We start from the raw sequence: 576,716 nt of genomic DNA, 5'->3' as shown, positions 1-576,716 counted from the left end.
AGCTGATTGGTGAATTTAAAATGTTTCTTAGTCATTATATGTAAATGAACCAGGCTGATTAAAGGAATCTTTCTGTTAGATTTCTTCAGTCTGAATGCTGCGTTAACAAGAGGTGGGACTCCACCTGTTGATGTAAATAAAAGATGTCCATGCTGTGGAGTTCATATATAAGGATGGCTCAAAACTCTTTTTTGATTTACTAAGTTTGGCAGGCAAAGCTTTATAATTTCTACTCTCGTTTTTGATGTGAATGCCACTAATGTCAGCCAGTGGTCCAACACAACACATCAAGCGCTCTGGGAAGCAAAGAAGCAATGCTTACTATGTCAGAAAATGACAAAATGAGCTTTCAGAAAAGTAGGTTGGCATTCTGGGGTGTTCATGGTAAAACCAGCACGCAGCAGGACTCTGCAGAGAGGGGCACAGTCAGCTGAACACATCAGACTTCCAAGACAACTTCTAAGACTAGGACTTCTAATGCTGAGACCTGAGAAACACCACCACAGCCTGAAGAACAGTTCAAAGAGACTTAGGAAGAGTTTCTGTCAACACTCCATTTTTATCTTAAATGAGGACAGTGCCTAAAGCTGCATGATGCCATACCGTTTGTATATTTTTATTATATTAATATAATGCACACTACCGTTGATTTTCACATTGATTTCTGCTGGGTTCACCAATGACCCAGATCAATTACATTTTCCAAGAAAATTCACCATGTGGCAGGCTTAATCTCTTTTTGTCCCAGCACCCAATGATACTTTGCAAGGTCAGCAAGGCATCACAGAGTTGTAGTAACCAATATTGGTTGGAAATGTCACTGCCCAATCTGTGCTACCTGCTCAATTTGCTTTGCAAATGCTCTGAACTTTAATACATGTGTCCTTCAACTCACATTTTGCTGCACTGCCCAATCTTTTTTGCTTATGTGTAAATAATCTATGGTACATAATGTAAGGGATGGCTGGCAACTCAACCCAGTGGGATGCCCCGAGAATGGAAGGATGTGGGAAATAAGCTACTTTTAGACACTGCTTCCCCCAAAATGCTAGATAGTAACATCCCTGCAGTATAACGATGCCCCAGATTCCTGCAGGGCACCATGGCATTTGAAGTTTGGCTTCACAGCCCTGCTGGGTACCATGGGTGCCACCATGAGTCACTGCAGGAGGACTTGGGTACTTATACTTTTTACATAGCCTGGAAGTACTATTAAGTCATGTTACTTAAACATTGCTTTCTCATAGCTTCATCTTAGTTAAATCCTGATGCTCTGTATATTCAATTAATTATCATTATTGTTCATGGTGGCTCCAAAATCCTTACTAACCCATACTTTCTCTTCTGTTCTTTATCCGGTCTTCTGTGGTGTTGATCTGCACCACCACTATCTAATCAAAGCACAGTGATGTCCTTACATTGATGGATTAAAGGCCAGAAGTCCACATGACCCTCAATAACAAATTCTTCCATGAGAACTCTGAATACAATGAGGACTGATTGAGGTCATTTATGTTAGGTAGAATGCATAGAGGGGGCTGGGTGGTCTCGTGGCCTGGAACCTTCGCAGGTTTTATTTTTTTTCTCTGTATTTTTTTTGTTTTTGTTTTTTCTGTCCTCCCTGGTCATCAGACCTTACTTTTATTGTATGTTAAATAGTGTCCTCTAATTAGAATTATGTATTTTGTCTTTTTCCTCTTTCTTCATCATGTAAAGCACTTTGCGCTACGTTGTTGTTGTTGTTGAGTCATGGGGACAGAACGGAAAACTTGATTTCCTCCATCTGAAGCAGAAGTGCCAGAAACACGGAAGTCGGAAAATATATAAAGTCCTGCGAAACACCCGAGCAGGTGAGCCAGAGTAGGGATGCAGAGGACAGAAATTGCTTGGAAGAATGGAGGAGAAAGAAAAGAAATAATTGTGTGGTGTATTGTGCTTTATTGCCTGTTTGCCTGTGGTGACTAGAGAGCACTGCAAAGAATATACAAGAAATAAAACAATTCTTGGTGCTCTTAAATCGTGTTGTCAGAGTCTGTCTGTCTGTTGGGTTAGAGGAGGGACAGTGCCCTCTAGTCACAATACACACATGTATAGTGTCACTAGTCGATTCATTTGTACCCTGCATGCATATTAAAAGGGGTATATCAGCTGACCATAATGAAAATATTATGAAAATCCTTTTATTCTGCATAGATTTATTGTACATCTTTACTTCTAGATTAAACATGTTATGCTCTTTGATATGTAGCGCATATTGGGTAGTGGACAGGCCCCCACGAAGTATATAATGCTCATCCCTTGCATCACACACTCTGCAGGTTTTAGTTCATCATAGTGACAGGGGCTCAGGAGATGCTGAAGGAGATAAATGACTCTGACTATAATTTTATCTCAAGGCACATTTTTGACCACAATAATCACTCCAGCATAGTCATCAGGTACTTCCCTACCCACCATGGTCACTGAAAAAAACCATTATAAGCCACTCCAAACCACTTTTAATTTCTCCTTCGCCCACTTACTTTAATACATTTCACTGAGTTTGTCCAAATTCCCAAACATTTCCACATTTTTGCTGACGTCAAGGCAAGGAGAAGTCCTCATTGGTTACAAAAATGATCAAATTGAATGGAACATATTCAAACATTTTATTTCATACGGCCATAAAAACAATGTCACACATGCAAGTCGTATTTAGTGTGGTATATAGTAAGATTTATGGAGCCATCAAAACTAAACTTGATGTTATTTTGGAAGAATTAAGTGGATAGGACTAGCGAGATTCATTGGGCTGAAAGGCCTGTTCTTGTTTAGATTGTGTTTACTGTTCTATTGCTTTTTATAATTAAAGAAATTTCTTGGAGTTTGCACTACTAATCCATTATGTATTGTAATTAATAATTTTCTGACTTAGCCATAGTGATTTGGCCTTTGGCGGTTGTCTTCACATTACTTCATGTTGAAGACAGGAGACACAGATCTAATGGAGCAGACTTAGAACACATTGACCATTACAGTTAATAAACAGATAGACTGGAACACCTAAGGCCATTTTGCTTGGCTGGAAATGTTATGATGGAAATGTCTTTGCTGTATAACTTCTTTTTTTAAGTTATATATGCCTTCTCTTTCATTCATTCAATCATTTTTCGCATGCTTATCTAAAGCTGGGTTATGGGGCCAACAGTCTTAGCAGTGAGGCCCATACATTTCTTTCTCCAGCCACACTTGCCAACTCATACTGTGCAATCCCAAGTCATTCCTAGGCCATCTGGTACATACTTCTCAGCAAACTCTGCGCCTTCCCCAGGGTCTCCTCCCAGCTGTTCAAGCACATAAAACCTCTACAGGGAAGCATCTAAAAAACTTTTATATCAGATGCCCGAACCTCCTTATTCATTCTTTCATTTTCTACCACTTCTACTGTTCCAGGTCACGGGGTCAACAGACTTAGCAGTGAGACCCTTACGGCACTTCCTTCACCCACACTTGTCAACTCATACTGTGAGATACCAAAGCATCACCAGGCCATCTGGTAGATATAATCCTCCCAATGAGCCCTGGGTCTTCCTTGGGGTCTCCTTCCAGCCGATCGTGCCCATAAAACCTCCACAGGGAGGCATCTGAGAGGCATCCGTATCGTATACCTGAATCACCTTAATTGTCCCACTCGATGCGAAGGGTCACCAGCTTTACTCCGAGCCCCTCCCAGATGTCTGCACTTTTCACCCTCTCTTTCAGTTTTAACAAATACATTGAATAGTAAACACTGCCCTTAAGTACTTGTTATCAATAGCAAGGGACTTTCTAAACAATGTTTTACCTTCCCCTGAGTTAAATGCGTATTTAATGACAGATCCAGTGGCAGCATTTGGAGATGAGTCTTAATTAGCACTACACAGATAAAACACTAAAATTAATGCAGTCCCATACTAATGCATTGCATTGGCAAAGGTATCATATTGCAGGCAGTAAACATTTGTCAGTCACCTGCTTTCATGAAAAATGTTTATGTTTCTAAAAAAATGCAAATTTACGTCTGCACGAGTGTTTCTGTGAGCCAAGAGCTCCAAGATGTTGGCCTCTCATCAGCACGAACTGTCAAGCTGGTGTCCAGCTGTCTCCTCAGACTTATAATGCATGTTACAAAATGTGTATTTGTCTACAGTGGAAACACCGAGAATGCTTCATTTCTGCCATGGTGGTATATTTTGAACTGTTTCAGAAAAATTATAAGAATATTTGGATGGTCTGGTAATGTGTTTACTATTTATTACACAAATGCAATGAAATTGTTTCCTTTCAGTAAAACCACGCTAATGTCTAGAATAATAGATAGATTTGAAAGGCACTATATGATAGATACAGTTGTGCTTGAAAGTTTGTGAACCCTTTAGAATTTTCTATATTTCTGCATAAATATGACCTAAAATATCATCAGATTTTCACTCAAGTCCTAAAAGTAGATAAAGAGAAACCAGTTAAACAAATGAGACAAAAATATTATACTTGGTCATTTATTTATTGAGGAAAATGATCGAATATTACATATTTGTGACTGGCAAAAGTATGTGAGCCTTTGCTTTCAGTATCTGGTGTGACCCCTCTTTGCACCAATAACTGCATTTAAACGTTTCCGGTAACTTCTGCTCATTCCTGCACACCGGCATGGAGGAATTTTCGCCCATTCCTCCATACAGAACAGCTTCAACTCTGTGATGTTGCTGGGTTTCCTCACTTGAACTGGTCGCTTCAGGTCCTTCCACAAAATTTCGAATGGATTAAGGTCAGGACTTTGACTTGGCCATTCCAAAACATTAACTTTAGTCTTCTTTAACCATTCTTTGGTAGAACGACTTGTGTGCTTAGGGTCGTTGTCTTCCTGCATGACCCACCTTCTCTTGAGATTCAGTTCATGGACAGATGTCCTGACATTTTCCTTTAGAATTCTCTGATATGATTCAGAATTCATTGTTCCATCAATGAAGGCAAGCCGTCCTGTCACAGATGCAGCAAAACAGGCCCAAACCATGATACTACCACCACCATGTTTGACAGATGGGATAAGATTCTTATGCTGGAATGCAGTGTTTTCCTTTCTCCAATCATAACGCTTTTCATTTAAACCAAAAAGTTCTATTTTGGTCCCATCCATCCACAAAACATTCTTCCATATGATATGAAAGAAGTCTACGTGACCATCATTATCAGGTCCTTCCATGAAAACCCTAAATACAAAGAGGACTGTTTGATTTATGTTAGGGACTGGGCGATCTCGTGGTCTGGAACCCCTACAGATTTTATTTTTTTTCTCCAACTTTTGGAGTTTTTTTTATTTTTTTTGTTTTTTCTGTCCACCCTGGCCATCGGACCTTACTTATTCTATGTTAATTAATGTTGACTTATGTTTATTTTTTATTGTGTCTTCTATTTTTCTATTCATTTTGTAAAGCACTTTGAGCTACATTTTTTTGTATGAATATGTGCTATATAAATAAATGTTGATTGATTGATTGAAAGGCACTATATAATAGATAGATAGATATGAACGGCACTATGTGATAGATTGATAGATTACCCACCATTATTTTTGATCCAAAAAAATTTTCACTTGATTTAACCCTCTGCTCCACAAACAATTCACACATTGTGATTACAGTACACATGGCAGACTTTTGTTTAAAGATATTTGCTTAAATTACGGTCCCTATATTTTGGAGCACCTGTCCTCCTACATTTCAAGACATAACATTACGTCTTCTTTTAGCAGTCTGCTTATTATTCTAAGAGCTAAGTACAAAACAAGTACAAAGTTAGCCTTTTGTTGTTATACAGCAAAAATCTGAAGTACTTTACCAGTAGAGAGAAATCAGGCTAACACATTTTAAAAAACTCCTAAAAACCCACTTTTTAATTTGCCTTTTTTCATACCTACATTATAATTCTAGTCCTAATTGACTACACATGCATAGAATTATCACATTCTTTATGAATCTACAATCATTATCAATCCGTGCTTTTCTCTGCTTTCTTTTGTGGCTCGTTTGCACCACCACCACCTGATCGAAGTCCCGTGAAGCCGCCTGTGATGCTTGCATGAAGGGAGTCTGTGAGACTCAATGCTCCAAATCCTCTGGGATGAAGCCTACAAGATAATAAGTGTAGCTGTGTTTATCTAAAGCTACCAGAGTTCAACAGCTCCAGTTTGTAAATGGGATTGAGCAAAAGCCTGGTGCGTTGTAATGATTCCACAGACAAAATATCTTCATTTTTAAAAGCTTTAGAAAAAATTCACAGTAAAGCAGTTGTAAAAGAGAAATAAGACACACGCATAAAGGTTTGGGGTTTCCGGTCCTGTATACTGAAAAATTATCCACAGTATGAAATATTTAGGTCAAAAAATACATGAAAATAATCAGTATAGGCTTGACAGTCCAAAGATGGCGTCGGTGGAGTATTTATGTAGGAGGGGCCGGAAGTGGAGGAATGAGATTGATGACGTCATGGGTAGTGGACAGAGGAAGGGCGGAAGTAGCGTACTGCTGGAAGCTGTGGGAGGTAGGCTCATGGCGGCGGTGCGTCTTTTCTTCTGTAAGAAACAAAGAGAGAAAGGTTAGTACACCGCCACTCCCTCCTGGCGTATGTCTTCCTGATCATATTAAGGTCCGTCCGCGGTCTCCTACTTGCGCGTGCATGACAGACACGACCCCCCCCCCTCAGCCCGGACCCATCAGGTCGGGCGGACTGAACCGAGAGGTCGTGAATACAGGAGAGGGCATTGGCATTGGCCTGAAGGTTGCCACGACGATAAGTGACGGCGAACTTGTATGGTTGAAAATCCAGAAACTATCTGGTGACTCGGGGATTCGTCTCCTTGTACAGTGACATCCACTGAAGAGCAGCGTGATCAGTCACCAGAGTGAATTCGCGACCCAACAGGTAGTAACGTAAATGTGTCACCACCCACTTAATGGCCAAGGCTTCCCTCTCCACTGCCGCATACCTGGTCTCCCAGTCCAGCAGTTTCTGGCTCAGGTACATTACAGGGTGCTTGACACCATCGATACTTTGGCTCAACACGGCGCCCAGACCTGTGTCCGAAGCATCGGTCTGAAGAAGAAAAGGAAGAGCAAAATCAGGGCTTCTCAATACTGGTGCCAATGTCATGGCCTTTTTTAAGTCACTGAATGCTTGTTCCGCCTTGTCGTTCTATACCACGTATAAGGGAGCGCCTTTTTTCGTTAAATCAGTCAAGGGTGCTGCTCTTTCAGAGAAGCGGGGCAGGAACCGGGGGTAGTACCCCGCTTACCCCAAGAAAGCCTGCACCTGTCTCTTGGTATTCGGACGGGGCCATTCCAGGATGTCTTTTATTTTGGAACAATGTGGTTTCACCTGTCCTCGTCCCACTATGTAGCCTAAATACTTGGCCTCCTTTAGACCAAAGAAACACTTACGGGGGTTTATGCGGAGGCCGGCCTTCGCTAGTGTCGCGAGGACAGCGGATACCTGCAATAGATGCTCCTTCCAGGTGCCGGAATAGATGACTACGTCATCCAGGTAGGCGGCACTATAAGGCTGGTGGGGCTTTAGCACTCTATCCACCAGATGCTGAAAGGTCGCTGGGGCCCCGTGCAGTCCAAATGGGAGGACCTTATATTGCCAGTGTCCACTTGGGTTGCTGAAAGCGGTTTTCTCCTTGGCAGATGCCGCTAAGGGAATTTGCCAGTACCCTTTTGTCATGTCAAGGGTAGTCAGATATCGAGCCGTACCCAAGCGTTCAATAAGGTCGTCTATCCGGGGCATCGGGTAGGCATCGAACTTGGAGACTTGGTTTAGACATCTGAAGTCATTACAAAATCTCCAGGAGCCATCGGGCTTAGAAACGAGGACAATAGGACTGGACCAGGGACTATGGCTCTCTTCAATAATATCCATGTCCAACATCCGTTGAACCTCAAGTTCCACCTCGGCGCGTTTTGCTTCCAGGAGTCTATAGGGTCTCTCCCGGACTATAACTCTGGGTGCCGTGACAATGTCGTGCTCAATCAGTGAAGTCCGGCCTGGTGACTCGCTCACTACTTTGGGAAAGGCCAGGATTGCCTGGGTTAATTCCTGCCGTTGTAAGGGTGTCAGCTCGTCACTGAGGTTAAGGGCAGGTGTGCATGCGAATAGGGAGAGGGATCTATGAGTGTCGGGAGACTCCTCCCTGTCTTTCCAAGGTTTTAGTAAATTTACATGGTAGATCCTCTCGCTCGGTCGCCAATTTGGTTGTTTAACCAAATAATCAACAAGCCCCTTTCTTTCTTTAACCTTGTATGGTCCTTGACAGTGAGCCAATAATTTAGAGTGGGAGGTAGGAACGAGCACCATCACTCGATCCCCCGGGTGGAACTCCCAGAGTACCGAGTTACGATTGTAACACCAAGCTTGCGCTGCTTGCGCACGAGTCACAGGGTCCTTTAGGAGTGGCCTAATTTTATTGAGCCTGTCGCGCAGTTGCGCCACATACTCTTAATATATTGGTGGAGTGTAGGGCCTCTGCTTCCCAACCTTCTTTTATTATATCCAATAGTCCTCGGGGTTGTCGTCCAAAAGGGGAGAAACCCGTGGAGGCCTGGGGTACTTCCCGGTAAGCAAAAAGCACAAGTGGTAAGAGCTGGTCCCAGTTTCTACCATCCACGTTGACTACCTTGCGTAGCATTTGTTTAAGAGTCTGGTTAAAGTGTTCCACCAACCCGTCCGTTTGCGGGTGATAGACAGACGTCTTCAGGTGCTTAATATGGAGTAACCTGGCATCCATCTGTTTCCGGTTCGTCGCGGCTTGCGCTCTCTGTAGGGACTGGATCTGTGCTGACAGCCCTTGCAGCACGGAGTTCAGGTCCTGTCCTTCTGACATTCTTTTGGACACTCTATCCTGCCGACCATGCCACTATAAAAGAGAAATAAGACACACGCATAAAGGTTTGGGGTTTCCGGCCCCGTATACTGAAAAATTATCCACAGTATGAAATATTATGGTCAAAAAATACATGAAAATAATCAGTATAGGCTTGACAGTCCAAAGATGGCGTCAGCGGAGTATTTATGTAGGAGGGGCCGGAAGTGGAGGAATTCTGGGTAGGAGCCGTGGTGGATGATGGGGTTGATGATATCATGGGTAGTGGACAGAGGAAGGGCGGCAGTAGCGTACTATGGGAAGCTGTAGGAGGTAGGCTCATGGCGGCAGTGCGTCTTTTCTTCTGTAAAAAACAAAGAGAGAAAGGTTAGTACCCTGCCAGTCCCTCCTGGCGTATGTCTTCCTGATCGTATTAAGGTCTGTCCGCGGCCCTATACTCGCTCGTGCGTGACACAGTATATAGCAAAAAAAAGAAAAGTTTTTGTTAAGAAAAGTTCTGTTTAAAGCTTAGAAATCTAGTTTCATTTCTTTAAGTTTGCTTACAGTTAACCCATTTCTAAACATTACAAAATCACTTACAAACATTTCTGAACCATTTCAAAACGTTCAGAAAACTGTATGCCTATCCGATTTCTGTGCTGTAAATGGGTCTTTAAGTCCCTGCTAGCACTGGGACCTGTTCTAAAACAACACCTGTATATTGGTTTCCTGGCTGCAAAAACTGGCTGAATTACAGATTGGAGTCCACAACAGAACTGATTTGAAATGGTCAAAATGGCAGAATTAAAGGCAAGCAGAGGAAGGGACGTCTTTAAGGGGACCCGAACTGGAAGTGGTGTCATCAAAGGGGCCGGAACCAGAAGTGACATTGTTAATGGCCCCAGAACCGAAAGTGATGTCATCAATGTGCCCAGAACTGGAAGTAGTGTCATCAATGGGGCTGGAACTGGAAGTGATGTCATCAGGGCCAGAACTGAAAGTGACGTCGTCAATGGGCCCAGAAACAGAAGTGACGTCATCAGGGCCAGGCAGAGTTTCCTGTAACTGGTAAGCACAGAAGTGAGATAAAGAGTTAGTGCACTCCGCCACTCCCTGGTCTGGCGTGGAATTACTCTAATTCAGGCCCTTTAGCTGCCTCCCATGCGTACGTGTATGACAATCTCCTAAATCCATTACGTTGTGTTAGTGGGCCTTATTAAAATTGGCAGCACTTAACTGAAGATTTTTTTGTTAATTGGCCCTGCAGTGTACCCGCACCCCATACAAAGTTGGTTGACAAATTAAATGTGAAGCTGCTGGAAAAAGCAGCAGTCTTGAAGTATTATTAAATTAAGCAGAGAATGGAATACTACATTTTTCACATATGCGCCTTACTCCCTTTTTCCCCCTTTGACAGTAACCACAGGTTGGATTTGTTTTGAATTAAGTTAAATTTACTTTACTGTGCATATACTGTGTAAGAAGAGATCTCCACTTAATGAGTTTCAGCTCTTACGTCCTCCTTGATGCTGATTAATGATTTATAAAGGATTATTGCTGCCTATCTGCCGTTTTTTATGCTACCTATTGACACTAGGTAATGGTTGTGTTGACAGAAATTGAATTCTTTCCCTCATATCACGAGAACTCACTGCTTATTAGAGAATAGTGACTGAAATTTTATGAGCCTGCATTGATTTTAAAATTCAGACATCATCTACCTGAGGCCTGTTGGGGGATCTGGCCATAATCCCAGCCTGTTTATTAGCTTTTCCTCCAGCTGGACCTTGTGGCTCTAATATACTGCACTGAGTTAAAGTAAATCTGAACTTTATTAAAGGTTTTTACGACACTAATTTGAAACAGCTGATGACAAATATCTGGCCTGTTAGCCAACAATTTTTGGAATATTCTCTAAACTTACCGAATTGTAAACTAATGAAGACTTGCTCAGTGGTAAAGTCAATAGTTTTTTATTTTTCTCATATTTAGTTTTATCGATTCAAGATTATAATCGGAGAAACGTTTAAAATGTGACAGGATTTTAACCTTGGGTAGTGTAAAAATAGCAGTAGTAGTGTTGTCTCATAGCTCCACTGCTGTAGATCCAAATCCGGACCTTGTTTGCCTTTTGTAGGAAAGATAATCGACTGTAAAAGGATGAACAGGAGAGGAAAATGTAAAGGAGCTGAAAGTTAAAACTAAAGCTAAGTCCTCTGGAATATATATAATCACAGCACTTGCAGTTTCAATCTAGGAATTTCTGGCCATTTGTTGTAGTTTGTTTGTGGTTATCCGTCCATCTGCACCTTTTGTTGTATGAGACATGGGGTGGTTTAAGGATTAGCACTGCTACCTCACAGCTCAGATCACATTTTTAGTCACAGTAATAGGTTGGAAGATGCTTTCCTAAACCTCAGGGGCACTTAAAAGACCATTGCACCATTATAATCCACACAAATGTAGTAGAGTTCCTCTTTTATCATTATCTTTAGTGAATTTGACAAACATTTCCATTTTAGTAACTAATGGCGACCCAAACTCTGAGGTGTTTGCTTATCACAAATTGTGACACAGTCTGTCAAGCTAAACAACCACACATCCTCTACCCTGATCCTGAATACCAGCGTTCCGCAGGGCTGTGTGCTCAGCCCACTCCGCTACTCCTTCTTCAGCCATGACTGTATCTCTTTGTATGGCTCCAACTACATCATAAAGTTCATAGACAATACCATGGTAATAGTACTGAGCAATGACAATGACGAGTCAGCCTACACAGAGGAGGTTCAGCACCTGGCAATGTGGTATGCTGACAATAACCTCACCCTCAACACCAAGAAGATTAAACGGCTAATTGTGGACAGACACGCTCCCATCCATATAAAAGGGGCTGAGGTGGAGTGTGTTTTCAGCTTCAAATTCCTGGGCATCCATATCCACTATTGAAGAGCCGGCAACAGTAGCTTGTAAATGGGTGACAGACGCCAAGTTCATAGTGGTGCACATTGCCGCAGCCACCACACAACAAAGCAGCTTGGGATCCTGGTTGGCAAACCCCCAGGCAGATACACAGTCTAGTCCCACCCTCCATCAGCTGCAGTCAAGTGTTACATGGGTATCACCTTGGCCTAGTCCAGCCACTCAGGTCCTCAACAATGAGGATTTTACAAGCTGGATCACCCTCGGGGAAATGTGCCACATGGCCGTAGTGCCATAACTGACGGTCCTCACAATGCAGGTCATGTGCCACATTCGGGACTGTGAGCAACACAAAGTCAAATCAGTGGTACCTAAGGATTCTCCAAAGAGACACAGTAGCAAAGGAGTCCAGTCTTCGTCTAAGGTCACTGGATAGCGTCCATGTCTCATAACCATATAGCAAGACATGAAGCACCAGGACTCTAAAGACTTGGACCTTCGATCTTTTGCATAGATATTGGGAGTGCCACACACCCCTTTCTAGTGACCTCATGACCTCCCATGCTCTCCCAATCCATCTTCTGATGTGAATGAGAGACATGAATGTCACTGCCGAGGTAAGTAAACCTCTCAACGAGATCGACACTCTCTCCGCAGAAAGACAAACTGCTGATGGCCGTGCCTAAGAGGTCATTAAAGGCCTGGCTCTTGGTTTTTATCAGGACACTCGCAATCACAGAAACTCCGACCCCTCACTTAGTCTCTCGAGAGCCCAGATCAACAACATTTATTTCTGGAGCACTTTTTCATACAAAAGATGTAGCTCAAAGTGCTTTACAGGATGAAGAAAGAAAAAAAGAAAAAATATAAAAATAAAATTAGGCAATACTAATTAACATAGAATAAAAGTAAGGTCAGAAAACAGGAGGACAGAAAAAAAACACTCCAGACGGCTGGAGAAAAAATAAAATCTGAAGAAGTCCAAGGCCATGAGACCACCCAGCCCCCCCAACTGGGCATTCTACCTAACATAAATTATCTCAATCAGTCCTCATGGCTTTCAGTCTCCACATGGAAGAATTAAACGATGAAGGTCATGTGGTCATTGACTTCTTTCTGTCTCTCTGACCTCAGATAGCGGCTGGAGGAGGCGATTAGCCACACAACCTGTACGCTGCTGTGGGTGCTGCACAGTTTTGGACTTGCTTCATAATGCTTTTTCATGCTGATGGTCCTGGCCTGGTCTGGTTCAGGTTAAGTCATCGGATCTTCAGATCTTCCTCCACCTGTTTGGCCCATGTTTTCTTGTGCATAGTCCAGTGTATCCTCCACTGAGTGGGTCGCTGACTTCATAGTACTCTGTGTGGTAGCCTGTCAGTGCCCATTCTGCACATGTGGCCAAATCATCTCAGCCTTCGCTTTGTTCGTCGATGGTCGTTGGTCTCATGGCCTGGAATCCTTGCAGATTTTATTTTTTTCTCCGGCCGTCTTGAGTTTTTTTTTGTTTTTTCTGTCCCCCCCTGGCCATTGGACCTTACTCTTATTCTATGTTAATTAATGTTGACTTATTTTATTTTCTTACTGTGTCTCTTATTTTTCTATTCTTCATTATGTAAAGCACTTTGAGCTACATTTTTTTGTATGAAAATGTGCTATATAAATAAATGTTGCTGTTGTTGTTGTTGGATAGTGTTGCAGAGCACATCTTCTCCATCATAAATAATTGACATTATTGATTATAAAGACGATGTGCACTGCACTATTTTGCACTTAGACTATTAATGGAAAAATTAAGCAATATTACATATTTGCACCATACTCCTGCCTGTCTGTGTTCTCGTTTTCCTCGCTCATCTATGACTGTTAACAAAGAGTAAGGCAGCTGCACCAACCCAGACTGTCACCCTTTGCTTTTGCTCACATTAAACTGGGCACCAGGATGGACCACCCAAACCTTTACGAGTTTCTCCTCACTTCTTGTTTTACAAGTTAATGCTATTATTATATTTAGAGTAAAAGTCGATTATGTTCATCACGCTTGTGTACTTCGCTAACGGCTCTCCAGATCCAGCTGGGTGAAACAAAATAAATCTTTCTTGTGAGTTTAATTTACCTAAATGATGAACTTAATTTTTGTCAGAGTAAGAGTTGTAACCTTAAAATTAATAAGGAATGAGTGAAGTACATTTCTGTTAGATAGAATGCCCAGTGAGGGCAGGCTGTTTTTTTTGGCACTTGAACCCTGGCAGATTTTGTTTTTTGCTCCAGCTTATCTGGAGATTTACTTACGGATAAGTTCTCCCATGGATAAGTCAAGGTTTGATTTTACAGTGTAATTCCATACTGACCCCTACTCTCTCTTCTGTTTCTTTTTCCGGTTTCTTTGTGCCTGCACCACCACCAACTACTCAAAGCATCATGATGCTCCAACAATGATGGATGGATTAAAAGGCAGAAGTCTACGTGACCATCATCATCAAGTCCTTCCGTGAGAACCCTAACTCCAGAGAGGACTGTTTCATTTATGTTAGGTAGAATGCCCAGAGGGGACTGGGTGGTCTCATGGTCTGGAATCCCTGCAGATTTTATTTTTTTCTCCAGCTGCCTGGAGTTTTTTTTTCTGTCCACCCTGGCCATTGGACCTTACGCTTATTCTATGTTAACTAATGTTGACTTATTTTATTTTCTTACTGTGTCTTTTATTTTTCTATTCTTTATTATGTAGGGCACTTTGAGCTACTTTTTGTATGAAAATGTGCTATATAAATAAATGTTGTTGTTGTAATTTCTGGTATTTTATAATGTTGGTCGTATAAGTTGAATGCGGAAAACTCACACTATTGGTCCAAGAGATTATGATATGCTAACGCCAACCTAAGAGAGAGTAACCACGGAGCACACAGCCTTTTGTTTCTATGTAGGTGCGGCAATGCGCTGTATCAGCGTGTGCTCCTAACCTCTGTCTTTCTCTATATTGTGTCTACGTGACCACACAGTAATACCCAAACTATTCCGAGGCGATGTTTGAAGTGATTTGTGTTTTGTGTATCTCACACCTTCATACACCTTTATTGTAAGAGCATCCCTTATCTACGATGGAGCGTTCGATCAGAAGAAAATATGAAGCTGGTTGTGAATTAAACATTGTTGAAGTAACAAAAGAAATTGGTAACTGCGCTGCTGCAACAAAATTCAATGTGTCTGAGAAATTGATGCGAGATTGGAGGAAGCAAGAAGATGTAAAAAAAAAGTGTCACATTTTGAACAGGTGTATAAATCGGGGTCTGATTTTATGATCAATTTTTTGGGTTTCAAGACCCGACTTATACATGAGTATATACGGTAATTTTTTTTTTGTCCACCCTGACCATTTGACCTTATCATCGAACTCACCTTTAAACACTTGATTAAAAAATGATTCTATATAAGGATTCTACCTCTCTACTAATTACATGTTGTCTGAAGAAGGTCCCGAATTGCCTTGAAAACTTACATATTTTAATCTTTTTAATTAGCCAATAAAAGGTGTCATTTTGCTTGACTCCTCATTACATGTGCTATCCACAAATGTGCTCGTATTTGGCACAGCTGCCCCGCAGACGGTTTACAAAATAATTTAAGACCTCTCTGAACCAATGTTTATCATAATGGATTACTGAGTACAGGTTGATTGGCAAAAAATGCCAAACTTATCTGTTTAAACTTCAATCTACAGTTGTGCTTGAAAGTTTGTGACCCCTTTAGAATTTTCTATATTTCTGCATAAATATGGCCTAAAACATCGTCAGATTTTCACTCAAGTCCTAAAAGTAGATAAAGAGAAACCAGCTAAACAAATGAGACAAAAATATTATACTTGGTCATTTATTTATTGAGGAAAATGATCGAATATTACATATTTGTGAGTGGCAAAAGTATGTGAACCTCACGGATGATCAGTTAGCTTGCAGGTGAGAAGTCAGGTGTTTTCAGTCAATGGAATGCCAATCAGGTGTGAGTGGGCACCCTGTGTTATTTAAGGAACAGGATCTATCAAAGTCTGCTCCTCACAACACACGTTTGTGGAAGTGTATCATGGCATGAACAACGGAGATTTCTGAGGACCTCTGAGAAAGAGTTGTTGATGCTCATAAGGCTGGAAAAGGTTACCAAACCATCTCTAAAGAGTTTGGACTCCACCAATCCACAGTCAGACAGATTGTGTACAAATGGAGGAAATTCAAGACCATTGTTACCTCCTCAGGAGTGGTCGACCAACAAATATCACTCCAAGAGCAAGGCGTGTAATAGTCGGTGAGGTCACAAAGGACCCCAGGGGAACTTCTAAGCAACAGAAGGCCTCTCTCACATTGGCTAATGTTCATGTTCATGAGTCCACCATCAGGAGAACACTGAACAACAATGGTGTGCATGGCAGGGTTGCAAGCAGAAAGTCACTGCTCTCCAAAAAACATTGCTGCTCGTCTGCAGTTTGCTAAAGATCACGTGAACAAACCAGAAGGCTATTTAAAGAATGTTTTGTGGACGGATGAGACCAAAATAGAACTTTTTGGTTTAAATGAAAAGTGTTATGTTTGGAGAAAGGAAAACACTGCATTCCAGCATAAGAACCTTATCCCATCTGTGAAACATGGTGGTGGTAGTATCATGGTTTGGGCCTGTTTTGATGGATCTTGGCCAGGAGGGTTTGCCTTCATTGATGGAACAATGAATTCTGAATTATATCAGAGAATTCTAAAGGAAAATGTCAGGACATCTGTCCATGAACTGAATCTCAAAAGAAGGTGGGTCATGCAGCAAGACAACAACCCTAAGCACACAAGTCGTTCTACCAAAGAATGGTTAAAGAAGAATAAAGTGAATGTTCTGGAATGGCCAAGTCAAAGTCCTGACCTTAATCCAATTGAAATGTTGTGGAAGGACCTGAAGAGAGCAGTTCATGTGAGGAAACCCACCAACATCCCAGAGTTGAAGCTGTTCTGTACGGAGGAATGGGCTCAAATTCCTCCAAGCCGGTGTGCAGGAATGAGCAAAAGTTACCAGAAACGTTTAGTAAGGGGGGTCACCGCAGATACTGAAAGCAAAGGTTCACATACTTTTGCTACTCACAAATATGTTATATCTGATCATTTTCCTCAATAAATAAATGACCAAGTATAATATTTTTGTCTCATTTGTTTAACTGATTTCTCTTTATCTACTTTTAGGACTTGAGTGAAAATGTGAAGATGTTTTAGGTCATATTTATGCAGAAATATAGAAAATTCTAAAGGGTTCATAAACTTTCAAACATAACTGTATAACACAATAAAGTGTGCAGAAAGTGATGGGGTCTGAATAATTTCTGAATCAACTGTATTTCCCACATGACAAAAAATATTGGTGCATATGTGTCTTTAGAAATATCGAACCGAAGGCATGGTAGAAAGTAAATATGAAAGTAATGAGAAAGTAAATCTCTTCTTCAAATGGTTAGTTTTTCAAAGGCAGTAAGCACTTTTTACAACTGTAGAATTCCTATTGCAGTTTCTCAGCTTTAGCTTTTATTAAACCTTTGCAGGTCGAGCGTTGGTATTTTGATAAGTTAAAGCTCCACAACACCTTTATCTGGTTTCACTTCTAGGCATGAACAACCTTGGCTGGTTTCAATACCAATACAATCCAAATGTTCTACATTTGTCGAAATGTTTTAATTAGAGAACTAGAGAATTCATTCATAGTCAGCAACTCCTTATGACTATAATTAATAAAATGTTTCACAAAAAGCATTGTTAAAAAATAAACTTTTCACACAATTACTGAATATAAAAATGAACTCAAAGAAAAAAATAAAAAGATGCATCATTAGGTAAATCTAGATGCCTGCATGTCGGATTTATATTCAGCATAGCTAACTTGCTTGCTGCGAGTCATCTCAGGAAGAGCAAATTTCATTTGGCACCTAATATTTAACTACTACTGCAGCCTTCTCTTCATCATATAGAAATGCAAACATGACTGATTAGAAAATGCTTGCCTTAAAAGACTTAAAGGAGCTTAGCGCTAAATCACCAATATTCTCTGTGATTCTTTATTGCTGGTTTATTTTTCAGTCAAGGCTGTCTGGAGCATTATGGATTCCTTTTCTAAACAGCTTTGTGATAACATTAACAAATCAAAGAAAGAATAATTAAACGTTATCATAATATTCCCAATCCTGTTCAATCCAATGCAGTTTGACTGCGATTTTTACTGAATCCTTCCACAATCAAGGTGTTATCTTTGTCCCTAGCATGTTGTTTAAAGCACACATCACCAAACTATCCAAAACTTGTTATCTCCATTTTAAAAATGCTGGAAAACGAAGGTGTTTTCTAAATATTCAGGATACTAAATTCATACATTTAATTCTAGTACGATTGACTACTGCGATGCAGTGTTCACTGGCTGCTCAAATCGTTGTTTATGCAGCTCTCGTTAATTCAAAATGCTGCTGCAAGAATTATTAAAAGAACTATAAAGTACAAACACATAACTCCGGTTCTCAAGTTCTTACAATGGCTTCCGGTTAAATTTAGGGCTGATTTCAAAATCCTCCTTTTAACAAATAAAGCCTTAAATGGATGAGACCCCTGCTTACTTATTTGAATTCATCCTTACTTACAAACCTCATTGCACATTAACATCTCAAGATACCGGCTTGTTTATGATTCCAATTATAAAATAATAGTGAGAGGATGAACTTTTAGTTATAGGTCCCCAAGGTTATGGAATGGTCTGTCTGCTAATATGAGAGAGCAGCTTTTAAATCTGGCTGAAGACTTATGAGTTTAGTTTAGCATACCATGACTAGAGCTGCTGAGTAGCTGTGCAGATTGCATCTCTGTTAGTCATTTGTACTCAAATATAAGTAATATGATATTTAAAAACCATTAATAACCCTCCACTATTTTGTTTCTCTTCTCAGTATCCTCATGTGGCACTTGGTGCCACTGCTCTACCACCAATTTGTTTGCTTGACTATGGAAAAGTCATCTCAGATAAAGGAGCACTGGAATCATCAGGTAGAATTTAGAGTTGTTTCATTTGTTTGGCTGGTCCAGCACTGACTGTGGAATGGCCAGTAAGGGAGAGACGACTTGTTGGCCAAGATCTGCAGAACTCTTACTGTGTCTGACTTGTCTCTGACTCCTTTCCTACACTCTAAGCTGATACACAGATGTTGTTTTTCTTCTTCTTTTTCTTTTGACTGCTCCTGTTAGGGGTTGCCACAGTGGATCATCTTTTTCCATATCTTTCCGTTAATTTATGTTAATTTGTTTCTACTTATTTTTTCATGCATTTGTACAAATCTGTATCTTCACCTGTGCTAGTTTTGCATTTAGTGAGTGGCATCATCTATTCTTGCATTTTTCCATGAGAGTTATGACGGGTACCACCCTACACGTGGTGAGGAGGACCGTGTAAGAGCAAAGTCGTTTGTATTGTTAAGTTGTTAGATTGATTGATAGATTAGCCATCTAGCTCTGTGAAGAGGATTACTTGTGTTCTGTTTTGTGTGTTGTATTTACCACTTTTTTTTTCAAGTTTGGGGGGCTGTCAAAAATGAACACCTGTTAAAGACCATTGGGGCATTCTTTGTGTGATTTTGGACTGTACAATAAATCAATTTTCAATAACTTTTAAACACAAACATTGAATTTAAAAAAGTAAGATTTTATTATATGAGGATAACATGATGGATGGGCTACAATGCTATAACAACCGACTGACACTGCAGAACCACCTGCAGTTTCACTCTCACAGTTTTCATCATTTGCTACCATCCATTATAAGGAACTAATGACAAAACAGCACCTTTGAATGATTCACTCCGAGGACAGTGGCAGGTGGTGAGTTTGACTGGAGTGGTGCACCTGTAACATCGTAATGCAGATAGTCTAAGGTGAGCCTATGGAAGAAAGAAACATCTTGTAGAGCAAACAACAGTATATTATGTGAGTGGCCTAACATAATGAAGGCCAGTATTCCAACCAGTCGGGTTATGATGGCAAAGAGGTGTAGCGGCCTTTTGTCTTTACAGCAGCAGGCTTCAAAAATTTAGAGATCAGAGAAGCGTAACAGTAGCACAGGGTAACAGATATGTATAGGCCGTTATTCAGGCCATCAGGGTTATGACAATAGATAGGTGGCCTTTTGAGCGCATATTGCTATGTAGCTGGCCTGCAAACTGGCCTTCCAGGTTCAGAGGGTTACGCCAATTCAGGGCCTTGAGAGGCCGGAGCCTGTTCTGGCTCTGAAAGGAACAAAGTATGGCAGTACCTCACAGGGAACACTTACGCACCCCCCTATAATCTCACTTGCACAGGACCAATTTAGAGTCGAGTCATCAGCTATTGTAATTTGCAGGTCTTTGAATAGTAACGAGAAAACCCAGAGTACCAGGAAGAAAACCCACCGAGTCACAGTAAGAAAGTACAAACTCCACACAGACAGTGTCCTAGCATTAGTAGAGCAGCGGCTCTAACGATTAAAACACTAAAATTATTTAAAATGAATACAAAACAAACAAGGTGTCCCTCATTAATTAGACAATAGAGGTAGGACGGAGTGGTGACGGAGGTCAATCATTAACTGAAATTGGATAGCAACATGATTGATAACAACAGACAAGAAAACAAAGGGAAGCGCAGTACCACAGGAAAACAAATTAGAAGGCAGATATTGATCATGTGATTAACCACCACACTCCCACCATGACAATCATATCAGCAGCGGCAATTATTCTTGTAACGAGGGTTTGTTTTGATGCTCACCGGCCAGTCTAGTCGGTCAATTTCTGTACATTTCTGGGTTATGTATTTATCTATCTGAACCTCCTAATCTGTAGTACCAACACATGCATGGTGCACTGGGGCATTTATTTGATGAAAGGAGAAGTGATGCCCTTTCACGGCTTTGCCGACCACTTCCTATGGTTTGCTGTCTCGCTCAATTCCCCCTTTGCACTTCAAGTACAAAATCAAATGACTGCAGCCGCCCAGAGTTGCTCATTGATAAACTAATTCTAAGCTGTTCAAATGAAGAAGCCACAGCACAAGTGAGCTTTTAAAAGTTTCTAATGTGAAACATCAAATACTTTGCCTTTCATGTTTGCTGGGTTTAATAATGCTCTCCTGAAAGCTCGCTTTCATTTATTTGTTCCAGGGAGAAAGCCATACGCATAATGGATCAGGCTGCTAGGAGATATCAAACAAGCCTTCTGTAATATCCCTCTGGGGGCCTTCAGTTCAGCCTCCTGCTCATGCGGATAAAAGCTGAACGATATGTGCAAATTGCAAAGTTCAGCTCCCTCTCTGCGCACTCCCCTCCGAAGCAGCCGGCGAGCCACGGACTGTTTTGCATTCGGAAATTTTCTCCTTTTCCTTCTCTTTTGGTGTCTCTGCAAAGTGACAGCAGTAGTAATGGGTACCATAAAAAGTGTGGCACAGCAGGGAGAAGGGGGGTACAAACTGAAGGGGACGCATTAGAGCACAAGCTTACAGTCCAGTTTGCAAAGTCACCATCATAGGCCACTGAATTGCATTCTGGTACCCAAAAATTTAAATAGAAGTGACTTACGCTACCTTTACTTTAGAATAAACTATTTGAAATAAAAGAAGTGGGAATTGTGGGTGCTGTCTGGAGGGGCGTTCAAGCTCAAATACAAGAAGCAAAAAGAGATGGTGGGAAAACTTTTACAGAATTAAGTGATTTTTAAAAATTGGTGTCTCCAGGCTGGTGGTAAGGCTGTCCTCCTGGCATTGCAAGCAATCTTTGCTTCCATTTGGGAGACTGGCATCATCCCAACTGACTGGAAAATGGAACTTGTCACCCCTATCTGGAAAGGGAAGGGTGATCGCCTGGATTGCGACAACTATAGGGGGATAACACTGCTCTCGGTGACAGGTAAGGTCCTTGCTAGGGTCGTCTTCAATAGGATCCATGATCACTTGCTCATCTACCAGTGATCGGAACAGTCTGGTTTTACATCTAAGAAGTCTACCATCGACTGCAACCTGGCACTGAGGGTTCTCATGGAGTGTAAACGTGAATATCAGCAGAGTTTCTTTGCAGCCTTTGTTGATTTTCGTAAAGCGCTCAACTCAGTTGATCAAGCTGCCCTGTGGGACATCCTGAGAGTTTCCGGGATCCCCGCGAGGTTGCTGGATATCATGGCTGGCCTGTACACTGGGACTGGGAGTGCTGTGCAGAGTGGAGGCAGGACGTTTTTCCCAGTTGATTCTGGGGTTCGTCAGGGGTGTGTTCTGCTCCTACTTTGTTCAATGCTTGTATGGACTGGGTGTTGGGGAAGGTCGTGGGGTCCAGCGACTGTGGGGCATCTGTTGGTTAAAAAAAAAGATTCACAGATCTTGACTTTGCTGACAGTACTGTGATCTTCGCGGAGTCAATGGAGGCTCTGATCGGGGTGCTCGATAGACTGAACGAGGAGTCTGAGTGTCTGGGCTTGTGAGTGTCCTGGATAAAAACCAAAGAGCCAGGCCTTTAGTGACCTCTAGGGCACGGCCATTAGCAGTGTGTCTGTTTGCGGAGAGAGTGTCGACATTTTCAAGAGGTTTACTTAACCTCGGCAGTGACATTCATGTCTCTGGTGACTCTTCCTATGAAGTCAGTAGACGGATTGGGAGAGCGGATGGGGTCATGAGGTCACTGGAAAGGGGTGTGCGGCTCTCCCGATATCTATGAATAAAAGGATGAAGGTCCAAGTCTTTAGAGTCCTGGTGCTTCCTATATTGTTGCGAGACATGGACACTATCCAATAACCTGAGATGAAGACTGGATTCCTTTGGTACTGTGTCTCTCCGAAAATCCCCTGATTTGACTTTGTGTCAAATGATAGGTTGCTCATGATTGTCCCGAATGAGGCACATTGCCTTCATTGTGAGGGAACATCAGTTACGGCACTACGGTCATATGGCGCATTTTCCAGAGGGTGATCCAGCTCTTAAGATCCTCATTGTTGGGAAACCCGATTGGCTGGACCATGCCAAGAGGTCGCCCACGTAACACCTGGATTTGGCAGATAGAGGGTCATTTCCGCAAGGTGGGACTGGACCACGTATCTGCCTGGGGGGGCAGAAGCTGGGCTTCATAAGGTATCAGCGTGCTTGTCGATTTATTTGATGGATCCGGGCTTGCCAGTTTCTGAAACACAAATTTGTAATATCTTCCTTCTCTTTCTTTTTTTATTTGCAAATTAAATCCATTGTCAGAATGTGTGGAATACGTTTTTCTGCCTCTGTTCCCAACCATCCATTATTTGACTGTTTTTTTTCCTGTCTTCGTTTTACACTAAATGCATTTCGCTGATCTTAGTGGTTCCATAGTTATTCCTATCCCAGTCACTCAGAAATGGATCTCCAATCTGTCCCTGTCAACTACATTGACAGTTTATAAAAATGCAAAAAATTTTCAAGAAATTCTAATCAGCAGCATATCCAATATAAAATTGTCCATAGAGTTTATCACTATGCTGGAAAGCATTTTCTGAAGTGTGTGGAGGAATATATGCTAAAATCGCAACTGCCTATTCAGAGGTTTGTGTTCTGCCCTGTTAACGTGAAATCTGTCACTAGGAAAACACACCATATGGACAAAAGCATTGGGACGCCTGGCGTTTACACCAACAGGAACGTTAATGACATTACATTCAAATACATAGACTTTAGTATGGAGTTGGTCCCCCATTTGCAGCAATAACAGCTTCCACTCTTCACGAAAGGCTTTCTACAAGATCTTGAAGTGTTTCTGTGGGAATTTGTGCCCATTCATTGTGTAGAGCATTTATGAGGTCAGACACTGATGTTGGACGAGAAGGTCTGCCTCACAATCTTCATTTCAGTTCATCCCAAAGGTTGAAGTCAGGGCTCTGTGTGGGCCAAGAAACCTTGAGAACCTTTAAGAAGAATCTGGATGAGATGTTGGGACAGCTGAGCTATTAGCGAAACAAACAAGGCTGATGGACTTGAATGGTCTTCTCTTATTCATCAACTGTCTAATGCTCTTATGCACAGTCGTGGCCAAAAGCTTTGAGAATGGCACAAATATTAATTTTCACAAAGTTTCCTGCCTCTGTTTTAATGATGGCAATTTGCATCTCCTCCAGAATGTTCTGAAGAGTGATCAGATGAATTGCAATTAATTACAAAGATCATCTTTGCCAGGAAAATTAACTTAATCCCAAAAAAACCCATTTCCACTGCTGCTGTGAAGAAGGCTTCAGGGCGCCCAAGAAAGTCTAGCAAGCGCCAGGAGCATTTCCTTAAGTTGGAAACCTGGAAACTAGCTGCCCACCAGGACAGAGCTGGCTCAGGAATGGCAGCAGGCAGGTGTGAGTAAGGCAAAGACTTTTGGAGGATGGCCTGGTGGACATCAAGAAGGGCAGCAAAGAAGCCAAGAAAAACATCAGGGACAGACTGATATTCTAGGATTGGACTGCTGAGGACTACTGAGGGAAAGACATTGTCTTTGATGAATCCCCTTTCCAATTGTTTAAGGCATCCGGAAAAAAGAAAAGGTGAGCGGCGCTACCATCTGTCCTGTGTCATGGAAACAGTAAAGCATCCTGAGACCATTCGTGTCAGTCAAGGCAGTGGGCTCACTCACAATTTGACCTAAGAACACAGCCATGAATAAAGAATGGGACCAAATCATCCTCCGAGAGCAACTTCTCCCAACCATCCAAGAACAGTTTGGTGACCAACAATTAACAATCCAGCATGATGGATTACCGGGCCATAAGGCAAAAGTGAGAACTAAGTGGCTCAGGGAACAAAACATCGAAATTTGGGGTCCATGGCCAGGAACCTCCCCAGACCTGAATCCCATTGAGACCTTGTGCTCAATCCTCAAGAGACGGGTGGACAAACAAAAACCAACCCACTCTGAAAAGTCCAAGCATTGATTATGCAAGAATGGGCTGCCATCAGTTAGGATTGGGCCCAGAATTTGATGGACAGACAGCCTGCCAGGGCGAATTGCAGAGGTTCTGAAAAAGAAAGAAGGACCAACACTGCAAATATTGACTCTTTGCATAAACTTCAGATCATTGTCAATAATAGCCTTTGTAACTTATGAAATGCTTGTAATTCTACTTCAGTATACCAGAGAAACATCTGACAAAAAGATCTAAAGACACTGAAGGAGCAAACTTTGTGATAACCAATACTTGGGGCATTCTCAAAACTTTTGGCCACTACTGTAATGCGTTCCAAGCTGGACTCATATATGAAAGTGTGAAATTTTGAATGTGTACTGTATATACTACATTTTGCTTTTTTATCCTCTTTATTTATGTCAGATTTCTCAAGAAGTTTTCCGTAAGCTCTGTTTAAATTAAATAACTAAAGGACACAGCAAGTGAAATTATTACCATTGCGCATACTTGATAGTGGAATCTCGACTTTGTGTATTCATGGATTGTAATCAATATTATATGGTAAATATCCTGTGGTTTTCATACCGATTCAATATGTTTATCTATAATCACTTACATTTTCTTTTCATTCCTCTGAACATTAAATGCAGCCAACTGAAGAACGTATTTAGCAATGCTTGTCTGAAGAATGGTCCTCAGTTTGTAAGAAAGCATGGAGGACTTGTATCTGCCACACGTTACCTGCACTTTCTCACTGGCATATGTAAACTTTTTAAGCCAGTGTGTGAATGGCAAGTATTGGACTCAGGTGTGAAACTAGTAAAAATAAAATATTTAGACTTGTTTAATCCAGTTTGGAGCTGTATGGGACACAGACCACCAGGCACATAACAAGAACTAACCATGGATGGGGGTGCCAGTTCATCAAAGGTCTCACTCTCACTTGGAAAGTTTAGAATTTAAAAACGCAACTCAAAATGTACATTTTATAAGCTAATTAAATAATCTTAAGTTATGATAGGGATAGGAATATGTACTAATAGATGATATTTACATTGTCAAAACTATAATGTTGTCACTATTGAAAAAGAACTGTTTACAAACAAATATTGTCACACATGTGTGCATCATGATGTTAATGAAGTGAACAACTTCAATTGTATTTAATCTGAAACTAAACACATTGAGCCAAATGAAGTCAACAAGCTGCAAAGATAGACAGACTGGTATGGGGTATGGGGTGGCTCTACGCTGCTGTGCACGTTGACCTTTACAGATCTGTTGTGGTTTTTCTGCTTGTGTGTGTATCATCTGGCATAAGTTGTGCTAGGGCAAACAACCAGTCTGCAATCTTCACTCATTAATTTCTGTGAAGGTTTGTGTGCACGTGTACATTCATGTGTACGTACATGTATATGTAAATAAATTATGCATTTAAAAAACTACTCATGTGAAAGCTTTGCAAATCAATCATAATGGTCCCATTACTAATCATATTGATTACCAATCAATTTCTACAGATGTAGACAAATGTATTGGTACCTCTTGTGGTATATCGGGTCCGCAGCTCAGAAAAAATGTCCGTTTTAAATAAATAATCAATTGCCCGGCTCATTCTCCGTGGGCATACTGTGTTATTGTCTGTTTACCCTTTACACTTGTCAAGTTTGTTATTGGATTAGTCTATTTCCGCACCCTAAATAACAACACACACATACATAGATATACGCATACATTCAGACCCTAACCACAACTGTGCCCTATGAATGACACCCACACAGCTGGTTAACCTCTAGCCCTTTAAACTGCACAAGTGCCTTACGAATAACCCAACTTCTCACTTTCTTAGCACTTCAAGAGATGTACTTATTATAACAACATACAATGTTTTAAAGATATCTCAGACTTAAATATTATTTTTGGTCTCCAGGAAAATATTCAAACATACAAAGGCTCAGCATCCTTGATTATAGGCCATTTATCAGCCAAGAATGCCTTACTTTACGTCCTGTCCCCTACTTTTGGGTGGAGCTCTCACCCTCAGCCTTAATAAACCTCACAGCATTGAGGTAATAGCAAATCTCCAGCTGCACCAGGTGCTCAAACACATCTACCTTATTACTTCAATCACTCTAAAAATTAAGGGAAAGCATAGAAAGATGAAAACAAGTTAATATTTAATAAAGAACAATAATAAGTAATAGAAAATGAGATCGATAGTAAAGTCTGGATTAATAGCCTTAAAAAAGTTTACTGAAAGGAATCAGTGATGTCAAGGATGAATGTCCCAAGGCGGCGTTTGATTTCACAATCAATGTTCATGAAAATACCGTTAACTGACGATCGGATGAAAATTGGTCACACGTGTCTTTGTTTTTTTTCTGACGTCGCTCTTCCATCGCTGCTGTTTCTCTTCTGACATCACTTTCAAATGAGGCATATCTTTTATAAAATTTCATGTTGGGTGTTTCACAACACATGATTGTTGAATGAACCTGATTGGAAGGCTGTCAATATGATGGATGAATTTTGCTCGAACGCTTTAATCTATCTTTTCCCAGATAATAAAGTTTTTTTTGATGTTGCCTAAAACATCGGCATGTCTTCCTTTCCCAGGATTAAACCAATTTGTAGTCCCAGATGTCCTTCCATAAAGTAATCAATAGCCTGAGGTATCAGCATGTCTTCCCTTCTCAGGCTGTAAGCCAAATTAGTACTATGTTGTGAACAACTGTTATAAAATTTAGCTATAAGGGAAGAGGATATGCTTTTGATGTTACAAAGCCTATACAAGTGTCCTGCATCTGAATTCATCTTGGGATTAAGCAAAATATAGAGAATAATTAGCAGATTTTATACACCATAACACGCACTCATGTACCTGCAGGGAGTTGGTGGAGTAATTGGGGTGAGACGCACCTGCACGTGAAGGTGCAATCTTTTTTAATTGCTTTATTGGCTTCTTGTGATGCGTGATTGAGATGCTGCACCCACTGAGCCTTATAAGAATGAGCTGACAAAACAGAAAGGGTGGAAAAATGGAAGAAAAGATAATGGTGGTTAAAAGATGGGAAAAGAAGCAGGCAGGAGAGGGAAAGAGAGAAAAGCCAGTGTAGCGAACAGAAGCAGGTGGAATGGAGTGAAACCCTAAGTGGATCATGTGGCCATCACTCAGGAGCGAGCTGTGGGTCACTCTTATTGAGAAAATGTGAGAGCAGGAGTGACCATTACACTCTGGAGGTGCTTTTTCTGGGTGGAGGCAATGGCAGCGGTGGAGGTGCAGAGTGCCTGTGCCGGGTGGAGCCAGGATTGGCAGTGGCTCAGGGTTGCCCACAGACACCATGTGATTAGCAGCAGGGACAATTCCAGATACAATGGGTTTCTGTACCTGTTGATCGATGTCTGTCTGTGCTGCGAGGTCCAAATGGGATAAGCTGGAGAGGCATCAGGGCTTGTGGAATTTTAAAGCAGTTTCCTGCATTGCGTTGGTTAAACCTTGTTTTATTGGATATTTATTCCATTTTAACCTCTACTGGACACCTTCATTCTATGAATCATTTATTTCTTGACATTTAGAGCGCTGCACTTTCTGAATACTTGTTTTTCTTAAGATGTTTTTAATAAAAGCAATGTTCACCTTTTCACTCTCCCCTTGCTTCAGTTGTGTTTTGTCCTCATCTGCCACACTCATCCGGTTATGTTGTCAACAGTGTCGGGTTCAAGAGGCTCTCATAAATGAAGAGGGAGCATGGAGCCAACCGACACTGTCACACCTCTCCATTAAAAAAGAAGACCCCACAAATCGTCCCTGAAATAACTTGAGAAAAGACAAAAGACATTGGTGTCTATTATTGTTTATTCCGTATTTAACAAAAATCAGAATTTGCTTTAGAGTTTGAATTCGACAGTATAAGAACACAAATGAAAATGGCATGAACAACAAGGATGGGACGCTTCACCTAAGAGTTTGTTTCACAACCTGCAAAATAGCTGGAGCTCTCCATGAGATGTTTGCACTCGTCCACCGGTGGTTTGGCCCACTCATCTTGACCAAACTGCTCCAGCCGTGTCAGGTTTGATGGGGTCTTCTCTAGATTGCATGTTTCAGTTCTTTCCATAGATGTTTGATGGGATTCAAATCAGAGCTCACAGAAGGCCACTTAAGATCAGTCCAATGTTTTGTTCTTAGCCATTCTTGGGTGTTTTCAGCTGTGCATTTTGGCTCCTTTGGCAACCTGCAACAACCTGGAGCTCTACGTGAAATATCTGCACACGTCCACAGGTCATTTGGCCCACTCATCCTGAGCAAACTGCTCCAGCCGTGTCAGGTTGGAAGGGGTCTTCTCCAGATTGCACGTTTCAGTTCTTTCCATATACAGTATGTTCACTAAAATTCAAATCAGAGTTCATAGAAGGTCACTTCAGATCAGTCCAATGTTGTGTTTTTAGCCATTCTTGAGTGCTTTCAGCTGTGTGTTTTGGCTTTTTATCCTGTCGGAGGATCCACGACCTTCAGCTGATAAAGAGCTTTCGGACATTGGCAGTACATTTCGCTCCGGAATGTTTTGATAGTCTTGAGATTTCATTGTTCTCTGCACAGAATCAAGGCACCCCATGCCAGAAACAGCAAAGAGGCACAAAGCATAAGTGAGCCTCCTCCATTCTTCACAGTAAGTTTAATGTTCTTTTCTTTGAAAACTTCATTTTCTCATTTGCAGACACAGAGCTGATGTGACTTGCCATGAAGCTGCAGTTTTGTCTCATCTGTCCAAAGGACATTCTCCCAGAACCATTGTGGCTTGTCAATATGCATTTTACCAAAGTTCAGTATGGCTTTTTGATGTTTTTCTTTCAACAGTGGAACCCTCCTTCTTGCATTAAGCCCACTGTCACTCAAAAAGCAACTATGGATGTTATGATTAAACATTGATGGATCCTGTTGAAGGATCCATGAGCTGTGACTGAGGCAGAGCTTTCTGACACTGTGCAGTATGATTCACTCCAGAATGTCTTGATGGTCTTGAGAATTCTTTGTTCCCTGCACAGACTCAAGGTACATCGTGCCAGATGCAGCAAAGCAGCCCCACAACATGAACAAGCCTCCTGCATGTTGCACAGTACTTATGATATTCCTGTCTTTGAAAGCTTCATTTCTATGTCTGTGTTCATAGAACTGATGTGACTTGCCAAAAAGCTCTAGTGTTGCCTCATCTGTCCAAAATAATTTCTCCCAAAAGCATTGTGGCCTGTCAATATGAATTTAGGCAAATTCCGGTCTGGCTGTTTTATATGATTTTTTTTTTTTCTCAACCGAGTAGTCCTCCATTGACCTCACTGTCACTCAAAAATTGACGATGGATGGTGGAATCAGACATTGATGGACTTCGACCTCGGATTTCAGCTTGTATCTCTTTGGAAGTTGTCCTTGGTTTTTTTGTCTACCATTCTCACTATCCTTCTGTCCATTTTCTTGTGTCTCTGTCCAGATAGGTTGGTCACAGCCCCACAGACCTTAAACTTCTTCATAATATTTGCAACTGTTATCACAGGAACATCAAGCTGCTCGCAATTGACGATCTTTTAGCCTTGGTCTTTAACATGCTTGCGTCGTTTTCCTTCTGATATCCTCAGATAACTGTCTCCTTTGCTTTATCTGGTTCATTTTCTGTGTGGGACACACGGTGCCACCAAAAAGAAGAGTGATGACTTTTCTTCATTTAAATCTGCCAAATGACTGATTGTATAACTGGAGATGTCTGTGATACGAATTCAAGAAACCAGCGAGTTTGAAAAATGAATCTAATTATTCAGGATCTTTTCTATGGCTCCCAACAAATGTGTCCAAGCCACTTTAGAAGATCTTTGTAGAATAAGCCATATTTGATCTCTTTTCACACTTGCTTTGCTTTACTTGATGACATTTCAAAGGCATGCATGTTGTAAGAGAAAGACAAGAATATAATAAAGAGTTGGGGAACCACCCTGGTAACTTTATATAATTGAAGGACTGAAACACAAATGAAAAACGCAAAACAGGGAATTTTCAGACGTGAGTTCGGGACAGAACTGGTTTAAGATGGCTGAACTTCCGGCGTTGAGGTGGGTCAGGGAGGATGGACACAGTGGTGGTAAGGTCGCCAATCTTCTGGTATGTAAAGGGAAAAGGAGGAGAGACGATATCATACACTGCCGACCCCTAGAGCTGCAGGTTATTACCATTACCTGTGCCATTAAGCTGTCCTTTAAGCACACATATGTGACAAGGTCTGCAGGGGACAATCGCTTTTCATGAGATCACTTTTCAGGAGGCAGACAGCACTTTTTCAAAGAACTTGTAATGGGACCAACAACTTGATCTACAACTGTAAGGGGAAGAAAGTTATAAGGTGACCTACTGATTAATTAACTAGGGGGTTCGCCCCCTTTTCGCTTCACTCGCCAACCTCCCTGGCCTGTGCTAGGCGCCAGCCACTTTATGTTTCTGCCAGTCGCATTGTGAATAGGGGGGCTGAATGCACCCCAAGGAGACAGGGTCGCTCCTCCGAAACCCCTTCTTAAACGGTGATACAATGGGAAACACATACAGTTTTTTTTTTTACCTCCTCTTTGCTCGATCAGCTGCTGGTTTGCTGCTGCTGCTGCCATGCCATGTGATCTGCATATCGTGCAGTGCTTTGAACATTTAAAACCTTGTACAGCAGCTGTCCTACTCTGTCTTTTATTTCCGGCCACGGTCTTGCGAGACGTGTTTTTGATATTTTTTAGTTTATAATTTAAAAATGGAATAAGAATCTGAAAATCTAACAATGTCACATTAAAGTTCAATAAATTCTGAAAAGAATGATGCCAACCATATATATGTAGGTTTTAAAATAAGCCTGGTTTAAAGCGTGACAAAAAACATCACATGAAGTCGCACAAAATCATTGCACTTTTAGGCTTAGGATTTTGTATAGAGAGAGTAGATTTATTGTTATCAACTGGTCCATTGGAAGCTGATTAAGAAATCAAGAAACAAGTAAAACAGATACAACAGTTGCAATTAAGGGTTAGAATTTTTAACTAGCATGATGTTTTTGCAAGAATTATTGCCTGGGCAGCAATTATTGTTTTTTAATTCAAAGACTTTGGATTGTAACAAAAACCTTCTGCAAATGCGGTCCTCCAGGAACAAATCTGAGGACCCCTGGCCTTTTAGGCTTGCTTTAATCTTTAACTCTTGTTCGGTCACACTGAATAGTTATGGAGTATCCCATGAGAATTTTCGGTCCTGACAGGCTTTTCACAGAAACACTTGACCCAGCGTAGCCTGTGTCAGCCAAAGTTTCATTTTGAAGATCAATCTTTATCTCTTTCAATGATACAAAAGCTCCTATAAAGGTCAGCCATCCAGCTTCTCTATTGGACCAGGCTCAAATTTTTCATGGTGTCAGTTTCCTACTGCAGTGACAAGCTCTTTCATATGCAGTCACCAACTGGACCAGGTAGAAGGAATTTCTTAGATTAGACTTGTGATAGGGAGGCACAGTGACGCAGACCTGGGTTCACTTCCTGGGTCCTCCCTGCGTGGAGTTTGCATGTTCTCTCCATGTCTGCGTGGGTGTCCTCCTACAGTCCAAAGGCAAGCAGGTTAGGTGCATTGGCGATCCTAAATTGTCCCTAGTGTGTGCTTGGTGGGTGTGTGCCCTGCAGTGGCATCCTGGCACCCTGACCAGGATTTGTTCCTGCCTTGTACCCTGTGTTGGCTGGGATTGGCTCCAATAGACCCCCGTGACCCTGTGTTAGGATATAGTGGGTTGGACAATGCCTGACTGACTTGTGATATAACTTTCAACAAGATGTTGAAGCAGAAAGCCTGATGTTTCTTGGAAAATTTATTCTCATGGGATAGAAAATCACAGCTAAAAGCAGATATATAAAATAAACCATATTACAGATTTTATATATATGCATTGTAGTGTAGCAAACACTGAGATGGAAAGACCGAGACACACACACACTGAATGAAAGTTAGGCCCAGTAATGGGGGAGTTTATTTCACAACAAATAATTTAGAGCAGTCTTCTACCAGACTCAAACTCGCAAACACCCTGCAATAATGACAATCACTTCACTAGGCAGGATGTTCTCGATCATCATCCAGAATCTTGTGTCGTGCCCCTTTTTCCCAGTTACCCCACTATCATCTGCAAAACTGTATTTGTAATACCATGGGAGTCTCCACCTGCTTTCTTGAGCCTTCAATGCAGCACTCAATACACCTTTGAATACCCTGCTGTCAATCACCTGTCCAGAACATCTCGAGAGTGACAATACTGGCCATTACACTGCCCACAAGCTCCTCATGCTCGAGGACAATATAAAGTCTTTGCAACGGGCAGGTAGGCGCGTCTGATGTGTTGATCTTCTCGAGGTTGTATTTGGCGTGTTAGAGGCAGTGCTATTGCTCATGGTTTGTGATATTAGGATAGTGGTGGGATGTGGGACACTGGGGAAGTCTGGGATGTTTCCCCATGATTATAGTATTGTGTAAGTGCTAAGGAGGAAGGACATGCATCCTGGCCAGAAAAAAGGATTGATTTTTACCAGCCCAGGAGGCCATAATGGACAGACTGGGAAAATAGGCTTATGAAGTACAATTAAACCCCACACACGACAGATGGCAGTGTTCCTCATGGCTGAACCTGTTTAGGCATGGGAGTTGGGTGTGACAATGGAAGCAAATTTAAAAGCCCGCCGTCTCACTTGAACAAATCAGAGTCAGGAGGCAGTAGGCAACACTCAATTGGAGGAGGAAGGACACAGTTTGTAATTGTGTATTGTGGCTGATGTCCTCGTGAAGAAGGTGTTGGGAGAAAATAAAAATCTTCTATTTAGCCTAGAATTGTGCTAGGCATTACTGGTGGCACCCAAGGACCCGACAGGGTTGTCCCTCAGAACTATGAATCCAGTGGATCTAAGCAGGTGTCCATACTGGGTACATGCTAACGGAGCATTGCCATCTATTGTACTGGGGGAGGAACTGCTCTTGATAAACAACCTCTCCCAGTTCATCCATTAATCTTTCTCATTGACTGGGATAATATTCCAGCCCCATCCTGGTCATGTTATGCTTCCTATCATGTTCTCCTTCCATTATGTCTTTCTGGCTGGGTAAGAATCCACCTTCCATCCCATTGGGGATGCCAGTCAGTCTACTATGGCATTTACACTCGGCTATATGCTTCAGAACATAGAACTGTCGCCGTAGTCTGAGGTGGCATGCAATTTGGAGCGGGTTTCTTCAAAGACATCTCTTTATTTGGATGCAATTCATCCTTCCCTCAGTCTTCAGTTCTGACCAGTCAACTTGTTCCTGATGCTGAAAAGGACCCTTATGGCATGATGCTACCAGCACTATGCTTCATCTTAGGGATGGTATTAACTATTACCTGGTCTTTGCCACTCATGGTGGTCTTAGTTCTGCCCAAAGAGTTAAATTGTGGTCTCATCAGACCAGCCAATCTTCGTCCTCATGCTCTTCTAAATGCTGTCATATGCCTTTTACTTGCACAGGAGGGGCTTCTGTCTAGTCATTTTACCAGAAACAATGGAGGACTGCAGAGATGGTTGTTGATGGAGAAAGTGAATGATTGGTAATTCTGAACCAACGCTCTTTTTTCGGACACAACAAGCTGAAGCTGCTTCATTTAAATGTCAATGCCTTCAAATGAACATCTGGACAGGTCCGACTATCTTACTTGCCACCTATAGCCCTGTCATTGATTGTAGCAGTTCTCCAATATCCCAGCCAGAAATAGTTATATATGTTTAGGGGGATGTTGTTTGTTTAATTATTCATATATTATTTATGTATTTGTCTTTCTCTCTCTCTTGAGCTTCTGTAAAGACCTAATTTCCCCTTGGGGTTAAATAAAAGTCTATCTATCTATCTATCTATCTATCTATCTATCTATCTATCTATCTATCTATCTATCTATCTATCTATTGTGACGGGCGGCCACGGCCATTACCTGTTTGGGACGGCAACTGCATGGAAGGACCAGGGGAGAGAGCATCGGCAGGGCAATGCCTTCCCCGGGATGCTAGAGGGCAGCTCACCTGAGCGGCTGTGGCAGCATACATTCCCGAAGGGTATCCTGGGACTTGGAGTACGGCACAGCCCTGCTGGGTTCCATGGGGGCCACCAGGGACAGCTGCAGAGACCTACAGTGGGCTCTCACCACACCTGGGTTTCATTCCAGGTCTGATTAATGAGCCACCTGGATCACTCCCAGGGCCATCATAAAAGAATCCGCCTCACCCCATCTGGCAAACCATAGTCAGGAGTAAGAAGGACGAAGTTTGCGATGGAGTAGTGGAGGTGAAGGACTGGGAATTGGCATCTGAAGGAAGACTGTGTTGTGGTGCTCTATCTCTCTATTGTGATGGATGGCCAGGGCCCATGCCTGGCCAGGACGCCCCTACAGCATATGTTCCAGGGGAGCAAACATGGGAAACCCAATATCTTCCCCTGGATGCTAGATGGCAGCCTCCCTGGGTTGCAGCGGTGCCTCAGACTCCTGCAGGGCTTCATGGGTGTTGGGTTCCGCAGGTGCCACCGGGGGGGTGCTGCAGTAGGAGTTTCACCACACCCGGAAGTGCAGCTGGATGTCGGCAATCAAGCACCTGGTGAACTTCCGGGTGCCTAATAAAAGGAGCCAGCAACCACCACTCATTGGCTAGAGTTGGGAGGAGGAGGACAATTCTTACAGGAAGAGTAGTGGTGGAAGAAAGAGAGGAGTGTGGTGTTTAATTAGTCTTCTGATACACTTGGGACTGCGTTGTGCCTGTGGGGATTACGGGGAAGACGTACCCCACAGGTGAAGAAAAATAAAAGTCTTTTTATTATATACGTGCCTCCAGTGTGAATCAGTGTGGGGTCGGGCGCATATATAGCGCCTTGTTACACTATCTATCTATCTATCTATCTATCTATCTATCTATCTATCTATCTATCTATCTATCTATCTATCTATCTATCTATCTATTGCAGTCTGCAATCTCACTTTGTTGGGACCAGCAGATGCATTTCAGTTCAGGAAGCTGCAGTCATGAAACGGTTTCTCCCATCCCAGCAGAGAACTTCTGAACTCATTTAGAATGACCACTGCATTGTTGGTCAAGGATCCTTCTTGCTCGTTTACTCACTTTGGCTTAATGGCCAACTCTAGGAAGAGTCCTAGTGGTTCCAAAGTTCTTCCATTCCACAATTATTGACCCAAAGCTTTAGAAATGGTTTTGTCTCCTTGACCTCATCCCAATTCAATCGTGGAGGTCTAGAGAGAGTTCCTTGGAATTCATGGCTTGCTTTTTGTCCTGATGTGAGGTGTGGATTGTTGGACCTTCTATACAAAGGTACACATGTGCCTTTCTAATTTCTAAATGATGTTCCAATCAAGTTAGTTTGCCACAGTTGGACTCCAATGAAGTTCTAGACACATCTCAAGGAGAATTAAAGCAAGCAGGATGGAGCTGACCACAATTTGGAGCTGAATACATCTAAGAATGGCAGATTTCAGTTTTTGCTTTTAATAAAGTTGCAGACCTTTCTGAAAACATGTTTTAACTTTGTCAGGATGGGTTATGGAGTGTAGATTGATGTACAAAAACAGCAAACTCTAGAACCCAATTCTAACGAAATCTGACGATAAAAGTGTGGAAAAAAGTGAATACTTTTGCAAATCTGCTACATATTCCAGCCCATGCTGGGAATATAAAGTGTTATTCTGTCACCCCCGATTTGGAGTTTGCTCTTTCTTTCTTTCTTTGTTCTCCTTCTCCCTAGTGTGCATGCAAGTAAAGTAGGCACATATATGACCTGATATTGATAGATAGATAGATAGATAGATAGATAGATAGATAGATAGATAGATAGATACTTAATAATTCATTACATTTATATAGCTCTTTTCTCAGTACTCAAAGTGCTATCCACACAGGGAGGAACCAGGAAGCGAACCCACAATCTTCCACAGTCTCCTTACTGCAAAGCAGCAGCACTACCACTGCGCCACCTGTAAATTACTTTATTAATCCCAAGGGGAAATTCACAATTGACTTGTGCCAATCCTGCATTGGGGTGCCAGTCATTATAGCAATTCTACAGGGATTGCCCGTTGATTTAAGATTGCCCGCATTTTCGTATTGTGTATAGTTAATGCGTTTCTGGTTTATTAGCTGTTGTTTTTCCATACAAATGTAGCCAACAGATGGTGCTGCTGCATTCATCTTGCATTTCAACAGAGGAGAAGCCTTTCAGAAAACATTGACCAATGGAATCCATCAAGACAGTCATTTATACTTATATATCATACTATAATTTAATGGCCTCTCACTTCTTCATTGTGATTGTTAAGACAATCAAATGACATTAATACAATAGAGCCTGGACCAGTACTGCAAAATAATAACACAAATACAGCGATCAACAAACTTATTTATCAAAAAAGCCTTAAGCAGCTGTTTGATTCTTACCGGGTGCCAGTTTTGTCACAGCAAGTTCTAAAATAAATTATTCAATGCTTACTTGTAATTATGGATCACAACACCAAGCTTTTATTTTTTTTAGACTGGTGGGTTGCCAACTTTCTTTAATCTCGCTCAGACTAAAGGGAGACATGGCCTATTTGTTATAATAGCTATATGCAAAGAGCTGGCTTAGTTGTGACACCAGCTGTTGTCTTAATTGATTAATCTTTATGACTACTAAACAGATTCGCTAACATGGGGAAAAATTGAAAAGCAAAGAAGAAGAAAACAGCAGTGGAGCTTCAGCTTGATTTAATCAATTTTAGATGATGGTGTGAATATACGGGGGCAGCATGGTGGCACGGTGGGTTGTGCTACCAGTTCATAGCTGAATGATGGAATAGTGTGGTTACTCTTAGTGTGGGGTTTTTTTATAGTCTCACCAGGTTAGTCTTTGTTTCTTATGAGCAACTATGAGTGTTTGCTGAGCTAATGGTGAACTGAAAGAAAAGAAAGCTGTGCTTTAGATGGACCAGAACCTTCCAGAGATCACTTTTAGAAAATATCCCAGCCTCTGCCTTAATAATCTCTCTGTTAAACGTGCGCTAGTAAGGTGTCAGGAGAGATCCCTTGCAGCACATTGATCGTAACTGGAAAATAGTGATAGCAAGAAAACTGGAAGTAAAACAGACATCAGTTTCAAACATCTCAGCTTTTATTCTTTTGATGCATACATTTTACACAGTCAGACTGAACCAAACTGTCTAGGTTTGCAGAAGTATAAATCCATCCATCCATTATCCAACCCACTATATCCTAACACAGGGTCTGCCGGACCCAATCCCAGCCAACACAGGGCGCAAGGCAGGAAACAAACCCTGGGCAGGGTGCCAGCCCACTGCATGGCACACACAAAGCACAAACTAGGGACAATTTAGGATCGCCAATGCACCTAACCTGCATGTCTTTGGACTGTGGGAGGAAACAGGAGTACCCGGAGGAAACCCACACAGACATGGGGAGAACATGCAAACTCCATGCAGGGAGGACCCAGTAAGCGAACCCGGGTCTCCTAGCTGCAAGGCAGCAGCGCTACCCACTGTGCCACCATGCTGCCCTTGTAGAAGCACATTTACCTGATTTTTGTTTGTTAATTAAATACCCCCAGAACTGTGGAATGGTCTGCCTGCTACTATAAGAGGTGCCCCTTCAGTCTCAGCTTTAAAATCCCGGCTGAAGACTCACTACTTCAGTTTAGCACACCCTGACTAGAGCTGCTGATTAACTGTGCAGACTGCATCTCTGTTGTTAGTCATTAGCAGTAAAACATAAATAATAATCATAGTTACAAGTTATTACTAATTCTCACCTATTCTGTTTCTCTTCTCTGTTCTCAAATGTGGCACTTGGTGCCGCCGCCCTAATGCCAAGTTGTTTGCCTGCCTAAAGAAAGGTCATCTCTGATAGAAGAGCACCGGATTCATCGACTACAAGGGTCCTTTCATCGGATTGGCCGGCCCAGCACTGACTCAGCTGTGGAATGGCCAGTAGGGGTTGGGGGGCAGCTTGATGGCCAAGGTCTCCACGACTCTGAACAAATCAGAATCCTGTTATGTGATATCATCTACTCTTACATTTTGCTCTGTACTTGTAATATTACTACTGTACCATTGTATTGTACTTGTGTTCTGTTTTTTTTATTGTATTGTATTTACCTCCTTTTATTGACCTCCACTGCATGCCCAACCTGGAAAGGGGTCTGTCTTTGAATTGCTTTTCCCAAGGTTTCTTCAAGTTTTTTTCTGTACAAGGGTTTTTTTTTTTTTCGGGAGTTTTTTCTTGTCTTCTTAGACAGTCAAGGCTGTGGGGCTGTCAAAAAGCAGGCCTGTTAAAGTCCATTCCAGCACTCCTTGTATGATTTTGAGCTATACAAAAATAATTTGGTTTGCATTGTATTGTATTGTCTGCGGTGGGCTGGCACCCTGCCTGGGTTTGTTACCTGCCTTGCGCCCTGTGTTGGCTGGGATTGGCTCCAGCAGACCCCTGTGACCCTGTAGTTAGGATATAACGGGTTGGAAAATGACTGACTGATGTATTGTATTGTTTGTCTCACTGCAGCTTCCTGTGCTTACATGAATCTCCTGACCTCAACAGGGTGTGAAGGCAGACCACAGTACCTATGATGTCAGTCAATTAATGCCTTCAGGAAATGCCCACAATGTCAATCATGAAATGTCCACCGCATGCCCAATGACACTATGGTTAAGATTAGGGTTATGTGAGGGATGCTTGACTCAAAGGACATTGTGACCGCCGCTTCCGGAATTTACATGCAGCTCCTGGTCCCAACCAAGAGTAATTGCAAACCACAGTACCTATGAGGTCAGTCATGGAATGCTCCAACTAAGATAGATAGATAGATAGATAGAATGGCACTATATAACAAATAGATAGATAGATAGATAGACAGATAGATAGATAGAATGGCACTATATAACAAACAGATAGATAGATAGATAGATAGATAGATAGATAGATAGATAGATAGATAGATAGATAGATAGATAGATAGATAGAAAGGCACTATATAACAGACTAGCAAAATCCCCGCACTTCACAGCGGAGAAGTAGTGTGTTAAAGAAGTTATGAAAAAGAAAAGGAAACATTTTAAAAATAACGTAACATGATTGTGAATGTAATTGTTTTGTCACTGTTATGAGTGTTGCTGTCATCAAAGATTTGATTATCATTATTTCTTTCAATCAGGTTCATATCTGGAGGATGTGTTGTGTTCAAGTTATATTCCGTGTTTGTCAACCGTTGTAAATATAACTGGTTTCATTCATCGAAGTGTTCACTACGCAAATCGCTACTCGTGAATGTAAGATGTTTAAGAGGCATTCCCGGTATTAAGTTGTGGATTTGCCTGCGAATATTTAGCGGCAGCGTGTCTATGAACGTAATTTAAACTTAAGCTTTACACCTTGCTTTCCTATTGATACGTCTACAAAGGTTTGATCAGCGCCAGAGGTTTGTTCCTTTCCTACTGCATCAATAAGCAGCTCGTCTTCCTCTTTATCTGAGAAACGGGTTTACCTTTTCCAGTCCTGCAAAGTCAGTGAGCCGCTCGGAGTACATGCATCGAAGGTTCTCAGCTGTGCTTGTGCTATCTCATGCGATCTTGCGATGTCTGCGGCTTTATTTAATGTTAACTCAGACCCGGCACTTAATAAAAGTTTTTCTCACACTTTTGCTGAGTTTGTGCTAAACACTATTTTATCCCTGACCATCTCATCTTTGTTTGCATAAGCACAGTCCTTCACCCGCAATTTTAACTCCGTTACAGCAATTTTAACTTCGTTACAAAGTGATCAAAAGTTTTGTTTATACCCTGCATCTTCTCATTAAACTTGTATCTCGCGAATATTATATTCGTCGTAGGCATGACAAACGCCAGCGGCAGCGTGTCTATGAACTTAATTTAAATTTAAAGTTTACACCGTGCTTTGTTTTCCGCAGTACCTGAACTTATGAATATGCTTGTATGCGTCACTCGCTTCATATTCTTTTGCTGCCTTCTCAATTTTGTAATGCGTTTTTTGTTCAGCGCTCTTTGGAGCTCTTGCTTGTTGTCTGCATACTGCGTTCACAGTCAGTTCACGTGAGCCGCTCGGAGTACATGCATCGAAGGTTCTCAGCTGTGCATGTGCTATCTCATGCGATCTTGCCATGTCCACGGCTTTATTTAATGTTAGCTAAGACCCGGCACTTAAAAGTTTCTTATCGGACTTTCGCTGAGTTTCTGCCAAACACTAGTCTATCCCTGACCATCTCATCTTCGTTTGCATAAGCACAGTCGTTCACCCACGAATATTTAGCGGCAGCGTGTCTATTGGATTGCTGCTGACGGATGGCTTTATATGGGTAGGCACTCAATTGCGTGGGAGGCGTGACGATGAGGGACGCAACTCCACCTCACACAGCGACCGAGCTGCAGGCTATGGCCGTATATATGTACATAAGTAGGTTCCTGTTATGACCGTTATGCGTAGAATGTCGAAATGAAACCTACCTAACTTTTGTAAGTAAGCTGTAAGGAATAAGCCTGCCAAATTTCAGCCTTCTACCTACACGGGAAGTTGGAGAATTAGTGATGAGTGAGTGAGTGAGTGAGTGAGAGAGTGAGTGAGTGAGTGAATGAGTGACTAAGGGCTTTGCCTTTTATTAGTATAGAGATAGATAGATAGAAAGTCACTATATAACAGATAGATAGATAGATAGATAGATAGATAGATAGATAGATAGATAGATAGATAGATAGATAGATAGATAGATAGATAGATAGATAGATAGATAGATAGATAGATAGATAGATAGATAGATAGATAGATAGATAGATAGATAGATAGATAGATAGATAGATAGATAGATAGATAGATAGATTATGTCACACACTTGTGATTAGGAGACAAACAATTGTGTGTTCCCGCCAGACCTGGGGTTGGCCCTGTACTCTAACTCTTTCTCCTTTTTTACTTGCAGAACAACTGAAGAACCAATCCAGCTAAGGAATACCTCATGATGTCACTTCTAGTTCCACCCCTCAAGGTCCCACCTCCAGATGATGGCAGGCCACTTTCTTGTTACATCACTTCCTGCTGTTTTTTTATATATATGCCAACCATTTCTGTATTAGTCAGATCTATTCTGGACTCAGGTCTGTAAATACCTATACAATACATCAGTATACACAACTAAATGGAATGGTCTTCAAACCTTTGACTTTGTTTTTGTGTTTTTTTGTTACAATAGATAGATAGATAGATAGATAGATAGATAGATAGATAGATAGATAGATAGATAGATAGATAGATAGATAGATAGATAGATAGATAGATAGATAGATAGATAGATAGATAGATAGATAGATAGATAGATAGATAGATAGATAGATAGATAGATAGATAGATAGATGTACTTTATTTGTCCCCAAGGGGAAACTAGAACTTTACAGAAGCTTGAGAGAAAGAGAAATACATAAATAAAATGTAAATAATAAAACAAACAACAACCCCCTAAACATATATAACAATTTCTGGCTGGGATACTGCAGACCTACTGCAATCAATGACAGGGCTATAGGTGGCAGTAAGATAGTCAGACCTGTCTAGATATTCATTTGAAGGCATTAATATTTAAATGAAGCAGCTCCAGCTTGTTGTGCCTGAAAAAGGAGTGTGCCATTAGGTGTTGGTTCAGAATTACTCATCATTCTTCACCTCCATCAACAAAGATGTACAGTACTCCATTGTTTATAGTAGAATAACTAAACAGAAGCCCCTCCTGTGCAAGTTAAAGGCATATGACAGCATTTAGAAGAGCATGAGGACAAAGATTGGCTGGTCTGATGAGACCACGATTGACCTCTTTTTTGGCAGAAGGAAAACCACCATGTGTGGCGAAGACCAGGTAATGCTCAGTGCCATCCCTAAGGTGAAGCATGGTGGTAGTAGCATCATGCCATGGAGGTGCTTTTCCGTGTCAAGAACTGAGGACTGAGGGAAGGATGAATGCAACCAAATGCAGAGAAGCCCACGAAGAAAACCTGCTCCAGAGTGCACTCCACCTCAGATGAGGGCAATGGTTTCCCAGGTGGAAATTTGGCTTTTTACAGAATCCATATAATAAATACATAGATAGATAAGTAAGTAAATAAATACATACACACACTTTGGTCTAAACACAAACACCAGAATGACTACAACACAAGGAAATTAAAAAGAAAGAAAAGTTCTGACTTGGCAGTCCCAGTTAGGTACTCTACAGGCCCAATGCTGTTGGCAGGCTCTATTGTAGGAATAAAGCTGGACAGTTTAACATCCGTGGCAGAGTGACAGGCACTAAGCAGACTCCTGTCAATCATGATGAATCCACTTCATCCACTGAACAGTGTCATCTACAGACAGAGGAGCAGCTTCAGTGACAGACTGCTGTCACCGTCCTGTTCCACTGACAGACTAAAGAGATCGTTCCTCCCCCACACTATGCGACTCTTCAATTCCACCTGGGGGAGTAAACGCTAGCATTATTCAGTTATTGTCTGTTTTTACATGCATTTTTATTACTCTTTAATTTAATATTGTTTTTATTAGTATACTGCTGCTGGATTATGTGAATTGTCCCCTTGGGATTAATAAAGTATCTATCTATCTATCTATCTATCTATCTATCTATCTATCTATCTATCTATCTATCTATCTATCTATCTATCTATCTATCTATCTATCTATCTGTTATATAGTGCCTTTCATATCTATCTATCTATCTATCTATCTATCTATCTATCTATCTATCTATTAATGACCCCCATAGTGTTTCTTGCCACACTTCTGCTAAATAGTTTGTTGGCTAAAAGTGTTAGAGTGTCAGAGAGAGGATGTGCAGCATTGTTCACAATGGCACTCAGTTTTGTTTTCATTCTCCCCTTTGCTACGACCTCCAGAGGGTCCAGAATGCGTCCCATAACTGAGTCTGCCCTTTTAATTAGCCTGTTTATTCGGTGGGCCTCTCTTGAAGTGATGTTACCAACCCAGCCCACCACAGCATAGAAAGTCTCACTGGCCATCACATTATAGAAGAAGTGAACATCTCTAACTTTGGGATAGCCAGTGCAATTTTCTACTCTGTGGTGTGCTGTGCTGGTGACACCACTTCAACAAAGGCTTACTGAATCAATAAGCTAATTAACATGGCAGTCTCACTTATGGGATGCACTCAGGACCAGGAGGTTGTAGAAAAGAATAGGATGAAAACAAAACTAAGTGCCATTATGAACAATGCTGCACATCTCCTCATTGACACACCAACACTGAGGACTTTCATCCAACATATTTTTAAGCCAAAGTGTGTCAAGAAACACTGAGGGGGCTCCTTTATACCAACAGCAATACGCCTCTATACGCCTTTAGTGCCGCTAAAGTTTGATGGAAGTTTGACAAAAAGAGTTTGCAATTAAAAACTTGGCAAGACATGAAGACTCATTTCTCATATATGTACTGTATTTAAATGATGTAGGCCTATATGGATCATGCACATATACTGTATAGTCTTTGTAGTCGGCAGCGCCCCTTACCAAAAAATTTGGGTTAGGGCGCTATCTGCCCCAATCAAACATCTCTGGAGATACCTGAAAACGACTGTCCACCGATGGACTCCATCCAACCTGACAGAATTTGAGAGGATTTGCACAGGAGAATAGCAGAAATCTCCAAATCCAGGTATGTGAAGCTTGTCATGTGAAACCCAAAAAGACTCCAGGCTGGAATCACTGCCAAAGGGTCTTCAACAAAGTACCAAGGAAAGGGTCTGAGTGCTTGTGTCAACGTGGTATTAGATTTTTTATTTTGAATAAATTTCCAAAAATCCCTAATATCCCGTTTTTGACTCGTCATTCTGGGGTATTGAGTGTTGCATGAGGGGGCGGCTAAATGAAATGAATTTAATACAAGGCTGCAACGTAACAAAATGTGAAAAAACAATTAAGGGGTCTGAAGACCTTCTGAATCCACTGTAGATATTCACATAACTGCACATTTTATTAAAAAAGGCATGGTTCTAATAAATTGAAATGATTTGAGCTAAAGCAGCACAAGTGCATGAATTTGTTATCCCAGGATTGATTATCAGTCAAGCGTGATTGTGTTTATTGACTAAGTTACTTGACTTGACAGTAAATTACCTACTGATGATCAAATTAGATGGCCCACCACTGAAGTTCAGCTTCTAGCCAATTGGCAGCTTTCAAACAAATGAAGCACCATGTAATCGTAAAAGAAAATTACTTGCAAAGTGAACAATAGTTTTTAAGGGGGCATACTGCATATACAGTCATTATGACATGCTGATTATTGTCTTTGGAGATCTCCTAATTATCGTCATCCATCTTTCCATTCATATTGTAGTAGTGCTACTTAAAATGGACTGCAATCCCCAGAAGCCGCAGGTGTTTGTGTCATTAGGCAGCTTCTTCTGGGATGTCGGGAGAAAAAAAGATGAGGAGAAAGTCTATAAGTTTGGTTTTGCTTATATTAAGGTGCAAATGATTCTCTTTGTACCGAGAAATAAAGTTCTCCCTTCCTCTGTCTCACCCCCCTTATCAATATACCCCATAAGTCCAGATAAGTGTGCCTCACAAACCACAGACACCTCACAGATAGTTCACTAACCAGGAATCCACAGATTCATCCAACTGCATACCTCTGAGTTTACACCATAACAGGGATGACTGGATGACACTGAAGGTGCTGGAGAAAGCAAAACACGTCATCCTCACCAAGTTGCCAGCTTTGTAAAAGCTTCTTTTTCTAGTTGGCACACACTATTTATTATTTTTTCTATTATCGTTTCTATTCATTTCTGCATATTTATAATATCTTTGTATATACTTTTCTATTGCATATTTTTTGGTTGTTTTTGTACAGTATTTACAATACGCGTACTTCATAATTTTTTGTATCGTCCATAGGATAGGTGGGATATTACCAGCGTTTCTTAACCTTTAAGTATTTGCGACCATAACAGTTTTAATCTTGCCACCCTAACGTTTTTTTGAAAGGAGCCCACTAATACCAATTTGTTCATTTTTAATTAATAACATATTATAGATGCATATTTTATTATACCTACTTAACTTTTATCGACATTTATCTATCTCTATATTTATTTTTCTAGCATCAGAATGTAGTTTAAGTTAATTTGTTTTGGTTTCAATAGATGTATTTTTCATATTTTTGATTCTTGTTTTTTTTTTTCACATCTTCGCGCCCCCCATTTTGTTACTTCGTGCCCCCCTAGGGGAGCCCGTCCCACAGTTTGAAAACTACTGGTCTATACTATTTTTTGGGGGAGCATTTTAATTTTCCATTGGTTGATTGAATGGTGTTTACTTCTTGTAATAGTGTTTGTTTTATGTGTGTTACTCCATTCTATAACAGATTTTAATTTATTTAAATACCAGTAACGGCACACTCTACAATAACATGCAGTGAATACACTTGACTTGAGTATTCTCTGTACATTTAGTATTCGTTTGCTCAGAGGTTGATGCGCTTGCTGCTTCCTGAGCAGCTCTTCTTTTCTCCACCCTAGTGGTCCGCTTCTTCTCTTCTTTCTTCGCCATCTTTTTGTGTTAAAATTGATTGAAGTCAGTGTTTGTGTTGTCTTCAATCTGCCTCAAGATATGAAGAGGCAGGAGAAGTGGTAGGGAGGGAAACGGCGTTGTATGCATGCTGGCTGCTGCCGAGAGATGCTTCTACAATAAAATAAAATAAAAATAAAAAGTGGAATAACCATGGAGTTCAGTCATCTCTCTGAAAACGGATAGTAGATGTCATGTAGTATATGTGTACCAAACTTCAGGTCAATAGGTCAAGCAGTTTGCGAGCTACAGGTGATTTAAAATCCTGAACAGACAACTGAACAGCCACGGTAGTGTATTATAAATAAAGATATAGAGTAGAATTATATACTTTGACAATTTTTGTTTTTATATATTTAAAATACATTGTGAAGCCCAGGGGTGCTGCAGCCGTCCTAACCTGACACAGACAGGCAGAGATATGAGTTTGCCACACAGCATACGCACTTTTTCTCTACTCCCCAAAAGCACAGTAAACCAAGCACCAAAGCACAGTCCAAGCCAGAAGCCTTTCCTGCTTCTTCTTCTCTGCCTCCACTCCTTTCCCAGCAAGCTTTGTCCACCTCCTCCCGACTCTGGCTCTCTGAATTGACTATGTTATCTGGTCCCAGGTGTGGTGAAAGCCCAAAGTAGGGCTCTGCATCTCCCCCTTGTTGCCCTCACAGAACCCAAAAGGGCTGTGCCAAATTCTAACTCCCAACATGCACTGTGGGAATCCATATTGCCAATGCCACCCAAAAGGGCTGCCCTCTAACATTCCGACTGGGTAATGGTCGTGGCCGCCCGTCATGACACATCATATATACCAGAAAAAATCGATTATAAATTCAGACGCCGACTTATACGCCAGTTCAAAAATATGACACTTTTTTTCTTACATCTTCTTGCCGCCTCCAATCTCGCACCAGTTTCTCAGACACATCGAATATTGTTGCAGCAGTGCAGTTACCAATTTATTTTGCCACTTCAATGACATTTAATTTAAAACCAGCTTCATATTTTCTTCTGATCAAACACTCCATCGTAGATAAGGGATGCTCTTACGATGAAGGTGTATGAGGGTGTGAGATTCTGTTCTATTACTGTGTGGTCACGTATACACGATACATAAAAGAAAAAGGCCATGTGCTCCATGGTTACTCTCTCAGTTGGGCTTTAGCATATCATAATCTCTTGGACCAATAGCGTGAGTTTTCTGCATTTGACTTATATGACCAACATTATAAAATACCAGAAATTATACGGTAAAATCAAGCCCCGACTTATCCGCGGGAGAACTTAAACACAGCTATATACGGTATATGCACTATTTTTGAGATCTACTTACTTTATCCTTTGGTCATCATCTCAGTTTATATTTTTCATAGTTTTGCGGTAGTAGTTGTTTCAGTTTTTCAATAGTAGTAAATCTACAAAAATCCCTAAAGAGATAGATAGATAGATAGATAGATAGATAGATAGATAGATAGATAGATAGATAGATAGATAGATAGATAGATAGATAGATGTGAAAGGCACTATATAACAGATAGATAGATAGATAGATAGATAGATAGATAGATAGATAGATAGATAGATACTAGTCATACTAGGGTATCAAGTTGTAGCGGGGCTACATAGTAGTAATAGTGTTTGTGTTCGTACCACGTGCGTTTTGTTTCCATCGTCCCGTTTACTGTTTGTGTATGTCAGTGAATGCCGTCCCCGTAAAGGGGGACGGATGATGGAAGGAGATCGCAGCCCCAAACCTGGAAAACACCAGGTTTTCAATTAATCAATTACATTCGTCACAGGACTATAAAAACAATCAAGAGAAGAGGAAGGAGAGAAGGAGATTTTTCGATATACGACCACGAACCACCTGTACCTGCTGTATTTCACATCGCGCATTTCCATCCAGTTTGTTTTTCATTCACTCACTCCAACACCCTCATCATCGAGAGACCCCGGGGTCGGATCATTTTCCACCACCGCTGAGGATACACGGTGAGGCTGTTCCATTTTTTCCGGGAATTACAAACACTTCATATATCGGTTAACCAGTCATCTGCATTCAGGACAATTGTTACTCGGACTCAAGTTCACGACCGTTCATTTCCATATTTCATTCATTCTTTTTTGGTATTTGTGTTGTTTGTTATATGTTACAAGGGCAAGGGAGGGGTAGTTATATTCATCTAGGGATTTGTCACGGTGTTGCTTTGGTGGAGGGATATTTATAATTTATTTAGCTTTTCTGTTTCATTTAATACATTTTATCAGTTTAAGTTTACATATCTGTTTTGCTTTTGTGCTTATTTCCACTGTCGATTGTGGGGAAAAGGTTTAATTTGTTAAAGGTACGGCTTGATTAGATTCAACCTCAGCAATTAATCCAGGCCACAGGTCTTGGAGGTGCAGCTGCTGGCCGGGTAAGGGGCGGCCGTTACAAAGTGTTGCTTAATATGAGGAAAAAATTAATTGCAATTTTTTTAGCAGAAGGGAACAATATAACATTTGTGAAAACACTGAAGGGGTCTGAATACTCTCTGAACTCTTCCTCCAGATGCTGTGGTTTCCTTCCACAGTCCAAAGACAGGCTGATTAGGTGGATTGGTGATGCTAAATTGACCCTAGTGGAGTATGTGTTTCTGTTGACCCTCCGATGGGCTGTCAGCCTATTCAATTATTGATCTGCCTTGCACCCGACGATTACTGAGAGAGCATCCAGCTGCTCCATGACCCTAGTCTGGATAAGTGGGTTTGGATTGATGGATTGCTGGATTTCTTGATTTGCCTTTTCAAATTTATTTACTGCTCATAGACTGGTATTAAATTAAATGATAAACAGGACTGGGGGCAGAGAGTTTAGGGTTGGCCTTTTAAATAAATGAAGTAATATTTAATTCTGCATGAAACACAATGTTATAGAAAGGCAACTGTATGAAAAAGGTCATTTTGTTAAGCCTGTAAAGGTGTTCATTTTACACACTGACAAACAAGACAGGCTCTCAAACCTCTGTTCTCTCTCATGAAATCTGTCCAGTTCATTATACAGGGTGATATGTGCCCCCTGCACATGTCCACCTTAACAAGTGAGTACATAAGTATTGATTTTAACAGAGCATCATTTTCAAAGTCCCACTTGTCAGCTTCCTAATCTCAGACCTGCCAACACCCCTCTGTGGATTGTGATGACACTTGAGCAGGTGCTATGTGGCCCTGCCAAGATATTCAGTGTTTCAAAAAGAAATTAAAAACTTGGCGAGTCAGCATTCCTAACTTTTAAAAACCTGACCATTACTAGTGTAAAACTTCAAAACACTCAATGTGTGATGGATGGAGAGGCCCAGTGCCATGACTTGGTGACAGGGTGAAGGAATATTTCATGTACCAGTCCTACTACTGTATCTGTACTGTTGTGACTAGGGGCCCCAAACATAACAGGATGCATGTGAAGTCCTCTAAAAGGACCCTAAGAACAAGGCCACAGCCTAAACAGCCTGCACAAGAAGACAAACCCAAAATCCAGCTAGCTTCACAACTGTTAACAGCAGACCTCAGGCACAGTAGGCCTCCACAATGGGAAGCTGGTTTAAATAATTAGAAAAGTCACAAGATAAAGCAAAAGTCCCATCAGGTGCAGGGTGACCATAAACCCTCAGCTTGTGCAAAAAAAAAGTCAACCAAATAATCTTTATAAAGGAAGGGTATAGAAGAAACATTAGAAAAACGCAGGCCAAATGAACAAAAGAGGAAAACGAGGCAAAAAGAAGATGTCTTCAAAACAGTCCTACACAAACAAGTCCAAATTTACAATCCACAACACCAGTAGCAATTTATTTCTTGTATAACCCAGAATCACACAAAAAATGTCTTAGTGGCCTTTAACAGAAAACAGAAGAGAAAACCAGGAACAGAAGCAAAATTAGGCAAGAAAACCAGAAAATGTAAACAAAGTAGCAATACGTACCAACTCCTTCACAAACAACGTGGCACCTGCTCTGCTCTGCCAAAGGAATTTTAGGATATTTGAAGAATGTTAGATGATTGCAAAGATAGATAGATAGATAGATAGATAGATAGATAGATAGATAGACAGATAGATAGATAGATAGATAGATAGATAGATAGATAGATAGATAGATAGATAGAAAGGCACTATATAACAGATAGATAGATAGATAGATAGATAGATAGATAGATAGATAGATAGATAGATAGATAGATAGATTTTTATTTAACCCAAAGATTAAATTGATTGATTGATTGATTGATTGACTGGAAATTTGGCTTTTCACAGAAGCCCATTAAATAAACTGATATACAATGTCTCTATATTTATTTTTGTCCAGATTTGCATTAATTGATGATAGATACAAACCATTCCAAACAGTCAAAGACTTTCAATGTGATTAGGGGCAGGATTCTGTGGATGTCCTGTTCACACGAGGAAATGATTGATCATGTTCCCTGAATCACAATTTTATCACAAAGAATCTTGGCATTGCCGTCCTCAGAAATGCCTCTGCCATCAGGAAAGTAAAAGTCACAGAACATATTTACACTAGAATTACCAGAGTCTACAAAAAAACTCATAGATCCGTCCCACCTTAAATCGCTTCTTAAAACCGTTCTCACCTCTCCGCCAGCCTCCTTTGTCCTGTAAATATGCCGATTAAAACAAACTGCAAGCAGCCGGCTATTCCATCCCCCCACCGACTTAAAATGTGCACGAACTTCTCTGAGCTCATGCCTCGATTGATTATCTAGGAGTGAAGTGGAGTTTTAGAGTGGAAATAATAATAATAATAGATTGTTATTTGGAACACACGCATTTTATTTGTGTTCCGTTTCTACAGTAATCAGGGTAAACACATTGTTAAAACAGAAACTTTTTCATATTTTAGTAATAAATGTTACAAAATGTAGGCATAAACTATAAAACGTGTGAAGCCTGAAGGCCAAATATCAAATAAACACTTTCACAAAAGGTTCAAGAATGTCACAACACCGGTAAGATTTCTCTCACGTAGAGCGCAGCAGGCTTGCTGTACCTCAGAGACCCAAGTTCGATTCCCTGCTGTGGTGAAAATGTTCTTTTTTTTATTTAACCTTCACCGTTCTGCCTGCCTGAACTCCCTTTCTATCTACATAGTAATAACAGTAATTTTATTATTATATAGCAGCTTCCCTGTCTGCCTATCATATAGTGCCTTTCCTTCCTACCTATCTATATATCTATCCCCTTAGCTGTTTTTTATATATCTATTATACAGTGCCTTTCCTGTTTATTTATATATCTAGTGCCTTCTCTGCCTGTCTGTCTGTCTGATTGCATATAGCGCTGAACTTACTTCTCTGTACTATTCTGTCCTCTGCATGTCCTGGAGTACAAAAGAAACACCACCATACAGCAACATGTGCGAACTGGCAAGATCGGGAAAAAACACGCGGTCACTGATTACAAACCGCAAGATGAATGAAAGAGACAATATATGTGAAAACATCATCGCACTAATGCAATATTATTTGAAAACGAACAGCGTCAGATTGGGTTTGAATATGTGCCCAATCTGACGCTGTTTGTTTTCAAATAATATTGCATGTACTGTGCACTGAAACCGCTGCACTGAATAAGCTCACACCTTCTGTAACAGCGTCAGCGTGTATTCAAACCCGATCTGATGTTGTTCGTTTTCAAATAATACTGCATGTACTGTACTATTTTAGAGTAAAAACATACATTTGATTTCAGTCAGTCTGTAAGAGCTAGTGTAAATGCATGATAATTGTAAAGGTTAGCTTTTTTTTTTAATTCAGTTCCATTCTCTCAGTCGCTGACACTGCTGTTTTCACATAAAGACGCGTTATAGCTCGAATGTTATTTATTTGGAGATGCGCTATACTCAAATATGATTTATGTAGGGAAGAAAGTACAGTGTCAGATGCTCATTCAGTGTAATAGGAACCATAGCACAGAGAGTTGTGTACACTGCAACAAGTACACATGTCGTGAATGTAGGAAGGGTGTGTGGAAATTGTTAATATTTGAATGTTATGATTTTATATAGCACGGATCAGAAATCAGCAGTTCTTAGCATTGCACCACGCAAGATGTCGTATCAACCACCTACTGTAACTTGCTTTCTTTTTTCTTCGGTTATAGTCTTGAATAAAAGTGCACTTGTTTTGTTATACTTGTACACCAACATTTGTTCCTGTGTTTGAGCGACACGGGCATGCTCAAAAAATACACGTGTAATGCCACGAAAAGCGCACGCAGGCACTTCTGTTCGCAAGCATTGGTACAAGAATGCAGTCACAAGTACACTGCAGAGTTATAGCGCGTCTTTATGTGAAAACAGCAGTGTCAGATGGGGAGGAGGTCATCGTGAACGCGACCGAGAGAATGAAAAGTGAATAAAAAAAAACAAAGCTAACGTTTACAAGTATCATAAATTACACCGGCTGTTACACACCAAAATCAAATGTATGTTTTTATTCTAAAATATTAAGAATAAGAGCAGTTTATTTCTCAAAAAGGAGTCGTGGAGGATCAAACTCATGTCCTTTTGATTACCAGTCAGCAGCTGATACCATTACGCTACCGTGGCAGTTGCAGTAAATGTGTGTCAATGTGGCATGCCAAGGTGGCTTTTTTTTCTGCAGTTATATTTTTGAATAAAAGCACACTTGTTCTGTTATATTTGTACCTTTTGTGAAAGTGCTTCTTTGATATTTGGACTTCAGACTTCATACATTATATAGTTTATGCCTACATTTTGTCATTTACTACTACAATATGAAAAAAGTTTCTGTTTTAACAATGTGTTGACACAGATTACTGTAGAAACGGAACACACATGAAATGCGTGTATTCCAAATAATGATCTATTATTTCCACTCTAAAACTCCACTTCACTCCCAGATAATCAATCAAGGCATGAGCTGGGAGAAGTGTGTGCACTTTCTAAGTCGGTGGGAGGATGGAATAGCTGGCTGCTTGCAGCTGGTCTTTATCAGTACATTTAGATTACAAAAGACACTGGCGGAGAGGTGAGAACGGTTTTAAGAAACGATTTAAGGTGGGACAGATCTACAAATTTTTTCGTAGGCTCTGGTAATTCTAGTGTTAAAGGCACAGCTACATTCTCATCTCAAAAGGTATAAGAGAAACCAGAATATGATATAATAGAGTTTTATTTTTTATAAGTTATTTGGGTATAAACCAACCAACCAACCAGAGTAAATGTTTGCATCGATTGTGACACTGTATGTAAATTCAACAGTTTATAAACTGAACCTCTATTCTTTGTTTCTCTAATCATTCTGACTCAACTGCTTTTGATGAATGCTCCCTCCAAGGAATACAATGAACAACTTTTCTCCTACCTGATAACTTATTTGTCCTGTTAGAGGATGTTTCTTACTGCATACTTCCTGTGTAATATAAAGTAACGTTATAGTTAATCTCTCAGTTGCCATTGTTATTCCACAGTTTATATAATTACAATGTAACAATTTATCACTGATCCAAAAACAAGTGTACTTACATAGTTACATTGTATCTGTACTTTGAAAATGTAATAAAAACATCAGGGTATGTAACTACAACTATGTAACAGATGTTCCGTGGTCTGGGCAATTGTAATGGAGAATTGCAGCGATAACTGTATAGGTTTTCAATTATATTTCAAGATCTTTTTTAAATGGTGAAAACACCTTTGCAAAATGGTTAACGCTTTTGCCTCACAGATCCATTAACCTGAGATGGAATTCTGTATGGAGGATCCACCAGACCCCCGTGGCCCTGTGTTAGGATATAGCGGGTTGGATAATGGATGGATGGATATGTGTGTAAAATTTGTACGTTCTACCCATGTGTCCCTCCTATGTCTTCTTCATGGGTTTTACTGCCACATCCCAGGGCCATGTAGGTTGGGTTACGTGGCCATATGTGTAAGAGCGTGAGTGCTGGTATGTTTGTCAGTGGGGCTTGTAATGAGATGGCTCCCCATCCTGGGCTGTTTCCTGCCTTGTGCCTGGTGATACTTGGAATGGCTCTGCGACCCTGTGTACCTTGATTAAATGATGCAAGTTTGGCAGTATTATGTTAGGGATGGGTATAATAATAGCCCAAAAAATTCAACAATAAATAGTGTAACACAACTACAAGAATTGTATTGTATTTTGGAGCTGTTACTCCAAAATCAACTCTACAATAAAAGATGTGAACACAGTTGTTGACTTGAAGAAAGATTTTCATCACACAAAAAACCACAGACCCATGGAATAAATGACCAAGAGGTGTGGTGGAGAGCAGGACTTTAAAGACCTTCATATCTCGAATTGAAGTAATTTACCTAGCTTGTTGGTCTCAATGGCCAGTTCTCCTCATAATTTTCCTAATGTTGTTGTAAAATAAAAAATACCTAAATATGTAGAAGCACAAAATCTTATAGGGTGTATTTTATCTTTCATCATTTTAAACTTCCTTGCCTGAAAGGCCCATTCATTTTTTTTGAGTACCAGTATTTTAATTAAAAAACAAATTTGAAAGCCTAACCCTTATTATAATTTTTAGAACAGCAAAAAATCTTTATAAAGAAATATTGACTTTCTTTTTCCTTTTCACTAATGTCAAAATACTGTTCATATAGGGGCTTACTTAAAGTTAAAAGAAGTACAGGTTTGTCAATACGCAAAAAAGCAGCAGGCTGACGAAAAGTCAATATGGCTTAGATCTGGCACTAGAAGTATTAAGACTAAGCAATTACTTAGTGCCTGAGGAATTCGGAGTAAGCCCAAAGGTCATTTTGTATTAGCCTTCATGGATGGCAGCACTGCCCCCAAAATATTCTTGTGGCTGGTCCTAGTAGGCTTGCACTACCATCAACGAGAGTCCTCATGTTTAAAATGCCATACAATTAATCAATCAATCAATCAATCAATCAATCAATCAATCAATCAATCAGTCTACAAATTTAGGCACAGCATACACCACCACAAGATATTACATGCAATTATAATAATGGTGGGGTGCGGGTATCCCAGTTAACCCATAGAATGTGCTTAATTTATATCAAATAATGGTGTTTGGCAGAGGGCACAGGGTCCTCCTTGGAGGTGCAAATGGACATATTATTGTTAAAAATAAGGGCTGCTAATGTGATCCAAACAGACCGTTGTGAAAATGATCAGACTCGACACACTTAAAAAGGTTTGGGGCAGCCACCCGTATATTACCCCTGGCTGCAATGGGTTGAATTCTGACAACAAGTTTCTTGGTTGGAGTCCTGAAATGAACTGATGATGGTTTGTAAAGATGGTGGTTTGAAATAGTCAGACCGGAAGTGATGTAAGGGAAAAGGAAGTGACCTTCTTGTGACGTCAATCGAGGCGCTGGAACCGGAAGCGATGTTAGTCGAGGAGCTGGAACCGGAAGTGACATCATTCTAGGCATCGGAGCCAGAAATGACATCTTCAAGGCTGAGTCAGACAGGTTTTCCTGCAGCTGGTCTGCAGAGATAACAGGAGAAAATTTAGTGCACCCCACCACCCCCTGGCCTTACATTGAGTACTCCTACTCGCACATGCGTGACACCGTATGCACCAGTACGCATACAGGCATGGACAAACATGTTGGTACCCCTCCATGAACAAAGAAGAACCCACAGTTGTCTCTGAAATAACTCAAAATTGACAAAAGTCATTGGTCCCTATCATTGTTTATTCCATATTGAGAAAAAAACAACACTTTAGAGTTTTGATTCAACAGATTATTTCAGATAATTACACAAATGAAAATGGCATTGAGAACAATGATGGGACCCTGCACCTAAGGTTTTGTTGCACAACCTTTAAAGTTTGCAATCATTGCAACCAAGTGATTCCTGAAGCTCTCCATGAGACTTCTGTCACCGGTCCACAGGTCCTATGGCCCACTCGCCATAAGCAAACTGTTCTAGTTGTGTCAGACTTGAAGGGGTCTTCTCTAGACAACATGTTATAGTTCTTTCCATAGATGTTCCATAGAATTCATATCAGAGCTCATAGAAGGCCACTTCAGAATAGCCCCATATTTTGTTCTTAGCCATTCTTGGGTTCTTTTATCTTCTGTGTGTTTTGGCTTATTAGCCTGTTGGAGGATTAATGACCTGCGACTGAGGCAGAGCTTCTTGACACTGGGCAGTACATTTCACTCCAGAATGTCTCGATAGTCTTCAGATTTCAGTGTTCCCTGCACAGACTCAAGGCACCCCGTGTCAGATGCAGCAAAGCAGCTCAAAACATCACCAAGCCTTCTCCGTGTTTCACAGTAGGTCTGGTGTTCGATTCTTTGATAGCTTCAAATTTTCCTCTGTTGACAAAGAGCTGATGTGACTTGCCACAAACCTCAAGTGTTGTTTCACCATTTGAAAGGACATTCTCCCAGAAGCATTGTAGCTTGTCAGCATGCCCTTTATAAAATTCTAGTGTGACTTTTTGAAGTTTTTTCTTTCAAAAGTGGAGGCCTCCTGGGTGTTCTTCAGTTGAGCCCACTGTCACTCCAAAAGCAGCAGATGGTGTGATCAGACACTGATGGACCTTGACAACAACAACAACATTTTTTTCTAGAGCATGTTTTCATACAAATGATGAAGCTCAAAGTGCTTTACAAGATGAAGAAAGAAAAAAGAAAAAAATATAAAAATAAAATTACGCAATACTAATTAGCAAAGGGTGCTCTCTGCATGGAGTTTGCATGTTCTCCCCGTGTCTGCATTGGTTTCTTCTGGGTGCTCTGGTTTCCTCCCACAGTCCAAAGACATGCAGGTTAGGTGCATTGGCAGTCCTAAATTGTCCCTAGTGTGTGCTTGGTTTGTGGGTGTGCGTGTGCCCTGGAATGGACTGGTGCCCTGCCCGGGGTTTGTTCCTGCCTTGCGCCCTGTGTTTGCTGGGATTGGCTCCAGCAGACCCCCGTGACCGAGTGTTAGGATATAGCGGGTTGGGAAATTGACTGACTGACTGACTAACTAACTAATTAACAAAGAATGACGTGAGGTCTGATGGCCAAGGAGGACAGAAAAAAAAATCTAGGCGGCTGTAGAAAGAAAACAAAATCTGCAGGGGTTCTAAGGCCACGAGACCACAAAGCCCCATCTGGGCATTCTACCTAACATAAATTATCTCAATCAGTCCTCATGCTTTTCAGGCTTTGCATGGAGGAATTAGAGGATGATGGTCATGTGGACTTCAATCCATCAATGTAGGGACAGCATGGTGTTTGATCAGGGGTTAGTAAGGATTCAGGAGCCATGATAGAAATGATAATTAAACACATATACAGAATATCAGGGTTACACTAAAATGAAGCTATGAGAAAGCCATGTTAAAGTAATGGGATTGACCATAAAGTTCAACTTGTACCTCTTTGAAAGTTGTTGGCTTTTTGTCTGCCACTCTCACTATCTTTTTGTCTATTCTGGGGTCAATTTTCCTCGTGCATCCGCATCCAGGGAGGTAGGCTACAATCCATTGAACCTTCAACTTTTTTTTTATAATATTTGTAACTGTTGTCAGATGACCATCAAGCTGCATGGAGATGGTCTTCTAGACTTGGTCTTTGACATGCTTGTCTATCATTTGCATTCTGAATTTCTCAGACAGCTCTCTCGTTTGCTTTCTCTCGTCCATGTTTAGCATGGGACACACGATGACACCAAATAGCAGCGTGACAACTTTTCTCCATTTAAATCGGCTGAATCACTGATTGCATGATTGGAGACGTGTATAATATGAATTCAAGAAAACAGCGAGTTTGAAAAGTCAGTCAAATTCAGTTATTTATGATCTTTTTTAGCGCTACCAACAAATGTTTCCTGCAATTTTAGAATCACTTTGTAGAATAAGCAACACTTGATCTCTTGTCACACTTGATGACATATCAAAGGCATGCAGGTAGACAGGAGACAATTGTTTTTTCTTTTAATCAATTTTCAGGAGTCAGATGACATTAGAATTACCAAATCTTACCAAATAACTCGTAAATCCGGCCCACCTTAAATCCGTTTGCATCTCTCCATCAGTGTCTTTTGTGTTATAAATGTGTCGATCAGCACAAGCAGCAAGCAGCCTGCTATACCATCAACTACCGACGCAGAAAGGGCAAGAAGTCTTCCCAGTTCAAGCCTTGATTATCTGGGTGTGAGGTACCTGGAGCTGCAGATGGTAAATAATATATCATTATATAAAACACATGCATTTCACGTGTGTTCCGCATCTACAAAGATCTATGTATGTGTAGGAAAACAGAAATGTTGAATACATACCTAAAAGACAAACTTTTTCCATGTTTTAGTACTAACAACAACATTTTGACATGACGTGTATATTGTGCGAAGACTGAAGTCCAAATATCAAATAAGCACTTTCACAAATGGTACAAGTATAACAGAACAAGTGCACTTTTATTCAAGAATATAACCGAAGAAAAAGAAATTGGGTTAGTGTAGCTTGTTATCGTGACTTCTTTGGTACTATAATGGTCACTTTTACAAAAGAACAACGAAACTGAAGGTGCTGTCGACTGTGAGGCATAAGAGTTGAAAAACATGTACATGAAAAATGTAATACAAGTACATTACAAATATATACAAATTATGCTTGTCATATATACAAATTGCACTGATTGACTTAAGGTCTATATTGCACGTTTAGAGAATAATATGGAGCAGTTTAATTTGAGTTCAGGGCCATGATTGCTTTTGGATAAAAACTGTTTTTAAGGAGGTTTATCCTGGTTTTCATTGCACTGTATATTTTTCCCAATAGCAAAAGCTGGAAGAGGCAATGACCTGGATGTGATGAATTCTGTGAAATTTCTATTGCTTTTTGTGGCAGCGGGAGGTGTAGATTTGTTCCAGAGTGAGGAGGGTACAAACAATTGTTCTCCCGCTGTCCTGACGACCCTGTGGAGTGCTTTCCTTTCTGAGGAAGTGCACCTGCCGTACCACACACACAGTCCGTACATGAGCACACTCTTGATGGAAAAGTGATAAAAAGCAAGGAGCAGATTTTTGGGGAAATGGTTCCTTCTGAGGATTCTCAGAAAATAAAGTCTCTGTTCCGCCTTCTTCAGCAGCTCATTGGTGTTGGTGTTCCAGATCAGGTCATCCTCCAGCTCAATGCCCGGAAACCTGAACACCGGTACCCTCTCCCCACGGGCCCCGCCAATGATGAGTGGCTGGATGTCAGTTTTGTTTTTTCTAAAGTCAATAACCAGCTCCATCGTTAACTCTGCACCACTCTGACAGCCGCTTCACCTCGTCCCTGTATGTCAGCTCACTCTCCTTGCCCGAGATGTGTCCGACCACCAATGTGTCATCTGCAAACTTTATGATCTTGTTGTTGTTGTGGGTGGGAACACAGTCATATGTGTAGAGGGTGTAGAGGAGCGGGCTGAGCACACAACCCTGCGACATCCTGGTGTTGTGGCTGAGAGCAGTGGAGGTGTGGGGACCCTGATCTTCTGGGAGCGATCAGACAGGAAGTCCAGTATCTAACTGCAGTTAAGTGATGGAAGTCCTGGATCTGCCAGTTTGGTGACCAGTCGTGGGAGGATATTGGTAAATGCTGAACTGAAGTCCACAAAGAGCAGTCTGACGTAATTCCACCTGTCTGGTGTTGTTACTCTTCAGATGGTCCTCTATCCTCCTTCTGTATACTGCCTTGGCCTCTTGGATGCCTCTCTTCAGGTTTGCTCTGGCTGCACTCTAGACAGCCCCATCCCCAGACCTGAAGCAGTATTCCTGGCTTTCAGCAGACTCTGGACCTCCCTCATCATCCAGGGCTTCCTGTTAGGATAAATCCTTATACATCTGTCTCTGGTGACGTTTTATGTACATAACCTGATGTAATCCAGGACTGCTGTCATATGGCTCTCCAGGTCCTGGTGATCAAAAACCTCCCAGTCGGTTCTCTGAAAGCAGTCCTGCAACTGTTGGGAGGCCTCCCCAGGCCATATGGTAACAGTCCTGGTCATAGCAGGAGCTTGTCTTCTGAGGGGGGTATATACAGGGATCAGAAGCAGCGATGTATGATCAGACTGGCCAAGATGTGCTAGAGGTTTAGCACTATAGGCCTGTCTGATGTTTGTGTACAGCTTGTCCAGTGTTTACTCCCCTGGTTGCACACTTTATATGTTGATGGAATTTGGGGAGAACTGCTTTCAGATCTGCATGATTAAAATACCCAGAAATTATGTTAATGCCTCAGGATACTTGCTCTGTTTGCTACTGATGGTGTCATGCAAAAGCCCAAGAGCCGAATTAGCATTAGCATCTGGTGGTATATACACAACAGTTAGCAGTACGCCGTTGAGTTCACGGGAGAGGTATATGGGTCTGCATTTAATTGTCTTAAAATCCACGTCCGGAGAGCAGCATCTGGTGACTATGGTGGAATAAATGCACAGCCCCCCTCCTATAATAATGAATAATAATAATACTGTAAATTTTAAATTAATTATAATAATGATGATGTTAATACCATATATACTGTCAAAATATGTATTTTGTGTGGTATATCTTTGAATGGGAAACTGCTCAGGTGTACGGTCATTTACCCAACACTATTCAGTGTAACAGTTCGTCTCAACAATTCTTTCTATGACGTCATCATCAAGAAATAACTTCAAGTAAGTAGATCTTTGGTTGTCAACATTCACTTTTATTCCTGGCTACCCCACAAAAAAAATGAGGTGGTGCTGGTTTATTTGAAGCAGGGGCAACAGAATACCAAATGAAGCGGCATGTTCGGATTGATTTTCGGTTTCAATGTCTGTTTCCATTTAACTTCCTAAAGACAGATTCACTTCGTCATCACTGTTGATGAGAGACACCTCAACAACACTGCATGCAACACCTGGGCTGCTGAAAAACACTATTGTGTACGAAGGCACGCCAACTCCATTGCCAAAGTAACGCATGGGCCCTACGTTGACATAAGACACAGCTATCTCTTTGCCAAAGTAATGCTCAGGACTAATGCTGTTAGCATTTTTACAGCCCGAGTAATCCTCGGGTCTTACACGAGATGCGTCTATACTGTTGCCCAAGTGACACTCAAGACTAACGCTTTTAGCAATGTTTTCACAACTTGAGTGATGCTTGGGTCTAACGCTAAGGAAGTTAAACACTTAAATCAGGTTTCCTCTTAATCTTCTTTTGCTTAAAACGAAAAGGCTCACCTCTTTTAATCGTTCCTCATAACTCATCCCCTGTAGCCCTGAATCAGCCTAGTCTCTCTTCTCTGGACTCATAGCGCTGCTATGTCATTTTTGTAGTCTTGAAATCGAAACTGCACCCAGTACTCCAGATGAGGCCTCATTAGCATATAATAAAGTTTGAGCAAAAACCTCCTTGTTGCATACAGTATATATTTGCTACAATTTGATAAATATTTTGTTATCAAGTCAAGTCAAGTTGGGGAGCATTCACTGCTACAGTGCGTTGCCGCACCCACTACATGACAAAACAGCTGATTTGCAACCCCCCGAGGCACACACACGGTCCAGTCCCACCATCCAGAAATGACCCTCTATCTGCCGCAGCCAGGTGTTACGTGGGCTACCCCTTGGCCTGGATCAGCCACTTGGGTCCCCAACAAGGAGGATCTTATAAGCCATATCACCCTCTGGGAAATGAGCCACATGGCCGTAGTGCCGTAACTGACGCTCCTTCACAATATAGGTAATGTGCCTCATTTGGGACTCCTTGAGCAACCACTCATTCGACACAAAGTCAAACCAATGGTACCCAAGGATTTTCTGGAGTGAAACAGTACCAAAGGAGTCCAGTCTTCATCTGAGGTCATTGGATAGCGTCCATGTCTCACAACCATATAGCAAGACAAGAAGCACCAGGACTCTAAAGACTTGGACCTTCTTCCTTTTGTATAGATATTGGGAGTGCCACACACACCTTTACAGCGACCTCATGAACCCCTGTGCTCTCCCAATCCGTCTACTGACTTCATAGGAAGAGTCACCAGAGACATGAATATCACTGCCGAGGTAAGTTAACCTCTCGAAAAGGTCGACACTCTCACTGCAAACAGAAAAAATGATGATGGTCGTACCCAAGAGGTCATTAAAGGCCTGAATCTTTGGTGTTTATGCAGGACACTCAGAAGGCCAGACACTCAGACTCCTCACTCAGTCTCTTGAGCACCCTGATCAGAGCCTCCATTGACTCTGCGAAGATCACAGTACTGTCAGCAAAGTCAAGATCCGTGAATCTTTCTTCACCAACAGATGCCCCACAGCCGCTGGACCCCACGACCTTGTCCAACACCCAGTCCATACAAGCATTGAACAGAGTAGGAGCAGAACACACCGCTGATGAACCCCAGAATCAACTGGGAAAAACGCAGAGATTCTGCCTCCACTCTGCACAGCACTCCCAGTACCAGTGTACAGGCTGTCCATGATATCCAGCAACTTCGAGGGGATCCTGCAAACCCTTAGCTATCCCACAGGGCAGCTCAATCAACTGAGTCAAACGCTTTGCGAAAATCGACAAAGGCTGCAAAGAAACTCTGCTGATATTCGCGTTTGCACTCTATGAGAACCCTCAGTGCCAGGATGCGGTTGATGGTAGACTTCTTAGGTGTAAAACCAGATTATTCCAGTCGCTGGTAGGTGAGCAAGTGATCACGGATCCTATTGAGGACGACCCTAGCAAGGACCTTACCTGGCACCAAGAGCAGTGTTATCCCCCTGTAGTTGTTGCAATCCAGGCGATCACCCTTCCCTTTCCAGATAGGGACGACAAGTCCTGTTTTCCAGTCAGTTGAGATGATGCCAGTCTCCCAAATGGAGGCAAAGATTGCTTGCAATGCCAGGAGGACAGCCTTACCACCAGCATGGAGAAGTTCACCCCAGATACCACAGATCCCTGCAGCCTTTCAACCCCCGAGAGCTGGTTCACCATCTGTGCAATCTCAATGAGATTGGGTGGTTCACAGTTAATTGGAGGATCAGCCTCAAGGACCGTGGACCCAGAGATATCCAACGCCCTAGCCGGAGGATCAGCTTTGAACAACTGCTCAAAATAGCCAGCCCAGCAGGTCACAACTGCAGTGTCATCCGTAAGGATCGTTCCATCAGCTGCCCTGACTGCGACTCTCCAAGGAACAGATTCAGATGTGCGTAATGCTTCGATTCTTCTGTAAGCAGGATGTGGGTCGCTAGACCACAGATGGTGTGTCACTTTTATATTGTAAGCTAAAGAAATAATGTTTCTGGGGGCATGTTTTACTTCATTGATGAGAACAGAGATGTTTACCTAATCTTTAGAACTGACTCAGGATGTGACATTTATGGTGAGGGGGATAGCGCATTTATCAGACAAGCTTGGCAGGGGTGACTGTGTCTAAACTAAGAACCTATAAGCCACCGCCTGCAGGAAGGCCATAAACTGATTAAACAAAGCAACTGGGGGATGAATTGCATCGGAGTGCTTTCATTGGTAGCTGGCCCAGGAACACAAGACTCATTCGACTAATTCCATTGGTCTAAAGTATGACTGTTTCTGATTGGCTTTGAATTAGATGCCACTCCATTGCTTGTGTTTTGTGGTAAGAATGGTTTAAAGTTGGTCACCTTGCATTTATCTCTCTCTCTATTTCACCATCTGACCATGAAGAGAAGACCACTGAGACGGGCATGTGGCCTGTTTCAGTACTCCATCCAATGGCCATGTGGTATCAAAGCTAGCCAGACTGAAGATAAGCCAAAAGACACCTATGGATGCAAGATGCACTGCTAATTAGTCTGTAAGGGTAAGGTTTGCTGACATTTACATAGTATTCTACTTCTTTCATGTTTTTGGGCATTTTTATCAGTAATACATAATTAAATGGATAACATAACTCCTGCCTGTTTCTTTGCTCTATCTAACTGCCTGAGGTTACAGATGAAGTAATGGAGCGATAAAGTACCTGACCACAAAGTGCTGTGTATGGAATTTAAGACATTTTATTAAGGTCTACATAATGAAGACTATAAAAAGGGAAAATAGGGTCGTCGTTGAACCCTACATGATAAAACACTACTACAACCCTCACCTGAATACGAGAAATTAAAATGATGATGATGATGAGGATGATGATCTACTGGGACATACTGTACACTATATTGACAAAAGTATTGGGACGCTTGCCTTTACACACAGATGAACTTTAAGGCATCCCATTCTTAATACATAGGCTTTCATATGGCGTTGGCTCACCCTTTGCAGCTGCAACAACTTCAACTCGTCTGGGAAGGCTTTCCACAAGGTGTAGAAGTGTGTTTATGGGAAATTTGGACCATTCTTCCAGGAGAGCATTTGTGAGGTCAGGCACTGATGTTGAACGAGAAGGCCTGGCTCGCTCGCAGTCTCCACTGGATTTCATCCCAAAGGTGTTCTATCGGGTTGAGGTCAGGGCTCTGTGCAGGCCAGTCAAGTTCCTCCACACCAAACTCGCTCCTCCATTTCTTTATAGACCTTGCTTTGTGCACTGGTGCAAGTGCAGTCATGTTGGAACAGGAAGGTGTGCTCTCCAAACTGTTCTGACAAAGTTGGGAGCATGGAATTATCCAAAGTTGTTCCTTTCACTGGAACTAAGGGGCCAAGCCCAACCCCTGAAAAACAACCCCACACCATAATCCCCCCTCCACCAAACTTTGCACTTGGCAGAATGCAGTCAGGTGAGTACTGTTCTCCTGGCCATACTCGTCCATCGGACTGCGTGATTCGTCACTCCAGAGGACACGTCTGCACTGCTCTAGAGTCCAGTGGTGGGGGGCTTTACATCACTGCATCCGACACTTTGCATTGCACTTGGTGATGTCAGGCTTGGATGCAGCTGTTCGGTCATGGAGACCCCATTCCATGAAGCTCTCTACGCTGCACTGTTCTTGAGCTTCTGGAGGTCTGTAGCTATTAACTAAGCACACCGCAGCATTTGCTGTCCCCGCTCTGTGATTTCATGTGGCCTACCACTTTGTGGCTGAGCTGCTGTATTTCCCAATTGCTTCCACTTTGTTATAATATCATAAGCAGTTGACCATGGAATATATAATAGCGAGGCAATTTCACAAATGGACTTATTGCACAGGTGGCATCCTATCACAGTACCACACTTGAATTCACTGAGCTCCTGAGATCGACCATTCTTTCACAAATGTCTGTAGAAGCCAGCAGACTGCATGCCGAGGGGCTCGATGTTTATACACCTGTGGCCATGGAAGTGATTGGAACACATGAATTCTGTGATTTGAAGGGGGGGCTCAATAACTTTGTCCTTATAGTGTATCAAAAGAAACTCACTCCCAACAGTGGGCTCACATTACTTATGACAGAGTATTTTCACAATTTCAAAATTCTGATTATTAAGTAATGTAGTAACTGTAAATGGACAATCCATCTAATCATTATCCAACCCGCTATATCCTAACTACAGGGTCACAGGGGTCCAATGGAGCCAATCCCAGCCAACACAGGGTGCAAGGCAGGAAACAAACCCCGGGCAGGGCGCCAGCCCACCGCAGGGCGTGCACACACACCCACACACCAAGCACACACTATGGACAATTTAGGATCGCCAATACACCTAACCTGCATGTCTTTGGACTTTGGGAGGAAAACGGAGCACCCGGAGGAAACCCATGCAGACATGGGAAGAACATGCAAACTCCATGCATGAGGACCTGGGAAGCGAACCCAGGTCTCCTACCTGCGAGGCAGCAGCAATACCCACAGCGCCATCGTGCCGCCTATAAATGGACAAGATATATATAATTATTTCCATAGTGTAGAAAAAGGTTAGTACTTTAAAACATTTTTTCATGCTTGTTTTCAAGAATAAAATGCCTCACAAAAGAACGAAAAGTAGGAATATGCATATACACTTGCTCGATTCAGTATACATTCAAATCGCGCTCTTTAGAGCATTTGGTCTTTCGATTTTCCTCATGTGGCTTTTAAATTGGGAAAATTCAATACAAAGGATTTATTACAGCGAAACCTGCAGCACAGGTAACCAGGATCTGCTATAGCATTCTTTGGTCTCTAGACGGCAAAAAAGACAAATGTCTCTCCAGTTTAGCATGCATAAGTCAAATCTAATAAGTACTGCTTATGAATTCATTTCAAGAAAATGGGGCTTATATCTGCATAATAATATGCTTCTGTGCTGCAGTGCTGCTTTGGGACCACATCGCTCTGCCTGGAAGACAGATGTAATTGTCTTTACTATTGAAAAGGGAATAGTTGTCTGTGAGCCGTCCAGGACATCTTGTGAGGTACTCCAAAGCAGAGAGGAAGTTAACATAATAGAGAACAGGTCCAAAGAGGTGCCGGATGCTGCTGTTTTTTGATACCATTAATTCTCCTTGCGTATTTTATTATCTGGCATTCATCAAAACCTTAGTATGCTTGTCCGTCCTTACAATGTTACAGTAAATCTGAACGGGCCATCCCATTTTATATATGATAATAGACAGAACTTTATTTGTCTCCACTGCAATTTGCTTATTACACATGCAAATGATCGATCAATCGATCGCTGCACCAGCCTGATTCTAACCTCGAAAAAGCTGGAAGCACTGTGAGGATGATGTTTTTTGATGTTTCCAGCAACTTCTATACCACCCAGCCTTCCTTGCTAAGGGGTCAACTCAGAGTTATGCAGGTGGATGAGCTGCTGGTGTCCTGGATAATGGAATATCTGTCAGGGAGACGGCAGTTTGTGAGACTCAAGGATGGTGTAAGCAACACTGGAGCACCAAAAGGAACAGGCCTGTCTGCTTTACTCTTCACTCTGCACACCTCTGACTAGAAATATAACAGCAGGTCAGGTCATCTGCAGAATTTCTCAGATGATTCTGCACTTATGGGGTGTATTGATAAGGGGGATGAGACGGAGGAGATGACTCAGGGGGAGAATTTTGTTTCTTGATGCAAAGACAATTGTCTGCATCTTAACATCAGCAAAACCAAGGAACTGTTTATTGGTTTTCACCACTCCAAAGAGAACCACTATTTACAGAGTGGATTTAGAGGTGGTCCACTCCTACAAGTCCAAATACTTGAGGTCCATATTAATGACATGTTTGACAAAGGAGCTAAAAAGGGCACAGCAAACTCTTTTTCACTTAGGAAGCCAAATTCTTTTTATGGGGAAGTGACAACTGTCACATCTTCTACGCCTCTGAGATGACCAGTGCAATACTCTATGCTGAGGAGTGCTGGGCTGGCAACAGCACTTTTAGAAAGGCCCACTGAATCAACACACTAATTTAAAGGGCAGGCTCAGCTATAGAACACACTCTGGACCACCTTGAGGTCAAAGCAAAGAAGATAACCATCCAACCTCTGATCCTTAGGGACAAGCTGACTGAGATGGGAGTAGACTCACACCTGGTGGCATGGATCATGGACTATCTTACAGACAGACCTCAATATGTGCGTCTCGGGAACTGCAGGTCTGACATTGTGGTCAGCAACACAGGAGCGCCGCAGGGGACTGTACTTTCTACGGTCCTGTTCAGCCAACATACATCAGACTTCCAATACGACTCGTGCGACGAGTCCTGCCACGTGCAAAAGTTCGCTGATGACACTGCTATTGTGGGCTGCATCAGGAGTGGGCAGGAGGAGGAGTACAGGAAGCTAATCAAAGACTTTACTAAATAGTGTGACTCAAACCACTTACACCTGAACACCAGCAAGACCAAGGAACTGGTGGTGGATTTTAGGAGGCCCAGGCCCCTCCTAGACCTCGTGTTTATCAGAGGCGACTGTGTGCAGAGGGTACAGACCTATAAATATCTGGGAGTGCAGCTGGATGATAAATTGGACTGGACTGCCAATACTGATGCTCTGTGCAAGAAAGGTCAGAGCAGACTATACTTTCTGAGAAGGTTGGCGTCCTTCAACATCTGCAATAAGATGCTGCAGATGTTCTACCAGACGGTTGTGGAGAGTGCCCTCTTCTACGCGGTAGTGTGCTGGGGAGGCAGCATAAAGAAGAAGGACAACTCACGCCTGGACAAACTGGTGAGGAAGGCAGGCTCTATTGTAGGCACGGAGCTGGACAGATTGACATCCATGGCAGAGTGACGGGTGCTGAGCAGGCTTCTGTCAATCAATGAGAATCCACTGCATCTACTGAACAGGATCATCTCCAGACAGAGGAGCAGCTTCAGTGACAGACTTTTGTCATTGTCTTGCTCCACTGACAGACTGAGGAGACCCCACACTATGCGACTCTTCAATTCCACCGGGGGAGTAAATGCTAACATTATTCAAAGTTATTGTCTGCTTTTGCATGCATTTTTATTACTCTTTAATTTAATATATATATTTTTTTTTGTATCAGTATACTGCTGCTGGATTATGTGAATTTCCCCTTGGGATTAATAAAGTATCTATCTATCTATCTATCTATCTATCTATCTATCTATCTATCTATCTATCTATCTATCTATCTATCTATCTATAACTAAAACAAAACTGAGTGCCATTGTGAACAATGCTTCACATCCTCTCTGTGACACCAACACTGAGGACTTTCAGCCAATCAGTCATTCAGCAGAAGTGTGACAAGAAACTCAAGTGGAGGGTCCCTTATACCAGCAGTAATACATCTGCATAGCACCTCACTGCGACAGGGACAGACAAGCTAGACGTGCTCATTCATTTTTACTTTCTTTCTGTGTCAATTTGGTATGTGTTCGGAGCATAGTGTGTGTGCATATACATACATTTTATCTATTTATTTCATTTTTTGAAGAGCTTCTGTAAAAAAACAGTTTTCTCCTGTGGACAATTAAAGTTTTATCTCTCTGTCTATCTCAGGGATCTCCAACCTTTTTTCCCCAGAGAGCTACTTTTACAAAATGAAAATGGCTGAGAGCTCCTCATGTTTTCTAATGTTTATTCTCATAGCTTATTTCAATCCAAACAAACTGAATAAGCTTGTTTTGCCTGAACATTTACAAAATGGTGTCCACAACTCAAAAAATATTGAGTTCACCTGCAAGTGCATTTTGTATGTCTGTATGCATTTTATTTTGTGTCTCACACTATTGAATTAAAACATGAATGCTGTCAAAACCAAACAATGCAATTCCAAATACACAGATACGACTTCTTCATTTGTCATTTTGTCACATGTCACTGTGTCACTTTATTAACAGGTCCAGTTGCATATGTGATGTGTTTTTCAGTTAGTAAGATGACTCAACAAGAGAGTTGTGTGGTGGAGTGGAGCCCCTTAGGTTCACTCTTATGGAGTCATTTAAATGTTCGTCTGTCAGTCGTGTTCCAAACTTTGATTTCATGACATTCATGTCAGACTCACAGAGGTATGGAGACCCAAACAAAGCAGACATTTTCAGAGCTGCTTGGTGAAGATACTTCTAGTTATCTGGCTCTACTAAGCTCCAGAAATGCTGAGAATGTTGTTGAGACTTTAACTGCACCTTATTTTGAAGGTTTACTAATATATAATATATTAAAATCCGTCTGTCTGTCCACTTTTCACGAGAGAACTACTTAAAGGATTTAGATCGGGTTTTTTTCTATAATTTGCTTGGACATTCCAGTTGATTTTGGGACTTCTCTCATTTCGCTATGTATCATAGTTCACTTGTGGTTTCGATTTATTAGCGGGAATCCAAGATCCACGCAACGGGCCAAGGGGAGGGGCCTTCTTCACTCACACACCAGCTTTGGGGCGTGTACCTTAACTCTGCTTAGCTAGCGAACGAGAGAACAATTGAATTGAACTTTGTTTGATATTTAAAATAAAGTGTTACTAAGGTCTTGATGAGTTTGAGTCCAGATATTCTCTTAAGTTTCTGCCACATTGAAAAGATAGATTGCAATTCAGATTGTGGATCTTGATTTTGTGTTAAAAGGATTGTGATATGATTTTTTTGGAAAGATCACCCACCCCTAATTTGACTAATCAAGTTTTCAAATTTATGTAGGATTCATTAACCCTTTGGCGAGCTACTTTAAAAGGGGTGGCGAGCTATCGGTAGCTTGCGAGCGACGTGTTGGAGACCCCTGGTCTATCTATAAAGTGTTTTTTACATCTATCTAACTATTGTGAGGGATTCAGCCCAGACACAACTTCACGGACACCAATTCTTCATTATTACACACGCTTTTATTAACTAATGTCTCTCAACACCAGTCCCGCACACAGAACAGTGCTCCCGCACCACAACACCCTTCCTCGGGCCTTTCACTGTCTTTCTGTGGGCCGCCTTTCCACTCTTCACTTGTCAGTGGTCCTGCTCCCACTCCCAACTCTAGCTCTTGGATTATAGGGAGGCGGCCCCTTTTATCCCCTCCCGGATGTGCTCCAGGTGCTTGCTGATGTTCTTCCGACAGCACTTCAGGGTGTTCCTAGAAGGTCATTCTTCCACTTGCCTAAATGTGGCAGAAGTGCAGGTTTCCCGGGCTCATTGATGCTTGGGGTGGCCATGGGTCCCAATGGGTTTGAGCCTCCTGGCTCCATCCCTGTGGTCCCTTCTTTATCCAGGGTGGTTGACCCCTCGTGGCCCCCTCTGTTTGTCTGTCTGTCTATATTTGTAATTATTGCATAGCAGAGGTGCTCAACTTCAGTCCTTGGTGGCCACAGTGGCTATGTTGATTAATTATAAACCAATTTTTGCTGCTGGCTCCTGTTACTACTCAAGCAAAATTTTAATGCTTCATTTTAGTTAACTTACCTTTTAACATTCCCTTAATGTCCTTCTTTATTTTTAAACAACTGCCTTCTCTTTTCTAATGACTTCTTATTTTCTTAACCAGCCACCAATTAACAAAGAAATGAAAATTGACAAAGGAGTCAGCAGCTCACCTTCTATCTGTGCGTGAGTGTGTGTCTTCATGAATGAACAAATATTTGGAATGAAACAGAAGAGAAAAAGTGAACAACTGAGATTTACTGATCTGCTTTGGACCACAAGTGTCACTTTCATGATATCCTCAGAAAGAAAGCAATGTACAGTCTAAGACTGATCTGGCATGGTATAATACAGGCCATAGAAGTAAGTGGTGTTATTTGCCATGATTGATTGATTTCTAATTAAGAAACTCTGCTGGAACAAAAGCTATATATACACGAGGAACATTCAAAACGTTTCTGCATATATATATATATATATAGTGAGATGCAAAAGTTTGGGCATCCTTGCTAATAGTCATTATTTTCCTGTATAAATCGTTGGTTTAAATTTTATGCACCTGCCTGATTTTGTTTGAACAATTATTGCACACTTTCTGTAAATCCAATAAACTTCATCTCACTTCTCAAATATCACTGTGTGTGTCTCCTATATGATATATTTAACTGACATTTTTTATCGGTTGCCCAAACTTTTGCATCCCACTGTATATATATTGTCGAGGATGCCAGGGGCCACGACCCGGCTGGGACACCTTGAAGGACCGGAAGTGGGCGTGTGCCCATCTGGGATCACTTAGGGGCCACGGGTTCAGGGCATGGAAGACCCACCCTATAGGGGCCCGTGGTCACCGCCAGGAGGCGCCCCAATGCCTTGGGGACTTGTGACCTCAGCACTTCCGCCACACCAGGAAGTGCTGGGGGGAAGAATTAGATGGACACCCGGAGAGCTGCCGGGAGAACAGCCGGTAATTCTGCCACGCTGGGGCGTGGCCAAGAGGGGAATGCCGGGAACCACCTGGAGCTCGTCCGGGAGTGTATAAAAGGGGCCGTCTCCCTTCATTCAAGGCTGGAGTCGGGTGGAAGAAGGACAAGGCACGTGAGGAGAGTGGAAGCGGCCCGAATAGAAGGCATTGTGAGGCCAGGACTGTGTGTTGGGGTTTGTGCACTTGACTATTTGGACTGGGTCTGAGTGACCATTTATTGTACATATTGTAAATAAAATACGTGTGGTGGTGAAGAACAACATGTCCACCTGTCTGTGTCCGGGTCGGCTCCTATATATATATATATATATATATATATATATATATATATATATATATATATATATATATATATATATATAGTTGTTCTGCCCCACATGCTGTTAGCTGTTGCTATTATTTGTCGAACTGTACTCCCCTTTCATCTTGTCATTTATAAATGTCTATGAAACTCATGTAAAGCATGTAGGTCCCATAAAAAACATTTGAATACAATACACCCCATGTGTCTCACGTAGGCACCCCTTTATCTCTTGTTTCGGTCACGTCGGAAGCGTATCTTTAAGGTATATAAACCCCTGGGTTGGTTAGTTGTGGTACGCAGCAATTTGAACCTCTGTCTACGCGCTTCTCTTTGTCTTGATCCAACCGAGGAAATCGCTCACCTTGTGTCTTTTAAAGCTTTATTGTTTAATATATAATGTCTGCTGTGTATTGATTGTAAATCATTCTTTATTGTCTTTGGTTCTACACGTGTAAATGCCTGTATGTTTCTTTTGTATATATTTCAGTTTACGACGAGGTACATCCAGTAAAAGCCTTCCAGAAAGCTCACCCTTGTTGTTTTTATGTGGATGTGCCAAGTTGTTTAAGCTCTCTGCTGCTGCATTGCATGGACAGTGTGGAGTGAGGCAGAAAAGTAGTAATAGATGGCCGGGACGCCCAGAGACTGCAAGAATGGGGGAATGCAGCTACTTTGGGACACTACCTCCTCCAAGACACTAGTTGGCAGCTTCCCTACTAAATATACCTACTCTCTATATATAAAATCCTAAGCCTATAAGTGCAATGATTTTATGTCACATTTTTTGTCACGCTTTAAATCAGGGTTATTTTAAAACCTACATATATATGTTTGTTATCGTTCTTTTCAGAATTTATCGAACTTTAATGTGATGTTGTTAAATTTTCAGATTCTTTAATAAAGTAAAAAATATCAAGAACTCACATCCAGCGAGATGAGACTTTGTACCAAGAGATATAACCACACCTGGGGCCATGAGTGGAATAAACGAGTGGCAATCAATGCAGTTGTTTGACATGAACTTTACGAATGAACAGTGTTACACACGTGTGAATGGGAGGCAGCTAAATGGCTTGAATAACAACGATTCCACGCCAGTCCAGGGGGTGGTGAGGTGCACTGACTTTTTCTCTCGATCCTCTGCAGACCATTCACGGGAAATCCTACAAAGTTCTGGCACCCTTGAAGACATCACTTCCGGTTCCGGCACCCAGGATGACGAAATTAACGCCCACAATGATGGCACGTCCAGTTCCAGTGCCCACAACAGCATCAATTCCAGTCACAATGACATCACTTCCAGTCTCGGCCTTTAACACTAGAATTACCAGAGCCTACGAAAAAACTCGTAGATCCATCCCACCTTAAATCGCTTCTTAAAAACGTTCTCACCTCTCCGCCAGTCTCCTTTGTCCTATAAATGTGCCGATAAAAACAAACTGCAAGCAGCCGGCTATTCCATCCCCCCACTGACTCAGAACGTGCATGAACTTCTCCGAGCTCATGCCTCGATTATCTGGGAGTGAAGTGGAGTTTTAGAGTGGAAATAATAGATTATTTGGAACACACGCATTTCATGTTTGTTCTGTTTCTACAGTAATCTGTGTAAACACAATGTTAAAACAGAAACCTTTTCATATTTTAGTAATAAATGTTACAAAATGTAGACATAAATTATAAAATGTGTGAAGCCTGACAGCCAAAGAGAAAATAAACACTTTCATTAAAGGTCCAAAAGTTTTACAGCAGCTTCCGTGGTGTACTGGTAAGATTTCGTCTCTTAAAGCGCAGTAGACTTGTTGTACTTCAAGAGATCCGAGTTCGATTCCCTGCTGGAGAAAAAATGTATTTATTTTTAACCTTCGCCGTTCTGCCTGCCTGAACTCCCTGTCTATCTATATAGTAATAACAGTAATTTTATTATTATATAGGAGCTTCCCTGTCTGCCTATCACATAGTGCCTTTCCTTCCTACCTATCTATATATCTATCCCCTTAGCTGTTTTTTATATATCTATTATACAGTGCCTTCCCTGTTTATTTATATATCTAGTGCCTTCTCTGTCTGTCTGTCTGTCTGATTGCATATAGCGCTGAACTTACTGCTCTGTACTATTCTGTCCTCTGCATGTCCTGGAGTACAAAAGAAACACCACCATACAGCAACATGTGCGAACTGGCAAGATCGGGGAAAAAACACGTGGTCACTGATTACAAACCACAAGATGAATGAAAGAGACAATATAAAATATAATGTAAAAACATCACCGCACTAATGCCGATATGACACTGTTCTATTTCAAATAATATTGCATGTACTATGCGTTGAAACTGCTGCACTGAATAAGCTGACTTCTTCTGTAACAGCGTCAGCGTGTATTCAAACCTGATCTGACGCTGTTCGTTTTCAAATAATATTGTATGTACTGTACTATTTTAGAATAAAAACATACTTTTGAGTCAGTCTGTAAGAGACAGTGTAAATGCATGATAATTGTAAAGATTAGCTTTTTTTTTTTTTAAATTCAGTTCCATTCTCTCAGTTACATTCACAATTCAACGCCCCCCGCCCCCCCAATCTGACATCGCTGTTTTCACATAAAGACGCGTTATAGCTCATATGTGATTTATTTGGAGACGCGCTATACTCGAATGTGATTTATATAGGGAAGAAAGTACAATGTCAGGTGCTCATTCAGTGTAATAGGAACCATAGCCCAGAGAGATGTGTACACTGCAACAAGTACACATGTCGTGAATGTAGGAAGGGTGTGTGGAAATTGTTAATATTTGAATGTGATGATTTTATATAGCACAGATCGGAAATCAGCAGTTCTTAGCATTGCACCACGCAAGCTGTCGTATCAACCGCCTACTGTAACTTGCTTTATTTTTTCTTCACTTATAGTCTAGAATAAAAGTGCACTTGTTTTTTATTCTTGTACACCAACATATGTTCCTGTGTTTGAGCGACACGGGCATGCTCAAAAAATACACGTGTAATGCCACGAAAAGTGCACGCCGGCACTTCTGTTTGCAAGCATTGGTACGAGAATGCAGTCACAAGTACGCTGCAGAGCCACAGCGCATCTTTATGTGAAAACAGCATTCTCAGATGAGGAGGTAGGGAAGGATCCTGAACACGACTGAGAGAATGAAAAGTGAATAAAAAAAAACTAACCTTTACATGTATCATACATTACTGGCTGTTACACACTGAAATCAAATGTTTATTTTTATTCTAAAATAGTAAGAATAAGAGCAGTTTACTTCTCAAAACTGAACCATCTGGGATCGAACTCATGACCTTTTGTATACTAGTCAGCGGCTGATACCATTATGCTACTGTGGCAGCTGCAGTATGTATGTGTCAATATGGCATGCTAAGGCGGCTTTTTTCTGCACTTATATTTTTGAATACTTGTTTTATTATATTTGTACCTTTTGTGGAAGTATTTGATATTTGGACTTCAGGCTTCATACATTATATAGTTTATGCCTATATTTTGTCATTTACTACTACAATATGAAAAACGTTTCTGTTTTAAAAATGTGTTTACACGGATTACTTTAGAAACGGAACACACGTGAAATGCGTGTGTTCCAAATAATGATCTATTATTTCCACTCTAAAACTCCACTTCACTCCCAGATAATCAATCAAAGCATGAGCTGGGAGAAGTTTGTGCACATTCTAAGTTGTTGGGAGGGATGGAATAGCCGGCTACTTGAAGCTTTTCTTTTATCAGCACATTTAGATTAACAAAGGACGCTGGCGGAGAGGTGAGAACGGTTTTAAGAAGAGATTTACGGTGGGACGGATTTATGAGTTTTTTCGTAGGCTCTGGTAATTCTAGTGTTAAAGCCGCCATCTTTACGCATTTGAATGAGTTCTGTTTTGGACTTGAACCTGAACACAACCAAACAAACCCATTTTGCAGACAGGGCTTATTATATGGGTGGCTGCCCCAAACGTTTTTGCTGTCTCTTGTCAATTCTTGTTACAATGCTTACAATGTTTAACCTTTCGATCAGTTCACATTTCGTTAATGGCAGGAGCCAATTCCAACAGCACTCAGCACAAAGCAGAATGGGACTTCAGTTCTGCTTTTATCATTTTACTATAAATCTATCAGTACAATGTATTTCTTGTGTAGCCCAAAATCACTGGGCATTCACAGGCCCTGTTTTTTGATCCCCAAGGCCTTGACTCTTTAAGAAGACAAGAAAACAACTCCTAAACAAACCTTGTAGGAAACCTTGCAGTAATGAGTGTGCCATACTCCATTGCTGACAGAATATAAATACATTTTAAGCATGCATTTAAATTAATTACACTAAACATTTTCTACACTATTGTGAAATGTCGTCTCTAATATGTTGGGTCTTTTGTCTTTAACTCAAAGCACTGTTCTCCTTTTTACACAACTGAGCTGCGGTAAACAAATCTGCAGAGCGTCTTACCTTTTTTAGTAAAATTAAATAATGATAATGCTCTGTTTAAGTAGTCATTTGTCATGAAACAGGATGCCAGACATGCATTGCAATGTAATAACAGCAAATGGTAATGGACTAGCAAATTAATTTTCTCCTACTGTATAACTGAGGGTATATTGAAGGTTTAATGGAGGAGCCTCTTAAGTGGTGTTCTCTGCTGGAAACGACCAATAAAATGCCAATACTTCCCAAGATACAGTCAGCCAAAGCTGTGTCCCGCATTCATTGCTTATTAATCATTGTTCAGGCTTTATTTGGAAGTGAGGGCCTCTGCAGTTCTGCTGACCATTTGACGGATGGAAATTCCACACAAAACAGGTCATTTGTATGCTCCTCCTAAGGAAAGGCCTGGATGTAATACTGTGAACATGAAAGGTCTCGGCAACTAGAAATATTAGGTTTCATTTTAAAGCGGCATCTTCATCGGAATAAATATTAGGGTCTGGGCCAACGGGTGCATTCACGTTTTCTGCAATGGAGGCAATTTAGTGGCTGGTGCCGTGGGCTGCAGGGATAGGTGCTGAGCATCTTTAATGTGTTGGAAGAATAAAACATATTAAGACTTTATTGATCCAGAGGGGTAACTGAGGTGTTAAAAACATTAAAGAATTAAAAAGAAGCAAATGAAATAAAATGAAGTGTGCAAATTATGATGATTCCCACTATACGGTAAATCAATAGATCAATAGATCAAAAAGAGATGAGCGTATAGATTATGTTTACCTCTTTTGTAAGTTGCTATGGATAAAAGCTTCTGCCAAACAACTAAATGTTAATGTAAATGTAAATGTAGTGGACTCTGTATGTATTGAGACCCCTTCATTTTCTCCACACTTCGATGTGTTGTAGATGTCCACTACATGGACAATGGAGACATTTGCCACTTTTGCCCACCAGTATGTACTCAATAACCCACAATGACAAAGTGAACACATTTCTTTAGAAATGTCTGCAAATTTATTAAAAATAAAGCCAATTGACATAAACTGCACAGACATCGGGCGGGTTTATAGGAAGAAAAGCCTTTTAAGCATCAGATTTCATCTCAATTCACTACACACTCTTCTGTGAGTTCTGCCCACAGATAGATAGATAGATAGATAGATAGATAGATAGATAGATAGATATGTGAAAGACACTATATGACAGATAGATAGATAGATAGATAGATAGATAGATAGATAGATAGATAGATATGTGAAAGACACTATATGACAGATAGATAGATAGATAGATAGATAGATAGATAGATAGATAGATAGATAGATAGATAGATAGATAGATGTGAAATGACTTGCCCAGGGTCACACAGTGTCACTTGTGGGATTATGAACCCGCAACCACAGGGTGTGCAGTCCAAAAGTTTAATCACGACGCCACACTGCCCTTATATTTCAGCTAAATGAGTGGAGTCAGGTAAGCGGTAAAATCAAGCAAGCTTATTCGTGTTTTATTGAAAACTATAGCTGAAATACCCAGCGTTGCCCGGAAGGAAAATAAATGTGTGTTTTTATAAAAATTTAATTTCAAAAATCTACACAACTTTAAAAATAAAAATAAATAAGGAAACAATGAAGACTCACTAATGTGCTTGTCTTGCGGTCTTGTATATATGTTATCATCCAGTTGACACTCGTAACTGGCCAACTATATTTAATTTCAAAGGCAACAGGGGCATGGTGGTGGTGCTCAGACATAAAGAATGCTGGCAGTCACCTCCAGTTTGCCCTCAGGTGGTCATTCCGAGTGTCAACTGGATGATAACATAGCATACAAGACCACTAGATCACCCACCATCCTACCCAGAAGGGGGTGGGTTATGGTTGATTTCATCTATCCATCCATTTTCCAACCCGCTGGATCCAAACACAGGGTCACGGGGGTCTGCTGGAGCCAATCCCAACCAACACAGGGCACAAGGCAGAAACCAATCCCGGGCAGGGTGCCAACCCACTGCAGGACACACACATCAAGCACACACTAGGGCCAATTCAGAATCGCCAATCCACCTAATCTGCATGTCTTTGGACTGTGGGAGGAAACCGGAGCGCCCGGAGGAAACCCACGCAGACACGAGGAGAACATGCAAACTCCACGCAGGGAGGACCCGGGAATCAAACCCGGGTCTCCTAACTGCGAGGCAGCAGCGCTACCACTGTGCCACCGTGCCGCCCTGGTTGATTTCACCCTACAGTGTTTTAGTCAACCAATGAGAAACATGTGTACCAAGTTTCATGAAAATCGCTCCAGCCATTCAGAAGTGATGCTGGAACATACATACATACATACATTGGCTTTTATAGATAGATAGATAGATAGATAGATAGATAGATAGATAGATAGATGTTAAAGGCACTATATAGATAGACAGACAGATATAACTTTAATTATCCACAGAACACAAGCAATCCTCTTCACAATGCTGGATGGCCAATCTATCATGGCCACCCATGCACAGTCCCCCTCACCAAGTGCAGGGGCAGACCACCTGACAATTTTCAATGCAAAAAGCAATACTAGATGATACAACTCTTTAAATACAGAGCTAGCGCATATAAAGATACATTATTTGTAACATTTGCAGAAAACAAAGTAGAAACTGATCAACATAAATGGAAACAAGACTATCGTTCAATAATTAATTGCAGAACTATGACCAGATGACAATGGAGGAGATGAAATTGGAAGAAAGAGAGTCAGACATTATCAGAGTCCTGGGGATCTCAGTCAACTAGCCACCTACCCCCTCCTGGGCCTTCTACAGCACAGTCAGTGCTTTGTCATCCAGTCTGATGACTGCAGTGCTCCTTTATCCGAGACGACTTTTCCATAGGTAGGAGAGCAGTAGCACCAAGTGTCACATCCAGATACTGAGTAGAGAAACAGAAGAGAGGGGGATTAATAGCAGTTTAGAAATATTGTATTACTTACATTTCTGTACAAATTACTGACAAACAGAGATATAGTCTGCACACCTAGTCAGTAGCTCTAGTCAGGGTATACCAGACCAATGTCCTGAGTCTTCAGGATGAATTTAAAAGTTGAAACTGAAGGGACATTTCTTACACTTGCAGGCAGAGATTTATCTTTGACTCTCGGGTTTCGTCTTGTCCTTTTGTTCTTGGTAGTGCCGATTTAGTATTTGATCTCATGGCTCTGACCCTTTCCTTGCCCGAACACGTCTTTTCCTTGTTATCATTTCCTGATATTTTTGGTACTCATAATAATCTTTGAGCACTTCAACATGTCCTTAACACTGTTATGACTGCAGCACACAAAATGGCTAAAGTGGTTTGAGGGCTCCAAAATATTCAAGGTTTAAGGGTTTATATTTAGTCGTGTTTACACAGGAAAACATGAAATCTGACTTCTCGGTTGCAACCAATAACAGATAGAAGTAAAATAAAAAAACGAACAGAGATAAGACAGGTAAAAACACAGAAATTCTTAAATATTTCCATCATTTTCTTTGCGCACTACTGCTACCAGTTTGCTTACTTAAATGGTTATGATACATATGAAATACTCAACACTTCTGGAATTTTTTTTATCATCTCCGATATTCTTTATTAAAGTGTGTTGAATGCTAGAGGTCGCTGTTGAGCATGTAAACCCAACTGACAGACGCTCAGGACACAGGTTAAAAGCATCAAGAAGTACAATACAATACAATACAGTTTATTTTGTTATAGCCCAAAATCAAACAGGAAGTGCAGCAATGGGCTTTAACAGGCCCTGCCTCTTGACAGCCCCCCAGCCTTGACTCTCTAAGAAGACAAGGAAAAACTCCCAAAAAACCTCATAGGGAAAAATGGAAGAAACCTTGGGAAAGGCAGTTCAAAGAGAGACCCCTTTCCAGGTAGGTTGGGCGTGCAGTGGGTGTCAAAAAGAAGAGGGTCAATACAATACAATACACAGAACAGAACAAATCCTCAATACAGTATTAAAATACAAATTTTAAAAGTACGGAGCAGAATTTAACAGTAGATGATATCACATAATAAGATTTGGATATTTTTAGAGTCCTGGAGACCTCATCCATCAAGCTGCCTCCCTATTTGGCCATTCCATGGCTGAAACAGTGCTGGGCCAGCTAATCCGATGAAAGGACCCCACTACCCCATGATTCCTGCGATCCTCCATCAGGGATGACTTTACCAAAGGCAGGCAAACAACTTGCCAGGTGGACCGTGGCACCAATTGCCACATTTGAGTACCGAGAACATAACAATAATAGGTGAGGGTTAGTATTCAAATATAATTATCATGTTACTTATGTTTTAGTGCTAATGACTGACAACAGAGAGGCAGTCTATACAGTTAATCAGCAGCTCTAGTCAGGGTGTGCTAAACTGAAGTAGTGAGTCTTCAGCTGGGATTTAAAGGCTGAGACCGAAGGGGCATCTCTTATAGAACCAGGCAGACCCGTCCACAGTTTAGGGGCCCTGTAACTAAAAGCTCGACCTCCCACTGTTATTTTATTAATCCTTGGAATCATAAGCAGGCCGGCATCTTGAGATCTTAATGTGCACTCGGGTTTGTAAGTCATGATAAGTTCAGACAAGTAAGCCGGACCTCGGCCATTTAGTGCTTTATATGTTAAAAAGAGGATTTTGAAATCTGCCCTAAATTTAACCGGGAGCCAGTTTAAGGATTTAAGAACTGGAGTATTTTAATATTTTTTCTTCTTAAAACAGTGCTCCCCTAATCACCATAGCAACCAATAAACAACCAAATAAACACAATAATATTCACAATTCTCTATTTCTTTCTCCACCACACCTCCCAGCAAGTGTTGTCTACCTCCTCCCAACTCCGGCTCACTTGCCGGGTTCATATCAGTCCTTTATATATATAGTCTTTGACCCAGAAGTGCTTCTGTTCTTCCTCCCACATGACTTGCCAGCACTTTTGGATCAGCTGGAGAATTCCAAGTCTTTAATCAGCCCGGAAGTACTTCGGTCATCCGTCCTCATGACTTCCTAGTACTTCCAGGCCACAAGAAAAGCATGACTCCCTAAGTCCTTTCACAGTTCCCCCTGGCGACACACAACAGGGCTGAGAAACTGAACTCCAAGTCCAAGGATGCCCTGTGGGAATCCGGGGCACCATTACATTTCAGGGGAGCTGCCATCTAGTGTTCTGGGGGAGTCAGTGTTCACGAGTAGCTGCTGTCCCACATCCTTCCATTTCAGGGGCGATCCGGCTGGGCTGTGCAGCCAGCCATCTCTCATAAACGACATACAGCAAATGTAACGAAAGGAATTTGAGTGGGTCTTTAAAGTGACTTTCCACCACAATTTACTCAAGTACAGTTCTGCATGTAATGGGCCCTGTCATGAGCTGAGATGATTGCCAGTTTCTTCAGCATCACCCTCTGACACAAATTTACTAAATCACTGACATCAGCCCTTGTGACTTTAGCTGCATGTTTAGTGATCAGTTGGAGATTTTTAAAAATTTTGGTTAGTTAGACAACAAAGCTGAAAGTGATGACAGATTGGATCAGACAACATGAGGTCTTTGTCAACTTTAAACAGCCCGAGTTTAAAAACAAGAAGTAAACAGTGTGTTTGGATTTAGAGTGAAAGTTTTTTTTTGTATTTAAAATCCAATTGAGATTATTATCTAGGGTAGTTCTTAAGTATTTATATTCAGTCACTATTTCTTCCTCCTTCCCCAGACCAATGATGGGTGAATATACAGATTTTGACTCTTAAAGTCAAGCATCATTACTTTGGTCTTTTTGACATTCATAGTAAAAGGGGTCTTATTGCATCAGTTTAACAAACCATAAATCAATCAATCAATCAGCATTTATTTATATAGCACATATTCATACAAAAAATGTAGCTCAAAGTGCTTTACAAAATGAATAGAAAAATAGAAGACACAATAAAAAATAAACATAAGTCAACATTAATTAACATAGAATAAGTAAGGTCTGATGGCCAGGGTGGACAGAAAAAACAAAAAAAAAAAACTCCAAAAGCTGGAGAAAAAATAAAATCTGTAGGGGTTCCAGACCACGAGACCGCCCAGTCCCCTCTGGGCAATCTACCTAACATAAGTCAAACAGTCCTCTTTGTAGTTAGGGTTCTCATGAACGACTTGATGATGATGGTCACGTAGACTTCTGGCTTTCAGTCCATCAATGTTGGAGCATCATGATGCTTTGAGTAGGTGGCGGTGGCGCAGGCCGCCACCACAAAGAAACCGGGAAAAGAAACAGAAGAGAGAGTCGGGGTCAGTACGGATTTTAGGGCCACTATGAATAGTTATTATGATGAATTGAACATATAGAGTATCAGGATTAAGTTAAAGTGAAGTTATGAGAAGGCCATGTTAAAGTAATGTGTTTTCAGCAGTGTTTTAAACTGCTCTACTGTATCAGCCTGGTGAATTCCTATTGGCAGGCTATTCCATATTTTAGGTGCATAACAGCAAAAGGTCGCCCGCCTTACCACTTCTTTTAAGTTTAGCTTTTGGAACTATAAGGAGACACTCATTTGAAGATCTAAGGTTACGATTTGGAATATAAGGTGTCAGACACTCCGATATATAAGATAGAGTGAGATTATTTAAGGCTTTATAAACCATAAGCAGTATTTTAAAGCCAATCCTGAATGACACAGGCAACCAGTGTAGTGACATCAAAACTGGAGAAATGTGTTCGGATTTTCTTTTCCCAGTTAGGATTCTAGCAGCTGCATTCTGCACTCGTTGCAAATGATTTATGTCTTTTTTTTGGGTAGTCCTGAGAGGAGTGCGTTACAGTAATCTAGTCGACTGAAAACAAAAGCGTGAATTAAGGGGTCTAAAAGGGTCTAAATAAAAGTGGTCTTATTGCACCAGTTTAACAAACAGTCCACTTCATTAATATATTGCTTTAATTCTCTACAGACATACATCCTATCAGCACGGTGTCATCATCATTTTAAGATATTAAGTGATAATTGCTCTATCTGAGAAAAAGTAGGTCAGAGTCCAAACTAGCCTGTCAGAAAAGGTTCAGTCCTCTGCAGCACAAGTTGTCACTAAACTGACTGGCTTCGGCCCACACAAGACCAAAAGGCCTTTGGCTTCAAAAGTTTAAAAAATATTTAAGCAGAGTCCTTAAATATAATAAAAAAAACCCTACAAGGGAGGGGAGTACTGTAAACTACTGGCTGTAAATAAAGAATCTTAATTAAAGGAAGATATATATCGAAAAATACAAAAATATACCAAAATGTTCAAAAGAGGGCAAAGGGAAATGCCAACAAGACAACTGGAAAGAAAACACGTTCCAAAACAAAATCCCTAATTTAAATCATTTAAGAGAGGCAAGAAGAAGTGACGAAACCAGGAAATTTAAAGAAATAAAGGAACACTCACTGGTATGATGCAACACTCCACCAAAGCACACTCAATGAACCGCAATGTATTGGTGGCCTCACCACTTGGGGTCCATCCATTAAATACAGATAGACTTCCTAATGTTTGAGCGAAATTTACCCTTAAAAAGTTCCCAACTGTGTTCCTGTATCCTTCTTGAACTCATTTTAAAGTCACAGTCTCGATTCACTGCACTAATTCCCTTCATAATTTTAAACACTTTAGTCCTGTGCAGAAAAAGTTGCCACTAAAGTGACTTGCTTCAGCCCAAACCAGATCAAAAGGCATTTGGCTTCAAAGGTTTAAAAAATATATAAGCAGAGTCCCAAAATATATTTAAAATTCCCTACAAGGGAGGGGAGTACGGTAAACCATTGGTGTAAAAAAAGATGGAAGAAAAGAATCTTTATGAAAGGAAGACATATTGAAAAATAGAAAAATATACCAAAATGTTCAAAAGAGGACAAAAGGGCAAAAGGAACTGCCAACAAGACAATCAGAAAGCAAGCTAGTCCCAAAACAAAATCCCTAATGGAAATCATTTAAGAGAAGCAAGAAGGGGTGACGAAACCAGAAAATCCAAAGAAGCAAAGCAACACTCAATGATATGATGCAACACTCCACCAAAGCAGATATCTGGGACACCCACCATTCAATCCATTAATGCAGGGGGCAGCATGGTGTATTGATCAGGTGGTGGTGGTGCAGATTGCCAACAAGAACAAGAAGAACTGGAAAAGTCAGCAGAGAATAGTGGGGATTAGTTAGGAATTGCAAAACCAGAGGAAAATGATAATACAGTGTAATAGGAATACAATTAAAATGTAATCTCTTTATTATTAAAAAAAAATCCTGGAGAGACACTAGGGCATCGAGACGTGATCTTCACGTGAAGATCACGGAAGACACTTAAAAGAAACCGTGAGATGAAAGAGATTGGCCATGAAGCGACTCGCATGGACCTTAAACATGAGACTTTGTGCCAAGAGATTGACCCAGGACCGTCTTGCGATGACGTTGAAAATGAGATTCTTGCAAGACATGCCCTACTTACAATCAATATCAAATAAGCCAAGAGGAGGCTTTGAGCGCACAGATCGAGAACTGTCAGCGCATGTAAAGTGTATAAGGACAATACATTATAAATGAAACATAGACGAATAAGCGAAGAGGAAAACAGCATGGAGAAAAGGGACTCAAAAGCATTGGAGAGAAAAAAAAGAAAAAGAAGAATCTAGGTGCAAATTCAGAAAATAAGGAAAGTAATCATCAGCCCGTAACAAGTGGAATTGAAAAAAACGTACGTCCAATCCGGCTCAGAATTAAAAAACAGAGAGTAAAAGACAAAGTAGAACTTCATAAAGACGTTCACAAACGTTGGTGCTATACACATGCAGAGCAGGTTAAAGATTCTAATTATTTAATAATAATAATAATTCTTTGCATTTATATAGCACTTTTCTCACTACAATACAATACAATACAGTTTATTTTTGTATAGCCCAAAATCACACAGGAAGTGCCGCAATGGGCTTTAACAGGCCCTGCCTCTTGACAGCCCCCCAGCCTTGACTCTCTGAGAAGACAAGGAAAAACTCCCAAAAAACCTTGTAGGAAAATGGAAGAAACCTCGGAAAGGCAGTTCAAAGAGAGACCCCTTTCCAGGTAGGTTGGGTGCAGTGGGTGTCAAAAGTAGGGGTCAATACAATACAATTCACAGAACAGAACAATTCCTTAAGACAGCATAATAATGAAAATTTTAGAAGTACGGTTTAACAGTAGATGATATGACATAATTAGGTTTGGATATTTTTAGAGTCCTGGAGACCTCATCCATCTAGCTGCCTCCCCATTTGGCCATGCCACGGCTGAAACGTTGCTCGATGAAAGGACCCTCTTTCCCATGATTCCTGTGATCCTCCATCAGGGATGACTTTACCATAGGCAGGCAAACAACTTGGCAGGTGGGCGTGGCACCAATGGCCACATTTGGGTACCGAGAAAAGAAACAGAATAGGTGAGGGTTAGTATTCAAATATAATTATCATGTTACTTATGTTATAGTGCTAATGACTAACAACAGAGATGCAGTATGTACAGTTAATCAGCAGCTCTAGTCAGGATATGCTAAACTGAAGTAGTGAGTCTTCAGCCGGGATTTAAAGGCTGAGACTGAAGGGGCATCTCTTATGGAAGCAGGAAGACCATTCCACAGTTTAGGGGCCCTGTAACTAAAAGCTCGACCTCCCACTGTTATTTTATTAATCCTTGGAATCCTAAGCAGACCGGCATCTTGAGATCTTAATGTGCTCAGGTTTGTAAGTCATGATAAGTTCAGACAAGTAAGCGGACCTTGGCTATTTAATGCTTTATATGTTAAAAGGAGGATTTTGAAATCTGCCCTAAACTTAACTGGGAGCCAGTGTAAAGATTTAAGAACTGGGGTTATGTGTTCATATTTTCTTGTTCTTGTAATAATTCTTGCAGCGCATTTTGGATTAACTGGAGGCTGTATAGAGAACAGTTTGAACAGCCAGTGAACACCGCATTGCAGTAGTCAATCCTACTAGAGATAAATGCATGAATTAATTTCTCACAATCCTGTTTATTTAGAAAGCGCCTTAATTTCCTAACATTTTTAAGATGGAAAAAACATGTTTTGGACGACTTTGTAATATGCGCTTTAAATGACATGCTAGAGTCAAAGATAACTCCTAGATTGCGGGCTGATTCAGTAAAATTAATTGGGATTCCAACTGAGTTAAATGACGACAAAATATTGCTGTGATCAGCGTCATTCCCTCCAACAATTAACATCTCTGTTTTATCTGTATTTAAAGACAAGTAGTTCTCATTCATCCATTCCTTTAATTCACTAACACAACTAATTAAAGACAACATCGGAGAAACTTCATTTGATTTAAATGAAAGGTATAACTGGGTGTCATCTGCATACAGTGAAAATTAACATTATGTTTCCTAATGAGAGATCCCAGTGGAAGCATGTAAAGTGAAAACAGTAAAGGTCCCAGTACTGAGCCCTGGGGACACCATATTGAACTTCTGTGTATAATGATGGAGTGCTGTCAGCACATTTCTGTACATACTGGAATCGATTTGATAAATAAGAACTGAACCAAGCGAGCACGGGCCTGTAAGCCCAACATCGTTTTCTAGCCTGTGCAGTAAAATAGAATGGTCAATGGTGTCAAATGCTGCACTTAAGTCCAACAACATAATTACAGTGGAATTTCCTTCATCAGAGGATATCAGAATGTCATTTACAACCCGTGTTAGTGCCGTTTCTGTACTATGACCAGTGCGAAAGCCAGACTGGAATTTCTCAAATAAATTGTAATGCGTAAGGTGTGACTGAAGCTGACTGGCGACTACTTTTCTAGTATTTTAGAGAGAAATGGTAAATTTGAAATAGGCCTATAGTTATTTAGTATGTGTGGGTCTAGGTCTGACTTTTTAAGTAAAGGTTTAATGACTGACACTTTTAGTGCATCAGGTACTGCCATGCAGTAATGAACTATTGATAATGTTAGAATAGGCTGCAAGAACATCCATTGCACTTTTACTAGTTTTGTTGGCACTGGATCTAGGGAACAAGTAGTGGGCTTCATTTTAGTAATTAAAGTTAAGACTTCCTGGTGAGTTACAGGATTAAAATTATTAAAGTGCTGAATGCAATGTGCGACAGGGTCTGCTAAGCTAGTATTTGGTTTGTACTGTGATGCTGAGATCTGGGATCTTATATTTTTAATTTTCTCATTGAAGAAGTTCATAAAGTCTGTACTGCTAATATCTGTTGGTATTTTGCACTGTTGATCTGAATTCCCATTTGTTAATTTAGCCACTGCTCTAAAAAGTACCCTAGGATTTTTATTATTGCTATCTATTAATGTAGAATAGTATTCTGAGCGAGCTTTAAAGAGGGCTTTTTATATTTATTAACACTCTCTGTCCATGCAATTTGAAAGACATGTAGCTTTGTTGTTCTCCATCTGCGCTCCAGTTTTCGACACTCTAATTTAAGAGCTCGAGTGTTTTCATTAAACCAGGGAGAGTTTCTATGTGCTTTGATCACTTTTGTTTTAGGGGAGCCACTGTGTCCAGAGCATCTCTCAAGGTCACATTATAATGTGATATTAGCTGATCTAAATTGTTTTCCACGTTTACATTTGATGTTAACTGATCTAAATGGTTTTCCACAATTACACTCGACTTACTCAAGGTATCTATAAATTTTGAAGCAGAATTACAATCTAGATGTCGCACTGTCTTTGTTTTAATCTGCGTGTGCGCTGGCATGGGCAGAACTAAATCAAACGTAATTAAGAAGTGATCGGAAATAACTACATTTAATGGAGTAATATTTAAATTTTGAATTTCAACTTTGTAAGTTATAATTAAATCTAATGTATGGTTATGATTATGAGTTGGACCTTTGACAATCTGACAAAATCCTACTGAATTTAACAAATAAGTAAAACATTTGCTAAAAGTGTCAGTTTCCACATCAATGTGTACATTAAAATCCCTCATCAGAACTACGTGATCATAATTTATAGCCAAATCAGACAGAAGGTTGCTAAATTCAGTCATGAACAATGAATATGGCCCTGGTGGTCTGTAGACTAGCACTATAATTGTGTTGGAATCTGTTTTAATATTTAAAATGAATGCCTCAAAGGATGTAAAGTTGCCTAAATTTTTAGGAGTGATTTGCATTTTGTTACAATGAATTATTCCAAGGCCTCCTCCTCGACCAGAATCTCTAGACTTATGAAGGAACGAGTATCCATCTGGTGACGCCTCAGCTAGGGAACAGTGTCACATTTACTAAGCCAGGTTTCAGTAAGAAGACACAGATCAGATTTTGTACTTAATATATATCATTTACCAAAACAGCTTTAGTGCCAAGAGAGCGAATGTTCAATAAACAGCATTTAAAACTGCATGGTTCTTTCTGAACTGCTGATATATTTTTTGTTTTAATTTGAATTAAATTTCTATTACAGATGCCCCTGGTGGAGTGTCTGGTTTTATCCCTTGGTCTAATTATACACCTTATTTTTGGTTATCAATTAATTTATGGTTTGTATCAAGACTAAATTTACTGGATGCCCCACAACAGGGATTATGGGTAACAGCTTCAGGAAAATAACAGGTGGGATAAAGAACAGCCTGTGATTTAAGATCACATGACTGCGGCCTGGATGGTGCTCTAATCAGTCAACCAGGCAGTTTTGCTGCCATATTTTGGGATAATACATAAGATCCCTCCAGTTAGGATGAAGACCATCTCTTCTGAAAAATCCAGGCCTTTCCCAAAAATCATCCCAATTGTTCACAAATGCTATGCTTTTATTTGCACACCAGGTTTCTAGCCAGCAGTGAAAGGAATGCAATCTGCTATAAATCACATCCCCTCTATATAATCTTGGTAAGGGACCAGATACAATTAAATTCCGACATTTTGTTTTAGCTTTGGTGCATAGAGAGATGAAGTTCGCTTTAATACCTCAGATTGCTGTAAATAAATATCATTAGTGCCGACATGCAGCAATAAGGTAGATACTTCATCGTCGGCAACACGGTCCAATGCGGCCTTTATGCCAGAAATCTTGGCCCCTGCAAGGCACTTAACATTAACTGCTGGTTTAACATAGTTTGGAATTCTAACATTCCGCACTATGGAATCGCCAATTATGAGCACTTTATTATTCTCAGTTTCCACAGGCGCGCTGCGGAGAGCTGAGAACCTGTTCTGGGTCCGAATTGGTGACCTGGGTGCTGGGGGACTAAATTTTGGATTCTTAGACCTCCGTCTTACTGTTACCCACTCGCCCTGTGGTTGAATTGGTGCAGCTGATTTCGGCCTCGCACTGACTACAGTGGGACCTGGAGAGACTGAAGCCGAATCAGATGTAGCCGAATTGTCTAAACAAACCGAGTCGATCCAATTTTCGGTTTGCCTAATCGCTATCAGATTCCTAACGCGGTCCTCCAATTCGCGTATTTTCCCGACCAACTCTAAATTAACTAAACATTTTTGGCAGGTGAAGCTATCTGCACTGTCGGCCGGAAAACCTGAGCTGTACATACTGCAGGACACACAACATATAAACGTGCCCTCGATGGGCAGAGAGCAGATAGAACTTACATTAAATGTTGAAGTCATCTTTGCCGTTTTTATAGGTGCTTCTGCGCTTTCCGTGTTGAGCTGAATCACCGTCGCTTTAAGTTTCCACCACCCGCTGAGCGATCGACTTTAATTTCTCACTGCCGGTTATTTCTACTGGTCAGCTGCCGGCTTTACCTCAGGTGAACTTGCTCGGTGCTTTCGAAGGGCTACGTGCCTGTGGGAGACGCCGCCGCTCTCTGCTTCCGCTCGCTGATCCGCTCTCTGCTTCCGCTCGCTGATCCGCTCTCTGCTTCACTACTCAAAGCACTCTGCAATTGCAGGTTAAGGGCATTACTCAAGGGCCCAACAGAGCAGAGTCCCTTTTGTCATTTATGGGATTCGAACCGGCAACCTTCTGATTGCCAGTGCAGATCCCTATCCTCGGAGAATTCGAAAGGCTCAAAAAAAAACATTGGCGCGATACACATGTGGAGAAAGTTAAAGAATATGAAAGTAGGAAAACTAGAAAGTATAAAAAAAAGAATGTAAAGATCGCAGTAGCGCAAACAAAGGAAATTATTACTCGAAAAAGGGAAAATAATCACCATGGACCAGGTGTCATTAAAACAAAAGCAGGATAAAGCGACGTCAGAAATAAAAAAACAACAAAGAGTAGAAAATAAAGTAAAACGTTATAAAGAGGTTAAAAAACAAGAGGGCCAAACACATGCAGAGCAGGTTAGAGAAAATGAAAACAGTGGAATTCAAAAAGTCTCAAAAAAAACATGGGCACAAAACTCATGCAGAGCAAGATTTAGAATATGAAACCAGAAAAAAAACGACAGTGTCAAAACAAAGAAAGTAAACATGGCATAAGCGCAAAGAAAGAGAAATTATTATTCAGAGAAATAACGAAAAGGCGAATAGAGATCGAATATATGGACACAGGTGATATATCAGAAGTATATAAATATTGTAGGGCTTTGAAGTTTAAGTCAGAGAATTTCAAAAATGGGGTTTACCTCACATGCATTTACTGGTTACTTTGCAAAAAAAAATTATTAACTGCTGATGATGTCGATTGTTTTGTCTGTGCTAAAATTCCAAGCAGAGAAACCTATCCTGAATTATGGTACAAAGTCATTAAACACGTCTAACTGACCTCATTAAAAAGATTCAACATATTGGGATTCGAAAGATTCCAAATATTGTTTTTACAGGAGTTCTGAAATAAAAGTGAAACTAATGAAATAGCAACAACTCAAAGAAAAAAAAATCTTACAAGTGTGTATCCGGAAAACCAAACACGGGGCTGGTGAGCGAAGCGAGCAGGGGGCGAAACATCCTAGTTATTTCAAAATAATGGGTTTTTAGCAGTTTTTTAAATTGTTCTACAGTATTAGCCTTGAAAATTTCTTTTGGTAAAGTATTCCAAATTTAAGGTGCGTAGCAGCAAAAGGCCATCCCACAACTTCTTTTCAGGTTGGCTCATGGAATTATAAGCAGACCTTCCTTTGAAGATCTGAGGTTATGACTTGGAGTGTAAGGGGGACAAACATTCCAATATATAGGACGGGGCGAGATTATTTAAGGCTTTGTAAACCACTAGTAGTATTTTTAAGTCAATTCTAAATGACACGGGTAACCAATGTAACGATGCTAGGACTGGTGTGATGTATTTAGATTTTCTTTTTCAAGTTAAGATTCTTGCTGCTGCATTCTGCACTAACTGTAACCGATTGATGTCATTCTTGGTTAGTCCTATAAGGAGTGCATTACAGTAATGAACTGGAAACAAAAGTGTGAACTAATTTTTCAGCTTCTTGCAAATATATTTATATATCCTTGTAATCTGATTAATATGTGATTTAAAATGTAGGTCACAGTCAATAGTTATCCCTAAATTGTTTACGTCTGTCTTGACTTTTAAGGGATTAAATTTATTTCTGATATCTTTGACAAAGGGCAGCCCTTTGTCACCGATTCTGTTCATAACGTTTTTGGACAGAATTTTTAGGCGCAGCCAAGGTGTTGAAGGGGTCCGGTTTGGTGGACTCAGGATTGGGTCACTGCTTTTTGCAGATGATATTGTCCTGTTTGCTTCATCAGGCCGTGATCTTCAGCTCTCTCTGGATTGGTTCGCAGCTGAGTGTGAAGCGGCTGGGATGAGAATCAGCACCTCCAAATCCGAGACCATGGTCCTCAGCCGGAAAAGGGTGGAGTGCCCTCTCAGGGTTGGGGGAGAGATCCTGCCCCAAGTGGAGGAGTTCAGGTATCTCGGGGTCTTGTTCACGAGTGAGGGAAGAATGGATCGTGAGATCGACAGGCGGATCAGTGCAGCATCTGCAGTGATGCGGGCTCTGCATCGGTCTGTCGTGGTGAAAAAGCAGCTGAGCTGTAAGGCAAAGCTCTCAATTTACCAGTTGATCTACGTTCCTACCCTCACCTATGGTCATGAGCTATGGGTAGTGACCGAAAGAACGAGATTGCGAATACAAAATGAGTTTCCTCCACAGGGTGTCTGGGCTTTCCCTTCAAGATAGGGTGAGAAGCTCAGTCATCCGGGAGGGGCTCAGAGTAGAGCCGCTGCTCCTCCGCATCGAGAGGAGTCAGATGAGGTGGCTCGGGCATCCGATCAGGATGCCTCCTGGATGCCTCCCTGGTGAGGTGTTCTGGGCACGTCCAACCGGGTGGAGGCCCCGGGGAAGACCCAGGACATGCTGGAGACTATGTCTCCCGGCTGGCCTGGGAACGCCTTGGGATTCTTCCGGAAGAGCTGGAAGAAGTGGCCGGGGAGAGGGAAGTATGGGCCTCTCTGCTTAAGCTGCTGCCCCCGCGACCCGACTTCGGATAAGCAGAAGAGGATGGATGGATGGATGATATCTTTGTTATATCCATTTTTTTCATTCACTAAGATTTCTGTTTTCTCCTTATTTAGTTTGAGAAATGTACTGATCATCTATTCCGAAATACAAGAAAGACACAGCAACAGAGAGCCAAGAGCATCACAGAGTCATCAGGCACTAAATCAAAGAAGATTATTCCCACATGACGATTATTCTCCAGATGAGTCTTAGCCTTTGTGTATCAAGAAGATGATATATGTGACCGCTAGGCAAACTGCAGGTATCCAGAGGTGTGTATGCACCAGTGCTTGGAGGTGACACATCTATTGTCTGCCTAGAAAAGTGGACCAGGGATTAGTTAAAAAAGTCTTTGAAGTCTAAATCACAGCAGAAATTTGACATTTTAATTCTACTAAATAAACAGTTGAAATAACTTTTGACAATCAAGGGAATCTAACCCTGTAGACTGCAAAAAATATCTGTTAATAATATTAACAGAACATTTCAATTATGATGAGTACTTAATACGTTTTAATGAAATACACTTCACTCGCCTTTGTAAATGCCAGCTTGGCCTACCTACTATAGTAATTTTCAGTAGTTCAACCAAGAATATTAATGTAGCTCATGTGAAATGAAACACAAAAACCTCTTACTCCTTTTTAAAATCTCAGTCACAGGTGCCCGATTTAAATGGTTAAAGATGACCTTAAAGCATCCATCTACATTTACTAAACCATCAAGCAGCTAGTGAAAGATTTCTGAATTCGGCATTGTTTAAAAGTTTGCATGAAAGTACGCATCACTGGTCTGTCATTGATCTCTCTGTTTCTTTACGCATATGCATCATGAAGGAAGCTAACCAGAGAATAGGGAAATCAAAAGTGGCATTAGGAGGACACTTCACCATACTCATAAGGCAGAGATGGACTAACATGGGGTGCTCTTTAGGCCCCCCAGAAGGAAATTCTTAAATTAAAATTCTGCATAACACTTTACTTCTGCATGGTGTTGATCTGCGAAATTCATGTGTTACCACAGAGCTGTAGCAGCCATGTGTGTCTACTGTAAGATTTTAAGGCGGTGAGATTGTTGCCAACTTGGCCATCACTGTGTTGCAAGAAAATGTGAAGAAAAAATGCAGTTTCTGGTATTGAGATGTGCTGAAACCAACACTCGCACCTTACCTGGCAAACATTGCTGCACAATATTTTACCCATCACTAATCACACTTCTTTCTTCCACTAAGCAGGCATTTCAATCCCCTGGGCCCTTCATTTGGTGCATGTTAGCAGGATTTTAAAGTTAAAAACATCCCAAAGCCACAAAAGTTGAGAAAAAGTGCCAGATTTCCATTCTTCGCGCATTAAAAAATATATATTTGTATATACTAGGGGGCTTCAACCCCCTGCTCGCTTTGCTCATCAACCCCCCCAGCCTGTGCATCTCTGCCACTCACGTATGTGGATTTCACTTTCACTAAACAACAAATCTTTTAATTCTCGCAGATACGCCTCTTCATTTGGAAGAAACACTACTTTTCCCTGATGGTAACACAAATTAGATGATCTACTAGTCTCCAACTTAAAGTTTAAAACCAAACAATATATTCGATCTCTTTATGCTGTTAGGTTATTTCACCAAGTAAAAATTTTCATTTGTTTGTGCTAATGCGATTTTTACTATCATTTTTTTGAGATTTTCGAATTTTAGTACTTTCATTGTCTCTAACCTGCTCTGCCTGTGTATCGTGCCAACGTTTTTTTAATTCTTTACAACGTTCTACTTTGTCATCTACTCTTTGTCTTTTATTTCTGGCCCCGGGCCTGGTTAAATCTCTTGGCATAAAGTCTTGTCTTATGGGACATGAACGTATCTCTCTGAGAAAGTCACGTCTTGTCCTAGGCTAAAAAGTCTCGTCTCGTTCCAGGATTTTTTTATTTTATATATATATATATATATATATATATATATACAGTGGTGTGAAAAACTATTTGCCCCCTTCCTGATTTCTTATTCTTTTGCATGTTTGCCAAACAAAATGTTTCTGATCATCAAACACATTTAACCATTAGTCAAATATAACACAAGTAGGTTTGGATTTTTTTCTCCCTAAATAATAAAATCCATCATTTAAAAACTGCATTTTGTGTTTACTTGTGTTATATTTGACTAATGGTTAAATGTGTTTGATGATCAGAAACATTTTGTGTGACAAACATGCAAAAGAATAAGAAATCAGGAAGGGGCAAATAGTTTTTCACACCACTGTATATATATATATATATATATATATATATTATAGATTATTGTGCGATGGCAACACAGCCCCACATGGATAATTATGCATGCAAATTAGCCATGTGTTCAGCATGATCTTAAAACAAGCCTTAAAGGAGCCCCCTTCTCACTCCCCTTATCAGAAAACACAGGGCACTCTCTGAAATACTAACAAAAGATTTGCTACTATTTACAAGTTGTTTCTGTATTCTTGATGGAAAAAGAAAGTGCAAACACATGTGCACAGATAAGGGAAACAAAACAGACATTCCCTCTGTGCCCAGAGCAGTGACTTCAAATAATTGAATGAGCCAGTCCCAAGGCGCCGCTTTGGGGCATGGCTCCTTCGAATCACAAGCAGGCTGACATCTTGAGATCTTAATGTGTGCTCAGGTTTGTAAGTAATGATAAGTTCAGTTATGTAAGCAGGTCCTTGGCCATTTCAGGCTATATGATTTAAAAGGAGTATTTTGAAATCAGTCCTAAACTTAATTGGGATCCAGTATATAAGGACTTCAGAACTGGTGTTATGTGTTTGTATTTTTTGACTCAAGTAATAATACATGCTGCGGCATTTTGAATTAACTGAAAGCTACATAAAGTACAATTTGAACAGCCTGTGAATAAGGCATGGCAATAGTCAATCCTACTAGAAATAAAGGCATGGATTCTTTTTTAGCATCTTGAATATTTAGGAAATGTCTTAATCTTCCAAATTTTTTAAGATAATATGTTTTAGGCAGTTTTGTTATGTTTGTTTTAAATGACATTCTAGCTGCGTTTACCCAAAATTACCAAAGTTCAGCAGCTCTAGTTGGCAAATGGGATTCAGCAAAAGCTTGACACGTCAAAATTATTCCACAGACAAAATATCTTTGTTTTTAAAAGCTTTAGTAAAAATTCTAAGTAAAACAGTTCACACAAAATAGTGAAAAAGTAATGTAGCAAAGAAAAGAAAAGTTCTTAAAGCTTAAAATTCTTGTTTCATTTCTTTAAGTTTGTCTTACTGTCTAAACGATCAGAAAACTGTATGCCTATGGTTCTTTTAGTCACTGCTAGCAATGGGACCAGTTATAAACAACAACTTAGTCAGGTAACACAATGTATCTTAGTTATAACAAGAAAGTTTTATCATATATTAACTTACGGGGGGTAAAAGACTATAGCATTGTCTAGGACCATGAAAGAAAATTACATTCTATTCAAATTAAGCAAACACTAATATGAGTTTAGCTCAAAGCTTTAACTTTCTAAGATAGGATCTTATAGACATTCTATGTGAAAGATAAAATCTAAATAACACACTGATTCAATAAAAAAAAATGGTGATTAAGAGTCGAAGAGTGACAGAATGTTGTGATCAACATCATTCCCTCCAATGACTAACTTTTTGTTTCTGTATTTAGAGACAAGTAGTTGCCATCCATCCACTCCTCTAGATCACAAAAAAATTAAGTACACCATCAGAGAAACATAATATGCTCTAAAAGAAAGATATGCATATGAGTGAAAATGAATGTCATATTTTCTAATGTTGGAACCATGTAAAGAGAAACAGTAAAGGTCTGAGCAATGCATCCTGCGAGACACCATATTTAGCTTCTGAGTATAAAGCTAGAGTACTGTCAGCATGTTTCTGTATGTACTGGTAACGATTTCATAAATAAGATGACGTGATTGACAGAGGAAGTGTGAGTGTGAGACCCACAAAGAAGAGAAAAAGTATAGGAGGCATGCTGAGAGGGTTGCCTTCAAAGCCTGGAAGTATAACAGCAGACGTGGGAAGCGAGCAAGGAGCCCTGAAATGACAGACTGTCTGGGAATGCGCTCAACAGGTCAGACACACAAGGATACCAAGGAAAGGTGTTGTAGGAACATGTAGGGCAAGAGATATTCGTTGAGCACATTCCCGTAAAGCATGCTTCTTAGACTTTGTCATGTCAAGGTGCCTTGCTTACCTCCCGTCTGCTGTTACACGTCCAGTCTTTGAAGGCGACTCTCTCAGCAAGCATCCTATACCTTCACAGAAAAAAGTTCCTGTGCTTGCAAATTAGTTTCACTTGCACAAAGGAAACTATTACATACAGACAATATTTTACACTTTGTTGTGCAGATGGGAAAGTTTCTTCCCAAACCCCCAAGGGTGATCCGGCTCACAAGAATCATCATTGTTGAGGACCTGAGCAGCTGGACCAGTCCAAGGGGATGTCCACGTAACAGCTGGCTGCAGCAGATAGATGGTCACTTCTGGAGGGTGGAACTGGACCACGTGTCTTAGGGGGTTGCCAACTGGGATCCTGAGCTGTTTCATTGTGTGGTGGGTGCAGCAACACACCGTGCCACTGCGTGCTTCCTAACCTGACCTGACTTGACCTGACCAGATGTCTGTAGAAATCTTCTGACTCTTCAATTTCTTTTGCCTAAGGCTCACCTGAGGCTTCCTGTATTTGGTGTAGCTGTCCCAAACTAAAAGTGACTTCAATCAGCCTTCTCTCTGGTGCCCTCTTCTTCTTCTTCTTCTTCTTTTTTTTTTCTTTTGTTAAACCTGCTTTTTAACCTTATTGAGACGTACTGAGCCACTTTCTTAGAAATCGCCTTAGTCAATGGGTGGGCCTCTCTGGCAGTGTCTTAAATTGGTTTCAGTTCTATCTGGAAGATAGAAAATTCTTTGTTAGTTGTGGTAATTATACTTCAAAGACCCCTGATATTCTGTATGGTGTTCCACAAGGATCTCTCCAGGGTCCACTGCTCTTTTCGATCTCCATGCCTCCATTAGGTCAGATTGTCTCAAGGCATAACTTGAGCTATCACAGCTATGCTGATGACACACAGCTGTATTTATCAATAGCGCCTGATGACCCCGACTCTGTTGATTCACTGACACAATGTCATACTTGTGTTTCTAAATGAATGAGTAGTCATTTTCTCAAATTAAATAAGGAGAAAACAGGAATTTTAGTAATTGGCAAAAATGGATATAATGAGGTTATTAGAAATAAACTTGATCCATTAGGATTAAAAGTCAAGACGGAGGTAAAGAAGTTGGGGATAACTATTAATTAAATTTTAAATCACATATTAATCAGATTACTAGGACAGCATTTTTTCACTTAAGAAATATAACAAAAGTTAGACCTCTTATAACATTGCAAAATGCTGAAAAATGAGTTCACGTGTTTGTTTTCAGTCGTCTAGATTACTGTAACACACTCCTCTCAGGACCAACCAAAAAAGACACCAATCGATTACAACTAGTGCAGAATGCAGCTGCTAGAATCTTAACTAGGAAAAGAAAATGACATCACACCAGTGTGACGAGGCGGGTTCAGCTCCATGCTCCAATCCGCTCTCCGGGAGCCCTTGAACCCTACACCATCGATAGTTATAACCGAGATGAGCTAGACAGTGAGGCAACAACATAGCAAGGAGATGATGTATAAATGTGCAAAAGTGCTTTTATTAAAATCAATCAAGTCAACAATAACAAAGTGTTCAAAATAGTGCAGCGATTCAAAAGTCTTCATTAAATAAATAATCCAATAAAACGAAAGTGACATGTGGAGGTTTAAAAATCAAAATAGAAAAAAAAAACAATCCTTTAAAACCCGAGGTTAAAACGACGCTGGAATCAGTCCTTAAAATTAATAAGCCCGGTGCTTCTTTTAAACTAGCGTCTCACCTGCTTCTCCCGGTTGGGCTTTGCAGCAGGCGAGACGCTCTCTCAGCAGCTGTCCTTTCTTTCGCAACACACACACAGGTCTGGAGTCCTCCCGATCCTGGCTTCAGTCTGGCACTCATCCCAGGCCCGAGACTTGGAATCCTTGGCATCCAGGACGCTCACACCAAGGACTTCTCCACCAAGCCACACGACTCCTGCTGCCGTCCTGGCCTTACGCGGACAGTCTTTCTTCTTCATTGGTCTCTCCTGCTACATGCTCACTCAGCGGGAGAGACCACTACTACGACATCCGGGTGTCGGCCTAACACCCAGGCTTCCTTACAGCTGCCTGCGATCACTCGCTCGCTCACCTGCACTGTCTCTCTCTCTTTCTCCTGCGTCCTGCTTTCTCTAGCCACCTCCATCTTTCATTCTTTTCCTTGTTCTCTTGGTTTTTCCTTTTTTTCCTAGCCAACTCGTGCTTCTATATATTGAGAGAGCCATAGCAGCTGCAGCACATTAGCAGCCCCAGGAACAATCACAGATGTTGGCAGTTCCTCACCTGTGCACTTCGGTGAGAAACGTCCACACTGCAGACTGCCCTGAGATCCGCTATAGCCACCACGCCCCCTTGCTAAGCCGTGAGCGCGGTGATTATTTATTTAAAAACAACTGGCCTTTGCTGAGAGAGCTGTGGACCCATAACACCGCAACCAGTCTTAGCATCGCTATACTGGTTACCTGTATCATTTAGAATTAACTTTAAAATACTGCTGATGCTTTACAAAGCCTCCAATAATCTGCCCCATCTTATATTTCAGAATGTCTTACACCTTACACTCCAAATCGTAACCTTAGATCTTCAAATGAGTGTCTGCTTAGAATTCCAAGAGCTAAACTTAAAGAAGTGGTGAGGTGGCCTTCTGCTGTTATGCACCTAAAATCTGGAATAGCTGACCAAGAGAAATTCATCAGGCTAATACGGTGGAGCACTTTAAAAAACTGCTAAAAACACATTACTTTAACATGGCCTTCTCATAGCTTCATTTTAGTGTAACCCTGATACTCTCTATGTGCATTTAATTATCAATATCATTCCTGGTGGCTCCGTAATCCGTACTATTCCCTACTTTCTCTGCTGTTCTTTTTCCACTTTTCTCTGGTTGCGATCTGCACCACCATCACCTGATCAAAGCACCATGATGTTCCCTACATTGATGGATTAAAGGCCAAAAGTTCACATGACCACCATCGTCAAGTTCTTCCATGTGAACCCTGAATACAATCAGGACTGATTGAGGTCATTTATGTTAGGTAGAATGCCTAGAGGTGGCTGGGTGGTCTCGTGGCCTTGGAACCCCTGCAGATTTTATTTTTTCTCCAGCCGTCTGGAGTTTTTTTTTTTGTTTTTTTCTGTCCTCCCTGGCCATCGGGCCTTAGTTTTATTCTATGTTAATTAATGTTCCCTAATTCTATTTTCTTATTTATTTTTCTTTTTTGTTTCTTCAACATGTAAATCACTTTGAGGTAGATCATTTGTATGAAAATGTGCTATAGAAATAAATGTTGTTGTTTCTCTTTCAGTTCTTTTTGGGACTCCTCAGGAGTCCATTACCTTTTCAGACTCACTTCACTACCTAATGAAAAAATGAAAGGTACAAGCAGACATTGACATTTCTGGATTAATGCCAACACATAAAAACTATAGAATATCAGTGAAGGTAGGACTCCAGTTAAAAGCAGAATACGGTTGAGATAAAAAAAAAACAGCAGCCACAGTGGAGTGAACTTGAGAAATGCTGATCTAAATAATACAAATGTAGCCTGTTGGTTTTATAAAAATAAAATACCAGAGATCATTTCCTATTTTCACTGTGCTCATAAATCTTTCTAATATTGTATAACTCCCCTAAGTGCATTAAAGAATAAATTGAACTTAAACTCATAGCAGTAAGTGCAAAATAAAAAGTATGTGTTCTGTAAAAATTACGAAATCAATTTGATTCTCAGAATGAGGTGGCACCAAACCACATGCCAGACACCTTCAAGTGCAATTACAAAGCACAAACAACATATCTGAAGGTAATTAACAGATTACAATGGCATCCTCACAGTAGGCACTTCATAATATCGCTAAAACCACTGGGCAAAAGACATTGATTCACAAGTTGATGTAGTATTTGTTGGAATTGGTGAGATAATTGTAAAATCCACAGAAAGGGTATTGCATTAAAGATTTCAGATGTAATAATTTGTCAACGGGAAAGAAAAAAACTTGGAAGCAAGAGCTTGCGACAGGTGTCTGGGCAAACCTTTAGGTGTTAAAGTATCTGACCACGGAACTCAGTTTTATTAAGAGTCTGGGAAATTTAAAGATAACAGCTCACAGATTTCTTTAATTTGGGCGGTGATTAATGTCACACACGTGCTAGTAAGAGGAAGCTGAGTGGACCGAAAGAAGGTAATACCACGCCAGGCCTTTCTCTATTTTTTTTCTGCAGACCTAGCACTGGAAAACCTGCCTGATTTCTCATACAAGACATCACTTCCGGTTCCGGCGTCAAGAGTGACGTCACTTTCATTTCCGACTCCCAGTAAGATATCACTTCCGGTTCTGACACCAAAAAAGATGTTACTTCCAGTTCTGACATAGATGACATCACTTCCTTTGATGGCCTTTAAAGGTATCATCTTTGCCACTACTCATCAGTTCATGTTGAGTACTCATCCTGAGCGCATCTGTACAATTTCAATTAACCATTGCAGCTAGGTACAATTAAATGGGTGGCTGCCCCAAATCTTTGTGACATCTTTCACAGTAAACATACAGTGAAAGACATGGCAGAAATTTCAAGAGAAACAATAGCAACTTGTATTAAACAAAACAATTAATTATCTCGCCTGAAGAAGGGGCCTGAGTTGCCTCGAAAGCTTGCATATTGTAATCTCTTTAGTTAGCCAATAAAAGGTGTCATTTTGCTTGATTTCTCACTACAAGACATTTAACAAAAACACCAAGAAGATAAAAGTAGATAAGAGTCTAAAAAAAAATCAGGAGCGAAAAGCTTTTAAAAAGAGAGTACACAGTCCACACTCTAAAAGTCCATAAAAACATAACAATGGAGGATACAGCCTTTAGTGGTGCAAAGTCCAAGTTGGGTGCTGTGTTACCAGAACAATTAATCTTCCTGTTTTCTCCTACTTCTTGTCCACCAGCTTCACTTGGTCCTCTCGTGAGCCTTCCCCCTCTTCCTGGACCCATGCCTCTCTGGTGAAACTGTCTCTTTCTCCCTGGAGGTAGTTGTCATTATCTGTGTGCCTTGCACCCTGTCAGCCAAGTACCCTCATCTGCCTGCGAGTCCCTGTGCTTGGTGTGAGTGATCTGGACAGTGCTCTTTGTGGACCATCTCCCCTTCTTCACCATCTATCCCCTCACACCATCCTCTGGATTCGCTCTGTCACTTCGGCTCACGATTTCTCTGTCTGTGTACCGTCCCTCATTACACCACCCACTGCCCAGAAGTATATACCTGCTTCAGTTACTTGCCTAGGTCAACATGACGGTTTATTAATCAATTGTACAAACCAATTTTCTTTGATTAGCAGTAGTGTAAACTTATTTTTATTGTTTAAACAACAGAACCTAAGTGGGTAAATATCTACATCCTGTAGCTAGCCACCAATAATAACATGTAACACAATTACTTATGATATTTGCTTTTTCAGGTATCACACCGGTCCCAATAAAGGCTGCCTATTGCTCCTTCATTTACTGGCTTTTACAGTTAATATTTCTATGCTTAAGTGAAAAAGAAAACCACCCAGGGTACCAAAGTGTTCCTCTCCAACTCCAGATTGCTCTTCTCTGACAAGCTTATTTCTTAATAAAGCAAATAGCATCATATAAGGTTTTAGGATATATTCTCTAGCCTTTCTCATAATTAACGTATGCACCAAAAAAGCAGAATATTCCATGTTTTTTGTGCCTTTGTTGCTCCACTTAATGTGACGCCCTGTGCAATGGCGCCATTTCATAGTTTCAGACTTCAGGTATCTGGAGTTGTAATCGAGCAACTAGGTGATGGGAGAATTGACACAAAAATAACTGTGTAAAAACAGAACTTCTAGTTTATTCCAGATGTACCAAAACTATTTACAAAATAATGTCTTGCAAATATAAATTTATATAAATATAAATAAAGGCAGGTGCTATTTACAATAATTACAGTGGCTCCAACTCAAAAAGTGAGGAGTAAAATAACAAAGACAAAAGAGTCGTCTTCCTCTTTCTACTCTCACGGGTCACACAGTTCACAGAGAACAAATAGAGAAGAATTTGAAATCAAAACATCAAAAATATTAATTACAAAAACAAAGATGTGAAAATAAGCACCCAAACACCATAGATTAACTCCACCACTAGAGTCAGAAATAAATCTTTTACTGCTGATTATATATATACTGTACCAGTAACGGCACACTCCACGATAATGTGCAGTGAGTCCACTTGACTTGAGCACTCCTAGCTTTCATCCTCTTTCTCTGAATGTTTAGCATTCATTTGCTCAGAGGTCAATGCGCTTGCTGCTTCCTGTGCAGCTCTTATTTTCTCCACCTTAGCCTCCTGCTTCTTCTCTTCTTTCGTCAGCATCTTTTTACATTTAATCTGATCATGTCAGTGTTTGTGTTGCAATTACTTGGTGCATTTTTCTTAATTTTTTACTTAAGCTGGCACTTAAGTCTTCAATCGGCCTCAAGAATGATTTAAGATATGAAGAGGTAGGGGAAGTGACAGTGAAGGTGGCAGGGGTGAGAACGGCGCCCGTATGCATGAGCCCTGCTGGCCACTGCCAAGACTTGATTTTACACTAAAATAAAAATAAAAAGAGGAATAACCTTAGAGGTCAATCATCACCTCGAAAGCGGATAGTAGACGTCACGTAGTACAGTATATGTGTATCAAATTTCAGATCAATATGTCAAACAGTTTGTGAGCAACAGGTGATTTAAAATCCTGGACAGATAAACGAACAGCCACAGTAGTGTATTATATATAAGATATATAACTTGTCCTTGTCTTTCTACAATATATATATATATATATATATTGTAGGAAGACAAGGACAAGATATGAAGGTTTGGGAGGATCCACCCCGTGTGTTATAACTTTCACTGCAAAGAAAATAGCGATCGTTTGTGCAAAGTGACCTCATAGGACTGAGTCCAAGATAAGACTGCTCAAGGGAATAAGTTCTGGTTCTTTTATAGTGCTGGTGGCGAAGGAAAAGGTGGCCCCTCTAATAAGGAGGAAATGACATAATCGGGGCGTGCTCTGTATCCGGAAGGAAATGGGTTAGGTTTTATTTGTTCATACAAGAAAGGAGAGAAGGCATTATTGCAGTGGTTCTCAACCTGTGGGGCGGGCCCCCCTAGGGGAGCTAAGTAACAAAAAGTAGGCCGCGAAGATGTGAAAAAAAGAAAACAAGAATCAAAAATATGAAAAAAAATCTGTTGACACCAAAATAAATTAACTTAAACTACATTCTGATACTAGAACAATAAATATAGAGTTAAATAAATGTTGATAAAAGTTTAGTAGGTATAATAAAATATGCATCTACATTTCAAAAAAATGTTACGGGGGACGCGATTAAAACTGTTATGAAAACTCAGGTTGCAAATACTTAAAGGTTGAGAAACACTGCATTTGTACACATGATTAGCCCCACATTTCAGTGGTTCAGAATTAGCCTGACCCTCCGCACCCTGCCGCCTCCCATGAACATTATATATATATATATATACAGTATAGACGTCAGCTGGATGGAAGAGGAGTATCTACAGGGCACTACCTTTCCCAGGATGTTAGAGGGCAGCCCTCCTGGGCAGCTGTGGCACCACAGATTCCCACAAGGCACACTGGGAGCTGGAGTTTGGTAAAGCCGTATAGGGTTCCATGGGGTCCACCAGCTGCAGAGCCCTACAGTGGACTTCCACCACACCTGGGAGTGATTCCAGGTAACACAGATGAGCCACCTTGAGCACTCCCAGGACCTGCTTGAAAGGAGCCACCTCACTCCATTCGAGGAGCCAGAGTTGGGAGAAAGAGGATAAAGTTTCCAGAGGGGGAATGGAGGTGGAACAAAGAAGACAAATTATTGTGTGTATGGGACTGTGCTTTAGAACTTTGCTGTAACAGTGGGAAATAAGGGAGAGAGGTTCCCATGAGGTAGAATAATAAAACTGTGTGTTGTGCTGCACTTTGGTTTGTGCCTGTTGTGTCGGGGTCAGGGCAGCAGGAGTGCTCTTGGTTTTTCACAATATATATACAGTTTATGTGTCTCAATAGTTTAGAAAAATCAGCTTTATTCAGCACGGAACAGCATGGTTATTTATTGTAGCGGGATTTATCACTCTCCTATACACAGACACAGAAGTCAGGCAGGGTTGTGACCAGGTTAGTGGCCAAGTAATACTGTTCCCTTTATGTATAATGTCCCTTGCATCACCAATCGACAACAGGTGCTTATAGCACAACCGCAATCTATTCAGAATTGCTTCAGCGGCGAGCCACTGCAGCGCTGTGAGACTGTGGTTACACCGGCAACAGATAAACAGTCTTCCACCGATGCGGTTAGCGCACTTCAGGACACTCTTTGGTGTGTCGTCCTATTGGGGGGAGTCCCAAAAGAGTTTAGAAACCTCACACATATACATAATATATGCATATATCTATAAAATTAAGCACCTTTCTTTCTTGCTTCATAACCCCCCAAGATCAGTCAAGAGATGACTTGTGGTGGTGTGGGCTACGGTGTTAAATGGTTAGCCTTTTTCTTAAACCAATCCCCATGTCATACGCTGTTCATCAGCCTCTGCTTAGATATAATTTCACTATAAATTTCATTTTGTTTGCACGTGAGCACATTTTCAGCCTAGCTGCATTGGCTGCTTGTCCATTTCACAGCTAAGTTATACTGTGAACTCTCTATATCCTTGCCCTCAACTACAAATTTCACTACATGCATATATGTCTGCAACTTGAATAAAATAAGTGCTATCTGCTTTTCTTTCTCCTACCGTTTTGGACAACCACCTGATTGTCCAATGGTATATGCTTCCCAATGACCTGTGAGCAACAATGGACCCTCATACCATGACTTCTCCATCCCACCGCATTGCAAAATAACACGTAAGTGCCTTTATCTCCATAGCTGTTTACATTTTTAGTGATAAGTTATAAATAGCTAAAATAGCTTATCACACTGCAGTTTTTTTATTTGTGTTACTTTCTTCTTGAAATTTTTTAAGCTGATTTATTTGGTGTGTTTGATGCTATGTGAAGAGCAATTTATTTAAGGAAGGATTACTTTTACCCTGACACAAAACATTTATCTCTATGCCCAAATGCTCAAGAGAAGATAAAAAAAATTCACTTTATTTGCCATATACATTTTCTTGCATTAGGAATACCCCATATTAATCTCCAGAGAAACACAGAGAGAGAAGCTTGGGATAAGATCACAGGATCATTTATTTGTATAGCATCCCTGGAGTAATTGCAGGTTAATGGCCTCGCTCAAGGACCCAGCAGAGTAGCATTCCTTTCGGCATTACTGGGATTCAAACTGCCAACCTTTCATTTAACAGGACAGATCCTTTAGCCAGAGAGCCAACACTCGGATTTGAAGTACAGCATGACTCAAGAATAGAACTATGTCAAGGGTTTACTCCTGCCTTGCCCCAGTGCTGCCTTGTGCAGTGCATCCAACAACCCATAATCCTAAGGCATTTTCACACGCGTTCTTTATTTTCTTTTTTTGAATCAGGAGGTGATTTGTTACTGTGTTTCAGTCTCCAGGTAGTTCAGTTGTGTTTCACACAGTCAATTTTCAAGCGAACCATCCATCCATCCATCCTCTTCCGCTTATCCAAGGTCGGGTCGCGGGGGTAGCAGCTTAAGTAGAGAAGCCCAGACTTCCCTCTCCCCGGTCACTTCTTCCAGCTCCTCCGGGAGAATCCCAAGACGTTCCCAGGCCAGCCGGGAGACATAGTCCCTCCAGCGTGTCCTGGGTCTTCCCCGGGGTCTCCTCCGGGTTGGACTTGCCCGGAACACCTCACCAAGGAGGCGTCCAGGAGGCATCCTGATCAGATGCCTGAGTCACCTCATCTGACTCCTCTCGATGCGGAGGAGCAGCGGCTCTACTCTGAGCCCCTCCCGGATGACTGAGCTTCTCACCCTATCTTTAAGGGAAAGCCCAGACACCCTGCAAAGGAAACTCATTTCAGCCGCTTGTATTCGCGATCTCGTTCTTTCGGTCACTACCTACAGCTCATGACCATAGGTAAGGGTAGGAGCGTAGATCGACTGGTAAATTGAGAGCTTTGCCTTACGGCTCAGCTCTTTTTCACCACGACAGACCGATGCAGAGCCCGCATCACTGCAGATGCTGCACCGATCCGCCTGTCAATCTCACGATCCATTCTTCCCTCACTCGTGAACAAGACCCCGAGATACTTAAACTCCTTCACTTGGGGCAGGATCTCCTCCCCAACCCTGAGAGGTCACTCCACCCTTTTCCGGCTGAGGACCATGGTCTCGGATTTGGAGGTGCTGATTCTCATCCCAGCCGCTTCACACTCAGCTGCGAACCGCTCCAGAGAGAGCTGAAGATCACGGCCTGATGAAGCAAACAGGACAACATCATCTGCAAAAGCAGTGACCCAATCCTGAGTCCACCAAACCGGACCCCTTCAACACCCTGGCTGCACCTAGAAATTCTGTCCATAAAAGTTATGAACAGAATCGGTGACAAAGGGCAGCCCTGGCGGAGTCCAACTCTCACTGGAAACGGGCTCGACTTACTGCCGGCAATGCGGACCAAGCTCTGACACTGGTTGTACAGGGACCGAACAGCTCTTATCAGGGGGTCCGGTACCCCATACTCCCAGAGCACCGCCCACAGGATTCCCCGAGGGACACGGTCGAATGCCTTTTCCAAGTACACAAAGCACATGTAGACTGGTTGGGCAAACTCCCATGCACCCTCCAGGATCCTGCTAAGGGTGTAGAGCTGGTCCACTGTTCCGCGACCCGGACGAAAACCACACTGTTCCTCCTGAATTCGAGGTTCGACTTTCCGACGGACCCTTCTCTCCTTTCAAGCGAACCAAAAGTAACAAAATCCCTGCAAGGGTGTCGTGGACATCATTCATTGGGCTGAAACAGTTTATTCTGGGGAAAAATCATCATGAATGGTTTAACAAGACCTGTGCTTGAACACCGGCACATTGACTATGATTATGTGGCTTGTTTACTGAGAACATAAGAACAGTCTGGACGAGAACAGGCCATTCAGCCCAACAAATCCCACCAGTCCTAACCACTTAATTGGGTTTTGAAGGTTCCTAAAGTTCTACTGTATAATACATTACTTGGTAACTTATTTCATGTGTCTATGGTTCTCTGTGTCAAGAAAAAACGTCCTAATGTTTGTGTGAAATTTATTCTGAACACTTTTCTAACTGTTTCTCCGTGTTCTTGATGAATTCTTTTTAAAGTTGTCTTCTTGATTCACTGGACTAATTCCCTTCATAATTTTAAACACTTCAGTCATGTCTTTTAATCTTCTTTTGCTTAAACTGTAAAGCCTCAGCTCTTTTAATCTTTCCTCCTAACTCATCTCCTGTAGCCCTGAATCAGCCTAGCTGCTCTTCTCTGGACCTTTTCTAGTGCTGCTATGCTTTTTGTAGCCTGGAGACCAAAACTACACCCAGTACTCCAGATGAGGCCTCACCAGTGTGTTATAACCCCAAAATAAAAGTTGCATAATGCGACATTGGCTTTAAAACATTAGAACAATCTGGACGACAGCAGGCCATTCTACCCAACACAACTCGCCAGTCCTATTCACTTAATTCTTCCGCAATAACATCATGTTGAGTTTTGTCCATAAACTCCCACTGTCTACCACACTACCTGGTCACCTATTCCATATGTCTGTGGTTCTCTGTGTGTAGAAAAACTTCCTAAAGTTTGTGTGAAATTTACCCTTAACAAGTTTCCTACTCTGTGCCCCGTGTTCTTGATGAACTCATTTTAAAGTCACCGTCTCGATCCACTGGACTAATTCCCTTCATAATCTTAAACACTTTAGTCAGATCTCCTCTTAATCGTCTTTTCCTTAAATTATGAAGGCTCGGCTCTTTTAATCTTTCCTCCTAACTCATCCCCTGTAGCCCTGAATCATCCTAGTCACTCTTTTCTGGACATTTTCTAGTGCTGCTATGTCCTTTTTGCATCCTGGAGACCAAAACTGCACACATGACTCCAGATGAGGCCTCACCAGTTATAAAGCTTGAGCAGAACCTCCTGTGACTTGTACTCCACACATCAAGGCGCTATATAACCTGACACTCTGCTAGCCTCCTTAATGGCTTCTGAACACTACCTGGCAGTTGATAGCTTAGAGCCCACTGCGACTCCTAAATCCTTCTTGTAAAGTGTACTCTCAATTTTCAGACCTCACATTGTGTATTAAAACCTAATATTTCCATTCCCTATGTGTAACACTTTACATTTAATTACATCAAATTTCATCTGCCACATATTTGCCCAAGCCTGTACCCTAAAATTATAAACTAGTCCAGTGGATCAAGATGGTGACTTTAAAAGATCAAGACCATGGACTGCACAGCTGGAAACTTATTAAGGGTTTCTTCACACAGAGAACCACAGACACATGGAATAAGTGACCAAGTAGTGTGATAGACAATGGGGCTTTATCAACCTTCAAAACTCGACTGAATATTATTTTGGAGGAATTAAGTGGACCGGAGTGTCAAGCTTTTTTGGGATGAATGATCTTTTCTTGTCCAGATTGTTCTAATGTTCTAAAGCTTACAGTTAGACTGCTTCGGAGTTCATTACAATAACGAAACTGAATGAAAAGGCAATAAGCACAGTAAGAAAAGTGCAAAGAAAGTGAGGAGCAGCTTTTGAGTCTTGCTCTCCGAAAATCACATTTAAATGCTACACAGACAATCAGAGCCAACTTAGCAAAGATGACTACGAGTATTAGCGCGTGTACCTGAAATCTAGTTAGTTTTTAATGAAGATTCTCTACATTTGTATTCATTACAGTGTGTATACAGCTTCCGTTCTTAATGGCACTTGCAGTTTGTTTTTAATTTATTTTACACTTTATTTTGGTTCAATTCCCATTAATGTAGTCAAGTTATTTTCTGTTTCTTTTCATTTCTGTTTCCATTAATGATTATAGCCCTGCTGAAAACTACGAACAAGAAGGTTAATTCTGCAGTTAAATTTGTAGCTAATTATAACTGATGGAAAATGAACAAAAGCCTATCGCCTCTAGGGACAGCGACTCCAAACACTGCAAAGGGAAACTACTGCCTTTGTCACACTAGTGCAGTTGCAGCTAATCAGATCACTCACTTAGGCAGAGCAGATACAGTAGATGGGGGTATTCTTTCTTGGGTGGGATTTTAGCCAGGACAAAGGCACAGTGATTAGATGGACTGCTTCACAAGAACTTGAATTAAATTTCCAGTGCAATCATTATCTCTATTGCAGTGCTATTAAATTGGACTGCAATTCCCAGCATCCCCAGGAGTACTACTCCATTGAATATCTTCAAATTTGCACAGGGGGTTTCTGGGAAGAAACAAGATGAGATGCCAGGAAGGGAATATGATCATCTTTTGTCTATTTGTTTCATCTCTTTCATCCCACAATCGAATTATAGGTATCTTTGGATATATGTTCATATCCTGTGCCTACTTGTCTTGGTCTGGGTAATACTGCCAATTAATAGAAATCTTTACGTCTTCTCTACAACCTGGTAGGACAAAACCTTGCATTTCATTCAAGAGGCTGTTCAGAGGGGGTTTTATTCCATTTACAGTATATTCATTGTTATCACCTCTGTAACCAAACTGCTTGTGGACTGTGTTGTGAGTGTTTCCCTTTTATCGTTTTGCGCATAGTTGTTTGTCGGGTTTCATTTATTCAGTGTTAGTTAAATGATTATCATTGTCAGAGAGATTGGGAAGGATTTTATATATGGGATGTTTGTTAATTGTTTTTACCTTCATTTTCCATTTATTATGAGCTATTACACGTGAGCATCTACTGCAGGAAACAGTTTAAGATCTCCTGTGGTGTTGTTTCTCCATTGCTCCAGGGTTGGCGCTGTGTGATAACACCTTCTCTTTTCCTCCCTCTGCAGACTGGAAGATTGATTGTTTTTCCATTCCCAAAGTCACTTCCGGTGTCTGCCCACCTGGACGCACCTATTCCTGCCAGACATCAACATAACCGGAGACTCTTTGGCAGTTCAGTAACAGACCCCCATGTGAAAAGACATTACTGTAATATTTTGAATCACTTTTTGTTTGTTTATTGAAAATCAATTATATGGGGTTTGCCCACAGGTGCCCCAAAACTTCTTATTGTTCTTACAGTGGCTAAATAAAAAGTAAGGGTAATTTAATTTAATTACAAGGTAATGGAAATGGTTAGAAGCTAATACGTTTGTGTAGACTTATGGGTAGTTTGAACACTCACAGTAGCCAAGTTTCCATCCAGTTTTTTGCGACGTTTTGTTATCGACAAGCAGAATATACGTAAAAAAATGTGAGAAATTTGCTGTCTCCAGCCTGTTTCCATCCAACTGGCTTTTTATCGATAAAATGGTGTGCATGATGACGTCATCCCCTCCAAAACGAACTGTCGCATAAGTTTTGTTGTATCGCGAAAAAAATCTGCCCTTGAGCCGTTTCCATACATAATTTTGTGTATGTCGCAAATTATGTACCTTTTGTTTTCCATGTTACACCCCCTCCACTAAACAAAGAAATAAAGAGATTATTCAGACAGTTTTTTTTTTATTTGGCAGCTTACTGTTATTTCAGTTTCACAAATAATTGGAATTGTACATAATATCCGAAGACGACAGCAGAATGAAGCAGTTGCTTGTCTGATAGCCCTAGACTTTGAAGAAAGTACCCCAGTGTGGGTATGGGAGAGACGACGGAATAAGACCTTCTGGAAGGAGGTGATGGGGAGACACTTCACAGAAAATCTCTGGCTGCAATATTTTAGAATGACACGGCCGATGTTTGAGATGTTGTGTGGATTCATCAGTCCTGTCACCGACCACCGGTTCCAACCCAAAAGCGGATTGCCATCGCCCTTTACAAGCTGGCAACCTGCGCCGAGTATAGAGTAGTTGGAGAAACTTTCGAGGTTAGTAAAACTACCGTCCATCGATACGTATATGCTGTGTGCACCGCTATTAAAGAAAAATTAATGCGGCGTTATATCAGACTTCCGACTATAGCGGAGGCCAATGAAATTGCATACCGCAATTCCTTGGTGCATCTTGTGCCACAGATTTACGGTGCGCTGGATGGCACGCATGTGCCTATTCTTCCCCGACGGAAGGCTACCGCGATTACATTAATCGCAAAGGGTGGCCATCTATTGTTCTCCAGGCCCTTGTTGATGACAGGTGCATGAAACGAGACATTTGCGTTGGCACTCCTGGAAGTGCCCATGATGCAGCTGTGTTTGCAGCGTTGGATCTGTACAGGTGAGCCTACCTTTCAACATCCCTTCTCAGTGCGATAACAGCTGAATTAGTACTGTAATCTGCTTCCCTTAAGGTTTTTAATTAAAACTGAAATTTGAATTAATACAAAATACAAAATAAAGTTTAATCAAAAAAAAAAAAAACTAAGGTTAATATTAATGAGAGAATTTCTCATATATGCTAAAACATCTGCCATTTAATAATAAGAAAAAAATGTTTAGATAATGAAACACACGGTTTATTCAATATTTTGACTGGCACAGTAAATGACCTTTGCGGTTTTTGTATTATTTAGACATCCTGAGAGACACCCCCAGGCTACAGTTGATGTAGAGGGACTTCAGGTACCCCTTTTAGTAGCAGGAGACCCAGCCTATCCGCTACTGCATTGGCTCATCACGAGAAATAACGAGTCTCTTCATCAGACCATGCGAACTGCTCCGCTATTCTCGTTTTGATTGCACGTGATGAAAATGTATCATGTGACACATTTATTTGCGTTAAAGCCCTTTTTTCCGACAAAAAGTGTTTCCAATGTAGTTTTTGCGACATCTGAAGTATCGATATGGAATTTATGCGCTAAAGTTAAACGGAAAAATATTATGTCGACATGTACAACATTTTATCAATAATTAGCATTTCCATCAGCTAAAATTTGAAGCGCTAAATATTTTTTCGCAAAAACTCCTTGGATGGAAACCTGGTTACAGCCGCACTCTGCCGCTAGTCTAGTTGAAGCCAAGGTCTAATGAACATGGACTCTCCTCTGCGGCATTGCACCATTGTTGAACAACATGCTGTAGTGAGATTTCTTTGGGATGAGGGTGTGAGACTTTCTGAAATTTACCCACAGCATTTCTTTCTTTCACTTTGTCATTATTGACAGATAAAATAAACTGAATGATGCTAAAGATTTTAATGAAGTTGAGTTTTCTTCTAAGGGCTAACATTTATCGCAAAACTCATTTAACGTCTGTTACTCCATTAGTATGACAGTCGAGGTCACGTAACTTGCTAAATGTTGTGTTAAGAAAGAAAACTAAGATGTTGACATATTCAAAGCAAACCAAAAGAATACATTTTTCATGTTTCAGTACACCAGGATATGCAGAAAAATAAGTGTTAAAGATTGTCTGTTTACGACACTCAGCTATTGACAATGCTCCCGGTTATCAACTCAAAGATGAATCATGTCGTCTTAACTTAAGATGGTTGTGTCACAGGGCAAGATGTGAGTCTCAAACCAGAATCCATGTCATGGGGACAACATGCTAAGAAGTTTGCAGTAAATCGAAGTGTAATCTGCTACTTAAAAGACTCAGCCCACTGCGTTTCTTTCTAAAAACCCACCTACTGTTTGCACACTTTAAATCAAGTGGCTTGATTTTTTAATAAATTTACAAAATTTTCTGAAGACACCTTTTCTCTTTATCATTATGGCTTATTGAATGTAGATGGATGATCAAACATTGTAAATTTATTCATTATCTGGAAAGTTGCCAGTTCAAATCCCATTACTGCCAGAAGGGATCCTACTCTGTTAGGCTTCTGAGATAGGCCCTTTACCTGAATATTGCTGACCCTGCACTCTGACCTGCAATGGTCATTCAAAAAGACAGCTTTCCCTTTGAGATTAATAAATTATATGTAGAAAAAAAATAACTCTACAACACAATAAAGTGTGCAGAAAGTGAAGCAGTCTGAATATTGTCTGAATCTGCAGCACGTCCCGATTAACAGAGCAGATATACTGTAAATGGGAAAATTTCACTATACAAGACTTTGCGCAATACAGGTACCTTACACAATATCTCTCCCGTAAGGCGAGGTTCTGCTGTATAAGTGATAAACTATAATAACTGAAAGAAATCAATGGTGCATTATTTTATGTAAATAAAATAATTAAACACAATATTAACTCTTTTAGGGCGGATGTCGACTTTTGTCGACGGGAGGGGCTGAGGGCGAATGTTGACAAATGTCGACATCCAGGGATAGAGGGCAACAATCAGCTGTTAATGGCGACAAAACTCATTGTCACGTCACAGGCATTCCCTCTCTGCTTGGAGGAATGTTAGACTCGTTGGCTCAGCAACTAATCCTTGCGTGTGCATGAGTTGCAATATGCAAACAAATAGAAACAAAGGCAAGATGGCATCAACATCTCGTGCGGGAGCAAAGCGAGTGCAAAAAAGAAAATACTCGGCAGAAGACATTTTGCGCATTATCGCGGAGTCGGACTCTGATTTATCAGAGTCAGATTTCTTTGATAGTGATCAGGAGATCGAGGAAGAGATTGAGGAGCCAGCATCAGCCAATCGGAGACCGGCCGATGCCGCCGCAGCTGCTTGGCTGGCAGCTGAGCGCATTCACGCTGCCAGTGCACCTACAGCAAGGTTTGCGTGGGAGAAATACCCAGAAATTGATCCTTGGGAGCCGAACTGGCTACCGGACTTTACAAGAAGGCACGGTTTGCTGCTGGACACAATGGATTACAAGACTATTTCAATCTGTTTTTTCCTGAGGCAGTGTTTCAGCCGATATCCGACAAGACAAACAGGTACGCAGAGCTATTTTTTGAATCGCGGGACGTGCTTGCTCCGCATTCTCGTTTTTCGAAGTGGAAACCCACAACAAAAGACGAGATGAAGGGCTTTGTGGCATTGCAGACGGAGATGGGACTGGACTGGCGATATAATTTCAGGGAGCATTGGTCCAAACGTACTTTGTCACCTGGTGGCTTTGGACAGGTTATGCCGTGTGATAGGTACGTGCTGCTGCAAAGCTTCATTCACTTTTGTGATAACCAGAAGCAAATCCCAAGGGGTGAGCCAGGCTGTAACCCCATTTATAAAGTTCAGCCCCTGCTTGACATAGTGGAGCCAACTTATAAACAATTTTATCAGCCTGGCCGTGATTTGTCTGTGGATGAGTCCATGATAAAATATAAGGGACGGCTTTTTTTCTGCCAATATATGCCAGAAAAGCCCACCAAGTATGGCATCAAGGATTTTGTATTGACAGAAGCAAACACTGGTTTCTGCCTGAAAGTAATTACTTATACTGGTAAGCATTCTTTTCAAAGAGAGAACTGTCCTTTGACAACTCAGGTTGTGCTGGAGCTGCTTCAGGGCTATGAACATTTGGGACATGTTGTGTACATGGACAATTTTTACACATCACCAGAATTGTTCATGGAGCTACAGAGCAGGGGAATTGGAGCTTGTGGCACAGTGAGAGTGAACAGGAGACACATGCATCTACAGTTGAAGCCAGAGAGGCTGAAAATGTAAAAAGGTGACAATCCTGTTTTCATGTGGGCGGATAACTTGGTGGCATTGACATGGCATGATGTCAAACGGGTGACTTGTCTTACTACAGTTCACACCAACAATTTATGTGAGAAAGTATTTTGTTCAAAGGGAAACCCAGAAGGTAGGAAGCTGGACAAGCCCGTTGCACTTGAGGAGTACAATTGTAAAATGGCTGGAGTTGATCGACTGGATCAGATGCTGGGATCATATGCTTATGGCCATAAGTCCACCAAGTGGTACCACACTGTGTACCATCGCATGCGTGAGATTGCACTCACAAATGGATATGTATTATTCAAGCAGGCAAACAGTGACAGCACTATGACTGCGGCAGATTTCCGCAAGAAGGTGGTGGACAGCTTGCTGGCAGATTATGTTGGAGTGACTTTGGCAAATCGAGGAAGGCCATCACAAAGAGCAGTGCCAGACAGGCTGACTGAGGGCCACTTTCCTGCAACATATGTGGACAAAAAGTACAAGCCTGACTGTGTTGTGTGCAGCAACAGGCAACTGAAAAGGAGGCACCAGTGCAACACGTATTGTAAGCAGTGCAACGTGGCAATGCATGCAATTGGCTGCTTTGAGCGAGATCAGACGTTACAGGACTTTGCTGTGTAACATGTACAGTACAGTATGTGAAATAATAATATGTTAAATTATATAGTATGCAGGCTAATACACAATGCAAAACAGTTATATTGTTCAAAAATAAATATTTTTTGTTGACTTGATAAGTTAAACAATTGTTTTGTGTTCTTTTTTTTAAAAAAAGTTTTTGGAAAAATATTCAGCCCTAGGAGAAAAGAAAAAAAAAATTTGCCCTAAAAGAGTTAAGAATAGTCAATATGTAAGATTCTACAAATTACTTATGACTCCTTTCATTACTTGAACTAAATATAATTTGGTAACACTTCTGAGTAAAGGCTTTAAGGACTAACTATACTGTGTCTATTAGAATAGATTAGATTAAATAAACTTTATCAGTCTCATGAGGAAATCCAAATGCATACAGCAGCAGAAACATAAAAAACAAGAATACAGACTCACAAGAGAGATAACACAGCCAATCGATCAATTAATCAATTGATAAACAAAGAAATACATATGAATAAATGTAAATTGTGCAGATATTTCATAATGAAGTTAAAGAGTATGTCAGGAGGAAGCATTGAATTGCCTGATAGCAATGGACAGAAAAGACCTCTAGAGGTGCTTCCTAGCACACCATGGTGGAATGAACCTGTAGCTAAAAGTGCTCCAAGAGAGCCCCTATAGGGCATTTATCATGCCGTTCAATTTTGCCACCATCCTGTTTTTCACAACAAGCTTCCATTGTGTCCAGAGTTCACCCAGAGAGCAGACTTTCCTGATGTGTTTCTTCAAGCCTTGTGCTCCTTTTGAGCTCAGGTTGCATGCCCAGGAGACCACAGCATTGAACACCACACTGGATACTATGAGCTGGTAGAACATCTCATCAGCTTGCTGCACACATCAAAAAACTGGGTCTCCTGATGAAGTCATCCGATTTGGCCCTACTTGTTCAGTGCCATTGTGTTGTCCGACCAGACCAGCTTGCTGCTTATGTGAACTCAGAAGTACTTGTAGCTCTGCACTACTTCCACATCCTCCACATGAACAGTGACTTGTCTCAGAGGCTCCTTGGCATGGTGAAAGTACACCACCAGATCTTTTTTCTTGCTGATGTTGAGTTACAGGTTGTTGTCCCAGTCTCACAAGAAGATGTCCTCCACAGCCTTCCTGTTTTCTGACTCATCTCCATTATTAATTCAGCCAATAATGGACGAGTCATCTGAAAATTTCCTTAGGTCGCAAGTTCTGGTATTACACTGGACGTATGTTGTGGGGAGGGTAAACAGGAAGGGAGACAGGACATATACCTTAGGTGCTCCAGTATTACGCACAACCATTTCTGACACAGTCCCTCATCCTCGCAAACTGCTGTCTGTTGGTCAGGGAGGCCATGATCCAGAAGAATGTGGGGGCAATCAAGATGCAAAGCCTTGAGGCTTTTCCCCAGTTTCCCCAGCTGAATGGTGTTAAAAGTACTGGAAAGGTCAAAAAAACATGATCCTCACTGTGGTGTTGGCTTTTTCCAAGTGGGACAAGTGGGAGTAGACTTTGTGCAGCATATAGATGAGAGCAGCCTCCACACCTAAATGTGTGTGATAGTTCAACTGCAGATGATCCAGATTTTCTGAAAGCAGGGGTCGGAACTGTTTGAGGACCAGCTTCTCAAGGGTCTTCATGATCTTTGAAGTAAGAGCAACTGGTCTAAAGTCACTGGGATCACTGAAATGCCTTTTCTTTGGCACTGGGACCACACAGGATGTTTTCCATAGCTGAAGTACCTTCTGCAAATTCAGGGAAAGGATGGTGCTGAAGTACTGAAGGACCCCACAGAGCTGGCTGGTACATATTTTCAGCACCTTCCATCCAGCCCTGAAGCCTTTTTTATGCAGCATTTTCCCAGTTCTCTCCTACTTGATCAGCAGACACACACAGTCCAGGGAGTGGAGGGGGGAGGCTGGAGAACACAGGTGTGATGTCATTGTAGAGGAAGGTCATGCAGGGTACAGATGGCAGTTAGGATTCCAGAACCTTCTCAGCTTGCACACAGAGGCTAACAGAGTCTGGGTTAGGGCTGGACTGACAAAACTAGTCAAACCTGTGGAAGAATTTGTGCAGGTCATTAGCTCTGTTCTTGTTCCCTTTCTCTGTGTGGTTTACTTCTTGTGTTGTTTAAACACTTATGTCTATTTTAGGAGAGTTTGGGACAGTAAGTGAACTATAGCTTGCTGTACCTCTCAGACTGAACACTGCAAGCCTCCTTAAACAGATAAGATGCTCAAAATATGGAAGGGAGATAAGTGATATTAAGAACTAAGTAATGGTTATGTTTAAAACAAGAATTTCAGTCTGAGTCATTATCTGATATAGACTCATATTTGTGGCCATTGTATTTTCCAGTTGTCTATCATTTTGAAATGAATGAAAGAAAATGATAGGGAAGGAATACCACACCACAAAACATAAATAATAATAGTAATAATTTTCTGCCTCTGAGACACAGTTATAACTGAGAATGTATAATATGTTTTCCTCATATCAGTTTATTATTGAAAAAAGTTCCTGTAAGTTTGTGCTGCACTTATATGCCAGCATACAAATATGTTATGAGATTTTTCAGGGTAGACGTTTTGAATTAAGGTTGTTGTACTCTCTAATGATGGCACAGTCATTACAGCATGCAACTAAGAACTTCACTATACAGTTAGTTTGTTCATTGAACTTTAGGAGCGGAGTAGCAGTGTGGTTGTACCCATTTAATAGGAGAAGGGCAATATGCATGAGTGTGGAAACTATGGAGCAGTGATGGAGAACCTATGACCATGTGTGTCAAAGGTGACACACCATGACCTTTTCGGTGACAAACCAGGATTCACAAACACCCCCAAAACATAAGAAATAACAAAAATATAAGACCCTGCACCACCCCGTGCTTAAAATAGATTCTCACCATCCATATCAGCACCTCATTTGTCATCACAGCAGCTGCACAGTTCAGTTGACTTCTAACCGCGGCACTGCAAGCTCATTTTCATGGTGCAAGTGCTATATCTGAAGCCGCAGGCCCCAAAATGATCTCACTATCAGTGTTTGTGTGACATCTGTTTTTACATTTTCTGCTTGTGTGAAGTGCATTGAATTATTTTTTGCCAGAAGCCAGATCAATAAGTACGGAGGCTCTGAACTGCACAATTTAAAAAAAAATATGGGATAACCCTTATCTCGTACATAATTTTGGGATAACCCTTATCTCGTACGTATCCCGTATGTATGTGAAAATATCACAAATGTAGTATGTATGAGATAAGGGTTATCCCATAATTATTTTAAAATGTGCAGTTCAGAACTTCCGGAAACAACACTGCTGCAGAAGTAAGGAAGTTATTAACGTCGAAGACTATTTTGGTATACTGTCTCGATAAGAGTCTGCAAACTCAAGTTCTGAAAATGTTTTCTCTCTGTGGTTACACTTCTGCAAAGGGCAAGTAGTCTGTTTTTCTAAGCGTGTGCTGTTTTACATTTCTATCAACTGTCCGTCTTAATCCCTCCTAAAACTGGCTTATTTTCTACGTTACACTTTTGCGAGATCTTGTTCTCGGTGTTAAACAACATTAAAATGGACAAAAGAAACCGACTGACAGATGAAGTTAGTGCTGCTTGTTTGGGCTTGAAGTGCATCAAGTACCTACATTCAATTTGAGATTTATTTATTAAAACTCAGCAACAAAAAACCATTAATTGAGGTCAAATAAAATGTATTGTGTTTCATATTTTTCAGTTCAATTAAAAATTACTATTAAAAGTAGAGAGAAGTCAAGCAAAATGACACCTTTTATTGGCAAACTAAAAAGATCACATTATGCAAGCTTTTGAGGCAACTCAGGCCCTTTCTTCTGGCGAGATGTAATCTTCTCTTGACTTCTCATGATGGCTAACGCGGTACAACACCCTAGAACTATTAAAAGTAGGGACATTGTTTTAGTGCACTATTTTAAACCCACTGCACGTATAATATTCTCTATTGTAAGTCACTGGTTTTTCTTTTATGTTTATAATATACTAGCTGTGTAAGCCCATGCTGTAAAAGGCCCGAGGTCCTAGAAACTATTGAAATCGTTATAAAAAAAATTGAAATGTAGACATGTCAGGTAATTGAAAGGAACTACTCTGGGCGTCTCTCTCCTAGGAGGATTTATTTTGCTGACGTGCGTGCCTCACTTGTGTATTAGCGACAGGAGGAAAAGTAAAAGGGATGCCGTTTTTCCGATGTTAGCGGCTAAGAGATTTTGTCTTTCTTTGAAGGTTTCATTTTGCTGACGTGCTCATCTCGCTTGTCCTATTAGCGGCTAAGCGAGTGTTCTGTTTCCTCAGAGGCGTAGCCCTTACCCTGACTCTACCTCTCACTTCCGGGCTGGACAGACACACACACACTTCCATGCGTAGACGTTTATATATAAGATAGCGCCACACATGATTGGGCTGTATTTTTTTAAATACAGTAAGTGAATATGTGCAGAATTGTTTCTCTTTTGTTGAGCAGGGACAACACAACAGCATAGTCACAATTTTTGACACGCCGAGCCCAAAAAAAACGCCATCACTGGTATATAGGGATAAAGCTGATGTCACACACAATGAAAATTTGGGAAAGGGTTATAGAAAGAAGACTTAGGATGGAGACCACCCTAGGGAGTAGCAGTTGGGTTAATGCCAGGCAGAGAAACAACTGGTGCTGTCTTTGCATTGAGACAGCTCATAGAGAAGCATCGACGAAAACAGAAAGGATTGCATATGGCGTGTATTCATTTGGAGAAGACTTGTGATAGAGTGCCACGTCAAGGGTTCTGGAGGTGCAGAGTAAAACAGAAGGAGGACCAAAGTAGTGTGTGAGGATCATCAGGGATATGTATGAGGGAGGAAGCACTTGAGTTCAAAGCAGTGTTGGGGTAACAGACGAGATCCCAGTTAAAGGAGGTCTGCACTAGGGATCTTCTTGAAGTCCTTACCTCTTTGATCTGGTCATGGATGTGTTGAGACAGGGGATAAAAGACCAATCCCCTCTGGTGCAGGTTTTGTGCTGATGAAATTGTGTTGTGTAGTTTTGGAAATTAGCCACCCACATTATAGCAGAGGGGATTTCAATAATCTGTTATTACGCCATGAAACTTTTTGGATATGCAAACTTGATTCGGGCATGAATGGGTTGAGTGAAGTGGGCTGCTTTCTATAAATGTACCCACTTCCATGACCAGCTGTTTGCCACTTTTGACCGTCATTTCCATTCACCAGGTTTGACGTTGGACATTCTCCATGTTGTATTTTTCTCCCTGATTGTTTTCTTTGATGTTTACTTTACAGCAACACATCAATAATGGTCCTTCTCTTTTACGCTTTGTTCTGTACATTTTTATAAATTCCCAACATTACCTTAATTGCTGAGTGCCTTTATAAGGTTGTCTTAGTGTCATTTTTATTATCACATTACTTACCATGAATAAAAAACAGTGGCAGAGCAATATTAACACAAAAGAGTATACAAAAATAATACATTTAAATGTTAATTCAACAATAACACACTGTGTAAAAATTGAAACACATTTGTGATGAGTGAAGCTCATAACGAGTCCCACCGCGTGCACACTCCAGTCGGGTCTAGGTGTACATGTTGTGGCAGGTGGCCGGGTCCCGTGCCCCTTCTGCTTATGTTCCGGGGGAGCAGCCATGGGCTCCTCACTATCTCCCCCGGGACGTTTGGTGGCCGCCTCCCTGGTTGACGATGGTGCCTTAGTTTCTTGCAGGGTTCCATGGGAGATGCAGTTCTCCACAACCTGTGGGGATCTGGGGTGGCCACCAGGGGGCATGGCATTGGCCCATAAGCCCAGCCGGAATAATCTTCAGCCCCACCCGGGAGTGCAATTGGAAACAGGTAATCAAGCACCTGGAGCACTTCTGGGTGGGCCATAAATGGAACCAGCAACCACCACTCAGGGCCAGAATTGGGAGGAAGAGGATGAGGTTGCCTGAAAAGAGTGGTGGTGCCAGAGGAAGAGTGTGGTCTGTGAGTTGTGCTTTTGGGACTGTGTTGTGGCTGGATGGTTCACGGGGAAGATGTGCCCTCCAGCTGAAGAAGAAAAATAAAACTTTTATATTTTTTTTATTTTTATTTATTATTTATTTTTATTTTTTATTTGTACATGTGCCTCTGTGTGAGTCTGTGCCAGGTTGGGTGCTATACAGCATCTGCTTCGACAATGTAAAGGTTGATTGGAATGCTTGGCTCATTGCACAATCACATGCTAATGCGAGTGGGTCGGTCAGGTGTTTTATTCACACCTTGGAGCAGATGGAGGACCCTATCATTGGGGTTAATTTGTTGGGAGCAAAAAAAGACAGTTCTGAGGATAGCTGGACAGTTACATGGTCCAGAGGAAACCAGACGACAACAGCGGGAGCAAAGGAGAGAGGAGATGGAGCTACCAGGCCCCATTAGTGGAGCAAAGTGAATGGCGCTCTGTGGAGTGTCCCAGCTGAATAGTGTAGGAGCAGGAATGTGAAACAAACCCCGCCAGGGATCCAGGTAGCACTGCACTGGTGTGTGGCATGATGGAGGTCTGGCTGTGTGCGTCCTGTCTTTGGTTGAAGCAGGCGGGTCAGGAGTCAGGAGATGTGGTCATAGCTGTCTATGTCTTTGCCAATTGGAAGACCTGCTAGGGTAAGCTGGGGAAACATAGAGTGAAGGATGCACTGGGCTGGCTGCAGAGTACATGATGCCGATATTGTTTAATCTGGGATTGCATGACCATTTAATCTGGATTTTAGAAGTGTTGTTTTTATCCTCCACAAATTACACTGGTGTTTTATGGAATATTTTGTTTATTTATTGATTCACAGCACTTTTTGGGTGCTGTTTGTTGTAAATAAAAGTAATGAAGCACTTGCACTTACTTCTTGCTGTGTGTGTATGTCCTCATTTGCCCAGCTCATCGCAGTGTATGACTATCGATGGCTCTGGGTTCAAGCTACCTAGGACCATGGAGACAACACGGACAATCACAACTTTACATAAGCAAACTCTTAGACATGCTTAAATTCATACTCTATACAATGCATACTGACAACACAAAACAGATGTGGTGCAACGGAGTGCACAAATAATGTGTGGGCAGCATGGATATGTGCATTATGGGATGGGGTGTTGATAAGGGTCAGTGCCAGTCATTTGCAGAGTTCACCATCTTAACAGCTTGATGGAAGAAGCTGATCCACAGCCTGCTGGTCAGGGTCCTGAGGCCTCATGTATAAACGGTGCATTCACACAGAAATGTTGCGTAAGAACTTTTCCACATTCAAATCGCGATGTATAAAACCTACACTTGGCGTAAAGCCACAAACTTTTCCATGGTACCTCATACCTTGTCGTACGCAAGTTCTCCGCTCGGTTTTGCACACTGGCGGCACCCAACGTCAAAGCAGTGCTACTGTTCCTGTGTGTTTACACCTTATTTTCCTGACGCTGCTTTATAAATACACTGAAACTAACCGCATATTGTTTATTAGTGTAATGCATCTGATTGTAATTAACTTGTAACAATATAATGGTCCAGTGAATATCCATACTATTCCAAATACCATAACTGCTTTAGCGTTGTTACTCTCACTGCACCTTCCTCTTCTTTCAGCTGCTCCCGTTAGGAGTTGCCACAGCGGATCATCTTTTTCCATATTACTCTCACTGCACCACTCCGTGTATTTTTGTCACTGTATCTGAGTGGGGAATCACAGCAGCAGCTGATCGGAAAGAGAATTATCGGTATACAGCATCAAGCCCACGCTGTCTCAGCCACGGCAAAACGTTTCAAAGCCTTTCCTGTACGGACCTCGCCGTTCAGAAACAGTTTCATCCCAAGAACTTTAAACACATTCAAACAAGTGCTCCTTGTAGAACTGTTAGTACTTATAAGTACAATTACCTCACTGTAAACTTGCACTTCAGTTATAATATTACACAACCTGCACCACTTTATAAAGCACATATTTACATATGATGACGATATCATTTTTAAGATGAAATGCAGCAAAATATGTTTATTATATTATACAGATAAAACATTAACTTCTTTTAAATAATTTATATTCTTCACTGGGAGTGTCGTGAAGGATAGAATAATTAAACATGTACTACGAAGATATTTCAATGTTCCTTAAACGTTTTGAAGAATCGGCGCTCTAAGCTTACAGATGGCTTAACTTCTATTACAGAGCTGATTGTATGGCGATCGGTTACTTGGGGAAAGAAAAGCAAGGATTGCAGTGGCAGCTACGCCAATATATATTGAATATAAAACAGAAAGAGAAAATAACAACACAGCTAAAAATGCAGCGACAAATTTCGGCAAAAGTTAAATGCTTGTGTCATGAGCACGAGGCGGCTATGCAGTGTCCGCAATGGACATGGCCATCCACCGTGCATAAGATACCTTACTGACATCAGCGGGCGAAGGAGCCACCGATTCTTCCTCTGCCCAGTGCCTCCACAAGCCTAGAGCCGCCCCTGAGTACTGCTGCAATAAATTATTTCATCGAAGGTTGTGCACAATCACTGCGCCGTGAAACCCGTGTTTAATAACATGATTTAACTCCTATCATCATGAAAATATCACATATACATCTCAGTATTTTAGTTATTCAGAGAGCTGTAATATCAGGAATGTCATGGATTCTGTGTCCAGTTGGAGGAAGAGAGCCGGTTTAAGAAGCAAGTAGTGATTCACACACACAGAGCACATAGAAGATCACATACAAAACAAAGCATTTAACGTGCTACTTTAATTAAGATGTGATTTGAGAAACTGGTTAATTAAACGATTTTAAAATGAAGTTTATGATGTTCTACTTTAATGACAAAATAAACTATGTGATTAGAGTGGAAATTTCGAGATTGACATTTTGTGCTTTTTCCCCACTGTGTGCCTTTTTTTTCTTTGTACCCTAATAAGCTGTCATATGACACTCAGACAGTGGGCTACAACTCACCTTTTCACGGCGACTTTGATATGTGACTTCTTTTTTATTTCCGGCACTGTGCGATTTTGTGAACGTGAGCTTTCAAGTTTCTCCAACACGCTATGTCACTCGATCAACTTCCTTTTGTTGATTATACCACGGTTCACGGGAAATTCCGCCTGGCCCTGTTCATGTCACTTCCGGGTCCGAACCTATGGTTGAAGACCCTTCCGGTCCCGGTCCCAGCCCCTTTGACATCTTTTCCTAGCCTCCGCCTTTCCCCTATCCTCTCAGTTCTGGTTTGGATTTGTGCACATCAGTGCTATCACTTATTTCAATTTTGCAGCCAGGATAAAATATATGGGTGGCTGCCCCAAACCAAGTGGCAGGTCCAAGCCTTTCTCGTGTTAGCAGGGTACTACCGCTGGTTTGTGCCCCTATTCTCAGAGAATGCGACACCCTTGATTGATTTGACAAGGAAGAGGGCCCCAAACAATCTAGTATGGACTAATAAGACGCTGCATTTAGTGACTTGAAGCAGGCCCTCACTTCTGCACCAGTTTTGAAAGCCCCTAACTTTTCTTTATCTTTCATCCTTCAGATGCTTCAGACACAGGTCTGGGGACCGTGCTAAGCCAAAGCGTCGACGGTGTGGAACACCCCATCATGTTCCTGAGCCAGAAACTGTCGGAGCGTGAGACCAGGTATGCGGTGGTGGAGAGGGAGGCTTTAGCGATGAAATGGGTGATTACACAGCTGAGGTAATACCTGTTGGGCTGGGAATTCATCCCTGTCATGGACCATGCACCTTTACAGTGGATGACAATAGCACAAGAAGTCGAATTCGCGGGGTCACCTGCTGGTTTCTTGACCTACAGCCGTACAAATTTTCGCTGTTCATCTTCTTGATTCTCTTCATACCAACGGCAATGCTCTTTCTTGGGCTCATGACCTCTCGGTCAGGAACGGCAAACACAATGGGTCTGGGCTCATTGTCACACATGTGCACATGGGAGGCAGCTAAAGGGCTTGAATGAGGGCAATTCTGATGTCATTTCTGCGCCCAAGCCTATGGATAAAGACCCGTCTGGTCCTGGCCCCTTTGACGTAACTTCCTATACTGGCCTTAAAACCCTCCACCTTTTCCCTATCTCCTCAGTTCTGTTTTGGACTCCGATTTGTGCACATCAATGCTATAACTTATTTCAGTTTTGCAGTCAGAAAATAATATACGGGTGGCTACCCCAAACCTTGCTATGGCTCTTTGTCAAGTCTGTGACAAATGTCAGGGCTTATTATGATTACATCCATGACTTTCATGTTGTGTTTTAGCATGTAGAGGGAGAAAAGCTGCTGGGATTAAATAGGCAGAATACAAATACATCACCAGTATCACATTATATTTATCCTCGAGTTCTCAAGGAGGTTGGAGAGTACAGATAGAAACCCTTGACACATATTTTTAGGAAGGCACTGCACACTAGAGAAATTCCGAGGATGACATGAAGTGCATCAGGAATAGTAAAGGGTGAATTAAAAAATAAAGACGGTGAAATAGTGGATGCTCCAAACTCACATTTTTCTGAGGTCTTCACAAGTGAGGAAGTGAATAACCAACCAGTGGTAAACATGACTACTAAGGAGGTACAGAGAGATTTGGAAATTGTAGAGGGAGAAAAGCTGCTCAGATTAAATAGGCTGAAATCAAACAAATCTCCAGTGGGCCAGATCATATTTACCCTCAAGTTCTTAAGGAAGTTACAGAGTACAGATATAAACCCTTAACACTTATTTTTAGGAAGTCACCGTGCACTGAGGAAATTCTGGAACTGGAAATGGTAAATATTATACTGTTATATAAAAAGGGTGACCGGGCAGATCTAAGCAGCAAACTTAATGTGTACCACAGGAAAATGAATGGAAGGAATTATTAACACTGGAATTGCCAGAGCCTATGAGAAAACTCATAAATCCAGCCCACCTTAAATCCGTTCGCACCTCTCCGTCAACGTCTTTTGTCCTGTAAATGTGTCAATAGCAGCAAGCAGCCTGGTATCCCATGCCCCTGCCCACCGCCGCAGTTCAATTCGCAAAGTCTGTCAATGCTCAGTGTTTATCTTCGAGTGAAGCACTGGAGCTTTATAGGGTAAAAAAGTACATCGTCATTTGGAAAACATACATTTCATGTGTGTTCAGTGTCATCAACAATCTCTGTAAAAACGTTGTTAGCATAGAAATGTTTTTTATGTTTTAGTAATAATTGACAAAATGCAGACATGAAATGTATAATGTGTGAAGCCTGAAATACAAATATGAAATAAACACTTTCACAAAAGGTACAAGTATAACAAAACAAGTGCACTTTTATTCAAGAATTTAACTGAAGAAAAAAGAAAGCAGGTTACGGAAGGCGGTTGATACGACAGCTTGCGTGGTGCAATCATTTTACAAACTGCCGATGAACAATAAAAGTAAATCACTGAGCCAACTGCAATTGAACTGGCTGCACGCGAACACACAGAGGCCAACGCTGATGTCTGCACGCCAGTCTAGTGCAGCGGCAGAATCCCAGGCACAGTGATGGTGTAGTGCTGCAGGGGGCGCCAGTGGTCATGAGCTAGTTGCTCAATGAATGTACGGCACGGACTGATCAGCTCCGGCATGCTGGCAAATTGCACTGGGAACTGACTATAGCCAGTTTTGGTGTTCAACGAATGTACGTTGTTGAAAGTACTCAGCTCCGGCGTGCTGGCAAATTACACTGGGAAGCAACTATAGCCAGTTGTGGGGTTCAACGAATGTTTATCACCAAATATACTCTACTCTGGTGTGCTGGCAAATTGCATTGGGAACCGACTCCAGCTGATTGCAGTGGTTTAAGGGTTAATTTAATCGACCATTTACATTTATATTCCTGTGAGTGGTTGTGTAGGAAGGGGCCTCAGTGCACTGATTTGCCCGGAGTCCTATAATGCTGTTAGGACGGCCCTGCTCACGATCTCATTCTTTTGGTCATTACTGACAGCTCTTGTCTATAGTTGTATTAAACATCTCGCCGCTGTTTGGAGATGGTTGTTTCAAACTGGAGAAGCTGCTCAGATGAGTGTTGGGATACAAAACAAGTCCAATGGCATTTGAATTATTACTAACAGATATGTCAGGAAGAGTTTTGTCTGGAGACTAAGCTCCTGCTTCACCATGACAGAGTGGTACAGCGCCCATAGAAAAGCTCACATTCCCTTTCACTTTCATTTTGGTTGACAGCACATGGCTTCTCTATATAGATGTAGCCATCACGTACTTGTACAATATTTGTGACAAGTATTCCATCTCTGTCAAGTCGATAATCTTTTTACAAGGTCATTATTTTCCAGAATTTTAAAACAATCAGCCTTTCCCGGGATGTGCGTGCTTATCTTTGCCTGAACACAATCTTCTGGCAAGTCCTAGCAAGTTAGGATAGTTGACGTGCTTTCCAAAATCCTGGTGATCCTCCTGGACAGAGATTAAGCCTAGTCCTTGACTGAAAAGGCCTTTTAAATCAGATTAACTGAAATCTGTTTCCTCGAACATGGTTAGAAATTGTGCTTATACTTAGCCTGGGCCTGAATGAGCTGAGCCGATTTCCTGAAAGAAGATTAGAGCCACTCCAGGTGTAAATGATAGCATGAAGTAAACTTCTGAGAAGGCAGGTTTAACGTTGTCTATCAAAGAAGACACGTGGATTACTTGGATTATGTCAATCAAGATCAAAGAGTACCAGCAGCTAGACAAGTTCTGACCGAAAGAAATGACCCATTGCAACATTCTGATGGCAATAGTTTTCAAGATAATTTTTGAATGCAAAAAGCAGATGCCATGGAGAGTATTTCACTTTTGGAAACCAGAATTTTATCTGTGACCCAAAGCAGATGGTCTGTACCAGTTTGTCTCCAAGTGCTCATAACTTTAAAGGTTTCTGGCATGTGGCACCTTTCACTGAGATATGTGGTGTCAGTGAACCAACAGCAAGTAAAGTCACTCACAGAGTATGCAGGGCTATTTGTGAATTAGAAGGGCAATAAATAAAAACTTCCTTGATGGTACAACCCAGGCTAACTACAATTTACAATTCCACGAATATGATAACTTTGCAGGAGTCGTAGGCTGCATAGATGGAGACCACAATCCCATAAAACATCCAGATTCTGAGGAGCACAGGAACCGCAAGAACTGGTTTTCCATAAATGTCCAATGTGTATGTACTCCCCATTACAGCTTTCAAATATTGTTGCTCATGATTCACAGATTTTCCTTATCTCAGTCAGTTTGTAAGAGGAAATCATGAGGGACTATTGCTTGGTGACTGTGGGAACGCTCAGAAAAATGTTTTGTTCACACCATACTTGCAGCCAACAACAACTGAGCAATGGCACTGCAACCAGGCTGATAGGCACAGTAGGGATCTAGTAGAGGACAGGTTTAAAAGGGTCGTTTTCAGTGCCTTTAGAAAACACTTAGTTTCAAACCAATAAGATGCTGCATTGTCATCATGGCAACAGCTGTTCTTTGCAACTATCTAAAAACAGCATGGATGCGCAGATCGTCCAATAGAAGATCCAGATGTACCACTATTGGAGTATTGGAGCACCATAATCCAGATGTAGCACTATTTACGATATATCACAGAAAGAGATGCCTTTGCATTGTGCCACTTTAAATTAAGTAGCTAATTTTTTGACATTGGTGTCATCCTTCTACATTTTCACATGTAATGAGCAAATAAAATGCATTGTACTGTATATTTTGTCTGGTATGTTACAGATAACTTGAATTAAGAAAACAATATTTATTTCCCAAATTCATATATTGATGTGACATTGGAGACAGCTGCATTTCTCTCCAGTCTTCAATTACAGTTCTACCTGCAGTATCGTCATCTTCTTTTTCATTTCATGTTCCTCTTTCAGACAGTTTCACTTCTTCAGGGCCAGACAAACTGGAAACTAAAGATAAATAACGCTAGTAGTGTCCCAAAAGTATTTCTATGAACACCACCTTTCTGTATTTATGTGGTGTCATGAGACATGAAAATTATTCGTTTCCAGTTTGTCTGGCACTGATGAAGGGGTGAAGTCCCAAAACGAATCGGCCTGATGGACAACGATGTGAATATTCATTGTCAGACGTTCAGTGCTGGATACTATGCCCGCGTAGGCTCTTTTTAACCAGCCAGTTTAATTGGGTGCAAGTGCGACACGCCGCTCCACCCGAGGAGCAATTAACTGATCCGCGTGCCTTCACACGTGTCAGCACCGCCATCGGCCAGGTACCCCACAAGCTCAATGAACTGAATGGACTTTCCTCCTATTAGTCAAATCTCTTATGTCCTTAGGTTCCTATTATTATCTTTCAAAACATTTTATCTTTGTGTCTCAACTCTCTCACATGCTGGGCTGTAAGCTACTGAATTTATACATAATTTTATGTGAGTTATGGAAGGCTGGATCTTCTTCAGTCCATAAGATGAACAGATGACTGGCTGCTTGTGCTTTTTAACTTGCAGTTGTAGTCGCAGACCATTCTAATGAGCCTTTTTTTGCCTGTGAATCAAGTTTGTCTTCTCAATCCCATTTTGTTTTTCTCTACCATCTTGCTGAAACAAGCAAGTGAGTCTTTTGTTGCCATAGAGTCTGGAATTTTTTATCTTTTTGAAAATTCAAGATGCCCTCTCCTCTGTGAAGCAGATAATTTTCTGTCAGATGCTATGCATCAGAATCAATAATTGCTCAATTCAGCAAGTGTGCGGTGATGATATTCATCTCACTCATTCCATTTCACTTTGTGTTCACAGTGAAATTTACTTCAAAATTGCAAATAGAAATTACTGGGGGTGTCTTTTGGAAGAAATTGTGAAAAATAAGCTTTCAACATGTAGCCAAAAGCACTCTGGGGTTAGGGGCACTCTCAAAAGGCATTGTGGTGGTTAAGGCTTTCCACTTCAACCCTTAAGGTTGTGGGTTCAAATCCCACTTCTGACACCATGTGACTATAAGAAAGTCACTTCAGTTGCATGAGCCCTAATTGGAAAAACAAAAGAAATGGAACAAATTGTATCTCTGATATTGTAAGTTTCCTTGGATAAACCGTCCTGGGTATGACAATCTGCATCCAGCTCTCCATGTAGTCCGTCCAACCTGCAGGGGAAATTTGGGGGTTGGTGGCAGAATTGGCACTCCAGCCACCATAAAAAAACCTCCCACTGTTCCATTTCATCTGAACTAGTGAGGTGCTGAGGTGTCAACCGTCGCATGGCTGCACTCGGGTCTTAGTCATGTGGTGGATGCGGCAACGCTCTGTATCAGCAACTGCTGCAAACCTCTCTTAGATAAAAGCAAATAAATAAATTTGAAGTGTGAAAGAAGAGTGAATGAGCTCCCAATCAATTGGACATGTGCTGGGTGCGCCAGACTAAGCAGTATTTATCCCTTACAGATAATTCAGATTTCTTTCAGGTGTGAGGTGACTATAAACATTATTGAGTGTTTATTGTAATGTGTGCACCATTGTGCTGTATTGCTAACAAGATGATCATCTCACATCTTTAGGAAATCCTGAAGACTGAAAGAAAGCAGATTTACTACAAGAACAAGAAAAAGCAAAAACATAACTCCGGATCTTAAATCCTTATGCTGACTCCCGGTTACGTTTAGGGTAAATTTCAAAATCCTATTTTTAACATATAATGCCTTAAATGGCCGAGGTCCGGCTTACTTGTCTGCGCTTATCATGACTTACAAACCTGAGCGCACATTAAGATCTCAAGATGCCGGTCTGCTTATGATTCCAAGGATGAATAAAATAACAGTGGGAGGTCGAGCTTTTAGTTACAGGGCCCCTAAACTGTGGACTGGTCTGCCTGCTACTATAAGAGATGCCCCTTCAGTCTCAGCTTTTAAATCCTGGCTGAAGACTCACGACTTCAGTTTAGCACACCCTGACTAGAGCTGCCGAATAACCGTACAGACTGCATCTCTGTTGTTAGTCATTAGCACTTAAACATAAGTAATATGACAGTTATAATTTGTTACAACCCTCATCTATTCTGTTTCTCTTCACGGTACTCAAATGTGGCACCTGGTGCCACTGCCCACCTGCCAAGTTGTCTGTCGCCTAAAGAAAAGTCATCTCTGACGAAGGACCACTGGAATTGACAGGTAGAGGGCTCCTTTCGTCAGTTTGGCCAACCCAGCACTGACCCAGCTTTGGAATAGTAGTAGTAGGGGGGAGGATTCAAAAAATCGGAATCCTATTATGGGATATCATCTACTCTTGAATTCTGCTCTGTTCTTGTACTATTACCGTTGTACTATCGTAGGGGTGGGCAAAGTTGTTCCTGGAGGGCCTCAGTGGCTGTGGGTTTTTTTTTCAACCCAGTTAGTTAACAAGAAGCACTTATTGCTCAAGTAACACTTCTGCTTCATTTTCGTTGTCTCGCTCGTTAAGATTTTGAACCCTAATTGCTTATTTTAGTCTTAACCGTATTCTCATTTTTTTAATTGCTCCTTATTAGCAATAAGATGCAAATGACAAAAGGAGCCAGCAGTTCTCCATTTAGCTTGTTTCCATTTACACCTGTGCAGATTTATCGTGCTCTATTTGGTTTAATTAAATACTTGGAAGGAAAGCGAAGAGAAAAAAGTGAAGGACTGAGAATTAATCATCCATTTTAGCCTTCATTTGGTTGACATGCTTACAAAGGTAAATTAATTGACATAACATATTTAAAGCACTTAAAAAGCCACAAAATTAAGTTTTTGGCAACAATTGTTTTCTAATTAAGCAATTGAGTTGGAACAAAAACCCGTAGCCACTGTGGCCCTCCAAGAACAACTTTGCCCACCCCAGGACTATCATATTGTATTGAGGATTACCTATGTTTTGTTCTGTGTATTGTATGTATTCTGTCCTCCCTGGCCATCGGACCTTACTCTTTTTCTATGTTAACTAATGTCTTATTTTAATTTCTTATTTTGTCTTTTATTTTTCTTCATTATGTAAAGCACTTTGAGCTACATTTTTTGTATGAAAATGTGCTATATAAATAAATGTTGTTGTTGTTGTTGTATTGTATTGGCCCCCTTCTTTTTGAAACCCACTGCATGCCCAGCCTACCTTGAAAGGGGTCCCCCTTTGAACTGCCTTTCCCAAGATTTCCCAAATATTTTCCCTACAAGGGTTTTTCTGGGAGTTTTTTCCTTGTCATTTAGAGAGTCAAGCCTGGAGGGGCTGTCAAAAAAAAACAGGGCCTGTTAAAATCAATGCTGCACTGCTTGTGTGATTTTTGGCTATACAAAAATAAATTGTATTGTATATTGTTGTACTGTATTGAAATTAGGATACACAGAACTGACAAGAGGCAAGAAGAATAAAAGGTATGTAAGTATTGGAGCACCAAAGACAAAATTCATACTCCTGTAACAAATATTATTGAATTGCATCAAATCAAAATCCAAACCTGCATTTCCTGTTTCTACAGTATGTCGTTATCATCAGTAGAGCGAGAACGTCTTAAATCCACTTCACTTTCTGCACACTTTATCATGTTGTAGATTTCATTTTAATTGGACATATTTGCAATTTTTCCCAATCAGTCTACAGTCAGTAACCCATAATGATAAAGTGAAAACATGTTTTCAGAAAGGTTTGCAAATTGATCAAAAATCCAAAATTGAAATCACTCATTCATTTAAGTATTCTTAGATCAGTACTTTGTAGAAGTAAAGCTACAAGCTTTACACCCTTGCATTTGGGCAGTTTATGCCCTTCTTCCTGGCAGATCCTTTCAAGCTCTGTCACGTTGGATGGTAAACTGCCATCTTCAGGTCTCTCCAAACATGTTTTATGGGGTTAAAGTATGGACTTTGGCTCGGCAATTCAAGGACAGTCCGGGACTTGTCTCAAAGCCATTCCAACATTGTCTTGTCTGTAGGCTTCAGGTCATTGTCATGCTGAAAGGTGAACTTTCACCCAATTCTGAGGTGCCGTGCACTCTGGGGCAGGTTTTACTCAAGGACTTCCCTGTATTTTGCTTCATTCATCCTTCCCTAAATTCTTGGCAGTCTCCTTGTCCCTTCACCCCATAGCATGACGTTGCCACCACCTTACTTTATTGTAGTGTTGGTCTTAGGCAGGTGATGAGTAGTAACTTGTCTTCACCAGATATAGTACTTGGTGTTCTGCCCAAATATTTGTGTCTGTTCAGACCAGAGAATCTTTCTCTTCATGCTCTCAGAGTTCAAGCAAGCTTCCATCTGTCCCCTCCACCATGAACACCTGATTGATATAGTGCTACTGCCAATGTCATCCTTCTGATAGGTTCTTCCATCTCAGCAGAGAATTTCTGAAGTTCTGTTCAGAGTTACCCAGTTTGGCTGGACTGCCAACTATAGGAAGAATCCTGGTGGTTTCAAACCTCTTCAGAACAGTGGTCCTGAGAGCAATCAAAGCTGTTAAAATGCTTTGATCCCTTTGCACTGATCTATGGCTCACTATAATTTGATTGCAGAGGACTACACAGAGTTCCTTGGACTTCATGGCTTGGTTATAGTCATGACATGCAGAGAGAAACACATCTCAAGGAGAACGAAAGCAGGCAGGATGGATCACAATTTGGAGTGTGAGAGCAAAGGGTCTCATTGGATGTGTGTGTTGTATGCTTGTTGTTGTTGTGTTTGTGAGATCATTTACTGTATGGCAGAGAGAATGCCCAGTGGGGCTGGATGGTCTTGGGGTCTCTGAGCTACTGCAGATTTTGTTTTTTTTTATCCTCCAGCCCTCTGGTGATTATTTTTTTTTCTGTCTTCCAGGCCATCAGACATCACTTTATTCTTTGTTACTTAGTATTGCCTAATTATTTATTTTCAGTCATATGAAAAAGTTTGGGAACCCCTCTTAATTCTTTGGATTTTTGTTTATCATTGGCTGAGCTTTCAAAGTAGCAACTTCCTTTTAATATCTGACATGCCTTATGGAAACAGTAGTATTTCAGCAGTTAAGTTTATTGGATTAGCAGAAAATACGCAATATGCATCATAACAAAATTAGACAGATGAATAAATTTGTGCACCGAACAGAGATATGACATCAATACTTAGTTGAGCCTCCTTTTGCAAATCTAACAGCCTCTAGATGCCTCCTATAGCCTCTGATAGATAGATAGATAGATAGATAGATAGATAGATAGATAGATAGATAGATAGATAGATAGATAGATAGATAGATAGATAGATAGATACTTTATTAATCCCAAGGGGAAATTCACATACTCCAGCAGCAGCATATTGATAAAAAAACAATATAACACTGATGAGTGTCTGCATTCTGGATGGAGGTGTTGTTGACCATACAAAATCTCTCCACTTCAGTTCAGTTTGATGGCTGCCGAACATGGATAGCCTGCTTCAAATCATCCCATAGACTTTTGATGCTATTCAAGTCAGGGGACTGTGACGGCCATTCCAGAACATTCTACTTCTCCCTCTGCATGAATGCCTTTGTAGATTTCCAACTGTGTTTTGGGTCATTGTCTTGTTGGAATATCCAACCCCGGTGTAACTTCAACCTTGTGACTGATGCTTGAAAATTATCTTGAAGAATTTGTTAATACTGGGTTGAATTCATCCGACCTTCAACTTTAACAAGGGCCCAGTCCCTGAACTAGCCACACAGCCCAAGAGCATGATGGAACCTCCACCACATTTGACAGTAGGTAGCAGGTGTCTTTCTTGGAATACGATGTTCTTCTTCCGCCATACAAAGTGCTTTTTGTTCTGACCAAATAACTCCATTTTTGTCGCATCAGTCCAAAGCACTTTGTTCCAAAATGAATCTGGCTCGTCTAAATGAGCATTTGATACAACAAGTGACTCTGTTTGTGACATGAGTGCAGAAAGGGTTTCTTTCTCATCACCCTGCCATACAGATGTTCTTAGTGTAAATTGCGCTGAATTGTAGAACGATGTACAGATACACCATCTGCAGCGAGATGTTCTTGCAGGTCTTTCGAGGTGATCTGTGGGTTGTCTGTAACCATTCTCACAATCTTGCGCATATGCCGGTCCTGTATTTTTCTAGGCCTGCCAGACTTGCTGGGAATAACAGAAACTGTGCCTGTGGCCTTCCATTTCCTGATTCCATTCCTTAAATTTGAAACTGACAGTTTAGACCTCTGAGATGGCTTTTTGTAGCCTTCCCCTGAACCAGGATACTGAGCAATCTTTGTTTTCAGATCTTTGGAGAGTTGCTTTGAGGATCCCATGCTGTCTGTCACTCTTCAGAGGAAAGTCAAAGGGAAGGAAGCACAACTTGTAATTGACCACCTTAAATACCTTTTAGCACTCATGATTGGACACTCCTGTCTATGAAGTTCAAGGCTTAACGCGCTCATCCAGTAATCAGCATTGAGCAGTGACAGGCATTCAAATCAGCAAAATTACAAGGGGACCCACATTTGTGCACAGCCAGTTTTTCACATTTGGTTTAATTTCATACAACTAAATACTGCTTCACTAAAAATCTTTGTTCAAAAAACACCTCAGTACTCGGAAGTTCCTAGGAAATGAAAGACATACCATTGTTATCTTTGTTGTTGAAAGTAAAGTAAATTATTATGCAGGCTGAGAGGGGTCCCCAAAACGTTTTCATATGTATTTATTTATTATAAAGTTTTCTTTTTTATATATGTATGTATGTATGTATATCCCGGCTGCTAAAGTTAAGTTTATAAAGCACGATGTACATATAACAGAGTCCAAAACAGAACTGATCATTACAGACAAAGATGGAGGCTTTAAAGGCCCATAAGGGAAGTGACATCATCAAAAGGGCCGGATTCGGAAGTAATGTCTTCTGGTCCAAAAGTGACATCAGCAAAGGGGCCGGCACCAGGAGTGATGTCTTCTGGTCCGAAAGTGACATCAGCAAAGGGGCCGGCACCGGGAGTGATGTCTTCTGAGGCGCCAGAACTTTGCAGGATTTCCCAGGAAAGGTCTGTATGGAACTGAGAAAGACAGTCAGTGCACTCTGCCACCCCCTGGTCAGATGTTTTATTACAATTACTCAGGCCCTTTAGCTGCCTCCTACTCGCATTTGTGTGACAATATACTTTATATAAATATATGGCCAATTCAGAGTTAGACTCCCCTCCAGGTAGGTTGAGAATGCAATGGATATAAAAAAATGGGGTAAATACAAGACACAAAACAGAACACAAGTAATCCTCTTCACAGAGCTAGAGGGCCAACCTATCACATCTGAGGATTCATATTTGTTCAAATACACCAAAGACAAAGCAAGAGATAATTAACATAAATGAAAAATAACAATATCTGTCTATTAGTTGATTGAAGAACCACAGCCAGATTGCAGAAAACGAGCCAAACACAAGCCAGACACAGTCAGTGTCCTCTGATTTAGAGAAGTAGAATCCTTAAATTCAGATAAATTGTTTTTTAAGTCTTTAAATAAAAGTCCATTAATAAGGTCAGGTGGGCAGGGTAGCAATATATAAAAAGAAAAAAAAAACTGCCGTTAAGCTGGAGTAATAAATGAAATCTGCTTGTGTTCCAGGCCAAAAGACCATCCAGTCCCTGCATAGATGTTCTTAAGTCATGCCTTTGGCTTCATCTTAGAGGTTTCAAAACTTTGGGTCTCATGGCAGGATCGGGTATTCTCTTTCATTCAAACAATACAGGTGGCTGCACAGAACTTTGATCAGGCGGTGATGGCACAGAATGTCACCACAGAAGAGTTGGAAAAGAAAACAGAGAAAAGTAAAGATTAATAAAGAGTGCTAATACACTGAAGAGAACTCTGAGCTTATTGTGGTTGCTAAATGAAGAAGGGCCAGCCAAAATCGGAATAGTTTGTGGTGCCCACATAGCCATTCCCATTCACTAAAAGTCCAAAAACAAAAACAACACTCAATGGCTTGAAAACGATAAACAAAAGCAAGTGCCACATAGCCAAGTGACCTTTAATCTTTAGACTGTGCTGTTGTGTCCTTAAACTTGGAGCACTTCTCTCCAGGGACCTCATGCATAAACGGTGCATACGCACAGAAATGTTGCGTAAGAACGTTTCCATGTTCAAATCGCGATGTATAAAACCTACACTTGGCGTAAAGCCACGCACTTTTCCACGGTACCTCATACCTTGTCCTACCTACGCAGGTTCTCCGCTCAGTTTTGCAGACTGGCAGCACCCAGTGTCAAAGCAGTGCTTCTGTTCCTGTGTGGTTACCCTTTATTTCTTAGAACCACATTTATGATGCAGCTTTATAAATACACTAAAACTAACCACATATTGTTTATTAGTGTAATGCATCTGATTGTAGATTACCTGTAACAATATAACGGCCCAGGGAATAGCCATAGTATTCCAAATTCCATAACTGCTTTAGCGTTGTTACTATCACTGCATCTTCTTCTTCTTTTTTCTTCTTTCAGCTTCTCCCTTTAAGGGTTAAGGGTTGCCGCAGTGGATCATCTTTTTCCATATTACTCTCACTGCACCACTCGGAGTATTTATATCACTGTATCTGAGTATGAATCACAGCAGCAGCTGATCGGAAAGAGAATTATCGGTATACAGCTTCAAGCACACGCTGCCAAAGTCACGGCAAAACGTTTCAAAGCCTTTTCTGTATGGACCTCGTGGTTCAGAAACAGTTTCATCCCAAGAACTATAAACGCACTCAATCAACTGCTCCTTGTAGAACTGTTAGTACTTATAAGTACAATCACCCCACTGTAAACTTGCACTACAGTTATAATATTACCCAACCTGCGCCACTTTATAAAAAGCGCGTATTTACATATGATGACGATATAATTTTTAAGATGAAATGCAGCAAACTATGTTGATTATATTATACAGATAAAACTTTAACTTCATTTAAATAATCTGTATTGTTAATAATTAAACATGTGAGAACACGGTGCCGCATCGCTAGCAAGTTCACGTATTGTTCCTGCCTTGCGCGCTGTTTATTTCCTGAGGCTGGCGCGACACTGGAAGGATAGATGGAATAATTAAACACGTACTATGAAGATATTTCAATGTTCCTTAAAAGTTTTGAAAAATCGTCGTTGTAAGCTTACAGATGGCTTAGACTGTTAGCGGCAGCACACCCTTTCGGCCCAGGTTGGTATTACATACCTGGGAAGAGTTTAGATGGTGATCCTCAAATGTGTATGCGTGACAGTATCTAGTTTATTAAGGGTAGAACTAAAATGTATTTACGAAAAAGACAAATTAAACAAGCGGATGTTTAGTAGTTTTTACAAAGATCCACAGTGTTAGCCTGGCATATCTCTATTGATAATGTATCTAGATTTTTAGTGTGTAATAGCAAAAGGCCGTCTTCACCACATCTTTTATGCTTGACTCTTGCCATAATAAACCGACTGAGACAGTCAGGGTTAACCGTTTTTACCTAGAATTCCGAGCTTGAGGTAGACTTAGGGTTAACACCAACTTATATGTACAGTTTTGAAAAAAAAATTAAAGCACGGCACTCCATGAAAAACACACGCAGATACGGGGGAAACTATGCAGACCCCGAATGGGCAGTGACCATAAATGGGATTTGTGGCTAAACTGATAATTAAAGGAATAATTATTACATGTCTCAGTTTTTCACTTTGACTAATTAAATTGGCTTAAGTTATGGGGTTATGACATATGAATATTCCACCAATTAGAGCCCAGACAATTCTGCCAGGATATTGTTGGGTGAGCCATTTGAAACTTTTCAATTACAGTTCTTGGCATATTTTTTTTTTTTACTGCATATACCAAATATTAAACACACTAAATGATAATAATGAATTTCTTCTCTACAATAAATTGTATTACTTTTTTTGTTTCAGCATTAACATCAGTAAAGCAGCTCTACATTCATATTGGTTAAATGAAAATTTATACAAGCACCATACTGTGCGTAATGTCTGGTAATTACATTTAATTTGAAATTAGATTAATTGTCTGACTACTAGCCTTTATAAATGGCTTCCAGTATATAACAATTCATCATCCAACAATAACATGTTTTATGAGTCAGTTAGTTGAGGATTGTGTAAATTAGGGTATGGGTGCAGGGAGTTTCGAACTGAACATAAAGGAACAAACAAAAGTGGGAAAATTGCAATGAATAATAATGTAAACTCTAACTCAATGTTTAAATACAAATGTAAAAGGAGTAACACGTTCAAAATAGCTTGCCTTAATGAAGAGATTTATCAAAAATAAAACAAGTGAGTTGGAGTTGTATGCAGCGTAGCATAATTATGATATTATAGCAATAACAAAGATGGGGGTGAACATAACATAGAGGGATACACATTTTTTAGATAGGATAGACAGAACAGTAAATGAGGTGGGGTAGCTGTTTATATCAAACAGAATTTAAATGCAAGTCTTCTTCAGTTGGACGATGAGCCCCATCTTAGTGAGGACATCTGGATTTGCCTGGACATTAGGGAAAGAGGCCTTATTTCAGGAGTGTGCTATAGACTGCCCAATGCAGACAGTAATTTCAATGCACACCTTTTTGGTAATATTAAAAGGACAGGTTTACGGGGGATATCAAAATCATGGGGGATTTTAGCTACCTGATTATTAACTGGGATAACCTTGCAAAGAACAGAGCACAAGAGCAGGAGATTTTAGAAGTAATCGGTGACTGTTTTTTAACAGTGTGTTAAAGAACCAATGTTGGGTGATGCCTGTCTGGATTTAGTACTTTGTAATAATTAAGTTAGAACTGAGGGTGTAGAGGTGATTGAACCACCAGGGTCACATGACCATAATAGTATTTTGTAAGAGTACAGATGCAAAGTTAAACTGTTAAGTTGAACTTTGGTAGGGCACATTTTGAGCAGATGTGGTAAAGTCTAACAAGAATCGACTGGGATAAGCTTTTAAGTGTGGAGACAGTTGAGGAGCAGTGGAACATTTTTAAAAATGTTTTAAATACAATGCAGGAGAGGTACATACCTACATTTGGAATTAGTAGGACATTTAAAAAAACTCTGTAGTAGTTAATAAAGAGTTAAAAAAAAGTTAAAAAGGGAAAAAAACAGACAAATAAGGCGTATAAGACTGATAATTGCAATGTGAATCCTAGGAAATATTAGAACATGAAAGCAGTCTTTAAGAAGGATATTAGAGTGGCTAAAAGCCAGTTAGTAAAGGGTAAATTAAAAAATATAGAGACAGTGAAATAGAAGATGCTACAAACTCACGTTTTTCTGAGCTAGGTCTTCACAAGTGAGAAAGTGGATAACCTCTCAGTGGTACAACAGACTACAAGGAGGTACTGATTGATTTGTAAACTGTAGAGGGAGAAGAGCTGCTTAGATTAAATAGGCTGAAATCAGACAAATTACCAGGACCAGATTATATTTACCCTCGAGTTCTTAAGTAGGTTAGTGAGTACAAATATAAACCCTTGACACATATTTTTAGGAAGTCTCTGCACACTGGGGAAATTCTGAAGGACTGGGAAATGGCAAATAATATACTGTTATATAAAAGAGGTGATCAGGCAGATCTAAGACACTACAGCTCAGTAAGTGTAACGTGCATCGCAGGAAAATTAATGGAAGGAATTATTAAGGATAAGATTGAGCCACAGATTAGGAACAGTCAGCGTGGGGTCAGAAGAGGGAGGTCATGTTTTACTAACATGTTGGAATTCTGTGAGGAAGCAACAAAAGGATACGATCAAAGTGGCACATATAATAATAATAATAATAATAATAATAATAGTACATTGTATTTCAAAGCGCCTTTCTAAACTCCCAAGGACACCTTACAGATAATAAAATCATAAAACCAACAAAACATGAATGTACACATACACATTGTCACACATGTGCGATTAGGAAGCAGCCATCAAGTCCGAAGGTGAGTGTTACTTGGCGAGGTAGAGGGTTGATTATGCGCACTGATGTCCCTTTCTCTTTGCCGACAGAAATTAAGAAGAAAATGCACCTACCTTGCTTTCGGGTTTACAAAATGGCTGCAACATCACCACATGCAACTTCCGTGATGTCTCTTCCGGCCATTCCAGAGGGCATCACTTCCGGCGCTGCCATAATGACGTCACTTCTGGTCAATTTGATGACATCACTTCTGGCTAGTCCCGATGACGTCATTTCCGCCATGTCACTTCCTTCCACCATTTTGTCCTGATTGCATATGTAAACTCCTTAAACCAAATGTACTGTGTCTTCTATGATCAGTTTTTGATTATTTTGACCACATTTTTTCATCTTTGTCCCTCGAACAACATACAGGATATTTCTCAACTCTTTATGAGTTTTCTCGTGACTTATTTTCATCACTACATATATATATGCTAGCAAAATACCCGCGCTTCGCAGCGGCGAATTACTGCCTTAAAATTTTTATTAAGAATAAAATTAAACCTTTTTAAACTGAGGGAAAATATACCAATAATTATTTGTGAGAGATCTCTTTTTATACCACATTGTGAGTTCAGCCCTCTGGTTGTAATATGACCAAGCTGTGTGCTGAGCTTACTCTTGAGCATGCAACGTACAGTTGGCCATGTGAACATTAATCTTGTTTCAAAACTCACAGCTTGGATTGCTGCTGTCATAATCGGTTTGAGTTTCATGGTTTGTTTCAATTAAAACAGTATTTGCAGGACTTGTGTTGAAGAGACATTCGGCATCTTTCAAGCGTTGTAAGCATACAACCGGTTTCATCGATAACTTCACTTCCAGCTATTGAGAGTTTAAGCATTCATAAACATCAAAGTGTCCACTACTCAAATCGTCACCTGTCAATCTAAGATGTTTAAGAGGCATTGGCGGTTGTCGAAAGGTGTAAAATGTTTGGCCATTTCAGTACACTTGAAAGTGACAACTGAACAATTCACTGGCGGCCATCAATTGACATGCATAGGTGAAGGGCTTAAGCATTTCACTCTTCTAGTGCTCCTGTGTAGAATAATTATCTCCTGTCCCAGTCATTCAATACATAAGACACAATGTTCATCCAGATATCAAGAGTGAGCCTGATATGGCTGTGCAATATGTAACACAGAGAATGGAAAAGGCAGGTGCCATCTCCGGGCATGGAAACCGCTCGGTAAGTGACAGTTGTTTGATTGATGGTGATCACCTCGATAGACATGTTAATGGGGGTACGGTTGGAATGATAAAGGAAATGAGTACCTGAACAATGTAAAGTAAGTCTAAAATACCTACACAATAACTATAATCATAATAAATGATCAATAAAACAGCGGAGAAGCCGTGGATTAAATAAAAAGGCTGTAGTTATCAGCAGGGAAACGTGAATCCCGTGGCAAAGTAAAGAAGGGAATGTAGAGACCGGAGCGACGGACGGCCTTATATAGGCAGACAGCCAACAACGTGGGAGGCGTTGGGATGGGGGACCCAACGCCGCCTCACACGGTGACCGAGCTGCAGGCTACGGATGTATATATGTACGTATGTAGGATTCAGTTAGCATTGGGAACCCGCGTACCAAATTTTTTGAAGTTGGGCCCCTAAGTAACAAAGACCGTTGAAAAGTTCAATATGGGGCCAACAGTGGCATCATACCAGCGAAATAAGTACCAAATTTCAGCCTTCTACCTACACGGGAAGTGGGAGAATTAGTGACGTTGGAAAGTTCAATATGGTGACTGACAGTGGTGTCATACCACCAAAATAAGTACGTACATTGGTTTTGGTTAGCGCAGGGAAGCCGCCTACCAAATTTCGTGAAGATGGGGCCATGAATAAGAAAGTTCAACATGGCGGACGTTGTTGACCGTTATGACTGTTACGCGTACAATTTAGAAATGAAACCTGCTTAACTTTTGTAAGTAAGCGGTAAGGAATGAGCCTGCCAAATTGCAGCCTTCTACCTAAACTGGAAGTTGGAGAATTAGTGACATTGGAAACTTCAATATGGCGGCTGACAGTGGTATCATACCACTGAAATAAGTACGTACATCGGTTTTGTTTAGCGCAGGGAAGCCACCTACCAAATTTCGGGAAGATGGGGTCAGCCTTCTACCTACACAGGAAGTTGGAAAATTAGTGACGTTGGAAAGTTCAATATGGCGGCCAACAGTGGCGTCATACCATCGAAATAAGTAAGTACATCAGTTTCGGTTAGCACAGGGAAGCCGCCTACCAAATTTCGTGAAGATGGGGCCATAAATAAAAAAGTTCAACATGGCAGACGTTGTCGACCGTTATGACCGTTACGTGTAGAATTTTGAAATTAAACCTACTTTACTTTTGTAAGTAAGCTATAAGGAATATGCCTGCCAAATTTCAGCCTTCTACCTACACGGGAAGTTGGAGAATTAGTGATGAGTCAGTGAGTAAGTGAGGGCTTTGCCTTTTATTAGTATAGATACATAAATATATCTACTGTATATCTATGGAACTGAAAATACAACAATAAGAATACAACCTAAGGTCATGCAGTGTAAGCTAATCTAAATAGATAAGTCTTAAGACAAGATTTGAAAATAGATAGAGAATTTGCGTCCTGAATGTTCTGTGGTATTGAGTTTCAGAGATGAGGAGCACTACGACTAAATGCTCTGAAACCCATGGTGATCAGGCGTATGGGGTGGGGGGTGATGAGAAGACCAGAAGAAGAGGACCTAAGATTGTGGTTAGGTGTATAAACATGTATGAGGTCAGAGAGGTCTAATATGCTATTATATGATATGATATTATTTATGTTGACTTTCAGACAGCATTTGATGAGGCGCCACATGAAAGGTTGCACATCAAACTGAAAGAAGTGGGAATTCAGGATGTGGTGTGTAGATGGACGCAAATTGGCTCAGACACAGGAAGCTGTGGGTTTTAGTGCAGGGACCTTATCAAAACTGGCCGATGTTAAGAGTGGTGTCCAGAAGGGGGCCGCTACTATTTTTAATATATATAAATGATTTGGGTAGGAATATAGATAACAATGAATTGTTGCTCTGAATGTGTACAGACTGTGAAATCCAAATATCGTTTTCAAATAAAGAAGTTCTCATGCATGTAGGTATTTGTGTGTGTTTCACATTCAGGCAGTTTTATTTGATATAATAAATACACTGTGTAAATTTCTTAATTGTAAAATTTACTTCGAAATGACAAATTATGTCTGTGTGCCGTTGTAATTACCTTGATGTCACATAAATGCGATTGCCACAAAAGTAAAAACTCACATTCGAGTGTTTAAATTTGATATAATAAACACATACATTTGAGTTTTCTACAACACCTAACATTTATTATTTCATTGTACATCAACACAGATTGCTGTAGACACAGAACACACATGACATGTATGTATTTCAGATAACGCTATGTCATTACCTATATAATTCCTTATAACTCAATTCTAGATAAAATCTCCAATGCACACTTGAGCTGAAAGTGAAAATTGTGGCTGGGGATGATAAATAGAAAAGGTTAGTGTCAGGGAGGGCATACTGCTGGCTGAATGGAGGACGGCTGAACGCCACTAACTGACACATTTGCAAAACAAAAGCAGCTATCGGTGGGCAATTGGTGTGGTGATAAGGACATCCTCACGCATGTTAGTGATGGTAGGGTTTTCAGGGGATTCTAGTATTGAATATAAAATATAAACACATCTGCAGATGCCATAAACATGGGCCTTCATGTTTTGCTCGAGCATCTGGACTGCAAAGGAACTTAACGCCATAGAGTTCAGTTCAGAAATTAACATCATTGTTTCTATTCTGGGTGGCACGGTGGTGCAGTGGTAGCACTGCTGCCTCGCAGTTAGGGGACCCGGGTTCGCTTCCCGGGTCCTCCCTGCGTGGAGTTTGCATGTTCTCCCGTGTCTGCGTGGGTTTCCCCTGGGCGCTCCGGTTTCCTCCCACAGTCCAAAGACATGCAGGTTAGGTGGATTGGCGATTCTAAATTGGCCCTAGTGTGTGCTTGGTGTGTGGGTGTGTTTGTGTGTGTCCTGTGGTGGGTTGGCACCCTGCCCAGGATTGGTTCCTGCCTTGTGCCCTGTGTTGGCTGGGATTGGCTCCAGCAGACCCCTGTGACCCTGTATTCGGATTCAGCGGGTTAGAAAATGGATGGATGGATGTTTCTATTCTGTTGTTAGTTAAATTTTCACAAAATTAACTCAATGCTTCCATCTGTAAATGGATTAACAGTTTTTTGACACACAGGAAACAGCAGACAATCACCGCAGAAACCCACTAAATATCCCATACACTCAAACACATAAATAACCTATGCCCTTATTATTTTAATTATCTATTTATTTATTCTGTACAAATTGTATTTTTGCTACATCTTCATGAAACAGAGCCACAGAGCTTCTACCAAAATATGCTTGGGTAAAGAAGACAAAAATTCATTTGAAAATGAAGTTCCACTGTACAGTATATTTCTTTATAATTAATGGCTATGAAGCCTTACCTCTGGAGCTGCCAGTGCTTTGCTTTCCATAATGCATGATCTTACATTAAGGTGAACATGTGTAATGCATCTTCCCAATATAATGCATGTCTTACTAACGCATTTGCTCAAATCCCACCTGCAGACAATAAAAAAAGTATGTCAGATAGAGAATTACTACAGCATATGCACACGCAAGGAAAGATGGAACCCAGAAAACTTAGACAATAAACCATTTGGAAGTGAAGAAAGCCAAAAGGTTTGTGCTTCACTCCTCCATCCAGTTTCGGAGTAGGCATTTCTCCATGACTTGAATGAGCTGATGGGTTTGGGACCCCATCCTAATATGGGCAAATACAGACATCGACAAATGTGTTGGTCACTTTACAGCTCCTTGACAAAGTGCTGTCTGCGCCCTGAAAAGTGATGAATTGAAAATCAACTGTCCCATGTAGACCGGCGTGCCTTTGATGTGTCATCTAGTAAAGCAAAGCAAGTGGGACAAGAGATCAAGCATTGCTTATTCTACAGAGAGATTCTAAAATGGCCTGCACACATTTGTTGGTAGCCCTGAAACAGATCATAAATAACTGGTGATATTTTAAGCTTTCTCCTGTCTTGATTTCGTGTATCACGTGTCTTCAATTGTGCAATCAGTCATTCAGCCAGTTAAACTCTTTTAGGGCTAATTATTTTTTCTTCTTTTTGTCTCAGGGCTACATATTTTTCCCAAAAAAACTCAGTTTTCTAAAAAGTACACAAAGCAATACTTTCACACATAAATCAACATAAAATACTTATGTTGTCACTTTGTTTTATGTTCATGCTATTCACATATTTATTACATACATGTTTGTCCCGTCACTCATAAGCTGAAAGGCAATTTCTGCTAAAACAACGGCTTGAAATCGAGTGGATGCTAATCCGTAGTGTCCACTGGCCGGTCGCTTTGTTTGGTGAAGTCCAGTTGCTAGCTTGCCCCCCACAGATCGATGTCTGTGTAATCCTTCCAGGACGAACGTTTTCGTTGGCGCATCAGCAGCCCGAGCCTGTCCAGCACTATGATCACTTGATACAGGCAACTGACTTTCATTTTCAATCCCCAGATCATTCATCCATCCATCCATTATCCAACCCGCTATATCCTAACTACAGCCAACACACGGCACAAGGCAGGAAACAAACCCCAGGCAGGGCGCCAGCCCACCACAGTCTTGTGACCATCTCTGTTCAATTATTTAAACTTTTGCAGCCAGGATATAATATATACGGGTGGCTGCCCCAAACCTTTATAATGTCTGGAGTGGATTCTTTGTCTCACCATCTTCTTCATCAGTGACCAGTTTTTGCTTTAGTTTTAATTAACTTGACTCATGCCCCTTACAGTAGTTGTCTCTTTTTCTTTAATTAGCAGCCAAACAATAACGAGACACAAAACAAGCCGTCACATGACCAGATCACCTGTGCCCATCACACAATATCTGAAAATAAAGAAAGGTTGAGGTCTCTGTAAGGTTGATCTCTCAGGTCACCAAAACATTTTAAAGGTGTTCTTAGAAAAAACAGAAAATTCAGCAGTTTTGGAAATGTCTGTCGTTGCAGAAGAACAGTAACAGGCCATGGAATCATGGTAAATAACGGGTTTAATTAATAGCAAGAAGAGATTGGAGTGAAACTGGTTGGAGTTTGAAATCCCAGTTTAGCTGGTCATTTATTGGCTCGTTTCACATCATTGGCTGTCATTTAATGAAGAAAGGAATCAATTTAGAGGACTGAATCTTTAAAAACGGGGCTATGAAAATGAAGGTAAAAGAAGTTAATTAGCAAAGAAAACTGGTCACTGATTAGGAAAAGGGTTAGAATGAAAACCTGCAGCCATTAGTTCAACACCCCTGGCCTGGAGCGTTGTCAACTGACAGGGGGTGTTTAAGAAAGTTTGGGGGTCATTCAGAAGCCCCACCTTGCCCCGCCATGCTACGAGACGCTTAGGGGTGATGTTTCTTAACTTAAGGGGGACATACTCCTGATACCAAGGGCAAGCCCCCAATGTATAAGGCTCCATATGGGCTTCTACCAGCATTGATTACAACTTCACTCACCTAAAGGATTATTAGGAACACCTGTTCAATTTCTCATGAATGCAATTATCTAATCAACCAATCACATGGCAGTTGCTTCAATGCATTTAGGGGTGTGGTCCTGGTCAAGACAATCTCCTGAACTCCAAACTGAATGTCAGAATGGCAAAGAAAGGTGATTTAAACAATTTTGAGTGTGGCATGGTTGTTGGTGCCAGACGAACCGGTCTGAGTATTTCACAATCTGCTCAGTTACTGGGATTTTCACGCACAACCATTTCTAGGGTTTACAAAGAATGGTGTTAAAAGGGAAAAAAATCCAGTATGTGGCAGTCCTGTGGGCGAAAATGCCTTGTTGATGCTAGAGGTCAGAGGAGAATGGGCCGACTGATTCAAGCTGATAGAAGAGCAACTTTGACTGAAATAACCACTCGTTACAACCAAGGTATGCAGCAAAGCATTTGTGAAGCCACAACACGCACAACCTTGAGGCGGATGGGCTACAACAGCAGAAGACCCCACCGGGTACCACTCATCTCCACTACAAATAGGAAAAAGAGGCTACAATTTACACGAGCTCACCAAAATTGGACAGTTGAAGACTGGAAAAATGTTGCCTGGTCTGATGAGTCTCGATTTCTGTTGAGACATTCAAATGGTAGAGTCAGAATTTGGCGTAAATAGAATGAGAACATGGATCCATCATGCCTTGTTACCACTGTGCAGGCTGGTGGTGGTGGTGTAATGGTGTGTGGGATGTTTTCTTGGCACAGTTTAGGCCCCTTAATGCCAATTGGGCATCGTTTAAATGCCACGGGCTACCTGAGCATTGTTTCTGACCATGTCCATCCCTTCATGACCACCATGTACCCATCCTCTGATGGCTACTTCCAGCAGGATAATGCACCATGTCACAAAGCTCAAATCATTTCAAATTGGTTTCTTGAACATGACAATGAGTTCACTCTACTAAAATGGCCCCCACAGTCAGCAGATCTCAACCCAATAGAACATCTTTGGGATGTGGTGGAACGGGAGCTTCGTGCCCTGGATGTGCATCCCACAAATCTCCATCAACTGCAAGATGCTATTCTATCAATATGGGCCAACATTTGTAAAGAATGCTTTCAGCACCTTGTTGAATCAATGCCACGTAGAATTAAGGCATTTCTGAAGGCGAAAGGGGGTCAAACACCGTATTAGTATGGTGGTCCTAATAATCCTTTAGGTGAGTGTATAGCTTCACTTGTTCCATGTCTCCTAGAACAATTTTGTTATGAACACCTATATAAATCATTACAGTATTCAAATAAAGCTTTATTTACTTTTCAAAGTATCACCAACTAAGTAGCTGTTACTGATTCTTCCTGGAGAGCAGCTGGAGTCTAAGGCACAGGCGATGGTATCAAGACATTGATTTGACTTGAACGTCCGTCTCTCCCCGAGCTCAGATAGGCACTCACAGGCCAGTTAAGTGCTGCTAGTCAAACTGACGGCATGTCACTGAAACCAAAAGCTATGAGGTAATGGCAGCGCCATCGATGCTGTCCAATTACTTTAATAAACATACACAATGGACAAAAAAAAAAAAAATTACCGTTTGACATCTACAACTGCAGTACTCCACATATTTCAGAATATCTTTGGCATAATTATGTGTCAGATTTTCTACATGATTCACAGCTCCATATACTTGACAGCACAGTGTGAGGTCTGGAATCTCTTTTAATTATCTAGATGCTTGGAACAATGCCCATCTCTTGAAGGAGGTACTCTAACATATCCATACTTGATGGCTGCCATCAGGTCCCAGCAGGAGTCACTTTCATAGATGAAATCCCAGAAAAAAAGTGCTGAGCCAAGACACCGACAGAGTCTCAAACTTGTGTTTTAAGCACTAGTCACAACTCCAATAAAAAGCTGGTGACTAGCCTACTGAGTTATGAGTGGCCTTGAAGGCGTTCACTGGCATCTAAAAGATCTTGATGGACTTGTTTGTCAATCATCTGTTTTTTAGAAAGAAAAATAGATCGAAGTTTGGGGTAACACGGGTAGCCCCGTTTAATGTCCGTTGACACAAAAATTGCAGAAAAGTCACTGCTAGCAGCGCGATGGCTCCTCACAGCCATTAAAGATAGAATTTCTTCCTAGGAGGAGATTCTTGCTAGTCAAAGGTTTGTTCCGGTGTGACATTGGACTTCCTGTGGTAGTGAGACTTATGATGGAGGAAACAGAAGAGGCTAAACTTGACAAGTCCACAAAGAAGATGTCATCAGTAGTGCTCTGCAGATTTCTCCTCCATCTCAGGATAAATGGAAATTGTGTTGAAGGTCGTGCCACTCCCAAATCCTTCCCCCTAATTATTTTAGTCAAATTGAAAACCAAGCAATACTCCCGATGTTCGAATGCTGAACACCTCTCTTGTAGGCCAACCATTGACATGGCCAGTGACAATGCTGCTAATAAAATCACACATTCAACATCTTTAGCTCATTTTTTGACCTGGTGTCACTTATGTGGGCATGCATACATAGGTATCTTCAACAGGACTATGACAAGGTAACCCTACCAACTCAACTGCACAAGGGAACACAGATGCTAACTGTTGTGTCTCACACACAAAATGGTAAAAAGTGGTGAAAGGCCTACAAAATGGTCAGGAAAGCACTCCACTTGTCTGCCACGACGGGGAGTACACAAAAACAGCTTGAGATCAACTAAGACTTGCTGGCTTCGGCCTAAACTACGGGCAAGATGTGCTTCAAAATCAAAAATTTCATATATTCTTAAATGTCCCAGTAACACAAAAAATGCACAACCAGAAGAAGGGATGACCACAGACCCTTACCTAAAAAATAAAATAGGGAAAACAAAGAATTTTTAATAATAATTAGGGAGCTCCACACCCTGCTTGCTTCGCTCACCAACACCTGGGGTCGAGCACTGGACGCCCGCTATCTCGTGGTTGAGCTGCTCGAAGGGCATTGGGGCACTCATCCTTTATAGAAAGTGATTGTATTTAAAGAGCTGGTAAATAGAAAAGTATGCAGGGTGCAGGAGGAAGACGGTTTGGTGCTTAGTTATAATACAGTAGATAGAAAATCAGTTACTTGAGTATTTCACTACAGCTGTCTATATTAAATACCAATGAATAATAAAACATGGTAAAACGTAGAAGTAAAAAAGTAAAATATAATAAAACGTAATGAAAAGTAAATTAAACTAGGGGGGTCTGCCCTCTGCCCAACCCCCATGTGGGCCCTATACGCTAGTCATTTCCTGGATCTGTCGCTTGCAACGAATCATGTTGTGCTTTTGTATAAACATGAATATCAACTCTGTCTTTGATATCTCCGTCTTTCAAAACTATTATCGCTGACAATTCATCACATGTTGGTTTATTATATATGCGAGCGTGATCTTTCGGATTCCTATAGAAATCCAAGAAAACTTCTTGGTCCGTGTTTTTCAGATAAATTTCGTATAAAGTGCAATACTTTTGGACGTATGGCTGTGTATGCATTATCGGCTGTAGAATTTCTAATACGTCCGATCGTTTAACTCTTTCAATTCTATGTTGCATCACTTCTCCGTGATCATAAATATAAACCTGACCGAATTGTGATTTACTTGAAATTAAACTTGCTGCAGCTTCAATTGTTGTGGGACCACAGATTCTCATAGCGTATGGTCCTGAATCGTGTAAATCTGCGTTTTGAGCATTGAATGATGCGAACGCGAACAGATTATTGTAGATTTGGATATTTTGCCTGTAGTGTTTGTGGATTTCACTTTCACCAAATAACAAATCTTTTATTTCTCGCAGATAGGCCTCTTCATTGGAAAGAAAGACTACTTTTCCCTGATGGCAACACAAATTGGATGAAACTTTAAAGCCGAACAATATCTTCATACTTCTGTCATATATTCAATCTCTTTTCTCTGTTCCATTATTTCATTGAGTAATAACTTGTGTTTATTTGCGTTAATGCGATCTTTACTATCAGTTTTTTGAGACTTTTGGATTTTAGTACTTTCATTATCTGCATATGTATCGCGTCAACGTTTTTGAACCTCTTCACAACGTTCTACTTTGTCTTCTACTCCGTCTTTTATTTCCGTCCCCAGCAGTGGTTAAATCTCTTGGAACAAGGTCTTGGCTTGCGGGACTTGAAATTATCTCTCTGAAAAAGTCTAGTCTCGTCTCAGGATAAAAAGTCTTGTCTCATCCCAGGATTTTATAGAGAGAAATTAAATTACATTAACGTCTAGTCAAAAACAATGTTATGAAATCTTTTAACTTACATTTAATAAAAATTCTGTTTGCATATTGTCTGGGATATTTTTCTCTTTTTCGTTTATTGAACAATTCTCTTTGTTCTTGACTTTTTTTATATGCAGCTTTTTTTTCATTGTTTTATTGACGTTCTTAATCAGCACTTTCCACTCTTCTTCTATCATGATCTAAAATTCGACGTGAATAGATAATTTGCCTTTCTGCCTTGCTATTATAACGACTGTGTTGAAGGGCGAGTTAGCACTGAGATTGTCAAGAGGTGGGGAAAAGAGAGAGGATGTGAGCAGCAGGAGTAACGATTGGACGAGCGGTGTGGAGGGAAGTAGTCAAGGCTGAATGTTGCAGACACTCCGGTTAACTTTTTTAATATAATAGAGAGAGAGATTTATTTCAAAAAGACAAAAGAAAGCTCAAAATGTGAAAGACAAAATAGGAGCTACCTAAAAAAGGCAATCCAGTCACAATGAGAGTTATAATACACAATTTGACAAGAGTGATCAAAAACCAGAGCAAGAAGGTCAAAATTCCAGTCCAGAGACTCTGACTATTCGAGTCAGATCCATGATCCCAAGGTTGCTTGATGAAGCCTCTTGAACCCAGTATGGCTGTTGAGGATGAGCCGGCCAAATGAGGACACCAATATTCAGCAAGGGATTTGTGCAAAATGTTGAAGTACTTTTATTCACAAACAAAACAACTTGACCAAAGTACAGTGAAACTGATTGTCCATGAATAAATAAATAATCCATATAATCAAAGAGAAAGTCTGTGAATTAAAAATTCAATAAATAATCCAGAGATAACACAATCATCAGGCTCTTTCTCATCTTTCTTCTTCAACTGAGCCCAGCGCAACTTCGTCTCTTCTGTATCCCCAGCTCCACCAATGGAAACACACCAGCAGCAGCAGTCGTCCCTTTCAACTCCCATCATGGCTTCATCCTTTGGTCTCTGCCAGGCCGCTCAGAACCAGCTGTCATCCTGTCTTCCCTCATACTCACCTGGAGCCCTATGAATCCTGAAGGAGGACTTCACCGCCATCATACCCGCTCCTCCAGTAAATCAGTGGGTAACGGTCCACCCCTAGAGTGCTGGTCACCCGCTCTTTCGCAAGGCCACTGACTGCTCTGCCTCCTCTCTCTGAAACTGTTTCAGCTCAGGCACCCGATTCTTCACTCACACTCATTTCTGCTTGTCTCTCGTTTCATTGTTTCATCTCTCTCATGACCTTGGTTCTCTTTTAAAAATCCTGTGTCCAATAACTCAAAAGGACACAGTAAAAGGTTTGGGGGCTGACTAAAGTGAAGGTTGTGGTTCAAAAGCTGACAGATTTCTGTCCAAACAGGAATGAACAGACATGCAAACATGGAGCTTTTAAAATCAGGCAGGGGAAGTGACGTCTTCTGGGCCAGAACCGGAAGTGACATCCTCAGGGCTTTAGAAGCGGAAGTGACATCCTCTGCGTCGGAACTGGAAGTGGTGTCAACTGATCCAGGTGAAATTTCCCATGGTTGGTCTGCCGATGAAAATGAGAGACGATCAATGTACTCTGCCACCCTCTGATCAGGCATAAAATTATCCCTTTGAGAGCCCTTCAGCTGTCTCCCATGCGCACGTGTGTAACTCCTGTAATCATTGATCCTGTGCTAATGAGGGAACAGGTAAATCCCACACATACTTACATGGATGTGAGATCACGCCAACATCTGCCTCCTTAGCCACTCAGCCATATTACCAATGCCCCAGCCATAGAAACAAGTGCATTTATTTTAAATTTGCATGCCACAGACCCGCTAATTCACATAGAACTTTATTTGTCCGCAGGGGGAAATTTTGCTTTTTACAGAAGCTCTTTAAATAAATAAATACATAAATCTTTATATATAATACGCTACCATGGCTGTTCGTTTGTCTGTCCAGGATTTTAAATCACCTGTAGCACGCAAACCTTTTGACCTATTGACCTGAAATGTGGTACAAATATACTATGTAACCTCTACCATCTGCTTTCAGGATGATGACTGACCTCCAAATTTCTTCTTCTTTTTATTTTTATTTTATTTTATTGTAGAATAAACTCTCAGCAGCGGTCAGCAGGGCGGGCATGCGGCGCGTGCATATGGGCGCCATTCTCCTTCCTACCACCTTCACTGTCACTTCCCCTACCTCTTCATATCTTAAATCATCATCAAGGCTTAAGTGCCAGCTTAAGTTAACCCCCACCCACCCACCCATTATCCAATCCGCTGAATCCGAACACAGGGTCACGGGGGTCTGCTGGAGCCAATCCCAGCCAACACAGGGCACAAGGCAGGAACCAATCCCGGGCAGGGTGCCAACCCACCGCAGGCTTAAGTTAAAAATTAAGGAAAACGTACTTACAACACAAACACTGACTTAATCAGCTTTAACGTGAAAAGATGCCGACGAAAGAAGAGAAGAAGTGGGCTGCTAGAGTGGAGAAAAGGAGAGCTGCTCAGGAAGCAGCAAGCGCATCAACCTCTAAGCAAACGAATGCTAAACGTACAGAGAAAGAGGATGAAAACTAGGAGTGCTCAAGTCAAGTGGATTCACTGTACATTATTGTTATAGCAGTGTGCCATTACTGGTAGATAGATAACTAAGTAAGTAAAAAAATAAGTAAAATACACACACGCTTTGGTCTGAACACACAATGGAATTGCTATAAAGTAAGAAAATTCAAAAGGAAGAAAAGTCCTGACTTGGCTGTCCCAGTCCCAGTGCGGCGCTATACAGACATTTCGCTGTTGGTATAAAGGAACCCCTTTGTGTTTCTTGACACACTTCTACTAAATAATTCATTGGCTGAAAGTCCTCAGGGCTGGTGTGTCACAGAGAGGATGTGCAGCATTGTTCATGATGGCACATAATGTTTTAATTCTATCTTTCATTACTACTTCCAAGGGGTCCAAAGTGTTTCCTGTAACCCTTTTAATTAACTTATTGAAGCAGTGGGCCTTTCTTGAAGTGATGTTACCAGCCCAGCAGGCCAGAGTGAAGGGTGTAGTTATTGACTATGCTGCTATGTATCACATGTCTACAGTCTTGCTAATCAGTCCACTATTTATCTGAATTGTGTGCTTTACACCAGCCATCTAGAGTGCTTAGATCTTCTGGTCAGCTTTCTCTTGTTGTTTCTCGTACCAAGTGTAAAACTAAGGGGGACAGACAGGGCTTTTGCAGATGCTGCTCCTCGCCTGTGGAACCCTTTACCTCGTTACATAAAGGAGTCGTCTACAATTGAACTGTTCAAAATGAGATTAAAGACTCATTTCTATTCACTTGCTTTCCGTGACCTTCAGTAATACTATTGGTTTCCTCATTGTGATTTTGTAATCTTACTTCTATTTATTATTTACAGTATTTTATTTAAGTTCTTTTATTTTATTTCTATTTATGTTATTTATGTTAATTGTATGTTTTTTTCTTCTTTTATTGTAAAGCACTTTGGGCACAGCATTCCTATGTTGTTTAAAATGTGCTATATAAATAAATTGACATTGACATTGAGTGGCAATGTGCAGAGGTGATTGATTGCATATTTCTGATATTTATTATTATTATTATTTATTATTTTTCTCCAAGATGAAAACAAGATGTCAGGTCAGACTGAGCATCAAGACGATGATTATCATGTTTTTCAACATTAATGGATTTGTTAATAACGAGTTTCCCCATGAACAGACTTTTAATCATCAACATTGCACTGAACAGCTGAGGCGTCTGCGGGAAAGTGTCAAAAAAAAAATGTAGATGTGCACAAAAAAATGAACTTTGTATTACTTATAATAAAATGTTATTGCTCAAAGGTTAATCTCTGATGGCTCCTGATTCTTATTTATGTTTCATTTAACAATCACCTTTATAACAGACTAGCCGTCCCCCGTGGCTCTGCCCGCATAGAAGTGAAACAGGACAGTGAGGAGGCCCCTGCCTGGCTCCCTACTCCTGATCTCACACTTCCACATCCCCTCGGCCCGCAGCCTCTGTCTCAGATTAGCTCGAATATATCACTCCTATGATTCTTAGCGCAATGAGAGAAGTCGTAAAATCAACTGGAATGTTCAAGCAAATTCTAGAAAAAAGTCTAATCTAAATCCATTAAGTAGTTCTTTCGTTTGCTAGCTAAGCAGATGTAACATACGCCCCGATGCTGGCGTGTGATTAAGGGGGGCCCCCTCCCCTCTGCCAGCTGCGTCTCTCTCTCGGATTCACGCAGATAAATCGGTACTGCAAGCAAACTATGATACTTAGCGTGATGAAAGAAGTCGCAAAATCAACTGGAATGTTCAAGCAAACTCTAGAAAAAAACCCCAATCTAAATCTGTTAAGTAGTTCTCTTGTGAAAAGCGGACAGACATACAGACAGACGTTGAATTTTATATATATATAGAGAGATGTTCCTCTTGACATTCCTTAGTAGAAATAGCTTTAGACAAAACTGAGACATGAGATTCCACTTAGATAAAAGGAGTCAAAATTATGAATCTGCTTTGAAAAGCATGGTATATTTTATGAAATCTTTTTGTAATGTTGCTGTGATCTCTTTCAAGTTTCCTTATTATTGGATTGATGTCTTTATCTGAGGTGATTTAAAACATCTGAGATGTGATTGGTTCCATTTCTTTTGTTTTTCCAATTGGCACACAGGCAGGTGACATGATCTGCTCATAGTTAGATGGTGTCAGCAGTGGGATTTCAACACATTAACCTCAAGGCTTGAAGTCCAAAGTCTTAACCGCTATGTCATACTGCCTGCCTGATCTTAAAGAATAACTGTGATCTAATTGGAGCACAGCAATATAAATCAGAGCAACTAAAAGTATCATTCAGAAGGAAGGACTACGATTTAGTAATCACAGTAAAGTGTATTATTACCACATACAACTGTCCATGCATTTCACCTTAAGTTAATGAACACACAATGCAAACACTTTTCAAATTGCAAAAAATAAAATGTCAAGACACTACTTGGAAAATCTGAGCCCCTTCTGTGACTTTGTTGAGCTCTCTCTGGAGGCATTTGGGAGACTACTGTGTTATAAAATTCTCAGGAATGAAATCTGAGAATCATGGGACAAAAGAACATGTCCCTATTTTATTTCTCTCTGATCTGTTGTTGTCTAGGTGAAACCAAAAAGGATATTAAGGAGATCTCTTTTTTGATTTTTCATTCCTATGGGGAGGTCAACGTACCCGCACACGCGGTGTTGTCAGTCAGAGTTTTTAAACAGAAACAAAGTTGTGGTTGCTTTTCACTCCCCAAATCTCGCTCCCTGTGACTTCGGTTTGTTTCCAAAGTTATTAATGAGACTGAAGGAAAGTTGACTTGCTATTGTGAAAGCAATCCAGGAAAAAAAAATCACTAGAAACAATAACAAAAGACATGTCCAGGAATGGGAGAAGCGCTGGGATATCTGGATTGCATCTCATTTTAACGGTGACTAAAATAGAATTGCTGGAAGGTTTTGTTTTAACAATTCCATTATCTTTTGGTTCTCCTCTCACAGTTAGAAGCTCTCTAAAGCTTTTTTGCCTGCCATCTTGGCATAGCAGAGTGTTTTATTTCCTCCTTATGACACTGCAGATCGGTCTTTGATTGCAAATCTGCCGCCTAAAAGAAGTCTCCAAACTCACCAAATTTCCAGCAGACTGTACGTAATAACAGTGATATCCATTAATCCTCTGTCGTCTGCTTCCTTCACGACTGAGCTTCTTCCCTCCTCCTTCTCTCTTTCATACTTTGTTTCTTATAACCTTACACACAAGCTGCCCAACCATATAATATATGTCAGTGAACCAAGCTTTGGGAGATTTTCAGTTTTCGATTAAATTATTATTGTAAATGTTTAATCATATAAATTAAAGAGGAAGACATTCCCGTGTGCCTCTCCATTTGGACAGGTTTATCTCCTTTGGTTTAGTATCTGTTTTCAGAGGAAGACGCATTCTGTGCTTCCCAAAGTCCTCCAAGACATGTATTCCCGTTATGATAGTTAAAGCAATTACATCCGTCTTCCCAGTAGAGAGGTGCCATCCCAGAGCAGACTTATTATGCAGATACGCTCCCGATTTTTCTTTGAATAAATTTATAGCTTGTATACATTAAACGAGACAGCTTCATGAGACATTTGTCTTTGCCACGTTTTTTTTCCCAATGACCTAGAACAAACTAACACACTATAGCGGGTGCTTTTTTTTTGTTATTTTCCTAGCAAACACACCCACACTGACAGGACTCATAAATAACACATCGGCAAAGGCAGCATGGCCGTGGCGTTCCAAGCACAGGATTAATCCAAGTAATTTCTTTTGTAATTACATTCCAAGGACATGGGAATTCTGCAAAGTGCTGGAAATTCTTCACCCTACGTTAATGGAGCTCGTAAGAGATAAACAAGCCACATAATACCCTAATCCTTAACTAGTTTCTTTATCTAAATTCCTTTGAAGTTGACATATTCAGAAAATAAGCATAGGATTACAAGCCTGGTGCGAGACACTTTTCACATGTACTCCAAGAAATGTTTTCGAAGTGCAGTCAAGTAAGAATAAAGAATGCAATCATTTATGAAGGTTTCGGCTTTGTAGCTATTAGCATTACTGGCTCAGTGATATTTAGGCTTCAGTATTTGGTATTTGGTTCTGTATATCGAAATTTGTATCATTTTATTCTGTTAATTACTTTCTCTCTCTCTCTCTCTCTCTGCCGGTTTAAAGGTCATTTTCCAGGTTCATCCAAATTGGCCAGTTTTCTCCCATAAATCCGAGAGATAACGCCAAAATCCTTTAGCTGTCTATTAGGACATGCAAGGTTGATGGTGACCTTCTGACCCGAAATCATGAGGACAAATCTGTTAATTATTGCTGGATGAAATTTGCTCAATAAAACAGAGTGGTGGCTCTGGAAGGTTGCTGCTGGTTCAAATTCTATTATTACTAGAAGAGATCATCCTCCGTTGAGCAAGGCCCATAACCTGAAAATTGCTCTAGGGGAGCTGGACAATATCTGACCCTGCCCTCTTACCTCCAAATGGTCATGCGAAAAGACAAATAATAAAGTATATCAAATCAAAAAACAAAAAAGAAAGAGAGGAATTGAGTTCTTTGGGCCTTTTAAAAATGTCTTCACTACTACATTGAGTATTGAGTATTGAGTAAGGGGAGTTGGTATTTAAGCAGGAAATAGGGGCTGACAGGGCCGCTCTTCCATGTTATTCATTCACTACATGTGTAGTAGGAAAGCAGCACCTGGCTGCACACTTGGGCATCTTGTAGTTCAGGGCCGAGCACAATCAGAATTGAGAGATGTTAGACAGGGAGGCCATGGCACAAAAGGGTTCAAATTTAAAGAGCTGACTGTGTGGAGGGGTGTCAGACTTCCGCTTCCTGGGAGTCCACATCATGGAAGACCTGTCCTGAGGTGTGAACACAGCTGAGCTGGCGAAGAAGGCTCAGCAGAGACTTTATTTCCTGAGAGTCCTCAGGAAAAATAACATCCCCCAAAATCTGCTGGTGTCCTTCTATAACCGCTCTATTGAGAGTATCCTGTGCTACTGCTTCTGCGTGTGGTTTTCCAGCTGCACAACAGTGCAGAGGAAGACACTTCAGTGGATTGTAAAGACTGCCCAGCAGATCATCGGCTGTTGATGAACTGCACAGCTCTCGCTGCCTCAGGAAAGCGGAAAACATCTTAAAAGACTCCTCACACCCCGCTCATGACATGTTCCAACTGTTGGCATCAGGCAAAAGATATACGAGAATCAAAACAAAGATTAATAGACTGAATAAGAGTTTCTTCCCTGTTGCTATTAGGGCACTGAATGCCACCTAATCACCTCCAATGCAGCAGTGCAATAGATGACATCTTGTGCAATGGTGTTAACACTAGAATTACTAAAGCCTATGAAAAAACTCGTAAATCCGGCCCACCTTAAATCCCTTCGCACCTTTCCGTCAGCGTCTTTTGTCCTGTAAATGTGCGAATCAAGACAAGCAGAAAGTAGCCTGCTATTCCATCCCCCAACAGCAGAACGGCCACAAAGTTCTCTCATCTCATGCCTTGATAATCTGAGAGTGAGGTGCTGGAGTTTTAGAGTGGAAATAATAGATTGTTATTTGGAACACATGCATTTCATGTGTGTTGCGTTTCTACAATAATCTGTGTAAATACATTAATAAAACAGAAACGTTTTTCATATTTTACTAATAAATGACAAAACGTAGGCATACACTACATAATGTGTGAAGCCTGAAGTCCAAAGATAAAATAAACACTTTAATGATACAATAGCTTCTGTGGCGTAGTGGCATCCCCAAGCAGCCGTGAGTTGAAGTAATTATTGGTAGCGAGAACCAATTAGATCCCTTTTTGCTCAAGAGTCTACCAAGGATTGAAAGCTCGGGCCAATCACAGCCCATATCGGCTACCAAGAATTGACCAATGGCGACTTGGTCGGCTACCAAGAATTGGCGAATCACGGCTCATGTTGGCTACCAAAAATTGGAAAAGGCAGGCCAGCCTATTGTCAGTTAATGTATTCTGCAAAAGCTTGTTCGAGTCGGCACACAGACGCTTTGCGATTTGCGTTTATTTTTGAACTTTCTAAAAATGTTACTCACGAGTGTCAGTTTGTGCAGATATATTTACATTCACATAAACATTTTTTGAATGATTTTTTAAACATTCTTGGTGCAGTTTATTACATTTATTAAATATGTGTGCAGAACATGTAAAGAAAGATATTATAATGTATAAATATAATAAACATTGAATTGTATAATCATAGTTTCATTTTACAGAAAGAGCTTTAAAAATAATATGAAGTGCTGTATAATTATAAAAATACAAATCATAGAAAGTGAAAACTTTTTTTTCTTGATTTCATCTTTGCCAATTTTAAAACTTTTTTTGTTTTTAATTCATTGTTTGGGTGAGTTCATTTTTATCTGAAAAGAGATGAACTATGTGTACATATTTCCTACAAAAGATCTTAGGAAAGTCTTTCTGGTATATAAAGACCAATAATTCTTAATGAATTACTGCAGTAAAAATTACATATATATATATATATATATATATATATATATATATATATACATACCTGTAAAAACAAGTGACTGCCATGTTTTTTTTATACTTAACACTAATTTCACAAATCGTTCATATCAATGCTAATATAGAATAATAATTATAGTTATACTCTATATTAACACTGATATTATTTATTTATTTATAAAGCAAATTAAAAACAACATCAAGGCTGACCAAAGTGGTGTACAATAAAAAAAAATAAAACCCAACATATCAGACACACAAAACTGAAGGGTAAATGAAACAGAAACACATAAAAACTAAAAAGATTCTTAATAAAAAGTATACAGATAGCCAACATATCATACTGGGTTAAAAGCCAGAGAGTAAAAATGTGTTTTTAAATAGGATTTAAAGACAGCTAGTGAAGGAGACTGCCTAACGTGCAACGGCAAACTGAAAAAGCTTGATCACCTCAGAGTTTGCATCGTGCCTTGGGAACACGTAAAAGCATCTGGTCTGCTAAGAGCGAGAAACCCTCTGATGCTGAACAAGCCTTTGTACACATATCAATAGGAAAGCAAGGTGTAAAGCTTAAGTTTAAATTGCGTTCATAGACACGCTGCCGCTAAATATTCGCAGGCAAATCCACAACTTAATACTGGGAATGCCTGTTAAACATCTTAGATTCATGAGTACCGTTTTGGGTAGTGATCACTTCGAATGAAACCTGTTCAAAAAACGCATTACACAATTGAGAAGGCAACAAAAGAATATGAAGGGAGTGATGCATACAAGCATATTCATGAGTGCAGCTACTTCGGAAACAAAGCACGGTGTAACCCTAAAGTTTAAATTAAGTTCATAGACAGGCTGCCGCTGGCTTTTGTCATGCCCACGACGAATATGATATTCGCGAGTTACAAGTTTAATGAGAAGACGCAGGGTTTAAACGAGACTATTGATCACTTTGTAACAGAGTTAAAATTGCTGTAACGGAGTTTAAATTGCTGGTATGCCAGGTCTGAGCTAACATTAAATAAAGCCATGGACATCGCGAGATTGCACGCGATAGCACAAGCACAGCTGAGAAGCTTTGATGCATGTACTCCGAGCGGCTCACGTGAACTGACTTTGCAGGACTGGAAAGAGTTAAATTAAGTTCATAGACACGCTATCGCTAAACATTCGCAGGCAAATCCACAACTTAATACCGGGAATGCCTGTTAAACATCTTAGATTCACGAGTAGCGATTTGGGTAGTGAACACTTCGATGAATAAAACCTGTTATCTTTACAACGGATGACAAACACGGAATGTAACTTCAAAACAACACGTCCTCCAAATACGGACCTGATTGAAAGAAATCATGATAATCAAATCCTTGATGACAGCAACACTCATAACAGTGACAAAACAATTACATTGACAATCATGTTACGTTATTTTTAAAATGTTTCCTTTTCTTTTTCATAACTACTTTAACACACTACTTCTCCGCTGCGAAGCGCGGGTATTTTGCTAGTATATACATAGTATATACATATTATATATATATATATATATATATATATATATATATATATATATATATATAGTTGTTCTGCGCTAAGTATATAAAAATTTCTCTTTGCAATTTTTCCAAATATTTATGTTTACCTACAAGAGGATACGGATGAAAGGTGGAGGAAGAACTAACTTCCCAGGTGACGGGTCACTAAATCGTAATGAGGCACAACCTGAGTCACCTTCAAGGATGGGATTATTCACAAAAATGCAAAACTATATTTTCACAGTAGGTAAAAGGGGCCAGGGTACAATTGTAGGTAGTCAAAAAGCAGAAATGCACAGCGTCTCGAAATGTGAGAATCTGAGAAGCAGGTGTTATTTAAACGCAATCGAGAGAGGAATCGCCAGCCAAGAGAGGTTGTGATACACAAGGATAATGAGAAAAGGTGCAGGAGGAACGCTGAACAAAAAATTTTAGATATCAAGTATTTCTAAATGCATTCTATTGACTGTCTTTGACAGGGGAGCAGAGATCATTTATTATAATTCACTCTCATTTAGGCCTCATGCTACAAAAGAGCAGCTAAAGAAAGAACACAAAGGTACCCAGTCCTTATTATTGAGTGTAAGAGTCTACATATTGTATAGCAAGTGAGTTGTAATCATGACAAATTGTTCTATGTTTTATAATAATTAAGTTCATCATTTTTACTTAAATATAGCTTTGTCAAGAATATGTCTATTTTTAAATCATTAATTGGTATCATCTGAATTAAAATAATGTCATTCATGTTAATGACAGACACACAATCTATTCTTTTCTTGTAATCTATCGTTTTGTATATTTAAAAAAATATTATTACTAAGACATTTGATTACTTTGTTTGTAATGGCTTCTAAATGCATTTATAAGAAGGAAGTATGTCTCCATCAGCAATGGCACATTACTTAAAAAGAAATAAAACATGCACTACTGAGTAATACAATTAGGCCAGTTCTTTACTATATCGTAATAAATCATTCTTTCATTAACAAAAGCAATGGAACTAAATTTTTAGCCTTTGGACATTAAATGCTTGGTAAAGAAAGCCAAGTATACATAAAGTCATATAGAGAATACAACTCATGATAATGTTTGTGATAATAATTGAATGGATTGTAGCATTTTATAATACCCCAGGGCGTACATACTGTACAAATTGTATTCTTACCAAATCTCTTTTATAATGTGTTTTTTTCTTTCCTATGTGATTTAAACAGATTTTTAAATGCATAAATAAAACAACTATTTTCTTTGCTCTATGCTAGCCATAAATGTAATATTTCAACCAGAACAGATTCAGGCTACGCAAGGGGGTCTGCACTACTGGTACACAAGCTCTGAAGTGGGCAAAGAACCAGGACACATCTATCTTTGAAAATTTTAAACTCAAAAATTTAACTAACATAAAAAATAACTACATTTCTGTTATATTTTTTTTTTACAATTTATGTTACAGCCTTATACTAAGATCGTTTAAATTCATTTTTTTCAATCACCAAGCAACAGTTGATACCGCAGAATGACAAAACAAAAGCAGTATTTTAGATATGTTTGTAAACTCATTAAAAATATCACATTAACACAGTGATGGTATTCCGGCCCTTTACTCTGTACTTAAATGAAGCCATTTTGGCTGCAATTCCAGCTTTGATGTGACAAGCTGGGTCCCTGAATTTATAGATTTTCTTCCATTCTTCATTGCAGATCTTCTCGGGGTCTACCAGGCTAGGACAGAGATGATCAGTGGATGGCAATTTTTATGTCCTGTCTTGAGATGTTCAATTGGATTCAAGTTCGCACTTTGGCTGTTAAGCTCGAGGTCACTGTCCAGTTGAAAGGTTCACCTTCAGCCCAGTCGGAGGTCCAGAGTGCTCTGGAGGAGGTTTTCATGAAGGATATCTCTGTACTTTTCTCCCTTCAGTTTTCCCTCAGCTCTGTCTAATCTACCAGTCCCTGCCATTGAAAAACAGCCCCACAGCATAGTGCTGCTACCACCATGCTTCACCGTTAAAATGAAATTGCATGGGTGATGAGTGGTGCCCAGTTTCCTCCAGACATGATGCTAAGCTTGGTTTCATCATTCCAAAGAATCTTGACCCCTCTGTGACGATGTGGGTTCTGGCTCCACACTCCCATTGCTGTTCGGGAGCCCTTCAACCCAACACCGTCGGTAATGTTACCGATGAGCTAGTCAGTGAAGGCAATAAACATCTAAGCAAGGGATGGTTGAAAGTGAAACAGTGCTTTTATTTAAAATCCAACAAAACAGTGTTCAATAAATAAAGTAAAGTGAAATGCTCACAAACGTCTTCATTAAATAAATAATCCATAAAAACAGAAGTGAAAGTGGAGGTTAAAACCATTGGAAAAACAATCCTTTTAAAACGAGGTTAAAACGATCAGGAAGCAGTCTTAAAAACAAACAATTGACAAACCTGGTGCCTTCATTTAAAACTAGTGTCCCTCTTGCTTCACCTATCAGGGCCCGGCAACAAGGGAGACGCTCACTCAGCAGCTGACCTTCTTCCTACTGCTACTACTGCTGCTGTCAGTTGCCTCACCGGTCCTTGGCTCCAGTCGGCTCCTCTGGACAGCAACTTGGGAATCCCTTAACGGCCAAGGCTCTCACGTTAGGGACACCGCGTCCCAAGTCCCGACTCCCGCGGAGAGTCCTGCACCTTCCCAGTCACTCCCGCCCTACAAAAGAATCTTCTGCGGGGGCGACCACAACCACGTCTCCCGGGTGTTGGCCAAACACCCAAGCGACCTTCAGCTGCCTGCAAGCATTCGCTCGCTTCCTCCTGCACCGACTTGCTGCCTGCTTCCTCCTTCCTCTAACCTCCGTTCTCTTCTTTCTCCTTCATTCTTTTTCTTCCCCCTTTTTCTTTCCTTTTTCATTTCTCTCCCGACCGACTCGCACTTCTTTTAAAATGAAGAGGAACCATGACAGCTGTAACGTATTAGACACTGGAGCAATCACGGATGTGGGCAGTTCCTCACCTGTGCACTCGGTGAGAAACGCCCACACCCCGAGCGTCCCACGGCTCGTCATGGCCCAACGCCCTCTCGCTATGCCGCCGCGAAAGCGGGGATTATTTATTTAAAAGTGAATGGTCTTTGCTCAGTGAGCTGTGGACCCGCTATACCACACCCTCTGCTTTTGAAAATTTCAGACCCATCTCTAACCTGCCTTTCTTAAGTAAAGTTCTAGAGAAGGCAGTCATTATGCAGTTAAATGACCACCTCAATAAACCTGCTATTCTTGATAAATTTCAGTCGGGTTTTAGAACAAATCACAGCACAGAAACTGCACTCGTTAAAGTAGTAAATGACTTGCGGGTGAATGCAGACAGAGGCCATTTATCTGTTCTCATCCTCTTAGATCTGAGTGCGGCATTTGACACCATTGATCACAACATTCTTAGAAATCGCCTTAGTCAATGGGTGGGCCTCTCTGGCAGTGTCTTAAATTGGTTTGAATCCTACCTGACAAGGAGAAAATTCTTTGTTAGTTATGGTAATTACAACTCAAAGACACATGATATCCGATTTGGTGTTCCACAAGGCTCTATCCTGGTCCGCTGCTCTTCTCAATCTACATGCTTCCGTTAGGTCAGATTATCTCAGCGCACAACGTGAGCTACCACAGCTATGCTGATGACACACAGCTGTACTTATCAATAGCACCTAATGACTCAGACTCTCTCGAATCAATAACACAATGTCTTACTGGTATTTCTGAATGGATGAATAGTCATTTTCTCAAGCTAAATAAAGAGAAAACTGAAATTTTAGTGATTGGCAATAATGGATTCAATGAGGTTATCAGAAATAAACTTGATGCATTAGGATTAAAAGTCAAGATGGAGGTAAAGAATTTAGGGGTAACTGTTGACTGTAATCTGAATTTTAAATTGCATATTCATCAGACCACTAGGACAGAATTTTTTCACTTAAGAAACATAGCAAAAGTTAGACCTCTTATATCACTGAAAGATGCTGAGAAATTAATTCACGCGTTTGTTTTCAGTCAACTAGATTACTGTAACGCACTCCTCTCAGGACTACCCAAAAAAGACATAAATCACTGCCAACGAGTGCAGAATGGAGCTGCAAGAATCCTAACTAGGAAAAGAAAATCCGAACACATCTCTCCAGTTTTGATGTCACTACACTGGTTACCTGTGTCATTCAGGATTGACTTTAAAATTCTGCTTATAGTTTGTAAAGCCTTAAATAATCTCGCTCCATCTTATATATCAGAATGTCTGACACCTTATATTCCAAATCATAACCTCAGATCCTCAAATGAGTGTCTGCTTAGAATTCCAAAAGCAAAACTTAAAAGAAGTGGTGAGGCGGCCTTCTGGTGTTATGTACCTAAAATCTGGAATAGCCTGCCAATAGGAATTCGCCAGGCTGATACAGTAGAGCAGTTTAAAAAACTGCTGAAAACACATTACTAAAACCCCAGCGAGCCAAACCTTGCCAGTTGGAAGCCGGTCTCGCCATCATGCAAGCAAGTACGTCCCTCCTGATCGTCCCAGTGAAGCTGCGGGGGTGGCAGGTGGATGCGGTGGTGGATACAGGGAGCCATCACACCTTAATCTGCTCAAGCATGTGGAAGAAGATTAGCCGACCGACAGACATCTTAACATCTGCCCCGTCTGTCCGATTTGTATTGGCAGATGGGAGTGAACACAGGGCCCTGGGCAAAGTCCCCTTGAGGTACAGTGTATTCTCCACCACCTGGGAAATGGATACATATGTCCTGGATGACCAGCACCTGTCAGTCCCATTACTCCTTGGGCTGGATTCTTTAACCACCATGAGGATGACCATCCATCTCAGTCCCAGGGGGTACACGGTGCCGGGGGAAGGGGTATGCAAATTCATTCATAAATCCAAAGAAGATCTGGGCTCAGAATTCATTGGCTTCTACGCGGCAGTGAGGAGTGACGCAAGCAACTCGGCGGCAGCCCCTGTGGAGGAACAGCCCGAAGAGGTGAGGCCGGTGCTGAAGAAGTGGGCCAAGGTGTGGACTGAGAAATTAGGAGTCACCCGTGGAGTTACTCACGTGATCCACACCTCGGACGAAGTTCCAATAAGGCACCAAGCCTACCGTGTTTCTCCACTAAAGAAGGGCATAATTAAAGAACATCTTGATCGAATGCTCACCGAGGGAATAATCAAACCATCTTCCTACTCTTGGGCATCCCCTGTGGTCCTAGTGAAGAAGACGGATGACACCTTTTGTTTCTGCGTGGATTACAGGGGGGTTAACGGGAAGACGAGCCTGGATGCATATCCCATGCCCCTGGTTCATGAGATTCTGGAGTCACTGCATGGAGCTGCAGTTTTCAGCAACCTAGACCTCCAAAGTGGCTATTGGCAGGTGCAGATGGACGAGGGGAGTAAGAGGAAGACGGCAGAAGGCTTGTTCCAGTTCAGAGTCATGCCTTTTGGGCTTAAAAATGCTGGGGCCACCTTCCAGCGGCTCCTGGAACAAGTCCTGAGGCGGTTGATAGGCAAGATCTGCTTTGTTTACATCGACAATGTCATTGTTTACTCCCCTTCTATTAAACAACATCTCCAGGACTTGGACACCATCTTCCAACGATTACATCAAGCGTACCTTACGCTGAACACAAAGAAATGTACCTTCATTCAACCCCACATACGCTTCCTCGGGCACATTCTTTCATCTGAGGGGGTCGCTGTAGACCCCGAGAAGACCTTGGCCACCCGAGTGTACCCCACGCCCATGGATTTGAAATCTTTACAACGTTTCCTTGGGTTAGTGGGGTGGTATCATAAGTTCATTCCCAGGATGGCTGATATAGCGGCTCCCTTGAACAACCTAAGAAAAAAAGATGTCCCGTGGGAGTGGACAACAGAGTGCCAGGACGTGGTTGAGCGACTAAAGAGCCACCTTCAAGAGCCGTCCGTTCTGGCCCAGCCATATCCGCAGCTCACTTTCCAGGTACAAACAGATGCCAGCAACCTGGGGCTTGGCGCCATGCTCACTCAGAGAATCCACCAGGCTGAACATGTCATCGCTTACGCCTCTCGAGCCTTGCACAGCGCTGAGCTGAAATATTTAACAGCTGAAAAAGAGTGTTTGGCTGTCATGTGGGCTGTGGAAAAATCAAGACACTATCTGGAGGGGGTTGAATTTGAAGTGTACACCGACCATCACGCTCTGACCTGGGTATTTAATCACCCGAAGACCTCCTCCTGTCTAACCAGGTGGGTACTCCGCCTCCAGAACTTTACTTTCAAGGTGACCTATCGGAAGGGCTGTGGCAATATCGTGCCTGATGCTCTATTCAGGGTGTCGGAGCCACCGGGGATGGTGTGTTTGGCAGAGGCCAAGAAGATGATCCTCCCTCTGCCAAGAAGCCTTGAAGACCTGGCTCAAACATAAGCCACCAGTCCATTCTGCCAGAGCATCAGGGAGAGACTGGAGCAGCAGCATACTGACCAGTACACTTCGTGGACCTCCAGGGTGTTCTGTACAGGACCACTCCATCCTCCCTTGGGGGTCTGCAACACCAACTAGTGGTCCCGGAAGAGCTCATCCCCGACTTTCTAAATTATTATCATGATAGTCCTTTAGGTGGTCACCTTGGAAGGACAAAAACTTTATCAAAGATCCTGGGGGTTGCGTGGTGGCCGTCTGTCCTGAAAAACGTTTGCCACCATGTGAAGAAGTGCGTAACCTGCCAGCAGCTCAAAAACCCACCTGGGAAACCAGCAGGATTTTTACAATTGACAATCGCGGATGAACTGGGGGAGACTTTGGGAGTCCACCTGATAGGGCCATTTCCTGTTACCAGCTCGAGGAAGACCGTCCTAATGGTGGTGATTGATTATTTTTCAAAGTGGGTGGAGCTGTTTGCATTAACGGATGCTAAAACTAACAAGATATGCTCCACCCTGAAGAACGAAATCTTCACCCGCTGGGGGGTGCCGAAGAACATCGTCTAAGACCGGGGTCCGCAGTTCACAAGCTCTGTATTAGATGAACTTTATACAGCCTGGGGAGTTTACCATCCCTAGGCCAACATGACAGAGCAAGTGAACCGGACCCTGAAGAACATGATCGCCTCCCATGTGGGTGAACGCCATTAGGATTGGGATAAATTGCTCCCCGAGCTCCGGTTTGCCCTGAACACCGCTGTGCATGAAGCCACAGGTGAGACACCTGCTTTGGTTGCGCTGGGCAGACAGCTAAAGGGCCCGCTTGATCAACTCCTTCCCAGAGCCCCTAGTCCAGAAACCACCAGCTACAATAATGTATTTAAAATGGAGGAATTACGGCGGAGAATCCAACAGAGGTTGTTGAGTTCGACATCCAGACATGCCAAGTTATATAATGCCCGCCGTAAGGAAGCTCACTTTCAGCCGGGTGATTTGGTCTGGATTAGAGCTCACCATCTCTTGGATGCCAGCAAAAGGTTCTTCGCCAAGCTAGCGCCTAAATGGTTGGGTCCAGCCAAGATCATCTCGCAAACAGGTCCTGTTAATTTCCAGTTTCACAGGGGTATCGGCACTGACTCCAGGCTAGACACAATCCATGTGGCCAATCTCAAGCCGTACTTCCGCCCTCCCTTGTCCAAGGATGGCGGGGTGGGGAATGTAGCGGGCCACATAGTTAGTGTTAAATGTCAGTTCTGAGTGCGTCTCATTTCATTGTCCCGTTTGCTGTTTGTATGTGTAGCAGTTAATGCCGTCCCCGTAAAGGAGGACGGATGATAGAAGGAGACCACAGCCGCAAATCTGGAAAACACCTGTTCTTAATCAATCACAGCCGTCACATAGACTATTTAAGTAATCAGGAGAGAGAGAAGAAGGGACAAAGGAGAACAAAGGAGAGAAGAAGAAGAAAGGAGACCATTTTCTCTTAACCACTTTTCAACTTGCTTGCTGTTTTTTTCACATCGCGCCTTTTCACCAGTTTGCTTTTCATTTTGCCGGACTGTCTTGACGGTCGATTGACCATCCACCAGAAGCCGAGGAATCACGGCGAGGTTGCTCCAATCGCCGGGAAAATCAAACACTGCATTTACCGCTAGTTCAGTCATCCGTTTTCAGGACAGTTTTATAATCGGACTCAAGTTCACAATAATTCAGTTTATCAGTCATTTTGTTATTCGTGTTGTGTGTTATATGTTACAGGGGCAAGGGAGGGTTTTTGTTGTATTGATATTTGGTGGTGTCTTGTTGTTGCTGGGGTGGAGGGATATTTATATTTATATCAGTTTTCTGTTTTTTGCATGTCTTGTTTCATTTAAAACATTTAATCCATTTAATTTTACATCCTGCTTTTGTGTACTTACATTTACACCGTCGATTGTGGGGGGAAAGTTTAATTGGTTAGAAGTACGGCTTGATAGGTAGATTATTTCTCAGCAAATTATCCAGGCCACAGGTCTTGGAGGTGTAGCTGCCGGCTGGGTAAAGGGGTCGGCCGTTACAAAATGTTTGAAGTGCAGCGCGAGATGCAGATCACACAGCACGGCACCACCACCACCACCAGCAGCAAGCCAGCAGCTGATCGAGTGAAGAGTAGGTAAAAAAAAAAACCTGTATTTATTTCGCATTGTATCACCGTTTAAGAGGGGGATTCGGAGGAGCGACCGTGTCTCCTTGGGGTACGTTCAGCCCCCCTCTTCACAACGTGAGCGGCAGATAAAAGTCAATATATGTGTATACGTATGTATGTATGTTCCAGCATCACTTCCAAATGACTAGAGCAATTTTCATGTAACTTGGTACACATGTTTCTCATTAGCCATGTTTCCATCCAGTTTTTTGCGACGTTTTGTTATCGACAAACAGAATATACGTAAAAAAAATGTGCGAAATTTGCTGTCTTCAGCCTGTTTCCATCCAACTGTTTTTTTATCGATGAAATGGTGTGCGTGATGACGTCATCCCCTCCAAAACGAACTGTTGCATAAGTTTTGTTGTATCGGGAAAAAAAATCTGCCCTTGAGCCGTTTCCATACATAATTTTGTGCATGTCGCAAATTATCTACCTTTTGTTTTCCACGTTACACCCCCTCCACTAAACAAAAAACTAAGAAATGGAGAGATTATTCAGACAGTTTTTTGAAATTTGCCAGCTTACTGTTATTTCAGTTTCACAAATAATTGGAATTGTACATAATATCCGAAGACGACAGCAGAATGAAGCAGTTGCTTGTCCGATAGCCCTAGAGCTCGAAGAAAGTACCCCAGTGCGACGAAACCCACGGGTATGGGAGAGACGACGGAATAAGACCTTCTGGGAGGAGGTGGTGGGGAGACACTTCACAGAAAATCTCTGGCTGCAACATTTTAGAATGACACGGCCGACGTTTGAGATGTTGTGTGGATTCATCAGTCCTGATGTAGCGCCCATCACAGGTTGCCACCGACCACAGGTTCCAACCCAAAAGCGGATTGCCATCGCCCTTTACAAGCTGGCAACCTGTGCCGAGTATAGAGTAGTTGGAGAAACTTTCGGGGTTAGTAAAATTACCGTCCATCGATGTGTATATGCTGTGTGCACAGCTATTAAAGTAAAATTAATGCAGCGTTATATCAGACTTCCGACTGTAGCGGAGGCCAATGAAATTGCATACCGCAATTCCTTGGTGCATCTTGTGCCACAGATTTACGGTGCGCTGGATGGCACGCATGTGCCTATTCTTCCCCCGACGGAAGGCTACGCGATTACATTAATCGCAAAGGGTGGCCATCTATTGTTCTCCAGGCCCTTGTTGATGACAGGTGCATGAAACGAGACATTTGCGTTGGCACTCCTGGAAGTGCCCATGATGCAGCTGTGTTTGCAGCATTGGATCTGTACAGGTGAGCCTACCTTTCAACATCCCTTCTCAGTGCGATAACAACTGAATTAGTACTGTAACCTGCTTCCCTTAAGGTTTTTAATTAAAACTGAAATTTGAATTAATACAAAATAACGACGTTTAATCAAAAAACTAAAGTTAATATTAATGAGAGAATTTCTCATATATGCTAAAACATCTGCCATTTAATAATAAGAAAAAATGTTTAGATAATGAAACACACGGTTTATTAAATATTTTGACTGGCACAGTAAATTACCTTTGCGGTTTTTGTATTATTTAGACATCCTGAGAGACACCCCCAGGCTACAGTTGATGTGGAGGGAGTTCAGGTACCCCTTTTAGTAGCAGGAGACCCAGCCTATCCGCTACTGCATTGGCTCATCACGAGAAATAACGAGTCTCTTCATCAGACCATGTGAACCGTTCTGCTATTCTCGTTTTGATTGCACGTGATGAAAATGTATCATGTGACACATTTATTTGCGTTAAAGCCCTTTTTTCCGACAAAAGTGTTTCCAATGTAGTTTTTGCGACATCTGAAGTATCAATATGGAATTTATGCGCTAAAGTTAAACGGAAAAATATTATGTCGACATGTACAACATTTTATCGATAATTAGCATTTCCATCAGCTAAAATTTGAAGCGCTAAATATTTTTCCGCAAAAACTCCTTGGATGGAAACCTGGTTATTGATCGACTAAAAATACTGTAGGGTGAAATCAACCCTAACCCCACCCCCTTCTGGGTAGGGTATGGGTGATCTTGCAGTCTCGTATGCTATGTTATCATCCAGTTGACACTCGGAACGACCACCAGTGGGCGAACTGGAGGTGACTGCCAGCATTTTTTATACTTGAGCACCACCACTGCGCCCCTGTTGCTTTTGAAATTAAATAGAGTTGGCTGGTTTCTGAGCGTCAACTGGATGATAACATACATATAAGACCACAAGACAAGCACATTAGTGAGTCTTCATTGTTTGTTAATTCATTTTTATTTTTAAAACAATTAAAAAAAAAAAACACTTTATTTTCCTCCCGGGTATTTCATTACAGCTAGTATATTCAGTATATAAAATCCAATGTCTGTCTGTCTGTCTGTCCTGTTTTCACAAGAGAACTACTTAATGGATTTGGATCAGATTTTTTTTTCTATAATCTGATGGAACATTCTTGCTGAGTTTAATAACAATAATAATAAGTTTTATTTATGTAGCACCTTTCATACATTCAAGGACTCTTTACAATTCAACAAAAACACATTAACAAAACAGTAGAAGTTACATACAAGAAAATAAATAATACTCATTGAAGAGATGTGTTTTTAACAAGTTTGAAATGAATAATAGATTTTTCTTCGTGAAGACTGAAAGGAAGAGCATTCCCAATTTTAGGGGCCATCATACTAAAAGCTCTGCCACCCATAGATACTATCCTGTATTTAAGTTAAAGTCCGATGATCTTAATGCACATGTAGGAATGTTTGGATAATGAGGGGCTAAACCATGAAGGGCTTTAAAGGTGATGAGATTAATTTTGTATTTGATTCTTAAAGAAACTGGTAACCAATGGAAATCATAGAGGACAGGAGTGATGTGAGCAGATTTTTTAGTTTGTGTAAGTAAACGAGCAGCAGAATTCTGCACATACTGTAATCTGTTGATATATTTAGTCGGGAGGCCATAAAACAATGCATTGCAATGGTCCAGATGGGTGGTGATGAAAGCATGCGTGAGTGTTTTAGCGTCGTTCACACTGAGGAAAGAAAGCAGATAAGCAATGTTACAGAGATAAAAAAAGCTGTCTGTCCTATTGAGCTAATGTGTGGTTGGAAAGTAAGGAGGTGATCAGAGATGACACCCAAATTACGGACTGATGCTGAGGGTTCAACCAGGATCCCATCAATATCAATTTTTAGCCCACAAAGGGTAAAGAGAACAGATTTGGTACCAACCAATTTTGCGACTTCTGTCATCGCGCTAATTATTATAGTTCGGTTGCAGTACCGATTTATTTGCACAAATCTGAGAGAGAGACGCTGCGGACCAAGGGGACGGGGGAAGGACCCTCCTCACTCATGCGCCAGCCTCCATTCGAGTCGCTCTACCTCTCGCCACGTGGTGGAGAGTATCTTGCATCTGCTGAGCTATCAATACCTGTTTGTTCAGCAGACATTATCACCTAAAGATTGTTAAGGAGTAACGTTTGATGTTTTTGAGAGAGAGATCAGAGCTACGCGTGTTTTAAATGGTGGCCATGTGCTTTCGCGTTCACGCCAGGGACGCTCTTCCATTAGAGTTGATCAGATACAGTGCCAATGTTTGACTTTGGAGCATACCAAACTTTCCTCTTGGCCAGAATTACATTTTTAATTTTTTTTTATTGATTTTTAAAGTCTGTCCTGTTTCACTACTGCACACACAAGGGACAGCTAGTATTAGGTAAAAAGGCACTTGAGTGGAAAAATAACGCATTGTGCCTTATGTATTTAATTGAATTAACTCTTTCAGGGCTGATGTCGACTTTTGTCAAAATTCAGGGGTAGAGGATGGTAATCAGTTGTAAACTGCAACAAAACTCATCCTTACATTTTAGTTTGACTCTCTTTGCTAGAAGGAGAGTTACATAGCTTTGCTGATTTAACCCTGAATACCTACGCGTGTGAGAGTAGCGAAGAGTAAACAACCTCTAAAATTGCACCGACATCTGGCGAGAGGCCAAAGCGATTGTGCAAAGCAAAATGCTCCATGGATGTTTCACGTAATTTCGTTGAATAGGATTCTGACTTGTCGAACTCCAACCTGGAGATGGATATCAAAAACGACAGTGAGGTACCAGCATCGTCTGATCGGTCCCCAGCTGACTGTGGTGCTGAACACTTTCGTGTAGCTGATGCACCTACAACAGCATTCCCCTTAAAGAACCACCACTTACTGTATGATGACAAGAGGTACAAACCTATTCCATCACACTGTGACCGCCACCCACCTGCTGTGCGAAGACAACCAGGCAGCCAGCCCACCGTGCATTCCTGCTGACCATTGAGGTGCCCCTGCGCAGCAACTGCCACCAGAAATGCCAAACATGCGCCAACAGCAGCCACAGCACGTAGTGACAGATGTTTTATGTTGATTTATGTGTGAAGCCGTTGCTTTGTGTGCTTTTCTGAAAACTGAGTTTCTTTGGAAAAAATATTCAGCCCTCAAAGAGTTAACAACACCACCTGACATTATGTGAGCAGAACAGTACACACACAAAGTAATGGCTACATCTAAGGAATTTACTGTAGAGGTCCAAGTATTTACCATGAAACAGTTAAATCTCTCACATATGTAATAAATTTACCTCTTCGGTCATAAAATATGAATGCTGAGTGCATTGCAGGCTGTGGCCTTTACATTGAAATTTCCGCTAAATTGCATTGTATAAACAAAGAACATGCACCTAACCTAATTTGCACATCATGTCTCAGGTACAGATGCAGTCAATTTGCTGGAAATCGCACAAATCAGAATAACTGTGTGGAAAATGATTTCCGAAGGTGCTGGCAGCTGATGGCTTTCTGGCAAGGGATTTAGTGATTTGATGTCCTTCAATCAGTAGACTGTAATTAATATGGAAACTGCTCAGTTTATTGAATTTCTTTTTCAATTTTCCCAGACCTGCTCTTTAGACCAAATGTTACCACCCTAATAAGCACAGTTAAATATTTCTAGATTTGTGTGCACTTTAAATATTAGTGGCCGCAAAGGTCAATTCTGTAAAAGTTGTATAGAAATACTGTATGTTTCTGGATCTGTGTGATCTGATCTTTTGTGGATTGTGCTCGTCAGAACTTTCCTCAGGTTACCACAGTGTGGTGAATTCTGCATTGACGGTGAATGTACTTCAGTGAGCAACAGTTAGTAGAAAAACGGAGGTGTAGTGTGACATTCGGCAAATTAAATGAAACTGTGGTGTATAAACGTTACAAAATATGAGAGAATAAAGGTCCTGCCAAACCAATTTCTTAGATCTTTTTGAAGAAGCAAGTGGAATAGTTGACAAAAACAAAACATACAGCATCATTTATTTACACTTTCAAGCAGCCTTACATGCAGTCCCACATTAACGATTAATTCTGAGAGTTATAAGCTGTAGGCATCAGAGGTAACTTACAAAGCTGGATCTCTAGTTGGTTAACCAGCAGTAGACAAAGAGTACAGAGAAGAGGAGAGTGGAGTGAAGGTCATCAGTGGAGTCCTGCAGGCGTCTGTCTTTGGACCGTTACATTTTCTGATTTATATTAACTCTTTTAGGGCTAATTCATTTTTCTTCCCATTGTCCCAGGGCTAAATATGTTTCCAAAAAACTCAGTTTTCTAAAAAGCACATAAAGCAATGGTTTCACGCATAAATCAACATAAAATACTCATTTACGAGTGACAATAAGTCATAAGTATTCACATACTTATTACATACGTGCTTGTTCCATCACTCATAAGCTGAAAGGAACTTTCTGGTAAAAAAAAAGACGGCTTGAAGTAGTCGAGTGGCTGCTACTCTGAAGTGCCGACCAGCAGGCCGAGTCATTTGGTGAAGTCCAGTTGCCAGCTTGTCTCCCACAGATGGATGTCTGTGTAGTCTGCCCAGGGCGAACATTTTCGTTGGCACATCAGCTACACGTGCGTGTCCAGCACTACGATCAGCTGATGCAGGTACCTGACTTTTGTTTTCGATCACTTTCATCAAACTCAGATTCTGTCTCGACTAAAACTCGCCAAAATGTTTCCAGGGTATGATCCAACCTGCGAACGCTGCAATCGAGTCCCAGCCTCACTGGGTCACATGTTCTGGGCCTGCACCAAATTAACGTCATTCTGGACAAAAATTTGTAATTACCTCTCAGACAGCCTTGGACTCACAATCCCTCCTAACCCATTAACAGCTGTGTTTGGGGGTCTTCCAGAGGGGCTTAAAGTGGAGAAGGACAAACAAATTGTGATTGCATTCACTACACTGTTGGCACGCAGACTTATTCTGATAAACTGGAAGAACCCAAACTCTCCTCTTTTAAGTCAGTGGTAAACCGATGTGTTATATTATTTGAAATTGGAAAAAATTAAATACTCAGTTAGAGGATCCGTACAGACTTTTTTCAAAACATGGCAGGATCTAATCAGTAATATTTTAAAATAAGTTTATAAAGCACCGAGAATTTATTAATTTAGGTATGTTTACAAGAATAATTTTACGCAGTTTGGCTTGCTCTCTCTCTCAGGGGTGGGGATCGATCTGTTCTTAACATAATTCTTCTTTTTGTAAAAACTTGATTGCTATGTATGGATTGTAATAAAATAAAAAAAAAATAAAATTAATTAAAAAATCAGATTCTGATTCAGCGGCAATATGCAAAAAATAAAAAAAGAAAGAAATATTACGCATAGAGTATTTTGCTTTGTACATTTTCTTCACTCTCTCACCCAATGTTGATGCCATTCTAGACATTGCTTACTCTACCCTACTGACACATACGCAGGGTTTCAACGTCAAATCAACGAGTTTAGCAGTCCTCCAAGCAAAGCTCTAAGCTACCTATAATGTAATGGTGACTTTCTTTCGCCTCCTGCCCCTGATATCCATTGTCAAACCTTTCAGTCGACAAAAGCTGACATCTACCCTAAAAGAGTTAATGACATACAGTGGGTATAGAAAAGAATCCATCCTTCCATTATCCAACCTGCTATATCTTAACTACAGGATCACGGGGGTCTTCTGGAGCCAATCCCAGCAAACACAGGGCGCAAGGCAGGAAACAAACCCCAGGCAGGGTGCAAGCCCACCACAGGACACACACACAAACCCACACTCCGAGCACACATTAGGAACAATTTAGAATCGCCACTGCACCTAACCTGCATGTCTTTGGACTGTGAGAGGAAACCCAAGCAGACACGGAGAGAGCATGCAAACTCCACGCAGGGAAGACCTGGGAAGCGGTCCCGGATCTCCTAACTGCGATGCAGCAGCGCTACCACTGTGCCACCGTGCAGCCCTAGAAAAGAATCCTCCCCTTCAAAATATTCACATTTTTTTTTGCTTCACAGCCTTAAATTAAAAACACACAGGCCAATACTTTTTCCAGCTTTACTTACTCAATGCAATCCCTAAAATCCAAGTGAAAGATATCACAGCTACAGTTCAGAAGAATTTTAAAAAATAAAAAACAAGAAATCCTGAGATTAATAAAGGATCACCCACCTCCTAAATTCAATCAGGTGTCAGTGCCCACCATTTCCATTGCAGTTACTGGCTTCCTTCCACCTGTGATCAATTGTAATCCATGTGATTAGTGAAGCAGTTCCTGGAGCATTCATTCCCTTGCTTAGTAGTGCAACTGACAGCAAACAATTGACTATGGTTGGCCAGCCACTTTCAAAAGATCTCAGAGATAGAGTTGTGGACAGACATAAGGCAGGAGATGGAGACAAAACATCTCAAAGGCTTTATCAATCCCAAGGAGCTCAGTAAAGTCCGTAATAAAGAAGTGGTAAGTGTTTGGTACTACAAGGACCCTCCCTGGATCTGGCCAGGCGTCCCTCCAAACTGGATGGAAGAGCAAGGAGGAAACTGATAAGAGAGGCTACCAAGAGACCAATGGCCGCTTTGAAGGAGTTACAGGATTTTATGGCAAAACGTGGTCATTGCATGCATGTGAGAACAGTTTCACAAGCGCACCACAATTGTGACATGTTCGGGAGGGTCGCAAGGAAAAAGCCACTTCTCAAGAAATGCCACATTAAGTGCTGTCAGAAGGAATTCCAGGGACACCCGGTGTGCTTCTAGGTGCTCATGCGGCACTTCTGCCACACCAGGAAGTGTAGCCGGAAGACCATCACAGAGCACCTGAAGCACATCCAGGTGGCTATAAAAGAGGCCACCTTCCTCAAGTAGATGAGCCAGAGTCAGGAGGAAGATGGCAATGCTTGGGAGGAGAGGCAGAAAGAAGTCCAAATGGGAGAGAGGGACTTTTGAAGGATGTTTGGTGCATGGGTACTGTGTTTTATGCGGGATCTGTAAATAAATGTGTGTGTTTTTTGAGACATCCTGTGTCTGTCTGCCTGTTTGTGCCTGGGCTGAAATGCCACACTGTATACTTGTATATGGCTGAGATGACAATACAGTTCGCTTTGGCTTTGACTTAAACGCATTTTGTACTTTTCATATTCTTACCGGCCAGGCTACCTGTTAAAGGTAGACCCGGCTGATCCAGACCAGCATCGTGAGGGGTGCCTGGAGCTTATCCCAGCTAGCATAGGGTGCAAGGCAAGAAAAAAAACCCTGGACAGAGCACCAGAAAGATAAGTAATGGAATCATTCAAAACTATTTGCTATCTCTTGCCCTACATGTACCTTTGGTGTCTTTTATTCCGTTTCCTTGTGTGTCTGAAACTCCCTTTCTCAAGCGCTTTCTTTTAAAGCCTGCTTCTCAGACTCTGACATATTTGAGGTGAATTTCTCACCCCCTATCTGTTTTTATATTTTCAGTCTTCGAAGGAGACTCTATCAGCATGTGTCTTATGCCTTTACAAGCATCACTTCACCATGTTTCTGTAAAACCTGCTTTTCCATCTCTGCCATTATTTTTGAGGGGTCTTTCCCACCTCCTGTCTGGTTTTGTGATTCCTGTCCTTGAAGGGGTCTCATGTCACAGCCAGGGTTCCCCCTCATACTCATTTATGATGTCTCTTTTGTTAAATTTTGCTAGTTTTATTTTGTTTATACTGTATGTGTCATTTATTTTTGGTTTTGTCTATATATTTAACCTGCCTTTGATATTATGTTTCAAGAGTTTCTTGGGCGGTCCTCCCTAGTGGTAGCACTACCTGCCATTCACTGCCAGGAACTGCCCTCTGCCCTATAAATCCAGAAGGTGTCCCACAGTCCAGACCACAACAGGCCATGAAGCCCATTATGGCTTGCCAGTCGCATTCACTTCATTGTTCCAAACTAACATTGAGTCTTGAAGTTTCCTAAAGTCCTATTGTGTAGTACACTCCTTGGTCACTTACTCCATATGTCTATGGATCTTAGTGTAAAGAAAAAACTTCCTAATGTTTGTGTGAAATTTACCCTTCCCAAATTTCCAACTGTGTCCCCGTGTTCTTAATAAACTCATTTTCAAGTCACTTTCTCGTAAAGCCTGCTTCTCAGACTCTGTCCGGTTTTATACTTTCAGTCTTCAAAGGAGACTCTGTCAGCTTGCGTCTTATGCCTTTACTAATATCATTTCACCATGTTTCCATAAAACCTACTTCTCCAACTTTGCCATTATTTTTTAGGGACCTTTCCCGCCTCCTGTCTGGTTTTGTGATTGATCTCATGTCTCAGCCAGGGTTCCTCCTCAAACTCATCTTATAGATAGATAGATAGATAGATAGATAGATAGATAGATAAATAGATAGATGGCACTATATAATAGATAGATAGATAGATAGATAGATAGATAGATAGATAGATAGATAGATAGATAGATAGATAGATAGACAGATAGATAGATAGATAGATAGATACTAATACACATAATCCAGCAGCAGTATACTGATACAAAGAAACAATATTAAATTAAATAGTAATAAAAATGAAAAAATGAAAAGAATGAAAAAAATAAAATTAATGTTAGCATTTACTCCCCCGGGTGGAATTGAAGAGTCGCATAGTGTGGGGGAGGAATGATCTCCTCAGTCTGTCACTGAAGCTACTCCTTTATTTTATTTATATATGTCAATTATTTGTGGTTTTGTCTAAATATTTAACCTGCCTTTGTTATTCGGTTTCATGTGTTTCATGGGTGGCTCCCCCTGGTGGCAGCACCAACTTCCAATCACTGCCAGGAACTGCCCTCTGCCCTATAAATCCAGAAGGTCTCCCATAATTAGAACATTAGGACCAGTCCAGGAGACAACAGGCCATTAAGCCCATTAAGGCTTGCCAGTCTCATCCACTTCCACTGTTCCAAACTAACATTGAGTCTTGAAGGTTCCTAAAGTCTTATTGTGTACCACACTCCTTGGTCACTTACTCCATATGTTGATGATTCTCAGTGTAAAGAAAAAACTTGCTGAAATGTACCCTTCTCAAGTTTCCAGCCATGTTCATGTGCTCTTAATGAATTCATTTTCAAGTCACTTTATTGTGAATTTCTCACCTCCTGTCTGGTTTTATACTTTCAGTCTTCAAAGGAGACTCTGTCAACGTGTGTCTTATGCCACTTCACTACACCATGTTTCTGTAAAACCTGCTTTTCCATCTCTGCCATTATTTTTGAGGGGTCTTTCCCACCTCCTGTCTGGTTTTGTGATTCCTGTCCTTGAAGGGGTCTCATGTCACAGCCAGGGTTCCCCCTCATACTCATTTATGATGTCTCTTTTGTTAAATTTTGCTAGTTTTATTTTACTTATACTGTATGTGTCATTTATTTTTGGTTTTGTCTATATATTTAACCTGCCTTTGATATTATGTTTCAAGAGTTTATTGGGCGGTCCTCCCTAGTGGTAGCACTACCTGCCATTCACTGCCAGGAACTGCCCTCTGCCCTATAAATCCAGAAGGTGTCCCACAGTCCAGACCACAACAGGCCATGAAGCCCATTATGGCTTGCCAGTCGCATTTACTTCATTGTTCCAAACTAACATTGAGTCTTGAAGGTTCCTAAAGTCTTATTGTGTACCACACTCCTTGGTCACTTACTCCATATGTCTATGGATATTAGTGTAAAGAAAAAACTTCCTAATGTTTGTGTGAAATTTACCCTTCCCAAATTTCCAACTGTGTCCCTGTGTTCTTACAGTTTTTCTCGATTGGTTTGGCTCATTTCTTGAAATCGAGATGATATTCTCAAAACCATAAGGTCATTTGGCCAAACTCTTACAGTGCTGCCCAACATTATAGCTCACTAGCAAAACAAATATCTTACCCCAAACTCTTCGTCCATGCTTCAAAAGCAGATTCCTTTCCCATATAAAAGGTCAGTACAGTCAGAATAGCACAGATCCTTCTCAATTGCCTTGGCACATGTGCATTCATTTAGTGCTTTTGTCAGAATACCCCGGATGGTTTAGCACAACACCATGGATCCCCTGCAAAAGCTCATATCTCTCCCAAAAGAGTTTATCCATGTGTCAAAACTAAATATCCTTCCCATATAAATAGTCAATGCCCCCAAAATGCATTATACCTTTGGCATTGTTTAAGCACTGCAAGTCAAAATGCTTAGACGTTTTGTCACTGAGGCACAGGTCTAGCAACAGAATACCACTATGAATAAAACCAAAAGATTTTACAGTAAAATCAGCCTCTAATAAACCACTCATACTCAAGGAAACTGTAAACATTTTTATTCGTACAAAGAAATGTTAACATTAGAGAACATACTGTGAAAAGAAAACATATACAGGATTCTGTAAATGTGAACAGTTATAAACAAACAAAAAAAAACAAAAAAACTCTAGCCCACCATACTGTAAATAAAGTCTAAGAACTATAGTACAGTAATATTTTCAGTGGTCGCCATTGTCACTCTCTCTTTCCTTGACACCATCCTCATCCTCCTGGCCATCGACGCGCTGCTCTCTGTCAGGCCATAAATTCTCATCCACATCGCAACGGATATTTTCTCGTGCGATGCAGCGAGGGAAGAAACGGCGTGAATGTCTCAACCATCCCTTACATTGATCCCCTGTGATGTCCTCACATGCAGCATCCATTGCATGCAGCAGGGCCCTCTGGTCTTGAGCCTGATGCTCATACACCCTCCACCTCCAAGCTGAAAAAACTCCTCAATTGGATTCAGGAAAGGAGAGTAAGGTGGAAGAAACTCCATTAGCATCCGGGATGGGTGGTGAACCAGGTTCTGATGCGTGGGCGCGTGGAAGTTCACATTATCCCACACAATGACATAATGTGGTAGCTGAGGTCCTTCTACACCTCTCTCATTTTCTGGGATCAGATCAGTATAAAGGTGGTCCAAAAAATTGAGGAGCTTTTGTGTATTGTAGGGCCCTAAACTGGGAATGTGTGTGGCCACACCTCTTTCTGATATAGCGGCACACATTGTTATATTTGCTCCTCGCTGGCCTGGGACATCCACAGTGGCTCGGTGGCCAATGATGTTACGCCACGCCTTCGACCTTTGGCCAGGTTGAAGCCAGCTTCATCAACGAACACTAGGATGTGAGGGGTTTCGTTGCCGTCTAATGCCATAATTCTCTACAATAGAATAGAAATAAATCTAATCAGTCAAGTAGAGACAGATACTGCAGGGAGGATCTAAAGTACTGTACAAACAGGGAGTGGGAAACTGAAGACAATTTCTAGGAAAAATGCTCTAGTCACACAAAGCTGGATTCTGAAGGTGAAAATGATAACGCAAAACAAAAAAACAGTGGTAACCATGTCTTACTGTAATAGTGTTACAATGATAGACAACCAGTAGTTGACTTACATGCACATACTGGTACCGCAGCCCTTTCACTCTGTCAGAGTTTCTCTCAAATGGTACCCTGTAAATCTGTTTCATGGTCATCTGATGTTTCTTCAATACCGGTCTATTGTGGAGATGCTGATAGAGTTTATATTTTGGAACATTACATTGTCTAGCAGGATTGCATTACGAATCTGTCTCAGTGTGATGGCATTATTTGCAATGACCATGTTGCATATTTCTTGTTCTTGTTGTTCATTTAGAAGTTTTCTTCTGCCACCCACTTGAGGCTGTCGTCTAATCCTAGACATACAAGTCAAAGGTCAACACTGTAAATTTGTTACAAAATGAGTTACCAATGTAATTGTACTGCTGTCTTATGGTACTAGAAGTGTGATGCACTGCACAGTGACTGGAATACTATTCACAGTATTTTCTCCATTTTTGTCTTTGTCATTTTTATAGTATCATATAACATCACATGACGATATTACAGTACTCTAGGCCTACACACACACCAACACTGAATAGTTCAATAGCATAGTTCTGTACCTGTTTTCCCTGCGAAAGGTTTGGATGATGGAGGAGACTGTAGACCGAGGCACATTAGGCTGCACTCGGCGACCTGCCTCTGCCATTGTGAGGTGATGGTTTATGACGTGGTCAATAAGGGTGGCCCGGATTTCATCTGGGACATCATGGTGCCTCCGTGCTCCTCGGCCTCTTCCCCCTATTCCTCCACGCATTCTCACTCCTCCTCTTCCTCTTCTTCTTCCTCCTCTTCCTCGAGCAGGAAGTTGCTGTTGTACTTGGCGAGGTGCTTCCATGTTCACACTGCAAATGAAACTGGCCCCGCGCCAAGCTCTGTCTATATACTTTTGGCAGCAGTCATAATCATAGACAACACCTGTCAGGTATCTGAACAACCTGTTTGATTGGTCATCTGAGATGTGGGAAACTGCTCCTTCGTTAGTTCTAATTTCACCTGATTGATTGTCAAGTACTGTCATAACTTTATCAAATGTTCCAAGATATTCTTTCATGGTATTATATCTTTGACTAATTTTGACAGTTGAACAGACAATTGTGCATATGATGACTTACACAATGAAACCATGCTGATATGTTTTGGAGTGAGTGACCATTTCACTGAAAAATCAACTAATCAGTTTAGATCGGCAAGATCTATTTATTTGGAAAATGTGCTAAATGTGGGCTCATTGTGCTAACTGTAGCTACTTGTACATAATCATTTGAAAAGAAGCACAGATTCACTTGAGACATGTACTAAAGCATTTGCAATTTGATTAAACCAATGAAAAATGACATTCTGTTGTGAACAATTGCAAGGTGGTTTGGAGATTTGTCCATGTTATTTTGAGAATGTCATCTCGGTTTCAGGAAATGAGCCAAACCAATCGAGAAAAACTGTAATAAACTCATTTTCAAGTCACTTTCTCGTAAAGCCTGCTTCTCAGACTCTGTCCGGTTTTATACTTTCAGTCTTCAAAGGAGACTCTGTCAGCTTGCGTCTTATGCCTTTACTAATACAGTATCATTTCACCATGTTTCCATAAAACCTACTTTTCCAACTTTGCCATTATTTTTCAGGGACCTTTCCCGCCTCCTGTCTGGTTTTGGGATTGATCTCATGTCTCAGCCAGGTTCCTCCTCAAACTCATCTTTTAGATAGATAGATAGATAGATAGATAGATAGATAGATAGATAGATAGATAGATAGATAGATAGATAGATAGATAGATAGATAGATAGATAGATGGCACTATATAATAGATAGATAGATAGATAGATAGATAGATAGATAGATAGATAGATAGATAGATAGATAGATAGATAGATAGATAGATACTAATTCACATAATCCAGCAGCAGTATACTGATACAAAGAAACAATATTAAATTAAATAGTAATAAAAATGAAAAAATGAAAAGAATGAAAAAAATAAAATTAATGTTAGCATTTACTCCCCCGGGTGGAATTGAAGAGTCGCATAGTGTGGGGAGGAATGATCTCCTCAGTCTGTCACTGAAGCTACTCCTTTATTTTATTTATATATGTCAATTATTTGTGGTTTTGTCTAAATATTTAACCTGCCTTTGTTATTATGTTTCATGTGTTTCATGAGTGGCTCCCCCTGGTGGCAGCACCAACTTCCAATCACTGCCAGGAACTGCCCTCTGCCCTATAAATCCAGAAGATCTCCCATAATTAGAACATTAGGACCAGTCCAGGAGACAACAGGCCGTTAAGCCCATTAAGGCTTGCCAGTCTCATCCACTTCATTGTTCCAAACTAACATTGAGTCTTGAAGGTTCCTAAAGTCTTATTGTGTACCACACTCCTTGGTCACTTACTCCATATGTTGATGGATCTCAGTGTAAAGAAAAAACTTGCTGAAATGTACCCTTCTCAAAGTTTCCAGCTGTGTTCATGTGCTCTTAATGAACTCATTTTCAAGTCACTTTATTGTGAATTTCTCACCTCCTGTCCGGTTTTATACTTTCAGTCTTCAAAGGAGACTCTGTCAACGTGTGTCTTATGCCACTTCACTTCACTTCACCATGTTTCTGTAAAACCTGCTTTTCCAACTCTGTCATTATTTTTCAGGGGCCTTTCCCACCTCCTGTCTGGTTTTGTGATTCCCGTCCTTGAAGGCAACTCTCAGTGTACCTCCTATGCTGTTTCTCGTCTTTGTGTGTCTCCCACTCACACTTCTTCTTTCTATTGCTTCAATGAAGCCAAACTGACCGATCACACCGAAGCCATAGTAACCAGGGACCAGATATACTCATAGATAGATCTTAATGTTTTATTATATTGTAGATACTATTTCTTAGCATTGGCTTTGGTCTAAATGAGAGGGCCACTATGTGAATGTCTTCTTTTGTTCATATTAGTAAAAAAAAATAAAATGTAAAAGCAATAAATGAGTAAAGTAAATGGTATTCAACAGTAGAGCTGATTCCTGTTAATGCAAATAAAAAGCAAAATGAGAGCTTTCTCAAACTGCTGATATATTAAGAAGGATTTTTCAATTATCCATTGTGAATTCCAAAACACTAAGTAGGCCCAAGTCCATGAAAGGCAATAACGATTTAGCAGATGAATTTTCATAAATTTTACATTTATCTATTATTGATACATCTCCTTTTAATAATTACTATTTCTATTAAGATAAATGTTAATAAAATTACTATTCCACCAGGATGAGCAGTTACACTGTGTAATCTACAAACGCATCATTCCTGGGTTACAAATACAAATAAAATTCATGCCCGTTCATCCGTGCTGCACAATTAACATTGTGCGTGTGAGGCTGAGAGAAAGAAATCACGATACAAAACCTGAGCTCACATTAATGGAGTTCAGCTCACCTCATATTGCACTTAGAGACCTGAATTGTAAAATTAAGGTTTTCAATCAACGGGGATACGATTTGGCAGCTTCATCAGAGCCATATTGCAGGCTGCCAGGGAAATAGAGATGTAAAGACTAAATATTCTGTCAGCCGTCAGTCAAATTCTGCACAGGCTATTTTAATAAAAGCAAAAAATTATGTGTGTTCCATTCTGTGCCTCGATTGCATTCGAGATTATTCTCTGTTTTTTTAATGATTAATATTATAGGTTGTAGCATTTTGTAATAGCATGTTGCTCAGAAAAATTGAAGCAAAGAATTTGATTATCTTTAGGAAATCTTAAAATGTGCCGAAAACCTGATCATTATACAGTGCTGGATGCCGATATTCGGTATTCGCCTACATTTTAGTTCTGTGATGTTAAAGAGGTGAACTGGAGTGACGGATTTGGAGTTTAATGGAAGTGAAACTTAGCACAACTTTAACAAGGTGACACCACCACATGCTTGCAAGATACGCTTATATGACCTTGACTGAGGGAACACACTTTCCTTAAATGAAATGTTGGGGCACCAACCTGGGCCTCCCAACTGCTCAAAAAATAATTAAAAAGAACACTGAAAACACATCACATCTCAATGGGAAAAAATAAATCCTGTTGGATATCTCTACTGTTATGGACTGGGTAATGTGTTAGGAAAGAAAGGATGCCACATCATTTGATGGAAATGAAAATGATCAATCTACTGAGGGCTGAATTCAAAGACACCCCGAAAATCAAAGGGAAAAAATGATGTGGCAGGCAGACAGGCAGGCAGGTGAGTCCATTTTGCCGAAATGTCATTGCAGCAACTCCAAATCATACTCAGTAGTTTGTATGCACACATGCTTGTATGCATACCTGACAACATCTGTAATGAGACGACGGATGATGTCCTGGGAGATCTCCTCCCAGATCTGGACCAGGGCATCACTGAGCTCCTGGACAGGCTGGACCGAAACATAATGTCCCACCCAGAGGTGTTCTATTGGATTGAGGTCAGTCGAGTGAGTGTGGAGATCAGTCAATGGTATCCTCCTTCATCCTCTAGGAACTGCCTGCATACTCTCATCACATGAGGCCAGGCATTTTCGTGTACCAGAAGGAACCCAGGACCCACTGCACCAGCACAGGGTCTGATAACGGCTCTGTGGATTTTATTCCGATACCTAATGGCAGTCAAGGTGCCGTTGTCTACCATGTAGAAGTCTGTGTGTCCCTCCATTGATATGCCTCCCCACATATACCATCATTGACCCACCAACAAACCGGTCATGCTGAACAATGTGACAGGCAGGATAATGTTCTCCATGGCTTCTCCAGACCCTTTCATGTCTGTCATATGTGCTCAGGGTGAACCTGCTCTCATCTGTGAAAAGCACAGACCGCCAATTCTGGTATTCAATGGCAAATGCCTATCGAGCTCTACGGTACCGGGAAGGTAGTGAGCACAGGGACCTCTAGAGGACATCGGGCCCTCAGGACACCCTTAATGAAGTCTGTTTCCGATTGTTTGGTCAGAGACATTCACCCCAGGGGCTTGCCTGCTGGAGGTCATTTTGTAGGCTCTGGCAGTGCTCATCCTGTTCCTCCTTGCCCAAAGGAGCAGTTACCAGTAAGTCCTGCTGATGGATTAAGGGGCCTTCTAAGGCCCTGTCCAGCTCTCCTAGAGTAACTGCCTGTCTGTCTATTGGAATCTCCTCTGTGCCCTTGAGACTGTGCTGGGAGACACAGCAAACCTTTTGGCAATGGCACGTATTGATGTGCCTGCCATTCTGGAGAAGTTGGACTACCTGTGCCATCTGTAGGGTCCAGCTATGGCCTCGTGCTACCAGTAGTGACACTGAACGTAGCCAAATGCAAAACAAGTGACAAAATAGATGAGGAGGGAAACATGTCAGTGGCCTCCCTCCACGTATTAAACCATTCATTTCTGTTTTGGGGGTCGTCTCATTTTTGCCCCTCTAGTGCACCAAAGCAGCTGAAACTGATTATAAGCCCCTCTGCTACTTAACTGACCAGATCAGTAGCCGAGAAGTTTCATTGACTTGATGCTACAGTATACTCGGATTATAAAGTGGTCCTTTAATTTTTTTGAGCAGTATATTTACAGCCTCCAAAAATAAACATGAACTCGACGGCACATAATTTTAAACACTTCAATCATGCCTCTTCTTAATCTCTCTCACACACATATCATATTTACAAATCTAAAATAAAAACCTTTGTAGTTAAATCATTCTTTGCTTCAGCATGTCCAGCTGTAGTCATTTTCATGAGAGGGGCATGCAAAGTGTAGCAGTAGGGGGCACTATCGCTCCATTGAACCCTCAGGTACCATGCCATCCATCCATTTTCTAACCCGATGAATCCGTACACAGTGTCACGGGGGTCTGCTGGAGCCAATCCCAGCCAACACAGGGCACAAGGCAGGAACCAATCCCGGGCAGGGTGCCAACCCACCACAGTACCATGCCAAACACCAGGTAAAAATCCAATAATTATTATTTATTATAATAATAAAGTGCACAAAGCACCACCACTCCACTATTCTCAAAGAACAATTCTCAATACTCAATAAACCATTCCTCCGACTCCCAGACGCATTGCCCTCCTACCACCCAGCTCAGCTCGCCGTCTGGGAGTTCCCACAGTCCTTTTATAGTTCACGACCCGGAAGTGCACCTTAACCTGCAGTCCATGTGACTTCCTAGCACTTCCGGGTCAAATCAAAACTCTTCTTTCTTCTTCAGCTCGGAAGCACTTTATTCCTTATGTCCTCGTGACCTGCAAGTACTTCCGGGCTGTAGGAACACCAAATGTCTCTGGGCCTCCCTGCAGCGTCCCCTGGCGGCCCCAACATTATCCAGCAGGGCTGTGTATTACAACTTCAAAGTCCATGATGCCCTGCTGGAATTCGGGGCATCTCCACATTGCAGGGAGGGCTCCATCTGGCAGCTTTGGGGGTCTTGGCCAGGATAAACTGCCGGGCATAGTCCACAAAAGCTATTCAGTAATGACAAAAGTTGAAAGGCAAACTTTATTACAGTGAGGGACTATTATAGGTGAATGTGGCTCTCTGATGGTAAATTCTAAGGTGAACAGAATTTCAAAGTCTTAAACCGGGACACCTGTGTCGGACTAAAGCTCATCCTCATTTGATTAAAGCCTGTTCTCTAACATCATCAACAGCGACAGAAAACAAGCAAAAAAACAAAAGCACTTTCACAAATGAAAACCTAGGCTTGCACGCAGTGATGTGGACACAAATAAATGGCCGTAGTGTCTGCTTCTTGGTCAAATTTAACACAAACTCTTAATTATTAGATTTGATTAGATTAGATTATTAATTTATAAAAGCACATTTAAAACAACAGAGTTTTAAAATTTTTAATTTTTTTTTTTATTTTTCATTTTGAAAATTTACAGCCAAAGTGCTGTACAAAGACGCATTAAAATAAACACAATGCACACAGTCATGCAGAAGTGGATTAATAAAACCAATTATAACATCCATCACAATCCCATTATACACAATTATTCTTTCCCACTTGTAGTTTTGACTGTGCTATTATACATTTACTAGCTGTGTAAGCTGGGCTCCTAGAAACCGTAGGTTCTGGCACTTCAATCAACCAATCAAATCGGTTGTGCATTAGCGATTAAACGGTTAAGGTTCTCTTTTCTCGTCATTTTCTTTTTGCCAATGTGGTCACCTCCGTTGTCTATCAGTGCCTAAGCAAGTTTGTCTCTCCTCGGAGGTCTCGTTTTGCCGATGTGCTTGCCTCGCTTGTGTATCAGCGGCTAAACGAGTTTCTCTTTTCTCACCAGTTTCACTTTGGTGACAGATTTGATTTCTTTGAGCTTCATGCTGGAGCCTTGCACTTCCGGACCGGACAGACTGAGACACACACTTCCACGCATAGACGTTTATATCTATCTATCTATCTATCTATCTATCTATCTATCTATCTATCTATCTATCTATCTATCTATCTATCTATCTATCTATCTATCTATCTATAAGATTATATCAAACTGGGAGCTGAAGTACTGGTGTCCTTTATGAAGTTTTATGCACGTTATTCTTACTATAAAATGAAGGGGTTTATTTTAGTGGTGAAACATTTAATTAGATGGACAGCCAATAAAAAAATTGACATTATTCAGTTATGTATATCGAGACGCATAACCTGTCACTGTCACTGGGACATCTGGCCACCCTAGTATATTATAGTGACAGTAAAATAGTGAGTCATTATAAGATGCAGATAATGGAGCTATGAGCTTGGTTCAGTGTAAGGTAAATGGCATTGACTAAATGTTTATTTCTTCTGTGCACAATGACGAACTCCACAGGGTACTTCATTCATATGTAGGTAATCCTTTGTTTTCATTGCTTGCATTTAATTCTTTTTCAGTTAGTAAGATCATTTAACTTACCTGTTACTAATTAAAGCTTCAAGGTGAAGAAGATTCGTGCAGAGGTGCCGGTGCACATCAAGCCGGACTCGCTGATAAGCCACATGCACTTCAAAAGAAGTCATCCACCTGAAGCTAAACTTGTTTAGGCCTGACCAGTACTTGGATGGGAGACCATCTAGGAAAAGCTTGGGTAGCTGCTGGAAGAGATGTTGGTGAGACTAGAAGGGGGCGCTTACCCTGTAATCTGAATGTGGATCCCAATGCCCATGTGCAGTGATGGGGACACTGTGCTGTAAAAATGGCCTCATCCATTGGATGAGACGTAAGACTGAAGTCCTGACTCTCTGTGGTCATAAAAGATTCCTGGGCATCCTTTGTAAAGAGTAAGGTGTATCCTGCTGGCCTGGCTAAATTGTCCTCTATGGCCTGGTCATTCTAACCCTCTAATCATTCTCTGTCTCTAATTGGCTAACTATCTCACCACATCACCACCTAATAGCTCACATGTGGTGAATGTACTGGTGCAAAAATGGCTGCCGCTGTTATCATCCAGGTGGATGCTCCTCACTCACTATGAAAATGCTTTAAGTAGTGAGAATAATGCTATATAAGTGTATAGAAGTATTATTATTACTTATAATTTACATATTTATCTATTTATAGTACAGTATAGTTATTTGCTGCAGCTGTTTTGCACTTCTGTGTTTATGTCTTTCACTGCGGTCCTGTGGAACGTTGTTTTTTGCCACTCTATGCTACAATATGTTGTATGAATAGCATGAAAATAAAGCCACTTGACTTAACTTGACTTGAAATTTCCTTTAAGTATAAGTGTGCCACATTTTAACAAAACTGGTCAATGGGGGGCCATGTTGTGTCATGCAGACAGACAGACTCAGCTACCACAATAGGTGCTTTGTGCATTATATGCCAACACACCTGTAAAAAGATTTAGTAGGGCTGGAAAAGTCCAGAGAAGAGCGACTATTAGCTATGAGGAGGGAGTGAAGGAGTTGAACCTTTTCAGTTTAGGCAAACAAAGATGAATAGCTAACATGACTGATTTGTTTGAAATTAATTAAAGGAATTAGTACAGTGGATCCCAGTTGTTACTTTAAAATACAATCTACCACAAGTTCATAGAAACACGGTGGGAAAATTTGTTAAGGGCAGATTTTGCATAAATGTTAGATAGTTTTTTTTAGCACAAAGAACCATGGAGACATAAATTATTAAGTAGAATGGTAGAGAGTAGGACTTGAGGGACCTTCAATTCTTGACTTAATGTTGCTTTGGACAATCTAGGTGATTAGGATGGATGAGCTTGTTAGGCTGAATGGCCTCTTCTTGTCTGAATTTTCTAATGAAATGTGTTCCTTGGATTCAGAATCCTAGGATTGAATCCAGCTACTGGTCATTGTCTGTGTTGACTTTACATGATCTCTCCATGTCTACATGGGTTTTCTTTTGGGTGCTATGTTTCATTTTCTCCATTCTCAAAGAAATGCTGGTTATATTAATATGCAAGCAATTGCTGGTGTGTGCATGAGGAACTTGCAGAGCTAAACTGTCATTTTGATATCTCTGAGATGATAGGTAGGGATGAAGATCCCCAATGGTTCACCTCAAAACCAGTTCTCAGAAAGACAGAAGTACTGATATTTGGGGGACTTAGTCATTAGGAGGACTGATATACTGGCTTGCTCCAGAGACAGAGAGTCTTGTATGGTGTGTTGCTTTCCAGGTGGATAATCTACATTAGATGATCAGGATAGATGAGCTTGATGGGCTGAATGGCCTGTTCTTCTCAACATTTTTCTAATGTTCTAATGAAATAGAGTGACTGGCCTGGCTCCCCATCAAGGTGTCTTTTCTGCCATGTGTCAACGTGTTAGGCTCCTGTACCCCCTGACTCTGAATTGGATAATGCGTTGTCACACATGTGTGCATGTGAGGCAGCTGAAGTGCTCACAAAGGGATAATTCAATACCAGACCAGGAGGTGGCAGAGTGCGCTGATCATTCTTCTTTTTCATCAGCAGACCAACCATGGGAAATTCACCTAGATCCGATTTCGTCACTTCTAGTTCCGGTACCCAGAAGACGTCACTTCCGGGATCTGGGCAAGAAAACAACACTTCTGGTTTCGGGCTCGATAATGTCACTTCCGGTTTTGTCCCAGAAGACAACACTTCCGGTTCTGACTCTGATAATGTAATTTGTGGTTCCTGCCCTGATGACATCACTTCCCCTGTCTGGCTTTAAGAATGCCATGTTTACCTGTCTGTCTATTAAAGACCTGCACCATTTTTGAACCACAAACTTCCGCTTTGGCAGCCCTTCTCAAGTATACGGGCAACTGCCCCACAAACCTTTCTCTATGTTGTGTGGAATCCTTTCAGAGTGCATTTGAGAACTGTGGAAGAATAATTTTAGGGTAACATAGCATTCATTTTAAAGAAATAGCATAAAGGTTTAATAAATGTCAGAAACCTGTTCAGGCAAACCAGGAAACCAGATAAAGGTCAAGTGAACAACAAAATGTACACAGAAATATACAGTAGGAATTGGTTTAGGAAAAATACTTAGATGGTCAAGTAAATAAACAATGTACCAGAAGAAATGTTGATGTAATATACACAATGCACTGAAGGATGACTAAGAGTTGACTAAGAAATCAGCAAATGTCCTATAAATGAGAATGGACACTTGTTATATGCACAGAAATTTTAAGGGTGGTGGCACAAATCAAAAGGTATAAGAAGAACCAGAATATAATATACTAGACTTTTATTTTAGATCTTATATATACATGTCTACGTGTGGAAATGTGTGTGTCTGCCCGGCCTGGAAGTGAGAGGTGGAGTTGGGGTAAGGGCTCCACCTCTGAGGAAACAGAAAACTAAACGTCTACGCATGGAAGTGTGTGTGTCTGTCTGTCCAGTCCAGAAATGCAAGGCTACTACAGCATGAAGCTCAGAGAGCCGGCAAGGTGGCCCCAAATTAACGAGTCAGAAGAAGAAAGTGACTCTCTTGCCAAAGTAAAACGGCCAAGAAAAGAGAGAAACTGTTACGCAAGCGAGACGAGTACATCAGCAAAATTATATCCCTTTTACTTTTCCTCCCGCCGCTAATACACAAGCGAGGTGAGCACTTCGGCAAACTGAAACCTCCTAGGAGAGAGATGCCCAGAATAGTTCCTTTCAATTACCTGATATCTCTACATTTCAATTTTTTTTTCTGACGATTTCAATAGTTTCTAGGACCCTAGGCTTTATACAGCACAGATTTACACAGCTAGTATTATATACTGTAAATCATTTGGGTGTAAACCAATAAACCAACCAGAGTAAAATGTATGCATTGATTGACACTGTATGTAAATTCGGTAGTTTATAAAGTGAACCTCCATTTGTTGTTTCTCTGATCATTCTGACCAGAATGCTCTTGAAGAATGCTCCCTCTAAGGCATTTTTTCCAAGGAGTAATTAAAAGATACCACGAACAGCTTTTCTCCTGCCTGATTACTGATTTGTCCTGTTACAGGATGTTTCGTTCTTTAATAAGATGTTAAATTTCGACCACAGAATATTATGTTATGATTAACCAACCTCAATAACTGACTGTGAATTTCACCAAATTAGCTGGTAATAACCTTTCCTATCATCAACAAAGACATGATCTTGTGGTATAGCGGGTCTGCGGCTACAACAAAATATGACCAGGTTTTAAATCCATAAAGCCGTGTCACTCTCCATGGACGTGATTGCACGACCGCGGGGAGTTAATGAGGTTGTTGGGGCGAGTCGCACTGATCATTCTCAGTTGCTTCATTGGCTTCCTGCGGCATGTGATTAAGGCACTGCTCCCACAGAAATGTAGTGTATATATACGGGCCGGCACAAGGGGAGAAGGAGATATAAAAGAGAGAGGATAAATGACGGAAAAAAAGCAGTCATGGGAGATGATCCAGACACCAGGAAGGTGAAGGCAGCTCGAGCTTGGGCTCCGTGAGGGAGCGCAGGCTGAGGCGCTATATGGGCTGATTCGCCCCTCTGACTAAGCGAGTAGAGTGGGGCGAGTGAGAAGTAATTCCTCCCAATGGATCCGAGGAGCGACTCAGGGAGTGCGAAGGAAGGTCGGCTGCACATTGTGGCGGCAGCCAAGACAGGGGTCAGCAGAAAAGAGTTTGTGCTGCAGAAGCTTCACTGGCAACACCTGTAATGGGTGAGCCGGTGAGACAGAAGGTGGTGGGCTGTGATCAGGTGAAGAGAGACTGCATTTTAACCTCCATTTTAACAGATTTATTTATTGATTTTATCTGCACGTCTCAATGATTTTTATGAAATTTGTTTTTTTTTTGAAGACTACACAATGGACACTTTTGTGTTGGATTTTTTTTTTAATAAAAGCAACTGGCCATTTTACACCATCTCCTGGCATCAATGAGATTTGTCCTCATTTGTCAGCTCATCTCGGTCATAACTATCGACGGTGTTCGTTCAGCAGACTCCCATGTGGGAAGAGGGAGTCTGTAGGGGACCGGCATCATCACAGATCTGACCACAGGAAATTTCAGCACATGATTCTGACCAGTGCTTATAACATGATGGCTTCATAGCAAGATTTCCACCCCTACCTGAAATAAACACAGCATTCCTCTCCCAATTTGGGGTAGCTAGTCAGCTGAATTGCTCACCTGAAATCTTCAGTTAAAGTAAATGAGAGGTTGAAGGCAACATTCCAAATCCATGCGGAAGATCAAGAATCAAAGCAAGGTCCCAAAACGGGACAGCTCGGCACGTTCAGCAAGAAAACATTTATAACAGCCTGTGATATAAAACATGGTCAAGCGGTAAAAATGGGCGATACAGGCTATCACGAACTATATTTATATTCTTGAGCTGTAATGTGTTGACTTTGTCAGGCGGCAGCTGAAACTAGTTGTTCAGTACGGTCACAAAGAGTGGCCAGAAAATTAATTTTCTCCTTGCCTCGAAATTTATACATAAAGGTAAATTAACACTTTAAATGAGCAGATTTCTGTCCCCATGGAGGTGGCTGTTACAAAGCTATGAATGGCAGTGACATTCAGAATGGAAGTGCACTTCTAGCTGCTCTATCTGTGAAGATGAACAGCAGTATTGAATCAGAATAGGAAAAAAGCACACATCTATCTTATTTTTACCTATTGAAATGCCACTGCTCTATTCTGGAGCCTCTACGCATTAATGTTGAATGAGTTTCAATGTTCCTCTATAAATATTTCAGTTCTGACACACGACCAGCACAGTTCCCATTAAACGCAATCTTCGGTGTCTACCGTCTACTTCTCTCATTAAAATGAGATTTAACAGGGATTTTCATTTTCAGTTACAAATGTATTCCTGGCAATGCTATCAGTCATTGTCAAAACTAATCTAATTTCATTTATGCCAATACAGGCTATGAACTATGGAAGGCTAACACTTGTGATATTTGGAGATGCTCTGCGGCTAACCTTGCGTCACTCTCTGTTTTTTTTTTTTCCAGTACGACCTGTAGTCTAAATTCCATTGTTTTCGTTGCTTGGTTCCCCATTTAAATATTTTTTGAAAGCTGAATGGTTAATCGATCTTATGAATAATGCAGTCCATGTTGGTGGCAAGAGAGATCTTTATGCATATGTAATACTAGTTGTACCCCTTGGCTGCACCCACATAGTAATGAAACAGACTTCAAAAATCAATAGACATAGCACTGTATCTTATCGTGTTCAGCTCTGACCGGAGAGCGTTCCCCGAGTGGGGAGAAAAGCACATGGCCATGATATCTCTGCCAATCAGCAGCTACCCTCTAAAACACACCTAGCTCAGATCTCTCTCTCAAAAACATCAAACGTTACTCCTTAACAATCTGTAGATGATAATGTCTGCTGGACAAACAGGTATCGCTAGCTAAATGAGAGCGAGGTGCACTCCAGCATGTGGCGAGAGGTAGAGCTACTTGAACGGAGGCTGGCACATGAGTGAGGAAGGCCACCCTCCCCTGCACTCGGTCCACAGCCACTCTCTTGGATTTGCATAAATAAATTGGTACCGTAAGCGAACTATGGTACTTAGCGCGATGAGAGAAGTCGCAGAAAGAAAGAAAGAAAGAAAGAAAGAAAGAAAGAAAGAAAGAAAGAAAGAAAGAAAGAAAGAAAGAAAGAAAGGTGGTGTTTTAGGTTGTGCTGCCAACTCACAGATGTTATTTCCTGGATTAAAATCCCAAACACTGTTCTTGTCTGTGTGAATTCTCCATTCGACCTGCTTTATCAATGGTAATTATATTGCTTTCCATCCATTATCCAACCCGCTATATCCTAACTACAGGGTCACAGGGGTCTGCTGAAGCCAATCCCAGCCAACACATGGCACAAGGCAGGAAACAAACCCCGGGCAGATGTCAGCCCACCGCAGTATATTGCTTTCACTTCAATTCAATGCAAGATCCAAGTACATACAAATATTTATTGCTATTACCAAAAACAAATTACTATGCAGTAAATCCTAACGACAGGTCTTCTAAAAATAATTTGCAATTTTTTCATAGGCCCGGTGTTGTTGTGTATGTCCTGTTATGTATTGGCACCCCCTCAAGGGTAACTTCCTGCCAGGTGGCCAGCTCTGTTGGAATAGACTCCAAGATCGGCAACCCTGAATTGGACAAAACATTTGGAGGGAAAAAAAAAATGATTAGCAAAAACAGATTTTTCACTACTAAGAGCTGCATTGAAACATAATTATCTTACTAAGAAAGCTTAAGAAAGTCTCCAGAATTCTTATTAAGTTTTGCAGCCTACTGACAAGCTGCATTGTAGTCTGGTATTACAACTGCACTGTAGCAGGGAGACCAAATAGGCCTGCAGTGGGTGGTTAACAATGACAAGTGCATCACTCGAGCCCCACTGCAACTCACACAAGACATTTAGGACAAGAAATGTAGGAAGAAAGCACTTTAAGCAAGAGATATTGTAGCACTCCCTAACGGAACTCTCATTTGTACACTAAACTAATCCAAATCCTATTATGTGATATCATCTACTGTTAAATTCTGCTCAGTACTTATATTTTTATTTTACTGTTATGCTGTATTGAGGATTACTTGTGTTTTGTTCTGTGTATTGTATTGTATTGTATTGTATTGTATTGTATTGACCCTCTTCTTTTTGACACCCACTGCACGCCCAACCTGGTGTAACAAAAAGCGCTATACCAGTGCTTGACCCGGCACAGACAGACACGGGAGGCACACTAATAAAAACACAACTTTTTCTTATTCCTCGTTCCCACAGGCACAACACAGTCCCAAAGCACCATCACCACAATACTTTTTCTCTTTTTCTCCTTCACTTCTCTCCGGCAAGCTTAGTCCCTCTCCTCCCGACTCTGGCTCCTGGAGTAGTGTCTCCTGGTCTCTTATATACAGTAGATCACCCAGAAGTGCCCCAGGTGCTCTTTGATCCACTTCCAGCAGTACTTCCGGGAGTGGTGGAAGAACTGCCCACACAGGCTCAGGGACAGTTGCAGCACATCCTGGCAGCACCCCAAGGTCCCAACAGGTCTGTAATGAACTCCAATTTCCATGAAACCCTGCGGGAGTCCAGGGAGGGGGTTGCCATCTAGTGTTCCATGGGAGGTGATGCTCTGTCCACACTTGCTTCCCCAGTCCTTCTAAGGCAGAGGCGTCTCAGCCACCCATGACACTGGAAAGGGTTCTCTCTTTGAACTGCCTTTCTCAAGATTTCTTCCATGTTTTCCCTACAATGTTTTTTTGGGAGTTTTTTCTTGTCTTCTTAGAGTGTCAAGGCTGGGGGGCTGTCAAGAGGCAGGGCCTGTTAAAGCCCATTGTGGCATCTCTTGTGTGATTTTGGACAATACAAAAATAAATTGTATTGTATTGTATTGTCTGTGGTGGGCTGGCGCCCTGCCCGGGGTTTCTTTCCTGCCTTGCACCCTGTGTTGGCTGAGATTGGCTCCAGCAGACCCCCGTGACCCTGCAGTTAGGATATAGCGGGTTGGATAATGGATGGATGGATGTATGTATTGTATTGTATATCTGCTGGGCATACTGGGAGCTGTAGTATTTAGAGGCACCCCTGTTCGGGTACTTGAGTGCCACCAGGGTGAATTGCATTCGAATGCCATCCCTATTTTAGGGGACTTTCGCCTGGCCTGGAAGTGGTTCCAATGTGCAGTGCTGTCACCCCAGAAATACTCCTGGATCCGACATAAAAGGCTCTACCTCATCTGCGTCACAGAGTCAAAGTTGGAGGAGGCGGACGACGCTCGTGGTGGAGTCGTTACAAACGCACAGACCACCTTTGTGTGGGGGTCATTAATCTGTAAAGTCACATACAATCATCTGCTTGAACTGTGACCAGGGCTCCATTACGCATCTGCACTGCCAGTCATTTTGCATTGCTGATTTAATGTTATCGAGGATTTGTTGCCCAGTTGCTCTTCTACTAATAATATATCTAAAGTTATATGAGCTCATATGGATTTATTGTTTCTTTGTTACTTATTCATTAATATTTTTATCTAGTCTTATTTGTTTTTTCTTTTCTTGTATCTTGTAGCACTTTGAGCTCCATTCTTTGTATGAAAATGTGCTATAGAAATAAATGTTGTTGTGTTTGTAGTGTTTGTTTGTTGTGTTTTTACTTACCTTGGCAGTGACATTCATGTCTCTGGTGACTTTTCCTATGAAGTCAGTAGATGGATTGGAAAAGCATGGTGGGTCATGAGGTCGCTGGAAAGGGGTGTGTGGCGCTCCCGATATCTCTGTAAAAGGACGAAGGTCCAAGTCTTTAGAGTCCTGGTGCTTCCTGTCTTGCTATATGGTTGTGAGACATGGACGCTATCCAGTGGCCTGAGACAAAGACTGGACTCCTTCAGTACTGTGTCTCTCTGGAAAATCATTGGGTATCATTGGTTTGACTTTGTGTCGAATGAGCGGTTGCTCATGGAGTCCCGAATGAGGCACATTACGTGCATTGTGAGGGAGCATCAGTTATGGTAGTACGGCCTTGTGACGCGTTTCACAGAGGGTGATCCGGCTCATAAGATCCTCATTGTTGGGGACCCAAGTGACTGGACCAGGCCAAGGGCTCGCCCACGTAACACCTGGCTGCGGCAGATAGAGGGTAATTTCCGGAGGGTGGGACTGGACCACGTGTCTGCCTGGGGGGTTGCAAACTGGGATCCCGAGTTGTTTCATCGTGTAGTGGGGGCGGCAACGTGCTGTACCAGTGCATCCTACCCAACTTGACTTGACTTGACTTGTGTTTGTCGTATGTTGCATGCTAATATACACTTTATGGACAGAACTATTGGGACCCACTTCTTAATTATTGAATTCAGATGTTTCAATCATTACCACAGGTGTATAAAATCAAACACCGAGCCATGAAGTCTCCATTTACAAATATTTGTGAAACAAAATGGGTTATTCTGAAGAGCTCAGTGACTTCAAGCGTGGCACTGTGATAGGATGCCACCTTTGCAATAAAATGCTTTGTGAAATTTCATCCCTGGTCAGCTGTAAGTGGTATTATTGGAAAGTGGAAGCATTTGGGAACAACAGCAACTCAGGAACAAAGCAGAAGACCACATAAAGCGCAGAGAGGGATCAACAACTGCTAAAGTGCATAATGTGTAAAAGTTGCCAATGCTCTGCTGATTACATAGCTGGAGACATCTACTGGCATTAATGTAAGCACAAAAACTTCATGGAATTGGGTTCTCATGGCAGAGCAGCTGCATGCAAGCCTCGCATCACTAAGTCCAATGCCAAGCATCATTTGGAGTGGTGGAAACGCGTACTGTGGAGTGACGAATCAGGCTTATCTGTATGGCAGTCAGGTGGGCAACTCTGGGTTTGGCAGGAGAACGTTACCTGATTGACTGCGTTGTGCCAACTGTGAAGCTTAACAGAAGAAGGAAAATGGTGTGGGGCTGTTTTTCAGGGATTGGGCTAGGACCATTACCTCCAGTGAAGGGCAATCTTAATGCTTCAGCATACCAAGACATTTTGAACAATGCTATGCTTTCAACTGTGTGGAAACAGTTTGAAGAAAGCCTTTTTTCTATTCCAGCATGACTGTGCCTCAGTGCACAAAGCAAAGTCCATAAAGACATGGTGGGATGAGTTTAGTGTGGAAGAACTTGACTGGCCTGCATTGAGCCCTGAACTCAACCCAATAGAACACCTTTGGGATGAACTGGAATGGAGATTGCAAGTCAGGCCTTCTCGTCCCACATCATCAGTGCTTGACCTCCTAAATGCTCTACAGAATCAGGTCAAGTTGGGAAGCATGCACTGGTACAGTGTGTTGCCGCACCTACCACACTACGAAACAGCTTAGGACACATGGTCCAGTCCCACCATCCTGAAATGACACTCTATCTACTACAGCCAGGTGTTACATGGGCATCCCCTCGGCCTGGTCCAGCCACTCTGGGCCTCAACAATGATGATCCTGCAAGTCGAATTACCCTCTGGGAATCGTGCCACATGGCCGTTGTGCTGTAACTGACAGTCCCTCACAATGCAGGTAATGTGCCTCATTCAGGACTCCAACTTCTTAAATAGGTTTGACCACCCTAACCCACTCTCACCTCAGAGTACTGCACCCTCCACCCATCCTTCTGCTGATACCAACATAGGAGAGACATCCCCTCCCATAATTACAGCAGCCCAGGTGAGCAGAGAGCTGAGGAGTCTTCGTGCAAGCAAAACAGCAGGTCCAGATGGAGTATCGCCACGACTGCTGAAGGCCTGTGCACTGGAGATGGGGAGTCCTCTACAGCACATCTTCAACTTGATCCTGGAACAGGGGAGAGTCCCGAGGCTTTGGAAAACATCTTGTATCACCCAGTCCCAAAGGTTGAAAGCTGACAGAGATAGGAGTAGATTCACACCTGGTGGCATGGATCATGGACAATCTTACGGACAGACCTCAGTATGTGCGTCTCGGGAACTACAGGTCTGACATGGAGTACCACAGGGGACTGTACTTACTCCGGTCCTGTTCAGCCAATATACATCGGACTTCCAATACAACTGTCCTTCCACATGCAAAAATTCACTGACGACACTGCTATTGTGGGCCGCATCAGGAGTGGGCAGGAGGAAGAGTATAGGAACCTAATCAAGGATTTTATTAAATGGTGCGACTCAAACCACCTGCACCTGAACACCAGCAAAACCAAGGAGCTGGTTGTGGATATTAGGAGGCCCAGGCCCCTCCTAGACCTCGTGTTTATCAGAGGCGACTGTGTGCAGAGGGTACAGACCTATAAATATCTGGGAGTGCATCTGGATGATAAATTGGACTGGACTGCCAATACTGATGCTCTGTGCAAGAGAGGACAGAGCTGAATATACTTCCTTAGAAGACTGGCGTCCTTCAACATCTGCAATAAGATGGTGCAGATATTCTATCAGATAGTTGTGGCGAGCGCCCTCTTCTACGCGGTGGTGTGCTGGGGAGGCAACATAAAGAAGAGGGACACCTCACGTCTGGACGAACTGGTGAGGAAGGCAGGCTCTATAGTAGGCACGGAGCTGGACAGTTTGACATCCGTGGCAGAGCGATGGGCGCTGAGCAGACTCCTGTCAATCATGGAGAATCCACTGCATCCACTGAACAGGATCATCTCCAGACAGAGGAGCAGCTTCAGCGATAGACTGCTGTCACCATCCTGCTCCACTGACAGACTAAGGAGACCCCACACTATGCGACTCTTCAGTTCCACCTGGGGGGGGGGCTCGGGGTAAATGTTAACATTATACAAAGTTATTGTCTGTTTTTACATGTATTTTTATCACTCTTTAATTTTTTATTGTTTTTTATCAGTATGCTGCTGCTGGAGTATGTGAATTTCCCCTTGGGATTAATAAACTATCTATCTATCTATCTATCTATCTATCTATCTATCTATCTATCTATCTATCTATCTATCTATCTATCTATCTATCTATCTATCTATCTATCTATCTATCTATCTGTTATATAGTGCCTTTCTATCTATCTATCTACAGTATCTATCTATCTATCTATCTATCTATGAGAAACACAAAGTCAAACCAGTGGTACCCAGTGATTCTCTGAAGAGACACAGTACTGAAGGAGTCCAGTCTTCATCTCAGGTCACTGGATAGCGTCCATGTCTCGCAATCATATAGCAAGACAGGAAGCACCAGGACTCTAAAGACTTGGACCTTCGTCCTTTTGCAGATATCGGGAGCACCACAAACCCCTTTCCAGAGACCTAATGACCCCCTATGCTCTCCTATTCCATCTACTGACTTCATAGGAAGAGTCACCAGACACATGAATGTCACTGCTGAGGTATGTAAACATCTTGACGTCGTAACAGACACACTGCTAATGGCTGAGCCTAAGAGGTCATTAAAGGCCTGGCTCTTGGTTTTTAATTAGGACACTCAAAAGCCCAGACACTCAGACTCATCACTCAGCCTCTCAAGATTCTCGATCAGAGCCTTCATTGACCAATAAATGACTACATTGTCTACAGGATGAATCAACATAAATTCCCACAGAAACAGTCCAAAATCTAATCAAAAGCCTTAATAGAAGAGTGGAGGCAGTTATAGCTGCAAAGTGGGGACCAACTCCATCCACTGCTCATCCATTGTATGGGCACCGGCCATCCTGATCTGTTCACCTGTCCATCCATGAGTTCCTTCATGCAGATATACAGATACAGTACTGTAGAATCTTTATGTATAGATTTGTTTTTCAGTCTTTATCAGAATCTCTGATGCTATGATTAGATGGTTTGGGGAGGACTGAGATGCTGGAGGAACAAAAAATCTGAATGGGGTGAAGGCCAAAAGACCACTCAAACCCCTGTAGACATTCTACCTAACGTACAGTAAATGTGTTTAAGTAGCTCCTTTCTGTTTATAAAAGCTTCGTCCTAAACGATTTGGTGAGGCAAGTCTAGTCGACAGCTGGAGTATCCGCTTTCATTCTAACATCACCGTCAACTGCACAGAACTTTGAACAGGAGGTGAAAAATGATCAAAAATGGAAAAGAATGCAATGAAAAGTAGAGAAGAAGAATAATTGCAGCTTTATGTATATGTATATTTCTATACATATCTTCTTATGTAATACGCTACCGTGGCTCTTCTTTTGTCTGTCCAGGATTTTAAATCACCTGTAGCTCACAAACGGTTTCACCTATTGACTGGAAATTTGGTACTCATATACTATGTGTCGTCTACTATCCGCTTTCTGGGTTATGATTTTTATTACTGTTTTTATTTTTATTTTGTTTTATTGTAGAATCAACTCTCGGCAGTGCGCAGCTGGGCGGCCGTGCAGCGCATGCGTATAGTTCGTCGTTCTGATTCCCTACCACCTTCGCTAATCATTCTTGAGGCAGATTGAAGACTTAAGTGGCAGCTTAAGTGAAAAATTAAGGAAAAACGTACTACAGTTTTAACGTGAAAAAATGCTGACGAAAGAAGAGAAGCAGCGGGTGGAGAAATGAAGAGCTGCTCAGGAAGCAGCAAGCGCATCAACCTCTGAGCAAACGAATGCTAAACAGAGACGGAGAAAGAAAGAGGAGGAAAACTAGGAATGCTCAAGTCAAATGTATTCACTGCACGTTATCATGCAGTATGCTGTTACTGGTACTGTATAATCTATTAGAAGTAGAACTAAAATGTATCAATGATAAAGCCAAACTAAAAAAGCAGCATTCTTTAATGCTTAACTCTTGCAATAATAAGGAAACCTCTGGAATTGCTGCCACAGGGACTTCTACAAAGTATTGAATTAAGGCTCCGAATACTTGTATGAATGACAAATTTCCATTTTTGATTATTAATTAAAAAGCAGACCTTTCTGTAAATGTTGTCACTTTGTCATTACGGGTTATTTGAGTGTAGATCGATGGGGCAAAATGGCAAAATTGTTTGCTTAAAAGTAAATCTACAGCGTAATAAAGTATGCAGAAAGTGAAGGGGTCTACTTTCTGAATCCTCTGTATTTGCTGGCCTGGCGACACAAGTTGATGTTAACAGCACTGAGCTCTGGTGCCCAAATCACCACTTGTTGGCGCTTGCCCATTTTTCTGCCTCACTCCACACTGTCCTTGCAACGTGGCTGCAGAGAGCGTAAACAACAGCCACATAAAAACAACAAGGGTGAGCTTTCTTGAAGTTTTTTACTGGCCGTACCTCATTGTAAACTGAAATATATACAAATGAAACATACAGGTATTTACAGGTGTAGAACTAAAGACAATAAACAAGATTTACAAAGCAATACATAGCAGACAGTATACATCTACTCTCTCTATATATACTGTATAAAATCCTAAGCCTAAAGGTGCAACAATTTTATGTCACGTTTTTTGTCACGCTTTAAATCGGGTTTATTTTAAAACCTACATATATATGTTTGGTAACATTCTTTTCAGGATTTATCGAACTTTAATGTGATGTTGTTAGATTTTCAGATTCTCATTCCATTTTTAAATTATAAACTAAAAAATATCAAGAACTCACATCCCACGAGACGAGACTTTGTGCCAAGAGATTTAAACACACCTGGGCTGGAAATAAAAGACAAAGAGTAGGACAGCTGCTGTACAGCCTTTTAAACGTTCGAAGTGCCGCACAAAATGCAGATCACGCGGCACTACAGCAGCAGCAGCTGATCGAGCAAAGAAGAGGTATCACCATTTAAGAGGGGGTGTCGGAGGAGCGACCGCATCTCCTTGGGGTGCATTCAGCCAACCTCTTCGCAATGCGAGCAGCAGAGACGAGAAGTGGCAGGCGCATAGCGCAGGCTGGTAGGGTTGGTGAGCGAAGCGAGCAGGGGGCGAATCCCCTAGTTAAACAATAAAACTTTAAAAGACACTTAGAAGGTGAGTGATTTCTATGGTCGGATCGAGACATAGAGAAGCGTGTAGACAGAGGTCCAAATTGCTGCATACCACAACCTAACCAGACCCAGGGGTTTATACTGTATACCTTGGAGACAGGTTTCGGACGTGACCGAAACAAGATATAAAAGGGTGCCTATGTGACCCACATGGGTTGTATTGTATTTAAATATTTATTATAGGACCTACATGTTTTACGTGAGTCTTATAGACTTTTATCACACCACTGTGAGTGTGGGACGTGACTGACAGGTGTGTTAATGTATGATAAGACAAAGGGGGAGTGCAGTTCGACAAATAACAGTCACAACTAACAACATGTTTTGCAGAACACCCATTCTGAGTCACTTTGAGCTCCCGCACTTCATGATTTACCAGTGAAGCTTGGTTTTCTGTAATGCACGTTTAAAAGCTTAAAGCTCACAGAAGCTACAAGTCAAACCCCTCCAATTGTGAATCACTAATTGTTGTGCATCATCAATTAAACAATTAATAAAAAGGAATACAAAAAGGCAAAGTGAGCTAAGGAAAGTTTAGGTTTTGTTTTTCAGGGCATATGAGATGGTCCCTGGCCACTGATACTCCACTAATTGACATTTTGAGGCAGGCATTTCTGTGGTAGTCCTGCTGCCTTTAAGGGATCCATTTTAATACTTTGTGGTGTGGGTTGTAATTTTAGTGGTTGAGGCAGGATGGATGTTGGTTCTGTGCTTAAGTGAATGAAAGAAAATAGAAAAGTGTGATCAATTATCTCTCAGGCCACACTCAATTTGTTCAGCCAACTCACCACTGCTATTTCAGGTGGGCTCTGTCCAGGGACCCCTCCTTTTCATTATTTTCCTCCTTCACCTCAGCAATATCTTTTGTAAATATCACATTAGCTTCCGCTGTTACATTGATGACACCCAGCTCTACCTCACTAGCAAACCTACTTTTTCCTTTCCACCTTCCTTGCTTATTGATTTCATAGCAGAAATTAAATCCTGGTTTTCTTAAAATTTTCTTAAATTAAATAGTGACAAAGCTGAGGTTCTCCTCATTGGTACAAAATGAATATTATCCAAAACGGATTATTCTTCATTTGTTATTGATAATTCCTCTGTCTCCCCTTCCCCACAGGTGTCGTCCTTGACAGTACTTTATCTTTTCAGTCCCACATCAGTAACATCTCCCGGTCTGCATATTTCCACCTGTGTAACATTAACCGTATTCCCCACACCACTGCTATAGCCTTGTCACTTCTCATCTGGATTATTGCAATTCCCTTTTCTTTGGTATTTCTCGCAAATCCCTCCATAAGCTTCAACTGGTCCAGAATTCAGCTGCCTGCATCAATACAATACAATACAATACAGTTTATTTTTGTATAGCCCAAAATCACACAGGAAGTGCCGCAATGGGCTTTAACAGGCCCTGCCTTTTGACAGCCCCCAAGCCTTGACTCTCTGAGAAAACTCCCAATAAAAACCTTGTAGGGAAAAATGGAAGAATCCTCGGGAAAGGCAGTTCAAAGAGAGACCCCTTTCTAGGTAGGTTGGGCGTGCAGCGGGTGTCAAAAGTAGGGGGTCAATACAATACAATATACAGAACAGAACAATTCCTTAAGACAGAATAATAATAAAAATTTTAGAAGTACGGTTTAACAGTAGATGATATGACATAATTAGGTTTGGATATTTTAGAGTCCTGGAGACCTCATCCATCTAGCTGCCTCCCATTTGGCCATGCCACGGCTGAAACGTTGCTCCGATGAAAGGACCCCTCTTTCCCATGATTCCTGTGATCCTCCATCAGGGATGACTTTACCATAGGCAGGCAAACAACTTGGCAGGTGGGCCGTGGCACCAATGGCCACATTTGGGTACCGAGAAAAGAAACAGAATAGGTGACGGTTAGTATCAAATTATAACTATCATGTTATTTATGTTATAGTGCTAATGACTAACAACAGAGATGCAGTCTGTACAGTTAATCAGCAGCTCTAGTCAGGATATGCTAAACTAAAGTAGTGAGTCTTCAGCCGGGATTTAAAGGCTGAGACTGAAAGGGCATCTCTTATGGAAGCAGGAAGACCATTCCACAGTTTAGGGGCCCTGTAACTAAAAGCTCGACCTCCCACTGTTATTTTATTAATCCTTGGAATCCTAAGCAGACCGGCATCTTGAGATCTTAATGTGCGCTCAGGTTTGTAAGTCATGATAAGTTCAGACAAGTAAGCGGACCTTGGCCATTTAATGCTTTATATGTTAAAAGGAGGATTTTGAAATCTGCCCTGAACTTAACTGGGAGCCAGTGTAAAGATTTAAGAACTGGGGTTATGTGTTCATATTTTCTTGTTCTTGTAATAATTCTTGCAGCGGCATTTTGGATTAACTGGAGGCTGTATAGAGAACAGTTTGAACAGCCAGTGAACACCGCATTGCAGTAGTCAATCCTACTAGAGATAAATGCATGAATTAATTTCTCACAATCCTGTTTATTTAGAAAGCGCCTTAATTTCCTAACATTTTTAAGATGGAAAAACATGTTTTGGACGACTTTGTAATATGCGCTTTAAATGACATGCTAGAGTCAAAGATAACACCTAGATTGCGGGCTGATTCAGTAAAATTAATTGGGATTCCAACTGAGTTAATTGACGACAAAATATTGCTGTGATCAGCGTCATTACCTCCAACAATTAACATCTCTGTTTTATCTGTATTTAAAGACAAGTAGTTCTCATTCATCCATTCCTTTAATTCACTAACACAACTAATTAAAGACAACATCGGAGAAACTTCATTTGATTTAAATGAAAGGTATAACTGGGTGTCATCTGCATACGAGTGAAAATTAACATTATGTTTCCTAATGAGAGATCCCAGTGGAAGCATGTAAAGTGAAAACAGTAAAGGTCCCAGTACTGAGCCCTGCGGGACACCATATTGAACTTCTGTGTATAATGATGGAGTACTGTCTGCACATTTCTGTACATACTGGAATCGATTTGATAAATAAGAACTAAACCAAGCGAGCACGGGGCCTGTAAGCCCAACATCGTTTTCTAGCCTGTGCAGTAAAATAGAATGGTCAATGGTGTCAAACGCTGCACTTAAGTCCAACAACATAATTACAGTGGAATTTCCTTCATCAGAGGATATCAGAATGTCATTTACAACCGTGTTAGTGCCGTTTCATTACTAGAACCCCCTCTACTCGCCATATCACTCACGTTTTGCAGCAGCTTCACTGGCTTCCAGTTAAGTTCTGCATTGAATTAAAAGTTATTCTGTTAACCTCCATATCTGTCCAGCCTCCTCCATGTTGCCATTCCCTCCCACACCCTTAGATCCTCTTCCTCCATCTACTTGACTGTCCCCTTCATCCGTCTTACCGCCATGGGAACATCAGCATTGAGTTGCTCTGCTCCCCAGCTCTGGAACTCATTACCTTCTCAGCTAAGAAATATTGAATCATTCTCACTTTTCAAATCTAAACTTAAAACTCATCTGTTTAAGACTGCTTTTTCTCTTTGATTATAATTGCTCTGTCTGGTTTTAAATTGGTATTTTAATTTTGCTTATAATGTGTGTTTTATCTATTATAGGAATAAATAAAATGTATTATTATTAATTATAAAGTCAGTCCTGTGCTGCCAGCCCTGTAGTATGGGAAAGGTGCTATATAAATAAAATATATTATTATTATCATTATCATTATTATTGTTATTATTATTAAGACAATGATCTGAATTTGTTTTTTTGTGCACTAAAGATGCAGCTGGGCTTTGACGGACTCACATTTATGTACTTTTTTCTTTTTTTTACAATGTTCATTCATTAACATTTATCACGCAGACAGCATTCCCACTCGCACATACTCTGTTTCACATTAAGTGAAACTGGTCCGACAAAATACAGACATAGAAATAAGGTGTGACATATAATATGCAAAATACACAAACATAATGGGAATAAAAAAAAAACAAAAGACTGAGCAAACAGCTTTTTTAAATGTTAAAGGTTGTATTAAATATACAGTTCGATTGTTAGAAAAATGACCAATTTCAAAAATTACTTTTATGTTGTAATTCAGTTGCAATTTATGCATGGATACTTTGCAGTTCACTGACTTTCTGTTGGATTTATTTTGTCATGAAGGTGTCACAGAGGGACCCCCACTTCTCCCATTATATCCCCAATTGAACTTCTACCCATTTACCTGTTAGCTATGTGTATATCGTTCACTGGCTCTGATTACAGAAAGACCGCATCAGGATTGACGTTGCGCATCTTTTGTTATTAACGTAACAGAGTGTACAGCAGTCAAGGAGGGGAGCAGGTACAACTCTTTATTCACTCATTATAAGTCTTAATTATAAATGTCTCTAATTTCTAAAATATACTTAAAGCTGAAGCAAAGTGGTTACATATGGCTATGGCATTGACCCCAAATACAACCTGGATTGAGAGCAGCACTTCTCGTCGAAGGCTAGTGTGTCTAGTGCTCAGGTAAAATGTTTTCTTGTGTTACGCAGTGAGCTGGTCAGTCTTTCTGCCAGGACCCCCAACTGCTATCCGGACCACTGATTTGCCCAGGTATTCACATCTTTTTCATATTTTCCCATGGTATTTTGGTGCTAATGGGGCTTTGAAGAGCAAAGCTCGGCACCCTTCCTACGGTACCCTCTGGCCCCACAATCAATCCGATCCAGGCCCTGCCTTTCTTCTCAGTTCTTCCATTAGTCTTATCTATGAAAACAGTTTGAATGGACATACATCACCTCGTGCTCTTACACCTTTGGCCCACGTTGACCTCACACTCCCCTCTTTACATTTACATTTATTTGCTTTGCAGATGCTTTTATCCAAAGCGACTGACAAATGAGGAAAACATAATCGAGTAACATTAGGATAGGCCTGCTTGTTCAGCAAGTGTAGTAGGACAGGTAAAAAAGTTGATTGCCGCAAGAGAAAAGATGTAATAACTAATACAAAGTAAGTTTGCAATCATAGATTACAATCCATAAAGCGATTAGATGTATTAAACTTAAATTAACTAAACACAACAAATTAACTAACAATATAAAATATCGCAAAGCAAAGTACCATATCACAAATCAATTAGACAGATACTGACAGAATAGATGGGTTTTCAAGCACTTCTTAAATACTATGAAGGAGTCAGCAGTTCAGAAAGAGGTGGGCAGCCCATTCTACCAACTGGTAACTACACAGGAAAACAGTCTGGATTGAGACTTGATACCGCGTAGAGGTGGCATCACCAGACACTGTGCACTGGCAGACCTGAGTGGGTGTGTAGGAGCACGGCACCTCACCAGTGTCTCCATATATACAGAGGTGCTGACCCATTGACTACTCTGTAGACGAGCATCAGGGATTTGAAGTCAACGTGAGTTGCTAAAGGGAGTCAATGTAGCGACTGGAAGAGAGGAGTGACATGTGAGCATCTCAATTGATTAAATACAAGATGGTCCTCTGTATTCTGGATCATCTGTGATAGCACATGTAGGTACTCCTGCCAAAAGTGAGTTGCAGTAGTCCTGACACCGTGTTTCACATTCTGTCAGATAAGGTCTGATCTTGCGGATGTTGTACAGTGTGAACCTGCACAAACGAGAAATGGTAGAAATGTGGCCAGAAAAAGATAGAGGAGAGAGAGGTTAGGAGCAGGCACTGATACAGCACACTGCTGTATCCACCACATGACAAACCAACTCAGGATCCCAGATGAGGGCCCGAGTGCAGCCATGCAACGGGTGACACCTCAGCACCCCACTAGTTCAGATGGAATGGAACCAGTGTGAGTTTTTTTTTTTTATGGTGGCTGGAGTGCCAATTCTGCCACCAACCCCCAGGGTTTTCCCTGCAGGTTGGAGGGCCTACATGCAGAGCTGGATGCAGACTAACGTCATACCCATGACGGAGCAATTGCAGGTAAGGGCCTTGCTCAAGGGCCCAACAATGTGGAGTCATTTTTGGAGTTTACGGGATTCAGATCGGCAACCTTCTCATTCAAAAGGGACCACCATCTGCAGGATTTACAGGCAGGGGACTGGAAGGGACAGAGTCAACTGCCCTCACTGGGTGGCTTCTTTGTGCTAAGGAGGACACAGAAGAGGAGAAGGTCAGCACCAGCACCCCCTCTTGACCCCGGGTGGCATTACACACCGCAGATGAATCTGGAGGGATAACCATAAATGCACATACATGACAGTGTCTAATCTATACATGCATAAAATATTGGAAATAAACAGCATTACATTTTTCATAATTCATTATAGTCCAAATACTACAGGGTGAGCAAAAAAGAAGTAAAACATTTCTCAAGGTCAGGTAGAGGCAGCCGAGTGGGTTGGGGTGGGCGGGGGTCCTTTGATAGGCGATCCCTTGTAGTTTTTAGTCGGCCACATGACTTTGCCTGGTGCGCACCGTGCTTTTGCTATTGAAGTGATCAAAAACAACGAATCCATCATCAATACAATACAATACAATAGTTTATTTTTTGTATAGCCCAAAATCACACAGGACGTGCGCATTGGGCTTTAACAGACCCTGCCTCTTGACAGCCCCCCAAGCATTGACTCTCTAAGAAGACAAGGAAAAACTCCAAAAACAAACCTTGCAGGGAAAAATGGAAGAAACCTTGGTTAAGGCAGTTCAAAGAGAGACCCCTTTCCAGGTAGATTGGGGGTGCAGTGGGTGTCAAAAGAAGGGGGTCAATACAATACAATACAATACACAGAACAGAACAAATCCTTAATACAGCATAATAATAAAAATTTTAGAAGTACGGAGCAGAATTTAACAGTAGATGATATCACATAATATGATTTGGATATTTTTAGAGTCCTGGAGACCTCAGCCATCAAGCTGCCTGCCCATTTGGCCATTCAACAGCTGAAACGTTGCTCGGCCAGCCAATCCGAAGAAAGGACCCCTTTTTCCCATGATTTCTGTGATCCTCCATCAGGGATGATTTTACCATAGGCAGGCAAACAACTTGGCAGGTGGGCCGTGGCACCAATTGCCACATTTGAGTACCGAGAACAGAAACAGAATAGGCGAGGGTTAGTAACAAATTACAACAATCATGTTACTTATGTTTTAGTGCTAATGACTACCAACAGAGATGCAGTATGTACAGTTCATCAGCAGCTCTAGTCAGGGTGTGCTAAACTGATGTTGTGAGTCTTCAGCCAGGATTTAAAGGCTGGGACCGAAGAGGTATCTCTTATAGAAGACCTTTCCACAGTTTAGAGGCCCTGTAACTAAAAGCTCGACCTCCCACTGTTATTTTATTAATCCTTGGAATCATAAGCAGACCGGCATCTTGAGATCTTAATGTCCGTGCTGGTTTGTAAGTCATGATTAGTTCAGAAAGTTCACTAAGTAAGGTGCCTTCTGAATACACTTTAGCATTCCTTCTCACAGTGACGTCCCAAATTGGAAAACAATTCTTCAGTGGGTGGCTAAATTTAGACAGACAGATACAACACTGAACAGAAAATCTTCAGGTCATCCTTGGACTGTATGAATGCCTGAAAACATCCAAGCTGTAAAGGCATCAATTTTGTCGTCTCCTAGATGTTCAGTGCGCTTCTGCCTTAGGCATTTCCAACATGTCTTTGATTTTACATGAGGACCTTAATTTCCATCCACACTAAATGATGGTAATACAGGAACTCACTGAGAGAGACTGGGAGAGCCATAGAGAGTTGTGTGCGCCAACATTCTACAAACCGTTCATCAAGATGCCATCGTCATGTGTAGTGTCGAGGCTCATTTCCATTTGAATGGTTGCTGCATAAATAAGCAAAGCTTTCGCTGTTGGGTTTAAACCAACCCTCGTGAACTTCACCAGAGACTCCTGCACAGTAAGCGTGTTATAGTTTGGTGCGCCATTGCAGAATTTGGCATTGTAGGCCCTTACTTTTTTGAGGAGGGAGGAGCAACGGTCACTGTCACTTCAGAACGTTACACTGAAATGCTACAGTACTGGAAGAAATGGATGTGGTGGATGCCTGGTGTCAAAAGGGAGGAGCAACAGCTCATACGGCCTGCGTGGAGATCCGTGCAAGTTTTATGGGAGATGTTTCCGGGGAAGCTGATCTCCCTGTGTGAAGATGTCGGGTGGCCTTCACGTTCACCTGATCTCGCACTGTGTGGACATGTCTCAAGTCGAAGGTATCCACACACCAACCTCAAACCTTTCAAGCCCTCAAGGACACTATTCACCACGAAACTGCTGAACGAGTCAAGCAAGTGTTCAGAAATCGTCTCGAAGAGTGTATTGCTAATGATGGCCACCACCTTGAAGACATCATTTTTTAAACACCTTTTTGTATTTTGTTTCTTGTGTCGCAATGAGATTTATTTTATCTTGTAGCGTTTTTGTAGAATAGACATTTGAAATGTGGTACTTCTTTTTCGCTCACCCAGTATATCAGCATTCAATCAATCGATCATTATTCTATATCTATACAGTATATGTGCCTTTCACATCATGCATCATCATAATGTACTTTACTGTGTAATAAGAGGTAGTCAGGCTTGGGTTGTAGAGTTGCACAAGAAGTACGGCTTTGTTTAACAGGCAGAACTAGGTATTAAGAGTTTATTCAACCGGAGTTTACAGTATCTTTGGCATACAAGCACACAGGTAGCAACAGGCAAAAGATGCACTTCGGTTTCACCCTTCAGCTTCAAAGAACACAAAATGTTTCTCATTGAGCAGGTTCACTGACTCGGAAGCACCGGCTGGGGCAGACGCAGTGTGGGGAAGAGAGGACAGAAGAGTGAACTATTGGCTGGCCTGGGCTCGGCCTTTTAAGTGTTCTAAACATCATGCAAGAAGCACGTTACATGGTAATGGAGCAAAGCCGCAGCCAATCCTGCAAAATACCAGTTAAGAGTGTTTTTGTTTCCCACTGAAATACTGTGTGAAAGCCTTGGAGAGTACAGCTCCCCAAACGGGCACAGAGACACAAGTCCAAGCACACGCTTTTTATTTTCTTGTGGGGCAGCTCAATTGCCCAGCACCCCCACTTCAAAGCACTGTACACAAGTAAATAGCACACAATATTGCTCAGTCCCTTCTCTGTTTCTTTCTTTTCTCTCTTTCTTTCTCTTCTGCCACTTTCACACCTCTCAACGCAAGCTTTGTCCTCCATCTCCCGACTCTGGCTCCTCAAATGGAGTGAGGCGGCCTACTTTATAAGGCACCCGGAAGTACTCCAGGTGCACTCTGATCCTCTTCCGGCAGGACTTCCAGGTGTGGCAGAAGTGCTACATGGGCACTCAGATCCTCTTCTGGTGTGTGCTGTAGCCCAGGGCTCTGGGACTTTCCAGGCACCCCCTGGTGGTGGCCACAGGCCCCAGCAGGGTTGAGCTCCCAAACTCTAAGCTCGTGGCCCCAATGCAATCCAGGGGGAGGGTGTTGCCCTCTCATGTTCTGGGGGAGGTATTGCCATGACCCTGTCCTCTCCCCTGGCACGTCCCAGCTGGGAAAGGGCACCGGCCATCTGCCACAACTGTTTAGGTGGGGGTTTTCAAAGGGCAGCTGGGTTTCTTTGCCATTGGCTAACTGTTTAACAGAAAGCCAGCTCGCAGCTAAGAGAGTATCAGCATGCAGCATTTGGTATTACGTGGTAAGAACATGGAGCAATGGACAACAGTCACAAGGTCCATGGTGAAGCACAATTTCAATAAAAAATCGAGAGTCTCGGAGTGTGCCAGCCCCAAGCAAGTGAGGGTACAAATTACCAAGATCAATTACAGTGCTTGGCTGACGGAGCATTCATGTGCAAAAACAAGCAGGTCAGTCAAGTGCCTCATTCAAACCTCGGAGTAGGTGGAGGACACCGGGGCACCCAATTGAGGCTCTATGCATGGCAGAGAGGGGAGATCAGAGGAGATCAAAAATGAAAAGGAGAGGAGAGAGAGATAGAGATTGGAGATTAAGAAAGAAGAAGGAGGCAGGGTGGTGAGGAGCCCATGTGGTGAAGAATGGAAGCAGGTGGTTGGGAGTGCGTCCCAAGGAAGTGAGTGGCAGGCCTGTGCTTGACTGTGAGGTCTGAATGAAGGGGCACTCCTTAGAAGTAACACGGAGCCATTGGAGCGGCCCTCCATGTTGACGCTGATGAACTGGCTGAGGGAGACAAATGTGGGGTTCAGTGGGGAGTCCAGGTGGTAGGAACCTGAACCCGGGTTTAATTGACTGACTGTACTTGTTGCAGAGTGTCTCCTGATGGGATATAATGAGGAGATGCCAGGTTTTAGAAAGTGGCATTGGGGCATTGTGACCTGCCTGGGATTGTAACCTCATTTTATAGGATTTTAACCTTCACATGGCACCTTCGTTATAACAGATTATTTATTTATTGAAGACCCTTTTTGAAGCACAGCATTTCTGGAACATTGTTTGATTGTTTGGCTTTAATAAAAGCACTTTGCACATTTGTACCAATCCCTTGCTGTCTGTGTGTATTCATTTGCCCAGCTACATTACGGTACTGGGTTCAAGTGGTTCCCGAAATCAACTAGGGAGCGTGCAGCCGGACCAGACTGACACATACTGGGCTAGCAGGACTGCAGTTAATGTAAAATGTACTGCAACTTATTCACTTTGGACAGTGCCTCACCATTGTGCAGGTTATTACTGGTGACATACAATAGAGAACGATAAGAACTGCAGAGGCCCTTCAAAAGACATTATGGGTTGTTAAGGTTCACCACATGGACAGCAAGCCATGTAATCTGAGTTTGCAATACCCTGAATCCACCAGATCAGACAAATAAAGTAGATCAGGTTGATCCATATGGTATATGATAAGGGCTTATAGCCTAAATATAAGGGAATACAAAGGGAACTCAAGAGAGCAGATATTACAAGTGACATAAGAAGGTGCTTGGATATTACAGCTGTAAATGAGGTAGTGGGTGGACCGGTGTTCCAACTGGTTTGAGGAAAATTCCCTACCTGGCCTGGAGGTTGTAATGGAAGGAGTGCAAGAATGGAGGCACAACCAACACAGGAAGATCCAATGTTTTTCTCCCATTCAGGTAAAAATTAATGAACGGGCAAATCATCCTCCAGAACAAGAGATAGTAGTGCTCCTCTCCCAGGGTCCTGGTTTGACACCAGCAGAGTTGCCTGTGATTTGTAGAACGAAAGGAAAGGGGTCCTTGGGTGCCACGAGGTTGCGCTGTCATGAGATGACCTCCCTTTTATGGGCAGCATCCATGTGACCTGGAATTGCCCCCATCATCCAATGCTGTGGCACCGGGAAGTGATCCTGGGTCCAAGATAAAGGGAGGCATCTCACATCACTCAGGGAGTTGGAGTTGGGAAGTGGATGGATTGTGCTTGTGATTACTGGTGTTGGAAGGAGAACCTGTGAAAGATATTTAGTGAAATAAAATACACATCATGTGTACCCCTGACTGTGTTTGTGTACTCATGTCTGTAATCTGGGGCTCTGGGGGCACCCTCTTTTGGTCACAAAACGCTAGAGCAGTGCTTCCCAAACTCTGTCATGGGGACCCACTGTGGCTGCAGTGCAATGTAAAGGTCATCCACCTGTAGTTAAGCCAGCACTTGGAGGGGAGATCATCTAGGAAAAGCTCATGTTCCTTCTTAAAGAGTACGATGGCTGGGTAAATATCTATCTATCTATCTATCTATCTATCTATCTATCTATCTATCTATCTATCTATCTATCTATCTATCTATCTATCTATCTATCTATTATATAGTGCCTTTTCTATCTATCTATCTATCTATCTATCTATTATATAGTGCCTTTTCTATCTATCTATCTATCTATCTATCTATCTATCTATCTATCTATCTATCTATCTATCTATCTACTGTTGTTTACATTCACAGTTGCTTTTGTTTTAACATCCTTTAGTTTTCTTAATCTCAATTATTTATTGTTATTTTAGCAATGTGGCCAGAATTTCAGTCTAATAATGAAGGTTTTTTTTTTCAGTATAAGAAAACTGAGAATGAAATATAAGGGTATCTCATTCAAAAATGAAAAAAGTATTTCAGTGTATTTTACACAAATTAACAAGATAAATGTTATGTTAGATTTATTGTTGTTTTACCTTAATCTTTTTTTATTCATTAAAAAATGGTTGCAGTTGTCCACGGCAAATGATGTTTTGTGTAACTTCATGATAGCCTCAGAAAGAATTTCCAACATTATGTTCTATAATTAGGTTTTGTAATGGAGACTAAGAGAAAGGGAAACAGACAAATGGCTTCTCTTCTGATAACTGGCCAATCAGGTGGCCTTAAATTAAAGCTGCTTAGAATACATTTCAGATGATCTTGTCTCTGATTGGCTGAGATTCACGATTATATGCCACCAGACAGGACTCAATGCAATCTATCAAAATCTGCCATATTAGTACATGGTCACAAACATGGCATGGAGAAGAATAAATGACTTTCATCTGTAACAGTGGAGCATTAATGGAAATCAATGACCATTTCAGCCTAATTTGTCATTTCAACACATGTAACTGAGGGAAGTAATTTAAACATTTTTACAGGATGTTTAGTTGGCCAATGGGTATTAAAGACTGAAGATTACTTTGAATCACATTATTGGAATACAGACAGTACTGTGCAGAAACCAGACTTGGTAATATTCGTGGCAAATGAAATTGAATATAATTTAAATGTAGAGTATTACACTCAGAAAATAAAACATTTCAGTACACAATGGGAGGTTTAAAACTTACAAGTACCTCTTATGAGAAGGACTTTGGAGTTGTAGTGGCTACTAATGAGCAATGAGTCCACATCCAGGCAATGCACCAAATCAATGACAAAGGTTAATAGGTGACATACAGAAGCTTCAGAAAGAATTCAGACCCCTTCACTTTTTCTCATTTTGTTTTTGCAGCCTTGTGCTAAAATCATTTGAATGCATTTATTCGTTCATCAAGCAACACTCAATACCACAGAATGACAAAACGAAGGCAGGATTTTAGAAATAGCTGCAATATTTATGTATATTTAAATATTGTGATAAAATAAAAGCACAGAGACACGGGTTAAGTGCTGGGGAGCCTCCCTGTATACTGGCTGTAGGGTCCAGTTAGGAAATCGAGTCAAACAAATAAAAGACAGTTGACAAAACAGAGTGCGTTATTTGAGCTTTCATGGAGCCGGTAAAGGAAGTACAATAAACAGGGAGGGAGTGAGGATAATAGCGGACCTGACTTTGATAGCAGTGGCCGGAGATGACAGAACTGAAGTCATCAGGGGGAAGCCTGGAAGTGTGGTAACTCCATAGAGCCGGAAGAGGAGTCTTTTGCGTGGACAGGTTGTTATGAACGGTAGGAGTGCTTTATTTGGTTGTTTTTTCTGTAGAATTATTGCAGTCCCCCATCCTTTGTTCTTTCACGCACGATCAAGCCTTTTGACTGTCCCCTTAGGCACTAATACACAAGCAAGGCCAGCACGTCAGCAAAGCAAAACCTCCGAAGAAAGACAAAGTCACTTAGCCACTAACTTTGGCAAAACGGTATCCCTTTTACTTTTCCTTCCACCACTAATACACAAGTGAGATGAGCTCGTCGACCAAACAAATCCTCCTAGGAGAGAGATGCCCAGAGCAGTTCTATTCAATTACCTGACATCTCTACATTTTTTTTTTCTTTTTCTAATGATTTCAATAGTCTCTAGGATCCTGGGCTTTTTACAGCATGGGCTTACACAGCTAGTGTATATACTGTATAGTGCTGGAGCCAATCCCAGCCAACACAGGGTGCAAGGCAGGAAAGAAATCTCGGGCAGGGTGCCAGCCCACCACATGGGCACACACACACCAAGCACACACTAGGAACAATTTAGAATCGCCAATGCACCTCACCTGTATGTCTTTGGACTGTGGGTGGAAACCGGAGCACCCGAGGGAAACCCACACAGACACAAAAAGAACATGCAAACTCCATGCAGGGAGAACCTGGGAAGCGAACCCGGGTCTCCTTACTGTGAGGTAGCAGTGCTACCACTGTGTATATATATATATATATATATATATATATATATATATATATATATATATATATATATATATATATATATATATATATATATATATATATATATATATATATATATATATTTGTAGCATTCGTTGTCTGAGTCCTGATCTGATTGTATGGGTGGTTACCTACCAGGTAACGCATGTGGTTGGTCTGCCAGTCAGCAAACATCCGCCACGCATGCCCTCTCAGTTGCGAGAAGCAGATCATAGAATGCTACATAGTTCACCCTTATTTGGGCTCATCGTGCTTTGCTCACCAGCCATTTCACGTCTCTGCCGCTCGTGTTGTGAAGAGGGGGCTGAACACACCCCAAGGAGATGCAGTTGCTCCTCCGATACCCCCTCTTAAATGGTGACACAATTGGAAACAAATACAGTTTTTTTTTACCTCCTCTTTGCTCGATTAGCTGCTGGCTTGCTGCTGCTGCCGTGCCGCATGATCTGCATCTCGCGTGGTGCTTCAAACATTTAAAAGCCTGTACAGAGGCTGTGTTTGTCATCTACTCTTTGTCTTTTATTTCCGGCCCTGGGTGTGGTTAAATCTCTTGGCACAAAGTCTTTTCTCACAGGACATGAGTTCTTGATATTTTTTGCTCTTTAATTTAGAAACGGAATAAGAATCTGAAAATCTAACAACATCACATTAAAGTTTGATAAATTCTCAAAAAGAATGATACCAAACATATATATGTAGGTTTTAATAAAAGCCCTATTTAAAGCGTGACAAAAAACGGGACATTAAAAACCATCATCGTTGCACTTCCATTGCACTTTTAGGCTTCGGATTTTATAATAGACTAGGCTGACCCGCCTTTTAAGGCGACCGACTTTTAAGTTGACCACTTCTTAAGGCAATTCAATATCTAGATAAATTTGATATTTTATACAAACTCATTAATTTGGTTATATTACATTTGAGTGGTATTACTTTAATACTCGTAGTTTCTGTTATTTTTGTGATTAAATTTAAACTTTTTTTCTATATTGAGGTCGCCCTTTTGAACCCCCCTGATATTTACTACGCGGTGAGGCATTTGTACTCCATCAACATTAATTATTTCCAGAGACATAATTTTGTCTATTTTTCCAGCACATCGCGCACAAAAGCAAGGGGACGATGGGAGCACCAGAACTCTGCTCACATCATGTAGCTTCGTTCCACAAGCTGCAAGTAGTAAGTCTGTGATAAGCGGAATACCGCTACGCTTTCCACTCATGGGACGGAAGGACAATCCCGACTGCTTTTATATAGTAAGAAAGAAGAAGACGATATTGCACAGTCTGGAGTAGAAAATCATCTTTTACCTGGAAAAACAAAACTACAAATCCCATCGTGCATTGCAAAATGGACGGGGCGTGTGTGAAACTCCGCGCCTGCGTAGCACTCATGGGATGGAAAGACAATCCCGACCACTTTTATATAGAAGGATAGGTGTGGTATAGCGGGTACACGGCTCTGAATGAATGGCCAGTTCTTAAAACAATTCCATTTGGCCGTTTCAGTCTCTGTGGCCACGCTTGTGCAGCAGTGGGGAGTTGATGAGGTAACTGGGGCGAGTCAAACCTGAAGGTGAGGGGTCAAACTTTCTCAATTGCTTCATCGGCTTCCTTCCGTGCATAATTGAGCCGTTGCACCCACAGAGCCATGTAAGTACGGGCGGGCATAGGAGATCGGGAGGAGAAAAACGAGATGCATACAGCGGATGTTAATAGACAGAAGGAAAGGCAGGAGTTGAAGTAAGCTGGTGCTAATTTAGAAAGAAGCAGGAGGACGGGGATGGTGCATCAGGGGGAGACACGAGGATCACAACTACTCAGCAGTCCGGAGCAGAGAATGATCGGTGTTCTCCGGGATGTCTTCTCGCCAGGTGGGACCTGGATTGGCAGTGGTGAGAGCGGGAGCAGGGTCCGGCATTTCCCCACGTAATGCCGTGGATCAGACGGCGGGGACATGAGCGAGTTATAAGTAATGTCTGTAACTGTTGGTGAGCGTCTCTCTGTGCTGCAAGGCATGGGAAGGATACGCCGGAGAGGCGAAGGTTTTAAGGGGGAAGCACCAGGGAATGGAAGATTTTAAACACTTCTGTTAGTATTTTAACCTCATTTTTAAACAAATTATTTATTGACATTTTAACCTCCACTTTACTGTTGTTTTTAATGGGATTATTTATTAACTTTGAAGCACTGCACTACGGACACCGTTTTGGATTTTTTTTTTGTTTTAATAAAAGCACCTTTGCGCTTTTCCACCATCCCCTTGCTCTAAGCGTGGTTTGTCCCCATTTGCACAGCTCATCTGGTTACATTACCGACAGTGTTGAGTTCAAGAAGCTCCCAAATCTGGAAGAAGGAGAATGAAGCAGGACCTGCACCATCACAATTGGCTTAAATTGACCGACATTTTTTCAAATTTTTTGCTAAGCTCGTAGAAAATAACAAGACCTCTATTTCACCTGAAAGCACATTTTTTGCAGGTAACCAACAGGTACTCAAAAGTGCCCGACCTGATGCAGCACTCCACCTGAAAGTGCCATGTAACAAATATATTTCCACTGGCCTCCATGGGTAAACATATAAGTAAAATAAAATAAATAAATAAATAAATAATACCTGATCATGGCTCCACTGCTCCTAAGGTTTTTAGCCTACATCTTGAAATTAACTGACACCTGTATTTTTTTTAAATCTTCTATAAAATAAAACACTAAAGTCTGTGTGTCCAGACCCTCTGAGCAATCTGATTGGTCAGTTTGTGTTTGGCGTGATTGTTCAGTTTGGCTTTTGCGATGTAATGATACAGAAACTGTGAGTGTGAGACACACCAGGAGGAGTAAAGGCATATGAGACATGCAAAGAGAGTCACCTTCAAAGATGGCAAGTATTAAAGTGGATGAGAGGTAAGAAAGACATCCCAAAAATAATGACATGGTCTGAGAAGCTGGCTTTATAAGAAAACACTTGAGTGATGGAGCAGCGATAAAGAGACGTTCACACACACACAAATACCAAGGAAAGGCGCTGAAAGTACCCATAAGGCATGACATAACAAATAGTTTCAAATAATTCAATTTCCTGTCTTCGACTGCAATGTTGGCTACTATTTCATAAATTGATGTGCATAAAATATAAAAAGGTTTATGGGGAAAAAAAAATTAGAACAATTGCCAACAATTGTGATCGTACAGTAACAGGCCATTTCTCTCAAGTAAGCTTGCAAATCTATTCACCATCTAGCAGGTGTCATGCCCTCATGGGCTCGGTCAAGGTATCTGATAACCCACTGGAGCGAGAGAAGGCCCTGTCGCTAACATTCTCTTCTCCTTCTCTCCCTGAGAACCCACCCAGTGAGAGCACTTAGTCCCTCCCCTTCCTGCCTAGCTACCTGGATGAAGGTGTCAACTCCCACTTAGAACGACCCGTCAGACGGAGCTCCACTTAACAACCTTTACTTCTGACAGCCTAAGAGAGCTTGCTGTTTTTGTTCTTGTGCCCGAGTGGCCATATCCTTTGCCGCCTAAAGATGTGATCTTTTGTTTGGACTATTGTATTAAACGAGATGACCTGGTTGGTGTCCCAACTTTTCATTGCTGCTCGAGCTGTCTTTTCTGCACCTGGCCACTCTGGGTTTTTCCAAAGTTTCAAAAATTCTGCAACTTCATAGAATGGTTCAGGCAATACTGTAATGTGTGTTGTGAATGCCATAATGAAAGGTCTGAGATCCTGAGAGATAGAAGGATGGTGATTCTTTGCCAGGATGGGATTCCATAATAGAAGGATATGGATGGACACACATTCCAGCCCAGTTGGATGCTGGAGGCTATAATAGATGGACAGAGAGAAACTGCTTACCGGGGCAATATATTTCCACTGTTCACAGGGTGGCAGCATCCCTCTGGTGGATATCCCTTTTCTATATTCACATGGCATATTGGGAGCTGCAGGGGAACACTAATGCTACTTTTGGGGGCTTCCACCTGGCCTGGAAGTGCTTCCGATGTGTAATGCTGTGGCTCCAACATAAAAGAAGCCACATCCTCTGCAAAAGGAAATCGGAATCAGGAGGCAAGAAATTCTGAAGGACTGGAAAATATCCCATTATCTAGAAAGGGGGATCAGATTGATCCAAGCAACTATAGGCCATTAAGATTAACATGCATCACAGGTAATTTAATTGAAGGGATTATTAAGGGAGAGATTGAGCAACACCTGGCAAGAACAGTAGTTTTATTGAACAGTCAGCATGGGGTCGGAAGAGGGAGGTCATGTTTTACTAACATGCTGGAATTCTATGAGGAGGAAACAAAAGAATACAATTAAAGTGAAGATTATGATATGATTTATCAGGACTTTCAGAAAACATTTGATAAGGTGCCACATGAGAGGGTTGGCTTCAAACTAAAAGAGGAGTTCAGGATGATGTTTTTAGATGGGTCTAAAATTGGCTCAGACACAGGAAGCAGAAGGTGATGGTGTGAGGAACCTCATCAGAATTGGCTGATGTTAAGAGTAGTGACCACCAGGGGGCAGAGCTGGGGCCACTACTTTTCTTAATAAGATCTGCACAGGAATATACCGTAAGTTTGCAAACGATACCAAGCTAGGTGGATTGGACGATAATCTCAGATCTGTTGAATCATTGCAGAGAGACTTGGACAGCATAGAGGCTTTGTATTTGTAATTTAATGTCAGTAAATATAAAGTATTATATGTGGAAAGTAAAAATGTAAAGTTTGGATACATAACAGGAGGTTTGAAAATCGAAAATCCACCTTATGAGAAATATTTAGGACTCTACAGACTCGACACTATCAACTGCCAGACAGAAGCCATTAAGAAGGCTAACAGAATGTCAGGTTATATAGCGCCTTGATGTGTGGAGTACAAGTCACAGGAGGTTCTGCTCAAGCTTTATAACACACTGGTGAGACCTCATCTGGAGTACTGGGTGCAGTTTTGGTCTCCAGGCTAGAAAAAGGACATAACAGCACAAGAAAAGGTCCAGAGAAGAACGACTGGCTGATTCCAGGGCTACAGGAGATGAGTAAGGAGGAAAGGTTGAAGGAGTTGAGTCTTTTAACCGTTTAATGTCAGTAAATGGAAAGTATTACACATAGAAAGTAAAAATGTTAGGTTTGAATACACAATGGGAGGTCTGAAAATCAAAAATCCACGTAATGAGAAGGATTTAGGAGTCGTAATGGACTCGACACTATCAACTGCCAGACAGTGTTCAGAAGCCATTAACAGAATGTCAGGTTATATAGCACCCTGACGTGTGGAATACAAGTGAGAGGAGGTTCTCCTCAAGCTTTATAACACACTGGTGAGGCGTCATCTGTAGTCCTGTGTGCAGCTCTGGTTTATCAAAAGGACATAGCAGCATTAGAAAAAGTCCAGAGAAGAGCGACTAGGCTGATTTTTTGATCAAAAGATGAGGGGATGAGTTATGAAGATGAAAAGAGATGAACCTTTACAGTTTAGTAAAAGGGTATTAAGAGGAGACATGATTGAAGTGTTTAAAAATATGAAGGGAATAAGTCCAGTAGATTGAGACTGTGACTTTAAAATGATTAAAAACACAGAGACACAGTTAGAAACTTGTTCAGAGTAAATTTCACAAATGTTATTAAGTTTTTTCTTTACACAGGGAACCACAGACACATGGAATAAGTGACCAAGTAGTGTGTTAGACAGCAGGACTTTAGGGGCCTTCAAAATTTGACTCAAGAAAAGAAGAGAATTAAGTGGGTAGGGCTGGCGAGCTTGACTGGGCTGAAAGGCCGGTTTTTATCTAGATTGTTCTAATTTTCTAATTTTCCTTGGCTATTCTTGTACCCAGTTGGGTCGGACGACTCAATTTCGTTCTACTGTGCATTGCTGAGTATGGTTTTCGATATGACAAATACTGTAAAGTTAACTTTGAACCTTGAGATAACATGAAATGTCTAGAGAGAACATGACCTGGTAGGGGATCACACTCTGATCTTTTATTTTGCATGGCAGCCATGCCACCTGGAACATCAGATAAAAACTGCCAAATCCTGAAGCAATGCAATAGTTTAATGAACAGCAAGAATCTGCTTCTCATTAAGAAACTGGTTGGAGTGAAATTGGCTTGAGTTTGCAATCCCAATTTAGCTGGTCATCTGTTGGCTCGTTTTACTACTCACTTCTGTTTGGCTGCCATTTATTAAAGAACCGAATCAATTCAGAGGACTGAATCCTTAAAAATAGAACTATTAAAATGAAGGGAAAAGGAGTTATTTAGCAGTGAAAACTGGAAACTGATTAGCAAAAAGGTTAGAATGAAAACCCTGCAGCCACTGCGGCCCACCAGGCCCCTGATCTAATCTAATCTAACTTGACACGCATGCATGTCGCTGGACTTCCTCTCAGGCTCATTCACGGTATGTAATAACCTGCCAAGACGAGAGGAGGCGCTGCCGCTAATGTTGTCATCTCCTTCTTTTCCCACATGGCTGAGAAGCTACCTGGTGAAGGCATGTAGCCCCTTCCCACTGTATGGCATCATTACTGCCCAGAGCAACCCAGCGGACAGAGTTCTGCTAGAGTGACTGCATCCTTTGCCTTCCTTTGAGATTCCCCCCGATGGGACGCACACCAAAAAGCATTATTTATGTTTATCTCTGTTTATTTTGCTGTCTCTGGATAATAAAATGGATGGCATGGTTGATGCCCCAAAATCCTGGCTTGTGATTCCCTCAACCAGCCACAAACTCCTTTGGTATTTAAGCCTGCCTTGAATCCTCACCAGACCTGTTTGGCTACTTGAAGGAGTGGTCGCTGAACTCTAAAACATACAGTATAAAGCAAGTTTTGCTTGTTTTAGAGGTAAATGTTGTCTCACAAAGATGTCTAGCTACTCAGGTTATTACAAATGCAAACTTCGGAATGAGAAAAAAATAATTTCTTTCAGCAAGCATCAGAAATGGAATAATGCATTCTATTTGCACAGTCCCTATCAGTTCTATCATGCCACCGTGTACACAAAGAACTGCCCAAATGTAACCCTGCTCATTAGACACCTAAGAAAGAATAGACCGTAATTAATATGTATGAGAAACGGCAGGATCACTATCCAACATGCTGAGGCTATTTAAGCATTAATCAACCATTCACAATGGAAAGAGAATTGCCACCCCGGCTACTGACAAGCTTGGCAAGAATTCAGAAAATCTAAGCCAAGGGTAACATGCAAAATAATTAACATAATAGGCAAATCAATGATTCCTATCAATAGAGCCATCAGTAACAAGATATCTTTTGTAAGCTGCATCCGTAACCACTGTTGATGACTAATGCTCGTTCGTAATTAAGTCCACAGTTTGACGATTGGCTAGAGAGAAGCTGCATGTGAGATCCAAAGCTGTGTTCAGTGGTTCTGCTGAGAAAGATGAAACACGACCGGCCCTGCAGCTTTCAAAAAGAAAAACGCTTTCCCCCCAAATAATGCAAAGAAAGTGAGACTGGACCCAGATGACACTCATCTCGTTTTCCTTGTGGCTCCTGTGTTAGTGCTTAGCACTTGCTGATGTGATTTAATTGAAATTGATAAGACAGCTGCGGAGTGCCAGCTAGGAGCAAGAAACATTATTGAAACAGACTTTGAGGCAGATGAAAGATTGTCAGGGTTGATTTCTTCCCATCCTGGAAGGGCTTGTACAGGTCGTTCGGCATTTGGATCCCAGCCTTCCTAGTCACCATATTATAACTGAGATACAGTCTTACCTGTCTAATACCTGAAGTAAATCGAATGAGAGGAAGTGGGCCATCATCGGTTATACTTGCATACCACTGCCTCTAGGGGCATAAAAGGGGACATTTTGAGCATGCTTCAGCTAAAAAATGTTTGATTCCTATTTGTTGGTCGTACATGTGGGTACGAATTTCACTGTACTCTGTGCACATGACAACAATCCTAAACTTAAACCTAAAATAGAAGAAATTAGAAACGAGGAGGGAAGCAACCTTACAATGTGACCAAACCATCGCAACTGGCTCCTCTCAAACTAGAGGAGCAGTGATTGCTCTGAAGGCTCTTTGAAATTGTTGAGCTTCTTACTCTATCACGGAGTGGCAGCCCACTCATCCCATGAAGAAACCTCCTTTCCGCCACTTGTAGTTGGTTTTAGTTCTGATCCAAATCTCATGACCGTAGGTGAGGGCAGAGATGTAGTTCATGCAGTAAACTGATAGTTGTGTCTTTAATGTCAGCTCCCTCTTCACCACCATGGACAGGTACAGTGCCCACAGAACAGCTGCCACCAGGCTGACCCACTTAATGATCTCAGGTTTCCTTCTTTCCATCATTCATTACATAGATACTGTGGTCAAAATTTCTATTTCTATCTCTCTATTATAAAAAAATCTTGGGAGGGAGACAAGAGAGATGAGACATGATCTTCTCAGAAAACACTTTGACGTCACGCAAGGCAAACAAGTGAGACAAAAGATCAGCTGCTGTACAGGCTTTTAAATGATCGACGCGCAGTGCGACAAGCAGAACATGCAGCTCGCCAGCAGCAGCAGCAAGCTAGCAGATGATCCAACCGCATCTCCTTAGCGTGCGTTCAGCACCCCCTTCAAAAAGTGAGCAGCATTATACATCCCGCAAGAAAGAGATTTAACCACACCTGGGATTGGAAATAAAGGACAAAGAGTAGATGACAAAGTAGAACATCGTAAAGAATTCAAAAAAGTTGGCGCAATACACATGCAGAGCAGGTGAGAGTTAATGGAAGTATGAAAATTCAAAAGTCTCAAAAAAAAGATAGGAAAGATCGCATTAGCGCAAACAAACAGAAATGATTACTCGATGAAATATCGGAACAGCGAAAAGAGATTGAATATATTGTTCAGATTTAAACTTTAAGTTGGAGACTTGTAGATTGTCTAATTCGTGTTGACAGCGAGACTTAAAAGATTCCAAAAACGTTGTTGCGGTATGAAGTCCCGTGAGACAGAGGCTTTTAACATGAGATTCTTTCAAGTCACGCCCTACTTACAACTGTTTTCAAACAAGACCACGGTCATCTAACCTCAGACATGTAAATGCTTTTTATCAGACACACTTCCTGCACTCTTAGCTCTTACAGATTTTAACAGGACAATAATTTTATACATTCTAGATGACACGTCACCGACCACCAAGAAGAAAGAAATGCTATTCACTTACAGGCAGATATATGCTGCGTTGTCACGATGTATGTCCAAACATGGAATCAAAATTCAACGTGAGCTTGAAGAAAAGTTAATTCCAAATATTGTTTTTACTAAAGTTTTAAAGTAAAAGTGAAAATAATGCATATGTAACAATTCCCATGAAAATTGTATATTGTAAACCAAACCCAGGGGTGGGCAAGCGAAACAAGCAGGGGGCAGTGTGACCTGACATTTGCGCAATAGATATAAGAGCGGCGACAAAATAGCGCGATTAAAACACGGCGTCAAAATCACGCCGACAAAATCGCGAAAGTTTCATTAAATATGAATTACTAGTTTAAAGCATATATAATAATGTTTATTTTAGAAGTCAATATTATGAGATGCGGCATGCCATCAGCACGGCACTCAGATAGTCCTTAAGATCACGCCCTGCATATGTAGGAACAATTGCAGCAAGACGTCTTGATAGTTAAGCGTATTTAGACCTGCCTGAATGCTGGTAATTCCGCTTTGTATATGACGCGTTATGCCAACCCTCGACTGAGTTATTTGTTCGCGGCATGCCATCAGCAGTTATAACAGTTATAACCTAGCACATAATGTGTACCTAATGCCCACGTACGCGTCCCACTCTCTTGCCGATTAGCACCACCACCACCTGATCAAAGCACCGTGCTGTCCCCACATTGATAAATTAAAGGCCAGAAGTCCACATGACCAGCAACATCATGTTATTCCATGTGAACCCTGGAACCCTGGATACAATGAGGACTGATTGAGGTCATTTATGTTAGGTAGAATGCCTAGAGTGGCCTGGGTGGACTCACGGCCTTGGAACTCCTGCAGATTTAGTGTTTTTCTCTTTCTTCATTATTTAAATCACTTTGAAATACATTATTTGTATGAAAATGTGCTATATAAATAAATGTTGTTGTTGTTGGCTATTGGGCAGTATGTAAAGTGGCTCCACCTGGGGACTTTTTTTATAACACTAGAATTCTTGAAGCCTATGAACAAATTTGTAATCCTGGCCCACCTTAAAATCCGTCGCACCTCTCTATCAGTGTCTTTTGTTTTGTAAATGCGTCAATCAGCACAAGCAGTAAGAAGCCTTCTATCCCACCAAATTGCGTACAGCTCAACTTGGGCAAAGTGTAGGATGAAAGGAAATGCGAGAAAAGCAAGAAATGCTGAACACATAACTAAAGCCGAAACTTTTTCCATGTTATACTAATAATGACATGAAGTGTATAATGTGTGAAGACTTTAGTCCAAACAGACACGTACGCTTTTATTCAAGAATATAACCAAAGAAAAAAAAAAGCTTTCGATTTCCATGTGGCTATCAATGAGTTACAAATCGAAGCTCAAATGCCAATCGACAGGACGATGGTGCAGCTGCCTTACAACCTGGAGGTCATGGGTTTGAGACCAGACGCTCCATGTTGTGAGTAATGAGCTGCTCTTATCTATATATATAATTCACTAAGGGCACGCAAGACAGTGAGCGCAAACATGACAGAGAGCCACGCCTGCCAACTCATAGAGCTCCGCCCACCAGCTCTAAGACCATGGGATACAATCGACAGAGCCCTGCCCGTCAACTCTAACCCTCCTGCTGCGTCTATCATGCACTGCCTGCTCATGTGCCCGCACGCAACAACTCACCAAACACAGCCTCAGTCGCTTTCGTCTGTGCTACAGTCCACATGAGAGAGACACACACACAGGCGCGAGAGAGACACACCCATACACACACACACAGGTGCGTGAGAGAGAGAGACACACACAGGCGTGCGAGAGACACACACACAGGCACGCGAGAGAGAGAGTCACACACACACAGGTGTGCGAGAGAGAGACACACACACAGGTACGTGAGAGTGACACACACACACACACAGGTATGCGCGTGCGTTGTTGCAATGTTACTTTTCTTGGTTGTTTATTAAATTACAGATTTTTCAAATGTTCATTTTTTTCCCCTGTGCTTAAAACTCATTAAAAAAAATATTGCAGTTTTCTCTGTTCAAGGTTTTCTAAGTGTTATTCAATGTTTTTACATTTCGTTTACTATTATGCTCTGCACTCCGGTTTCCTCCCACAATCCAAAGACATGCAGGTTAGGTGGATTGGCGATTCTGAATTGGCCCTAGTGTGTGCTTGGTGTGTGGGTGTGTTTGTGTGTGTCCTGCGGTGGGTTGGCACCCTGCCCAGGATTGGTTCCTGCCTTGTGCCCTGTGTTGGCTGGGATTGGCTCCAGCGGACCCCCGTGACCCTATTCGGATTCAGCGGGTTAGAAAATGGATGGATGGATGGATGTGCTTAAAAATCTTTAAAATAATATATTTACATACAGTTTGTACGATCTGGAACGGATTAATTGTATTTATATACAATTCTATGGGGGAAATTACTTCGGTTCACGACCAAATCGGTTTACGACCAGAGTTTTGGAATGCATTATGGTCGTGAACTGAGGTTCCACTGTATATATACTTGACCAAGTTGCCCGACCATGGGGTATGCACGACAGAGCCCCGACCTCCCACTCTAACGTCCTGCCGCTTCACTCACCCTCCTCCCGCGTCCACCCTCGCTCTCGAGGCATGCACACTGCTTGCTCATGTGCCCGCTCCTGACACGTCACCAAACACATCCTCACTCTCTTTGGTCTGTGCTACAGTCCACATGCAGCTGTGAGCCACGTTGACTGTTGCGGTGTATGCTACGCCGCAGGTTGGCTAGTTATTATTATTCTATAATATAATGAAAACATACATTTGATTTGAGTCTGTGACACCTGGTGTAAATTTTGGCTACTTGTAAAAGCGCTTGTTTTTTTTATTATTCAGTTTTATTCTCTCAGTGATGTTCACGTGATACAACGAACTTGCCTCTCCCTCTCTGAGTTGATGGCATCTTTTCACAAGAGCAGCGCTGTGGCTGATACCTGCTCAGAACTGTTTTTTTTGTACCGGTAATCTAAGATACAATGTCCCATGACCGCTATCAGACTGGACAAAGTCAGGACTGTAGCAACAGACAGCTTCTTCACAGCGCTTTTACTGGTTAATAGACTGCTGCACTCTGCTTGGCACCATAAAGTAAAATGGGACTTCCACCTGCAGCTAAAGTCACTTCAGTATGCAAGCAATTCGCCACGCTAGTGATAGATATGGCAGCACCATGCTGATGGTGTATGCACCCAAAAAGAAGAAGCCTTTGATTTGAGTCTGTAACAGCCGGTGTAAAGTTTTGCTGCCTGTAAAAGATATCGCTGAAGAGGTATAAACGCCAGAGAATCATGTCTTCTTAGTATCTTGTTGTCAGTTGAATTTTTTGTTATTCATGTTTATTCTTGAATAAAAGCACACTTGTTTCGTTATACCTTTGCAAAAGTGTTTATTTATATTCCATTAAACAGCTGAATGAGATTGAATCTGTCTCTGCCTCTCTCGCGCACTCACGTCATTATTTGAAAAAGCAATGCTATTTGAACATGAGCTGTCACATTATTTTTTTAGCTCTTGCATGAACTCCGCTATGTCTGCACTTTTAGTATCATGCTCCACGATGCAGAATACAGGCAAGATCTGGCATAGCGTCAAGTAGCCAGCTAATACAATTTGACCCCTGCAGAACAAAAGAAAAACTCAAGGCAACCGCTGAATTTCTTCACCTCGAAAACTGCCACAATGATGGCAAAACGATTTTTAAGGCCCTTGTAAAAGATAGCCCGGACACAGACAGACACGGACTCCAGATGTCCCAGCCACACATGTTTTATTCCTCTTTTTCTTCACAGCACACAATATCACATAGTGCAGACAATACTCTCAGTCCTTATCTTTGTTTCTTCTGCCGCCTCTACTCCACTCCTTGCAATCTCCTTCCAACTGACTCCGGCTCCTTGAATGGAGTGTGGTGGCCCCTTTTATAATGCACCCGGAAGTGCTCCAGGTGCTCCCTGATGATCTCCCTGCAGCACTTCCTGGTGTGGTGGAAGAGCAGAGGTCCAAGGTTCCTTAGTCCCTGGCGGTGGCCACGGATCCCCACAAGGTTGAGCCTTCCAGTTCTGTGGCTCCCACAAAATCCAGGATGGCTGCCCTTTTACATCATGGGGAAAAAAACTGCCCTTCTCCCAGTCCCATTTCACCAGGCTTCCCAGTGTGGCAAGGTCCCCGGTCATTCATCACACCATTAAAGAACTACAAGAAATGAAATTAGACTCAAACCACAAACAGTGGACGCCTGTCACAAAAATAAATTTGGATTTGTGGTAATAATGATACAAATATTTCATGGCAATTCTGCCAAACAAATGTTTCAATTATGTTTCAGAACTAAAATGACTTCCCTTTTCCACTGATCTAGTAGTTTAGATGTTAATCAATAACATCACAGTATCATTTGGTTTTACGAATAAAAAGGCTGCGCATCATCAGCTTACAGTGCCTTCAGAAAGTATTTGGACCCCATCACTTTCAACACACCAGAATGACAAGGTGAAAACAGGATTTTAGACATTTTTACTAATTTATTAGCAATCAAAAACTGAAGTATCTCATTGACACAAGTATTCAGTCCCATAACTCAGTACTTCTTTGAAGACCCTTTGGAAACAATTCCACCTAGGAGTCTTCTTGGATTTGTAACATCTAGCTTCACACATCTGGATTTGAGGATTTTCTGCTATTCTTCTCTGCAGATCCACTCAAGCTCTGTCAGGTTGGAAGGAGACCCTCGGTAGACAGCTGCCTCTCCAGAGATGTTCAACTACAGTAGGTTCAAGTCCAGGCTCTGGCTATGCCACTCAAGGACTTTCACAGTATTTTAAGTGACTTTTTGCTAAATCTCAGGCAAAACAATTTATTTGTTGTATAGCCCAAAATCACACAAGAAGTGCCGCAATGGGCTTGAACAGGCCCTGCCTCTTGACAGCCCCCCAGCCTTGACTCTCTAAGAACACAAGAAAAACACCCAAAAAAAACCCTAGCAGGGGAAAAATGGAAGAAAACTTGGGAAAGGCAGTTCAAAGAGAGACCCCTTTCCAGGTAGGTTGGGCGTGCAGTGGGTGTCAAAAGAAGGGGGTCAATACAATACAATACACAGAGCAGAACAAATCCTCAATACTGTATAAAAGAAAAATATTACATGTACGGAGCAGAATTTAACAGTAGATGATATCGCATAATATGATTTGGATTTGTTTAAAGTCCTGGAGACCTCGGCCATCAAGCTGCCTCCCCCTATTGATTACACAGTTGAGACAGCCCTGGGCCAACAAATCCGATGAAAGGACCCCTCTACCCGATGATTCCTGCGATCCTCCATCAGGGATGACTTTACATTAGGCAGGCAAAACAACTTGGCAGGTGGGCAGTGGCACCAAGTGCCACATTTGAGTGCAGAGAAGAGCAGCAAAATAGGTGAGGGTTAGTAACAAATTATAATTATCATGTTACTTATGTTTTAATGCTAATAACTAACAACAGAGAGGCAGTCTGTACAGTTAATCAGCAGCTCTAGTCAGGGTGTGCTAAACTGAACTAGTGAGTCTTCAGTCGGGTTTTGAAAGCTGAGACCGAGGGGGCATCTCTTATAGAAGCAGGGAGACCATTCCACAGTTTAGGGGCCCTGTAACTAAAAGCTCGACTTGCCCCTGTTATTTTATTAATTCTTGGAATCATAAACAGAACGGCATCTTGAGATCTTAATGTGCGCTCTGGTTTGTAAGTCATGATAAGTTCAGAAAAGTAAGCCGGACCTCGGCCATTTAATGCTTTATATGTTAAAAGGAGGATTTTGAAATCTGCCCTAAACTTAACCGGGAGCCAGTGTAAAGATTTAAGAACTGGGGTTATGTGTTCATATTTTCTTGTTTTTGTAATAATTCTTGCAGCAACATTTTGGATTAACTGGAGGCTGTATAAAGAACAGTTTGAATATCCAGTGAAAACCGCATTGCAGAAGTCAATCCTACTAGAAAAAAATGAGTTAATTTCTCAGAATCCTGTTTACTTATACATTAATAAATCATTCTTTAAGCAATTGGATTCAACAATAACCTAATTTATTTGAAACTCAAAACATCCACGCATCCAAAGAGCAACCCTACAAAGACAAAAGGCAGAAGGCGGCATGGCTCTACCTAACTTCCAGTTTTATTACCTTCCCGATTTTCCTCATCTTGCACCCTCATCCACGCTGGAAAAAATATTGCTCAATCTCAAGGACTCAGACACCATCTCTGCAATATATAAAATCATTTTACAATCCCTCCCTTTCAAAGATCCAAGAGTACACTGGGAAAAAGATCTCTCAATTAATATATCAGAAAAGGAGTGGAAAGTAGCAATGCAGAGAATTCACTCAAGCTCCATATGCGCAAAGCATAGAATTATTCAACTCAAAATGATATATCGAGCACATCTGTCTCGTCTAAAACTCTCCAAAATGTTTCCGGGGCGAGAGTCAACCTGCGAACGTTGCAACCAAGTCCCAGCCTCACTGGGTCACATGTTCTGGGCCTGCACCAAATTAACATTATTCTGGACTAAAATTTTTTATTACCTTTCATACAGCCTTGGTCTCACAATCCCTCCTAACCCATTAACAGCTGTGTTTGGGGTTCTTCCAGAGGGGCTTAAAGTGGAGAAGGACACACAAACTGTGATTGCATTCACTACACTCTTGGCACGCAGACTCATTCTGATAAACTGGAAGAACCCAAACTCTCCTCTTTTAAGTCAGTGGGAAACTGATGTGTTATACTATTTGAAATTGGAAAAAATCAAATACTCAGCTAGAGGATTCGTACAGACATTTTTTCAAAACATGGCAGGACCTAATCAGTAATATTTTAAAATAAGCTCATAAAGCACAGAGGAAGCAATTACTTCCATATTTCTTTGTCTTTGGCATCCATCTCTATTGGCTTATCAAATTTATTAATTTAGGTATGTTTACAAGCCTTAAATTTGCTCTCTCTCTCAGGGGTGGGGATCGATTTGTTCTTAACTCAATTTTACTTTTTTAAAAAAAATTGATTGATTTGTATGGATTGCAATAAAATTAATAAAACTTCAAAAAAAAAAAGAAAGAATCCTGTTTACTTAGAAAGCATGTTAATTGCCCAACATTTTTACGATGGAAGAAACATGATTTGGACAACTTTGTAAAGTGCGTTTTAACTGACATGCTAGAGTCAAAGATACATTCGAGATTGTTTGCTGATTCAGTAAAATTAATAGTGATTCCAACTGAGTTAAATGATGACACAATATTGTTGTAATAAGTGTCATTCCCTCTAATAATTATCATCTCTGTTTTATCGGTGTTTAAAGACACGTAGTTCTCATCCATCCACTCCTTTAATTTACAAACACAACTAAATAAAGACAAAATTTGATTTAAATGAAAGGTATAACTGGGTGTCATATGCATATGAGAGAAAATTAACATTATGTTTCCTAATGATAGATCCCTGTAGCTGCGTTTTCTCAAAATTACCAAAGTTCTGCAGCTTCAACTCAAAAAATGGGATTCAACAAAAGCCTGACACACAGAAATGATTCCACAGACAAAATATCTTCATTTTTGAAAGTTTAGTTAAGTTTTAAAGTTAGACAGATCACACACAAAAAAGAAAATTAAAATAGCAAAAAAGGGATAATTAATGTTAAGAAAAGTTCAATTCTAAGCTTAAATCTTGTTACATCTCAAATCGTTCCTATTTACTTAACATTTCTGAACCATTTCAAAACGGTCAGAAAACTGTATGCTTATCCCATTTCTAAGCTTAAAATGGATCTTTCAAGTCCCTCTTTACTGGGACCTGTTCTAAACAAAACTGAGCTTATTATTACACTGTTACTCAGTTATAGTAAGAAGGTTCTCTCTCTTGTTAACTATAGGGGGAAAAGACTATACCATAAGCTATGACTTTGAAAGACATTAATATTCTATTCAAATTAAGCAAACATCAATATGAGTTTAACTCAAAACTTTAACTTTCTAAGATTGGCTCTTACAATCCCAGTGGAAGCATGTAAAGTGAAAAGACTAAAGGTCCCAGTACTGAGCCCTGCGGGACACCATATCTCACTTCTGTGTATAATAACGGAGTATCGCCAGCACATTTCTGTACATATTGGAAACAATTTGATAAATAAGAACTAAAACCTGTAAGGCCAACACCATTTTCTAGCCTGTGCAGTAAAATAGAATGGTCAATGGTGTCAAATGCTGCGCTTAAGTCTAACAATACAATTACTAGTGAAGTGTTGCAGTGGTGATTGTCCTTCTGGAAGTTTCTCCCATCTCCACACAGGTTCTTTGGAGCTCAGCGTGAGTGACTATAGGGTTCTTGGTTACCTCTTTTACTAAGGCCTTTCTTTCATGAGTGCTCAGCCTGGGTGTAGTTATTTCAAAGTTATTCCATTTATAAATGACGATGCGGGCATGCTGACAAAGTACATGTGCAATGCTACTTCATTTGCCCCTATGCCTAAGTTGTCTTTGCTTTGTGTCCTGTTGGAAGGTGAACCTTCAGCCCAGTCTGAGGTGCAGAATGCTCAAGAGCAGGTTTTCATTAAGAATACATTGCCAAGGATAGGTGACTGCAAAATTATTGCATTTCAACAGGGAACATAAACAGGAAACAATCAACTTGACTATGGCAAAGTAAAGCATCATACGTGGTTATTGGTGGTTCAGGGGTAGAATTCTTGTCTACCGTGTGGGAGGCCTGATTTTTGATTCCTGGGCAAGGCTGCCATCATTTTCAAAGATGCAATGTGGCCGGTTCCATTTCTGACAGTAACATCAGTGGGATGAGTGGACCTTTGAGCAAGTGACAAAAATGAGGCAAAAGCTATGGACATGTGGTGAAAAGTATATGGCTGGGTTGAAACCGACGATGTGAAACCACAGCTTTGCAGGCGGTGTTGTCAGTGGGACTTTGAAACCTCGACTTGATGTTATTTTGGAAAAATTATATGGATAGAACTGGTGAGCTTTGTTGTGCTGAATGGCCTATTTTCATGCAGATTGTTGTGATGTTTCAATATCTGTGGACTTTCCTCCATCCAGATTTCTCGTAACCCTCTCTAGTCTCCCAGACCCTACTACTTAAAAACAAGCCCAGAGCAGGATGCTGCCACCATCACCACATCCTGGAGCTGCATAGGTGATAAAATCATTCCTGGTTTCCTCCAGACGTGACACTGAAAACTGAAGCCAAACAGTTTGGTCTTGTTTAAATCAGAACACAGAATTTTGTTCCTTATAATCTGAAACTTCTTTAGGTGCCTTTTTGCTAACTCCAAGTTGATTTTCATGTGCCATCTGGACAATCTGCCTTGAAGCCCAGACTAATGGAGTGTTGCAGTGGTGGTTGTCCTTCTGGAAGTTTCTCCCATCTCCAGACAGATTCTTCAGCGCTCAGCCAGAGTGACTATATGGTTCTTGGTTACCTCTTTTACTAAGGTCCTTCTCCCTTGGGTACTCAGCTTGGTTGTGGTTATTCCAAAGTTATTTCATTTATAAATGACGACACGGGCATGCTGACAAAGTACATGTGCGATGCTACTTCAGTATGCAAATGACTTTAGCTGCATGTGAAAGGTCCTGTCGCACTTTATGCAACTGTTGTTACAGTTCTACCTTTGTCCAGAAATGGCTCCATAAGCTTTATGACCACAGTCTCAGAAAGTCTTTCTCCTGTGGGATGACTGGGATCTTTTCCTGAATAAGGAGCAGCACTGCACATGTACTTTGTAAACATCCCCGTGTCGATCAAACACAGGAAGCTCTGCAGTCTACTTGTGACTTTACACTGAAGTAAGATAAGTAAATAACACTCAATGTGGCTTTTATATAAGTAACATATAAATGATTTTTTAATGTAATGACCATCACAAAACATAATCAGAAACTGGACTTTGCACGATACCTTGGTGAACTCTGTAAGCCGAGCTGCTTCGATGAAGGAGTGTGTGTCAGATTCACTGGCAGGATGACGCCCGACCTGTTGCTGCATCCAAACGGTGCCATCTTTTGCCTTTATCCCTGGTGCAGCTGTGTTGTGCTTATATGTGACTAGACATTTCTTGCATGGAAGGCTTCTGATCTCTTTCTCCAATGTAGAGCCCTCATCCTCATCTGAGTTCACCTCTGTTATAGCACGTCTTTATTTGAACACTAGCAGTGTTAGATCGGGGGGAACATAAACACGACTGAGAGAATAAAACATAATAAAAAAAAAACATGATAACTTTTACAAGTGCAATAAATTTAAAGTTACAGACTCAAATAAATAAAATGTTTTTTTTTTTAATTTTATAATAGTAACAATAAGAAAAGCTCACTACTCAAAATGGTAAACCTAGGAAGAGCCTGGAATCAAACCCACGAACTCTTAACGACAAGTGGTCATGTCAGCGTCATACCCTAACTCGATTTCTTTTTCTTTGGTTATATTTTTGAATAAAAGTGCACTTGTTTTGTTATACCTTTTGTGAAAGAGTTTACTTGAAATTTGGACTTCAGCCTTCACACATTATACACATCATATCAATATTTTGTCATTTGTACTATAACATGAAAAAAGTTTCTGTTTTAGCTGTGTGTTCAAAATTTTTTGCCTCACAATTCCTGTCATCCAACATTTACCCAGATCGTTGTAGACACGGAACACACATGAAATATGAAATATATGTATTCCAAATAACGATATATTATTTACCCTCTGCAACTCCAGGCACCTCACACCCAGATGAACAGCCTTGCGCTGGGAGAACTTTTTGTCCGAATGGAGCTGTGGCAGTGGGAGATGGGATAACAGACTGCATGTTGCTTGTGCTGATCGACATATTTACAAGACAAAAGACGCTGATGAGGAGGTGCGAAGGAATTTAAGGTGGCCCGAGATTACGACTTTTTTGTAGGCTTCAGGGATTCTAGTGTTTTTGCTCCACTGGTGGACCTCCTAGAGACAGGTGTGTGCTTTTCCTAATTGGTCTAATCAATTGAATTGAACACAGGTGAATTAGATTAGATTAGAGAAACTTTATTAAATTAGATGGGGAAACTCTAATTGAGGTTTAGAAACCTCTCAATGACGATCAATACACTGTGTGCACAATTATTAGGCAAGTTGTATTTTTTAAGAATTAATTTTAATATGGAACAAACACAGTGCTATCAGTCAATCCAAAATGTTAATAAACCTGAAACCTGAATGTTTCACAATGGAAATGTGAGTGTGAACATCATCAGGGGAATACATATGTGCGCACAATTATTAGGCAACTATTAGTGTGCAGATTTATTATGCAACTAAAGGAAAAATGAAAATTTTCCCATCTCACTTGTTTATTTTCATCTGTTATAGTGAGAATAATAAACAAACACCTCAAAATTTACAAATAAACATCTCTGACATTTCAAAAAAAATAAATCAATCAATCAATGACCAATATAGCCACCCTTCTTTCCAATAACAGTCATAAGCCTTTCCATTCATGTAGTCTGTCAGTTTCTTGATCTGTTGACGATCAGCTTTTTGTGGAGCAGTGACTACAGCCTCCCAGACACTCTTCAGAGAGGTGTATTGTTTTTCTCCCCCGTAAATCTAGCGTTTAAGAAGTGCCCACAAGTTCTCGATAGGGTTTAGGTCAGATGAGGAAGGGGCCATGTCATTATTCCTTCATCTTTAAGGCCTTTACTGGCTGGCCACGCAGTGGAGAACTTCGATGCAAGTGATGGAGCATTGGCCTGCATAAAAATCCTGGTCTTTTTCCTGTATCACTGTTTGAAGAAAGTGTCTTCGAAAAACTGGCAGTAGGTTTGGGAGTTGATTTTGAGTTCATCTTCAATGCAAAAGGTCCAACTAGCTCATCTTTAAAAATACCAGCTCATACCAGTACCCCACCTCCACGTTGGAGTGGAGCTCTGTGCCCATTACTGATCCACAGGTCCATCCATCTGGTCCATCAAGAGTCACTCTCATCTCATCGGTCCATAAAACCTTTGAAAAAAATCTGTCTTCAGATATTTCTTGGCCCAGTTTTGACGTTTCAACTTATGTTTCTTGTTCAGTGGTGGTTGGGTTTCAGCCCTCCTTACCTTGGCCATGTCTTTGAGCACTGAACACCTTGTACTTCTGGGCACTCCAGGTAGGTTGCAGCTCTGGAATATGAAAGTACTGGAGGATAATGGGTTCCTGGTAGCTTCACGTTTGATTCTTCTCAAATCTTTGGCAGCTAATTTGCATCTTTTGTTCTCAACACGTTTCTTGCGACCCTGTTGACTATTTGCAACAAAATGTTTGATGGTTCTGTGATCACACACCAATATCTTAGCAATTCCAAAAGTGCTGCATCCCTCTGAAAGACTTTTTACAATTTTTGACTTTTCAGAGTCAGTTAAATCTCTTTTTTGGCCCGTTTTGCCCGAGGAAAACTAGCTGCCTAATAATTCTGTACACCTTGATATAGGGTGTTGATCTCCTTAGGCCACACCCTCCCTCATTACACAAATACACATCACCTGACGTGCTTAAATCCAATAAGCATTCAAGTTAATACAGCTTGGAGTTGGAATATACGCATTAAAAATGATGATATGGTCAAAATACTCACTTGCCTAATAATTGTGCACACAGTGTAGAAGGAGAGGCACTTGAGAAAAATTTCAAGGGCAGTAGTTGTTATTGAATGTTGCCTAAAGAGGGAAAATTTAATTTAACACAAGGCTGCAATATAACAAAATTTAAAAAAAGTAAAGGAGTCTGAAGACTTCTTGAAGGTTCTCTATGAATGGGCATCTAGTGTGTCCCAGCATTTCAGATGTCACCCCTCATGCCCTTGATTCTACTGCCAGCTTATCTCTTTTTCTGTGTGCAGTTTCTGTCTTCTTGTCTTGTTCATGTATTACATTTTCCTCAGCTTGTATTCCGAACATCACCTCTTTAGATTGTTAGTGTTCCCTCGCCTGATATGCATGTGTCAATATGTGCCCTGTGATACTTCAGTTGGCAGAGCTGGTTAGGACCTTTGGCTGATGCCAGTAGCTAAGCTCCATCTGCCAGCATCACTAAATAAAGGATCAGAACATGGATGAATGGATGGATGGATGGATGGAGATCAACAGTTACAGGCATATGAGTAATATTGTTGCTAGTTTTTTTTAATTATTTTACATTTTGAGAACTATAAATTCCAGTTTGTTAAGCAAATAAATTACGATGTACTGCGATGTTCAAAATTCATCTGTTATAATTGTTTTATCACACTACATACATGCAGGAATTAGCACCATCTGCTTGTCAGACATTAGCCTCATAGACAATATATAATTTGTTTACACATATCTATTATAATGAATTAACAACAATCAACTTGATTGTTTCGTGATTGATAATGTGGAGTTGCTAATTATTTTTCCTTGAAAAAGACAAATGAGAAAGAAGGCAACAGGAGCTTTTGAAAAATGACATGCAAATGTTTGTGCCAAAAATCTAAATATTGTATCGCAATCTATCATATACTAGTTAATAAGTCTTATAGAGTGAAATGCTCTTTAAAAACAAGGTAAAAAGATACTACTTTAGTTTATTAAGCACAATCCAATGATTGGGAGAAACTGACATTTAAACATTATTAATTAATGTGTTGAAAACAAATCTTGTTTTTCCATAAGAAAGCGCGCTGTGCTCTTTCATTCACTCATTTATGCATTTTATAGGTCAGGTCAGTCGATTGCAGGCTTAAAAGGAACAGGAAGTGGGAATAAACCACAAACCTACTCATCTACACAGAGGGAAATGAAAGGCACTATATAACTGCTTGATGGAGAGACAGATGGGAAGACTATATAATCAAGAGATACGAAAGGTATTATATAAAAGAAAGATCAACAGATTTAAAAGGCTCTATATGATTGACACATAGAAATGTAAGGGGCTATATCATCAAAACACAGATCAATGGACATGAAAGGCACTTCAGAAATCAAAATATAGACATATAAGAATGGTACTATATAAAAAAAACAGATGTAGAAATAAAAAGAATTATATTATCAATAGATTGATCAAAAGATGTGAAAGACACTATATAATAGATAAATAGATAGATAGATACTTTGTTAAACAGAACCTGCTCGATTTTCCTCATCTCCCACCTTCCTTATGCTGGAAAAAATATTGCTCAGTTTCGAGGACTCAGCCAGCATTTCTGCAATATATAAAATTATTTTATAGTCCCTCCCTTTCAAAGATCCAAGAGGACATTGGGAAAAGGATCTCTCATTCAACATCTCAGAAAAGGAGTGGAAGGTAGCAATGCAGAGAATTCACTCGAGCTCCATATGCACAAAGCATACAATTATACAACTCAAAATTATATATCGAGCACATCTGTCTCGCTTAAAACTCTCCAAAATGTTTCCAGGGCGAGATCCAACCTGCGAACGCTGCAGTCAAGTCCCAGCCTCACTGGGTCACGTGTTTTGGGCCTGCACCAAATTAACATTATTCTGGACAAAACTTTTTAAGTGCCTTTCAGACAGAATTGGTGTCACAATCCCTCCTAATCCACTAACAGCTGTGTTTGGTGGGCTCACAGAGGGACTTAAAGTGGAGAAGGACAAACAAACTGTGATGGCCTTCACTACACTATTGGCACACAAACTTATTTTGTTAAACTGGAAGAATCCTAACTCTCCTCTTTTAAGTCAGTGGGTAACTGATGTTTTATATACTTTGAAACTGGAAAAAATCAAATTCGCACTTAGAGGATCTGTGCAGAACTTTTTCAAAACCTGGCAGGATCAAATCAATAACATTTTAGAGTAAGCTCTTAAAGCACTGAGGAAGCAGATTCCCTACAATTTCTTTTTCTTCTCCACTTATCTTTATCCACCTATTAAACTCATCAATTTATTTATTTTTACTAGCTTTAAGTGTTACTCCGTTGGCCATGCTCTCTTTCTCAGGGGTGGGGGTTGATTTGTTTTCAGTCTCATTTATTTATAAAAAAATGATCAATTTGTATGGAATGATTACAATAAAATGAAAAAAAAATAGATAGATAATGTGAAAGGCACTATATAACAGATAGATAGATAGATAGATTATATAATGTGAAAGGCACTATATAACAGATAGATAGAGTTTACTTTTAGTATAGATAGATAGATAGATAGATAGATAGATAGATAGATAGATAGATAGATAGATACTGTATTGTATTATGTTCTCTCTAAAAAGTCATGTATATATTTTCCATACTGGTTTAATCTATTACAAAGTTGCAAAGGGTGCCTGTAAATCATATGTCACATAAATAGTTAGTCAGAAGGGTCTCCCACTTACCCATCTGAGGGTCCATTGCATTCAGAAAGTATCCAGACCCCTTTCTTACTCAAGGTTAAACATTTTTAGAAAGGTTTACAAATTCATTAAAAGTCAAAAACTGTCATATCTGATTCATATAAGTAATTAGACTCTGGACTTTGTAGAAGTCTTTTTGGCAGCAAGTCCAGCTTTGGGTCTTGTTGGTGTATTTCTCTACAACAACAACAACAACATTTATTTCTATAGCACATTTTCATACAAACAGTAGCTCAAAGTGCTTTACATATTAAAGAATAGAAAATGAAAGACACAATTATAAAACAAAATAAATCAACATTAATTAACATCGGATAAGAGTAAGGTTCAATGGCCAGGGGGGACAGAAAAAACAAAAAAAACTCCAGACGGTTGGAGAAAAAATAAAATCTGTAGGGATTCCAGACCATGAGACCGCCAGCCCAGTCCCCTCTGGGCATTCTACCTAACATAAATGAAACAGTCCTCTTTGGATTTAGGGTTCTCACGGAAGGGCTTGATGATGATGATGGTCACGTAGACTTCTGCCTTTTAATCCGTCCATCATTGTTGGAGCATCATGAAGCTTTGAGTAGGTGGTGCTTTACACACCTGTATTTGGGCAGTTTGTCCCATTCTTCCTTCCAAATTGTCTCAAGCTCTGTTAGACTGAATGGTAAGCATCTGTAAGCTGCAATCAGGAGATCTCTCCACACATGTTCTGTTTGGTTTAAGTCTGGACTTTGGATGGGCCACTCAAGGACATTTGGAGGCTTGTCTCAAAGCCACTGCATATGCTGAAAGGTGAACCACTGGCCCAGTCTGAGATGGTGTGCACTCTGGGGCAGATTTTCTTCTGGGACCTCACTGTATTTGTCTTCATCTTTCCAATAATTCTCTGTGTTTCTGCCAAATGAGAAACACCCCCATAGCATGAGGATGTAACCACCATATGTCAATGTAAGGATGGTATTAGGCAGGCGATGAGCAGTGCCTGGTCTTTAGCAAACATGAAGCTTGAAGTACTGCCCAAAGAGCTTACATTTTGTCTCATCAAACCAGAAAACCCTTTTCTTTGTGTTTTTAGAATCCTTTATTTGCTGTTTAGGAAACTAAAAATGCTGCTGAGATGGTCATCCTTACGATAGATTCTACCACTTCAGCAAAGGACTTGCGAGGCTCAGTTAGAGTGACCATTGAGTCCTTTGTCACCTCCCTAACTAAGGCTCTTCTTGTCCAGCTACTCAACTCTAGGAAGAGTACTGTTTGTTTCCAAAATTGTTCCATTTGACAGTTCTTGAGGCCACTGTGCTCCTGGGAACACTAAAAGAATTTAAAATGGTTTTATCCTCTTGCCCCGATCTATACCTGACCAAAATTTAATGATGGCAGTCTACAGAGAGTTCCTTGGATGTCACGGCTTGGTCTTTGTCCTGGTATGCAGTGTGAGTCATGGGACCTTCTATACAGGGGTACACGTGTGCCTTTCTAAACGATGTCCAGTCAATTCAGTTTACCATAGGTTGACTCCAATCACATTCTGGACACATCTCAAGGAGAATTAAAGCAAATAGGATGGTCCTGGGTACAATTTGGAGAGCCACAGCAAAGGGTCTGAAGGAATGAGAGATTTCACTTATTGATGTTAAATAAATTTACAAACCTTTCTGAAAACACATCTTCACTTTGTCATGATGGGTTACTGAGCGTAGACTAAGCGTAGGTAAACAGAGCAAATTTTACCATTTAAAACAAAAGTCTACAACACAAAGAAGGGTGCAGAACGTGAAGGAGTCTGATTACTTTCTCAATCTACTCTACTGAATGCTTGAAACAATAAACACTTTATTGAAAATGTCTGATACAATACGCTAGCTGTAACCATGATGGATGAGATTGTCTTCTTAAAGTTGACTTTTGACATTGTCTTGGCGTGTAAAATGCCTTATGAAATACTATGAAATATTGCCGGAACAAATAACTAAACATGACAACACAGTCCATCTTCAGAGGCAGTCCTATTTCTTCAAAATTATAAATGATAATGCTGGTAATCCAAAAGTCAATCAGTCAGTCATTGTCTAACTCACGATATCCTAACACGGTCTCTGCTGGAGTCAATCCCAGCCAGCACAGGGCACAAGGCAGGAAAAAAATACCAGGCAGGGTGCCAGCCCACACACACACACCCACACACCAAGCCTAATTTAGGATCGTCAGTGCAGCTAACCTGCATGTCTTTGAACTGTGGGAGGAAACCGGAGCACCCAGAGGAAACTCACGCAGACATAGGGAGAACATGCAAACTCAGGGAGGACCCGGGAAGCGATCTGGGTTCCTTCAGACGGTTGTGGCGAGCACCCTCTTCTACACGGTGGTGTGCTGGGGAGGCAGCATACAAAAGAGGGACGCCTCACGTCTGTACAAACTGGTGAGGAAGGCAGGCTCTATTGTAGGCACGGAGCTGGACAGTTTGACATCCGTGATAGAGCGACGGGCACTGAGCAGACTCCTGTCAATCATGGAGAATCCACTGCATCCACTGAACAGGATCATCTCCAGACAGAGGAGCAGCTTCAGCGACAGACTGCTGTCACAGTCCTGCTCCACTGACAGACTGAGGAGACCCCACACTATGCGACTCTTCAATACCACCCGGTTGGGGGTAAATGTTAACATTATACAAAGTTATTGTCTGAAATACCTGCATTTTAATCACTCTTTAATTTAATATTGTTCTTTATCAGTATGCTGCTGCAGGAGTATATGAATTTACCCTTGGGATTAATAAAGTATCTATCTATCTATCTATAAAACTATCAACCAACCATCATCTTTAGGTAGCTTTACAAGTATACAGGTGGCTGCTCGAAACCTCTTTCTGTGTCTGTCTTAATCCTATCACTATATATATATATATATATATATATATATATATATATATATATATATTCTTTTTTCGGCTGCTCCCATTAGGGGTTGCCACAGCGGATCATCTTCTTCTATCACTTCCTGACCTCGTCATCTCGCTCTGTCACATCCATCACCTGCATGTCCTCTCTAACCACATCCATAAACCTTTGCTTAGGCCTTCCTCTTCTCCTCTTGCCTTGCAGCTCTATCCTTAGTACCCTTCTCCCAATATACCCAGCATCTCTCCTCTGCACATGTCCAAACCAACGCAATCTCGCCTCTTTGACTTTGTCTTCCAACCTGAGCTGACCCTCTAATGTCCTCATTTCTAATCCTGTCCATCCTCGTCACACCCAATGCAAATCTTAGCATCTTTAACTCTGCCACCTCCAGCTCTGTCTCCTGCTTTCTTGTTAGTGCCACCGTCTCCAACCCATATAATATAGCTGGTCTAACTACCGTCCTGTAGACCATCCCTTTCACTCTTGCTGATACCCATCTGTCACAAATTACTCCTGACACTCTTCTCCACCCATTTCACCCTGCCAGCACTCTCTTCTTCACCTCTCTTCCACAATCCCATTACTCTGTACTGTTGATCCCAAGTATTTAAACTCATCCACCTTCGCCAACTCTACTCCCTGCATCCTCACCATTCCACTGACCTCTCTCTCATTTCCACACATGTATTCTGTCTTGTTCCTACTGACCTTCATTCCTCTCCTCCCTAGAGCATATCTCCACCTCTCCAGTGTCTCCTCAACCTGCTCCCTACTGTTGCTACAGATCCCAATGTCATCAGCAAACATCATAATCCACAGGGACTCCTGTCTAGCCTCGTCTGTCAACCTGTCCATCACCATTGCAAATAAGAAAGGGCTCAGAGCCAATCCCTAATGTAATCCCATCTCCAACTTGAATTCATCCGTTACTCATACCACAGACCTCACCACTGTCACACTTCCCTCCTGCATATCCTGTACAACTTTTACGTACTTCTATGCCACTCCCGACTTCCTCATACAATACCACAACTCCTCTCTAGTCACCCTGCCATATGCTTTCTCCTGGTCCACAAAGACACAATGCAAATCCTTCTGGCCTTCTCTCTACTTCTCCATCAACACCCTCAGAGCAAACATCACATCTGTGGTGCTCTTTCTTGGCATGAAATCACACTGCTGCTCACTAATCATCACCTCACTTCTTAACCTAGCTTCCACTACTCTTTCCCATATCTTCATGCTGTGGCTCATCAATTTTATTCCCCTGTAGTTACTGCAGTCCTGCACATCCCCCTTATTCTTAAATATTGGCACCAGTACACTTCTTCTCCACTCCTCAGGCATCCTCTCACGTTCCAGGATTCCATTAAACAATCTGGTTAAAAACTCCACTGCCATCTCTCCTAAACACCTCCATGCTTCCATAGGTATGTCATCTGGACCAACGGCCTTTGCATTTTTCATCCTCTTCATAGCTGTCCTTACTTCCTCTTTGCACTTCCTGATTCACCATCTCCATATCATCCAACCTCTTCTCTCTCTTGTTCTCTTCATTCATCAGCCTCTCAAAGTACTCTTTCCATCTGCTCAACACACTCTCTTCGCTTGTGACTACGTTTCCATCTTTATCCTTTATCACCCTAACCTGCTGCACATCTTTCCCAGCTCAGTCCCTCTGTCTAGCCAATCGGTACAGGTCCTTTTCTCCCTCCTTAGTGTCCAACCTCTCATACAACTCATCATACGCCTTTTCTTTAGCCTTCGCCACCTCTCTCTTCACCTTGTGCCTTATCTCCTTGTACTCTTGTCTACTTTCTGCATCTCTGACTATCCCACTTCTTCTTTGCCATCCTCTTCCTCTGTATACTCTCCTGTATTTCCTCATTCCACCACCAGGTTTCCTTTTCCTCCTTCCTCTTTCCAGATGTCACGCCAAGCACCCTTCTTGCTGTCACCCTTACTACTCTGCTGTAGTTTCCCAGCTGTCTGGTAATTCTTCACTGCCACCCAGTGCCTGTCTCACCTTCTCCCTAAACTCAACCTTGCAGTCTTTCTTTTTCAACTTCCACCATTAGATCCTTGGTTCTGCCCTCACTCTCTTCCTTAACTTGATCTCCGATGTCATCCTACAGAACACCATCCTATGCTGCCTAACTACACTTTTCCCTGCCACCACTTTGCAGTCTTCAATCTCCTTCAGATCAACTCTTCTGCATAGGATGTAATCTATCTGTGTGCATTTTCCTCCGCTCTTGTACGTAACCCTATGTTCCTCTCTCTTCTTAAAATACATATTCACCACAGCCATGTCCATCCTTTTGGCAAAATCCACTATCCTCTGACCTTCTTCATTCCTCTCCTTGACACCATACCTACCCATCACCTCCTCGTCTCCACTGTTCTCTTCACCAACATGCCCATTGAAATCCACTCCAATCACCACTTTCTGTCCCTTGGGTACACTGTTCATCACTTCATCCAACTCACTCCAAAAATCTTCTTTCTCACCCATTGCACACCCAACTTGCAGGGCATATGCACTAGCAACATTTATCATCACGCTCCAATTTCCAGCTTCATAATCATTATAATCTCTGCCTGACACTCTTTTCACCTCCAAAACACTCATGACATACTGTTCCTTCAGAATAACACTTACCCCATTTTTCCTCCTAACCACACCATGATAGAACAATTTGAATCCACCTCCAATCCAAAAGGCCTTACTCCCCATCCATTTAGTCTCTTGCACAAATAACATATCAACCTTCCTTCTCTCCATCATATCTGCTAACTCTCTCCCCTTACCAGTTATACAGCCAACATTCAAAGTTCCTACACTCAGTTCCACTCTCTTTACTTTCCTCCTCTCCTCCTGCCTCCAGACACGTCTCACCACTCTTCTTCTTCTTCTTCAGCCAACAGTAGCCCAATTTCCGGCAGCACCCTGTTGACTAACAGTACTGGTGGCGGCCATGGTTAACCCGAGGCTCGACCGATCCATTATGGAAATTTGTATTGTTGTCCGCATATACTGATTTGGCAAAATCTTACACCGGATGCCCTTCCTGATGTAACCCTCCCCATTTATCCAGGCTTGGGACTGGCACGAATAAACACACTGGTTTGTGCATCCTCTGTGGCTGGGTTATATATACTGTATATATATATATATATATACTGTATATAGGTTAGGTGCAAATCTGAGCACATCTTACCAGTTTTAACGTTGTTACATTGGTTACTCATGTCATTTAATATTGACCTTGTAATATCATAGAGACCCTCTGAAGGAACCACACAGGACACCAGGTAAGCTTTCAACGCACTTTACTTTTAATTATGCAATGCTATCCCTAATACGTTTTTTTCCTCTCATCAGCCTGATATTTATGTCCCAGGCACACCATCAAAACAACAAACTCACAATCTCCTACGGTGTCACTCACTGCTCTGGCTAGCCTGTTTCTCATCTAGCTCTCTCTAATCTGTCTTCACTATCCTCTTTAATTGCATATGTTCCTCTGCTACACATTCTTCTTGAACCCCCAGACTCCTACCTCTCTGCTTTTTGCCGCTTTTTTGTCCTGTCTCTGACGGGCTTCTTCTGTCCCGCTCCTGCTTTGGGTGCATGGGGTACGGAAGCCCTGTCAGCGTTACTAATGGTGTATAAAGCCTTAAATAATCTTGCTCTGTCCTGTATGTTGGAATGCCTGTCTCCCTACATTCCAAGTCATAACCTTAGATCTTTTAGTGGTGGTCTGCTTATAATTCCAAGAGCCAATTTTAAAAGAAGTGGTGAGACAGCCTTCTGTTGTAAGGCACCTAAAATCCAGAATATTTTACCAATAGAAATTCGCCAGGCTAATACTGTGGACATTCTCAAAAACTGCTAAAAACCCATTATTTTAATTTGGCTTGCTTGTAGCTACATTTTAGTTGTTACTCACAATAGACCATATGGTCATAGAATTTTCAAATTCATCAGGGATTTGCAGATGCGCAATTTTTTGAAATTTGTTCACAGGTCAGAACTAATCTTAGGCTGTTAAAGATCGTGGCATTAAAGGCAGAGACAGGAAGTGACATCATCTGGACCGGAACCGGCAGTAATGTCGTCTGGACCAGAAGTGACATCATCACAGACACCAGAAACAGAAGTAATGTCAGCGTTGGGGCCAAAAACGGAATTGGCGTCTTCATAGGCACCGGAGCCGTGCAGGATTTCCCGTGGATGGTCTGCAGAGGATTGAGAGAGAAAGTCCCCTGATCTGGCGTGGAACTACTACTATTCAGGCCCTTTAGCTGCCTCCCAATCGCACGTGTGTGACAACACAAAGAAGAGTGAATTAAAAACATTTATATTAAATAAAATGCCCAGTAGGGGCTTGGTAGTCTTTTGGCCATGGAACCCCTGCAGATTTTTTTTTTTTTCTCCAGCGTAACTGTAGTTTTTTTCTGTTTGGTTGTTGTCTCTGTCTTCCCGCCAACTGACCTTATCAACAGACTGATCTTTAGAAACTTGTATCATGACCTTGTACAAAAAGATGTTACTTTTCTACTTGAAATGTCTTTGGTTTTTTAAAGATCACATAGATTTGTTTGTTTTTTTCTTTGCTACTTATTCTTTAATATTATGCCCTAATCATATTTGTTTTTCTTTTCTAGTAAATCAGTTCAGAACATCTGATCAGAGTTGCGCATGTGGTGAACATCTACAAACATGAAAATGAATTTGTTATCCCTAAAACTATTTTCTCTACAAAGTTAAGTCTTAGGAGTCGGTTCAAACTGTAAATGAAGAAATATGACCGAGAAAAGTAGAACTGGCAGAAGATTTAATCGAAGAAGACAGCAGTATGTTTCAGGAAGCTGGCTTTGTATATTTAATTGACAAGCTGTCTTTTTCGGTACACTTTTCCTGAATTTTTAAAAGCACACCCTGCTTGGAAGTCAAATTACAATAACATAATGGTTTATTTCTTCTTCTTCTTCATATCTATATTTAGACACTGTGCAAGCCCCTTTAAATGTTATACTGTGCTTCTTAATCTCCATTGTTAATGTTATTCATCTTTAGGAGCCCCTAATATATTTATTTCAACTAAAATAACTCACACACACAATTTATTATTTTTCACAAATTTAAATATTGTCATGCATGAGCATCTGAGGATCACCTTCCAGGCTTGGATAAGACAGGCAAAAACCTGCTGGCACAAGAGGGGGCGCCAGCACTAACTATGCCATCTCTTTTCTCCTCCTTAGCCCCAAAAAGCCACCCAAGGATGGCTCACCAGCCACACCCTGTACTCAACTAAGCCACACCCCGTACTCAAATAAGCCACACCCCTTCCAGTCAGAATGGTATAAATCTGAGAGGTCCCAGAAGACTTTTAGATAGATGGATAGGAAGGGAATTTGGCTTTTTACAAAAGCTCTTTAAAAACAAATAAATACGTAAATAGGTAGACAAATAAATATATATGTACACACACACACACACACACACACTATGGTCTGAGCACACATCAGAATGAATAAAAAGAAGAAAATTAAAAAGAAAGAAAACTCTTGGCTTGTCAGTCCTAGTCCCCATGAGGCACTAATACAGGCATATTGTTGTTGGTATAATGGAGCCCCCCGTAGTGTTTCTTGACACACTTCTGCTGAATAATTTCTTGGCTAAAAGTCCTCAGTGTTAGTTTGTCACATGTGCAGCATTGTTTATAATGGCACTAACTTTCATTTTAATCCTCTAGTTTGCTATGAACTTCAGGAGGTCCAGAATGCACCCCATAACCGAGCCTGCCCTGTTAAGGCAACTCTCTTTGCAACAAGAAACTCACCACCTGACTCCTCTCCTCTGTCTCACCCCCTCCTTACTGATACACGCCACAAGTGCAGAATCATCTGTGACATGACCTGCTATTATATTTATAGTCTAGGGTGTACTGATTGAAGAGAAAAGGAGACAGGCCTGTTCATGGTGGTGCTTCATAATCTCCTTGAGCCTTAGAATCTGTGGTCTGCCCTACTGATAGGCCATCATCCAGGACACCACAGGCGCATCCACCTGCAGATCTCCGAGCTGAGCTAACAGGAATGGCTGGATGGTATTGAAAGAACTGGAGAAATCAAAACACAGAATCCTCACAGAGCTGCCAGCTTTGTCCAGCCACGTGGAGCAGGTAGATAATTGCATCTACCAACTCCAGTCTTTCTTCGATAGACAAACTGCAGTGAGAATTAGAATGAGAATTAGAACAATCTAGACGAGAACAGGCCATTCAGCCCAACAAAGCTCGCCAGTCCTATCCACTTGCTTCCTCCAAGAAAACATCAAGTCGAGTTTTGAAAGTCCCTAACGTCTTACTGTCTACCACACTACTTGGTAACTTATTCCAAGTGTCTATCGTTCTTTGTGTAAAGAAAAACTTCCTAATGTTTGTGCGAAATTTACCCTTAACAAGTTTCCAACTGTGTCCCCGTGTTCTTGATGAGCTCATTTTAAAATACAAGTCTCGATCCACTGTACTAATTCCCTTCATAATTTTAAACACTTCAATCATGTCACCTCTTAATCTTCTTTTGCTTAAACTGTAAAGGCTCAGCTCTTTTAATCTTTCCTCATAATTCAACCCCTGTAGACCTGGAATCAGCCTAGTCGCTCTTCTCTGACCTTTCTAGTGCTGCTATGTCCTTTTGTAGCCTGGAGACCAAAACTGCACACAGTACTCAAGATGAGGCCTCACCAGTGCATTATAAAGGTTGAGCATAACCTCCTTGGACTTGTACCCCACAGATCGTGCTATATAACCTAACATTCTGTTAGCCTTCTTAATGGCTTCTGAACACTGTTTGGAAGTTGATAGCTTGGAGTCCACTATGACTCCTAAATCCTTCTCATAAGGTGTACTCTCGATTTTCTGACCGCCCATTGTGTATTCAAACCTAATATTTTTACTTCCTATGTGTAATACTTTACATTTACTGACATTAAATTTCATCTGCCATCAACCTCATTTATTTGGAACTCTAAACATCCACGCATCAAAAGAGCGACCCTACAAAGACAAAAGGCAGAAGGCGGCATGGCTCTACCTAACTTCCAGTTTTATTACTGGGCGGCAAATATACAGTCGATAAGAACCTGGACACAAATAGAAGAACATACACAGGCATGGACCGCAATAGAAGTAAAATCCTGCAGTACTTCTTTGTATTCCTTGCTTTGTGCTCCAATAAACACACATTATCGGCAATACACTAATAACCCAATTGTGCTCCACTCACTTAGAATCTGGAACCAATGTAGAAAGCATTTTAAGACGGAGAAGCTTCTTTCTGTGGCACCCCTGCAAAAGAACCACCTCTTTCAACCCTCACAAACATATGCAGTTTTTAATATCTGGAAAAATTTGGAATTAACTTGCTTAGAGACCTTTATATAGACAACGTCTTTGCATCCTATGAACAATTACGTTCCAAATTTAACATTCCAGCTACAAATTTCTTTCACTATCTTCAAATCAGGAACTTTGTTAAACAGAACCTTCCAGATTTTCCTCATCTTGCACCCTCATCCACGCTGGAAAAATTATTGCTCAATTTCAAGGAGTTAGACTCCATCTCTACAATATATAAAATCCTTTTACAATCCCTTCCTTTCAAAGATCCAAGAGGACACTGGGAAAATGACCTCTCAATTAATATATCAGAAAAGGAGTGGAAAGTAGCAATGCAGAGAATTCACTCAAGCTCCATATGCAAAGCATACAATTATACAACTCAAAATTATATATCGAGCACATCTGTCTCGACTAAAACTCTCCAAAATGTTTCCAGGGCTTAGATCCAACCTGCTTAACGCTTGCAACCAAGCCCCAGCCTCACTAGGTCACATGTTCTGGGCCTGCTCCAAATTAACATTATTCTGGACAAAAATTTTAATTACCTCTCAGACAGTCTTGGACTCACAATCCCTCCTAACCCATTAACAGCTGTGTTTGGGGTTCTTCCAGAGGGTCTTAAAGTGGAGAAAGACAAACAAACGGTGATTGCATTCACTACACTGTTGGCACGCAGACTTATTCTGATAAACTGGAAGAACCCAAACTCTCCTCTTTTAAGTCAGTGGGAAACTGATGTGTTATATTATTTAAAATTGGAAAAAATCAAATACTCAGTTAGAGGATCTGTGCAGACTTTTTTCAAAACATGGCAGGATCTAATCAGTAATATTTTGAAATGATTTTATAAAGCACAGAGAATTTGTTGATTTAGGTATTTTTAAAAGCCTTAAATTTTACACCGTTTGGCTTGCTCTCTCTCTCAAGGGTGGGGATCGATCTGTTCTTAGCATAATTCTTTTTTTTGTAAAAACTTGATTGCTATGTATTGATTGTAATAAAATTAATAAATAAAAAATAAATAAATAAATAAATAAATTTCATCTGCCACAAATCTGCCCAAGCCTGTATGCTATCCAAGTCCTTCTGTAATGATATAACAGATTCCAAATTATCTGCTAATCCACCTATCTTGGTATCATCTGCAAACTTAACCAGCTTGTTACTTATATTCCTATCTAAATCATTTATATATATTAAAAATAGCAGTGGCCCTAGCACTGACCCCTGTGGAACACCACTCTTAACAGTGGGTCCAGGTAGTCTACCACTGGATGCTAAAAAAAACTGGATTGCCTTTCTTTGTAAAATGTGCAGGTACTCTGTAAGAGCAAATCATAGAAAGCTAATGTTTAACGTTAAATTCATATAGTGCTTGCTTACTTTCTGCAGAATGCTAGATCCTCATAGTTACTAGGATACGGTAGAGTCTTTCTGCCCCTGTAAGTTAAAAGAGTGTGGACTACCAGGCAGGCACTCTGCCGCCCAAACCCGACACAGACACACGCAGAGGCACAAGTACAAGCACACGCTTTTTATTTTTTTTCTTCCATGGTGGTAAACGCCTTCCCCCGTTTCCCACAAGCACAGCACAGTTCACAGCACAACACAAATCTTTTCTTCTTTCTCTCTCTTTTCTCCTTCACTCCTCCTGGCCACCTTTGTCTCCTGACTCCCAACTCCCTGAGTAGTGGCTTCTGGCTTCTTGAACTATTTTATTTAACTTGACTCCTCTGCCTGTTTTTTTTTGTCTGGGTCAAATCTTGCAACTGATTTTATACCCACTTTTGGAAAAGCGAATTTCTTCAAATTTTACATACGTGTTCAGTATTAAGGACAATACAATAATTCATCAAACACAATGCAATTATGTAACAAATTTTGCCGTAATTAATGCTTATATGATTCCAATTAACACACACACACACAACAATGACAGAGGGAGAAAACATTGTAATATAGGAGCATACAAGTGAGAGACGCATGGAATTGCCCCCACTTGCCTCTTCCAAAGATTGGAGTCGGTAATTATGAGTGCCGACTTTACTTGTTTATTCTTGTGAAGGACTAGGCTTGATGAGGAAGTGGAGAGGAAGAATTGCTGTAAGCTTCTGTCGTTGATATTTTTTTTCGCAGCGACTGAGCCTGAACAGTAAAATAGAGACCAAAATATACCGTATATACTCGCATTTAAGTTCTCCCACATGTAAGTTGGGACTTGATCTCACCGTATAATTTCCGGTATTTTATAATGTTGGTTGTATAAGTCGAATGCAGAAAACTCACAATATGACTCGGAGTCCTGCCACGTGCAAAAGTTTGCTGATGACACTGCTATTGTGGGCTGCATCAGGAGTGGGCAGGAGGAGGAGTACAGAAAGTTAATTAAAGACTTTGTTAAATGGTGCGACTCAAACCACTTACACCTTAACACCAGCAAGACCAAGGAGCTGGTGGTGGATTTTAGGAGGCCCAGGCCCCTCATGGACCCTGTGATCATCAGAGGTGACTGTGCAGAGGGTGCAGACCTTTAAATATCTGGGAGTGAAGCTGGATGACAAATTGGACTGGACTGCCAATACTGATGCTCTATGTAAGAAAGGTCAGAGCAGACTATACTTTCTGAGAAGGTTGGCATCCTTCAACATCTGCAGTAAGATGCTGCAGATGTTCTACCAGACGGTTGTGGCGAGTGCCCTCTTCTACGCGGTGGTGTGCTGGGGTGGCAGCATAAAGATGAAAGACGCCTCACGCCTGGACAAACTTGTTAAGAAGGCTGGCTCTATTGTAGGATTAAAGTTGTACAGTTTAACATCTGTGGCAGAGCGACGGGCATTAAGCAAACTCCTGTCAATCATGAAGAATCCACTGCATCCACTTAACAGTGTCATCTCCAGACAGAGGAGTAGATTCAGTGACAGACTGCTGTCACCGTCCTGCTCCACTGACAGACCGAGGAGATCGTTCCTCCCCCACACTATGCGACTCTTCAATTCCACCCGGGGGAGTAAATGCAAACATTAATTTTATTTAATTTTTTTTCATTTTTATTACTATTTAATTTAATATTGTTTCTTTGTATCAGTATACTGCTGCTGGATTATGTGAATTTCCCCTTGGGATTAATAAAGTATCTATCTATCTATCTATCTATCTATCTATCGGTCCAAGAGATTCTGATATGCTAACACCCCCCCTGAGAGAGTAACCACGGAGCACACTGCCTTTTTTCTCTATGTTTTGTGCCTACGTGACCTCACGGTAATACCTGCACTATTCCAAAATGATGCTTGAATTATTTTGTGTTTTGTGTATCTCGCACCCTCATACACCTTTATCGTAAGAGCATCTCTTATCTACAATGGAGCGTTCGATCAGAAGAGAATATGAAGCTGGTTTTAAATTCAAAGTCATTGAAGTGGTGAAAGAAATTGGTAACTACACTGCTGCAACAAAATTCCATGTGTCTGAAAAACTGGTGCGAGATTGGAGGAGGGAAAAATGTCATATTTTTGAACGGGTGTTTAAGTCGGGGTCTGATTTTATGATCGATTTTTCAGGTTTCAAGACCCGACTTATACGTGAGTATATACAGTAATTCTTTTTAGCATTCAAATAATTTTCCAAAGAAGCAGAAGCTTTCCGTTCATGAAAAATAATTGAAGAAAAATCATTTGCAAAATGCTGAAAGAGTAAAAAGTAAAATATATAAAATTTTTTATAGTTAGTTATAAATACACTAAAAAGCTAAAAAATATTTTTCTTTAACCACAATTGATTATATGTGACTAAATAAAATCGTGTGGCTCACACAATTTAATTCAGTCAATCGATTAACAGAATAGCTACTTTCATCTTAAAATATATAAAAAAAATTGTAATGGGGCGCACATAAATTCATTCAGTCAATTAATTAATAGAAGAGCTACCTTCATCTTAAAATATATAAATAAAAAAAATTCTAATTCTCCAACATGCTAAACAAGTTTCAAAAATTGTTTGACTGAGTTAATTTATGTGCATCCCACGATTTTATTTAGTCACATATAACCACAAAAATTGTGGTTAAAAAAATATTTTTTGCTTTTTAGTGCATTTATAACTAAAGTAAATACAATCTTTTTTTTTTAAATATTTTACTTTTATAAGGCGCCCAGAAGTGCTCCAGGTTCTCATTGTTCCACTTCCGGGTGTGGCAAAAGAATTGCCCATAAGGGCTCAGCAGCAGCTACAGTAACCCCTTGGCAGCACCCACAGATCCCAACAGGGTTGTATCAAACTCCAACTCCCATGGAGCCCTGCGGGAGTCTGACGCACTGCTGCAACTCATGGGGGCTGCCACCTAGTGCTCCGGGTAATGCTCTGGATACGCTCCCTGCCCCGGTCCTTCCAGTGTGGAGGCATCCCAGCTGGGGCCTGGCACAAGAGATAGAACTTTCTTAGCTAAATCTAAAGAACATTGTGTTAATTAATAGTCTTACTGCTACCATGAACTGTTAGACATGTTTGCAAATGGGAGATGGCATACAGTTTTCGGAACGTGTCTAAAGTGCCTCACTGTATGACCATACTTAGAAAAATGAAACAAGATTTAGAAGTTTTAATCAGAACTTTTCTTAAACAAGAACTTTTCTCTGCTATATCAATTTTTTCTCTATTTTTGCGTGAACCGTTTTGCTTTAAAATTTTACGAAAACTTTTCAAACAGAGATATTTTGTCAGTGGAATTATTTAAACTGGTGCTTAAATCATCCCACAAAGCAAACTGAAAGCTGCAGAACTTTGTCACTTTCGATAGTTACATACTCTTAATAGAAATGTATACTTTGGAACAAAAGTAATGTCAGATAACTACTCACAAATGACCAGCAGGCTCCCCTGGATTGTGCATTTCTTTATTGCATTTTATTAGCTTCATTCGTAACATTAAATATTGCAAACTGTGGAATGCTGCAGTCAAAATGTGATCAACTAAAAATCCCCACGTATTAATATTAATGCCAGTCACCAGATAAAATTTTAATGTGGCATCACAATTTTTAATTATGCCGGATTTAAATTCTAATGCAGACTGGGGCAGACTCGTAAAGAAGGGCATTTTGAGTGAGGGTGTTTGATCCTCATTAAAGTCAGAACTGATCCACTTATTTATGTTAGATGGATACTTCAAAATCTCTTTTGAATCTCTATGAAAAACTTTGATAAGACTCTTAAAAGTGGAGGCTACTTGTTTTGAGAAGTCTGTCTTGCTGGCGTGCGGAGCATGAAGCCTGAGTCATTAGTTGGCACCTCGTAGCACAACGATACATCACCATCAGGTGTGGAAATCCATGACAGGTATACACTACTCAAAAAATTAAGTGGACAATTCAATCACACATCAGATTTCGATGAATGAAATATTCAAGTGTAAAATCTTCACTGAGTAATACTGTGAAAGTCATCGAGAAAAAATGTGGGTGTGACAACGGTCAACAGAAACTAAAATTACCAACCCATTGAGGGCTAATTCAACATCACACTGAAAATCAAAGTCAAAAATTGAAATCGCAGGCTGATCCAACTTGTGTGAATTTCATTACAGAGACAGCTAATGTGACTCAGTAATGTGTGTGGCCCTCATGTGCCTGTCTGCACAACTGACAGTATCTCAGATGCCTGATGGTGTCTTCCTCGCAGACCTGGATCAGGGCATCAAATGAGTTCCTGAACAGACTGTGGTGCTACTTGGCAGGGTCAGATGCAACAAGACATACCATCCCAGAGGTTCTCAGTTGGATTCTGGTCTGGGGAACGTGTGGCCCAGTCCATGCTTTCATCATCTAGGAAGTGCTGACACACTCTGGCCACGTGAGGCCAGGCATTGCCCTGCACAAGAAGGAACCCAGGGCCCAGAACAAGAGTTGTGCCAATGAAAGTTAAAGAAGCCGTATTGAGGATGAAAAACAAGAATAAAACCATTGAAGACATCAGGAAAACCTTAGGACAGGGGTGTCAAACTCCGGGCCTGGAGGGCCACAGTGGCTGCAGGTTTTCATTCTAACCCTTTTCCTAATCAGCGACCAGTTTTCACTGCTAATTAACAACTTTTCCATTCATTTTAATATCCCTGTTTTGTAAGGATTCATCCTCTCAATTTCTTTCTTTCTTCTTTGAATGGCACCCAAACAAAAATGAGATGTGAGACAAACCAAAAGATGACCAGCTAAACTGGGATTTCAAACTCTAACCAGTTTCTTAATGAGAAGCTGATTCTTGCTGTTAATTAAACTCATTCTTTAATTCCATGGCTTGTTGCTGCTCTCATTCTGCCACAGCAGAAATTTCCAAAATTGTTGATTTTTCTGCTTGGTATTAGAACAATGCCAAAATGTTTTGGTGACCTGAGAGATCAACCTTACCTCACCTATCTTTATTTTTAGATATTGTGTGATGGGCACAGGTGAGCTGGTGCCTTGTTTTGTGTCTCATTATTGTTTTGACTACAAATTAATAAAAAAAAAAGAGAGAAAACTAAGGGTCCTGAGGCACAGCAGTTAAAACTAAAGCAAAGAAGTTAATTAGCAGGAAAAACAGGTCACTAATGAAGAAGATGCTTAGAATGAAAACCTGCAGCCACTGTGGCCCTCCAGGACCAGATTTCGACATCCATGCCTTAGAATGATATATTAGCTGGTCTGGAATATCATGAAGATGAAAGAACACACTGGTGAGCTCAGTAATCACAAAGGGACTGGAAGGTTAAAGAAGACCACCACTGCCGATGACAGAAGAATCCTCACTATGGTAAAGAAAAATCCCCAAACGCCTGCCTGACAGATCAGAAACAGTGTTCAGGAGGCAGATGTGGACGTGTCAGAGATGATGATCAGCAGAATACTTGAACAGAACAGAAATACAGAGGACATACTACAAGATGCAGACCACTAGTTAGCCACAAAAATAGGATGGCTAAATTAAAGAGCCTGCAGAATTCTGGAAAAAAAGGTCTTTTGGACAAACTAGACAAAGATGAACCTGCTCCAGAGTGATGGCAAGAGAAAAGTGTGGAGACAACAAGGAACTGCCCAAAACCCAGAGCAGACCACCTCATCTGTTAAACATGGTGGTGCTAGGGGTGTTACAGCTTGGGCATATACAGTATGGCTGCCACAGGTCCTGGCACACTTCTCTTCTTTGATGATGGAATCGCTCACAGCTGTGGCACAAGAAATTCTGAGGTGCATAGAAACATCTCATTGGCTCATGTTCCAGTAAATGCCTCCAAAGTCATTGGAAGGAGCTTCATCCTACAACAAGATGATGATCCAAACACACTGCTAAGGTGACACAGGAGTTTATCAAAGCTAAAAAATGGAAAATTCTTGAATGGCTAACAATGGCCAGTCATCTGATTTAAATCTAATTGAGAAGGCCTTCCATATGCTGAAGGGAAAACCTAAGGGGACAAGCCACCTGAAGCAAGCAGGTCCTACTGTTGCACTTTAAGATGAACACACACATACATAGCTATACGCATACTCACAGACCCTAACCACAATAGTGCCCCATGAATGACACACACACGCTGATTAACCTTAGCTCTTTAAACCACACAAGTGCTTTAGGAATAACACAACCTGTCACTCAGCACTTCAAGAGACTTACTTATTATCAGCGCGAACACATACAATGCTTTAATGATATCTCAGACCTAAATATTACTTTTGGTCAACAAGAATACATTTAAACATACAAAGGCTCAGCATCCTTGACTATAGGCCATTTATCAGCCAAGAATACCTTACTTTACGTATTGTTCCCTAATATTGAGTGGAGCTCTCACTTGCAGCCTTAATAAACCTTGCAGCACAAAGCATATGGCAAATCTCCGGCTGCAACAGGTGCTCAAAGAAATCTACCTTATTACTTCAATTACTTTATAGACATTAAGACAAAGCATAGAAAGTTAAAAGCAGCATGGTGTTTATTACAGGAATAATAATAATAATACCATTGGAACAAAGAATAATAGAAAATAGGTACTGATAGAAAAGTCTGAATATATATAGTCTTTAGAGAAATCTTACGAAAATAAGTAGAGATGACAAGGATGAATGTCGCAAGGCGGCATTTGATTTAGTAATCGATGTTCATGAAAATGCTGTTAACTGACAATCAGATGAAAAACTGGTCATACGTGTCATTGTTTTCTTCTCTGACGTCGCTCTACCGTCGTCGCTGTTTCTCTTCTTCTGACGTTGCTTTCAAATGAGGCATATTTATTATAAAGTTTCATGCCGTTGTTTCACAACACATGATTGGCTGGCTTTTAATATGATGGATCAGATCATTGCTCAAACTCTTCAATCTATCTTTTCCCAGACTGTGAACCAAATTGTTGTCCCAAATGTCCATCCATAAAGTAATCAATATCCTGAGGTATGGCTCGGTCTTCCTTTCCCAGGCTGTAAAATCATTTTAGCACTATGCTGTGAACAACTATTATAAAATTGAGGTGTAAGGGAAGAGGATATGCCTTTTTTATTATAATGCCTATACAGGTGCCCTACCTCTGAATTCATCTTGTTGGGATTGAGCTAAATATAATAATAAAAATATAGAGAATAATTTGTAGATTTTATACACCATAACAACCTCAGATAGGATTAATAATGCTTCCATGAGATTACTCTGTTGTCGGTGAAAAGTTTAGGTTAATGTGAATGAGCAATGGTAAAAAAGTGAGCATATTATAATTGAACTAAGATTTGTGATCAAAAAATTGAAATGCTGAATGAATCCATCTACGTTACTGTTGAGGGAAGTAAGTAACATCATCCTAGTTAATGTTTATTAACTCAGCAACAGGAATAATTTGCTCCATTAGTAACACTCTATTAAGGGACCATTCTGACCTTAGAATGCTGGGGACTTCAACCAGGGGAACTTTAAGATGAACAAACATCTATTACAATGTTGTATTTGTGGACACAATAAGTTGGATTTTCTCCATTCAGATGTAAATAAATTTAAATGTAAAGCTCTGGAACAACTGGGCACATCGGACCATGTTTTATTTACACAGAAAAGCCTGTTTTTGTCACAGCAGCAACTTTCATTTTATCCAAGCCAGAAGTTCTTATTTGCATTTGTTTATCATAATATTTTTATTTTGTTAAGCTTCTGTAAAGTATTAATTTTTCCTTGGGAACAAATAAAGTCTATCTATCTAACTATCTATTGAGGTACGCAAATAATTGACTCAACAAGTCAAGAAGAGTTGGGGAATTGCCCCATATTCTGTCCAGAGGACTAGTGAAAAATATGATGGAAATTGCATCAAAAACAAAAAGCATTTGACAAAATACAGAAGTGAGGTTGACGTTTATATAGAAAATGGCAACCGGAAGGAAGTATGGCTGGAAGTGACGTCATCAGGATGGGACCGTAAGTGACATCATCAGGAAGGGCTGGAAGTGATATCATCAGGATGGGAACGCAACTGACGTCGTCTTCGGGAGTCACAGGTGGAAGTGATCTCTTGGTCAAAACACCATTTTGGGAATCCAGAAATGATGGAGGTAATTGAGCTAATTCATTATTTTTCTTCTGTATGTCTGGTGAAAAAAGGAGAGAGGCATTAACGCTCGATAACAGCTCTTCATCTTGTGATAATTCACTCACCTTAGGACTTGTTGCCTTCCTCCTAAGCACTCATGTGTGACAATAACTATCTATTGTGCCTTTCATCTCTGTCTTTCTATCTATATATATATATATATATATTATTTATTGTATTTCTTATCTAACTCTGTTATATACAGTCTGTAGCGACACGTCCATCCATCTTTAATTAGAGCTTTTTATTTCTGTTTATTTATTATATAATGCATTTCATAATCCCAATATATGTATTATAAAGTATCTTTAATATCTTTCTGTTAATTTACTTGTCTCTCTGTCCATCTGTCTATTATAAAATGCCTTTCCTATCTATCTATCATCTCTGTTATATAGTGCCTTTCATCATCTATCTAGCATTTCTGTTAAATAGTGCCTTTCACATCTATCTATTTATCTATGTATAGATTATACAGTGCCTATCATTTCCATCTGTCTATCTATCTATCTATCTAATACCAGTGAAATTTCAAGACATTTGATACTTATTTGTTCCACGGCAATAAACAAAGTCTGAACATTCTGGTATACCTATCAAGTAGTTACCCAACTATCATTTAGGAACTAGTGTTGGCATTTAGAAATATCAAAGTACAACACAGGGCTTGATTTTTATTGTGTGTCAAACATAGGGACTTCAAGGGTATGGGGTATGTTGGGCTGCAGGGCGTTACAGTCTTAGGGGCATTTCAATTTGGGATTTATAAAGAATTATGTCATCGGAAATGACTTGATTTATCTTACCATGTGCACATTCAATATTTATTTTTTAACATTTTCTCTTCTGTAACAGAAGAATGCTTCTTAAAATCAAAATTAAAACTAAACCTGTAAACATCATTGTGTCTGTACTGTTGAATTAGTGAAGCTTTGGTTGATTTTCATTTGCTACAACTGTTAATAGCACTGCCAGTGTGCAGTTTCCCAGAATCATATATTTGTAATTACGAGTGCATGAGAGGTTTCTATGCAACCTTAAACTTTATACGCCAGTTAGAAAATAAATCAGTACTTGGAAAGACATCTGTAGACATGCTCACTACAATCAGAGAATTAATTGAAATACTCCACTTTCTTAAAGGGACTGTGTAGGACAGTGTAATAAAAAATTAATAATTTCACCATTTCATTTCCTCTTACAAATTTGTGACAATACAAGTTAACACTAGAGTCTGGCCCACCTTAAATCCGTTCACACCTCTCCGTCAGCGTCTTTTGTCCTGTAAATGTGCCGATAAAGACAAGCAGCAAGCAGCCTACTATTCCATCTCCCCACCGCCGCATAACAGGCACAATGTTCTCTCAGCTCATGCCTTGGTTGTCTATCTAGGAGTGAAGTTCTGGACCTTTCGAGTGGAAATAATAGATTGTTATTTGGTTTGGAACACATGCATTTCATGTGTGTTCAGTTTCTACAATAATTTGTGTAAACACATCGTTAAAACAGAATCAGTTTTCATATTTTAGTAGTAAATGACAAAATATTGGCATAAACTATAAACTGACCACTACTACAATTCCCGGGTGTCGGCCTAACACCCAGGCTTCCTTACAGCTGCCTGTGAGCGTTCGCTCGCTCGCTCACTCACCCACACCAGCTCTCTCTCTCTCTCCTGCTTTCTCCAGCCACCTCCATCTTTCTTTCTTTTTCTTGTTCTGTTTTTTTCTTTTTCTTCATGTTCATTTTCTTTTCCCCCAGCCAACTCGCGCTTCTATATATATTAAGAGGGCATAGCAGCTGCAGCACATTAGCAGCCTCAGGAACAATCACGGATGTGGGCAGTCCCTCACCTGTGCACTTAGGTGAGAAACGCCCACACCACAGATCGTCCTGAGACCCACTACAGCCACCATGCCCCCTCGCTAAGCCGTGAGCACGGTGATTATTTATTTAAGTAAAACGGCCTTTGCTGAGAGAGCTGTGAACACATAACACCACAGATGTCCAAAGATCAAATAAACACTTTGGAATAGGTACACATGTCTTAAATGTAGGAAGGACGGATCTTGCATGTGTGTGAACTGTTAACTTTAGAATTTGATGATTGCATATAGTGCTGAACTTACCTCTCTGTACTATTCTTTCCTCTGCATGTCCTGGAGTACAAAAGAAACAGCACTGTGCACCCAAAAGTGGACACTGGCAAGATCGGGAAAAAAAAAACCACGCAGTCACTGATTACAATCGCAATATGTTATGCGAATGAATATGAATAATATGAATAATGTTGCATCCGTGCCACAATGTTTTTCGAAATGTACTATACCGGTCATAAAATGAATAATTCAAAATCTATACTAATAAAAGGTAAAGCCCTCACTCATTGACTGACTTACTGACTCACTCACTCATCACTAATTCTCCAACTTCCCGTGTAGGTAGAAGGCTGAAATTTGGCAGGCTCATTCCTTACAGCTTACTTACAAAAGTTGGGCAGGTTTCATTTCGAAATTCTACGCATAATGATCATAACTGGAAGCTGTTTTTCTCCATATACTGTAATGGAGTTGAGCTCGATGGCCGTGGGGGACGGAGTTTCGTGTGACATCATCACGCCTCCCACGTAATCACATGAACTGACTGTCAACGCAGTACGTAGAAAACAAGAAAGAGCTCCAAAAAGCGCTGAAGAAAACATGCATTATACAATTGAGAAGGCAGTGAAACAATAAGCGAGCAAGTCACACATACAACCATATTCATGAGTGCAGCTACTTCGGAAACAAAGCACAGTGTAAACCTAAAGTTTAAATTAAGTTCAATGAGAGGCTGCCACTGGCGTTTGTCTGATCACTTTGTAACTAAGTTAAAATTGCTGGTGAAGGGCTGTGCTTATGCAAATTCCGAGAGACTGTGTTTGTGGGGGATTGACAGTTAAGGCGGGTGGGGGAGTCACGTCATCATCTCCCCTCCCATTCACCTCATTTCGCTCTGAGCTGAGCTCCGCAGCTAAAGCAGTCTTGCGGAAGCAACTTAGTGATGCTGCCACCAAATACTCACAGAAAAATCCACAAGTTAATACACACGCTGTCTCTAGAGTTTCTCCACACTCTGAATCCTCCAGGCACTACTTACAAAAGGTTACATTGACAATCGTGTTACTTTTTTTTTTAAATGTTTCCTTTTCTTAGCACAAGCACAGCTGAGAAGCTTCGATGCATGTGCTCCATAACATGTTAAAAAATAACGCATTTAATCACACTTTGCATTCCAAGCAAAGGGAAACTTCTGTCAATGCACGATTTCCTGGTACACCGATTACATTGAGGCACACATCAGAGCTACAAAAATGTAACAGTCGGAAGAAAGCGCATTGCTATGACTGATTGGAGGATAATTTCATTTCAAAAGACTACCCGACGGAAGCCTTGATAAAAGAGTGGTTTTGTGCACATGTATATATATATATATATATATATATATGGATGTACTATGTATATATACTGTATATATTTATGTGTGTGTATATATATATATATATATATATATGTATATATATATGACAACAACACTCATGACAATGACAATGTCAATCATGTTACGTTATTAAAATGTTTCCTTTTCTTTTTCATTACTTCTTTAACACACTACTTCTCCGCTGCGAAGCGCGGGTATTTTGCTAGTATTATATATACAACCTATGTCTCTGTTGTTTTTTGTCTTTGACATTATAGACCATAAGATGTATACTAATTCAGCGTGAGCAGGAACACTCAATAAAACTGAATAAAAAAACAATCAAGTGACGTTGAGATATAAAAAAGATTCACCAGCATTTGTGTGTCAGCTTTTATCCCTCCAGATCAGAGAATGTCCAGTTCCATTGCCTCAAAACACCACTCACATCTACAGTTATTCCCAGTTTCAAATAAAAAGTAACAGCGTCAGATCCCTGGGTGGGGGCGGTAGTATGTACTGTATTGTGATCATGACTGAGAGAATAAAAGTGAAAATAAAACGGTACTATAAATGTACACGGTCTGTTACAGACGCAAACCAAATGTATGTGTGTAATGTATAATATTAACAATAAGCAGCTCACTACTAATACTAAAAACAGTAAATATAGGAGACTGTCAGGATCGAACTAGGGACTCTTGATCACAAGTCAGCAAATCTAAGCTGTTATCTTATTCTAGAACTTTTTGTGACAGTGTTTATTTGATCTTTGGACTTCACAACATTATATAGTTTATGCCAAAATTTTGTCATTTACTACTGAAATATGAAAAAAGTTTCTTTTTTAACAATGTGTTTACACAGATTATTGTAGAAACAGAACACACATAAAATGCATGTGTTCTATATAACAATCTATTATTTCCACTCTAAAACTCCAGCACTTCACTGCCAGATAATCAATCAAGGCATGAGCTGGGAAAAGTTTGTGCACGTTCTGCGGCTGTGAGGGGATAGAATAGCAGGCTGCTTGCTGCTTATCTTTATCGGCACACTTACAGGACAAAAGACGCTGACAGGGGGGTGCGAACGGATTTAAGGTAGGCCGGATCTATGAGTTTTTTTGTAGGCTCTGGTAATTCTAGTGTTAATTAATTAAAACTCACATTTGATTGGTCAAATCACTGTGCTCTCAAAGCACATACAAATTTATATCTGAAACCTATAATGAGATAAAAAGTGACAATGAAGAAAGCTTATCTTTGTGTTTGTGTGGCATTTTCTTATTGAAATAATAGGCACAGCTCCTGCAAGCAAGTACTCAAATTCTTCCAACAATTTTTGACATGGCTTCTGCTTTATTACCTTTCAGCATTCTTTTTGATGTGTTTTTCAGATGTGAGCCATTTTCACATTTATTTATTCATGCTTTTTTCATGTATTATCCTGACTTTTACTCAGTACTACCATTACTGTAGTACTATCAGTTCTTATGACATTCCTACTGTAAAACTGGACGGTGTTATGATTTGTTCTCAGAATGAGCAGTCCAATTTGAAAAGAACCCTCCACAAAACTCTAAAACGTATTTTAAATATGATTTACATACTTTGTATGTAAAGGAATACTTACAGGAAAACAAACACCACCAATTAGATTAGATTAGTTAATTAAATAACTCAACTAAATAACATTAAATTAAACTATCATAAGAATTTAAACACTCAAAAAGGAGTTTAAAGCAGAAACACAATACATAGTTTGAAATCAAAAAACAACACAGGTGCAAGGAAAAAATGCTGAAAAGGATGAAGGAAGTAAACGTGCAGCATGTCACAACATTGATCAAAGAAATGTGATCCAGAAAACAAGGATAAAATCTCTAAACCAAATGTAGAACATCTCCCTAGAGACGAGCACAATGACACTACTGCAGTAGGTCACAAATTAGTTAGGAACATTGAAGCAAAGAACAGAAATTCAATCACGAATGGTAACTAAGCTAAAATATAAAGTGATTCAAAATAGACAATCACAGAGTAACAACATATTATGTCTCATAATAACCAATTGCTAAGTGTTAAGGCTGGTCTCTTTACTTTCTTGTATACAAAATATAGGGAAGGTATTGTAATCATCCAAAAATTCGATTTCCGAAATTTTGATGAATCTCGATATTTTAGACCTCCCTGACTTTCTTGCATACAAAGTATAGGGAAAGTATTGGAATCCTCCAAAAATTCCTTGTTGAGAATTTGATGAATCTCGACGTTTTAGACCTCCCTGAGTCTGAAAATACCATTTTTGTAATTACTGTATGTCTGTGTGTGTGTGTGTGTGTAAAGACGATAACTTGAGTATGCTTTCACTTAGGTCAGCCAAATTTTGCATGCTAGTATTAGGTACAAAACGTAGATTTTCTGTCAACTTTTGAGCTATTTCTTTAACTTTTATTCATGCAGCTGGAGAGTCCGATTTATTCAACTTTACTTATAATTGTTCAATATACTGTATTAATTTTATTTGATTTGTTGTTGATGGTTCTTTAATGTACATAATATCTTTTTATATAATGCGCTACTGTGGCTGCCTGTTTGTCTGTTCAGTATTTTAAATCAGCTGTAGCTCGTAAACCATTTCACCTATTGAAATGACATTTGGTACACATATAGTATGTTACCTCTACTGTCCGCTTTCAGGGTGATGATTTTTATTACACTTTTTATTTTTATTTTATTTTATTGTAGAATTAACTCTTGGGAGCAGGTCGCAGTGCAACTGTGTGGTGCATGTGTTCAGCGCCATTCTCATCCCTACCACCTTCACCATCACTTCCCCTACCTCTTCATATCTTAAATCATTGTTGAGGCAAATTGAAGATTTAAGTGCCAGCTTAAGTGGAAAATTAAAAAAAAAGCATACTAAGTAATTGCAACACAAACACTGAGTTAATGAGTTTTAACATGAAAAAATGCCGACGGAATAAGAGAAGAAGCGGGCCGCTAGGGTGGAGAAAAGAAGAGCTGCTCAGGAAACAGCAAGTGCATTAACCTCTAAGAAAACAAATGGTAAACGCACAGAGAAAGAAGATGAAAACTAGGAATACTCAAGTCAAGTGGATTCACTAAAAGTTATCATGCAGTCCACCATTACTGGTAAAAATATAATCATTGTCTTGTGGTTTACTCCTCATATATCCATCCCCATATCTGAGTATATGAGAAAGTCCAGGGGAGACCACTCCCAATTTTTTTCCGATTGTTTTTCTTCATCAATTCCCATAATCACATACTCAGTTTGTGTGGGGGTTTAAATCACCAAATGTATCTTTGAAATCCATTTGCGGTGGTATCCTTTTTTTTTGAGTGTTGTGTCTGCCCTTTTGGATTTTAATGCTTTCAGGTCCCGTCATTAAGGCAAACATGGTCATTTGTTGGGGTGTGACCTCTGATTATGATAGGATAAAAAGTCCCCAAGGGAATCAACAACCCATCTGATTTGTAGATTTAAACCCCTTTCCAAGTAGCTCAAACAAACAGTTTTTGCAAACATTTATTTGGTTCTCAGTTTCCCTGCTGTTGTTTTAGACCACAATTTTTGCCTCTTCTTTTAGCTTTGACACTCATACTTTTTGAATTTCCGATTTTGACCCTTTTCTTGACCTTCATCTACAGTACATTCTTGTACATTCTCAAAAACCTGTCCACTTATAAACACAACACTAAGAAAAAAAGAGAAGAAAACCACAACAAAGCAAACTAAAGCTACAGCAAATGACTGTTGAAGACAGTAGTCTTTTATAGTCCTCTGTGGGGACTGCAGCACCTGAGTACCCAGATTGTGCTTGAGGTGCTACTGCTACTGGCTTTAAGTTCAACTGAAGACATTTAAAAACTTTAAGAAAAGGATTAATAAAATAATTTTTAAAAATAAAGTTGGGATAATAGACAGACACAGTCCAGATAGAAGACATTAGTGGATATGGAATTTTAGGACAATTGTGGATATGTAGTTGTACTCAATTACTTACTTATTTATAATTCTTTACATTTATACAGTGCTTTTCTCACTACTCAAAGTGCTCAGCACATGCAGGTTAAGGGCCTTACTCAAGGGCCCAACAGAGCAGAGTCCCTTTTGGCATTTACGGGATTCAAACTGTCAACCTTCCGATTGCCAGTGCAGATCCCAAGTCTCAGATTTATCACAAGCAGCACGTTCTTCTTATTACAATCCTGTAATTTTTTTTTTCCCTTTGGCATACAAATTTTGCTTTTTTACTTTAGTATCTCTTAGCCATGATACCTATCAAAGACAGATAATAGAATAAAAATATTTGCTGTCCACCCTGGCCATCGGACTTTACTTATTCTATGTTAATTAATGTTGACTTATTTTTATTTTTTATTGTCTTCTATTTTTCTATTCTTCATTTTGTAAAGCACTTTGAGCTACGTTTTTTTGTATGAAAATGTGCTATATAAATAAATGTTGTTGTTGTCTCTTGCCCTAGGTGTTGCTTTAGCACCTTTCCTCTGTATTTACACGTGTGAACATCATGTACCTGGCACTCCCTCTGTCAAGTGCGTTCCTGTGAAGTCTACTTCTCAGACTCTGTTAGTACTTCCGGGGCACCTTTCTCACTTCCTGTATGGTTTAATACTTGAAATCTTTGAAGACAACATTCTCAGCAAGCCTCATACACATTTACTTCTACCTGTGCATCTTACACTCACACTTCATCTTTCCTTGCATCACCAAAACCAAACTAACCAATCAGATCAATAGAAAGACTGGAAACACAGACTTTAGTGTATTATTGTATAGTGGTTAAAATTACTTATTTCTGTTTTTAACCCCAATTTGGTGTTTCTGCAGGCCACCATATTGTTTTTCAACCAGGATCCATTGTTCTCATTTGACCAGTGGTGACATGATGTGTCATGTCTTTAGAGTTTTGCTATAAAATTTCAGCACCCAACTTCTTTGGTATTCTTGCTGGATTAGAAAAATATTCTTACAATCACCTTTTTTACTTAAAATGAATGTTATGCTATGAAAAATATGAAATGTTCCAAAAATCTGTAACATGGACACCTACTACCCATCTTAATTCCCAAACTAACCATTGTCAAAACGTGTTGTGAAACTGACCAGATCATCTGTGTTTACATCAGAAGCAAAATAAGGTAGATTCTGTCTCTTCGATAAACTTTTCAGAGTGCAAAAAGTAGTTTTTCTAACAAGAGGGCTTCATGGTGATCATAGAATGGAACTGTATAAGTTGTTCACAAAAATGTAACTTTTTAAATATATTTTAGTAAGTAAGCCCCAAGGGGCGGGATTGACTTTTCACATGACCTTTGGAGGTCAGAGCACAGGGTCATTCATTGCACAGTATCCCACAGCAATTTTCACGTTAAGGGCCTTGCTTAAGAGCCAAATGAAGTAGGATTCCTTCTGGCAGTAATGGGATTTGAACCAGCAACCTTCCAGATACCAGCACAGATCTTTAGCCTCAGTGCCACTACTCTGCCATGTTAAGCTTAATAACCTGAGCCAAAATTCTAAAATGCTAACAAAGTCCAGACTAATCCATCAGAGTCAAAACCAGAATATAGGATATTAAACTTTTCACGAGCACTAGTTCACTGAATTAATCAATTTCTCTGACAAATCAGCTAATGTGCCTTCATATTACTAACTCATTCCATGAGGCTGGCCCCTTGCAAGCTCTGGAATGCTCTGCTCATTTATAAAAGAAATACCCCTTTGGCTTTAACTTTTACATCCAAGCTGAAGACACAAACCTTTAGTTTAGCATACCCTGACTAGAGCTGCTGATTAGCTGTGCAGACCGCATCTCAATTTTTTATTCACTTGTACAAAAATATAATTAATACAATATTTTAAACTGTTACTACCATATATACTCGCAGATAAGTTCTCCCGCGGATAAGTCGAGACTTGATTTTACAATATAATTTCTGGTATTTTAAAATGTCGCTTGTATAAGTCGAATGTGGAAAACTCACGCTATTGGTAAATGGGATTATGATATGTGGGTGCGGCAATGTGCTCCATCATCGTGTGCTCCTAATCTTTCTCTCTCTCTATTGTGCCTACGTGACAACACGGTAATACCCGAACTATTCTGAAGTGACGTGATTTGTGTTTCGTGTATCTCACAAACCTTTATCGTAAGCGCATCCCTTATCTACGATGGAGCATTCGATTAGAAGAAAATAGGAAGCTGGTTTTAAATTAAATATCGTTAAAGGAGCAAAATAAATTGGTACCTGCACTGCTGCAACAAAATTTGATGTGTCTGAGAAACTGATGTGAGATTGGAGGAGGCAAGAAGATGAAAAAAAATATTAAGTGTCGCATTTATAAGTCGAGGTCTGATTTTATGATCGATTTTTTGAGTTATACATCAGTATATATGGTAATCTATCCATCCATCCATTATCCAACCCGCTCTATCCTAATTACAAGGTCACAGGGGTCTGCTGGAGCCAATCCCAGCCAACACAGGGCGCAAGGCAGGAAACAAACCCTGGGCAGGGCGCCAGCCCACCACATATATGGTAATCCTCTTCTATAATATTTTTGTTCACTGTGTCTTTTTGGGGTTTTTGGTGCCACTGCTTTACTGACAAGTTGTTCTCCTGTCCATGAAAAAAGTAATCTCAGATACTAAGAGTCTTGGAATCATCAGATGGAAAGATTTTGTTGTCAGATTGGATGGCCTGCATGTAATCTACTATAAAATAACCAGCAGATGATGGACAGTCATTTGGCCGAGGTCTGGAGGACGGTTACTGTGTGTGACTTTATCTTTGACTTTCTCCCTTACTGTATAATTGACTATGGGCCGCTAGATGCTGCTGACTGGAGTTTTTGTATTTCTCTCTTCCACTGTCAACTGGCCAGACTTCAACAATTAAGTAAGAGACAAATATTGTTGGTTTCATTTATGGGAATTCATTTCAAACTACTTTGCTTTCCTGTATGTTTAAATACATTTGTGTCTTTGTATTATTTCTGTATTTAGTCATTTGGGAAGTGTATACTTGCATTTTACCTGTGAAATTGTCAAGTGAAGAGCGGCATAGAAAATTAACCTGAATTGTACTGCACCCAGATAAGGTCTCATAGCAACTCACTGCCGAATTACAGCTGCTTTCAGCAAGGGAATAAAACTAAAAAGGATGAAAACAAAGAAAAAAAACAGTAATATGTGAAATTCTAGTTCAAAAGCAAAATTTTGTAAAAAGATCAGACTCGACACACTTTAGAAGGTTTGAGCCAGCCACCCATATAATAATCCCTGGCTGCAAAAGGCTTTGAAAGGAACAGAGATGTTCACAAGACTGAGTACAAAATAGAATTGCAAAGACGGTGGTTTGAAATAGTCCGACTGGAAGTGACGTAGGGGAACCAGAAGTGACCATCTTCTACGTCAATTGCGGTGCCAGAACCGGAAGTGACGTCTTCAAGGTTGAGTCAGACAGGTTTTCCCATGGCTGGTCTGTAGAGATAACAGGAGAAGATTTAGTGCACCCTGCCACTTCCTGGCCTGGGGCCTCATGTATAAACAGTGCGTACGCACAGAAATGTTGCGTAAGAACTTTTCCACGTTCAAATCGCGATGTATAAAACCTACACTTGGCGTAAAGCCACGCACTTTTCCACGGTACCTCATGCCTTGTCGTACGCAAGTTCTCCGCTCGGTTTTGCAGACTGGCGGCACCCAGCGTCAAAGCAGTGCTACTGTTCCTGTGTGGTTAAACCTTATTTTCCTGACGCGGCTTTATAAATACACAGAAACTAACCGCATATTGTTTATTAGTGTAACGCATCTGATTGTAATTAACTTGTAACAATATAATGGTCCAGGGAACAGCCATAGTATTCCAAATACCATAACTGCTTTAGCGTTGTTACTCTCACTTCTCCTTCTTCTTCTTTCAGCTCCTCCCGTTAGGAGTTGCCACAGCAGATCATCTTTTTCCATATTACTCTCACTGCACGACTCGGAGTATTTATATCACTGTATCTGAGTGTGAATCACAGCAGCAGCTGATCGGAAAGAGAATTATCAGTATACAGCTTTAAGGACACGCTGTCTCAGCCACTGCAAAACGTTTTAAAGCCTTTCCTGTACGGACCTCGCGGTTCAGAAACAGTTTCATCCCAAGAACTTTAAATGCACTCAATCAATTGCTCCTTGTAGAACGGTTTGTACTTATAAGTACAATCACCCCACTGTAAACTTGCACTACAGTTATAATATCTCACAACCTGAGCCACTTTATAAAGCGTATTTACATATGATGACGATATCATTTTTAAGGTGAAATGCAGCAAAATATGTTTGTTAAATTATACACATAAAACTTTAACTTCATTTAAATAATCTATATTCTTCACTGGGAGTGTCGTGAAGGATAGAATAATTAAACATGTACTACGAAGATATTTCAATGTTCTTTAAACGTTTTGAAGAATCGCGCTAAGCTTACAGATGGCTTAACGTCTATTACAGAGCTAATTGTGTGGCGATCGGTTACTTAGGGAAAGAAAAGCACTGACTGCAGTGACGGCTACGCCAAAATATATTGAATATAAAACAGAAAGAGAAAATAACAACACAGCTAAAAACGCAGCGACAAATTTCGACAATAAATAATTTCATCGAAGTGAAACTCATGTTTAATAACGTGCTTTAACTCCTATCATCATGAAAATGACATCACGTATACATCTCAGTATTTTAGTTATTCAGAGAGCTGTAATATCACGAATGTAATGGACTCTGTGTCCAGTTGGAGGAAGAGAGCCAGTTTAAGAAGCAAGTAGTGATTCACACACACAGAGCACATACGAGTAGAAGATCAAATACAAAACAAAGCATTTAACGTGCTACTTTAATTACGATGTGATTTGAGAAACTGGTTAATTAAACGATTTTAAGATGAAGTTTATAATGTTCTACTAAATGACAAAATAAACTACGTGATTAAAGTGGAAATGTCGAGATTGAAGTTGACATTTTGTGCTTTTTCCCCACCGTGTGCCTTTTTTCTCTGTACCCTAATAAGCTTTCATATGACACTCAGACAGTGGGCTTACAACTCTTCTTTTCACGGCAACTTTGATATGTGACTTCTTTTTATTTCCGGCACTGTGCGATTTTGTGAATGTGAGCTTTCAAGTTTCTCCAACACGCTATGTCACTCGATCAACTTCATTTTGTTGATTATACCACGGTTTATTTGAACAAATAGTATGTTTTCCTTTGCCTCCACTTGGTATTCGCTGAAATTCTTATATTTTCCCCGTGCTTTTCCCATTGTCTTTTCACAGAAGGCTGCGCTTAAGGGTGATTTATATTGATTTGCATATTCAAATAGGCGTAATTCTGGGAGGATTTGGGGCGTTACATAATGCGCGTGCACGAGCGTTAGTTTTCACGCTGATCGGGATTTATGTAGCGGAAGAACGTGGAAGTTGGAGTACGCACAGATTCCTGCATCTGGATTTTTCTGTGCGTAAGCACATTTCGGCTTTTGTGCTTACGCCATGTTATAGTGCGAGTTCCACGCACGGCGTTGTACATGAGGCCCCTAGTGTGGAATTACCTTCATTTGGTCCATACAATGTCTTCCTACTCACACGTGTGTGACAACTTTCAAAATACGAAACTGTTTGTAAACTACAAAAACAATTCATAGCACAAAAAATAAAAATGAAACAGACAAGGAGAGGTCTTCCGGTTCTCAGTAAAGATTTTTTTTACTTTTCTTTTTTGCAGTTTGAATGTTGATTTTTGTCTTTTCTGATTTGATTCTCCTGGTGTTGCCACATGGTTGTGTCCAAGAATGACCTTGCTTATAAAAGCTCTCATACCTTCATGTTCCAGTAATTTTTTCTATGCGTAATTCACAGCTTTTCCAACCCCACCTTAAAGTCATTTATACAGTTGAAAAAAAAATTTAAAGAGTAATGAAAAATATTAATGTGAATTCCAATAATCACATATCTTTAGATAAAACATCTGATATTTCGCCAACACAACACCCACATCTCACATTAGTATATTACGTTTAATTGCCTCACACATTACTATATCACCTTGCGTCGTGTTCTGTGTGTGAGTACGTAGGTGGACTGGTATAGATTTGTAGGAGCCGTTATACTGCAAATCAGATTATTAGTGGTGAGTTAGTGTTAAGTGGTAAATAGAAACGTTACTGTGATTTATCGAGCATCAGAATGCCAGGAAAGTGTGTGTTTCCCTTGAAATAGTTAAAAATGCTGACCACAAAAATGAGCTTCAACAAGACAAATAAAATAAGCATACAGCTGGGTGCCATTACTGTATGAAGAAAAAAGACCCTGGTATGGACAAGTCAGCTTTGAAAAGCCATATGAAAGGAAGTAAATCCTGCAGTACTTCCTTATATTCCTTGCTTTGCACCCCAATAAATACAAGTCATCACCAATATACCAACAACCCAATTGTGTTTCACTCACTCAAAATATGGAACCATTTTAAGGTAGAGAAGCTTTTATCTGTGGCACCTCTACACGAGAACCACCTTTTTCCCACCCTCTCAAACATATGCACTTCTTAATATCTGGAAAACATTTGGTATTAAATCACTTAGACATCTGTACTTAGACAACGTCTTTGCATCCTACAAACAATTACACTCCAGGTTTAACTTTCCAGCAACACATTTCTTTCACAGCCTTCAAATTAGAAACTTCGCTAAACAGAACCTGCCCAATTTTCCTCACCTCCCACCTACCTCTTGGCCGGAAAAAATATTACTCATTCTTGAGGACTCAGACAGCATTTCTGTAATATATAAAACTATTTTACAGTCCCTCCCTTTCAAAGATCTAAGAGTGCAGTGGGAAAAGAATCTCTTACTTAATATCTCAGAAAAGCAGTGGAAGGTAGCAATGCACAGCATTCACTTGAGGTCCCTATGTGCAAAGCATACAATTATTTAACTCAAAATTATATATCGAGCACATCTCTCTTGTTTAAAATTGTCCAAAATATTTCCAGGGTGAGATCCAACCTGTGAACGTTGCAATCGAGCTCCAGCCTCACTGGGCCACATGTTTTGGGCCTGCACCAAATTAACATCATTCTGGACAAAAATCTTTAAATGCCTATCAGTCAGCCTTGGTGTCACAATCCCTCCTAATCCACTAACAGCTGTGTTTGGTGGGCTCACAGGTGGGCTTAAAGTGGAGAAGGACAAACAAACTGTAATTGCCTTTACTTCACTATTGGCACATAGACTTGTCTTGCTTAACTGGAAGACTCTTAACACTTCCCTTTTAAATCAGTGGGTAACTGATGTTCTAGATTATTTGAAACTGGAAAAAATCTAATTCGCACTTAGAGGATCTGTACAAAACTTTTTCAAAACCTGGCAGGATCTGATCAATAACATTTTAGAATAAGCATTTAAATTGAAGAAACAGGTTCTCACCCCTCTTTTACTCCATTTATTTGTATTCATTTATTAATTTATCTATTTATTTCTTTCTTTTTACTAGCTTTAAGTTTTACTCTGCTGTCTTTCTCGGGGTGAGGGCTTATTTGTTTTGAACCTTTTTCTGTAAAACATGAGTTATTTGTATGGAATGCTATTTGATTTTAATAAAATCAATAAAATAAAAAAAGGAAGCAGACATTGTGGAAGAGCAAGGAAGGCAATAAATCCGTTAAGAGTTTTTTATGGACCTTTTGCAAGCCGTCATCGTCACATCTGACCGCCACACCCATGAGCTGTAAATAAGCATTGCTTGTACAAGTCACAGCAAAGATGACCGTGTTCAGGAAGTGTTTGATAGTGAGGTCAGAGAGAGTCAAAGACTGCACATGGATGCCGTTCCCGAGGTATACCTCGTACTTTTCATCCAAAATAATTTACTAAGAAAAATATACCCAAATTATTTTTTATGATCTTTCATTTACCAAAGAGGTATCGGGTTGCTAGTGCACTAGCACGGTAACATTTCTGTATTCATTTGTGTACTTTAAAATGTTGCAACAATTTTCTAATGTTTTGTTTGTACACACCGAAATATTGGAACGAGCTGGCCCTGTGCACACCACATGTGTAACGGGATATTCCTTATCCAGTAAATGATTTACCTGCTTTTGAAATGTGGTGGTACAGCCCAGAATTGAATTAATAGTGAATTAATTGTACATAACTGCACCATAACACTGGGTAAGTAGCGTGAGCTTCAATGTCAACTTTAGTTAGCTGTCAACAATTTACACATGTCTGAGTTCATATGTGTTCTTATGAGGTTCACATAATTTTTTCTCTGGATATTCAGAACAGGAGTTTAAAGTAGTCCTGGATTCTTGTGCCGATTGGTATTGGAAAAGCCATAAACAGCCCTGGAATTTGAAATATACTGAAGTGTACAAATCCAGCGTGATACTATGGGTGACATCCGCAGACACACTGCACCTGTTGTTAGGAGTCGAGGCTTTAGCCGTCAGCTCCATACAACACCTGGTATCACAGTTTGCCGATAGACACCTTGATTGTTCCAAGTTTTAGTTTATCCTTTACCTGCTTAAGACTCTATGCTTCGATATTTTTAGACTTTGATTTTTGGAGCCACCTTTAGGCGTAACAATGGACTGATTTTTTGATTCTTCCTTAATGTGCCACCTTTTGCTGTTTTTTTTTCTTCCAATCCTTTTTCATAAAAATCTGCTTTAATAATTTCTGGTTTTATAATATGTTTGTAATCATTAAATGTTCCCTAAATCTTGCTATATTTCCTAAATTTCACTAAATTAACGAACAGCAAAAAAAAAAAAAATAATTTTTACCTTGAAATGTCTTTTGGGTCAGTTTTGACCCACTGTTGACTTTAACACTAGAATCCCTAAAGCCTACGAAAAAAGTCGTAATACGGGGCCACCTTAAATTCCTTCGCACCTCTCCATTAGCGTCTTTTTTTTTGTAAATGTTTTGATCAGCACAAGCAGCCTGTTTCCCATCGAAAAACTATTTAAGAGGGGGTTTCTGAAGGGTGGCCTGTGGTATAGCTTAGAAGAAAAGTCAAGTTCTTAAATAAATAATCACCACACTTGTGTCTTATATAGGGGGCATGGTAGTGTGGCTGAAGCACAAGTATCATAAATTTACACTGGCTGTTACAGACTTAAATCAAATGTATGTTTTTATTATAAAATAGTAAGAATAAGAGCAGCTCACATCTGAAAACGGACTCATCCGGGGTCGAACCCATGAAGTTTTGATTACCAGTCAACAGCTGATACCGTTGTGCAACCAAAGCAGTCGTATCACAGGGTGTCAATGTCTCACCCTAATGTGGGTTCTTTTTCAGCAGTTATATTCTTGAATAGAAGCACACTTGTTCTGTTATATTTGTACCTTTTGTGAAAGTGTTTATTTGATATTTGGACTTCAGGCTTCACACATTATACACTTCATGTGTCTACATTTTGTCAATTATTACTAAAACATGAAAAACGTTTCTGTTTTAATGATGTCTTTACATAGATTGTTGTAGACACGGAACACACATGAAATGCATGTGTTCCAAATAACGACATAATATTTAAATAACAGTATTTATAAAAGCCCTTCTTGGATCAAGGCCTGGCCGTGGCATAAGGGCTTGGGTGGTCTAGTGATCCTAGGAACTATGTTGTCGGGAGCTACATGCTCCTGGTAGGGCTTCCCAAGGCAAACAGGTCTGAGGTGAAGATCCAGACTAACTCGATCCTGAGACCCCACATGGATTTAAATCAAGGATCGGTGTTTCCCTTGCCTGGGAAAGGGTACCTGGGGCCCCATCCTGGAGCCAGGCCTGGGGGAGGGACTCGCTGGCGAGCGCCTGGTGGCTGGACCTTTGACCATGAGGCCCAGCTGGGCTCAGCCCGAAGGAGCAACTTGGCTTTCAGTTGCCGAAACTGGATCTTGGGACATGGAATGTTACCTCTTTGACGGGGAAAGAGCCTGAACTGGTGCGAGAGGTTGAGCGGTACCGGATAGATATAGTCGGGCTCACCTCTATGCACAGTCTGGGCTCTGGAACCATTCCTCTTGAGAGAGGCTGGACTTTGTTCCACTCTGGAGTTGCTGTGGGTGAAAGGCATTGGGCAGGGGTGGGCTTGCCTACACATTGGGGTTCTACCCGTTGGACGAGAGGGTTGCTTCCCTGCACCTTCGAGTTGGAGAAAGTACTCTGACTGTTGTTTGCGCTTATGCACCGAACGGCAGTTCAGAGTACCCAGCCTTCTTGGAGTCCTTGGAAGAAGCACTGCGAGGCACAGCTCCTGAGGACTCTATCGTCCTGCTGGGAGACTTAGACGCTCACGTCGGCAATGACAGTGAAACCTGGAGAGGTATGATTGGGAGGAATAGCCTGCCCGATCTAAACTCGAGTGGTGTTCAGTTTTTGGACTTCTGTGCTGGCCATGGATTGTCCATAACGAACACCATGTTCGAGCATAAGGGTGTCCATAAGTGCACTTGGCGCTAGGATGTCCAAGGTTGCAGCTCGATGACTGACTATCTAATCATGTCATTGGATCTGTGACCTTGTCTTGAACACTCGGGTGAAGAGAGGGGCTGAGGTGTCAACTGATCTCCACCTGGTGGTAAGTTGGATCAGATGGCAGGAGAGGCTGCTGAACAGACCAGGCAGACCCAAACGTATAATTAGGGTCTGCTGGGAATGTCTGGCAGAAGAAACGCTCAGAAAGATCTTTAACTGCCACCTCTGGCAGAACTTCAAACTCATTCCGAGGGAGGTGAAGGACATTCCACGAACCCGGTGGTGGACACCTAAGGATCGAGAGGCCGTCAAGTTGAAGAAAGAGTCCTATTGGGTCTGGTTGACCAGTGGGACACCAGAGGCAGCTGAGGGGTACCGGCAGGCCAAGCGTGTGGTGGCATCAGCTGTTGCAGAGGCAAAAACTCGGGCATGGGAGGAGTTTGAGGAAGCCATGGAAAACGACTTTCAGTCAGCACTGAGAAGGTTCTGGCAAACCGTCAAGCACCTCAGGAGGGGAAAGCGGTGCTCCACAAACACTGTGTACAGTGGAGATGGGGCCCTGCTGACTGCAACTGCAGACGTTATTGACCAGTGGAAGGAATACTTCAAGGATCTTTTCAATCCCACTAGCATGTCTTCCTTGGAGGAAGCAGAGCAAGAGGACTCCAGGGGGAGGGGCCGTCCATATCAGAGGCCAAGGTCACCGAGGTAGTTAAAAAGCTCTGAGGTGGCGGGGCCCCTGGGGGTGGACGAGGTTCACCCTGGGTTCCTCAAGGCTCTGGATATTGTGTGGTTGTCCTGGTTGACACGTCTCCGCAACATCGCGTGGACACCGGGGGCAGTGCCTCTGGATTGGCAAACCGGGGTGGTGGACCCCCTTTTTAAGAAGGGTGACCTGGAGAATGTGCTCCAACTATAGGGGGATCACACTCCTCAGCCTCCCCGGTAAGGTCTATTCAGGGGTGCTGGAGAAGAGAGTTCAGTTGAAGGTCAAATCTCGGATTCAAGAGGAACAATGCAGATTCCGTCCCGGACATGGAGCATTGGACCATCTCTGCACCCTGGCCAGGATCCTGGAGAGGGCATGGGAGTTTGCCCAACCGGTCCACATGTGTTTTGTGAATATGGAGAAGGAATTTGACCGTGTCCCTTGAAGCATCCTGTGGGGTGTGCTCCAAGAGTACGGTGTACAAGGCTCGTTGTTACGAGCCATTCAATCCCTGTACAAGAGGATCAGGAGGTTGGTCCACATTGCTGGTAATAAGTCAAACTCATTTCTTGTTGAGGTTGGACTCCGCCAGGGTTGCCCTTTATCACCGAATCTGTTCATAAGTTTTATGGACACAATTTTTCAAGGAGCGGAGGGGTCTGATTCAGTGACCTCAGAATCTTGTCTCTGCTGTTCGCAGATGATGTGGTTCTGTTGGCTTCATCGGACAGTGACCTCCAGCTCTCACTGGAGTGGTTCGCAGCTGAGTGTGAAGCGGTGGCGATGAGAGTCAGCACCTCTAAATCTGAGGCCATGGTTCTCTGCTGGAAAAGGGTGGAATGCTCTCTCTGGGTTGGGAACACATTACTGCCTCAAGTGCAGGAGTTCAAGTATCTCGGGGTCATGTTCATGAGTGAGGGAAGTAATGCGGGCTCTGCAACGGTACGTCGTGGTGAAGAGAGAGCTGAGCCAAAAGGCAAGGCTGTCGATTTACCAGTCGATCTACGTTCCTACCCTCACCTATGGCCACGAGCTTTGGGTAGTGACCAAAAGAGGAAGATCGCAGATACAAGCAGCCGAAATGAGTTTTCTCTGCAGGGAGGCTGTACTTTTCCTTAGAGATAAGGTGAGCTGTTTAGCTATCTGGGAGAGACTTGGAGTAGAGTTGCTGCTAATCTCCATTGAAAGGAGTCAGTTGAGGGGGTTCGGGCATCTGGTCAGGATGCTTCCTGGATGCCACCTTGTGGGGGTGTTCCGGGCATGTCTCACTGGGAGAAGGCCACGGTGAAGACCCAGGACGTGATGGAGGGACTATATCTCCCGACTGACCTGGGAACGCCTTGGGGTCCCCCCAGAGGAGTTGGAGGATGTGGCCAGGGAGGGGGGGTCTGGTCTTCCCTGTTTAGTCTGCTGCCCCCGCGACCCAACCTGGGATAAGCGGTGGACAATAGATGGATGGATATTTATAAAAGGTGTCATTTTGCTTGACTCCTCATTCTATACAACTCTAAGCAACTGACACGCAGGTTAACAGACTGGAGCTGAGAAAACTGTGCGGCGGTGGGGGGATGTGATAGCAGGCTGCTTGCTGCTTATTGACACATTACAGGACAAAAGATGCTGGCGTAGAGGTGCAAAGGGATTTAAGGTGGGGCAGATCTACAAGTTTTTTCGTAGGCTTTGGTAATTCTAGCGTTAAAGGATTGCTTCCAGCTATCGTTTTAACCTTGTTTTTAATGAAACTGTTTATTGGATTTTAATCTCCACATTTCCATGTGTTTTTAATGGATTATTTATTTATTGACTTTTTGATTGTGTTGCATTTTTATTTTTGAACACTTTTGGTTTGACTGTTTTTAAATAAATGCACATCTGCACTTTGCATCCTCTCCTTGCTTTGTTTTGTCGTCCTCATTGTCCAGCTCATCTGGTTACATTACCGACAGTGTGGGGTTCAAGAGCTTCCAAAATGGAAGTGGAACATGGAGCAAAACCCACATTGTCAAATGGCCGTGTCCCCCTGCAGCAGCAATCACAAAATGAAGACATTCTAAAGGTTGGAAAATATTCTGACCTTGTAATAATGGTGACAAATGAAACCATAATACATAATGTTCTCTAACTCACTAAGTTCAGTTCAGGGTTGAAGGGGGCACCGAGGCAAAAGTAGCCCATCTCAGATGCAAACGCAAATACACACACACTGGGGGCCAACTTGTCCTGTTACACACTTAGAACACTCTAGACGAGAACAGGCCATTCAGCCCATCAAAGCTTGTCAGTCCTATTCACTTATTTCTTCCAAAAAAACATCAAGTAGCGTGTAGCCCTGAATCAGCCTCGTCACTCTTCTCTGGAATTTTTTTTAGTGCTGCTATGTTCTTTTTGTGACCTGGAGACCAAAACTGCACACAGGACTCCAGATAAGGCATCACCAGTACGTTAAAAAGCTTGAGCAGGACCTCCTGTGACTTGTACATCAAGGCGCTATATAACCTGACATTCTGTTAGCCTCCTTAATGGCTTCTGAACACTGTCTGGAAGTCAATAGCTTAGAGTCCACAATGACTCCTAAATTCTTCTCATGAGGTGTACTCTCAATTTTCAGACCTCCCATTGTGTATTCAAACCTAACATTTTTACTTTCTATGTGTAATTCTTTACATTTACTGACATTAAATTTCATCTGCCACAAATCTGCCCAAGCCTGTATGCTATCCAAGTCCTTCTGTAACGATATAACGGATTCCAAATTATTTGCAAATCCACCTGTCTTGGTATCATCTGCAAACGTAACCAGCTTGTTCCTTATATTCCTGTCTAAATCATTTATTTATATTAAAAATAGCAGCAGCCCCAGCACTGACCCCTGACATCTTAACATCAGCTAAATATGATGAGGTTCATCTGACCTTCACCCTTCTGTTTCCTGTGTCTGTGCCAATTCTGCACCCATCTACACACCACAGCCTGAACTCCTACTTCTTTTAACTTGATGCCTACTCTCTCATGTGGCACCTTATCAAATGCTTTCTGAAAATCCAGATACATAATATCATCTGCTCCACTTTGATCGTATCCTTTTGTTGCCTCCTCATAGAATTCCAGCATGTTAGTAAAACACGACCTCCCTCTTCTGACCCCACGCTGACTGTTCCTAATAACTCCTGTCCTTGTCGTGTGTTGCTCAATCTTATCCTTAATAATTCCTTCCATTAATTTTCTTGTGATGCATGTTAAGCTTAACCATTAAACTTAATTATACTTTTACCCCTTCCCTTATTTTAAAAGGCTTTCACCTTAATGTTAAAATATGTTTTATTTATATAGTCCCCTCCCTCTACCCTATCTTTAAGTCTATGTGCCCTGAGGTTAATAATTCACCTAACTCCCTAATATTAATTTTAAATATTTGGAAATCTTTATATTTATTTATCTAATGCCCTTACCCTCTCTCTTTCCCTTATCTTAAAGTTTGCGTTTTTAAGGCCCTGAGTTTAAAAAAAAAAAATTTACTCAGGGCCTTTAGGTTGTTTTTTTTTTTTTTTAGCCCTAATATTAAAATGAGTATTTTAGGGCCAAGATTTTAATAAAATTGATTTGGGCCCTAAAATGTATCCCTTATTATATCAATTTAAATAATTTTAAATACTACTTATTTATTAAGGTTTGATTTATTTATTTACTTTATTTAATTCTATTTCTTGCTGTCCTTGAAAATACTTTAAGGTTCTTTTAATCATATTTTTTAAAGATCCTGAGAACTTAAAATAATAATTAAGTTCTGGTTTAAAAATAAAATTTTATGAAACTTTTTTAAACTGGGTGCTAATATTTACTGTATATTACATTTTTAATGATATCATCAATAATAAAGACATTTTGAGGTACATTATTTTAATATATTTTTAGCAGTATTATATTTCCCGGGTGAATGAAACTTTGTTTATATGTAGATGAGTGTCCATCCATTTTCTAACCCGCTATATCCTAACACAGGTTCACGGGGGTCTGCTGGAGCCAATCCCAGCCAGCACAGAGCGCAAGGCAGGAAGAAATCCCCAGGCAGGGCTCCAACCCACCACAGGGCACACACATACACCAAGAACGCACTAGGGACAATTTAGGATCGCCTAACCTGCATGTCTTTGGACTGTGGGAGGAAACCCACGCAGACACGGGGAGAACATGCAAACTCCACACAGGAAACAGAACCAATGTCTTCTTATTGTGAGGCAACAGCGCTACCCTGACGTCCATTTAGATGAGTGTGCCCATGCCATACTGTTCTCCCTGACAGCAATCTCCACTAACCTAATTTGTATGAGAGGGGTGGGTGGTTCTTGGAAGTGTCACTAAAAGTGGGGGGGACCAAAGATCATGGAGGATTACCCATGTGTACAAAACACGAGTGTGCCAACTCCATGTAGATAACAGCTATGCTTGAGTTTTGAACATAAACGATGCTGGTTCATAAAGGAATACTGGTTTACCATGTCACCCCTACAAAAAACAGTATGCAATTTAAATTAAATTTTAATTAAGTTTATTTTATTTTGAAGTCAAATGCATAAGGAGGCTTGACATGAAAAGCAGCACTCAAGATATAAACTGTGAATTCTCCAGTCTCCTCATTAATATACCATTCTTATCCCTCATATTGTAAGAACCACTGTTCCATTCTATTTGTACTTTAATATCCCATAAAATGACTCTTAATCGGTATTCAGAATGTTACAATATTAATTTTTTGGATTACAATGAAAGGATGAGAAATTAAAGCATTTACAGTGTGGGCCTGTTCTTTTCTTCATCATACCCATTCTTATTTTCTTAACCTCTGTAGGATTTAGCAATTCACCTTCTAAAATATCAAAAACACTTGTAATTTAGCAGCTGTGACAGTTTATCGTGCAGATAATGTTCCCTCATTCTTTCAAAGGCGCATTTATACCCTCACAAAAACTCAAACATCAAAGCAGTTTAAAATATGGCTAATTCTCTGCGCTTCCCATTGCTAGTATTAAATTCCTCAGCATATTATTAAAATAGAAAGCAAACTTAAGACGTATCAAAGAGGTACATGTTCAAATATTAGATTACCATCTGCAAGTGACATGGACAATATATGTAGATACGTGATGTAACAAAGATCTTCAAATATCAGCTCCACCTGTATTACTGTGCTTAGTATGGAGGAGCAGAGTACTGCAAATATTCATTTCATTTTCCTCTGTTGCTGAAATTTAATTACTACAGTTAAATGAATGTACATACCAACAGTTGCAGGTGATTATGGGCAGGTAGAGGGACTAATAGTGAGTCTTACCAATAAATGAAGTGTGCATGTAACACAATTGTGCCACGTATATGGTTGTTAGCCAAGTCACCCTATACTGATAAAATAAAAGTTGAATCAAAACTCTGCTACAAGAGTCGTGACACGGACCAGCCATGGCAAACACAAAATGGTAATCCTGCTTCGCCTCCACTGTCTCCCTGTGGTTTCACAGAATTGAATGAAAGTACTAGGGTGTTGTACCATATAAGCCATTATGGATGTGGTGAGAAGTTACATTATATTGTTACCAAAAAAGTTGGGACACTATACAAATCGTGAATAAAAACTGAATGCAATGATGTGGAGGTGCCAACTTCTAATATTTTATTCAGAATAGAACATAAATCACGGAACAAAAGTTTAAACTGAGAAAATGTATCATTTTAAGGGAAAAATATGTTGATTCAGAATTTCATGGTGTCAACAAATCCCAAAAAAGTTGGGACAAGGCCATTTTCACCACTGTGTGGCATCTCCCCTTCTTCTTACAACACTCAACAGACGTCTGGGGACCGAGGAGACCAGTTTCTCAAGTTTAGAAATAGGAATGCTCTCCCATTCTTGTCTAATACAGGCCTCTAACTGTTCAATCGTCTTGGGCCTTCTTTGTCACACCTTCCTCTTTATGATGCGCCAAATGTTCTCTATAGGTGAAAGATCTGGACTGCAGACTGGCCATTTCAGTACCCGGATCCTTCTCCTACGCAGCCATGATGTTGTGATTGATGCAGAATGTGGTCTGGCATTATCTTGTTGAAAAATGCAGGGTCTTCCCTGAAAGAGATGACGTCTGGATGGGAGCATATGTTGTTCTAGAACCTGAATATATTTTTCTGCATTGATGGTGCCTTTCCAGACATGCAAGCTGCCCATGCCACACGCACTCATGCAACCCCATACCATCAGAGATGCAGGCTTCTGAACTGAGCGTTGATAACAACTTGGGTTGTCCTTGTCCTCTTTGGTCCGGATGACATGGCGTCCCAGATTTCCAAAAGAACTTGAATCGGTGACTCGTCTGACCACAGAACAGTCTTCCATTTTGCCACACTCCATTTTAAATGATCCCTGGCCCAGTGACAACGCCTGAGCTTGTGGATCTTGCTTAGAAATGGCTTCTTCTTTGCACTGTAGAGTTTCAGCTGGCAACGGCGGATGGCACGGTGGATTGTGTTCACTGACAATGGTTTCTGGAAGTATTCCTGAGCCCATTCTGTGATTTCCTTTACAGTAGCATTCCTGTTTGTGGTGCAGTGTCGTTTAAGGGCCCGGAGATCACGGGCATCCAGTATGGTTTTACGGCCTTGACCCTTACGCACAGAGATTGTTCCAGATTCTCTGAATCTTCGGATGATGTTATGCACAGTTGATGATGATAGATGCAAAGTCTTTGCAATTTTTCGCTGGGTAACACCTTTCTGATATTACTCCACTATCTTTCTGCGCAACATTGTGGGAATTGGTGATCCTCTACCCATCTTGGCTTCTGAGAGACACTGCCACTCTGAGAAGCTCTTTTTATACCCAATCATGTTGCCAATTGACCTAATTAGTGTTAATTGGTCTTCCAGCTCTTCGTTATGCTCAAATTTACTTTTTCCAGCCTCTTATTGCTACTTGTCCCAACTTTTTGGGGATTTGTTGACACCGTGAAATTTTGAATCAACATATTTTTCCTTTAAAATGATACATTTACTCGGATTAAACATTTGATCTGTCATCTACGTTCTATTACAAATAAAATATTGACATTTGCCATCTCCACATCATTGCATTCAGTTTTTATTCACAATTTGTTTAGTGTCCCAACTTTTTTGGAATCCGGTTTGTATATTGCACAAACGTAATAAGAAGTTGTCTTTTTTTTAATTCATTCTGTTTCAGAGAACATGAAATGGACTTCAACTCCCAGTAGCCTTGGCATGATTGTGCCACTCGGCTGCTTATGCTGTTCATGCTGGGGCTGCTGGGAGAAAGATGATGATTCGCTGGATCATCCCCCATATTTAATGAATAGCACATGCATTGAGGCCTTCAAAGAGTTGTGTACCTATAAAATACTTAATACAACTTTACCACCAAAATAATCTATCACAAGAAAATCTTTTGTGTGATGCACAAGTCAAAGATTTCACTGAAAGTGATGTTGCTCAAATTCCTAAGCTTGTTTGATTATCGACTATAGCAATGTTAGTCTGTGCTACTACTACTAATGGAGGAAGCTTCGTAAAACTACATTACTTCACTAACAGAAGATCTCCACATGATCGGAAACAGCTGGAAGTAGGAGTTCTCATATTTTGCAGAAAATTTGTGGAATGCATACTTCCTGAATCTGTGTAACTCAGCTGAAATTATAGAGTGCAAATATATCTGTGTGTGTGTGTGGTATAATGGGGTCCATGGCGATTGTGCAACAAATAAATAAATTCAGAATGTGTGCCGATATGTGGATGGTAGCTTGGCAGAGCGGTTTGGTTCAGTCAAATGCCTTGTCAGTGCTTCGGAAGTTTTAATCAGCGCCAGCATGCCTACCTCACTAGCAGTATAAAGAATAAAGCCTGGGAGAGCATGAGGTGAGAGGAGAAGGATCAAAGATTAAAGTGGAAGATGGAGAGAGTCATGTTTGGGAAGAGCCCTTGTGACAGAGGGGGGCAGCCAAAGTCTTTGGAAGAGGAGTTTGGGGCTGATGTTCAATACGCATGAAGAGGGTCACTCCTGCTGAGTAGACTGGTGGAAGGTGTGGCCAGTGCTCCCATGAGGCCAAGGAAATGGTGGTGGTGGGTGATCGGAACAAGGACAAGTCTGGTGCCCCCCGCTGATGCTGAGGAACATGCTGGTGGGGACCATATTCCTGGTTGACTGTGCCTATCTTGTGGGACACCTCCTATGGCTGTAAGGTCCTTATGGTGTGAGAAAAGAAGTTATTTTAGATGGAAACACTGAGGCTCATTGTTTTATTGAATAGACAGGTTCTTTATTGTTGTTTATTGGACTTGTTATTTTTTTGGACTTTAAACCTTTACTGATTCACTCCATTTTAATGGATTATTTAGGATTTACTGTAGATTGCACTGCAGCCGTTTGCACTTTGGATATTAGAACACCTGAATGTTTAATTTCTGAATAAATGCACCATACTCGTGCTTGTTGTTTTCCTCATTTGCCCAACACATCCCAGTGATGTTATTGACAGTTCCGGGTTTGAGAGCTTCTGAGGACCATGGAGCCCACCTGGACTGCCACACTCTGCCAATTCAGCTTGGCAAAAATACTCACAAGCAGAAGCTCTGATTTGATCTTAATGGAAAACTGTTCACATCTGCCTACCTTTTTAGGCAGCTTTGAGACAATAAGATTTGCTCAAAATAGTATGTGTTGTCCTTTCAGCATAAATCTTGATAGTATGATGCGTGAGTCCTAATACTTTAATAACTCAATATGGTAAAACACTCGATAGAAATCCTTCCCTTAGTGACACTGTGGTTATATTCCACACTTCCCCACTGGCTTGCTCTCTTATCTTGTTTAACAGAAAGAACCTTATCCTGTCTACTACACTACATACACTACATATTGACCTAGATTATTTAAAATCCAAAAATAAATTATATATGCATAATATGCAACAAAGAGCAGTTTACCTCATACTTTTTTAACTCCATTCATACTCATTCAAAATTATGTGGGAAAGAGAGATTTTATATACATATTTATTTAGCAGTAACCTGTATCCATATATACGTAACTAAATTTCCATTTTGTACTTATTTATTGAATCCAATGCAGGTTGACACTAAACAGAAAGAACTGCATTGTCTGTAAATATAATACCATCACTGATCGAGCCATCGGTTAAATGGCAAGGACCGGTGAACCCCATAGAGTGGCCACTCACAGAATATAACCATTAAAGAAATTATGTTTCACTATACATAATAACATAATTATACAAAAATACAAGGGAAAGCCTTACATACACATCCGCCACCACTTCAGCAGTGACCAAACCTGAGCTTTACCATAACTGGATAATGTAAATTAATAAAAAGCCTGCCTTAGTCTATTTTTTAAAAATGCTTTTAAGCAGGAAAGAGGTGATTGACATGCACTCACATTTTCATTTCTGCTCATGCCATGTCAGCATGCAAAACCCATGGGAAATAGAAGTGCATAAAAAATAGAACACATGCCAATCAAACGGAAAAGAAAAAAACTTACAAAGTATACAGATTGCAGGGACAAAATATATCAATTGATATAAACTCCGGAAATGCTTAAGCTTTCTTTTGTGACATGTTTTATGTAAAATTGTACTGAAAGTATTCTTTAATGGTGACAAGCTTTTACTACAGTGTATTACCTTTGATCAAAGGTTCTTCATTGATTGAGGACTCCATGAAAGAAGCAAATGATGAAAATCAATTTGTAACATTTTACATGTAGGTTAATGCAAACCTCTTCTTGCCTCACTTTGAAATCCATTAGACCCTCAAGAAGGACAAGGAATCAATTAGTCCCAATTCCTTAAACAATAAAACTTCTGGAAGAAACAAGTGATTGATTTGTTTAATGAGACCACTTTCTCCTTCACCTGTCTTTTCATCCATGCAGGTTTCCTTTACCCATAACCCTTGTCCTTGACATTTTTCACTGCGTTAAACTCATTGTTAATATTATATTATATTTTATTATCCATCCATCCATTTTCCAACTCGCCTAATCAATTATATTATATTATATCTTCTTCTTCTTTGGCTGCTCCCGTTAGGGGTTGCCACAGCGAATCATCTTTTTGCATATCTTCCTGTCCTCGTCCTCTTCATGTCCTCTCTCACCACATCCATAAACCTTATCTTAGGCCTTTCTCTTTTTCTGTTGCCTGGCATCTCTATCCTTACCATCCTTCTCCCAATATACTCAGCATCTCTCCTCTGCACATGTCCAAACCAACGCAATCTCACTCTCTGCCTTTGTCTTCCAACCGTCCAACTTGAGCTGACCCTCTAATGTCCTCATTTCTAATCCTGTCCATCCTCGCCAATTCAAATCTTAGCATCTTTAACTCTGCCACCTCCAGCTCTGTCTCCTGCTTTCTTGTCAGTGCCAACGTCTCCAGCCCATATAACATAGCTGGTCTCACTACCGTCCTGTAGACCTTTCCTTTCATTCCTCCTCATAACTGTCTGTCACAGATTACTCCTGACACTCTTCTCCACCCACTCCACCCTGCCTGCACTCTCTTCTTCACCTCTCTTCCACAATCCCCATTACTCTGTACTGTTGATCCCAAGTACTTAAACTCATCCACCTTCACCAACTCTAATCACTGCGTCCACCTCACCATTCCACTGACCTCCCTCTCATTCACACACATGTATTCTGCCTTGGTGGTACTACTGACCTTCATTCCTCTTCTCTCTAGAGCATATCTACACCTCTTCAGGGTCTCCTCAGCCTGCTCCTTACTATCACTACAGATCACAAGGTCAGCAGCAAACATCACAGTCCACAGGGACTCCTGTCTAACCACGTCTGTCAGCCTGTCCATCACCATTGCAGATAAGAAAGGGCTCCGAGCCGATCCCTGATGTAATCCCACCTCCGTCACTCGTACTGAAGACCTCATCACTGTCACACTTCCCTCGTACATAACCTATACAATTCTTATGTACTTCTCTGCCACTTCCGAGTTCCTCATACAATACCACAGCTCCTCTCGCGGCCCCCTGTCATACGCTTTCTCCAGGTCCACAAAGACGCAATGCAGCTCCTTCTGGACTTCTCTAAACTTCTCCATCAACATCATCAGAGCAAACATCACATCTGTGGTGCTCTTTCTTGGCATGCTAATATAATATATAATATTATATAATATAATATTAGTAAATAAGGCTACAATTCACAAAGACACTTAGTTTTTGTCATATAGATAGATTACTGTTGCTGAGTTAATAAACATTAACCAGGATGATGTGGCTTACCTCCCTAGACAGTAATGTAGACGAATTCAGTCAGCATTTCAATGTCTGCATCACAAATCTTAGTTTAATTATAATATGCTCTCTTTTTTACCATTGCTTATTTACATTAATCTAAACTTTTCACTGACAAGCAGAGAAATCTCATGGAAGCATTATGAATCCTATCTGAGGTTAACTTTCCATCCATCTATCTATTCCCAAGCCCTTTAAATAAATATATAAATAGATTGATAAAACATATGTATATATACAGTATACACACATACATATACTGAGTATGGTCTGAACATGGTTTGCTTCAGCCTATTCAATCTCAGCACCACTTCTATCTCTACAATTTCCAAATCCTTCAGTACCTCCTTTGTAGTCACGTTTACCACTGGGAGGTTATTTACTTCATCAAATGTAAAGACCTCAGAAAAATGTGAGTTTTCAGCATCTGAAATTTCACTGTCTGGATCTTTTTATTCCCCTTTACTATTCCTGATGCACATCATATCCTCCTTCACTGTTCTTTTACTACTAAAATACTGAAATAAACTTTTTGTGTCTTCTTTCACCTTATCTGCTATATTTCTCTGTAACTGCCTTTTACTTTCCCTAATATCCTTCTTAACGATCTTTTACACCTTATGATTTACATTGGAGTTATTAATCTTTTAAGCATGAGGCATCTGTTTTTTCCTTTGCTGCTTCTCTTTTAACTTTTTATTAACCCACTGCAGTTTTTTTTTTAATAGATAGATAGATAGATAGATAGATAGATAGATAGATACTTTATTAATCCCAAGGGGAAATTCACATAATCCAGCAGCAGTATACTGATACAAAAAAATAATAATAATAATAATATTAAATTAAAGAGTAATAAAAATGCATGTAAAAACAGACAATAACTTTGAATAATGTTATCATTTACTCCCCCGAGTGGAGCTGAAGAGTCGCATAGTGTGGCTGAGGAACGATCTCTTCAGTCTGTCGGTGGAGCAGGACGGTGACAAAAGTCTGTCACTGAAGCTACTCCTCTGCCTGGAGATGATCCTGTTCAGTGGATGCAGTGGATTCTTCATGATTGACAGGAGTTTGCTTAATGCCCGTCGCTCTGCCACAGATGTTAAACTGTCCAGCTTCATTCCTACAATAGAGCCTGCCTTCCTAACAAGTTTGTCCAGGCGTGAGACGTCCTTCTTCTTTATGCTGCCTCCCCAGCACACCACCGTGTAGAAGAGGGCACTCGCCACAACCGTCTGGTAGAACATCTGCAGCATCTTATTGCAGATGTTGAAGGATGCCAACCTTATAAGAAAGTATAGTCGGCTCTGACCTTTCTTACACAGAACATCAGTATTGGCAGTGCTGTCCAATTTGTCATCCAGCTGCACTCCCAGGTATTTATAGGTCTGCACCCTCTGCAAACAGTCACCTCTTGATCACGGGGTCCATGAGGGGCCTGGGCCTCCTAAAATCTACCACCAGTTCCTTGGTCTTGCTGGTGTTCCTGTTGTAAGTGTATTTCCTATTAGTTCCAAATTTAGGTGTGTACCTGTCCTGCATTACATATAAAACATTTTTAAATCTGTTAAAAAGCGGATCGCTACCCACTGCTCTTCTTTGATGCAAAATGAGAATGGAGTAGTCAGGTCTACTCCAAGAAAACCAGAAGTGAAACTGACTGATCAAGGTTGAAACGTTACCACTGTGAAAATGGACACACTTTGTTTCCTTGGGTGCGTGGGGAAAACTGTCGCAAAAGTGTGGATAATGATCAAACACTATTAGCATTTCCTCTAATTCTACTTTGTTGGAAAAATCCTAATGTACCCTCCAGAAGTAAATTGGAAAATGGCAGTTTACCAAAGACTAAATAAATCTGCTGAGTTTCTACCAATGTATCAGCTAAACTAATATTGATTTAATGAAGCTAAGCATATTTGGGCCCAGTCAGTACATAGATTAGAGACCATCTAAGAAAAGCTTGGGTTGCTGCTGGAAGAGGTGTTGGTGAGGCCAGCAGGGGCCACTTACCCTGTGGTCTGAATGTGGATCGGTGACAGGCACACTGCGCTGTAAAAATGACTCCGTCCTTCCAGTGAGACATAAAACCAAGGTTGTGACTCTTTGTGCTCATAAAAGATCCCTGGGCATCCTTTGTAAAGAGTAGGTTGTATCCCGATTGCCCACCATGGTCTAGTCATTCTGGCCCCCTAATCATCCCTTCTCTCTTATTGGCTATCTCTCTCTCTCTCACCCCTTCACCACCTAATAACTGATGTGTGGTGAGCTTATTGGCACAAAAATGTTTGTCGTTGCATCATCCATACAATGCTACACATTGGTGGTGTTTCAAGTGGCTCCCCGCTCAATGTCAAAAGCAGTATATAAATGTAAAGAAATATTATTATTGTCATTATGTTTTTTCTGTAATACAGTTTATCACCAATTGGGTCTCTTTTCAAGTGGGAGTCAGTTTCTTTTATTGTGGTTTATTGTTAAAAATCTTAATTGTTTCTCATCTATTGGGTTGCTTTTATTTTTGTCTTATCCGACTTTTACATTTGTTAGTTTTGTTTTGCTGAAACTCATGTTTGTTGCATTATAGCATTCTTTTGTTGCACATTTTCTTAGAAGAAATAAAACATTTTTGAAAATACCATTACACATTTTTGTATCAGTTTGTGTGGAAAACGTCTACACTTTAAAGACATCCTGCAATAACAAAACGTGAAAACTTGTGTAATATGTAACATTAAAATAAGCCTGTATATTTTAATAGCAGGAAGTAATTGTGAAGTTTCTAATTACCTCAGAAAGGTTCTATGAAATGTAACGTAATCTATATGTCTGCCAGCTAAGAACTCTGAAATGAAATTGCAAATGTAATTGGTATAGAAGACCTTGAGCTAAGTGAATTGAAACTGAAACCATCCGAGCTGATTTCCATAGGTCAGTCCCGACACGTAATGGCACTGGCAATTCATTTCTTTGTATGTTATCTCAGTGTCACTTTCAGATCCTCCACAGGCAGGCACACGGCGCTAAATATGTTTTATGCCGAGGGTATCGTGGTGTGTTTAAATTCAACAAAGTGACTTGGAGAAGTAATTATCTCCAGTGTTTCAAAGGCTGTGCTAAATTTATTTAACTACGCTTTAGCAGCTGTTTGATAAATAGTGAGAAATAACGTATGGCCATTGACTCATTAAGTAACAAGAACTGATAATAAAAGAATCGCTTGGCACAGGCATTTTATAGCTCTGCATAGCATAAAAATTGAAAGTGCCAGGAAACATTCTACTATCGAAGAATCTATAAACCCTTCTACATTGAATAATTGCTTTCCAAGCCACTTTTTTCTTTGTAATTATTTACTGAATTTATTTTGTTTTTTCTCCTTATATCACCAAAAAAAAAGGTTGAGGGGGAAGAATAAAATATTAAATTTCATGCACAAGGCATTTATGTGGAAATGGGTTCTTTTGATCAGGGCACAAAGCTGGTGGGAGTTTAAAGTTTTTGGAGAAAGTTTCATTTTGTATATATGAAGCTGTTTGGCAATTTGAAATTTAAGCGAATTGGGTGAAATGTAGCTGGTCAGCTGAGAAAGGAATCATTAAACTTTAAAACTTAAAAGATAACTGGACTCAACATTAATTTGAATAAAAGTATACTCTTTCCAGTGAACTCTCTAGCACACAACATTATATTGGACACCTTCCCTATTACAATTACAATTTATTTTTTTATAGCCCAAAATCACACAAGAAGTGCCGCAATGGGCTTTAACAGGCCCTGCCTTTTGACAGCCCCCCAGCCTTGACTCTCTAAGAAGACAAGAAAAATTGGGGAAAAAATAGAAGAATCCTTGGGAAAGACAGACCCCTTCCCAGGTAGGTTGTGTATGCAATGGGTGTCAAAAAAGGGGGTCAATAAAATACAATAGTAAAATAGAAATATTACAAGTACGGAGCAGAATTCAACAGTAGATGATATCACATAATATGATTTGGATTTGTTCAGATCAGTTTAAATACCTAACGGTGAACATCAGTAGAAAATATAAAGCTCATTTCCAACAATATTTTGCTGTATGGATGGAAAAACTTAAACAAGATGTGCATAGATGGTCTACTCTCCATTTCACTTTAGTAGGGAGAATCTACACTGTCAAGATGAACATCCTTCCCAAGCTTCTTTTTCTATTATAAACCATCCCCATACACATTAACAAATCCTTTTTAAGAAATTAGATTCAATCATCACTTCATTTATTTGGAATTCAAAACACCCACTCATGCAAAGAGCGACCTTACAAAGACCTAAGGCAGTAGGTGGCATGGCACTACCTAACTTTCAGTTTTATTACTGGGCGACAAATATACAAACTATAAAATCCTGGACATTGACACAGATAGATGAACATACACAAGCTAGATCTGCAATTGAAATAAAATCCTGCAGTACTTCTTTGCTTTGTACCCCAGTAAATACAAGTTATCTTCAATATACTAACAATGCAATTGTTCTTCATTCACTCAAAATATAGAACTGATGTAGGAAGCAATTCAAGATAGACAAGCTGTGACACCTCTACTTGATAAGCACTTATTTCTACCCTCACAAACTTACAGTTTTAAATGTTTGGAAAACGTATGGGATTAAATCATTTAGAGATTTATATGTAGATAATTTATTTACATCCTATGAACAATTACATCTACAAATTTAGCTTTCCATCAACACAATGTTTGTACTATTTCCAAATTAGAAACTTTCCTAAAAAACCTGGCCAATTTTCCTCACCTGCCACCTATTTCTATTCCAGAAGAAATATTGATCAGCATTTCTGTAATATATAAAAATATTTTATGTTCCTTCCTTTCAAAGATCCCAGAGTACAGTGGGAAAAGGATATCTTACTCAACATTTCAAAAAAAGAGTGGAAGGCAGCCATGCACAGAATTCACTTGAGCTCCATATGTGTAAAGCATACAATTATTCAATTTAAAGTATTTTATCGAGCACATCACTCTCATTTAAAATTGTCCAAAATGTTTCTATGGTGAGATGCAACCTGCGAACATTGCAATCAAGCTCCAGCCTCACTAGACCACGTGTTTTGGGCCTGCACGAAATTAACATCATTCTGGACAAACATCTTTAAATGCCTTTCAGACAGCCTTAGTGTCCCAATACCCCTAATCCATTAATTCTAAAATTACCAGAGCTTACGAAAAAACTTGTACATCCATCCCACCTCAAATCGCTTCGCGCCTCACCAATAGCGTCTTTTCTCCTGTAAATGTGTCGATAAGCAGCAAGCAGCCTACTATCACATCCCCCCACTGCCGCACAGTTTTCTCTACTCAAGTCTGTTTACCTGTGTGTCAGTTGCTTAGAGTTGTATAGAGTGAGAATTCAAGCAAAATGACACATTTTTTAAATACTAGATCCTTATTTGGAACACTTGCATTTCATGTGTGTTCCATGTCTACAACGATCTATGTAAACACATCATTAAAAAAGAAACTTTTTCATGTTTTAGTAATAATTGACAAAATGTAGACATGAAGTTAATGTGTGAAGCCTGAATTCCAAATATCAAATTAACAGTTTCACAAAACATATAAATATAACAGAACAAGTGTACTTCTATTCAAGAATATAACTGCAGAAAAAGAACCCACGTTAGGGTGCGACATTGACATGCATTTGCTACGACCGCTTCGGTGGTGCAACGGTATGAACTGTTGACTGGTAATCAAAACTCCATGGGTTCGACATCGGACGAGTCCGTTTTGAGAAGTGAACTGCTTTTATTCTTATTATCTTAGAATGAAAACATACATTTGATTCCAGTCTATAACAGCCGGTGTAAATTTATGATACTTGTAAAGGTTAGCTTTGTTTTTTTTTTTTTTTTTCTGTTTCATTCTCTAAGTTATGTTCACGATCCCAAAATTTGACACAGCTGTTTTCACATAAAGACGCGCTATAACAGAGGTGAACTCCGATGATGACGACGGTTCTACATTGGAGCAAGAATGCACACCGCACTTTTGTCATCGCTGTACTTTGTATTTGTTACCCCTCCAGATGGAGTAACTGTATTTATTGCTTTTCTTTGAAATTCCCTGAAGAAACAAACACCAACACACATTTCTTTTCTTTGTTTGACTTTGCTGTCTCTGGAAAATAAGAGGATCGACTTAGTTGGACCCCCATAATTTCTTCACTGCATTCAGAACTATCATTCTTTATATTAAAGCTCGATATTTATATCAGCAAGGACTGAGTTCTAATTAGGAAACAAGCCGGAATGAAAACCTGTAGATGCTGTGGCAGAGGCGGCCTTAGGGGTGTGTGGGGTCCAAGGCTGACCAACACTACGCGGGGCTGGTTACGTCAAACGCTGTTACTGCTATGTGTGGATTGTATAAACTTGGGCACACAAATTTAATGAAAATAAGGTTAACATACACCGGATTTTCTCATTTCAGTATTCAGCTAAATGTTAGCAAGACAACACATGGAGTTTATCAAAATATAACAATATATTCTATTAAAAAAGTGCACCACGATCTCTTCCACTCATGGTGTCGACAGTAATACGGCTAAACTAGTAATCAAACGTTGCAGCACATTCCACAACCAAACACTTTCCATTCTGTTTCAACTCTACTGTAGCAAACTGAACCAGAGACTCGACTAAAAAACAATGATAGGCTCTCTGGACATGAAGGAGTCATAAGCAACAAGCCATCAGTTGTTCCCAAGTCAAAACAGAAGCCAACCCATTGACTAATGGGTTATACCTATTTTAGGAAATGATTATACTGGTGACCCTTTTCGGGCGATAAAGGTGGACTTTGGACTGTTTTCAAAGATATACTGTACATGTGCAGAATTTGACCTTGAAGAGGGATTTTAAAAGGGTTCCTCTTAGAAGTATCTCAAATATGTATAAATATATTGGAAAATGTAATTTGACAAATCCGCTCGAACGGGACACACAGACCTCAAAAGTGGAGCCCCCTTAGGTCACCCTACTTGTCACCCGAAACACTGCACTTGCGCTACAGCCATCTAGGATGATGACTAAGGACCCCAGCTCTAATGAGTGTCTACTTCTGGTCTCTACATTACAAAAAAAGGAGACATGATGACAATAGATGACTGCCAGAGAAGAGTAACCAGGCTGATTCGAGACTGCAAGATTTGAGCTGCGAGGAGAGATGGAAGGAAATGAACCCTTAAAGTTTACGTAAGGAGAGAGGAAGAAGTGACAGGATTGAAGTGTTTAAAATTAGGAAGGGAATTAGTCCAGTAGATCCCAGCTATTGTTTTAATGAATTTTTCAACAAGAACACCGGGACCCAGACGGAGGTTGCTTAAGGATAAATTGTGCACAAAACTAATAAAGTTTGTCTTCACTGAGAGAAACATAGACGTGAAATAAATTATCAAGTATTGCGGCATAAAGTAATACTTTGGGAATCTTGAAAACTCTGCTAGACGTTATTATTAAAAAGTTGGGTGAGTAGAGATTGACAGGCTGTGTAGGCCTGAGTAGATTGTTTTGTGATTTCTTTTTGTCTTTTTTTTATTACAAAAAGCATAAAAAACAGTGCTGGCAATATCTGATCACTAATTCAGATATTAATTGCTGGAACTGTAAGTGAACTTTTCTCTGTTCTTTTCTGTGTAACTTACACTCTATGTGCAAAACAGACAAAAAGCTCATATTACATTTAATTTTTAACTGCAGGTTTCATGCACAATGGATTCTGAAAGTATTCAGACCCCCTCACTTTCTACATTTACTTTTACTTATTTAGTTGACATCTTTATCCAAGGTGACTTAAAACATTTACAATACAATTGGTTACATTTCCTTTGTTTTTTACAATTGGAGCACCATCAGGTCAAGTGACTTACTCATGGTCACACACTGGTGTCAGTAGTAGGATATGAACCCACAACCTCAGAGTTTGAAGGCTCAGTGCCTTAACCACTGCACCACATTGCCTGCCTACACACTTTATATGTCTATTTAATGATAAATGGATACATTTGTCATTTTTGTCCATCAATCAACTCTCAATATCCAATAATCACAAACTGAAAAACTGCCTTAAGAAAGGTTTGCAAATTTGTTAAAAAATCAAAAACTGAAATCTCTCACTCCCCATATACAGTCATGGCCAAAGGTTTTGAGAATGTCACAAATATTAATTTTCACAAAGTTTGCTGCCTCAGTTTTTATGATGGCAATTTGCATCTAATCCAGAATGTTCTGAAGAGTGATCAGATGAATTGCACTTAATTGCAAAGTCCCTCTTTGCCATGAAAATGAACTTAATCCCAAAAAAACCATCTCCACTGATGTTGTGATGAAGGCCTCAGGGTGCCCAAGAAAGCCCAGCAAGTGCCAGGAGCTTCTTCTAAAGTTAATTCAGCTGCGGGTACCACCAGGGCAGAGCTGGCTCAGGAATAGCAGCAGGCAGGTGTGAGTGAGGCAAAGACTTTTGGAAGACGGCCTGGTGGGTGTCAAGAAGGGCAGCAAAGAAGCAAAAAAAGACATCAGGGACAGACTGATATTCTGGGATTGGACTGCTAAGGACTGCTGGAGTGAAGTCATTTTCTCTGATGAATCCCCTTTCCAATTGTTTAGGGCATCTGAAAAAAAAAGAAAAGGTGAGTGGCGCTACCATCAGTCCTGCGTCATGCCAACAGTAAAGCATCCTGAGACCATTCATGTCAGCCAAGGCAGTGGGCTCACTCACAATGTGACCTAAGAACACAGCCATGAATAAAGAAGGGGACCAAAACATCCTCCTAGAGCAACTACTGCCAACCATCCAAGAACAGTTTGGTGACCAACAATACTTGATGGAGTACCGGGCCAAAAGGCAAAAGTGTTAACTAAGTGGCTCGGGGAACAAAACATCGAAATTTGGGGTCCATGGCCAGGAAACTTCCCAGACCTTAATCCCATTGAGAAACTTGTGGTAAATCCTCAAGAGGCAGGTGGACAAACAAAAACCCACCAATTCTGATTATGCAAGAATGGGCTGCCATCAGTCAGGATTTGGCCCTGAAGTTGATTGACAGCCTGCCAGGGAGACCTGCATTGGTTTTGAAAAAGATAGAAAGGCCAATACTGCAAATATTGACTCTGTAATCAGAAATAATTAGAGCCGAACAAAGAGAAAAGAGTTGGGGAATTGCCCCGTATAATGTCCAGTGGACATTATGAAAATTGCAATCAAAATGGATCAAAAACCGGAGCATTTTACAATGGTGATATTTACACAGAAAATGGTGGCCGGATGTTATTAAGCAGGTAATGATATCAACACTGTACAGAGGAAGTAATGTCATTGTGGAGGAACTGGAAGTGATGTCATCATGTGGGAGCCGGAAGTGACATCATTGTGGAGGAAGCGGAAGTGATGTTATCGTCAGGAGCCAGAAGTGGAAGTGACGTTGGGTGGCCATTTTGTGAACCTGGAAATGGTGAGAATGAGTAAATGGAATGGTTGTTTTTCTTCTTTATTTCTAATGAAAGAGAGAGAGGTGTTAGTCCTAGAAATCAACCCTTCATCTCGCGATAGATCACTCACCTGATGGCTTGTTGACTGCCTCGTGTGTGACAGCTCTTTGCATAAACTTAATGTCATTGTCAATAAAAGCCTTTGAAACTTCTGAAATGCTCGTAATTCTACTTCAGAATAACATAGAGACACCTGACAAAAAGCAGCAAACTTTGTGAAAACCAAGACTTGTGTCATTCTAAAAACTTTTGGCCACAACTCTACTGGCACCTCTAAACACTTCTACACTCTGGGCATCTGTAATGTAACTGAATGGGGTAGTGATGAAGCAATGGAGGCACCGAACCAAAGAAGTGGTTCAAAAAGAAAACAGTTCTTTATTGCAGTGTCAACAACAACAAAAATGCTGGTGTCATGCACTTCAAATGAAATACAGTCCTCTGCAATGACACGAAAATAAGTGATGGTGACTGTGTCCAGTATTTACAGTGGCTCAAATCAAAGGCAATAAAAAAATAACACGATTAAACAAGTCGTCTCCTTCCACCTTCTCAGAGAACTAAAGTGAAGAGGACAGAAAAAACAGTTATCAAAATCAAACGTGAAAACATGGCACAAGCACAAAAAATGCAGGAAAAGGTCACTGGAAAAACAATAGCTCCATACAGGAATGCTCTTACAGGATGTGGCAGACGACTGGAGACCTTGCCCCACTGGGAAGGACCGGGAGAGGGGCAATTTCTTCCCCAGGATGCAAAAGGGCAGCCCCCCTGGATTACATTGGGGCGCCTGAACAATTCTGGAGCCCTGGACTGCCAACTTGCATCCCGGAGAAGATATTACCTCTCTCCTGGTCCTTCCCTTCTCCTCCTCCTTCTAGACGGTGGCACTGACCAGAAAGCAGGAGACAGAGCTGGAGAAGGTAGAGTTAAAGATGCTAAGATTTTCATTGGGTGTGACAACGATGGACAGGATTAGGAACGAGGACATTAGTGGGTCAGCTCAGGTTGGACGGTTGGGAGACAAAGTCAGAAAGGCGAGATTGTGCTGGTTTGGACATGTGCAGTGGAGAGATGCTGGGTATTTTGGGAGAAGGATGTTAAAGATAGAGCTGCTAGGAAAGAGAAAAAGAGGAAGGCTTAAGAGAAGAGTTAATAGATATGGTGAGAGAGGACATGCAGAGCAAGATAACGAGGACAGGAAGATTTGAAAAAAGATAATCCGCTGTGGCAACTCCTAACGGGAGCAGCCGAAAGAAGAAGAAGAGATGTCTAGTGAAGATCCGGCACTGCTCATCACCTAATACAATCTCTGCAGTTAAGCAAATGATTGCAGCATCATGCTATGAGAATGAAGGGACAGAGAGATGGGGAATTGAGGAAAAGAAGAATGCAGCCAAATACAGAGAGGTCCTTCAAGAAACCTGCTCCAGAGTGCACGCCGCCTTGGAATGAGACGATAGTTCATATTTCAGCATGACTCAGACCTGAAGCACACATCCAGAACAACACTAAAGTGGTTTTGGGACAGGTCTGTAACTGTCCTTGGGACAGGGACCCAGCTAAAACCCAGACTTTAACCCCATAAAACACCAACGGTGAACCCTGAAGATGGCGGTTTACAGACACTTCCCATCTGGTCTATTGAAGCTTGAGAGGATCTGTCAGGTACAATGGAATGAACCGTCCAAATCCTGGTGTTCAAAACATGTAGAGACTTACCCAAGAAGACTTAAAGCTTTAATTGCTGCCAAAGGGGCTTCTACAAAATCCTCAATTAAGGGTCTGCATACATCTACGAATGAGAAATTTCATGTTTTCACTTTGTCATTATGGATTATTAAGTGTAGAGTACTGGGCAAAAGTGAAAAATGTATTTATTTAAAATTTTATGAACCACACAATAAAGTGTGCAGAAAGTGAAGGGGTCTCAATACTTTCTGAGTCCACTGTAGGTTTAAAAGATGGCATGATAAGCAAAGAAGTCAGAAAGGGTGGTCTCTGTTTTAGAGCTTTTCATGTGACGTTATCAGGAAGAAAGTTCTTCAGTGAAAGATTACTGGATGACCACCTGTTATGCAGTCATACAAAAAAAGTTTGGGAACCCCTCTCAACCTGCATAATAATTTACTCTCCTTTCAACAAAAAAAGATAACAGTGATATGTCTTTCATTTCCTAGGAACTTCCGAGTACTGAGGTGTTTTTTGAACAAAGATTTTTAGTGAAGTAGTATTTAGTTGTATGAAATTAAATCAAATGTGAAAAACTGGCTGTGCGAAAATGTGGGTCCCCATGTAATTTTGCTGATTTGAATGCCTGTCACTGCTCAATGCTGATTACTTGCAACACTAAATTGGTTGGATGAGCTCGTTAAGCCTTGAACTTCATAGACAGGAGTGTCCAATCATGAGAAAAGGTATTTAAGGTGGTCAATCGCAAGTTGTGCTTCCCATTGACTCTCCTCTGAAGAGTGACAGATAGCATGGGATCCTCAAAGCAACTCTCCAAAGATCTGAAAACAAAGATTGTTGAGTCTCATGGTTTAGGGGAAGGCTACAAAAAGCCATCTCAGAGGTTTAAACTGTCAGTTTCAACTGTAAGGAATGTGATCTGGAAATGGAAGGCCACAGGCACAGTTGCTGTTAAACCCAGCAGGTCTGGCAGGCCAAGAGAAATTCAGGAGCGGCATATGCGCAGGATTGTGAGAATGGTTACAGACAACCCACAGATCACCTCCAAAGACCTGCAAGAACATCTCGCTGCAGATGGTGTATCTGTATATCGTTCTACAATTCAGCGCAATTTGCACAAAGAACATCTGTATGGCAAAGAAGCCCTTTCTGCACTCACGCCACAAACAGAGTCGCTTGTTGTATCAAATGCTCATTTAGACAAGCCAGATTCATTTTGGAACAAAGTGCATTGGACTGATGAGACAAAAATGGAGTTATTTGGTCAGAACAAAAAGCACCTTGCATGGCGGAAGAAGGACACCGCATTCCAAGATAAACACCTGCTACCTACTGTCAAATTTGGTGGAGGTTCCATCATGCTCTGGGGCTGTGTGGCTAGTTCAGGGACTGGGGCCCTTGTTAAAGTCAAGGGTCAGATGAATTCAACCCACTATCAACATATTCTTCAGGATAATGTTCAAGCATCAGTCACAAAGATGAAGTTACGCAGGGGTTGGATATTCCAACAAGACAATGACCCAAAACACAGTTCGAAATCTACAAAGGCATTCATGCAGAGGGAGAAGTACAATGTTCTGGAATGGCCGTCACAGTCCCCTGACTTGAATATCATTGAAAATCAATGGGATGATTTGAAGCAGACTGTCCATGCTCGGCAGCCACCAAATTTAACTGAACTGGAGAGATTTTATATGGAAGAATGGTCAACAATACCTCCATCCAGAATCCAGACACTCATCAAAGGCTATAGGAAGCGTCTAGAGGCTGTTATATTTGCAAAAGGAGGATCAACTAAGTATTGTGCACCTGTCTAAATTTGTTATGATGCATAATGCATATTTTCTGTTAATCCAATAAACTTAATGTCACTGCTGAAATACTACTGTTTCCATAAGGCATGTCAGATATTAAAAGGAAGTTGCTATGTTGAAAGCTCAGCCAATGATAAACAAAAATCCAAAGAATTAAGAGGGGTTCCCAAACTTGACTGTAAGTCATGGGCTACACTTTGAGGACCGCTGCTCGCTCTAATGTTACTCTCTTCAGACATTCTGCTATCAAACATTCCCTGATTCTGACCCTTCTATTTGTGTGGGTTATGTTCTTTGGATAAACAGCTTTCTGTTGTATGTTTTTATCTTTTTCTTTTTATTATTAATTATTCCAATCATCTCCTTTAATTCCCTGGTTCTTTAGTAGTTTCTTTTTCTATAAGCTGTGTATTATTGATTTTTTTTGTTTAATAGTTACATTTTTAAAGTTTTAGTGTGGCTTGATTGCTTAATTGTTTTTCTTTTAGTTTAATTTAGTTCAATTAATTCATTATTGTTTCCCTTTCTGTTAATTAAGAATCGATTTCTTAAATTATAATTACCCTGTTGAGTTTTGAGAAGATTCTTTTACTGTTTCGGCCTTCTAGTTTTGGGAATTCATTTCAACAACAGAATGAGAGTAGAAAGATTACATTATTGAAAAAGATCAGATAAAAATAAATGGTTCTCTGGTTATGAGTTTGGCCTTAATAATGGGAAGCGTTTGGTAAAGGGAAGCACTACTTTTGGATTCTTTCAGTAATGCCCTTTGTAGGAGAACAGACAAGACCACAGTAAATATTTGGGGCACTGGATCGAATGGACTGCAATGCCAACTGGGGTCGGGAATGACAACCTGCCTGGCCGGGAGGCCATAATACATAATTAATAGAGTTTTAGATTGGTGACACTACTCAGCCGGGATGGTCCTCAGTTTCTTTCCCATTTGGGATGAGCAAATAATGGAAGGACATAGGATGAGTGGATCTCTGTCTCCCAGCATGAAAGGTGGCAGCGCTCCACTTACTGGAACCCAGTATGGACACCCACAGGGTTGTCTGATTATTGTAATCTGGAAGTGTGATCCTGTTAGGGTCTTTGGGTGCATTTTTGGGGTATGGTGTGAAGAATGGACATCACTAAATTGGAAAGCTTCCTTATGATCCATGCAACGCCATGGCACCAAAAGTGTCCAACACAATAGGAGCCACCGTGCCTCATCTGGGGTTAGAATCGGGAGGTAGAGGGGGAAAGTAATGTGGAGGAGTGAAAGGAGATAGAAGAGGAAGAGTAGGGCTTTGCTAATGATAAACACTGTTTTGGTTTGTTAAAGAAAACCTGTGAATGTGTCACTAGGTAATAAAAAAACCTTTTGTTTATCCCTAAACTATTTTTGTTGAAGTTGTGTCGGGTTATCTGGGCTCAGTGATGCTCCCTTGTGGTCACAGCATGTATAATTAAAAGGTTTAGTGTAAAGAAACTATGCAACATTTTCAGAAAAATCTTCACAGATGGCGGATCTTTCAACTTTAAGGACTTCCATTAGGAAGGGGCGCATCCAGAAGGAAGGACATCGGAAGTGATGTCAGTGGTAAAGCTGTCAATCTTCTGGTCGTTGTTTTTGAGAGAGGAAGAGAAGAAATTATTACACAGTGCAAACACCCGGATTGGAGGGTTATTTCCATTAATAGAGTCCTTAAAACTAGAATCCCTGAAACCTACGAAAAAACTTGTAATCCAGGGCCACCTTAAATTTCTTCACACTTCTCCATTTAGCGTCTTTTGTGTTGTAAATGTGTCGATCAGCACAAGCAGCAAGCAGCCTGCTATCCCATCCCCATCGCCACCACAGCAAGGGCAAACAGTTCTCCCTGCTCAAGCCTTGTTTACCTCGGTGTGAGGTGCCTGGAGTTGTAGAGGGTAAATAATATATCGTTATTTGGAATACATACATTTCATGTGTATTCTGTGACTACAGTGATCTGTGTAAGTGTAGGATGACTGAAATGCAAGAAATTTGAACACATACCTAAAAGACAAACTTTTTTCATGTTTTAATACTAACGACAAAATTTTGAAATGAAGTGTACCGTATAATGTGTGAAGTCCAGCAGTGAGCTGCTCTTATTATTACTAGTATACAATTAAAACATACATTTGTTTTGATTCTTTAACAGACGGTGTAAATGTATGGTACTTGTAAAGGTTAGCATTTTTTTTATTCAGTTTAATTCTCTCAGTATTCACACACACCCTGATCTGACACTGCTGTTTGCACGTAAAGACGAAATATAACAGAGGTGAACTCAGATGAGGGTTCTACATCGGAGAAAGAGAACAGAGCCCTCCCGCCAAGAAACGTTCAATCACATATAAGAACAACGCAGCTGCACCAGGCATAAAGGCAAAAGATGGCACCGTTTGGATGCACCAAGAGGTAGGGTGTCATCCTGCAAGTCAGTCTGCCCCACACCAGTCCTTCAATGAAACAGCATGGCTTACAGAGTTTGCCAACATATCGTGCAAAGTCCTATTTGCGATTATGTTTTGCGGTGGTCTTTATATGAAAAACATTTATATGTTACTTATATAAAAGTCAGATCGAATGTTATTTACCATGATTTATTTACTTATCTTTTACAGTGTAAAGTCACAAGTAGACTGCAGAGCTTCCTGTGTGTGATTGACACAGGCATGGACATTCGCGTATTGAAGTAGACTTGCACATGTACTTTGTCAGCATGCCTGTGATGATCAAACAAAAATTAATCATTACAGATATAGGAGGGACTTTTTTTTAACTTTGTTTATTAAGAATTTTAGAAACAAATGACATAACTTTTCTACATAGTCACCTTCCTTTGAGATGCAATTTTCCCAGCAACGTACCAACTTTTTAATGCCATCAGCAAAAATTGTTTTTGGTTGCTCCGCTGCTTTCCAGGGTTCTTCCTTCATTCCTCGTGGTCGTGGCTGTAGCTGCTCTGCATTCGCCACACTAGTATGGCCATCTTTGAACATTTCAATCCACTCATAGATGACTCCATGAGAGAGAACTTTATCCCTATACTGAGCACACATGCTCCCAGCACACCTTCTGCCCACAAAAACCGTATGACAGAATACTGTTCCTCTTTGGTGCAATGTATAAGTTTCGCAGCCATCTTCACCATAGGGTGACATCTCCTATGCTAAACTGCAATGGCAGCCGGCTTGGCAGACAGAGCATGTCACATGACACTCTCAGACATGACCAATTACTATTCCTCCCACCTTCGCCGTCTCCAATGAAAATATAAAAGTGTGGAAAATTTTTGAACGTCCCTTGTAATTATGATTGAATTTTTATTTTAGCATTTATTTTAAGCTGTATTTTTCAGTTGCTGGAGAGAACGTTTATTACGTCATATTGGGAAATGCATTTGGTTTTTTCCTCAACAAAAACTTACATAGATATAGGTTTAAAATTGAAAAAGGCCAGAAAGAGGAATACAGCATAAGGGACCACATATACAGTATCTGAACCCAGCATGCATACCTAAATTAAACATACATACAAATGTCAGAGAGTAAATTTGAAATGTGGATATGGTAATGTAAATCATGTAGCTCATGATTATCATGCATGCACGTCTGTGGATCACCTTACCAACTCAGATCAGGTATGCAATACCATCCCGGGACAACAGAGGACACTGTCACTAACAGTCTTATCTCTTCCATATAAACCATATAAACGAGGCAATTCCCAGAATGTGGCATCTCAGTTGCATCCCAGACCTACTGCAGGATGGAGCTCCATAGACAGACTTTTAGCCAAGATCCTTTAGTGGTTTATTTTTGTACTGGCGTCATCAAGCTACTGTTTATTTTGCTGCTAAAAGCCTTTTTTTTGTTGGTTTATTATTAAACGGGGTGGCTGGGTGGTTACTCCATCTTTTCTTTGTACTTTGTCTGTCACTCATACCATGACAAATGATGTATTTCTTTATAAACCTTATGCTGAAATCCTCAGAAGATTAGAGTTCCCCCCATTTGTTGCTACGCTGGCAGAACCCCTTTGTCTATTACACATTAAAGTTCAAGCCCCACATGCATAGTATTTTGAAATTTATGACAGCTAGTACTAGTTTATGTAAATGATAGCTTGGAATCTTCTTGATTCATATACCACTATTTTAAATTTGCTGTTTTTTGCAGAAAATATTATCCAGTTAAGTTTTACAGTAATTGAAAAACAGGTGAAAAGGATTACCATTTTTACTGTGGTAATCAATAGGTATCAAGTACTGTGAAATTTCACTAGTGTTGGTATTGAGCATAAAAAATTTGGAATTGTGACATCCCTATGTGGGAAGTGGACAGGTTTTTGAGCCATCCCACTTGTGAATCAGTGGTAAATTTCTGTGAAAGCAGGCCCAGTAGGACAGAAAAGTTTTCAGTTGGTTGTTCTCTTTTACTTGGGGTTTTAATCCTTCTTATGTTTCAAGGAGTAAAAAAAAGTGAAAGTGAGAGGATGCCTAAGGAGTGGAGAAGAAGTGTACTGGTACTGATTTATAAGAATAAGGGGGATGTGCATAGCAGTAGTGATTAGAGGGGGATAAAATTAATGAGCCACAACATGAAGTTATAGGAAAGAGTAGTGGAAGTTCGTTTAAGAAGAGAGGTGATGATTTTTTAGCAGCTGTTTGGTTTTATGCTAGGAAAGAGCACCATAGATGCGATATTTGCACTGAGTGTGTTGATGGAGAAGTATAGAGAAGGACAGAAGGAATGGCATTGTGTCTTTGTGGACCTGGAGAAAGCATATGACAGGGTGCCTTGAGAGGAGCTGTGGTATTGTAAGAGGAAGTCGGGAGTGGCAGAGAAGTACGTAAGAGTTTTACAGGATATGTACGAGGGAAGTTTGACCGTGGTGAGGTCTATGGTAGGAGTGATAGAGGTGGGATTACATCAGGGAGTGGCTTTGAGCCCATTCTTATTTGCTTTGGTGATGAACGGGTTGACAGATGAGATTAGAAAGGAGTCCCTTTGGACTGTAATGTTTGCTGATGACATTGTGATCTGTAGTGATAGTAGGGAGAAGGTCAAGAAGATCCTGGTGAGATGGAGATATTAGAGGAGAGGAGGGGAATGAAGATCAGTAGAAACAAGATGGAATACATGTGTCTGAATGAGAGGGAGGTCAGTGGAATGGTAAGAGTTGGCGAAGGTTTCCAAAAACGCATACCCATAAATAGTACAACAGGTAAATGGACGAGTCAAAAGAGACACTTATGCTAGGATAATTTTCATTGACTTCAGTTCAGCTTTCAACACCATCATCCCTCAGAAGCTTATAGGGAAGTTGATAATGACAACTCCACTACTACTCCTATATCCTGCTCATACGGAGTAGATTCAACTTTCAGACTCCCCATTGTGTATTCAAACCTCACATTTTTACTTCCTATGTGTAATATTTTACATTTACTGACATTAAATTTCATCTGCCGCAAATCTGCCCAAGCCTGTATAATGTCCAAGTCCCTCTTCAGTGGATTCTTGATTATCTGCCAATCCACCTATCTTGGTATCATCTGCAAACTTCATTTATATATTGTGAACAGGGGGGCAGAACGTACCCCTACAAGACACAATCGCTCCTCCGAAACCCCCTCTTAAATGCTAATACAAGGGGAATAAATACAGTTTACCTCCTCTTTGCTCCCTTACTTGCTGGACTGCTGCTGCTGCTGCTCTGTCACGTGATATGCTTCTCGCATGGTGCTTCGCATACTTAAAAGCCTGAACAGCACCTTTCCTTTTTGCTCATTTCTTTGTCTCTCTCTCCTCCTTCAGACATCCTCTGCTCCTGTTGGAGGTTCTGCTCCTGACGTGCACCACTATGAAGACGAAGATGTTTTTGCATTCTTTTAATTGAGAGACGGAACTGTCACCTCTGTCTTCACAAGGAGCTTGTTTTACTTTTGAAAGAGACATATGTTCGTTTAAAGTGTTTGAATAGATTGTCTCTACAATCTCCGGTGTTTCTGTGCAAATCTGTGACCCAAGCGTGACAATATATTAAAAAAGAAGCATCTATAGCAAAAACAGCATCATCAAAAACATATATTCAATTATTATTTATTAAATTGTTTATCTATTTATAGTATAGTTTAGTTCTTTACTTGTCTTACCCTTGTTCTGTGTTTATGAATATATTATTTCATGCCACTTTATGCTGCAATATGACATATGAATGTTATGACAATAAAGTCGCTTGCCTTGACTCGACTTGAAAAGGGCCGGGTGACAGGACAGAGTCACTCAGCATTATAGTTCCTGTTGACTCAATCAGGACTGGACCACACAATCAGCTTCAAGGGTACTGGTGAAAATCAAACACTATCTGTAATTCTTCTCAGAGTTACAGATATTCAGAACACTTAAGAAAGGGTCTGTTTTTTGAGCTGTCTTTTCTGAAGTGTGTTTATTCGGTTTAGAAGATTACAGGTGGATCCATTGTAACGTTACACAGAATGTTAATTTTTGAGGGCAGAAAATCACTTGTCAGCCACAACGCAGGTCAGTCTAAACCGAGAGGAACATTAAATGAAAGAAGCAAAAGTCATTTTGAGTTAGTGATTAGAGAGTTAGCTGGCCTTCTCTGGTTATTAGGTTATTGCATTTGGTCCCCAAGGAGCAGAGCATTTATTTGGTTTTGTAATTGTGTACCGAACTGTGGTATTGGTCTTCATTATGTGTAAATGGCTGCTTGAAAATAATGACAAAACCCCTTTGTATTAAATCGCCTTTTACTGTGGCCTTTGCTCTAAGAAGCCAGAATAGTATAATGGGCAAATTTGGGTTTTTTTGTACATAATTTGACAAAGGTTTACAGATCGTCTGCTTTTTGTTCAATTGGGTGGACCTTTTTTTTTTTTTTTTTTAATTTCACATTTTGTATCTATGAGTAGATCCATAGTTTAAAATAATAACAAGTCGAAATAAGAAAATACAAAGCTGACAGTTTAGGAAAATGTAATATTCAGGGAAGAAAAAGTCAGACTAGCAATAACTTTAAACAAATAATCTTCATCCATCAGGTGACAACTTAAAAGATCCCCTTTTATACGATATTTACTGGATTGCCTGATGAGTTTCAAACAACGGAAAAGATACAAGGCTCTCCCCAGACAAGTGTGTTTTATCATGGAAGGGTTTTGAGGTCATCAAATTCTAAAACATTTATTCTTTATTATGGAGACTCACCTATACTGTGCATTCACAAAGTACCGTATATACTGGCATACAAGTCGGGTCTTGAAACCTGAAAAATCGATCATAAAATCAGACCCCGACTTATACGCCCTTTCAAAAATATGACACTTAATTTTTTTTTTCTTACATCTTCTGGCTTACTCCAATCTCGCACCAGTTTCTCAGACACATCGAATTTTGTTGCAGCAGCACAGTTACCAATTTTTTTCACCACTTCAACAACATTTAATTTGAAACCAACTTCATATTTTCTACTGATTGAACAGTCCATCGTAGATAAGGGATGCTCTTAGGATAAAGGTGTATGAGAGTGTGAGATACAAAAAACACTAAACAGTGCAAATGTCGCTATAGTTCGGAATAGGAATAGTTTGGGTATTAACGTGTGGTCACGCAGGCACAATACATAGAAAATAAAGGCTGTGTGCTCCATGGTTACTCTCTCAGGTGGGCGTTAGCATATCGTAATCTCTTGGACTAAAAGCGTGAGTTTTCCGCTTTCGACTTATATGGCCTACATTATGAAATACCGAACTTTATATGGTGAAAACAAGCCCCGACTTATCTGCGGCAGAACTTAAACGCGATTATATACGGTCTTCAGACCCCTTCACTTTCTGTACACTTTATCGAGTGGTAAATTTTCATTTTAAATTGATATATTTTCCATTTTGTCCTTCAGTCTACACTCAATAACCTGTGCAAACCTGTTTTCAGGAAGGCTTGCAAATTCATTTAAATCAAACACTGAAATCTTTCGTTCATGTAAGTATTCAGACCCTTTGCTGTAGCTCTCCAAATGGTAGTCAAGTTCTTCCTGTTTATTTTAATTCTCCTTGAGATCCGTCCAGAACTCGATTGGAATCCACCTGTGGCAAACTAAATTGATTGGAGGTTTGTTTAAAACCACAGGTGTACCTGTGTCTAGAAGGTCCCACAATTCACACTGCATGGCAGGACAAAAACCAAGCTGTGAAGTCCAAGGAACTCTCTGTAGGTCTCTGTGATCAAATTGTGGTGAGGCAAGGGTATAAAATCAAATTTCTAAAGCTTGGAGTGTTCCCAGGAGCACAGTGGCCTTAATAATTTAATAGTTTAGAACCACCAGGAGTCTTTCCAGAGTTGTCAATCTGGCCAAACTGAGTCACCGGGCAAAGAAGGGTGCCCAACACTCACTCTAAAAGAACCTCAGAAGTTCTCTGCTGAGATGGGAGATCCTGTTGGAAGGACAGCCATCTCAGAAGCACTCCATCACTCAGATATGAAAGCCCACTCTAAGCATGCCAAACAGCTTTCTAAGGACTCTTAGAGCAGAAGGAACACAATTATCTAGTCTAATGAGACAAAAACAGATAGCTTTGGGCAGAACTCCAACCACTATGTCAGACAAAGTCCAGGCCCTTCCCATCACCTGCCTAATATACTGCATAATAATGTAATAAACTACAGAAAAGCATGGCGATGGCAGCATCATGCTATGGGGTTGTAGGGACAGGGAAACTGGTAAGAATTGAGAGAAGGATGAATCAACACAAATACAGAGAGGTCCTTCAAGAAAATCTTCTCTAGAGTTCATGCAACCTCAGACCTGGGTGACAGTTCACCTTTCATCATGACAATGACTCAATGCATACAGCCAAGACAACGCTGGAGTGGCTTCTGGAAAAATCTCTGAGTGGCCCAGTCAAAGCCCAGAAGAAAACCCCATAAAACATGGGTGGAGAGACCTGTTTTAATCTTTTATACAAAACATCCTCTGACTCGGCTGGAATTTGAACCCCAAGATGAGATGCCACAGCAGGAACCACTGAACCAACATTTTATTCCAGTGTATCATTGTAAGAGGAAAATGTTCTTGAAACTGCCTGCCTGTTTAACTATGACGTCCTGACTTCATTTATACCAGTACGTTTGTTTAAATTAGAAAATTAGCTAATATATAACTTTTAACTTTGTTTTGTTCTTTGATGACAGTTTACATATAAGAAGTCTTATTTCTTTTAAACAAGTATCACCAGTGACTCTTAATGATTATTTTGGGACTTTACATAATACTTAAGGGCAGAGGTGTGTTTGTAGATGATACCATTTATTTGCATGTCGATTGGTGTGTTAGAAAAGCTTCTTAATCTTTATATATAATGTTGGATTTCTTCGGCCTACCATTCTGCATTAACAAGAGCACGTGGAACTCCACCAGTTGGTGTAAATAAAGGAAGTCTATGTTTGATGATGGCTCATGATTCTTCTTTATTTACCGAGTATTTTACACAACCAGCATTTACAACTCCCTGTCTGGTAAACTGCTGTCAGTCGTCTTGTTCAGTAGTTTGTAAATCTTCGGCTGATACACACTGCAGCTTTTACCTAAAGATTTTGTTTTTAGTCTCAATTCACAAAGGGTCAAGAGCAATTTTCTTCAGTCAATTTTCTCCATGTTTTATTAAATAACAGCCCTCCCTCAGGCTATTCTCATTCCACCAGTCAAGTCCCTAGGCTTCCTTCACAAACCCTTAGATATCTTTCAATATTATTACCACAGTTTCCAAAAATTTTGAGTTATGTTTTTGTTTTATCATTTTTTAAATCACCATTTAAATCACCATTAATACAAGGATAGAGCTGTTCTGTACTGAAAAATAAGAAATGTGCACTAATAATCACATGCTCTCTGCTTCCATACTGTAGTAAATATTAAAAGAAATCTGATTTTCGTAAGTGTGTGTTAAACCAGTCAACGACTAACATAAAGTGTCAACCAGTGGATGTAAAACCATAAAATTTGTTAAGACTGGCTTAAGCTTTTAGTCATAAAATGACATAAAAAAGAGACAAAAGGGCAATATAATATAATAATATATATAGAAAATAGAAAAAAATACATATAGAAAATACACAGGTGAAATGAGACTAGAGATAGGTTCATAAGTGGGCAGAAAAAAACGTTTAATATAAAATTGACAATCAAGTGTGGTAAGGTGATGCCGAATGAGACGTCTTCATCCTGTTTGGTCAATACAGACAACCACTGTCCATTTCAGGGGGCCTCAATAGTGAGAATGGTAGCAAGCAGTGAGATAGTTGGGTCACCTGGAATTTTCAGACTGGGGACTGCAGAACCATAAATGAACTGGAACCATTGCAGTGGGCACATCCCCAATGATGTGCAGGTTCACAACTTTTACTTGGCCCCAGTGTGTTATTGTGTTCATAAGTGGGATGCAGTAAACTGGCAACCTCTCTAGAGTTGTTTTTCCTTTCTTGCATTTAACGCTGTTTATATCTGGTACTGGATTGTGTGAGTCTGAGGAGTGTGTGTATATACACTATGTTGCCAAAAGTATTGGGATGCTTGTCTTTATGCACACATGAACTTTAATGACATTAGTGAGGTCATGCACTGATGTTGGATGAGAAGGCCCTGGCCCGCTCATAGTCTCTGCTCTAATTCATCCTAAAGGTGTTCTATCAGGTTGAGGTCAAGGCTCTGTGGAGGCAGTCAAGTTCCTCCACACCAAACTCGCTCCTCCATTTCTTTATAGACCTTGCTTTGTGCTTTGTGCACTGGTGTGTGCGCAGTCATGTTGCCATCCCCAAACTGTTCCCACAAAGTTGGGAGCATGAAAGTGTCCAAAATGGCTTTGTATGCTGAATCATCAAGAGTTCCTTTCACTGGAAATAAGGGGCCAAGCCCAACCCCTGAAAAACAACCCCACACCATAATCCCCCTCCACCAGACTTTCCACTTGGAATGGAATCAGACGAGTACCGTTCTCCTGGCCAAACTCGTCCATCAAATAGCGTGATTCATCACTCCAGAGGACACGTCTGCACTGCTCTAGAGTCCAGTGGCGGTGGGCTTTACACCACTGCATTTGATGCTTTGCATTGCACTTGGTGATGTCAGGCTTGGCTGCAGCTGCTCGGCCATGAATGCTCATTCCATGAAGATCTCTCTCTATGCTGCACTGTTCTTGAGCTTTTGGAGATCTGTATCTAGTGACTCTGCAGAAAATTGGTGACTTCTGCCCACCTCAGCATCAGCTGTTCCTGCTTTGTGATTGTGTTGTTCCCAATTGCTTCCACTTTGTTATAATACCTCTAACAGTTGACAGGAATATTTAGTAGCCAGGATATTTCACAAATGGACTTCTTGCACAGGTGGCCTCCTATCACGGTACCAGGTTTGAATTCACTGATTCCTGAGAGCGACCCATTCTCTCACACATGTTTGGAGAAGCCAGCAGTCTGCATGCGGAGGGGCTTGGTGTTATACACATGATGTGGCCATGAAAGTGATTGGAACACCTTAATTCAAGGATTGGGGGATCCCAATACTTTTGGCAATACAGGTTCACCTGAAATTTTCAGAATGGGGACTGCAGAAGTACATGACATGAGTCCAGTTTGTTGGGGGCATTACAGTGGGCACATCCCCAAAGATGTGTGTGTTTGTGTTCATAAGTGGGCTGCAGTGGACTGGCACCCTGTCTATAGCTGTTATTCCCAACTTGTACTTATAGCGCTGCTGAAATCTGGTACCGGATTGTGTAAATATGAGTGTGTGTATATATGAGCACGGATTTTCACTATAAATAATGACACAGCCATATTGAGCTACCACCAAGATGGTGTTAAGGATTGGAAGGTACTCAGTAATCTTTAGGTGATTGGAACCAGATTGCGTCAGCTTGGGTTTATAATGTATGTGTCTGACCGAAACAGTCTTATTTGTAGCAGCCCTTAGGCGCACACTGTTAAAATGGTGATTTATTTATTTTTATTTTTAGGGACCCAGGGAATGTACCCAGCCTTGACCTGGCTCACACATACACTCGCACACACTCACACACAGAGACACGTAAAGTGTTGGTTAAATAAATGAAAATGAAGATTCCCAAATGGCAAAACAATTAAAACAACGCGAATGCAGAAAACAACCTGAATTACCCTGACGGCAATTATTAGTTAACTAAACACAAATACAGACAAAAAACGATAAAAACACTAGGCACTAAACGATAAACACTCACAGCACGGTCCTAAACATAGCTCAGTGGCACAGATACAGTTGACGATGATGAGTAAAGTGAAAAGCCTATTGACTGAAATGTAAAGTTTTGTCCTGCCATGATGTACTTTTTCTTGTGATGATTTGTAGAATTTTGGAGTGTGCGCCGAAGACAAATACGTTTTTCAATTCAGATGAAACCACACGAAGAAGCAGGCACACGGCAAGAACACAAATCTGTAATTCTCATGCTGTGGGTGACTGTAATTGAAATGATTTGTTGCAGCAATGAAAACACAAAAGGACGATCACAGTACTTTTGCCGACTTCTTTCTGCTCCTTTTTAAATCCAGCTCTTCTACTGGGAATTCAGTTCATTTTAGGTATATTGAACTACCACCAAGATGATATTTAACACTAGAAACACCACAGTCAATGCCAATTGGCTATGTGTTTTTAAATCTTTATTTTATTGCCAGTGTGTACTGCAAATAGCCATGTTATTGTTAACACTGAAATTTTGTTCAGAAAATATGACTGATAATACTTTTATGGTATATTATATAGGTCTATATAAATCGCGGTATTGGATAGATAATGTTTAGAAGATTAATTTAATGTCAAACAGTAACCAGTACATAAAATTTATTTCATGAAATGGCCAGCCCATGACCAGACCATGACTAGACCAGATGTCCAAATGCCCTGATGGCCAGTCCGCTCCTGAAAAAAATCACACTAATAACCCCTCATATTTTTGTCAGCATGTGTTATAAAAAAAGATAATTATCCAGTTATTTCAGTTTGCTTGAAAAAATGTAAACTCATCTGAAAATGTATATTTTCACAGAACTTGGGATTCAAAGTACAGCATCAGTTTGACGCGGGGAAAGGAGAACACGCGAGATGGCACATTGTGGATGGCGTGAGCTACGAATGAATTGTATTACATTTTATTGCATCCAGAACAGTGATGGTCGAAGCACATTTAGATCCCTAGGCTGAGAAGAGGGAACAGCACCCCTCGATTGTCCATACCGGGTAGGCATTATTTGACTTTAGTGATCTTCCCCCTTGGTGTCTGAAGTGTGCACCCCTTCAGTTACAAAATTGATATACCTTTGTGTACATAACACAGACTTTACAAAGTGTGTACCCGTTGGTGTCCAGAGCATGTGCCCTTTAGCTTTCAATATTGCCGCTTCAAATGGATTGACCAGCTCAGACTGTAATCACTATTCTGAATTTTTTGGTGCAGGCACCCCATGTTGCCCATTGGCAATATGCCTCACTGTGTTGCTTCTCATGTCGCACTTACCTAAATCCATAACTGCCAATGAAGCATGCATATGTGAGAACGAACAGGCTTTCTGTTTAAAAATGGAAGAACCAATGGAATGTGGTACTTTGCCATGAATTCGGTGTATTTAAATATTTGTGCATATGATTTTAATATAGTGTCACACACGTACATTTAGGAGGGAGCTGAGTGGACCAAATGGAGGTAATTACCCGCCAGGTCAGTAGGTGGAGGAGTGCTCTAAACCTACTTCTGTTGTCTCTGCAGGACAAATACGGGAAACCCTGCCTGATTTAACATCACTTCTGGCTCCAGTGCCCAGACTGATGTCATTTCCGGTTCCAGTACCCAGAATGACGTCACTTCCGGTTCTGGCCAGATGACATCACTTCCGATTCACGGCATATAAAACCACCATCTTCCAAAAAACTCATCAGTTCAATGCTGGAACTCAGCCTGACCAAAACAACAACTTGTTTTCGTTAACCTTTTGCACCCAGATACAATATACGGGTGGCTGCCCCAAACCTCTCCAGTGTGTTGAGACTCATTCTTTTATAATAATTATATAAAAATAATGGCCATCTACTGAATCACACACACATAATTTTAATGCAAATATGTACACAAGCAAAGAGAGCAGACTGTTTATTCTTGCCTTTGTGTACATCATCTGGTATGCGGTGTCTGTGGAAATGAAAGAATGTTTTCTTCCAGCACAGTGCTATTTACACACAGTGTGCTCCATCCACAATCTGCCACCTCAAGTGTAATATTTTCACACAAGGGTCTGACAGCAGCAAAACCAACAGTTTTATGAAATACACAGCCAGCACCAATTTCAAATTGGGAAAGGAGAACACGCAATATGGCAAATTGTGGATGTGGATGGATAGAGCCTAGTACTGAAGACTACAGCAGATGTCAAATTGGTGCAGGTTGTAAGGAAACATTACAATACACAGGACACTTCATACAATACAATACAATTTATTTTTGTATAGCCCAAAATCACACAAGAAGTGCCAAAATGAGCTCTGCCTCTTGACAGCCCCCCAGCCTTGACTCTCTAAGAAGATAAGGAAAAAAATGGAATAAACCTTGGAAAAGGCCGTACAAAGAGAGACCCCTTTCCAGGTGGGTTGGGCATGCAGTGGGTTTCAAAAGGAAGGGGGTCAATACAATACACAGAACAGAACAAATCCTCAATACAGTATAAAAATAAAAATTTTAGAAGTACGGAGCAGAATTTAACAGTAGATGATATCACATAATATGATTTAGATTTGTTTAGAGTCCTGGAAACCTCAGCCATCAAGCTGCCTGCCCCATTTGGCCATTCCACAGCTGAAACAGTGCTGGGCCAGCCAATCCGATGAAAAGACCCCTCTACCCCATGATTCCTGCGATCCTCCATCATGGATGACTTTACTATAGGCAGGCGAAACAACTTGGCAGTAGGGCAGTGGCACCAAGTACCACATTTGAGTACCGAGAAGAGGAACAGAATAGGTGAGGGTCAGTAACAAATTATAATTATCATGTTACTTATGTTTAAGTGCTAATGACTAACAACAGAGATGCATTCATCCTGGCAATGAATGCAAAAGCAAGAAAAAAAAAACACTGGGCTTTATTTGCTTGTATGCAATTTCCATAAAACCTAATTTGTGTGTTTCAAAATGTGCAAGAGTGTGTACATGATCCAGTACAGGTAATTCAATACGCTATACTGTAAGGAAAAGATCAGTTACGTAAAGTGCGACAGGTGCTTCCACCTGCAACTAAAGTCATTTGCGTACTGAAGTGGCATTGCACATGAACTTTGTCAGCACGCCCGTGTCGATCAAACACAGGAAGCTCTGCAGTCTATGTGTGACTTTACGCTGTAGGAAGATAAGTAAATAAACAAGGTAAATAACATTCAATCTGGCTTTTATATAAGTAACATATACATGTTTTTCATATTAACATCATTACAAAACATAATCATAATCTGTTCTCTTTTTCCAATGTAGAACCCTCGTCCTCATCTGAGTTCACCTCTGTTATAGCACGTCTTTATTAAAACAGCAGTATCAGATCGCGATGAGCATGAACGTGACTGATAGAATAAAACTGAATAGGAAAAGAAAACGCTAACCTTTAAACATACCACAAATTTACACAGGCTGTTACAGACTCAAATCAAATGTATGTTTTGATGGTATAATTGTAACAATAAGAGCGGCTCACTACTCAAAACGATTTTTATGGGAAGCATCCAGAATCGAACCATAAACTTCTTGATTATGAGTCAGCAGTTCTTACCGCTACATTACCAAGGCCGGCATGTCAAAATTGTACCCTAACCTGATTTCTTTTCCTTTGGTTATATTCTTGGATAAAAGCGCACTTCTTTTGTTATACGTGTACCTTTTGTGAAAGTGTAACTTTGATATTTGGACTCACACATTATATATTTCATGTCAAAATTTTGTTGTTAGTACTGTAACATGCAAAAAGTTTCTTTTTTAGCTAGCTATGTGTTCAACATTTCTTGCATTTGTCGCATTTCCTGCATCCTACATTTACACAGATCATTTTCCAAATAATGATATATTATTTACCCTGTAAAGCTCCAGGCACCTCACACCATGATAAAGAGCCTTGACCTGGGGGAAGTTTGCGACTGACTTCAGCTTTGGTGGGTGATGGAATAGCAGACTGCTTGCTGCTTGTGCTGATCGACACATTTGCAAAACAAAAGACACTGATGAGGAGGTGCGAAGGAATTTAAGGTGGGCAGGGATTGTGACTTTATACGTAGGCTTCAGGGATTCTAATGTTAAAAGGACTGAGAACCACAGGATGGCTTGTTCCATCTATATCCCATAATATACTGTAATACTATTCCATAATATGCATTAATTCCATCGGCCTTACATTTAAAGTAACAGATGTCTCTAGCTATTACCATTTGTACAGTCTTTGACTAGCAGCCGTAGCTCAGTGATATAGCCAGTTAAATCAAAGTAGCAGAAAACAGTCATGACATAATCACGTAATATGGCATCCCCTACAAAATCATGTTGCGTAATCTTACATACTAAGGTGACAAGATTAGCAACTGCAGTTGACATTCCCTTTAAGTAGAAGGTGCAATGTGACACCAGCTTCAGGATTCAGAGTCCATCATGCATGTACAAGTAAACCCAAGTTGTGAGGTTTCACCTACTTTTTGGACTACTTTGGCTATGAAACTACTACTACTACTACTAATAATAATAATAATCATCATCATCATAATCATAATAATATGTTATATTTATATAGAACCCTCCCTTGCTCAACACAAGTTTCCCATAGCACCAGAATGAAGCTTTTGATTAACATAAAAAAATATGTTCCCAAAAAGCACATCATTATTACGTTAATGCAATATTGACTTTTATATTCAGGGATCTGCTGTGTTTTATCCAAAGCCTAGTGAAGGTCAAGCTTTTTTGTTTGTTTTCGGCCTTGTCTGCAAAAGTGACTTGCTCCCTTTGCCGCTCCTTGCACATCTTCACTAAATAAAATGCATTCTGCTTTGCATATTGACAGCATGTGGCTGACTGTTTGTTTGTTTTTTTGCTGTGTTTTGGTGAGGAAGGTGACCCCTTGACAATAAATAAATGCAGGAATATAATGGAACGATATGCATTATTCGGAAACTAGCAGTCATTTTTAGATAATAAAACGAACTATGAAATGAAGGGAACGCAAGTAATAAAGTGGATGTAATGTTGTGAATGTATTTATGATGTGGTTTACTTTTTGACCTTGGGTCTTTCTTGACTTGTCCTGCCGTACTTGTTTATCAAGTCCTTTATTGTAACTTTGAAAATGGAATTTAAAACTTGCTTAATTATCATTTAGAATGTCATTTTCATAGTGCATGGAGTAACATTCAGAACTAGCTTCTCTCAGATGACTTTACTTTGGTCAATCATTGACCCTACACACTTTTCTTTTTCTAAATGATATGCCAGAAACATGAACAATATTGCAGGCAGAAAACGTTTTTCAGCAGTATGTAGTAAGTAAGTCAAGTTTTCAAGCTCCCTAAAGTCCTACTGGTCAGTACTTCTCAACCAAGGATCCAAAGCCCACTAGGGGGCCCAGTAAACTTAAAGATATTGAAAAATAAAGATAAAATAGCAGCAAAATGCTTAACCTCCTTGTTATTAACCAAAACATCTCTATGTTAAAACAGTTAATATCACTCAGGATAGTATTCTCTTGTCATTTAGTGGATAAAATAACACCCTGATGTAAAAAAAATCATGACTAGTTCTATGTGTTTTGCCACACTATGGTAACTCATTAATATTTATGAGTGGGGTGGAGTCTTCAACCAAAACACAATGGCATGTAAATGAGAAGCTGTAGAGCCAGTTTTATAACAAACTGAAACTGAACTGTTAGCTAAATCAATTGATAGTGATGACGATGTTAACTGGTCAGAAAATGAAACTGATGAGTTCATCAAGAACATGGGGGCAGAACTGGAAACGTGTTAAGGGTAAATTTTGCAGTTTCTTCACTCAGAAAACTACAGACACGTGGCATAAACTACCAAGTAGTGGAGTAAACAATAGGACTTTCAAAACTCGACTTGGTTTAATTTGGTATAATTAACACTAGACCTCCTCTTTGCTGCGTTAATTTCATGCCGATAACACCTTTGTTTTGCAAATGTGTCAATCGACCGCAGGACAGGCAGCCTGTTATCCCATTCCACATTGAGGCAGCTGAAGTCAGACACAAAATTCTCACAGCTGTTTATCTGGGAGTGAGGTGTCTGGAATTGCATAGGAAAATAATATATCTTTATTTGGATTAAATACATTTCATGTGTGTTCCATGTCTACAACGATCTGTGTAAATGCATCCGTTTAGTCCTTTGTAAGCTGTGAAGAAAAAAACATCCATCCTGCGTCACCTGGTCACACCGTTTCAACATATCAATAGAAAATAACTGATACTTGCCCTTTATCATTAGGTTTCTGTTAATGGATTGCACACAGCACAAACGTTTCTGTTACTCTATTGCACACTGCTTGGTCACAAAATTGAACCCTGCAAAGCACCAGCACACCGTCCACCTTATTTACTTCTTACCTTACAGCCAGTGCTACTGCGATAATCGCTGACTCTTTGTGACCCTAAACAGATACATTAAATGTACCCCTCAGCACTGGCCGCATTTAATGTATGCTCATAACTTTTGTTCAGTTCTTTTCACTTCATTCCATGCTACGAATATGCACTTTGTAGCTGTCACCAGATGATCAAAGAGCATGTGCATGTGTGATGTTACGCGACCCAAGCAACGTCTTTGCAAAAACAGTAACGCTTCTGTGAAGTAACACTTTCATTTTTTTGGTTTTTGACAGGAAGCCCCCGTAATAAACTAGATCTGCTTTTTTAAGTAATTTAGCTATTTTTAGAAAAATAAAAAGGTACTGTGTCAGGTTACTTGTTATTTTATAAAGTAACCAGACTACATAATGCATGTTACTTTTAATATGTCACCAACAATACTGGTTGTGAGTAATGATGGTTTCTGAATTCTGAATATTTTGCTTTCATTGGTGATTTTTGAATATTGGAATTTGTCTTGAGTCTTGTTTGCTGTGGATTGCTTCTTTAGGCAAATCCTTTTGTTTTATCATACTCCTTATGTTTTTGTTCATTTTTCTACCCTTTTATTTATTATCAATAAACATCTTTCTTTACACTATTTCAAGGTCAGTGATTACAAAATTGGTGTTATTTCTGAATGTTGATCATTTTTTGAGATCTGGGCACTCTATGACACTTTATTAGAGGATAAAAATGGAAAATTGTTTATTACAATCAAGAATATTTAGACTTTAAACATTTCAATTGAAGTGCACATTGTAATTTTTCAAATATTTTATGCAGTCACTATTGTTCATTATGTTCTTCTACCGCATGTAGTAAATAATTACAATGTATATGAGCTCCTTGAATTTTGCATGGCTCATGGGCATTCAGAATTTTTATTTATTTAGCTTCTGTAAAAAAACACATTTCTCCCTGGAGGATCTATCTATCTATCTATCTATCTATCTATCTATCTATCTATCTATCTATCTATCTATCTATCTATCTATCTATCTATCGTGAAATGAACAGCCTTGACACACACAAAAAAGTTTGGTGCAGCCACCCATATATTGTCCCTGGCTGCAAGTGGGTTTTGAAATGGCACTCATGTGCAATGAATGGAGTCCTGATGTAAACTGAGGATGGTTGTAAAAGATGGTGGTTTTAAATGTCCAGACAGTAAGCGGCGCAGTGAACCCAGAAGCGACGTGCTTCTGAGCGCCAGAACCGGAAGTGATGTCTTCAGAATTGGATCAGACTGGTTTTTCCATTTTTTGTCTGCTGTGACAACAGAAGAAAGTTTAGCACACCCTGCTACCCCCTGGCCTGGTGTGGAATTACCCTCACTTGGTCCGTACAGCTCCATCCTATTCACTATCTATCTATCTATCTATCTATCTATCTATCTATCTATCTATCTATCTATCTATCTATCACGTAATAGACTGTCTCCTGGCATCTCCTCCATGCTCTTGAGACTGTACTGGGTAACACAGCAAACCTTTCTGCGGCAGCAATTATGGATGTGCCCTCTTGGAGGCGTTGGACTATCTGTTCAACCTGAATTGGCTGCAGGTACCGTCTCAAGCTAATAGTAGTGACAAGACACTAGCATACCGCAAAACTAGAGAAGAGTCAGTCAGGAAGGATAAGGAGAGAGCAGCTGTCTGTGGCCACCATTCCCATTTGGCGGGGGTGTCAGGCTATTGCCCATCCAGGTCACCTGATGTCACTTTCATTTGCACCAAAGCAGGTGAAGGTGAGTCACAATCGCTTGTGCTTCCTCACTGGACAGACTCATGTCCCAGAAGCTACATTGACTTGGTGTTAGACTGGGATGGTTAAGTGCTCCCTTCATTTTTGAGCAGTGTAGATCACATCAGATAACTTACTCATACATATTTATTTCACAACTGCTTGATCTAGCATCGGATTGATATTTCAATTAATTTGACACAACATTGGTGTCACAGTGGCATGTTCAGCTTGTAGTGCTGCTGCTTTGTAGTAAAGAGACCCGGGTTTGTGTTCTGAGTTTGCAAGTTTTCCCAGGTACATGCGAGTTTCATTTGGCTGCTCTTCAGTCTAATGACAGGCAGCTTTAGATGGATTGGTGATACTAAATTGGCTTGTGTGTAATTATATTTCTTTATATATTGTATATATTCCTTTTGTGAGTATGCATTATTTATTTACCATTTGCATACTATTCATTCATTATTGTTTTTGTCTAAATTGAATTTGTTTTTATTTTGCATGTAACTACTTATTGGACATGTTGTAAAGTATTTTAAGCTCAATTCTTTGTATGAAAATGTGCTATGGAAATAAATGTTGTTGTTGTGGCATGTGTGTGTATTCACTCTGTGATGGACTGGCACCATGTCCAGTGATTGTACCTGCCTAGCACCCTATGCTTGCTGGGATATGCTCCAACCCCCTCTGGCCCTGCTCAAGATTAAACAGGCCTAGCAGGTGGTAAGGTATTGTATCATACAACACATTTTAAAACAAAAGTTGCAATAAAATCAGACTATATACAGGGGATTCAGGAAGAATTCAGATCCCTTCACTTTCTGCATACTTTATGATGTAGATTGCATTTTAAATGAACCAATTTGCCATTTTTGTCCATCACTTTAAGAAGGGAGGTGAGGATTAGTGAGCAGCAGGGTGATTTCATTCCAAGAAAGAGAACCACAGATGCCATATTTGCTCTGAGGGTGTTGATGGAGAAGTAGAGAGAAGGCCAGAAGGAGTTGCATTGTGTCTTTGTGGACCTGGAGAAAGCATATGACAGGGTGAGGAGAGAGGAGCTGTGGTATTGTATGAGGAAGTCGGGAGTGGCAGAGAAGTGTGTAAGAGCTGTACAGGATATGTACGAGGGAAGTGTGACTGTGTTGAGGTCTGTGGTAGGAGTGATCAAGGTGGGATTACATCAGGGATCAACTCTGAGCCCTTTCTTATCTGCAATGGTGATGGACAGGTTGACAGACGAGATTAGACAGGAGTCTCCGTGGACTGTGATGTTTGCTGATGACATTGTGATCTGTAGCGATAGTAGGGAGCAAGTTGAGGAGACCCTGGAGAAGTGGAGATATGCTCTACTGAGGAGAGGAATGAAGGTCAGTAGGACCAAGACAGAGTACATGTGTGTGAATATGAGAGGAAGGTCAGTGGAATGGTGAGGATGCAAGGTGGATGAGTTTAAATACTTGGGATCAACAGCACAGAGTAACAGGGATTGTGGAAGAGAAGTGAAAAAGTGCAGGCAGGGTGGATTTGGTGGAGAAGAGTGTCAGGAGTGATTTGTGACAGACAGATATCAGCAAGAGTGAAAGGGAAGATCTACAGGACGGTAGTGAGACCAGCTACTCTATGTTATATGGGTTGGAAACTGTGACACTGACCAGAAAGCAGGAGACAGAGCTGGAGGTGGCAGAGTTAAAGATGTTAAGATTTGCATTGGGTGTGACGAGGATGGACAGGATTAGAAATGAGGACATTAGAGGGTCAGCTCAGGTTGGGAGACAAAGTCAGAGAGGTGAGATTGCATTGGTTTGCACATGTGCAGAGGAGAGATGCTGGGTATGCTGGGAGAAGGATGTTAAAGATAGAGCTGCCAGGGAAGAGGAAATGAGGAAGACCTATGAGGACATTTATGGATGTGGTGAGAACGAGAGGACATACAAGAGACGGGTGTAACAGAGCAAGATGACAAGGACAGGAAAATATGACAGAAGATGATCCGCTGTGGCAACCCTAATGGGTGCAGCTGCAAGAAGAAGAAGATGTTACACTCAATAACGCATAATGATAAAGTAAAAACATGTTTTCAGAAAGGTTTGCAAATTTATTAAAAAAATCATAAAATGGATACCTCTATTTCATAGGAGTAATTCAGTACTTTGAAAAAGCCACTTTGGCAGCAATTCCAGATTCAGCTCTTCTTGGTGTAAGTCTCTACAAGCTTTGCACACCAAGATTTGGGTAGTTTATCTCATTCTTCCTGGCAGAACCTCTCAAACACTGTTAGATTAGATGGAATGATTCTGTAATCTTTAGATCTCTCCACACATTTTGGGGGTTGCATCACTCAGAACCTTCTTGTTCTTTGTTGTTCACTTGAGCAACTCAAAGTCAGTCACCGACTTATCCCAAAACTAATCCTGCACTGTCTTGGCTCTGTACTTAAGGTCATTGTCCTGCTGAATGGCATGAACTGTCATCCCAGTCCTAGATGGTGTGCACTCTAAAGCAGGTTTTCTTCAAGGACCTCTCTGTATCTGTCTGCATTCTTCCTTTCGTAAATTCTGAACTGTCTCTCAGCCCCTGCCATAGAGCAGAACTCTTATAGAATGATGCTGCCAACACCATGCTTTACTGTAGGGATGGTATTCGGCAAGTGATGAGCAGTTCCTGTTCTCCAATAGAGATCGTGCTTGAAATTCTGCTGAAATTTCTGGTCTGATCTGATTGTCTCCTCAAACCATGCTGTCATGCTCTAAGAGTTCTTTAAATGTTGCTTGGCTGTCATATTTGCCTGATGGATGGAGAGCTGCTGAAATGGTCATCCTTTGCAACAGGTTTTCTCATTTCAGCAGAGTTAGAGTGACCATTGGATTCTCAGTCACCTCCCTAACCAATTCTCTTTTTGTCTGATTTCTCTGTTTGGCCAGACGGCCAACTCTAGGAAGAGTCCTGATGGTTCCAAACTTCCTCCATTTCACAATAATTCTTGATGCCACTGAGGTGCTGGGAACATTCAAAGCTTTAGAAATAATCTGATATCCTTTGCCCTAGTATATGCCTTCTCACAATTTGACCAGAGAGGGTGAATTGTGGGACATTTGTGGAAGATGTTAAATTGAAACTATATTAACAAAAGAAATCGTGTCCTCAACTAGGATCTCTTTGAGTCAGGAATCAGGGAGGAAGAAACATGTTTAATGTGTCTTTAGTTATCTCTTCATGAAGGGGATGGACCCTGTATAGCAATCTACTAAGGGACAATTTCCCTGAGCACAGGGGTCTGCAAGTGGTCAAAAGGTAAAGCTAGAGAACTATATTTATAGATAACTAGATTTACATAACAATGCTGAATCAAATCTTACATATTTATCTGACATTTACTCTGAATGGTTGAAAGACGTGAGATGAATTTATAAGAAAGCATAACTAGCTCACGTAACCCAAAATAAAACTCTAATTTCTACTACATTCTTGATCCTTACCGTACTTTTTAATACTTTTTGAGTTCCTATGTGCGTGACATCTGTCAAGTCTTACTGGGTACATGATAGTCAACCAACTTCTTGAAGCATCACTTAGCACCTCCTTGCTCTTTGTTGTTCACTTGACCTTTATCTGGTTTCCTAATATGCTTGAACAAGTTTCTGACATTTATTAACCTTTTTATAATAATACCATACAGTCATGGCCAAAAGTTTTGAGAATGACACAAGTATTGGGACCAAAACCTTCTCTGAGAGCAACTTCTCCCAACCATCCAAGAACAGTTTTGTGACCAATAATACCTTTTCCAGCATGATGGAGCACCGGGCCATAAGGCAATAGTAAGAACTAAGTGGCTTGGTCAACAAAACATCGAAATTTGGGTTCCATGGCCAGGAAACTCCTCATTGAGAACTTGTGGTCAATCTTTCAAGAGGCGGATGGACAAAAAAAAACTACCAATTCTGACAAACTCCAAGCATTGATTATGCAGAAGTTGATTGACAGACAGCATGCCAGGGTGATTTGCAGAGGTCTTGAAAAAGAAAGAAGTGCCAACGCTGCAGATATCGACTCTTTGCATAAAGTTAACGTCATTATCAATTTTAGCCTTTGAAACTTATGAAATGCTTGTAATTCTACTTCAGTATACCAGAGAAACATCTGACAAAAAGATCTAAAAACACTGAAGCAGCAAATTCTGTGAAAACCGATACTTGTGTCATTCTCAAAACATTTGGCCACCACTGTTCATACTCACAAAGTAAATGTAACAATGTATCACCAAACCAGGTCATTTGGAAAAATAAACATTAAATTAGAGGATATACCATATCTATAAATTGAGGTATTTCTTAATAAACAATTTAATTCTATGCAAAATATGTAATGAAACTGTGAACCAGAATAAAAAAGGTCATCTCTTTCTACTTATCATGACAGAATTGCCGAGAGCCACACGGCCCCACTGCCAGTACCATCCCTAAATGGGACATCACGTTGTCACAGGGTGTGTTCATGCCTGGCCATTTAAGTAAAACTCACGTCTTTAAAATATACAGTAGGTGGAAACCCATGAAGACACCGAAAGAACATGTAAACCACACACAGCCAGGGGTCTGTCTTCAAATGGAGCCTAGATCAGAGGGGCAGCATATACAAACCAGAAAACATATATTACTCATATTATTAAATGAGATAATTACCACACACAATCAATTTGCTTTTAAAGCCATTTTAATAAAAAACGGATAAGGTAATGCAGTTTTGTCTTTATCTCTGTGTGACCCAAGACTGTGATTTCCTTCCATTGACTTTCCATTTTGAAGTAATAGGCAGAGCTTTACATCCCGAACGATAAAACATAAAAAATTCCATAACCCTTTTGCAAGTTCTGTGCATAGGCATTAAAAAAATGAATATCAGATGTAAAGATTTAATTATGTCTTAAAGCATAAATTAAATCTTCCAGTGCTCTGCAAAAATAAGATATACTTAACTTTAAAACTCTTATTAAAAGTATTGCCATAAAGATATATTTTTAATCTAATTGAAGCCCACAGCTTAGGAAAACATGCACAAATATTAGGCTTCATTCCAATGTTTTTCCTTTTTTTACAAATCTTATTAAGATAATAATCTTAATCAAAAGGAAAATATTTTGTATTTCACTTTTCAAAAATGAAATGATTTTACACATGGTATTTGCACCTCAGATTGTCTAGGAGTTCAGTGATGCCCTGGTGCAGATATGTGAGAAGATCCTCCAGGACACCATCTGTCGTCTCATTAGGACGTTGTCAGGCATTCAAACAAGCACGTTCTGGGACCATACAGACCGGTATCTGCTCCTTTGGGTAAGGAGGAACAAGATGAGCACTGCCAAAGCCTACAAAATGACCTCCAGCAGGCAGGCCACTGAGATGAATGTCTCTGACCAAACAATCAGAAACAGACTTCATGAGGGTGGCCTGAGGGCCTGACATCCTCTAGTGAGTACCATGGAGCTCGATATTCATTAACCATAGAGCAGCAGAATTGGCAGATCCACCACTGTCGCCCTGTGCTTTTCACAGATGAGAGCAGGTTCACCCTGAGCACATGTGACAGACGTGAAAGGGTCTGGAGAAGCCGTGGAGAACGTTATGCTGCCTGTAACATCATTCAGCATGACCGGTTTGGTGGTGGGTCAGTGATGGTATATCTGGGGAGGCATATCCTTGGAGGGATACACAGACCTCTACAGGCTAGACAGGAATTGATACCATTGACTGATACCCCCACCCACCCTCACCCCACGCTCACTCGCCTGACCTCAATCCAATAGAACACCTCTGGGTGTGACATTATGTTTCACTCCATGCGATGCCGCCAGGTTGCACCTCAGACTGTCCAGGAGCTCAGTGATGCCCTGGTCCAGATCAGAGAGGCGATCCCCCACGACTCCATCCATTGTCTCATTAAGACGTTGTCAGGCATGCATACAAGCACGTGTGGGGTGGCATACAAACTACTGAGTACGATTTGGAGTTGCAAAGACATTTCAGCAAAATGAACTCGCCTGCCTGCCTGCCGCATCATTTTTTTCCCTTTGATTTGCGGGGTGTCTTTGAATTCAGCCCTCTGTAGGTTCATCATTTTCATTTCCATCCAATGATGTGGCATCCTTTCGTTCCTAACACATTACCATATCAGTCCATATTAGTATTGATATCCAGCAGGAATTTTTTCCCTTTGAGATCTGATGTGTTTTCAAAGTGTTCGTTTGATTTTTTGAGCAGTTTAGCGCAATGAGAGAAGTTGCAAATATTTAAGCAAATTATAGAAAAAAAACTGATCTAAATCCGTTAAGTAGTTCTCACATGAAAAGTGGACAGACAGACAGACAGAAGTTGGATTTTATATACATTACACCCCCAAAATTCACAGGGGTTACGTTCCTAGAGCACCCACGAATTATGAAAAACCGCAAGTTTTGGATGTGGTTAAAAAATGCCTATTTTTATAGTTTAAAACCTAAATATGCCCCCAAAACACTTTAATTTTATTTCAAACTCAGCTTAATAAAATTACCCTAAAAAAAGAATGTAAAGGTAAACCTGCATACTGTGTAGTACTGTGCTGATATGTCACCCGCAGTGCTAGAATGTAAAATACTGATGTTACCGCTATATCTACTGTAATTCATGCAAGCACGTTTTCATTGCCAGAAGCCTTAGAAGGTGCAGGACGTTTCGACGACATCTTGGGGCTTTAACCCTTAAACTGCCACTTACATGGGGGTTAATGCATCCCTGGACGCCAAATACTTTTTTGCTGCACTATAAGTAAACGTCACAATTCACAAAGAAAGTGAAATTTTAATGGAACACATTTTTTTCATGCAAAGAGCATCGCAATTACTGCAACACGTATCATTTTACACATTGCCAATGAACTGTAAAAACTATTTAAAAAACTATTGTAACAATATGTGCAAAGTGAAGTGCAACTGACGCCATGGATGTAAATCATCAAGCCAACTGCGTCTGAACTGGCTGCACTCAAGTACACAGAGGTTAAGCGGTAATGCTGGCAGGCTAGTCTAGTGCAGTGGCTCAATCCCAGGGACAGTGAGGCTGCATTGCATCAGGGTGTCACGCTTGAGTCACATAATTGCACAGAAACACAGGAGATTGTAGAGACAGGAACTTTATTCAAACACTTCAAAAAAACATGTCTCTTTCAGAAATCAAACAAGCTCAGTATGCAGTTAATTCTCGATTAAAGAATAGACAAACATCATAGGGGAGCACAATGGGAGTGGGACCCCCAACAGGAGCAGAAGATGTCTGGGGAGGGAGAGAGAAACAAACAATCAGCCAAAAGGACAGGTGCTGTTTAGGCTTTTAAGTATGCGTAGCGTTGTGCGAGAAGCATATCACGCGACAGAGCAGCCGCAAGTAAGCCCAGAAAGTAAGGGAGCAATGTGAAAGTAGTCTATCAGAGTTTTTAAAGAGGGTTTTTTTGAGGAGCGTCCGTGTCTTCTAGGGGTGCGTTCAGCCCTCCTGCTCACAAGGGGATGGCAGTGGTCATGAGCTGGCTGTGCAATGAATGCTATGGCACTGACTGATCAGCTCCTGCGTGCTCACCTATGGCACTGGGAAGCGACTATAGCCGGGTGTGGCGGATTAAGGGTTAAGAGGAACAAAACAGAAAACACAAGAACACTCAGCCTCACAGTCAATCAGCAGCAAGGAGAAATGAATAACGCTGTAGCGGTCCGGTGCCGCTATGATTCACACCGTCAAGAAGACGGTGATTTATTTATTTTTATGGTGGTGATTCCATGGACACACCCGTCCTTGGCCCAACCCGCACGCACTCACAAACAGAGACAAAAACAAAGCAAAGCGGTAATCAAACAGCAAATAAAGAATGTAATGAAAACAAATGAAATAAATGAAAACAACGATACCACCCCTGTTCCCCTTACAGCGATAACACATTAAATACAACAAAGCACAAACACAGTTTGTAGGTTCTGAAATGGTGAAGATGAGTGGACGGGTTCAGGAACGCTCCTTTCTTTGCAGGATGGCCATGAATCCACTTACAGTCCTCATGTACACAGGCAGACGGCAGACAATCCAGACACACGAAATAATCCAGGACAAAACGAATAAGTACAGGTAACCCAACAGAAGGCAGATAGACAGGAACTTGTAACACAAATTACAAAAACTTTTTTTTTGCTTTTCGTCACCGGCCCCCCTTTTAAAAGCTGAACTGACCTCCTTTGACGCCAGCAACCCCAGCACCCTCAGCAGAAGACCAATCAGAGCCACTGCAGGGACTTCTGGGAGTTGCAGTTTCAAATTCTGCTGGCTACTTTCACCATCCCAAGCCGCGTTTTCCTCTACAGTTGCTTCCTGTTCTCTCTACAGTGCAGTATTGCCATGATAAAAGCCATACAAACTGCGGAGGATATTTTTATTTTATTATTACATAGGTTCTAAGGAAATGTCCACAAATGACTGAGGCCGCGAACTCTGAACCGTGACTTCCCAGGGGTCTACTGTATATAGAGATGATTTAAAACATTAAAGCGCCGTGTGAGTGCAGATCAGTGTGGGAGTGGCGGGGGGACAATCGCATTCAGGCATGTGCCTAGTGTGTGTACAGCGTAAGAAAGGACAGGAAAGAAGATTGAAGTGGTATGGACAAGTGATGAGAGGAGACAATGAATATGTATGCATAAGAGTGAAGTCAAGAGGAAGAGAAAGCAAGGGAGGCCAAAGTGGAAGTGGACAAAGAAAAAGAAGTTCTGAAGGAAAAGGGCTTGACTAGCAAGGAGGTGCAAACCCGAGGTATATGGAGAAGGTTGATCAACCCCACACAGAAGTAGGAAAAAATGAAGAGGAAGAAGAACAACTTATTGTATCCAAACCATCCCCGCGGCTCCGCCCACGTAGTAGTGAAGCAGGACAATGAGGAGGGCCCTGCCCGGCTCCCCATTCCTGACGTCACGCTTCTCCCTCCCCTCAGCCCTCAGCCTCTGTCTCAGATTAGTGAGAATATATCACTCCTGCAAATTCGTTTAATTTTTTTGAGCAATTTAGCGCTATGAGAGAAGTTGCAAATATTTAAGTAAATTATAGAAAAAAACCTGATCTAAATCAGTTAAGTAGTTCTCTCGTGAAAAGCGGACGGACATACAGACAGACAGACAGACGTTTGATTTTATATATATAGAGATGATTTAAAAGCTCATATGGATTTATTTGTTCTTTCTTTGTTATGTATTCATTAGATAGATAGATAGATAGATAGATATGAAAGGCACTATATAATAGATAGATAGATAGATAGATATGAAAGGCACTGTATGATTGATAGATAGATAGATAGATAGATAGATAGATAGATAGATAGATAGATAGATAGATAGATAGATAGATAGATAGATAGATAGATAGATACTTTATTAATCCCAAGGGGAAATTCACATACTCCAGCAGCAGCATACTGATAAAAAACAATATTATATTAAAGAGTGATAAAAATGCAGTGCAAGTTAAAAAATGCAAGGTGGAAAGTGCAAGGCAGGTATAACAGACAGTAACTTTGTATAATGTTAACGTTTACCCCCACGAGTGGAATTGAAGAGTCGCATAGTGTGGGGTCTCCTCAGTCTGTCAGTGGAGCAGTACGGTGACAGCAGTCTGTCGTGAAGCTGCTCCTCTGTCTGGAGATGATCCTGTTCAGTGGATGCAGTGGATTCTCCATGATTGATGATCAGTGCCCGTCGCTCTTCCACGGATGTCAAACTGCCCAGCTCCGTGCCTACAATAGAGCCTGCCTTCCTCACCAGTTTGTCCAGATGTGAGGTGTCCCTCTTCTTTATGCTGCCTCCCCAGCACACCACTACATAGACGAGGGCGCTTAATTAATTAATTAATTAATTAATTAATTAATTAATTAATTAATTAATTAATTAATTAATTAATTAATTAATATTCTTGCCTAATCTTATTTGTTTATATTTTCTTGTAGATTTCTTTTTGCCATCTTGTAAAGTACTTTGAGCTACACTGTTTGTATGATAATGTGAATGAATGTTGTTGTTTTATATTTGAAAAACCTGTTAAAGATTTTAAGTAAATTTACAATAAAGTAAACCCAAGGGTAGTTAAACCTTAAGGTGGTGGACCTCAAAGAGTAAAGCGCATCATCTGATGTTGAGTTTCGAAGCAGGCAACGGTTTTGTATTATTATTTTTTGTTTGTTTCTTATGTCAGAAACTCCACACAGAGCCATAGCAAGGTTTGGGGCAGCCACCTTTATATTTGATATCCTGGCTTCAAAGTCGCAAAAAAACTGATGTGCACAAAACCGAGACCAAAACAGAACTGAGGGAATAAAGAAAAGGTGGAGGCCTTTAAAGTGGAAGACAGGAAGTGAAGTCAGAGGGGTTGGGCTCATAAAGGTCTTCTTCCATAGGCTAGGAAACGGAAGTGACGTCATCAGGGCTAGGTGGAATCTCCCGTGGATGGTCTGCAGTCCAAGAAGAAAAAGAATCAGTGCACTCTGCCACCTCCCGGTTTGACTCAGAATTGCCCTTACTTAAGCCCTTTAGCTGCCTCTCATGCGCACGTATGTGACACTTGATTAAACAGAAGTGGTAATGTGAGGTGAACACTTACACAAACCTCTCTGACAGGACAGGTGATATTACTATATTGACAGGTTTTTCTGCATTTCAGCTGGAAGCGAGCTAAAGGATGGATTTTTTTTTGTGTGTGTGTTTGCCATGCTGTGAATTCTGTTAGTTTAGCACACTGGGAAGGAGTTTGTATCTGTAACATTGATCAGAAATTGTAATGTGTTGCAACTACACAGTGAGAGGACAGTCCCAGATTACAAAGTCAATGATAAGTCACAATCAAGGACTTGCGGGTGGGCTCTAAATGGCCACTTTGTTCCATCCACTTGCCCTTTTGAAGCAGTTATCTGCACAATTAGCCACAGCATCACATATGCAAACAATGGCATTTGAAACATTGACTGCTGGACCGATTATTACCAGGATGCTGCATTACAGGTCTATCCATATATGTTAAATAATGAACTCTATCAGAAAAATGTAAAGAAATGTATTGGAAAGAAACTGTTTCATCATCAACAGTACATCTGTCAAAACTGAAAATGTAAATAAATCCAATGAAAAATATTAAGAAACTGCTTGTTAATTTCTTTTGACCAGTAACATGTCCAAAACTCTCCAACTGAATGAAAGTCCTTGAAGGACGGCACCAGGCAGAGTGCAGGCTTAGGACCGCATATGTGCCATACATATAACACAGATAAAACAGAGATATTAATTGTTGGAGGGAATGACACTGATTACAACAATATTCTGTCATCATTTAACTCCCCATTAATTTTACTGAATCAACCCACAATCTTAGAGTTATCTTTGACTCTAGCATTCATTTAAAGCACATATTACAAAGTTGTTCAAATCATGTTTCTTCCATCTTAAAAATGTTGGAAAATTAAGGCACTTTCTAAATAAACAGGATTCTGAGAAATTAATTCATGCATTTATTTCTAGTAGGATTGACTACTGCAATGCTTGTTCACTGGCTGTTCACACTGTTTTTTATACAGCCTCCAGGTAATCCAAAATGCTGCTGCAAGACTTATTACAAGAACAAGAAAATACAAACACATTCTGAAATCCTTACGCTGGCTCCCGGTTAAGTTTAGGGCAGATTGCAAAATCCTCCTTTTAACATATAAAGCCTTAATAGGCCGAGGTCCGGCTTACTTGTCTAAACTTATCATGACTTACAAACCAGTGTGCACATTAAGATCTCAAGATGCCGGTCTGCTTAGGATTCCAAGGTTGAATAAAATAACAGTGGGAGGTCGAGCTTTTAGTTACAGGGCCACTAAACTGCGGACTGGTCTGCCTGCTACTATAAGAGATGCCTCTTCGGTCTCAGCTTTCAAATCCTGGCAGAAGACTCACGACTTCAGTTTAGCACACCCTGACTAGAGCTGTTGATTAACTGCACAGACTGCATCTCTGTTGTTAGTCATTACCACTAAAACATAAGTAACATGATAGTTATAAATGGATACTAATTCTCACCTATTCTGTTTCTCGTTTCAGTACTCAAATGTGGCACTTGGCAAGTTGTTTTGCCTGCCTAAGGTAAAGTCAACCCTGATGGAGGATCACAGGAATCGAGGGAAAGAGGGGTCCTTTCATTGGCTTGGCTGGCCCAGTGCTCTTTCAGCTGTGGAATGGCCTATAGGGGGAGGCAGCTTGATGGATGAGCTCTCCAGGACTCTAAACAAATCCAAATCACATTATGTGATATAATCTACTGTTAAATTCTGTTCCGTACTTGTAAAATTTTTATTTTTATACTGTATTCAGGATTTGTTCTGTTCTGTGTGTTGTATTTTTTGACACCCACTGCACACCCAGCCTACCTGGAAAGGGGTCTCCATTTGAACTGCTTTTCCCAAGGTTTCTTACATTTTTTCCCTGCAAGGTTTTTTTTAGAGAGTCAAGGCTGGGGTGCTGTCAAGAGGCAGGGCCTGTTAAAGCCTATTGCGGCAATTCTTGTGTGATTGTTGGGCTATACAAAAATAAATTGTATTCTATTGTAATTTATATAACTTGTTTCTTTGCTCTGTGCACGCCTGTTGCACATGACACATTTGGTAGTTGGCAATGTTTTGTGTTCACTGGACGGAAAAATGTTCTTGTAGTACCATCATGACCAGTCAGACACCTTGTGATGAATAAACACCTTTGTGGCAGTTATCAGAGTAACTGAGCCTACCTCATCCGATTTATGGTCACTATCTCAGTCACTGCCATTGTCATCAATATCTTACAAAAAATCAAGTTGTTTTAAAACATCATCTGCTTTACACCTTTCATTGTGACAACATAACTACCAACTATCTATTTATAACAATATTTTCCATAAGCCATTGTCACCAAAAACGTAGATCGCAACACTGTAGTAGGTAACTGAGAGGCAGAGGTAAGGCCAAAATTACTTTATTGTTATCAGTTCAGTTTAGTCTACCCTGACTAGAGCTGCTGATTAACTGTACAGACTGCATCTCTGTTGTTAGTCATTAGCACTAAAACATAAGTAACATGATAGTTAGAATTGAATACTAACCCTCACCTATTCTGTTTCTGTTCTCGGTACTCAAATGTGGCAATTGGTGCCACGGCCCACCTGCCAAGTTGTTTGCCTGCCTATGGTAAAGTCATCCCTGATGGAGGATCACAGGAATCATGGGAAAGAGGGGTCCTTTCTTCGGATTGGCTGGCCGAGCAACGTTTCAGCCATGGAATGGCCAAATGGGGGAGGCAGCTTGATGGATGAGGTCTCCAGAACTCTAAAAATATCCAAATCTTATTATATGATATCATCTACAGTTAAATTCTGCTCCATACTTCTAAAATTTTTATGCTGTATTAAGAAATTGTTCTGCTCTGTGTATTGTATTGTATTGACCCCCTTCTTTTGACACCCACTGCATGCCCAATCTACCTGGAAAGGGGTCTCTCTTTGAACTGCCTTTCCCGAGGTTTCTTCCATTTTTTCCCTACAAGGTTTTTTTTCCTTGTCTTCTCAGAGAGTCAAGGCTGGGGTGCTGTCAAGAGGCAGGGCCTGTTAAAGCCCATTGCGGCACTTCCTGTGTGATTTTGGGCTATACAAAAATAAACTGTATTGTATTGTATTGTATTGTTATCAGCAACTGTGTACATGTACATGATGAGATTAGACAATGAATCTCCATGAGCCTCAACATTCAACAAAGTGCCAGTTGTGACAAAAGTAATAAAATAAATTGAAAATAGACAATAAGTAGACAAATAGACAATGCAACAATGGAACAGTATACATTTTTATGTATTCAAAATTTTCGGATAGCTTCAGTCTTGTAGAACCAGAGCAGAAACTATGACATCATTTTACAGATGGCAGAAGAAACAGGAGACCATGTAGCACATGTACCAAGATAAGTGGATTGGTAGATCCATTAAATCCATTAAATCATTACAGAAGGACTTCGACAGCATACAGGTTCTGGCAGATTTGTGGCAGATTTAATGTCAGTAAATGTAAAATGTTACATATAGGAAGTAAAATGTTAGGTATGAATACACAATGGGCGGTCAGAAAATTGAGAGTCCACCTTATGAGAAGGATTTAGGTGTCATAGTGGACTCTAAGCTATCAACTGTCAGACAGTGTTCAGAAGCCATTAAGAAGGCTAAGAGATTGTCAGGTTATATAGCGCCTTGATGTGTGCAGTACAAGTCACAGGAGGTTATGCTCAAGCTTTATAACACACTGGTGAGGCCTCATCTGGAGTCCTGGGTGCAGTTTTAGTCTCCAGGCTACAAAAACACATAGCAGCATTAGAAAGGGTTCAAAGAAGAGTGATTAGGCTGATTCCAGGACTGCAGGAAATGATTTATGAGTAAAGACTAAAATAGATGAGCCTTTCAGTTTATACAAATGAATATTAAGAGGTGACATGATTGATGTGTTTAAAATTATGAAGGGAATTAGTCCAGTGGATCGAGACTGTTATTTTGAAATGAATTCATAAAGAACACGGAGACAAATTTGGAATCTTGTCAAGGATAAATTTTACACTAACATTAGGAAGTTTTTCTCTACATAGAGAACCATAGACACTTGAAATAAGCTACCAAGTAGCACAATAGACAGTAGGACTTTAGGAACTTTCCGAACTAGATAATGTTTTTTAAGAAGAATTAAGTGGATAGGACTGCCGAACTTTATTAGGCTGAATGGCCTGTTCTTGTTCCAGATTGTTCTAATGTTCTAACACGTGGGAATGGTTTTTCGTAATGTTACCAGCAGCGGGTTTGGTAAATGTCTTTCAAGAGAGATAGACACGCACTGAAAACCTTGATGGAAATCTGAGGGACAAATGCGGACCCCATTTAAAATGGAGATTGCCGAATCACTTAAACTAGGGCCATCATTTTTATTGAGCCAAAAAAGAAGAAACAGAAATAAAAAAATACTTTCTGTGTATAATGTGGAGAGGGGCATGAAGTTCATCTCCATATAATTTTGGGGGAGCGGTTTGGGTGGATGCCTTAGTTGGGGTGTTTGCCTATTAACTTCACTATTGTGCATTTAAAGCTGCACAGAGGAGAACAACCTAATGTATCATATGATATGTTCTACTGTGACAGGTCAGGTCAGGTTGGTGAGCATGCTCTGGTACAATGTGTTGCCGCACCCACCATATTATGAAGGATCCTGGCTGCCCCCCAAGGCACACAGGCGGTCCAGTCCCACCCTCCGGAAATGAACCTCTATCTGCAACAGCCATGTATTACGTGGGTGTCCCCTTAGACTGGTCCAGGCACTCAGGTCCTCAACAATGAGGATCCAGCAAACCGGATCACTCTTGGGGAATCGTGCCACATGGCTGTTGTGCTGTAACTGATGCTCCCTCACAATGCAGATAATGTGCCTCAATCGGGACTCCATGAGCAACACAAAGTCAAACCAGAGGTACCCAACGATCCTCCGAAGAGACACAGTAACAAAGGAGTCAACTCTTCATCTCAGGTCACTGAATAGCATCCATGTCTTGCAACCATACAGCAAGACAGGAAGCACCAGGACTCTAAAGACTTAGACCTTCGTCCTTTTACAAAGATATCAGGAGTGCCACACACTCCTTTCCAGTGACCTCATGACCCCCCACCATGATCTCTCAATCCATCTTCTTACTTCATAGGAAGAGTCACTAGAGACATGAATGTCACAACCGAGGTAAGTACTGCGACAGACTCCAAGAATTAAACCTGTTTAGTTTTGAGCAGAAGAGACTACATGGGGACCTCACTGAGGTCTTCTAAATTCTCAATGGCAGTGATAAAGCAGATTCAACTGAATTCTCTTAACTCAGGTGAAGGTGAATCACGTACTCAAGAGCACAAGTGGAAATTAAGGGAAAGTGAATTTATGACTGAAGCCAGGAAGCACTTATTTATGCAGATAGTTGGGGAACAAACCAATAAGACATGGAAACCTTGACCATCTTTAAGATGTTTCTGGATGAGATATTGGGACAGCTTAGTTATTATCTGAACAAACCAACTTAATGGGCTGAATGATCTCCTCTCATTTGTCCAATGTTTTTATGTAAGTGAGGAAACCCTTGTCTGCTTACTATAGCAGGTTTAAGAAATGGCCATCTGGGCATGCTGGTGGGGTTGTGATTCTCAACATGGCTGGAACTGTGCTTCAAGCTTTTTCATGAGCATTTAGTGGAGTGGCATGGTGGTCTGTCTAGTCTGTCCTGCTTGCACCATTACTCTCACCAGAATTAGATGGGGTTTAATGAACTGAAATGACTTGAATGTTGGGTATCACTGATTTTGCAGAATCATTTGTGTCTGTGCTGTATGTACATATGTACAGTATGTATACAATGTATGCACTTGATTGAATCTTATTTTCCTTGTAAAGGTCAGTTACAGCATACTATGTATAAATATTATCAGTATGGAGGTATGTATTTATGTTCTATATCGTGTAAAGGAAAATACAAAACACAATATTTAGATTATTATTGATATTTGTTATTACAGTTTATGGATGTGTAAATTATGCCTGCTTAAAAAGATGATAAAAGTTAGAAAAACTTTTTTAATATACTATATATATATATATATATATATATATATATATATATATATATATATATATATATATATATATATATATATATATATATATATATATATATATATATATATATATATATATATATATATATACTGTAGGGCGGCACAGTGGCGCAGTGGTAGCGCTGCTGCCTCGCAGTTAGAAGACCCGGGTTCGCTTCCCGGGTCCTCCCTGAGTGGAGTTTGCATGTTCTCCCCGTGTCTGCGTGGGTCTCCTCCCACAATCCAAAGACATGCTGGTTAGGTGGATTGGCGATTCTAAATTGGCCCTGGTGTGTTTTTGTGTGTCCTGCGGTGGGTTGGCACCCTGCCCAGGATTGGTTCCTGCCTTGTGCCCTGTGTTGGCTGGGATTGGCTCCAGCAGACCCCCGTGACCCTGTGTTCAGATTCAGAGGGTTAGAAAATGGATGGATGGATATATACTGTATGTATATATATATATATATATATATATATATATATATATATATATAAACTGCTCAATGGGAAAAGAAATCCTCCTGGATATCTATACTGATATAGACTGGGTAATGTGTTAGGAACGAAAGGATGCCACATCGTTTGATGGAAATGAAAATGATCAACCTACAGAGCCCTAAATTCAAAGACGCCCCAAAAATCAGAGTGAAAAAATTATGTGGCAGGCTAGTCCATTTTGCCAAAATGTAATTGCAGCAACTCCAAATTGTACGCAGCACTTTGTATGGCCCCTGTGTTCTTGTATACATGCCTGACAACATCGGTGCATGCTTCTAATGAGATGACAGATGGTGTTGTGGGGGATCTCCTCTCAGATCTGGACCAGGGCATCACTGAGCTCCTGGGCAGTCTGAGGTGCAACCTGGTGGCATTGGATGGACCAAAACATAATGTCCCAGAGGTGTTCTATTGGATTTAGGGCAGGAAAGTGTGGTGGCCAGTCAATGGTATCAATTCCTTCATCCTCCAGGAACTGCCTGCATACTCTCACCACATGAGGCCAGGAATTGTTGTGCACCAGGAGCCACTGTACCAGCATAGGGTCTGACAATGGGTCCAAGGATTTCATCCTCATACCTAATGGCAGCCAAGGTGCCTTTGTCAAGCCTGTAGCGGTCTGTGTGAACTTCCATGGATATGCCTTCCCAGACAATCATTAACCCACCACCAAACTGCTCATGCTGAATGATGTTACAGGCAGCATAATGTTCTCCATGGCTTCTCCAGACCCTTTCACTTCTGTCACGTGCTCAGGGTGAACCTGCTCTCATCTGTAAAAAGCACAGGGCACCAGTGGTGCATCTGCCAATTCTGGTATTCTATGGCGAATGCCAATCGAGCTGCATGCTGCTGGGCAGTGAGCTCAGGGCCCATTAGAGGACATGGGGCCCTTGGGTCACCCTCATGAAGTCTTTCTGGTTGTTTGGTCAGAGACATTCACACCAGTGGCCTGCTGGAGGTCATTTTGTAGGGCTCTGGCAGTGCTCATCCTGTTCCTCCTTGCCCAAAGGAGCAGATGCTGGTCCTGCTGATGGGTTATGGACCTTCTATGGCCCTCTTCAGCTCTCCTAGAATCTCCTCCATGCCCTTGAGACTGTGCAGGGAGACACAGCAAACCTTCTGGCAATGACACGTATTGATGTGCCATCCTGGAGAAGTTGGACTACCTATGCAACCTCTGTAGGGTCCAGGTATCGCCTCATGCTACCAGTAGTGACACTGACTGTAGCCAAATGCAAAACTAGTGAAGAAACAGTCAGAAAAGATGAGGAGGGAAAATGTCAGTGGCCTCCACCTGTTAAACCCTTCATTCCTGTTTTGGGGGTCATCTCATTGTTGCCCCTCTAATGCATCTGTTGTTAATTTCATTAACACCACAGCAGCTGAAACTGATTAACAACCCCCTCTGCTACTTAACTGACCAGATTAATATCCCATAAGTTTCATTGACTTTATGCTATACTCTGATTAAAAAGTGTTCCTTTAATTCTTTTGAGCAGTATATATATATATATATATATATATATATAGTATAGTATATTTTTTAAACAAATTATTTTTAAGCATCAGATTGCTTTGTAGAGGATCAAAACCTGATAGCACAATCCAATCGTCACTTGTTCTTTCTCATGTCTTGTGTCTCTTATGGTTATCTGGTTATTTCTTTTGAAGTTATACATGTAAGATGACAAAATGGTTATGCAATCTCACTGAAAAAAAAAGATCTAACACACAAGCGTGTTTTGTAAGTTTTTCTCATTTGTGAAATGCGTTCAGCTTTTCTGAATGAAAATCAGAATCTTCAAAGCAATCCATCAGCTCTGGAGCAGAGTGACACTACTGTCGTCCAAGGATAAAGCACTAAAAAAGAACAAAAAAAAAGTAATCATAATGCCGCCTTTGCCATCATTATTGCATCTAGGTGGCCCTGCAATGAAGTAATCTGCATAGCTGTCTGACTATAAAAGTAAAATTGATGTTTATTTATTTTCTGTACTGTTCAAGGCCTAATGGTGTTACAATGCAAGCAACAGATAATGGTTTACTTTCCTTGCTATTACAAAGCTATTTCATTATGAATTGGCTAAAAAATTCGGAATGATCTTACATTCATAAACTAAACTGTTTTTGTTACTGAATGTGTAAAGCTAGCCTTATAAGTAATTAATATAATAGTCCATCGAAATAAAATACATTTTGAGGTTCAAATGAGGGGTGTGGAAGAATAATTTGAGGGTAACGTAGCATTCATCTTAAAGAAATAGCATATAGGCTTAATAAATGTCAGAAACCTGTTCAGGCACACCGGGAAACCAGATAAAGGTCAAGTGAACAGCAAAATGTACACTGAAATATAAAAATTGGTTTAGGAAAAATACTGATATGGTCAAGTAAATAAAGAATGCACCAGAAGACAGCTTGATGTAATACTCAAAATGAACTGAAGGATGACTAAGAAATCAGCAGATGTCCTAATGAGCAACGAGAATGGGCAGTTGTTATATGCACAGAAATTTCAAGGGTGGTAGCGCAACTCAAAGGTATAAGAAGAACCAGAATATAATAAAACAGTCTTTTATTTTATAAAAATCATTTGCATGTAAACCAATGAACCAACCAGAGTAAAATGTATGCATCGATTGACACTGTATGTGAATTCAACAGTTTATGAACTGACCCTCTACTCTTTGTTTCTATGATCATTCTGACCAAGCATCCTTCCAAGGCGTTTTGCTGAGGATTAATTAAAAGATACCATGGACAGCTTTTCTCCTGCCTGATTACTGAATTGTCTGGTTAGAGGATTGCTCGATTGCTTTGCTCGCCAACCCCTTCTTTCTCCCACCATCACTATGTGCCATTGTGAAAAGGCGGCCTGAACGCACCCCCAAGGAGACACGTTTGCTTCTCTGAAACTCCTCTTAAACTGTGATACAATGGGAAACAAATAACAGTTGTTTTTTTTTACCTCCTCTTTGCTCGATCAGCCGCTGGCTTCCTGCTGCTGCCGTGCCGCGTGATCTGCAATACGTCTCTCTTCTCCCCCAGACATCCTCAAACACTATTCTATTTTTCTGATTTTGCTGTTCCGTTGTTTGCACTAATGTGATCTTTACTCTCCTTTCTTTGAGACATTTGAATTTTCCTACTTCCTTTATCTCTAACCTGCTCTGCATGTATATCACGGGACTTGCTTCTAAAGGTTGTAAGTATGACGTGACTTGACCGTCTTGCGGAACATGACAGTTTCTCTGTCTCTCTTCAAAAGATAACAAGTTTTTTTTTTTTTATGATAGAGAGATGTTAAATTTCTACCACAGGGGGAGGAGAACTGAAGAAAAGTTTCGGTGCCAACTGGGCCAACCTGTTTAATGCCAAAGTCCAAATGCCACAGCAAATATGAGCATTAGAAGCAAAGGTACATCGCCACCTGTTTGATGGCTTGGGCGTCTCATTCAACAGCTGTGCAGCATTGAACCAGAATAAGATACAAAAATATAAATACTACAAGAAAACCTTTTTGGTACAAACGCAAATCTTCTCTGGCATCTGGACAGGGAGCATTAACTGCAAAAAGGCTCAGAATGCCAAGGTAAGTTAAATGCCTTCCTGAACAAATGAGTTGTTTTTCAAAAAAAATGAATTGATTCAGCTGATGTCAATAATTTGGGGGGGGGGCGGGGGGTCTTTCCAAAGTCTAGACACTTATACAGAAAAGAATATGTCAGAATTTAAAAGTGTCAGGCCCTTTACCAAGATTATATAGAGGAGATGTGATTTATAGAAGATTGTGTTCCCGTCACTGCTGGCCAGAAACCTGGTGTGCAAATGAAAGCATAGTCTTTGTGAACAATTGGAATGATTTTTAGATATTTCAAGAGAGGTTGGTCTTCAAACTAACTGGAGGGGATCTTTTGTTTATCCCAGAACATGGCAGCAAAACTGCCTGGCATGACTGATCAGAGCTCCATACAGGCTGCAGTCTTGTGATCTTAATTCACAAACCGTTGTTTATCCCACCTGTTACTATCCAGTAGCTGTTACTCAGAATTCGTATCGTGGGATATTTAGTCTTGATGCAAACCCTAAATTACCAAAAAATAAAGTGTATAATTAGACCAAGAGATAAAACCAGTTCATCCACCAGGGGGCATCTGCAATAGTAACATTTATCACCAGTTCAGAAACATCCATGCAGTTTTAAATGCTGCTTATTAAAGGAAGTAAATCTGCTTTGGTAAATGATATTAAGTCCATCCATCCATTATCCAAACCGCTATATCCTAACTACAGGGTCACGGGGATCTGCTGAAGCCAATCCCAGCCAACATAGGGCTAAAGGGCGCCAGCCTACCGCAGATGATATTAAGTACAAAATCTGATTTGTGTCTTGTCACTGTACTATACTGTTGTATAGTATTTCTGAGGTGGCCATGGCAGATTGGCCATCTAGATCTGTGAAGAGGATTACATGTGTTCTGCATTGTGTATTGGAAAGGTGTCTCTTGCCTTTTCTAAGATTTCTTCCATTTCTCCTTCCCCTACAAGTGTATTTTTGGGAGTTTTTTCTTGTCTTCTTATGGAATCAAGTTGGGTTGTCGAAACACAGCTTCCTGTGAAAGCTCATTGTGGCACTCCATGTGTGATTTTGGGCTATACAAGAAATAAATTGTTGTTCTTATAGAGCTGTAGACTCTGTCACCCACTGAGCACAGGTTAATTGGGGGCACAATGAGACAGCCAGAATCAGTGGACCTTAATCAGCGAGCAGAAGCAGAGTGATGGAGATGATCACTTTGATGTCTGGTCTGCGCCACCACCACCTGATGAAAGCACCATGATGTCCCTACATCAGCGTTTCCCAACCTCGGTCCTCTGCCCCCCCTCTGACTGCAGGTTTTTGTTCCAACCAGATTCCTAATCAGTGACAAGACCTGATCACACTGATCTCATTTAATTAGCTTTTATTCTACGTTCAGAAAAGCACAGCAGCATTATTACATTTGTAAGAGTTTTAGAAATATTTCTGCATTTGCTATTGATTAAAATGCTTAACTCTCTTTTGCTGATTTCATTCTATTTTGCCCTTTCTCTGTGCAGTTATTCCCCTTCGTTGTATAGTTGTGCTTGAAAGTTTGTGAACCCTTTAGAATTTTCTATATTTCTGCATAAATATGACCTAAAACATCATCACATTTTTCACTCAAGTCCTAAAAGTAGATAAAGAGAAACCAGTTAAACAAATGAGACAAAAAATTATACTTGGTCATTTATGTATTGAGGAAAATGATCGGATATAACATATCTGTGAGTGACAAAAGTATGTGAACCTCTAGGATGATCCATTAGTTTGAAGGTGAAATTCAGGTGTTTTCAAACAATGGGATGACCATCAGGTGTGAGTGGGCACCCTGTGTTATTTAAAGAACAGGGTCTATCAAAGTCTGATCTTCACAACACATGTTTGAGGAAGTGTATCATGGCACGAACAAAGGAGATTTCTGAGGACCTCACAAAAAGAGTTGTTGATGCTCATCAGGCTGGAAAAGATTACAAAACCATCTCTAAAGAATTTGGGCTCCACCAATCCACAGTCAGACAGATTGTGTACAAATGGAGGAAACTCAAGACCATTGTTACCCTCCCCAGGAGTGGTCGACCAACAAAGATCACTCCAAGAGCAAGGCGTGTAATAGTCGGTGAGGTCACAAAGGACCCCAGGGTAATTTCTAAGCAGCTGAAGGCCTCTCTCACATTGGCTAATGTTCATGTTCATGAGTCCACCATCAGGAGAACACTGAACAACAATGGTGTGCATGGCAGGGTTGAACGGAGAAAGCCACTGCTTTCCAAAAAAAACATTTCTGCTCGTCTGCAGTTTGCTAAAGATCACGTGGACAAACCAGAAGGCTACTGGAAGAATGTTTTTTGGACAGATGAGACCAAAATACAATTTTTTGGTTTAAATGAAAAGCGTTATGATTGGAAAAAAGAAAACCATGCATTCCAGCATAACAACCTTATCCCATCTGTGAAACATGGTGCTGGTAGTATGTTTTGCTGCATCTGGGGCAGGACAGCTTGCCTTCATTGATGAAACAATGAATTCTGAATTATATCAGAGAATTCTAAAGGAAAATGTCAGGACATCTGTCCATGAACTGAATCTCAGGAGAAGTTGGGACATGCAGCAAGACAACGACCCTAAGCACACAAGTCGTTCTACCAAAGAATGGTTAAAGAAGAATAGAGTGAATGTTTTGGAATGGCCAAGTCAAAGTCCTGACCTTAATCCAATCGAGATGTTGTGGAAGGACCTGAAGCGAGCAGTTCATGTAAGGAAACCCACCAACATACCAGAGTTGAAGCTGTTCTGTACAGAGGAATGGGCTAAAATTCCTCCAAGCCGGTGTGCAGGAATGATCAGAAGTTACCGGAAATGTTTAGTTGCAGTTATTGGGGGGTCACAGCAGATACTGAAAGCAAAGGTTCACATACTTTTATATAATATTTGATCATTTTCCTTAATAAATAAATGACCAAGTATAATATTTTTGTCTCATTTGTTTAGCTCGTTTCTCTTTATCTACTTTTAGGACTTGAGTGAAAATCTGATGATGTTTTAGGTCTGTCATATTTATGCAGAAATCTAGAAAATTCTAAAGGGTTCACAAACTTTCAAGCACAACTGTATCTTATTAATGACAATTAAAAATGAGCAGAGCAGACACGCTGGCAAAAACAACACAGAATAATCAAAGGCTGCAACTACTTTAGAGTCAGACCCACTAATTAGTAAATAATGCATTGATTAATATACATATATATATATATATATAGTTTTACTGTCAAATAATGCAAAGAGTACGAGACACGTGTTTCGCCCTAATTCTGGGCTCATCAGGCGTACATACTCATTGCACCCCCTCTCGCGAATCGAACCTCGGATGTCAGTGCTGCACCACAGCGTATGGTTCGTTTATTTGACAGTATGTATTTCGAGGTAATTACATTCAAGGCATTCGTAGTCTGAATCACAATCTGATTGTACGGATGGTTACATACCAGGTATTTGACAGTAAAACTATTTCAACCATTCTATGATCTGCTTCTACCAACTGAAAGAGGGCACCGTGGCGGATGTTAGCCGACTTGCTGACCAACCACAAGCGTTACCTGGTAGGTAACCACCCATACAATCAGATTGTGATTCAGACTACAAATGCCTTGAATATATATATACAGTAGAGTCTCGCTTATCCGACATAAACGGGCCAGCAGAATGTCGGATAAGCGAAAATGTCGGATAATGGGAGGTGTTAAGAAAAAGCCTATTAAACGTACATAATCGGGTTATGAGCAAAAAGTTAGCCAAACTTTTGCATCTGTTCACAACCACACACTAGGTATACGAACAAGCCAGTTTCACTTTCGGTTTGTGCGCACCGATGATTTCCGCACGTGTTCAGTCTCTCCCTGTGCATTCCCTGTGTAAGCAAGAAAGAGACACACACACACACGCGCAAGAGAGACACACTATTCACTCTTCCTTGAACTGCCACCTTATCATGGTGGAGGGGTTTGCGTGTCCCAATGATCCTAGGAGCTCTGTTGTCCGGGGCTTTATGCCCCTGGTATGGCCACCCAAGGCAAATTGGTCCTAGGTGAGGGATGAGACAAAGAGCGGTTCAACGAAACCTCCTATGAAGAACAAAAACCTTGGACGATGTTTTCCCTCACCCAGACGCGGGTCACTGGGGCCCACCCTCTGGAGCCAAGCCTGGAGTTGGGGCTTGATGGCGAGCATCTGGTAGCAAGGCCTGCACCCATGGGGCTCGGCCGGGCAAAGCCTGAAGAGGCAACATGGGTCCCCCTTCCCGTGGGCTCACTACCTGTAGGAGGGGCCAAGGAGGTTGGGTGCAGTGTGAGTTGGGTGGTGGCTGAAGGCGAGAACCTTGTCGGTCCGATCCTCGGCTACAGAAACTGGCTCTTGGGAAATGGAATGTTACCTCTCTGAAGGGGAAGGAGCCTGAGCTAGTGCGCAAGGTTGAGAGATTCTGGCTAGATATAGTCGGGCTCACCTCGACGCACTGCTTGGACTCTGGAACCAATCTTCTTGAGAGGGGTTGGACTCTCTATCACTCTGGAGTTGCCACCGGTGAGAGGTGCTGAGCGGGTGTGGGCATACTTATTGCCCACCAACTTGGAGCCTGTTCATTGGGGTTTACCCCGGTGGACGAGAGGATGGCCTCCCTCCGCCTTCGTGTGGGGGGATGGTCCTAACTGTTGTTTGTGCGTATGCTCCGAACAGCAGTTTGGAGTACCCACCATTTTTGGAGTCCATGGAGGGGGTCCCTTCTGGGGACTCCCTCGTACTGCTGGGAGACTTCAATGCTCATGTCGGCAATGACAATGAGACCTGGAAGGGCATGATGGGGAGGAATGGCCCCCCCGATCTGAACCCGAGTGGTGTTTTGTTATTGCACTTCTGTGCTCGTCATGGATTGTCCATAACGAACACCATGTTCAAGCATAGGGGTGTACATATGTGCACTTGGCACCAGGACACCCTAGGCCTCAGTTCGATGATCGACTTTGTGGTCGTGTCATTGGACTTGCAGCCACATGTCTTGGACTCTCAGGTGAAGAGAGGGGCGGAGCTGTCAACTGATCACCACCTGGTGGTGAATAGGCTTCGATGGTGGGGGAGGATCCCGATCAGGCCTGGTAGGCCCAAACATGTTGTAAGGGTCTTCTGGGAATGTCTGGCAGAGTTCTCTGTCAGAAGTAGCTTCAACTCACACCTCTGCCAGAACTTCGACCACGTCCCAATGGAGGTGGGGGACATCGAGTCCAAATGTGTCATGTTCCGTGCCTCTATTGTTGAGGCGGCTGACCGGAGCTGTGGCCGTAAGGTGGTCGGTGCCTGTCGTGGCGGCAATCCCCGAACCCTTTGGTGGACACCGGCGGTGAGGGATGCCATCAAGCTGAAGAAGGAGTCCTACCGGACCCTTTTGTCCTGTGGGACTCTAGAGGCAGCTAATAGGTATCGGCAGGCCAAGCGGAATGCGACTACGGTGGTTGCTGAGTCAAAAAGGGAGGAGGCAAAAAGGGAGGAGTTTGGGGAGGCCATGGAGAACGACTTTCAGACGGCTTCAAGGAGATTCTGGTCCACCGGCGTCTCAGAAGGGGGAAGCAGTGCAGTGTCAGCACTGTATATGGTACTTTGAAGACCTCCTCAATCCCACTAACATGCCTTCCAATGAGGAAGCAGAGCCTGGGGACTCGGAGGTGGACTCCCCCATCTCTGGGACTGAGGTCACTGAGGTGGTCAAAAAACTCCTTGGTGGCAGGGCACCGGGGGTGGATGAGATAGCCCGGAGTTCCTCAAGGCTCTGGATGTTGTAGGACAGTCTTGGTTGACACGTCTCTGCAACATCTCATGGACATCGGGGACAGTGCCTCTGGATTGGCAGACCGGGGTGGTGGTCCCCTTCTTTAAAAAGGGGGACCGGAGGGTGTGTTCCAACTACAGAGGGATCACACCTCTCAGCCTCCGTGGAAAAGTCTATTTGGGGGTTCTGGAGAGGAGGGTCTGTTGGATAGTCAAACCTCGAATTCAGGAGGAACAGTGTGGTTTTTGTCCTGGTCGTGGAACAGTGGATCAGCTCTACACCCTTAGCAGGGTCTTGGAGGGTGCATGGGAGTTTGCCCAACCAGTCTACATGTGTTTTGTGGACTTGAAAAAGGCGTTCAACCGTGTCCCTCGGGGAATCCTGTGGGGGGTACTCCAGGAGTATGGGGTACTGGACCCCCTGATAAGGGCTGTTTGGTCCCTGTAAAACCGGTGTCAGAGCTTGGTCCGCATTTCCAGCAGTAAGTCGAGCCCGTTTCCAGTGAGAGTTGGACTCCGCCAGGGCTGCCCTTTGTCACCGATTCTGTTCATAACTTTTAATGGACAGAATTTCTAGGTGCAGCTAGGGTGTTAAGGGGGTCCGGTTTGGTGGACTCAGGATTGGGTCACTGCTTTTTGCAGATGATGTTGTCCTATTTGCTTCATCAGGCCATGATCTTCAGCTCTCTCTGAATCGGTTTGCAGCCAAGTGTGAAGCGGCTGGGATGGGAATAACCACCTCCAAATCTGAGACCATGGTCCTGAGCCGGAAAAGGGTGGAGTTCCCTCTCAGGGTTGGGAGCGAGATCCTGCCCCAAGTGAAACAGTTCAAGTATCTTGGGGTCTTGTTCACAAGTGAGGGAAGAATGGAGCATGAGGTCGACAGGCGGATCGGTGCGGTGTTCACAGTGATATGGGCTCTGAATCGGTCTGTCATGGTGAAAAAGGAGCAAAGCTCTCAATTTACCAGTCAGTCTACGTTCCTACACTCACCTATGGTCATGACCAAAAGAATGAGATTGCGAATACAAGTGGCTGAAATGAGTTTCCTCCACAGGGTGTCTGGGCTTTCCTTAAAGATAGGGTGAGAAGCTCAGAGTAGAGCTGCTGCTCCTCCGCATCGAGAGGAGTCAGATGAGGTGGCTCGGGCATCTGATCAGGATGCCTACTGGACGCCTCCCTGGCGAGGTGTTCCAGGCACGTCCATCCGGGAGGAGGCCCCGGGGAAGACCCAAGACACGCTGGAGGGACTATGTCTCACGGCTGGCCTGGGAACTCCTCTGGATTCCCCCGGAAGAGCTAGAAGAAGTGGCCGGGGAGAGGGAAGTCTGAGCATCTCTGCTCAAGCTGCTGCCCCCGCGACCCGACCTTGGAAAAGCGGAAGAGGATGGGTGGATGGAACTATTCAGCACTGATTAAAAGCCTGTCTAAAAAGAAATTTTTTCAGTTGTTTTTGAAAAGAATCATCAGACTCAGCCACACGCAGACCATAAGGCAGGCTGTTCCATAGTCTCGGTGCCACAGACTGAAAGGCACAATCCCTGCAGGTTGTGTGGGGCAACTAAAAGGCCATGATGCCCAAATCTAAGAGTCCGACAAGCTGTATAGCATAGGAGCAGACTGGTTAGGAACTCACGTGCTTGTCCATGCAAGGCTCTGAAAATAAGAACCAAAACTTTAAAATGAATTCTATAAAACACTGGGAGCCAGTGCAGTGTGTTCAGCATGGGGGTGATATGATCACCTCGGCTAGCATGAGTTAGGAGCCTGGCAACTACATTTTGGACTAGTGAAGACGTGAGAGAAAGGACTTGCTCAGACCTGTATAGACAGTAATCAAGTCGTGAGTAAATAAAAGAATGAACAAGCATCTCTAATTCTGACTTTAAAACAGCATTTCTGAGCTTAGAAAGATTTCTTAAATGAAGGAAACACAAGCGGCTGACTGATCTTGCATATGCATCAAGCATCAGGGACTGGTCAAAGCTTATAAACAGAATTTTATGCTCAATTCTTTAAGGCGAAGGGAGTCAGTGAAGGTAGAGCAGGCTCCTTTGTTACAGATCTGTGTCAGGACTCTTGCAGCAGAGTTTTGATCCAACTGGAGCTGTGATAACAGTTTAGAAAAAGGGGCACCTGCAAGAAGGGAGTTCCAGTACTGAATGCAGGATATAAGGAAAGCATGGGCAGTTGTTGGTACATTGGAAAGGACAAGATGTTACAAAGGTGGAAATTAGAAAGTTTCTTAACACTAGAGACCCTGAAACCTACGACAAAAGTCGTAATCCTGGGCCACCTTAAATTCCTTCCAGCCTGCTATCCTATTCCCCCACCGAGGCAGCTAAAGTCAAGTCAGACGCAAAATTCTTAGAGCTGAATCTCTTTATATGGGTGTAAGGTATATGGAATTGTATTGGGTAAATAATAAATCGTTATTTTGAATCCATACACTTCATGTATGTTCCGTGTCTACAATGATCTGGGTAAAAGTTGGTTGGCAGGAAATGTTGAACACATACCTAAAACAGAAACCTTTTTCATGTTATAATAATGACAGAATGCTGACGTGAAGTGTATAATGTGTGAAGACTGAAGTCCAAATATCAAATAAACTGTTTCATAAAAGGTGTAACAAAACATGTGCGATTTTATTTAAGAATATACCAGAGAAAAAGAATCAGACTACATGCAGCTGTCAGTGTGATGAATGTAGATCAGTGGTCTCAATTTCTGGTCCTGGAGGGTTGCAGTGGCTACAGGTTTTCATTCTAACATTTTTCTTAGATGGTGACCAGTTTTCATTGCTAATTAACTCCTTTTCCTTTCATTTTAATAGACTTGTTTTTCAAGATTTGTTCCTCTGAATTGTTTCATTTCTTTCCTAAACACTTTGAGGGCTGAATATTTTTTCCAAAAAACGAAGTTTTCTGAAAAGCACACAAAGCAATGGTTTCACACATAAATCAACATAAAACGTCTGTTGCTACATGCTGTGGCTGCTGTTGGCGCATGTTTGGCATCTCTGGCAGCAGTGGCTGCGCGGGGGTGCCTTGATGGTCAGCAGGAATGCATAGTGACCCAGTTGCCTGGCTGTCTTCGCAAAGCAGGTGGGCAGCAGTGGCAGTTGCAGTGTGACACAATATATTTTGTATTTCTTGTCATCATCATAAGTGGCTGTCCTCCCAGGCTAACGCTGCTGTAGGTGTATCAGCTACACAAAAGTGTTCAGCACCACAATCAGCTGGGGACTAATCAAACAATGCTGGTCCTTCACTTTCATTTTCAATATCCATCTCCAGATCACTTGCATCAAACTCGGAGTCTGACAAGTCAAAGCCCTATTCAATGAAGTTACGTGAAAAGTCCATGGAGTATTTTACTTTGTACATTCGTTTTGGTCTCTCGCCAGATGCTGATGCCATTTTAGAGGTTGTTTGCTACTCATGCACGCACAGGGAATTGAGGTTAAATTAACAAAGAGACACAGAAGTTTTCAGAAAACTTCGTTTTTTGGAAAAAATATTCAGCCCTCAAAGTGTTTAGGAAGGAAATGAAACAATTCAGAGGAACAAATCTTGAAAAACAAGTCTATTAAAATGAAAGGAAAAGGAGTTAATTAGCAATGAAAACTGGTCACCATCTAAGAAAAATGTTAGAATGAAAACCTGTAGCCACTGCAACCCTCCAGGACCAGAAATTGAGACCACTGATCTACATTCATCTCACTGACAGCCGCATGTAGTCTGATTCGTGGCCAAAATTATCGGCACCCCTGGTATTTTCCCAGAAAATGCACAAAATCTCCCAGAAAATTGTTGCAATTACAATTGTTTTGGTATACGCATGTTTATTTCCTTTATGTGCATTAGAAAAACTCAAACAAACAGAAAAAAAGACAAATCTGACATAATTTCACGCAAAACTCAAAAACTAGGCTGGACAAAATTATTGGCACCCTCAACTTAATATTTGGTTGCATGCCCTTTGGAAAAAATAGCTGAAATCAAGCGCTTCCTATAACCATCAACAACCTTGTGACACCTCTCAACTGGAAGTTCCGACCACTCTTATTTTGCAAATGGCTCAAGGTCTCTCAGATTTGAAGGGCGCCTTCACCCAACAGCAATTTTGAGATCTCTCCATAAGTGTTCAATCGGATTTAGATGCGGACTCATTGCTGGCCACTTCAGAACTCTCCAGCTCTTTGTCTTCAACCATTTCTGGGTGCTTTTCGAGGTATGTTTGGGGTCCTTGTCCTGCTGGAACACCCATGAACCTCTGACGCAGACCCAGCTTTCTGACACTGGGCCCTACATTGCGCCCCAATATCTTTTGGTAGTCTTGAGATTTCATGATGCCTTGCACACAGTCAAGGCATCCAGTGCCAGAGGCAGCAAAACATCCCCAAAACATCTTAGAACCTCTACCATGTTGGACTGTAGGTACTGTGTTGTTCTTTTCTTTGTAGGCCTTATTTCCGTTTTCTGTTAACAGTAGAATGATGAGATTTACCAAAAAGCTCCACCTTGGTCTCATCTGTCCACAAGACGTTCGCCCAGAAGGATTTTGGCTTCCTCAAGTACATTTTGGCAAACTCCAGTCTGGCTTTTTATGTTTCTGTGTCAGCAGTGGGGTCCTCCTGGCTCTCCTGCCATAGCGTTTCATTTCGTTCAGATGTCGACAGATAGTTCGAGCTGACACTGTTGCACCCTGAGTCTGCAGAACAGCTTGAATATGTTTTGAAGTTGATTGGGGCTGTTTATCCACCATTTTGACTATCCTTCGTTGCAGTCTTTTATCAATTTTTCTCTTCCGTCCACGTCCAGGGAGATTAGCTACAGTGCCATGTGTTGTGAACTTCTTGATTATGTTGCGCACAGTGGACAAAGGAACATGAAGATCTCTGGAGATGGACTTGTAGCCTTGAGATTGTTGATATTTTTCCACAATTTTTGTTCTCAAGTCCTCAGACAATTCTCTGCTCTTCTTTCTGTTCTCCATGCTTAGTGTGGCACACTCAGACACACAACAGAAAGGTTGAGTCAACTTTTCTCCATTTTAACTGGCTTCAGGTGTGATTGCTATATTGACAGCAACTGTTTCTTGCCACAGGTGAGTTCAAACGAGCATCATATGCTTGAAGTAAAACGATTTACCCACAATTTGGAAAAGGTGCCAATAATTTGTGACATGATGTCAGATTTGGCTTTTTTTCTCTGTTTTTTGTGTTGTTCCAATGTACATAAAGGAAATAAACATGTATGCCGAAACATTTGTAATTGCAACAATTCTCCTGAAGAAATGGTGCATTTTCTGGGAAAATTCCAGCCATGATTGTAACTGTCCTTCTAGCAAAGAGAGTCAAACTAAAATGTAAAGGTGAGTTTTGTTGCAGCTTACAGCTGATTATTGTCCTCTATACCTGAATTTTCATAAAAGTCAACCTCAGTCCTGAAAGAGTTAAATGACGCCCATGTGAAGTGAGTGAGCCAACAGAAGAAGCTTCAATTTCACTCCAAGCAGCTGCTTAATTAGGCGCTGATTCTTATTGTTAATTAAACCCGTTCCTTAATTCCATGACTTGTCGCTGCTCTCATTGTGCAATAGCAGACATTTCCAAAATTGTTGATTTCCTCTTTTGTAAGAGCTCTGCTAAAATGTTTTGTGGACCTGAGCAGATCAGCATTCCTGAGAGCTTCATCTTTCTTTATTTTCAAATATTGTACGATAAACACAGTTTGCTGCTCATGTTTTGGCTTATTTTTGTATCTCATTATTGTCTGACAGCTAACTAAGAAATATGAAACAAAGGGACTGAGTCTTTAAGAGCAAATCAATTAAAATTAATTCAAAAGAAGTTCAATAGCAGCAAAAACAGGTCACTAATTAAAAATACGGTTAGAATGAAAACATGCAGCCACTGCAGCCCTCCAGGACCAAAGTTTGAGACCACTGATGTAGATAGACTAAGAAAGGGATGACTCAAAAATGACACCAAGATTCCTTGCAGAAGAAGATGTCTGATAACATCATAACTAAGCTTGACTTGGGAGTGAGCTCATGTTCTATAGCTGAGCTTTATTTCCAATCAGCACAACCTCAATATGGTAGGCGAGTTTTGTAGCCTTGTTTCTCACAGTTAGGGAGTTTCTTAGGTTCCTCTTTGCAAACTTCAACAGAGCTTCCATGTGTCCTTTTTTCAAGAGAGGCTCCTATCTGCCCACTGTCTTAAAACCCACAGCTGTCGAGAGGTGCAGTAATGGTCGTCCTTCTGGACCTTTTTTCCCATCTCCACACTGCCACAGAAACCATTGCATTCTTGGCTACCTCTCTTCCCGAAGACTGCTCTTCTGCAATTGCTTAGCTTGGCTGGGCCGGCAGCTTTATGAAGAGTTGTGGTTGTTCCAGACTTCTTTAATTTAAAATTATGGAGGCAACGATGCACTTGGGAACCTTAAATGCTGCAGAAATTCTTTTGTAGCTTTCCCTATAGCTGTGACTCAACTCAATCCTGTCTCTGATCTCTGTAGGCAATTCCTTCGAAAACCCATAGCTTGGTTTTTGGTCAACTGTGGGACCTTCTAAAGACAGGTGTGTGTCTTTTCTAATCAGTCCAATGAACTGAATTGACCACAGGTGGACTCTCAACAAGGTGTTGAAACATCTCAATGATGATCAACACAATGGGATGTGCCTGTGTCCAGTTTCGAGTGTCATATCAAAAGATCTGTGTACTTGTATCAATGGGATATTTCAGTTTTGTATTATTATTAAATTTGCAACAATTTCTAAAACTTGTCTGTTTGCTTTCTGGTTCTGTTGTATGGAGTATTGTTTAATGTGGGAAAAAAATAATTTACAGGAAAGCATTTTGGCACAATACTGCATCATAGCAAAATGTGTAAAAGGTCTGAATACTTTATGAAGGCAGACACAGAGACAGTATTAGTAGCTACCAAGTTGTGTGGTAGAGAGTAGGACTTTAGGGACCATCAAATCCCGACTCAAGGCCTGAACATTAAAAGTCCACCTTATAAGAAGGATTTAGGAGTCATAGTGGACTCTAAGCTATGGACTTCCCGACAGTGTTCAGAAGCCATTAAGAAGGCTAACAGAATGTCAGGTTATATAGCGCCTTGATGTGTGGAGTACAATTCACAGGAGGTTCTGCTCAAGCTTTATAACACACTGGTGAGGCCTCATCTGGAGTCCTGGGTGCAGATTTGGTCTCCAGGCTACAAAAAGGACATAACAGCACAAGAGAAGGTCCAGAGAAGAGCGACTAGGCAGAGTCCAGGGCTACAGGGGATGAGTTATGAGGAAAGATTAAAAGAGCTGAACCTTTACAGGAGGAGACCTGACTGACGTGTTTAAAATTATTAAGTGAATTAGTCCAGTGGATCGAGACGGTGACTTTAAAATGAGTTCATCAAGAACATGGGGACACAGTTGGAAACTTGTTAAGGGTAAATTTTGTAAACCATTAGGAAGATTTTCTTCACACAGAGAACCACATAGAGATGGAATAAGTGACCAAGTAGAGTGGTAGACAGTAGGACTTTAGGGACCTTCAAAACTCAACTTGATATTTTTTTAGAAGAATGAAGCGGATAGGACTGGCGAGATTTGTTGGGCTAAATGGCCTGTTCTCGTCCAGACTGTTGTAGAAAATCTATGCACAGTGCATTCTAACTTGCAAATTCCACACAGACAACAACCATCCACAGAACTTGAATTTAGTGTTAACTTATACCAACAAAGTTTGAAATTTTCTAATTTTATTTTTTATCGGTTGCACTTTCAATACACTCATAACCATGAAAGAGAACTGAGGAATGAAAAGAACAAAGTATCATCGGCTTATATAAGTCTTTCTGAATAATCAGATTTTTCTAACCTGTGGGGGGAAATAAAACGGAAAAGGAACATCCACAGGCATTTTTGTAAAGCACATCAGCAGTGTACAGTTACAAATTGATCCTCAGAAACCAACTCACTTCAGGCCTTACCAGGAGGAACGCTGGCAGGAATTTCTAGCAAGTGTTTCTGCCTCAGCAGCACACGCTCTCCTAATTAATGGGGCCTGAATAATGTATGGCTGTGAGATCAAAGTAGAAATTAAACAATGGAGTTAAAACGCTGAAAAAGGAAAATTTGCTTTTGCAACTCAATCATGTTAACAATCTCTTTTAAAATATTATAAAATGTGTTAAAATTAAATATTTTAAAGTTAAAAAAATGTTTTATTTATGAAGATAATATTGCAGCTCTTGAGGGTGAATTTAGAAGTTTAAAAACAGGAATCGAAGCCAGTGAAAAAGGATAGGGATGAAACAGAGATGTGGTTTCCAAATTGGGATTTGCCAGTCTGTGCTTTGAGGGCCGCGGCTCTCCTGGTGAGGCTGATGTTCTTAAAAACAAATCGCTTTCAGTTTTAAAGACTGTCTTTGAATTAACTCATGCAGTTTTTAGAAAACATAACTGAAAGTGTTGAGCAATCATTTCATGAAAGTAGCAATGTGAAAAAAATACTTTCCTCTATCTTCATTAGCACAAATGTCTCAGTCCATGGAGTGAAGCTATCAGTTAAACAATTCATCAGCTTTTTTTACTTTTCTGTTACTGTTACCTCATTTAATACATCACGTCTTCTTACACTTAACATGCAGAACTTTATCTTGTCTCAGTTTCTTTAGTTAGGGGGTTTGTCTCAACGTGGGTAACAATCGACTTATCAAAGGTACAAAAGCCACACTTCACCACCCATAAGGGCACACAGTGCATCTCAACTTGCTGCATATGGAGCTGCGTAACTGCAGACTGGTCAGAGTGCCCATGCTTACCCCTGTCCACCTCCAAAAGCACCTACAATGGGCATGTAAGTGTCACAACTGGACCATGGCGTGGTGGAAGAAGGTGGTCTAGTTTGATGAATCACATTTTCTTTTAGATCATGTGGGTGGCCAGGCACGTGTACATCATTTACTTGGGGAAGAGATGGCAGCAGGAGGCATTGTGGGAAGAAGGCAAGCCGGAGAGGCAGTGTGATACATGCCATCCGGAAAGTATTCACAGCACATCACTTTTTCCACATTTTGTTATGTTACAGCCTTATTCCAAAATGGATTAAATTCATTTTTTTCCTCAGAATTCTACACACAACACCCCATAATGACAACGTGAAAAGAACAAAGCTCGCAAGTCCTATCCACTGAATTCTTCCAAAATAACATCAAATCAAGTTTCGAAGGTCCTCAAAGTCCTCCTGTCTACCACACTACTTGGTCACTTATTCTATTTCTGTGGCTGTCTGTGTGAAGAAAAACTTCCTAAAGTTTGTTTGAAATTTCCCCTTAACAAGTTTTCAACTGTGTCCCCGTGTTCTTGATGAACTCATTTTAAAATACAAGTCTCGATCCACTGGACTAATTTCTTTCATAATTTTAAACACTTCAGTCACTTAATCTCCCTTTAGTTAAACTGTAAAGGCTCAGCTCTTTTAATCTTTCCTCATAACTCATTCCCTGTAGCCCTGGAATCAGCCTAGTCGCTCTTCTCTGGACTTTGTCTAGTGCTGCTATGTCCTTTTTGTAGCCCTGAGACCACAAAACGATTGATACAAAGGGTAAATCAAAAAGTAAAGGCAATTTGAAAATTATGCAGTCACTGCAACAGATAGAAGCTGATGCAATACAACATGTTTGCTGTGTCTAATGGGTAATTTGAACATGCACTGCACAAGACTCTGCTTTTAGACTAATTAAGGTCAAGGTCAAATGAACATGGACACTCTGCTGTGGAACTGCACCATCATTGAACAAGGCACCATATTGAGATTTCTTTTAATCTTTCCTCATAACTCATCCCCTGTAGCTCTGGAATCAGCCTGGAGACCCAAACTGCACCCAGGACTCCAGATGAGGCCTCACCAGTGTGTTATAAAGCTTGAGCAGAACCTCCTGGGACTTGTAGTCCACACATCAAGGCGCTATATAACCTGACACTCTCTTGTCTGTCAGTTGATAGCATCGAGTCCACTATGACTCCTAAATCCTTCTCATAAGGCAGCAGTTCTCAAATTGTGGGGCGTTCCCCCCCTAGGGGGGCGCTGAAGCTGTACAAGGGGGGCATCAAATAAATGAACAAGACATCAAAATTAATTTTTTACATTTTTATTTCAAATTTAAATTTGCAAGCATATAATCACAACAAATGCATTATAACTAAAATTAAAATAAAACATTTCTAAGGCATAGTTCTAATGACTAACTGACAAGCAGCGCCGCTGCTGCTGCTTTTATAGTCGCGTATTTTCAATCCAGAAAGTTCGAGACGTATCTCTATTTAGCCCTGCAATTAGCCTAGTTGCTCTTCTCTGGACTTTCTGTAGTAGGAGATAAGAATCACTCAAAGTACTCCAGATGAGGCCTCACCAGTGTGTTATAAAGCTTGAGCAGAACCTCCTGTGACTTGTACTCCACACATCAAGGCGCTATATAACCTGACACTCTGTTAACCTTCTTAATGGCTTCTGTCTGGCAGTTGATAGTGTTGAGTCCACTATGACTCCTAAATCCTTCTCATAAGATGTACTTTCATTTTTTAGGCCTCATATTGTGTGTTCAAATCTAACTTATTGCATATCTCAAGGAGGGCACTGTAAAGTAGATGTAAAGGTTATAATAAATATATTATTTAATAATTATGGGAATTTTTTATCCTCACCTTGTACAGTATTGGAGACTTTTCTTTGTATTCATTGTAACAAAAGAACACAAAGAGATTAAGGATCTCTGGGGTATTGTTTTATCTTGGTAGAGTAACATATGTATTGCTCTACTTTCCCCTATTGTATTATTAATATGTAGCCTTAGAATACCTAATCTCACAGACTTACCACTGTATATAAGGTATTATTTTATATAACTTCTCCCCACCTTCCCTTCTATATCTATAACCTCAGGCAATTAGATGTAGTAAAAAGACAAGCAGGAGTTAAGTTACACATAAAATAATGTATTACTGATAATATTCATAAATAATAACAAAATGCAAAGTACATTTGAATATTGGCAACCATACAACCTGATAAAATGGTGACGTGTAATTCAGGTGGCACACAGACTTGCAGTTACTTAAAATGTCTCTAGTTAAGGCATCGTTGGTGCTCAGCTTTCAGCCACATGTCTGTTCAATATGGCTGCTGAGCTGTGCTCTTCATTGTGTTGTCTTCATCCTCACAGGTTAGCAAGAGAGATGCTTCTTCATCATATGTGAGTCAGAGAGAGAGAATGTGGTTGAGCAAGTACATTTATAGATGTTCTCTCCAATTCCTAGAACCAATAGGACATCATGGTACTTGAAGGCCTCTGAGACAAGCCAATTTCAAACAGCCATACCTCAGACCAATGGGTGAAATAGAACATCTTATCTCCTGCCCTAAAAGACCATATATTACACTAACCTGGCTTTGTGTGGGAGATCAAACTGGTTTAAGACACATCCCCCCAAATCCTGTCATAAAATTACAAAGAGACAGTCGTAAACAGGGTTGGGGGTTGTGCAAACACGAATACCTCTCACCACTTGGTTTGCCTAAATTATAAATAAAGACATACAAAACATTTATCAAGTTATATGCAAAATCTTACATCACAACAGGTACCCTGAAGGCTGACGCTGCATACTCAAAGAAAACACGGATAAAATGCTTTAAAAATTAAAGAAACATCGTAACAACACAAGTCTCCAAAGCAGACTAGCTAAGGTAGCGTTGCTACCTGTAAAAAAAGGATCTTGGCAGGAAGAGGTGGGTCCAGGTGGGCAGAAACCAGAAGTGGCGTCTGAGGTGTCATGCCTGTGATTCTTCCATTCTAGAATTATCAGAGCACCTTACACTGTCCCCCCTATGCGAACGAGTGTGACACCATCCAGCAGACCCTGAAACTATTCATTGTTTTAACCTTCTTATCCAAATGTTAGGGCATTTCGAGCTGAAGCCTGGAATGGTAGAATTAAACACAACCTGTGTCTATTGAATGGAAGTGATATTTTCTAGACTATTTGAATGGTCAAAGGCATTTTGGGACATTTCACACTGGGGCATAGATATCAATCTGGTGTTTGTGTGTTGTAAAAGTGATTAATGTAATCGTAAGGCTTTATTGCCCACTGGGACCATTTATATGATGAACCCTGTACCAAATGATAAATAATGAACATGGTAATGGTATCGGATGTTCAGTATCCCACAATTAACTTTGATTTATGAGTGGGTTATTATTATTTATCCCTTTGATAATATTGGGTGGATGAAATGTATAACTTGCTGTGGAGCCCCTCCTTTTTCTCATGGTGGTGACTCCATTTATTGACAACTGGATTTTATAGCATTGGGTGTTTAACCCTTCGAACCCTCCCCTCTCCACAATTTTAGCACTATAACCATAGCCCCCCCAGACACAACACATATTTTGAGGACTAAGTATTTTGATTTATGCAAGTAAAATGTTATTATATTATGATGAAAGCCACAATGTTAAACCAACAGATTAATACTTTTGAACAGGGGTCCCCAACTCCGGTCCTGGAGGGCTGCAGTGGCTGCACGTTTTCATTCTAACCCTTTTCTTAATTAGTGACCTGTTTTTGCTGCTAATGCTGCTTCTTTTGATTTCATTTTAATTGACTTGCTCTTGAAGACTCAGACTCCTTAAACCCCTTAACATTCGGGGTCATTTTTGCTAAATCGCTTGTAATTCGACCTCTCCAAATTAGAATCATTGCTGGAGTATAAACACATGTTTGGTCTCTTTGTAAAGGTCACATTCTCTAGTTTCACCCTTTGTAGTCAGAATCACTGTAGGTGTGACTGATCAAAAGTTATGCACATTAGAACTCACAAAAAAAATGAATTTTTTTGTTCTCGTCTAAGTTTTTTTATGAAAATAAAGGAAAATAAAGCTGCAGTAGGTAGGTGGGGACAGAAACACACTATGTACCAACAGAATAACTTGTTGACTACTCACATTTCAAATTTGAAAAGAATACCTGTAAAAATGACATTTTTACACCAGTTTTTATGTGGGCATGTCCAGGGCTTTTAGAGGGACCATTATCCACATTTTGGAACGTATGGAAAAGTGTAATAACTTTTGAATGCTTCAACCCACAGATATCAATGAGGGCTCTACTGAAAGCTTACACCTAAAGGAATCTATATCTACACACAGTGTCACTCTATTAGTTATAAAAATAATAAAAACAATAAAAAATACACATTTCTATGTAAAAATAGTCAATACAAGTCTTATGGGCCAAAAATATATTTATATTTTTATTTTTACTTTTTTTATAAAATGCACACAAACTATATACATTTCTTTTACAAACTGTTACAACACAGCTCAGCTTTTTCCATGTGCCACTTGATGGCAGTAATCACTAGCAAGCAGAAAGCACAAGGGTGTGGCACATGTCGCTCTCTGCCATTAGACGTCTCCTGGGCTGATTGATTACTTTCACGCGTACATGCATCTATTATTTAATCAAGAGTGTATTTACGTTTATCTGTATGTTTATTCATATTTAAAATGCGAAAAAACTTGGCGAAATCACAATAAACAACCACGCACCAACTCTGCAGACTGGCACAAATGCCACCTTCGCACAGCTCCGATCGTTTTGTTTACAAGTTAGTATGGCAAGTTACATATCAAAATGCTCGGCTGCTCATTGGCTGTAAGTTTTGAGTGTCAGTCACAGTGTCCAATCAAACTGGTAGATTCTACCAGGGTTTGGAGTTGTGCGTCATCGTTCAGCTGTCTGTGACACTCGTTGGCTATACGAGGTGCCAGTCAACCCCAGACCCGTCGTAATTGGCCAACTTAGGTGTCGATCAGAAGCTAACACTTCCGTGTTACATGCTGTAGCATGGTTATCGCCGACAGAAACAAATTACGTCTGATATGATCAATAGAAATGAAAAAAAATTACGTAGCTAGTCTCACGTTATGAAACGTTTTCTGGAGTTTTTGTCCCTTTGAGGATATATCGTGTGTTTTGGACCTAAATCGTTTTACTGGATTATATTCGCTGGAGCCTTACGGACAGAATGGGATCAATACTGCTCGGAAATATTGATGTTTGACTTGCAGGGGGTCTTCAAAGGTAGGGAAAGTCAACTCTTAAAAGTATGTACTTCTCTGTAAAAAAGGCTTTAGTGTCAGTGCTGTGGTTGTTGTGTGTCAAAATGGTTTATATCATCGGTAAGACGAGACTTTGAAGTTTCATTTGATGGGTGGTATGTCGAGATGCATGGCAGATGGGCATGCACACATTACTGTAACGTTTTTAAAACGCTGTTATGTCCCGGGACCGGTACGTGTGCGTTAAGAGGTTTGTTTCTTTTTCCTTAATTAGCGGCCAAACAATAATGAGATACAAAATGAGCCAAAACACGACCAGAAAACTGTGTCCATCACATAGTATCTGAAAATAAAGAAAGCTGAAGGTCTCAGGAATGTTAATCTGCACAGCTCCACAAAACATTTTAGCTGAGATCTTAGAAAAGAGAAAATCAACAATTTCAGAAATGTCTGCTATTACACAACGAGAGCAGCAGCAAGCCATGGAATTAAAGAACGGGTTTAATTAACAACAAGAATCAGTGCCTAATTAAAATTAGTAAAATTGGTTGGAGTTTGAGGCCCTGACTTAGTTGGTCTTCTGTTAGCTCACTCACTTCACATTTCATTTCTGAATTCACATGCTCATTTAGACAAGCCAGATTCATTTTGGAACAAAGTGCTTTGGATGATGAGACAAAAATGGAGTTATTTGGTCCTCACAAAAAGCGCTTTGCATGGTGGAAGAAGAACATCGCATTCCAAGACAAACACCTGCTACCTACTGTCAAATTTGGTGGAGGTCCCATCATGCTGTGGGGCTGTGTGGCCAGTTCAGAGACTGGGGCCCTTGTTAAAGTCGAGGGTCGGATGAAATCATCCCAATATCAACAAATTCTTCAGGATAATGTTCAAGCATCAGTCACAAAGTGAAGTTACACAGGGGTTGGATAGTCCAACAAGACAATGACCCAAAACACAGTTTGAAATCTACAAAGGCATTCATGCAGAGGGAGAAGTACAATGTTCTGGAATGGCCGTCACAGTCCCCTGACTTGAATATCATTGAAAATCTATGGGATGATTTGAAGCAGGCTGTCCATGCTCAGCAGCCATCAAATTTAACTGAACTGGAAAGATTTTGTATGAAAGAATAGTCAACAATACCTCCATCCAGAATCCAGACACTCATCTAAGGCTATAGGAGGACAGCGTCTGGAGGCTGTTAGATTTGTTAAAGGAGGCTCAACTAAGTATTGATGACATATCTCTGTTGGGGTGCCCAAAGTTATGGTCCTGTCTAATTTTGTTATGATGCATATTGCATATTTCCTGGTAATCCAATAACTTAATGTCACTGCTGAAATACGACTGTCTCCATAAGGCAAGTCGTATATTAAAAGGAAGTTGCTATTTTGAAAGCTCAGCCAATGATAAACAAAAATCTAAAGAATTAAGAGGGGTTCCCATGCTTTTTCATATGACTGTATGTCTATTACTGTCTTGAGAAAACAGTGCAAACTGGATCTAACCAGGACAGAAGAAAAAGGAAGGTCCATTTGGCAGAGTGGTGGCTCTGAGGCTAGGGATCTGCACTGGCAATCGGAAGGTTGCGGGTTCGAATCCCGTATAATGCCAAAAGGGACTCTGCTCTGTTGGGCCTTTGAGCAAGGCCCTTAACCTGCAATGGCTGTGCGCTTTGAGTAGTGAGAAAAGCGCTATGTAAATGCAAGGAATTATTATTATTATGTGAACAACCACATGAGAAGATAAGTACAACTGACTCTGTAGTCTGAGAAACAAATACCTTACATGTCCTCAGTTGGTACATGCAGAATTCCAGTGTATTAAACACAAGACAGGATTACTGCCTGTCCTGACAGATTCCTGTATTTGGTCCAGTAGATGGGTGAATAATTCCAGGTAGAATCTAAAAAGTATTGCGGTGCCAACAGGGGTCACCCTTTTTTAATTCACCAATATATAAATCAAAAATCAGTGCACAAAATAGAAACAACATTAGCAGCCTTCTTTTCTGTGAGTTTTGGCTCTAAGCTCTTAACCTGCAATTGCTCCATCCTGGGTATGACATTAATCTCAATCCAGCCCTGCAAGTACTGTAGGCCCTCCATCCTGTAAGGGAAAAACTTGGGGGTTGGTGGCAGAATTGGCACTCCAGCCACTATAAAACACCTCACGCTGGTCCAATTCCATGTGAACTAGTGGAGTGCTGAGGTGTCACCCGTTGCATGGCTGCACTCATGTCCTAATCTGGGGTCCTGAGGTGGTTTGTCATGTGATGGGTGCGGCAATGTGCTGTATCAGCGCCTGCTCCTAACCTCTCTCTCTCTCTCTTGAGAGAGGGAGTTCCATCTCTCCACCAAATCAGGGTCCAAATGAGATCAGCAGGCATTGACCCTTTATAGCCCTGCTGCTGGAAGGGGCGGGGTTAGCTTCCCTCATCTTCTTACTTCCGCAGAGGAGGAGAGGAAAGACAAGGCTGTTGGCAGCAGCGCCCCCTCTCATCCCAGTGGGGTACTGCATACCTGTACTGTTCCTCTGTCGCATACGTGTAACAGTCCAAAAAACCTACCACATATTGCATGCAGAATCCCACTGGCAGGCTAGTCGCCCCTTTATGAGGAGGGTTAGCTTCTTCCATAAAAGATCATTCATACCAGGGTTAAATAAAAAACAACAAGCTATGAATATGGAGCAGACTGACAGCCACTCTAATGCTATTTACATAAACCTGACAGACCCAACAAACAAAACAATTGTTTTAACACAAACAACATTTCATTGAACAAGAGCTCATGTGCAGAGTTGACTGCATGTGTCAGAAAACCTGATATAAAGACAGTGAGCAGTTCTGTGCATCACCTGTCTTTCTCCACATTGCTCATGTCTGTCAACCTGCCTGAATGCTCATGACACAACACGGAATATTTTTTTTATTTTTTTTTAAAGACATACGAATTGATGTGTCAGTTGTACCTTAGTGAATCAGCAGTCATGCAAGACAACAAAATATAAGAAAGTGTGTAATGGAAAGATAGAAATTTGATTGCACTAAGTATCACAGGTCTATTAGGTAAGACACATTCTGATTCTGCTCTAAATGTCCTCTTTACATCAAACACATTTATTTCTAGAGCACGTTTTCATACAAATGATGTAACTCAAAGTGCTTTACAAGATGAAGAAAGAAAAAATAAAAATATAAAAATAAGATTAGGCAATTCTAATTACCAAAGAATAAAGTAAGGTCTGATGGCCAGGGAGGACAGAAAAAACAAAAAAAAAACACTAAATCTGCAGGGGTTCTGATACCACGAGACCACCCAACCCTGACTGGGCATTCCACCTAACATCAATGATCTCAATCAGTCCTCATGGTTTTCAGGCTTCACATGAAAGAATTAGACGATGATGGTCATGTGGACCTCTGGCCTTCAATCCATCAACATAGGGACTGCATGGTGCCCTGATCAGGTGGTGGTGGCGCAGATCAGCACCACAGAAAACCAGAAAGAGAACAGAAGAGAAAGTAGAGGTTAGTACGGATTGAGGAGCCATGATAAAAATGATAATTCAATGCATATGCAGATTATCAGGGTTATACTAAAATGAAGCTATGAGAAAGCCATGTTAAAATAATGAGTTGTTAGCCGTGTTTTAAAGTGCTCCACCGTATTAGCCTGGCGAATCTCTATCGGTCAGCTATTCCAAATTTTAGGTGCATAACACCTCACCACTTCTTTTAAGTTTAGCTCTTGGAATTCTAAGCAGACCCTCATTTGAAGATCTAAGGTTATGATTTGGTGTGTAAGGTGAGAGGCATTCAGAGATATAGGATGGAGCAGACTATTGAAGGCTTTGTAAACCATAAGCAGTATTTTAAAGTTGATTCTAAATGGCACAGGTAACCAATGTAGTGACATCAGAACTGGTGTGATGTGCTCAGATTTTCTTTTCCTAGTTAAGATTCTGGTTGCTGCATTCTGCAGTCGTTGTAATCGATTGATGTCTTTTTTGGGTGGTCCTGAGAGGAGTGTGTTACAGTAATCTAGTCGACTGTAAACAAAAGCGTGAAATAATTTCTCAGCATCTTGCAGTGTTATAAGAGGTCTAACTTTTGTTATATTTCTTAAGTGAAAAAATGCTGTCTTAGTGATCTGATTAATATGTGATTTAAAATTCAGGTCAGAGTTAATAGTTACCCCTAAATTCTTTACGTCCATCTTAACTTTTAAGCCTAATGGATCAAGTTTATTTCTAATAGCCTCATTATATCCATTTTTGTCAATCACTAGGATTTCTGTTTTCTCCTTATTTAGTTTGAAAAAATGACTACTCATCCATTCAGAAACACAAGTAAGGCATTGGATTCAGTGAACCGAGAGAGTCGGGGTCATCAGGTGCTATTGATAAATGCAGTTGTGTGTGTTCTTCAGGGTCATCATCTCTATAACATTGTTACGGGTCTATCCTAAAAAGGTCCTATACAGTGGATTACAAAATTATGCAGAATAATTTCTGCACACATTTATTGTATTGTAGATTTCACTTTAAATTGATATGTTTTGCAATTTCGCTCATCAATCTGCACTCAATAAATCCATAATGGCAGATTGAAAATGTGTTGCAAATTTATTAAAAATCAATAACTGAAATCTCTCATTCACATAAGTATTCTGAACATTTGCTATGGCACTCCAAGATGTGGTCATGTGCCTCCTGTTTGAATTAATTCTCCTTGAGATGTGTCAAGAACTTGAAAGGAGTCCACCAAATGGAACTGCTTGGATGTTATTTGCCAGGTTGGAGCTTCCGCATATGAAGCACTCTGTGGTGGTGTTAGTAACTGGAAGGCTGCCCGTTCAAATCCTGACAGTGCCAGGCAGAATGCTACTCTATTGGGCCCTTGACCTGCAATTGCTCCAGGGGCACTGGAGAAATAGCTGATCCCACTCTCTAACCCCCAGTGTCTCTCAGTGTCTCTGGAGAGTAAGTTGCGGTATGCAAAAAATGAAAAATTCCTAATGCAAGAAATTACATATGGCAAATGAAGTGAATTATTATTATCATTAAAGCAGCTATACCATCCATCATATCATATCATATCATATCATCCAGCAGCCATACCACCTGCACTTCAGAACAGGTCATCCACCTGATGTTAAGCATGTTCGGGTCCTGCCACAAGAGATCATCTAGGAAAAGCATTGGTTGCTGCTGGAGGAGGTGTTGGTGAGGCCAGTAGGGGGCACTTACCCTGTGGTCCGAATGTGGATCCCAGTGCTCCAGTGCAGTGACGGGGACACTGTGCCGTAAAATTGGTGCCACCCTTTGGATGAGACATAAAACTGAGGCCCTGACTTTCTGTGGTCATAAAAGATCCCTGGGCATCCTTTGTAAAGAGTAGGGCATATCCCGTTGTTCTGGTTAAACTGCCCTCCTCGGCCTGGTCATTCTGGCACTCTAATGATTCCCTGTCTCTAACTGGCTAAGTATCTCCCCCCTCTCACCACCTAACAGTTCATGTGTGGTGAGCGAACTGGTGCAAAATGGCAGCTGTTGCATCATCCAGGTGGATGCTGCACATTAGTGGTGGTTGAAGTGGCTCCCCTCTCACTGTGTAAAACACTATGAGTAGTGAGTAAAGCACTTTATAAATGTAAAGAATTATCAATAAATACTAGGGGGTTTCGCCCCTGCTCACTTCGCTTGCAAATCCCCCTGGCCTGCGATATGCGCCATCCACTTTGGGACTCTGCCACTCGCATATGTGGATTTCATTTTCACCAAACAACAAATCTTTTAATTCTCACGGATACGCCTCTTTACCCTGATGGCAACACGAATTAAACGATCCACAAGTCTCCCAGTAAATCCGAACAATATATTCGATCTCTTTTCGCTGTTCTGTTATTTCACCGAGTAATCATTTTCATTTGTTTGCGCTAATGCGATCTTTACTATCATTTATTTGAGACTTTTGAATTTTAGTACTTTCATAATCTCTAACCTGCTCTGCATGTGTATCACACCAACATTTTTGAACCTCTTATTTGTCTTTTATTTCCGGCCCCGGGCCTGTTTAAATCTCTTGGCACAAAGTCTCATCTCGTGGAATGTGAAGGTATCTCCCTGAAAAAGGCTCGTCTTGTCCCAGGCTTAAAAGTCTTGAATCTTCCCAGGATTTTGTAATATAATAGGGAGACAAAACTCCCAGTTCACCAGTTGGCCTACATTCTTGTCCTCGCCTATGGTCATGAGCTGTGAGTAAGACTGAGTTCACGAGAATCAGTGGCAGAAATGGGTCATCCTGGCATTATGGCTGGGGCCGACCCTCCATGATACGGCGAGAAGCTCAGGGATTCAGGAGAGCCTCAGAATAGAGTCACTGCTCCTCCTGGATCATGAAGAGCCAGCTGAGTTAGTTAGGGCATGTCGTAATGATGCCCCCCAGCTATTAACCCTAGAACTGCTTTGGGCACGTCCCACTGGGGAAAGAACCTGCAGCAGACCCAGGACACACCAGGAAAAGTGGTTTTAGAAAATGAGAGGAGATCATTTAGAAAAGCACACGTGTTCTGGTGTATAAGAGGTCCACACTGCAAATCAGGATAAAAACTCAAGCCATGAAGCCCAAGTAATTTTCTATAGCCCTCCATAATCAGATCAAACTGGTGGGCACTGAGGCGTACGATCTGTGCTGGTATCTGGAGGTTTGCTGGTTCAAATCCCATTATTGTCAGAAGAATCCCAGGGGCTCCAGGGGCGCTGTACAATGGCTGACCCTGTGCTCTGACCCCCAATGGTCATGTGACAGTACAAATTCCTCTCGGGGGTTTATTAAAGTATATCAAATCAATAATCAAATCAATCTAATTGTGGTGAGGCAGACATCAGGGTAAAGAGCATTTCTAAAGCTTTGAATATTCCCAGGTGCACAGTGGCCTCAATTATTGTGAAAAGGAAGAAGTTTGGAACCACCAGGACTCTTCTCAGAGTTGGTTTTCTGGCCAAACCAAGTAACCTGAAAGAAAAGGCTTGATCAGGGAGGTGATCAAGAACCTAATGGTCACTCGAACAGAGCTTAAGAAGTCCTCTGCTGAGGTGGGAGAACCTGTCAGAAGGATGATCATCTCAGCATCACACCAACAGTCAGGCATTTATGGTGGAGTGGCTAGATGGGAGGCACTCTTAAGTAAAAGGCATTGGACCAGATTCTCTGGTGTGATGAGACCAATTAAACACTTTGGACAGAACTCCAAGCTTTATGTCCGTCAAAGACCAGGCACTGCTCATCATCTGCTTCAATACTGTCCTTATGGTGAAGCGGAGCGACTGGTCAGAATTGAGGGAAGGATGAATGCAGCCAAATACAGAGAGATTCTTAAAGAAAACCTCCAGCTCTAAAGTGCACTCCATCATAGATTTGCGCGACAGTTCGCCTTTCAGCACAACAATGACACGAAGCACACAGTGAGACAATGCTGACCATCCTTGAGTGACCCAGACATAAACGTATAGAGGGACCTGAAGATGGCTACCTTGTCTTGCATTTCTCTACATTTTCTTGCACCTTGTAAAGCAGGGGTCCCCAACTCCAGTCCTGAATGACCACAGTGGCTGCAGGTTTTCATTCTAACCCTTTTCTTAATTAGTGACCTGTTTTTGCTGCTAATTAACTTCATTTGAATTAATTTTAATGACTTGCTGTTGAAGACTCAGACCCCTTAATTGTTTCTTTTTCCTTAATTAGCAGCCAAACAATAATGAGATACAAAATGAGCCAAAACAACACCAGCAAACAGTGACCATCATACAATATCTGAAAATGAAGAAAGGTGAAGGCCTCAGGAATGTTGATCTGCTCAGGTCCACAAAACATTTTAACAGAGCTCTTAGAAAAGAGAAAATCAACAATTTCAGAAATGTCTGTGATTACACAATGAGAGCAGCCACAAGCAGTGGAATTGAAGAACGGGTTTAATTAACAACAAGAATCTGAGCCTGATTAAACAACTGGTTGGAGTTTGAGGCCCTGACCTAGTTGGATCACTCACTTCACATTTCATTTCTGTTTAAGGAAAGAAATAAAACAATTCAGAAGAATGATGAAGAAAACAAATCTTAAAAAAAACCAAGTCTATTACAATTAATTCAAAATAACTTAATTAGCAGGTCACTATTTAAGAAAAAAATTAGAATGAAAAACCTGCAGCCACTGTGGTCCTCCAGGACTGGAGGTGGGGACCCTTGTTGTAGAGCTTTTGGTTTTATGTCACTTAATAACCAAACAGTACTGTGGAGCGACCTCAAAAGCCTTGATGAACCCTGTGAATTAGAAAAGTTACAACAAACTCATATCTGGTCCCCATTTATTATTTTAGCCACTCAAGATAAAAGACAGGGGTGGCACAGTGGCACAATGGGTAGCGCTGCTGTCTCGCAGTTAGGAGACCCGGGTTCGCTTAAATAGCAAAAAGAAGAAAATAAAATGGATATCAAAGTCTGGGTCTAAATAGTCCTAGAAAAGCTTACAGAAAATCAGAAGTGTCTAGGAGTGGATGTCCTGGGCGGCTTCTGGTTTACCGATCAACAACATTCACAGTAACGTTTTCCGGCATCTCACTTTTCTTGATCTGACGTCGCCCTGTTGTCATTTTTCTTCCTCTTATGTTCTCATCTTTTTGGTCCATCAGACAAGCCATATTTAAGTTAAAATGCCCACGTAGGGTTTCAGGACATGTGACTTTTCACACATTTGATTGGCTAACTTGTCCTAGTGATGAATGACTCTGATCAAAGTGTCTGATCTATTATGCACATCTATACTTCTTCCTCTCCCAGATTGCAGGCTATTTTGGCAGTTCCTAGTTTCTAATTTGTATCCATTGTCACAAACGTGCACATGGGAGGCAGTTAGAAGGCTTAAATAATAGTAGTACCACACCAGAACAGAGGATGGTGAGCTGCACTAACTTTTTCTCTCCATCTTCTGAAGACTATCCTTGGTGTTGGCGTTATTGATGATGTCACTTCCGGAATTGTCACCATTGATATAAAACCTTTTGATATCTGTGGTCTGCTTTTGTGACAGTGGCGCAGTCGGCAGGATTATGGAAGCCCAGAAGAAACAGGGACAGGATCTGAATTCTGACCACTTGGGAATTGTGCCTTGGCTGTAAAAAGAGTTGATCAAAATGTTCACAGGTTTGAGTCCAAAATTGAACTAACTTTAGTTTGGTAAAATGGTGGCTTTAAAGGCCGTGACCAGAAGTGACATCATCTGGAGCAAAACCAGAGGTGATGTCATCCAGACTGAAGATAATGTCAGCCGGAGAGCCAGTACTGGTAGTGGCGTATTCGGGGCATGGTGGCAAGTGAGAGGGGGTGAGCAGAGGTGACCGGAAGTGATGTCATCAATAGCCCCTACTGGGATTTCCTAAGGACAGTCTGCAGAAGACATAGAGAAAAGTTAGTGCAGCTCGCCACCCCCGAGTCTGGCATGGTACTACTATTATTTAAGCTCTCTAGCTGCCTCCCATGTGCACGTGTGTATGAATAAATGAATTAAAATGAATTAAAACATTTTCTTAGGTAATAAAGTAAATGAAAAAGAAGATGACTGGAATAAATGCAAAAATTATGAGTACAGTACAAAAGGATGCTTGCAATGCTGGCAAGTCCTGTAAATTGACTTCATCCAGGCTCGTTTGAGAAACATTATTAAAATGTAACATCAACAGTTTGCAGCTGAAAATGTGAAGATTTTCCACACACTTTCTGAATCCACTGCTGATGTCATGGCTGCACGAGTGTGACTGGCTGTTCTACGTGTACCCATCCTGATCTGCTGGCACTACTGCATGGAAGGCTCCAGATAAATCAGAAAACAGATGGACAAATCCTTCATTCAAATATATTTGATACAACCATTTAAACCAGTGATTCTAAACCTTTTTTGAGTCATTGACTCCTTTAAGAATCTGATAAATGCTATGGACCCCCTTCCCCAGAAATATTCACATAAACACAACTTTGCATGCAATGAATCTACTCTCTCTATATAAAATCCTAAGCCTAAAAGTACAACGATTTTGTGCAACAATTTTTATGTGACAATTATATATCATGTTTTTTTTTTTTTGTCACACTTTAAATCGGGTTTATTTTAAAACCTACATATATATATATTTGGTATCATTCTTTTCAGAATTTATCGAACGTTAATGTGATATTGCCATTTATAAACTAAAATATCAAGAACTCACGTCCTGCAAGATGAAACTTTGTGCCAAGAGATTTAACCATGCCCGGGGCCGGAAATAAAAGACAAAGAGTATGACAGCTACTGTACATGCTTTTAAATGTTTGAAGTGCCGCACAAAATGCAGATCATGTAGCACAGCAGCAGGAGCAGCAGCAGCTGATCGAGCAAAGAGTAGGTAAAAGAAAACTGTACTTGTTTTCCATTGTATCACCGTTTAAAAGCGGGTTTCGGAGGAGCGACCGTGTCTCCTTGGGTGCATTCAGCCCCCCTCTTCACAACATAAGAGGCAGAGATGTGAAGTGGCTGGCACGTAGTGCAGGCCTTGGTTGGCAAGCGAAGTGAGCAGGGGGTGAACCCCCTATAAATAATAATTTTCTTTTGTACATTTACAGATTTTACTAATATTCTGGCCACAACTTGGGGTTGGGCACCGAAGGCACCAGGGGGGCTTGCCCCCCTAGTATAATATACTTTATTTTTTGAGATTAGATTGTCTCATACATATATGACATACACAAAGTATTATTAAACTTTAAAGCAAATAATCTAAGAAAAACACTCCATTATTAAGCTAAAAGTAAGGGCCACTCATTAAAATTATGAAATGCAATTCTCTTGTGCAAATTTAAACAAATCTACTTCTACTACGTTTTCTACTACCATTACTACTACTACTACTACATTTGCTCTCTCATTATCCGCTTTATTTCAATGAAAAGGTTGTTCTTGTTTGCCTTGAATAAGAACATGAAACTGCGCAGTGGTCTTCGACAAGGTGACACACATATCGTTTTTGACATCCGATCTATTTTGACTTTTTGTTTTGATAGAAACAAGTGCTGAAAACCCTGATTCACAAAGGTATGTAGTAACAAAGGGAATCGGAGCACTCATACCTCGCTTTATCAGACGAGGCTTGTGTCAATGCACGGCAGAATTCTCCAAGACACTTCGAGATCAACTCATATATATATATATATATATATATATATATATATATATATATATATATATATATATATATATATATATAAATTTCATTACAACACAAGAAAGGGTATACAAAATTGATTTTTTTCACTCAGTTTTAAAAATGACATCTTGAAGGTGGTGGCCAGCAATACACTCTTCGAAATGATTTCTGAATTCTCGCCCGACTCGTTTGGCCATTTCAAGGGGAATAGCGGTGATTTTATGGCGAATAGCATCCTTGAGGACTTCAAGGTTTTGAGATCGGTGTGTGGATACCTTCGACTTGAGAGAGTCCTACAAGAAGAAATTGCATGGAGTAAAATCAGGCAAATGAGAAGGCCACTTAACTTTGCTGTGCAGGAAGATCAGCTTCCCTGGCAACATCTCCCGCAAAACTTGCATGTATCTCCACGCCGTATGAGCTGTTGCTCCATCCTGTTGACACCAGGAATCCACCAAATCCATTTCCTCCAGTTAGGGCCACATAATGTTCTCAAGCATTTCAATGTAATGTTCTGAAGTGACGGTGGCCGCTGTTCCCCCCTCCTCATAAAAGTAAGGAGATACAATGCCAAATACTACAACAGCGCACCAAACTGTAACACATGTGCTCACTGTGCAGGGGTCTCTGATGAAGTTCACAAGGGTTGGTTTCAGCCCAATAGCGAAAGTTTTGGTTATTTACGCAACCACTCAAATGGAAATGTGCCCCATCGCTGCACATGACGATGGCATCTCAGTGAACGGTTTGCAGAATGTTCACGCACACGACTCTTTACATCTCTCCCAGTGAGTTCCTGCACTCCCATCATTTTGTATGGATGGAAATTAAGGTTCTCATGCAAAATCAAAGACGTGTTGGAAATGCTTATGGCAGAAGCGCACTGAACTCCTAGAAAACTGCAAAATGGATGCCCTTACAGCTTGGATGTTTTCAGGCGTTCGGACAGTCTGAGGATGGCCTGGAGATTCTCTGTTCAATGTTGTACCCATCTCTCTAAATTTAGCCACCCACTAAAGAATTGTTTTCCAATTTGGGACGTCACCGTTAGGAGGAATGCAGAGGTGTGCTCAGAAGGTGTGTTGCGGAGCAATGATGGGTTTGTTGCTTTTGAAGAATGCTTCGACAGCAAAAGAACAGTCTGCACCAGACCAAGGCATGTGGCCAACTGAAAACTACAAGGGATCGCCTATCAAAGGCCCCCCACTCCAACCCACTCGGCTACCTCTACCTCACGCAATGACCTTGAGAAATGGGGTGCTTCATTTTGGCTCACCCTGTAGTATGAATTTCTAAATGTATACACTATTAATCTGACCATCACAGACCCCCTGAAACCCATCCATGGACCCCTAGGGCACACAGACCTCAGGTTAAGAACCTCTGATTTAAACTAAAGCTAGACATGCAATGAGCAAATCAGATACATTCCACATTTTGAGACTTTATCCCTTCCATCTACTACTTATTTTCCAAAAATAAAAAATTGTTATTCTTTGTCCTTAACACTCTAAAGATACACTTCAGATGAGTTGATGGCCAGCTCGTTATGGGTTTTGCTTATTTAAATGAGTATTTTTTTGCTTTGGGTAGTTTAAATGGTTTGTTTGTTCACTCAGAGATGCTAACTGCCCTTCAAAGTTAGCTGACAGAACAACTAATCTTTCTCTGTCAGGATTAAGATCTGTTACTGAAAATACAAGGACTTTGATGTTAATACAGCACTTTCTTTGCGATTTCAATTATTCCAAAAATGTCAGCTATTTGAGTAAGCTCAAATTCTTGGCAAAAGAAATGTATGATCTTAATAGCATAATTAGCCTTTAAAGCACAAATCTCATAGAGTGGAAGAATTGGTAAAGTTTCAGTGCTTTTGGGCTTGCTCAGAAAGATGTCCAATTATCACATCCTCTTAAACTTTGGTGTTTGTTTAAGCAACATTGCTGAATTCCAAACAACACGGCTCAATGGGTCATTTTAAAATAAAAACCCCTCCAATCTATACAGTAATTTAGAGATACGCAATGGGACAAACAAGCATCTAAAAGGATTCTGCTGAAGAACTAAGCAACTTTTTATAGATTTTTTTTCTAAGAAAATAATGAACTGTTATACAATACAGAAAATCCCCTGGCCTGGGTGGCATGGTAACATAGCTGTGAGGCAGGGGTCTGGGTTCAACTCTCAGCTCACGCACTGTTTGTGTGTTGAGGTTAGGCTGACTGTGTGATTCCAAAGGGAAATTATTTTGCAGAATCATTGTACAAACACAAAATATAGCCATAAAAAATAGGCCAAGAGACAAGAAATAGATAGATAGATAGATAGATAGATAGATAGATAGATAGATAGATAGATAGATAGATAGATAGATAGATAGATAGATGTCCATCCATCCATCCATTTTCTAACCCGCTGAATCCAAATACAGGGTCACGGGGGTCTGCTGGAGCCAATCCCAGCCAACACAGGGCACAAGGCAGGAACCAATCCTGGGCAGGGTGCCAACCCACCGCAGATAGATAGATGTGAAAGGTACTATATAATAGATAGATAGATATGAAAGGCACTATATAATAGATAGATGGATGGATAGATAGATAGATAGATAGATAGATAGAAAAGGCACTATATAATAGATAGATAGATAGATAGATAGATAGATAGATGTGAAAGGCACTATATAATAGATAGATAGATAGATAGATGTGAAAGGTACTATATAATAGATAGATAGATAGATAGATAGATAGATAGAAAAGGTACTATATAATAGATAGATAGATAGATAGATAGATAGAAAAGGCACTATATAATAGATAGATAGATAGATAGATAGATAGATAGATAGATAGATAGATAGATAGATAGATAGATAGATAGATAGATAGATAGATGTGAAAGGCACTATATATCTCCTCTGTCTCATACCCCTTATCATTATACCCCATAAGTGTATGGAAGGTATTTTCTGCAAAAATGATAATGAAAATAATAAAATGAAAATACAATCTCTCTTTTTGCAATTTAATTTTGCTGCAAAAATTAAAATGAAATTTAAATAACCTTATTTGCAATTTCATTTTCAGGTTGAACCACAATGAAGCTGCAAAAATGAAAAATAAAATTCAAATAAGCACTGGCGCCACCTGCTGCTCATTTTATTTTCCAGTTCTCAACATGCAAATAGCACAGGTAATGGGCGGGGCTTTGCAGGTCGATTTCTCTCCATTCTTTGTTCTTCATAGCTGTAGAGGCTCTTTGATTGATAGAATACTTCTCATTGCTTGCATTTTGCCATACAAGTTGGAAAAGCCTGTGCAACTGTGCAGAGTTGCTCACAGTACGGGAGTGAAAAGATAAAAATTACATGAAATAAACACAGTCAAAGTGACAAGTATTCTGTCGAAGATCAACCCGCTGGGTTGGCTACTTTGAGCAGCTGTTCAAAGCTGATCCTCCAGCTAGGACGTTGGATATCTCTGAGTCCACAATTCTTGAGGCTGATCCTCCAATTATCTGTGAACCACCCAATCTCACTGAGATTGTGCAGTTGGTGAACTACCTGAGGGAGGGAAAGGCTGCAGGGATCTGTGGTATCCGGGGTGAACTTCTCCAGGCTGGTGGTAAGGTTGTCCTCTTGGCATTGCAAGCAATCTTTGCCTCCATTTGGGACACTGGCGTCATCCGTAACTGACTGGAAAACGGGACTTGTTGTCCCTATCTGGAAAAGGAAGGGTGATCGCCTGGATTGCAGCAACTAGAAGGGGATAACCCGGTACTGGGTAAGATCCTTGCTAGGGTTGTCCTCAATAGGATCCGTGATCACTTGCTCACCTACCAGTGACCAGAGCAGTCTGGGTTTACACCTAAGCAGTCTACCATCGACCGCATCCTGGCATTGAGGGTCCTCATGGAGTACAAATGCAAATATCGGCAGAGTTTCTTTGCAGCCTTTGTCGATTTTCACGAAGCTTTTGACTCAGTTGATCGAGCTGCCCTGTGGGACATCCTGATCCCCTCATGAGCGGCCTGTACACTAGTGTTGTGAGTGCTGTGCAGAGTGGTGGCAGAACCTCTGCATTTTCCCAGTTGATTCTGGGGTTCATCAGCAGTCTGTTCTGCTCCTTTCTCTGCTCAAAGCTTGCATGGACTGGGTGTTAGACATGGATGCTATCCAGTGACCTGAGATGAAGACTGGACTCTTTTGGTACTGTGTCTCTCGGGAAAGTCCTTGGGTACCATTGGTTTGACTTTGTTTTTCTCACAGAGTCCTGAATGAGGCACATTACCTGCATTGTGAGGGAGCGTCAGTTACGGCACTACGGCCATGTGGCGCGTTAACCCAAGGGTGATCCAGCTCGTAGGATCCTCATTGCTGGGGACTGGAGTGGCTGGTCCAGGCCCAGGGGTTTCCCAAGTACAGTGCATCAGGAAAGTATTCACAGCGCATCACTTTTTCCACATTTTGTTATGTTACAGCCTTATTACAAAATGGAATAAATTCATTTTTTTTTTAGAATTCTACACAACACCCCATAATGACAACATAAAAAAAGTTTACTTGAGGTTTTTGCAAATTTATTAAAAATAAAAAATTGATAAAGCACATGTACATAAGTATTCACAGCCTTTGCCATGAAGCTCCAAATTGAGCTCAGGTGCATCCTGTTTCTCCTTTCATTGGAGTCCACCTGTGGTCAATTCAGTTGATTGGACATGATTTGGAAAGGCACACACCTGTCTATAGAAGGTCCCACAGTTGACAGTTCATGTCAGAGCACAAACCAAGCATGAAGTCAAAGGAATTGTCTGTAGACCTCCGAGACAGGATTGTCTTGAGGCACAAATCTGGGGAAGGTTACAGAAAAATTTCTGCTGCTTTGAAGGTCCTGACGAGCACAGTGGCCTCCATCATCCGTAAGTGGAAGAAGTTCGGAACCACCAGGACTCTTCCTAGAGCTGGCCGGCCATCTAAACTGAGCGATCGGGGGAGAAGGGCCTTAGTCAGGGAGGTGACCAAGAACCTGATGGTCACTCTGTCAGCGCTCCAGAGGTCCTCTGTGGAGAGAGGAGAACCTTCCAGAAGGACAACCATCTCTGCAGCAATCCACCAATCATGCCTGTATGGTAGAGTGGCCAGACAGAAGCCACTCCTTAGTAAAAGGCCCATGGCAGCCCACCTGGAGTTTGCCAAAAGGCACCTGAAGGACTCTAGGGCCAAGAGAAACAAAATTCTCTGGTCTGATGAGACAAAGATTGAACTCTTTGGTGTGAATGGCAGGCGTCACGTTTGGAGGAAACCAGGTACCGCTCATCACCAGGCCAATACCATCCCTACAGTGAAGCATGGTGGTGGCAGCATCAGGAACTGGGAGACTAGTCAGGATAAAGGGAAAGATGACTGCAGCAATATACAGAGACATCCTGGATGAAAACCTGCTCCAGAGCGCTCTTGACCTCAGACTGGGGCGACGGTACATCTTTCAGCAGGACAACGACCCTAAGCACACAGCCAAGATATCAAAGGAGTGGCTTCAGGACAACTATGTCAATGTCCTTGAGTGGCCCAGCCAGAGCCCAGACTTGAATCCGATTGAACATCTCTGGAGAGATCTTAAAATGGCTGTGCACCAACGCTTCCCATCCAACCTGATAGAGCTTGAGAGGTGCTGCAAAGAGGAATGGGCAAAACTGGCCAAGGATAGATGTGCCAAGCTTGTGGCATCATATTCAAAAAGACTTGAGGCTGGAATTGCTGCCAAAGGTGCATCGACAAAGTATTGAGCAAAGGCTGTGAATACTTATGTACACAGGATTTCTTAGTTTTTTCATTTTTAATAAATTTGCAAAAACCTCCAGTAGACTTTTTTCGCATTGTCATTATGGGGTGTTGTGTGTAGAATTCTGAGGAAAAAAATGAATTGAATCCATTTTGTAATAAGGCTGTAACACAACAAAATGTGGAAAAAGTGATGCGCTGTGAATACTTTCCGGATGCACTGTAACATCTGGCTGAGGCAGACAGAGAGTAATTTCCGGAGGGTGGGACTGGATCGCGTGAGTGCGGGGCGGGTTGCCAACCGGGATCCCAAGCTGTTTTGTCGTGTGGTGGGTGCGGCAACGTGTTGTAAAAGTGCATGCTCCCCTACTTGACTTGACTTGAGGTGCAAAGCCCCCGCCATTTACCTGCGCCATTTGCATGTTGAGAACCTGAAAATGAACATGCAAAGTGGAACATGAAAATTCAATGAGCAGCAGGTGGCGCCAGTGCTTATTTGCATTTTACTTTTCATTTTTGCAGCTTCATTGTTGTTCAGGCTGAAAATGAAATTGCAAATGGGGTCATTTCACTTTCATTTTTGCAACATTCTTGTGTGCAGATTATGAAAATGAAATTGCAAAAGAGAGACTGCATTTTCATTTTATAATTTTCATTTTAATTTTTGCAGAAAATACCTAACATAATAAGTGCAGAATTATCCGAGAATTCCTGCAAATGACCTGACCTGCTGTTGTATTTCTAGTCTGAGGTATACAGAGTGAAGAGTAAAGCAGACAGGCCTGTTCCTTGTGGTGGTCCAGTGTTGCTCACACCATCCTTGAGTCTAACATCTGCAGACTGTCTGATAGATAGTCCATTTTCTAGGACACCACAGGCTCATCCACCTGCATATCTCTAAGATTACCCCTTAACAGGGGATGTCGTTGAGGGCACTGGAGAAATCAAAAAACATCAGCCTCACAATGCTGTCAGTTTTGTCCAGGTGAGAATAAGCCTTGTCGAGCAGACAGATAATCGTATCCTCCACTTCAATCTTTGTCCGATATCCATTTTATAATAATGCATTCCTACAGATAGGAACATTGAACAGACTGTGAGAATTCATAAACATCACTGGCCCCTCACTCCGCTCAGCATATTCAGTCATGCTCTGATACCTCCACTCCACAAAAAAACAACACTTGATCCGTCCCAAGTGAGCAATTACTGGCTTGCCTCTCTCCTTTCTTTCCAAAACACCTGAGCACATTTTGTCTAACCATGTCTCTTCTCTCCTGGTATGGAATGGATTTCTCAATCTCAACCAGTCTGGCTTCAAAAGGAGCCATGCTACTGACTGTGGTTGACCAGCTATAGTTAGCTAGAGCTACCAACATGCCATCAGTCCTGATCCTTCCAGATCTCTCTTTTGCCTTTGACACAATCAACTATGAGATCCTTCTTGCCACACTCTCTGACCTTGGCATCTTAGATGGTTTGAGTCCTAGATCTTAAGCAGATACCACCATGTGACCTGAAGAAGAAAGGTGTCAATGGGGCATCAGATATGCACAGGGTTGCCTCAAGGATTGGTGATGGGTTCCCCACCCTTCACTCTCTACTCTACTCTCTGAGCCCCATCATTCAATCCCATGGGTTATCATATTGTAAACAGTCATATGAAAAAGTTTGGGAACCCCTCTCAGCCTGCATAATAATTGACTCTCCTTTCAACAAAAAAGATAACAGTGGTATATCTTTCATTTCCTAGGAACATCTGAGTACTGTGGTGTTTTCCGAACAAAGATTTTTAGTGAAGCAGTATTTAGTTGTATGAAATTAAATCAAATGTGAAAAACTGGCTGTGCACAAATGTGGGTCCCCTTGTCATTGTGCTGATTTGAATACCTGTCACTGCTCAATGCTGATTACTTGCAACACCAAATTGGTTGGATGAGCTCGTTAAGCCTTGAACTTCACAGACAGGAGTGTCAAGTCATGAGACAAGGGATTTAAGGTGGTCAATTGCAAGTTGTTCTTCCTTCCCTTTGACTCTCCTCTGAAGAGTGACAGACAGCATGGGATCCTCAAAGCAACTCTCAAAAGATCTGAAAACAAAGATTGTTGAGTCTCCTGGTTTAGAGGAAAGCTACAAAAAGCCATCTCAGAGGTTTAAACTGTCAGGTTCAACTGTAAGGAATGGAATCAGGAAATGGAAGGCCACAGGCACAGTTGCTATTAAACCAACCCAGCAGGTCTGGCAGGCCAAGAAAAATACACGAGCGGCATATGAGCAGGATTTTGACAATGGCTACAGACAACACATCACCTCCAAAGACCTGCAAGAACATCTCGCTGCAGATGGTGTATCTGTACAATGTTCTACAATTCAGCACAATTTGCACAAAGAACATCTGTATGGCAGGGTGATGAGAAAGAAGCCCTTTCTGCACTCACACCACAAACAGAGTCGCTTGTTGTATGCAAATGCACATTTAGACAAGCCAGATTAATTTTGGAACAAAGTGCTTTGGATTGATGAGACAAAAATTTAGTTATTTGGTCAGAACAAAAAGCTCTTTGCATGGTGGAAGAAGAACACCGCATTCCAAGAAAAACACCTGCTACCTACTGTCAAATGTGGTGGCGGTCCCATCATGCTGTGGGGCTGTGTGGCTAGTTCAGGGACTGGGGCCCTTGTCTTCAGGATAATGTCCAAGCATCAGTCACAAAGTTGAAGTTACTTAAGTAGGGGTTGGATATTCCAACAAGACAATGACCGAAAACACAGTTTGAAATCTACAAAGGCATTCATGCAGAGGGAGAAGTATAATGTTCTGGAATGTCCGTCACAGTCCCCTGACTTGAATATCATCAAAAATACCTCCATCCAGAATCGAGACACTCTATTTCTATAGGAGGCGTCTGTTAGATTTGCAAAAGGAGGCTCAACTAAGTATTGATGTCATATCTCTGTTGGGGTGCCCACATTTATGCACCTGTCTAATTTTGTTATGATGCATATTGCATATTTTCTGTTAATCCAATAAACTTAATGTCACTACTGAAATCCTACTGTTTCCATAAGGCATGTCGTATATTAAAAGGAAGTTGCTACTTTGAAAGCTCAGCCAATGAGAAACAAAAATCCAAACAATTAAGAGGGGTTCCCAAACTTTTTCATATGACTGTAAGTGCTATGCTCAAAACGTGGTATCACAGCTAGAGTCTCTGTATGTCTTACTGATATTTCAGCCTGGTTGAAGGACCATTGTCTACAGCGGAACCTGGCTAAGATGGAGCTGCCTGTTATCCCCCATCTCAATACAGCTTGGCTCATGGTTGCTAACACCTGCCAAGTCAATACATGACCCTGGCATTGTGAGTGATGAGCCGCTATCCTACTCTGACCACATTTCCCTGTCATGCAGATTCACTCTGCATAGCATCCACAAAATCAGACCTCATCAGACTGAGTATAAAGCACAGCTGCTGGTCCACGATTTGGTTTTGTCACGTCTGGATTACTGCAACTCACTACTAGCAGGAGGACCCACATGTGCCATCAAGCCACAGCAGATGGTCCAAAGTGCAACAGTTGTCACTCTGCTCTTCAGGTCACTTCATTGGCTCCATGTAAGAGCATGCTTGAAGTTCAAATCCTTGATGCTTGCCTACAAAATAGTCAACGGGTCAGCACTCGTATACTTCATTGCAGCATTCAAACAAAGCTAAGGCTGTTCCAGAAATGCGCCCATAAACCCTTCTATATGGATCTATAAGGAAGTTCTGAAGGATGACAGGGGTCAATCTTGAACAAGATGGCTACATTTCACATAAAAAGTCTGAGATGAATTATGCACATTTTCTAGCTAACGGCCATCTCTAGTGAAGATCTGCTTGACCAATGGTATCTATAGAATATGCCCACCGTTGTGATGAAAAGATGGCAGAGATCGGTTGGCCATGTTATCAGAAGAAGACAAAGTCCTGTCATCAAAACTGCCCCATATTGGACTCCATAAGGGAAACTCAAAACTGGCTGGTTAAAGGACTTGTGGTGGCATACTTCTGAGGATGAGTTGAAGTCTATGATCCATAGCTGGGGCACCCGGGGCCTGCACTCGCTATGTTCTGTTCCAGCTTATGTTCCGGTTCAATTATGCACCCGCAGAACAGTCTGTCACTTCTCCAGTCTGTTTGTCGATCTCAAGATCCCTTTTACTATCACATGTGAACAAGATACCAAGATACTTAATATTCCTAACTAAAGACAGTTGTTATCCCCTCATCTGGAGAGAGCAATCCACTCTTTTCTGAGAGAAAACCATGACCTTAAACTTAGAGGCGCTAATTTGTTATTTGTTTTGCTAATAGCTAAGCTGTCTCAATATCTCATCCAGTCACTTCTTAAAGGTTGTCAAGGTTTCTCCTTTAACTCCACGTCCATGTATTTGGAGACACGGGGTGAGGTGCAGTACTCTTCCTCACCCACTCAGGTCTGCCCTTGAATGGTGTCTGGTGATGTCATCTCTGCATGGTGCCACATCTCAATCCAGACTCTTTTCATATGTAGCTTCTAGTTGGTGGAATGATTGTCCCACCTCCACCCAAACTGCTGACTCCCTCAATGTGCTTATGACAAAATTGAAAACCTTCCTGTTCTGTGAATAACTGCTGTGATGGACGGCCGGCAGCCTGACCCGGCCGACACACCCAGGACGCTAGATGGTGACTTCCCTGCAGCACAGCGGGACTCTGGATTCCCGGAGGGCACTATGGGAGATGGAATTCAGCTTCACAGCCCGGCTGGGTAACGTGGGTGCCGTCAGGTGATGCTGCAGGGAGACACATTTAGCAAAATACAATTCTCTATCTGACCCAGTCAAATCACGTAAACATAAGAGGAAAAGCACTTCAGGGTCAAGAACTATAAAAAGGACTGCTGAAGACCCAGCAAGGGAGCTGGAGTTGGGAGCTCCTTCTTGGAGACCTCATGCCACTTCAGCCATTAGTGTGTTGCAGAGGCATGACAGTGGTGACCAGAATTTCACACAATACTCCAGGTGCATTCTCACTAGTGGGTAATGTTTAAGCTGGCTAACATGGCTGGGGCACCCTCCGCCCCAATGAAGGCACTCGGAGACTCGGGACAGACAGCCGAATTAAGCTTTATTGTATGGCACCCATACAGACTCAACTCAGATGGAACAATGAGCCCCCAGCAATGGGCACCTTTTACTTGTATTGCAATTCTTTTCATTTAAGCCATTATTCTTCCTCATCTGACTTGTAGCATTCCATTGCTCTAGTCCTGCCTCTTCTTAGTTAAGAGGGTGTCAAACCCCGCTCTGCCCATCTTATCTGTTTGATAAGGGCTATTCTCTCCCCCTACTATCTCAGGGCTTGATACAATGATTTATAACCAAAGAATTCACATTCCCTTTTATAAGCGAGGGGCCCATTCTTTGGCTCTCTAGCACGTCTGACATTTGGCTTATGAAAAACTGGTGTTTTCTGGTTCATGCAAAATAATTAAGAATAAGTGGGCATAAGTGTTTTTAATTCTAACTATTACATCATAATGCTTAGTATAAAACAATGTTTACTTTTTCATGTGCTTATAATACTTTTCTAGTATGTGTAAATTACCCATCATAAAAATACAATTTTCTATAGTAACATCTTAGGTTAGGTACTGCAAATATGCATCTATTTCTCATTTATTGTCTATTGGGTCTTCATAACACTTATAAAGCATCAGTAAAGATTTTGGAGTGGCGTGAAGCCGCTTAACTGAGCCGTATTTTTCTTGCTATTCTCTTGATATTTCTCTCTACATAGGGTGGTCCAGATCTAATTCTGCAATTTTCATTACGCTACAACTTATTAAGTTTATTACATAGAAAATCACCCGAAAAATCCCAGAACATCGAGAAGTGTGCAAACTGACGACATGAAGAATCGTCTTCGTGCCGAACTGGAATTGTCCCTGCATAAGTCAAAGTCATTTAGATGATCTGGATCTGCATAATTAGATCTGGACCACCCTGTATATATACTGTAGTTAGTGCCACACAGGATGGATGGGCATCCTAACCAGGAGAGGGAATGGTTCCTTACCCAGATGTGAGGATCCTAGAGGACAGACAGACATCTCGGCTAAGAGAGAGAATGGTGCCAGATATGAAAAGGACTTCTCAGGATGGATGGACATCCCAACTCCTAGTCATAGTATAGTTTTGGTGTAGGTATTTAGAGTATGTAAACTGGGTTTGTGATGCACTTTTTGAATATGCACTGATTTTTCTCTTTGTAAATATTTTTGTGGATCACATTATTGGAAGCATTTTGTTTTGTGTAGCACTTTCCTGTCTGCATATTTTACTGAGGAAGACTGCCATTTTTTTTTTTGTTTTGCGTGTATACATTTTTTGTTTTTGTCTCTTCTTTTTCCTTTGGCAGTCTTGCCATACTCACTGTAAATATTAATTTTTTTTTGGAGGGGGGACAGAGCTTCTTAGGATGGCACGGTGGCACAGTAGGTAGCGCTGCTGCCTCGCAGTTAGGAGAACTGGGTTCGTTTCCCAGGAGCTCCCTGAGTGGAGTTTACATGTTCTCCCCGTGTCTGTGTGGGTTTCCTCCGGGTATTCCGGTTTCCTCCTACAGTCCAATGACATGCAGATTAGGTGCATTGGTGATCCTAAATTGTCCCGTGTGTGTGTGCCCTGCGGTGAGCTGGCGCCCTGCCCGGGGTTTGTTTCCTGCCTTGAGAACTTGGCTGTTGGCAGGGATTGGCACCTGCAGACCCCCCGTGACCCTGTAGTTAGGATATAGCGGGTTGGATAATGGATGGATAATGCTTCTTTGTATTTTGTGTGTCAGTTTTGGTAAGGACTGTTTAAAAAGCCCACCTGACACTATTTGACGAGCTCCTGTAAATAAAACCCCAGATTTGTTTTGAAATTCAACCTTTTTGTGTCTCTGCCTCCCTGTCTAATGTATCTCATTTCTGCTCCTGATTGCCCAGCGTGTTGTCTGGTGCCATTCTTTCCCACTGCATAGGGCGTCTCAATACCACACTGCACAGAGATGAATAAACACTTTAACTGTGTCAGACTTGCCAGATTTTTAAAATCACAGCTCCCAACCACCATTTTGAGAGACCAAAAAAAAGAAGTAAGGAACTAAGGAAGACAAAAAAATAGATCATTTAAATTAAATTATAACTGTAGATATTTAAAATTGTATAATTTTAACACATAAGGATATGTCAATAAGCACATATACTGTACAGAAGAGAACATATACTGTATACAATCAGCGCAGAGGTACAGGTATGCTTGATATAACTTGTAACATGTTAGATGTTTCATTTAATACGACACAATATATGTAAATAGAATGCAAATATGCAGAAATGACCTACCTTGTTAGTTGAAAAATCTTTATTAGTATCACTTCACTTTCAAAATGTGCAGCAGTTGGTACACTGGCATCTTCTGCCTATCTCCTGGCTGAGACAGGATGATTCTTGATCTGTTTTTTGCAGCACTGAAGGGCTGGCATACCGTCCAGGTGAGGCACTTTGCCCCATCCCGTTCAGGGCGCCCACCCATCCATCGCAATGCCTACCTTGCATCACACATGTTCAAAGACAAGGCTCAGGCAGCTGGTAACTGAATACAGTGCCTAAGCAAGAGAGCTTCCTTGAGGTAATAGAATGTGTTGAAGCAGTGCACTCTATTGATTTTTATGTATATAAGTGGTTTATCACTTAATATGCAGTTCTGTAGGGAATAATTTAGAAGTCGGCAGTTCATGTAAATGGACGAGCTGTGGTATAACTGATTTTAAATTTAGTATAAATTGTGTGAACTACATAATGAAGACAAACAATAAATCAGTAATGTCTCGGTGTCCGCCGCATGTGTGCTGCCTCATGGTGGACGGTGTGGAGCATCAGCATTCATGAAGCACTGTAAGTAAAGCTCATTTCTGTTTCACTAAACTTGCCCCCTGTTGTTATGTTTCAACTCTACATGCAGAAATATTTTGGCTATCAATCTATCAAAACCACAGTGGAATTAAAAAGTTTTCAGACTCCTCCACTTTCTGCATGCTTTTCTCATTTAGGTGGAGAAATGTGACATTTTTGCCCTACAGTCAGTACCTCATGGTGACAAAGTGCAAATATTTTCAGAATAGTTTCCAAATTTATTAAAACTGAAATCTCTAATTCCTAAAAGTATTCAGACCCCTTGCTGTGGTACTCCAAATTGTGCTCAGGTCCATCCTGTTTGCTTCAATTCTACTTGAGATTTTTTTAGAACTTGGCTGGAGTCTACTGGTGGCAATTTGAATTGACTGGACACCATTCACAAAGGCTTCTGGAACAGCGTAAAGGTTCTGGTGGTGGTAATTCCTTGCTGATCCACAGGGTGGTGCTGTATACTAAACTTTTGCTCCCTCTACAGACCGGATGAGTGACAATGTCACTCCCTGTGATGTCACTTCCGGTGCCCTTCCACCTGCACCCGACTCTACTTGCTTGGCCTGTATTTAACTGGAAGTGTCACCATCTTGGAGCAGTTAATCTTTAGACTTGTGTCTATGCAGACATTTCTTTTCTTTCTTAACGCATTTATAACTCGTGTTTTTTTTTTTCATTATGCAGGGTTTGTCTGCAGCTGCCTAACTCTTTTTGATTGTTTTGTGATTTTCTTACACTGTGCATAGAAGGTCCTACAATTCACACTGCATTTCAGGACAAAATCTAAGCCATGAAGTCCAAGGAACTCTTTGTAGACCTCTAAAGTCAAACTCAGGATTATGGCAAGGGGATAAGACTATTTCTGAAGCTTTGACTGTTCCCTGAAGCACAGTGACCACAATAATTACGAAATAGAAGACGTCTGGAAAAACTAAGACTTTTCCTAGAGCTGGCCATCCGGCCAAACTGAGTAATCGGGGGGAAAAAAAGTCCTTGATTAGGGAGATGGCCAGGAACCCAATGGTCATTATAACAGAACTTCAAAAGTCTTCTGCTGAGAAGAAAAAACCTGTTGGAGTTCGACCATCCCAGCAGGAAGCCATTAATCGTCTGCATATGAAAGCCTTCTCAGTGTTTGCCTTGCCAAATGTCATTTAAAGGATTAATGTGGGAAAAGATTCTCTGAAGTCCAAGGAGCTCACTGTGTGACCCATTCGGGAGCCTCTCGAACCTGACACCATCGACAGTCATGACCGAATGAGCTGACAGATGGGGACAAATCACACACGGAGCAAGGAGATGGTATAAATGTGTTTTGTGCTTTTATTAAAAAAAAATCAAAACAGTGTCCTAATAAATAGAGCAAATAGTCCATAAATAAATAATCCATAAAAATGAGGTGAAAAGTGGGGGTTAAAATCACAATTAATAAATCCTTTAACAGCAGAGTTTAAAAACACAGTCACTGAATCCTTCAGTGTTCTCTTCAGAAATGGATGATCACATCCCACTTGCTTCTTCTTCTCCCCGGCTCACCCATAACTCATGCAGCCGGCACAGACTCAGCAGACATGACCTTCATCCCCCGGCCCCCGTCTTGGCTGCCTCCACACAGCCCAGCCAGACCGTCTAAGGTTGGCAGTCCTCCTGTTATCCTTCACACCCCCGCAGTCGTACCTTGGATTCCTGGGGAGGTCATCAGCCATGCTTGCCCCACTCCATACCATTAATCAGTGGGGCAAGCCAGCCTGTTGAGCGCCACATCCTACGCTCCTTTAGGGGGTCGCTGTTCATGCTGCCTTTCCTCCTTAGATGGCCGGATCGTCCTCAAGACCAGATGGGCACACAGTTTTCTGACTGTGCCTATTGTTCTACACTAATATGACTGTATGACCAAAGTTAGAAAAAAGTGAAACAAGATACATAAGCCTTAAACAGAGCTTTTCTTAAATAAACTTTTCTTTTCCTAGTGATATCAATTTGTTTCCCTATTTTTGTGTGAAAGAAAAAAAAACTACTTGCAAGCTATGAAGGGTTAAAAGCTGTTTTGCTCTAGATAGATATATATATAGATAGATAGATAGATAGAAAGGCACTATAAAATAGATAGATAGATAGATAGTAAGGCACTATATAATAGATAGATAGATAGATAGATAGATAGATAGATAGATAGATAGATAGATAGATAGATAGATAGATAGATAGATACTTTATTAATCCCAAGGGGAAATTCACATAATCCAGCAGCAGTATACTGATACAAAGAAACAATATTAAATTAAATAGTAATAAAAATGAAAAAAATTTAAATAAAAACTCTAATGGTAGGTTATTCATACAGGTGTCTGTCATAAGACAGGGTGCAGTAAGCTGACCTCGGAAAATTTCCAGTTTCTTTAGGAACACGTCTATTTGACACAGGAAAGATGACCTTTCCTTCTTCTTTCCATCTGACAAGTGAAAAAAAAAATAAGAACAGATGGCCTATTAGCGTAATAAAATAAAATGCTTAAGTAAATGATATTATGTTTTTTGATAAATAAGGGGAAGAGGGAGGAAGAAGAAAATATAAAAAGCTTACTTGAAAAATTAAACTTTGCTCCTCTGCCTTGCAATGTAGAATCCAGGTACTCATCTGTGACTGAATAAAAATCTAATTGATTGAACTATTCCTGTCTTCCTTGGAGGATAAAATTTTACAAAAAATTTTAAAACAAAGATATTTGGTCTGTGGAATTATTTAAACACACATCACAATATTACCGCTAAAAGCTATGGGTGTAGAATGCAGCAGCCAGAATCTTAACTAGAAAAAGAAAATCTGAGCACATCACACCAGTTTGAGCGTCGTTACACTGGTTACCCGTGTCATTCAGAAATGGCTTTAAATTACTACTAATGGTGTGTAAAGCCTTAAATAATCTTTGCCCCTTCCTGTATTTTGGAATGCTTGTCTCCCTACACCCCAAGTCGTAACCTTAGATTTACTAATGGTGGTCTGCTTATAATTCCAAGAGTTAAACTTAAAAAAGTGGTGAGGTGGCATTGTGCCGTAATCCACCTAAAATTTGGAATACTTTACCAATCGAAATTCAGCAGGCTAATACTGTAAAGAATTTTAAAAACTGCTAAAACCCATTATTTTTATACTAGTTATGTAAGCCTGTGCTGTAGAAAGCCCAGGCTCCTAGAAAATATTGAAATCGTCAGACTGCAGAGTCGGTGGTTTCGTTTTGCACACATGCTCACCCCAGCCAAACCATACCCGCTCCAAACCAAACCGTCTATCAGCAGCTAAGCGAGTTTCTCTCTCTTTGGAGGATTCGTTTTGCTGATGTGCTCACTTTGCTTGGCAGTCTCACTTTGGCGATGGAGTCGCTTTGTTTCAGCTTCATGTCGTATCCTCGTACTTCTTTCTTCTTCCAACTCGTTAACTTGAGGCTGCCTTGCCCGTTCTTTGAGCTTCATGCTGTAGCTTCGCACTTCCGGGCCAGACAGAGAGACACACACGCACACACACACGTCCACGCATAGACGTTTATATATAAGATGGCTTTTCTGTAGCTACATTTAAGTTGTACTTCTAATATATAAGCATACAATGATTATATTCTTCAAGGAATCCACAAACATTTACTAATCTCCACTTTTCTTTGCTTTCTTTACCAGTTCGTCTGTGGTGTCGATCTGCTCTACCACCACCTGATCAGGGCACCATGCAGTCCCCCCTGTGATCATGGAATAAAGACATGAGCCCCAGCTGTCCACGAAACCAACTTCTTCAAATCCTATCATGTGAAGCCTGGTAACTAAAATGAATGCCTTCAGCACATTTATTTAGAATGTCCAGTAGGGGCTGGGTGGTCTTTTGGCCTTTGAACCCCTGCAGATTTTGTTTTTTCTTTTTTTCTCCAACCTAATTGAAATCTTTTTTTTTTTTGTCTTGTCTGTCTTCCCAGCCATCTAACTTTATCACTGGACTCATCTTTAGAGAGAATTACATCACAACACTGTTTATAAGGCCCCTACTCTTCTACTTGATATGTATCTGTTTTTAAGAACATTTAATTTGTTTTTTTCTTCTTCCTTCTTTGTTACTTATGCATTGTGACGTGCGAGTCCCTGTCTTGCAACCCAAAGACGAAGCTGAGTTTCAGTACTTTATCAAAACCAGCTTTATTCAACTCGAAACAGGAACAGCAAGTTTTTTTTTTTTTATTATAGTGGGAATGACTATTCTACAATACACCGACATAGCAAACAGGCAGGGCCGGGGCCAGGTCAGAGGCCAATTATAACGTTCCCTGCATCAGCCATCAGGACGACTGGTGCTTTGGCAGCAGTTATCTTGTACTTCTTTCTGTGTCGTTGCGAATCTGTGGTTGCCTCGGCAACAGACAAGCAACCCTCAGCAGACGTGGCAGTCGTGCTTCTTAGTGTTGTCCCATTGGGGATAATCTCAAAAGAGTGCAGAAGTCTCATGGCATTGATATTATTGCCTAATCTTATTTGTGTCTCGTTCCTTGTAACTTTCTCTTTGACATCTTGTAAAGCACTTTGAGCTACATTGTTGGTATGAAAATGTGCTATAGAAATAAATGTTGTTGAGGATGCTCGCCCGCTGATGTCTCTTTTTTTACCATTTGGACACCCGGGGAAGAGTCTTACGTCACTCTTGGTTTTCACCAAGTGGTCCTGCTGCTTCCATTCTGGGACCCGTAAAAAGAGCGACAGGCCCCCCATCAGCCAGCTTTCACTGACAAAATGTTTTGTGAACCTGAGCAGATAGACATTACTGAGGCCTTCACCTTTCTTTATTTTCAGTTATTGTGTGATGGACGCAGGTGGTTGTTTATGTGTTGGTTCATTTTGTATCTTAATTAATTAATTAAGGAAAAAAGACATAATTAAGGGGCCAAGTCTTAGGATGTGCATTAATTAAAATTAAGGCAAAGATTAATTAGCAGCAAAATCTGGTCACTAATAAAGAAAAGGGTTAGAATAAAAACCTGCAGCCACTGTAGCTCTCCAGGACTGGAGTTGGAGACCCCTGCCGAAGATGTAACACTCACACCATCATCTGTGACACTTCCTATACTCAATTTACTGCAGTCATCTGGGAATTGCAGTGCCTTGCACTCCCACCTTCCAAAGCTTCCAGTGCTCTGCTCCCACTTCTGTACTAAAGGGGAGCACAAAGAATGTGAATCCTTGCCTTACCTTTCCTCCAGTTTATTTGCTTCAAACTGTCTGACTAGGATATTGATTTTTGTCAGCCTCCTCTGTCTTTTAAATACCTTTGTCAATATCTTCAATTTATCTCTATCAGATGATTTCTTGTAATCCGCCATAATCCCTCTCTTAAGCGCATCAGACCACCTAATGACCTAGTAATTGAAAAACAGAGAATGATGAAGGTTTAATGAGTCATTATTTTTCTGTATACAGAGTACAGTGGAATTCTTGCTTGCATATGCTAATCAACACACAGCATGTTTCCACTCTCTGATGCAACAATAGGGGAATATTATGAATATTTTAGCCCATTAGCCCAACATAGTACTGATTGCCAAAGAGAATTCCAGACATCGTCTGAATCCACCAAAATGAAACACAAATGAGGCCAAGAACTTTCCTGGCCTATCTTACCAAACCCTCACTCCTAGGTAGCCATACCTCAACTGCTACCTGTAGGCTTCGGCCTAATCAGGCGTAGGTTTGTATTTCTGTGAAGAAAGGTACACTCTTGTTGCCTCCATAACACTTGCATTAAATGAGTGTATGTTCTCTCCACCCTTTAATTGCTTTTGTTCAGTATTCCCAGTTTGACTGTTGTTGTTTTTTTTGCTTGGAATATTTTGTAGTTACTTTTATTTGTTTGAATAATGTCTTGTTGTCTAGTACTCTTGCTCCTCTATCCTGCCACAACTGCTAACAGAATGAAGTGAACTGTGTGGTTTCCTGTGTACATGAGAGAAACGGGCTCCCCTTTATGACCAATCAGATTGCGTCTTTTTTTTTTCTAATTTCTATTTCAAATTTTTGTTTAAAAATCATATTTTAATATTTCTTGAGGTCCTGGTTTTGCAAGCTTCTGTTTTGTGTATCGATTTTTGACTTCTTTATTCGCAAAAGTTTCTTTTGTGTTTATCCTTTCTGTGCATTCATTTGCTTTGATTAATAAAAAATAACATTTCTTAAATTCATACTGTTTTCATGTTTTTTTAGGTGTTGTTTAAATTTTTGTAACACTTTAAAGTATTTACTTTTTATTTAGGTAAGTTTGTTTGTTTTAAACGGACTGATCTTTTTTCATGAAGCTATATTTTAAGCTTGTCAAGTTAAATATGTCTGTAGATTCTCTGCAATCCTGCCTTCATATGCTTTAATTCTGCATCCATTGTGTTTTTTGGAGTTCTTACAAATTTTTTTATTATAAAAAGTGTACTTTTAGCTTGTACTTCAGAAGTGTTCTTTGTCTTTTACTTCCTCTTGAATTGTTGGCTTTTTAATTTTAATTTTTCGTATTCATTGTATTCTCTATAATAACTTTCAATTTTTATTTTTCAATTTTTGTAGTTCACCCAATCCCGAGATACATTTTTTTTTAACTTTAGCTATGGTTTATTCTTCATTTGAGTTGGTAAAAACCTTTATTGTTTTTGAAATAACATAATTTTTAATAACTTGTTATTAATAACCTCTTATTTTGGAATTTTTGTGTTTCCTGGACACAGCTTTCTCTTTTAAAGGAGAGAAAACAGTAAAACTGTGGCTTGTAAGGAGAATCAAAACAGGACTTTTTATACATTGAGGCTTTAGTAAGAAAAAAAATGCAGAAAAGGACAAAGAGACATGCTTAATAAGTAAGGCAATCCGATGTAAATGAGTCCAATCCACAATCTGAAAGCGACATCCAAAGATAGAAGCAAATGATTCATTATTTTATTTTATACTATATTGAGGATTTGTTCTGTTCTGTGTATTGTATTGTATTGTATTGACCCCCTTCTTTTGACACCCACTGCACGCCCAACATACCTGGAAAGGGGTCTCTCTTTGAACTGCCTTTCCCAAAGTTTCTTCCATTTTTCCCTACAAGGTTTTTTTTGGGGAGTTATTCCTTGTCTTCTTAGAGAGTCAAGGCTGGGGGGCTGTCAAGAGGCAGGGCCTGTTAAAGCCCATTGCAGCACTTCCTGTGTGATTTTGGGCTATACAAAAATAAACTGTATTGTATTGTATTGTATGCGGATCGGTGTGGTGTCCGCTGTGATGTGGGCTCTGCATTGGTCTGTCGTGGTGAAAAAAGAACTGAGCCGTAAGGCAAAGCTCTCAATTTACCAGTCGCTCTACGTTCCTACCCTCACCTATGGTCATGAGCTATGGGTAGTGACCAAAAGAACGAGATCAACAGCTGGAATGAGTTTCCTCCGCAGGGTGTCAGGGCTTTCCCTTAAAGATAGGGTGAGAAGCTTAGTCATCCGGGAGGGGCTCACAGTAGAGCCGCTGCTCCTCCGCATCGAGAAGAGTCAGATGAGGTGGCTCGGGCATCTGATCAGGATGCCTCCTGGACGCCTCCCTGGCGAGGTGGTCCAGGCACCTCTAACCGGGAGGAGGCCCCGGGGAAAACCCAGGACATGCTAAAGGGACTATGTCTCCCGGCTGGCCTGTAAACGCCTCACGATTCCCCAGGAAGAGCTGGAAGAAGTGGCCGGGGAGAGGGAAGTCTGGGCATATCTGCTCAAGCTGCTGGCCCTGCGATCCGATCTCGGATAAGCGGAAGAGGATGGATGGATGGATGGATTTTATTGTATTCATTAATGTCCTGTGGTGGGCTGGCGTCCTGCCCGGGGTTTGTTTCCTGCCTTGCGCCCTGTGCTGGCTGGGATTGGCTCCAGCAGACCCCAGTGACCGTGTGTTAGGATATAGCGGGTTGGACAATGACTGACCGATTCCTTAAAAAAAATCAAAAGAAAAAGCAATACTTATGAAATAACTCCTTACAAACTCAGCGAGCCATTGCTGGGTTGAATGTAAAGGCAGAGGGTGGACCCAGCAGCAGTAACATCAAAGTGGCCCCGCCTCCTATGGCCCCACCCACTGATTAAAAGGAATGGATGAGCATTTAACATGTTGATTGCAAGTTAACTCAGAGAAGGCAATCTACTGATGGATACCACCTACAATTTATCTCGTAAACCATCTTTGAGGCTGTAGTGGCAAATATGAGCGTATCTGTATGCATATAGAAAATAGTGGGCCTCTGAAATAAGAATCAGTATGGTATCATAGAACAGAGTTTTTCTCTTTTCAGGTTTTTTTTTGTTTTATTAGCCATACTTTGAATAACATTTATTTTTCACCAAAAAAAAAATGTACTTGTGTAGAACTACAACCATCTGAATATCTCTCAACGATTGGTATTTTACACCTACAATGTTTAAAAGGAAACTTCAGCAATCAATTGCCACATATTGTGCCAGATCTAACTTATTAGACCCAGTTGAGTTACATGTGCCAAATACAAGGTAACTCAATTTTTTTAGATAATCTGTTGATAGATAGATAGATAGATAGATAGATAGATAGATAGATAGATAGATAGATAGATAGATAGATAGATAGATAGATAGATAGATACTTTATTAATCCCAAGGGGAAATTCACATAATCCAGCAGCAGTATACTGATACAAAAAACAATACTAAATTAAAGAGTAATAAAAATGCATGTAAAAACAGACAATAACTTTGTATAATGTTAACGTTTACTCCCCCGGGTGGAATTGAAGAGTCGCATAGTGTGGGGTCTCCTCAGTCTGTCAGTGGAGCAGGACGGTGACAGTAGTCTGTCGCTGAAGCTGCTCCTCTGTCTGGAGATGATCCTGTTCAGTGGATGCCGTGGATTCTCCATGATTGACAGGAGTCTGCTCAGCGCCCGTCGCTCTGCCACGGATGTTAAACTGTCCAGCTCCGTGCCTACAATAGAGCCTGCCTTCCTCACCAGTTTGTCCAGGCGTGAGGTGTCCCTCTTCTTTATGCTGCCTCCCCAGCACACCACCGCGTAGAAGAGGGCACTCGCCACAACTGTCTGGTAGAACATCTGCAGCATCTTATTGCAGATGTTGAAGGACACCAACCTTCTAAGGAAGTATAGTCGGTCTGACCTTTCTTACACAGAGCATCAGTATTGGCAGTGCAGTCCAATTTGTCATCCAGCTGCACTCCCAGGTATTTATAGGACTGTACCCTCTGCACAGTCACCTCTGATGATCACGGGGTCTATTCTATATCCGGTGCCGCCGCGAGCGAGTGGCAGCCATTCCAGCAGCTCCGTGTATGACTTTATCCTTTGACCTTTTTTTCTCTATTTCATTTATCACTTCTACCACTTTCTTTTATGTGGAATTTTTGTTTTTTAGATAATCTATTTTTATTGTGAGTTATCTCAAAAACAAAACGCATTGTATTTTAAAATATTACCCTGATTTTGGCATCAGGAACAAATGTACCTATTTTCCCTTTGGCAGTTAACGTGTTGAAGAAATACTATGTCTTGGCATGAACACCAAAACTCTCTTTAAACCCCACCCAAACAATTATTCTAAAGTAATAGATAACAATAGTAAAAATGCTTGTGTACTGTTTAGAACAGTGGATAATTTAACAAATGGTGTAACACGAGCGCAAGGGAAGAAACTAATAGGCTCAAATGGTTGTAATTACATGCTGCACCAGGGGGTGACAGTGTTCACTAACTTTTTCTGTCTTTCCTCTGCAGACCAATCAAAGAAAATCCCGCCTGAGTCTAAGGACATCACTTATTGTTCCGGCCCTATTGACACCTCTTCTGGTATCCGACCTTAATGACACCACTTCCGGTTTCGGTTGTAATAACATCACTTCCTCCAGCCCTCCTATACAAACACCGTATTACTCAGTCATTTCAGTTCTGTTGTGGACTCCAGTCTGTAAAGATCTGTTTTTTTTTTGATCAGTGATTTCTTGTTTCCAAGTGCATGGGGTGGCTACCCCAAACCTTTTTCTGCTTCTCTGTCTTTTCTCCACAATGGGATTTCAGAACTACAGTGCAAAATACCCACAGACATAATCAGTACAGATGTGATGAACCCAGATCTCAGCCACCCTAATACTATATTGGCAAACCTTGGCTTGCCTTGCATATAGAAATTTTAATCCTGCAACAGAACAGAAAGTCTTAACTTTAATTTCTAAAATTAAACCTACTGCCCGTTCTTTAGACCAGTCCCAACAAAGCTAGTAAAAAGCTCAGTGGATGTTATGGTAGCACCAGTTCTTACCATTATCAATAGTTCATGCTAGATGGTGCAGTTTCATACACTAAAAGGGTCAATATTCAGACCATTACTTAACACCAGAATCCCTGAAGCCTACAAAAATACTCGTAATCCTGGGCCACCTTAAATTCCCTTGCACCTCCCAATCAGCGTCTTTGTTTTGCAAATGTGTTGATCACCACAGGCAGCAGGCAGCCTGCTATCCCATCACCACCGACGGAGTTGAAGTCGGACGCAAAGTTCTCCCAGCTCAAGTCTGTTTATCTGGGAGTGAGGTGCCTGGAGTTGTATAAGGTAAAGAATATATCGTTATTTGGAATACATACATTTCGTGTGTGTTCTGTGTCTACAACGATCTGTGTAAATGTAGGATGACAGGAAATATGAGGCAAGAAATGTGGAAGACAGTTAAAACAGAAACATTTTTCATGTTATAGTAATAATTGACAAAATGTTGATCTGAAGTGTATAATGTGTGAAGATTGAAGTTCAAACACTTTCACAAAATGTGTAACAAAGAAGTGCACCTTTATTCAAGCATATACAGTGGAACCTCAGTTCACGACCATAATTTGTTCCAAAACTCTGATCGTAACCCGGTTTGGTTGTGAACCGAAGTAATTTCCCCCCATAAGATTGTATGTAAATACAATTAATCCATTCCAGACCGTACAAACTGTATGTAAATATATGCTTTTAGAGATTTTTACGCAGAAATTTAGTTAATTATACGATAGAATGTACAGCGTAATGGTAAACTAAATGTAAAACCATTGAATAATATTGAGAAAACCTTGAACAATAGAGAAAACTAACACTGCAAGATTTGGCACTATAGCGCTACAAACCGCTCGCTAAAAACATTTTTAAGCACAGGGAAAATATTTACATTTGAAAAATCCATAATTTAATAAACCACCAAGAAAAGTAACATTGCAACAAAATCCAACAGAACAAACTCTTCATTAAATACAATGAGGTTAAAAAAATGCTTGAATCTTTCTCTTTAACACTAGAATTACCAGAGCCTATGAAAAAACTCGTAATTCCGTCCCACCTTAAACTGCTTCTTAAATCCCTTCACACCTCTCCGCCAGCGCCCTTTGTCTTCTAAATGTGCTGATAAAGAGAAGCCGGCTATTCCATCCCCCCACCAATTTAGAACGTGCACGAACTTCTCTCAGCTCATGCCTTGATTGAGTATCTGGGAGTGAAGTGGAGTTTTAGAGTGAAATAATAGATCGTTGTTTGGAACACACGCATTTCATGTCTGTTCCGTTTCTACAGTAATCTGTGTCAACACATTGTTAAAACAGAAACTTTTTTTATATTCTAGTAGTAGATGACAAAATGTAGGCATAAACTATATAATGTATGAAGCCTGAAGTCCAAATAGCAAACAAACATTTTCACAAGAATAACACAATTGCACTTTTATTCAAACATATAACTGCAGAAAGAAAAAGCCGCCTTAACACGCGACATTGACACCAGTTTACTATAACTGACTCTGTGGTTCAATTGATACAGCCCCCGCTTGGGAATCAAGGGTCACGGGTTCGATCCTGCGCCCCTCCCTTTTGAGAAGTAAACTGTTCTTAGTCTTACTGTTTTAGAATAAAAACATACATTTGATTTCAGTCTGTAACAGCCGGTGCAATTTATGATCTTTGTAAAGGTTAGCTTTTTTTTTTATTATTCACTTTTCACTCTCTCAGTCGCGTTCAGAATCAATCCATACAACCCCATCTGACACGGCTGTATTCACTAAAGACGCGCTATAGCTCTGCAGTGTACCACGATGCATACTAACGCCCCGGTTCTGACACACAAACGCTGGCGAAGCTGCCTTCTTCGTATCTCACCGTCACTTGCTTTTCTTTTTATTCAGTTTTATTGAGTGTTCCTGCCAGTCCCCGCATGTTGCTGTATGCTGTTTCTTTTGCACTCCAGGACAGGCAGAGGAAAGAATGGTAAAGACCAACTTCGGCGCTATATGCAATCATCAGACACTCCCCATCTGCCCGTGTCGTTCAAACACAGGAACATATATTGGTGGAAAAGTATAACAAAAGTGCACTTTTATTCAAGTGCACTTTTTCCATCGCCTTTTCCTGTAAGAAGCAGGGAAGAAAGTACAGTGTCAGGTGCTCATTCAGTGTAATAGAAACCATAGCACAGAGAGGTGTGTACACGGCAACAAGTACACGTGTCGTAAATGTAGGAAGGACTGTCCTTGGGTGTGTGGGAACTGTTAATATTTGAATGTGATGATTTTATATAGCACGGAATGAAAATCTTCACTTCTTAGCATTGCACCATGCAAGATGTCGTATCAATCGCCTACTGTATCTTGCTTTCTTTTTTCTTCGGTTATACAGGTAGTTTTGAATAAAAGTGCACTTGTTTTGTTTGCGAAATGAAGTGTCTGCGTGCACTTTTCGTGGCATTACACGTGTATTTTTTGAGCATGCCCGTTTGAGCAGTATAAAAGTTTTGAAAAGTATAACAAAACAACGGGCAGATGGAGAGTGTCTGATGATTGCATATAGCGCCGAACTTACTGCTCTTTACTATTCTCTCCTCTGCGTGCCCTGGAGTACAAAAGAAACAGAATACAGGCGCTATAGCTCTGTGCTGTACCACGATGCATACTAACGCCCCCCCCACCCCAACCGGTTCTGACACACAGGCGCTGGCGAAGCTGCCTTCTTCGTATCTCACCGTCACTTGATTTTCTTTTTATTCAGTTTTATTGAGTGTTCCTGCCAGTCCGATCTGACGCTGTTCGTTTTCAAATAATATTGCATTAGTGCGATTATATTTTCACATATATTGTCTTTCTTTCAGGTGTGTAATAGAAACCACAGCATAGAGAGAAGTGTGTACACTGCTTCTTACAGGAAAAGACGATGGAAAAAGTGCACTTGAATAAAAGTGCACTTTTGTTATACTTTTACACCAATATATGTTCCTGTGTTTGAACGACACGGGCAGATGGGGAGTGTCTGATGATTGCATATAGCGCCGAAGTTACTGCTCTTTACCATTCTTTCCTCTGCCTGTCCTGGAGTACAAAAGAAAAAGCATACAGCAACATGCGGGGACTGGCAGGGACACTCAATAAAACTGAATAAAAAGAAAAGCAAGTGACGGTGAGATACTTAAGAAGGCAGCTTCGCCAGCTTGTGTGTCAGAACCGGGGCGTTAGTATGCATCGTGGTACACTGCAGAGCTATAGCGCGTCTTTAGTGAATACAGCCGTGTCAGATGGGGTTGTATGGATTGATTCTGAACGCGACTGAGAGAGTGAAAAGTGAATAATAAAAAAAAAAAAGCTAACCTTTACAAAGATCATAAATTGCACCGGCTGTTACAGACTGAAATCAAATGTATGTTTTTATTCTAAAACAGTAAGACTAGTCAGTTATAGTAAACTGGTGTCAATGTCGCATGTTAAGGCGGCTTTTTCTTTCTGCAGTTATATGTTTGAATAAAAGTGCAATTGTGTTATTCTTGTGAAAATGTTTGTTTGCTATTTGGACTTCAGGCTTCATACATTATATAGTTTATGCCTACATTTTGTCATCTACTACTAGAATATAAAAAAAGTTTCTGTTTTAACAATGTGTTGACACAGATTACTGTAGAAACGGAACAGACATGAAATGCGTGTGTTCCAAACAACGATCTATTATTTCACTCTAAAACTCCACTTCACTCCCAGATACTCAATCAAGGCATGAGCTGAGAGAAGTTCGTGCACGTTCTAAATTGGTGGGGGGATGGAATAGCCGGCTTCTCTTTATCAGCACATTTAGAAGACAAAGGACGCTGGTGGAGAGGTGTGAAGGGATTTAAGAAGCAGTTTAAGGTGGGACGGAATTACGAGTTTTTTCGTAGGCTCTGGTAATTCTAGTTTTAAAAACAAGCCCGCTGCGTTCTTTAACTGCCTTCTTGGCCTTATGCGTCCAGCCGTCTCTCTCTCTCGTGTGCGTGCATGCGTGTGTGTCTCTCTCTCGCATGTGTCTTTGTGTGCCTGTGTGTGTCGCTCTCTCTCTCACTCGCTGCACAGGAAATGCACAGGGAGAGACTGAACACGTGCGGAAATCATCGGTATGCACAAACCGAAGGGGAAACAGGCTTGTTCATATAACTAGTGTGTGGTTGTGAACATGTGCAAAAGTTTGGTCGTAAACCGATTTGTACGTGTTTCGAGACGTTCGTGAACCGTGGTTCCACTGTAACTGACAAAAAATAAATTATTTAATTTACATGTTCCTGCAAATGTGTATAAACTGAAACCCATCTATTTTATTACTTATATGATTCCTTATAAACACATTGACAGATTAACACTTCAACATAGACTTCAGCTGTGAGGACTGCAGCAGGACGATGCCTTCATCTGACTGAATGGGGGGTGAGGGGGTGTAGCAGGCTGCATTCTGCTAGTCCACACATTTGCCAAAAAAAGGCAGGATAACAGCGCAGTGATAAGGAGCTACAAGCTTCTTGGTGTATGTCAGGAAAATTTAAGAAGGTCAGGGATAATGAACAAAATCATAAGTTTCCGAGATTTTACAACAACAGCATCAACAACATTTATTTCTAGAGCATATTTTCATACAAATGATGTAGCTCAAAGTGCTTTACATGATAAAGAAAGAAAAATATAAAAATAAAATTAGGCAATACTAACTAACATAGAATAAAGTGAGGTCTGATGGCCAGGGAGGAAAGAAAAACGTATAAAAAAAAAAAAAAACTCCAGACGGCTATAGAAAAAAATAAATAAAATCTGCAGGGGTTCCAAGGCCACGAGACCACCCAGCCCCCACTAGGCATTCTACCTAACATAAATGATGTCAATCAGTCCTCATGGTTTTCCGGCTTCACGTGGAAGAATTAGATGTCGCTGGCCTTCAGTCAATAAATGTAATCTAATGTTAAAAATTCAGACACACCTAGACACACATACACTTAATAATTATAGACCCATTTCAAATTTACCTTTTCTCTCTAAAATACTTAGAGAGAAAAAGTAGTTGTCAGCTATAGAATTTTAATCAAATATTTTTAAACAATCCATGGAAATTTTTAACAATTTAAAATAAACATATATTTAACTGAAGTTGTAACAATGGATTGTTAAAAGCATAAGGAAAAGGACTAAAGGTAACTAAAGGGTTAACTAAACACGTCTTAAAGCTTAGGCACATGAGGCTTTCGTCTCATCTAGAGGAGCCACCAAGATAGTTGCTAAGGCTAAAATGAAGTAGATGTGTAATAAACACCCCCTTAAAAAGCGAGAATAAATGAGTGAAAAAGCCCAAACACCACTATCGTGAAATGGTGATAAAATCAATGGAAAAACCCACAGGACACCCCTATTAACAAAGCGATGTTTAGAATAATGGAAGAATCGACATGAATACGAAGTTACTGGTGGCTGAAGCTGATTGGTTAAGATGATAGAATTCTGCATATTAATAATCAGATGATGTGATGTATCAGATAATGCAATGGTAATTGAAAAAGTATGACAGGGAATGAATTGTGTTATTGGTTGTTAACCTCAGGACTGAGACATCTCTGCATATCTGTGTGCAAATAAAGAACCATTCTCCATTTTCGTCTGGTCTCCAGTGAATGACTTCTTTGAAAACAAAGGAACTCCTCCTTGAACCGTCACCTTATCGTGGTGGAGGGGTTTGCGTGTCCCAATGATCCTAGGAGCTATGTTGTCCGGGGCTTTATGCCCCTGGTAGGGCCACCCAAGGCAAACTGGTCCTAGGTGAGGGATGAGACAAAGAGCGGTTCAATAAACCTCTGATGAAGAATAAAACCTTGGGCGACGTTTTCCCTTGCCGGACGCTGGTCACGGGCCCCTCTGGAGCCAGGCCTGGAGGTGGGGCTCGATGGCGAGCCTGGTGGCGGGCCTGCACCCATGGGGCTCGGCCGGGCACAGCCCGAAGAGGTAACGTGGGTCTTCCTCCCCATGGGCTCACCACCTATGGGAGGGGCCAAGGAGGTTGGGTGCAGTGTGAGTTGGGTGGTGGCGAAGGCGGGGACCTTGGCGGTCTGATCCTCGGCTACAGAAACTGGCTCTTGGGACGTGGAATGTCACCTCTCTGAAAGGGAAGGAGCCTGAGCTAGTGCGCGAGGTCGAGAGGTTCCGGCTAGATATAGTCGGACTCACCTCGACGCACAGCTTGGACTCTGGAACCAATCTCCTTGAGAGGGGCTGGACTCTCTACCACTCTGGAGTTGCCCCCGGTGACAGGCGCCGAGCAGGTGTGGGCATACTTATTGCCCCCCGACTCGGAGCCTGTGCATTGGGGTTTACCCCGTGGACGAGAGGGTGGCCTCCCTCCTTCGGGTGGGGAAGGGTCCTGACTGTTGTTTGTGCGTATGCACCAACAGCAGTTTGGAGTATCCACCCTTTTGGAGTCTCTGGAGGGTTGCTAGAGGGCATACCTTCTGGGATTCCCTCGTTTTGCTGGGAGACTTCAATGCTCACGTGGGCAATGACAGTGAGACCTGGAAGGGCGTGATTGGGAGGAATGGCCCCCCCGATCTGAACCCGAGCGGTGTTTTGTTATTGGACTTCTGTGCTCGTCATGGATTGTCCATAACGAACACCATGTTCAAGCATAAGGGTGTTCATATGTGCACTTGGCACCAGGACACCCTAGGCCTCAGGTCGATGATCGACTTTGTGGTCGTGTCGTTGACTTGCGGCCATATGTCTTGGACACTCGGGTGAAGAGAGGGGCGAGCTGTCAACTGATCACCACCTGGTGGTGAGTTGGCTTCGATGGTGGGGGAAGATGCCGGTCAGACCTGGTAGGCCCAAACGTGTTGTGAGGGTCTGCTGGGAACGGCTGGCAGAGTCCCCTGTCAGAAGTAACTTCAACTCCCACCTCCGGCAGAACTTCAACCACGTCCCGAGGGAGGTGGGGGACATTGAGTCCGAATGGGCCATGTGGCCGCAAGGTGGTCATTGCCTGTCGTGGCGGCAATCCCCGAACCCGTTGGTGGACACCGGCGGTGAGGGATGCCGTCAAGCTGAAGAAGGAGTCCTATAGGACTTTTTGTCCTGTGGGTCTCTGGAGGCAGCTGATAGGTACCGCAGGCCAAGCGGAACGGCTTCGTTGTTGCTGAGGCAAAACTTCGGGCATGGGAGGAGTTTGGAGAGGCCATGGAGAACGACTTTGGACGGCTTCGAGGAGATTCTGGTCCACCGTCCGCGTCTCAGGAGGGGAAGCAGTGCAGTGTCAACACCGTATATGGTGGGGATGGTGCTGCTGACCTCACTGACGTTAGGGTCGGTGGGAGGAGTACTTCAAGACCTCCTCAATCCCACTAACATGCCTTCCAATGAGGAAGCAGAGCCTGGGGACTCTGAGGTGGGCTCTCCCATCTCTGGGACTGAAGTCACCGAGGTGGTCAAAAAACTCCTTGGTGGCAGGGCCCCGGGGTGGATGAGATACGCCCTGAGTTCCTTAAGGCTCTGGATGTTGTAGGACTGTCTTGGTTGACACGTCTCTGCAACATCGCATGGACATCGGGACAGTGCCTCTGGATTGGCAGACCGGGGTGGAGGTCCCCTCTTTAAAAAGGGGGACCGGAGGGTGTGTTCCAACTATAGAGGGATCACACTCCTCAGCCTCCCTGGAAAAGTCTATTCGGGGGTTCTGGAGAGGAGGGTCCGTCGGATAGTCGAACCTCGGATTCAGGAGGAACAGTGTGGTTTTCGTCCTGGTCGCGAACAGTGGACCAGCTCTTCACCCTTAGCAGAGTCCTGGAGGGTGCATGGGAGTTTGCCCGACCGGTCTACATGTGTTTTGTGGACTTGGAAAAGGCATTCGACCGTGTCCCTCGGGAATCCTGTGGGGGTGCTCGGGAGTATGGGGTACCGGACCCCTGATAAGAGCTGTTCGGTCTCTGTACAACCGTGTCAGAGCTTGGTCCGCATTGCCGCAGTAAGTCGAGCCCGTTTCCAGTGAGAGTTGGACTCCGCCAGGGCTGCCCTTTGTCACCATTCTGTTCATAACTTTTATGGACAGAATTTCTAGGCAAGCCAGGGTGTTGAAGGGGTCCGGTTTGGTGGACTCAGGATTGGGTCACTGCTTTTGCAGATGATGTTGTCCTGTTTGCTTCATCAGGCCGTGATCTTCAGCTCTCTGGATTGGTTCGCAGCTGAGTGTGAAGCGGCTGGGATGAGAATCAGCACCTCCAAATCCGAGAGCATGGTCCTCAGCCGGAAAAGGGTGGAGTGCCCTCTCAGGGTTGGGGAGAGATCCTGCCCCAAGTGGAGGAGTTCAAGTATCTCGGGGTCTTGTTCACGAGTGAGGGAAGAATGGAGCGTGAGATCGACAGGCGGATCGGTGCGGCATCCGCAGTGATGCGGGCTCTGCATCGGTCTGTCGTGGTGAAAAAGGAGCTGAGCCGTAAGGCAAAGCTCTCAATTTACCAGTCGATCTACGCTCCTACCCTCACCTATGGTCATGAGCTATGGGTAGTGACCGAAAGAACGAGATCGCGAATACAAGCGGCTGAAATGAGTTTCCTCCGCAGGGTGTCTGGGCTTTCCCTTAAAGATAGGGTGAGAAGCTCAGTCATCCGGGAGGGGCTCAGAGTAGAGCCGCTGCTCCTCCGCATCGAGAGGAGTCAGATGAGGTGGCTCGGCATCTGATCAGGATGCCTCCTGGACGCCTCCCTGGTGAGGTGTTCCGGGCACGTCCAACCGGGAGGAGGCCCCGGGGAAGACCCAGGACACGCTGGAGGGACTATGTCTCCCGGCTGGCCTGGGAACGCCTTTGGGATTCTCCCGAAGAGCTGGAAGAAGTGGCCGGGGAGAGGGAAGTCTGGGCCTCTCTGCTTAAGCTGCTGCCCCCGCGACCCGACCTTGGATAAGTGGAAGAGGATGGATGGATGGATGGAAAACAAAGGAAAGTTTTTTTCCACAACACAGCTTCAGTCTCACCTTACACATCACAATTTATTTGAGAAACTCCAATCTGACTTACACAGCAGTCATAGTGAAGAAATTGCACCACCATGTGTTGTAAACGTCATTCCTTTTGGCTGACTTGGGAAACATTGGAACACATGGGAACTCCCCAGGAAAAGCTGGAATCTGTAGATAGGGACAGGAATGTCTTGGATGACCTACTTAGCCTGTTGCCATCTCAACAAACATCTCCAAAACCCCACTAGGAAAAGTACCATATATTTTCAAATCTAATTGGCACCCGAATCTAATCAGTTTTTGGTGATTTCTTAAATGAAAAAAGTTAGTTTGCTATTCTAATCCACACCTTTCCTTCAACTGCTCCTTGCCAGCTTGAGCCCCAAAGCACTCCTGTTGATTGCATGTGGTCTTCTGTTGCGCACCTGTTCATGTGCTCAACTCCGCCAATCTCCCATCTCCTCCCCATCATGTGGTTTCTGACTCTTTTATTTTTAATTCCTTTCAGCCGAAAGACTTACCCCAAGAGTTGTAATAGCTAATAACGCAAATATATTGTTTTTACAGCACGTACAACTCTTGACTGCAAATCGAATCCTCATGCGATTCTAATCCATGTCTGATTTTTTAGCCCTCTGAAACTGTAAGAAGAGTGCAAATCAGATTCGAAAATATACGGTTGTATCGAAAGATGAAAGGAGCAAGAAGCTTCATCTGGGATCATATATCAAATTCACCTGTAGTGTTTGCAAACGTCCTGCAGTTGCCATTTCCTGATTATAGAAAGTTAATTTATGCATAAACTGCAATGAAGCTCCACAAGCAAAACAAAAGAAGGCTAATCCATTGAAATGGACTATGTATCTCAATAAGGAAAACAGAAAAATATTGAGTGCCTTGGACTTGTATGTGCAACTCTTCTACACATTCTTCACGTATAAAAGGCAGACCCATTATTTTTCAGGAAATTGAAAACATTCCAAAACTTTTATGGCAAACAGTTATTTTACACTAGCTGCGTAAGCCCATGCTGTAAAAAGCCCGGGGTTCTAGAAACTATTGAAATCATCAGAAAAAAACCTGAAATGTAGAGATGTCAGGTAATTGAAAGGAACTACTCTGGGTGTCTCTCTTCTAGAAGGTTTTGTTGTGCTTACGTGCTTACATCATTTGTGCATTAGCGGCTAAGCGACTGTTTTTCTTCAGAGGTTTCGTTTTGCCTACATGCTGGCCTCGCTTGTGAATTAGCGGCAGGAGGGAAAGTAAAAGATATACTGTTTTGCCGATGTGCTTGCCTCATTTCTGTATTAGCAACTAAGCGAGTGACTCTTTCTTCGGATGTTTCGTTGTGATGACGTGCTGGCCTCGTTTGTGTATCCTCGGAGGCGGAGCCCTTAACCGACTCCACCTCTCACTTCCGGGCCAGACAGACAGAGAGAGACACACACACACTTCCACACATAGACGTTTATATATAAGATATTTCAGGGTAAAACAATGAACAATTTGCTTAGATGCCAACTTATATGCCAGACTGGTCCTTTGAGCAATTTATTCTTGTTTTTTGACTCTTTCTTTGGAGTTTTAAAAAAGGAGATACAATCACCTACTTGAGATGAAAAAACTCCAACCCCAATAAGTGCATTCATTTCAAACAGCAAGTGATGCACTGCATCTATCAGTTGATTGCTACTGTTCTATTGTTGATTGACACAAACCACTAGACCGTTGCACTATATACATTTTTAAAAGCCAGAGATGCCAACTGCTTATTTAAATTTGTTTTTTATCCTACTGTCATAAAAGTAAAGTCCTATCTGTTGATATTTGAATACCTGACCAGCAAATGCACCAAATGGGCTCAAATAAATGTTCGTTTTCAGACAACACCTTGCATGTGAATTGACCATTATATAGTTCGGCTAATGTGTCAAGCAATTTATTTTCCTTATTAACACAAATGTTTGAAATATCTTGTATTTTGCCAGTTTGATGGCAAAACATTAATACTATGTGAGAACAAAAAGAGTAGGAGAGGCAGATTACGCCTTATATTTTCTGTCTATTCCCAGTTTTATACCTTGTTAATTGTCCATTAGGCTCCAAATTGGCAGGGGTAGAGGTCTTCTTGTGTAATTCAGTTTGTGAGGAGCGAGGGGTCTATGACGGTACACATTTTTTTAAAAACAGTGCAGTGTGGCTCTGGAGGGTAGTTGGAGTTGTGCGTGGTGGTGCAGTTCCAGGGGATGATTGTGCATTTATGTGCAGATATGTCCATTTGCCACATTAGCGCTCTGGGGTCTGTAATCAGCAGTCCACATCCACAGCATTATAAAAAGAAGCCTGAGTAATATAGTGACGGAGAGAAGAATCTGATCTGAGAACAAAACTAAAAGGCAGAGTTGACAGTATTGGCCAGCACAGTAGAGTGGAGGCATAGCGGTTAATGGTACCAAACAGGAGCGAGCAGATGGCACTCCAATGGTGGAATCATTCCCAGCTGAACAATCTTGAGGAGTAGAGGCAATGACTTAACTACCTAGGGATCCAGTTAATGAAAAGGGGGCATAGAGAAAGACGGAAGTTCTGCAGTTACTGACGGAGGCAACAAAATTTAGAAGTCTGGCTCTGAACGTCCCAGCATATACCAAAAGAAGAAGTCGGAACAAGAGCCAGAGAAAAGGACCACAACTGTTGGCTTTTCCGGCCACCTGCAAGACCCGCTAGGTTAACTGAGGAGATGGGAGGACAATGACATGCTGAGTTAACAGGAGTTAAGGGAAACTGCTGTCTGGAGAGATTTATTGTTATTTAGGTTTGTTTATTGCTGCTTTCAATCCCACGATGATCACTGACCTTATGGAATATTTATTGACTCTATTTATTTGAAGCACTACACTTTTGCAAAGCACTGAGCATTTTGTTGCACTGTGCTGTGGCCTGTTATGTGTCCTCATTGCCCAGAACATGCCAGTCATGACTGCCGATGGAATCGTGATGGCAGATGTAGCCAACCCAGATCATCACACAGTGTTTAACACTAGAATTACCAGAACCTTCGAAAAAACTTGTGAATCCGGCCCACCTTAAATCCCTTCGACACCTCTCCGTCAGCGTCTTTTGTCTTCTAAATGTGTCGATAAGCCCAAGCAGCCTGCTATATCAACCACCCACCCTCCGCCTCAGAACGGGCAAGAAGTTCTCCCAGTTCCTTCCTTGATTGATTATCTGTGAGTGAGCTACCCAGAATTGTAAGGGGAAATAATTTGATGTGTGTTTTGTGTCTACAACAAACTATGTAAACACATCATTAAAACAGAAACCTTTTTCATGTTTTAGTAATAAATGACAAAATGTAGACATGAACTATATAATGTGTGAAGGCTGATGGCCTTCAAATAAACACTTTCACAAAAGGTACAAGTACAATACGACAGCTTCCATGGTACAGCAGTTCTTATAAACCTGAGGTCATGAGTTCGAAAAAATCTCCCCCACAAATTTACTGTTTTGAGTAGTGAGCTACTCTTATTGTTAATATTATACAATAAAAACATACATTTGATTTGTGTCTGTAACAGCCGCTGTAAATTTATAGGACTTGTAAAAGTTAGTGTTATTCTCTCAATCACGATCACGATACATTCTACCCACCTCACCCTATCAACCACGATCTGACGCTGTTACTTTTTATCTGAAACTGGGAATAACTGTAGATGTGAGTGGTGTTTTGAGATAATAGAACTGGAAATTCTCTGATCTGGAGGGATAAAAGCTGACACACAAACGCTTGTGAATCTGCCTTGGGATGAATGGCCTTTTCTCGTCTTGATTGTTCTAATGTTCTTAATCTGTTAAGTAGTTCTCTCGTTCGCTGGTTCAGTAGATGTAAGGTACGCTCCGAGGCTGGCACGCGAGTGAGAAGGGACCTCCCCCCAGGCTGGTGCGTTGCACAAATAAATCAGTACCGCAAGCAAACTATGATACTTTGCAAGATGAGAGAACTTGCAAAATCAACCGAAATGTTCAAGCAAATTATAGAAAACACCTGATCTACATACGCTAAATAGTTCAGTCGCGAAAAGCGGACAGACAGATAATTAAACTGTATATAAAGAGAGATGACACAAAGAACACAGATAAAGAGCTGTGGAACCACCTTGGCAAACCTGTTTAAACTTGACGGTTTTGAGTAGATCAAATAGTTTGTTAGTTAGTTAGTTGTGGAGATGTCTTTATAGTCACAAGTCCAAACAGAACCAAAGTAGGTCACTGGTTTGCCAGCTTATGAAGGAAGATGGTAGGAAGGGGCGGCTCTAGGAGGATGGACACCGATGACATTAATGATGGTAGGGTCACTAGTCTCCCAGTTTGCAGAGGGAGAAAGAGAGAAAGGATCAGAAAACAGCACCAAACCCTGGCTTGGCAGGGAATTACATTTACTAGAGCCATTAAACTATCTCCCATGTGCTTGCATGTGACAATGTGCATATTTTATTTGTTGTGTATCCCAATTAGTTTTTAATGATGGACAAGAAAACATTTTCAATCTCATCTTTACATGCAGAATGGAGAGAAAAAGGTCTGTGATATAACAGAACCCAAGAGTGATGTACAAAAGAAGGCACTGTGAGCAATATCCCTAAAAAACGTTCTCACAATATTTGTGTGGCATAATGCGTTGTATGCTCAAAACAAGCAAAATGCCAGCACTTTTTGTAAAATATTATTAATACTTCTTTCTTTATCTTGTAAAGCATTTTGAGCTATATCATTTGTATGAAAATGTGCTATCGAAATAAATGTTGTTGTTGTTGTTTTATGCACCAGTGTTAAAATGGCTTTTTATATGCCCATTGTGAGATTATAATATAAAATATTGCAATAATTTTAAATTGTACATGGTTTTAATGTAACTTAACACTTTGAGGGCTGAATATTTTTCCAAAAAACAGTTTTCTAAATAGAGCACATAGCAACGGTTTCACACAGAAATCAACATAAAAGGTCTGTTGCTGCGTGTCAGTTCATCAGAAATGCGTGCCAGGCTGGCACCCAGGATGTCTTTGCATGGCAGGTGCAGAGGTCGCAGTGCATTACAAATTGGTTTATACCTCTTGTCACTGTAGGCGGAAAATCCACGGAGTATTTTGCTTTACACATTCGCTTCACTCTCTCGGCTGATATTGATGCCATTGTTGCCGTTGTCTGCTCCTCCTTACTCACGCAAGATTCAGGGAATCTCTGTCAAACCAATGAAGCTAACTTTCCTTCTAGCAAAGGGAGTTCAACTAAAACATAAAGGCAGAGTTTTGTCACTGTTTACAGTCGATTACCACCCTCAGTCCTTCCTGTTGACAAAAGTCGACATCTGCCCAGAAAGAGTTAATACCATTTTACTGAATAGTATGACACAGTCTAGGACTATCTGAAAATAAACCTGATCCACTTCTCCAGTGCTCATTCGTCACCAGTCACACTTGCATCCACTGCAGGATTTGCACATGGATCCCATTTCATTTTAGTTGTTGAATGTTCTTTTCAGGCAAAGTCATCGCAAGAAGAACATCTCATTATCGCCATACATGCGTAAGCACCCACACGGTGTGCCAAATGCACCATATGGAACTGGCGACTGTGCATCCACTCATAAAACCGGCTGGGGGCGCACTAGAGGGAAACCATTGTGACACGGTATTTGTAGTGAATCAAGCTGAGCAGAGATGGCGGATGCTGCCGGTAAGTTCAAGTAAAAGGACGTTGGACAAAAATTACTGTACAAGACACACCAGCATGGGTAGTTAAGGGTTAATAAATTATAGTCCTGACTTAAATTTCGCCTAATGTGTTGCTGGCTTATTTAATTGGGGAAAAAAATCAACAGGATGTTGTAAAAATGGCCAAGATGCTTCAATGGAGCACCAGCCCAGCAAGAAAAATTACATTTATGGCGGCTTCATCTAACTCCCGGGTGATCACGTTTCAGGACAATTGCCAAATTGAAAGCCAATCCTTACTCCTACCAAAACTTGTTAATGTTTTCATTCTTCCATGTCTGTTCATTCTTATAGTGTGGATTTTTTTTATTTCCATTGATTTCATTCAAATGATTTGTGATCCAGGGCTGATTGGTCATTTTCAGTGATTCACCTTTTTCTCCTTCATTTATTTTTAAGTATTTAATTTATAACGATAATTCATGATGAACTCACATGCATGAATAAATGGGACCGATATTAGATGGGGAGCTGGTTGTTCCTCTGTCATTTGTATCTTGACGCTATCTGACATTTGAAAAGAAAAAGCAATTCAAAAGAGTAACTTGACTAAAACACGTCATTATGGTTGGTGATTTGAATATGAGACTCATTGAAAATGAAGTACAAAAATTATACTTGACCAATAATTTTCTTTTAATTTAGAAATCGTTTTGGAACAAAAACTGTAGCCCTTGTGTCCCAGGAGGACACACATAAGTGAGCACATCCGATTTAACCGAATTTAAATATTATTATGCTTGTTTCTTTATTCTATTTATGCCACGGTATGTATAGAGTTTATTTGATGCTCATTCCAACATCATTGCTTTACTCTGTCATTGTTGAGTGCACACTATAAAAATTTAGTTTCTCAATAAAAATGTTAAAAATATTTGAACATTAATACATAAATGCGATCTTCTGCAGCTCAATAAACATGTTAAAAATATTTTGAAGATTAATAAATAAATTTCATCTTTTGCAGCTAGATAGCTTTTACAAATTAGAAGAGTGCATTTCATAAAAAGCAATTTATGAGTACCGTCTACTACATACTGGAGATAAATCAAAAATTCACTCATCAGTGACATGACTTTATTTATAGCATAGATCACGTTTAAATTTATATTTTTAATAAGCAGGCCTTGGAAATTACAAATTAGTCATGGGATTCAAATGGATATTTGTATTTGCAAAAAAAAATGTATGAATTATTCAGAACACATTTTTTTTAAGTATACATTAAAATTCTAAACTCGCATAGGGAATGATTAATTCCCAGAAAACTACCATAAACTAGCAACGATTCTTCCTTTTTGAAGACTTCAATGACAAATGTTATCATACGTAATATTCAAAATGTACTTTGATAACTATGAGAGTACAGCAAGAAGAGCAGTGAACTTCTAGAAGTGTCTGGTTACTCAAGATGGACTCAGACCCCTTTACTTTCTGTCCACTTTGTGTTGTAGATTGGATCTTTTATTAAATTTATCAAAACATATAATATTCCATACCATCAAATCAAACTTAACAGAACTAAATTCAGTTCAGCCCCCACCAATGAGAAAGAGAGGAAGACCAACAGCCTGAGCAAAACTGATAAGAGTAGTAAAGACAGAAAAGAGTTTTTCTCCCCAATATAAATGTATTTTCTAAAATGTTATTGTTTAGATCTTGCCAGGTTTTAAAAATGTTTTGTACTGATCCTTTAAGTGAGAATGTAAATTTTTCCAATTTCAAATACTATATAACATCAGTTACCCACTGACTTAACAGAGGTGAGTTAGGATTCTTCCAGTTGAGCAAGATGTCTACGTGCGAATAGTGAAGTAAAGGCCATCACAGTTTGTTTGTCCTTCTCCACCTTAAGCCCCTCTCTGAGCCCACCAAACACAGCTGTTAGTGGATTAGGTGGAATTGGGACACCAAAGCTGTCTGATAGGAATTTCAAAATTTTGATCTAGAATGATGTTAATTTGGCGCAGGCTCAAAACTTGTGGGCCAGTGAGGCTGGAGCTCGATTGCAACATTCACAGGTTGGATCTCGGCCTGGAAACATTTTGGACAATTTCAAACAAGACGGATGTTCTTGATAAAAGATTTTAAGTTGAATAATTGAATGCTTTGCACATATGGAGCTCAAGTGAATTTTGCACATGGCTGCTTTCCACTCTGTTACTGAACTGTTGAGGAAAAGATCCTTTTCCCACTGTACTCTGGGATCTTTAAAAGGAAGGGAATTTAAAATGTTTTTATATATGATAAAAATGCTGCCTGAGTCCCCAAGACTGATCAATATCTCTTCTGGAATAGAAATAGGTTCGAGGTTTGGAAAGTTGGGCCAATTTGTTTAGCAAAGTTTCTAATTTGGCAATAGTGGAAAAATTGTGTTGATGGAAGATTACATTTGGAATGTAATTGTTCATAGGATGCAAAGACATTATTTATATACATATCTCTAAATGGTTTAATCCCATACGTTTTCCAAACATCAAAAGTAAGTACAAGAGGGTGGGAAAAGGTGGTTATTGTGCATAAGTGCATCAGATAAAATATTCTATAACTTAAAGTGCTTCCTACATTTGGTTCCATATTCTGAGTGAATGAAGAATAAATGGGTTGTTAGTATTTTGACGATAACTCATATTTACTGGAGAACAAAGCAAGGAATATAAAGAAGTACCGCAGAACTTAATTTCTATTGCAGACCAAGGCTGTGTGTGTTCATCTGTGTCAATGTCCAAGTTTTTATAGCTTGTACGTTTGCCGCCCAGTAATAAAATTGAAAATTTGGTAGGGCCATGCCACCTTCTGATTTAGGTTGTTGTATGGTCGCCTTTTGAATGTGTGGATTTTTCAAATTCAAAATAAATAAGGTTATGATTGAACCTAATCTCTCTATTATAATCAAAAAAATCCTGGAACGAGATGAGATGTGACTTTTTCAGAGAGATACTTTAAAGTCCTGTGAGACAAGACTTTGTGCCAACAGATTTAACCATGCTTGGGGCCGGAAATAAAAGACAAAGAGTAGATGACAAAGTAGAACATTGTAAAGAATTCAAAAATGTTGGTGCGATACACATGCAGAGCAGGTTAGACATAATGACTAAAGTACTAAAATTTGAAAGTCTTAAAAAATGATAGTAAAGATCGCATTAGCACAAACAAATGGAAACTATTACTCTGTGAAATAATGGAACAGTGAAAAGATAGTGAACTTTAAGTCGGAAAAGTAGTGTTTCTTCCCAATGAAGAGGCGTATCCACGAGAATTAAAAGATTTGTTGTTTGGTAAAAGTGAAATCCACATACGCGAGCGGCAGAGATATGAAGTGGCTGGCGTGTAGCACAGGCTGTCGGGGTTGGCAAGCGAAGCGAGCAGGGGGTTAATGTTAATGTATAATGGGATGTTTTGAAATAGTAACAGAAGCTTAGGGAGGATATTCATCTTGACAATATTAATTCTCCCTGCTAAACTAAGATGGAGGGTAGACCATCTATGCATGTCTTGTTTAATTTTATCCATGCAAAAAAAGAGCTTTATATTTACTTGTGATGTTGATTGCTAGGTATTTAAATTGACCAGCAATGATAAAAGGGAAGATGTCCAATCAATTGTTTTTTGTTAGAGAATTCACTGGAAAGGACACACTTTTGTTCAAATTAATTTTAAGTTCAGATATCTTTTAAAATTCTGCTAGTCTAACAGAATTTTGTGGATCTACTTTATATACAGTGCCATATCATCCGCGTATAGTGATATTCTCTGTTAAAGTCCTAAAAATCCCCTTTTACCTCTGATGCATTTTGAAAGTGAATAGCCAATGGCTCAATGGCAATTGCAAATAATAGTGGTGACAAGGGGCATTCTTGTCTACTACCGCATTTTAGTTTGAAGTAGTCTGAAATAATGTTGTAATGTCAAAATGTAATGTGATAACTATGCAACTACAGCAATAAGTGCAGAAAACTTCTAGAAGTGCATGGTCACTCATGATGGAATCAGACAACTTCATTTCCTGAACACTTTATTGTGTTGTAGATTTAATTTTAAATTCATGCATTTACTATTTTTGTCCATCAAACTACACATGGTAACCCATAATGACAAATGAAACATGTTTTTGGAAAGGTTTGCAAATCTATTAAAAGTCAAAAATTTAAATCATTATTCCTAGAAGCATTTGGACTTTTTGCTGTGGCACAAATTATGCTCTGGTCCGCCCTATTTGCCTTAATTCTCCTTGAGATGTGTCCAAAACTTGACTGGAATTCACTTGTAGTCTATTAAATTGATTGGACATCTGTTAGAAAGGCACCCATGTACCTGTGTATAGAAGGTTTACAATTCACACTGCATGTCAGGACAAAAACCAAGCCATGAAGTCCAAGGAACTCTCTGTAGACCTTCACCATCAAATTGCGGCCAGGCATAGATGAGGTCAAGAGGATAAAACCATTTCTGACATTTTGAGTATTTCCAGGAGCATAGTGGCCTTAATAAAAATGAAATGGAAGAAGTTTGGAACCACCAGGACTGTTCCTATAGCTGACCATCTAGCCAAACAGAGTAATTGGGAAAGAAGGGCCTTGGCCAGGGAGATGACAGAGAACCCAATAGACACTTCAACATAGCTTCAGAAGTCAACAACCATCACAACTGTACTCTATCAACTCCACCACTCTTGAATAGAATGCATATGACATGGCTCTTCTGAGATTTGGCTGACTAGCCCACTGATGCCGAATCCATGAGAAGTGTGTAAAAGGTGACACGCCATGACGTTTTGGGTCACTCGCCAGCATTCACCAAGACCTGAGTTACCAAAGAAACTGAACAAACAAAAATATAAGAACCTGCACCACCCAGAGCTTTAAATCAGTGGTTCTCAACCTGTGGGGCGCAGTAGCAAAAAGTGGGTTGCGAAGATGTGAAAAAAAAGAAAACAAGAATCAAAAATATGAAAAAAACGTCTGTTGAAACCAAAACAAATTAACTTAAACTACATTCTGATACTAGAACAATAAATATAGAGTTAGATAAATGTCGATAAAAGTTAAGTAGGTATAATAAAATATGCATCTACATTTCAAAAAAATGTGAGAGGGGTGCAATTAAAACTGTTATGAAAACTTGGGTCACAAATACTTAAAGGTTGAGAAACGCTACTTTAAATGGATTCTCACCATCCACATCAGCACCTCATTTGTCATCACAGCAGCCGCACAGTTCAGTTGACTTCTAACCGCTGCACTGGAAGCTCATTTTCATGGAGCAAGAGCAACATCTGCACCTGCAGACTCGAAACTGAGCGCACTATCAGTGTTTGTGTGAAATCTGCTTTTACATTTGTTGCTCGTGTGAAATGCCTTAGATTATTTGTTTCCAGGAGCCAGATCAACAACTAAGGAAGGGTTTCCCATAATGTTTTTTTTCATTGTGCAGTTCAGAGCTTCTAAACAACACTGCTGCAGAAATAAGGAAGTTATTAACATCAAAGACTATTTTGGTATTCTCTCTCGATAAGAGTCTGCAAAGTCAAGTTCTGACATTGTTTTTTCTTCGTGGTTACACTTCTGTAAAGGGCAAGTATTCTGCTTTTCTAAACATACTGTTTTACAATTTCTATCTACTGTCTGTCTTAATCCCTCCTAAAACTGGCTTATTTTCCGCGTTACCCTTTTGCGAGATCTTATTCTTGGCGTTATGGAACTAAAGAAACCAACTGATAGATAGATAGAAGTTAGTGCTGCTTGTTTGGGCTTGAAGTGCATAAAGTACCTACTTTCAATTTCAGATTTTTCTATTAAAACTCAGCAACAAAAAAGGCATTAATTGACGTCAAATCAAATGCAATATGTTTCATATTTTTTCATTTCAGTTCAAAATTACTATTAAAAGTAAGTAGTAGTTTACTATTTTAAGCTCAATTATCAGTGCACATATAATATTTTCTATTGTAAATCATCATTTTTTTTTCTTTTACTTTTATAATAAATAGCACCATACATGATTGGGATGTATTTTTTTTAATAAATGAATATGTAAAGAATTGTTTCTCTTTTATTTTTAGTGGGTGACATGCCAGCATAGTCAATCATCACTGGTCTAGCCTAACTGCGTAAGCAGGTAAGAAGGACCTTAGTCAGGGAGGTAAACAAGAACCCAATGGACAGAACTTCAGAAGGATGACCATGTCAGCAGCACTTCATCAATAAGGCATTTATGGAGGAGTGGCTAACTCTTATTTTGAGTTTTTCAGATGGTACTGTGGAAGAAATCACTTTCACCTTGGAATAATTTGTCTTTGGCAGGAGGAAACTTAATCACATGTGAAGAGGGAGCGCCCCTGTCACAGCAAGCAACTTTGTTGGCAGCAAATGGTTACACAGCATTTCCACAAACATCAGACATTTGACTTGATTGTTGCAAAATGCTCTTGCATCAGTTACTAGCCAGTTTTGCTATATTCTAGACATTTTGAACCCATGTTTCACTCCTTCTATGGCTATATACGTGTATGTGGCAATGGTCACTTATCTGTGTACGTAACCTTAAAAACTTCCTTAAATACATACATTCTTTAGTCTTATGGAATGGTTAGTTTCTCTTTCCAAAGACAATTCAAGTCTTTACGTCTATGCTCAGCTTATGTTTACGTTTACATTTACTTATCTGGCCAACGCTTTTATCCAAAGCTCAACCCGACCGCCTGCTTGATTTCACAAGCTCTGCTTCAGCAACTTCTTAGTACACCCAGCAACTGTAACCTTCAGCTTTTTACTAAGTTCCTTATTTTGCATTTTACTTACTGTATGCTTCCTTCATGCTACAGAGATACAATTATTTGACTTATTCTCTAATGTTTTTACTGCTGGCTAACTTAAATTATTTTTCCACAATATTTGAAAGACTGAGAGAATGAAGAAAAAGATTCTCTGGTGTGATGAGACAAAAATGTTACCCTTTCAGCAGGACTCCAAGCACTATGTATGGCAAAGACTAGAACTGCTCATCACCGGCCTAATAACATTCCTACAGGTGAGCGCGTTGGTGCCAGTATTATGAAGTGGGGGACAAAAAATCTGGTCAAAAATAAGAGAAGGAATAATGCAGCCAAATACTTAGAAGTCCATGAAAAAAGCCTGATCCAGAATGCATGCAACTTCACACTGGAAAATGCAGGACAATGACCTGAAGCATAAAGCCAAGACAACACTGGAGTGGCTTCGAGACAATACTATGACTGAACTTGAGTGGCCCAGCCAAAGCCCAGACTTAACACTAGAATTACCAGAGCCTACGAAAAAAACTCGTAATTCCGTCCCACCTTAAATCTCTTCTTAAAATTGTTCACAGCTCTCCACCAGCGTCTTTTGTCATCTAAATGTGCTGATAAAAATCAGGCTGCAAGCAGCCGGCTATTCCATCCCCCCACCGACTTAGAACGGGTACAAACTTCTCCCAGCTCATGCCTTGATTGATTATCTGGGAGTGAAATGGAGTTTTAGAGTGGAAATAATAGATCATTATTTGGAACACACGCATTTCATGTGTGTTACGTTTCTACAGTAATCCGTGTAAACACATTTTTAAAACAGAAACGTTTTTCATATTGTAGTAGTAAATTACAAAATGTAATTATAAACTATATAATGTATGAAGCCCGAAGTCCAAATATCAAACACTTTCACAAAAGGTACAAATATAACAGAAAAAGTATGCTTTTATTCAAAAATATAACTGCAGAAAAAGCCACTTTAGCATGCTATATTGACACATACTTACTACAGCTATCATGGTAGCATAATGGTATCAGCCGCTGACTAGTATCCAAAAGGTCATGAGTTCGATCCCACATGGTTCAGTTTTGAGAAGTAAATTGCTCTTATTCTTACTATTTCAGAATAAAAACATGCATTTGATTTCAGTGTGTAACAGCCAATGTAATTTATGATACTTGTAAAGGTTAGTTTTTTTTTTTATTCACTTTTCATTCTCTTAGTCGTGTTCAGGATTCTTCCCTACCCCCCATCTGAGAATGCTGTTTTCACATAAAGATGCGCTGTAGTTCTGCAGTGTACTTGTGACTGCATTCTCGTACCAATGCTTGTGAACTGAAGTGCCTGCGTGCGCTTTTCGTGGCATTACACGTCTATTTTTTTGAGCATGCCTGTGTCGCTCAAACACAGGAACATATGTTGGTGTACAAGAATAAAAAACAAGTGCACTTTTATTCTAGACTATAAGTGAAGAAAAAATAAAGCAAGTTACAGTAGGCGGTTGATACGATAGCTTGTGTGGTGCAATGCTAAGAACTGCTGATTTCCGATCTGTGCTATATAAAATCATCACATTCAAATATTAACAATTCCCACACACCCTTCCTACATTCACGACATGTGTACTTGTTGCAGTGTACACATCTCTCTGTGCTATGGTTCCTATTACACTGAATGAGCACCTGACATTATACTTTCTTCCCTATATAAATAACATTCGAGTATAGCGCGTCTCCAAATAAATCACATTCGAGTATAGCGCGTCTCCAAATAAATCACATTTGAGTTATAGCGCGTCTTTATGTGAAAACAGCATTGTCAGATTTGGGGGGGGTCGTGAACGCGACTGAGAGAATGGAACTGAATAAAAAAAAAAGACTGAAATCAAATGTATGTTTTTATTCTAAAATAGTTAAGTACATGCAATATTATTTGAAAACGAACAGTGTCAGATCGGGTTTGAATATGCGCCCAATCTGACGCTGTTCGTTTTCAAATCATATTGCATGTACTGTGCGTTGAAACTGCTGCACTGAATAAGCTGACTCCTTCTGTAACAGCGGCAGCGTGTATTCAAACCCGATCTGACGCTGTTCGTTTTCAAATAATATTGCATTAGTGCGATGATGTTTTTACATATATTGTCTCTTTCATTCATCTTGCGGTTTGTAATCAGTGACCGCGTGTTTTTTCCTTGCCAGTTCGCACATGTTGCTGTTTCTTTTGTACTCCAGGACACGCAGAGGACAGAATAGTACAGAGCAGTAAGTTCAGCGCTATGTGCAATCAGACAGACAGACAGACAGAGAAGGCACTAGATAAATAAATAAACAGGGAAGGCACTGTATAATAGATATATAAAAAACAGCTAAGGGGATAGATATATAGATAGGTAGGAAGGAAAGGCACTATATGATAGGCAGACAGGGAAGCTCCTATATAATAATAAAATTACTGTTATTACTATGTAGATAGACAGGGAGTTCAGCGTCACAGCGTGTATTCAAACCCGATCTGACGCTGTTCGTTTTCAAATAATATTGCATGTACTTAACTATTTTAGAATAAAAACATACATTTGATTTCAGTCTTTTTTTTTTATTCAGTTCCATTCTCTCAGTCACGTTCACGATCCCCCCCCAAATCTGACAATGCTGTTTTCACATAAAGATGCGCTATAACTCAAATGTGATTTATTTGGAGACGCGCTATACTCGAATGTGATTTATATAGGGAAGAAAGTACAATGTCAGGTGCTCATTCAGTGTAATAGGAACCATAGCACAGAGAGATGTGTACACTGCAACAAGTACACATGTCGTGAATGTAGGAAGGGTGTGTGGAAATTGTTAATATTTGAATGTGATGATTTTATATAGCACGGATCGGAAATCAGCAGTTCTTAGCATTGCACCACACAAGCTGTCGTATCAACCGCCTACTGTAACTTGCTTTATTTTTTCTTCACTTATAGTCTAGAATAAAAGTGCACTTGTTTTTATTCTTGTACACCAACATATGTTCCTGTGTTTGAGCGACACGGGCATGCTCAAAAAAATAGACGTGTAATGCCACGAAAAGTGCACGCAGGCACTTCAGTTCACAAGCATTGGTACGAGAATGCAGTCACAAGTACGCTGCAGAGCTACAACACGTCTTTATGTGAAAACAGCATTCTCAGATGGGGGGGTAGGGAAGAATCCTGAACACGACTAAGAGAATGAAAAGTGAATAAAAAAAAAACTAACCTTTACAAGTATCATAAATTACTGGCTGTTACACACTGAAATCAAATGCATGTTTTTATTCTAAAATAGTAAGAATAAGAGCAGTTTACTTCTCAAAACTGAACCATGTGGGATTGAACTCATGACCTTTTGGATACTAGTCAGCGGCTGATACCATTATGCTACCGTGGTAGCTGTAGTAAGCATGTGTCAATATGGCATGCTAAGGTGGCTTTTTTCTGCAGTTATATTTTTGAATAAAAGCATACTTGTTCTGTTATATTTGTACCTTTTGTGAAAGTGTTTGATATTTGGACTTCAGGCTTCATACATTATATAGTTTATGCTTACATTTTGTCATTTACTACTACAATATGAAAAACGTTTCTGTTTTAAAAATGTGTTTACACGGATTACTGTAGAAACGGAACACACGTGAAATGCGTGTATTCCAAATAATGATCTATTATTTCCACTCTAAAACTCCACTTCACTCCCAGATAATCAATCAAGGCATGAGCTGGGAGAAGTTCGTGCACGTTCTAAATTGGTGGGGGGATGGAATAGCCGGCTGCTCCTAGTTTCTCTTTATCAGCACATTTAGATGACAAAAGACGCTGGTGGAGAGCTGTGAACGATTTTAAGAAGCGATTTAAGGTGGGACGGAATTACGAATTTTTTCGTAGGCTCTGCTAATTCTAGTGTTAAACTACATATAAAATCTGCACTGCTTAAAGTAGTAAATGACTTGAGGGTTAATACGCACAGAGGCCACATACTGTAGCTGTTCTTGTTCTGTTGGACTTGAGAGTAGTTTTTGACACGATAGACTACTGTATTCTTATATATCGTCTTACACAATGGAGTGTGGAGGGGTCTCTCTGGCAGTAACTTAAATTGATTTCATTCTTATTTAACAGGTACAAAATTCTTTCTTAGTTGTAGTGATTGTATGTCTGAAGTCCATGATATTGTAGACGATGTGCCACATGGATCTATTCTGGGCCTGCTGTTATTTTTAATTTGCCTTCTCACATTGTCAAGTTATTTAGGTTTACTGCATCAATGTCTGCCTAAACTTGCAAAAGATCTTTAGCTAATTAAAGAGGGTGAATGGAAAACTCTTCCTTTTCGTTATTTGATGCTGTTTTATAATAAACACGTTGCAAGACCAATAGTAACAACAGGAACAGAATTGAATTAGGAGTAGGTTGATAACCTTAAATAAACAAAGAAAATACAAGAAAATTCATATTTTCATTAATGCTATAACAATTTTGTATGCACATCCACTCCTTCATTATTTCTAAAATGCATTAACTTACTTAATCTTTTACATAAATAAAAGCCGTCACTAGTCAGAAACGTTTCACATTAAAAAGGGGATTTTTTAACATACCAGTGACATCTCCAAAATCAGCTAACACATTAAGCTTCCCAATTCCTCTGTGAAACTTTTTTTTTTCTTGTTCACAATTGCCTTCTCTGTGCCTTCTTTTTTTAACTGAACGTCTCTTCCATGGAGCAGTACACTGACCCTGATTTCCGGAAGCAGTCTCTAGCCCTCTTCACACTCAATCTTTATTTAAATAAACATCCACAAGATCGATTGTCTTTTTTTTCCTTTTTTCAGATGTATTAAATACAATGTTTAAGCTCAGCTTAACACCCATTAGGTAAGATAATATATTGAAATGCAAGGTGAACCACCACAGCTAGGCAGAAGACATGCAGCTTTACTTACTGTATCTATGGCACCTGATGATCCTGACTATCTCAATATCTTACTTGTATTGTTGAATGGATGAGTAAAAATTTCAAAAAACCAAATAAGGAAATAAATGAATTCTTAGTTTTTGGTAAAAATGGAAAAACCAAAGGTCTGCAATGCACTCCTAACAGGACTCCTTTAGAAACACATCAATTGATGGCAGTTAGTTCACAATGCAGCAGTAAGAATCTTAACCAAAAAAGCAAAAAAAAAAAAAAAAAATAAGCACATCTCACCAGCTTTAGCATCATTTCTTTTTAGGATCAAAATAATCCTACTCCTTCCAATATTTTGGCGTCTTTTATGGAAAATAATCTCTATATTGTCACACACGTGCGACTGGGAGCCAGCAAAAGGGCCTAAATAATAATAGTACCACTCCAGACCAGTGGGTGGCGAGCTGCACTCACTTTCTCTCTCAATCCTCTGCAGTCCATCTGCAGAAAATCCCGCTAGGTCCCAGTGCCTTTGATGACATCGCTTCCGGTACCAATGATGTCACTTCCGGTTCCAGTCCCAATGACATCACTTCCTGTCCCTTCCTTTAAAGCTGCCTTATTTGCACTCTTATATCAGTTCTGTTTTGGATTGCCCCAAACCTTTTTGATGCATATGGACTGTTATTGTGACTATATATATATATATATATATATATATACTGTATATAAAATCTAATGTATGCCTGTCTACTTTTCACAAGAAAACTACTTAAAGGATTTAGATTGTTTTTTTTTTCTGTAATTTGCATGAACATTCTGCTTGATGTTGCAACTTCTCTCATTGGGCTAAGTATCATAATTCGCTTTTGGTACCAAATTATTTGCACAAATCTGAGAGAGCAGTTGCAGGCTGAGGCCCTCCTCACTAATGCACCAGCCTCCATTCGAGTTGCTCTACCTCTCGCCATATGTTGCAGTATACTTTGCCTCCACTTAGCTAGCGTTACCTGTTTGTTCAACAGACATTTAGAGATTGTTAAGGAGTAACATTTGATTTTTTGCAGGAGAGATCAGAGCTTTGTGTGTTTGAGAGGGTAGCTGCTGATTGCCAGAGATAGCACGGCCATATAATTTTCTCCCCACGCAGGGGACGATGTCCCGTCAGAGCTGAACACTATCAGGTACAGTGCTAACGTTTGACATTGGAACGAACCTACCTTCCACTGGGCCAGAATTACATTTCTTTTTATTTTTTTATTGATTTCTAAAGTTTGTCCTGTTTCACTACTACATCGGTGGAGCTGCAAGGGACAGCTAGTTAGTAAATATAAAAGAGTCTGCCGCCATCGTTATGTATGATATGGAGTGTTAGATGTAGAGTGTTACACAAAGAGTGACTGTGAGTAGGCAGTTTGTGCATTGGAATAGCTTACATACAAATTAGATATCTCAAATGGCAACAGAAGATTTTTAACATCAATAACAATCTTGGATACGACCCTGGAAATTCAAAGGTATCCTTGAAAAGTGATGACATTTTCTGCAGGAAGAACTGACACCTACTTTCAGCATGTATACTGCCTGTCTTTAGTAGAAAACAAGGTAAGAACAGAGTATAGACAATAGCTGGATATAAATTAGGGTGACGTTCTGAATAAATGAATAGTAACTTTCTCAAGCTAATTAAAGAGAAAACTAAAATCTTAGTGATTGGCAATAACGAATACAATGAGGCTATTAGAAATAAACTGGATACATTAGGATTAAAAGTCAAGATGGAGGTAAAAAGTTTAGGGGTAACTGTTGACTGTAATCTGAATTTTAAATCGCATATTCATCAGATTACTAGGACAGCATTTTTTCACTTAAGAAACATAGCAAAAGTTAGACCTCTTATATCATTGAAAGATGCTGAGAAATTAATTCACGCTTTTGTTTTCAGTCGACTAGATTACTGTAACGCACTCCTCTCAGGACTACCCAAAAAAGACATAAATCACTTGCAACAAGTGCAGAATGCAGCTGCTAGAATCCTAACTAGGAAAAGAAAATCTGAACACATTTCTCCAGTTTTGATGTCACTACACTGGTTACCTGTGTCATTCAGGATTAACTTTAAAATTCTGATTATGGTTTATAAAGCCTTAAATAATCTGCTCCATCTTATATTTGAGAATGTCTGACACCTTATATTCCAAATCGTAACCTTAGATTTTCAAATGAGTGTCTCCTTAGAATTCCAAGAGCAAAACTTAAAACAAGTGGTGAGGCGGGTGGCCTTCTGCTGTTAGGCACCTAAAATCTGGAATAGCCTGCCAATAGGAATTCGCCAGGCTGATACAGAGTAGAGCAGTTTAAAACACATTACTGTAACATGGCCTTCTTATAACTTCACTGTAATTTAATCCTGATACTCTGTAGATCCAATTCATTATAATAACTATTCATGGTGGCTCTAAAATCTGTACTGACCCCTGCTCTCTCTTCTGTTTCTTTTTCCGGTGTCCTTTTGGATCTACTCAAAGCACCATGATATTCCAACAGTGACGGATTAAAAGCCAGAAGTCTGCATCACCATCACCATCATCATCATCATCAAGTCAATCCATGAGAACCCTAAATACAAAGAGGACTGTTTCATTTATTTGAGGTAGGATGCCCAGAGGAGACTGGGTGGTCTCATGGTCTGGAACCCCTGCAGATTTTATTTTTTCTTTCCAGCCGTCTGGAGTTTTTTTGTTTGTTTTTTCTGTCCTCCCTGGCCATCGGACCACCTTACTCTTTTTCTATGTTAACTAATGTTGTCTTATTTTAACTTCTTATTTTGTCTTTCATTTTTCTTTATTTTGTAAAGCACTTTGAGCTACTTTTTTTGTATGAAAATGTGCTATATAAATAAATGTTGTTTTTGTGGATATAAATTATGAGAATATGAGCATTTTTGTTTGCATAAGGACTCTGTCTCTGGTCATTGGCGACTTAACATTTTAAGTTTTTGAAGTAAATACTTGTGTTGTCTGTGTCACTACCAACGGTACTATTAAATAGTCTGCTGGCATACGAAATGCAGGACAAGGTAGATTTTTGTGAACTAATATAACTAACATTTATTGGATAAAAAGGAAATCAAATAGTTTCTTTAACACAGGTAAAAATAATATTGATCAATTAGCCGACAGTGTTTAAGTGGTGAGTCAGCCTTTAGCTGTTATGCACCAAACACCTAGAATAATTTACTAATAGAGATTCAGTCAGGCTAACAAGGTGAAACATTTTAAAAATCACCATTAACACCTTATTTTTTGTCTTTTTCAGTGCTGCATTGTAGTTTTTCTTCTTATAGATTATATTTGCATAGAAATATACTCTTCATTGACTTGCAGTCACTATTAATCCGTACTTTTCTCTGCTTTCTTTTCTAATTTTTTTTGTACCATGTAATCAAAATACTGTGCCATCTGTGATATTGGAATAAAAGTCTATATTCCGACTTAGGGGCGTTGCGCTCTTATCAAGGGTTAATTCAGCCCTTTCTGATAAAACTGGCGGGATGGGGGGGTCAACCCTTGTAGGTCAACAAACCACTATCACTGACATGGAGGAATTGAGGGCTGTGCTTGTGAAAATCATGGGCTAGAGGCTTTAGTGTATTGGCGAGGTAAGGGGCAGGGCTTGCATTGGTCAGGGTGAGAATCCCTGAGATCAGGGTCTAAAGCCCCAGAAGCCCAATGATGACAACGCTCCAGCTTTTCAACGATACAGACTACATCGACTTTTCTATGACAATGCTTAAAAAAAAAAAAAAAATCACGAATGACTTAAGTTTATCTAAGTTAGGTATAATGACCAGTTTGATCTGGGTGGTCTTTTGGCCTTAGAACCCCTGCAGATTTTATTTTTTCTCCTGACCACCTGACCATATTATTGGACCTTTCATTCTTCTTCTTCTTCTTTAGAACATTGGGACACTCTAGACGAGAACAGGCCATTCAGCCCAACAAAGTTCACAAGTCGTATCCACTTATTTCTTCCAAAACAATGTCAAGTTGAGTTTTGAAAGTCCCTACATTTTTACTGTCCTATTTGGTAGCTTATAAGTGTCTATCGTTGTTTTTTTAACAAAAAATTTCCTAATGTTTGTGCGAAATTTACCCTTAACAAGTTTTCAGCTGTGTTCCTGTGTTCTTGATGAACTCAATTCAAAGTCACAGACTTGATCCACTGTACTAATTCCCTTCATCATTGTAAACACTTCTGTCAGGTCTCCTCTTAATCTTCTTTTGTGTAAACTGTTAAGTCTCAGCTCTTTTAATCTTTCCTCATAACTCAAACCCTGTAGCTCTGGAATCAGCCGAGTCACTCTTCTCTGGACCTTTTCTTGTGCTGTTATGTCCTTTTTGTGGCCTCGAGACAAAAACTTTACCCAGGACTCCAGATGAGGCCTCACCAGTGTGTTATAAAGCTTGAGCAGAACCTCCTGTGACTTGTACTCGACACATCAAGGCGCTATATAACCTGACATTCTGTTAGCCTGTTCAATGGCTTCTGAACACCGTCTAGCAGTTGATAGTGTAGCGTCTACTACTACTCCTTAATCCTACTCATAATTCCTCCAAAATATAATCAAGTTGAGTTTTGATTGTCCCTCGAGACACACTGTCTATCAGACTACTTGGTCACTTATTCCATGTATCTATGGCTGTCTGTATGAAGAAAAACTTCCTAATGCTTGTGCAAAATTTACACTTTACAAGTTCTTAATTGTGCTCCCATGTTCTTGTTGGATCTAATTTTAAGGTAACATCTCGATCCACTAATTCCCTTCTTAATTTTAAAGCCTGTCATTGTCTCAATCCACTGGCCTATTTCCCTTCATAATTTTATCAAACAGGTCTCCTCTTAATCTTCTTTTCCTTAATCTGTAAAGGCTCAGTTCTTTTAATCTTCATAACTCATCCCCTGTAGCCCTGAATCAGCCTCATCACTCTTCTCTGGACCTTCTCTTGTGCTGCTTTGTCCTTTTTGTAGCCTGGAGATCCAAACTGCACCTAGGGCTCCAGATGAGGCCTCACCAGTGCGTTATAAAGCTTGAGCAGAACCTCCTGTGAATTGTACTCCAGACATCAAGGCGCTATATAACCTGACATTCTGTTAGCCTTCATAATGGCTTCTGAACACTGTCTGGAAGTTGATGGCTTAGAGTCCACTATGACTCCTAAATCCTTCTCATAAGGTGGACTCTCAATTTTCAGATCTCCCATTGTGTATTCAAACCTCACATTTTTACTTCCTATGTGTAATTCTTTACATTTACTGACATTAAATTTCATCTGCCACAAATGTGCCCAAGCCTGCATGCTGTCCAAATCCTTCTGTGATGATATAACGGATTCCAAATTATCTACTAATCCACCTATCTTGGTATCATCTGCAAACTTAACCAGCTTGTTACTTATATTCCTTTCTAAATCATTTATTAATAATAAAAATAGCAGCACTGATCCCTGCTGGTCACCACTTTTAACATCAGCCTATTCTGATGAGGTTCCTCACACCATCACCCTCTGCTTCCTGTGTGTGAGCCAATTCTGCACCCATCTAAAAACATCACCCTGAATTCCCATTTCTTTTAGTTTGATGTCCAACCTCTAATGTGGCACCTTATCAAATGCTTCCTGAAAGTCAAAATAAATTCTTCTTTTGGCAGCTCCCGTTAGGGTTGCCACAGGGGAACATCTTTTTCCATCTCTTCCTGTCATCTCCATCTTGCTCTGTCACACCCATCACCTGCATGTCCTCTCTGACCACATCCATAAACCTTCTCTTAGGCCTTCCTCTTTTCCTCTTGCCTGGCATCTCTATCCTTAGCTTCCTTCTCCCAATATACTCAGCATCTCTCTACTGCACATGTCCAGACCAACGCAATCTTTCCTTTCTGACTTCCTCACCCGTCCCACCTGAGCTGACCCTCTAATGTCCTCATTTCTAATCCTGTCCATCCTCGTCACACCCAATGCAAATCTTAGCATCTTTAACTCTGCCACCTCCAGCTCTGTGTCCTGCTTTCTGGTCAGTGCCACCGTCTCCAGCCCATATAACATAGCTGGTCTCACTAGCGTCCTGTAGACCTTTCTTTTCACTCTTGCTGGTACCTGTCTGTCACAAATCACTCCTGACACTCTTCTTCACCCTGCCTGCTCTCTCCTCTTCACCTTCTCTTCCACAATCCCCATTACTCTGTACTGTTGATCCCAAGTATTTAAACTGATCTACCTTCACCAGCTCTACTCTTTGTATCCTCACCATTCCACTGACATCCCTCTCATTCAAACACATGTATTCTGTCTTGGTGGTCCTACTGACCTTCATTTCTAGAGACTTAAAATGTATTCTGTTCATGTAGACCCTCTTTTTCTGTTACTTGTATATCTGTGCTATGTCTATTCAAATGGATGTATTCTTTTGCACTGTTTTGGACATACCATCTGTTCATTCTTATTCTTATTTACTTCTAATTTGTTTTATGTTTTTTTTTTTCTTCTTGCAATTTTTTTTATCTTTGACATCTTGTAAAGCTTTTGAGCTACACTGTTTGAATGTGTTAGAGAAATAAACATTGCTGAGAGATGTGAAGATGGCAGTTTTACAGACACGTCCCATCCAATCTAATAACACTTCAAAGGATAGGATCAACTGCCTAAATCCAGGTTTGCAAAGCTTGTGAAGACTTACCCAAAAAGCTGGAATTTCTGTCAAAGGAGCTGAATTAAGAGTCTGAATACTTTAATAAATGAGAGATTTCAGTTTAGATTTTTTAACAAATTTGAAAACATTTCTGAAAAAATGTTTTCACTTTGCTGTTATGGGTTATTAAGTGGAGATTGATGGGCAAAAATGGCAAATTCATCCATTTAAAATTAAACCTACAGCACAGTAAAGTGTGCCGGAAATGAATGGGCCTGAATACTTTCTGAATCCCCTTTAGAAATACCAGGATATCACATAAAACACAATTATCAAGTGTAAATGTGTACAGTGAAATGACAGAGAGTAGTGCACATGATTTTACATGCAATATAAGTTCAAGTCAAACTTACTGCATATCAGGTTAATCCAACATTATGAACATTATTAAATAAATCTCAACCAAATTTCAAATAAATTTCAAGCAAAGCAATTGGGACCAAAAGTAATCCTGTGGCTGTCCAATAAATAGGCCTGATTGAGAAGGTTAAATCATTTGATTAAACATTTTAATGCTTGATTGTGACTGAATGGAAAGTAAGTGATGAAGAGTATGTCAAAATTATTGCTTGTATGGCGGTGCTCCTTATTATGGAGAAAAATTAAATGAGAAATAATTAACTGCCTTAGCGTTAGACCCTAACGTCACTTGGGCTGTAAAAGCAGTGCTAAAAGCGTTAATCCAGAGTAGCACTCAGGCAATGGTATAGTCACATCTCACGTAAGACCTGAGGTTTACTTGGGCTGTAAAAGTGTCGACAGCATATAGGCATCATGTCTTGTGTAAGTGTCAGGAACAAGCATTACCTGGGGAATAATGTAGACGCATCTTCTCCTAGCCTCATAATGGCGTCTCTTAAGAAACGCCTCTGATCAGCAGTGATGACAAAGTGAATCTGTCTTCAGCCAGTGACTCTGAAATGGTCAGTGAAATTGAAAGGGATTCTGGGAATTCAAAAGTGACGCTCATGTAACTCGCACATGTGCAGTGTGCTCTTCATATTATTATTATTATTATTACTAGGGGCTTCACCCACTTGCTCTCCGTTGTGAAGATGGGCGCTGAACGCACCCCAAGGAGACACGGTCGGTCCTCCAAAACCCCCTCTTAAATGGTGATACAATGGGAAACAAATACTTTTTTGTTTTTTTACCTCCTCTTTGATCGATCATCTGCTGGCTTACTGCTGCTGCCATGCTGTGTGTTCTGCGCCGTTTTTGAATTCTTTATGAAGTTCTACTTTGTCATCTAATTTGTCTGTTTTCAGCCCCAGGTTTGGTTAGGGGGGAGCTGAATGCACCCCAAGGAGATGCGGTCGCTCCTCTGAAACCCCTCTTAAATGGTGATACAATTGGAAACAAATGCAGTTTTTTTTTTTTACCTCCTTTTTGCTCGTTCAGCTGCTGGCTTGCTGCTGCTGCCATGCTGCGTAATCTGCATCTCATGTAGCACTTCGAATGTTTAAAAGCCTGTACAGCAGCTGTCCTTTTGCCCTTTTGTCCTACTGCCTTGTCTCTCTTCTCCCCCAGACATCGTCAAACACTATTCAATCTTATTTCGCTGTTCCATTATTTCGCCAAGTAATATTTTCCGTTTGTTTGCACTAATGTGATCTTTACTCTCATTTTTTTGAGACTTTCCAATTTTCCTACTTCCATTATCTCGAACCTGCTCCGCATGTATATCGTGCCAACATTTTTTAATTCTTTACGACGTTCTACTTTGTCTTTTTCCGGCCCACAGGCGTGGTTAAATCTCTTGGCACAAAGTCTTCGCGGGACGGTCTGATTATTACTTTCCTTATTTTCAGAATTTGCACATAGATTATTTTTGTTCTCTTTTGCTTTCTGTTTTGGCTTCTTTTTTGCCTTCTTTTTTCTCCAACACTTTTGGGTCTCTTTTCAATGTGTTGCTCTTTTTTCTTCGTTTAGTCGTTGACGTGTCATCTTGAACAGGGGTCGCCAGCTCTGGTCCTGGAGGACCACTATGGCTGTAGATTTTCATTCTAACCCTTTTCTTAACTACTGACTTGTTTTTGCTGCTAATTAACTTCTTTTAAACTAATTTAATTGGCTTGCTCTTGGAGACTCAGACAACAGGAATTGGAGCCTCATTAAGTAGCTGGTCGGAGTTTAAGGCCCTGACTTAGTTGGTCTTCTGATGCCTCCATCACTTCACATTTCATTTCTATTTGGGTGCCATTTCAGGAAAGAAATGAAGCAATTCAGAGGAATGATGAAGAATTTTCAGGTGAACACATCTTAATAAAGCAATTCAATTAAAATGAATTCACAAGAAGAAGTTAATTAGCAAGAAAAACAGGACAATCGTTAAAAAATGGGTTAGAATGAAAACCTGCAGCCACAGTGGACATCCAGGACTGGAGTTGTTGACCTCTGATCTAGAACGTATAAAATCTTTAAGAGCTGAGAGCACAGGAAGTGTGTCTGCCAAAAGCATTCCAACAATTGAGAGGTTAGATGACCGAGGTCTTGTTTGAAAATGGTTGTAAGAATGACTTGACTTGACCGTCCCCCGGGACGTGAAAGTGTCTCTCTTCAAAAGATCACATCTCGTCGTCGTAAAAAAGCCTCGTCTCATCCCAAGATTTTTTTTTATAATAGAGAGATTAGTATCATGACTATACTTTTTGCACTTCTGATTTTGTACCTTTAGTGTTTTGCATGTTTTACAGTAGAAAGATGAGATTTAATAAAAAGGTAATTTTTTTAGCAAAAAATGCAACACTTTTTACGTGTTGTTTTGGGAAAAATGTTAATACTAAGGAGGTTAAAAGGGATTTTGACTTTATTGTATGTATAATATGATATCAAACAGCATAAGACAGAAATTGATTATTCTGCACATTGAAGTGAGGCAAGCATGCTCTTCTTCAAAGATCTTTGCGCCAGGTTGACTGCCAATTCTAAGTTGACCTGGCGTGTGTGTGTGGCTATACATGTAAGCGGGCCTTGTGATGGACTGGTGTCCTGTCCATAATTGTTTACTACCCTGTACCACCAGAATAGGCTTTAGCACAGATTGGAGAGAACAAGGGACAGGAAAGTATGCTGAAGTCGACAATGAAGATGTGGGCAAAAGAGTGGCGGGAATGGAAGTACAGGGGAAGAGAAAGTGAGGGATGGCAAAGCAGAGGTGGATGGATAAAGTAAAAGAAAATCTGAAGAAAGAGTCTATATGGGGAGAAGGTGCAGGACTTAGGTATATGGAGAAGATTGATCAAGCACATCGACCCCACATAGAAGTGGGTAAAAAAAAGAAGAAGAGTCTCTAAATTTATTAAGGGTGTTTGAGAATGGCATGAATGCAATTTTTTACATGGGATTTTGTGTTTTATATCTTGTACGTATTAATTCCAGAATAAAGCATATAGCAAAATTCTGAAGCAAGGTACACAATTTCGTTTTTTAGAAAATGAAATGAGCCCAGTACTTTTGATTTAATATAATAATAAAATTGAGGGACTCTGTCACTGCATCACAGACTCTATTAACTTCAGTGTCGACACTGTGCCACCGACAAAAGACATTGAATGGCTTTCCAAACAATAAGCCCTTGATTACTAAGGAACTAAAAGGTCTCCTAAATGAGAAAAAAGAGAAGAGCATTCAAATCCGGTGACAAAGAGGCTCTGAAGGACGCACTGCATGTGCTAAAGAAAAAGCTGAACGAAGGAAAAGAAGCTTACAAAGCTAAAATAGAAAACAAACTACCTCGGAACAACATGAAGGATGTCCAAAATGGACTTAGCATTAATGCTGTAGTCAAGCAATCCAGGACTCAGTTTCTCAATGACAATGTGGACAAAACTAACACCCTGAACCATTTTGTAATAGATTTTCCCTCCTACTGCCACTTTCTTCCAATGGCCAGTCACCCCGCACCATCCCTTCTGCATCAACAACTTCTACCGCGTCAATTGGAATGGCCAGTGACAAGTCCACCTCTGAGCTCAGTTACTGAAGATCAAGTAAGGAAGCTAAACACAGGAAAAGGAGTGGGAACAGATGGAGTCAGTCCTCAAATTCTTAAGGCCTGTGCTGACCAGCTTTGTGGTGTTCTCAGTCACCTGTTCAGACTGTCCCTAAGTATCTTCAGTAAGTCTTCAGAAAGTGACACTGATGTGAAATACCCTCCTGCATTGTTCCTGTTCCAAAGAAGGCAAGCGCCTCTTTACCTAATGACTGCAGACCACTGGCTCTTACATCTCACATCATGAAGACCTTTGAGAGGCTGGTCCTAGACTAGAGTGTTCTTCGGGTAGACCACCTGGACCAAGTGCAGCTTGCCTATCAGAACAAACATTGGAGTGGAGGATACAATGATCAGTCTGCCCCACAAGGCTTATTCCCACCTGGATGAAGCTAGAAGCACTGTTTCTCTAGTGTCTTGAACCATCCAGCCTACAGCTCTCAACCTGCACTTTTAGCTTTCCAGTCTACATTTTTAAGCCCTAGAGCACAATGCAGTTATTGAACTCTCTTAATTGTCAGTCAGTCAGTCATTATCCAACCCTCTATATCCTTTTACAGGGTCAAGGGGGTCTGCTGGAGCCAATCCCAGTCCACCATAGGGCACACGCACACATACACCCACACACCAAGCACACACTAGGGACAATTTAGGATCGCCAATTCACCTAACCTGCATGACTTTGGATTGTGGGAAGAAACCAGAGCACCCGGAGGAAACCCACACAGACATGGGGGAGAACATGCAAACTCCACTCAGGGAGGACCTGGGACCCAGGTCTCCTTACTGCGAGGCAGCAGCGCTAACACTGTGCCACCGTGCTGCCTCTCTTAATTGTGTTTTCTGTTTATGGTTTGGATCATGTGTCCAAAATAAAGATTAGCCAAGCTAAGCTCACTCATGTAGAACTGTTCAGAGATAAACTCAGAGATATGCCAGTGCATGAGCCTGTGGTGACCTGGATGATAGACTATCTGTCAGGTAGACCACAGTTTGTGAGACTCAAGGACTGTGTGAGCAACACTGGAGCCCCTCAAGGAACAGGCCTGTCTACTTTACTCTTCATTTCTGTACACTTCAGACTAGAAATATAACAGCAGGTCACACTTGTACAAATTCTCAGATGATTCTGCATTTTTGGGGTGAGGGGTTTGAGATGGAGGAGAGGAGTCAGGGGGAGAACTTTGTTTCTTGATGCGGGAAGAATTGTCTGTAAGTTAACATCAGCAAAACCAATTAACTGCTTATTGACTTTCAAAGCACCAAAGAGCCTCTATGCCTGGTCGCTGTTCAGGGAGTGGATGTAGAGGTGCTCCACTTCTACAAGTGCTAGGAGGTCCACATCAATGACAGGTTGGACTGGTCTCAGAACACAGAGGAACTAGAGACGTAATGACAGGGCAGGCTATTTTTTTTTCTTAGGAGACAGAGTGGGGATCTAATGCAGGTCTTCAGAGTTCTAGAAGGCATTGATAAAGTAGATAGTCTTTAAATTTATGGGTAAATCACATGCTTAAGGACATCTGAGGAAACTGATGAGAAGTGCATTTAGGACTGAACCCAGGAAACACTTCTTTATGTAAAACGTTGTGGGAATAGGGAACAAAATACCAAGACATGAAGTTGAAACAGAAACCTTGACAACCTTTAAGAACTATCTGGATGAGATATTGGGACAGCTTAGTTATTTGCGAAACAAACAAGCTCAATGGACTGAGGGGTCTCATTCCATTGGTCAAATATTCTCAAATTCTTTTGAAAGGAGCTGGTGCAGAGTGTGGAAGAGGGGTGGCAGTGAGAGCACTTATCTGCAAGCATTGTATGGATGGTATGTGTGGGTACATCTTGTGATGGACTGGCACCCTGCCCAGGGTTTCCTCCTGCCTTGTGCCCTATGCTAGCTAGAATAGGCTCCTGCACCCCCTCACAATCCTGGTCCGAATTAGGCAGGTTAAATGACATGGCATGATTTCAGACATACGTATCAGCTGCTACAGCCTATTAGTCTTGCAGCATGGCCTCCAGCGAGTGCCCTTATTAATCCTGTCTTGGACTAGTTCCCAAAGTTGGCGAAAGTGAGGTAGAGGTTATTCCTTTCTGAGGCCTTGTGGCATAAACTTCTTAATGGACAGAAGATGGTGTGTGAAACAGCATGAGAGGACCCATCCAAAATCAGGGTGTCAGCAGTGACATTCTAGGGTGGCTGAGGAAGGAGAAGACAAATAGCAGGAGTTCTGTGAAACTTGCCCTAAACCACCCTAACGCCCCCACAGGTACTTACAATAAATGCTATTAATCCTCAATTTTAAATCTTCCATCGATGATGAAAAATAACAAACTAAAATCCTGCATCTACTTCATTACTGATATATTACCGTATTACCTTTCCCATATTATAAAAATCCCCAAAGTTTTAATAAAGAGAAGAAACTTATTTACAACTTTGTGCACACTTGTACTTTGTTTTTGTGATACTTACATAATTTTAATGTTTTTCACATAATGCTATGATGTATTTGGCTTGAAGAATGGTTGCTGCCATTTCTTTTATGATCACTATGACTTTTTACCAGTCACGGGACACGAAAGTCATGCGGTGCATTTTTTCACTTGTCCCATCTGGTATCTGTGTATGGGTTCCCTTTCCAAAATCCCTTTGCCTTTTTTCTTCCAAGTGCTAGTGGACAATTCAAGGAATTTCCAAGAAGACTCTTCACTTTTCTCAGAATTTGTTATGTTTGCAGCCTTGCTGCTGAAATCATTTAAATTAATTTTTTTTTCTCTCATACAACAACACTCAACAACTCAGAATGACAAAGAGAAAACAGGATTTAAGGAATTTTTTCTAGTTTATTAAAATAGGCAGATAGATAGATAGATAGATAAATAAATAGATAGATAGATAGATACTTTATTAATCCCAAGGGGAAATTTACATACTCCAGCAGCAGCATACATAAAGAACAATATTAAATTAAAGAGTGATCACAATGCAGGTATAACAGGCAATAACTTTGTATAATGTTAGATGTTAGATGTTGAAGGACGCCAGCCTTCTAAGGAAGTATAGTCGTCTCTGACCTTTCTTACACAGAGCATCAGTATTGGCAGTCCAGTCCAATTTATCACCCAGCTGCACTCCCAGGTATTTATAGGTCTGCACTCTCTTCACACAGTCACCTCCGATGATCACGGTGTCCATGAGGGGCCTAGGCCTCCTAAAATCCACCACCAGCTCCTTGGTTTTGCTGGTGTTCAGTTGTACTTGGTTTGAGTCGTGCCATTTATCAAAGTCCTTGATTAGGTTCCTATACTCCTCCTCCTGCCCACTCCTGAATCTGCCCATGATAGCAGTGTCATCAGCGAACTTTTGCACGTGGCAGGACTCCGAGTTGTAAAATAAAAAATATATATACATACAAAGAATACAGACCTTTGCTATAGCACTTGAAATCTGTGTATCCCATTTTATTGATCATCATTGAGATGTTTCAGCATTTTGTTTGGAGTCCTCCTGTGGTTAATTCAATTGATTGGACAAGATGTAGAAAGGCATACACACCTGTCTATAGAAGGTCCACAGCTGAGAAAAAAACAAGCCATAAGGACTAAAGTATTATCTGCAGAGCGTTGACACAGGATCATGTCGAGGCCCAGATCCGAGGAAGGCTACCAAAACATTCCTCCAGCACTGACGATGTGCAGCAGTGTTCATAATGGCACTATCCTTTGTTATGACCTCCATGGGGTCCAGAGTGTGTCTCATAATTGAGCCTGCCCTCAAATTAGCATGTTGATTTGGTGGGCTTTTCTTGAAGTGGTGTTTCTAGCCCAGCATGCCACAATGTAAAGGTTGAAGGAATTTGCAGACAGGATTGGGTTGAGTGCCATATCTGAAGAGGCAGACAAAAAACTTCCTACAGAAAACAGCACTCATTAGAGCCTGCCCTCTGAGCTTTGATGAGTGTAAGTAACAGTTTTAAATTTAAATCAAAATTTATGTTGCATTTGGAGGAATACTGTGGATAAAATTAAATAATTAAGCAACAAAATGTATAAATAGAGTAAATGTACATCTTAACAGCAGAAAACAGCTATAGCACTCCCTCTTGACCTGGTGGTGATCCACGTATCTCAAATGAGCCTGTGAGGAGATCCTCCGATGCACATGCACATGTATACTGTATATATCTATACTAATAAAAGGCAAAGCCCTCACTCACTCACTCACTGACTCATCACTAATTCTCCAACTTCCCGTGTGGGTGGAAGGCTGAAATTTGGCAGGTTCATTCCTTACAGCTTCCTTACAAAAGTTGGGCAGGTTTTATATCGAAATTCTATGCGTAATGGTCATAACTGGAAGCAGTTTTTCTCCATTTACTGTAATGGAGATGAGCTTCAACGCCGTGGGGGCGGAGTTTCGTGTGACATCATCACGCCTCCCACGTAATCACGCAGTACATAGAAAACCAGGAAGATCTCAAAAAAGCGCTTAAGAAAACATGCATTATATAATTGAGAAGGCAGCGAAACAATAAGAAGCGAGCGAGTGAAATATACAACCATATTCATGAGTTCTGCTACTTCGGAAACAAAGCACGATGTAAACCTACACTTTAAATTAAGTTCATAGACAGGCTGCCGCTGGCGTTTGTAATTTAGTGCCCACCCATATAAGGCCGTCCGTCAGCGGCAATCCAATAGCAAACTGCCACGGGTAAATATTCACGGGTGAAGGACTGTGCTTATGGAGAGGAAGATGAGATGGTCAGGGTGGTGTTTGACACAAACTCAGCGAAACTGCGAGAGAAAGTTTTAAGTGCCAGGACTAAGGTAACATTAAATACAGCCATGGACATAGCAGGAGATGGCACCAGCACAGCTGGGAACCTTCGATGCATGTACACCGAGTGGCTCACGTGAACTGACGCAGTGCACAGATAAAAGGCAACAGTTCCAAAGAGCGCTGAACAAAAACCGAATTACACAATTGAAAAGGCAGCAAAAAATATGAAGCGTCTCATACTGTTATGGTGTATAAAATCTGTACATTTTGGTTTCCATTATATTTTGTTCAAGACAAGACAACAGATGAAATTAAATTAAAGCAGGTTTTCTTCCCTTACACCTTACTTTTATAACACTTGTTCATAGCTTCATGCTAATTTGGTTTTATAGCCTGGGAAAGGATGCTGAGTTGATACCTTAGGCTATTGATGGATGGACATCTGGAACAACAATTTGCTTTATGGCCTAGGACAGGAAGAACTACTATTTCTCCGAGTACATCAAAGGTTTTGTTGTGTGGGAAAACAGACAGTGAATTAATTCATCAATCATTTGGACAGCCAGCCAATCAGGTGCATGTGTTTTGAAACCAAGGCTTGACATTTCATAATAAATATGCCTTGGTTTGGAAAGAAGAAGAGAGAAGCAAAGGGAGAAGAAGAAAGAAGAAGAGGAATGGACGAAGATGGCCCTGGTCGTCAGAAAGGCATCATGAACACCGACTGCTAAATCAAACGCCTCCCTGGGACATTCATCCTTGTCATCTGTAACTTTTTCGTAAGCTTTTTCTAAAGACTATATATATTCAGACTTTCCTATCACTACCTATTTTCTAGTATTCTTTGTTCTTGTGGTATTATTATTATTCTTGTAATAAATACCACGCTGCTTTTAACTTTCAGTGCTTTGTCTTAATGTCTAGAGTGATTGAAGTAATAAGTTAGATTTCTTTGAGCACCTGGTGACAGCCGGATTTTTGCCATTATTTCTGTGCTGCGAGGTTTATATGGCTGAGAGTGAAGAGCGCTATACTCAACAGAAGGGACAGATACGATAAAGAAGGTATTCTTGGCTGATGACTGGCTTATAGTCAAGAGTGCTGAGTCTTTGTATGTTTAAATGTATTCTTGTAGACCAAAAGTAATATTTAGGTCTGAGATATCATTAAAACATCGTATTGTTGTTCGTGCCGAAAATAAGTAAGTCTCTTGAAGTGCTGAATGACAGGCTGTTATTCCTATAGCACTTGTGTGGTTTAAAGTGCTAAGGGTTAATCAGCGTGTGTGTGTGTCATTCATGGAGCACTGTTGTGGTTAGGGTCTGTGTGTGTGTGTTCATCTTAAAGTGCAACAGTAGACCAACCCGATAACGAACTTGACGAGAACCCTTACCCTTGAGGAAACAGGTAAAAGGGCAAGTGGAGGGAAATACCACGATAATACACATACATACAAGCATATTCATAAATCCAACTACTGCGGAAACAAAGCACACGTTGGAAAAAGTCAATGTCCCGCTAAAGGAAGACAGTGTAAAAAACCCGTGCATGCAGTGTGTCAGGTCTCAGATAAAGAAGAAGACGAGCTGTTTATTGATGCAGTAAGAAACGAATCGATGAATGAAACCTGTCATCTTTACAACGATTGACAAACATGGAATGTAACTTGAACACAACACATCCTACAAATACGAACCTGATTGAAAGAAATAATGATAATCAAATCCTTGATGACAGCAACACTCAGTAACACTCACAAAACAAATACTGTATATTGACAGTCATGTTACGTTATTTTTAAAATGTTCCCTTTTCTTTTCTAGCTTTTTTAACACACTACTTCTCCGCTGCGATACGCGGGTATATATATATATATATATATAACCCGATCTACATACTCGAATAATGGATACTTTATTCGCCATCAATGATTGTTTTGGTAAAGCCATACTCAGTGTATTCATTAGATGAGCGGTAAAAAAGTAAGAGCGAGGGAGGATGACTTATTGAGGCATGCAGGCTGTAGTCTTGCGTCAACTCTATCTGAATTGCGATCACATTTGAAAAAATATATCTTTTCAAGTTCTATTTAGTCCATATGTGTCAAACTCAAGGGCGCGGGCCACATCCGCCCAGCGTAATTATATCCGCCCGAGATCATTTTATATACTGTATTATTGTTATTAAAGCCCGGGTATATGAAGCGCTGGTAACACAATAAACTACAGATCCCATAATGCAGCGCTTCAGCTGCCTTGCCGAACACTTACCGCGTTAATCAAGTCTACCTTATGATGCTGCAAGTTATTGCGAAGCTAGCTCACACGATGCTGAAGAGAAAAGTTGATTCTGAAAATAGAGCCTTTAAAACCGATGGGAGGCTGAGTATATGTTTACTGAACCCGTGTGTCTCATTTGTGGAGCTAATGTGGCTGTAATTACAGAATTTAATCTAAGACGGCACTATGAGACAAAACATCAGGGTAACCTGAAAGACCTGAATGCAATGCAGAAGATACAGAAAGCAGAAGAATTAAATAAGAATCTGACACTTCAGCGGACGTTTTTACCCATGCACAATCACAAAGTGATTTCAAGTGAAGCTGCTTTTATGGGAGACACAACCACTTGCCCCACTTTCCCTGTTGCCAAGTAATGTTAAACCAAGTCGTCACTACGGTGTTCCCAAATCGCACTTTGCTGATAAACTGAGCGCACTGAGTTTGCACGCGCTTTGGTGACTTTGAAGAACAAAAAGTCCGTCTACATGCGGCTCAAACCTTGTGCATGTTTGGTAGCACATATCTGTGTGAGAAGCTCTTCTCAGTGATAAAGACTAACAAAACAGCACACAGGAGTCGCCTCACTGATGAGCACCTGCAATCCATCCTGAGAATCTCCACAACACAGAACCTCACAGCAAACAGAAACGAACTTGTTGCCAAAAAAAGATGCCAGGCGTCCAGCTCTAAAATGACATATGAGCAAAGACAACTGAATGATTTGATTTGTTATTGCTGAAAGGAACACATTTTATTTATATTTCCAGGTTTTGTTATGCAGCATGTTCATATTTGAATTTGTATAATTTTGACAGGATATATTTTTATGGAGAGCAAAATCTTTTGGGATATTTAAAATCTAAGTTTATTTTTATATATAAAATTACATAAGAGTAAAGAAATTTGAATGTTTGTTCTTTTAATGTTTACTTTATTTCTAACTTGTATAATTTAGACAGGATATATTTTTATGGAGAGCAAAATATTATAAGTTGTTTAAGGTTTGAGTTGATTTATTCAGGAATAATATTCCTGTCTGTTTTACCATTCCTACCAAAGATATTTCTGTCGACTAAATAAAAATTCCTTCTATTTAAAATTTAAATAGAACTTGAACAAATACGATAGTTCATAATATCCACGCAGACTTGCGTAAGAGCGGGTGTCATCCGTTTTAACAAAGCGTATTGCACTGATACGAAATAGCTGTGTGTGTATATATGTAGATATGTATGTATATGTATATGTATATATATGTTTATATATGTGTGTGTATGTATGTATGTGTATATATATGTATGTATATATGTGTGTGTGTATATATATGGGTATATGTATAGATATGTATATATATATATATATGTTTGTGTGTGTGTGTAAATATATATATATATATATATTTATATTTATATATATATATATATATATATATATATATGACAGCAACACTCATCACTCACAACAGTGACAAAACAATTACATTGACAATCATGTTACGTTATTTTCAAAATGTTTCCTTTTCTTTTCATTGCTTCTTTAACACACTACTTCTCCGCTGCGAAGCGCGGGTATTTTGCTAGTATATATATATAAAGCAAGGGGGTGCCAAAGAGATCCAAACCCCAACAAAAACACACCAAGACAGTCTCGGGTTCAAATAAATAGTGTTTTAATACACAATATCTCACAAATGAAGCACAAAACACAGTTATCTCTCCTCCAAGTCACCTCTCCTCTTTTTACACACTGCCCTCCTCCATTTAAGTGTTGCTCGTCTTCCTCCCAGCTCCGACTCACCTGAACAAGGCAGTTTGGTTAATTTTATTAAGGACCCGGGAGTAATTCCAGTGCCAGGACTGTTTCCCATTGGATTTCCTACAGAGTAAGGAGTTTATCTCCCTGCAGCCTCCCCTTGCAGCACCCATTGACCCCAACAGGGCTGCACTGCCGGACTACAATTCCTGGCATTCCCTGCTGGTTCCCAAATGGGCACAAGTATTGAGGGCTGCTGCCATCTAGCAGCTGGAGAGAATAAACTCCCTCCAGAGACAGTTCTTCTCTTTCCTAGAAATATGTAGGGTCGGGATTCTGTACATCTGCCTGTCGATTCCCGTCCGGGTAAGGAATCTCTTTTCCTGGTTGGGATGTCCGTCCATCCTTTCTTGGCTAGGGTGTCTGTCCGTCCTCTTGGAGACTCCTATCTGGGTAAGAAACCATCCCCTCTCCTATTCGGGATGCCCTATCTATCTATCTATCTATCTATCTATCTATCTATCTATCTAACTATCTTCATTGGGAAGAAAACTACTTTTCCTTGATGGCAACATGAAGCACTCTGGGCGTACCTGGACTCTTCTTCCGGCAGCACTTCCTAGTGTGGCGGAAGTGCTGCCTTCCAGGGCTCCATAATTGTCCGAGCGCCCTCTGGCAGTGACCACGGGCTCCTACAGGGATGAGCTTCCAAGTTCTGCTCCCGTGGTCCCCTCGCAGACCAGGGCGGCTACCCTCTCATGGCTTGGGCAAGGTATTGCTCCTCTTCCGGTTCCGCCAGGCTTCCCGACTGGGCAGGACCCTAAGCCATCTGCCACAGATGAAAACTACTTTTTTGATTTAGCCTTATTTCAGATACAGTAGGTACATTGCAGAAAAAAATAAGCAATATGACAGCTTGTAATAATAGAAAGCATTTTATCGTTCTTTATGCTATATGTATTATTTGTAAATAATTTTATACATGTATTATTAGTTAAAATATGTATGATAAGGAAATTTTATTCATATTAGTATTTTAATAGTCACTGAACAATAAGCTTACAGAATTTAATTTTGTTGATAACACATGAGCAGTTGACATCTGTAGTCTATCATTTAATTATAAAAGTACACTTTAATTTAGGGAGGCACAATGGCCCAGGGGTAGTGCTTCTGCCTTGCGCCAGTCCCTGGTCCTCCCTGTGTGGAGTTTGCATGTCTGTGTGGTTTTCCTCCAGGTGCTCCAGTTTCCACCCACAGTCCAAAAGTCATGCAGGTTATATAATGATCCTAAATTGGCCGTGGTGTGTGGTTGGGGTGTGTGTGTGTGTGGATGTGCGCACATGTGTGTGTATGTGGGTGTGTGGGTGTGGTCATCTGTGACGAGAGGTGAGTAGTAACGTGTTACATTTACTCTATTAGATTTACTTGAGTAATTTTTTTTTAAAATTGTACTTCTAAGAGTAGTTTTACTGCACCACACTTTTTACTTTTACTTGAGTACATTTGTGAAGAAGTAACGCTACTCTTACTCTGCTACATTGGGTAACACTCGAATCGTTACTTTTTTTTCTATTAGATATGCTATATTTTTGCCAAAGAGAAGCCGCCAGTGGATCTACTATATGACTGTTTCACCAATCAGACGTAGCAATATAATCACAAGACTCCGTTTCACCAATCAGACATAGCAACAATAATCACATGGTTTTTTCCCAAATCATACGTAGCCATGCAGTCACATGACCACACACAAACTGTGGCGGCATAGCAGCACAAACTCCTCACAGATAGTGAACAGGGAAAGAAAGAATACAAGTGGAACCTCGGTTTGCGAGCATAATTTGTTCTGGAAACGTGCTCGCAATCCAAAGCACTCGTATATCAAAGCGAATTTCCCCATAAGAAATAATGGAAACTCAGATGATTCGTTCCACAACCCAAAACTATTCATATAAAAATGATTAATACAAAATATAAAGTAAAAATGCATAAAACAAATTAACCTGCACTTTACCTTTGAAAAGAATCATGGCTGGTGTGAGTGAGTTTCTAAACTCTTGTGGGATTTCACCCAATGGGACGAAATGCAGAAGAGTGCCCCAAAGTAATCGCAGTCTCCCAGCGCTGTAGCAGTTCACCGTAAAAGCGAATCCAAAAAGTTTGCGGTCATGCTATAAGCATGAGATGGGTGATACAAGGAACAAGGAATATTATAAATGTGCAGGGCACAGTATTACTTGGCCACTAACCTGAAAAACCCTGCCTGCCTGACTGCTGTGTCTGTGTATAGGAGAGTGGCAGATCACACTACAATAAATAACTGCGCTGTTCCAGTTTCAAGCTGAATAAAGATGGTGTCGCTAAAGTATTGAGACTCAGCTTCAAATTTTGGGGTGCAAGATGGGGACTCACACACACACATGTGGTCACAATGCTGTAGTAAACAGTATACGCTTGTATGGATGTTGACTATATGAGTGAGGCACGCCGACTGACGATTACCTGCAATCCCACAGCGAGAGAGAGAAGAACCATCAGCTCAGTTGTGATCACGTGACGCTCGGCAGACAAACCGTATACGGACTACTCGTATTGCAAGACCTCGCTCGTTTATCAAGTCAAAATTTATTAAAAATTTAGCTCGTCTTGCAAAACACTCGCAAACCAAGTTACTCGCAATCCAAGGTTCTACTTGTACATGATAAATGAGAGCCAACTCACTGAGTGAAGAACAAGAACGTTTTAACCAAACATGCACAGACACAGACAGTCTACGTACACAAGCTGCCTTGTTCTAGCGTTATTTTCGATCAGCTGTGCTATCTGGAGGGCAGGTGAATATCCAGTATTATACTGTCAGTGTACAGGACATCTCGTCACTGTAAGTAGTTTGCACTGTTCAGACACACATGTCACCTACTGTAGGTATTGACTTCAAAAGCTTTGTTGAGAAAAACTGTGATATGGAACTTTGTGTTATTTGTGCATCTTTATTTTGTAAAGATGTTATTTATTTTTACTCATTTTTTATTTTATTTGCACATTATTTTATATTTTTGTCTGTCTTATTACAACATTTCTAAAAAATAAATAATTAATTATGAACAAACAGTTACTCAGTACTTGAGTAGTCTTTTCACCAAATACTTTTTTACTCTTACTTGAGTAATTTTTTGGATGAATACTTTTTACTTTTACTTGAGTAATATTATTTTGAAGTAACGCTACTCATTTTTTGGATACTCTACCCACCCCTGCCTGTGACGGATTGGTGCCAATGCTGGCTGGGATAGGCTCCAGCAGACCCCTCATGACCCTGTTTGGTGCTAAGTAATTTAAAAAATGAGTGATTTCAGCACAGGGCATAAGGTTTCTGTGCAACTGGTTATCTAGTAGCTTAGTGTAAAACGCTTTTTAAAAGGATAAAGAAAGAAAAATATCAGAATCAGTATCGGAATCAGCCAATCCAGTAACATGAAAACCTGATCGGAGCATCTTTAGTATTTATTTATTTCATCATGTCTGAAATATTCCTCCATACTGGACTGGGACCCTTGGGTATTAGTACTGGGTATCCAGTATCTTAACTGTGGTTCAATACTGGCTCCTTCCACACTACCTCAACTTCTCTTGACCCTGCTTATGAAGAAAGCAAGCTCAGAAAATAAAGGCATAAATATTCACTCTTCTGCAAGCATGCCCATTCCTATTTAAATTCAGTTATATAGTCATAAAATGTAGCTTTAATGCAAATTATTGTAGATTTGTGTTTATTCTACCATAGATTGTCAAACTGTATGAAGGTGAAAAAGACGTAGACGGCTATTTGTGATGGTGAATGTAATGCACATTATCCTTTATATCACACTCAGTCATTCCAATATCACTTAAATATACATTTTATTTTCATTTTCCAACAATCATATAGAATAGAAGGCATCACCAAAGCTCAAATCAAACAATTTTGTATGGCACGCTGATTGCATCAATGTAAAAAAGTAATTATCTAACACTAACAACCAGCAAACCTGTAAAGATTGATTGTTATGAAATGACTGCCGAGATTTCTAGTAAATAAATATACAATACTGTCGCATGTTTATGTTGTATATAGATATGTATGAAATTCTATCTTCATCCAAGCAGTAGACGAAAAATAACACAGAGGGGCCACGTCGCCTGAGGGACTTGTTGAACTAATTGAAGTGATTCTTCTACACAGCCCATGGGAGACACAATACCGCTTCATTATTTGCATAACATGAAGAAATTCCTTGTCCTCAACATCCTTCCCACTCCCAATTTGGGGTGCTGATGCCTGCTTACTGATAAGATTTTCTTCACTTAATGAGTTCCTTCATTGCAGGAGAATTTTATTGAGAAGCATTATGCTTTGAGAAACAGTCTGACGCCTGGCTTATCATTTGCTAGTGCTGCAATATTACTGCTTGTTTATGGTTTTATTTTTTTCTTTAAAGCAATGATTTTCTGAATAATATATTGTTTTACATTTAAAACATTTTATTTGAAAAGATGTTATATAATGCTGTAATAGAGTGCCATTTTATAGGTCTGTGTTTATGTCATTCCTAACATCAGATGCAGCAGTAACTAAAATAAATGCATGCATATATTTGGTGCCTTCAGACAACTTCACTTTTGTCACATTTTGTTAGGTTACAGCCTTGTGGTAAAATCATTTCAATTCATTTTTCACTCATCACCACCGAGACAGGGCTTTTCCATTCCAGTACCTTCCACACTCCATCCACCCTTTTTCCCAGAACCTCCACCTCTCGCTGAGATTTTTCATTTGCGATTTGCACTGCAACTTCTGAAAGCACCGTGCTCAGTTAGTGTCCAGCCACATGGCCCTCTGGATCTCCAGCCATTGCATTACAATATGATGTTCGGCAAACACAACTGGTTCATCACCGCCAACCCCTGTCAAGGAGTGTAGTTCTCACTTCATGTATTTACTGTTGAATTAGGTTAGGTTAGGGTAATAAGACTTTCATATTCAAGAGAGAAGTTTGTTGGCAGCAGGAAAGAACAAAAATCGGGAGTGTGCCCACCTCGACTTTCTCGTATACTGAGATAGAGCAAAAGGTCATCAGAACCAGCACAATATTTCTCAAATATCATATCTCCTTGTTTCTCATCATAAGTAATTGATAATATCCATACACAATCATTTATCTCTATTTATAATCAAATTTTATATTAAAATTATATTTTTGCAGGGAGGTCGAAAATGGTGGTGGATTTTTTTCATGATTACATATACATTACCTCGATTATGTGCAAGTTATAGTCACTTAAACACATAGAAAAAATGTGATAGCATTATACTGTAGAATATTTGTTGCAATAAATTGCTATAGGTGAAAACTTCAGTCAGCTACATTTAATTATGATAATGATGGTAGAAATAAAAAAAAATCATAAAGTTAAATTAATTACCAGGAACACAATGGGGACATAGCAGCTTATTGTTCTCATTGCATCTTTATATTTACATGGCGTGTTCAAGGTGTGGACGCTTTTTCTCTATTGTCGTTTCTCGTGACTGAAGACAGAGAGATATAATTAAAATTAGTAAAAAATATTTTATTAATACACACCAGGCAAAGGTAAGAATGACAGAGAAGCACAGTCCTAGGACACCTGCCTTTCATCTGCGCCGAGAAGTCGGTGTCCTAAATCTTTTATAATGCTAAGCGCAAAATTTGACCTTATGACTTTAGTTGCACAAGAATTTCAAGACATTACATCTTTACAATAATTTTGTTTGGATCAGTAGTTACACAATTTTAAAGGTCATCAGTTGGGCACTTGTAACTTCTTGTTTGTTACAGAAAACAGAAGCTGCACTTGTCGCAAGACAGATTTTTTGTGGCCCTTGTCACGCACACCAGATTTGATCAATAACTGATTTTTATTTTTCCACATTCCCCCCTTTTTATCAATCTGGGCATGATAAAATAGTGAAGAAAATTCAGAAGGCGGAGGTAAGGGATGGGGAAGGAGGAGGAGAGGGGGAAAGGGATGAGGAAACTGAAGAGGCAATTTGGAGCATATGTTCCTCGTGTAGCATATAGGCCTTGGCTATAGAAGCAGTGAAATATTTGGATATTATATAGCGAATAAGAGGAACAATGCAACATCCGATAAGTAAAAGGACAATGAATACTACTGCCAAAGAAATAAATACTGATTTTAGCCTTTGGCCCCATGACCCAAAGGTGGATATGAACCATCGATCCCAAGGGTCAGAAATGCCTGAGTTAGTGGCAAGTTCATTGGAAAGAGATGTTAGGCTGGCTAGTGCTCGAGTAATGGACCCATCAGGTGCAGTATTATTAGGGATATATGTACAACAAGCATCACCAAACATAGCACATACTCCACCTTTCTCAGCAAGTAACATATCTAGGGCCAAACGATTTTGCCAAGTCATTAGGGAGGTACGATCTAATTGTTCATGAATACCTTCTATAGCATTTCTAGTAAAATTAAGGAAACGCTGCTGGTTATAATATAAGTAATTAATCCAGTCAACGTTTTTATTAATGGCAATCTGAGGTATGATAGATTCAAATCCAGCTGCTACCTGATCCCTTGCTTTAAACTTATCTGGGACTCCTCTGGGAACTCCTATAGAATCAATATATACTCCTGGGCCGTGCAGGAGAAGCTGGAGGAAGAGTCTGGGAGGGAACGGGTTCCGGAAGGAAGTGGAGAGCTGGGAATTAGGGGGGTGATACAGAGAGTGTGAAGAGGGTAGGGATAATAATCGAAAGGGCATAACTAGCTGTACAGGGGCACAAGTGCCAGACCAATCGAAAGGCAAGATATCAAACAGTTTTGACCTGCGGCACATCCACCAAATATCAGATCTAGGGGTAGTTTGGGAAAGCAAAAATTTTGAAAGAGTGGAATTAAATGAGGTGGAATTGACATGGAAGGTTTGGGCAGAAGGAAGAAGGTAATTCTCCTACCCAAGCAGTTCCATTTGATTTAAAACATGTGAAATTTCCTTCATGGGACTGAAACATGGGGGTAGTCATATGACGAATGGGGGGAAAAAGAACAGATAAAGCGACGCAATTGGAATCAATAGAAGTTTTGGACGTAGTAAATAAGTAGAGAAGACAAGGCAGACCAGTAGGGTCAGAAATGTTAGATAGTGGGAAAGGGACTGTTGCTAGAGAAGAACGTGCAGCTGCACAAGCGTAGCAATGTGAACGGTTAACCTGTTTTGCTGAATAGATTACCCACTGCAACCATCTATTCTGGTCCCCATAACCAGTTTCTACTGAGAACGTGCTTGTTAAGGTGGTTAGATCCAAAGCCTGAACTAGGGGTTTTTCCTCACTCTGGATGCAGTAGTGAAAAACTGAGTAGGAAAGGGGGACAGAGGAGAGGGAGCAGGTGCCTTGACCTTAATTTGAAAAAGTCCTCGGGGATCATGACCACTTGCATATGCAGCTAAGACATAAGTTCCTGAATCATGCAAAGAAGGATTCTTTAGAGTAATGATTAATGGGTTACACTGATTCTTAGCACACTCATGAGAGGCATGTCCCTTTAAAATAGAGAATCGAGTCTTTAGGCCATACTGAGTAGCCTGCCAGGGTTCATAACCCCAGTCATTTGGTCCTGTGTTTGCAAACACATCACTCCAGAAGCCACATTCAGAGTCAGATGAAGCAAAACTTGAGTCAGAGTCATAAACCGGGTAGCTCACACAGACATATTTGTCAGGCCATTCCCATTGCTCCTGTCTGCCAGTACAGGGAACAATTGCACAAAAGTCAACCTGGAATGAGGCAGTTTCCTCAACCTGGAAAGTCAGTGTCACCCGTGAAGTGGATAATGGAAGAAAAAACAACAAGAGTATGTATATTATGGGTGCCATCTTTTGCAGTGCGAAGCGTGAATCCAGGCGGGCAATCCTTCAACCTTTACAGCGTGTGGTGTGGACAAAAGAACTTGGAACGGTCCTCTCCACCTAGGCTGATGCCAATGTTTCCTCCGGGTGTCTCGAACCAGGATCCAGGTGCCCAAGGGAATCGGCGAGTCCTTAGATGGAGGGCTGGTTCTCCAAGCCTGATTAACCTGCTCGTGGACTTCCTTCAGGGACGCTCGGAGGCCTGTAAGACTAGAGAGAAGATCATTGTCCACGGTATGCAGGTTCACATTTCCTATAACCATGCCAACGGGCATGGGTCGTCCGGTCAGGATTTCAAACGGCGATAGCCCCAATTGCCGGTGTGTCCGTCCCCTCAATCCCATTAAAGCCAGGGGTAAAGCATCTGGCCAAGATAAATTGGTTTGTTCACAAATTTTTGCAAGCTTAGCTTTTAGGGTGCCATTGCATCGTTCCACAATACCCCCACTTTGTGGATGGTATTTGCAGTAATGATGTACATTGATCTGTAGCCAGGTAGTCAATTCATTTATAATGGAATTCACAAAGTGATGGGGCTGTCCTGAGGCAGTGAGCACAGTAACAATTTCTTTCGAGGTAGGGACCTTTGCCAGCGAGAGGGTGGACCGAGTGGCCCCAGTGTCAACAAGAAAGGCAATTTCAGTGCCATTAACAAGTAAAGTCAATAAAGGATCAGTCTCTGGGCTATGAGTAATTAGGGGTAACTGAAGTGAGTGGCTGGGGGTCCCTGCGTATTCCTATGCCCAATGCTGTTGGTCCGATACATCAGAAAAAACAGGCTGAGGAGGGGGTGGCAAGAATTGTTGCGGTTTCTGGGGACAGTCCCGCCGGAAATGTCCAGTCTCGCCACAGTTATAACAGGCATTAGAATAAGAAGGAAAGTGTGTAAAGTGGTTTGTGGATTGTCCAGCAGTGAAGTCTCCGACACCTCGTCCTCGCCCCCTTCCTCTCCCTCGTCGCGGAAGCCAGCTCTTCGTCCTCTTGCTAAAGCTGCTCCTGTATAATAGTTCATCTGGGCAGCTAGTAGCTTAGTTTGAATATCAGAGTCTTTTTGCTTGGTCTGTTTTTCCGCATGTTCGGCGTGGCGCAGGACTTCCTCAAATGTGGCTGACTCCCACCCTGGTCTGTATGTCAGATCTCAGTCCTGAGACAAAAGGGGGAACTGCAGCACGGGTGAGATCTTCGGCATTCTCTAGCCCAGAGTGGTTAGCCATTAAATCCTGAATTCTGTGTGCCCATTCATCAACTGTTTTCGTCTTTCTTTTGCTTCGCAGCCGAAATGAGAGACCAGTCAGTGCCTTTTTTATATTTCTCTTCTATGGCATTTTTCAGTGCCTGCCACTGTTGATCAAAAACTGCGCTTCCACCGGGACCATCTCTTCGGTGACACATCTCATCCCAAGTCCACTGTTGCCCGTTAATAGTCCCGTGATTAACGGTTGCCCAGGTAGTACCAAGTTTCCGTCTCAGTACCTGAGTCCATTCTGCGGCATTTGGTTTATACATGCCGTCATACATAGTCAGTTCAGCAACGAATTTTTTCCCTCCAACAATTTTAGGATCGGGCAAAGCAGCGACTACTTCATTTAATTCTTGAATGTCCCAGTTACGGTGGATCATTACAGTAGGGGAATTTTGGGCTCCTATAGCCTGGGTGTGATCATAATGGGGATTGGGAACCTCAATTAAAGGGCACGAAAAGGTAACCATGGGGGTGTTTCTAAGTTTTGGGAAAGGAGGGCTAAAAACAGGTGCCATTTGTCGGTCCTTCCCATAGGACTGACTCCTCGTATGATGAGACACGGGGGACTGAGAATTGAAAACTGAATGTTCCGCTTCCATATCGTCATCGGAGAGACCTGGCTCCGCACTTACTTGGGGTGAAGGTGAAGGGTAAGGGGGTGGAGGTTGTGGGTGAGGTGGAGAGGAACAGATGACAGGGTATAAGGGATCTTCACTAGTATTATTCTTTTTCTTACTTTTGGCTATCTGTGGTCCCGGATCTTTCTGCACTTTCTGTAGCGCAATTAGCAGTTCCTCTCTTTCTTTCTTAGATTTACCCTCATTTGTTTTTAGCAATTCATTCTGTTTCTGTACTGCTTCCAAATTCCTGTCTTTAATAACTAACTCCCACCGATCAAACATATCCATTCGATGACGGTCCTCCATTACAACAACCTTGTGTATTTCTACATAAAATCTTTCTTATTTCCTGTATCTCACTTGCATCTCCTGTCCCTTCTAATGGCCAACGCCCACCGCTCTGCTTATTCCATTTTTTACATGCCCTTTTAAAATCCAATCCTGTGTTTTTCTCTATTAGCTTTCTAGGTGACCCTTTTTTGTGCGGCGTCTGCTGATCCTCCGAAAACAATCCTTCCAGCATAAAGACTTGAACCCCGGGCCGGTTGGCAGGCTTGCTGTTATGTATTCCCATTTTTTCCTTTGCTTTCCCCCCCCCGAGCCCTGTGCCAGATTTATCTTTCTATCCTTGTCCTACTCGTCCCTGTCCGATGAACTATTGGAATGCTGAGTGTGCCACTCACCCGCCTAACGTTCCCTTTAATATTCCCAGGGAAGTATACTACACTATTTCCTACGTTACTGTCACAGTGCACGGTGAAAGCAAATATTTATTTCTAGTAATGTACTTTTTTATTACTCCCTTGTTTTTTAACCTGTTATTCTTCTATTCTATGCTCTATCCTCTGTCCAATAGATTTGTCCGGGTTTATGGGTGTGCCACGCACCGGATCCCGTCCCTAAATCCCCTTTTTAATTCCCAGAGGATAGTGTTCTATACTATCTTTCCCAACAGGAGTGACCTAAAACAAGGTATTTCTTTTCCATTTACTATTCCCGGTCATTTTTTATACTCTACAGCAAGCCCGCCCCCAGCTTATCTTTTTACGGAAACCTCCGGGTTACTTACCCCAGCCTGGTTGTTAGTCAGCTCTGTCAGGAAAATCCTTCTCAGTCACCGTGGTTGTACCAGAAGGAGACCGGGGACTCCTCACGCAGGAGTCGTCTCAGGACAGGGCAGTCCTAACTTTTATCGGAGCTGCTTACTCTGCTGCCAGTGTACACTGTAGCGGCAGTCTGCTTCAAGAAGACAGATCGCTGAGATCTTCCCGCTCGAGGAGTCAGCCGGCCGTCTCCTGCCCCACGTTGGGCGCCAGAAAACTGTGGACGCTTTTTCTCTATTGTCGTTTCTCGTGACTGAAGACAGAGAGATATAATTAAAATTAGTAAAAAATATTTTATTAATACACACCAGGCAAAGGTAAGAATGACAGAGAAGCACAGTCCTAGGACACCTGCCCTTCATCTGCCCCGAGAAGTCGGTGTCCTAAATCTTTTATAATGCTAAGCAAAATTTGACCTTATGACTTTAGTTGCACAAGAATTTCAAGACATTACATCTTTACAATAATTTTGTTTGGATCAGTAGTTACACAATTTTAAAGGTCATCAGTTGGGCACTTGTAACTTCTTGTTTGTTACAGAAAACAGAAGCTGCACTTGTCGCAAGACAGATTTTTTGTGGCCCTTGTCACGCACACCAGATTTGATCAATAACTGATTTTTATTTTTCCACAAAGGTTTACGCGTTATTTTTAAACTGACGATAAATACATTAAGCTAAAATTAAATAAATTAAAAACTGAATAACTTATAAATTAAAATAAATTAATAATAATTATTGAAAGAATATGTGTTATATTGAATACAGTTTTTAATATCATCTACGCATTTTTATTTCCATGATACAAAAAATGTGGACGGTTGTTTAAATAAAATACTTCTGGTTGAGTAATTTTTCTCAAATTTCATATTTGTTTGCTTTTTATCAGTATAAATATCTATACAAAATGTAAATAATCTATTTATAATTATAACTCACGTGCGCATGGGAGGCAAAGGGCTTGAATGAGGGCAATTCTGAATCAGACGAAGATTCTTTTTCTTGCTGGCCCTGCAGACCATTCACAGGAAATTCTGCCTGGTCCTGTTGAGATCATTTCTGGGTCCGAACCTGTGGATGAAGACCATTCTGGTAATGGCCCCTTTGATGTTACTTCCTATAATGACCTTTAAAAGCCTCCACCTTTCCCCTATCCCCTCAGTTCTGTTATGGACTCTGGTTTGACCACATAGGTGCCATCATTTATTTTGCAATTTAGCAGCCAGGAAAACAATATACGGGTGGCTGCCCCAAACCTTGCTATGGCTCTTGTGCGAGTTTGTGACTATGCATGTATGTATGTGTATATATATATATATATATATATATATATATATATATATATATATATATATATATATGTGGATGGATGGCCACCCTGTATACTGAAAAAATGCAGGTCAAAAAGACACATCTTTACAGACCAGAGTACAAAAAAGAACTGATTTAACAGGGTGAAAATTGTTTAAATATATGGCTAAAACAGGAAGAAAAATGGATCAGGTGAGCCAGAACAGGAAATGATGTCTTCAAAATGTGGGTTCTGGAACAGATATGACATCATCAGAGAGGGCTGGAAGTGACATTATCAGTGAGTGGGTTGGTGGTGACGTCATTGGGAGGTATACTTTTCAGCTGGTGTGCAGAAGGGCAAAAGGAGAAAGGATCAGATGACAACGGCAACCGCTGGTCTGACTGAGAAATACTGTAACACCATTTGAGCCCACATATATATATATATATATATATATATATATATATATTCTCCCCAAGTGATGTTACCAGTCCAGTACACTGCAAAGTAGAGGTTGAAAGAACTTACACACAGGGTTGTGTTAAGGCACAGATCTGGGGAAGGCTACAATAAAAAAAAAAATCCTGCGGGATTGAAGGGTCCCAAGACCACAGTGGCCTTCATAATTCTTAAATGGAAGAAGTTTACACCAAAGATGACTCTTCTTTACTGCTGGCCACTCAGCCAAATTGAGCAGTTTGAGATGCACCATGATAACAGAACCAAGAACCTGATAGACAATTTGGATGGACTTCAGAGAACCTGTATGGGGATGGGAGACACTTCCAGAAGAAGAACCCACACTGCAATACTCCACCGATGTGGGCTTTATGGCAGAGTGGAACCTACTCCAGAGTACTCTGCATTTCAGACTGGGCCAAAGTTTCACATTCCAACAGGACAGTGACCCTAAGTGCAGACAAAATTGGTGAATTGTCAGAACAAACCGTATTAAACCTTCAACCGTTAAGACTAGAATCCCTGAAGCCTATGAAAAAACTCATAATCCCGGCCGACCTTAAATTCCTTTGCACCTCTCCCATCAGTCTTTTGTTTTGTAAATGTGTTGATCAGCACAAGCAGCCTGCTGTCCCATCCACCCATCTTGACGGAGCTCAACTCGGGCAAAAAGTTCTTTCAGCTCAATCCAAGGCTCCTTATGAGGTGCCTGGAGGTTGTATAGGGTAAATAATGCAGTATATCAAGCACAGTGCCAACTGTGGTCATCGCTGCTCTTCTGAAAAGAATGGAGATAACCGGCATCAACTCAGAGAGGGAGAGGCAAGTTCATTGTACCATGTGAATGTCACTGAGAGAATTAAATTAAATAATAAAAAACAAGTGCTAACTTTTACAAGTAGCCAAAACTTACACCGGGTGTTACAGACTCGCATCAAATGTATGTTTTTATTAAATTATAGTAATAACTAGAAATTAAGCCCGTTACAATAATGGGTGCTAGAACAGTATTGCATAAACATTATTAGAAACAGTCTATATTAAATGGCAAGGGACCTTGATCTCATTCTATTTGTTGTCTTAATTTTTTTGTTAAAAAATATTTTTGCAAGAAGCCTAAAGTAAAATAACATTAAAAATAAAATAGAAATGTATATGACAATACAGTAAGTATAATTAATATTGCCTTAGTGTAAAACTTTATAACAATCTGTAATACACAATATCTAAAGAAGATATTTAGGAAAATGTTTTTATTTTTTTACCTCAGGAAATTTTTCAATAAAATTTCATTATAGACAACATTTTTTGTAAACACTCTTGTTCAGGACCATCTACAACGTTGACAACAACATCTGGAAAACTTCTAACTCTTGATAATGCAACATATAACTGACCGTGGCTGAATACTGGTTCTGGCAAGTAAATGACAACTTTTTCTAAGGTTTGCCCTTGAGCTTTATTAATTGTTATGGCAAAGGCTAATGTAACTGGAAATTGTCGCCTTCTTAAGGTAAAGGGTAAATTAGTAGAGGATAGAGCCAAATCAATACGGGGAATATTCTGACGCTCATTTTCTTTTTCTTCAATCAATCTATTTGCTCGTATTTTTCTTTGTCTTTCAGCCTTTCTTTAGTTGATGTTTACTTGCTGAGCTGACCGTTCTTCCAGGAGATGTTGCTTATATACGATTTGAGTGTCTATGTCTTTTGTCCTACTTGACGTGTCCTTTTTTTTGGTTGGCATGTTGTTAGTAGATAGTTAGTTAGTAAACATGCACGGGGCAGTATGTGTGGCGTCTCCCTAGCAATGGATTTTATGTGCGCGGCTGCGACTACCCAATCAGCACTCGCCCTAGCAATGCTGTCCTTTATTTGCTTATCATGCGCGACCGCGGCTACGACATTCACTGTGTGCCCAGCTTCCAGTGTGTGTGTGTCCATGATGCTGGTTGTGCGTGTCACACCGAGCCTCGCGCATGGGCACTTCACCAAAAGACACACACACACGGACACCTGGACGCACACAGGGGTTTTATTAAAGAGGAAAATAGCACCTCACTACTCAAAATGCAGAGCGGCCTGTCTCGAACCAGCCACCTTTTGGTTATAAGGCAGCAGTTCTTACTTCTGCACCATCCAGGAATAAGTATCACTTCCCTGTCGATTGACTTTTGAGCTTTGGTTTGTAACTTATTAACAGCTACATGTAATTTGAAGCCTTTTTTGTCCTTTGGTTATATTCACACATTCTACACTTTACGCCATTATTAGTATAACATGGAAAAACATTCTGCTTTAGGTATGTGTTCAGCTTTTCTTGCATATCTCCAATTTCATTTCATGCAACACTTACACAGATTGTTGTAGACATGGAACACACGTGAAATGTATGTATTCCAAATAACGATATACTGTGTTATTTATTCTGTTCAACTCCAGGAGCCTCACATGCAGATAAGGAGCCTTGGCTTGAGCTGGGAGAACTTTTTGCCTGAGTTGAGCTCTGTTGGTGGTGGATGCGATAGCAGGCTGCCTGCTGCTTGTGCTGACACATGTACAACACAAAAGACACTGATGGAGAGGTGCGAATGAATTTAAGGTGGCCCGGGATTACGGGTATTTTTGTAGGCTTCAGGGATTCTAGTGTTAAATGCCACCTTTACAGCAGATATTTCAGATGCTGGCTTTACTTCCAACAGGACAAAGAAAAGACAAAGCTTAAGTGGCCTACAGACAAATACAGTATGGGAATATCCATGAGCTGCCCATCCAGAACCTGGCCTTGAAAACATTCGTACATCTCAGGAGGAATCCGAAAATAGCCATCCACCGACCGTCTCCATCCAACCTGACAGATCTTAAGACAATGGCAGAAAATCAGCATATCCAGGTGGAAGGGGCTTGTAGCATCAAACCATTTAAGACTCCAGGCCATGATTACTATTGAAGGGGCTTCAGTGAAGTACTGAGAAAAGGGTCTGACTACTTGTTTCAATGTGATATTTCAGTTTTTTATATTTAAGAATTCTGCAAATATAACTAAAAGTATCTTTTTGCTTTGTCATTCTGGGGTATTGAGTGTTGCTTGATGTTGGAATAATGAATTTAAATGAGTTTAGCGTAGGGCTGAAACATAGAAAAATGTGTAAAAGTTAAAGGGGCCTGGATATTTTCTGAATCCAGTCTCAGTGCCACTAAATTCAACTGAGAAGATATGAGGGGGCCAGAACCTATTCTAGCAGCCTTATGCTCAAATCATGAAACAACCCAGGAATGGGGGACAGCCCTTTGACAAATATCAGGCTAAAGGAGAAACACAAGTGGCCTTTTCCTTGCATGCCTCCATCCTTGTGCTCTCTGAAATGTTTATACTTACCTGTTACCAGAGACCTCGTCACGACACTCACCTCCTGCTTTCGGTGAAGAGCGCTAGACAAAAATAAACTGAATTGAAGTGAATTGATTCAAAAGAAGTCTGTTGTATTTTGAGAGGGACTGTTTTTTCTCTGAATTACTAATGGCACGATGCAGTGTCCTTGCAGTCTCCATGATCACTAATTCATCAGCACCTCAGCTACTTGTTATTGATAGGAGGCTTTTTAAATCCAAATTTCATTTTCATCATTAATATCCAAATATAGCATGTAACCACAAGGGGGCAACACCAAGCCTCAAACCACAGACACAAAGTTTCCCAACACAATTCTGGGTTTAATTAAAAGGTTTTTATTTGCCATCAACACTTTTTTAATTAAATACCAAGTATAAGCAGAACCTCTTTCTTCTTCTGTCCTCCTGAGTGTCACCTGCTGCCTCCCCACTCTGACCCCTCTTGGTGACACCAGGGCCTTTTTTTTAAACTGGACCTGGGAACTGCTTCAAATATCCCGGCATCGGTCATTCAGAGGACAACCAGGGTAGTCCTCCTCCAGCAGCACCCTCTGGTGTCACCGAACGACAAGGTTGTACTTCTGGACTCCAAGCCCCAATACTCCCTGCAGGTGTGTCAGCTGGGTTCAACCTGGAAGAACACTGCCACCTGCTGCTGTGTCGGGGAATGAACTGCACCCAGCACTCACGTTCACCCAGTCCATTGTCACACACGTGTGAGTAGGAGTCAACTAAAGGGCCTGAATAATGTCAATTCCACATCCGACGGGGTGCACTAACTGTCTTTCTTGATCCCTTGAAGACCATTCTCAGCAAATCCCGCAGAGTATTGGCAATGGGTGCCTTCGATGACATCACTTCCAGCACATTTGATGACACCAGTTCCGGTCCAGCCTCTGATGATGTCACTTCAACTTCCGGCCCCAATGACGTCACTTCCTACACTGGCCTTTAAAATGGTCATCTTGATTCAATACCAGCAGTTCTGTTTTGGACTCTTGTGAACAACTTACAATCTTTAACTACCTTGTTCTAGCTTAAGCACATTATACGGGTGGCTGCCCCAAACCTTTATGATGTCTGTTTGTCATTCTTGTGACACCATTCAACATTCTTCTCTCTGTGCCTTGGGTAAGAATGTAAGGTATTCCAGTCGAGTCAAGTCTCAACTCCCACCATCCTTCCACTATGGCCTTACTTCCAGGCAAGAAATCAACCTCTATCTAGTCCGGGATACCTGTTCTCTATCTCTGGAACTTACAAGGAACATGGCAGAAAAGAAAAACAACACAAAAAATATACAAATTTTCACTTTTTTTTCTGCCTCTCAGGACATAGACATGGAGCACAGGGGAAATTAATGAAAATAGTAAATGTACACAACTCAACATGCTCCTGCTTCTGTCTTCTCTCCACCACAGATGTTTGTAAACTTCTCTCTCACCACCCCACTACCTCTCCACTTGACCCCATCCCCTCACATCCCCTCCTGGCTCTCTGCCTCACTCACACATGTCATCAACACCTCTTTTCCCCCTCTGTTCTGAAGAAGTCCACTCTTGATCCATCTCAAGCAGGTAATTGCAGATCTGTGTCTCTCCTCTCCTGTCTATCTAAAACTCTGGAATGTACTGTCTCTTCCTTTATTCTACAGGGCAGATTGCTCAATTCTAATAAGTCAGGATCCAAGAAGGGCCCACCACAAACACAGCTCTAGTCACCATTGTCAATATGTTAATAATAATAATAATAATAATACGTTTAATTTATATAACGCCTTTCCTATGCTCAAGGCGCTTCACAGAGTCTTAGAAAAAAACAGCAGGGTATATGTAACATTGGATACAAATGTTTTCCTGAATAAAACAATGAAACAGATAACAAAGCTGTGGAAGGCGACCGGAATGCCCCTGCTGCATACGTTTTCTGGGGGAGCAACTATGGGCAACTCAATACCTCCCCTGGGATGCTTGGTGGCAGCCTCCCTGGCCGACGGTGATGCCTCAACCTCCCGCAGGGCTCCATGGGAAATGCAGTCCGCAACATTCGGGTTGGGAGTTGGGGTGGCCGCCAAGGGGTGCTGCATTGATTCCACAGCCCAGATGGACAACTCTACAGCCCGGCCCAGAGGTGCAATCAGAAGCAGGTGCTCAAGCACCTGGAGCACTTCTGGGTGGGCTATAAAAAGGCCGCCAATCACTACTCAGGGCCAGAGTGGTGGTGCCAGAACAAGGGTTGGTTGTTTTGATTGAGTGCTTGAGACGGTGTTATGCCAGTGGGGTTCATGGGGAAGACGTGCCCCACAGGTGAATAAGAATAAAAGTCTTGTGTGTTTGACACGTGCCTTAATGTAAATCTGTGCCGGGTGTCTTTTTTTACAAAAGCATTACATAGAATAAAGGACAATAAACTAGAGTAAGATACTAAATTCAATACTAAAAGAAAAACCAAACAAATAACCTAATTTGTGATATAACAGACACACAAATTATCTTGAGCACCTGGACAGAGAGATAAACTAAAAGAAAGGGCAGAATGCTAAGTTAAGTTAAAAGCCTTCCTAAATAAGTTGTTTTCTAAAAGAATGAATGGAGTCAGCTGATCTAATTAATTTCGGGATGTCATTCCAAAGTCTGGGTGCTTTGGAGCTGAAGGCCCTGCTGTCACCCATAGAGTGTAGGTTAGTGTGGGGCACAACAAGATTACCAGAATCAGAGGACCTTAGTAGGTGAACAGGAGCCTAGTGATTTAGAAGGTCACTGATGTAGTCCGGTGCAAGGCCATTTAAAGCTTTGTAGGTTATTAGCAGAATTTTATATTCAATCCTGTAAGACACGGGGAGCCAGTGAAGGCGAAGCAGGATGGGTGTGATGTGCTCGCTGCTGCTGGTTCGTGTAAGGACTCTTGCAGCCGAGTTTTGAATAAGCTGGAGCTGTGATATAAGATTAGAAGGGACACCTGCCAGTAGGGAATTACAATAATCGATGCAGGATGTGATAAAAGCATGGACAAGTTTCTCAGCATTAGAAAAGGAGAGGAATGAGCGAACACGGGATATGGTAAGGAGGAGAAAGTGAGAAAGTTTCTTAATGTGGTTTATGTGGGAATAAACAAAAATGACACCAAGATTCCTTGTATCAGAAGAAGGTCTGATGAGATCACCGTCAAGAGTGACTGAAAAGGAGCTTATTTTCTTAAGTAACGCCTTAGTGCCAATTTGCAGGAGTTCAGCTTTGTTGCAATTTAATTTTAAAGAGTTCTACTCCATCCAGGTTTTAATTTCACTGAGGCAAGTTGTGAGCTGAGAAAACTCTGATGAAGTTGCACTTTTGACATTGAAATAGAGTTGAGTATCATCTGCATAAAAATGATAGCCCATTCCAAATCTACGAATAATATGGCCAAGGGGAAGCATATAAATACAGAAGAGAAGAGGGCCGAGAACAGAGCCCTGAGGAGCTCCTTGTGTGACTGGCGCTGAGCTTGATCTGCTGTTGCCAAGACTAACAAACTCTTGCCTATCAGTCAGATAGGACTTGAACCACTGGAGAGCAGTGCCAGAGATACCCAGCATGTTCTTTATTCTGGACAGTAGAATGTCATGTCTGACCTGAGTATCAAATGCTGCACTGAGGTCTAACAAAACTAATATGCTGGTTTCTCCAGAGTCTGCTGCCATAAGCAAATCATTGGTTACCCGTAGCAGAGCAGTTTCACAGCTGTACTGTGCTCTGAAACCAGACTGAAAGGGTTCCATCAAATTATTAGAGGTTAAGTAATTGGTGAGCTGGGAGGCTACAACACACTCAAGAACTTTTGATAAATGTTACAGCATGCCAGAGCTACCAGTATGTCATTTGTGCTCATCCTGCTTGATTTCTCCTCTGCCTTTTGCACAATCGACCATCAGACCTCCTTGTCACCCTCTCTGACTTCGAGATCACTGGGACTGCCCTCAGGTGCTTTGAGTCCTCCATTTTGGCCATGGAGAGACATCAAGGTTGCACTAAGATCTCTGTTGGACCCTCTTCTCTTCTCCCTGTTCATTTCTTCACTATGCCTTATCATCCAGTCCCTTGGATTCTCTATCTGTACCCATCATTCTCTCCTTAGGACCATGCAGTATCACCAAAAATCTCTGCATGTTTTACCAATACTGCATCCTGATTGAAGGAACACAGTCTCCAGCTCAACCTGTCAAAGATGGACCATCTTGTTATCCGAACTACAGTTGTGGCCAAAAGTTTTGAGAATGACACAAAGTCATTAATTTTCACAAAGTTTTCTGTTGTCTGTTCTGCACTCCGTCACCATTCAGATTGGCTTTGCACAAGTAATTTGTGGTCCTTGTTTTATCATGAAAATTCTTAAATGATTTGCCTTATTTAGCATCGACAACCAAATATCTTACTTACTTCTGAAAACCACATTATTAACCTGTTTAGCGTTATGTTTAATAATAATAATAATAATAATAATAATAATACATTTTATTTATATAGCGCCTTTCCCATGCTCAAGGCACTTACAGAATATTAGAAAGAGCGGCAGAGTATACAGTATATAGCATTGTACAACTCAAATAAATAAATAAAGAAGATTAAGACAGTAAATTCAGAGTAAAGCCTAACAGACAACATAATTGATGGTCCAGCACACACACACACAGGTTACATGAGCATCTTGACAGAGAGGTAAACTGAGAGAAAGGTAATAAAAAAAATGGAAAAACAAGCCAAAAATGTTGAATTTTTCTCAACAAGAAAAGAATGTTATTATGTCTAATAGAAACATATACAGTAAATATGGAAATGTCAACATAGATACACAAGGAAAGTATGTCTATTGTCCACTTTTCTACCGATGCATGTCCTCCAGTTAAAACTGTCACCAACGCACAGCTCAATGTCGCAATCAGGACAGTAGAAGCGTGTTTCTTTGCACACTTTTCTCATATTTGTTCTGTTGCTTGTGCATGAGAGTGTAGAATACCCATGCCTGATCCGCATGATCTACGCACAGCTTGTGCTATTGTGAAGGCTTAATGATTTCTATATTTCCCCAAAAATAAAGAGTTAAGGTTTTTTCTTGTCCTTCTACTTGATCACAGTCATTTTGTCTTTTTTTTGCCATAAAGCTACTTCCACTACAGTGACACTTCACAGAACCAAATGACCATGGCGGTACAGTGCCATATGCATCAGTTTCACTTTCCGTGTCGATGCCTGATGACCCTTTCCTACTGTCAGTTATTGCTTGAGTCAACTAAAGGTTCAGTTTTGATTTGTGCTCAAACTGGCTTTAACACTAGAATTACCAAAGCCTACAAAAAAACTCGTAGATCCATCCCACCTTAAATCCCTTCGCACCTCTCCATCAGTGTCTTTTGTCCTGTAAATGTGTCGATAAGCCCAAGCAGCAAGCAGCCTACTATCACATCCCCCCACTGCCGCACAGTTTTCTCAGCTCAAGTCTGTTTACCTGCGAGTCAGTTGCTTAGGAAACATGCACCATCCAGATCTAAACACTAGAGTGGAGAGTCGCTCGCGTACTGAAGAGGCTATAGCAGCAGGTTTTCACATTAAGATAAGCTATAACAGAGGTTAACTCGGATGATATATGTGCACGGGAAGCTCTGCAGTCTACTTGTGACTTTATGCTCTAGGAAGTAAGTAAATAAATCAAGGTAAATAGGTAAATAACATTCGATCTGGCTCTTATATACAAAGTACAGCAACGGTAGCTTCCACCTGCAGATATAGCCTCTTCAGTACGCGAGCGACTCTCCTCGCTACTGTTTAGATCTGGACGTTGCATGTGCCCTAAGCAACTGACCCACAGGTAAACAGACGAGCTGAGAAAACGGTGCCACAGTGTGGGGATGTGATAGTAAGCTGCTTCCTGCTTGTCTTTATCGACACATTTACAGGACAAAAGACGCTGATGGAGAGGTGCGAAGGTATTTAAGGTGGGACGGATCTACGAGCTTTTTTGTAGGCTTTGGTAATACCTGTGTTAAAGCTTCTAATTTACATGCCATTGTATTTTGGTTGAATGCTCCACCCCATTCATGAATATTCATGAGTTACCTTAAAATAGAAATATTTATAGAAATATTCATGAATTATTACAGCACAATGTTATATCATCCTCTAGATGTCAGCAGAATATTGTCCCAAGAATTATTCAGGCTTCATCTATTAAACAAATCATTGAATGCCACCCCAATTTGGACTCTGGATTAACCGAAATTATAGAAATCCGAGCCTGAGTTGCACTTGGTGTTAAACCTTATGTAGCTGCGGGTGCATAAGGTAAAATGCGTGCCAAAAGAAACCTCTCAGTACAAAAGTTTGTTTTAAAAGGTTTAGTGAAAATTCAAAACAAATAGTCAACACAAGAATAAAGAAAAATAGTTGTTACACACATAGAATAAAAGGCAAAATAAATTGGATAAAATGCGTCTTCTCTAAACTTAGCTTTTCTTGTCAAACGTTAGTTGTTTCTGTACTTAAAGATGCTTTACTTCTTCTTCAGTATGCTTTAAACATACAGCGCTGCACATTCAATAGAGCACATTGTCTTTCATGTTACTGGGCACCTAAGGCACAGTTTAAAACCGTGTGCATTCCACGCCTTACACATGGCAAGGAAGGTCACTAACTGAGTAAAATGTATAGTCAGAGAGGCCAGAAATAGTTAGAATACACCAATTCAATTCAAATTTTTGGGGTTGTAAGAACCTCCCATATACTATGCATTAATAACTAGCAAATGGCTCTTACATCTTAGGAAAGTCTATACCCTTTAGCACAAATGTCAAATTACAGAACACAGCCTGCTCCCAGAACGCTGACTTTGAAAGGATTTTGAACAAATATGTCTAGAAGGGACTGGCTACCTTCAAAGGGCTTTCAAGAAGTATTGTAACAGATGCCATGGCAGTCAGCTCTTTCGGGGTTACCTATATCCTTCAGCTCCCGGATCACTACCTCTGTAGGAGTTTAAATTGAACAAGCCCTGCTCACTATATTAACACTCATCACTTGGGGTAGATCTGCTGATATCATAAAACAAGGCAGTTTCAGTATAATAAGAACCAAACTTTCTTTCCATTTTGAATGTACGTACGTGTATTTGCAGACAAACCAGGCATATCACATACTGGAATTCTGAATGGAAGAAAACATACAACCTGAAAGATTCAAATCAAAGTTCATAGAGCAAGGTTTGCCTCAGTAAATCCAAGAGAGACATTCATGTAAATTGAGAGTTTTGTTCTTCTTAGTCCAGCAAGGGTGTACTTTAACGCTAGAATCCCTGAAGTTTAAGATTTTTTTTTTCGTTGTCCCTGACCTCCTTAAATTTTCCTGACTTATGCCAAGAATCTCGTAGCTCCCTATCACTGCCCTAACAGCCCACTTTTGTTTAACAAATGTGTGGATTAGCAAAATGCAACCTGCTACACATCTCTCCCCCCAAATTCAGTCAGATGAAGGCATCGCCCTGCTGCAATCCTCACAGATGAAGTGTGTGTTGAAGTGTTTATCTGACGATGTGTTTGTAAGGAATTATTTAAGCAATGAAATACAGTGATTTGAAAGACATACATTTCATGTGTGTTCCATGTTTGCAATGATCTGTATAAATGTAGAATGACAGAGGAAATGCGAGCCAAGCAAGGCTGAACATATTGATATGGCCATCAGTAAAGGTAACCCTGAGGAACCTTAAACTGCTAACCCACTTGTCATTATCTCCTCCAATATAAGTGGGGATATATTCTGTCACCTGCTCCCGAGAGTCTATGATCAGCTCCTTAGTTTTGCGAACATTAGAACACTCTAGATGAGAACAGGCCATTCAGCCCGACAAAGCTTGCCAGTCCTATCCACTTATTTCTTCCAAAAAAACATCAAGTCGAGTTGTGAAAGTCCCTAATGTCTTACTGTCTACCACACTACTTGTTCACTTATTCCAAGTGTTTATCTTTCTTTGGGTAAAGAAACTTTCTAATGTTTGTGCGAAATTAACCTTTAGCAAGTTTCCAACTGTGTCCCCATGTTCTTGATGAACTTATTTTAAAATGACAGTCTCGATTGACTGGACTAATTCCCTTCATAATTTTAAACACTTCAATAATGTCACCTCTTAATCTTTTTTTGCTTAAACTGTACAGGCTCAGCTCTTTTTATCTTTCCTCGTAATTCAAACCCTGTAGCCCTGGAATCAGCCTAGTCGCCCTTCTCTGGACCTTTTCTAGCGCTGCAATGTCCTTTTTGTAGGCTGGAGACCAAAACTGCACACAGGACTCCAGATGAAGCCTCACCAGTGTATTATAAAGCTTGAGCAGAACCTCCTTGGAATTGTACTCCACACATAAAGGCGCTATATAACATAACATTCTGTTAGCCTTCTTAATGGCTGAACACTGTCGGGAAGTCGATAGCTTAGAGTCCACTATGACTCCTAAATTCTTCTCATAAGGTGTACTCTCGATTTTCTGACCGCCCATAAAGTTGAGAGTGAGGTCATTGTCTTGGCACTATTGTACCAGGAATTTGTCCTCCTCTCTGTAGGCTGTCTTGTCATCCTCGCTGATGAAACCAGTGATGGTGGTGTCATCAGCAAACTTGCAGATGGTATTGTAGCTGTACTTGGTCACACAGTCATAAGTGAGTAGGGAGTAGATCAGTGGGCCCAGCATGCTGCCTTGAGGGGTGCTGGTGTTGATAGTGATGATTGAGACTATAGCTACTGTAGCTATAAGAATCGCATTAACTAGAAAGTCCCATTCTCCTAATTTCACCTCTTCTCTCATTAATATTTGCACCAGTTAGTTTATTTATATATGCAGATAAAATAATAATACCATATATACTTGTGGATAAGTCAGGACTTGATTTTATTATATAATTTCTGGTATTTTATAATGTCAGTCGTAATCAGGAAAACTCCTGCTATTGGTCCAAGAGATTAAGATATGCTAACACCCACCTGAGAGAGTAACCACAGAGCACATGGCCTTTCTTTTCTATGTGGGTGCTCCTAACCTCTCTCTCTCTCTATTGTGCCTACGTGACCACACAGTAATACCCAAACTATTCCGAAGCGACGTTTGCACTGATTTGTGTTTTTTTGTATCTCACACCCTCACACACCTTTATCGTAAGAGCATCCCTTATCTACAATGGAGCATTCAATCAGAAGAAAATACGAAGCTGGTTTTAAATTAACATCGTTGAAGTAGCGAAAGAAATTGGTAACTGCGCTGCTGCAACAAACTTTGATGCGTCTGAGAAACTGATGTGAGATTAGAGGAGGCGAGAAGATGTAAAAAAAAAAAACAATTAAGTGTTGCATTTTTAAATGGGTGTATAAGTCGGGGTCTGATGTTATGATCGATTTTTCGGGTTTCAAGACCCAACTTGTACATGACTATATATGGTACTCTTGAGTATCTACTATTTCTTGTATATCTCCCAGTGTTCTTTAACTTATTTGCATATTTCCCAGAATTCTTTGTCACTTGAAAAACACATTGTCATGACTCATTAGGCACTTTTCCACCACAGGAATTTTTTTCAGGAGCCTGGGACTTTAGAAACAGAAAAAATTGTAGCATTCCCACTGTAGGAGCTCAGGCCAGTTGTAGTTCCCGGTACATTTGTTAGCTCTTACTCCAGGGTATGTACTTTTTGTTCAACCAGGAACTGGTTCGGATGATGAGTTGTGCTGATTGGTTGACCCCAAGCACTGGTGCCATCTTACAAATCTGTTAGCAGTTTGGACTTTGGAGAGTCATCAGTGAAAATAGAGTGCTGCACTTCGCACCGTATCACTCTTCATAGACGCTTCCCTGGTGTGCCATACCATGCCCTGCATGGAAGCAATAATCTCCTCTGCGAAGTCCCGATTTGTTTAAATTAATAAGGTGGGGGTTTCCCCTGTTGACTCCCAATTGCACTTCTCTTTGCACCATCTCACTCTTCATAGCCACTTGCCTGGTGTGCTACACCATACACGGCATCAAAGCAGTTAACAGTGGGGAGAGGGGTTAAATGTAAACTCCCTATTGTGCCACACTTCACTCTGCATAAAAGCAACAAGTGGGGTGTCAAACGTGAACTTCTAATTGAACCACACTTCACTCCACATCAAGGCAATCCTCCTGATTGTGCCACACTTTCCACTGCATCCTTTTTCTTTTCATGTCTCATATTTGCATAAAGGTTATAGTTCTGTGATGGTGCGGGTCCTGCTCCTAGCTCCCTGTCCCAGTTTTGGGATCCTCTTGAACCTGACAATGTCGATAGTCATGATCGGGATGAGCTGTACAAATTAGGACACCACATGAAGCAGGGGGAAGGTGCAAAAGTGTAAAGTGCCTTTATTCAAAACTATCAAAACAGTGTTTAAATAAATAGTGCAGTGCTTCCAAAAAAAAAAAAAGTCCATAAATAAATAATCCTTAAAAACAGGTGAAAAGTAAAGGTTAAAATCAATACATATTCATTAAGACAAGATGAAAAATTCACTGGCAGGAACTGTTCTTTTTTTTCCTTCCTTTAACTGGCAGCTCCCCTGCTAATCCCTCACGGGCCTTGCAGCAGAGGAGTCGCCCTGTCAGCAGACGCAGCTGACCTTCCGCATGCCCGGTTGCCTTCTGTCCCATGGCTACGTACAGGCTCCATCACCGGACCAAGACTTTGGTCCCCAACGGCCAAGGCGCTCCCTCCCCAAGCCTCCTCGACCCCCACTGCCATTCCAGGCCTTACACGGCAAGCCGTACAAACTCCCGGTGACTCCATTTCCTCAGATCAGCTTAGCTGCATTGGCTGCTTTCAACAGCCCCCCACCGAGTGTTAGCCTCACACGCTTTCTCAGCTGCCTGCCTTCACTCCCTCTGCCTGCTCTCCTCAGTTCACTCACTCCCTCGCCGGCTCTTTCTGCCTTCTGCCCTCTTTAACCTCCATTCTTTTTCCTTTCTTTTTCAATTTTTGATGATTTCCTTTTTTTGAAGCACTGTACTATTTATTTTGAATAAAGGCACTGTACACTTTTGCACCTTCCCCTTGCTTCATGTGGCGTCCTCATTTGTACAGCTCATTCCGGTTATGAATATCAACAGAGTTGGGTTCAAGAGGGAGCTAGGAGCCGGACTTGCACCGTCACAAGTTCCTGTTGTGCGGTGGGAATGCAACCTATGAAAGTGGCTAGGGACCACATGTGGCCCACGGCCTACATTGTACAGGACCTCATTGCTTCCTGGTTGGAAATTGCTTATTGTCATGCTGTTCAAACCTTTGGTCCAAAACACACCTGACTGTCAAACGCATGTTTGAATACAATTCACTTAAAAGCTGCAACTTATCTAAATTATCCTAAAACAGTGTTTCTTAAACCTCTGTTTCTCACGACCCAATCTTACCCTTCCTTCTCCAAGACCCAGTCCATGACAACCGTCAGATCAGGAAGGTTTCTCCCTTTGGAAATTTGCCACCCACAGCTTTCTGCCTTGAAGAGCCGCCACCATTAATCATAGGGTCTCCCTTGAAGAATCACCAGTGACCGTCAGAGTGGACTGAAGAATTGCCACAGACATTCATAGTAGGGTGTGGAGGGTGGGGAGAATTGCTGCTGACAGTCATAGCAGAATAAATGTCGATTGCTTAAACTGTCCATGGTGACCCATCAAGAGACACTTTGTTAACCATTTGCGACCATTTCCCATTAAGTACAACAGTTAGTTACGACCCTCCGTGATCCAAAAGGTGGCCACCCATGACCCATCTAAGCCTATACTTTAAGAAACAATGCCCTATAGTAGTAATCTTAATATTTACAAAAATTGATGTGATAGACGGGTATCAGCAAGAGTGAAAGGGAAGGTCTACAGGACGGTAGTTAGACCAGCTGTTGTATATGGGCACTGATCAGAAAGCAGGAGACATAGCTGGAGGTGGCAGAGTTAAAGATGCTAAGATTGACATTGGGTGTGACGAGGATGGACAGGATTAGAAATGAGGACATTAGAGGGTCAGCTCAGGTTGGATGGTTGGGAGACAAAGTCAGAGAGGCGAGATTGCATTGGTTTGAACATGTGCAGAGGAGAGATGATGAGTATATTAGGAGAAGGATGTTAAGGATAGAGCTGCCAGGGAAGAGGAAAAGAGGAAGGCCTAAGAGAAGGTTTATGGATGTGGTGAGAGAGAACATGCAGGTGATGGGTGTGACAGAGCAAGATGACAAGGACAGAAAGATATGGGAGCAGCCGAAAGAAGAAGAATATAACAAGTCTCATTTAACAAACTCTAGAAAGCAACCATTTTTTTTTACCCCAATGCAGTCTTGAATTTTGCTTCGGCACAGCGCTCCCTAGCAGCCAAGAAATACAGACTTTTATCAATAACTTAAAACTCTACACATTTTTTATTAATAATTTGGGGTTTAAATGTGCCTAAATGTTAATGAGAGCATAAATACATTAATTTCATTAAAGTGAGCAAATGAAGGCAAAAATCAAATTCCAGTCTAAACAGATTTTCATCTGCCGACCCCTGCCTTGGGACACCAATAATGCAGCACAGTACAGACAACGTCAATAACTGTGGAAAGAAAACACAACAAAGTTTGAGTGTAATATTCATTACTGAGGAACCACACTTCTACTCTAAGGTCCTGAATCAAGGTCAGAAGAAATCAACTGATCTAAATGGTAATGAATGCAGGCTTGTACACTCACTACTTTGTGAAAGAGAAAGGCCGAGTAATAGCCAAAGTGATTAAAAAGCAAAATGGACAGCCACAGCAGCAGCAGCTCTCAGAAACGGAATCGTTTGCCTGAATGTAAACGCTTTGAACAGATGGAGCCCCTGTAATATTTTTAGGTTGATGGTTCCACAGTTTGGGTGTTCTATACCTAAAAACTTTGTCTTCTACACAAGATGTAGTTCTTTTTTATTATTATTTCTGAGTAGACATTCATTCTGACAGTGAATATGTATACGTTAAAGTAATAAGCTGTAAAAACAACAACAAAAACAGATGAGACACAGAAGTGAACCCCGCATAACTGAAAGATTGAAAAAGCGACTGAAAAATAACAAAATGTTTCCATTCGACTGGCTCCAAGATAGTGGCAGCAGAGCCGGTTTTCACTCTGGAGGATAGGAAGAGATGGGTTCAAGTGTTCGAGAATTGGAAGTGACGTCATTGGGGATGCGACTGTTAATCACTGCTTTTGCAGAAGAAGGAAGGGAAAAGGCATCAGGCAAGAGCACCACCACCTGGTTAGAAGTGTAATTACATTTATATTTGCCTAGAAGTTGTCTCCCATGAGTAGACGTGTGGCAATGCATTAACACTAGAATCCCTGGGGCATACGAAAAAAGTCGTAATGCCGTGGCCACCTTAAATTCCTTCGCACCTCTCCATCAGGGTCTTTTGTTTTGTAAATGTGTTGATCAGCACAAGCAATCACATATTTACATATTTGCCGGGTACAGTAGGGGCAACTTCCAACAAAGCTGTCCATGTTATTTTAGCCCCAATAACCCCTTCCCCTGTTCTCTTGGCTTCTACAGACAGTAGACGTTGGTCACTCTGGCCATATATTGATTTAGCAATCGTCAGCATTTTGAAATAGTCTGACTGGATTGTCTTTCACATGTTTCTGTCCATTTTCCTAGCTCAGGGGTGTTGAACTCCAATCCTGGAGGGCCACAGTGGCTGCAGGTTTTTATTCTAACCATCTTCTTCATTAGTGACCAGTTTTTGCTGCTAATTAACGTCTTTTGATTCAGTTTTAATTGACTTGACTCAGGCCACTTAGTTGTTTCTTTTTCCTTAATTAGCTGCCAGACAATAACAAGACAAAAAACAAGCTGCCACATGACCAGCTCATCATAAGATCTGAAAATAGAGAAAGGTGAAGGTGTCAGTAAGGTTGATCTCTCTGGTCACCAAAACATTTTGATGAAATTCTTAGAAAATAAACAGAAAATCAACAGTTTTGGAAATGTCTGCTGTGGCAGAATGAGAGCAGCAACAAGCCATGGAATTACAGTATATACTCACGTATAAGTCAAGTCTTGAGGTTGTGCATGGTATCACAAATCCAGATTTTTTTGTGTGTACATCGTTTTTGCCTTTCAGGCGTACGCAAAATTTAAGAGTTCAACATAAGCAAAATTTTTACATGAGGCCTCAATCACAAATCAAAATGAAAAGACAAAGTCATAGAGAAAAAAAAATACCTGCACGCGCTCTAAAGTCCTTTCATGTTCTAACTAAATGGCTGCAGCAAGCTTTTTACTGAAGTATCTGAGTGGCAACGTGTGTTGCATCTTACATAGTGGCTGCGTCAAGAGTGGTGTTTGGGGGTGGTAAGTGAGGCGACCACCCCAGGCCCCGCACCTAAGAGGGCCCTGCTTTTGAGGTCTGCTTGTCCCGTTGTATTTTCCAGTATATATGTATTTGAGATGCTTCTAAAAGGAGCCCTTTCAAAATCCTTCTTCAAGGTCAAATTCCATACATGTACATCTTTGAAAACATTCCACCCGAAAAGGGTTGCCAGTATCATCGCTTCCTAAAATAGGTCAAGCACATTAGTCACTGGGTTGGCTTCTGTTTTGACTTGGGAACAACTGAAAGCTTTGAATCCTACCTGGCAGGTAGAAAATTCTTTGTTAGTTATGGTAATTACAACTCAAAGACACCTGATATTCTATATGGTGTTCCACAAGGCTCTATCCTGGGTCCGCTGCTCTTTTCAATCTACATGCTTCCGTTGGGTCAGATTTTCTCGGGACATAACGTGAGTTACCACAGCTATGCTGATGACACACAGCTGTACTTATCAATAGCACCTGATACAATACAATACAGTTTATTTTTGTATAGGCCAAAATCACAAAGGAAGTGTCGCAATGGGCTTTAACAGGCCCTGCCTCTTGACAGCCCCCCAGCCTTAAATCTCTACGAAGACAAGGAAAAACTCCCAAAAAAAAAACTTGTAGGGAAAATGGAAGAAACCTTGGGAAAGGCAGTTCAAAGAGAGACCCCTTTCCAGGTGGGTTGGGCGTGCAGTGGGTGTCAAAAGAAGGGGGTCAATACAATACAATACACAGAGCAGAACAAATCCTTAATGCAGCATAAAAATAAAATTTGTAGAAGTATGGAGCAAAATTTAACAGTAGATGATATCGCATAATACGATTTGGATATTTTGATGACCCCGACTCTGTTGTTTCACTAACACAATGTCTTACTTGTGTTTCTAAATGGAGGAATAGTAACTTTCTCAAGCTAAATAAAGAAAAAACAGAAATTTTAGTGATTGGCAATAATGGATATAATGAGGTTATTAGACAAACATGATACATTAGGATTAAAGGTCAAGACAGAGGTAAAGAACTTAGAGGTAACTGTTGTCTTGAATTTTAAATCTCATATTAATCAAATCATTAGGACAGCATTTTTTCACTTAAGAAACATAGCTAAAGTTAGACCTCTTATATCACTGAAAGATGCTGAGAAATTAGTTCACGCGTTTGTTTTCAGTCGACTAGATTACTGTAACGCACTCCTCTCAGAACTACCCAAAAAAGACATAAATCGTTTGCAACGAGTGCAGAATGCAGCTGCTAGAATCCTAACTAGGAAAAGAAAATCCGAACACATTTCTCCAGTTTTGATGTCACTACACTGGTTACCTGTGTCATTCAGGATTGACTTTAAAATTCTGCTTATGGTTTATAAAGCCTTAAATAATCTCGCTCCATCTTATATATCGGAATGTCTGACACCTTATATTCCAAATCGTAACCTTAGATCCTCAAATGAGTGTCTGCTTAGAATTCCAAGAGCTATCCTTAAAAGAAGTTGTGAGGCGGCCTTCTGCTGCTATGCACCTAAAATCTGGAATAGTCTGCCAATAGGAAATTGCCAGGCTAATACAGTGGAGCAGTTTAAAAAACTGCTAAAAACACATTACTTTAACATGGCCTTTTTATAACTTCACTTTAAATTAATACTGATACTCTGTATGTTCAATTTATTATCAAAACTATTCATGGTGACTCTAAAATCTGTACTAACCCCTACTGTCTCTTTTGTTTCTTTTCCTGGTTTTTCTGTGGTGGCGACCTGTAACACCACCACCTAATCAAAGCATCATGATGTTCCTACATTGATGGATTAAAAGCCAGAAGTCCACATGGCCATCATCATCTAGTCCTTCCATGAGAACTCTAAATACAAAGAGGACTGTTTCATTTATGTTAGGTAGAATGCCCAGAGAGGGCTGGGCGGTCTCATGGTCTGGAACCCCTGCAGATTTCATTTTTTCTCTCCAGCCGTCTGGAGTTTTTTTTGTTTTTTTCTGTCCTCCCTGGCCATCGGCCCTTACTCTTATTCTATGTTAATTAGTGCTGTCTTTTTTTTCTTCATCATGTAAAGCACTTTGAGCTACATTATTTGTATGAAAATGTGCGACAGAAATAAATGTTGTTGTTGTTGTTGTCACTTATGGCTCATTCGTGTTCGAAGAGCCAACCATCGTTTCTTAGTCGAGTTTGTGTGTTCACTTTGCTACAGTAGACCTCATTGAAACACTGTGGTAAGTGGAACATGCAGCAACGTTTGATTACTGGTTTAGCCGTATTGCTCTCCACGCCATGAATGGAAGAGGTCGTGGCGCACTTTTTTAATACATTATTTTATCGATATATGTTGATAAAGCCCTGGTGTTATCTTGCAAAAATGTAGCTGAAATTGTAATGAGAAAATGTGCTGTATGTTAACATTATTTTTATTAAATTCACACGCAAGTTTATAAAGTCCATATAGCGTTTGATGTAACCAGCTCCATGCGGGGTTGTTCAGCCCTAGGCCCCGCACACCCCTAAGGGCTGATTCTGGACTGCATGATGATTCTCAGGTGGTTTGGCAGTGTGGGTCTTTATTATTATGCCTAAACATTACAAAATGGCATCACCCATAAAATCAAAATGGTGTCAACCATGACAACAAAGTGGTGTTCGATCACGAAAGAGACAGCAGAAAACATCTATGCAAAGGACCAGGAGAAAGAGACATGGTCAAAAGTTTGTGACAAGGTCATTACCAAGAAAAGACAATACTGACCTTTCCTAAATGACTAATGTTATCTAAAAATCAAAGTCTACAAACAAGGCTAAAAGTCAAAATAACCAGAAAATTATTAAAACAAACTGAATTCACATAAGATTTTTAAATCAAACCTCCTAAAAATTACAGGAGGATTACAGGAATACTGTCATAGCAGTGGCATTCAGTGATAAACAACAATGCCTTCACATTATAATGGGAAACATGATCAACTTCTACATGGAGAGATATATTATGAAAATACAATGATGCTGAAAATGAATTCTCTGTAGTAGAAAACCACAAAATGAAAAATAGAATTTGTCCAAAAAGGGTCACAGAAATCATATTAAAAATGCTAAAACAGTGAGACTCAGGGTTAACATCCCAAGTGCTCTCTGTGTGGAGTTTGCATGTTTTCCTTGTGTCTGTGTGGATTTTCTCCAAGTGCTCCAGTTTCATCCTACAGTCCAATGACATGCAGGTTAGGTGGACTGGCGTTGCTAAATTGGCCCTGGTGTGTGGTTGCTGTGTGTGTGTTTGCCCAGTCCAGGGTTTGTTACTGCCTTGCACCCTATACTAGCTGGGATGGAGTCCAGCAAGCTCATGCAACTCATAATGATTAATTTTCAAATCAAATGAATGAGAATCGTTAACCTGGTTCTCAGGTAGTGACTTTTTTACGAATCAAATAAATGAGAATTGTAAGACTGGTTCTGGGGTAGTGACTTTTTCAAGAATCAGATAAATGAGAATTGTTAGCCTAATTCTTGGGTGGTGCTTAGTTTATGAACCAAGTGAATGAGAATCTCTAGACTAGTTCTTGGGTAGTGACTCGTTCACAAATGAATTGAGTCGCGACTAATGATTCAGTCCGTTCTTGTGCATGTACTCTACACATCTACCAGTGTCAGCAAAGTGAAAGATGTTGACGACGTCCCGCAGGAAACACATGAGCTTTAGTGTTCCCGCTGAGCTCCACTGAACCGATTCAAATTGGTTCACATGATACATTGAAAAAAGTTGCTCAAAGAAGAACAGATCATTTGCAAATTGCCCATCACTACTTTGTGGTATACATGTATATGCTTGGTGATTGGTGAGAGTCTCTCTTTTGTCTTGGTTCGGCTTCTACTGGATTTTTCCTTCTTGATTTGTTTTTTGACCACTTTGTCAGATCGTGTATTGTAATTCTGTCTTAAACTGAATTTCCTTTTTTTTAGGCAACTTCCTTTGTACCCTCTACCGTTTCAGTTTTTTTGATATAGATTCTTTGTTTGCCCTTTTCTTTCTCCTAGGCAAGGATTTGTGTTTGTGCATTCTCTAGTTGGGCATTTTTCATATAATTGGGACATTTAAGAATATATTTTCGGAACTTTGATTTGGAGGCACAACTTGGCCCTGGTGGAGGTTGAAGCCAGCCAGTCTTGGTTGATCCCTGGCTATCTTTGTGGTGATTCTTTCCTGCTGTCCTGACCATTTTGGAGGCTTCACACGACTATATTTTTGATTTTTTTTATGTGTGGGACACAACAGAATATACAGCTTACAAAAAACAAAGAAATGCCTTATTAGAAATATTTAATCTATTTCAGAGAATCCCTATATACTTTAACAAATTGTTCTTTAAGAAAATAGATTAAATTATAACCTCGTTTATCTGGAATTCAAGACATTCAAAAGGTGACTCTACAAATACCTAAGGCAGAAGGTGGCATGGCACTACCTAACTTTCAGTTTTATTAATGGGTGGCAAATATACAATGTTTAAAGACCTGAAAATTGACACAAATTAATTAACTTACACCAGCCTTGTTTGCAATGAAAATAAAGTCTTGCTGTACTTCTTTATGTGTCCTGCTTTGTACCCCATAAAAATAAATACTTGTAAATAAATATTATCATCAATATACAGAGAAAAGCAGAAAAGGTGCAACAGATAAAAGCAGAAAAGCTTTTATCTGTTACACCTCTACATGATGATCATCTTTTTTATCCCTCTCAAATCCACACAATGTACGGTGGCATATTTGAGCCACAGAGAAAAAAAAAAAGGACATAATGAAAATGTCTATTTTGTGATTAAAGTGGAAATTTCATCTCTAACCTTGAAATGTCCACTTTAACCTCATAGTTTACTTTATCATTAAAGCAGACTGTCATAAATGTCGTCTTTAAAGTGTCCCAGTTGTTAAATCGCTACGCGCTTCTGGGGCTTCCTCCTGATCTGACAGCAGTGGCAAGCAGCATCGCCACACAGAACACATTTCATTTATGATATTCCAGCTCTCTGTTCATTTAGAATTCTTAGATTTATACTTGATATCACTTTCCTGATGAAATGCATTAAATATGTATGTTACATTTTACACGGCGCTGCTGTCTCATAGGGAGTCTCATCCTTTGTGATCCCTGCCCGGAGTTTGCATGTTTTCCTGGTGGGTTTCCACCGTGTGCTCAGTTTTCCATCCAAAGACATGAAGGTTTGGGGATTTGGGAAAGCTACAATGACTCTAGTGTATGTGTGTGTTTGTGTTCACCTTACGATAAGCTGATGCCTCATCCAGGGATTTTGATTTTGTCTTGCGCCGATGCTGCTGGAATCATTAAACACCGTTTTCAGAGATATTGTGGCAAGGTGTCCTCTGAATTTAATTCGCGTAAAGTATAAACATGGCCTTAGGTGCCTTACTTTTCAGCTGACAATCTTGACTAGAGCTTACTTTTGGAGTAGGGCTTATTTTACAGAGCAGCCTGAAAATCATACTATGACTTATTTTCTGGAAAACACGGCATCTATCTATCTATCTATCTATCTATCTATCTATCTATCTATCTATCTATCTATCTATCTATCTATAGGTCAGAAGCCGCTAAGATTCACCCCGTCGTGGAAGACGGTGATTTATTTATTTTATATGAGGATTACCAGGGACAACCCCAGCCTTGGCACGACACACACCCACACACTACAGAGACAAAGAAAACGCACTGGGAACTTAAACGAAAAAAAAGTATAATGAAATTAAATTAACTCAATGAAAACAATATTTACAATTAACAGAAACACGATAAACACGCAGTTAAGTCCATGTATGAAATGATCAGCGGTGAAGTTATGTCCAGTGATTTGTATGAAGCGCGGGAAATGGAAAACCACAGTCCTACCAGTAATTGCTGAAGTATGATGACCGATGAATGGTTCAGGAGCGCTCCTTCTTCCGTGAAAGCCAATGAATCCAGACAACGTCCTCAGTACCAGTAAACAGGTAGACAAATGATTCCAGACCCCAACAAACAACACAATCCAGGACACGAAGATGTAAAGCAGGAAAACGACAGGCAGTTCCACAGATCAATACAAGCACAAAACAACCAAAACAAAACTTTTTCTCCTCTTCGTCCCCTGCCCTCCTTTTGAACCCGTCTGGCCACCTTTGCCCCCAACAGCCCTGCAAGGACTGCTGGGAGATGCAGTTCTAGCCAATGGTAGCACCGCTACATATTATATAGTGCCTTTCATTCTATCTATCTATCTATCTATCTATCTATCTATCTGTCTGTCTGTCTGTCTGTCTGTCTGTCTGATATATAGTGCCTTTCACATCTAAGGCTGGTGCAGAGCCCCAGGCTCATATCCCAGCACGTACCATTTCTGTGGAGTATTCACATTCTCCTGGTGCCCACCTTGGTTTTCCTGTAGATATCCTGGTTACCCCACAACACTTGAAAGGATAAGTGGGTTGACTGTTGTCTCTGCTCTGTTCTGATACAGGAGTCACACCAGTGATAAAGCAACATCTTGACCAGGCAGTGCTTCTTTGTTCTCAGAACTTCCAAGATTGGATTGTGGTTTCCCATAACCCTGTATTGGATGAAGTAGACTGAAACCAGTCTATTTAAGAATACGTATGACTGCCAATGAAGTTCTGCCATTAGCTGGGCTCAGGTGGTGTTTCCTTAACTACACACTGAACATCCTCTTCTATCATAGAATTCAAATAAAGGCAGCACCACGCCAGCATTTTGAGGTCTTCCTGCCTTCCATGTCAAACCTGCTCGTGTGCAGCAGATAGATTGTGTATACATGCTCCATTAAATGGAGTGAAATTATCTGCAGGGCTTTTTTCTACATATTAATCAGTTGTATTCAGTGTAAACTTAAAGAAATCAGATTACTGTGAATAAAAATCAATGGATATTCATCATTTGGAAAAAAAAGAACAGGGGATTTTCTGCATTAGTCAGCAAGTGGGATGTTAATGCAGTGGTGAGAATTAATGGGATATTGGCAACCAAACATAAGGCAATAAATTATTATGGCTTAAAGCTACCGGCTTCACTGGGGTTATTTTTCAAGGGCTGGTCTCAGACAGTGTAGTTTGTTTTTAATTAGATACAACTTGAAGCTGGATAAGCAAACAATATTTTAGAAAAAGCAGCCGATGGATCTGACCGTTAATCATGGGAGACACTCGGAAGTGCAATGCTTCCTGCTTTGGCCAATGGAGGTCTCTTAGACTTTTGTGGAATTATTGATCTGTTGCAAATGGTATATCATTCAAAGAGATGAGCTAAGGGGCCTAAAATGTCCAAAGGAACGTTCTCTTGGTGAACTATTTGTTCTTTTGTACCATTTGATTTATTTTTTCAATTGTGTTTAATTAGTGCTGAGTTTAAACAATTAATAGAATTTAACACGTCACATCTTTTCACATCATGGTGGTCTGTTCCATGTGAAGTTGTATATACAGTGGGTTTACAAATCACTTCACTTACTGCACTCTTTGTGTTGAATCAATAAATTTGCCATTTCTGGCCACCAATCTTCTCTGAATAACCCATAATGACAAAGTGCTCACATACTTTAGAAAAGGATGGCAAATGTAATAAAAATCAAAAACTGAAATCTTTCATTTCTATACGTATTCAGACCCTTTCCTCTGATTCTCAGAATTGTGCTCCAGTGCATCCTGTTGACTTTAATTCTCCTTGAGATGTTTCTAGAACTTGATTGGAGACCACCTGTGACAAATTGAATTGAATGGACATTATTTAGAAGGGGACACGTGAACCTGTAGTAATGGTGGCTACGTATTGTATTCACTTTGTCTGTTTCTGCCGTCTTCTTATCTTTGGAGTATACATCCTAGGAATTAAGTATTTTAAGGATATCTCTACAGTGGTGCTTGAAAGTTTGTGAACCCTTTAGAATTTTCTATATTTCTGCATAAATATGACCTAAAACATCATCAGATTTTCACTCAAGTCCTAAAAGTAGATAAAGAGAAACCAGTTAAACAAATGACACAAAAATATTATACTTGGTCATTTATTTATTAAGGAAAATGATCGAATATTACATATGTGTGAGTGGCAAAAGTATGTGAACCTCACGGATGATCAGTTAGTTTGAAGGTGAAATTCGAGTCTGGTGTTTTCAGTCAATGGGATGACAATCAGGTGTGAGTGGGCACCCTGTGTGATTTAAAGAACAGGGATCTATCAAAGTCTCCTCTTCACAACACGTTTGTGGAAGTGTATCATGGCATGAACAAAGGGAATTTCTGAGGACCTCACAAAAAGAGTTGTTGCTGCTCATCAGGCTGAAAAAGGTTACAAAACCATCTGTAAAGAATTTGGACTCCACCAATCCACAGTCAGACAGATTGTGTACAAATGGAGGAAATTCAAGACCATTGTTACCCTCCCCAGGAGTGGTCGACCAACAAAGATCACTCCAAGAGCAAGGCACACGTGTAATAGTCAGCGAGGTCAAAAAGGACCCCAGGGGAACTTCTAAGCAACTGAAGGCCTCTCTCACATTGGCTAATGTTCATGAGTCCACCATCAGGAGAACACTGAACAACAATGGTGTGCATGGCAGGATTGCAAGGAGAAAGCTACTGCTCTCCAAAAAAACATTGCTGCTCGTCTGCAGTTTGCTAAAGATCATGTGGACAAACCAGAAGGCTATTGGAAGAATGTTTTGTGGACGGATGAGACCAAAATAAAATTTTTGGTTTAAATGAAAAGTGTTATGTTTGGAGAAAGGAAAACACTGCATTCCAGCACAAGAACCTTATCCCATCTGTGAAACATGGTGGTGGTAGTATCATGGTTTGGGCCTGTTTTGCTGCATCTGGGCCAGGACGGCTTGCCTTCATTGATGGAACAATGAATTCTGAATTATATCAGAGAATTCTAAAGGAAAATGTCAGGACATCTGTCCATGAACTGAATCTCAGGAGAAGTTGGGACATGCAGCAAGACAACAACCGTAAGCACACAAGTCGTTCTACCAAAGAATGGTTAAAGAAGAATAAAGTTAATGTTTTGGAATGGCCAAGTCAAAGTCCTGATCTTAATCCAATTGAAATGTTGTGGAAAGACCTGAAGTGAGCAGTTCATGTGAGGAAACCCAGCAACATCCCAGAGTTGAAGCTGTTCTGTATGGAGGAATGAGCTAAAATTCCTCCAAACCGGTGTGCAGGAATGAGCAAAAGTTACGGGAAACGTTTAGTTGCAGTTATTGCTGCCAAGAGGGGTCATACCAGATACTGAGAGCAAAGGTTCACATACTTTTGCCACTCACAAATATGTAACATTCGATCATTTTCCTTAATAAATAAATGAATATTTTTGTCTCATTTGTTTAACTGGTTTCTCTTTATCTACTTTTAGGACTTGAGTGAAAATCTGATGATGTTTTAGGTCATATTTATGCATAAATAAAGAAAATTCTAAAGGGTTCACAAACTTTCAAGCACCACTGTATAAGGGGAGAAGAGGGCCAAACCATGCCTGTGGGTCCTTGCATAAACACGCTGGGGGATGGACTGTCTTCAACAAAAAGTAGACATGCATTTGGAAAAGGAGCCGGATGAGAATGTAAAAGGGAGTGATCTGAAAAGCACAGAAACTCGGTGAGTGGATTGGTTTGGACGCACTCGAATATGAGGTGGAGGATGTCTGTGTGCATGGCGCTGCCTTTCATTTTTTCCCCATTAATGCTGGCATCTTCCAGTTGAGGGACACGTTAACGCCATTACACCCGGGTGGGGCAGACTTCGGCCACCAAGACAGGATTAAGCTCCGAACCCATTATAATTCTCCTTTATAAAATAAAGGGCAAGGGTTACCATTGTTGTATGCTGGATTTAATGGTTAAATACCCAGGCCGGTTGGATTGTGAGAAACAAAAGGGCATAAAGGGACTGGGGAATGTGTATGGGATATATGTTTGTCATATATATTAATATATCTCTCTATATATAAAATCCAATGTCTGTCTCTCTGTATGCCTGTCCGTTTTTCACTACAGAACTACTTAACAGAATTAGATCTGTTTTTTTTGTATAATTTGCTTGAATATTTCGGTTGATTTTGCGACCTCCCTAATCATGCTAAGTATCATAGTTTGTTTGCGGTACAGATTTATTTGTGCAAATCAGAGAGAGACGCAGCGGGCTGAGGACCTCTTCACTCACGCGTCAGCCTTGGAGCATATCTTACATCCGTTTAGCTAGTGAATGAGAGAAGTACTTAATGGATTTAGATTTAGGGTTTCTTTTCTATAATTTGCTTGAACTCCAGTTGACTTCTCTGATTGCGCTAAGAATCATAGTTCGCTTGCAGGAGCTATATATTGATGCTAATCCAAGACAGAGGCTGCGGGCCGAGGGGAGGAGGAAGCATGATGTCAGGAGTAGAGAGCCGCGTGGGGCCCTCTTTAATATCCTGTTTCACTTCTACATGGGTACAGCCGCAGGAAATGGCTAGTATATGTATATATTATCACACACGCGTGATTAGGGGGCAGCCAACAGGCCCGACAGAGCGGGAAAAGACACTGGATTGGAGTGTAGGACAGCATATTAATGCCTTTCTCTCTTTCTCTCCAGAAAAAGCAAAGCTCTAAAGTCCGAAAATATATAGAAGACGACCTACCGACAACAAAGCCTTCCGCACCAACTCCCGAGTTATCCTCACTTCTGGCTCGCTTACGATGGCGTCATCTCCATCCTGTTCTATACACGTCATCCTCATTTCCCCTGCATCTGTATTCCTACTGGTTCTGACTCCATAAAACCACCCTATGTCAACAATTCATTGTCTCGTGTGCAATCGGTATGCATCTGACCGCTACCTCGGTGCTGTTTTCACTGCCTGAGTACTACACACTATACAGGGACAGATCCCCAACCCTTAATCAGCTTTTTCTCTGAGTTTTTGTTCTTCACAATATGTATGTGGTGTTTATATTCTTGTGCTGTCTGTAAGTAGGCATATTTTTTTGTTTCTTTTCCTTTTCTGCTTTGACGTTTTTCTGCACAGTTCATTATAAAGGGCGTATTTCATGGGTATGGTCATATAAATCTGAATTTGTTTACTTGTTCAATTTGATTTTGTGTAGGATTTTCTAAAGGGGAATCTACTGTATATATATAAAATCCTAAAAGTGCAACAATTTTATGTGACTGTTTTATGTCACGTTTTAAATTGGGCTTATTTTAAAACCTACATATATATGTTTGGTATCATTCTTTTCAGAATTTATCGAACTTTAATTCGATGTTATTAGATTTTCTGATTCTTATTCCATTTTTAAATTATAAACTAAAAAATATCAAGAACATGAGACTTTGTGCCAAGAGATTTAACCACACCCGGGGCCTGAAATAAAAGACAAAGAGTAGGACAGCTGCTGTACAGGCTTTTACATTTTCGAAGCGCCACGCGAGATGCAGATCACGTGGCACAGCAGCAGCAGCAGCAGCAGCAACAGCAAGCCAGCAGCTGATTGAACAAAGAGGAGGTAAAAAAAAATGTTTTTGTTTCCCATTGTATCACCGTTTAAGAGGGGGTTTCGGAGGAGTGACCGTGTCTCCTTGGGGTGTATTCAGCCCCCCTCTTCACAACATGAGCAGTAGAGACACGAAGTGGCTTGCACATAGTTCAGGCTGGCAGGGTTTGCGAGCGAAGTGAGCAGGGGGCGAACACCCTAGTATGTATTGTCACGCTTGGGTCACAGATTTGCACAGAGACACAGGAGGTCGTAGAAACAAGAAGAATTTTTATTCAAACACTGCAAACACATGAGCTTAAACGTGCTCCATGACAAGTCAGAGACGACAGTTCCGCTAGGAGCAGAGAGAGATAAAAGCAAACAATCAATTCCAAATCTGACAGGCGCTGCGCACGGCTTTTAAGTTGCGTTTAAGTTAAGTACCGCGCAAGGCTTGTATTACGCGTTATAGTGCAAGTAAAAGGGGCAATGTGAGGGCAGTCAGTGTTTCAGGCTTTGTGGATTTCCCAGGGGCGTTTGTCTCTATTTGGGGTGCGATCAGCCCTCCAGCTCACAGTATATAATTAAGTTTGGGTTCTTCATAGTATATACTCTTGTTTGTTTAATTGGCTTAATTTAGTCTGGTGGTTATTTTTTTCTGTTTCTAAAGGACACCTCCATCAACGGGGATCAAATTAGGATGAAGGTTCTGTCCATTTCCGAACCTGTTAGAATTAATATCCTACCAAGGGTTGGAGGTTCTCGTGTGTGTCAGGCTCCTTGTGCTGCATTTAGAGGATCTTGCTACAGTGTGTATAAAAGGCTTAACAATGCACAATGCATATCAGGGCAAATATGAAGCCATAATGTCCAAGGAACTCTCTGTAGACTTTTGCACTCAAATTGTGCTGAGCAATAGATCGGGTTTCCCATAACCCTGTACTATATAAAGTAGACTGAAACTAGTGGATGGATGAATATCAAGTATCTTATTTATATAAGGATACATAAACTGCTCAAAAAAGTAAAGGAATACTAACACATCAGATCTCAATGGGAGCAAAAAATCTGCTGGCTATCTCTACTGATATGAACTGATATGATAATATGTTAGGAATAAAAGGACGGCACATCGTTTAATGGTACTGAAAATGATCAACCTACAGAGGGGCTGAATTCAAAGACACCCTGAAAATCAAAGTGAAAAAATCATGTGGCAGGCAGGCAGGCAAGTCCATTTTGCCGAAATTTCATTGCAGCAACTCCAAATCGTACTATGCCCCCCGTGCTTGTATGCATGCCTGACAACATCCTAATGAGACGACGGATGGTGTCCTGGGGGATCTCCTCCCAGATCTGGACCAAGGCATCACTGAGCTCCTGGACAGGCTGAGGCGTCGGATGGACCGAAATATAGCTGCACACCCAGAGGTGTTCTACCACACTACATGGTCACTCATTCCAAGTGTCTGTCGTTCTTTACGTAAAGAAAAACTTCCTAATGTTTGTGTGAAATTTCCCCTTAACAAGTTTCCAACTGTGTTCCCATGTTTTTAATGAACTTATTTTAAAGTCACAATCTCGATCCACTGGTCTAATTACCTTTATAATTTTAAACACTTCAGTCAGGTCTCCTCTTAATCTTCTTTTTCTTAAACTGTAAAGGCTCAGCTCTTTTAATCTTTCCTCATAACTCATCCCCTGTAGCCCTCAATCAGCCTAGTCGCTCTTCTCTGGACCTTCTCTTGTCCTGTTATGTTCTTTTTGTAGCCTGGAGACCAAAACTGCCCCCATGACTCCAGATGAGGCCTCACCAGTGTGTTATACATTTTGAGCAGAACCTCCTGTGACTTGTACTCCACATATCAAGGTGCTATATAACCTGACATTCTGATAGCCTTCTTAATGGCTTTTGAACACTGTGTGGAAGTCAATAGCTTAGAGTCCACTACAACTCCTAAAACCTTCTCATAAGGGGGACTCGCGATTTTCTGACGTCCCATTGTGTATTCAAACCTCACATTTTGACCTCCTATGTGTAACACTTTACACATTTACTGACATTAGATTTCATCTGCCCAGACATGTAAGCTGTTCAAGTCCTTCTGTAATGATATAACAGATTCCAAATTATCTGCTAATCCACCTATCATGATATCATCAGCGGATTTAACCAGCTTGTTACTTATATTCCTATCTAAATCATTTATATCTATTAAAAATAACAGCAACCTCAGCACTGACCCCTGCTGGTCACCACTCTAACATCGACCAATTCTGATGAGGCTCCTCACACCATCACCCTCTGCTTCCTGTATCTGAGCCAATTCTGTACCCATCTACACCCTGAACTCACAAGACACAAGGCTGCAACATTGCAAGGGTTTGAAGATTTTCTGAATCCAATTTATATTTTCTTTTGTGTATTTTTAGAAAATGGCCAAGTTTTGTATTTTTTTCTCTTATTTTGATCATCTTATACAATTCCTAATGTTCATGTGAAATTTCCCCTTAACAAGATTCCAACTGTGTCCCCGTGTTCTTGATAAACTCATTTTAAAGTCGCAGTCTCAATCCACTGGACTAATTCCCTTCATAATTGACAGATATCTCTCTTCCAATACAAATAGGGCCACCAAGAGTATGAACCAGATGCCACATCTTTCCTTGTCCATGTTTGTTAATATGCGATAGTCTTAATGATCCTTTGCTTTTAGTGGTAAATGAGTATTTTAAACAATCACATCTTTATTGTTTATATGCCATTTTGGGGGGAGTTTCTTTATTACAGAAGAAGTCCTTCAGCTTGCTCTGTGAATATTGTGGCATCTCAACAAAACATCATGGAAATCATTCCATCTGCCTCCCTGGCTCGGCCTCTTATTTCGCAATCATGTCTATTTATATATCTCGATTTGCCTTTCCTTACTGTCTGTTAATCAAGTGTATACATATGTCTGTGAATATCAATCTGTCATATGCCTGTGTCTTTATATCTGCAAAAGCAATTTGTAGTCATCTATCTTAATATTTCCCTGCATCCGCCTGCCTGCCTGCCTGCCTGTGTATTAGTCTATTTGACTTTCCATCTGTCTTCAACTCGGATACCTGTCGGCGTATGGATATGTTTCCAGGATTTGCAATTCTTTTTGCAATCTTTCATAAACAAATCATTTCTCCGTCCATCCGTTTTCAAGATTTTTTTTTTCCCACCCTGCTCCTTTTTAATTGCCAATTCAGTATTTCATTTTTAGGTTGACCAGCCTTTCCAAACTACGTCTAATGGAGATTGGAACCTGAGGCAGCTGTGGACCACCATGATCTCTTATGTTTTTTTTTTTATTCTTTGGACTTTGAAGGACTGATTATGTGTTTCCTTTTCTGGTTCTCCTTTGAATCGTGACCTTGAAGGGTTGAGTTGCTTTCTGTAGCTAAAAAAAATGTGCTATGAGCAACTGGGTATTTGAGGAAAGAATCAAATAACTCACTGAATTTTTAAAGGGGCAGTGAGGGTGTTTCACAACAGCGAGAACATGGGTTCAACTATTAAACTGTCCTCCTATAAACAAGCGAATTAGAATGTGCCCTATGATTAAATCACTTAGAGATTTGTAGGTAGACAACGTCTTTGCATCCCATGAACAATTACACTCCAGATTTAACGTTCCAGCAACACATTTCTTTCGCAACCTTCAAATTAGAAACTTTTCCTCACCTCCCACCCACCTCTATGCTGGAAAAAATATTGATCATTCTTGAGGACTCAGGCAGCATTTCTGTAATATATAAAACCATTTTACAGTCCCTCCCTTTCAAAGATCCAAGAGGACAGTGGGAAAAGGATCTCTCACTCAACATCTCATAAAAGGAGTGGAAAGTAGCAATGCACAGAATTAATTCGAGGTCCATATGTGCAAAGCATGCAATTATTCAACTCAAAATTATATATTGAGCACATCTCTCTCGTTTAAAATTGTCCAAAATGTTTCCAGGCTGAGATCCAACCTGCGAACATTGCAATCAAGCTCCAGCCTCATTAGGCCACATTTTTTGGACCTGCAATAAATTAACATCATTCTGGACAAAAATCTTTAAATGCCAATCAGACAGCCTTGCTGTCACAGTCCCTCCTAATTGACTAACAGCTGTGTCCGGTGGGCTCACAGAGGGGCTTAATTGGAACGTAGACTTATCTTGCTCAATTGCAAGAATCCTAACTCTTCTCTTTGAAAGTCAGTGGGTAACTGATGTTTTATATTATTTGAAACTGGAAAATATCAAATTCACACTTAGAGGATCTGTGCAGAACTTTTTAAAAACCTGGCAGGATCGAATCAATAACATTTTAGAATAAGCATTTAAATTGAGGAAGGAGGTTCTCTCCCCTCACTTATTCCATTTATCTTTATTCATTTATTAATTTACCTATGTACTTATTTTTACTAGCATAAAGTTTTACTCTGCTAGCCTAGCTCTCTTTCTCAAAGGGGTGGGGCTTGATTTATTTCAAACCTAAAACTTGATTTATTTGTATGGAATGTTATTTAAAATTAATACAATGAAAAATAAATAAATAAAAAAAATAAATAATGTGCCCTATGATGCGTTAATGTCTCTGCTGAGGACGGTTCTTGTTCTGATGCTGGACTAGGTACGTGTTTTATGCACCATACTGGTCAACCCACAAACAGAATCTTAACCCTTATATAGCCATTTACATGACCTGTGAGCAAGCCTCCATGATGTAAATACAAGTACCTACTATTCATTTTTCTGTTATATTCCTCTTCTTCACTTCAGTATATTTTGCAGTTATATGTCTAATACGGTAATCAATGTAGACCTCAGCGTTTACATTTGCAGGGCATCAATCTGTCTAAGGGGATACATAAAAGCAGTGTTAATGTTTGTGAGGCACCATCTGTTGGAATGACACATGTAATGCAGTTTATTACTAAAAATGTTTGTGATATGCCGTGATTTACGAACTATGACACACTACTAATAGTTGCCGACTTTAATTTTCATATAGATAATCAGTGTGACCTAAAAGTAAAAGAATTTATGAACCTCCTGGATTCTTTTGATTTGAGACAGCTCATTAATTAACCTACACATAAAGCAGGTCATACGTTAGATTTAGTGAATTCTAAAGGACTTAAAGTTGATATAAAGCAGATCACTTCATTGACTCAGCATCAGCTTTAAAACTTACAAACATCCTAAGCAATCAGTCCATTTATAGTGCCAGCTATAATAGCGAGGATAATGTAAATAGTAAGGTGGAAAGATTTAATACTAAAGTGAGAGCTGCTGTTGACAGAGTTGCACGTGAAAAGACAGTTAAAAAATCTTCTAGCATTGTTATACCATGGAAGACCCAAAGAGTGTCTGATTTAAAGAGAACAAGAGCTGAGCATAAATGGAAGAAGACTAAACTAACTATCCACTATGAAATATTAAAAGTTAAAATAACAGAATACAATAACACAGTCCGCCTTGAGAAGTGCTGCTATTTCTCTAAGATTATAAATAACAATGCTAGTAATCCCAGAGTCTTATTCTCTATGATTGATCGCCTACTAAACCAAGTAACTCAAAGGAATGCCTCCTAAGTACTTCCAGTAAAACCTGTGAGGCTATCGCTGTATTTTTCAACCAAAAAATTAATGATATTAGAAATAACATAGTATATTTCCCCAACACTAAGGATCCTCCTAAACCCCAGCATCCTGTTATAAACAAATTAAACTCTTTCACTAGGATAGATTTACCTGATTTACAAAAATAATATCTCAATTAAAATCCTCCACCTGCATCCTTGATCCAATACCAACAAATTATTTCAAACAAGTATCAGGCGTGCTAATTGATAATGTTCTTGACATAGTAAATTCGTCATTAGATACGGGGGTCTTCCCAAACTGTCATAAAACTGCTGTAGTTAAACCTCTACTTAAGAAACATAATCTTGACCCCTCGGCTCTTGAAAATTTTAGACCCATCTCTAACCTTCCTTTCTTAAGTAAAGTTCTGGAGAAGGCAGTCATTAAGCGGTTAAATGACCACCTCAATAAACCTATTCTTGATAAATTTCATTTGGGTTTTAGAACAAATCACAGCACAGAAACTGCACTCGTTAAAGTAGTAAATGACTTGCGGGTGAATGCAGACAGAGGCCATTTATTTGTTCTCATCCTCTTAGATTTGAGTGCTGCATTTGACACCATTGATCATAATATTCTTAGAAATCGTCTTAGTCAATTGGTGGGCCTCTCTGGCAGTGTTCTGAAATTGGTTTGAATCCTACCTGACAGGGAGAAAATTCTTTTTTAGTTGTGGTAATTACAACTCAAAGGCACATGATATCCAATATGGTGGTCCATAAGGCTCTATCCTGGTCCGCTGCTCTTCTCAATCTACATGCTTCCGTTAGGTCAGATTATCTCAGGGCACAACGTGAGTTACCACAGCTATGCTGATGACACACAGCTGTACTTATCAATAGCACCTGATGACCCCGACTCTCTTGATTCACTAACACAATGTCTGACTTGTATCTCAGAATGGATGAATAGTAATTTTCTCAAGTTAAATAAAGAGAAAACTGAAATTTTAGTGATCAGCAATAATGGATACAATGAGGCTATTAGAAATAAACTGGATACATTAGGATTAAAAGTCAAGACGGAGGTAAAAAGCTTAGGGGTGATTGTTGACTGTAATCTGAATTTTAAATCACATATTAATCAGATCATTAGGACAGCATTTTTTCACTTAAGAAACATAAGTAAAGTTAGACCTCTTTTATCACTGAAAGATGCTGAGAAATTAGTTCACGCGTTTGTTTTCAGTAGACTACATTACTGTAACGCACTCCTCTCAGGACTACCCAAAAAAGATATAAATCGTTTGCAACTAGTGCAGAATGCAGCTGCTAGAATCCTAACTAGGAAAAGAAAATCCGAACACATTTCTCCAGTTTTAATGTCACTACACTGGTTACCTGCGTCATTCAGGATTGACTTTAAAATTCTGCTTATGGTTTAAAAAGCATTAAATAATCTCTCTCCATCTTATTTATCGGAATGTCTGACACCTTATATTCGAAATAGTAACCTTAGATCTTCAAAGTTTTTTTTTGTTTTTTCTGTCCACCCTGGCCATTGGACCTCACTCTTATTCTATGTTAATTAATGTTGACTTATTTTATTTTCTTACTGTGTCTTTTATTTTTCTATTCTTCATTATGTAAAGCACTTTGAGCTACTTTTTGTATGAAAATGTGCTATATAAATAAATGTTGTTGTTGTTGTTGTGAGTTGGAATGGAAGACAAAGAAATGCATTAGGAACCAGATAACATTTGTCATAGGTGGCACTTAAAAGGACTATTGGTCATACAGTAGAGAGGCTTACCCAGGCCTCTTTCTCTGCTTTGACATTCATTGTCACTGCCAATTTGGAACCTCCCTCTGTTTGCATGGAATCCAAGGTATCCTCTCTCTTAAGGCGCTTTCCCAACACACTAAATTTGTTTTAAGGAGACGGTGAGTTCCTGTATGATGTAGGCCCTGGGCCACTTGTGGTCCCTGGCCCATTTCACATGTTGTGTTTCCACAGCACAATAAGAACTGCAAAATATGTGAAGTACAAAGCAAAAGAGTATTCGGGAGTTTGTGTGGGAACCCCCCACTTTATTGCTTAGAAGCAATTTCGACTTCATGGGGGAGATCATTGCTTCAATGTGATGCATGGTGCGCCACACCAGAGAAGCAGCTATGAAGAATGGTACTGTGTGAAGAGCAGTACTCCATCTTCACCAATAACACTCCAAAGTCCAAATTACTAACAGATTTGAAAGACATTGTCAGTGTTTCTGGTCAACCAATCAGTACAAATTCATCACCCAAGCCCCAAACATGATAGTTTCTGGTTGAATGTCTGCACTGGGAATGCTAGAAAAGTTCCTGATTTTCTAAAAGTATCTTTGGCTTCTGAAAATAATTCATGCATTTTAAACAAAACAATGTGAGCTGATCTTAGCCAGGATCTTTTCCAGGACTCCTCAAGACTCATTTATTTTTGTGGTGGAGAGACTATATTGTGGATTTTTTAAATAGAGAATAGTGGTGGAGAGACTATATTGTGGATCTTTTAAATAAATGTCATAAAGACACTTTGTAAGAGGGTTTATACAGTGATCCCTCACTATATCATGCTTCGACTTTCGTGGCTTCACTCCATCACGGATTTTATATGTAAGCATATCTAAATATATAGCACGGATTTTCTCTGGTTCGCTGATTTCTGCGGACAATGGGTCTTTTAATTAATGGTACATGCTTCCTCTGTTGGTTTGCCCAGTTGATTTCATACAAGGGACACTATTGGCGGATGGCCGAGAAGCTACCCAATAAGAGCATGATGCTTCGCATAATTAAAAGCTCTAACAGCACCTATTGATTTTTGATTGTTTGCTTTTCTCTGTCTTTCTCTGACATTCTCTGCTCCTGACGGAGGGGGTGTGAGCAGAGGGGCTGTTCGCACACTGGCCTAGAGGATACGGACGCTCCTCTAAAAATGCTGAAAGACTACCTTCACATTGCTCCCTTCCTTGCGGCTGCTTTGTCGGGTGGTGCTTCGCATACTTAAAAGCACCTATTGATTTTTGTTTGTTTTTCTCTCTCTCTTTGACATTGTGGAAGACAAATGTTCTCTTCGTTCCCTTGTACTAATTCATGTCTGAGAAGTAAGCTTTGTTTTAGCAAACAGAAAAATATTTGTGCAAAGGAGTCAAGGTCTAAGCATTCCACACATGAGTCTGCCTTATCACGTTTTCCCTTAGCTTACATCTGAACGGCATAACAAAAGGGGCCAAGAAATCAAGTTGCATAAGGGGCTCAAGGATTGTGTATAATAAACGTGTTGACTGTTACATTTCATGATGATATTAAATCACACATTCTTGGGTATAAAACTGGACCCCACCCAACAGACGGGGTTCAGAAGAGCCCTGATGCTGTCATGTATATTTGATTGTCTGCTTTTCTGAAACTCTTCTCACCGTGACTCTGAAAATAAAGCTGCTTTATAACCACCTGCTGTCTGGTCTGAAGTCTTCATCCACAGTTTTGGTGCCCAAACGTGCGGCAGGAGATGGCAGACGGCTCCTCGAGCAGGATCGTCCAGAGGACCATAGTGGAGCCGATTCCGGCCGGTCGGGTCCAGCTTCGGTAAATGTAGGATTGGCCTGCCTTGGGCATTTCCTGCGTGGGGAGTCCCTGACCTCCTCCTAGCCGATACGAGGCACGACTTGACGGGCATTTCCAAGCAGGTGGACGGAGTGATGGTGAGTAGATCGGGGGATTCCTGTTAGTTTGAGTTTGACTGGTGTGCTAGAAGTAATATGAATATAGAAAGAAAAAGAATAAAAAGCATATGCAAAATAAAGAATAAGAGAGCATACTGTATCAGACCCATAGGAGGGTTCTAGGGACTCACGGAAAGTGGCTTTGGGACCCTACGGAATACGGCACAGTGTGAATGTTAGCTAGTCACCCCTGTGAAGTGGAATAGAAAGGGGCGAGTGGCACGCTCCTATAATAATTTGAGGAATGGGGTGAAAGGGCGTATTTAGAGAATGTGTGTCTAAATAAACGGGAGGTCGAGTTTTTCATCCGCTGTCTGGTCATACTCTTGTTTCAACGGGTTGCTAAGGTGACGGAGACAATACCCTGGCAGATTGACGCATACAAACCGTCTGATGAAGGGATCGGGTAAAAACCTCCATATCCCGGACTCCACGGGGCGTATTGATGTAAGATTCTGCTGATGCGAATAAACGGACACGAAGTCACCTGAAGCTGTAATCCGGGAATAGGAGCGTACGGTGTGTGGAACGGGGTTTATCGAGGGCTGAGTCACTTTCTGCTGAGATCCTGCCACTCACTATGGGAAAACAATCAGTAGCCAGTCAAACAGTCCCCCAAGAGTCCTAAAAACCTAACGTTAGAAGGATTATTTTCGGGGGGTTGCCAGGCTCCTAGTGCGCCGTCGGGATCGAAAGGCGGGTCCCCTAGAAAGCTCATTGAAAAGAAGACAGGATTAGATTTTAAAAAGGCATGTAGGAAGTGGAATAAGGACAGTGCAGGTAGATGGCCAGTGGAAGGAACGGATATGTGAGATACAGGAATTAGAAAAATACTGTGCAGAAATACACAGGGTTGTTGTAATGGAGGTCCTTATCGGATGGATATGTATGACAGATGGGAATTGGTTATTAAAGACCGTACGTTGGAAGCGGCACAGAAACGGAATGAGCTTTTAGTTGCTGAACTTAAGAATAGAAAGGAAAAGAAGAGCTGCTTATAGCTTTACAGAAAGTGCAGGCTGATCGGGACCCCAGTCTGAAGGAAGGAGGAAGAGGAGTGATAAAAGAGACCCTTTATATCCATGCTCTCTTCCCCAACACTTTACCCACAACCCCTTCCACGCCACATTCACTCATTGCCCCAATGGCTCCTGTGGTTACCGATGCCCCAGTTACTGATGATTTCTTTGATGAACAATATCAGTACAACCCTCCTCACTTACGATCCTGATGATGAGACTGACAGCCACTTGTTAGGGGCTATGGGAGGCTCTTCTAACTTACATAAAAAGCCCTCCATTTCACAACGTACTAGAAGCAAGACCCTCAGAGATAAGTCCCCTGAAAACCTTACCCCGTTTAAGTCCCCTAAACCTTTAGCACCCACATTTTCATGCCCTTTAATTGAGGTCCTAACCCCGACACGATCCCACACAACCCCCAGGAAACGATAACCCCACTACTGTAATGATACATCGTAACTGGGATATTCAAGAGCTGAAAGACGTAGTGTTCGAATTGCCTGATTCTAAGGTAATCGGTGGGTTGAAGTTTGTGGAACAGGTGCAGCAACTAGACAACATATATAAACCCAGTGCGGCTGAATGGACCCAGGTGCTACGCAGAAAGATGGGCACTACTTGGGCTACTGTCAATCATGGGCAGCATAATGGAGTACAGTGGCAGTGGAATGAGGCATTGCCTCGTGGACAAAATAATGAGGGTCCTTTCCTTGCCCAATGGGAACCCGTGAAAACTGCAAAATATAAAAAGGGCACCGACTGGTACCTTATTTCAGCTGCCAAACAAAAGAAAGATGAGACGGTAGATGAATGGGCACACCGCATTCAGGACTTGATGACAAACCATTCTGGCTTAGACAGCCCAGACGACCGTAACAAGGCAGCAGTTCCTCCTTTTGTGTCAGGACTCAGAAGTGATATCCAAAATAAAGTACAAATCGTCCTGTATTTGGATGGGAAAGTGCCACTTTTGATGAAGTTAAAAGACACGGGAGCATGCTGAACGACAGACTAAACAAAAGAGTCAGACACTCAGACCAAGTTTATCGCGGCACAAATGAATTATTATGCAGGTGGAGCCGCCTCAGGCAGGGGTCGAGGACGTGGATTTTTCAGAGAACAGGGGCGAGGCTGGGGGAGAGGTCGTGGATTTTGCTTCCTAATCCGAATTCTTCATCTGCTCAGCCGCCTCTCCCCTCAGATCAAGCACCTACATCTTGCCTGTTACGATGGGACACTTCTGCCGCAATTGCCCACATCAGCTTCCTCCCCGCCTCCCTTACCTGAACCTGAGGATATTCCTTTCACAGGGACCCCAGCCACTCTCTTCAGTTGCCTTTGCTCATTTGCCATGCGGACACAGATCCTTTATTGACTTTGCTGGTGAATGGCACTGAAACTGCTTTTCTAGTCTGCCTCGAACGATACAGTGACTGTGCTTACTGCTTCTGGACAACCTCATGTTTTGCTGGTGTCTAAACCTCTTCGGGTTGAGCTTCATTCCAGTGGTTCCACTTTGATGCACCTTTTTTCTTATATCAGCTCTGCCCTGTTAATCTGTTAGGAAGGGATGATGACTAAGCTCCCCCTCTCTATTTCTCTAACCAAACAAGGGTTTTACTGTTCTATTCCTAAATTCCTGTGCCAAACCTCCCCACACTAAGCCCTCTTTTGCAGCCTGGACCCTGAACATCTCCTCACACACCATTCTCCTTAAAGCCCTACGCTCTTTTCCTTCATGTCTTTTTCCCCACTTGCAAGTCCCCAACACCCTCCACTGCACTGCCCAGTACTTCCCTGCTGAAGTGGACACACCTTGGTTAGAATCTTTTCTCTCTTCAGGTACTAGCCCAGAGACCCTCCATATCCCTTGCATTTTTTTCTCATCCAACAAAGCTGCTGCTGTCAGTGCACCTCACATATTCACAAAGCGTTTTTTATTTAGGAGCTTCACTTCCTCATGTTTCTTTAGCCAAATCTAGCACTGTTGGCTGGGTCAAAATTGGGGAATGGGTGGACAATGTCTCAATAGGACGGACTGGCTGCACGTTGCTCCGGTATTTTGATACTTCAGATCATTTGATAACTAAGTTTTACTTGGGATGACCTTTTTTATCCGTCATTATGCCATCCCACCCTTTCCACATTTTCATTACAGACGCCATATCCCTCTTGGCTTTCCTCACTTCCCGATGCACTTTGGTCCCAGGGGAAAATGATTATGAAGGATAGCACACTGTAAGCCACTGGTGATTTACCCAAAATCGTCCTTCCGCCCGCATCGCCCCAGTATCCTCTGTCTCCAGCAGCAGAGGCTGGCATCTCCGTCGTGCATTCCGATCTCGTGAAACGTGGAGCAATCATTCAAATTAAATACTCTCCAGTCAACTCCCCCATTTTACCTGTTTAAAAGGCTGACGGTTCATGGCGTTTTGTTCAAGATCTTCGACAAGTTAATTCTGCAGTTTTTCCTAGGGCACCTATTGTTCCTAATCCTTCCACTATTCTTTCTACGATACCCCGTCTGCCTGTTATTTCTCTGTTATTGACCTTGCTAATGCTTATTTTTGTATTCCTTTGCACCCTGACTCTCAATTCTGGTTTGCCTTTACTTTCCAAAACCGCCATGGGACATGGACCGTTATGCCTCAGGGATATACTGAAGCCCTTGTGTATTGGACAAGCTCTTGCTCAAAATTTAGAGGCTTTTGGCCAGATAAAGACAGTGTATTGATACAGTATGTAGATGATATAATGTGTAGTACTACAGAAGAAGATTGTGCACGATACTCAGAAATTGTTATTTTTTAGCAGAAAATGGCCATAAAGTTTCTAAAACAAAACTGCAGTTAATTCAAACAACTGTGAAATATTTAGGTCATGACATTTCTTGTGAACAAGAGCTCTCTCTCTAGCGATCGTATAAACACCATTCAAAATCTTCCTAGACCTGTTACAAAGCAACAGGTTGTGTCTGTATTAGGCATTCTAGGATACTGCCGGCAATGGATTTTAAACTTCACTGAAAGAGCACAGCTTTTGCAAACTTTAGCGTTCACCCTGATCTCCCCCTTTCTGGTCAGGTGGCATGGAATGATCAAGCTGAGAAGGCTCTATGTGACTTAAAAAAAAAAATGTGCCCTACTGTTTGCGCTGCTTGGGACTGTTGACTATCTCGTCCATTCACTCTGTTTGTGGACGAAAAGGGGGGATATATGAATGCAGTTCTTACACAACTCCATGGAGAAAAAACAAAGGCTTAGCCTATTTTTTGAAAAAATTGGATCCAGTGGCTGTGGGACTTCCAACCTGTCTCAGAGCTGTAGCAGCCACAACAGAGGCCGTGCTAGCCAGTACAGATATAGTGCTCATGAGCCCCCTAGTGGTAAAAGTGCCTCACGCCGTACACTCCATTTTAGTACAGGCTAAAACCTCACATCTCACTACTGCTAGGGCAATACACTACCAAAATGTACTCTGTACTTTGTCAAACGTTACCATAGAAAGGTGCTCCACCTTAAATCCAGCTACTTGCTTCCAACTGAAAATCAAGGGAGCCCCACAACTGTCATGATAAAATAACTAAGGTTATAAAACCTAGACCAGACCTACAGGAAACACCCTTAGGAACAGGAGAGATAATTTTTGTGGATGGATGTTCTTTATGATTGGAAAATGGAACACCTTCAACCAGCTATGCAGTGGTCAAAGGTGACCACCTGCTGGAAGCAAACCGAATTTCTTCAAGTTTAAGCGCAGGCAGCTGAGTTGATAGCTCTCACCCGAGCTTGTCAGTTGTCAGAGGGAAAAATTGTAACTATCTATACTGATTCTAGATATGCTTTTGGAGTCTGCCATGATCATGGGGCATTATGGAAACTCAGGGATTCAAGACCAGTACTGGCAAGCCCATTCAGCATCAAAACTAATAGAATCCCTCTTAGAGGCCATAACAAACCATCAAAGCTATAGTTAAATGTCAAGCCCATACTGAAAACAGGATCCTGTCAGTAAAGGAAATAAACTGATCACTTTGCTAAACAAGCTGCTTATAATAACACACCAATCTCTTTATTCCAACAGAGAAATGACCAGAGACACTGATAATTTAATTATTTCTTTACAGAGTTCAGCCAGAAAAGAAAGTCGAAAATGGTCCAAGGAAGGGTCCCTCTCAATGAGTCTGGACCCATAAGCAAACTAACAAACCTTTCCTTCCTAAAGCTTCTTTCCAGGTATGGCAAAATTGCACATGGCCTGGACCATGCTGGAAAAGGATGCAATGGTTCAAGATGTTGAGAACATTGGGAAGCTGTAGGTTTCTCTACATATGCAGAGCAGTTCTGTAAACGCTGTGCATTATGTCAAAATTTAATGTAGGAAAGGGCACTCAGGTAAGTCCCGCCGTTACACCTAACCAAATGGGTCCATTCGAACACCTTCAAATGGACTTCATTGAATTAACACCATCAAAGGGGTACCGATACTGTTTAGTAATTGTTGATGTGTTCTCCGATGGGTGGAAGCTTTCCTTCCAAACATGCAGATGCCAAACTGTGGCAAAAGCTTTGATAAAGGAAATCATTCCTAGATGGGGAATACCACAGAAATTACAAACTGATAATGGCACATTTTGTAAATTCTGTTATAAATGAATTAACCACCTGGCTCCAGATAAATGTGCATCATTATTGCAAATACCACCCCCAGAGTGGAGGTATTGTGGAACGATGCAATGGTACCTTGCAATCTAAATTGGCTAAAATCTGTGAGCAAACAAATTTAACTTGGCCTGATGCTCTGCCTCTGGCCTTGATGGGATTAAGGGGAAGAACACATCGGCAGTTAGGGCTGTCGCCATTCGAAATTCTGACCGGACGGCCCATGCCAGTCAGCATGGTCATAGGTAATGTTACACTGCATACTGTGGACAATGATCTTCTTTCCAGTCTTACAGGTCTCCAAGCTTCTGTGAAGGAAGTCCACGAGCAGGTGAATCAGGCCTGGAGAACTAGTCCTCCATCAAAGGACTCCCGATTCCGTTAGGAACCTGGATTCTGGTTAGAGATACTTGAAGGAAACATTGGCATCACCCTCGGTGGAGAGGACCGTTCCAAGTTCTGCTGTCGACACCACACGCTGTTAAAGTTGAGGGACTGCCTGCTTGGATTCACATCTCACATTGCAAAAGATGGCACCCTTGATTGTGGTATCCTTGTTTGCTGCCATATCCTGAAGATGTAAAACTGGGTTAACTGGATAATTTACTTTTGCCTGGTGTTTCTTATGGACATGTGAACGAGTGTGCCCTGTGATAGGATGGCATCCAGTTCAAGGGTTCCAGTGCCCACAACTTTGATAGGTGCCAGATGACCATGACCCTGAACTGAAGTGGGTTAGAAAATGGATGGACTGATAAATGTATGAAAGACGCTATATAATGCACGGCTTGAAAGAAAGCTGGATTTTTGTTCTTCCTACAGATTATTTTCTAGAACATAATAGTAAAAATTGTATGCACTTTCAGCTATAAGAACAGCAATATTTTTTTTGGGTAATTTATTTCCAAGTCACCGGGTACTCCTTGTGCTTTGTTCCAGTTTGCAGGTTTCTGGTGGTTCATTTAGCTGAGCTGTAGCCACTGTTGTGGGTCCTGAGTCAGAACACACCTCCACTCAACCTGGTTAAGTGGCTCAAGTCAGTTTTCAGTTCTCTTACGGTTGCTTTAATTGTTCTCCTGCTTGTAGCTTGCTGTATTGTTCCCTTGATAAGATACATTGTATCCAAGTATTTTACTGCCTCTATGGCAAAGGCTTACTTTTTACACAAAGAAAAAATGCTTCAGATCAGCACAGCCACCCCACACTCCCCTGCCCACTCCACTCCATCCTCCTCTCCTAGCCTTTCCCACTCAACTCTCCCTGATCAAATAATTTTTGTTTGCTAAAAAAGGGGGGAATGTGGAAGACGAATGTTCTCTTTGTTCCCTTGTACTAATTCATGTCTGAGAAGTAAGCTTTACAAAACCATGTAAAAGCATGCTTTGTTTTAGCAAACAGAAAAATATTTGTGCAAAGGACTCAAGGTCTAAGCATTCCACACATGAGTCTGCCTTATCACGTTTTCCCTTAGCTTACATCTGAACAGCATAACAAAAGGAGCCAAGAAATCAAGTTTTACAAGGGACATTAAAGAGGCTCAAGGTTTGTGTATAATAAATGTGTTGACTGTTGCATTTTATAATGATATTAAATCACACATTCTAGGGGTATAATAACTGGACCCCACCCAACAGACGAGGTTCAGAAGAGCCCTGACGCTGTCATGTACATTTGATTGTCTGCTTTTCTGAAACTCTTCTCACTGTGACACTGCAAAATAAAGCTGCTTTATAATTCCACCTGCTGTCTGGTCTGAGTTTTCGTCCACAACATTCTCTGCTCCTGACCCCAACTCCTTTGATGAGGGAGATATGTTTGCATTCTTTTAATTGTGAGATGTCTTGTCATGGAGCACAGTTTAAACTTTTGAAAAAGAGACAAATGTTTGTTTGCAGTGTTTTAAAGTCCCCAGAGTCTTTGACTGTGCAAATCTGTGACCCAAGCGTGACAATATAAAAATAACAATATAAACGTATGCTTTTTACTTCGCAGATTTTCACCTTTCGCGATCAAGCAGGGATCACCGTATATAATTATATTTATTTTAACTCAATAGAACTATTCAAGAGCAGCATGTTCATTCATCATGAGCCACTCTGATTAGACTAAGACATCCCTAAGCTTATACAGGGATGGTAAAGAAAAGACAGTTGCAAAAGTGCTTACACCTGATAAACCCAAATTACGTTGAAACATGTATTGTGTATTCTTTGTAGTTTTTGACAGGTCTCTATAACACATATATATATATAGTTACAGACACCTGGGGTCCTTGCCCCTTCAATCAGAGGACCGGGGAAGCTAGCATGGGTAGAGCAGTACCTCCCCAGGACACTAGATGGCAGCCTCCATGGGCTGCAGTGGTGCCTTGGACTCCTGCAAGGCTTCATGGGACATGGAGACAGATACAGCCCAGTTGGGATCCAGGGGTGCTGCTAGGGGGCGCCGTGTGGATGGAGCACATCCGGGTGACTCATATAAAAGGAGCCATCAGACACCACTCGGAGAGCCAGAGTTGGGAGGTGGGAGACAAAGCTTGCTGAGGAGGATTGGAGGAGAAAAAGAAGAAACGTAAAGGACTGAGTATTGAGTATTGTGTGTTTTGCTTGAGACTGTGTTGTGGCTGTGGGAGACGAGGAAGGCGTTGAAGAAAGAAAATAAAAGCTTGTGTTTTTATAAGTGTGACTCCTGTCTGTGACGGGTTGAGCATATATATATATATATTTGCGAGTGGATTTGCGAGTGAATGCAGACAGAGGCCATTTATCTGTTCTCATCCTCTTAGATCTGAGTGCTGCATTTGACACCATTGATCATAACATTCTTAGAAATTGCCTTAGTCAATGGGTGGGCCTCTCTGGCACGGTCTTAAATTGGTTTGAATCCTACCTGACAGGGAGAAAATTCTTTGCTAGTTGTGGTAATTACCATTTGAAGACACATGATATCCGATATGGTGGTCCACAAGGCTCTATCCTGGGTCCGCTGCTCTTCTCAATCTACATGCTTCCATTAGGTCAGATTATCTCAGGTTACAACGTGAGCTACCACAGCTATGCTGATGACACACAGCTGTACTTATCAATAGCACCTGATGACCCCGATTCTATTGATTCACTAAGACAATGTCTGACTTGTATCTCAGAATGGATGAATAGTAACTTTCTCAAGTTAAATAAAGAGAAAACTGAAATCTTAGTGATTAGCAATAATCGATACAATGAGGCTATTAGAAATAAACTGGATACATTAGAATTAAAAGTCAAGATGGAGGTAAAAAGCTTAGGGGTAATTGTTGACTGTAATCTGAATTTTAAATCGTATATTCATCAGTTCACTAGGACAGCATTTTTTCACTTAAGAAACATAGCAAAAGTTAGACCTCTTATATCACTGAAAGATGCTGAGAAATTAGTTCACGCGTTTGTTTTCAGTCGACTAGATTACTGTAACGCACTCCTCTCAGGACTACCCAAAAAAAGACATAAATCACTTGCAACGAGTGCAGAATGCAGCTGCTAGAATCCTAACTAGGAAAAGGAAATCCGAACACATTTCTCCAGTTTTAATGTCACTACACTGGTTACCTGTGTCATTCAGGATTGACTTTAAAATTCTGCTTATGGTTTATAAAGCCTTAAATAATCTCGCTCCATCTTATATATCGGAATGTCTGACACGTTATATTCCAAATCGTAACCTCAGATCCTCAAATGAGTGTCTCCTTAGAATTCCAAGAACAAAACTTAAAAGAAGTGGTGAGGCGGCCTTCTGCTGCTATGCACCTAAAATCTGGAATAGCCTGCCAATAGGAATTTGCCAGGCTAATACAGTAGAGCAGTTTAAAACACGGCTGAAAACTCATTACTTTAACATGGCCTTTTATAACTTCACTTTAACTTAATTCTGATACTCTGCATGTTCAATTCATCATAATAACTATTCATGGTGGCTCTAAAATCCGTACTGACCCCAACTCTCTTTTCTGTTTCTTTTTCCGGTTTCTTTGTGGTGGTGGCCTGCGCCACCTCCACCTACTCAAAGCTTCATGATGCTCCAACAATGATGGATGGATTTAAAGGCAGAAGTCTACGTGACCATCATCATCAAGTCCTTCCATGAGAACCCTAAATCCAAAGAGGACTGTTTCATTTATGTTAGGTAGAATGCCCAGAGGGGACTGGGCGGTCTCATGGTCTGGAATCCCTACAGATTTTATTTTTCTCCAGCCGTCTGGAGTTTTTTTGTTTTTTCTGTCCCCCCTGGCCATTGAACCTTACTCTTATTCGATGTTAATTAATGTTGACTTAATTTGTTTTCTTATTGTGTCTTTTATTTTTCTATTCTTTATTATGTAAATCACTTTGAGCTACTGTTTGTATGAAAATGTGCTATATAAATAAATGTTGTTGTTGTTGTTATATATATATATATAGTCATATATATATTGTCACACACATGCACATGGGAGGTAGTTAAAGGGCCTGAATAAGTAATTCCACGCCAGACTGGGGGGTGGCAGAGTGTAGTGACCCTTTCTCTCTTTCCACTACAGACTGATTACGGGAAATTCCATCTGGTTCTGAGGACGCCACTTCCATTTCCGGACCTGATGACATCACTTTCAGTTCCTGCCTTGATGAAGTGATTTCCGGTTCCGGTCCTAATGATATCACTTCCTATCTTCTCCTTTAAAACGCCTTCCCCCCGTTTCCCACCTGCACAGCAGAGTTCAGCACTATATAAAAGCACAATTCTCTTTCTTCCTCTTTCTTTCTCTGTCCGCTGCCACTCCTGCTGACACACTTCGTCCTCTTCCACCCGACTCTGGCTCCCTGAATGGAGTGAGGTGGCCCCTTTTATAGGGCACCCTGTGAACATGCTGAACACAGCCCCAAGGGGATGTGGCCTCTGAAACCCCCTCTTAAACAGTGATTCAATGAGAAACAAACACAGATTTTCATCTCCCCTTTGCTGGATCAGCTGTGAGCTTGAACTGTAAGCTCTGCATCTCGCGTGGGTCTTCAAACATTTAAAAGACCGCACCTCAGCTGTCCTTTTGTCTCACTGCTTTGTTTCCCTTCAACCAGACATCCTCTGTTTTATTATGCTGTTTTTGAATAAAGTTTCTGTTTCTTGAAAACCCTGAATAAACCTGTGCAAGTTTGTGACCCAAGTGTGACATGTGGTAGCAGAAGTGGCTGCACAGATGGATCCTCAAGATGATGTGTTTCTCGGGGCTTCCTCCAGACCCAGAAGATCTGCCTCCTATTCCCGCTGTCCCACTGAAGGATCTGCTGGCGAAGATGGGTCCTTCAGACCACCCCAAGATATGCTAGCTTTAGAAGATCACTCGGTGACTTTGATATGCTAGGATAAATGAGCCTGAGCTGCCATCATCATCCCAAATTTTTCTGGGGAAGTCTTTGCTTTCGTTGTGAAATGTTCCCCCCAATAGGCTTGGTGAATATGATTACTTGAAGCAGCAAGTTCTTCTTCGTACAACTACGAGCTCCCTGGCTAAGGGGTCTGCGCTTCACCAATGAAAGCTGCCCCCTGATTGGCCTATCCGTGCTCAGTTGCAGGATTTACTTCATCAAGTTCAAAGCTGGTTCCAGGGGGACTCAATTGAGCGCATTGTTGAAAAAGAAGCCATTGACATGGTTCTGGTAGGAATTCCTGAAGTGATCCGAGACGAATTTCTTCTGCACGATGTTGACTCGCTGTTCACCTTGGCCAAATGTTTGGAAGGCCCCCAGACTGCTTGGAGACAGTGTGGAGCATTTGCTCCACCCGCAGCTCAATCTCAACCTGCCCAACCTCGTTCCTGGAGCGATCGTCGCCTTGAATAGTGGGCTAAGGGCCCTGAACATCCAGTTTTGTTGGAAAGGCCACCCAGGGCTCCCATCATTGCTGATGTGACCACACCTGGTCGTAGACAACACCATGGGTTATTTCAGCTGTGGAGCTGAGCGCAGATGTTTCTGATGTGATCAGATCGGCCACCTCACCAAAGAATGTTGCCTCTCCCCTGCTCAGTCCATGGAAGTCGGCTTAGCCGAGGTGTGTTGCTCCCAAGTACCTTCTACTTGTCTAAAAAAGGATGGCTTAAAGATCCCTGCCTTGTTGGACTCCGGTGGCCATGCGCCCCAGCAGGGTTGAACTATTGCCAGGAAGGCTAAAATCTAGCGTTCCTGAGGGGGAGGTAATGGCCTAAATATGCTCTCTCCCCCGGTCCTTCCATTATTGGGGCAAGGGCCCCAGCCATCCACCACAATACCTTTGGATCAACTCACACACACACCGAACATTAAAACAAGTGTGTGCATATGTGTGACTTTTTCCCTTTGTTTTCAGTGTTAGGATGTTGCATCTCCAGATACCTGAATTTTGTGACACTAAACATCTGGAACGGTCAGAATCCATTATGTTCAGTATGCATATTGAGTACTTCCTCTCCACTTTGTTCTTGTTCATTGATGTTATCAAACACAAATATCGTCGAGCTAATTTAATCACAAATGGCACAAAGGCTTGCTTCTCAGTCTTGCACTGTCACTATTAATTAGACACGTCCATAAACGGCTTTCACCTCCACTCGCGTGGCTGACCTTTGATTCACCTTCGCGCCTTCCAATCACTTTCCCCAGGGAGTCGTGCATATTTCTGTCTCAAATAATTTCTTCACATACCCATAAAAACAATAAGCGTACTACAACTCATTGTGACACGATGACAGGATGAGCGTTTCAGTTTTACTGCCCTGAAGGCTGCATTCACAAAGGCAAAATGATGAGCCCTGGACAGCCCTGATTTTGTATTTTACATTTAATTTCGTTGGAAAAGCATAATACGCAGTCCTGCGCTCTTCGTTCTGCTGGAGAACATTGTGATAACCTCCCCAAATATTAAGCCTGTTGTCAGTTTTAGGAGGCATATGGCTCTTTGAAAAACAAATCACGCCCGATGTCCTTCAAACATTTATGCAATTTTTTTTTTGTTTTAATGATACATAAAACTTTAAAGGTAACGGTAGTCGAGGCGGAACTCTGATTTTATTCTGGTTAAGTGCACAGTCACTACTGCTTTTATTAGACTCATAAACCTGAAAAGCCGTCAGACATTGTCAATAATTGGCAAAACATTTGGTTTTTAAAACTAAGGGCCACTAATTTCAACTTACACCTACACATCCACTTCACTTCAGTTTTGACTTGATTTAGAGGTGAAGGATATGATGGGAACTCCGTGAGCTGTACTGGTCACAGATTCCCATCCTCACACATTTTTCTCAGTTTTCCAGGGAAATCCATCTGATTCTGTTCCTCGGAGAGTCGCAGTCAGGGCAGCTGATGGAACAGTGCTTATGGATTACACTGCAGTTGTGACCCGTTGGGCTGGCTACTTTGAGCAGTTGTTCAAAGCTGATCCTCCGGCTAGGATGTTGAATATCTCTGGGTCCACAGTCCTTGAGGCTAATCCTCCAATTAGCTCACTGAGATTACACAGGTAGTGAACCAGCTGGTGTGGGGGAGTTGGCTGCAGGGATCTGTGGTATCTGAACCTCTCCACGCTGGTGGTAAGGCTGTCCTCCTGGCATTGCAAGCAATATTTGCTTCCATTTGGGAGACTGGCATCATCCCAACTGACTGGAAAATGGGACTTGTCATCCCTATCTGGAAAGGGAAGGATGATTGCCTGGACTGCAGCAACTACAGGGGGATAACACTACTCTCTGTGCCGGGTAAGGTCCTTGCTAGGGTCGTCTTCAATTGGATCCGTGATCACTTGCTCACCTACCAGCGACTGGAACAGTCTGATTTTACACCTAAAAAGTCTACACATCGACCGCATCCTGGCACTGAGGGATCTCAAGGAGCATAAATGTGAATATCAGCAGAGTTTCTCTGTAGCCTTTGTTCATTTTTGCAAAGTGTTTGACTCAGTTGATTTAGTTGCCCTCTGGGACATCCTAAGGGTTTGAGGAATTCCCTTGAGGTTGCTGGATATCATGGCCGGCCTGTACACTGGTGCTGTGGGTGCTGTGCAGAGTGGAGGCAGACCCTCTGTGTTTTTCCCAGTTGATTCTGGGGTTCATCAGGGGTGTGTTCTGCTCCTACTTTGTTCAATGCTTGTATAGACTGAGTGTTGGGCAAGGTTGTGGGGTCTAGTGGCTGTGGGGCATCTGTTGGTGAAGAAAGATTCACGGATCTTGACTTTGCTGACGATGCTATGATCTTCGCTGAGTCAATGGAGGCTCTGATCAGGGCGCTCGAGAGACTGAGTTAGGAGCCTGAGTGTCTGAGCTTGTGAGTGTCCTCTTGGGAACAGCAATCAGCAGTGTGTCTGTCTGCAGAGAGAGTGTCGACCTTGTCAAGAAGTTTACTTTCCTCAGCAGTGACATTCATGACTCTGGTGACTCTTCCTATGAAGTCAGTAGATGGATTGGGAAAGCATGGGGGTTATGAGGTCGCTGGAAACGGGCGTGTGGTGCTCCTGATATCTCTGCAAAAAGACGATGGCCCAAGTCTTTAGAGTCCTGGTGCTTCCTGTCTTGCTATATGGTTGTGAGACATGGATGCTATCTGAGACACCTGAGACAAAGACTGGACTCCTTTGGTACTGTGTCTCTCCGGAAAATCCTTGGGTACCGTTGGTTTGACTTTGTGTCGAATGAGCAGTTGATCATGGAGTCCCGAATGAGGCACTTTACCTGCATTGTAAGGGAGCATCACTTACAAAACTACTGTCGTGTGGCGCGTTTCCCTGAGGGTGATCCAGCTTCTAAGATCCTCATTGTTGGGGACCCGAGTGGCTGGACACGGCCAAGGGGTCGCCCACGTAACACATGGCTGCGGCAGATAGAGGGTGATTTGTGGAGGGTGGGACTGGATCGCGTGTCTGCCTGGGGGGTTGCAAACCGGGATCCCAAGCTGTTTTGTCGTGTAGTGGGTGTGGCAACGTGCTGTACCAGTGCAGGCTTCCCAACTTGACTTGACTTCCAGGAAAACAACACTGGTATTAACAGGGTCATTGTGTCCTCCAGGGTCTTCTCCAAAGGTTCTGTGGCTGCTACACTCAAGGGGTATCCTGACTTCAATGGATTCAGAATGTATTGAGACCCCTTCACTTTTTTAACAGTTTGTTATGCTGCTGCCTTATGTTAACATTATTTAAATTCACTTTTTACATCACTACTCTAAGTGTTTCCACACTTACACGCATGGGTACGGAATAGACCGTGTCCACAATTGAGCCAAGAGCTGCTAATCACAACACCTGGTCCAAGTCCCCACATAAAATAGGAGAAATGCTAATGTGGAAGGAGAGAAGGAAAGAGAAGGAGGAGGGGGAAGAAGAAGAAGGCAGGAGGCGCTGAGAACTGATGTAGGAGAAATCGAGAGAGCGAGTGAGAACAGGTTTGCTGCAGAGAAGCAGGCAGTTGGGAGTCGAGCCCTGGAAGGAGTGTGTGGCCGACACTTGAGGAGGTAGTTGGAAGTGGTCACTCAAGGAGCTGGAATGACCAAGAAGATTGATAGCTCGCCGCGGAAGGCAGCGGGAGTCAGTGAGGTTGGGTGGTTTAGCCCCAGCGTTTGGGCCCTGGCAGTTGAGGGGAACCTGAGTCTCGGTTCGGTGAAGGAGCTGTAGGTAGTCAGGGGATGGAAGGCAACTGGACCGGGGAAGGTCAGCTGCAGCTGCAGGTAGGGCGACTCCCATATGGGAGAAGCAGGGGAGCCGCCAGTTGAATGAAGAAGGCATTGAATTTTTTTTAAAAGGGACTGTTTCTAGCCTGACAGATTTTAACCTTGTTTTAAAGAATTATTTACTAGATTTTAAACCTCCACTTGTCACTTCATTTTTAAGGATTATTTATTTATGGATTTGGCATTTGAAGAACTGCACTTTGGACACTGTTTTGTTTGAGTATTTTTAATAAAAGCACTGAACACCTTTTACACCAGAGTGATTTGTCCTCATTGCAAGGGTCATCTGGTTACATTATCAACAGTGACGGGTTCAAGAGGATCCCCAACATGACATGGGAGTTAGGATCTGGAGCATCAGCACCACATACTCACTCTGAGCAAACTTCTAATGGTGGGCACAACAAGCTGGACCCATAATGTTCAAATATCAATGCTTTCAAAAGCACATCTGGGCAGCCACCCACAGGCCTCTTATTGACAGTGACATCTCTCCAGCATCCAAACACAAGTTTCGGAGGTGTGTTTAGGGGACTGTTGTTTGTTATATCATTTATATAATGTGCATATCTATCTACTATATAGTGCCTTATCTATCTATCACTCTGACCTCCAAAAGTCACGCAAAATTAAAATTTCCCCTGTATAACAAATACCAAATATCTATCTATCTATCTATCTATCTATCTATCTATCTATCTATCTATCTATCTATCTATCTATCTATCTATCATATAGTGCCTTTCACATCTATCTATCTATCTATCTCCTTCCTGTGTTGCTGTCGCTGTGCATGCTGGGTGGTTGTCTCAAGTGTAAGGCGAGTGGAACTGGTGGTGGATGTAGTGAGGTGAGTGTGGTGATTCTTTTCTTATGATTTTCTACTTTCTCTTTTCTATCTTCTAGATTCTATCGTGATTTGGCGTAAACTGCTAAACTTGTTTTGAACTGAGTGGCTTAGGCCACGGCAGCCGAAATGGCTGCGAATCTTGAGTGTCTAAGCCACCACCATGGAGTTAAACTTATATCAGAGGAGTTTGTCCCGTTGGAGGCGGGGGTGTTGGCGGTCGGCGAGGTGGTCAGATGTGAAAATATCAAGTCGGTTTCGCGAATGAGTGGGTCAATTGTTGTTTTCCTAAGCTCTGTTGATTTAGCTCCCATAGTGGTTGAGAAGGGCGTTATTAATGGCTCCTTTGTACAGGTTTCCCCTTTAGCCATCCCATCCCGTAGAGTGACAATTTTGAATGTGCCGCCCTTTCTGAAGAATGATACTATAGCAAAAGAGTTGGAGCGTCATGGACGATTAGTTTCGAAAATTCTTTATGTTCCATTAGGTTGTAAATCGCTGAACTTAAAACATATCTTGTCATTTAGAAGACAAGTTTATATGGTTTTAAATAGAATGGATGAAGAATTAAATACCTGGTATATTTGGATGATGTGATGGCACATGGACCCTTAGAACCATACTAGTGAAATTGCAGGAAGCAGGACTTAAGCTACACCCTGATAAGTGCCAATTGCTGCGCCGAGAAGTCACCTACTTGGGCACCGAGTAAGTGAAAAGGGGGTGGCCACAGAAGACAGAAAGACTCAAGCAATCCGTGACTAGCCGACTCCAGTTAACGTACTGCAGATCCGTGGATTCCTCGGATTGGCATCCTACTACAGGTGTTTTGTTCCTGGGTTTGCTACGGTGGCTGCACCCTTCACCGGCTAACAAAGAAAGCTCAGCATTTCCGCTGGGGAGCAGAAGAACACTCTGCTTTCCAAGCCATGAAAGATACCTTATGCCAGGCTCCCATCTTGGCCCCACCTGACCCAGCCCTGCCTTTTGTTTAAGACATTGATGCCAACAATGTAGGCCTAGGGGCCGTCCTGTCACAACCAATCTCCCAGAGAGAGCGAGTAGTTGCTTTTTTCAGCTGAGCCCTAAGCAGAGAAGAAAGAAACTACTGCGTCACGCGGAGAGAGCTCCTGGCAGTAGTGGAAGTGATCCAGCATTTTTGACACTACTTACAAGGGACTACATTTACACTATGCATCCTTACAATGTCTGATGTCTTTTAGGGAGCCAGAGGGGCAAGTGGCAAAGTGGCTGGAATGGCTACAGTCATTTCAGTTTGAAATCCAACATCGCTCGGGGTCAACATCGCAATGCAGATGCGCTATCCCGCAGGCCATGTGCTCAGACAAACTGTGACTACTGCCGCCGTCAGGAAGACCAAAAGCGAACAAGGGTGGTGACACACAGTTACTCCATGTTAGCGCTGTCTAAGGGGCAATGCGATTGGGGGTTTTGGCAGAACCAGGATCCAGAGATAAAGAAAGTTAGAGCCTGGGTGACAGACAATCACCAACCTAGTTGGGAGGAGGTAGCCCCAGAGGGTATGACTGTTAAGGATCTCTGGGCCCAGTGGGACAATTTGGCCATTCGGGATGGGGTGCTGATGAGAAGATGGTGAGCCCCTGCCACTGGAGAGGTCACTGGGCAGGTGATAGTGCCAAAGGGGAAACAGGATGATGTTCTTAAGTCGATACATGGGGATGTGGGGTCTGGCCACTTTGGGGTTAGTAAGATGCTGAAACAGCTCCGACAGATGTTCTACTGGGGGCGGTGCCGACGAGACATTGAAGATCACTGCTGCCATTGTGATGTGTGCACTGAGCGAAAAAAACCCTACGAACAATCAGTGGCCCCCTTTCAACAATATCAAGTTGGTCTGCCTATGTAGCGGGTTGGGATAGACATATTGGGGCCTTTTCATCGTTTTCATCAGTTGAATAGGTACATTCTTGTTGGAGTAGACTATTTCACCAAGTGGCCGGAGGCGTACCCTATTCCTAGCCAAGATACGGAAACTGTGGCTACTGCCCTGGTTGATGGCATGTTTAGTAGGTTTAGACAAGGGCGTAATTTTGAAAAGTAAAGTTTTTCATCTTGTGTTTCGATCTCCTACACATTCAAAAAACGCGCACCACTCCGCTTCACCCCCAGAGTGACAGTTTGGCCGAGCGATTCATCTTTACCTTATTGGCTCAGTTGGCCATGGTGGTAAACAAGGACCAACGCGACTGGGATCAACAACTGCCTTTGGTTCTCCTGGCATGCCGGACAGTGGTGCAGGAGTCTACGCAATGCACCCCTGCCATGTTGATGCTGGGCTGCGAATTGAGAACCCCGGTCTCTCTCAAATATGGTTTGCCACTGGAAAGAGAAGAACAGCAGTCCGGAAAAGAGCATGCCTGCTGTCTTCAGGACCGAATCAACAGGGCTCACACATTTGCATGGGAGCATCTGCACAAGGCTGGCCTTACCCAAAAGCGGCATTATGACATCAGAGCCAGAGAACACCCGTACTCCTCCAGCAACAGTGTGGGTGTATAGTCCGCGACAGAACAAAGGTCACTCCCGCAAGCTTGATAGTGTGTGGGTGGGTCTTTACCAAGTGCTCGAGCGTGTGGGCGAAGTGGTGTACTGGGTGCAGATGTCACCAAGGGGACGTCGGGTGTTTCTGCATCAGGATCAGTTGGCGCCTTACAGGGGAAGGTTTGGTGTTGATGAAAGGATCGAAGCACCAGCCGATCGGGATGTAAATCAAGAATAGCCCAATTCGGTGCTGGAGACAGTAGGAAGAGAAACGCCTTCTACAGATGACGTCACTCATCCTGAGCGGCCCAGATGAGTCATCCGATTACCAGCTTGTTATCTACATTTTGAAGTGTCCTCAGGGCAAGGAGATAGTGGGGCGGTTAGTGTAACGATTTGGGAAAGAAATTGCCACTAGGCAGTGTGTTCTAAAAAGTTAAAAGATGGCAGAGACACAACTGCCACTCTTAATAACCAGCCTCTGGGGTGCTGAAGAAGAGGGACTTTTGAAAGAAGAGTGTGTTTAACTCGTGTAGTGGGATGGTTTTTGCGTTCAGTGCTTGTTGTTTGTCCTGACTACATTGTTTTTCGGCTTGTGAAGTCAGAAGAAAAATAAATAAAACCATTGATTAGTTTTTTTTTGGACAATTACCACCACTTGCCTGCGAGATTTATTTGCCTGTCTGGGAAGGGATATTACAATATTCTTATTAAAGAACTTGAAAGATATGGGCAGATCATGTTGAAAGTTTCAATGATTCCCTTGGGCTGTCGATTACACCCGATTTAAAGCATGTCGTCTCTTTCAGGAGACAAGTTCACATGATTTTAAACAATTTACAGGGTGAACTCGATGTGGCTCTCAAATTCAGAGTGGATGGTTCTGATTATGTGGTATTTGTATCATCAGAGTCCATAAAATGTTTTAAGTGCGGACAAGTGGGGCTAACCAGTGTAAGCTCTGAGGTAACAGCAGACTCAGCAGTACCTGGAGTTTCAAAAAGTACCCGTGAGAACTACTCGATACCATATGACGATGAAGGCAGTGAGTCTTCTGTCAGTTTTTCTCATGTGGAGGAGGACTTAATGGAGGGTCCTGGTCAGATTGTGCAGGATCAGAGCAGTTCATTATCTGTTTTTATGGCGCAGCTGGCACCTGAACGTGCAGCTGAGCCAGCGGCTGTGGCTGAGCCCGCGCCCGCAATTAAAGATGTGCAGAATGCTGAGGGTGCTCCAGAGAAGGACGCTGTGGCCGAGGCCAGATCAAAGTCTGCGGACGATTTTACTGTTAATTCTGCACACTCGGGTGGTGGCACTGAGCAGCCTGTGAGTGTGGCTGCAGTACATGATAACGATTGTCTGCCCATTGTTGAGGTCATAGAAACAGAATCCATTGGAAAGATACGAGAGGTTGAGGAGAATGTTAGGGCTGAGCGAAGTGCTGAGGGTGCGATCGATAAGATGAGCTCCCCAGCAGACAACAGCGAGAGTGCTGTTCAAGAAATCTAGGATGACACAGAGTGGGTAAAGCCTGTGACACAAAAAAGGAAAGATGGGTCCGCATATAGCAGAGTTGCTGTTAAGCACAATAAAGCTGAGAGCTTAGTCTCCGCAGCTTACGTGAATGTTCAGGATGAGCCTGAGGTGCCTGTATACGCGGGTATAGAGAGTCAGGATGAAGGCAGTGGTTTGGGGACATCAGTGAGGTCCAGTCTGCCACCTCAGCTGGTGGCTACAGTAACGACAGCATAATCCGCTTCGTGAAATTTATTGAAGGCAAGAGAGAGTGTGAATGTTAGTCACCATTTCCTCGATCTTCAGCTGCTTTTGAGCTCAGCTAAGGGGGTCCTACACCAGGCTACAGCTTTAGGTCTTAAAACAACAGAAGCTGTGCGTCTGAAAATTGTTATGAGCAGAGTGAAACATTCCTTAAATCCCAAGCCAGTATGATGCCCTGCTGGACACGTCCTTCCATGTCTTTATTAAAGTTGTTTTTGGTGACTGCTTTTCTTTTTTGCTTTTTGATGCCTTTTTGTAATTTTGGCACACTTATCATCAATGGATGCCGACATGACAACAAGCGGGTCGTGGTGTTTGATTATCTGCTTAATAAACAGCTTGGTGTTATTTTTCTGCAAGAAACTCACACAGACCCTGTTAACCAGGCAGACTGGCGCAGAGGCTGGCAAGGGCAGGTGTTTTTGAGTTACGGGTCGAGCGCTAGTGCCGGGGTCGCCATTCTCTTTTCTGCTGTTTTCTCACCCGACTCGACTAGCGTGACAGAGGTGGTTAAAGACAGACTGCTAAAAGTGGAAGCCTGCTTCGGGGGCACAACGTGGGTCTTCATAAATTTTTATGTGCCCAATGACGGCAGGGAGCGTTTGCAGTTTTTCTCATTGCTCCATGACTTGCTGTTCCAGTGCAAAGATGAAGATCTGATTTTTGTGGGGGGATTTTAACTGCACAGATGACGCCTCCTTAGATAGAAATGGCCTGGAGCCTCAACCAAGCTCCACGGCTCACTTGAAGTCAGTCCTCAGTTAGGCCAACCTTTTTGATGTCTGGAGGGCATTACGCCCAGGAATTCACCAGTACACGTTGGTGAAGGGTTCAGTGGGCTTGATCTCCATGGCGAGACTAGACAAGGTGTATTGCTTGAATCACCACAGCAATCTTATAGCGAACTGCTCCATTCATCCTTCTGGCTTCTCTGATCACAGTCTTGTCCTTCTCAAAGTTTTCCTTCCATTTCAATCTTCCTTTCTGTCATACTGGCAATTTGATAACAGTCTACTGAAAGATCTCCGTTTCATTGAAGTTTTTGAATTTTTCTGAAAGAGGTGGAGATTGACAACAAATTCCTTTTCATCTCTGCGGCAGTGGTGGGACTGTTCAAAAACTGAAATCAAAGTGCTGTGTCAGCAATACACACAAAATGTAACTCAGAACATGAGGAAGGCAATGGCAGAGTTGGAGGAGGACATCTTAGAACTCTCTTCATCTTTAGACAGCTCTTTCAACGATGGTGTCTGAGAATTTAAAGACAAAGAAACAAAATCTCACGGACTTATTGGACAGACGGGTGCATGGTGCTCTTGTGTGCTCAAGAATTCAGGAGTTGGCTGAAATGGATTCTCCTTCACAATATTTTTTTGGACTTGAGAAAAAAAGATCACATAGTAAATTGATTCACGCTCTAAAAAATGAGGATGGGTGCATCATCGAGGAGCCTGAAGCCATCAAGCCTCTAGCCCAGGGTTTTTAAAAACAGCTGTTCTGTGCCGAAACAACAGAAGATTCTTCTGAGAACAGGAGCCACTTAGACAACCTGCCACAAATCCCCAAAACAGAACAAGAGCTTCTGAATGCAACCTTCATTTTAGAGGACTTGACTACGGCTCTCAGTAGACTAAATATGGGAAAGTCACCTGGCATAGACGGCCTGATGGTTGAGTTTTTTAAAAAATTTTTGAATTTATTAGATGCAGATTTATTGGCGGTCTTCAGGGAGAGCATAATAAACAATGAACTGCCATTATCCTGTCGAAGGAATTCTTGCTCTACTCCCCAAAAAAGTAGATCTGTCTGACCTCATCCTGTTAGCCTTTTATGTACGGATTACAAAATTCTGTCCAGGGCTCTGCCTACTCGCCTACACAGGGTAATGGGGTGCGTCATCAGATCAGATCAGACCTACTGTGTACCAAACCACTCATCTTTGATAATATATTTCTGGTGCGAGACCTAATTACGACTACAAAGCTTCTTGGTTTAAAGGAAGGACTGATCTCTTTGGATTAAGAAAAAGCTTTTGACAGAGTGTTTAGAGTTTTACAAGCGTTTGGGTTTGGGTCCTCCTTCTCCAAATATATTGAGATGCTTTACACAAATATATTTGGCGTTCTGAAGATTAACGGTGCCATGACAGCCCCCTTCTCTATCACCAGGGGTATTCGCCATGGCTGCCCCCTCTCAGGGATGCTCTACTCTCTGTCCTGTTTAGCCCATCTTAGAGCAGCTCAGACATCGTCTTTCTGGTCTCAGCATCCCAGTTTGCCCCACTACTTGCCTTAACTCTTTTAGGGCAGATGTCGACTTTTGTCGACATGAGGGGTTTAGGGCGCATGTCGACTAAAGTCGACATCCAGGGATAGAGGGCGATAATCACCCGTTAATGGCGACAAATCTCACTGTCACGTCACAGGCATTCTCTCTGTGCTTGGAGGAATTCTAGACTCGTTGACTCGGCAAACTAATCCTAGCGTGTGCGTGAGTTGCAAAATGTAAACAATGGCAAGATGGCATCGACATGTGACATGGGAGCGAAGTGAGTGCAGAAAAGAAAACACTCGGCAGACAATGTTTTCCACATTATCGCGGAGTCGGACTCTGATTTTTCAGAATCGGATTTTATTGGCAGTGATCAGGAGATCGAGCAAGAGAGTGAGAAGCTGGCATCAGCTGATCAAACACCAGCCGATGCGCGCCAGGGATCTGCTGCCAGTTGAGCGCTTCGCGCCGATGCATCTACGGCAAGGTTCGCGTGGGATAAATACACAGACATTGATCCGTTGAGAGCCGATCTGGCTACTGGACTTCACAAGACGGCATGGCTTGCTGTTGGCCACGACAGATCACCAGCTGCTGTACTTCAGGCTGCTCTCTCCTGATGCTGCTTTTCAGCTACCGTCAGATGAGACAAACGGGTAGGCAGAGAAATTTTTTGAATCGCGGGCTGCGTTTGCATCGCATTCTCGTTTTTCAAATTGTAAACCCACAACAAAAGACGAGATGAAGCGTGCTGTGGTATTACAAATAGAGATGGGACAGAACTGGTGATATAACCTCAGGGAGCATTGGTCCAAACGTGCTTTGTCCCCTGGTGGCTTTGGACAGGTTATGCAGCATGGTGATAGGTACGTGCTGCTGCAAAGTTTTATTCACTTCTGTAATAAACAGAAGCAAATCCCATGGGGTGAGCCAGGCTATAATGCCATGCATAAAGTTCATAAAGTTTCAGAAGATGAAAAGAGGTGACAATACGGTTTTCATGCGGGCAGAAAACTTGGTGGCAGTGGAATGGCACGATGGCAAAAGGGTGACTTGTCTCTACAGTACACACTAACAATATATGTGAGAAAGTGCAGCAACAGACAATTGAAAAGTAGGCACCAAAGCAACACGTATTGTGAGCAGTGCAATGTGGCAATGACTGAAATTGGCTGCTCTGAGCGAGATCAGACTTTGCTGTGTAAAATGTATGTGATATGTATGTGAAATCATAGAGTATGCAGGCTCATACAACATGCAAGACAGGAACATTTGTCAAAAGTAAATATTGTTTGTTGATTTGATATGTTAAACAATTGCTTTGTGTTCTCTTTTAAAAAATGTTAGTTTTTGGAAAAATATTCAGCCCTGGGAGATAAGAAACAAAAAGAATAAAAAATTAGCCCTAAAAGAGTTAAGGTTGTTGCCTACGCAGATGATGTGACTGTCTTTGTGTCTTCTTCATCTAAGGTGGACACTTTAGTCAACTGCTTAGATGTTTTTCAAAGACTGACGTCAGCGAAAGTCAATTGGCTCAAGAGCAATGCTTTCTTGTTGGGTGACTGGGGACTCACATCTCCTCCAGCTCTTCCTGAGACCCATCAATGGATCAAGAACTTATTTAAGTACCTGGGGGTGTATTTAGGTGAGGAAAGCACTGCTGTAGACAATTAGGTGTGGTGGACAGATCTGATCCAAGCAAGGCTGAACCGTTGGAAGTGGCTTCTGAGGGACATTTCATGTAGAGGCAGGGTGTTAGTTCTGAATAACTTGATTGCCTCCATGTTTTGGCACAAGCTCAGGTGCCAGTTGCTCTGATCTAATCCGTGCAGACGATCATCCTTGACTTTTTTTGGGACAGTCTACACTGGGTCCAGAGAGGTGTGCTGCACCTACCAGTGGCAGAAGGAGGGCAGGGACTGATTGATGTCAGGAATAAAATCGAGGCCTTCAGGCTCCAGACGCTGCAGAGGCTTTTCTATGCCCCAGACGGCCTGCCTTGGAGAGACCTGGCGTTTGTACTTTTACACAAAGTGAAAGAGTTTAAATTTGACAAACAGCTACTCCTCTTAGACGTTTCTAAACTAACTTTATCGTTTTTGCCAAAGTTTTATTAGTCCATGTTGCTTACTTGGCATAGTAAGTTTATGAGATCTCGTTTTGTTTTTGGCAATCTTCATTGTTTTTTGGAGGAGCCTCTGATTTGGAATAATGTGCTTAAATCTCCTCTGCTATGCTCATGTCATTTCACCTCAATCCTTATTAAAAGTGGAATCACGAAGGTTGGCCATCTTTTAAATAACCACACTGGCACATGGCACACCGCAGCACACATCTCATTGGTGATGGGCGTGAGGTTTGAACGGCTCATACACCACTTTCTGTGCCAGTTTAAGGAGGCCTTAGTCACCGCAGGGTCACTATGCCGGAGCGTCTCTCCAGACAATCCGATCTTCGACTCGGATGTGAAGGATCTCGTTATTCAAGTCAAGCCCAACGTTACAGACTGCCGACAGGCCGGGCTCCATTCTGAGATTTGGCAGCTTAATAGACAAGAAGTTTGATACGATGGGAAAAAATGAGCTCTACCAGGTGTGTGTTAAGGTGACTTTTTACAAATTTCTTAGAGACTTACAGGGTGGGGACAAGAACTGCATGTTGGAGTGAATGAAACTACAGCATGGAAAACCTTTTACAAACAACCATCGTTAAAAAAGAATTGATGACCTGCAATGGAGGATTCTTCATGGGGCTCTCGCCACCAACTACTTTTTATCGGTTATTTCACCGGAAACATCTGACTGTTGTCCTTTTTGTCAACAGCGAGAGACTGTCTTTAATCTTTTTGTTAGCTGCAAAAGACTTGAACTACTTTTTACGTTTCTCACGACACTTTTTGATAGAATAGGACTGTCATTGTCAACTGTTGGCTTTGTTTTTGGTGTTAAGTATACTCAGAGACAGAGAAACAAGTGTATGCTAGGAAATTATCTTCTGGGCCAAGCAAACTGTCAATCCTCAAAACCAGGAGGAATAAAGAGAAAAACTCAAAGACCACCGATGTGCTCCTGATGTTTAAAGTGCTGGTGAAGTGCCGATTGAAGTTGGAATTCACTTACCATCAACTCATTGGAGACATGCAGACCTTCTGTGATTTATGGGGGTTTGGGGGGGCTTTGTGTTCGGTTGAGAAGGGCAAGCTGGCGACTGGGTGGTGACTTCTTTAAATGTCCTTCAAAATATTTATATACTGGATGGTTGAAAGCACAGAATAGGAGACTCCTGGGGAATACAATGCTGTGTGTATAATGGAGAGCGATGTACATCTATCTATCTATCTATCTATCTATCTATCTATCTATCTATCTATCTATCTATCTATCTATCTATCTATCTATCTATTATATAGTGCCTTTCACACTATCTATCTATCTATCTATCTATCTATCTATCTATCTATCTATCTATCTAGGTTCACCAAAAACAATTTCACATTTTTGCCAAACTCGAGGAGAAGCAAAGCCAGTGAGATTCGTTAATCACTAATGGTGAAGCGATATGAACTCTGGTATTTGTGGGTTCAGACAAATGTTCTTTGCGTTTCAGTCACTTGTTTGATTACAGTCATATGATGGCAGGGGACATGGAAGTAGCACATGGAGCCCAGTGTCATCTTTTCACTGCAGCATTTTGCATCCATCCAGTTCTTTGAAATGGGCTTCCTTTCTCTTTCTTCAATGCCTAATTTCAACTAATCACCATTATGATCAGCAACATATTTTTTATTGTTTGTAAAAAACTGGCCATCTGAATCCATGTTTACCCACCACCCACTTAATTCCCTTTAATTTTTACTAAGAGGTAATGCAAATAGCTCATATTATTTTAACCAACCAGACTTTCCAACTACTCCCAAGTCAGAGGATTTACTGCTCGAGACTATAACATTTTCTTTTACAATTTCAGGATGGAGGCCAAATGTCATCTTTTGTTATGTGGTCCACTTCCATTGCTGGTGCATGCCTCTTCTCTGACCTCTCTCCCTGGAAGCAGCAGGGATTTTCGTTTCAGCCTTGATTTACCATCTCAATTTATGTTGTTCTTTTCTAAGGTATGCTTCCTGGGTTTGGAACTTGGCGTTTGCTTTACTTCAATGATTTCAGATTCTCCTTTTGCATCAGTTTAACATTAGCTTTATCTGTTTCTTTTTCTACAGGGATTGTATAAATTGATGTAGGTTTTCAGTGCTAAGTGGCCTTTTGCTCACTTCCTCCTGTATGCCAAATTCCAGGGATGTAGTTGAAGCTAAAAGTTCAGCAAAAGGTAATGGAACTTTTTGCTAATGGTAATATTGAAAGATATCTGAATAAGCAGACCTTGAGGTCATTGGCACGAGTCAAAGAAAAAAGATGAGAGGTCAGTCAGAGAAGGCTGCACTGCTAGCAACTCTGTTTAAGGCACTCCTTACCTGTGGCCACTCCAGTCAGTGTGTGTTGCTAATCCTGCTGCTGTGACATGATGGGAGCCAAATAAAGTCCTATCTATCTATCTATCTATCTATCTATCTATCTATCTATCTATCTATCTATCTATCTATCTATCTATCTATCTATCTATCTATCTATCTATCTATCTATCTATCTATTATATAGTGCCTTTCACTCTATCTATCTATCTATCTATCTATCTATCTATCTATCTATCTATCTATCTATCTATCTATCTATCTATCTATCTATCTATCTATCTATCTATCTGTCTGTCTGTCTGTCTGTCTATCGTAAGAGATTTGGTGTCAGCCGCTTGTATACTTGAATTTGGCTGCCAAAATAGAGAAGGTTGTGGTTCAGTGTTACAAGTTTCACTCCAGAACAAGAACAAAGCAAACAGGCAAACATGGAGGTTATACAGAGGGAAACGAGAAATGATGTCATCAGACAGGAACCGGAGGTGATGTCCAAGAGCCAGAACCGGAAGTTGCATCATCGGGTTCAAGCAGAATTTCCTGTGATCTGTATGTCAATGGAAAAGAATAAGGATTAGTGCCCTCTGCTGTTCCCTGTTTTGGCGAAGAATTACTGTCTTTTGAGCCTTTTAGCTGCCTCCCATGTGCATGTGTGTGACATTATCTATCTATCTATCTATCTATCTATCTATCTATCTATCTATCTATCTATCTATCTATCTATCTATCTATCTATCTATCTATCTATCTATCTATCTATCTATCTATCTATCTATCCAGAAATCTTTGCTGAGTGGGTGGAATGATGGCTTTGCTGCTAAGGATCTGCGCTTGAATCTGGAAGGCTGCTGATTTAAGTCCTATTACTGCCAGAAGGGATTCTACTCCACTGAGCCCATGAGTGAGGCCCTTTACATGAAAATTGATCCAGGGCCACTTGTACACTGACTGCCCCTGTGCACTGACCTCCAATGGTCATGCAAAAAGACAATTTGCACTTGGAGATTAATAAAGGCAAATTAAAAAAAAAAAAAAAATAGAGGTGGGTTCAGGTGGACGGATGCCAGAAGCGATCTCAGAGGTGGTAAGGTTCTCAATCATCCAGTCCGAAGAGGGAGGAAGTTAGTATGCAGGGCCACCCTGCAGATTGGCAAAGCATTACGACTACCAGAGCCTTCAAGCTATCCCAATGTGTACGTGTATATATAAATGTCTACACGTGGAAGTGTGTGTGTGTGTCTATCTGGCCTGGAAGTGAGTGAGGTGGATTCGGGGTAAAGGCTCCGCCTTCAAGGATACACAAAAGAGGTCAGCATGTCGGCAAAGTAAAACCGCTGAAGATAGAGTCACTCGCTTAGCGGCTAAAATAGAATCGAGGTGAGCACATCAGCAAAAGGAAACCTCCGAAAAAAGGCAGTAACTTAGCCGCTAATGAACAAGGGATGCAAGCATATCACCAAAACGAAACCTCATAGGAGAGAGACGCTCAGAATAGTTCCTTTCAATTACCTGACATCTCTACATTTCAGTTTTTTTTCTGACGATTTTAATAGTTTTTAGGACCACTGGCTTTTTACATCCTGGGCTTACACAGCTATTATACAGTAATCCCTCCTCGATCGCTGGGGTTGCGTTCCAGACCCCCGCGATAGGTGAAAATCTGCGAAGTAGAAACCTTATGTTTGTATGGTTATTTTTATATATTTTAAGCCTTTATAAACTTTCCCACACTGTTAACATTATTAGAGCCCTCTAGACATGAAATAACACCCTTTAGTCAAAAGTTTAAACTGTGCTCCATGACAAGACAGAGATGGCAGTTCATTCTCACAATTAAAAGAATGCAAACATATCTTCTCTTCAAATGAGCGCCTACAGGAGCAGAGAATGTCAGAAAGAGCGCTCGCTAAAAAAAGCAATCAAAAAATCAATACGTGCTTTTAAGTATGCAGAAGCACCGCGATAAAGTGGCATTTTGTAGAGGAGCGTCCGTATCTTCTAGGCAAACAGCCTCCGTGCAAACAGCCCCCTCTGCTCACACCCTCTCCGTCAGGCAGACAGAGTGAGAGAGATAGAGAGAGAGAAGCAAACAATCAAGCACCGCGCGGGAAGCATATTTTATATCATTGAAGAGTTTTAGTTAATATATAATACATGCTCTGATTGGGTAGCTTCTAAGCCATCCGCCAATAGCGTCCCTTGTATGAAATCAACTGGGAAAACAAACTGAGGAAGCATGTACCATAAGACCCATTGTCCACAGAAAGCAGCGAACCAGTGAAAAATCTGTGATATATATTTAGATATGCTTACATTTACAATCTGCGATAGAGTGAAGCCACGAAAGTCGAAGTGCGAAATAGCGAGGGATCACTGTATATATATATACAGTATATATGTATATATACAGCATACTATACTATAATGTTCTAATGTTCTTATAAAGATATATATATGTATATATATATATATATATATATATATATATATATATTAGTTGTCCTCCGCAACTCCACCCACGTAGTAGTGAATCAGGACAGTGAGGAGGGTCCTGCCTGGCTCTCTAGACTCGACGTCACGATTCCCCCTCCCCTCAGCCTGCAACCTCTGCCTCGGATTCGCGCAAATAAATCGATCCTGCAAGCGAACTATGATTCTTAATGCTATGAGAGAAGTTGCAAAATCAACTAGAATGTTTAAGAAAATTATAGAAAGAAATTCAATCTAAATCTGTTAATCAGTTCTCTCATTTGTTAGCTAATGAACACCCGTGAGGCTCCCCCGAGGCCTGCGGCGTGTCTCTAGGATTCATGCAAATAAATTGGTACCACAAGTGAACTATGATACTTAGCGCAACGAGAGAAGTCGCAAAATCAATGTTCAAGCAAATTATAGAAAAAATCCTGTTAAGTAATTCTCTCGTGAAAATCAGACAGACAGACAGAGAGACTTTGGATTTTATATGTATATATTATATATATTTATATATTGTCAAGCTTGGGTCACAAAGTTGGACGGGAGACTGGATAAGGGAACAAGTTTCCAAGGAACAAACTCCTTATTGCTGAACTGGCAGGTACAAACCCAAGACCTTATCCAGAAAGGGTTTGTCAACAGAAGAAAGGCACACAGGTTGCAGCTGCCAAATATGGTGCTCCAACTCCCATCTCCAGGTCAAAAGAACACAAAGTCCTCCTTATCAAGCTGGTTCAAAGGCTCGGAAGCAGCGACTGGAGCAGAGGCAGTCTGAGGGAGAGAGGACAGGAGAGTGAGCTGTTGGGTTGGCCAGGCTCGGGTCTTTTAAATGTTCTAAACCTCGTGCGAGAAAAAATGTCACATGGTAATCTTGCAAGCCAGCAAGCAGCTGATCCCACAAAAGGAACAGGTAAGAGTGTGTTTGTTTCTCTTTGAAATACTGTTTAAGAGGGAGTTTCTGAAGAGCAGCTGTGTTTCTTTACCATATTTTTACTGTTTAACAGAGAGACTACATAATATTTAGACAATATATATTGTTGACTTCAAGACAACCACAGACTGTAATATGCTGATGCATTTCTTCATCTTCAGGGGGTGTTGGTTGCAGTGGTGCATTATATTCTGGTTCTACTTAATCTTCATTAAGAGCGCTTTGCCATATTTTAAATAGCTATCTATATAGGTTATCTATCTTCTTTTAAATAGACCACTTCATGCCAGTTAGATTCACAGTTGAAAGAAAAGAGTTCAATTTTAGCATAAGGGCTTGTGCGCAGCATGCTAAACAGGTTTTATCTATTCAAATGTAACCCTAAAATACTGAAGTAGTGTAATTGAAATTGAGTATGGTGAATGAAAACTAGATTTACTTAAGAATGAACATGACAATTATCTTGACAATACACGTGGAAAAAAAAGAATATGACTTAAATTTGAATTTAAAAACCATTTTCGACTGCAGAAAAGAAAATTGAAGGTTATATCCAATGCGTCTTTCAACACTCATTGGCAACTGGAGTCCTTTTTAGAAAAGCATACATAAGGGCTCACTATTCACACTCAGTCCAGCCACTGTTTTGGAGATTGATTTTTAAATTTCATTAAATTAAGATAATATCTCTTATGTATGCTGAATTAAAAACAGCTGTCCAGCTTGTCAGATAATCTAGATATCTGTTAAATCAGAAAAAAACGACATTATGCTGCTTGTTAATAAGTGGCATATTTGCCAAGATGTGCTAACAAGTCAAGTGAATCTGTTTCTTTATGCGACAGCTTTACTGGGTACCACCATGTCAAACAGACACTGCAGGTGCCAGTTCTGGTCTCCAGAGGGTGCTATCAAGTCAAAATCAACTGCTACTTTTGATAGAAAAATAAGTAAAAGACAAATCTATTTATTTGCATGACATTTTTAACGGGTCAGTAAGTAATATGCCTTCAAAAAGTATTCTGACCTCTTCACATTGTTTCACATTTTGTTATATTGTGGCTTTTGATGAGATGGTGGCTATTGACTTGCCATGGTCATTTTGAGCAGTAATTCCATTGTGCCCCATTTGAAGCTCTCTGCACGTGTGTATTGCCTTGTCCAACTCACATACAAAAAATAGATACAATTTCATGTTATGTAAGTCCCATTACTTTGGAAAGTAGATGTCACTCATGATTGATGAGTGAACGACTTTTTGCTCTGGGGCAGCAGCTCTAGTTTTAATTTTTGAAAACCTGCTGGACTAGAAATAGCAGCCACCGTACACATCCATTTATTTGCCCTGACTTTGAAGAATATAAAACTGATATGTGTACAGAATCCATTAGAAAATCACTTTTAATATTCCTCAGAATTCTTTTATTGAGGCAATCAAAGTAGTCATTTTCTGTAAATATTTTATTCCAATAAGGTAACTACAAAAGAAATGTACTTTCACAGTATTTACTAAACATGTGATGGACAATAAATGAATATCGACTCTGTGCTTTACAGGGCTTTTGAGAGCAATCTCCAAAATGAAAAAAAGGAGAAATTGACACCAAAATAATCAATAGCAACGCCAAAGTTATAAAAGCCTAACTGAACAGAAGGCGTCCCGGACTGCTCCATGGAGTGACTAGTCCATTTAACACTAGAATCCCTGAAGCCTACGAAAAAACTTGAAATGTTGTTACGGTCCTGCCTTTGCCCAGTCTGATAGCGGTCACTGGACATTGTATCTTTGATTGCCAGGTACAACAAATAGTTCTGAGCAGGCATCAGCCACAGCACTGCCCTTGTGAAAAGAATGGAGATAAATGCCATCAACTCAGAGAGGGAGAGGCAAGTTCATTGTACCACATGGACGTCAATGAGAAAATAAAACTGAATAATAAAAATACAAGCACTAACTTTTACAAGTAGGCAAAATTTACACCAGGTGTTACAGACTCAAATCAAATGTACATTTTTATTAAATTACAGTAATAATAAAAGCAGCTCACTACTCAAAACGAGGAGCACTCGGTCTCAAAACCAGGACCTTTGGGTTATAAGGCAGCAGTTCTTACCTATGCACCATCCAGGAATACGTATCAACTTTCTGTGGATTTGACGTTTGAGTTTGGGTTTGTAACTCATTGACAGCCACATGCAAATCAAATGCCTTTTTTTTTTATTTGGTTATATTCTTGAATAAAAGTGCACGTGTTTATTTGATATTTGAGCTAAAGTCTTCGCACATTTTACAATTCTCGTCATTATGAGTATAACATGGAAAAAGTTTCTGCTTTAGGAATGTGTTTGGCATTTCTTGCAATTCTCACATTTCCTGTCGTCCTACACTTACCCTGATCTTTGTAGACACGGAACACACATGAAATGCATGTATTCCAAATAATGATACACTGTATTATTTACCCTGTACAACTCCAGCAACCTCACATGCAGATAATACAATACAATACTATACAATACAGTTTATTTTTGTATAGCCCAAAATCACACAGGAAGTGCCGCAATGGGCTTTAACAGGCCCTGCCTTTTGACAGCCCCCCAGCCTTGACTCTCTGAGAAGACAAGGAAAAACTCCCCAAAAAAAACCTTGTAGGGAAAAATGGAAGAAACTTTGGGAAAGGCAGTTCAAAGAGAGACCCCTTTCCAGGTAGGTTTGGCGTGCAGTGGGTGTCAAAAGTAGGGGGTCAATACAATACAATACACAGAACAGAACAATTCCTTAAGACAGCATAATAATGAAAATTTTAGAAGTACGGTTTAACAGTAGATGATATGACATAATTAGGTTTGGATATTTTTAGAGTCCTGGAGACCTCATCCATCTAGCTGCCTCCCCATTTGGCCATGCCACGGCTGAAACGTTGCTCCGATGAAATGCCAAGATAAGAGATAAGAAGCCTTGGCTTGAGCTGGGAGAACTTTTTGTCCATGAGTTGAGCTTCATGGGGGGGATGGGACAGCAGGCTGCTTGTGCTGATCGATGCATTTACAAAACAAAAGACGCTTATAGAGAGCTGCAAAGGGATTTAAGATGGGCCAGGATTACAAGTTTTTTCATCAGCTTCAGGGATTCTAGTGTTAAGCACTACTGTACACTTTTTTCCTTCTAACTTTTTGAGCTTCCTTTATTATTTCCATTAATAGAGACTTCTCCAACTGCCACTTCCCAACTCCAACTTCTGTGTGAAATTGGCCAGAAGGACCTTTATGCTTTGGTCCATGGCTATTACTAATTTACCAACCAAAAAACCTGGTGTTCTCTTTGAGAAATTCTCACTATCAGCCCCAGATATTCCTAAATAGACCTGTGACGGTGCTAGTCCTGCTCTATACTCCCTGTTCCTGAATTGGGAGCATCTTGAACCTGCCACCGTCGATAATGTAACCGAATGAACTGGCAGGTGGGGACAAAACACTCCAAGCCAACCGGATGGTGCAAAGTGCAACAGTGCTTTTATTAAACAAAAAAAAAAAAAAATCAAAACAGTGTCCGAAGTGCAGTTCTCCAAGTCTAATAAATAAATAATCCATAAAAACAAGGTGTAAAATGTGGAGATTAAAATTGCCAATAAATACTTCCAATAAAATTGAGGTTAAAACAACTGGCCGGAATCTGTCTATTAGAATTAGAATTAGAATTAGAACAATCTAGACGAGAACAGGCCATTCAGCCCAACACAGCTCGCCAGTCCTATCCACTTGTTTCCTCCAAGAAAACATCAAGTCGAGTTTTGAAAGTCCCTAACGTCTTACTGTCTACCACACTACTTGGTAGCTTATTCCAAGTGTCTATCATTCTTTGTGTAAAGAAAAACTTCCTAATGTTTGTGCGAAATTTACCCTTAACAAGTTTCCAACTGTGTCCCCGTGTTCTTGATGAGCTCATTTTAAAATACCAGTCTCGATCCACTGTACTAATTCCCTTCATAATTTTAAACACTTCAAGCATGTCACCTCTTAATCTTCTTTTGCTTAAACTGTAAAGGCTCAGCTCTTTTAATCTTTCCTCATAATTCAACCCCTGTAGACCTGGAATCAGCCTAGTCGCTCTTCTCTGGACCTTTTCTAGTGCTGCTATGTCCTTTTTGTAGCCTGGAGACCAAAACTGTACACAGTACTCAAGATGAGGCCTCACCAGTGCATTATAAAGGTTGAGCATAACCTCCTTGGACTTGTACTCCACACATCGTGCTATATAACCTAACATTCTGTTAGCCTTCTTAATGGCTTCTGAACACTGTTTGGAAGTTGATAGCTTGGAGTCCACTATGACTCCTAAATCCTTCTCATAAGGTGTACTCTCGATTTTCTGACCGCCCATTGTATTAAAAATGAGCCTTGGCGCAACCCTTCTAAACTGCTGTCTCCTCAGGTTAACCCCAACGGGACCTATCAACTAAGAGCCCTACTCGACAGGCATAGCCTTCCATTTACGGTCCTGGAGGGCCACAGTGGCTGGAGGTTTTCATTCTAACCATCTTCTTCATTAGTGACCAGTTTTTGCTGCTAATTAACTTCTTTTGCTTTAATTTTAATTAATGTGACTTAGGCCCCTTAGTTGTCTCATTTTCCTTAATTAGCAGCCAAACAATAACGAGACACGAAACAAACCACCACATGACCAGCTTACCTGTGCCCATCACACAATACATGAAAATAAAGTAAGGTGAAGGTCTTGGTAAGGTTGATCTCTCAGGTCACCAAAACATTTTGACGGAGTTCTTAGAAAAAACAGAAAAATCAACATCAGCTTGTTTCACATCTCATTTCTGTTTGGCTGCCATTTAATGAAGAAAGGAATCAGTTCAGAGGACTGAATCCTTAAAAATGGAGCTATTAAAATGAAGGGACAAGGAGTTACAGTAAGTAGCAGTGAAAACTGGTCACTGATTAGGAAAAGAGTTAAGGTGAAAACCTGCAGCCACTGTGACCCTCCAGACCTGGAGTTTGACACCCCTGATCGATGTGGTCTATAGGTCCGGGTCAGTGCTGCTTCCATGGTTCACCGCAGGGCTCCAGATCCAGACCCAGGCTTGCGCCCTTCTGGTCCATGGACACAGAAAGGTACCCTTACCGAACCACTGCCACTGGCTCTTGCTGCCTTCCTGGACTTAAACAGTGAGCGGCACAACTCTTAGTCACTCTAGCTCTCTTGTAGAGCAATCCAACACCGCTTCCTCAAGTGTCTGCCGCAGGCACTCCTCCTGGGGCTCTCCTCTTTCACGCTCTTTCCTGCTTCCTTTCACACACCTAATCTCTCTTGCTCCTGCCTTCCCTCCAGGTAACCAATGTTTTGTTTTTTTTCCACGCTCCTCCTTAAAAATGGGGGATGTGGCACAGGTGTGGCGATTAGTAGCTCCCGGTAACAATTACAGGCAACTGTGCAGTTAACTGCAGGAACACCCACATCTTCATGGGAACCGCTCTCATCTCTCTCCCATGCCTCCCTTAAGCCGTGAGTGAGGCGATTGTTTATTTAAAATGGAGCCAAACAGCCGCAGACCTCACTTTACTACAACACTCCATGCCACACTGGGGAGTACAAAATTCCTTGTTCTCCTCAGCAGCTTTTCTAATGTCTGCTAGGGGTTATGACAATGCTAAAATGGATAATAATAGGGTGTTTGCTGACCCAAGCCACCTACGGAATATACAGTTAGGCTCATAAGAATTTGGAGAGTGACACTATTGTCATAATTTTGGCTCTGTACGCCACCGATGTAAATAATGTGTAACTGATGTAATTGAAGTGTAGACTTTCAGCTTTAATTTTGGTTTGGACATGTGCAGAGGAGAGATGCTGGGTGTATTGGGAGAGGGATGCTAAGGATAGAGCTGTCAGGTGAGAGGAAGGCCTAAGAGAAGGTTTATGGATGTGTTGAGAGAGGACATGCAGGTGATGGATGCAACAGAACAAGATAACGAGAGCGTGGAAGATATGGAAGAAGATGATCTGCTGTGGCAACCCTAATGGGAGCAGCCGAAAGAGGAAAAAGACCAAAAATATCATATATGCTATTTTTTTGCCTAGCCCACCATTTCCAGGTGCTCAAAAGTATATGCACATTTGACTGACAAGCTGTTCCACAGTCAAGTGGGAGCAGGTCCCTCATTATTTCATTATTTCAAGCAGGTAAAATGTTTTCAGTTGATTCTGAGTGTGGAATTTGCATGTGGAAGCTGTCACTGAGAACTTTCAATATGAGGTCCAAAGTGCTGTCCATGCAAGTAGAAACAGGCCATCATTAGGCTGAGAAAATAAAACAAACCCTTTAGAGAGAGAGCAGATACACCAGGAGAGGTCAAATCAACCCTTTGGTAGATTCATAAAAAGAAGGAACACACTTGTGAACTCAGCAACAACAGGAGGAGTCGAAAATCACAGAAGACAACTGTACCGGATGATCGCAGAATTCCGTACTTGGTGAAGAAGAACCCTTTCACAGCATTTAGCCAAACCAAGACCACTCTCATGGACGTAGGTCTATCAGTGCCAAAGTCTACAGTCAAGCAAAGACTTTGTGAAAGTAAAGACAGAGGGTTTACCACAAAGTGCAAACCACTGGTAAACCTCAAGCGTTGGAAAGGCAGATTAGACTTTGCCATAAAATATTTTCTAAATGTATGTCCAGTTCTGGAACAATTTTCTTTGGACAAAGGCAACTAAGTTCAAAATATCAGAATGTTGGAAAAAGAAGATTTTGGAGAAATGAATGAGCAACTCATGATCATGTGAAACATGGTGGACGCAGTGTTATGGAATGGGAATTTATGGCTGCCAATGGAAGTCAGTCACTGGTGTTTATTGATGATATGAATGCTGGCAGAAGTAGCAGGATGAATTCTGAAGTGTATACTGTCTGCTCACAATCAGACAAATGCTGCAAAACTGAAAGGATGACGCATCACGGTATAGATGGACAATGAATCAAAACATGCTGTGACAGCAAACTAAGGGGCTTTTCAACACAAAGCAGTGAAATATTCTTCAATGGCCCAGTCGATCAACTGACTGCAACCCAGCTGGACATGCATGTCACCTACTGAAGACAAAACTGATGGTGGAAATTCCAGCAAATGAGCAGCACCTAAAGACAGCTGCAGTGAAGGCCTGGCAAACCAACAGTAGGGTAGTAACTCAGCACTTGCAGATAGCCATGGGTTCAGACTTCAGGCAGTCATTGACTGGAAAGGATTTTCAACCAATTATTGAAGTGATCGTTAATTTTACGATTATGTTAGTTTTATCCAAATGCTTTTGAGCCCCTGAAAATGCCTCAAACAACAAAACAACAGCAATATTTATTTCTATAGCATATTTTCATACAAATGATGTAGCTCAGAGTGATTTACTTGATGAAGAAACAAAAAAATCTATCTATCTATCTAATTAACATAGAATAAAAGTAAGGTCTGATGGCCAGGGAGGATAGAAAAAACTCCAGATGGAAGAGAAAGTAGGGGTTATAACGGATTGTGGAGCCATGATAAAAATGATCATTCAATGCATATACAGAATATCAGGGTTACACTAAAATTAAACGACGAGAAAGCCATGTTAAAGTAATGGGTTTTTGGCAGTTTTTTTAAGTGCTCCACCACATCAGCCTGCCGAATTTCTATCGGTACACACTGCAAGTGTCACAAACTGGATTACATTTTTATAGATCAGCGGGTACAAAATCCAGGGTATTGTATTTCTTAATTTCCGATGCATGGGAATTTATTCACTGGACAAGTAGCTGCAGGGTGTTGTACTGTGTTAGCCATTATGTGTGCAATGACACCTTGTTTTTGGCTAACTGAACACATTACAATATCCAGGCTTTCAAGGCAGCTAAGGCGCCTTCTTTGGGCAAAATATAACACAGAAACTAAAATTCCCTGTGTTTTATATAGACACTAGGACAGAGGTGGCATTGGAAAACATTTAAGTGTGTCAACTCCAATAAAAAAACAGACGTCTCTAGCCTAAGGCCTTGTCCACATGTACCCGGATATTTTTTAAAATGGGAGTTTTCCTCCTTCGTTTTTTAAAAAACACGCACTGTTTATCAAAAAAATCCTCATCCATTGCCACACACGTGCACTTAGGTGGAAGCTGAACGGACCTAATTAAGGTAATTCTGCACCAGGCCAGGTGATGGCAGGGTACACTAAACCTTCCTGTGTTATTTCAGCAGACCAAATACCTGAAATTCTGCTTGATTCAGTCGTGACGACATCACTTCCTGCCCCGGCCCTAAGAAAGACGTCACTTCTGGTCCCGGCCTAAATGACATTGCTTCCTTTAAAGACCTTTACAGCCTCCATCTTTGACTTAACTAACCAGTTCAACTTTGGACACAAACCCATGCACATCAGTGCTTTTCACCAAACCCTTTTGAAGCCAGGGAAATTATATGGTGGCTGCACCAAACGTTTTCTGAGTGTGTCGAGGCTGGTTATTTCACACCATATAAAAATACAAAAATACGCTGTCAAGAGCATGAAACAGGTACAGATAATCAAATGGAATGTTATTTAGATTAATGTCATTCGCCCATTTGTGTGTTCATCATGGAATTGGCTGTTGGTTCAGATGACATACCTGTGGAAACATGGAGGTGTTTAGGAGAGATGGCACTGGAGTTTTCAATTAGATTGTTTAATGGAATCTTGGAAAGTGAGAGGATGCCTGAGGAGTGGAGTGTACTGGTGGTGATTTTTAAGAATTAGGGGGATGTGTAGGACTGTAGTAAATACAAAGGGAGAAAATCGATGATCCACAGCATGAAGTTATGAGAAAGAGTAGTGGAAGCTCAGTTAGGAATTGAGGTGATGATTAGTGAGCAGCAGTATGGTTTCATGCCAAGAAAGAGCACCACAGATGTGATGTTTACTCTGAGGGTGTTGATGGAGAAGTTTAGAGAACTCCAGAAGAAGTTCCATTGCGTCTTTGTGGACTTGGAGAAAGCATATGATAGGGTGACTAGAGAGGAGCTGTGGTATTGTATGAGGAAGTCGGGAGTGGCAGAAAAATACATAAGAGTTGTACAGGATATGTACGAGGGAAGTGTGACCGTGGTGAGGTTTGCGGCAGGAGTGACGGAGGTGGGATTACATCAGGGATTGGCTCTGAGCCCTTTCTTATATGCAATGGTGATGGACAGGTTGACAGATGAAATTAGACAGAAATCTCCATGGACTATGATGTTTGCTGATACATTGTGATATGTAGATAGAGTAGGGAGCAGGTGAGGAGACCCTGGAGAAGTGGAGATATGCTGTAGAGAGGAGAGGAATGAAGGTCATTAGGACCACCAAGACAGAACACATGTGTGTGAATGAGAGGGAAGTCAGGGGAATGGGGAGGATGCAGGGAGTAGAGTTAGCAAAGGTGGATGTGTTTACTTGAGATCAGCAGTACAGAGTAACAAGAATTGTGGAAGAGAGGTGAAAAAGAGAGTGCAGGCAGGGTGGATTGGGTAGAGCAGAGTTTCTGGAGTGATTTGTGACAGACAGGTATCAGCAAGAGTAAATGGGAAGGTCTAGGGGACGGTAGTGAGATTAGCTTTGTTATATGGGCTGGAGATGGTGGCACAGAGCAGAAAGCAGGACACAGAGCAGGACGTGGAAATTTTAAAGATGCGAAGATTTGCATTGGGTGTGACTAGGATGGACAGGATTAGAAATGAGGACATTAGAGGGTCAGCTCAAGTTGGACGGTTGGGAGACAAAGTCAGAGAGGCGAGATTGTGTTGGTTTGGACATGTGCAGAGGAGAGATGCTGGGTATATTGGGAGAAGGGTGCTAAGGATAGAGCTGCCAGGGAAGGGGAAAAGAGGAAGGGCTAAGAGGTTTATGGATGTGGTAAGAGAGGACATGCAGGTGATGGATGTGACAGAATAAGTTGAAGAGGACTGGGAGCTCCCCAAACGGGAGCAGTCGAAAGAAGCAGAAGGAGGAGACAGGTGTCATGAACACTACCCCGCCATTTCTCTACGACACCAATAAATGAACACCTGTGGTACCAGAATACACCCTTTGAGAAAGCTTGAGGAAAGCGAAACGTTAGGGTTTGTTTGTTTGTTGTCTATGTTTGTCTTCCTGAGAGTGATTCTTCTTTCCATTGGGTAAGCTTACTCCTTTTTTTATATAAGAGCTCTTTTTTAAAAAAAAAAAAAATTCCAGGCCTGTTTTTAAAATTTTTTTTTTTCCTTTTAGAAGGGACAACTGTACACAAACTTTTTTTGTTGCTGTTTGTTTTTTGCATGTTCTTTTTTATGTGTTTTAGACCAAGAGATTGTTTTGATTTAAAATAACTCTCTCGGGGATTAGATTATAATTATCTATGTATGGGGATTCCCCCAGAAGTATGGCAGTTATTCATGTGGTTTGATTCAAAATAGCATGTCTGACTGGTGTTAGAGCTGAGTTGTATGGTTTGGTTCAAAATAGTACGCCGGAGTCTACCACAAGGGGGAGTTGTTGATGTACATATATACTGTAGTTGTAAATAGTGAAAAGCTTTGTAAAAAAAATTTTTAGATGTGTTGTAGATTTGAGTTTTAATTGTGAAGTTACACATAGAATAGAGTGATACGAAGTTTTATGTTTTAGTAGCACTTAAATAATAATTGCATATAGCACTTTATGATATTAAGCACTTTATGATATTAAAAGCACTTAGTGTACAGGTTGCCCCCCCACCCCCTCTTTTTTCCCCCTTCTTTTGGAGATTGGGGAGTGTAAATAATAGTATTTTAGGAGCTCTAAAGGATCTGAGGAGATTTGTCTGTCTTGCGGACGGAGGATCACACTTATGGTAAGATAAATTTATTGTTAATATTCATATCCCAAAGCTTATTAGTTGATTGTAATTAAGTGGATTGTGTCATTATTGTACTATTGTGGTGGTTGTTTGTTCTCATTTCTTACTATTTAGGGATTATGTCATTAGTCCATTCGAATCGATATTTCCCGTTACAACAGCTAGGGGAACCAGATGGGAATGCAGATGTGAACACGGTATTCACCTTTGGAAAGGACTAGTAGAAAGTTCAAGTCCAATGGATGAAAGGTATTTGGCCATTTTAAAAACAATTCACCATTTGGAAATTGTTGATAAGGCCTTAAGGAAAGGACAAGTTCCGAAAGGTATGCAGAAACATGCCAATAAGTTAGCTATGTTTATTAAGCCTGCATGTCCTAAAGTAACATCGGCAATGGAAAGGGTGAGACAAAATACAGAGGAATGGTTGATGTGTATCCTAAGGATCTTAAAACAACATTATACATAAGTAATTTATGTTAAATATTCAGCAGTAAAATCAGTGAATGAGTAGATTTTAAGAAGGCAGTGCAATTTGGGAAAGTGAGGTATAGATCAAAATTTACAGAATCAACCATGGATTTTACGTCGATTTTTGGAGGAAGGCTGTATTCCGGAATTTGACATTTATTTACAGGATGCCCCACAATTCTTGAGGTTGGATCAGGAGTTTGAGAATCCAAAGGGAATAAGGGTTAAAGAACATCAGGTGAGCACGGTGGGTTTCCAGAGGATGGCAAGCTCTTCTCCATCTTCTTCTTTTCCTTCTTCTCATCCAACTTTGGGTCCGAGTATATTGAAAAACTTGTCAGGAATGGATGTTTGGGGGGAAATGAAGGTTCGGGATCAACGGATTATTAACTTGGTAGTTAATAGAAAGAAAAGAGATGGGGGAAAGGAGGGAGTTGTGGAACAAGATAAAAGGTTGGAACCTTTCTTACGGGAGGGTGGATCAGTAATTAATGAGAACCAATTTAGCCATATGGATTTTTTCTCTTCTTCCTCACTCCCTTTCTGTTCAAATAATCCATGGCTGCTTTATTTCGACATGGGTCCCAGTAAAACCTTGCTGCAAGTTCCTCTACGTTGGACTCCGTGACAGGTAATTGTACATACACAGGGCCCAATTGAACTGTAATTGCTTCACACACTTGCCTTACTATTTTAGAAACCACCTGTCATGGCAACCCAAAGGCGTTTGCTGTCTTGCATAATCTCCCCTTGTCTACTAAATAGCACAGTGTGCAGGCAACTTTTTTGACAAAACTGACAGGCGATCTCTTTATAGTTGTCATTCCTTCGATGTGCGGGTGAAGCAGCTCAGTCAAAGATGACAGTGATGTCTCGCTGTTGTTCACCAACAACCACTTCGTTATCAAAGTTGTTCCACTAACTAGAAGTTCAACCGGCGAAGTTGGTGGCTGTGTTCAATGTAGCAGTGACCTCCGTAGCACATTCTGACCCCTCTATTGCTCAATATAGTGATAAATGTAAACATGTTGTCACACATTTGCATGTGGGAGGCAGTCAATGGTTTTTGACTAAGGGGTCAGGAGATAGAAATCTTATATATAAATGTCTACGCGTGGAAGTGTGTGTGTCTGTCTCTCTGTCTGGCCTGGAAGTGCGAGGCGGCCCGGAAATGCAATCAGGTAGTGACAAGCTCAAAGAACCGCCAAGGCAGCCCCGGAAGAAGAAAGACGTACAAGGCTACAGCATGAAGCTGAAAGAAAGCGACTCCATCACCAAAGTGAAACCCCCAAGGAGAGACAAATGAGAGTGAAAGTCGCTTAGCCACTGATAGAGAAAGGAGGTGAGCACATATTTTCTAGGAGCTTGGGCTTTTTACAGCATGGGCTTACACAGCTAGCATATAATAATGTCATTTCTCCCTCCTCTGCAGCTCATCAAATGGCAAGCCTACCTAAACCCAACACCCAAACCTACTCTGCTTCTGACCTCACTACTACCTGCAGCCCTCTGGACACTTCTCTTCCTCCCCTCCATCTATAAAGCCAGCTCATTCCTTTCCCCAAACAGTCTGTCCTGGACTCAGTCATGTGAGACTACTCTATATTCATCGTCTTTTTTTATACACTATTGTTATTACACATGGTGGAACCACAAACTTTTTTCTTTGTCTTTTGTGCTTCTTTTACAAAGAGTAAAATCCTGTTAACAAGATAAACTCGAGCACTACTTTAGCTAGGCCCACTGTTGCACGAAATTGCATCATCTGTAGAAAACAGATAATGGCGTACAGTCTGACGTCAAACAAAGAAAATACCGGTGCACACTCTGATGTTACAAGCCATAAACTCAGTTTACTCTCTCTACATGTAAACAAGTGTCACAAGAATAGAAGGGTGACTTAAAAAAGGTTTTGGGGCAGCCACCCGTGTATTATGCCCTGGCTGCAAAAGGGTTAAATTCTGAGGAGTTGTGTCTGGTTCAAAGTCCAAAACAGATCGAAAGAAATGGGGATAAGATGGCAGCTTTAAGAGACCAGAAGTGATGTGGTTGGAACAGGAGGTGACGTCCTTGTTGGAGCAAGAACCGAATGTGACGTCATCACGGGTGCCAGGAACCGGAAGTGACATCATCATGAACGCAAGGGCCCTGTGGGATTTCCTGTGAATAGTCTGCATAGGATTGAGAGAAAGAGTCAGTGCACCTCGCTACCCCCTAGTCAGGCATGGAATTAAACTTTTAGCTACCTCCTATGCACACGGGTGTGACACAGGGAAGACAGAGTTCACCCTGGTAGGAGTTTTTCATAAGGTCTATTTTCAGGGACCTAAAACACAGTTTGTGTGTGGACGAAAAGACAAGAAACTTTGTTTTAAAAAATACCAGGGTACGTGTGGATGTGGCCTTCAATACATTTAGCAGTCAAGATCTTTTGATAAGATAAATGTCCGGCAGAGATTTTTGACATTTTTTGATGAGTCTTCCATAAAAGGTGGATTAGTAAAAGAGATGCAAATATTACCGGCCTCAGGCCTAGGGGGAAACTGGGCCAGGAACAAGCCACTGCTGCTACAGGGTGTAGCCACAGCAATATGGTGAAAAGAATCAGGCAGCAGTCATGAGTCTCAGACCATACTTCTCTGTTCTCCTCTATTCTCATTTACCCAGAAATATATGAATGCATCAGTCAACATAACGATCAGTGAAACAATGGTGCATGCCAGTTTCCTCTGCGGAAGAAATAGTGTAAACACATGTACTTTGGTTGAACAATAGTATTGTGGACAGCTATCAAAAAGTACCTGATTAGAAACCAATGTCCCCAGAACTCGTTAATTTTCAAAGGAAGCAGGCAGTTCTGTATCACCACATTGAGTGTGTGTGTGGACGAGATACTACTCAAACCAGTCTGACTACACTGGTCAACAAGCATTTTGCTACTGGGAGCCTTTCACCTTTACTTCAACAGATTTCACTTTCTGACTCTAAATCTGAAAACCGTTTTCGGCCAGCACATCCCGTTTTTTATTTATGATGTTCCAGGTCTTGGACGACTAGGGTGACTGGACAGTAGAGGTGGATAACCATTTTGATAAATTCCACAAGGGATACTATTGAGATAAATGATTTTGCCACACGTTACTAACAGCTGTGAGTTGTTTTCCTTGTCATTATTAATTTTTTTTTAATTATTAATTTTTATTTAGCAGAAAAATATTTGTTACTGATTACCAGGTCTTCTATGACTCTAAAGCATAATGACACAACTGAGACATGACGGTGCAGTAGGTCGAGGTTTTACTGTTAAACATAACATTGCATTTCAAGACATTTTATTTGTTAGATTCACCATTGTTTTGAAAATTCTGTCAAGGCAATGAACAGAAACGGCGATGTTTTTCAGCATTTAAGAAAGAAGTTTGGTCTAGAGAAAAGTGAAGACAATATGAACGACTTGTTTTTGTTGTTCCTGAAATCTTTGAACTGATGCTTGACGATGAGTTCAAAAGGAAACTGAAGCCCACTGAATCAGCACCCTCATTAGTGCGGGTTTTCTTGGCAGTCTGAAAGTGTATCAGTTTATGGGAGCTCATCTCGACTTTTTTTCACCAAATCTAAGCTATGTCAGCCATGAGTATAGGGAAAGATTTCATCAAGATATAAAGGTGATGGAAAACTGATATCTGGGAAAATTCAGTCCGACCATGATGGGAGATTACTGCAAAAGTGGGTGCCTCCAACATTTTTGGGCACACTGACCTCACTTTTATATTGAGGTAAATTGACATAAATATACTTTAACGTGTCTCTGGTATCATCTTCTTGTTTCTTTTCAGAATAAACACATCAAAACAATTTTGGTGGGACAGAGTCCAAACTCCAGATATTGTGTTGATATATTATACTGATACCAGTAACGGCGTACTGCATGATAACATGCAGTGAATACACCTGACTTGAGCACTCATAGTTTTCATCCTCTTTCTCTGTACGTTTAGCATTCGTTTGCTCAGTTTATAGACATTTATCTAACTCTATATTTATTGTTCTAGTATCAGAATGTAGTTTAAGTTAATTTGTTTTGGTTTCAACAGATATTTTTTTCATATTTTTGATTCTTTTTTTCACATCTTCTCGCCCCCCTTTTTGTTACTTCGTGCCCCCCTAGGGGGGCCCGCCCCACAGGTTGAGAACCCCTGCTTTATGTGATGTTCTAGTCGGCAGTGTGGTATAACTACACAGTCTGTATTATACATGTGAGAACAAGATTTACATCTTTTCTGTAGGCAGGGAGTTGTGCCATTTTCTGTTGGTTCAATTAGGAAGTTTCGGACAATTAATTACTGCAGGTTTGGTGGTTGTCTGTATACCAGGAGGGGCAGATCAGGAAATCTGTTTTTCAGCGTTTCATCATTGTGTAGCAATGGCTGAAGTTCTTTTATAATTTTTCGAAGTGCTTCAAGATGTGGGTTATAGGTGACAACAAGGGGGGTGCAGTTCTTGTTGTCTTTGGTCTCTGGGTATGGCAGTAGCTTTTCTTATTTGAGTGTCTGTTTGGGAGTATAACCTTGTCTGATGAAATCTTGTCTAAGCTCCTGCAGTTGAATATTACCCTGAAGAGGTCTATTCATTTTTTACATCTAAGATGTCTCACTTAAAGGTTTTCCAATGCTGTCTCTGTCCTGGTGTCTATATAAACACAGGGAACTCCAGTCTCGGTATCACCTCTTGACTGAAGAAGGGGCCTGAGTTGCCTCGAAAGCTTGCATATTGTAATCTTTAAGTTAGCCAATAAAAGCCGTCATTTTGCTTGACTTCTCACTACATTCATAATGGCTAACACGGTACAACTAGCTCCCTAGTACTATCTACAACCCTATAAAGATGGCAGAGAGTGGAGTGGTCTCAACACTTTCTGAACCCACAGTATGTTGCACTTGGTGGTTGAGCTGAACTGTGCACCTAACTCAAATTAAATTCAAATATTTAACACATCTTCAAGTGTTACATGATGAGAACAAATTTAATTTAGAAGCATGTTTTTGATTGAAGGCCTCTCCTCATTTTGCTCTTACATTGATTTTTCATCAGTGCAATCAGAAACTAAACCAATGAATGTAGTTTTTTATTTTATTTTATTTTTTTTATTCCACAAAGATAAATAAATTTGGTTTCTTTTGGAAAGGATAATAATAATAATAAAAAAAAAGATTCAGTCGACAGAATGTTTATTCTGTTCCAGAACAGTGCTTTACAAATGAAACACATTAAACGGAGAACTCTGTAGATACACTTGGCTGCTTACTGCCATTATTAGTGGATTAAGCTGATCCCAATCTCCCTTTCTGCATTAGTGAGATTATTTATACTTTAATCAGAATCCTACTGCATTACACATTTCATGTTTGGGATATTAACAGCTGCCTTCAGCATACTTGACCTGCAGCACATTTGCCTTTTTTTTCCAGTTTCTTCTTAACGATGGACGCACATTAGAATGCATAATGCAGTGCAAGCATCTTTAGAGGCCTACTGTAGAGCACTTTGATTGGATTTCTAGTATTCAGACATTTCATGAGCTTGTGCTTTTAGAGTGCATATAAAGAGTCTCACATCATGAAGACCTTTGAGAGACTCGTCCTGGACTATATGAGTCCTCTTGTGGTAGAGAAATCCACTTGGACCCACAGCAGTTTTTATGTTGGATGAACATTTTGTGGAGGATGCGATTATCAGTCTGCTCCACAAGGCTTATTCTCACCTGGACACAGCCAGCTGCACTGTGAGGATGATGTGTTTGATTTCTTGATTGCTTTCATTCAGACATCCCTGTTAAGGGGTAAACTAAGATATATGAAAGTGGATGAACCAGTGGTGTCCTGATGATGAACTGTCTGTCAGGCAGACCACCATCTGTGAGACTCAAGGACTGTGTGAGCAACACGGGAGCACCACAAGGAACAGGCCTGTCTGCTTTACTCTTCACACCTCTAACTAGAAATATAACAGAAGATCAAATCATTTGAAGATATTCTCAGATGATTCTGCACTTATGGAGTGTATTGAAAAAGGGGGATGAGACAGAGGAGAGGAGTTAGGGGGTGAACTTTGAGAGTTGTCTGCAACTTAACTTCAGTAAAACCAAAGAATCTGCTTATTGACTTTCTCTGCCCCTATTAAGGGAGTGGATGTAGAGGTGGTCCACTCCTACAAGTACTTGGGGGTCCACATCAATGACAGGTGGGACTGGTTTCAGAACACAGAAGAACTAGAGAAGAAATGACAGAGCAGGCTTTATTCTTTAAGAGACTGCAGTCCTTCAATGTGAGAAGTGACATCCTTCACATCTTCTGCAACTCTGTGATGGCCATTGTGGTGTGTTGGCCTGGTCACATCACTTCAAGAAAGGGCAACTCAATTAACAAGTTAATTAAAAGTGCAAACTCATTTACTGTATATGACAAACTCTGGACCCCCTGGAGGTCATAACAAAGGAGAGAATGAAAACAAAGCTGAGTGGCATTATGAACAATGCTGCACATTCTTTCTCTGTGACACACCACGTCTGAGGACTTTCAGACAATGAATCATTCAGCAGAAGTGCGTCAAGAGACACAATGGGGGCTTCTTTATATCGATAGGTGTAGGCCTTTATAGCACCTCACTGGGACTGGGACTATAAAGTCAGAACTTTACTTTCTTTTTATTTTCTTGCTTTATAGTCATTCTGGAATGTGTCCAGACCAAAATGTGTGTGTGTATATTTGTTTATGTATTTATCTACATATTTATCTATTTTTGTATTTATCTATGTAAATAGCTCCTGTAAATAGCCAAATTTCCCCCAGGGGCCAAATAAAGTTTGTTCTTTTGTTTGTTCATTCATTCGCTCTATCTATCTATCTATCTATCTATCTATCTATCTATCTATCTATCTATCTATCTATCTATCTATCTATCTATCTATAGTGCCTTTCATATCTATCTATCTATCTATCTTTCTATTATATAGTGCATTTCCTATCTATCAATCTATGTTATATAGCGCCTTTTACATCTATCTATCAATCTATTTATCTGTCTATCTATCTTCCTTATATTCTTGCTCCTTATTCTTTCAATTTTCAGATGAGCTGCTCCTGCAGTAAGGTGGTGATTACAGTGATCCAATTTGAGTACAGGGACATTTAATTGATCCCACATTACGTTCTCAGGGTCTCTTACATTCTCAAATGTTCTAGATGTATGCAGAGATCAGATTCCTCAAATCCTCTTCAATCCTTCTGTGATAACCTTTAAGTTCACAGCTTGTCGAAAAGGTAGTTGATACAAGATGATCGTTTAAGTCTGTGCTTGTGATTCGTTTACGATTAAAAGTAACAAGCCAGAGGCCAAATCTTCAAGTTATATTCATTTTAAAAATTGGTTAATATTCACGAAAAAACAAGAAATTTGTCCATTAAAAAAAGAAGAAGAAGAAGAAGAGAGAGCTGCGGTAAAAGACAATAACCGAACATACAACACTAAATGCAAAGGAAAATCCATTCAAATCAATGTTGGGCCAAACCTTACCAGGTATAAGTGAGACAAAGCATTTTTTTAGATGTTTTACACATTATGGAATGCTTATTTTTATTGTTTGTTAATAATGAGTAATGTAGTTAAAGTCTAAAGTTTCGTCCAGAACTGATTCAGTTTAGGGTGCTTTTACTGATTTCAAACATAGAACTGAATTCAATTGACACAAGGACGTTGTATGGATTGAAAAGCCTAGTGCTTCTGGGCCTTACTGATCTAGGGCAGTAAAATTAAAACAAAAAATGTGAATAATACAAAAGTGATAAATAATCACGAGAGAATTTTCAGTGTAGAAATTGCATGGCTAATAAAGATTTACAATCTGTCTACATAGCATGTAGCAAAACAGCAGGAATCCTGTTAATGGCATGAAAGTGTGTGCTGTATGTGTTATGTATTCAGGCCATCTGAAAAATGAAAAATTATATGCACCCCGCCACCCACTGCTGACGGCCTTGAAAGGTCTCCAATCCACTGCAATCAGGGTTGATTATCATGGTCATTAAAGTTGTGAGAATAATCTCCTCCAGCCTTCATTACTGGATACGAATGTGAAATGTGCGTGGTTCTGCCATGTTTTGTAGTTCATACACTCGCTTAGAGACACTTCAGAAAACGAGTGATAAAATGAGGTGGCCGTGCTGCCTCCCATGTCTGGAGACTGGATTAGAGTTATCTATGTGGGGTCTGCCTGTGTCTTGAGAGGTCTTCTCTGTACACTTTACATCCATTTCACATTCCCCAGAAAGTGTGCTAAGTTCTCTGTCGTCTCTAAATTGTTCTGATGAAACTGGAAGTGATGGTGGGAGCTGCTGTGCTGGTTTGCCCCTGCCTTGTGCATAATGTTGCCAGGATAGATTTTTGCTTCACATTAATTGTTATTAGAATGAGCTTGGGTTTGGAAAAGTATGTAAATAATATAATAAATAAAAGTAATTATCCCCTTGTCTTGGTAAAATTGATGAATAAATTAATAAATAATTCAATGGTGAATTATGGATCAGGAAATTATAAAAATTCTGGCAACCTGGCCTACAAATAAAAAACCTACCCCTATTTATATCATTCACCCTACCATGGATGTTAATTCTATACTGGGAGAGTGGCAGCCATTAATCAAGTCAAGTGACTTTACTGTCATGCCATCCATACACCGTACTGCAGCATACAGTGGCACAAAATAACAGGACCAACGTGGTGCAAAATATACATCAACACAGGACAAATGCAAGACAAGGAAAGAAATATACTGTACTACAGGGTGGCGCAGGGAAATGGGAAACTTTCAACTGACGTTCAATGCATGAATAAACACATTACAAAATACATTTAATGATGAAATGTATTGTACAAGATGTGCACTTAATGAACCAAAATTCATTCAATATTCATTTTATGTTTTGAAGAAAGCATCATGAAGTTGTTGTCCATTTCTCCATACACATTCTGTCAGCCTGTTGTGGAAATTCTGCATTGCTCGACGTAACACATCAAGAGGAATGCCAGCGATTTCTTCTTCAATCCTCCTTTTTAGTTCAGCAATGGGTGCAGGATGTGTGCGGTACACTTGGCATTTATCAATCAATCAATCAACATTTATTTATATAGCACATATTCATACAAAAAAATGTACCTCAAAGTGCTTTACAAAATGAATAGAAAAATAGAAGACACAATAAAAAATAAACATAAGTCAACATTAATTAAACATAGAATAAGAGTAAGGTCCGATGGCCAGGGTGGACAGAAAAAACAAAAAAAAACTCCAGAGGCTGGAGAAAAAAATAAAATCTGTAGGGGTTCCAGACCACGAGATCACCCAGTCCCCTCTGGGCAATCTACCTAACATAAATCAAACAGTCCTCTTTGTATTTAGGGTTTTCATGGAAGGACCTGATGATGATGATGGTCACGTAGACTTCTGGCTTTCAGTCCATCAATGTTGGTGCATCATGATGCTTTGAGTAGGTGGAGGTGGCGCAGGCCGCCACCACAAAGAAACCGGAAAAAGAAACAGAAGAGAGAGTAGGGGTCAGTACGGATTTTGGAGCCACCATGAATAGTTATTGTGATGAATTGAACATACAGAGTATCAGGATTAAGTTAAGGTGAAGTTATAAAAAGGCCACGTTAAAGTATTGTGTTTTCAGCAGTGTTTTAAAGTGCTCTACTGTATCAGCCTGGTGAATTCCTATTGGCAGGCTATTCCAGATTTTAGGTGCATAACAGCAGAAGGCCGCCTCACCACTTCTTTTAAGTTTAGCTTTTGGAATTCTAAGGAGACACTCATTTGAAGATCTAAGGTTACGATTTGGAATATAAGGTGTCAGACATTCCGATATATAAGATGGAGCGAGATTATTTAAGGCTTTATAAACCGTAAGCAGTATTTTAAAGTCAATCCTGAATGACACAGGCAACCAGTGTAGTGACATCAAAACTGGAGAAATGTGTTCGGATTTTCTTTTCCCAGTTAGGATTCTAGCAGCTGCATTCTGCACTCGTTGCAAATGATTTATGTCTTTTTTGGGTAGTCCTGAGAGGAGTGCGTTACAGTAATCTATAGTCTACTGAAAACAAAAGCGTGAATTAATTTCTCCGCATCTTTCAATGATATAAGAGGTCTAACTTTTGCTATGTTTTTTTAAGTGAAAAAATGCTGTCCTAGTGGTCTGATGAATATGCGATTTAAAATTCAGATTACAGTCAACGGTTACCCCTAAATTTTTTACTTCCGTCTTAAATTTTAATCCTAGTGCATCAAGTTTATTTCTGATAACCTCACTTAATCCATTATTGCCAATTACTAAAATTTCAGTTTTCTCTTTATTTAGTTTGAGAAAATTACTATTCATCCAATACCAGTAAGACATTGTGTTAGTGTATCGAAAGAGTCGGAGTCATCAGGTGCTATAGATAAGTACAGCTGTGTGTCATCAGCATAGCTGTGGTAACTCATTTAAGATGTCCTCACAAAAAAAAAAAATCACAGACAGTGAGATCTGCAGATCTTGGAGGCCAGGGATCATCACTGATGCGTGAAATGACGGGCCTTCCAAACAATCGGCAAATAACTGCCATCGATTGTCGGGCAGTACACAAAGTGGCTCCACCTGGGGACTAAATCTGTAATTATGCACCCGTGTTGTAATCGCAGACAGGACATGACATCCTAACTGGTAATGACGCCTTTGTGCAGCATTCACACTATCACCATTCTTATAAAAGGCTTACACAGCAAACACTTGTTGCACATCACTCCACTGCTCCATTAGAACTAATGGTGTGAGGTTCTAAACGAGGTTGCATTGGTCCCAGACAACTGCTGACGCCACAGGGTCACCAACACCTAATTCCAAAATTTTCCTTTCCCTGCGCCACCCTGTATAATCGATAAATAAATAATTAAACATAAACAATACTTAAGTGAACAGATATAAATAAATAAAGAATTATTAAATTATAACACTAAAACTAATAATAAAAACAACAGTAGTGATAAGTGTAACAAATGTACTGCATACGCATGTGGGCAGCACAGAGTCCAGACAGCCAAAGAGTAAAAGCTGTTGTAGTCGCTGGCAGAACTGGTTCAGGTGTTCCTGTACCTTCTGTCAGATGGAAGTTGGACAAAGATCCCATGAGAGGAGTGGAAGTGGTCCTTCACAGTGCTTTAAGCTTTGTGGACACAACGCTTTACAAAGATGTCTTCAGTGGAGGGCAGAGAGGACCCACCAACCTTTTCTGCGGTGTACAATCTCCATTGTAGGACCTCATGGTCCGAGAGAATGCAATATTCATAGAGCTGGTCAGCACATTCTTGTTGTTGCTTCAATATGATGTGGTGGAAATAGTGTGAGGTCGTCTTGCCTTTTTCAGCCATCGAAGGAAGAGGAGATGCTGCTGCACTGTCTTCATTATGGAGGTGGTGATACTTGACCAAGTAGGGTGCTCACCAAGGAATTTGGTGCTCATGGCCAGTTTCACCACAGAGCCCTAGATGTGCAGTGAGGTGTGGACAGCAGAGGCCTTCCTGAAGTCATCAATCATCTCTTTCATTTTATTCAAATTAGGAGACAAATTGTTGCACTTGCAAAAGTCCACCAATCATTGTTTCTACATTCTGTAAGTTGATTAGTCCTAATTGTTAATGAAATCCACCACCATTGTGCCATTGGCAAACTTAATGATGGTGTTAAAGCTGTATGCAGCTGTGCAATCATGAGTCAGCAGAGTGAACAGAAGTGGACTGAGTACACAGCCCTGGGGGGCACTGTGGTATAGCAGGTCCACAGCTCTGAAAGAATGGCTGGACTTTTAAATAATCAATTGGCTGAGTCAGTTGATGAGGTAATTGAGGTGATCTTTCTCAATTGCTTCATCGGTTTCCTGCGGTGCGTGATTGAGACACTGCGCCCACGGAGCCAGATAAGTACGGGCTGGCACAGAAGAGAAAAAAGGAGAAACAAAAAAGAAGAAATGAAAGAAGAGAGATGCTTTTAGAGTGAGAGTGTAGCATTGGGGTAAAGCAAGAAAGAGAGAACAAGCCAGCCGGCTAGTGAAAGAGAGAGGTCAGAACGGTCAGGGGTCCCATTTTGGAGCGAGGGACTGGCAATGGAGGAATGGATCGTACCCACTGATTGTGTGAGGAGTGGGTACGATCAAGGTGGTGTCCTCTCCTGGAATCCGAAGGATGACTGCGCTTGTGAGAAGGAGGGCGGGAGGACAACTGACTTTAAGTGGTCTGGCAGATGGCAACAGAGGCAGCCAAGACGGGGGTCTACAGTGAGACTGCGGCTGCTCAAGTCTCTGCCATGTGTGAGCTCGGGAGACATGGAAGGAGTTGTGCTTGGCTCATTTGTCCCAATGACTGCTGCTGGTTTTTAATTCTCGTTTTTAGCCTGTTTTTAAACATTTCAATTTTAATAGTTTTTATGGATTATTTATTTATGGATTACACCATTCATTTGGACACTGTTTAGTTTTTTTTTAAACAAAAGCACTTGTAGACTTTACTCCATGTGTGATTTGTCCTCCTCTGCCAGCTCATTTGGGTTACATTATTGACGGCTCAAGAGGCTCCCAAAACAAGAAGAGGGAGCATGGAGCAGGACTTGCATTGTGACTGGCACCATTTCTCAGCGTGATGGTATTGGAGATGGTGTTTACTCTCTGGGATTCTCTCTGTCTGTCAGGAAGACCAAGAAGTGCTGTAGCCTTACAGACCCAACTTTCCTATGAGCTTCTGTGGGATGATAGTGTTGAAGCTGCACTGACATCAATGCGAAGCATTCCAACATAAGTTTCTCTTTTGTCCAAATAGGACAGGGCCAAACAAAGTGTAGCTGACATGGTGTCTTGAGTAGAATGGTTCAGGCAATAGGCAAGCTACAGAGGGTCATGTGACGTGGGAAGTCTGGCTGTCAAGTGGCGTCTTGAAGCACTTCATGATGACAGGTGAGTGTGCTATACAGCAATAGTCATTGAGAGAGGAGACAGTGGACTTCTCAGACATGGCAATGATGGCAGTGGTTTTGAAGCACTTGGGGAAAACACAGGTAAGAATGATAAGAGTGCTTTATCTATTTAAATATTTACATGCTTTTCAGAAGAGTCTGGTATGGACCGGCTACCCGTCTAAAGTTTCATCCTGCCACGCTCTCAAATATGTCTACAGGACTGAATCTCAAGTTGGTTAACCAGCAGGACACAAAGAGTACACATAAGAGGGGAATGAGGCCACCAGTGGCACCTCTCAGGGGTCTGTCCTTGGACTATTACTTTATCCGATTAATAATAATGATATAGATCTCTGCATAGTTGGAAAGTTTGTGAGATTCACCGATAATGCTAAAATTGGAAGAAAGGAAGACACTGAGGAGGCAGCAAAAACAATTCAAAAATTTGGACAATGTTCAGAACTGGGCAAACACTTGGAAAATCCACTTTAAGGTAGAAAAGTGCAAAGTGCTACACATGGGCAAAAGGATCATCAATTATAAATACAGACATGCATTGCTTAACGGCTAAAATATATTCTATGAAATAGGACGCTATGCAATTTGAACATTGTGCCATCACTACAGTATATTATTTAAAGTACTATAAAAGCCACATGGGATAGTGTAGTGTGCCTGTTTAGACTAAATACAGAGAGATAACACTACAACACTGTAGAGATGTGTGATAGTCATGATTGAGTGTTGCTGCCCACAAGTTATACTGTAAAATATTATTTGTAAGTAGGGACAGTTTACTTTAAAATAAAAAGAGAAAGTACAGTACAGTACTGGCAGCACAATTGCTTTGTATACAAGAGACATAAGATACACATGTTGTGAGTGGGAAGCTGCCACTGTCTGCTATGTCCCATTTCCCAATTGGCATTTCTGAACTCTATTATAATCATATGGGACCATGGATGCATATATGCAGTCGGTAGTTACCTGACCAGACATTATGCAGTACATAGCTATTCAGGATTGAAGACACTGTCTTAAAGAAAGTTTTGAATTTAGGGGATTATGCTGACTTTACTTAGACAATGAGCAGAAGCTTTAAAAAAGGCGAACAGAATATTAGATTACAGCCAAAAAACTGTAGAATATAAATCCAGGGACTTCATGCTCGGACTATACACTGCACTGGTGAGACCACTTCTCAAGTACTGTATGCAGTTCTGGTCACTGGAGTACAAGAAAGACAAGGCAGCACTTGAAGCTGTGCAGAGGTGAGCAACCAGGAGCATCCCAGGACTTACGAACATGTCATATTGAGACAGATTCAGAGAATTAAACCTGCTTTAATCATGAGCAGAAAAGACTATCTAGAGTACTAATCCAGATCTAAAATTCTGAAAGCCATTCATGAAGCCAGCAGAATTTGTTCAACTTAACGGTGAATCACTCACACAATCACACCAGTGGAAATTAAGGAGAAGGGCTTTTAAGACTGAAGCAGGAGTCTGGAACAATCTACTGAATCATGTAGATAAAGCAGAAACTGCCAAACTTTAAGAAGTCACTGAATGAGATATTGCGACCGACTAGTTTTTAGGCAAAAGAATGACCTTGATAAGGCTGAAGGGTCACCTTTCAATTGTCAATTTTGTCAAGAACTCGATCAACTGTATATGATAGTATATGAATGGGTGAACTATTAGGAGGCAGGGTAGCAAATTTTACATTTGTTTCGAACAAGTTGGTTCCAAATAGACTTGAAAAGAATGGTAAGAGCTGGCATTTAAGGGATGTTTAAAAGAATGGCCAAAACACAAAAGTTGAGAGAAAATTGAGAAGTATGTGAAAAGCAGAATCAAGAAACTAATCGCTGTTGTAACCAAAACTCCCCCTCGATTTTCTTTGGTTTCTTCAAGGTACTCTAGGTCTAATCTCTCGCAAAGTTCTGATGCATTTTATAGCAGTGGCACAATGGCATTAAACCTTTAAAAAGAATCTGGAGGAGATCTTGGGACAGCTTAGCTATTAGCTAAACGAACGAGCAACAAATAGACTGAATGGTCTCTTCTTGTTTGTTATGTTTTCATATTCTTAATGCGTTACCAGTGCTGCATGTGACTAGCAATGAGCGGTGTTTTCAAAAATACAGTAATTTGAACCTAGTGTAAGAACAAGGTGTATAATTGTGGTATTTCCCTCTACTTACCCTTCACCTAGGGGTAAGTGTATTCATCAGATTCGTTACCAAGTTACTCTACTGTTGCACCTTAAAATTAACGCATACATACATAGCTATACACATATACACAGAAACTCAACAGTGCACTAGTGATTGTGTCATTCGTGAACGAGCCGGCTCTAAGAGCCGATGCTTTGAAGCAAACGAGAGGAGCCGATGGCCATCGAGAAGAGCCGAAGCTTCAGCCACTCCTGCTCAGCTCTGCTGAAAATCCATTCGGCAGGGGTGGGACTATATTTATATGGGCACACAGAACATTGGCTCATAATGCCGGCTCGTTCACGAACGACACATCGGAATAGGATCGTACCATTATGTGAAGGAAGGAAGGGGGACAAACGCTCCGAAGACAGCAATTGTTGGTACAGGCCAGGTACACAGAGCAACACTGTCGCTCTGTGTACCTGTTGCTGCGACAGACAAGGAGCCAGATTTAAATGCAAGCGCATCGTGAAGAAAAAAAGAAGAGTGAAGAAATGAGTGAAAGCCGAAAAAGAAGCAGCATCTGTCTGCATTTCAGTGATACTGGGAACTGCAAAGCTAAGTGCAGAATTTGTAATATGAAAATATCCGTTAGAGCAGTGTCAACAACAAACCTGCATAGACATATAAGAACCTCCCACCCATCCGTGCAACTGGAGGAGAGCGTGCCCTCTCTTCTGCCATCCACTGACCCTGGAAAAGAGCCAAGTACTCCTGCTGCAGTGCTGGTAGGAAGACTTTGCATTGTCGCTACATCACTCCCCTCAGAAAGAGTCTTCTCAAAAACAGGACAAATAATCACGGAGAGGAGAAATTGCATCAGCCCATCTAAGCTGAGGCATCTGGCATTTCTGAATGCCAACCTGGCCTAAAAACTCAGAGTCATAGTGTTGTATTGTTGCTGAGTTTGGCCTTTATTTAATTTGTTTGCTGTGGTTTTGTTAAGTTGTTAATTTAAAGCTTTTATTAAAATGTTAAACAATAGTAACTGTGTATTTTTTGTAATGAAAAAATGCATACAAATATGTAATGTCTGAAAACAATAAATAAGAAATTTCTTATACATAAACCATAATTGCTTAATTAGGCTAAAATATAAGCATCCAAGTGATACTAAACGAAGAGCCATTCAGGAGCCGTAAGAGCCGGCTCTTTAAAGGGAGCCGATCCAAAAGAGCCGAAGCTTTGAAAAGAGCCGGAGTTCCCATCACTACAGTGCACCATGAATGACACACACACAGCTGGTTAATCTCTATCACTTTAAACCACAAAAGTGCCTTAGGAAAAACACAACTTGCTACTCTCCTAGGACTTCATGAGACTTACATATAAACACAGACCCTAATCACAACAGTGTCCCATGAATGAGAAACACACAGCTGGTTAATCTCTGGCACTTTAAACCACACAAGTGACTTCGGAATAACACAACCTGTCACTCTCTCAGCACTTCAAGAGACTTACTTATTATCAGAACGATCAACATACGATGTTTTAAAGATATCTCAGACCTAAATATTACTTTTGGTCTACAAGAATACATTTAAACATACAAAGGCTCAGCACTCTTGACTATAGGCCATTTATCAGCCAAGAATGCCTTCCTTTATGTACTGTTCCCTACTTTTGGGTGGAGCTCTCACCCTCAGCCTTAATAAACCTTGCAGCACAGAGGTAATGGCAAATCTCCGGCTGCACCAGGTGTTCAAAGAAATCTAACTTATTACTTCAATCAGATTAGACATTAAGACAAAGTATAGAAAGTTAAAAGCAGCATGGTATTTATTACAGGAATAATAATAATACCAGTGGAACAAAGAATAATAGAAAATAGGACTGATAGTAAAGTCTGGATATATAAAGTTTTATGAAAAGTTAAAGATGACAAAGATGAATGTCACAGGCAGTTTGTGATCTCACACTTGTAGTTTTTCATGATGCTTTTCTGGCGATCAGATGGAAACGGTCACACGTTGCCATCACACTGTTCCCTTCTCCTGACGTCTTCGTCCCTTCTTCTTCCTCCCCCCTATGTCACTCTTCAGATGAGGCATATTTATTATAAAATTCTACCAGGGAGGTTTGGAAGATGTGATTGTTAGATATTCTGATTGGCTGGAAGTCAATATCATGAATGAATTCACTGTTTTCCCAAACAATAAATGTTTTTTTGATCTTGCCTGAGGTATCGGCATGTCTTCCTTTCCCAGGCTGTAAAATAATTAGATGTCCATCCTTTCTCAGGTTATAAAATAATTGATAGTCTGACCCATTGCTATGTCTTCCTCTTTTGCTTGAACAGCTGTTTTAAAAGTGAGGTACAACTGAGGATATGCTTTGATATGTCCTGAATTTTGTTCATATTTTGTTTTGTATTGAACAAAATATAATAGAAATATAAACTAAAATATACAGATTTTGTACCCCACAACTTCATCCAAATAAGAAGGTTTGGATGACCCGTGGGCAATTCAAAAGCATTACTGTCTTTTTCCAATGGGAGTCCAATATTGAACTATCTCGAAGAAGGCAGCGTTTCCAGGTATGATAGTTTCCAGCAAGAAGAGGGAGTCAAGGCGGACAAACATCAGAAATGACGTCGGTAGTGAAAAAGCCGTCAATCTTCCCGTCAGCACAGGGAGCACCAACTCCTGGAGTGGGGGAGAATTACCATCATCAGAGCCATTAAACTGTCTCCTAAGAGCACATTTGTGACGCTAGAAAAATATGTAGTAAATGTGAATAGTGATAATGTCACAAAAATTTACAACAACACAAATGATCATAACAATAATAAAAGAACGAATAAAATGATAATAGGACAACATTTAATGGGCTCCTGACAGCACACATTGATAGCGGTAAACATTTCTGGTCCAGATTTGCATGGTTTTATCTCTACGTGGGATAGGTTTCTCCCCAATTGCAAACTAAAACTTGGCCTGGGTTCAATGCCCTTTAGTGCTGTTGTGAAAATATGTTCTGAACATTCATGCACTTATTTGTTCCATTTTTATATTTATGTTTGTGCATTTATGTATTATATCTTTATTCTGATGACACTGTCTTGAGTATTGTATTTTGTATGGTTGCCTCGATTTTGTATCTACCTGTGTATGGAAATGGCCATGTAGTCGTTATGCCTGTTGCCACATGGTATTTGGACATCATATGATGTGTCATGTCATCACTAACATACATAGTAATGTTCACATCACCTATGTCATTGCGCCGCCACCACCACCTACTCAAAGCATCATGATGCTCCAACATTGATGGACTGAAAGCCAGAAGTCTACGTGACCATCATTATCAAGTCCTTCCATGAGAACCCTAAATACAAAGAGGACTGTTTCATTTGTGTTAGGTAGATTGCCCAGAGGGGACTGGGTGGTCTCGTGGTCTGGAATCCCTGCAGATTTTATTTTTTTTTCTCCAGCCGTCTGGAGTTTTGTTTTTTCTGTCCACCCTGGCCATCGGACCTTACTTATTCTATGTTAATTATCCATCCATCCATTCCCTAACCCGTTGAATCCGAATACAGGGTCACGGGGGTCTGCTGGAGCCAATCCCAGCCAACACAGGGCACAAGGCAGGAACCAATCCTGGGCAGGGTGCCAACCCACCGCAGGACACACACAAACACACCCACACACCAAGCACACACTAGGGCCAATTTAGAATCGCCAATCCACCTAACCTGCATGTCTTTGGATTGTGGGAGGAAACCGGAGCGCCCGGAGGAAACCCACGCAGACACGGGAGAACATGCAAACTCCACGCAGGGAGGACCCGGAAGCGAACCCGGGTCTCATAACTGCGAGGCAGCAGCGCTACCACTGCGCCACCGTGCCGCCCCTATGTTAATTAATGTTGACTTATTTTTATTTTTTATTGTCTTCTATTTTTCTATTCTTCATTTTGTAAAGCACTTTGAGCTACATTTTTTTCAATGAAAATGTGCTATATAAATAAATGTTGTTGTTGTATCAAACCTTTTTGGAGTCATGACCAAGTTTTTCTCACATGTAAGTGTCTTTTCGAGTGAATCGAGTGTGATCGTAAGAATTGAGGGCTCCATCCTGGTGAATCAAGTATGATCGTTAGAGCAGGGTGGGGATCTTACATGATCGTTAGAGCAGTGAGCCACTGTGACCCACTCCTGACCCACCGCAACACACTCACAACTCACTCCTGGCCCGCTTTGTGACCCAGTGCAACCCTCACTGCCATTATAAACTCCCAACCTACTGGTGGCTGCAACCCAGTTCTTGAGAAACACTGACCAAGGTCATCATTACAGGTGTGTACCTGAGTATACCCCATAATGCTGAGCTCTGCTCTGTGGAAAATGCTTTTGTGATGGTCTAATGTACACGTTGTAGAAAATGGGCTCAGAAAATAAATATGTAGGGCTGATGGATTTTTACATTTTTTTATGCTATACTTACTGTCAGCCTAACAAAAAAAGTGGAACAATTGCGGTAAATTGCAAACAAAATTATCTCCACTTCATGTCACATTCTCTGTAGTTTCATTGTTGTGGCTCACAATAACTGTACCTTCTCTTGAAGTGGTTGTGTCTAATTTCACAGCCACTTATTTTATCATTTTTAACCAGCAGAGTCATGACCCACAGTTCATGAAAAAATAAAAAGTGCCACAGAGTCGCAGAGACAGAGAAGCAAAATTCAAAAGACAGCAGGTATGTAAACCACAGTAAGCCATACTACGTACTTTCCTGATAACATGAACAAAATGACAAACTATGTACCGCTCTTGATTCAAAGCAGTTTAACGTGGGATGTTTCTGCCCATATGGAATACTGCCTCTGGGCCTTCATTCTTCATCCTGTCTGGGCTTGACTATCCCTTCCCTCCTCTCACCTCCCCTCCCTGCATATTGAATCCTCTATCTTTTTTCTTTTATGTATGAAGTTGTTCACTGTTCAAAAAAATGCAGTACCTCTCTTTTCTCATCCAGTGATCCCAAGAACTTCTGGCCAGTTGCTCTTACTTCATAAATTATGAAGACTTTTCTTCACAAACATATGCTATATATGCATTTAAATACTTCTTTTATATATATTGTCCCTATACGTGTGCTTAGGAGGCAGCCAAAGGGTCCAAGTGAGCATGAAATAATAAAACATAAGGGATTGTTGCTAGAAGTGCTAACACCTTTCTCCTACTTTTAACAGAACAACAGAAGGTTAACCATTCTTTTCCGCCCCAGACCTACTTGGCACCATCTTTTCCGGCTCATCATATGCACTTCTTTTAAACTTTATTTATTAAGAATTTCAAAAACAAATTACATCACTTTTCTACATAGTCACCTTTCTTTCCTCTCAGACATGACCAATTTCTACTTCTCCCGCCTTCACCGTTTCCAACGAAAACATAAAAATGTGGAAACATTTTGAACATCTTTCGTAAAAACCGCCACTTCCGACCCACCTCTGATGACATCACTTCCAGCCAGCCATGATGATATCACATCCCGTTTGCCCTCAACTTCCTTCCTGTTGCCATTATTTAGACAGCACCAACTGTCTGTTTTGTTTTTTTAATTTGTTTTTTCAATTTGGACCACAATTCACTCTTTTTTGACTACACTGAATGCCGGACATTATACCGGGAAGCTTCCCCAAATCTTTTTCTTGGTTTTTGCCTATTTATTTCGTCACGATATATATATGTATATATATATGACATGTGAGTCACTGTTTTGCATCTGAAAGACTAGGCCCACTCTCAGGCTTCAGAACGACCAATTTTATTAATCACCTTAAAACAGGAACAGCAAGCGTATTTATTGAAGCAGGAGCTACCACTCCACGACACACAGACACAGCAAACAAGCAGTGACTTCATTGGTCATTCTGCCTCAGCTCCTCCGTTCAGTTCAGGCCATGATACTCCCCCTCATCAGGTTGGTTCCACGGCTGTGGATCTGTGACTGGATTCAGATCATCCTGGAGGAAAGGTAACAAAGAGAAAATGGACCAGGTTATTGGCCGAATTAAAGTACCCCACAGATCGCCAATTGGTCTATGGTCGACTGAGGCAGGACGCGTTGCTTGGTTGGGGCAGCGGACTTGTAGTTTAGGCAGTGAGCCTGCCACTGTCTGTCACAATATGAAGACCTTTGAGAGGCTGGTCCTCAAATAGCATCAACCCCTGGATTCAGAACATCTGAATCCTCTGCAGTTTGCCTATCAGGCACATAAAGGTGTGGAGGATGCTTTAATCTTCATGTTCCACAGAGCCAGCTCCCACTTGGACAAAGCCAGCACCACAGCCAGGGTCATGTGCTTTGACTTTTCCAATGGTTTTAACACCATTCTTTCTCATCAACTGAGGAAAAAATTGAAGGCTTGGCATCTTGATGCTCCCATAACCTGACTGGATTACCTGATGAACAGACTGCAGTTTATGAGGCTGAAGGATTGTATGTCAGAAACGGTGGTGTGTAAAACTGGAGCACCTCAGGGAACTTTCCTGTCTCCCTTTCTGTTCATTCCTCTTCACAACAGACTTCAAGCATAATACCAGAGCTTACCATCTACAGAAATTCTTAGATAACTCCTCCATCATAGGCTGCATTAATAATGGAGATGTTTTGGAGTGCAGAAAGGTTGTGGAGGGGACAACAACCTGAAACTTAACATCAGCAAGATGAATAAACTGTTGGTGGACTTCCAAAATGCCAGGAAGCCTCTGAGACCAGTCACCATTCAGGGAGAAAATATGGAAGTGGTAGAGAGCTACAAATACCCTGTCCACGTAAACAACAAATTGCACTGGTCCATCAACACAGTGGCACTGGACAAGGAGGTCTTTTGATGGATGCAGCAAGGTCTTGGAAATATTCTACCAGTCCATAGTAGCCATTGTTATGTTCTACGTTGTGGTCCACTGGGGAAGCAACATAAGCATGAAAGAATAATGCCTGAACAAACTTATCAGGAGGATGTATCATGAATCAGCTGGAAAAGAGGATAGTGGCAAAATTAGACACCATCATGAAAAATCACCTCCATCTCCTCCAGGAGGTGCACTCTTGGAGGAAAATTATGAACAATCTCATTGCATCACACTGGTGCTAAGAAGTGCTTCTGGGGGGTCATTTTCTGCCCACTGCTATCTGGCAATTCAAAGTTTCCACCCAATGTTCATTTATTTATTATTGATTAATTGATTAGCTATATTATTTGTCCTGTAAGTCTGTATTTTTTTTAGTTTGCACCTGAATTTCCCCTTGGGATTAATAAAGTGTATCTAATCTAATCTGATCTAATCTGTTCATCCTCTTGACTCCCTAAATCTCTCTTTCTCCCCCTTTAACCATACATTCTCCATCCTCTTTACTATATTATGTAACCTCACTCCTTAATTTCAGTTTGGCTCAGAGATGTCTCTTCTTCCTCTACTTCTCCTGCCTGGCTGACCATATCCCATAATGTAAAACATTGTTCCTGAAATCCTAACTATCAGCAAACACAGTTAAAGCTGGCACATATAATTTACCAGACTCTCCATAAGTGCCACCCGATCATCAACTTTTTCAGCTTTGCCAACTGGGTGTCCCAAGCACTTTTTTCCTCAATGTGTTCTGGTTCTGCCTTCCTGTTGTTCCCTTTGGACCATGCGTCAAGGGCTGTTTGTAAAGTATTCTGTAATGTACATTTGTAAAACATGGACTTTGAACAAAACAATGGAAGGATGAAGGCATTTTTACCTGGTCATGAGTTTGGACCGATGTTAAGATTCTACTCACCCAGTCTCACCTGTTCTATCCAATGATGGAACAGGAACGTGGACCATTAATCTGACTCCAATTTATTGCTTTTGCTCTAACAAAATATTTTACCTTTATGATATGAATCAGTTATAAGTTACTGTAATAAATGAGTTGGCCCAACTTACTATCATTAACAAAGCTTTTGAAGAAATTAATACAGTTATGACTAATAGTGGCTTTTTTGTAACCAGAGGTTAACTGCTGTTTGTGCTTATAATAAAGCCTCAGGGGCTCAGTAGCTATCTTAGTGTGTGTGTTACATAAATTATATTTCATGTGCATCCTCAGAGTCTAAGTGACATTACTTAGTATGTGATAGAAAATAAAACCTCAGAGTCCAGACAGTTTAACTTAGCGTGTGTTACATTTATGTCCTCTCTCACCACATCCATAAACCTTCTCTTAGTCCTTCCTCTTTTCCCCTTCCCTGGCAGCATTATCCTTAGCATCCTTCTTCCAATATACCCATCATCTCTCCTCTGCACATGTCCAAACCAACGCAATCTCGCCTCTTTGACTTTGTCTTCCAACGTCAAACCTGAGCTGACCCTCTAATGCAGAGGTCTCCAACCTTTTTTACCCTAAAAGCTACTTTTACAAAATTAAAATGGCTGAGGGCTGCTCATGTTTTCCAACGTTTATTCTCTTATTTCAACCCAAACAAACTGAATAAGCTTGTTTTGCCTAGATATTTACAAAATGTTGGTGTCTACAACTCACATTTTGCATTAAAACATCACAAAAAATATTGAGTTCACTTGTAAGTGCATTTTATATGTCTGTATGCATTTTCTAGTGTATCTCACACTATTGAATTAAAACATGAATGCTGTCAAAACAAAACAATGCAATTCCAAATCCACAGATATTCCTTATTCATTTGTCATTCTGTTCCATGTCACCGTGTCACTTTATTCACATCTCCAGTTGCATGTGCGATGTGTTTTTTAGTTAGTCAGATGACCGGCACTGCATGGAGTTAACAAGAGAGGTGTATAGTGGAGTGGAGCCACTCAGGTTCACTCTTCTGAAGTCATTTAAATGTTCGTCTGTCAGTCTTGTTCTGAACTTTGATTTCATGACATTCATGTCAGACTCACAGAGGTATGGGGACCCAAACAAAGCAGACATTTTCAGAGCTGCTTGGTGAAGATACTTCTAGTTCTCTGGCTCTCCTAAGCTCCAGAAATGCTGAGAATGCTGTTGAGACTTTAACTGCACATTATTTTGACGGTTTACTAATATATAATATACAAAATCCAACGTCTCTCTGTCTGTCTGCTTTAAACGAGAGAACTGCTTAAAGGATTTAGATCGGGTTTTTTTCTATAATTTGATTGAACGTGATTTTGTGACTTCTCTCATTTCACTATGTATCATAGTTCACTTGCGGTTTGCCACAGTGTATGCCACATTGAAAAGATAGATTGCAATTTAGATTTTGGATCGTGATTTTTGTGTTAAAAGGATTGTAATGTGATATTTTTGGAAAGATCGCCTACCCTTAATTTGACTAATCAAATTTTCAGATTTATGTAGGATTCATTAACCTTTTGGTGAGCTACTTGGAATGGGGTTGTGAGCTACTGGTAGCTCACGAATGACCCCTGCTCTAATGTCCTCATTTCTAATCCTGTCCCTCCTTGTCACACCCTGTGCAAATCTTAGCATCTTTGACTCTGCCACCTCCAGCTCTGTCTGCTGTGCCACCGTCTCCAGCCCATACAGTATAACATAGCTGGTCTCACTACCGTCCTGTAGACCATTTCCTTTCACTCTTGTTGGTACCCATATGTCACAAATCGCTCCTGACACTCTTCTCCACCCTGCCTGCACTCTCTTCTTCACTTCTCTTCCACACTCCCTATGATTCTCAATATACATAATTATAGACAGATTTTGCAAATCTATAATAACAGAAACATACCTTTCTGAAAACACAGACATTTACCATAACATCAGCATTAATTTAAGACTAATTACATACCTATCAAAATATGTCATAGAAATTCTTTAATTAATTCCAATACTCTATGAAAACATAAAACTGGTTGAATGTTCTTTTGATTGACTGGTGGAAAATACTCAACATCTGCGATTGTGGGCAGAAAAGCTCATCTTACCCTGAAGTAAAACGCTTCTCACAAGGTAAAAGGAACTCCTTGCTTCCTGTCGACTGTGGACAAACAGCAGTCTATAATTGACACAAACCTCATTTCCTTCTGCCACGTCCTTCCATTTCCTACAAGGAAGACTTGAGAGCTGTAAGATATTCCTTTTTCGAAGGATGCTAAAAACCTTGTGGACAAATAAAGTAACAAATGGAGGGTGTGAAAATAATCAGCCTTGACACACAGAAAAAGGTTTGGGGCAGCCACCCGTATACTCAATCCCTGGCTGCAAAAGGGCAAATATAAGCAAAGCTGTGGACAGGTTTGAGTCCAAAACAGGACTGAATACATGTGGAGGTTGTCTTGCTTTTATAGTAGGTCGGTAGAAGTGACATCATCAGGGGGCCAGAACCGAAAGTGACCTTCTTGTTTCCCGGAACTGGAACTTACATTCTTGGGCCTGGAACCGGAAGTGATGTCATGGAGCCAAAACTGGAAAGTGACTTCTTCAGGGCCAGATTCAGGCAGAATTTCCCGTATTTGATCTGCAGGAGTATCAGAGATTAGTGTAACCCACTTCCCCCTAGCCTGGTGTTGAATTACCTTTGATTGAACCCGTTAGCTGTCTCCCATGTGCATGTGTATGACACAAGAGAGACAGCACAGGTGAAAAGACAATTACTGAGTGGGTAAAAGAACAGACAATTAAAATATTTGGGACCCATCATCAAAGCTGAAGACATTGAAAGTGTTGCAGAGAAATCAATACAAAGAGAGCAAGAGAAAGGCAGGGAAACACCATCAGTAAAAATGATGTTAGATGTTTTGGGAGCAACCTGAGATTCAATGAGATATTGTGGCAGAAAAGTAATGAGACTAATTTTTTATTTTTTTTTTTCAAACATCAATGTTATCCCCTTCAAAGTAGTTCCCTTGGGCAGCTACACACCGATGTTGACGTTGTTCCCACTGTTGGTAGCAGCGCTGGAAGTCTTCAACCGATATGGCCTTCAGCATGTCCTTTGAGGACATTTTTCAGTCTAGGAAAAAGGAAAAAGTCACACGGACTGAGGTCAGGTGAATAAGGGGGCTGGGGAACCACAGGAATGCCTTTTGAGGTCAAAAATTCTGTTATGGAGAGGGCAGTTTATCTGCACCATTTTGGCACAGACCTTTCACATGTGCAAATGTTCAGTCAAATTTTGATGAACGGTAAATCTGTTCAAATTTAATTGTTCACTCAACATTCTTAATGTTAAAACGACAGTCTGATCTCACAAGAGTGTTCACACGTTCGATGTTTTCATTGGTTTTCGAAGTTGAAGTCCTCCCTGAACGGTGTTCATCTTCAACGTGTTTTCTGCCTTCCAAAAATTATTTGTGCCAGCTAAAAACCTGAGCTCAGGATAAAGAATGTTCCCCATAGGCCTGTTTTAACTTTTCAAACGTCACACTTGCCGTTTAATGGCACAACGTTGCTCCAAATTCCGCTGTTCCATTTTGCGTGACGCACAACCAAAGACACAACTTCGCTAATAGCAGTCACAAAAATCATGTAGTTAACGGAAGGAGTTGAAACTCGCACTGAGCTATGGGAGGGTACTGATACACGTGCTCTATCAAGGAAAACAGCGCAGCGTTGCCAGATCGCTTGCAGTGTTGGCAGTCTCATTACTTTTCTGCCACACCTTATAGCAAGAAAAAGACAGATGGAAGACCATGATCACCAACATCTACATCAGACAGACAGACAGACAGACAGAGAGGAATATCATGGCTATCAAGACCAGGTGAGCATCACTGATGGACACCCCTTGAAGTTATCACTTGGTGGAATTTATAGATCCATGGAAAAAAGGGTTTGACCACCTTCAAGTTATCTTTGTGTAGTGATAATACAACTAAGAAGTAGTCTGGAACAAATGAAAATACATTTGGGGAGGAGTAGAAATATTTCACTTGAAATTTTCTGTACGATTGTGTTGAAATCAATTAATAATCACACTGTACATGAGACTGAATTTAGTGCCCCTCCACCCCCATTCCTATTTCCTTTTACCTTAGCGTTTCGAAAGTTTGCCAACATTTATGGAGAAATTAAATGTCTGCATCTGTATTAATAGAAAGAGCTTTGAAGATCAGATGCTTGAGGCAAGACGCTTCTTGCGGTAGGTTGTAATTAAAAACCCCTTAGAGTCTCAGATGTTCTGAAGGGATAATGGGATAACTCACTCTTTATTTAATCCTCACTAATTGCATTTTGATACAAGGTTAATTTTAGTCAACAAAACCTGTGCAAGTCACAAATAAAATGAATTTGTTCAACACCACGCAGGCAACTTGCTTAAATATGTATTACAGCACTCCAGTTCATGGAGTTGAATACACAGAGAACATAATTAAGCTACTTAATGGCTTTTAAGTAAATTCTAGAACCACATAACTGGAGTATTTGTTTCTCATTGAGTAGCTTCTTAAGGCGGAAGGAACTGCAAGTGGTGGTCTTGGAGATGGGAGATTGTTCTTCTGCAAGAGGGTGAAAAGGAAGACAGATAAGTTAGTGTGTCCCTTCAAACTCCCACACACACAAGCTCCCTCGAAACTCTCCTCCGTAAGGGGCAGACGTTTTGTGCTCCTGACAAGATGTTCTTCTCACAGAAATTGATCCTATGCACTCATGTCTAATTGACTCTTGATTTCCTCTCACAAACTATTAGGAACACCTGTATGTCTGCATATCCATGTAATTATCTAATCAGCTAATCAGGTGGCAGCATTGCAATCCATAAAATCCTGCAGATACAGGACATGAACATCATGTTCACAACTAACTCTAGAATGGGGAAACAATGTGATCTCAATGATGTGAACAGTGACATAATTGTTAGGGCCACTTACTGGATGGTTGAAGTATTTCTGTAACTGCTGACCTCCTGAGATTTTCATGCTCAACACTCCCTAGAGTTTAATGAGAATGTTGCAAAAACATCCAGTAAGCGGCAGACAGAATCACCTTGTTGATGAGAGATTTCACAGGAGAACGGCCAGACTGGTCCGAGCAGACTGAAAGCTACGGTAACTCAGATAATTACGGTGTTAAACTGTGGTGAGCAGAAAAACATCTCAGAATACGCATGTAGAACCTCAAGGTGGATGGGCTACAAAAGCAGGAGACCACAGTGGGTTCCACTCCTGTCAGGCGGGAATAGAAACCTGAGGCTGCTCTGAGTACTGGTTCATCAAAACTGGACAGTTGAAGACTGGAAATATGCGGCCTGGCCTCATGCATCTCAATATCTAATGAGGCGCTCAGATGGTAGGTTAAGAATTTGGTGCCAACAGCATGAATCCATATACCCAACCTGCCTTATGTCAACATTGCAGGTTGGTGGAGCTGGTGGTGTAACAATGTGGGAAATGTTTACTTGGCACACTTTGAGCTCATTCATACTCATCAATCAAAACTTGAATGCCAGAGCCTACTTCAGTATTTTTGCTCACCATGAGCATCCTTTGATGGCCCCAATTGACCCATCTTCTAATGGCTACATCCAGCATGATAATGTTAAAAATTAAAAGGAGAAATGGCAAATATCTGGTATCAAGGAAATAAGTTACAAACTTGTCTAGAGGTGAAGAAATGGAAGGGAGGAAAAAAATAAAGTGGGAAGGGTTTTCGACCAGGCCTGAGTTCATACAATAAGAGATATACAATTGCTTTCATGTAAGTTATTTGAACTGGTATAGTGAGTTACTGCAAGTTCAAGTGTTTGTTTTTGTTATATTTATTGATTGATTTATTATCTTCTTCAAATGTTTAATTTTCCCTTAAGGACAAAAAATTATAATCTATCTATCTATTGTTTAGTGCCCTTCACATATACTTATCTTTCTGTCTATTATATAGTGTCATTCCTATCTATTTTATAGTACCATTCCTATCTATCTATCTATCTATCTATCTATCTATCTATCTATCTATCTATCTATCTATCTATCTATCTATCTATCTATCTATCTATCTATCGTCACACACGTGCCCTTGGGACACAGGCTGAGGGCATAACCAAGGGCAAAACATGAAAGCAGAGGTTGATTATGTACACTAATGTTTTTCTCCCTCCTGTGCAGATCTCCAGACCAGAAACCCACCTAAACCATGACCAGTTCCTGCATTCCCTTCCCGACCACACCCTCCTATTGACCTCACTTCTGGCTTGAACCCTTATGGACCGCCTCTTCCTCTACTTCATCTATAAAAGCCAAACACCTTCCCTCACTACCCGTTCCCCATTTCGGACACTGACCCAGAAACTGCTCTGGAGTTGATCTCCAACTCTTTCATTGTTTGTTGTTTCTTGTCTTACACTATTTATCTATTGTACAGTGCCTTTCACATATAATTATCTATCTATCTGTTATACAGCTCCTTTCACATCTATCTATCTATCTATTATACAGCTCCTTTCACATCTATCTATCTATCTATCTATCTATCTATCAAGCCATACTTCACAAACATGTACTTCTGTTCTCCTGCTCCTTTACATGTGCTTAGTTGAATTATTTGTCGTACATCAACATTTTCTTTCCTGGAAGGTCGCTCACCTTCAAACTATCAGCCGAGGAGTTACAGTACCCTCTGATTTAAGACATTTCCAAAACAAGAGGAGACCATTCAGCCTATCTGCTACTCATTTGGTTAGCCAGTACCATAATTGCCTCAAACGCTAATCCACATACTTTTTAAAATTTGCTGGGTTTTCCATTTCAACCACACAACTCCATCATTTTTTTCCAGATTCCCAAAACCCTCTGTAACACAACATTACTTATTCAGTTGACTGATTTCCTCAGTGTTTGGTACACTTTACATTTTTTTGAAAGCTTCAGTTATTTAAAAAAATAAAATAAAATTGCAGTGCATTCACCAAATTGTTGTACTGAGCGGCATATGAAGCCATATATATGGGACAGTACATACTTATGGGAGCATAGTTTTGAAAACTGAAAATAATAATTCACATTTCATTATTCATTTCTGCTGTCTGTAATCTTGTGAGTTATAATAAAATAATAAATAATTCAAATGTTCTCAAGCTACATGGCCCCATTTAAAGTTGCTTATAACTTTCTAGTTCAAAAATCTCATTTCTCTATACAAAGTATACTTGCAAATAAATAATAAATAACAACAGAGTAAACTTTGTTAAACATTTCCAGTGAAAACAAATGAAAAGTGTAAAGTATACGGCTTTGTATTGTGGATTGGAGAGGTGCATGTGAGAAGATCCCAAAGCCAAATCTGTCATGTTTCAGCCAGCCACTACCTCTCCAGCTGGGGTTCAAAGTTGTGTTTCTTGTCTGTATTTTGTCCCTTTTTGTGCCATTTATTTATATTAATACTTCTTTCATTTTTTCTGTGCACTCTTCTTTTTGTTTGTATGTCACTGGAAAATGCCTTGGTTATGTCCCATTTGTTTTGTGGGTGATTCCCCAAGAGGCGGAGCCACCTGTCAGTCATCACTAGGAACTGCCTTCCTCCTTATAAATTG

This window comes from Polypterus senegalus, chromosome 1, assembly GCF_016835505.1.
Source record: "Polypterus senegalus isolate Bchr_013 chromosome 1, ASM1683550v1, whole genome shotgun sequence".
In the NCBI taxonomy this organism is placed as follows: Eukaryota; Metazoa; Chordata; class Cladistia; order Polypteriformes; family Polypteridae; genus Polypterus; species Polypterus senegalus.
The sequence above is the reverse complement of the archived record's forward strand: the minus strand, read 5'-3'. Positions refer to the sequence as shown.